Genomic DNA, 576,716 nt, shown 5'->3' with positions numbered 1-576,716 from the left:
GTTATGCCTCGATAAATCCCAGAAGGATTTGAACAGTGAATAAAAAAGTATTTGCAAAGTCCCCTTGGGGGGATGGTGAGAAAGGGGGAAACCTCAACTTCCCCAAATGGAAAATTCTTGATATTCTCACAAGCAGTAGGGACAACCAAAGCAATAGGCTAAGCCCCCAAACTTGGGGTTGGTTCATATGAAACTTAACCCCACAAAGGATAGGCGAAACCTACTTAAAATTAGGCCTAAGAGTTACCCCCAAGAGAACCTCTTTTGTTGCTCAGATGTGGCCTCTCTCTCAGCCAACACCACAAGCAAATTCACTGCCCTCCCTCTGTCTACGTGGGACATGACTCCCAGGGGTGTGGACCTTCCTGGCAACAGGGGGCAGAAATCCTAAAATGAGCTGGGACTAAGTACCAAGGGATTGAGAAAACCTTCTCTATAGAAAGAGGGAAGAGAGAAATGAGACAAAATAAAGTGTCAATGGCTAAGAGATTCCAAACAGAGTCGAAAGGTTATCCTGGAGGTTATTCTTACGCATTAAACAGATATCACCTTGTTACTCAAGATGTAATGGAGAGGCTGAAGGGAACTGCCTGAAAATGGAGAGCTGTGTTCCAGTAGCCATGTTTCTTGAAGATGACTGTATAATGATATGGCTTTCGCAATGTGACTGTGATTGTGAAAACCTTGTGACTGAGGCTGCTTTTATCTACCTTATAGATAGGTGAATAAAACATATGGATTAAAAATAAATAATAGGGGGAACAAATGTTAAAATAAATTTAGTAGATTGAAATGCTAGTGATCAATGAAAGGGAGGGGTAAGGGGTATGGTATGGATGAATTTTTTTGTTTTCTTTTTATTACTCTTCCTGAATTGATGCAAATGTTCTAAGAAGTGATCATGACGATGAATATACAACTATGTGATGAAGAAAAAAGAATGTTCATCTTGTACGTTGATTGGTTTTATTAATAAAAATTTAAAAAAATATTTTGCCACCTTGAAATAAATGATTTTTTATAAGGAAGAATATTCAGAATTAAATGTGCGAGTCTCCTTGAAAATGTAATCTCATCTCAACTTTTAGAGAATGAATAACTTTTCCCTTCTATTGTCTTCCACATAAGAAGGCTCAAAGTCTTTAGATATTTAACATATTTTATTTCCCTAAATTCTGGTAGAGCACCATTAATCTATAAAGTTAATTCTCCCATTAAGTGTTCTTAAGCTGATAATGAGAGACTTCTCATTTTAGCATATCCTTATGGAAATAATCTTTCCCTACTTTTATGAGAAGACATTTCCAAAAGAAGAGTGGAAAATATAATTTTGGAATGGAGAAAGGAAAAATGACAAAATTAAAACAACTCTGGAACATGGTCTGTTTATTTCTTACTACACCGTTATTTATTTATTTTAGTAAATTTACTTGCATACTGTAGATTCCCTAAATTCTGGAATATTTTATATAAATGCATCTTACCAGCTATATCAGGAAATCCCATAATGTGCAATTACAGTTTTAACATCTGAACTCTAATACAGATTTTGCACATCCAGAAACGCTTTGGTTTCCACTAATTCTCAGACTACCTCCCTGGGTTTATTGACAGTTTGAGAGGATAAATTAGTGGTCAGTTTGGCAGAGTCACAGGTCAAAGGAGGGAGTAAAACAAGAAAAATGCTAGATAAACCAGGCAGCTTTTTTAACTCCTCCAGAATAACCTTCACAAAGTGGCATCTTTATTTTGCTGGTGGTTAATTCACCCAAGTATAAATAGGAAAAGACATTCCAGAGCTAATTTTCTTGTTTTTAATATCCGCACTTCTAAAAGTTGTATAATAATAAAAAAAAAATCAATCCTTATTTACTCTGGCATAGTATTAAATCAGTTTACCATTTGAGGTAGACCTCATGCTCAACTTACCTCAAGCTTTTAAGTGTCAGAGAGCCTATATGTGTAAATTTTAATTGTATAAATGGAATCTTTCCTTTTCATCACTTAGGATTCAGAAAAGGCCAACAAAATTTTAGTTAGAAATTACAGATTTATTTTTATATTTTGATAAAAACACAACAGCCAAAAAACAAAACAGACAACATATCCGTAATTGTGATTTTACATATATATAATACACTCACATAAACTAATATTGAAAATCACAAGAAGAAAAGCATAGTGAAATGTTTTGAAACGAAGGTTGGGCTTGAATAGATTTCTGATGAAATACAAGTGAAGGCTTTTCTTAAGTGTCTAGGTAATGTTCAAAATATCATGACCAATCTTCTATATCCCATTTGAAAAATCAACAAAGTAGGTTTCAAAACATGGTTCCTGATTGTTTTACAGAAATTTTAAAAATAATAATATTTCCTTATAGACAACTACTCAACATACTATGTTCTAGGTCTTAAGGACTGCAAGAACACAAGGATCGCTGAACCCCTATGAAACAGAGAATGCAACAGCATAAAAATACTGATGCACATATTTTAAACAGAACCCCAAGTCTGAAAATAAGGCAGGGTAGTTAGAATACTAGTACAAGTGAGTATGTCCTAAGGCAATTGTTAATGTCAGTATACCAAACCCTATTAAACATATAACAGTCTTAGACTATGTAAAATATCTGACCATATGTGCCTTTTTCTTTGCTTTGTTCTACTTTTTTTTTTTTTTTTTTTTTAAATTTTAAAGCTGCAAGCAGACATCCCAGGAATTGCTTAGTATATCTGGGGTCCCCAGGACGATTTCTAGGTTTAATTCATTAGGACTCACAGAACTCAGCATATAGTCATAGTCATATTTTTTATTTATCATAGTGAAAGAATACAAAGCAAAATTAACAAGGGGAAAAGACCCATGGCATAGGCTGGAAGAAATCAAGCACAAGTTTACAAAATTCTCTGCCAGTGGAGTCACACAAGACATGCTTAATTCCCCCCAGCAACTGAATGGTGACAACACATAGGAAATGTCTAAACCAAGGATGTTCATTGGAGACTCAGTGCCCTGGGTTTTATTAGGAGGCTGGTTATGCTGATATCCTCTGCCTATCACATGTCAAAATTCAGATTTCCAGAAGGAAAGCATGTATTCAGCATAAACCACATTGTTTGTACAAACAGCTTAGACACAGTGAGCCACTGTTAGGAGTTAGGGTGAAACCTTCCAGAAATCTAAATTCCCAGATGTCAGTCAAGGGCCAACCTTAAAAGCACGTCTTTAAAAGGTTAGCAGTCAGGCCTGCTATGTTAACTCTTTTCCGCACATTTACTGACAACCCCACAGGAATAATCAATAAAGACAATTTCAGATTCAAGATTCTTACAATTCAGAAACATGCATTTTTTAAAAGACATTTTAATAGAGAATCTGTTGCTTAAGAATGGTTAATGTACCTGCATCAAAAAACTGCCATGCAGATGAGTAAAACATATGGATTAAAAATAAATAAATAATAGGGGGAACAAATGTTAAAATAAATTTAGTAGGTTGAAATGCTAGTGATCAATGAAAGGGAGGGGTAAGGGGTATGGTATGTATAATTTTTTTTTCTGTTTTCTTTTTCTGAATTGATGCAAATGTTCTGAGAAATGATCATGATGATGAATATACAACTAAGTGATAAAAAATGTTCATATTATATGTTGGTTTGTTTTATTAATAAAAATTAAAAAAAAAACCTGTCATATCTATTTTTGATCCTCACTAGTTTTACTGTTAAGTGGAATGAAAATATATGAAAAACAAAGAAAAACTCAGTTTGGTCTTAATGAACCTAGAATCCTGGTGGTTCTCTAAAATAGATTCCTCAGTATTGTTAGCAGCAAAACCTATGACTACCCATGTCACAATCAATTAGAAATGGACTTCATGACAACATATAATTAAGCAAAAATAAACAGCTGATGGTTACTTGCCATTAATAGTTTGGGCATGAACTTTAGAATTAAAAGGTAAAGGAGGCATTGTAATATCATATTTATGAAGATAAATTTTCTTCAGCTAATATTTTGGGAATACAAGAGGAAACTTCCTTTTGTTGTTCTCGCCACTTGAGTATATTCTCTGCCAGTTCTTCTGTCTCCGTCACCAAAATATCCATTTTTGCTAAAGCCTTGCTCTGTGTAACACAGAAAGGGAAAAATATGAGAGAAATTATATACCTGTCATTAATTTATCATTGTATCATAAATGGTTACAATACCAAAAGCGAACATCTGATTGTTTTCTAGTCCCCGAGTGCAAAGGTTCCTTAAAATCCTGTTCTACTTCTTTAGAGTATATACCTTCTCTTTGTGTGTTTCTCTCTCTTTTGTCTTAAGTTAGTCACCTCAATGCAGATGAACCTCACACCTCACATCTATAGTATTAAGCCTGATCTCCTTCCTGACATTCAGTCTTACATTTTCAGTCTGTTGGAGACTGTTGGGATGTACAGCCAATATCCAGATTCAATTTAACCGCAGTTCAACTAACACTGATTGAACATCTACTACATGTGCAAGATGTCAAAAAAACAAACTTATTAAGTTCTTTAACCCATACTTGATCCTACTGACCAAGGCTAGAAACTTTACCTTGCATGTGTCCCTTATCCAAATAGTAGTCATGTTCTAGAAATCTCCAAAATCTCTCTAAAATCTCTAAAATCCTTTGTATTCTTGTGCTTTAAATCTTTTTCCTGAATGACTATAATTATTCTCCCAGTTTCTCTGCCTTTGGTTTCACTGCCTTGTCCTCTAACCCAGAGTTTCTCAAACTTTAATGTGCTCAGGAATCACCTAAGGATATTGTCAAATTGTAGATTCTGATTCTGAAGGTCTAGGGTGAGTGAAGTCTACAACTTTGCAGGTCTAACAAGATCCCAGGTGATACTAATTCTCTGCCCATACTCTGAGTAGCAAGGCCCAGGTCTAATCTATTCAGTATTTTCTTACATTTCTGATCACGGCACTCACCTGTGCCCTTCACTAAAAACAAACATTCAATAGCTCTTCAGTATTCAGACAGCAAAATCTAAACTCCTTAGTCCGGTTTTCAAGACATTTCATAAACTAGCCCTGAGCTAATCTCCCCTCAGAATCTTTAAGCAGTAGCTAAAGTGGAATACCATTCTTCCCCTACACTGCCTGTGCTCTCTGATTTTCAAGTCTTTTACTGGCAACATTGCTTTTTGCCAAACTATTCTTCTTTCTGATGCATAATGCAAATTCCACCGATACTTCAAGATTCAACTCGCAACTAACTCCTCAATAAAACTTTATTGAATCTTCTGACCCTCTATGCAACCCCTTAAACTGAAAGTACCACCTAACTTTTCTTTATAGCTCTCTGCTGTACTTGTAAATAGTCATCTTATAGCTTTCTCACCAAACTGAGAATTCTGAGGGCAGAGATTGGTCTACATGTACTATATGTACTATAACACAATCTAGCACAACCCCTTGCACAAAGAAGACAACCCATATTTATTAAATGTTGGAATAAAAGAATGTAAAAAGACTTCTAAAGAAAAATGGTATAAAAATAAGAAGATGCATTTCAATTTCTAAAAGCAATCAGTTCATAATATTAACTATGAAAAAGTTAAACAAGGGGATCACATAGATGAGATTCCGGCATAAAAGAACTACAGATAAGAATGTGAAGAAACAGGAACATTTATTTACTGCCAATGAGAATGCAGAACAGTGCAGCCACTCTGGAAGGCAGTTTGGCAGTTCCTCAGGAAGCTGAGTATACACTGCCATATGATCCAGAAATCTCATTACTAGGTATATATTCAGAAGAAATGAGAGCAGGAATATGAATAGATATTTGCACACCAATGTTTATAGCAGTATTATTCATGACTGCCTTTAGATGGAAACAGCCCAAGTGTCAATCAAAGATGAGTGGATAAACAAACTGTGGTATATATATATGACGGAGTATTATGCAGCTGAAAGAAGGAATGATGTCCTGATGCATGCAACAACATTGATGGACCCCGAAGACATTATGTTGAGCGAAATAAGCCAGGCACAAAAGGACAGATATTTTGTGGTCTCTCACTAATATGAACTAATTATAATGAAAAATTCTGGGAGTTAAAATCTAGAGTATAGGTTAACAGGAGACAGAAAGTCGGTAGAGAATTGGCAAATGCTTTTATCTTTAAAGAATGTTTAATAAAATTGATTGCAGGTGTTTGGAATGGATAGCACAATACTGTAAATGTAACCTAGCAATTCTGATGTGAGTATAATTGAAAGGGGAAGACTAGGGTCATGTATGTCACTAGAGGAAAGCTAGAGGATAAACATGGGACTATATACCATAGTGAAACCTATAGTGGACGATGATGATTGCTAATTGTACATATATAAAAGTTCTTACATGAACTAGAACAAATTAGCATCACTATTACAAGGTGTTAATAATAGTGTGGTATGTGATAAAAAATACAATTTAATGCAAATTAAGGGCTACAGTTAATGGTAACATTGTAATATTCTTTCAGCAATTGTAACAAAGGTACTACACCAAAGCTAAGTGTCAATACCGAGGTATTAAGAGGTATGGGATTTTTTTTTTTTCCAGAGAAATGATAATGTTCTTATATTGGTTGTGGTGATGAATGCAGAACTATGTGATTATACCAAGAGCCACTGACTGTACATTTTGGATGGATTGTACAGGGTGTGAATAAATCTGAAAAAAAAAAAGCTAAAAATATGATAAAGGCACTACTGAGGCACTTAAATACTATTATTAGTACTCACCATGTTCTTTAGATTTGCATCTAAATGAGGGATATTTCTAATTGCTTCAAGATGGGTTTCTAATTTCTCAATGAAAGTCACTGCCAACTCCAGCAAACATACCATGTATCTGGGAAAGGGAGAAAAAAGTCAATTATTTTCTTTTAGCTTAATTATTTTGTGTTTTTCTTTCCTTTAGTTAGGTCTTGTAGTTTGAAATAAAAGAATTACAATCGACCCAATGACCCAATAACAATCTTTCTGCATTAATAAAGATATTAACAATAAAAATTCCTCTCTTTCATTTTAAACAGGAGCTAACTTATAATACAAATAGAAAAATGAAAATAGACAACACTAATCATATCTGGAATCCAACCTAATATTAGACAAACCTTAAAGCTAATAATTTTCTTAAATATATAAAGGAATCTTGCTAGAATAAACCTCACTGCATTTCATTCCACTAGTTCTCAGTATAAAGTGAAGACAATAAGGATAAACATAATCACAGAAAGTCTATCCATAAAATTTCACATCTTTGCATTTGTAAAATGCTTTAAAATCAATAAATTATTTGACATAATATAATACCTACATTAGTGACAGTATACTGTACTTAGTAGATATTGAATATATCCACAAGACTGGAATTTTATATATCTATTATTTTACAACAAAGCAAAAAATGTAATACTTAAGAAAAGTCACTGATTTACTCAGGGTCAGCTAGTGAGGCATTCGTGGAAAAAGTTAGCGATCCAATCCTCAACTGCCTGCTTCTTTTTTTTTCTTTAACTTTTTTATTGCGTAATATAACATATATACAGAGTAAAAAAAGAAAAAAGCAATAATTTTCAGAGTACTCTTCAACAAGTAGTTACAGGACAGCTCTCAGGGTTTGTTGTAGGCTACCACACCATCCTCTCAGATTTTTCCTTCTAGCTGCTCCAGAATATAGGAGGCTAGAAGGAATACATATTCTTATCATCACAATCGACTTTGCTTCTTTATTAATAATAACTACACTATTAATTTGATACTTGCAATGCTCCTATGAGGAAGAGATCACTAGAAATTATCACCATTCTGTGGCTTGAGAAACTGAGGCAAACATTGAAATCATTTGCCCAAGACTTTGAGGCATATAAACAGGAGAGAAGAGACTAGTATTCCATTTTTCTCATCTTTAGGTGACATTTTTTCATCTGTTGACTTTTCCCCAACTTTATATATAAATATATAGGCAACATTAATTCAACAATAAATATACACCACAGAAAACAGTCAAAACATAATAAAAACAATTTTTATCTACCTTGCTATGTTATAAATCTAATTTCTTTAATTAAAATCATAATTTATAATTCCCAGAACACAATGGACAAAACAAACTCCTTTCTCTTCATCATAGCTATAATTTTCAAAAAGCAAAATGAAGGATTTTCTTTATGGTTTAATGTATCAGCACTAATAATGTTAAAAGATACAATCTCTGCCATATCGTTTAATAACTTATGTTACAAAGGAACTACTAGTCTAAATAAAACCTATCCTCAATGTACATTTTCATTTCTACTATTCACTCTAACCTGTGATAAATGGCTTCAATAGGCAAATTTTCCTGGCATATGGGTTTCATTAGTCTCTGCCTGAGGGCCCTCTTCTCTTTTAGCACTGCTTCCAAATGATTATTCATGCTTTGCAGGGTATGACAATTCTGATCTACACAAAGCAGAAACAGTAATTATAGTTAGCAATAGGACAAGTAAGTTTTAGATCACTAATCATTTATTCTTTGCTTTGATTTGACACTACATGTCAAAAATTAATCTTACCATTTAACTCCTAAGTTCTGTTTGTTATCTTTCATATCACAACCAGTTTCATAGTCAACTATGTTCTCTTACTTTTTCTACTGACAACCAAATCCAGTGCAATATTATTTCTGTTTCTCAACACACTCTCATTCAGTTTTTATAGACAGAGCCATTCTGCTTCACATAAAGACTCTTTTCCCATCCCTACCTCTAATATTCTACATAGCACATTAAAAATAGCATCTAACATGCTATTTCTGAATTATCCCATATTTTCCTCAGAATTCAGTTAATGGCCGCCAATTATACCTCCTAAGTTTTTATTTGAAAAACTTTCAAACTTACAGAAAAGTTTTGAGATGAGTTCTGTGAACTCTCACATCCATTTCACCTAGACTCATCAATTGTTAACATTTGGTTACATTTTCTTTTCTCTACACACCCATACACACATATATGTATTATTTTGCTGATCTATTTAAGAGTAAGTTACAGACATCAAGATCTTTACCCCTAAAACTTCAGCATGTATTTCCCAAGAACAGGAGCATTCTGTTATAAAACTACATTACAATGATCAAATTCAGAAAATTGAACATTGGTACAACACTACCACATAATATACAGCCCTTATTTAAACATCACCAAGCATCCCAATAGAGTCCTTTATAGCAGGTTCTTTTTTTCCTGACCAAGGATTTGAGCCATGATCACTTAGTGCAGTTAGTCGCCTTCAGTCTCTTTTACTCTGGGAAGTTTCTCAGCCTTTCTTTGTCTTTCAAGACAGTGACATTTTTGAAGGGTATAGTCCACTGTTTTGAGAATGTCCCTCACTTTGGGTATTCTATTTGGGTTTTTAGTTTGGATTTTCCACATAAGTTTCAGCTTATACATTTCTATAAGAAATACTGTATAAGTGATCTTGTAGCTTCCTCAGCACATCACATAAGAGGGCACAAGATGTCAGTTTGAACTATTAGTGGTGGTGTAAACTTTCACCTACTTAAAGTAATGCTCACCACATTTCTTTTCTGAAAAGTCACCATTTCCCTTTGCAATTAAGTAATTGCAGGGATAGTATGAGGAGAAACTTTCACCAAATGACATCAGTATCTATTGATGATTCTTGCCATGACAGCTGCAAATGATAATTATTCTAAATGTCATTCCTTTTAAATTCATTAGTGGGCATTCCGTTGTAAGCAAGAGCTTTTTCTTCTCCTATATTTATTTATAATTAATATGGACTCACAAAGTTTTTTAAATAAACTTTTTATTTAGGAAAATTTTATATTTACAAAAAGGTTATAAAGATCATGAAGAGAACGCCCATATATCTTTCACTCATTTTCCCCAAAATTACCATGGTATATTTGTCAAAACTAAGAAACTGACAATTGGTACATTACTATTAATTAAACTCCATTGTTTACTTGGATCATGTTCTTTTTTTTAATTCAGGTTATACTTCATTACAGTGCTTATTTAGTTTACTGCTTAAATCCACATAGGACAGTAGAAGTCCATTCAAGCTAGCTCCTGTGTGCTTTTAACATCATAGCAATCATTTTTTGAGTACTTCCTTATGTTCTAGCACAAGATGTTCCAAGCTCATCTTATACCTCCCCTACCCTTGTCCTCAGCTCAGCCTTTTCTCAAAAAGGCATTTTTCCTTTAGGATGAATAATACTTAGAAACAAGATATGGGCACTAAGTGTGCTAATTACCAATAGGCTATCATTCTTCCAGACCCTTTCAGTGGAGAGACAGAAAAAAAAAACCCAAAAAAACACATATATATTGAAAAATCATGACGTCATACTCATTCCAATCCAACACCACAGAGTTCTTCCTTGCATCCCACTTCCATATTTATATCTCCCTTCTCCAACAGAAAAGGCTTTCAACAACATATTTACTCATTTGTTTAATCTTACAATACATGAAAAAATTGGGTATGAATTGCTGTACCCATCTCACAAAAAACAACAAATCTACCAAGCAGAGTTCAAGATTTTAGGGGAGTTTTTGTTTGTTAGCTTTTTGTCATTAGATTGATAGCATATAGTCAGAGAACTGTGTTCAGAAGTTATTTAGCTGAAAGTCATTCATTGATTGTACCCGCTGGATAGCATGTATGGTAAATAAAATCACTTAAAAAAAAAGTTAGACTACTACCTTTTTCCTTCTATATTGATATTCACTCATTTGAAACAGTAGGGTTTATGCGTTTTAGTCTCTAATCAATTATATGGTTTTCTTCCATCCTTTTGATTAAATTTTATTTTTTGACTATATAACCATTACAAAGGTTCTCAAGTCAAAACTGTACAAAAAGCTATACTCAGAGAAGTATCACTTTCTCTCTCACCCCTTCCAGTGTTCTTGTTCTTACTCGCTTTTTTTTTTTTGCAGAAACAAGCAGATATGTACATCCACATACTAAATACACATTTTTATTTCTCCTTTCTTACAGAAAAGGTAGCACACCTTTTTCTGTACTCTGCTCTTTTCATGAAATATATCCTGGTAATCATTCATCAATTCATAGGGATCTTCCTTCTGTAGAGTATTCCATTGTGTGACTGCACTGAAGTTAATTCAACCAATTTCCTATGCATGAGTATTAAGGTTGTTTCTAATATTTTGCAATTACAAACAATGATAGTCAATAAACCTATGCACATATATTTTCATATTATCAAGGTGTACTTTCAGGGTCAATACTTAGGAGTGGCATTGCTTAGTCAAAGAACAAATATGACTGGCTCTAACATGAACAAAGAAGTCACCCATTATATTCCTCTGTGTCTCAATCAGTTTCAATCTTATCCTCCAAAATCCATTCTATTACAACCATTCCTTGTGTTCTACTGACTTTGAGGTACTCCCAACTTAAGTCACTTTTCATGCTATTTGCACCAATCAAGCCAATAGGACTTCTGCTTGAACACAGAAATAGAAGACTTTGTTAGCTTTAGGGCAATACCTAGAAAAATTATGGTAGATCATTACTTTGTTGCCTGCTGCTCATTTAAGACAATCAATAAAAAAGTTGAAAATTCAATAATTACCCACTTAACCAAACCACTTACCTAAAAAGAAAGGATGAACAACATCTGCTGTATCTTTTTCTAGTTTTAGGAGTTCAAATTCCAAGTTTTTCTACATTAGGAAAAAAAGTAACATTCAGCTCGCTCAAAAAGCAACCTGAAGAAAAGGTCTAAACTCATAAAATGCATGGTCTTTAACCCAGGAATAGCTAAGTCCCCCTTAGCTATGATGATATGATCTATTAACTGTTACTATTACTACTACTACTATTAACTATTACAAATAAATAACCTATTTGTGTGCCAGATTCTGCTCCAAGTACAAGAAAATTGCTGATGTTTGCACCAATTAAAACTATTTTCATGTGCTAGAAGAGGAAAGTAAAAAGCTCAACAGAATTTTTACCTGGTAGATTTCACCTTGCATATTTGTGATCTGATGTAGTCTTGAGAAGTTCACAAAGCAAGAAGCTGATTTCTTAGATATATTTAACATCTCCTATTGAAGAGCAAATGAACAGAGAATATGTCACAAAAAAGTTTCCGTATGCATCAGAATAATATGCCCATGGTTCTAAAATGAGGATATATTATAAACACTGCCCCTGCACATGAAATATAGAGTAAAACAGTAACAATGTATATTTCATGTTTTTAAAACCTTCTCCATAACAAATCATCTGCCCCAAAATTTAAAAAATAGGAAAAACAAATAAGACTTGATGATTTCGTACTATTTCCTAAAATAGTACATTTGTACCATACACAATAAATCTGCACTGATACCTCATCAGAGGATTCTAATGCTAAAGTTGTTGGAGAATTATATCTATCTACCCTTTCGAATGACCCAGACCTCTAACCTGCTTGGGGTAAAAAAACCAACACTTTTTTTCCATGGAAACATTTATCTGATTCATTAAATGACCTCAGCTTCAAGTCACTCACACTGTCTCTGTTTACATTGTCATTCTGTGGCAGAGGAACGCTTATACCCAGACATAATTATTATTCTAAAAACACTACCCCTTCTTTTTTCTTTTTCATCCTTTTATTCTCTGCTATACTGCCCACCCATCCTTTTCTTAAGTTGCAGGTCATCTCAAAATAGGAATATTATCTTTTTCATCCCTAGTCTTCATTCGTAATTTTGTGTATCCTCCTCTTCTTTTCTAGAATGTTAGCAGAATACAGATCTTTCGAGATCATATAAGCGAGGAATTGGCAAACCATAGTCCACAAACCAAATGCAGCCCACTGACTGTTTCTGTATGATCCTTAATCTAAGAATTTTTATATTTTTGACTGTTGAAAAAAAGAAATATAATATTTTGTGATTTATGAAAATTATATGAAATTCAAATTTCAGGGCCCAGAAAAAAAGTTTGACTAGAACACAGCTTCTCTTGTTCATTTATGTATTATGGATTTGTATGGCTTCTTTTTCATTATATTTATAACCATATGGCCCACAAACTCAGATATTTGCTTTCTGGACCTTCATAGCAAGTATGTGGACTCCTGATAATGTATCTTACAAACGTTTATTCAGTTTGGCAATGGAAGATAAAGTTTGAATGAAACAAGTTCCTTGCCCTCAAGAAGATCATAATGCCTGGGATGGAGAGAGTGGAAGGTATTTTAGACAGAACAAAACATTGCAATTTTGTTGTATAAGTATCAGTATCATTCACATATATGTGAGAAGGGGAAGATGAGGCTGGAAATGCAGTTTTGTTTATAATCACAGAAGATCTTGAGTGCTATGCTAAGCAAACAAAATGCAGGAAATGGGAGGAACTAAAGTTTTCTGGTGAAGAAGTAACATGACCATATATAATACATATTTTTTATTTTAGAAAACAAACAATACACTTAGAACCACCAAAAATGGGTATCTTAGTTAGCTTAACCATAGGCATATTTAAATAAAGTATCCATATTATCATTGTAAAGCCTGTGTTTGTGCAGTAAGTTTCATATACCAATTTAAAACTGAGGCAACAAGGAAAAAATCTACATATTCAGATAGCAAAGTTTTTAAATTCTAAGTATATTAAACACTAGATACCATTTGATGAGCTGTCAACACTGTGAATGTTCTCAAAATATAAAGTAGAAAGTTCTTACAAATATCTGCATTGCTATAGTAATGACCTATTTTGTATAGCAATGCAGATATATGTAAGAACTTTCTATAATGCATATTTTAAAAATTAAAATGGAGGTAGTACAGAAAATAAAACGAACGAAGAGCCAGGGGATGGGAGGAGGAGATTATGAGGAATGAGTGTTTAACAGGTATGGGGTTTCCATTTAGGGTGATAAAAGAGATCTAGAACTAGTCAGTGGTGACAGCTATAAAGCACTGTGAATGTACTCAATGCCACTGAATTGTATTTAGCACAATTAAAACAAACAAACCTGGTAACCATCCAATATTAAAAGCAAACAAACAACAATAATAAAACAAACAAAACCTAGTGGAGAAGTGGACTGAGGTTAGATATTTAAATAGGTAGCTGCTACAGTATTCTAGGTAACATGATGAGAATGGGGACTAGGTCAGCAGCAGCTGAAAAGGAAAAGAAGCCCTATCAAGACTGAAGAATGAGACATTTCAGGGCTCTGTCTGTCCACAGAAGCTTTGAACAACCAGCAAGAACTGGCAGAAACAGCTTTCTCAAAGCTCCAGAAAACAGTTAAAGGACTACCGCAAAAGGGTGAGCACCGAATCAACAAAAAGGCTATTAAAAGCAGAAGGCCTATACAGGGGTATGGAAGACATTGCTTGTATTTTAGAACTTAACCTACTCTTTGAGACCAAAGGAAGAAAGTCTTATTATGTCCAGAACCTAAGTTTTCTGTAGCACATAATCTAACTCAACCTGTCTGGATAGATAATTTAAACAATAGAAATACAGGGGGCCCAGAATAAGAATGAGAACCTTTAATCCTGTATAGCTTAATGTAATGCCTGGATGCATCCTAGAGTATATTAAGCAGATAATCAAAAAGTATTGGCAAAGTACCTTGAGGGATGGGAGAAAAATTATGGAACTATTAAACTTTACCACCAGAGACACACTGCACTGTGCCAAATATTAGGAACATCCAAATCAACAGGCCAAGCCCTTGACCTTGAGGCTTGCCCTTGTGAAGCTTATGTATGTAGCGGAGAAGCTTAGCCTACCTATAGGTAAGCCTAAGAGTCACCTCCAAAGGACCTCTTTTGTTGCTCCGATGTAGCATCATTATCTCTAAGCCCAACTCCGCAAATGAAACCATTTATCTCCCCTCTATGTGGGACATGATATCCAGGGATGAAAGTCTCCCTGGCGTAGTGGGAGATGACCACAGAGATGAGCCTGGCTCTGCTACCATGCAATCAACAATGCCATCCTGACCAAAAGGGGGAAAAGAAGTGTAACCAATAAGGAATCAGTGGCTGAGAAAGTTCAAATAGAGTCGAGAGGCTATACTGGAGATCACTCTTATGCAAGCTTCAGTTAGACATTGCACCTATCATAACTTGCCAAACCCCAACCAAAACCATTCCTGACAATCCTAAAGAATACCTAGGGCATTATATACGATTCTACAATGGTTGCTTGCACTAGGTAACTCTCCAAAACCTACAAAGTCCAGATGGGTCCCTGGGCCTGATAAATCCTGAAATGCAGAGGGGCCAGCCCTTTAAGTACATCAACTAGTTCCATCCCCCTATTCCACATTATCAACAGCCCCTTACAATTAAGAAAAAGGTAGAATGGCAATAGCCTAAATACCCCTAAAGAGTGAAGGAAAGATCAAAGGTAACAGTGGAGTTATACAGAGAAGTTCAGGTTTAACAAATGAGTATGAGTGCTGAATCACTATACTGGTATTTCTTTTAGCCTCCAGTACCTTAGAGCATCCAGAAATAAAAACCTAAATTGTGAAACTGTAAGCCATACCAAACTCTGAAATCTGTTCTACAACTAACTGTTGCAATGTACTTTGAAATTTATTGCTTTCATGTATATATGTTATTTAAAGAGAAGGAGGAGTATAACAGAAAAGATAGGATTTAACAAATGAGTATGACTGCTAAATCATTATACTGATATCTCTATTAGTCCAGCGTCTTGGAGCAGCTTGAAGAAAAAACAAAAAATCATGGAACTGGAACCCACACTAAACTTTAAAATCTGTTCTATAACTACTTATTAAAATGTACTTGGAAATTTATTGCTTTTTTGGTAAATGTGTTATATTTCACAATAAAAAAGTTTAAAAAAATGAATTTAGAGACAGAAAAAGAAAAAAAACTGGAAGGCATTGCAAAAACTGTTGTGGACGATGACTGTGGTTAACTATACAAATATGAGCATTCTTACATGAACTAGAAGAAATATATGTCACTATTACAAAGTGTTAATAATATGGCAGTATATGCAAAAAATACAATTAATGCAAACTAAGGACTAAACTATAGTAACATTTTAATATTCTTTGATCAATCACAACAAAAGTACTAAACCAAAGCTAAATGACAATAATAGGGGGTATAAGAGGTAAGGGATTTTTTTTTTCTGAGGGATGAGAAAGCTCTCAAATTGATTACTTGAATCAATTGATTGGGTTATGAATGCATAACTAGGTGATTATACCAAGAGTCACTGAGTGCACACTTTGGATGGATGGTATGGCGTGTGAATAAAACCGTTAAAAAAAAAAAAGGCAGGGCGGGCCACGGTGGTTCAGCAGGTAGGAATGCTTGCCTCCGATACCAGAGGACCCGGGTTCGATTCTCAGTGCCTGCCCATGTTAAAAAATATATAAAAAGGCAGTAAGATATCATGATGCCAGGGCTGGCCCCTCCCCCACCCCGTTGGATATAGAGCCAGCCAGTGCTTGCAATACAGATTCCTGGTCCCAGTTCCAGAGGGAATAAAGTAACTAAACCTCATGAACATAGTGTGAGCATATATATCTGATCCAATCTGTCTGGTGGTGGTATTAGGAGCTTGCAGTCCCAGAACTTGCCCTGAACTGGGAGCTCAGAGAGCTTTTCTACAGAATGCTGTGGATGAACAGTCAAGTCGTGCTGCCTGAGGCAAGGTATTGCTGGCTGTAGAATATACAGTGTCATGCCAAGGACCAGGAAAAAACTGTTTCATACGGAAGAGGACACATTTGTCTCTGTGTAAACAGGGGAATTTCTAAGACCACATGCACATGGACACCCCCAAAAGAAACATGCACAAAAAAGGATCAGGACTGTCCCTACAGTTTTGCCTGGAGTTATTCTCTAAACTCATTGTAAGGATAAGCATTGTAGGAGAGCACTCATATAGGTCAATCTGCAAAGACTGGGAAAGGTGTTTTCATTTTTTCCTTTTCTTTTGCTTTTTGTTAGCACTGGCATTCAAGGAAAGCTCTCTGATAACAATATCTGGATACAAACTTGAGGAAGAGTCTAAATTCTAGTGAGAACATATTAAAATATCAAAATGAAGAGGTTTCAACAAAAGGTTACAAAACATACAAAGGAAGTGATGGCCCAGGCAAAGGAAATTAAAACATTAGAAACCATCAAAGTATTCTCACAAGCAGTGTGGACAACCACAGCTATAGGCTGAGCCCCCAGTCTTGGGTTTTGTTCATATGAAACTTAACCCCCCAAAGGATAGGTCAAGCATACTTAAAATTAGGCCTAAGAGTCACCCCCAAGAGAACCTCTTTTGTTGCTCAGATGCGGCCTCTCTCTCCAGCCAACACAACAAGCAAACTCACTATCCTCCCCCTGTCTACGTGGGACATGACTACCAGGGGTGTGGACTTTCCTGGCAACGTGGGACAGAAATCTTAGAATGAGCTGAGACTCAAAATCAATGGACTGAGAAAAACTCTAGAATGTGCTGAGACCCAGCATTAAAAGACTGAGAAAACCTTCTCGACCAAAAGGGGGAAGAGTGCAATGAGACAAAGCGTCAATGGCTGAGAGACTCCAAACAAAGTCAAGAGATTATCCTGGAGGTTATTCTTACGCATTAAGTAGAAATTACCTTGTTATCAAAGATGTAATGGAGAGGCTGAAGGGAACTGCCTGAAAATGTAGAGCTGAGTTCCAGTAGCCATGTTTCTTGATGATGATTGTATAATAATATAGCTTTCACAATGTGACTGTGTGATTGTGAAAACCTTGTGTCTGATGCTGCTTTTATCTACCTTGTCAACAGACGAGTAGAACATATGGAATAAAAATAAATAATAGGGAACAAATGTTAAAATAAATTTAGTTTGAAATGCTAGTGATCAGTGAAAGGGAGTGGTAAGGGGTATGGTATGTATAATTTTTTTTTCTGTTTTCGTTTTATTTTTCTGTTGTCTTTTTATTTATTTTTCTGAATTGATGCAAATGTTCTAAGAAATGATCATGATGATGAATATGCAACTATGTGATGCTATTGTGAATTACTGATTATATATGTAGAATGCAATGAACATATGTTAAGAATGTTTATGTTTCTTTTAATTTAAATGTTTATGCTTCTTTCTTTTAATTAAAAAATTTAAAAAAAAAATAAGTAAGTGGTGGGCTGGATTCGAACCATGGGCCACAGGGGCCATAGTTTGCCAACCCATTTTAAATTGTGTAGGCTCACCAGCATTTAGCAAAGCATCTTCCTTTCATCTACTTACATTATTCTATGTTAAAAAGGGGAAAGCAATGAATTACCAAAGCAATGATTCTCCAAAATGCTATGCAAAATTTTAGCCCTAGGCAATAAAAACAAGTAAAGGAAAAAGGGGAAATAACATGAGAGCTAGAATACTAGCTTAGATGAGGACACAAGTGAAATGGAGTCCTTAAAATAAAATAGATCAACTGTCACGGCCAAAAGGAGCCTAACAAAACATGACAACTAAAGGTAACTTATTTCAGATGGGATTCTGGAACAGGAAAAGGACATTAAATAAAAACTAGGGAAATCTAAACAAAGGATGGACTTTATCTAATAATAATGGTTTGATATTGGTTTATTAATTGTGACAAATATAACTCATGAATGTAAGCGTTAATAATAGGGGAAAGAGGGTATGGAATGTATGGATGCTATCTTTATATTTTCTTAATGTTTCTGTAAATCTAAAACCACTCCAAAATAAAGAGGCTATTTTCAAATTGTGGAAAAAAAAAAAGAAAGAAACCATCAATGAGGAGGAACAGACCTCAGACATATTAGCAAAAACTTTTTTTTTAAAAAAAGGTCCTAAATATGCAAAAAAGCTAAAGGAAAACATGAACAAAGAACTAAAGGAAATCAGGAAAATGACAGATGAACACAAAGAGAATATTAATGGAGTGAATTTATTAAAAGAACCAAACAGAGCTGAAGACCACAGTAACAGAAAATTAAAATCTCTCTAGATGGATTGAACAGCAGATTAGAGCTGGCAGAAGAAAGAATCAGAGTACTTGAAGATAAGACAATTGAAATCATATAGTCTGAGAAGCAGAAAGAAAAAAGAATGAAGAAAAGTAAAGCCTGAGGAACTTGTTGGACACCCTCAAGCATACCAATATACTCATTGTGAAGTCCTAGAAAGAGAAGGAGAAAGGGGCAAAGAGAATATTCAAAGAAATGATGGCTGAAAACTTCCCAAATTTAATGAAAGAATATACACATCTAGGACATTCAATGAACTCCAAACAGATCCACACTCCAGCATACTATAATCAAACTGTCAAGTGTCAAAGAGTATTGCGAAGGCTGCTAGAGAAAGCAATGTGTCATGTATAAGGGAGACTCAATAAGATAAGTGTCGATTTCCCATCTGAAACCATGAAAGCAAGAAGGCAGTGGGATGGCCTATTTAAAGAGCTGAAAGTAAAACACTGCTAACCAAGAATTCTGTATTTAGTGAAACTGTGTTTCAAAATGGGAGAGACATCGAAATATTTCCAGATAAACAAAATCACTACTAGACTAGTCCTACAGAGATGATAAAGAGAGTTTTGCAGGTTGAAAGAAAGGACAATAGACAACAGATTAAAGTTGCATGAAGAAAGAAAGATCTTTGATGATGTTAATGAAATGGATAAATATAAATGCCATTACTATAGTATTTTTGGTTTATAACTCTACTTTTTACTTCCTACAGGATCTAAAAGGCAAGTGCATAACATATAATGACAAATCCGTGGGTTTGGACTCATAATTATAACCATGTAATTTATGGCAAGAACTACATAAAGATATAAAGGGACAGAGAGGTACATTGTTTGTGTCTAATATTGAAGTTGGTATTAAAGTTAACTAGATAGCTATAGATTTAGGAGGTTAAATTTAAGCCCCACAGTAGCTACATAGAAAGTATCAGAAAATATGCATGCTCATAAAGACAGAAATTAGACTACAGGTTGCTAGGGATGCAGGGAAGAGGGGGTTGGGAGGTTAATGCATAATGAGTATAGAGTTTTTGTTTGGGGATATGAGAATGTCTTAGTAATGGAAGGTGGTGAAGATACTACATTACTGTGAATGTGATTAATCCCTTTGAATGGCATGCTTGGGAATGGCTGAGATGGAAAAATTTATGTTGTATATATGTTCCCACAATTAAAAAGAAAAGGAAAGAGCAACTAAAGAGAAAATGACAATTAAATGCAGTACATGATCCTGGATGGGATCCTAAAGGGAAGAGAAAAGGCTTAAAGGGACATTATTGGGATATATGGAAAAATTGGAATACAGACTGTAAGCTTTATAGCAATGCTAAATTTCTTAAATTTGATTAACTGCACTTAAGGTGGTTAATAGTAAATATCCTTGTTCTTAGAAAATGTACACAACAGTATTAAGCGTTCATGGAGTATGATGCATACAACCTACTCTGGTGTTCAGAAAATGGACTGTGGCAAAATTAGCTGTTTGCCACGGCTAATGTGGCAAAATGTTACACTGGTGGATCTCAATATATTGGGGCAGGTAGGAGTATGCTGGATTCTCTGTACAGAGTTTGCATTATATTTTTAATTGCCCTCTAAGTTTGAAAATATTTCAAAGTAAAAAGTTGGGGGGGAGAGATGGAGAAAAGGAAGGTAGAAATATGAGTCCCTGTGAAGATGGAATTGGCAAGTCCTAGTTGATATGGGGAGTAAGGGATAAAGTTGAGTCAACACTGACTCCAAGGATTCTGCTTTAGGTGATTGGGTGAATAGTTATGTCATTCACTGAGGTAGATAACATGAAATATTTTACTTACTGCTGGCAAAACTGAGGACCAGGGAGGTTAAGTATTAGTACAACTTTGTCACAGCTAACATGTGTCAGGACAGAAATAAGAACATATCTACTTCATTGCTTTTTTATAATATCAGCCTGACTCTTTTGCTTTTCTTTTTGCTCTGTCTTCCATAGAAAGTAAATGACAGCAAAACATCTCCCATCTCACAGTGTAACCCACCCACTCTCTGGTATGTCTTTATGCCTCCATATGTTTACCCTAATCTTACTGGTATATTTGGTAAACTTGTAAACTGTTGGGTTCAACAACAGGGTAATGGAGCTTAGCCAAGAATATGCAAGAGAAACCGGAGGGAAAAGAATGTTCAACAAGCTGAGTCAAAAAGGGAAGAGGACAGAAAGTGCAACCAAAATTAAAATTTTGTAAAATTTTGAAAAAAAAAATAAATAAAGAGCAACTAGTAAATAAAAATTCTATGTATTTGAAGTTTGTGACTAGTCCTACACCTTAAAAAAAAGGTGAAATTAGGGAAAACAGAAAAGATTTTATCTTTGGCTATTGTCATTATCTATTAAATATTTTACATGCCACTGGGGCAACTGCTAATGAAAGGATCCTGAGAAAAAGGATTCTGCTTACTCTGTTGCTATGCACAGTAAGAAGCTGAAATCCAGAACCTTAATGTTTAATATAAAAATTCTGGTAACATTGTGTGTGTGTGTGTGTGCATCTGCATATAAACTTGCAATCTATGAACATCCTTTCTTCATACTGAATTCTAGCTGAGGGACTTTAAAAGGGAGGCAGTTTATCAGAGAAGCTAGCAGCAGAGGCTCTGAAGTTGGGGAGCTGGCACAGAGAATGACAGGACATAGATTGAGAATTTCCTGAGTCTTCCGTAGGTTCAGATATTCATCTTATGAATTACCACTAGCGGGAGGCTTGATCAGAATTCATGATTCACTCAGGCTTGCTGGAAAAATATCTAGGATATTAAGGTCACTAAGGGTCACAAACCAAAGAAAATACCCCATTATTCTCTGGAAAATTAGCCCTACTTTTTTTTTTTCCTCCAATCACTCTCTAATGGATAAGAGATCAAACCAGAACAAAGCCCAGATAAGCTATATTTTCTGTAAAGTTGTATGAAATTCAATCTTAGGCATTACTCTTCTATTTTTTTTTTTGGATGCATGGTCCAGGAATGGAACCCCGGTCTCCCGCATGAAAGGTGAGCATTCTACCACTGAAACATACTCTTCATTTTTAATGCATGTGGGATGATATTCACCAAAGAGATGAACAGTTTATAGGGATCATGTAACAAATCATTTTCAAAGAATAGATGCTAAATTCCTCTAATAAAAAAATAGGTTTTCATATGTAAAGTTTGCATAAAGTAGGATCAACTACAAAATCTGTAAATAGCTTCCTCATTGGGTCTTGCTGTTAAGTAAAATTCCAAGAGGATCATAAGGAGTTAGGAGTGCCAGATTTTACTGTCTAATTAGTGTTGAGAGACACTAGGAATACTGCCTTTCAAAAAGCCAACACCCCAAATAACAGCTCTTCTAAGTATAAACAAATGTATATTTTCCATCATGCTGGTACTGCTAATATCGGCAGATGATTTTAACTTTTCACTTTTCTCAGATTCCACTTTAGTGGAATTCCTCAACTTCCTCTTTATCTAAAAAATTTTCCCCCTTCTTTCACTCATTCTCGGTGCCCTTAATCTCATTTTCCCCATTCCCTTTTGTCACGTCAACCACTTGTATTCCATTATTCCCTCACATCTCCAATTTTTCCCTCTACTGGCTTTTTCCCTTCGGACTGTGAGCATGCTCTTCCTGAACAAATTAAAACTGCCTCTCCTTGGACTAGTCTTTCTCTTCTCCACCTCAAATGTAATCCCTCCTTCCATTCACTTTCCAAGGTCTTTCAAGTCCTTTTCGCCAATACTTTTTTTTTTTTTGTCTTTAAAAGATGTTTCCTTCCTCCGACGCTCTCCTGTGCGCTGTGCCTCCCGCCCCAAACACGCTTCAATACTTTCCACAAAGAGAGTTGTTTGGGAAAGCCTCTTTAAACTATCTACATGTACTTCCCAATCCCGTCGCCCACTGCAATCTAGATGTGGTACAGTGAAAAAAAGGCGGGGAAACAGTTGTCTCTTTTATCTCCCACAAACTGGGCAGGGATAACTGGCCTGCGGTTATTTGAAACACCGGCTCTTCGAAACACCATCTACTCCAGACAGTCGCGTTCGAAAAATCCAGGGCACCACGGTCACAGCAGTTGCCTGGAAGGGGTCCATCCTCAACTATAATACCGCCTCCAGCCTGCATCCCTCACACCCCCTCCGGCAGCCAGCATCACAACTTTCTAGACGTCTTCTATCACCACCGTGGGCAACCCCTTGATAACGTCATCGCTGCCCGCACGCACCTGAGTAACCAGACCCGAAGCTAGGAAACGGCCCAGCAGTAGTCCCGCAGCGTTTGGCGCCGATGCGGGGTCCCAACGGTTCGCGGAAGCCATGGCACCAACGGATTTCTCTTGGTGGCGCCGAGAGCGAGCAACACGCAAGGCGAATGCGCGGCGCCGCCCGATGACATCACAGGGCGTTTTCTCCCGGGCGGAAGCTCGGGGAGCGCATCCCTGGCCAGCGCGGGTACGCGTCTTCTGCCGAGCTGTTTGTGAACTGAAGGGAAGTAAGGAGAGTCCAGGACTCCCTGATCCTCTTAGCCTCCCAGCGGCGCCTGGCCTCGGAAGAGCTGCAAAAACAACAGGGCCTGGTGACCGGGCTGTCTGTCCTTCCTTTCCTTGCCACTTTTGGGCTGGCCCCAAGATCCAGACATCAGCGGGGGTGGCAGCTGGGGTATGAGACCCATCCGGGAGGCCGATGGGGTGGCCGGATGCTGAAGCAGGTGGTGACAGCTGGGCTTCCTTCCCGCAGGGACCTGAGCCGCCGCGGCGCTAGGATGGGAAACAGTGCCCTTCGCGCGCATGTAGAAACCGCGCAGAAAACGGGTGTCTTTCAGCTCAAGGACCGTGGGCTGACCGAGGTGAGACTGGGAGGGATCCGACCAGGGAACTTACAGGGAGAGAGACATTGGGGGCGATGAAGTTAATCGGTTCACATTGGGAACCTTTCTTCAGTTCCCTTCAGAGTTGCAGAAGCTGACGAGCAATCTCAGGACCATCGACTTGTCCAACAACAAGATCGAGAGCCTACCGCCTATGCTGATAGGAAAGTTCACTCTGCTGAAGAGCCTCTCCCTGAACAACAACAAACTGAGTATGGCTTCTGCACCTGGGAAGCTTTTGCTAGTGATCAGCTGTTAAGAAGGGTGGTTTTCTCTTACAAGCTGATTTTGTTGTTGTTATGAAACCGTTCAGAGAGTTCAAGACACAGGAGAATGTGAGAGTCCTTGAAGCTTTCTCCCTCTTGTAATTTCAGACACAGTCTCCTCGGGTGGCATAATGATTGGTTCTGGGTCAAGTTGGATTTGAAAGGCAAGAATTTTCTCTGAGATGTAATGACAACAGAGCCATCTAATTTGGGAGGGGGGTGGAATGGGAAGGGGAGGACCTTCTGAATCCCACAAAATTGCTGTCAAATTGTGCCAACCCCCCCTCCTTTGCACAGGAGCCCATTATATACATAATGCTGTCCTGCATTTTGATGACACGCTCACCTTCTGAAGACCACATTGGTAAAATGCAATACTTATAAATGGCACAACATGTAGGAATTCTGCATATATTTCCAAGAGATGAATCAGGTTACCACAGTCTTTAGAAACTTCATCAAGTTGCTTTTCAGCTGTGTCCAATTCAGGTGTTTTAAAAATTTTCTTTGCCAGCTGCTCTGCCTGATGAGTTATGCAATCTGAAAAAACTAGAGATGCTAAGCCTAAACAACAATCACCTACTGGAGCTGCCATCTACCTTTGGGCAACTCTCTGCCCTGAAGACCCTGAGCCTCTCTGGGAACCAGCTCCGGGCACTACCACCCCAACTTTGTATTCTACGGCACCTGGATGTTGTGGATCTCTCCAAGAACCAGATTCGGAGTATACCTGACATAGTGGGAGACCTGCAGGTCATCGAACTCAACCTCAATCAGAACCAGGTCTAGAGCTTAAGATTTTTATATAAAGCATATGTGTGGGTTTATGGTTTCCTGAATAAGCCCTCATTCCCTAAACTGTAATCATGGAGAGGTAGGTGTCAAAGGCTAGTGAGAGGGGTACTCTATGGGCTAGACTAATGTCAAAGTACAAAGTGCCATGGAGTTAGTTGGGACACTGGGTATGTGTTTTGTAGGTATTTTTTGGAGGGTGGGATAACAAATGAGATGACTGTAACAGTTAAAGCTACTATCTCACAAATCTTGAAGAGTTCTTTAGATCTTCCTCAAATATGCCCCTAGTAATTTAGCAAGGAGTTTATGTCAGGAAGATAAAGAATGGAAAGAGACTTACATTCATAGACATCAGAGGTAATTCAGTTATTTTCTTTGCTCTCTTTATCAAGTGAGTATCCTGCTTTTGTTAAAAATCTTGGTCTAGGAATAAAGTATGAATGATAAAACATGAAGCACAGCGAGACTTAGTGGCCTTTTATTTTTCTAGAGTCTTATTTCTAGATCTGTACAGTCCAATATAGTAGCCACTAGCTACATGTGAGCTATTGAAATTGAATGTAATTAAAATTAAATAAAATAAAAAATTCAGTTCCTTGATTGCACTAGCCATGTATTTCAAGGGCTCTGCCACATGTGGCTAGTGGCTACTGTGTTGTAGAGCACAGATACAGAACATTTGTGTCATTGCAAAAAGTTTTATTGGACAACACTTCTAGATTGTATGAGATGACTGTGAGTGCATTATGGGAAACTTTAGAAAATGGGGATTATAGCTTTTCAGTTTTATGTTCACGTCTACTTTAGATGGAGGCATGTTATAAACTCTAAAGCAGTGTATTAGGCATTTTTGCATGCCCAAACCTTGCCATGTACAGATTTTTCTAAGTAATGTTTCTATAAAATGCATGTACAGATTTTTCTGTAAGTAATGTTAGTTTCCATTAAATGTTAGTCTTTATATGATTCTAGTTTGAGAAAAGGGAAGCATGCCAACTTTCATTCCTGAAAACAAGTAACCTTATATTATGATGAAATTCAGTCTTTGAGGAGATCCACCTTTTTTCTAAATCAAAGTGAACATTATTGTATGTTCTTCAGCTTTTTGCAGGGAAAAATGCCAGTCAGTTAAGGCGTAATTATTGAGCATTTCCACATTTAGCTCTGTTGATGCCTTTAGTCAATAGTTCTGACTTTAGAATAACCAGAAGGACTTGTTAAAACAGATTGCTAGGCCCCCACCTTCATAATTTCTGATTCAGTAGGTATGGTTTAGGATCTGGGAATTTGGCTTTGTAACAATTTCCCAGGTACTGGCATGGGACAACACTTTGAAAACCACTGACCCTAGACTGAGATGATGCTAAATAGTCAATAAAAGAGTGATTTGCAGCATTTAGAGGGCAAAAAAAGGTTAATGAGTCAAAGAAGACTGCTTGATATTGAGCTTGAGAGCCTAAAAGAACGGCTGTGCTGTTGAGAATGGACACATTGATTGTGGTGAGTTATCAAAAAGAAATGTTTTACTGAAAGATGGGAGACAGGAGTGAAATAGAAGTGAGCAGACATGTAGATACAGATTTTGAGATCATAACAGAAGTGACAGCTTTTAAAAAATGAGCTTTTCTTTGAGAAAGCTTGCAAAGATCAGATATGAAGTATGAGGGACTGCTGCTTGAAAAATGCCCATAGGAGCAAGAAAGGAAGCCAAAAAAAAAGCAAACATGAATAATTCGAAAGGTAGGAAAAAAGCCAAGTACTTAGGCACAAGAATAGGAAGTTTCAAGGAAGGGATAGTACAGTCAAATGCAGAATTGGCAGTAAAGTGGCCAGTCAGCGTGTATTTACACATAAATGATTGGCAGTAAATGTGTTAAAATGTTTATGGTAGTTATTTTTAGGTACTGGGATTACAGGTAATTAAAAAAAAACAAACTTGTTTTTATTCTTAGAAAACTTTGTTCCAAAGCTTTGGTGACCTTCAAAAAAGTAGTTTTAGTGGAGGAGTAGTGACAGAAGCCTGATAACCAGAGACTTCTGGAGTGAGTGGGTAGTGAGAAAATGGAGGCGGTAAAAGAAAATGAGAACTAGGACAAATAGTGAGTCAAGTAAGGGTTGTTGTGCTTTTTAAAATTCAGTAAAAAGTAGCCTTTATTGTGTTTATATTTTTTCCTATTCTTTCTTCTTTCAACAGATATCTCAGATCTCAGTGAAGATATCTTGTTGTCCTCGCCTAAAAGTTCTTCGCCTGGAAGAAAACTGTCTTGAGCTCAGTATGCTTCCACGGAGTATCCTCAGTGATTCCCAGATCTGTCTGCTTGCTGTGGAAGGCAATCTTTTTGAGATAAAGAACCTTCGAGAACTGGAAGGCTATGATAAGGTATGTATTAGTGCATGTCAGTATTTCCAATCACTGCCCCAGAGAAAAGAATGGTGAAATAATCCACATGAATGTTCATGGCTAAAGTCAACTGGATTTGTACTTTCCTATTTTGGAAGTTGGTTCTAAGAATCAGCTGAATGTGAGGGTACTGAACAAGATGACTTTTTTCCTTGAGGGCTTATTGTAAAGCATCTTTGTCTTTTTATAGGTTTCCTATAAAAAAAAAGCAAACAAAAACCATATATTTTCAATTTTAAGTTTCTGCAGGAAATAGGAAACCAAGAATAGGATTTTGTAGGAAATGGCTATATCCAATAAAAACCACAATGAAAAAAAAATCATATAACAACTAAGTAACAACTATTTGACTTATTTTTGCCAATGCCAAAATACCATATATATGCGTTCTTCTTTCATGATTTTAGTACATGGAGAGGTTTACAGCCACCAAGAAGAAGTTTGCATGATGTTCTCCAGGAGTATGGGAGCCTTATAAGACACCAACTTGGATCCTCTGTTGGAATGTGGCGATATCAAAGGTTCCTGTCATTGTCAAGGATATTGGAAATAAGGAGGCTATACTCCAGGAGATATTTCACTCAATGATCTTTTTCCTTTTCAGGGCTCACCTCAAATAAGCTAAAAGAAAAGATATAGGAAGAGTCCTCCATTTTGAGCCATGGAGAGAGCACTGGACAATGTTGATCTTTAAAACCATCATTAGTTTGGCTTTAAGAAACCAGTTAGTTGTTCTTTATATTGTGAGGGATTGTTGCCTGTTAAAAATAGTTCCACTACAGCTTTTAATTTGTTTAGTTTCAATGTGTGTACATCCATAAAGTCAACTGCCATTCCACCTCTGTGTTTATACTTCATATTTTTATTTTTATGAAATTCAAACTTTGTGAGAGGCTGCTATGGTTAATCTAAGGATTTATTTTATTCCAGTCCATCAGTTCAATTGGATGTATATGACTGTGTCTTGATTAAAACTGTGCTTTGTGAGAAAAGCACCAAAACAACACTAGGGCTGCAGTAGCAATTATTGCAGGAGCTTACTGGTAGAAGTCTCTGAAGAGTAAAACTGTATATGCAACACTTGTAAGATAAAAGGAATTTTAATAATCAAGATTTTCCTGAAGCTTTGTTACAAATGTCTTATTTCTGGTAACCCTTTTCCCATTTTATATTTATAACGCTACTGATCAGATTATCTACCAAGAAACCATTGCTACAATATTTTAAAACAACTTATGTTTATCAAGCTTTTTCTCTGGCTAAGAGAATATACTAAATAAAGAATTTTTAATGAACTTTTGGCTGGAAAAGAGGTTAATCATTTAAAAGGAAGAAGACAGGAGAACTTTATCCTGTAAGTAGTTCTTTGATCTTTTAAGTTTGAAAATAAACTGATAAGGAAGAAAATTTCATGCTCTTTGATCAAGTTGTATGGTGAAAAGCTTTCATGTGACCGATGATTAACATTCTGCAGTACATGAACCATGCTTATTAAGAGAATTTGAAGGTACAATGATAGATGATTTCAGATCATCAGATCATCACTGACAACCATTTTGAAAGCTATCAGTTTTGTCATTTCCTGAAGTTTTATCCTAGCCATGGAGCCATAATTAACTGTAATTCTCATTTTACAAACCTGGTTGAACCATTAGGTTGAATAAGCACTAGAGCCTTTTATTTAATCTATGTGAGGAGGTCTCTCTAACAATAATGTAGAGTAAAAATATGTTTTTTAATATTTTTATATTTTATATATATAATACATATATATCATAATGTATATAAAAAATATATAGGTTTTTTTTCCTATATATTATTTCTGATTCTCAGACTAGGGAGGTATAAAGCATACTAGTTTATTGGTATCAGTTGAGTAGTTTTGTTTACTATAAACTTTAATGCTTAATTTATTAATCTCATCAGTCCACTGAACAATTAAAATTGCTCTAAATATTTCATCAGTACTTTGCATAATAAACCAGAACTTACACACTTAACACCTTAAATGTCCTCAGACATTTATTCACTGAAATTTTTAAAATCTACCCCGACCCCTATGATAATCAGTGACTATTACCTGTCACAACTTGGACCCAGCCTTATTTCCAGGTATACTTTTTTCACTCAATTGTCTCTCTCCTTTAACTACTTTTACCTTGTTCACTCAGGAATGTTCTCTCTCACTAACATGCTCCTCCTCTGCATCCATGTCCCTATGTCTAAGCCAAATTAATTGCTTCCCCCAACTGTTACTGTAGCAGTTTTCACATTCTTCATCTGTGTTTTGCTAGACAGAGCCCTTAAGGGCAGAAGCTATGTAAAATAATAAGCCTAAAGTTATAATGCACAAATATTTAGACCTAAATATGAGCTAACATCACCATCATCTTCATAATTATCATCATCATTTAGAGACCTAGATTCTACTTTGGCCACAAGCCCTAAGTTTCCTAAATTCTTCAGAGTTTGATTTAGAAGTCAGTTTAGTACACTGAGTAAGATCATGGCTCCTGGGGTCAAAGATCCAGGTTTGTATTCAAAGTTTTATCAACTATAAATTTAATAGCTTTATTAATTTATATTATTTTCTCTCAGCTATAATAGGGGGGATACCTCTTATACCTCTCAGGTATGTTATAAGGATGTGGTGACAAGGTTCATAAAAGCACTAAGCAGAGTGCCTAGCACAGAGCAGGCAGTAAATAAATGGTACCATTTTTTACATCTATGAGACATGAAAGTAAATTTAGCAAGTTGTACAGAAATAAACAGAAGGTTTAGGGTACACACTACATAAAAAAGAATGATAAACAAATGACCAGAAGTAAAGGAACCTGATAATCTCAGAAATACAAATCTAATTAGTAATGTAACTGGGGCAACCTAAAATTTTAGTAAAGAATGACCTAAAGAAAACAATTTAAAGAAACCAATTGCAACTGAAAATAGAATGGCTAGGAAGCAGGAGTTTAAGGGGAGATTCATAATCCACATGTGACATGGAAAGATCTAGAGTTTGAGTATAAAAACAAAGGATAAATTAAAATGTGAAAAAAAATAGGACCAATATAGGAATAAAGATTATTATTATAAGACTGGACCCTGAAAGGGGATCACTGTTAAAAAAAAAAAAAGTACAGTAGGGGAGGGGAATACTGTATAATTTCTTAATCATAGGTTTCTGAGTGGCTCCAAACAACTATGAATGACAGCTTGCAATAACCATTCATTTGTAAACATCTATTAATTAGAGCCAAACCTGGAATGACTGACTTGATTTGTAATTTTTCTATACCATTAAAAAGGATATTAAAATTAGAGGATTAATTGTAAAGCTTATATATAGAGTAAAAAAGCTTAGCCTACCTATAGGTATGCCTAAGAGTCACCTCCGGAGGACCTCTTTTGTTGCTCAGATGTGGCCTCATTCTCTAAGCCCAGCTCTGCAAGTGAAACCACTGCACTCCCCCCATATGTGGGACATGATATCCAGGGATGAAAGTCTCTGGCAGCCTGGGAGATGACTCCCAGGGATGAGCCTGGCCCTGACACCATGGGATCAACAATGCCATCCTGACCAAAAGGGGGAAAAGAAGTGTAACCAATAAGGAATCACTGGCTGAGAGTTCAAATCGAGTTGAGAGGCTACACTGGAGGTCACTCTTACACAAGCTTCAGTTAGATATTGTTACTGTATAACTTGCCAAACACCAACCAAAACCATTCCTGCCAATCCTAAAGAATACCTAGGACATTATATAAGATTCTACAAAGGTTCCATGTAATAGGGTAACTTTCCAGAAACCTACAACCTTCAGATGGGTCCCTAGACCAGATAAGCCATGAAATACAGAGGAGCCAGCTTTTCCAGAATATCAACTAGTTTCATCCCCCTATTCCATATTATTGACAGCCCCTTCCAACAAGAAAAATTTAGAATGGGCAGAGCCCAAATACCCCTAAAGAATGAGAGAAAGATCAAAGGTGATGGTGGATGGTGATGAATACACAACTATATGATGATATTGTAAGCCACTGATTGTACACCATGTATGGAATGTTTGTATGTTAAGAATATATGTGCTTGTACATTGTTGTATCAATAAAAAAATTTTTTTAAAAGGTGATGATAGAATTATACAGAGAGTTGTTCAGGTTTAACAAATGAGTATGAGTGCTAAATCAGTTATTTTATTGATATTTCTTTTAGTCTCCAGAACCTTAGAGCAGCTACAAATAAAAACCTAAAATTTTGGAACTGTAACCCGTACCCAACTCTGAAATCTGTTCTACAATTAATTGTTACAATGTACTTTGAAATTTATTGCTTTTTTGTATATATGTTATTTTTCACACACAAAAAGAATATAGTAGAGAAGATAGGATTTAACAAATGAATGTGACTGCTGAGTTAATATACTGATATTTCTTTTGGTCTCCAGTATCTTGGAGCAGCTAAAAGAAAAAAATGAAAACTTGTGGAACCATAACCCATACCAAACTTTAAAATCTGTTGTATAATTACTTGCTAAAATATACTTGGAAATTCATTGCTTTTTTTGTGTATATGTTATTTTTCACAATACAAAAAAATTAGGAGGATTAAGCTGAATGATTACTTTCTTTAAAGAAAGGAGGTAGGTTATCAGCAAAGATATACAAGGATATCTTTGTATATCTTTTAGTCACATACTCAAGCTGTCTGGATCCACTCCTATATACACCCTAAACAGAACATTTAAACAGCCCTGGAACATGTCTCAGAAAAAGTAATCAACACCAGCAGTGTTCTGGAATGATCCAATGTAAGTTATAACTAGGAGAATAGATTACTAGCTTTTAATTACTATAATTTCTCTGGCCTTTATACTTCTTCATTCACAATTAGATCTTATCCTGCAATTCTGATGATTGTAACACTTGGCAGAAAGGAAGATGTTCTAAATATTAAGCCAAAAAGAATGAATTAGACTTTAAGATACTTTATATCAACTAGCTATTTCAAAATAACAATAACAATAAAAGTTAATATTTCACTTAATGATCATTACTAAGTCCTAAATACCAACTTAAGTGTACTTTGTTATATAATCCAACCACTCTGTTAAGCAGGTATTTCACCCCCACTAGACCCCCCACTGTTGGAGAAACAAAGAAACTAGCTCAGAAAAGTCAGTATTATGCTCAGCTAGTCAATGACTGAACAAAAATCTGAACCCAGATGGTCTGACTCCAGAGCTTGTATTCTTAACTACCTGAGTTACGATCATTTAAAAGTATTGCAAACAAACTTCCAGATAATGTCATAGAAGAAATCAGAAAAAGGTTTTAAATCAACAGCTTCTATTCCTAGGGCACTATTGGCCTAATATACCCACTTTTTATAAGGGCCTTTTTAATATCCTTACCCCTCTTCTTTCCTAGTAGCAGAAACTTTGGAAAAGTTTGTAACTTTGGTATCCATGGCTGGGCTTACATGATTGTCATTTGTGCATGATTCACGTTTGCAGGCCTAATTTCTTTGGGAAGAGAGGCTGTGTTATCTTCCATCAAAATCACAGAGGGAACCTTGAACCAAAAAGTCTTCATTCTATGGAATGATATCTAAATGTTTTGTTTGTTAATTTTTTTTTAATTAATAAAAAAAGTTTAAAAAAAAAAGTCTTCATTCTAGAGAGAACAGTAGCTATCATTCATTAAGCTCTTATGTTTGCCAGGCTGTGTTTTAATTGCTTTAATATGTGTTCCCATATTGAGTCTTTGCAAAATCTCTATGAGGCAGAGATTATTAATCCCTACTTTACAGACAAGAAAGTGGGGCACAGAAATGGGTTTACTATTAACCAGCAAGTGGTAGAGCTGAAGTATATCTAGATGATTGGGTACTTTAAAGCTTCTAACCAATAAATTAATTGTGGGGGCAGAATACTGATATCCTCAGGAATATTTCCTTCAGCCAGGTAAGTATTAAAAAATTTTTTTTTAATGTTTCGGAAAAGGGATTTGGTATAGCATAATTCCCATTGTTATACACCTTCTTACTTTACACATTCACCATCACCTGCCTGACCCCTGAAAGAATCTGAATTTCAGAACCTGACCAAGTCTTTGAATGTGTGCCTACTATTCTAGATAGGATACTCAGAAAATACTTGTAATAGGTTAAGAAAATTAGACACACATAAGCAAAAGAAAAAAATTAAGTTAGCCTTTTAATCCTAAGGACGAAACTACTTGTTCTGGCATGGAGCATTTCTATCACAGAGAACCTCAGTCTCACTTTAAAAAGTACTTTCCTCTTCAGTCTTTGAAAGTTTCCATGTTAACCATTTCTCCTCCAGGAAGAGGGTTATAATTCTCACTTATAAACATGATCCTTTCAGTCTCTAGGGTATTTAAGACCAAGTGAATAAAGGACTACTTATGGTTTTAACAAGCCTCATGAGAAATCAAAAAGAAAATCTGTCAATTTCAATAAAAATTGGAAAGGTGTTAAATGTAGCTCTTTCTACTGGAATGCTTCTTGACTTACAGACTTTTGCTTTATTCAATTTGCCAGGCATTGTTCAAGTTGTTAAACAAGGGCTGATAAAATTGTTGCCCCCAAAATAATAGTCACAGGAATATGTTAATTATTTCAAAGAATAATTTCATTGGTTAATTACAAAATTTAATTGTAAGGATCAAGCAATGGTTATTGGTCAAACCAGTTCACACAAATAGCTATGAAATGTGCAGATGCTGATTTCTAAATTAAGGCGACAAATACTGATCAGATTCCCATAACATAGTTCAGGATCTAAATAAATGTGATTGGGACATAATTCTATATATAAAGCTAAGAGAATGACAGTGCAATCATCAATAATTAAACCAAAGGCATTCTTTTTCAAATCACTTTTAGTTAAACAATAAAGTCTAGCTTTAAAAAAACAAACCTAAAGATATGTAAAGTTTAAAGCAATCTATTTTTCTACCTGAGATAAAATTAAGTTTCTTTTTTCCTATCTAAACATAATTCTTTATTTAGAAACACTGAGGTAAATCTGAATTCACTTGTTAAAATTTGTCAAACTTCTCCAAAAATTTTTAAGACCTACTCAAGAAAGAATCTCTCATGTTACACCTATATATTTACATGTTTTTCTTCAAGACTAATGACAAATTTATGAGGTTGTAGACTTGTAATGGGAACATGATATTACTAATAATGTGAAAATAAAAAGCCATTCATTTATACAAAGTGTTTCTGTATACAATATGAAATGGGATCAAAGAATCTGGGTATATACATTAATCACTAAGAGTTTAGAAATTAAGCTCACTTTAAGAAAACTCATTCTTTTCCTCATTTTGGAGCAGACGTTGCAAAATTGTGATGTACAACAAAAATAATGCATATAAAAGTTCCAAAACCAAACATGAGCCTAAATTGGGAATAACTGCAACTTAAATTAAAAATTAAATGCACTTAAACCTTTCCTGTGACTCTGCAACTTTTGCTTCCAGGTCTGCAGGTTTTTATTGAGGTAACAGCCCCTTAGCTCTGCCTGCCTCTGTCTCCAATGCCCCCCAACCCCCACCAAAAAAACCAACTTCCTTCTTAATGACTGTTTTTGGCAATTCTTCCAAATCCTGAAAGCAAGACAGCCTTCTAAAGTAAATTAGAATGGAAAACAACACTATGGGTATGTATGAAAATCAATCTAAGAAGTTGAACTGAGAAAGAACATACCAGAAGGAAGCAGTACAGTCTACTCAAGAGAAAAAGAGAAACTAAAAAAGTAGGGGGGCTGTTTTGGCCCTTCTTCCACATTATCTCCTGATTATAAGAGTGTGGGACAAAAATCTCAAACTCTAAAAAGGTAGTAACTTTGAAGGAGGAGCTAGAGAAATGAATAAATGATAAAGAAGAACAGCAGTAGCTTTAGCTGTCAATGAGTTTCTTTGCTCTGGCATTGGCAACATCAATACGATCTTTGTTGGTGTCAGCCTGAAAAAAAGGAAAAGACATCAGCATTAATTCACAAGGTTAGTCACTGTGATAAAAGATATATTTTATACCCTTGGAGTAATGACACACTGAGAAAATTCAAAAGTTACATTACAAAACTCATCTTGGGCAAAATGTGGCAATATGAAATTCATTTTGAAAAGCGTTGGTGTACAAATATGAGAAAGGCACAACAGAGGAACTTGACAGTATTTCACCAATCCTAAAACATATTTTTTCATAGTTTAACATCTCCAAAATTGGGATGCTTCTTATTATCTATGGCATTTCAGACCCAATGAAATATAATAATGTTTTTCTCTGCTACAGATCTGGACCTTGTGGAAGTCCTCTAAAACTAAATCATAGAATGTTATCTGGAACTATACAAGATCTAACTTCCCCAGAGATCTTTGGAACAAATGTGGTAACACTTATACCAATATCTGAATTAAAATGATGGGCCGTAAGTAGCCTAGACCCAGGTTACAGCATTGAAAACAGCTTATGAACCACAGTTTGCACAATGAAATTTATTGAAAGTGATTCAACAGAGAACAAAGCTCAAAAACTCACCCCCTCCTTTAAAGTACACTGAGATTTTAATGAAATAGCAATAAAGAATACCTTTCAGAGGTGACATACCCAAATACTAAAAACAATTTCATTTTAAGTCTTTTTTATTACGTGAAATAAAAAAATAAGTATTATACTTTTCCCTTACTCAGGACTCTATTTTGTATGTTGACACCATAAAAACCACTCTGTATAACTGCATAACTGATTTTTACATATTAACTTTCATGAAATGAGGATTCTGAAACCTAATTTTTTTTTTTTTTCCGCATGGGCAGGCACCGGGAATAGAACCCGGGTCTCCAGCATGGCAAGCGAGAACTCTGCCTTGCTGAGCCACTATGGCCTGCCCCTAATTTGGTATTAACAAAATAAAAATCAAAAAGCTAACTTGCTGTGTTCTGGGAAAATAAGAGATAGTGCACTCCCAGGTTAGAGTAGATTCTAAGCTTTATGTGTGAAGGTTTAAGCAAAATTACTTTATTCCACAGTTGTGGTTTTAAAATGAACCAACTGAGCAAGAGATGGAAGGACTTGATTATTGTTTTCAATGTTAGATTTGCCACCTCACCAAACCTTTGAGGACAGTATTTTATCTTTCTATTGTTTCACCCCAAAGTATCTAGCACAGATGCCCATTACTAAAACTCTATATTGGATATCTTATTCCCTTGTGGCAAGGCAATAAGAAGCTTTTACCTTTTCTGTGATCCGATGTATTTGTTGATTTTGAGCCTCAATTTCATTGCCCATATCCAAGGCCATGGTTTTTAGATTTCCCAGGATACTGCCCACCTGAGTCAGGTTCTCCTCCATTTCATCTTCCCTGGCATCATTAGTTACACTATTAAAAAAGATAGTTAATTCAGTACTTTTTGATGAGTTATAAAAGGACTAAATCTGGATTTAGTTTTTACAAAAGTAAGTAACCAGATTTTCAAATGCTCTCAGCACTTTTCAACATCAATTATATTTTATGTTAAGTGTTAAGACCAATGGAATGTAGGTTACTACTGTTGGGAACATTCTATAGTAAAAATGGAAAAATTTACCAAGGAGAACACAATGTCTTAAAGATAGGTAAAAAGGAGGTTAAAAAACCATTTTAGAACAGTGGTTTTAAAAGTGTGGTTCCCAGAATCACCTGGGAACTTGTCAGATATGCTAATTCTCATGCTTTACTCCAGATCTACTGAATCAGTAGCTGGAGGTGGAGTGCAGCAATTTGTGTTTTTTAAAAATAAGCCCTCCAGGTGATTTTGATGCACACTTATATTTGAGAACCTCTATTCTAAAAACAGGGGTTGGAAAACTAAGGCCTGAGGGCCAAATCTGACCTGCTACCATTTTTGTAAATCAAGTTTTATCAGAACACAGCACACTCATCATTTACATTTTATCTATGGCTGCTTTTGCCTTACAAGAGTTGAGTAGTTAGGACAGATTGTATGATCTGCAAAGTCTGAAATATTTCCCACCTGGTCCTTTATAGAAAAAGTGAGCCGATCCCTGCACTAGATGATACATTTTAAAAATATTTTTACTGTTTACCAAGGTAAAACATGCTTACTTTAGTAATTTAGAAAGCACTAATAAATGTATAAAGAAACATTAATCCTATTATCCACGGGTAACAACGATTATCAACATTCTGTCACAAGACAGATTTTAAAACATATTTTTTTAATGAAAGAAATGTTATTTCTACTTAAAGAGTTAAAAGTTCATGTGTGGACCTAGCCTTCTGAGTGAGGCATTTATTTAGAAAAATATATATATCAGGAAAAGCTAGTATACCGTTTAATGTATCCACCCGTGGCTGCTCCTGTGGCTGCTTGCTGAGGTTGGCCATTTGTCACCCGGCCTGGCTGCTTAGATATTACATTGCTAGATGAGTTGTCTCCACTATCGCCCCATGTTGCCTTATAGGCCTTACCCGACTCAAAGTTCTTTGTCCTACATGAGATGAGACAGGAGTGTAAGGAAATAGCGAAAAGGAAGGTATAGTTGTAATTATTAGTGCTTATACCTTGAAGATGACTCTAGTACCCTTAGTAGAAAAACTGCATACAGTTAGATCTAGATTTCTATATTACCCATGGCAATAAGATATAAGAGAAAAATAAATTACATAAACCCACTGAACATTTTTTTTAAAGGCTCAAATACACGTTTTATCAAATCTTCACCAAGCTGTAAAGCAGAAAACCACAATTATTGATTCTCCAGGTTCTTTTAGCCTCTGATACTCTCCAGAAAAGAGGTTAATGGACATTAGACAAAAAATCCTCTAGGAAATGTTTTCTGGAATGCTGTAAGAGGATCCTTGGAGGTAACTCAGTGGTTGATAAGGGAAGGAAGAGAAAGAAGACTGAGTGGGTTAAAGTGTGGGAAACAAAGGATCAACTAAAACTGTGAAATAAGAAAAAAAAAAAAAAAATAGGGGGGCAGTGCAACGGTGGCTCAGTGGCAGAATTTTTGCCTACCATGCCAGAGACCTGGGTTTGATTCTTAGAGCCTGACCATGCAAAAAAAAAAAAAAAAAGGCTCAGATATCGAGGGTAATTACTTCCAAACTGGACAGTTTGGAAACTTCCAGCCAGCTGTAGAAAGAATATTTCAGGCTACTCTGGCAGTAGTTTAACTTAGTATTTCTATAGGCTAAGAACTGTTAATCTGGAGGAAGCAAAGGGAGACACTGAGATTAAAAAAAAAAAAGGACACATGATTGGTATAAAATGACCTGAATCCCAATCCTAGACCTATTCCTCAGTGGTTGCAGAACCTTAAGTAAACATCAAACTCTGAGCATTCTTTTCATTATATGTAAATTAGCATAATAACAATATTTAATATCTCACAGCATAAAACAGTTCTTTCAATAATGAATATAAAACATCATATAAATGTTCTGATTCACTGACTTCAACTTCAAGCTGATCCTTCAGTTAACAGCTCATGCCTTGTTAATGCAGTAATCACCTACTGGCATGTTTACTAGTACGTTTGGCCCATTAACACTCACTAACTTTGAGATCTAGTTGGATACAGTTGTACTATAAGAATATAGCCACATCTAACCTCAGGCTGTTTCAGTCTACAGTGAGAAAGAGATGGTTTTGATCTGAGACAGAACTTTTGTGCATAATAAAATTTACCACCCTTCTGAGAAGAAATCATCCTTCTGATTTTGATGAGATTAAGAACTCCTTATAGAAAGTTGATTTATCTCTTTCATTCTTGAGAAATCTAATAATCTATAACCAAATATTCTTTTTATTGCACTGCCTTCTCTTTTTTCTATAAATGTCTCTCATTCAAAAATAAAATGTGTGAAATAAGAATTTGAAACATACCAGAATCAATTTGTTATGAAGCTGCTATTACAACAGTAGAAAAAAACAAGGACCAAGATATGAACACAAAAACTTTTAACAATTTTTTTCCAATTCTGTTTGTCAAGATTAATAATAATTGAATAAAAACAGTAAGAAGCAAGCCAAGTATCAACTATTATTCTTTCTTCAAAGAGAAAAAATATCAATCAAAACAAATACCAATTGTAATGTGCATACGTATGCATGTGTGTGTTCCTGTGTGGGTGTTCTGGAAGGTCAGTCTATAGGAAAGAAGAAAAAGTGAGGCAGGAAACAGGGTAGAAATCAAAGACAATTTTCTAATATTCAATTATATGCCTCATAATTCTAACCTACACCTCAAAGATTAGCTAGCTCCATGTTAATCTGAAATGAAATTAATGGTAACACATGACATAGGAATTTTGAAACAAATTGTAACATATATAGAGAGGGGAACCCTTATTTAAAAACACAAGATATCAGATAGGGTAATATTTTGAATTATATTCCACCTTGTTGAAATGGGATTTAAGGTGACATGCCAGGCATTTAATTCCTAGATCGGTAGTAGACTAAGTTATATGAATTCAAATCACTAGAAGCAACATTTTAATCGAGGAAATCCTGACTCTGGAGTTGGAATAGAGTAGAGAAACTTAATAGAAGACAGTTTGCTGAAATGAAAGTAAGTCCTGTGAAGAGAGATTCAGTTAGCCAGATTTCCTTTACTTTTGATCAGGACTAGACTACAGCAACACTCTAGGAAGATCAACCTACTAAAAACTTCTTAGGGAACTGAAGGGATGTTTTTATTTTGGAAATCTGAAATGGTATTTAGTAAAAGCTTAGTTACCAGGGCCATTAGACAATGGGTGATATTATATGTTAAGATCCTTTAGTTAAGTTCATTTTTTGGCATATATCAATCATCAAGAACAAATTCACTTTACATTACACACCACAGCACAGTTAAGACAGTCTCCACCATCCACAAAATTCATGCACATGCATAGAAATACCATGTGAAGCATCACCTTTAGATAGCCGCTTAACAGCCCAAACTGCGCCACAAGACTGCATCTTAATGTTCCCCTTTGAGCCCGGCTTCTGATGTTAAATCTTCATTTTTAGTAAGCAGGTTAGAAAGGAAAAGATTAGGTGAGAGAATGAAATGCAGAAAATAGTAAATGCCAGTAAAACAGGAAAGAAGCAGGTTTTAGAGTTTTAAAACATAATACATTTAAATTTTTTCCTGGTTTCACAGAAGCAATCACATTTCTGAGATTCTATATTGAAGGAGAAAAAACAACAAGTTTTCAAATCAGGGCACATTTCATTTTTCCTAAGAATGATAGTGTTATAATACTCTTTCTAAATTAATACGAAGGGAATGTAAATACTAATGGAGAGGTAGTAAAGCTTCTTCATTTCCTAGCCAGTTACTTTTTCTTTGGTAATTAAAGATTTCTCTTAATTACTTCTATTATGCATTTTATCTGCCTTATGATTTTAAAAATATCTGTTTACATGTCTAACTCTCCTACCACCCAACAAGCTTCTAAGCCCCTACTGTGAATCAGATACCATGAAGCAAAAAAGAAAAAAAAAAGCAGTGATAAATACAACAGGGCCAGAGCTATGTCTTATTCATCTTCGTATGCCCTGTAAGTAAGATGGAGCATTCAAATGTTGGCTGAAATATAATTTATATTTATTTCAAACCTTCAGAGCTGAATTTTTATACTTCAGTATCTCATGAGACTGGAATAATAAAAACCCCATAGTAACTGTTTTGAGCTTCTCTAGTGTTTCAGAAATACAAATTTGCCTTCAAACTATGTAGCAGCGTTATATGTTATAAGCATAGTCTGAAGAGAGGCAAGTTAAGTCAGAGGAAAACCTTGTCTAAGAACGGTTAAACTGAAGCTTCAGGCTGTTTACTAATTTTAAGACTTTCCCATTTTAAACCTGTCTCATTTAAAACTCTTATTAATTAAAATTATAGCTTATCAAATTTTACTGTCAAAGATGTAGGATTTTTTGTTAAAGGATATGTTATCTTGCTTTGAGAATTCAAATAGCAGCTAACAAAATGACATTTATTTACAATTTTAAAGTTTAATCTCAGTAGTCTCTTAGTAAATTTCAGTAGTCCTTCAGAAATAAAGTTTCCTTCCATACAGGGTTATGTTAAGTAAAGCTATTTCCATGTCTCATTAAAAAAAAGATCTGCTAACCAGGTTCTTTAATTTTACTGAACAAAAGAAATCTCAAAGAACAAATCTAATCAAAACATTTTCTAAACAGCAATAATATAATAACAAAAGGGTACATTCTCTCCTTGCCAATGTCAGCAATGTAGCATATTAATGAAGTATATTACTAAAAGCAGGGGCTCTGGAGGCAATCTGCCTGTTTTTTAATCTCAGCTTTCTCACTTGCTATGTAGCCTCCCTGTGTCTCGTTTCTCTATATGTAAAATGGTGATAATAAGAGAATATCATATATTAAGGTTATTGTGAGGGCTAAATTTAGAGTGCTTAGATTATAAGAGCTTAAATTATTATACAGGCCAGCAAACCTCATCCAAAAAAAAAAAAAAAACCCTTGGAACAAAACATCAAAAACACTAAAAATACTTCAGTGGAACAACTTAATACTTACACACTAAGTGTGATAAAGATCATAAATAGCTTCAGTTCAAGTCACAATTTGCAGCCTAATGAACTGTGGCAACAAATTATGGAGTAAAAAAATGCAAAACCTTTGGATTTCAGAGATGAGCTTTTTAGATTTCTGAACTGAGTTGAATTGTTGCTATTAGTATTAGCCTTATCAAAGAGAATTGACTCTAGGTCTGCCATTGAGAAACTCATGTTATGGCTATTTATGTGAACAGTCTAACTGAAACACAGATTAGCAGACAATATTAGAAAGATCAACCTACTGGCAGCATTGATAAGAGGAAGAACTGAGGAAAGATGTATTATAGAGACCAAGGTCTGTACAGTATAAAGAAGAGTGAGATGGAGGAAGGCAATTAAAATCAGACAACTTAACCAGGGATATTACTCTACTCTCATCAGAGAATTGTTTTGTTATAGCAGCTTCCCTGATTCTATCTTCCTCCTTGTTCTTCTCCTAGATCTGATTTCAAGGAAATTCATCTACTTTCTCTTTCTCTTCTAAGAAACAGGAACAGAGGAGAAAGGTACAACAAGTTTCCAAAACATAGCTAAAAATTTGAATCAAGTAATCTGTACCATTTGTAACCTCTATAATTAATCTCCTAGAGCCAGACTGACAAGTTATAGTTATTGAAATATGGATTTTCAGATAGTCTACAAACATATTAATAGGTCAACAGGAATCAGGGGACTGCTCTAACAGTCTGTAAATCTTTGTATGCCTTAGTCCAAACCTCATGGTAATATGAACATATATAATATTTTTCAACATCTTCAAGTCTGAGTCACCCATAGAGAAGGAGAGAATTTAAATAGTCACAATGGAGTCACCAACTAGAATAAATTCATTTGTGTCAAGCATAATCTCACACACTATTCACAAATAGTTTGTAGAATATACTACATAATATGCTGTATTTAAAGTAACCCTCTCTACCAATCCAATTATTTTCGCTCTTCAAATCTTCCCTTCCCCTTCCTTTTCAACCCTACTATTTTTGTTACTGGGATACCCTTCATCTTCTAGTATTAGAGAATGCAAAATCTTCAGTATTTGTTGATTCTTCCTTCTTTGTGTCTGATATACAGTCAGTTGATTTTACATGAATTCTCTTTGACTTACTCTTTTTTCTCCACTCTCACTGATAAAATCCTACCTCACAATGTAGATTACAAAAGGTTCTTAATTAGCTCCTGTTGTGCAATTATATACTCCACTCCAATCCATTAACTCCTTAGTTTGGCATTGAAAGTCGTCTATCACCTACCTATATCTTATTTTCCACTTCTCATTCTATATAAATTATGCAGTTCAGTTATATCACACTCCTTCTTAATCTTTGTTTATACTGATCTTCCATAGGAAATGCCCTATGTTCTTCATGTTCTCTCAATCCTTTTAATCATTCAAAGAAGCCCAACTCAAGTTCTAGCTCTTCTTTTAGATATTCTCCAACCCAAGCTTTTGTTAGTTCTGTACCCCCAGGCTTAGTCACTATCAATGATTTAGTACTAGATTACATACGATCTTTTATTCTTTGCTATTCTTTCTCATATATCCAACTACACAGTAAGTCTTTTGAAGACAGAGTCCAATTCTGTTACTCTCTGGTGATCCTGCATATGCATAGTACAGAATATATATTTTGTTAATATTCCTCACTGGAAGGAAAAGACACTAACTCCATTCTGCCTGTCACCCAGATGTATATTTTCCAATCTTTTCATATATTATTATTAGAAAATGAAATTGGGACTTCACCCAAGTATTTGTCAAATTTCAGCCATGGTTTACAGTGGACGTGCCTATTTACACATGAAAAGCTCAGTGTGTCTAAAGGAGAAGTAGCTTAAATCTACTTAACAAAGTTCCTTATTTAGGCCCAGTCACACTTCTGACTTTATTTAAGGGTGGGGGAGAGAGGAGATGCTTTCACTTTAAATTAATTTTAAAAAGGTCTTGATTTGTCACTTACCTATTACATGGGCAGACACAAAGTCCACAGCATTTGTTGAGTTCCGTTAAAGTCTTTTCTGCTTCTCTCATGTCTTTATTTATTTGGTCCATACCTTCTTCAATGCGGTTTAGTTGTTCTACAAATAAGGCGTGGATGTTATATTTGTGTTATATTCATGGTGTCAACCAGAAAATGACATTATTATGGAGCAGCAAAGTTCAACCTAGAATTTACCAATGACCTACTATAGAGAATATATCAGCACCAGAATATATTACATGCTGTCCAACATGAAAACTGTCTTTCATAAACCAACCTGGCCTTTTATTACTGACATATTTGTTCTAAAAAATCTTATATACTGGGGGTGCAAGAGTAGTTCAGTGGTAGAATTCTCATATGCCGTGTGGGAGACCCAGATTGGATTTCCAGCACATGCACTTCCAAAAACCAAACAAGCAAATAAAAGAAAGAAAAAACAAACAAAAATGCAACAAATGGTTCTGCAATAATGGGATACTCACATGGAAAAAGAATGAAATATGAACCCTGCCATAGAGTATATAAGGAAAAAAAAAAAACCTGATATATTAAGAGCACTGAGGGTTTGTTTTAGAGATCAAATTTGAACTAAATTAAGTATACTTTGAATTGACTAGATCCCTAGCATTATCTATCATTTAATAAGCTCAAAATCTGAAGGCTATCAGAGACAAAAAATAAAATAGACCAGACTACTCAAGTCCAGGTCAAATTGGAAGTTTCCAAGCTCACCCGAATCCAGGACTATTTTAAGGCTTAATTTGATTTCCAAAAATGAAGCAAGAATATCATAATGTCATCTCACACCCACCAGAATGGCCATTATCAACAAAACAGAAAATGACAAGTGCTGGAGAGGATGCGGAGAAAGAGGCACACTTATCCACTGTTGGTGGGAATGTCAAAGGGTGCAACCACTGTGGAAGGCAGTTTGGCGGTTCCTCAAAAAGCTGAATATAGAATTGCCATACGACCCAGCAATACCATTGCTGGGAATATACTCAAAGGACTTAAGGGCAAAGACACAAACGGACATTTGCACACCAATGTTTATAGCAGCGTTATTTACAATTGCAAAGAGATGGAAACAGCCGAAATCTCCATCAACAGAAGAGTGGCTAAACAAACTGTGGTATATACATACGATGGAATACTATGCAGCTTTAAGACAGGATAAACTTATGAAGCATGTAATAACATGGATGGACCTAGAGAACATTATGCTGAGTGAGTCTAGCCAAAAACTAAAGGACAAATACTGTATGGTCCCACTGATGTGAACAGACATTCGAGAATAAATTTGGAATATGTCCTTGATAACAGAGTTCAGCAGGAGGTAGAAACAGGGTAAGATAATGGCCAATTGGAGTTGAAGGGATACAGATGGTGTAACAGGACTAGATACAAAAACTCAAAAATGGACAGCACAATAATACCTAATTGTAAAGCAATCATGTTAAAACACTGAATGAAGCTGCATCTGAGCTATAGGTTTTTGTTTTGTTTTGTTTTGATTTTACTATTATTACTTTTATTTTTTTTCTCTATATTAACATTCTATATCTTTTTCGGTTATGTTGCTAGTTCTTCTAAACCAATGCATATGTACTAAGAAATGATGATCATGCATCTATGTGATGATGTTAAGAATTACTGATTGGCGGGCCGCGGTGGCTCAGCGGGCAAGAGTGCTTGCCTGCCGTGCCGGAGGACCCTGGTTCGATTCCCGGCCCCAGCCCATGTAAAAAACAAACAAACAAACAAAATATAATAAAACAAGAAAATGTTTAAAAATGTTTCCCTTTCTTCCTCACTTCCTTCCTTCCATCCTTCCTTCTTTCTCTGTCTTTCCTTCCCTTCCTCCCTCTTTCTTTAAAAAATAAAAAAAAAAAAAAAAAAAAAAAAAGAATTACTGATTGCATATGTAGAATGGTATGATCTCTAAATGTTGGGTTAATTTCTTTTTTTCCGTTAATTAAAAAAAAAAAAAAAGAGAAGGGACAATTGGAGCTGAAGGGATACAGACTGTACAACGGGACTGGATATAAAAACTCAGAAATGGACAGCACAATACTACCCAATTGTAATGCAATTATGTTAAAACACTGAATGAAGCTGCATGTGAGGTACAGGTTTTTTGTTTTTGTTTTTTTTTTTGTTTGTTTGTTTTTTTTCTTTCTATTATTGTTTTAATTCTTATTCTGCTGTCTTTTTATTTCTTTTTCTAAATCGATGCAAATGTACTAAGAAATGATGAATATGCAACTATGTGATGTTATTAAGAATTACTGATTGTACATGTAGATTGGAATGATTTCTAATTGTTTTGTTAATTCTTTTTTTAATTAATAAAAAAAGAAAAAAAAAGATTATTCTGTCAAAAAAAAAAAAAGAATATCATAATGTCTAATTTATATATGCTCAATGCACACAATAAGCCAATGGGTACCCCATGGGCCTCATGACATTATATTTTGGTGTACAATTGGGCACCTGCCCAAATAGGCAATGACAGGATATAATTCAAATCTGAAGAACAGAAATTAAAATACAACTTTTTTCCATATCACTCTTTTATATTAACTATTATATTATTATATTGGCATTCAAGGTCCTCTATCACCTACCTATACCTTATTTTTCCACTTCTCATTCTATACAAATCATGCAGTTCAGTTATATCACACTTCTTCTTAATCTTTGTTTATGCTGATCCTTCCTTAGGAAATTCCCTATGTTCTTCATGCTCTCTCAATCCTTTTAATCATTCAAAGCAGCCCAACTCAAGTTCTAGCTCTTATTTTAGATATTCTCCAACCCAAAGGAAGTCACCCCCAAGGCTAATTTGATAGTGCTTTTTGGCACTGTAAATTGAATGAAGAGTTTTTGCCAATGACTCAACTTACCCCCTTGTTCATCCAGCATAGTGATAGTTTTGATTCCTGCATCCTGAGACTAAATAAAAGAAGGAAAAAAAACAATAGTAAAACAAAACTAAAGACCAAAAACAAAACCTACAGGGACTGACAAATAGCCAGACAGAATCATTTACAGAACCCAATTTCTCAGAAGATTAGAGATACAGATAGAATCAATATTGCTAAACCACATATTTTAACATAACAATTCCCCAAACTCCAGGCAAATTGATCTTCCCTGTTATATTCTAATCCTGTCAAAGGGAAAAACTGAAAAGGCCTATCAGTGCAGAGTTTGACAACAGTAGAGCATATTATTTTTAGAAGGCTCTGCTGATTCTTAACACCAATTTCAGCTAGTGCCATCAAGATCCTTATTACCCAGTTTCTATGCTTAACTTGATGATTAAATATTGTCTTACCTCAATGGCTAAACCCAGAATTCTCCTTGTACTTTCCAGAGACTAGGAAAAAACATAGAATTTTAGCATTCCAATATATGCAGGAGAAAAAAAAAATCTCATTGTCATATTCATGATTCAACTCTATTGTTTTAAAAATGCCAGCCAATCCATTCCTTTAAAACAAAACAAAGAAAATTGATCTCTATAATTTTAGTTATTTTCTTCCTACCTGGTATTCTTTAAGAGAAAATGTGGAGGATGGAATTAAAGAAATTGACAAAAACTTAAGTTAGGTAGAAATTTAGGTACAACTCACAAATAGTAGAAAATTCTGTTAATTAAAAATAAAAGTCCAAAATTCGTCAAAACCAGGGGATTTTTGTCCCAAGAAATTGATGTGATGATTATCTATAAAATCATATTAAATTGTTTTACTTAATTATTTGGTGAGTTGAAAAAACAGGAACTAGCAATGGCACTATGGGGCAAATGTGTTATCTGATAAATAAAGAGACTAGGAAGATGTCAAAATGATCACCTAAGGTCCTCTCATCCCTCCACTGGGAAAACCAAAATGCTTATTCCAAGTAAAACATTTACCTCGTCGGTAACCTGGTGAGCCCTCAGCTGAATTTCTTCTGATGACAGATCATCCATGATGAATTAAAACTCTTGATAGGCAGATAAACCAAAATGTGGATATTCTGTAACAATGAGGATAAACAAAACATGTTTGTTTGAGCTACGAGTGTAGATTTCTGGAATTTGGGATACTTATAGGAAAACAGGATAAAAGAAACTAGTTACAAACAATAGATGAAAAAATTAAGGCTCAGAGAGGATAAATGCATATTTAATTAGTTAACCAGAGATGAAACTGAAACTCAGATTTTAGGACATGTAGTGCAGTGCATTTTTCAAAAGGAAAGTGGTCTTCACTTTTCAGAAGCAAGGCATTATTAGAAGACAAACTTTAAAAGACTACCAAAATGAATTTTTGGTTGTACAATGTTCTTCATACATTTTTTAAATGTGGAAAAGTAATAATGTAACCAAAAAATTAGATTTACGGAATGATTTTGATTACTTAATCATTCATTATATAGATATTCCTTATTGCATTCTGGTATATTAGAGTAGAAGAGGAAAATTCCTGAAATTCCTAAATTGTAATCCAGCTGCCTTGATCTCTGATAATGATGTATAGCATTTATCTTCTGTCCCTGTGATTGTAAAACCTTGTAACTAACTTTCAACAATTCAAGGTCATGGGCCTGAAGAACACAGGAAATATTTTTTTACGTGCCAGTTGTTTAGGCTACTCTTTGGAGAAAATAAAATACTTTCATTATTAACAAGAAAAGAGTAATGTAGGTACACAAAGTGCAGAAAAGAACTAAAGCGTTTATTAACAGTAGATTCTCCTCTTCCAATTACTGTATTTGCTGTTTTTGTGAAGTCCCTAAGAAAATAAACAATTACTCTCTTACATACAGTAACTCAGAAAGAGACCATCTCACACAAACATTCAGGCTAAACCATAAAATATTTAGTAGATGTTGTTCAGTACTATAACTGAAAAATTAGAATTTATGGGATGATTATGGTTGTTGAATCATTATATCGATATTCCTAGTATACTGGAGTAGACAGAGGGAAATACCTGAAATCTCTGAACTGTAATCCAACCATCCAGATCTCTGATAATGATTATATAGCCTTTACCTTGTGCCTTTGTGATTATAAGAGCTTTATTCCCTTTATCCAATCTTTATCTCAAAGTAACTTGTAAGGGCAAAAGGCCTAATGCTAATAGGTCATTCTAACCTGAACTCAGCCTAGTATATACTTACTACTGTAATGGTTATTCTAGCCTAGTCTCACCCTTGTTTATACTTACTATTGTAATGGCTCCTCTAGTCTCAGCCCTGCGTATTACTCACTATACAAAGGTAACAGATCCATCTCCCCTTGTTTGAATTCACAAAAATTTTGAATGCCCTAGACTCCAGTAGACAGATCTTGGGGCCACTAGGCCATCTATTCTCCTGCTTTGTACCTAGCAATAAACACTTTCTCTCTTTGAAACCCAGGTGTTTCAGGAATTGGTCATTTGAGTTACTGGGCAAGGAATTCACCGCCTTTGTCCAATATTAACTGGTGACTCTGGTGGGACTAAACGGTCCTAAGGAACAAGGAGACCATGTACCCAGGTTCTGGGGCCCCAGTAGAACAGTTAAGCATGGAAACTAAGCCTTCTGAGGCTGCTAGACATTCTTTAGTTTAGAAGCTCAACAGCCAGCTTTTTCTCTGTCCTGCTGGCACTCCAAATCCTTTTGATGCCTTAAGAAGTTTCAAAGAAAATGTAGAGCTGTGTTCCAGTAGCCATGTTTCTTGAAGATGATTGTATGATGATACAGCTTTCACGATGTCACTGTGTGAATGTGAAAACCTTGTGTCTGATGCTCCTTTTATCTACCTTATCAACAGATGAGTAGAACGTATGAAATAAAAATAAATAATAGGGGAAACAAATGTTAAAATAAATTTAGATTGAAATGCTAGTGATCAATGAAAGGGAGGGGTAAGGGGTATGGGATGTATGAATTTTTTTTCTGTTTTCTTTTTATTTCTTTTTCTGAATAGATGTAAATGTTCCAAGAAATGATCATGATGATGAATATGCAACTATGTGATGATACTGTGAATTACTGATTATATATGTAGAACGGAATGATCAAAACTTAAGAATGTTTGCATTTGTTTGGTATTTTTAAAAAATTTTTTAATTAATTAAAAAAAAAAGAAGTTTCAAAGAGAGAAACTAACTATTTCTAGTTCCATGTTTGGCATCTGACTGGGTAAGTGGGTTATCAAGGTAAAAGTGAATCAGGAGTCAGTCCGGAGGTCCAACTCCTGTAGACTTAGAGGCTTGAAGGCTGGGTATCACTTCCAGAACAATCCCCCTTGTTCTGACTTCTATACCTTATGTTATCTGGGAACCATTCTGTATAGGGTTTGAGACCTGATTTTTCTCTGTTGAGTATACTCCTAAAATAAGTAATTCAACAATTAATTGGTGTTCAATGAAATTAAGTAGGCTTTTTGAGCTGCTAGCTGATATGTTACCTAGGTATAATAAGTGTTTAATGCTTAATTGTTATTCACTGTGTTAAGCATTTAATGCCTATTTAATTGTTAGTTGGTGTGTTCAGTCTAGTTATTAATTGGTGTGTTACTATTTGGTAAGCGTTAAGTGTCTTTAAATTTGTTAGCTACTGTCTTACTGCATTCATATTAGTGAAGTGTTCCTAATTTGTTACTGATTACAGAAATTTTTTTAAATGGGAACCTTCGGGCTGTATTGAAAAATTGGAAAGATTTTAGTTATGAGCCCATGAGAAAAATGTTTATTTCTGTAACACAATCTGGCCTCAATATGATGTAAAATCAGTGGAGAAATGGCCTGAGAATGGCTCTAAAATTGCTCTGCAAAAGGGCAGAAATGGGATAAGAAAATGGATTTTCAATCCTTTGTTTGTTCCTCTCAAAATTTGTTTTTTTTTTTGTGTATGAGTGTGACTTTTTATTTGTGACTATGTATATTCTTATACCTTCAGATGGCAACAGCAAATTAATAAATTCTTAGAGCTCTATCCAAATTGCTTAAAAACAAACACTTCTATATAAATACATCAATTAGTTCTTCAGAAGTAAAAAAAAGAAAGAAAAGAACGACCCTCAAACTTTAGTTTTGTAATTACTGTAAACCAACCTGGATATTAGAAACTGTTCCTGGAATTTCGCTAAGGCAGCAGAAAGTTGCCAGAGGGCTGCCTCTGGAAAAGGCAAATACCGTTTCTAAGACCTTTTCCAGCTTTACTTGAAATAGATCTAATAATTGTAAATAGTTAAAAGAAGGAGTCGGAACTCTCAAATCCCACCACCCTCATTTAAAACTTTTAATACCAAGTTCAACAAATCAGACCTCATTTTTCCCTAGTCTCACTTATCCCTACCCTAGGGTCTAACCACCTAAAGGCAACTACGAGGGAAGGACTGGGTATAGACAGATGAGGAAGGTGTAGTTCATAATTCTTTCAACGAGTCCTGGAAATCAGAAATGGTAACCATGGGGGAAAAATGCTTCAGGATAGGCCATGTTTGTTAAAATTAAAATAATACTTTTGTAATAGTAACCACAGTAATCAGATCATTATTAGAATATGAATAGCCTTAGAATAGGAATAACTGAGTAAGATTTAATTGCCAAATTTTAGTAAGTAAACCGAAAGTTCCTTAAGAACTATGGAAAAGTTCACCTGGATTTAGGCTTGGGACAAATTTAACAAATTCAGTATATTTTGCAGCACTTGATAGTCAATGTACTTTTAAGGTTGTTTGTAAAGTTAGTATATTATGAAAACAAAAAGATTTTTTAAATCTCCAATACAAGGAACAAAAAAGCAGATATAGCTGCAAAGTTGCACTGGCAAAGTCTAGTCTGCCGAGAAATCTGCACATAGTTTTATCAAATTTCCCTTATATGTGGTAGACTGCTTTTCTCTTTTTGCTTTCAGAATTCTCTTGTCTTTGACATTTGACAATATAATTAGTAAGTGTCTTGGAGTAGGTCTATTTAGATCTATTCTGTTTGGGGTATACTGTACTTCCTGGATCTGTAATTTTATGTCTCTGATAAGCATAGGGAAACATTCAGTGATTATTTCCTCCATTATCCTTTCTGCCCTCTTTCCCTTCTCCTCTCCTTCTGGGACACCCATAACACGCATATTTGAATGCTTCATGTTGTCATTCAATTTCTGATATTCTTACAAGCATTAGAGATTACCAGTTTAATAAGCCAAGCCTGCGATCTTGGGGCTTGCCCTTATGAAAGTTACTCCTGCAAAGGAGAAGCTAAACCTACTGATAATTATGTCTAAGACTCACCCACAGAGACCTCTTCCTGCTCAGATGTGGTCCCTCTCTTTAGGCCAACCCTGCACTAACCTCACTCACTATCCTCCCCACTACATGGGACATGACTCTCAGGGATGACCCTGGACCTGGCACCATGAGATCAACAATGCCTACCTAACCAAAAGGGGGAAAAGAAATTAAACAAAATAAGGTTTCAGTGGCTAAGAGATTTCAAATAGAGTTCAGAGGTCATTCTGGAGGTTATCCTTACACATAATATAGATATTCCTTTTTAGTTTCTAGTGTATTAGACTAGCTACAAGGAAATACCTAAAACTGTTGAACTGCAATCCAGTAGACTTAATTCTTAATGATAAGTGTATAACTATATGGCTTTTAAGGTGTGACCATGTGACTTGAAAGCTTGTGACTGACACTGCATTTATGGGCAGATGAATAAGAAAATAAAGACAAAAAATAATAATAATGATGGGGGAGGGATAAGGGGTATGGTATGTTTTGGGTGTTCTTTTTAATTTTTATTTATTTATTTATTTTTTGAGTAATGAAAATGTTCTAAAATTGACTGTGGTGATGAATGCACAACTGTACGATGACATTGTGAGCCATCGATTATACACTTGGATAATTTTATGGTATGGGAATATATCTCAATGAAATTACATTTTAAAAAGGCTAATCTGATTCCTGTTTTTGTAACTTTTTGAATGGAACACATGCAATTTTATTCTGCTTAAGTATGTTCTCCCTAAATTTATACAAGCAAAATTCCTCTTAGACATTTATATGAGAATATACTGATGCTTCAAATATAGCCTATCTAAGAAATCAGTTAAGTTTAGTAAGAAATAAAAATAAGATTTTTTTTTAAGCTTTTTACTTAGACTTTAAAGAATCTGGCTTTTTAGTTATGCTGCCGTTTGTTACCTCAGCATGTGGAAGAATTTGAATTTGTTGTGACTTTCTTAATGTTAAGCAATATATTTTTGTTAGAAAGTGCTGCCATGAATAAGGAAGATGTAATTCTTAGCTTCACAAAGTTTATATTCTAGTTAGAATATACTTGCACCAGGGCATAGTATAAGACAGCAGTAATAAATGAATAAAATGCTGGAAGAATTTAAAAAGCAGATAAAGAATAACTCAGAAAACTTCATAGAAGAGATGACAATTTTAAGACCTTTAAATAAGAAAGTAGCATTTGAATAAACAGACCTCTGAACTAATTTTTTTTCATTATGAAAAATAACATATATATGTTATTTTCAAAATTTCAAAAATTTCAAAGCATATCACAACAATTAGTTATAGAACAAATTTCAGAGTTTGGTATGGGTTACGGGTCCACAATTTTAGACTTTTCCTTCTAGCTACTCCAAAACACTAGAGACTAAAAGAAATAACAATATAATGATTCAGCAGTCATACTCGTTTGTTAAATCCTATTGTGCCAGTTTGAAAGGATTTATGTACCCCAGAAAAGCCATGTTCTAATCCTAATCCAGTCTTGTGGGAGCAATGTTTCTTTTAGACCATATTCAACACAACACGTTGGGAGCTTGATTAGATTATCTCCAGGGAGATGCAGCTCAATCAATTGTGGGTATTAACTTTTATAAAGGGAGATGTGACTCCACCCATTCTAAAGGTCTTGATTAGTTTACTGGAATCCTGTAAAAGAGGAAACATTATGAAGACAGTCCCTTTTAGAACCAAGCAGACAGAGACCTTTGGAAAATGTCCCCAGGAGAGCTTCATGAAACAAGTAGCCTTGGAGAAAAAGCTAGCAGACATTGCCATGCTCGCCATGTACCTTTCCAGTTGAGAGAAACCCTGAATGTCATCAACTTTTCTTGAATGAAGGTAACATCTTGTTGGTGCCTCAATAAGGACATTTTGTAGACTTGTTTTAATTGGGACATTTTCATGGCCATAGAACTATAAACTTGCAACTTAATAAACTTTCCTTTCTAAAAGCTGTTCCATTTCTGTATATCCACGTTCCAGCAGCTAGCAAACTAGAAAACCTATCTTCTACATATAACCCTACTTCTCTGTGCTGGTTTGAAAGGAAGTCTGGCCCCTAAGAAAAGCCATGTTTTAATATAAATCCCATTTCTTAAAGGTAAAATAATCCCTATTCAATACTGTATATTTGAAACTGTAATGAGATCAGCTGCCTATGCCTGTCTCAAAGATTAAGCCATGCATGTCTAAGTACACATGGCCGGTACAGTGAAACTGTGAATGGCTCATTAAATCAGTTATGGTTCCTTTGGTCGCTCGAGATTTGGAGAGAGCAGAGAATGCTGCAGCACCACGAAGCAGTGAGTCCACCAGCCAGAGACCTTTGGAGATGAAGAAGGAAAACACCTCCTGGGGAGCTTCATGAAACTGGAAGCCAGGAGAGGAAGCTAGCAGATAATGCTGTATTCACCATGTGCCCTTCCAGCTGAGTGAGAAACCCTGACTGTGTTCACCGTGTGCTTCTCCAGATAAGATAGAGACCCTGAGCATCGATGGCCTTCTTGAACCAAGGTATTGCTCCTTGGATGCCTTAGATTGGACAATTCTATAGACTTGTTGTAATTGGGTCATTTTCTCGGCCTTAGAACTGTAAACTAGCAACTCATTAAATTCCCCCCTTTAAAAGCCATTCCAATTCTGGTATATTACATTCTGGCAGCTAGCTAACTAGAACATTCTCCTTTGATCTTTTCTCCCAAACTTTAGGAGAAACTTCTAGATTAAGTTAGAATGGGCATTGCCCAAATACCTCTAAAGATTGTTGATAATATGGAATAGAGGGATGGGATTAATTGATGTCCTGGAGAGGCTGGCCCCTCTTGGTTTCAGGACTTATCTGGCCTAGGAACCCATCTGGAGGTTGTAGGTTTCTGGAAAGTTATCATAGTGCATGAAACCTTGTAGAATTTCAGATAGAGACCTAGTTGTTCTCTAGGGTTGGCAGGAATAGTTTTGGTTGGGAGTTGGCAAACCATGGTAAAAAGTAATATCGAGCTGAAGCTTCCTTAAGAATAGCCTCTAGAAAAGCCTCCTGACTCTACCTGAACTCTCTTAGCCACTGATACTTTATTTTTTCATTTCTTTTTCCCTTTTTGATCAGGAAGGCCTTGTCGATCCCATGGTGCCAGGGCCAGACTCATCCCTGGGAGTCATATCCCACATCGTCAGGAAGACTTTCACCCCTGGAAATCATGTCCCATGTAGGGGGGAAAGGAATGAATTTATTTGCAGAGCTAGGCTTAGAGAGATAAAGGCCACATCTGAGCAACAAAAAAGTAACTCTTAGGCATAACCATAGGTAGGCTTAGTTTCTCTGCTACACAAATAAGTTTCACAAGAGCAAGCCTCAAGATCAAGGTCTTGGTCTACTGACTTGGGAGTTGGGATTTCCCCAGTGGTTAAGTTTAATAGTTCAGTATTTCTTCTCCCATCCCTCAAGGGACTTTGCCAATACTTTTAAATTATCTGCTCAATATACTTCGGGATATATCTAGACAATACATTAGGCTATACCAAATTACAAGTCCTCATTCCCATTCTGGACTCCACTTATTTGGGTTGTTTAAATGATCTATCCAGAGAGGTTGAGTTAGATTATGTGCTACAGAAGTTTTAGGCTGTGGACAAAATAAACCTCTCTTCCTTTGGTCTCATACATGTAGGTGAAGTTCTAAAATACAATGTCCTCCTTACCCCTATATTCTCTTTTACCTTAGTCCTGACCCAATCAGTTTCATTCTTATCTCTTTTTCAATTTCTTTAACAGCTGTTGTATGTAACTCAACTAATTTTTTTTTTTAAACTATAACTTAATTTTGTAAACTAACACATTCCTGGTATTATTTAGGAATACTGTTGAGAAAAATTTGAGTTTTTCCTAGAGATAAATTCTTTAATTATGGAAGAGCTGATTATATTTCAAACTTTGCTCTTCTGACCTTTGTAGGTAGGGCTGGATTAGACTGAAAAATTTTAGATATGTTGTAACCATTTTATGCCATAAGTATAAAGTAAATAGGGTGATGCAATGGTTTGGTGGCAGAATTCCTGCCTGCCATGCCGGAGATCTGGGTTCGATTCCTAGAGCCTGTCCATGCCCCCCCCCGCCTCCAAAAAAAAAGTATAAAGTACATAAATGCCTGGCTGTGTTCCAAACCCAAGTATAAATTTCTCCTTTCTTCCATTATTTTATAAAATCTCTCTCTTCTCCCTTTCATGAATGCTGTTACTAGAAAGTAGCATGTAAGTTCAAAGAGTTTACAAATTTGTTATCAAAGTTATTTTTAACTGTAGCAGCCTGGATAGATAAAAACTATAGGTGAGATGGATAGTATTTCTATATATTCTCTGATTATTATATTCTCTGATTATTCTCTAATTAAAGTAAATTCCATTTGTACAGAAACTGTAAGCACTGAATGGATATGGAAAGTTGTAGAAGGCTTATAAAAGTGAATTCTGTCATCGTCAATGCTAAACAAAAATTTGATACCCCTGTTTATCATATATCAAAAAAAGCATTTGTATAAATCCATGTATTCATGACAAAACTGTTTCATTTTCTCCCTGTAAAAATAATGTAAATTGTTAGTGTGCTCTCAATTAAAAGTTTTAAAAAGTTTTCTTAACCATCCCAATACTCTGTCTAGAAGACAGATTTTATTTCAGAATAATATCCTTGTTAATATTTATGTTGGCCTTACACTTTTATTTAGTAGACAAGTCTCTCCTTTTAAGAAAAACTGCTATACAGAATTTGTTCTTTCACCTTGTAAAAGTGATGTTATAAAAGAGTTTAACATATTACATAAGGGGGGACTGGGAAATATGACAGTGGTTAAAGGGGATTTTCTATCCTTTTGCTAGCTACATTTGCATGCATAAAATGTTATTCATATATTTAGAGATTGTATTAAAATTCCTCAAGACTTGACAATGTTTTACTGCCCATGTTATATCCTAATACTGATCTGCATGATGTTAGACAGCAATATAATGTCATTAGTCATGGTTCTAGTTATTCTTTAAAAAAAGCTACAAATGATAGAAATAGCCAAATCTACTTGTCAGTCACACTGCTTTGCTTTATTACTACTCTAAAAGAACATGTGGTCAGCTATAGGTCAGAATTTCATCTACAACAAGAAGAGACTTTAAAAGAAAGGCAGGACAAATATATAAATTATATCTAATCTGTTAATTAGCATAACTCTGGTTTACTTTTGAAAGTACCTTCATTCAAAAATGCTTATAAGGGCTCCATGCATTAGGATAACTTTCCAGAAACCTACAATCTCCAGATGGGTCCCTGGACAAGATAAATCCTGAAACCTAGAGAGAGCCCAGCCTCTCCAGAACATCAGCTAGTTCCATCTCCCTACCCCATATTATTGACAGCCCCTTCAAACATGAAAAAGTTAGAATAGCCATAGCCCAAATACCCCTAAAGAAGGGGATAGAAAGATCAAAGGTGATGGTGGAGTTATAAAGAGAAGGTTGATTTTAACAAATGAATATGACTGCTGAATCATTAAATTGATATTTCTTTAGTCTCCAGTATCTTAGGGCAGCTAGAAGTAAAAACCTAAAATTGCGGAATTGAAACCCGTATCAAACTCTGAAATCTGTTCTCCAATTAGTTGTTGTGCTGTGCTTTGAAATTTATTGCTTTTTGTGTATATGTTATTTTTCACAGAAAAGAAAAAAAAAGTCTATTGTGATGATAAAAAAAGATTTATTCTTTCTAGTCCCCTATATTTTGGAGCAGCTCGAAAGAAAATTCTGAGGAAGTGGTATGGTAGCCCATGACAAAACTCTGGGATCTGTCCTGTCCTTGCTGAACTATAATTTGAGTGAGACCAAAAGATGTTTGTTTGTTTGTTTGTTTTGGTTCAAAATTTAAATTTTCTGTAACATACTACTTAATTTAATCTGTCTAGTCAGTTTATTTGAATAACCTAATTCAGCTTAATTTGACATAGAACCTAGGCTAAGAAATAAAATCTAATGTTAAACCCTGAAACATTTCAAAGTATTTTGAGCAGGAAATGAAAAAGTATTTGCAAAGCCCCTTGAGGGACTGGAAAAAGGTAAAACTATTAAACTTCTCCACGTGGGGAATTCCTGATATTCTCTTAAGCAATAAGCCTCCCATTTATAAGCCAAGTCCTCAAATTTTAGGACTTGCCCTTTTCAGATACAGTATCCTACAGATACTATCTTACAGACAATTTGGGGTAGCCCAGATCCCTCAAATTGTATAATTTTGTAATTCTGCTCCTGGAGGCTATTTTTACCAATCACAAGTCAATATTTGCTATCTTCCCCAAAACATGCACAATGCCACGTGGGTTCAAAGAGAGGCTTGAATGCAAAATTTACCTTTGTCAAAATTGAAGACTCCAAGACTTTTACATATAGATAAAAGCAGATGTAGCAAGGAAGCAGATGTGAACAATCAGTCCTGACATGGCAATGGAGTCATTCTGAAGGGCACACACTTACTTCCCGACAAAGGTAATGGATTCTTTTGCCCAATGTGCTCAAACAACCAATTCCTGAGACACCAGGGTTTCAGAAAGTTTATTGCTAGGTGCAAAGCAGGAGATCAGATGGCCTATTGGCCTAAATATCTGTCTCCCCAAACTGGAGTAACTCTGATAGTTTTATAGTATCAAAAGACAGGCAGGTTTTAGGATAATGAGCACAATGGCTCTAGATGATGTTATTTTTGAGGATGTGCAGATAGATTACGTAGTTAGTCACAGAACATATGTAAGAAAATGCTGGCTTTAATATGATAATGGGCATGATTTTTAGTATTATAATGAGGTATAGGTGATTTATAGGTTAGAGTCTAAGCTACTGTACGTGTCAGGCAGGTCCATTTTGGTTAGATCCGGTTTAGGGTATCAAGATAACTTTGGACTTGGGATGGGTTAGCTCTGGGCTGACCCAAGGCCCTTCATTAATAAACATTAGGGGCAGTCTTTAGTGATCCTAAGACTTTTAAGTCGAAAATCTGGATAAAATGGGTACAAGTAAGGGTCAGTAACAAGGGCAAAAGGTAAAGACAATATAGTCATTATCAGATATCAAGGCAGCTGCATTACAGTTGAAAGATTTCAGGTAGTTTCCTCTGTTTATCCAAATATACCAGAAAGCAAAACGGAATATCTGTATTATGATTCAGCAACCACAATTATCCCTTAAATCCTAATTTCTCGATTATACCCTTTCAGTAAACTCAAAGCTCTGCCTAGTACCTTTTTCTTCCCTGAACAGATAACCCACAAGACAAGGACCAGACAACTGGAAAGTTTTCCTGTCAGGACTAGCTGCCAAAGATTTCTCCAATCTGGAATCCAAGGTGTTGAGCACATGATTACAGTAAATGGAAATAAGCAAGACAAAGAAGAATTGTATGGGGAAGGACAAAGAGAGAGAAGGAATAATACTTCTCAGACTCACAAGCTTCTGCTAAATTCCTCAGAAGTGTCAAGCAGGGTACCACCTAGAATTAGCTATATCATTGTACTTATATTCTTTATTCTCTCCAGAACGCTTTTCTTAAGGAATCATAAAAGGCTACCTAGACTTGGGATAAAGAGAATTACAGAAAGCTGCTTGACACAACGATTGCATTAAATTTATTTTAATCAGATTTAATCTAATTGATTAATGTATAATTTTAAATCACTATGTACTGTGCCCTTGGGGAAAATACAAGGATCTTTTCGGTGCTTTTACACCCTATTTCCTTCACTTTGGTTTACTCTAACTTACTAGAAGATCCCTTTCTAACTTCTTTTCTATTTTAAAATGGTGGGGATGGATGTTGTATAGATGTTCTCTTTTACTTTCTAGAATATAGGAGTAAACAGAGGGAAATACCTGAAATCCCGAAATTGTGATCCAGATGCCTTGATCTCTGATAATGATTTTAGAGCCTTTATCTTCTGAGCCTGTGATTGTAAAAACCTTGTGACTAAACTTCATTTGTACCCATTTATTCACTTTTTCAACTTTAGAGTATTGTAATCACTAAAGATAGCCCCTAATGTTTATTAACAAAAGTTCTTGGGGGTAGTGAGATGGCAGCTCAGTGGCAGAATTCTCACCTGCCATGCTGGAGACCCTGGTTAGATTCCCGGTGCCTGCCCATGTAGAAAAGAAAAAAAGTTCTTGGGTCAGTCCAGAACAAATCCACCCCAAGTCCAAAGTTATTTTGATAATCTAAACTGGATCTAACCAAAATGGGCCCACCTGATACGCACAGTAGCTTAGACTTGAACCTAAAAGTCACCTATACCTATAATAATACTAAAAATTAAGCACATCATCATATTAAGGCCACCATTTTCTTACATAAGTTCTGTAAGCATGTAATCCATCTGCACATGATCAATAATCAGATCACTCTAATTCCATTAGCTGGGGCCACTATACTCATTATCCTAAAACCTGTCCATCTTTTGATACTATAAAACTATCAGAATTACTACAGTTTGGGGAGACAGATTTTGGGCCAATAGGCCAATGTGATCTCCTACTATGTGCCGAGTAATAAACTTTTTCTCTCTTTGTCTCAGGAATTAGTCATTTGAGTGTATTGGTAGAGGAATCTACCACCCTTGTCCAGTAACATTTTTATATATCATTATCTCTATTACATCAGGGGAATTAGACAGGGAAATTAAAGTTCAGTTTCAGTAACTGATGTGCCCAAGGTGGCTGAGTCAGTAAAAAGAAATCTATTATTCAAGTCTGGAATACTGTGAAACCAAGGTTAGCTTATGGTCTGATGGTCTGGTAAACTGTCTTACTGTTTCCTCTTAACAAATACAAGATCATAGGAGAAATGCTGGAATATCAGAAAACAGGCCTAAGCACCCTACCTGATGGCTCATTTAAAAATTTCAGGTGCCTTAATTTCTTTCACAAGTTCAAATGAAACAATTAAGTTAAGAAAGAAACAGAAAGACCAGTGTAATCATGATTGTCAACTGTTTCCAAGTAATTTAGAACCTGAAAATATCTACATTAATTTAGAAAATGAAAATAAGACTATTGGAAAGAAATACCTGACAGACTAAAGGACTTGGAGCTTAACAGGAGATCCATACAGCTTCATTCATAAAAATGGCAAAGGTATTCAGAAAGGAATGGAAGAAACAAAACAGGACTTTATCTCATCACTAATTTCACAGGTAATTCCACAAAATTTTATATGAGTTTATGAAACAATTCATTTTACACTGGAAAGCAAGAATTTTGCCATTAAAATATCTTACCAAGTTAATTTCCTGCAATATTTCTCTTAAAACAAAATTAATCACAATTGAGTCACTCTGAGAGTTACTCCATGTAGTTCATTACCGTACCTTTAACATAGTTTGATAAAATTTGTGATTCACTTTGGCATTTAAAAAAAATCTTAATTACATTTTTATACTCTCCAGTTTATTTTGAAAATTCTTTTCTGATATACATCTAAAAGAATTTGGAATTACAATCATCTCAAAGTATATAGTAGCCCCATCTATATTCTCTTATAAATGAAACATTGATAAAAGAATATAATATATTTTTTAAGGACTTTAATATAATACACTTCTCTTTTTTCAGCTTTTTTAAACTATTTCTTTCCATCTAAGCCAATATCATATTTGACATTTGGTTTATATGTGTATATGAAAAGATACATTTGTCAAAGTAAGCATAAAATAAAATAGCATACAGTGTCCTTTCTGGATATAACTAAATTTTCAGAAGCAAAGTGGGCCAAATGGGAGCAAAAAGCTGACTTCCTTATGAAATAAAGTAGATAAACAAAAATTAAGAAAATCAAAGGTGCTAAAGATCAATTCCATAAATCATTCTCTTTCCTATCTTTTTAACATACAAGTGGGCACTATGGATATGTGTGAATTAGAATACTTCCAATCAAAACTGTGAACTCCTATGACTAGGAAAATGAAATAGAGATAATCTAAAGTATGTAATTCAATTTACCCTGGGGTAAAAAGATGAGAGGACATTTATCCATCAAGTTACACATGTCAATTTACTAAAGAGGTAGATTATTTAAAAATCTCCTTGGGCTCAGATATTGATTTGAGCCCTAAAGTGATATTTTAATTCATTATTTATTAAGATCATAAAATTAAGCATATTAGAATGCTAACTATCACCTTAAGGTTAAACATTGGAAAGAAATTATTGTGTTTCAAAATGCACAGAAAACATTGTATTTTGTGGTTCTACTATTTTGTATGTGCCACCATTTTTGTAACTGCGGCAAGATAAGAGTTCCAATTTGGTTAAGAATATTTACTGTACCCCATAAACTGTCTGATTTGAGTTCCATTTGTTTTAAGCAAAAAAGCAGTAAATTAAAGGAAAAAAAAAGTTTGGCTTTGGGTGGGCAACTGTGGCTCAGTGGCAGAATTCTCACCTGCCATGCTGGAGACCAGGGTCTGATTCCTAGAGCCTGCCCAAGTCAAAAAAAAAAAAAGTTTGGCTTTGAGCTATGAAACATACTTGAACACATTTATTGATTTAAAAACCTAGAACATCACTGTGAAGATGTTAATCATTGTTGGCATTCAACCATGAATAGATGCAGCTTTTCTGTGACTTCTCCAAAAAATGCTTTGCAGCACCTAACAGACTGCTGATACATAGCCTCAAAATCAGAGTCATTCTCAGACCAGGGATCTTCAATAATAAGTTGTTTTTATGGATCATAGATCCCAAATACTTCAATTTTAGCTTTGTGGCTTTTAATTACTTTTTCTATTCAAATCTCCCAGACTGCTTTCATCTATACATAGTATATATTTAAATGGCAAAGCCTTCTTTGTTAACCTGTCAGGCAATGTGTTTCATAGGAACATAATGCTCTTTGATGCTATTTCACCCTTGATAATCAGAAGGGTTTCATATGTGGATGTTGCAGCACCATCCTTAAATTATCTGAAATATTTTGAACAGTTACAAGTTTTCTGAAAACTGCTTCTGCAATGGATTATGGACAAATGTTAGCCAGACATCCAAACAGCAGTCTTGGGTTTCTGTGCTGCTGCCATCTCACGCACAAAGAGAGGCATATAGTGACTGTTTGGCATATTATGAATCAGACTTTCATGGAAAAACAGTGTATTTACAAGTGAAACCTTCTGTTGACAGCAAGGTAATGTAGTGGGCTAGGGTGGGAGCACCAGAATTCGAATTTCAGCCCCACAATATATTTGTTATATGACCTCAGGCAAGCTACCTAACCTCATTGAACCTCAGTTTCTGCATTTGTGAAATAGAGATATTCTATTTCATAGGTTTTTCTGTGAGGATAAAAAAAAAAAAAAGATAATATATGCAAAGTGCTTACAACAGCCTGACATGTGGCTGGTGTTTAATAAATATTGACCATAATTTTACTATTATTAGTGAAGTAGAAAGAATAGTCAAAACAAAAGTTAAGGAACAATGTTAAATATGACTGACAATCAATGTAAATGAAGTTGAAAATAATAGCTCCTACATAATAACTTCCATCTGTAAGGTTAAAGTTGAGTATTAAAGTTGATGATGCTGTTTCACATCTGAACTATTTTCATACTAGTTATGAGTATACATACACACATCAAGCCAGAGGGTAAAAAGGTTTAATTTAAACCAGGTTTCCTGTTGCTAGGCGCCTATCTAGATAAATATATCTATATAGCTTTGCATGACTAAAAATTCCCCTCAATGGTTCTTTTTTTTTTTCCTGACTAAGGCAGGGCAAATAATAAGGAATAAAATACTACCAACCACAATGGAAAGGGCTAATGAAAACTGGTACATAAAAAGACTTAAGCCAATAAAATAAAATGAACAAAGACTTAAACAAACAAACCAATAATCAAATCTATGCTATAATTACCTAAGGGAAAAAAGATGGTAGAAAAGTCTTTGGGGCAATCATCAAAATACTAACAATGGCGGTGGTAATATAGTAGAATAGTTTGCAATGTAGTTTTATTACTTTTTAATTTTTTTAGTTTTATTAATTTTGAATTTCATACATTTAATTTCATCACAACAGAGGAAGTTGTGACCACCAAGAAAAAACATTCATAAGATTGGAAAGAACAGATAAGGAACACAATCTAGATCTTAATTGATAAGCATAACAGAATTCTCTTTAGAGACCTCTTCCAAATTGGCACATACTCACTGTAAGTTAGTTTGTGGAAACATTTCCATCGATTAACAGATGACGACTCATTCCAAAACAAAGCATAGAAGTACAGAAAAGTTATTTATTCTAAACATTCTGTTAACAGATGTTTAGAGGAAAGGCCTTTGCTAAGGCTTGGATGGGAAACATATCTCAACCTTAGGTAGCAGGAATGAGTTCTAATGGGGTGTGAACAAGTACTTAGTACTTTCATGGCAAAATATTAAAGTGTGGATAAAAAAGGATCCACAGAGAAAGCAGAGAACTTAGTTGGATCAGAGACTTTATAACAGCTCAATCTGGAGTTCAATCTCCTGTCTTCAACCTTACCTCTAGTGCACGCCTCTTTTTCTAACATTCTACTAACAACCAGCATCCTCAGGGATTAAAAAAAAAAATGTATGAAATCAGAAGCCATTTAAATGTCAGCCTGTAGATCTGCTTCAAAATAATTATGGGTGGGCCAATGGGTGGAAGTGTAAAGGAAACCTACCACCTCCAGATGGGTCTCTGAACAAGGACCCAGCCTCTCCAGAACATCAGCTAGTTCCATCATCCTATCCTACATTATCAACAATCCCTTCCAACATGAAAAAGTTAGAATGGCAAGAGTCCAAATACCCCTAAAGAGTGGAAGAAAGATCAAAGGTGATGGTGGAGTTATACCGAGAAGGTAGGGTTTAACAAACAAGTATGATTGCTGAATCATTATATTGATATTTCTTTTAGTCTCCAGTATTGTAGAGTAGCTAGAAGTAAACACCTAAAATTGTGGAACTGTAACCCATACCAAACTCTGAAATCTGTTCTACAGCTAACTGTGCTGTACTGTGAAATTTATTGCTTTTTTGCATATGTGGTATTTTTCATTAAAAAAGTCGATGTTGTGATAAAAGAAATATTTATTTCTTCTAGTCTCCAACGTTCTTAGTCACAGAACACATGGGTAGCTGAGGAAGAGAAAGTTGTCTGCAGAAGTATATGTGATTGTGCGAAGGCAGGCCACTTCAGGGCCCAAACTGCCAGAAGAGAAGGGCTGTCAGAAGAGAAGGTGGTAAAAACTACCATATAGTTACTGATGACCACTCCAAGAGCTGAAAGTTTCCTTACACTGCTGGATGGAAAATTCAGGAATCAGCAGCCACCTAGACTGAAGGCTTGGCAAAAAGTCACTAATCTTAGAATACATTCCTCTTAATTCATTCTACAAACAATTTTCAAGCATCTACTGTCCAGTAAAGGAACATATTTCAATGTCAAGAAAATTATATTCATTAAAGTCATATCATATGTTAATATAAGTATTTTTCTTTTGAAATGCCTATTTTGATTCATTGTGGTTAGGATATGGAAAATAAAGCACTCCTTTCCACTGCCTCCAAACATATATGGCTTTCCTTTTCCCTTTTTTCTAGTTGTTTTATGTATAAATTCTTCTCCCTTCAGAACTAGTCTTTTTGCCTAAGGCTAAAATTATCTGAATTACCGTTAAGACCTACCTGTATTGAATATAATTTCAGTTATTTTTAAATCTCTCACTATTAAGCTTGTTATTTCTAAACAAGGTGAGATAATTGAATACATTGTTTTGAATGAGCATTTGGAGTGGTTAATAACACAGACTCTGAAGTTGGGACGAGTTCATCCTAGTTCTGATTCCCAGACAATTTTTTTTAACCTATTTAGGCTTCTGTTTCCTCATTTGTTTGAATATTTCTACCTCCTAGTTTCTTTATCTGTGGCATCTGAATTCTGGTATCAGAATATCTGAGAAGCCAATCAGAAAGCCTCCAGGTGAACTTGGAGTCAAAGCCAGAATAGTTGGATGAATGATTATGATGAATACTTCTTTCAGGAAGGATGAAGCCTTGCAAATCATGTCCACCCGCCCCCACCTTACCCATGCTAGGCACCTAATAAAGTACAACCATATGCACAATACATCAAAGCAGCTCCTTCTTGAAGACTCGAAAGATGAATAATAGAGAATGGATGGGAAGAAAGTATTACAGAAAACATCGGAATGCATATATGGGCTGTCATTTATTAGGTAAAAGAATTTAATTTCTCTTTAGGAATATATACTTTTTGCTACTAGATTCCATTTCTGAGATGAAATGTTAAAAATCACCACAAACAGACTCAAAACCTATAGGTGAACAGTATTCCAAAATACTCTAAATATTCTAATTTAGGACAGAAAGAACTCATGCTCTCATTAGGAAATTTGATTCTTCCTGAAGGCATTTATTTTAAGATTAGTTTCCCCCTTTCACTTCCTCTCTTATTTCCTTTCTCCCCACTTCTATGAGATCAACTTTCTCATTTCCAGACTTGCAAATTATGCAAATATAATAAGCACACCACTGAATCATATCTTTTAAACATCTTGGTTTCAAACCACACTGAAACACAGGATTCAAGACAGAAATCATAGTACTGAGTTGGAAATTACCACTAAGAACCAGAAACCAAAAAAGAAGACCAAATTTTATACTTCAGGTTTTACAGACATACCTACTGTATCTTAAATTGCTTTATGTCCAATATTTGGTCTTCAAGTGCTGGTTAAACTTGGAACTTGTAAAATTCTACTCTCAATGACATGGTTGTAATTCTTGGGCATCAGATCTAGGGACTGTAATCAAGTATTCTGACCCTCTCTAAAATAAAGTCTGTGGGAACAGAAAGAGGACACTCCATAAGATAAGAGGCTGAAGCCAGAAGTTGCCAATCTATCTGGCACTATCCAGGGAAGAGATGTACCATCTGGAGAACCTAAGTGTGGTATGTGCCAGAGAGACAAGTATGGAGTGAGGATGAGGCTTCGTTCTGCCTGAATGTACTATTCACCCCAACCATCAAGCTATTTTTGGCCTGGTTTCAAGAACCTTTCTGATTTGCTTCTCAAACATTCTGATTCCAGGAATTAGATGCCACAGATAGAAACATAAGCATTCAGGTCCCTGGAAAAGAATATCCCCCACAATAAATTAAAAGAAAAGCACTGTGGTTGGTGCAAAAGGCAATACAGTGTCATAGCTAAGTACCCAATATTTGGAGACACAATGATTTCAAATCCTGGCTAATGCTTACTTAACTTTGCTGTGTTTCAGTTTTCTTATCAAAGAAATGCTAGAATGTAAGGCCTCCTTGGTCAGAAAAGAATATGGGGATGGGGGCGGGGGGGGCAATGTGTGTGTGTCTGTCTGTCAACGGAGTGGGTTTAAAAGGCAGACAGGAGACAGGTTGTGAAGAGCTTTGAATACCATGACAAAAATTTTAGTTTATAAGCATTAAAGGACCATATAAAGGTAATCTCAAATAAAACAGTGTCAAAATAAATTTAAAACAAATTTTAAATCTAGGCTACAAAAAGTTAGATTCCAGAAAAATAAAATTATCAGTGATTTAAGTATTTTAGCAGTATTACAAACCTATATTGAAACCAAAACCAAAATGTCAGTGAATTTTAATGAGTGCAGATGGAGGTTCCCCCACACCCAATATTACAAAAGGAACAAGCACATGGTGTTTCCTGGCTCCAAAATCCACTTCCTCCAATTGTCAAGGCACTAGATCCTCTGTTTCAAGCCTCTATCCACCACAACAAAGAAAAGACCAGTCCCTGATATCTGCGCCACTGTCAACACATAGATGGAGAAACAAAAATATGGTACTGGTATAAAAAGTTCAGCATCCCTGGATACAAGCAACACCACATAACATAAATGGTAACATATACATAGTAAATGTACAAATAGCTAAAAACAGGTTTCCAGAATGTTTGAAACATATTAACCAATGGATGAGGCAGAAGGAAGCCTTAATTCAGAAGAATATAGTGAAAGACAGCTGATTTCACAAAATGTCAAAGAGCAAACATCCTCTTTTTCCTTTTTGCTATTCTAATCTTCTACCATCTGGGGAAACCAGATAAGTTTGCTAGAATTGTGTCACAGAAATAAGTGCCATCACAGGGCTCACAGTCCAATATTCATTTTATTTTAAAAATGAGTAGACAAGGAACAAAGCAGCATAACCCAAAGCAGTATTTTCCAAATAACAGAGCAAGAACATGAGCAATAAAATAAAACATAAAATAAACACAGTTATGTGTTTATTATAATGTGTAGAAGAAAAAAACCATGGAAGACATCAAAAGCATGACTATAGAGTATAATTTTGGAAAAGAGCAATGTTAAAAAAAATCTATTAAAATATGAACTAAAACAACACAACTGGTACTCTAAAATGCAAAAATTATGATGGTGTTATGATTTGTGATAAGTAAAGACCAGACAATCGTCCCATGAGCACAGGGCCTGTTGTGTTTCTTTTGCAACCTTTCTTTGGTTCTAGATTGTGTTCTTAATCATAAGATGTACCTTTAGTTAAGGGAGCTGTTACTGTACCTCAGTTCATTCAGAGTCAAAAAAACAAACATCAACATGCACCCAGAAATTCTACCATTTAAAAGAATGTAATATTGTTAGAAAAATAATGGCACAATAAATCATTCCTGTTTTGGAACTAAGACAACAGCAATTTTCTAGCGTATATCCACATACCACTAGCACCTAAAAAAAAAGAACTATTAGCAAGAATGATAAATATTTAAGCAGTAGGCTGCTATATGATCACTTTAATTACTTTCACTGAAATGTCACAGGAGCATGGTATTGTGAGAAGAGGGGCTTCTCCTAATATTTGCTAATATTTATACAAAGATTTATACAATGTGTTCTTGCCAAAAGACCTAAAGACAAATGATTGACTTTGTCATTAACTTTGCTGGCAGCAAAACTTTAAAAAAAATTCTGCTATGAAACATTAGATTTCAAACTATTTAGCTAATGATGTTTCATGAATTTCAAATGTGGTATTTTCCGGAATTGGCATTTCTATTTGGCCGTGTGTACACTGCTAGTATTTTACTGGAACGTCTGAAAACCAGTCTGAAAGACACTAGGGAAGAAGGATTAATACAAGTATCAATTTTTGAAATATCTGCTACCAAGCTCAGACCATTACATGTGCTATTTTCACAAGACCCGGGGAGCAGTCAGAAGCCGCTAGTATCCATACTGTCCTCTCGCAGGGCCCCCACTCCGCATAAGATGATAAATAGTAAAGGGAAAACAATACTCCCTTCTCATCTCCTTTTCCCAATCTTGATGCCTTTCGGTTTCCTCTCTCCTCAGCTGCCTTTCCTAACTTGCCCAAAACTAAAGGCGAAAACAAGGGCAAGATGACACAGAACTTCAAAAGTCCTTTTTTCACTAATCCTGAATTGTAAAATTCGTCCGTTTACCGATCCTTTTCTTCGTGCGTCCACAGCAAAGCTGCGAAGTAAGGATGGACTTTCCCAGAGAGCATGGCCTCTCCAATGCCGTGAACCCCAAATCCTTCAAACAACTAGGTTCCGAGCTATCCGATCTCTGTGATCACCATACAGTCTATTAATCCCGACCACATGAACATTGTTAAACGGTAGTTTATCACTACCTGGTTTCAAGGACGGGACCAGAGAAAAACCACCCCGTCAGCCGACAGCTCGAACGTCTCCAGGCGCTTAGCGTCCAGGCTCGGGGCGGGTAGAGTCAGGCCAGAGTGCCCCCTTACCCCTTAAGCCCGACCCCACTAATTTTTAAAACATCACGATATATTTTTCTTCCTCGAGACATGATCCCAACGTTCACACCCGTCCGCTCCCTCAACCCCACTTCTGGAGACTCACCAAGCGGAGCCAGCCACTCCTCTCCCGGCCACCACAGATCTGACACCCCCAGCCCAAACGCGTCCTTTTTGCGCATGCGCGCGTCGGGCACAGGCTCTGCGCACTACCCCCACGCAGCTGGCCCAGACACACCCCTCCATCTGAAGCCAATCACCGCGCGAGGGCTTTAAATCTCCCTGCCACGCAGGCGGAGAGCCTGGGAAAATACCCGTTAAGCGGAAGTGGGGCGTGTCCGTGCCAGAGAGGTATCGAGGGTAACTGTGCTAGGCGTTGTGTTGGATGAACGCGGAGGAAGAGAATGCTAAAAGAAAACCTTTCCTGCCTTCTGGGGTCTTTTCATCTGTCTGGACTAAAGGATAAATATGTAAACAAATTGTAGTGGATGGAATACTGTGCGGCGCACAAAGAAAATCCAAGGTGCTGAACAAAGCTTGATGATTCTTAGAGGTATCATCAGGAAAGGTTCCTGGAGAAGTAACTTTTGAGCATTGAAGGATATGTAGGAAGTTTTCCAGCTTGTGGAAACAGCATAGGCCAAGAAGTACATGATGCCTTCTGGAAATCTCTTATAGTTCATCTTGGTTAAGGGATGATAGCTCATCGTATATCCTCGGGTGGAGGGAAAAATAAACTTTAAGAGATAGGCAAATTACAGTTCATGAGAGCAAAAATTAGAAACAAGTAAACACCCAGGAATATGGAGGACCACGTTGTATAATGTTGCAATGAAATATTTTAGGACAGAAAAAAATGAGCTACGGCTACATGCATCAAGAATCTTAGCAACATAATACTAAATAAAAAATCAAGTCCCAGAAGGCTACTTAAACTATGGTACCTTGCATAAAGTTTGAAAAACCCACAAAACTAAACAATATTTTGTTGAACTATAAACTTACACAGTTACGAAAAATTTTTTTAAAAAGGAATATTTTCCAGAATGACTGCACCATTCTATATTCCCATCACAAAAACATTCGAAATCTAGTTTTTCCACATACTCATCAGCACTTGATACTGTCACTATTTTCATGTTAGCTGTTCAAATAAATGGGTCTTAATTTGAAAAAAAAAAGGCAAATTGATTCTTGATAATTGTTTAACTGTATTGCTTTAATGGTGTGACCGTGTGATTGTGAAATTTGTGACTGACACTCCCCTTTATTCAGTATATAGGCAGAAAATAAAGACAAAAAATAAATAATGGGGGGGGTGAAAGGTATGGGCCGCTGTGTTTTCTTCTTTATTTTTATTTTTATTTTTTTTGGAGTAATGAAAATGTTCTAAAATTGATTGTGGTGATGAACGCACAACTATATGATGGTACTGTATGCCATTGATTGTATACTTTGGATGATTATATGGTATGTGAATATAGCAATAAAATTGCATTGAAAAAAAATAGGCAATGGCCAGATCTTGGAGTGACTTGCATTTTTTGACTAGGAAGTCTGCGCTTTATACTATGTCCATGGAGAGCTACTGAAAGGTGGATTTTAAGCTGGGTAGATGATTATTTTAAGCCACTTCCTCCAGGAATCCTTTCAAACACCTTTAAGAATAAGGAACAATCATTGAAATCAAGCAAAGAGTGTTTAAAGAAGAGAGACAAGTCTATCCTTAAGCAATCAAGAAAGATGAAGCCTGAGAAATATCTTTTGAATTTAGTTAAAATAGCAGTAGGTTGGAGAGGGGGATGCTGAAATGAGGGCAGGTTGTAGAATGCTTTTGGAAGGTTTGGCCTTGATGGGGAGGAGAGAGAAGGGATGATAGTTAAAAGATGAGGATCAAAGTGTTTTTGTTTCTATTTTGCATTTTTGTTAGAATTAAGACAGAAGAAACTTGAGCGTAATGGGGAAGATCCAACTGAGAAAAAAAGATTGCTTAAACAAGAAAGAGAAGAGATAGTCAATAATGGTAAAAAACTTGAGCAGATAAGAGAGACAATCTAAAGCAGTGGCAGGAGGAATAGACTTGGAAGACAGATAATACCCCCTCAATTATAACAAGAGGAACTGTGTGGCAGTTTGTAAATTTGTACATTTAATAAACAGAAAGTTGAAGTTTTCATCTGATGACCTCTATTTCCTCTGTGAAGTAGGAGATGAGGTCATCTGCTGAAAGTAAAGGAGATGGTGCTGGCAGTATTAAGGAAATTGAAGAGATTTGAAGTATTTGTTGCAGAAATTGAGAAAGTTGATCAGAGAAAAGTAGTAGGCCTGGTAAGCAGTGAAGGCCTAGTTAAAGCAACTTAAAATGAACTCACCAGTCTGTACTGGGGTGTGGCTTTCTCAAGCAGTCACTACTTCTTAAGGGCAGAGGTGAAGAAAATTGTGTGGTCAAGTTCATTTCAGGTTGTGATGGGCATTTGTATAATGTGATGGTTCTCAACAGGGGACAATTTTGCCAGCAGGAGATATTTGGCAATGCCTGGTGACATTTTTGGTTGTTCTCATGGGGGTGGGGGGTGGGGGGGTGGCATCTAGTGATCAGGAATGCTGCTGAACCACCCATAATAAACAGGATAGGCCCCACAATGATTTATCTGTCCAAAATAACAATAGTGCTAAAGTTGAGAAACCGTGGTAGAATAAACACAGACATGCAAGGGAGCTCAAGTTATTGCCAAAAGATGACAGATCATGGGATTCAAGTCAGAAGTCAGGAAAAGGCTGATGGATTGGGAAATAAAAGTGTGGAATCAATGAATAGGAGTTTTTGATGAGGTCAAAGAAAGTCACAGAGTGTGGTTGGCCAAAGAAACTGCAAGACAGAAGGTGTTTGGACAAAGAAAGTGATAGTTACATTAGGGAATTTAGAGGTAAAGAAATTGCAGGTGATAAGAAGGTCCAGGGTATTGCTATGGATGTGGGTAGCTGAAATAGCATAGAGTAGTAGATTAGGTTGAGTTTAAGGAGTTAAGAGATTTTATTGTTGGATTACATGTCCACACGGAGGTGGAAGTTATCCAGAATGATGGCAAGGTAGAGATAAATGTGTATTCTTTCACTGAAATGAATTAGTGGCAGAAAAAAAAAACAGCCTGAGAATCATCCTTACATAGATTTCTTCTCTCCTTCAAATCTGCCACCCACCCTCACCCCCACCCACTTCCCCGGGGTGGGTGGGGCATGAAAAAGATTTTCAGGCAAAAAATGTTGAATTTTAAAATTAGGAAACTCTGGAGACTTGACTGGTCTACAATTTAATGTTATGCCAGATCTTAAAACTCTTAAGATTTTAGTGAATTTGATTTCCATTTCAGTCATAATCTATACATTATGGTAACCCAAGCAGCAAAAACCTAATCACCTTGAGGTAGGGACGGAACACTAGCTTCCCTTTCTGTAAGGAACATTTTTACTTTTGTCTAGGGAAATGGTTCTCATCTGGAGGTGATTTGCCCCCAGGAAACATGTGGCAACTTCTAGAGACCTATCTGATTGTCATAACTTGGAGAAGTGGGGAGCTGCTACTAGCATCGAGTAGCCAGGGATGCTGCTAAACATCCTAATACACCATACACTCCCTCATGACAAACACTTATCTGGTCAAAAAAATGTCAATAGTGCCAAGGTTGAGAAACCCTGATGTAGGGTTACCTTGGTGCTTACCAATATCTGACCTTAATCTTCTATAGGTTTATCCTTGGACTATAGCCCTGAGATTATTGGGTTAAGCTGTTTTTTCATTGCTTGTCTTTAAAGGAGAGTAGAATGAGCAGCACACCCCAACTTTCAAGTGTTTTAAGGACTTGTGATGTCACAAATACAGAATTGGAAGTTTTCTAAACTTCTAGAAGCAACTTTGCCTTCACATATAGATGAAGGAGGTAGCTGCTTATTTTGATTTGAGGCACTAAAGGTCTTGTTAAAAAGAGATGTTATTTCAATAATGTAAGAGGAGGGACACATTACGCCATCACCAGCCTTAACGTAACTTGGTTTATTTGACTAATATTTATCACTAAAATAGAGTCCTGAGGGAATGGGTAGGGGCTAAGATTTTTAATAAATAAAATTACTTGTTATGAATAATAATATAGTTGTTGGTTTGCTTGATGCATGAATAGATACTTGACCTATGTTACCTCTTTTTTTTTTTTTTGCGCAGGCAAGCACCAGGAATTGAACCCAGGTCTCGGGCATGGCAGGCAAGAACTCTGCCTGCTGAGCCACCTGGTCCTCCCTGTTACCTCTTTTAATCCTAGCAACACCATCAACCTAATTTTAACTCTGAGGGAATGGAGGGTCCAAAGAAACTTGGAATTTGTCCAAAGTTGCAAATTACTATAGCTAGGTTAAGATTTGAGCTGAGGTCTGTCTAAAGTTCTGAGGCAACTTCTGTAACTGAGAAATTGAGATTTAAGAGATGATTTTAATTACTGAATTATAGCTGTATAGATGTTCCCTTTTGCTTTCTGGTGTATTAGAATGGTCAGAGGGAAATACCTGAAATCTTTGAATTGTAATCCAACTGCCTGAATCTCTGATAATGATTATATAGCCTTTCTCTTCTGCACCTGTGATTGTAAAAACCTTGTAACAGGGCGGGCCATGGTGGCACAGCAGGCAGACTTATTGCCTGCCATGCCAGAGACCGGGGTTTGATTCTGGTGCCTGCCCATGCAAAAAGAAAAAAAAAAAAAAAAGAGAGAGAGAGAGAGAAACCTTGTGACTAAACTTCACTTGTACCATTTATCCAGTTTTTCAACTTTAAAGTTTATGATCACTAAAGACAGCCCCTAATATTTATTAATGAAGGGTCCTGGGTCAGCCCAAAACTAGCCCGCCCCAAGTCCAGTTATCTTGATAACCTAAACTGGATCTAACCAAAATGGGCCCACCTGACATGCAGAGTAGCTTAGATTTTAAGCTATAAAGTTCCCCTATACCTCATTATACTAAAAATCATGCACATCATCATAATAAAGCCACCATTTTCTTACATAAATTCTGTGGCTAAGTATGTAATCCGCCTGCACATGCTCAATAATCTGATCACTTCTAATCACATCAGCTGGGACCACTGTGCTCATTATCCTAAAACCTGCCCATCTTTTGCTACAATAAAACTATCAAAATTATTGCAGTTTGGGAAGACAGCTTTTGGAGCCGTAGGCCATCTGATCTGCTGTGTCTAGTTATACACTTTTTCTCTCTTTGAAACCCGGGTGTCTCAGGAATGGGTCATTTGAGCGTGTGGGGCACAAGGATCCATGGCCTGTGTTTGGTAACACTTTCGTTAAGCTTTATTAAATATTACAAGGAATTAGAAAGTTAGCTGAAACAGTTGTCATTGTCAAAAGGGAACCGTGGAGTATTTAAGAAGAGAGTAGGAGCAAGGAGGCCTGAAAATACAACAGAGAGTGAAAAAGGGACCAAGGAGGCTAGTCACAGTCGGATCCAGTGCAGCTCCTGCAAACCCAACCATCTTTGGTCTTCCATTCTTTCAGAATAAACCCTCTACCCCTGTGTGCATTGTTCACTTCTGGGTTCTAATAAAGTTAGATTATTGAGAATGGCGGACGGCAAAGAGAGAGAGAGAAAAAAAAAAGGAGCGCGACGGCTGTGTTGTGCGCCTGCGCGCTGGCGGCGGCGGTGCCCGGGGGGGAGCCGGTCGGGAGTGGGCCGCCGGACCCAAAACAGAAGCTGGGGGTCTGGGGCGTGAGGGAGCTCCCTCCCCGGGGTCTCGGCGGTGCGATGGAGTAAGAGAGGTCGGCCGTGAGTGTGAGTATGAAGGTACCGAACCGCGTTGATGCGAATCAGAGCTCGAGGGTCCTACTGTTCCCCTTAGCAGGGCTGTGGGGTTGCAGGACGCGGCGATGTCTCTGCTGGTGCATGTTGCGGCGCGGGGATAACTAGTCCCATCTCCCAGCACCAGCTCGGATTATAGCTGGCGGTGCTTCTGGTTTAGGGGAACGGATTCTCGTGGGGGCGTTTAGGTTCTGCTCCCAGCCCTAGCTGGAAAGGTGGCTCCAGAGCTTTGACCTTTGGGGAAGGCCGTTGACCTCCTTCGGTTTCCAGTGGGGCAGGGAGCTCATAGACCCTTGTGCTTAAAGGCCTGTGGGTCACAGGCCAGGGACATCTTTCGACCTCTTGTGACTGACAACCTCCTTTTTCCTCCTTTCGTCTTCTCTCCAATGTGTCTTACTATTAGTTACTAATTAAGGGATGCTTACTATGTGTCAGTTTAATATTTCGTATGAATTTCAGTAACATAATTATAGTTAAGGAAATGCTTTTTACCTTCCTCCTCCTTCTACTCACTTTAGTCATTTTTAGAATAAAAATATATCCTGTTGTGGAGTCAGTTTTCCATGGCCCTTATAAATTTGGGACTGCATTACCAGTTAAGGAAAGTTTTTTTTTAAACTTATTACATCATTCACCATGATAATAATAATGATGAATTATTCAAACCACAGATAACTTTGAGCACTTACTAAGAGCCTAGTACTGTTCTAAGCCCCATGGGAAATCTTAAAATTTGTTTTAGACCTTTCACTTTGGTTGTGAATGAAACAGTGGAAGGCAGTATTCAGATTTATTTAACACCTACTCCATATGTGCCAGATACACTCAAGTATGTCGCAAAAAATTAATGAGATCTTGTAATGGAAGGTGGCTTTTTGCAGCACATTTTAGATGAAGTCTCTGAGAGTCTGATAAGTTTCTCAGGCTCACCTACCTAGAGTTAAGTGGTAACTTTCAGGCTGTATGATAACAAAGCTATCATTTTGCTGTTACACAAAGTTAGATACTCTAAGCGGTTCTGCTGAGAAGCAAGCTGCATTACAGTTAAGAGTTAGCTAATGGGATTTAAAAATGATAGGAGGCTTCAGTTAAAGATACTTGCTAGATGTTTTTTTTCCCCATGATTTACCATTTAATAAATATTCAGTTGTAGTAATTTTAGAGAAACTTAATCATGAACAGAAGACAATTTGACTTTTAAATTAGTGCCCTTGACTAAACTACTTTAATAATGCAAATAAATTTGTGGCATTACTTTTACTTTCAATTCTATACTTGCTATGAATTCTTGGATTATTTTAAGACATAATTCACATAAAGTTTTTCCAAAACACTTTTGAATCAATATGCAATTTTGCTAAAATAGTGTGTGTCCTCTTTTATAGTCCTCCAACTAATACCCATTGATTGTTACAATCTAATTTTAGAGAAAATTACATGTAAAATGTAGTTAATATGGAGGGTTTGGAACAAAAGTATAAGGAGAAAACTCAAGGATATGCAATAGGTTTTACCATTATTCCCAGAATTTTATTTATTCTCCCATACTCTGACTCTCTTCCAAATAGACAGATAAATAACAATTTAAAAGAGGAGTAAATTGTAAGCATCCTTTTGTCAGAGTTTTCCTAGATTTGCTAGTTTCATTTTACTGAAATATGAATTTTGGAAAATGTTTTTGGAAACACATGGCCTTGTGTAAAGAACCAAAGATTTTTAACACATTGATTATGTGTGCGTTTTGAAGCATCTCAGGGTTTTTAAAGCAAAGTAGAAACAAACATTCTACATTAGATGAAGTAAGGATGTGTCTAACTGTTTTGATATTTGAATTTGGTAGGGCTAGATGGTTTTTGAAGAGGCCTAGAAAGAGGTAGAGGGTGTGAAGCCTGCCTGAGCAGGCTAGTTCAGAAGTATTAACTTTGATTAAAAGGAAGGTATTTAAAAAGGAAAAATGTGAAATGGTTGTTAATTGCATATCTATGTTAGAGAACTGGTAATCTGAAGGTTACTGTATGAGAAGAGGAGAGTGGTAAATGCTAGCAAGCTTGGAATGGCTTAGTGAGTAATATGCATAGTGTGTGTTTTGTCATATGAGTATTATAGTAGACCCTTTAGGATTAATATGTGTATCCAATGAAAAGAGTAATTAGGCAGACAAGTTACATATAAATACTGCAGTTACACATCTAGTAGGCTAATCTCTGATTTGAAACCGTACAGTCACTTGTTTTCTTTTAAATGAAAAATGGTATCAAGAAGTAAGAGTTCCTAGATGTTTTTATTAGTAGGGGACTGATTAAATAAATTATGCATATTAGAAAGAGTAAGCCATCTCTAGATATGCAAATACCAAGTGGTCTGGTCTCCAAGATATATTAAGTGAAAAAAACAAGGTGCAAAAGAAGGTGTACATTTTGCAAACATTTGTGGTTTTTAGAAAAATATATTATTTGCATATATATGTATTGAGTATCTCTGGAAGAATACATAAACTGGTAACAGTAGCTGGAGGTGGAGTTATTAGGTGGCTAGGAAACAGGATGGGAAAAGAATAAATTTTCCCTGTAAGCTTTTTAATTTTTATTTTTTTACTTTTAATTATTGAAAATTTCAAGCAGAAAAGTTGAGAAAATAGTATGTTGACCTCTATAAATCTATCACGCAGGTTTTAAAATCTGTTTATATATATATATGTAAATTTTTTTATATATACTACTAACTTTTGTCCATAATTTATATTAGGGTTCACTCTTTGTGTTATATCAATCTGTGATTTTTTTAAAAGGTGCTGGTAACTTATAAGTTACCAGAATTGAAATGTTATCCATTTTCAAATATGCAATTCAGTGGTGTTAATTACATTTAAAAAGTTGTACTTCCATTACTACCATCCATTGCCAAACTTACCCATCACACCAAACAGAAACTCCTTATCAATTAAACATTAACTTCCCATTCCTCAGTCTCACCTGGCCCATGGTAACCTGTATTCTAGTTTCTCCCCTTATGAATGTGCATATTCTACTTATTTCATGTAAGCTGGAATTATACAGTATATTTCTTTTTGTTTCTGACTTATTTCCCTCAACGTAATGTCTTCTATAGCTTGCGTCAGAACTCCATTCCTTTATATGGCTGAATAATATTCCAGTATATGGATGTGGTAGTTAGATTCACTTGTCAACTTGGCCAGGTAAAGGCACCTAGTTCTGTTGCTGTGGACATGAGCCAATGGTACGTGAACCTCATCTGTTGCTGATTTATATCTGCGTTCAGCTAGGAGGCTGCCTGCTGCAATGAATGACGTTTAACTTAATTGGCTGGTACTTAAATGAGAGCACAATGTAGCACAGCCCAAGCAGCTTAGCATACCTCATCTCAGCACTGGCAGCTCAGCCCAGGCCTTTGGAGATGCAGAAAGGAATCACCCCAGGGAAAGTTGTTGGAACCCAGAGGCCTGGAAAGGAGGCCAGCAGAGATTACACTGAACCTTCCCACGTAAGAAAGAACCTCAGATGAAAGCTGGCCGCCTTTCCTCTGAAGAACTAACAAAATAAATCCCCTTTTATTAAAAGCCAGTCTGTTTTCTGGTGTGTTGCGTTCCAGCAACTAGCAAACTAGAACAATGGATATACCACATTTTGTTTATCCATCCATCAGTTGATAGACACTTGGGTTGCTTCCACTTTTTGACAATTGTGAATAATGCTACTGTGGACATCAGTGTGCAAATATCTGGTTGAGTCCCAGCTTTCAATTCTTTTGGGTGTATACCTAGAAGCGGGATTGCCAGGTCATGTGGTAATTCTATACTTAATGTTCTGAGGCATTGTCAAACTGTTTTCCACAGTAGCTGCATCATTTTACATTCCCAACAATGAGTGAGTGTTCCTATTTCTCTACATCCTGTCCAACACTTATTTTTCCATTTTGTCTAATACTAGACATTCTGGCATGTGTGAAATTGTCTGGTTCTGGTTTTTGGTTAGTCTTCTTTTCTAATTGTGGTTTTGATTTGCATTTTGCTATTGATGCTGAACAACTTTTCATGTGTTTATTTGACCATTTGTATATCTTCTCCTTTGGAGAAATGTCCATTCAAGTCTTTATCCCATTTTAAATTGGGTTGTTTGTCTTTTTGTTGTTGAGTTATAGGAATTCTTTATATATTCTGGATATTAAATTCTTATCAGATATATGGTTTCCAAATATTTTCTCCCATTCTGTAAGTTGTCTTTTTACTTTTTGATAGGTCCTTTGCATGATTCTTTTTTTTCTTTCTTTTGCATGGGCAGGCACCGGGAATCTAACCCTGGTCTCCAGCATGGCAGGCGAGAACTGTGCCTGCTGAACCATCGTGGCCTGCCCAAAAACTTTTCATTTTGATTAAGCCCTATTTGTCTATTTTTTTTCTATTATTGCTAGTGTTTTTTGTGAAAAATCTAAGAAGCTGTTGCCTAACAACAATGTCCTAAAGATGTTTCGGTATATTTTCTCCTGGGAGTTTTTTATTTTTAGTTCTTATATTTAGGTCATCGGTCCATTTTAAGTTAATTTTTGTAGATGGTGTGAGGTAGGGAGTCCACCTTCTTTCTTTCATACATAGCTTTCCGGTTTCCCTGGCCTCATTTGTTGAAGAGACAAATACTTCCCCACTGAGTGGATTTGGCACCTGGAAGGATCAGTTGACCATAGGTATGAGGGTGTATTTCTGAACACTCAGTTTGATTCCATTGGTCTATATGTCTGTCCTTGTGCCGGTATGAAATCTGTTAATATTTTGCCATATTTGTTTTTTTATGACATTTCATTTCTAAATATTTCAATATGCATCTCTTAAAGAGGGAACATTTCCCCCATGATCCCAATATAATTTTCTCACTTAATAATAATTCTTGTTTCATTTAATACTCAGTACTTGTTAAAACTTCTCCCAAATTGTCCTTTTTTTTTTTTTTTACTATTACTGTCTTTGAATGACTTTCACTCAAAGTCCACACATTGCATTTGATTATGTCTCTTGAAGTCTCTTTTAATCTAGAAGTTAACCTTATCACCACTCTCTCTCTCTTTTTTTTTTATCTTATCATTATTTCGATGGTTTGTTGAGGAGACCCGGTCAGTTATCAAGATTTTTCTGAATTGTTCCTTGTGGTGTCATTTTACTTGTTACTACAAACTGGAAGTTATGACAAAACACTGGACTGGATTCAGAGTAAACACTTTGGGAATGATATAATAAGATGTTATATATTCTAGATTTTCCCTCTCTTATTAATGCTGAGATTGATGAATGGATTTAGATGGTGAGTCTGGGCTCTCTATTGTAAAATTGAATTTCTCTCCTTGAAACCAGCTGTAAGCCCTTTTGTACATTTTAAGTTTTGAAACTAATATTACCTATTCAAAATACAAATAACAGCCTTTAAAAAGACAAAGCTTACTGCAAAAAAATTGCTTTAAAAACAACAGAATCCCTGTTAATTAGGTGGCAGTATTCCCATTTTATAGAGGAGGAGTTTGAGATTTGGAGACATTAAAATTTTTTTTAATTAATTTTTAAATTTTTTTTAAAAATATAACAACAAACAAACGCAAACATTCTTAACTTTTGATCATTCTGTTCTACATACATAATCGGTAATTCGCAATATCATCACATAGTTGCATATTCATCATCATGATCATTTCTTAGAATATTTGCATCAATTCAGAAAAAGAAATAAAAAGACAACAGAAAAAATTCATACATACCATACTCCTTACCCCTCCCTTTCATGGATCAGTAGCTTTTCAATCCAAATTTATTTTAACATTTGTTCTCCCTATTATTTATTTTTATTCCATATGTTTTACTTGTCTGTTGATAAGGTAGATAAAAGGAGCATCAGAAGCAAGATTTTCACAATCACACAGTCACATTGTGAAAGCTATATCATTATATAATCGTCTTCAAGAAACATGGCAACTGGAACACAACTCTACATTTTCAGGTAATTCCCTCCAGCCTCTCCATTACATTTTTAAAAAAATTTTTTTAAATACCGAAAAAAAAGCACCAAATGAATTCAAACATTCCTATTTTCATCATTCCGTTCTACATATATAATTAGTGATTCACAGTATCATCATATAATTGCATATTCATCCTGATGATAATTTCTTGGAATATTTGCATCTAGTCAGAAAAGAAATAAAACAAAAACAGAAAAAAAATTATACATACCATACCCCTTAACCCTCCCTTTCATTGATCACTAGCATTTCAAACTACATTTATTTTAACATTTCTTCCCCCTATTATTTATTTTTATTCCATATGTTCTCTTCTGTTGACAAGGTAGATAAAAGGAGCATCAGCCACAAGGTTTTCACAATCACACAGTCTCATGGTAAAAGCTGTATCATTATACAATCATCTTCAAGAAACATGGCTACTGGAACATGGCTCTACATTTTCAGGCAGCTCCCTCCAGCTTCTCCATTATATCTTGAATAAGAAGGTGATATCTACTTAATGAGTAAGAATAACCTCCAGGATAACCTCTTGACTCTGGAATCTCTCAGCCATTGACACTTTGTCTCATTTCACTCTGCTCTTGGTGGAGAAGGTTTTCTCAGTCCCTTCATGCTGAGTCTCAGCTCATTCTATGTTTTTTCTCAATCCCTTGATGCTGAGTCACAGTTCATTCTAGGATTTCTGTCCCATGTTGCCAGGAAGGTCCACATCCCTGGGAGTCATGTCCCACGTAGACAGGGGGAAGGTGGTGAGTTTGCTTATTGTGTTGCTGGAGAGAGAGGCCACAACTGAGCAACAAAAGAGGTTCCTTTGGGGGTGACTCTTAGGCCTAATTTTAAGCAGCCTGCCTATCCTTTGTGGGGTTAAACTTCATATGAACAAACCCCAAGACTGGGGGCTCAGCCTATAGTTTTAGTTGTCCACACTGCTTGTGGGAATATCAAGAATTCAACTTTGGGAAGTTGAATTTTCCCCTGTTCTCACCATTCCCCCCAAGGGGACTTTGCAAATACTTTTTTATTCACTGATCAAATCACTGTGGGATTTATCGGGGCATCACTCTGGACAAACCAACAAAATCTCATGTCCTACTCAAGATTCCATGTACTTATGGTGTTCAGTTAAGCTGTCTACATAAGTTATGTTAGGAAATGCACTAGTCAAAATATAAATTTTGAACCGAATAAACTTTTTTCTTTAGTCTCACACATTAATTGAAATTATAAAGTATTAATTACAATCTATTTTCAACACCCTGCAGTAATGACATTCCTTTGTTCTTCCTCATGCAAAAACATTTTTTAAATTTGTACATTTAGTCACTATCATTATACACTCTAGGCATTCCGAGATTATACCATCTCAGTCTTTATAGTCTGTCTTTCTTTCTGATTTCATATGTGCCCCAGCCCTTTTCCCTCTATCATTCTCACATTCAGCTTCATTCAGTGTTTTAACATAATTGTATTACAGTTAGGTAGTATTGTGCCATCCATTTTTGAGTTTTTACATTCAGTCCTGTTGTACAATCTTTATCCCTTCAGCTCCAATTACCCAATATCTTACCCTATTTCTAACTCCTGATGGTCTCTGTTACCAACGAAATTCTCCAAGTTTATTCACTAATGTCAGTTCATATCAGAGGCCATACAGTATTTGTCCTTTTGTTTTTGACAAATCTCACTCAGCATAATGTCCTTAAGGTCCATCCATGTTGTTACATGCTTCATAACTTTATTCTGTCATACAGCTGCATAATGTTCCATTGTATGTATATAGCACAATTTGTTTAGCCACTCATCTGTTGATGGACATTGTGCCTGTTTTCATCTCTTCCCAATTGTAAATAATGCTGCTATAAACACTGGTGTGCAAATGTCTGTTTGTGTCCTTGCCCTCACATCCTCTGAGCAGATACCTAGCAGTGGTTTTGCCAGGTCATGTGGCAATTCTATATTTAGCTTTTTGAGGAACCACCAAACTGCCTTCCATAGCAGTTGTACCATTTGTCATTCCCACCAACAGTGGATAAGTATGCCTCTTTCTCCACATCCTCTCCAGCACTTGTCATTTTCTGTTTTATTGATAATGGCCATTCCAGTGGGTGTGAGATGATATCTCATTGTGGTTTTGATTTGCATTTCTCTGATAGCCAGGGAAGTTGAGCATCTCTTCATGTGCTTAATTTGTATTTCCTCTTCTGAGAAGTGTCTGTTCAAATCTTTTTCCCATTTTGTAATTGGGTTGGCTGTCTTTTTTGTTGTTGAGTTGAACAATCTCTTTATAAATTCTGGATACTACACCTTTATCTGATATGTCGTTTCCAAATATTGTCTCCCATTGTGTAGGCTGTCTTTTTACTATCTTGATGAAGTTCTTTTTTGCGCAAAACTGTTTAATTTTGAGGCGTTCTTATTTATTTATTCCTTTCTTCAATGTTCTTGCTTTGGGTGTAAGGTCTAGAAAACCACCTCCAATTATAAGATTTATAATATATTTCCCTACATTTTCTTCTAACAGTTTTATGGTCTTAGATCTAATGTTTAGGTCTTTGATCCATTTTGAGTTAACTTTTGTATAGGGTGTGAGATATGGGTCCTCTTTCATTCTTTTTTTTTTGTTTTTGAGTTTCAGATATCCAACAAATACTTTTTATTGTGATGAAATAGATATTACAGTTTGCCATTTCAACCAGTTTCTTTCATTCTTTTGCATATGGATATCCAGTTCTCTAGGCACCATTTATTGAAGAGACTGTTCTGTCGCAGGTGAGTTGGCTTGATTGCCTTATCAAAAGTCAGTTGTCCATAGATGAGAAGGTCTATATCTGAACACTCTATTATATTCCATTGGTCAGTATATCTATCTTTATGCCAATACCGTGCTGTTTTGATCACTGTAGCTTCATAATACTCCTTAAACACAGGTAGTGTGAGACCTCCGACTTCATTGTTTTACTCAGGATACTTTTAGCTATTCAGGGCACCTTTCCCTCCCAGGTAAATTTGGTTATTGGTTTTTCTGTTTCTGAAAAGTAAGTTGTTGGGATTTTAATTGGTATTGCATTGAATCTGTAAGTCCGTTTAGGTAGAATTGACATCTTAGCTATATTTAGTCTTCCAATCCATGAACACGGTATGCCCTTCCATCTGTTTAGGTCTTCTGTGATTTCTTTTAACAATTTCTTGTAATTTTCTTTGTATAGGTCTTTTGTCTCTTTAGTTAAATTTATTCCAAAATATTTTGTTCTTTGGTTGCAATTGTAAATGGAATTCTTTTTTTAATTTCCCCCTCAGATTGTTCATTACTTGTGTGTAGAAACACTACAGATTTTTGAGTTTTGATCTTCTAACCTGCCACTTTGCAGTACTCATTTATTAGCTCTAGTAATTTTGCTGTGGATTTTTTGGGGTTTTCGACATATAGTATAATATCATCTGCAAACAGTGAGAGTTTTACTTCTTCCTTTCTGATTTTGATGCCTTGTATTTCTTTTTCTTGTCTAATTGCTCTGGCTAGAACTTCCAACACAATGTTGAATAACAGTGGGGATAGTACACATCCTTATCTTGTTCCTGAACTTAGGGGAAAGTTTTCAGTTTTTGCCCATTGAGAATGATGTTAGCTGTGGAATTTTCATATATCCCCTTACCATTTTAAAGATGTTCCCTTCTATTCCTATCCTTTGAAGTGTTTTCAACAGAAAAGGATGTTGAATTTTGTCAGATGCCTTTTCTGCATCAATCAAAATGATCATGTGATTTTTCTGCTTTGATATGTTGATATGGTGTGTTACATTAATTGATTTTCTTATGTTGAACCATCCTTGTATACCTGGGATGAATTCTACTTGGTCATGATGTATAGTTCTTTTAACATGTTGCTGAATTAGATTTGCTAGAATTTTGTTGAGGATTTTTGCATCTATATTCATTAGAGAGATTGGTCTGTAGTTTCTTTTTTTGTAATATCTTTGCCTGGTTTTGGCATGAGGGTGATGTTGGCTTCATAGAATGAATTAGGTAGCTTTCCCTCCGCTTCAGTTTTTTTTGAAGAGTTTGACTAGGGTTGGTACTAATTCTTTCTGGAATGTTTGGTAGAATTCACATGTGAATCCATCTGGTCCTGGACTTTTCTCTTTGGGAAGCTTCTTAATGACTGATTCAGTTTCTTTACTTGTGATTCATTTGTTGAGGTCCTCTATTTCTTCTCAAGTCAAAGTTTGTTCTTTGTGCCTTTCTAGAAAGTTGTCCATTTCAGCTACATTGTCGTGTTTATTAGCATAAAGTTGTTCATAGTATCCTGTCATTACTTCCTTTATTTCTCTGGGGTCGGTGGTTATGTCTCCTCTTCCACTTCTGATCTTATTTATATGCATCCTCTCTCTTCTTCTTTTTGTCAATCTTGCTAAGGGTCCATCAATCTTATTGATTTTCTCATAGAACCAACTTCTGGTCTTATTGATTTTCTCTATTGTTTTCATGTTCTCAATTTCATTTATTTCTTCTCTAATCTTTGTTATTTCTTTCCTTTTGCTTGCTTTGGGGTTAGTTTACTGTTCTTTCTCCATCTCTTCTGAGTGGACAGTTAATTCCCGAATTTTTGCCCTTTCTTCTTTTTTGATATAGGCATTTAGGACAATAAATTTCCCTCTTAGCACTGTCTTTGCTGTGTCCCATAAGTTTTGATATGTTGTGTTTTCATTTTCATTCGCCTCGAGATGTTTACTGATTTCTCTTGTAATTTCTTCCTTGACCCACTCGTTGTTTAAGAGTGTGTTGTTGAGCCTCCACGTATTTGTGAATTTTCTGGCACTCTGCCTATTATTGATTTCCAACTTCATTCCTTTATGATCTGAGAAAGTGTTGTGTATGATTTCAATCTTTTTAAATTTGTGGAGACTTGCTTTGTGACCCAGCATATGGTCTGTCTTTGAGAATGATCCATGAGCACTTGAGAAAAAGGTGTATCCTGCTGTTGTGGGATGTAATGTCCTATAAATGTCTGTTAAGTCTAGCTCATTTATTGTAATATTCAAATTCTGTTTCTTTATTGATCCTCTGTCTAGATGTTCTGTCCCTTGATGAGAGTGGGGAATTGAAGTCTCCAACTATTATGGTAGATGTGTCTATTTCCCTTTTCATTGTTTGCAGTGTTTGCCTCACGTATTTTGGGGCACTCTGGTTCGGTGCATAAATATTTATGATTATGTCTTCTTGTTGAATTGTTCCTTTATTAGCAGATAGTATCCTTCTTTGTCTCTTTTAACTGTTTTACATTTGAAGTCTAATTTTTTGGATATTAGTATAGCTACTCCTGCTCTTTTCTGGTTGCTATTTGCATGAAATATCTTTTCCCAACCTTTCACTTTCAACCTGTTTATCTTTGGGTCTAAGATGTGTTTCCTGTAGACAGCATATACAAGGATCCTGTTTTTTTAATGCATTCTGCTAGTCTATGTCTTTTGATTGGGGAGTTCAGTCCATTAACATTTAGTGTTATTACTGTTTGGGTAGTACTTTCCTCTACCATTTTCCTTTTGTATTTTATATGTCATATCTAATTTTCCTTCTTTCTACACTCTTCTCCACACCTCTCTCTTCTGTCTTTTCGTATCTGTCTCTAGTGCTCCCTTTAGTATTTCTTGCAGAGCTGGTCTCTTGGTCACAAATTCTCTCAGTGACTTTTTGTCTGAAAATGTTTTAATTTCTCCCTCATTTTTGAAGGACAGTTTTGCAAGATATAGAATTCTTGGTTGGCAGTTTTTCTCTTTTAGTAATTTAAATATATCATCCCACTGTCTTCTCGCCTCCATGGTTTCTGCTGAGAAATCTACACACAGTCTTATTGGGTTTCCCTTGTATGTGATGGATTGCTTTTCTCTTGCTGCTTTCAAGATCCTCTCTTTCTCTTTGGCCTCTGACATTCTGACTAGTAAGTGTCTTGGAGAATGTCTATTTGGATCTATTCTCTTTGGGGTGCACTGCACTTCTTGGATCTGTAATTTTAGGTCTTTCATAAGAGTTGGGAAATTTTCAATGGTAATTTCTTCCATTAGTTTTTCTCCTCCTTTTCTCTTCTCTTCTCCTTCCGGGACACCCACAACACGTATATTTGTGTGCTTCATATTATCGTTCAATTCCCTGAGTTCCTGCTCATATTTTTCCATTCTTTTCCCTATAGTTTCTGTTTCTTTTTGGATTTCAGATGTTCCATCCTCCAGTTCACTAATCCTATCCTCTGTCTCTTGAAATCTACCATTGTGGGTTTCCATTGTTTTTTTCATCTCTTCTACTGTATCTTTCATTCCCATACGTTCTGTGATTTGTTTTTTCAGACTTTCCATTTCTTCTTTTTGTTCATTCCTTGCCTGCTTCATGTCCTCCCTCAATTCATTGATTTGGTTTTTGAAGAGGTTTTCCATTTCTGTTCGTATATTCTGAATTAGTTGTTTCAGCTCCTGTATCTCATTTGAACTATTGGTTTGTTCCTTTGATGGGCCATATCTTCAGTTTTCCTGGTGTGATTTGTTATTTTTTCCTGGCATCTGGACATTTAATTACCTTAATTAGTTTATTCTGGAGATTGCTTTAACTTATCTTTCCTAGGGTTTTCTTACTAGATGAGTTTGTTGTCTATCTGTTCTTTGACCTTCTGTTCAGCTTTTTCTGGGCCTCTACCTTAAGTTTTGTTTAACAGAGGGTAATTTTTCAGTTCTTATTTTCTTGTTTCTTGTCCTGCTTGTAAGGTGCCTTTTACCTCCCCACCCTTAGGAGGGTCTACATAGGTATTAAAGACTCCAGCTAGGTTTTCCCGGACTGAACTGGCCTCCTATCAGGGGGAAGGAGTCACCTGCGTCATTTTTCCCTGAGGGTGAGACCCAGCAGGTTGAAAGAGTTTCCTGTGAAGTCTCTGGGCACTGTTTTTCTTATCCTGCCCAGTATGTGGTGCTTGTCTGTCTGCGGGTCCCACCAGCAAAAGATGTTGTGGCTCCTTTAACTTTGGAAGGCTCTCCCTGCTGGGGGCGTGGTGGAGACAGAGGAGAGGTTGTAGGCTGGTTTTTTTTTTTTGTTAATTAAAAAAAATTAACAAAACATTTAGAAATCATTCCATTCTACATGTACAATCAGTAATTCTTAATATCATCACATAGTTGCATATTCATCATTTCTTAGTACATTTGCTTCGATTTAGAAAAAGAAATAAAAAGATAACAGAATAAGAATTAAAACGATAATAGAAAAAAAAACCTATACCTCACATGCAGCTTCATTCAATGTTTTAACATAATTGCATTACAATTAGGTAGTATTGTGCTATCCATTTCTGAGTTTTTATATCCAGTCCTGTTGCACAGTCTGTATCTCTTCAGCTCCAATTACCCCTTCTCTTTTTTCTTTTTAATTAACGGAAAAAATGAAATTAACCCAACATTTAGAAATCATACCATTCTACATATGCAATTAGTAATTCTTAACATCATCACATAGATGCATGATCATTGTTTCTTAGTACATTTGCATCGGTTTAGAAGAACTAGCAACACAACCGAAAAAGATATAGAGTGTTAATATAGAGAAAAAAATAAAAGTAATAATAGTAAAAACAAAACATAACAAAACAAAAACCTATAGCTCAGATGCAGCTTCATTCAGTGTTTTAACATGATTACTTTACAATTGGGTATTATTGTGCTGTCCATTTTTGAGTTTTTGTATCTAGTCCTGTTGCACAGTCTGTATCCCTTCAGCTCCAATTGCCCATTATCTTACCCTGTTTCTACCTCCTGCTGGACTCTGTTACCAATGACATATTCCAAATTTATTCTCGAATGTCCGTTCACATCAGTGGGACCATACAGTATTTGTCCTTTAGTTTTTGGCTAGACTCACTCAGCATAATGTTCTCTAGGTCCATCCATGTTATTACATGCTTCATAAGTTTATCCTGTCTTAAAGCTGCATTATATTCCATCGTATGTATATACCACAGTTTGTTTAGCCACTCTTCTGTGGATGGAGATTTCGGCTGTTTCCATCTCTTTGCAATTGTAAATAACGCTCCTATAAACATTGGTGTGCAAGTGTCCGTTTGTGTCTTTGCCCTTAAGTCCTCTGAGTAGATTCCCAGCAATGGTATTGCTGGGTCGTATGGCAATTCTATATTCAGCTTTTTGAGGAACCGCCAAACTGCCTTCCACAGTGGTTGCACCATTTGACATTCCCACCAACAGTGGATAAGTGTGCCTCTTTCTCCGCATCCTCTCCAGCACTTGTCATTTTCTGTTTTGTTGATAATGGCCATTCTGGTGGGTGTGAGATGATATCTCATTGTGGTTTTGATTTGCATTTCTCTAATGGCCAGGGACATTGAGCATCTCTTCATATGCCTTTTGGCCATTTGTATTTCCTCTTCGGAGAGGTGTCTGTTCAAGTCTTTTTCCCATTTTGTAATTGGGTTGACTGTCTTTTTGTTGTTGAGTTGAACAATCTCTTTATAAATTCTGGATACTACACCTTTATCTGATATGTCATTTCCAAATATTGTCTCCCATTGTGTAGGCTGTCTTTCTACTTTCTTGATGAAGTTCTTTGATGCACAAAAGTGTTTAATTTTGAGGAGCTCCCATTTCTTTCTTTCTTTCTTCAGTGTTCTTGCTTTAGGTTTAAGGTCCATAAAACCGCCTCCAGTTGTAAGATCCATAAGATATCTCCCAACATTTTCCTCTAACTGTTTTATGGTCTTAGACCTAATGTTTAGATCTTTGATCCATTTTGAGTTAACTTTTGTATAGGGTGTGAGACATGGGTCTTCTTTCATTCTTTTGCATATGGATATCCAGTTCTCTAGGCACCATTTATTGAAGAGACTGTTCTGTCCCAGGTGAGTTGGCTTGACTGCCTTATCAAAGATCAAATGTCCATAGATGAGAGGGTCTATATCTGAGCACTCTATTCGATTCCATTGGTCGATATATCTATCTTTATGCCAATACCATGCTGTTTTGACCACTGTGGCTTCATAATATGCCTTAAAGTCAGGCAGCGTGAGACCTCCAGCTTCGTTTTTTTCCTCAAGATGTTTTTATCAATTCGGGGCACCCTGCCCTTCCAGATAAATTTGCTGATTGGTTTTTCTATTTCTGAAAAATAAGTTGTTGGGATTTTGATTGGTATTGCATTGAATCTGTACATCAATTTAGGTAGGATTGACATCTTAACTATATTTAGTCTTCCAATCCATGAACACGGTATGCCCTTCCATGTATTTAGGTCTTCTGTGATTTCTTTTAGCAGTTTTTTGTAGTTTTCTTTATATAGGTTTTTTTGTCTCTTTAGTTAAATTTATTCCTAGGTATTTTATTCTTTTAGTTGCAATTGTAAATGGGATTCGTTTCTTGATTTCCCCCTCAGCTTGTTCATTACTAGTGTATAGAAATGCTACAGATTTTTGAATGTTGATCTTGTAAGCTGCTACTTTGCTGTACTCATTTATTAGCTCTAGTAATTTTGTTGTGGATTTTTCCGGGTTTTCGACGTATAGTATCATATCATCTGCAAACAGTGATAGTTTTACTTCTTCCTTTCCAATTTTGATGCCTTGTATTTCTTTTTCTTGTCTAATTGCTCTGGCTAGAACCTCCAACACAATGTTGAATAATAGTGGTGATAGTGGACATCCTTGTCTTGTTCCTGATCTTAGGGGGAAAGTTTTCAATTTTTCCCCATTGAGGATGATATTAGCTGTGGGTTTTTCATATATTCCCTCTATCATTTTAAGGAAGTTCCCTTGTATTCCTATCTTTTGAAGTGTTTTCAACAGGAAAGGATGTTGAATCTTGTCAAATGCCTTCCCTGCATCAATTGAGATGATCATGTGATTTTTCTGCTTTGATTTGTTGATATGGTGTATTACATTAATTGATTTTCTTATGTTGAACCATCCTTGCATACCTGGGATGAATCCTACTTGGTCATGATGAATAATTCTTTTAATGTGTTGCTGGATACGATTTGCTAGAATTTTATTGAGGATTTTTGCATCTATATTCATTAGAGAGATTGGTCTGTAGTTTTCTTTTTTTGTAATATCTTTTCCTGGTTTTGATATGAGGGTGATGTTGGCTTCATAGAATGAATTAGGTAGTTTTCCCTCCCGTTCGATTTTTTCGAAGAGTTTGAGGAGAGTTGGTAGTAATTCTTTCTGGAATGTTTTGTAGAATTCACATGTGAAGCCATCTGGTCCTGGACTTTTCTTTTAGGAAGCTTTAGAATGACTAATTCAATTTCTTTACTTGTGATTGGTTTGTTGAGGTCATCTATTTCTTCTTGAGTCAAAGTTGGTTGTTCATGTCTTTCCAGGAACCCGTCCATTTCATCTAAATTGTTGTATTTATTAGCGTAAAGTTGTTCATAGTATCCTGTTATTACCTCCTTTATTTCTGTGAGGTCAGTAGTTATGTCTCCTCTTCCATTTCTGATCTTATTTATTTGCATCCTCTCTCTTCTTCTTTTTGTCAATCTTGATAAGGGCCCATCAATCTTATTGATTTTCTCATAGAACCAACTTCTGGTCTTATTGATTTTCTCTATTGTTTTCAATTTCATTTATTTCTGCTCTGGTCTTTGTTATTTCTTTCCTTTTGCTTGCTTTGGGATTAGTTTGCTGTTATTTCTCTAGTTCTTCCAAGTGAGCAGTTAATTCCTGCATTTTTGCCTTTTCTTCTTTTCTGATATAGGCATTTAGAGCAATAAATTTCCCTCTTAGCACTGCCTTTGCTCCGTCCCATAAGTTTTGATATGTTGTGTTTTCATTTTCATTCGCCTCTAGGTATTTACTAATTTCTCTTGCAATTTCTTCCTTGACCCACTCGTTGTTTAAGAGTGTGTTGTTGAGCCTCCACGTATTTGTGAATTGTCTGGCACTCCGCCTATTATTGATTTCCAACTTCATTCCTTTATGATCCGAGAAAGTGTTGTGTATGATTTCAATCTTTTTAAATTTGTTAAGACTTGCTTTGTGACCCAGCATATGGTCTATCTTTGAGAATGATCCATGAGCCCTTGAGAAAAAGGTGTATCCTGCTGTTGTGGGATGTAATGTCCTATAAATGTCTGTTAAGTCTAGTTCATTTATAGTAATATTCTGATTCTCTATTTCTTTTTTGATCCTCTGTCTAGATGTTCTGTCCATTGATGAGAGTGGGGAATTGAAGTCTCCAACTATTATGGTATTTGTGTCTATTTCCCTTTTCAGTTTTTGCAGTATATTCCTCATGTATTTTGGGGCATTCTGGTTCAGTGCGTAAATATTTATGATTGTTATGTCTTCTTGTTTAATTGTTCCTTTTATTAGTATATATTGTCCTTCTTTGTCTCTTTTAACTGTTTTACATTTGAAGTCTAACTTTTTGGATATTAGTATAGCCACTCCTGCTCTTTTCTGGTTGCTATTTGCATGAAATATCTTTTCCCAACCTTTTACTTTCAATCTATGTTTATCTTTGGGTCTAAGATGTGTTTCCTGTAGACAGCATATAGAAGGATCCTGTTTTTTAATCCATTCTGCCAGTCTCTGTCTTTTGATTGGGGAATTCAGTCCATTAACATTTAGTGTTATTACTGTTTGGATAGTATTTTCCTCTAACATTTTGCCTTTTGTATTATATATATCATATCTGACTTTCCTTTTTTCTACACTCTTCTCCATACCTCTCTCTTCTGTCTTTTCGTTTGTGACTCTAGTGCTCCCTTTAGTGTTTCTTGCAGAGCTGGTCTCTTGGTCACAAATTCTCTCAGTGACTTTTTGTCTGAAAATGTTTTAACTTTCCCTCATTTTTGAAGGACAATTTTGCTGGATATAGGAGTCTTGGTTGGCAGTTTTTCTCTTTTAGTAATTTAAATATATCATCCCACTGTCTTCTAGCCTCCATGGTTTCTGTTGAGAAATCTACACATAGTGTTATTGGGTTTCCCTTGTATGTGATAGATTGTTTTTCTCTTGCTGCTTTCAAGATCCTCTCTTTCTCTTTGACCTCTGACATTCTAACTAGTAAGTGTCTTGGAGAACGCCTATTTGGGTCTAATCTCTTTGGGGTGCACTGCACTTCTTGGATCTGTAATTTTAGGTCTTTCTTAAGAGTTGGGAAATTTTCAGTGATAATTTCTTCCATTAGTTTTTCTCCTCCTTTTCCCTTCTCTTCTCCTTCTGGGACACCCACAACACGTGTATTTGTGCACTTCATGTTGTCCTTGAGTTCCCTGATACCCTGTTTAAATTTTTCCATTCTTTTCCCAATAGTTTCTGTTTGTTTTTGGAATTCAGATGTTCCATCCTCCAAATCACTAATTCTATCTTCTGTCTCTTTGAATCTATCATTGTAGGTATCCATTGATTTTTCCATCTTTTCTACTTTATCCTTCACTTCCATAAGTTCTGTGATTTGTTTTTTCAGTTTTTCTATTTCTTCTTTATGTTCAGCCCATGTCTTCTTCATGTCCTCCCTCAATTTATCGATTTCGTTTTTGAAGAGGTTTTCCATTTCTGTTCGTGTATTCTGCATTAGTTGTCTCAGCTCCTGTGTCTCATTTGAACTATTGGTTTGTTCCTTTGCCAGGGCCATATTTTCAATTTTTTGAGCGTGATCCGTTATCTTCTGCTGGCGTCTGCGCATTTAGACAGATTTCCCTCGGTGTTGGATCCAAAAGTTTGGAAGGTTTTTCTTTGAAATCTCTGGGTTCTGTTTTTCTTATCCTGCCCAGTACGTGGCGCTCATGGCACACGTTTGTCTGCGGGTTCCACCAGTAAAAGGTGCTGTGGGTCCTTTAAGTTTGGAAAACTCTCGCCGTCCGGGAGGTTCACTAGCCAAAGTGGCTTGGAAGAGTGCCAGCCGGCCCGGGGTCCAAACGCGGGGAGGGTCGCTGCCTGCCACAGCCCGGGAAAGCGCCCCTCCGAATTTCCTAGTCGGCCCGGGGCACCAAGCGCAGCGGGAGGGCGCCAGCCTCAGCGGCCTGCCTAGGAGTGTGCACCGTTCCCGGGGAGTCACGCTTTTGGGAGGGCCCCCCCCGTCACCATTCTCCGTGGCCTGGGGATTTCCGATCCAATTCTCTCAGTTGTTCCGGGGGGCTGCGCGTGGTGTGGGCGCCAGCCGCCGCAGTTTGAGGGGACCGCCTGTCCAATTCTCCCAGCCTGCCCGGGAAGGCGGGAGCGAGTTACTGTGGCCGCTTACCGCCCCGCCCGGTGAAGCCCGCGCCCCTCGGCGATCTCACTAGAGCGGGTTCTCTCAGCCAGCCAGCCGTTCCAGGATGGGGTACTCTGTCTTTTTTATCTCTGTCGTGGCTTTGGGAGCTGTTCTGTATCGTTTCTACTCCCGTAGTAGCTGTTCTGAAGGAGAGACTAAGATCCGCGCGCCTTACTAAGTCACCATCTTCCTCTTTTACCTGTAGGCTGGTTTTAATGGCTTCAAATTGCCAAGCCCTGGGGTCTGAATTCCTTGAGAGAGGGATTCCACCTAAGTTGGGCTTCACCCCTCCCCTGGGGAAGGCACACGTGGGAGATAACCCTGAAAGCAGTCTGTTTCTGCCTATTCCTGGGGCAGTTGCAGCCAGAGTGGACCCACCACTGAATCCAGAGGCAGCCGAGCCTCCATAGAATCAGCCACAAAAACCTGTTTCATCCCCTTTTCTCTTTTTCAGTTAGCCCAATAAGCGACCTCCGCCTTGACCAGTTTTGCCTGAGCTGGGGGCCTATTTTTAGTAGTCAGAATTTGTTTATTAATGCCACAATTGGTGTTTGGTTGAACTCAGTCCCTGCTACTGTTAGTCTCTTTCCTTTCCCTCCGGGAAGCCGTCTGTGGGGGAGGGGCGCCGGCCGCCGCGGCTTGGGGAACTCACTGTTCTGAAGACTCTCAGCCGGTCCAGCTGGTCCAGACTGGGGTATGCTGTGTGTCCGGTCACTATCGTGGCTCCGGGAGCTTTTCTGTACTGTTTCTGGTTATTTAGCAGTTGTTCTGGAGGACGAACTAAAACGCGCACATTGCTAAGCCGCCATCTTGGCGCCTCTGTATGTTTATTCTTGCATCTAAGATGTGTTTCCTGTAGACAGTATATAGAAGGGTCCTGTTTTTTAATCCATTCTTCCAGTCTGTGCTGATTGGGTAGTTTAATCATTAACAGTTAATGTTATTACTGTATGGGTAGTACTTTCTTCCATCATTTTGCCATTTGTGTTTTATGTCATACCTAATTTTTCTTCTTTTTACGTTTACTGATGGTCATCCTTTCTATACTCTTCTCCACACCTCTCTCTCCTGTCTGTTCATATCAGCTTCTAGTACTCCTTTTAGTATTTCTTGCAGAACTGGTCTCTTGGTCACAAATTCTCTCAGTGATTTTTTGCGTGAAAATGTTTTAATTTCTCCCTCATTTTTGAAGGACAGTTTTGCAGGATATAGAATTCTCAGTTGGCAGTTTTTCTCTTTTAGTATCTTAAATATATCACCTACTGTCTTCTCGCCTCCATGGATTCTGCTGAGAAATCTATGCACAGTCTTGTTGGGCTTGCCTTGTGTGATGGATTGTTTATCTCTTTCTGCCTTCAAGATTCTCTCTCTTTGACCTCTGACATTCTGATTAATTAAGTGACTTGTAGTATGTCTATTTGGATCTTTTCTGGTTGGGTGTGCTGTACTTCTTGGGTGTGTAATTTTACATCTTTCATAACAGTTGGGAAATTTTCAGTGATGATTTGATTTCCTCCATTAGTCTTTCTCCTCCTTTTCCCTTCTCTTATCCTTCTGGTACACCCACAGCATGTATTTCATCCACTTCATGTTGTCATTCAGTTCCCTGAGTCCCTGCTCAAATTTTTCCATTCTTTTCCCTATATTTTGTTCCGCTTATTGAATTTCAGATGTTTCGTCCTCTAGTTCACCAATCCTATCTTCTGCCTGTTGAAATCTAACATTGTAGGTTTCCATTATTTGTTTCATCTCTTCTACTGTGCCTTTCATTCCCGTAAATTCTGTGATTTGTTTTTCCAAACTTTGGATTTCTTCTTTTTATTCCCTTGCCTTCTTTATATCCTCCCTCAATTCATTGATCCAATTTTTGATATGGTTTTCCATGTCTGTTCATATGTTCAGAATTAATTGTTTCAACTCCTGTATCTCATTTGAAGTGTTGGTTTGTTCCTTTGATTGGGCCATATTTTCAGTTTTCCTAGTATGATTTGTTATTTTTTGCTGGTGTCTAGACATGGAATTTCCTTAATTAGTTCATTCTGGAGATTGTTTTCACTTTTTTACCTAGCATTTTCTTGCTGGATGACTTTGATGTCCATCTCTTCTTTGACATTCAATTCAGCTTATTCTAGACTTCTAGCTTAGATTCAGAATCTAGACCAGATCAGAATTTTTCAGGTCTTGTTTTCTTGTTTCTTGCCCTGCCTGTATGGTGCTTTTTTTTTTTTTTTTTTCCCTTAGGAGGGTCTACTTAGGTTATAGACCCTAGTCATATTTTCCCAGAGCAGACTGGTCTGCTGTCAGGAAGAAAGAGTCACCTGCATCAGTTTTCCCTGAAGGTGAGAAACAACGGGTTGTAAGACTCTCTTATGAAGCCTCTAGACTCTATTTTTCCTATTCTGTCCAGTATGTGGTACCTGTCTGCCTGTGGGTTCCACTAGTATTAAATGAAGTGTTACCTTTAACTTCAGCAGACTATTCCCACTGGGGACATGGTTGAGACAGAGGAGAGGTTGTAGTCTGGCTGCAATTGCTTCAGTTTTCGAGACCCTGGGATCTGAATTCCTTGAGGGAGGGATTCCCCCTGAACTGGGTCCCACCCCTCTCCTGGGAAAGGCACTACCTCCATGGAATTACTTCCTTTTGCCTGGCCAACCTCTTTGTTTCTCAGAGAAGCTTAATTCTGCCCTTGTCTGGGATTTTTGGAGCTTGAGGAACCTTGCAGTTGTATCTAAAGAGCAGTCAAGCCCTAGAAACACAGCCACAAAAAAGAAAAAGAAAAATCTGTTTCTGAGCAGGGCCCCTGTTCCTCAGGTTTGTCAATCAAGAACTTAAGTTGGTATATTGCTCTGTGTATCTCCAGATCCTGTGTGCCCCTCCTTCCCTTCATGGCCCAGAGCTTTTTAAGTATTTTGTGCTGTCCGATCAAAAGATTTTTTCTATTTTTTTTTTCTTGTTTGTTTTTTTCTTTATTCATCAGTCCTGCTGCCTCTGTGCTGTGCAAAAAACAGCAAATGCAGCATTTATTGGAGGCTTAGCTGAGCTGGAGGTCTATTTTTAGTAGTCAGAGTTTGTTATTAATTCCACAGTTGGAGCTTGGTTGAGCTCAGCCCCTTGCTGTTCGTAAAGTCTCTTTCCTTTCCCCTTTGGGAACCAGCCTATGGGAGAGGGGCACCCACCTCAGTCACCTGGGAGAATCACGGTTCTGGGTGGGATCACAGCTGGTCCAGCTTGTCCATACTGGTGTACACTGTATGTCTGGTCACTGATGTGGCCCCAGCAGTTGTATTGTACTGTTCTTGGCTATTTACTAGCTGTTCTGGACGATGAACTAAATTCCATACCTTAGTGGGTCCTCCCTACTGTATGTATTTTAAATAGAAGGAATTTAATATGGGGAATTGGTTTTACAGGTGATAGGAGAGCTGAAAGGGCAGACAGGGTCTGCTGGAGTTGTTCAGAAATTAGCAGCCATGTTATTTCCCTAGGGTTACAGGGACAACGGGGAGAGGTGGCGCTACCAGGGGTATAAGGTAGTAGTTAGAATCCTGGCAGAAGCTGCAAGGCTGTAGCCAGTACCACAGAGGGAGGGGTTTTCTGATGAGAACTGGAGCTCCATAAGAGATAGAGCTGCTCCCAGAGTCTCTGCCCAAGGCAATAGATGCTCCCCTCTTCCAACTGCCATCTTCTCTACTCTAGTCTCCTGCAGTGCCTCTAATTGGCTAAGCCTTTTGGTAAGGGAGCCTGGGAAATGTCCTTCCCAGTGATATGGAACAGAAACAAGATGAGTAGGGAATGGGTTTGAAAACAAACGGGCAAATGAAGGGCATAGGGAACCACTTTTCTTCATGGAGTACAGTTTCAATCTACCTGTCAATTAAGGTGCTCCATCCTCAACCAAAAGCTGAGTGGATGCATCAAACCAGGCCCATCAGATACACTCTTCAGAAAAACGAATCTCAAGAAGGGAGCCCCATCAACCCATAGTGAAATGGTTAGAGTTGATTCATTTGGAGGTCAAGATCCTAGCGAGACTGTCCTGTGCTTACTACTTCCAGGTCCGGTCCCTGGTATGGCTTCATCCATGTCCTTCCCAAGGCCCATCTTTTCAGCTTGCTCTTCCATTCTGTGAGCTACTCCACATCCTTCCAGTCATTTTTGTTTTTTTAGTTTAGTTAATCAGTATTGGTTTTGAAAGTTTACATTCAAAGAACCTTCGCTCACCCAGCATCTTCTCCCATGTCATGGTTTCAAGTTATTCTTGTCTATTAATCTATAGATAAACACTCAAGGATTCACATGCAGGTCCAAAGAAGCACACCCAAGGCAGGGTAAGGCAGTGGTTAGGAGTCAGGCTTTCTACTTGGGCAGAGTTAGATCAAAATCTCACATCTGACACTTAAAAACTCTATGTTTTGGGGCAAATGACTTTCCTCTCTAAGTCTCAGTTTCCTCTTCTTTAAAATGGTAACAATCAAACCAACTTCTCAGTTTTGTTAAAAGGATTAAATATAATACATGTAAAATACCTTTTATGTAAGTGCCCATTAGATGGCATCTGCCTTTATTATGTTTTTGTAGACAAATCATATTTTCCCACCTGCGTGCCTCATTCTGATTGTTTCTTGTCTGGTCCTCTTTCTGAGACAAATAAAATCCATCCTTTTTTCACATATTACCTCTTTTAGATATAGCAAGGAGAGGAGTGGCATCTAACATTTAAAAACCTTTTTATGGTGAAATATGCACACATATAGAAAAGTGCACAGAACAGTGATATACAGCCCAATGATTAATCCTAAAGCAAATGCCCATGTCACCACCGCCCAGGACAAGAAATAGGACATTTCCAAAAATCATTTGGAGTGTATTCTCTTGCAGCTCATTCCTATTAACCTTAGCTTTGCAAGATTTATGCATGTATCTATGCCTGTGTGGCTGCAGTTCTTTTGTTTTTTATTGTTGCATGGTATACCACTGTGTGGAGTAGAGCAAAATCTATTTATCCACTCTACTGTGGATGGTTGTTGCTTCCTATGAAATGGAACTTGAAGGATATTAAGGAATGATGAGAAAGAAAGAAAGGCAGACAGAAAGAAAGAAAGACAAAGAAAGACAGACAGAAAGACAGATGGATGGAAGGAGGGAAGGAAGGAAGGAAGGAAGGACGAAAGGGAGGATGGGAGGGAGGGAGGGAGGGAGGGAGGAAGGGAAGGAAGGGAAGGAAGGAAAGGAAGAAAAGGAAGACGGGATCAGGGGGTCTGAAGCTCAGCCATAACAGACAACTTTATTCTTAACTAGTTCCTACTTATATATTGCAGGGTTTACGTGACTAAAAGCATGTGTACGTTTCGAGATAAAACAGAGTGCCGACTTTTCAGTATATTATACTCCCTGCATACAAGAGATAGCTAACAAGACCTTGGGGTTAAAGAAGACACAAACATTCTCTCCCACTCAAACTGTCCTCCAATTAAGCAGGTAACAATCTTCTCAATTTCTTGCTCCCACTGCCACCAGCTGCTCCCAACAAATTCTGCGGGTCTTGTTTTAACCCATGGCTCCTACAGATGGTGATTCCCCCTAGCTTTTGATTATTAGAAATAATATTGTTACAAACACTGTTATGCATACTGCTTGGTACCCCTTACCACATATTTCTGTTGATATATAAAACTAGTCATGGATGGTGGAGACAGAGTGTATGAGTCTCTTCAATTTTAGTAGACAATGCCACACTGTTTTCCAAAGTAATAGTACCAATGTAAATACCTATTGATACTGTATTAGAGTTTCGCTAGTTTCATATCCTTGTCAACTTTTGTCACTCTATGTCTTTAATTTAGTCATACTGATGGGTGTCTCTGATGATATCTTATGGGGATGTAGTGAATTTATTTGCATTTCCCTGATGACTAATGAGGCTGAATTTTTTTTCAAATGTATTGGTCATTTGGATATCGTCTTTTATGAAGTACCTCTTTCGAATTTGGGGGAGGGGGGAGGGAGTTCCTGGAGATGTCTTTTCAATTTTTATGTTTGTAAGGGTACTTTATTCTTTATATAAAATGGATGTAAGCCCCATGTTGATTGTGCAAATTACCAATAACAACTCCTTCTCTGTGTCTTCCTTTTATCATTTTTTTCACTATGTCTTTTGAGAAATAGAAGTTCTTAATTTTAATGTGCTTAGTGCCAAAATGGTTAGTGCTGCTTGTGTTCTGTTTAAGAAGTCTTTCTTTTCTTTTCTTTTTTTTATTAATTAAAAAAAATTACAAGAAACACAAAGATTCCCAACACATACACTCAACAATTCACAATATCATCACATAGTTGCATATTCATCATCATGATCATTTCCCAGAACATTAGCATCAATTCAGAAAAAGAAATAAAAAGACAACAGAAAAATATAATAAACAGGAAAAAAAAAATTTTTACGAGGCCATACCCCTTACTGATCCCTTTCATTATCACTAGCATTTCAAACTAAATCTATTTGTTCCCCCTATTATTTATTTTTATTCCATATGTTCCTCTCATCTGTTGACAAGGTAGATAAAAGGAGCATCAGACACAAGGTTTTCACAATCACACAGTCACATTGTGAAAGTTATATCATTATACAATCATCCTCAAGAAACATGGCTACTGGAACATTTTCAGCCAGTTCCCTCCAGCCTCTCCATTACGTCTTGGATAACAAGGTGATATCTATTTAATGCATAAGAATAACCTCCAGGATAACCTCTCGACTCTGTTTGGAATCTCTCAGCCATTGAAACTTTGTCTCATTTCACTCTTCCCCCCCTTTTGGTCAAGAAGGTTTTCTCAATCCCTTGATGCTGGGTCTCAGCTCATTCTAGAGTTTTCTCAGTCCCTTATGCTGAATCTCAGCTCATTGTGGGATTTCTGTCCCATGCTGCCAGGAAGATCCACACCCCTGGTAGTCATATCCCATATAGACAGGGGGAGGGTGGTGAGTTTGCTTGCTGTGTTGGCTGGAGAGAGAGGCCACATCTGAGCAACAAAAGAGGTTCTCTTGGGGGTGACTCTTGGGCTTAATTAAGTATGCTTGACCTATCCCCTGTGGGGTTAAGTTTCATTGAACACACCCCAAGACTGGGGGGCTCAGCCTATAGCTTTGGTTGTCCGCACTGCTTGTGAGAATATCAAGAATTCAACTTGGGGAAGTTGAGTTTTCCCCCGTTCTCACCATTCCCTGAAGGGGACTTTGCAAATACTTTTCCTCTCACTGATCAGATCACTCTGGGATTCATCAGGACATCACCTAGACAAACCAACAAAATCTCATGTCCTATACGAAGTTCAGTGTACTTAAGGTTTTCAATCAACTATCTACATAAGTTATATTAGGAGATGCACTAGTCAAAGTATAGATTTGTACCAAATAAACATTTTTTGCTTTAGTCTCACACATAAGTTGAAATTTTAAAATATTAAGTACCATCTATTTTCAGCACACTGCAATAATGACATTCTTTTGTTCTTCCTCATGCAAAAACATTTTTTAAATTTGTACATTTAGTCACTATCATTATACACTCTAGGCATTCCTAGATTACACCATCTCAATCTTTATCATCTATCTTTCTTTGTGATTTCATTTATACCCCAGCCCTCCTCCCTGTATCACTCTCATATGCAACTTCATTCAGTGTTTTAACATAATTGTGTTACAGTTAGGTAATATTGTGCTGTCATTTCTGAGTTTTTATATTTAGTCCTGTTGCACAATCTGTATCCCTTCAGCTCCAGTTACCCAATATCTTACCCTATTTCTATCTCCTGATGGTCTCTGTTACCAAGGAAATGTTCCAAATTTATTCACTAACGTCAGTTCATATCAGTGAGAACATACGGTATTTGTCCTTTTGTTTCTGGCTAATCACACTCAGCATAATGTCCTCAAGGCCCATCCATGTTGTTACTTACTTCATAACTTTATTCTGTCTTACAGCTGCATAATATTCCATCTAATGTAAATGTCACAGTTTGTTTAGCCAACTCTCTGTTTATGGACATTTTGGCTGTTTCCATCTCTTGGTAATTGTTAATAATGCTACTATAAATATTGGTGTGTAAATGTCCATTTGTGTCCTTGGCCTTGTGTCTGTTGCTTTCTGTAGAAACAGAGCTCGAAGGATATTAAGGAATGATGAGAAAGAAAGAAAGGAAGAAAGAAAGAAAGAAAGACACAGACCGGCTCAGGGGGTCTGAAGCTTGAGTTTACTTCAGACAGACTTCAGACAACTTTATTTTCAACCAGATCTTAGTTATATACCACAGGATGTCAATAGATATGCAGGCATTTCCTGAGGGAGCAAGATTCTTATCTCACAGTGTTCTTCATACTTAACATAACTGTTTGGGGTAAACATTCTCTTCCTCCCAGACTGCTCTACATAACAATCGCCACAGTCTACCGCTGCCATCCCGAGGCCAGCAGCTTGCAACAAATTCTGTAGGTCTTGCTTTAAACTCTTGGCTTCTACATGTGTCCTTTGAGTAGAGACAGCGTATAGATGGGTCCTGTTTTTTTATCCATTCTGCCAGACTATGTCTTTTGATTGGAGAGTTTAATCCATTAATATTCAGTGTTATTACTGCATGGGTAGTAGTTTCTTCTACTATTTTACCTTCTAGATTTTATATGTCATATCTAATTTTCCTTCTTTTTTTACCTTTACTCATAGTCTTCCTTTCTACACTCTTCTCCATACCTCTCTCTTCTGTCTTCGTATCTGTCTCTAGTATTCCCTTTAGTATTTCTTGCAGAGCTGGTCTCTTGGTCACAAATTCTCTCAGTGATTTTTTTTGTCTGAAAATGTTTTAATTTCTCCCTCATTTTTGAAGGACAATTTTGCTGGATATAGAATTCTTGGTTGGCAGTTTTTCTCTTTTAATAATTTAAATATATTATCCCACTGTCTTTTTGCCTCCATGGTTTCTGCTGAAAGAAGTCTTTCCCTACCTTAAGTAATAAGGATATTTTATTATATTATCTTCTAGAAGCTTTATTGATTTGCTTTTCAAATTAAGATCTACACTCCACTTGGAATAGATTTTTTGTTTGTTGGGAGGACGGTAAGCGGTAAGGGTACATTTTTTTCCAACATAGATATTCAATTTTGTTAAAGCAATAGCCATTTAGTAAAAAGACCACTGTTCTCCACCTCTGTCATAAATCTAATCTCCGTGCATGTGAGGGTCGGTTTCCAAGTTCTCTGTTTTATTCTATATTCTATTTGCCTATCCTTGTGCCAACATTTCACTGTCTTAGTTGCTAGAGTTGAATAACGAGTCTTGATGTATAGCAGAGGCAGTGTTTTCACCTGCTTCTTCTTCAAGACTCAGTCCCATGTTTTTACCTGGCTGGACCCTCATTTCCTTCAGGTCTCTAATCAAGCTTCCTTTCCTCAGAGAGGCAGGCCTTCCTGGACCACACTATAGAAATTGGCCAATCTGTCATCACTCTCTTACTTCCTTTTTTCTTTATTTTTCTTAGAAACGTATCACTTTCTGATATCAAATTATATATTTATTTGAATGTCTTTTGATTTTCTGCCTCATGCACCAGGAGGTAAGTTCTCTGAGGGCAGGAATTTTGCCTGCCTAAGTGTATATAAAAATATAATAAATATATTATAGTTATAGCAATATAAATATAAGTGATTTATATTGATTAATAGTGGTATGATAAATAATGTTTATTATTTAAACATTTGTTGAAGATGTGAATGACTGAAGAACTAGAGGGTTTTAAGCAGGGAGCTCATATTCTAATTTTAGAGTGATCATTCTAGATGGAGAATGGCAAATAGATTGCAGTGGAATAAGATTGAAGGCTGGGATAAGATGGGAGGCTGTTAGGTTGAAGATTGATGGTGGCTTTGAGCATATTGTTGGTGAGGGGTGGTAGAGAGAAGTGGAGAGATTGAGAAGAGGGGTTTAAGAGAGCATAGCTCCAGGACTTCATCACCAGTGGGGATGAGGGTCAGGCAGGAGTCAGAGATGTTTTCCGTGGTTAGACTTGGACACCTGGGTCGTAGGAGTGCCATTTACAGCTTGTAGTAAAAGGTTTTCTTTTTTCTTATAGTGATTATATAGTTATTTAAAATAAAAATAAGTTAGAATAGGATGATGTCATCAACCTGGCAAAATAAGACATCCTCTGGAATAGTCTATTCTCAGAATCAGTCTCCTCTCAAAATCCCACTTGCTTGGGAATGTAGAGGATGATAGAAATTGGAGAAGGACTCCACAAATGCTGAATCGAGGAAAGAGGAAAATAATCTCCAGAATCAGGTAGGAGATTTTCATCCCTAACTTGCTAGTCTGGACCCCTTGCCCTCATTCTATTCCATCGAAACTCAGGCTCCCAGAGGCAGCATAACACGGATTCCTCCTGCTACAGTTGCAGTCTATAGAGCCATTCACAGCATCGAGTTAGAACCCTATCTAGTCACAGGGAGCTAAGTGTGCAGAGACCCAGCGTGGAACACAAGGGAATGAGGAGTGCCACATACAAAAGTACCTCTAGGGAGGAAAACAGAGAGAGATTGTTGCAGAAAGGTTGGCAAGAGGTGTGCACACTCAATCCAGTCTCTATTTGCTAGACCACCTAGCAAGATGGACCTTTCTGGATTGACCTCAACTGGCTACCTGGGGTTGGGATACTGTAATGAGGAAGAAACTGGAGGCAGAAGAACCTCCATTAAAAAAGAAAAAAGAAAAAAAAAGGTGTGGGGAAACTGAACTGCTGAAAGCCAATACAGTTCCCAGAGCTAAAAGTGTAAGAAAAGGGGGTGCTAAGTGAGGGAAAGCATATAAGCAAATCACAGCAACTGGGGAGAAAATTCTGCACAAAAGCAGACTGAATAGATCAAGATTTCCAGAGAAGGAATGAGGAAATGAAGCTTTCTTTTGGATAAAACAGTTGCACAAAAACTATAGTCTTAAAATTGTACCACATATCCCGGGTAAGAATCAGATGAAGAAGAGCTGAGAAAATCTGAAGTTGAACACAGGCTACTAAAAAGGTCCAGAATAAGTTGGACTAAAGTTCAAAGAAGAGCCTTAACAGAAAGTCAACCAATAATAATAATGTTTAAATAATTATAATGTTTAAATAATAATAATAATGTTTAAATAATAACCCTAGATAAGAGGGAGGAACTGACCTTCAGAGTTAAAACATCAAAATAATCAGATACCTAGTCATCAGCAAAAAATTGTAAGCCATACTAAGAAACAGGAAGATATGGCTCAGTCAAGGGAACAAATGAAAACTTCAGAGGAGAGACAGAATTTAAAACAACTAATAAAAGTGTCATGGTCAGGTTCATGTGTCACCTTGGCCAGGTGGTGGTACCTGTTTGTCTAGTTGGGCAAGTGCTGGCCTGTCTTTTGCTATGAGAACATTTCATAGAGTTAAATCATGATCACATCTCTACATCCACAGCTGATTCCATTTGTAATCAGCCAAGGGGAGGGTCTTCTTTAATGAGTGATACTTAATCTAATCACTGGAGCCTTTTAAGGAGGATGCAGAAGAGACAGGTTCTCTTCCTGCTTTGGCCAGCAAGTCTTTCCTATGGAATTTGTCCAGACCCTCCATCGGAATTGTCAGCTTCGCAGCCTGCCCTACACATTATGAACTCTATGTTTCCTCAGTTATGTGAGACACTTTTATAAATTTTATATTTATGAATACTTCCTATTGATTCTGTTTCTCTAGAGAACACTACTAATACAAAAAGAAAATTCACACAAATCTCCTTAATTCAAGGAAATGAAGGAAAATATGGATATAAAATCAAAGGATATTAAGATAATATAAGCATAAAGAATTTGGAAGTTTAAAAAGAAACATAAAATTATGAGGATGAAAGGCATAATAATGAGAGTAAAAATGCACTAGAGGCATACAACAGCAGATTTTAACAGGCAGAAGAAAGACTAAATGAACTAGAAGACAGGACAATTGAAATCATACATTCAGAATAACAGATTAAAAAAGAATAGAAAAAAAATTGAACAGTATCAGTATCTCAGGAATTTGAGTGACAGCATGAAGCTCACAAAAATAAACTTCTCCCAGAAGGAGAAAAGAAGGGAAAAGGGGCAGAAATAATATTTGAGGAAATAATGGCTGAAATTTCCCAACATTTGTGAAAGACATAAATATACATGTTCAAGAAGCACAGTGTACTCCAAACAGGATAATTTCTAATGACTTACCTCTAGGACACATGCTAATCAGAATTTCAAATGCCAGTGATAAAGAGAGAATTTTAAAAGCAGCAAGAGAAAAGTGATTCATTATGTACAAGGAATCCTTAATAAGACTAAATACTGATTTCTCTTCAGAAACCTTGAAGGTAAGAAGGCAGTGGTATGGTGTATTTAAGGTGCTGAAAGAGAAAAACTGCCATCCAAAAATTCTTCATCTGGCAAACTATCTTTCAAAAATGAGGGAGAATTTAAGGTATTCACAGATCTTTCCCTCACCAAAAGACCTGCTGTACCAGAACTGCTAAAGGGAGTTCTGCACATTGAAAGGGAAAGACAGGAGAGTAGAGTGGCTTGGAGTCATGTGAAGAAATGAAGATCTTTAGTAAAGGTAACTAAAAGGGTAAATGCGAAACCCAGTAGTATTGTATCCTCAATACATAACTCTCCTCTTTAATTCCTATATGAATCAGAGTACAACTGAACAAGAAAGGGGCATATTTCCTGATTATGGATATACAGAATATAAAGAGGTAATTTGGAACAAAAACAACATAAAGAGGGAAACTGATGGATTTGGGAGCAGAGAATATAAATGCTATTGAAGCTGAGTTATCTTTTCAAATTAGTAGGTTATGGATGTAGGGAAATCGTAAAGAAAGTATTTTTTAAAAGATATGGAAGCAGGAGAAAGATCATTTCATAAATAGTCAAACTTTATGAGATGTAAATGTCAGTGATAAACATCACAAAAGATAAACTATTCAGGAAAGGAGATTGCAATAAAGGAAAAGAGAGACAAGAAAAAAGATTTGTTATATAAAAACCTAAGGGTAGTTCAGTGGTAGAATTCTCGTCTACCATGTGGGAGACCCGGGTTCAATACCCAGCCCATGCACTTCCCAAACAAACAAACAATAATTCAACAAATGATGCTGCATAAATGGCATATTCACATGGAGAAAGAATGAAATGTGACCCCATCATATAGCACACACTCAAAAAAACCCTAAGGACTAAATAGCTTAAAGATTGGGAAGAATAAAGAACATAGCCTCAGGGACTTGGGGACAATATAAAAAATCAAATATGAGTCATTACGGGGAGAAACAGAGAATGGGGCAGAAAAAAAAATTTTGAACATATAATGACCAAACATTTCCCAAATTCAGTGAAAGGCATAAATTGAAAGATTCAGTAAGCTCAAGAAACCCTAAGAAGAATAAAGACGAAGAAGACTATGCAAACCCCAAGAGTATAAAGGTATGAAGAAAGTCATGGCTGGGTACATCATAGTCAAAATGCTGAGAGCCAAAAGTAAAGAGAAGAATTAGAAAGCAGCCAAAGAACATCAGGGAAATGATTCTTTTTATCATTGCTGCTCATCAGAAAAATGGACGCCTGGAGAGACTGAAAAATCCTTTACATGCTAAAGGAAAAAATCTGTCAACCCAGAATTCCAATCCAAACAGAATATCCTTCAAGAATGAATGCAAAATAAATGTTAGCAGATAAAAGAAAACTAAAATAATTCATTGTTAGCAGGAAGCTCTTCAGGCTGAAGAGATGAAGGGAAACAATATTGTATGAATACTCGAATCTTTCAAAGGAATAGAGACCAGAAATTATAAATATCTGGGTAAATATACCTTTTTTCCTTTTAAGTTCTTAAAAATAAATATGACTGTTTAAAGTGAAAAAGGAAATGGACATCATTTTGGGGGTTTATAACATATTGTAGACGTAAAACATACCATAAAGCGTGGATTGCTTCATGGATTGGGATGTGGGGGTAAATGGGCCTATATGATTGCAAGATTTTGACATTTTGCATAAGTAGTATATTATTAACACTGACATTCTATAAATTGGTAGGATTATATGTATTGTAATTCCTAGAACAACCTCTAGAAAAAAGTACAATAAAGTGTTGCTAAAAATCTAGTAGAAAAATTAAAATGAAGACTAAAAAATATTCATATAATCCAAAAGAAGGCAGAAAAGGAGGTAGAGTGGAATAAAAAATTGAGAGGATTAAAAAAATAGTAAAATGGCTGACAATCCAGCATTATTAATAATTTTATAAAATTTAGTGGAATAAACACTCCCATTAAAAGCTTAAAGACATTCACTAAAGCTAAATACATGGGAAAAGGTACCATGCAAACTGCAAGATTTGGTGTGCCGGTTTGGGGTTGTTATGTACCCCAGAAAAGCCATGTTTTCTTTTCTAGTTCAGTCTTACTGGGGGAGGCCTGTTGTTTAATGTAAAGACTTTGATTGGATTGTTTCCATGGAAATATGACATACTTGGTTGTAGGTGTGACCTTTTTATTGGCTGCAGATGTGACTTTGCCCATTTAGGGTGAATCTTGATTAGCTTACTGGAGTTCTTTAAAAGAGGAAACATTTTGGAGAAAGCACAGAGCTGACAGAGATGCAGACATTTGAAGATGCTTGGAGTGCTGACAGAGAGAGTAGACGTTTGGAGATGCAGAGCCCAGCAGGCATCACCGTGTACCTTCCCATGAGATGCTAAGCTGCCAGAACCCAGAGTTGTGTCTCAGAGGAGTTAAGTGCCCACAGACACTTACAGAGGAAACCACTGGTATTAGGAGCAGGAAGCAACAGAACCAGGAGCAAGGACCAACAGACACCAGCCATGTGCCTTCCCATGTGCAGACATACCTTCCTTGAGTCAAGGTATCTTTTTCTGGATGCCTTAATTTGGACATTTTTATGGTCTTAGAACTGTAAACTTGTAATGTAATAAATTCCCTTTTTAAAAACCATTCCATTTCTGGTATATTGCATTCTGGCAGCATTTAGCAAACTAAAATAGCTGGAGTGACTACATTATTATCAGGTAAAGTAGACTTCAAGACAGAGTATTGCCAGAATTAAATAGGTCATTTCATAATGATAGAAGGATCAATTCATTAGGAAGACAGCATTCATAAATATGTGCATACCTAGTAGCAGAGTTCTAAAATACATCAAACAAAACTGATGCAGTTAAAGGAAGAAAGACAATTCACAATTATAGTTAAAGATTTTAACAGTCTTTTCTCAGCAGTTGATGGACAAACAAAAATCAGTATAGATGATCTTTGTCCAGGATACGTGTTATTTTTTTTTTTCCAAGTATACTTGTAGACCAGATACTTGGCTGTAATCAAGTCTCAATAAATTTGAAAAGTCTGAAATCATAAAGAGTTTGTTCTTTGACCATAATGTAATTAAATTAGAAACCAAGATAGCTATCAAAACCACTGATGTTTGGAAATCCAGTGAAATTTCTATCTATTGGTCAAGGGAAATTACAAAGTATTTTGAACTGAATGAGAATGAAAGTACAACATCAAAATTTGTGCGATAACTGTCACAGCCAAGAGGAGCCTAAAGAGTCCTGACAATTAAATGTATTGTGGTGTCCTTGTTGTGATCTCACAGCAGACAAAGGACACTAGGTTAAAAAGGAGGATGTCTGAAGAAAATATGGACTTAAGTTAATAATAGTGGATCAGTATGGGTTCATTAATTGTTTTAAATGTACTACACTAAAGTAAGAGTTAATTATACAGGAAACTGAGTATGGGATGTATGAGGACTTTGTACTATCTTTGCAACTTTTATGTTAATCTAAAACTTGCTAAAATAAACGTTTATTTAAAATACTAAAAAAAAATTTGTGTAATGCAGCTAAAACAGTGCTTAGGTAGAAGTTTATAGCATTAAACACTTATAATAAGAAAGAAGAAAGGCCTAAAGTCAATGAACTAAATTTCTACCTTAAAGAGCTAGTAAATAAAGAGCAAAATAACCTAACAATAAAAATAATGCAGAAAAAATAAAGAACAAATAAAATAATAAAGATAACAAAAACATCTATGAAATAGAAGAAGACAAACAATAAAATTACAGAGTCAGACCAAAAATATTGATAAATTTATAAAGATAGAAAAAAGCACAATTTACTAATGTAAGAATTCGAGAGTTTTGCCACGCAAAGGAGGACTCCAAGAGACGTTCTCTCATGCAACACGCAAGGGGTTTATTTTCCACACATGTGTGGGGCTCACTGAACACGCAGGAACAGAGAGCCCCGAGACTGAGTTTGCAAAAGCTTTTTAAGGGGTAAGATGAGGGGGGTGGGGGTTGAGCATGGGTCACAGGTCTGTTTTGCAAAAAAGCAGATAATGAACAGTTTTACAGCAAGCATTTCTTAACAGTTTTACAACAAGTAATCTTAACAGTTTTACAACAAGTAATCTTGGCGCCAGGATTGTTTATCTTCAGCCTGATGGGGCCCATAACTCTTTTCTTTTCAACTCACACTAAATGTATAGCAGTGAATATAAGATGACACAAATGTTTTTGCTGGATATTTCTGTTATTCAGAAGCTAAAATATACGTAAATAGCTAAATTAAGCAGGAAAAATAAGCTACTGCTAAGCTTTATAAAATCCTTCTTTACATAAGAAAAGTTAGCTACTGTTAAGCTTTATAAAATCCTTCTTTACATAAGAAAAGTTAGCTACTGTTAAGCTTTATAAAATCCTTCTTTACCTAAGAAAAGTTAGCTACTGTTAAGCTTTATAAAATCCTTCTTTACACTAATATCAGGAGTGAAAGGGATTTTTCGCTACACATCCTATAGGATAATGAAGTAAACAACTTTATGCCAACAGATTTGAAAATTTAAATGGACAGTTTCTTGAAAGTATTAACATAAAAAACTCCCACAAGATAACAGAAAATCAAAATAAGCTTATATTTATTAAATTAGTGGGATTAATTTTGTAAAACCTTTCCACAAAGACAACTCGAAATTCGGAGAAAATTTTAATGAATTTTAAAGAAAGTATAACATAAATCTCCTAAATTTCTAGAAATAGATAAGGAGACAATCTTTCCAAATGCATTTCACAAGACCACTGTAACCCTGTTAAAAATCATGATAAAGAAAAAAAAAGTAAGCATAAAAGATACCTGACAAAGGAGGTGAATTCTCTGCCCAGTGGCTCAAATGACTAATTCCTGAGATATCAGCATTACAGAGATAGAAAAAAAATTTATTGTTAGACACAAAGCAGGAGAGCAGATGGCCTAGCAGCCCAAAAATCTGTCTCCTCCCCAGGGGGTACAAGGTTTTTATGGATTCCAAGAAGGGAAGATGAAGTCATTGCAATTTCAGTTGTAAGCAGAGAGGAAGAGTGACAATTATCATTTCAATAGCAAATGTAAGCAGAAAGTAAGGGAGTTAATAATTTCAATAGCTGGTATTGGATGAAACAATTTACAAATGTAAAGGAGTGAAACTGGGGCTGGAACCAATTAATGGCTGATTCAAGTTCCGTCATTAGCATTAGGGCATTTGTTCTTGTTTAAAAAAATGGACGAAGGCACAAGATAAGGGCTTTTACAATCACTTTCAGGGATTAGGGCAACTGGATCACAGCTAAGAGATTTCAGGAGTTTTATCTCTGTGTACTCTAATATATGAGAAGGAAAAAAATGAATGTTTATGTAATGATTCTGTAATCATAGTACAGAACCCTCCTTGTTACATTACAAACTGCAAAGAAAATTGCAAACAATATCCTTCATGAGCATAGTCAGAAAAATTCTAGATAAAATCCAACAATATATAAAAAGGACAGTATATCATCACTAAGTGGAATAGAAAGGTGTCTGATAACACAAATATAATAAAATTTTAATGCTGGACACTAAATAGTGGGTATAGGAATGTTCACTATATAATTCAGCATTTAAAAAATATATTTTTATTGTAAACAACAAACATATAAACATTCTTGACCTGGTTACTGTCTATGGTATCATCACATTGTTGTGTATTCATCACCAGCTTTCAGCATTTTTGCATGCAGATTTTCCAAATAAAATATTCGGAGAAAAATTGAGGGAATAATTTGGCCAGATTTCCTATTAGATCACTTCTGCTGCTGTGTAAGGAATTAAGGCAGTGCAGGAATTGATGAGTGGAATTGGGGGGGGAGGGGCTAAAGAGACAACTCAAAAGGATATTGTATAGCTATGCCTTTTTAGATTATTGATTTCAAGGGTAAATTTGAGCACTGGAAAATTTCCAAACCATTGGAATGCTGAACTTTTGAACAGTGGCACATTTTGTTAGAGCATATTTTTTGCTACATGCTTACTGAGATGTTTGACTGTATCACTGCCTCCTCTGTAGCAAGGTATTTGTAAATGCTAGACTATTAGCATTTGCAAAGATGTATTGGAAACTTTTGCAAATGCTGAAATGTACAAATACCACTGCCTTAGCCACATATAATCTCCTCCCTAAAATCCAATAAAATATATTGACCTCTTCAGATAATTAATACTTCTTTAAATATAGGGCAAAGGCCTTTAGAAAGCTATTAATGTCAGTTAAACTGCTAAGTAAATGCTTTACTGCATTACACCATTATTATGGTATAGTCTAGCATAAACTTATAAAATTCTTTAAACAAAAGCAATCACAAAGATAATGGTTGCTATAGTCATATATATACAAAATGGATGAAGGTTGTTAAACATGTTATCAGGAAAATGTGTGGAAAACAAAGCTTTTTTTTTTTTTTAACATGGGCAGGCACCAGGAATTGAACCCAGGTCCTCGGGCATGGCAGGCAAACACTCTTACCTGCTGAGCCACCGTGGCCCGCCCGAAAACAAAGCTTTTTGAGAAGGAGATTGAGCTGTCTTCTTGGTTTGCTCATTAGCTTATAGTGATAAAAATTCATGTCATGGGGTAATGCAACGATGGCTCAGTGGCAGAATTCTCACCTGCCATGCCAGAGACCTGGGTTCAATTCCCGATGCTTGCTCATGGGAAAAAAAAATTGTCACAATAGAATTATAATTTGTATGTCATGGACCTTTGGGGTTACTTGGAAATACATACAAATGATGCTGTTAAAAATTGGAATACTGTGAGTCTTTTTAACTATTAAATAAATGCAACAAGGTACCAAGTTACACTTAAAATTTTTTTACTGTCATAACCTATTAGAACATAGTAGCTTTTAAGTGTACAATTCATTGGCATTAGTTGCATTCACAATGTTATGCTTCCATTACCACCATCCATTACCAACGTTTTTCATTCCCCCAAACAGAAACTCTGCCACCATTAAGCAGTAATTTCCCATTCCTCCATCTCCCTAGCCCCAGTAACCTCTAATCTACTTTCTGTCTCTATGAATTGCTTATTCTAGATATTTTGTGTAAGGAAATCATGTAATATTTGTCCTTTTGGGTTGGCTGTGGCTCATTTCACTCAGCGTTATTTCCAGAGTTCATACATGTTGTAGTGTGTATCAGAATTCCTTTTTATAGGTAAATATTATTCCATTGTATGGTTATATCATATTTTGTCTATCCATTCATCTGTTGATGGACCCTGGGGTTGCTTCTGCCTTTTGTCTACTATGGCAGAAGCATAATAATGCTACTATGAACATTGGTGTGTAAATATCTGTTCAAATCCCAGCTTTCAGTTCTTTTAGGTATAGACCTGTGGGATTGCTGGGTCATGATAATTCTGTACTTAATTTTTTGAGGAATCATCAAACTTTTCTACAGTGGTTGCACCATTTTACATTCTCACCAACAATGCATGAGCGGTGCTATTTCTCCTCATCCTCATTTGTTTATTTTCCACTTTTTAAATTGCCATTCTGCTGGGTGTGATGTGAAATCTCATTATGGTTTCAATTTGCATTTCCCTAGTTACTAATGATGTTGAGCATCTTTTCATGTGCTCATTGGCCTTTTGTATACTTAGAAGAAATGTGTATATAAACCTAGTTACACTTTAAAAACAATGTTTGCACAAGCTGTCTTTGGGCTTATGACCTGTTCTATGATGTTAAGTTTTGCTAGTTTTTTAATTATTTTATTAGGGTTGTGTTATATCCCAACTTCTTTTCCTGGTTATTTTTCCCTCTGGGCATGCTTGCCAGGTTCTGGAATTGAGCAAGGAATTGTACCCTGACACTAGTTCTGAGTTAAGGATCAGACTGTCCTGTTCATTTCCTTCTCGGAACAGCTTATTGCCTAGCTGATAAAGAATGGTTTGTACATACTTTTCCTAAGTGTTGTGTTAGGGCAGCAGTATGAAAAGCAGGAATGCTAGTGAGTAAAACGCTTATGAGCTTATGCTCAGTCAATGAATGATATTGAATATAGGAAACCACCAGGTGTTTGTCTTTGGAAACAAGAGCCAGTCAGTTTAGAACTATCACATAGGACAGCTACTCAGAATAAGTCTTTGGTGTTCTGGTACAGGTTGATGTGCCCCAAAATACTTTGGTGTCAGCTCACTAAGACTCCTACTTTTACTAGGAGCCTGGAAACTTTTTGGTGAGGGCCACTCAGCAAAGTGAGGACCCCTCAGAAGTACCAGTTATGTCTTTGTTCTGTAACCTCTGGATAACCTAGGGATAGTGACAAAACCTTGTTTTATAGCTGAACACTATCTCCCTGTTTTCCTGTCTTGTTTACCAGAAATCCATTAGTTTTCTGTCAGGGGCATAGGGCATTTTCCATGTGAGGGCATAAAAAATCACCTGTGGAGGTCAGAAAATGGATTCTAACTCTGAATACCCTTCCCCTCTCCCATCATCCAATAAAGTTCTTTTCTTTAGTATTTTACATATATTGCTGCCATGTATAATCTAAGTTGGCTTTAATTCTGTCAGTTCAAATTTCTCTCTTAGAGGGACCAGACAGATCCACCATCAACAGCTCCTCTGTTCTTAGTTATTTTGGAGATTGTCTTAATCATAGAATGGCATAATGTAACATTGTTTTGTATTGATAAAGTTCTTTTACTCTGAAAGTTGTTTTAGAACCTTGAGTTACATAATAAATATTTGGAGAAAGTTCTTTCTGACATTGATTTTGAGATGGACCACAGTGTTATAAGATAGTGGTTACCTGGAGGCTGTATTGCTGACCAATTTAAGTAACTTGAAAGACTACCTATATATAAGGATGGGGAGAGCATAATGAAGTACAAAATGGGATCTCTGGAAGTTCTGATTCAAAAGCCCCATTGTGAGACCTACACAACTGTATTTCTTTTTAATAATCTATGTGGGTGAATATGATGTACTTCTTGAGTTTAGAACTGGTTCATGTATTTGGGGACTGTAGTCAAGGCAGGAAGCAGTGATGAGTAAACAGTTGAGTGAAGGGAGAAGAATAAATGTAAGGTCACACAGGTTTATCACACTGGGAAATAGAGAACAAACATGAAAAATAGGAACTATCAGGACTTGGTGACTAACATGAGAGTCTAAAAGAAGAATCTGACATGATGTATTTGTGCTTGGAGAGAATGGTGATTGTATTGACAGAATAGTAACTAGGAAGTTGAGGAAAGGGGTATTTATTATAACGTTTTTAGGATATTAGGACTGAAAATTGTTTATATTTTACGTTTTTTCTTGACTTATATAATGTCACTTTTCAAACACCTTGATTGACATTGCAGAATTGGGTGTTTGTAATCTGTGATTTCTAATCCTTGGTAAGCCTTTAGAAAGGGCAGTGGTTCCCATCTGCGGACTGTGGGCTAATTTCAGAAAGCTTAATGAAAATCATGTATTTACCCAGTTTTTGAGGATGTACATGTTAAAGTTCCTTTGTCTTTGTCTGGAATTGTATCAACTTAATATCATTTAAATATTAGGTCTTTCTTATCGATTAGGCACGTTTGCTAGAAGTTATACTTTTAGATTTTTTAAGGTGAGGACAATGAATTTACTTAATGCAGATTAGTGGACAATACCTTTAGAAACATGGATCTTATAAAAGGAAAAAAATAAATAAAAAGAGGGAATCTTTGGTTAAAGGTTGATAGAAAGTATTTTTAATATATTGTTTTATTTCTTTATCCATTTACTAGGGGTTGATGTCTTTGGTTTTGTTAAATAGAAACAGTTTGTATTTTAGTATTTTGTTCTCAACCAAGTAAATATAAAAACCACATAATAAGTGCTATTTCTTGTGCCAGAAAGTCACATTTTTTCACTGACTTCATTGCTTTTAAGTTTTTTTATCCAGTTTTGCTTTGATGGTTAATAATTTAAAGCAGTATTTAAAACATTTTTGGACATATCTTCTTCACCACTGCTTCTCCAGCTCTTTAGAATAATACTTGGTGCTCAGTAAATATTTATTGAATTAAATAGCAAAATATTGCATATAAATAGTAATTAAAGTTCAAGTAAATGTTAAGATATAAGGGAATTAAAAGAATTAAGTATGCTATGATACTTAGAATCAGAGTGATTTATGTTAATTTTGACATTTAGGAGATTATTAGTAATACTTGAAAGCATAAATAATATGGTCTCCATAAGGGTTTATTTGTTTCTTTTGGTAACTAGTTGACATTCAGTTTAAGCAAATGTCCATGTATTTACTGCACAATCTTATTTTGGTGTTTTGAATTTTGTAACTGAATAAAATTATTTCAGACATTCATCAGTGTAAAGAAATTGGTTACAATAGCAAGGGAACTGCTGAAAATCGGGAGAAATGGAGAAGTATATGTTCCTTGTTTGTCCTTTGTCCATGTTGTCTGGAAGCTATAGATTAGCTAGGGTGGCTTATGACCTCATTATGTCATTGCTTTAGAATCCTCTAAGGAACCAATCCCAGGTGAAGAGGGAGATATATTTATTACACCCTAGTGTTATATGTGTAGAGGGAAAAACAATGCTTCTTGAAATGTAGAATTAAATTTTTGTGTAGGGCTCCTCTAGCAGAGACTCTCAGAGAAAAGTGTTAGTGCCAAGAGATTTTGAAATAGAAAACCTATTGGGGTCTTACTCCAAACCCCAATATTTAGCCACCTATCTCACATTTAGTAACACAAGATAGTTCCATTTGGTATAATTCAGCAGATCTTTATGGAGTACCTTCAATATGCCAGACACAATTTTAAGTTCTATAGCTACACTAGTAAGATATAAAAGTCCCTATTCTCATGGAACATACACTTCAGGGGTGTAAGAGAATAACAAATAAATATATATTGTATCAGCTAGGAAAAGATGTTTAAGATCTCTCTTGCTGTATAACAGACTACCCCTAAATTTATTGGCTTACAATAACTTTTTTATTGTTTTTCACTATTCTGTGGGTTGACAAGGGCTCATTTGGATTGTTCTTCTACTGGTCTTGCTTGGAGTTTCTCACTGGCTTCAGGATGGCTCCCTCATATGGCTGTCACTTGGTCCTGATTGTTGTTTGGGTTTCACCTGGACTTCTCTCTGTGATTTGGGCTTCTCACAGCATGGTGGCTGGGTTCCAAGAGAGAGTGTTCCAAATATGCAAAAGCAGAAGCTGCAGATTTTTTGAGACCTAGTTTCAATTTACATAGTGGTTACTTCCATCACATTTTTTTGATCAAAACAGGTCACATTGCAGAAATCCTGGGATGAGTTGGGACCAAGCATCAGGGGATTGAGAAAGCCTTCTCGATCAAAAGGGGGAAGAGAGAAATGAGACAAAATAAAGTTTTAGTGGCTGAGAGATTTCAAATGAAGTTGAGAGGTTATCTTGGAGGTTATTCTTATGCATTATATAGATATCCCTTTTTTAGTGTATGATATATTCCAGTGACTGGAAGGAAATTATCTGAAACTGTTGAGCTGTGTTCCAGTAGCCTTGATTCTTGAAGACGACTGTATAAAAATGTAACTTTTGCAATGTGACTGTATGATTGTGAAAACCTTGTGTCTGATGCTTCTTTTATCCAGGGTATAGACAGGTGAGCAAAAAATATGAATAAAAAAATAAATAGTAGGGAGGATAAAGGGTAAAATAAATTGGCTAGTTGGAAATACTGTGGTCAATAAAAGGGAGGGGTAAGAGATCTGGTATGTATTATTTCTTTTTCTGGAGTGATGCATATGATATTGTGAGCTGTACACCATATATGGAATGTGTGTGTGTGTGAAGATTTGTCAATAAAAATATTTTTTTTTAATGGAAAATAAAATGTCAACAGGGGCAGTTTTCTGTAGCTCTTGACAAGAAAAAAAGTAGGTCACATGGGAGGGGAAACAGACTCCACCTTTTGATGGGCGGTGGAAAGAAAGATCACATTGCAAAAGAGCATACAGGATAAAGGATATTGTTGTATCCTTCTATGGAACCAATCTACCACAATGCTATAAAGAAAACTCAAGCACTGTTAATAGGGACATAGAGAAATTGAAGGTAGAAAGTGAAGTATTATGTAAAAGGTCAGGGAAGGCCTCTCCAGCGAGACTACATTTTAAGATACCTGATGGAAATGAGAGTGCAAGTCATGAGAACCATAAGGGCATCTTAAGGAAGAATATTCAGGCAGAGAGAATAGGAAATGTAGAGTACCTTAGGTAGAAGAACGCCTGGTGTGATGAAGGAATAGTAAGGAAGACTCTGTAGTTGGAATGGAGTGTTAGAGAGAGAAGGGTAGAGCATGAAGTTAGAGAAGTGAAAGGACAGATTATGTGGTCCTTGTCAAAGACTTTGGATTTTCTGACTGAGATGGGAAGCCATTGGAAGATTCTGAGCAGAGGAGTTATATGATCTGACTTAAATTTTAAAAGAATTCTGTTCTTAAAGTCTTTGGCTGTTGTTTTGAGAATAAGCTTTGAGGACAAGAGTGGAAGTAGGAAGTCAAATTAGTCAGCTAATACCGTGTGAGAGATGCTAGGCCTGCTAGGTATTGAGAAGTGGTTGGAGTTAGGATATACTACAAGGCGGGACTGACAGAATTTGCTGATGAGGGTGAGTATAGGGTGAGAAAGAGGGAGCAAGGATGACTCCCAAAGTTTTTGCCCTAGAAACCTGTAAAAATGGAATACCCATTTACCAAGATGGGAAAACTGGGGGAGAAACAAGATGAGAAAACTGGGGAAGAAACAAGATGGAGGTGAGAGAGATGAGATATAAGACTTCTATTTGGGGCTGTGCTAAAATGAATTTCAGAAGACATCTGGGGAAATAAAGGTTACTAAATGTTACTTCCTTATTGCAGGTGTGACGTTCAGTGCTTCCCATCTGGTCACTATGGTACGAGAACGAAAATGCATTTTGTGCCACATTGTGTACGGCTCAAAAAAGGTAATAATGGAAGAAAAAGAATGTGAGGTTTTATGGCTAATAGTATTTTTCATAAACGTCCATACAGGATTTGTAAATAGGTAAAAGCTTTTAACAGCATCTTTTTATGCTTCTTTCCCAAACCGTAGTCTTATCTTACTGGTTTCTTTCTCATTGCTTCATAAAACCAATAGCTATATTGTTAAACCTCTATGCAGAAATTGAAGGTACTCAATTGAAGGATATAGATCCTTCTCTGGAGCAATTTAATTGGCAAGAAGTTACCTTAAAATTCAGGTTGAGGTATACTGCTTTCTGGCTACCTTAAGGATATACATTCCACGAACAGCATTTATTATATGAACTTGCATTTGGTTTATATCTATGATGTGCAAGGTACAGCACAGCAAAAATGATAGTAACAGTGCCTTTGATATCCACAAGGTGAGAGTGTTGCTCAAAGGAAGACAAACCTTTATAAGAAAAGAATTTGCCTGTGCATTATGGAAATTGGCCTCAATTTTCTAGCATTTTGTTTTTTCTTGCCTTTATTCTTTGCTTTCAAAGTCGTGCTGCTAGCTAAATGTTGATTTTTTTCCCCATGCTTCGAAGATGTCTTGATTGTCGTTGGAATTTCAGATAATTGGAAAGATTATTCTGTTTATGTTTAAGATGGTTTAAGAGAAATAAGCGATAAACGTTTTAGGTAGAACAACAACATGAGAACAGTTGCAGGTAGAATAGTTTGACAGTTTTAAGAGTCAGTTGCTAAGAAAGGTAAACTGATGAAAGCAAAGAGTTTCATCTACAGTGAGAATTCTGTCATTTAAGTGAAGACAGTTGGAACAGTGTTGAATGCCCAAGTGATTTGTCTGATCATGATTCATCCGGTAAGCTGGTGTAAATAATTTTTGTTTTCCTATCTAAGATTTTTGTTAATGATAGAAAAATCACTTGATACCCCAATGTGCCCACTGCTTTTTACAAAAGTTAAAGAACATTCTGTTCTTTTGGTTTTAAAAGTTTGAACCAGAGTTGGTACAGATTTTCAATGAATAAAAATTCTTGTTACTTGTAGATAGGAAAGGTGGGAAATGAGGCAAGTGTATGAGTTAAATAGGAGACATGGAGAGGTTTTGTGTCAGACTTTCGTGGAGTAGCATCCCTATCTTGTGATATCTCCTGATTTTGCTATTTTAAGTCATTTTGTAATTTTTTTTTTACTCTGGGTTTAAAATATGTTTTCATGTATTCACACTTTTCTATGGTATATAGTAAAGTAAGGGCTAGGTTATCCATTCCTGCCTTAAGGAAAGCAAGTAGTAGGTTTTTTTTTCAGGGAAGTGACATTTAAAGGTTAAGATTGATATGGTCTAAGAAATCAGCAGATGAATGAGTTAACAGAGATAACTCTGATACCTATTTTTACATAGACTATGAGGGAGTGCTTTCCTCTAGTTTTCCAATACTCTGGATGAGAAAGGGTTCTAGGGTGAATTAGGTAGGAGAAAAAATACATACTACAGCCCTCAGTGTCCTGATGCCCATTTACATTTGAAAAACTAAGAAACCCTGTGGTTAAAAAATATATAATATTTTTTTCCTTTAGTCTCCAGTATCTTAGAGCAGCTACAAATAAAAACCTTAAATTATGGAATTGTAACCCATACCAAACTCTGAAATCTGTTCTACAACCAATTGTTGTGCTGTGCTTTGAAATTTATTGCATTTATATATTTTTTTTCACAAAAAAGAAAAAAAAGGCATTTGTGATGATAAAAAATATATATTTAATGTTTATACTGCTCGTTTTCTAAATTTATTCAACTATGAAATCTGACACACACCCCCACCACCACTTCCACCCAAATGTAATGCTGGTGACTATACGAGAAACTAAATAGAATCCTGGTGTCTGAGAAGGATGCCTATGGGGTTATTATTTAATCCTATGTTTGTGGATCTTTCCCAATTATTTTGAAAGCTTATTGTCTCTCTATTTGCATTTATTCCTTTGAGCAGGGTGGGGAGGATTTCACCAGTAAGTTTAAGAGAATTTGTGAAGTGTTCTAGAAAACAATAAGTCACATTAAAACTAGTTGTGAGTAACATTTTTGTAACTGAAATAGAATATAGAATTAGTTGTGATATCAGAGGTAATAGCCTATTTCAATGAATATTCTTTTTTTCTTTTAACTTATTTTATTGTATAATATAACATGTATACGAAGCAAAGAAAGGGAAAAAGCAATAGTTTTCAGAGCACTCTTCCAACAGTAGTTTCAGGACAGATGCCAGTTTGTCATGGGCTACCATATCATTATCTTGAATATTCTTTTTTGGTAAGGAATTGTGTGGTTGCAGGGAATAGAACCCACTTAAATTTAGCTTTAAAAAGGGGGATTTGGCGTGTGGATACCAAGGAAAAATTGAACAGTAGGAAGCATAGGGACTTTAGCTTTAGATATTGTATATTGTTTATGAGTTTTTTTCATTCTAGTATTCTGTAACTAATGGGACTCAGTTTAAAACTGTTAGTTTTAGTTAGTGGCCAATTGTAGTTTAGGAAGGGTCGCATATACAGCCACCCCCTCCAAATGAATCACTTATGGAGATGGGAAGGAAATGATAGTCATCTTCAGTAAAATTGCCCTTTAATGGAAGTGTTTTGAATTACAAACTTGTTTGTCACACTATAGAAGGAATTTAAAGTAGTAATAGGTTATTATATTCTCTTGATGAATTGTATATAATGAAAAATCTCAGTGTAGTAGATTGTTAGTATGACATGGTGTTTGAAACATTGCTTTGGTGTCAGATCTACTGGGGTTTGAATCCTATTTTTACTACTTGATTATCTATGACTCTGAGAGGGCAAGATTGAATATTTTCATACTTACTCCTTCCATGTCTAGTTCTGTACTTGGCACATTATAAGCACTTGATAAATATTTGGTGAATGAATGAGTTAACTTCTCTGTGTCCTTATAAAGTTAATAATACCTCCCTCAGTGATACTTTTGTGATTCAAACGAGAAAATGTTAAAGGCAATTGACACAAGGCCTGGTAGATAGCATCAATCACTTTTATTACATGTGTTAATAGCCATTCTCTGATTATGGCATGTTGGCTGTATATACTTTGGACTTAAAAAAGGATCGACCTTTGCAGCTTTTTGAGTTTGTGTGTATGTGTATGTGTGTGCAAGTGGCAGCTTTTTCCACAGATTATATTTCCTTCCCATTGGAAGTATGAGGTAGGTAGGAGGAGGCAGGATGCTATTGTATTTCTAAACTTCACTGGAATCAAATAAATCATGGGACTGGGTTGGTGCACAGGGGCAACAGTGAAAATGAAGGAATGAGTGAACTGCTGTGTTGAAAGCATCTTTTTAAACTTCCTGATCTACCATAGAGAGGTTCTTGTTATTTTTGTTATTCCCATCCATCTAGAAATGATGGTTATATCATTCTTTATCCAGCAAATGCTTATGTATGCCAGGCCCTGGGCATACCAACATGGGTGAGAGTTATAACCTACTCTTTTTTTTTTTTTTAAATATTTTTATTGACAAATCTTCACACACTGTACAATCCATATATGGTGTACAATCAGTGGCTCACAATATCATCACATAGCTGTGTATTTATCATGATCATTTTTAGAACATTTGCATCGCTACAGAGAAAGAAATGAAAAGAAAAAACTCATACATCCCATATTCCTTACCCCTCCCTCTCATTGACCACTAGTATTTCAATCTACCCAATTTATTTTATCCTTTATCCCACCCTATTATTTATTTTTTATCCATATTTTTTTCTCATCTGTCCATACCGTAGATAAAAGGAACAGCAAACATAAGGTATAACCTACTCTTGAAAAACTCTCAGTTGTGTGGGGAAAGAAGGTATGGAGAAAAGTAACAAGGTAGTTGAGAAGTTTTGTGATTTCAGAGAATTTTCCCTTTTTTCAAAAAAAATAAGCTTTAGTAAACTTCTTATATAGGATTAGAATTTAACCTGCATATGTTTGTTCTTAGGTCTTTTGCCTCCTAATCATAATATACTTTTTAACCTGTTACAGAAAGCCACTTAAATGTTTCATTCTTAAGAATTCCTTTTCTTTAAAGTAAAATATGTCAAACACACAGTTAGATAATTGTTTAATAAGGAACTGACTTGAATATTTGATTGAGAAGACTAACTGCAAATAATACTTTCGACACAATGAGCTTGAGCCTTGATTGTTGATTGGATAGGAACAGGGGAATTTTTTTCCCAAAGCAATTCCCCTTAGTTTAATCTGTTTTCTTTAATTTTGAAGGAGATGGACGAACACATGCGGAGCATGTTGCATCACAGGGAACTTGAGAACCTGAAGGGCAGGTATGGGAACAGCTGTCTTCCATGAATTTGTGAATGTGGGGGGGTTTGAGAGCTAGTGGTGCCTATCTGTTATTTTACAGTAATCTATTGTAAATGAATGTCTTTTTATGGCATGAAACTATCGTTTAGAATTAACGATAAGTACAGTAGATTTTTGACAATTGAAAATGGTAGACCGTGAGATCTTTGTACATCTCATGTGTAGAATTCACAAAGTTCTAGATAGTCGAATACAATAATGGTGGGTTGGGATGAGCTAGCTGTCTTATTAGTTTTGTTATTTCTTCACATCTCTTGCAGGTAGGACATTTCATATTTTTGCTTTAACAATGTTATAAGTTATTGCATATTGGAAAACTTTATTGATTGATAAAACAACGTACAAGCACATACATTTTTTTATGATAATTCATCACAGACTCCTGCAGAACAACATTTTAAGCACATACATTTAAAAAAATTTTTATTGATACAATAATGTGCAAGCACATACATTCTTAACATACAAACATTCCATACGTGGTGTATAATCAGTGGCTCACAATGTCATCACATAGTTGTATATTCATCACCATTATAATTTTTTAGAACATTTGGATCACTCCAGAAAAAGAAATAAAAAGAAAAAACTCATATATACTGTATCCCTTACCCCTCCCTCTCATTGACCACTAGTATAGAAAATTTTATTTTTGCTGCAATAGTCTGAGAAGTCCAAAATCTGTTAAATCATGCTGCATTTCATTATTGTAAACAAAATCTACATACAAACTTAAGAATATATTTAAGAACACTTATTTTGTGATTTTAAAGTTTGAGATATTTCAGGAAGGAAAATTTAATAAGTAAACACCTTTAAATAGTAAAATAAGGATATTCCATGTCTTTTTTCTATCACAAGTCCTTTTTTTGATCATATTATTGACTTTCGTTACTTTGAAGCTTGGAGGCAGATTGGGACACAGAAACTGGGAAACTGAGGAACATAAATTATATCTTACTACATGAAAAAGAGTTGCAAGTTTTAAAACTATTTGTATTTTAAGTCATACAGTCTCAGATTGTGTTGTCAAATTAAAATGTTATTATTAAATTTTCAGCATCTGTTTAACGTAGTGGAATTTTCTCCTGTCCTCACTCCCTTACTATGTTAGGTCTTAGCAGTGGTATAAAAGAGACTTTGTTTTCACTCTGGCTTAATGTGGAGAGCCTTTATCATAATATCTTGACTATAAATGATCTCTTAACTTTTTAGTGTTGGAAACCTATGAAATAGAGTCAAATCTTGCTTAACTATTGTGAATTATCTCTATTATTTACAAATCCTATCCCAGCAGATTTCCTTCTGGAATTCACCTTATTCTGCCACCCGCCCCACATGTACTGTATTATAAAATGAAGCAGAACAAATGAGATCAGTAAATCTAGTGATTAGGAGAGAAGCTCATTGTATTCCAAGACTAAATACTTCATTCTTTTCAGAGATCATAAATCAGCCATTTAAACTTTATTTAAAAAATTTTTGATTATGTAAGATAAATTAATGTTCATAGTCAATACAGAATTATAAAAAGTAAAAACAAGTAAGTCTTTATACTCGATTAAATCTACTCCCCTCTTAAAGGAGAGTCAACAGTTTGGTACATCCTATCCAGACCTCTTTCTGTGCATTTACACAGATATGTATTTATATATACACATTTGTTATCATCTGTCATTGACATAAGTGAACCACATATCACATATGTATTGTTAAGTATTTCCTTCCTACTGTTCTCCTACCCTCATCCCCCATCAACCTTAACTATGCCTTGGAGATTTCAGCTACCAGTTTCAGTTATTCAGAGGGTAGTAAAATAATCAGGAAGAAAGCATCAAAAGCTGTTGTAAATGTCAGCTTTAGTACCCGAACTCATTTTAGAGGAGAGCACTTTAGTACTTATTTACTCATATTTTATATTGCTAACAAGTTTTATCTGATTTCTTGGCCAATAACAAATTATAAGGGAGAAGGAAAGCAGGTAGCAGGATAAAAAATAATAGACAAAACCATTTTAATAAAACAAAATATAAAAACTCAAAAATCAGGTGGTGCGACGGTGACTCAGTGGCAGAATTTTCACCTGCCAGACACCCAGATTTGATTCCTGGAGCCTGCCCATACGAAAAAAAAAAAGAAATGAAGGCTCAAAAATCATTGATTGACTTGGAGTATTTACTGTAGGAACAGTCATCATCAGTTTGTGCCACAGGACGAAACTATCTTCATTTTATGATTATTTCCTCTGGATTTTGTATTTAGTTATTGGTTTTCTGATACTAAGGTTTTCTGTTTCTCTTTCTGTTTGTATCTATACTTTTTGTTGTGATTTTAAGAACTGTAAAAAGCATACTTTTTAGGTTTCGAATGTAAACTTGAATAAAAATAAGTAACTTGTCCTGTTGGATTTTGTGGACATCTGGAGTATTTCTCTAATGTGTTCATTTAAATGTGTGTCCTGTAAGTAGTTTCTGTGGATAGGTGCTATTAAAAAGGCATAAACCTTTATTATCAGCCAGCTGTATAATTAGAGCAAGCTTAATAAAGAAAAACTTATGGTTAGAATAAGGTTTTGGTTTTCACACGTGAGAGGAAATTGTGTGGTGACAAGATGAAGTAAATTTGGATCTCCTTTAAACTCCCTGAGGAAAATTACTGCCTTTATTACTCAAGAGGCAAGACGAAACTTTTTTCCCACAATTATTTTATATATTTACACAAAGTAGTATTTTAATTGGTAATTGAAAAAGAATTAGAAAATAGCATCATAAAATATTATATAATTTGTTATTAACCTTTTAAGACATATGTTTTCCCAAATACCTCCTGTGGAGTCATGCATGCATGTTGTGTGTGGAACAGAGATAACATGATAACTTCCAGACACATTTGAATTTTCAGGAAATATGGTTGTCCTGCTCATTTCCTTCCCTATATAAATGTGAATTACTTCTTTTCCCTCTTTGAAGTTTCTTGCAAAGCTCATTTCTTTTTTTACTAGATTTCATTAATAAGGAAAATTTTAGGGATTTTGGTTCTTTGGGACATTGTTTTTAAAGTTAATTTTTATGTTAAAATTATTGCCTATACCGTTCTGGGCTGGAAGGGTCTCTGATACGTTTCTTTATAAAATTACTTTGGAATTATTGTTATATTCTTTCTCACAAGAAAAGCAGAATTACAAAAAAAATCTATGTTTAAATATTTACTAAGTTTCCAACATATACGTGTGCTTTGGGGGCTACAGAGTGTGGATTTATGATCATAACGTTTATTTTTAACAAAGTCAAATATTCTCTATATATTCCTATTTTAAAAAGTCAGTATGGCATTCCAGTTATGTCTTTAAAGAAAGAGGAATTTTAATTGTTTGAACACAAGAAAATTTTCTGCGTTATAGAAGTGAGGGTAAAATCAGGAATTTAATTTTAAGTACTGTTTAGGGATTGAATAAAATCCCCAATGGCAAAATGTCCCTGGTATTGCGGTATGCAATTTAACATTTTGTATGTTTTTGGGTAAAGTAGATTAAGACATTTTCCATAGTTTTCGTAGTTTGAAACCACTCTCCATAGTTTAGCCAAAAAGATTTTCTGATCAGAAAGTTCTGTTGATTTGAGTTATTATTATAGCGTAAATTACGTGTTCTAGGTTTGTTATAGTCTTCAGATTCTTCTATGCTGTCTGTTTTGGATATATTTATATTTATATATATTTTTTGCTTCTTTCTGCATTGCTATGAGAAACAAACTTGTCATGTTAGAAGTTAGCATTCACTTTGAATGAGCTGTCATAAATTTAATTCTGGTGACAGAAGAGAATGAAATATCCCTGATAAACTGGAAAAAGTTGAGATTTTCTTTGAATATAAAAATGGATACATATTTCAATATCTGTTTATCTAATGAATATATAAATATTTTAAGTATTTAAGTGTAGTTAAGTACAGTGGAAAACTCTCGTGAAAATAATATTAATGTATTTAAGTTCCTGGGCGATTAGAAGATATTGATACTCAGGGTTGTTAGGTAATGGTATTTTCAGAGAACCTGGTTAGATTTCATTAAAATGATAATATAATTAAAACATGGATTAAAGGCTATATTATATCTAAAACACTTGAGGTTACAAAATCTAGAAAAGGTGAAAACTTACAACTTGCCCCCCTTTTCTCTGAGGTATTCTCTAGGATTCTCACAAAGGGAGAGACAATGTATTTTAACTTCCTGGGCATTGTTTGAGTGTTTGTACTTTATCACCTAGACAACAGTGACCTATACTTAGCATGGTGCCAGCAGTTTAGTAGTTGCTCAGGTGATCTGTAACTGAAGCCATATTCTAGTAAATGAATTATTCAGTCTTGAGTCTCTTGGTTAATTGACATGAATTCTGCCCATGTCTTGTTAAGGGAAAGATGTGGCAGAATGATGTGTGTAGGTGTGTGCCTGCATTTGTCTTGCCAAAGGTGGCATGTTTTTCTGTGTTGATGTTTTGATAGATTGGCATAGGAAGTGCAAAAATATTAGTCATATATATAAACTCAAGACACATGATACAGAGTTAAGCCAATTTGAGTTATTGAATGGATATTGCTGTCCTGTGGCCATGCACATGTTTCTCATAAATGGCTGTTCAGACAGCTGAACCAATCAAGGGATTCCAGAAAACTAAAAAGCAGTTAAATAATTGATCTGCCACAGTCCTGGACATTGATCCAAGGCATTTGGTTCTTAAGCTGCCTGAGTAAAGAGATATAGTATTAAGTCTGTAAAAATAAAGGGGGAAGAGAAGTCTGCCCAGTTTTCTTCATTGACTGAGAACCGGATTTGGCTTCTCTCTGAATTGTGCATTTTCTGAAACTTGAGAAAAACCATTTGCCTTGCACAGCTGTTAACTTCCTACAACTGAAATGCTTTCCATTCCCATTAAAATAAGCCCTTCTGAAGCAGAATGCAGCCCACGTGAGCCACCGAGACCAAAAAAAAGTTTGCTGAGACTACTCCTCTCATTTGCCCTGGGGTCCAGAATCTTCAGATTCCAGGCACAGCTCCAGTTGTTGTAATTTAGTCACTTGGTTGGGATTGGCTATGCGGCTTATTCTTTTCTCCACCCCTTAACTTTCACTGGGAGAAAGCTCTTGAGCTAGAGATAAATGTAAGCACTGTCACCAGGCTTTCTGAGTGCAGCTGGCACTATGGGTGTGCTCTAGAGCAACTTCTGTTTGCTCCGAGCCCCCTGCCCTGCCTCCCCTTTCACCATGTTTCCTCTGGCCAGATTTTAAGTACAGCAATTCAAGAAGATTTCTCCTCCTCAACAATATTATTCTGAAGTGTATTGCCTCTTGATTGCTGGAAAAGAATCTTAACTTTATTTTAAGAAGTAACTTATGAACAAATTTATTAAAAGTGATGAAAAGAGCATTAAAGTTGATTAGCACTAATTTTTCATTGTTCCAAAGTGTGCATTGTCTTTCAGAGGAAACTATTAGAGATCTGGTGAGTGTGCCATGCCAGTGGGGAGAACTGAATGTCCCTCATCTCCCTCTTTTCCTAGGGACAGTAGTCATGAGTGCCGAGTGTGCGGGGTCACGGAAGTGGGCCTTTCTGCATATGCAAAGCACATTTCTGGCCAATTGCACAAAGATAAGGTGGATGCCCAGGAAAGAGAAGATGATGGAAAAGGAGAGGAAGAGGAAGAAGAGTACTTTGACAAGGAACTCATTCAGTTAATAAAGCAAAGGAAAGAACAAAGTCGGTAAGTAATGATTTTGATTTTAAAATAAGGCCCATCTAAAACAACAGAGGAGAGAATACATGCTTTTGCCTATAGCTTTTGAGCTTATCTTAGTTTGAGGTTGCTGTCTCATATACAGAAGAGAATAGAATACTTTCTTGAGCTACTACACTATCTGCTTAAAAACAACAAATTCAGTATTGTCCCTACATAAGCTAGCTATAGCTATATTCCTGAAAATTTACCATATTGGTAATAAACTATGTGTAGAACTGTTTTATTGGTTACTGTCCAAATTTTCTAGCAGAAAGGTAATAAAGTATAAGCTAAATTATGTAGTGATTCTTATTGCTAAAATAGCATCTTATCCTTTAGGGAAAAAAAATTTTGCCTGATGTGAATTAGCATGATGCTTCTGCCAAATTTGATTTATCCCTTTATTAGCATCTTTGAATCCTTAGTGAATACAACAGTTCTTAGCTCTTTAAGTGCTTCCGTAAATATTTACTGAATAAATTTATATTTTAAATTTAATAATGTCAAGATCATTTCAGCAATGTAAGTTTTCCAGCTTGTGATGCATAATTTTATACCTTTATCTATACATTCAGATATTATTTTGGGGTTTTTGTGTTTTTACATTACTGATTTATGGTCTAACGAATTTAGTTGACGAGACAAGGAATTTTCAAATATGAGTGAAGGACAGATAGAACCAGTTATGAAGTGGGGGTAATTTTTCAAGTACTAGGACATGTGGAGAAAAATTTCAAATTCAAAAATGAAATTTTTGATGATTTTTCCTGAAACTGGGTTATACCTTATCTATATCTCCTTTTTAGTTAAAGGTCCAAACATAAAAATGTAGTATTTTTTACTCTCTATACTAAAAGTTTTTAATTTTAACAATTCCTTGAAGGAGGGTTTCTTACATGATTCTTCTATGGTTCAGTTGCTTAGTCCTTCAGATGACATTCCCTCTACTTTTGGTGTAGCTGTAGTTTAACCCTTTCTCCTGTTTTAGGGACTTGTAGATCTAGGAGACTAACTTCTATTTTTGTTCTTGTATGCTATTGTAATTATTAGCTTATCTATAAAAGAGCATTCTTTTATAGACATTCTTATAGTTAATATTCTTTATGTCTTGTGCTGTGCCTCCTTGGTGGCCTACTAATGAAGTCATTTACTTATATCTTCATGAGATTTTAGCTTAGATTATTCTTTGAGTTGTGTATCTAGCTAAATGCTGTTGTTCCCTTGATCTAGCCGCTGCACAATGATTTAGAAATTTTACTTTAGGACTGATTTATTGCCTAAATTCTCCTTACATTTCTGTATTATATTAGTGTAGCCCAGTTAGCAGTCCTCTTGGGTTTCAAAAGTTGCATACTGTTTAGAAGCAGACACAAAAAGCAGTTTGGTTAATTGTGGTACAAAAACCCTACTAGTAAAGACTAGCAGTGGGGTAAAACAGATAGATTAAATTGGGTTTATGCCCTAAACAAAAAATCATACTAATGTATGTAATAATACTTGTCACTTGGGGATTTAGAGTCTCCTGTTTAGAAATGGTTGTAATGCAAATATAAGTAGATTTTTGAACTTTTGGATAAATTAACTTTTAATTTCAACTTGTGAAAAAGGAAGAAATTCATTGTATGTCTAAAACCTTGTAGACATTAGAAGCTTTTAAAAGCTGATTAATATCAGTACTGTTTAAGATTTAAGTCAGATTCAGAAGAAGGAACCCAACAGCAGAAACTATGTTTTGAGATTTTCATTCTATTGAGACCTAATAGTTGAGAATATAGACCCTGAAGTGAGAATCCCAAGATACAAACAGTCTACCCTATCACTTACTGTCTTACTCTAGGCAAGTGACTTAACCTCTCTGATTCTCAGCTTCCTCATCAAAAAAATAGGAATAATAAGAGTACGTGCCTCAGGCTTATGATTAATTAAGTGAGATAATCTCTGTAAAATGCTTAACATTAAATGCCTAAGACTTAGTATGTACTCAGTAAATTCAGTTCTTTTTTTTTTCCAGCATCTACTATATGCTAAGCACTGTGCTAAGCACAGCATAGGCAATTTGAATAGAAAAATGATTTATTCCTATTCTTGTAATGGCTACTGAAATTCATTCGTATTTCTGTGGGCTCCTTGTCTACATGAAGAGTGTAAGCAGCTGTAGCTACTTTATAAAAATCTCTAGCTCATAGAGCTCTTTATAGCACTTATTGTGGGCACTACTTATTTGGTATGTGCTATTTTACTCCTGTTTGTGACCTTACTTGTTTCCTCAGCTAGGTTCTATGCCCTTAAGGAACAGGAACTACACAAAAAAAATTTTCTTTCAGAGCAATATCTTACCATTTAAAACAGGATAAGAAACTGAGTTGTTTCCATAAGAACATACACTGGAGAAATCACAATATTAAGGGCAGCCAAACATTAAAATTGTGTTAACAACAATAATTAACTGTAACTACAAAACATATTGGGGGTGCATGAGTGATTCAAGTGGTAGAATGCTCGCCTTCCATGTGGGAGACCCAGGTTCAATTAAAGGACCATGCACCCCTCCCCCACAAAAAAATATAATTGTTCTTATTTTGAAAAGCTACATAATGCAAAAATAATAATTGTGTAGACAAGGACAGAATCCAAGAACATGCCAACAAAAACAGGAGTGGGAAAGGAGGATAGTATAAATATATCAAATTTTTAATATTCCTGGGATGATAATGGAAGCATGATACTGTGTAATTTCTAGGTTAATAAATTGGGAAATAACAGGTTTGAGTATACCATTTAAAAATATGGAAACAATCTCTTAGAAATGAAAATAGACCCTATTACATGTTCTAAATAATGGAGGAAGATATAGGGGGAATAAAGGAAGCATAAGAATTCCTTTAAATCACTAAAGAAAAAACCTTTTTTTTCTCTCTAGAAAAGATGATGCTTCTAATAGCAGCCAAGAAATAAACCCTGATGACCGGCGACCCCTATGGAGACGAGAAGACCGAATCCCTTACCAAGACAGAGAGAGTTACAGTCAACCAACATGGCACCATCGTGTACCTCCTCAGCGTGACTGGAAATGGGAGAAAGATGGCTTTAATACTAGGAAAAACAGCTTTCCACATTCTTTGAGGAGCAGTGGTGGACCAAGAGGATGTTCCGGATGGCATAAAGGTGTTACAGGAGGCTCTTCAGCTTGGTTTCACAACCATAGTAATTCTGGAGGTGGTTGGCATTCAAATAGTGGAATGGTAGATTGGAATCATAATGGTACAGGAAGGAATTCCAGTTGGCATTCTGAAGGAACAGGTGGCTTTTCCAGCTGGCATATGAATAGCAGTAACGGAAACTGGAAATCCAGTGTACGTAGTGCAAATAGTTGGAATTATAATGGCCCCGGAGACAAAATTCAGCAGGGCCGAAACAGAAATTCAAACTGTCAAATGGAAGACATGACAATGCCATGGAATAAGAAACCTAATAAGTCAAACAAATATAATCAAGAGAGATATAAATGGCAGCGGCAAGAAAATGGCAAAATTGGTACAGTTAGCACCTACAGAGGTCCATCCGATGAAGGATTTGCAAGTGATAAATTTCCCTCAGAAGATTTACTTGACTTCAATTTTGAGCACCTAGAAAGCCAAATCACTAGGCAAGTAGACACCATAGCTTCCAAAATCAGTGGAAAGAATGGCAATGTAGCTAGGGAAAAGCTCTGTCGCTGGACTCCTTACCCTTCCCAGAAGACTCTGGATTCACAAACAGGACTGAAGGAAGTCACTGGTAATAAGTCAGAGATGAAAGATAAGCCTTTTTTTGATTTTTGCCTTATAACTACAGGAGCGCAGAAGGCCCAAATTGATGAAACAAGTAATTCTTCAACATTGAAAACACAAAAAGAAACACATGTGGGATCTTTTCATCACAAAGCCACTTCTGACCACAGTAAGGTAGTAAGAGATTGCCCCATTAATGAAAAACCTGAACAAGAGCATAATTCAAATAAAATGCCATCACTGAAATCCCCACTCCTTCCAATTCCAGGCACTAAATCAATTTCTCAAAATCAAGATTCAAAGAATCCCTTAAAAACAGCCAAACCAAATTCTTTTTCACTTGGAGAACACTCAGATTCCTCGAACAAACCCACTTTGGAAGACAGCCATGGTTCTTACTTATCCAGATTGCGTAGTTCATGCCCTCGAGTTTTAAAAGAGAATAAAAGTACATTTGGCACCCAGAGTGGACCCAGTGAAAATTTAAGTGATACATTACAAAAAGCCAAAGATGTGCTTCAATGTCATGAACAATTTCAAAATCCAGTTCTTAGCACCTCTAAAAGGACCAAGAGCTACACAAAAGCAAGTAGGAATGTAGAAGAGTCTGAAAAAGGATCTTTGAAAATTGAGTTTCAAGTACACACATTAGAAGATGAAAGTGAGGGAGAGATATCTGACACTGAAAAGCATATAACAAAAATTGGAACCTTGGATTCTGTAACTACAGAAATTTTATCTAGCAGCACTCATACTGTTGGTGAAAAAGAAGGTAATGACCAAATCCAGAAAGTATCTAGAAAACTGTCCAGTTCTCCATGTAATTCTGCCACTCACCAGAAAGAATCTGAGTTGCAAATGACATCTGCAGACAGTCCACATCCTGGCTTATTGCTAGACTTGAAAACCTCTCTAGATGACGCACAGGTTGATGACTCTGTTAAATCTCATGTATCTTATGAAACAGAAGGCTTTGAGAATAGTAGCCTGGATGCAGAGCTTCAGAAAAGTGATACAGGTCAGCCCTCAGGCCCTCCCCTGCCTGAGCTAAGTAAACTTGGCTTTCCTGCCTCTCTCCAGAGAGATCTAACCCGACACATTAGTTTGAAGAGCAAAACCGGAGCACACCTTCCTGAGCCAAACCTCAATAGTGCTCGCCGCATTCGCAATATTAGTGGTCATCGAAAGAGCGAGACAGAGAAGGAATCTGGGCTCAAGCCAACCCTGCGACAGATTCTAAATGCATCCCGGAGGAATGTCAACTGGGAACAGGTCATTCAGCAAGTAACCAAGAAAAAGCAAGAACTTGGCAAAGGTTTACCCAGGTGTGTCCCTCTTTTCAGTATGGTTTTTTTTCTTATCTTCAAAACTACCCTTTCACCCTTGTGAAGAGATCTCTATTTGTTACATCTAATTAAATGTTTGTAAAAAATATACATTGTGGAAGTCTGGCTTGAATATCAAAAAAAAAAAAAAAATGACTGCTACTCTGTCAAATAAAGTATTTCCTAACAGGGAATTCAGATTAAAAAGGAAACAGAGCTACTTCTGAAAAACAACATGGGGACAGAACAAAATCGTTGGAACTCTGTCACTTTGGCTATAGGGGCTAGAAAGTAACAGCATAAAAATGTCCATGTATAAATCTGTTTCTGTTTCTAGATCTCAATTTAGGAATGAGTGGTACATTTTCAGTATAACTGTTCTCATTACCTTTTACTTAGAACCTATGGATAGTTACCCTTCTGTATATACTCTGGACATTATAGTTGTGATCACAAAATACTTTCTGAAACACTTTTATAACATTTTGGCACTCCTAATTGAGTACTAGGCATTTCTGAATGGTAAAGTAATGTTCAATGTAGATATGCTATTTGAACATTATAATACTGCTGCTTTATAATTATATAGCCCTCCAGACTTACAGGACATTTCTGTCCATGTCATTTTGCCCCCTTTTCTTTTCCCATACCTTGTGGGTAATATTTGAGATGGTAAGTATTAAGCTCTTAGCTTCATATTTGGCACTTGTGAATGCTCAGTGAGTGTTTTTTGTTTGTTTTCGCTGCTTTTAAAAATTACATACTTGTTGTTAATTTAAAGCTATATTAAATAAAACCCAAGATGGTTTACTCCCTCAAATGCATTCTTATAGCTGTATTCAAATCTCTAACTTAGCACTTGTCACATTACGATACTTACAGTTATTTATTTTATATCTGGATCTCTTGTTAGACTGTGAGCTCCTCAAGGATAGGTACCATTTTATTCATTTTGTAATCTCAGTGCTTAATAGAGCTCATTGCATTAATGGTTACCGTACCATGTTTTGAGTTAGTTTTTTTTTTTTTTCCTTCCTTCCTTTGTTTCTTTATTTCCAAGGTTTGGCATAGAAATGGTGCCTCTGGTTCAGAATGAACAAGAAGTGTTAGATTTGGATGGTGAACCTGATCTGCCCAATCTAGAAGGATTCCAGTGGGAAAGTATCTCCATTTCTTCATCACCTGGGTTGGCAAGGAAGCGAAGCCTTTCAGAGAGCAGTGTGATCATGGACCGCACTCCTTCTGTGTATAACTTCTTCAGTGAGGAAGGTACAGGCAAAGAAAATGAGTCCCAGCAGATTGTTTCACCTACTCACTCCTTGAGGGCTGCACAGAGTCAAGAAGCAATTATGGGTCTTAAACAAGAAATAACACCTCTGGCTGTCTCCTTAAGAACCAGTGAAAGGGGTGAAAATATTGCTAACCGAAGGAGGCATAGTGCGCAATTATCCTCTGACCTTAAAATGCCTTTGATGCATTCAACAAAAGACCTAAGCAGCCAGGAGAGGTCTACACCACCTTCAGAGAATCAAAATGCCCAGGAGAGTAATGGGGAAGGAAACTCATCATCAAATGCATCCTCAGTCCTTGCAGTCTCCAGTTTGGCAGATGCAGCTACTGACAGCAGCTACACCTCTGGTGCTGAACAAAATGATGGCCAAAGTATTAGAAAGAAACGAAGAGCCACTGGAGTGAGTATTATTCCCTGTCTTTTTGTAGAACATCTCCTGTGTTGACTTAGCTGATATAAGGAAGGCTTAACTGTTTAATTTTGGGGGTGGAGGGTGGAGTTTCTTGGGTGGGTTTTTCCCTCACTCTGTTCATGGCTCTTATTCATACTTTCATATTCTTATTCTACTGGGTTCTTTTTTGTTTTGTTTTTTGTGATTAATTCTACTAAGTTAGATGTAATTTGAGATGAATGTACAGTAATAGGAAAACATGAAGTCATCTCTAAAACTAGTGTCTTAAGCCAGTGATTCTTTGTATCACATGACCAAGGAGTAAGCCACATCTTCAGCTGTAACGTTATCTGTTTTCATGAGTATTCTGGATCGCTGCTGAAGAAAGGCATTCTAGTGTTGCATTTGTAGGACAATGTATGATTGTTGGACTCAGGACTGTTAGGCTGAACACTAAGGTGGTTTTAATACTATTAGAATGTATATAAATGAACATAGTCCTAGAAGTATTTTAAGCCTCTGTTATTCTGTTATCTTTTGTCCTTCAGTTACCCAGCCTACTAAGAATTTATTCCTCCACTGACAGTGCTTCTTCTCTTTTGGCGTCTTTGTTGCTAATATTACTTGCCCCTTTTAGGAATCCTTTCTGAAAAGACAGTTGCTTGTGGTGACATAGTCTGGAATCTGGCACTGTAAGAAAATGAGCTGTTTCCTTTCAATACTGAGCAATATAGCAGATAGTTAAAAGCATGTGTTTTAGGCTTGGATTTAAATTCCAACTCTGCCCCTTTGAACAAGGCACTATATTGTGTATATTGTTAGATGATTTGAAATAAACTTTAAACTGAGAAATTGTTTTATGACAAAACTTGTATCTTGGGGCTTATCCCAGAGATTGTTTAGCTTTTTTGTTGTCAAGGTCTTCACTGAAATGTCAAGTAGAATCTATACCAAGATGGAATCAGTATGAGTTACTGGCTTTATCCATCCTTCTATCTATGCTGTACTTCACCAAGATATAATGCTTTGCCTGAGCACGTTTTTTAGCATGGGCTTTACCTGTAGGATGCTAGGAAGGTACTTGACCTTGGATTCTTTTTTTTTTTTTATCAGCTATATTCATTCAACTAATACTTGAGTTTGTACCATATGCATTAGACTCCTACTGTCCTGTTAGAGATGGTAGCAGTAATGGAAGACAGTGTTATGTTTATCTTAGAATTGATTCTTTTTTCTTCTCCTAGGTAATGGCCTTTACATGTATAATATATTCAATTTTCTTTATACCCTCAGGATGGATCTTCTCCTGAACTTCCAAGTCTTGAGAGAAAAAATAAAAGAAGGAAAATTAAAGGAAAAAAAGGTATGATGCAACATATTCTGGCAGAAAGACATTTTTCTTACAGCAATTCAGTCTTTTACACTTTGACACAGAGCATAGTTAGGGTAAAATAGCACTGATAAGTTTGATTTCCTACTTTATCATGTTTCTACTATAGAAGAAATGTATGATGCCACATAGGCCTGTAAGCTAAAGTATATATATCCCTTGGACAAATTGCATGCAGTTCAAAGCCAGAAAATCTAGTTGGCCCTTTTCAGTGAGATGAAGGGAGACAGAATATTTAGTAAAAATTTTATCCCTCTTGGTCATTTATAGCCATTTCTCTCATTTTCCATTTTGAGATGTCTCAGTTGCTATTCTAATGTAAATTAAGGAACAGAGTTATTAGTCTGGCTCCCTCACTGATACACTTCTATGATTCTTGCTTTCCATTGATTCTAACCCAGTCCTGGTATAAGGCCTAGTGCAGAAAGTGATTGGATGAAACCTTGGGTGGTTGGATGTGGTGGATAAGGTAGGAAGGAGTTAAGCATAACACCCGGATTCCTGACTGGGGCAACTGGGTGGTTGATGGTATCGATTATAGAGCTAGGAAGCACAATGAGAGGAGCAGGGCAGAGGGTAGAGGAAGATGACAAGTTTCTTTTGGTTACTTTGAATTAAAGGACGTTTGAGACCTCAAATCAGTAATTGGATATTGTGGGTCTGAAGTTCAGGAGCAAGGTCTTGTCATATTAAATGGGAAGAAGATAGACATTAGTATGATAAATGCATTTAGTAGTACATTTCAAACAAATTAAGTGTACTATTTCTAAGCTATATTTTCTTTAGGAAACCTTCTCTAATAAAGAGATCTATTTTAAGTTAACTAACAGACTAGAAAAATATAGATTGGGAGGAAGGTGCTAACAGTTCAGTTCTGGGACACAATCTCAGCCAGTGCCTTAGGTAAGGGTATATAAAGAAAGAATGGAAAATGAAACCTAGTAGAGTTGATTTGCTTGGGACAGAGATCTCACCTAGTAGGGTAGTGGTGGAAGATGGGGAATGGGTAAGGTAGTACCATGTGGTGGCACAGTTGAACCCATAAGACCTTCATCTTATGAATTCTGACTTTTGATTTCTAGCTCTGACAGCATCAGACTTGACTATATGATTTGTGAGATTTGATGTGTCTCCTGTGACTTACAGGGAGCAAAAATAAATCTTATCTCAAATAACAGGTATGGGCCCATCTCTTGAGGCGCTGTATTGTAAAGGGAAGTCTCCATTATTAACCTGAGTCTTACGGTTTCTTTTGGCAGAACGTTCTCAGGTTGACCAGCTGCTGAATATTTCCTTAAGGGAGGAAGAACTTAGCAAATCATTGCAGTGCATGGATAACAACCTTCTGCAAGCCCGTGCAGCACTTCAGACAGCTTATGTTGAAGTTCAGCGGCTACTTATGCTCAAGCAGCAGGTAACAGCAGATGTAATGTTTAATAGAAAATGATCATCTCTGAAGTTGGATTTCAAAATGCTTAACAAAATACTCTATTTTTAGATAACTATGGAGATGAGTGCACTGAGGACCCATAGAATACAGATTCTACAGGGACTACAAGGTATTCAGAGAAATCTAATGAGTTGGGCTACCGATAGCTTGTTACTTTTTTATTCTCTATAGAAGAGAATGAAAAGGCCATATGATTTCTCTCATGTGTCCTTGGTATCTTTCTTCTCTTAAAAGTTCACAGTACAGCATCCTCAGAATGCTTAGTAGTGGGGACAGTCTGTTATGGAAAAGACTTTTGGGCCAGGAATCCAAAGATCTGGGTGCAAATATGACTCTTTAGTATTGGTACATATGTGCCTTTGGAAAAGTTACTTTAAATCTGAAAAATTGGAATGTTAATTCCTATTCTGTTTATATTACATAACATTCTACTTTGAAGAACTATGAAGGGCTATACTAATACATTTATTAATTTGAAATTTACTTTTACACTTAAAAATACAAATTGGCTCGGAAATGAATAGTTTTTCAGAAAACATTTTTGGTTTTGTGTGTATTTCTTATTCTAGAAACTTATGAACCTTCTGAGCATCCAGACCAGGTTCCCTGTAGTCTTTCACGAGAACAAAGTAACAGTAGATCTCAAACATCTTCTGAGGCCACACTGCTGCCCACTCCCTTTTTACCAGTTTTTCTGGAGCCTCCGTCTTCCCATGTATCTCCATCATCCTCTGGAACTCTTCTCCAAGTAATTACATCTCCTCCTTTCCAAGCCCATGGCGGTGTCCCTGCTCCAGACTCATCTGTTCAAATTAAACAAGAGCCCATGTCTCCTGAACAGGACGAGGATGTGAATGTTGTGCCCCAGGATTCTGCCTGCAATGTGTCCAAGGAAGTACTGCAAACTAATAGTATGTAAGCTTTTTTCTGGTTTATTGGCAACCCTATAGTGGGTCTAGGGCATTATTTTTTTTAAACATGGGCAGGTACCGGGAATCGAACCTGGGTCCTCTGGCATGTCAGGAGAGAATTCTGCCTGCTGAGCCATCATAGTCTGCCCGGGTCTAGGGCATTTTTATGTCAGTCATATAAAACCATTCTTGCCCTTCAAAGTTATTATCATTTTCATTGAAATTCTCTTTATACGAAAGGCACATTTACACGTATTTCAGAGAAATGTAATTTGATCACTAACTTTCATAATTTTCTCCAAACTAGGATAACTAAATTGGCTTCCTTTTAGCATCTAAAAGGTTCCATATTAGGATTGTTGCAGAATTTGTTTTTTGTGATGTAAGTGGGGTCAAAGTTGTTCAGCCAATTTTCTAGATAAGATATATCTTCCAGATTTCTCAGTTTCTAAATATAAGGTCCTTATCACCTCAGATAAGCCAGTACTAATGCAAGTGTGAGAGGCTGGCAACCATGATAGAAGGCAGGGGGCTCTAGGGTTTGGAATCATCTGATAGAAGCTTGGATGGTTTTGAGGAACAGTGAAGGTTTTTCATAAAGTGACAATCACCGTTTGAAAATGACTTCTTAGCTATTTGAATCCTATTAAAAGTTGGCATAATCACAATGGTGTTTTATAAAAAATTAAGTAAAAAAACAAACAAACTGGCATTGTGTGATTTCTTGAGCAGAAATGAAGTCTGAAGAATTGCCCTAAATTTTCTTCCCAGTGCTCTCTTGCATACTAATTGAGATTTTGGTGTTAAATATATATTATCTTTTATATTGAACATTGGGTTCCTTTTATATAGGTGGTATTCAGGATTTTTTAAAAAAATGTAATAATGAAGCATTATAGTGACTTTCTAAGCCAACTTTTCAAAAACAGCTTTTACTAGATTTCTTTTTCTGATTATGAAAGAAATTAATGTTCATTATTAAAAATGTCGATGTTATTTTGTTATATATCCTTTCAGTCTTTCTAAAATGATAAATGTTGGTGTTTACATGTAGACTTTATACAGTGAACATATAGTATATTATATATAACTTGATTTTCTTTTGTTTAATGTCATAAACATTTTCCCATGTCATAAAAATAATTTCTCTAACATCTTAATTTTATTTTACTTGTAGCATAATATTTGAATAGTTGTGTAATAATCTGGGTATAGAAAAATTCATATGATAAATCTCCTTAGACTATTTAGTTTTTATGATTTTTTTAGTCTTGTAGGTAAAATTAAATTCTACGTCTTTGAATACATTTATGTTTATCAATTTAAATTCCTAGAAAATAGATATTCTTAAGTCACTTGACTGTTTAACCACTAGTATGTAGCAAATTAGTTGATATATAGGTAAAATGTCTAGTGTAAACATCTAAAAAAATAAAGGTGAAAGCACTTTAGTCAAGTAGATATTTAAGAGTCTACCAAGAATAAGGTACAATGTTAAATGTGGACATTTAAATCAAGAAAGAAAGAAAAAAGGTTGGTAGGACTAATCCCTTCCCGCAAGGAGCTTTCATAGTGAGTAAAACATGTGTATTATCTGTGAGATTAATGCAAGGCAAAGTGTAGTAAGTGCTATTACAGCACTAGATCTGTAAGTTATGGGAAGCTGAGGGGTGAGATGACAGCTTTAAAAATCATGTTTTGTTAGTGTATCATTGAAACTTCATTATTTGATAAAGATTTAATCAGTGATAAGTAATTTGCAGTTTGTAAATAGCAGGCAAAAAATGATATAATAATTTTTTTCTTCCTAATTCAGGAGAAATCAGTGACAGTTGTCCAGTTTATCCAGTCATCACTGCAACATTGTCCTTAGCAGAGCTCACAGAGGGCTTCCATAAGGCTACTGTGGAGCAAGGATATACCAGAAACAGAGAAAATTCTCCCTCTTCCCAATTAACTGATCTTCCTAGCATAAATAAAGAAGGTGAAAATCCAGCCAAAGGTAACAGTGGGTCTGAAGCTTGTACCAGTTCTTTTCCACAATTGTCCTTTGCTTCAGAAACCCCTTTGGAGAAGGAGGTCCACTCTCCAGCTGACCAGCCTGAGCAGCAGGCAGAATCTACTCTGACATCAGCTGACATGAGGAGCAACAAGAAAAAGAAGAAACTTAGGAAGAAAAAATCTCTACGGGCTACCCATATTCCTGAGAATAGTGACACCGAACAGGATGTATTTACTGCTAAACCTGTAAGGAAAGTAAAAACTGGAAAGTTAACGAAAGGGGGGAAAGTAACAACTTCCACCTGGGAAGATGGCCGAACTGGCCCGGAACAAGAAAGCATCAGAGATGAGCCAGATAGTGACTCGTCTCTGGAAGTCCTAGAAATTCCTAATCCTCAGTTAGAAGTAGTAGCCATTGATTCCTCTGAATCTGGAGAAGAGAAGCCAGACAGCCCATCTAAAAAGGATATCTGGAACTCTACAGAGCAAAACCTGCTAGAAACTTGCCGTTCTGGTTGTGATGAAGTTAGCTCTACCAGTGAGATTGGCACTCGCTATAAGGATGGTATCCCTGTGAGGTAAGGATGTTGTTTTGATCCAATCAGAATGGCTTTCACCAAATTTCTTTTTTTTAATAAAAAAACAGAACTTTCTGTTATGAGTCGGAATTTTAAAAATTTATATGTACATATAAATAGGTATTGTGAATAAGGAGGAATCCAATCTCGGCAGTGGAGGTTTTCTGCTTCCTCTAAGGACTGTTTTATAAATATTCACTCTGCTTTTATTTCCCTTCATGTAGAAATTTCTCATGGAAAAACAGATCTCTTATATTGTACTTTGCTTATTGTTTAGAAAAATCCTGTGAATCAGAAAATTTAATGTTTTTACTATTTGTCCTGTTTACATGCTGAGATTTTTTCTGTTATTTTCTAGTGTGGCAGAAACTCAAACTGTGATATCCTCCATAAAAGGATCAAAGAACTCTTCAGGTATTTGGTTATTTAGTTTTATTTACATTAACTACAGAAAAAAAGTCTTGAATATATTGGAGCCTGGGTTTAAATCTACTTAAATGTATTTACAGAATAGGAAAGGGGTTTTGTCAGCAAAAAGATGGCTTTTACCAACAATTACGGTATCTCTAAGTCCTCATATCCTGGCCTTTCTGTTTGTTACCCACATCTTTCTTATCTGGCTTTCTATCTGTTCAATTAATTAGTATTAAATTTTCTTATTTGCTTTGAGAAGGAACTGCTTAAAGAATAATGCCTCACTCAGAGAATAAAAACTCTGCAGCAGCGGAGACTAGGTGTGGAGAGAGATTTGGTAAAGCATCATTCAAATTCTCGTTATATGAGTATCTTTTTCCAAAGTGAACGGCCTTCCCAGCTGTCTCTTATTATGGAATTTTCATATTAAAAACCATTAATTTAAAAATGTGGTGTTTTGTTAGGGGAAGTAAACTTGAAAGAGATCTTGTGATTTAATCTGGTGGCCACTATATTGTGTAAGGAGTCTGACTTTTGAGTGTCTTTTTAGACTCTAGCCGATATGTCCCTGAAATATTTTCTTGTTTTCTAGAAATATCTTCAGAGCCAGGAGATGATGATGAACCCACAGAAGGAAGCTTTGAGGGTCACCAAGCTGCAGTGAATGCAATTCAAATATTTGGCAATTTATTGTATACTTGTTCAGCAGATAAAACTGTCAGGGTGTATAATCTGGTGGTAAGTTGATGTGGGCCTTAAAGCTGATTTTTTTTTTCCTTTTTAATTGGGAAAAGGTTTTATTGGGTTACAATGTAATGTTTTAATGACTTAAAAATTTACATATTTTATTAGAGAAGTTATAGGTTTATAGAAAAATCATGCAGGAAATACGGAATTCCTATAATATACCCCCTCACACATGCAGATTTCCCTATTTTAACACTTTACATTACTGTGGGTATCTGTTATAATTGAGGAAACATTATTATTTTATATATATATATATACTATTTTTTTAACTTAAAAATTTTTTTTTATTTTTTTAACTTTTTTTAAAACTTTTTAATTGTATAATATATATACAAAGCAAAGAAAGAAAAAAGTAATAATTTTCAGAGCACTCTTCAAAAAATAGTTACAGGACAGATCCCAGAGTTTGTTATGGGCTACCATACCGTTATCTCAGATTTTTCATTCTAGCTGATACAGAATATAGGAGGCTAGAAGGAGTAAATTTTTTTTATCACCACAATCAAAATTTTTTTTCTTTTTTGTGAGAAATAACATATACACCAAAAGCAATAAATTTCAAAGCACAGCATACAATTGTAGAACAGATTTCAGAGTTTGGTATGGGTTACAATTCCACAATTATAAATTTTTACCTCTAGCTGCTCTAAGATACTGGAGAGTAAAAGACATACCAGTTTAATGATTCAGCAGTCATATTAATTTGTTAAATCCTACCTTCTCTGTGTAACTCCACCATCACCTTTGATCTTTCTGTCCCATTCTTTAGGGGTATTTGGGCTATGACCATTCTAACTTTTTCGTGTTGGAAGGGGCTGTCAGTTATATGGGGTAGGGAGATGTAACTAGCTGATGTTCTGGAGAGGCTGGGCCCTCTGAGTTTCAGGATTTTTCTGGTCCAGGGACCCATCTGGAGATTGTAGGTTTCTGGAAACTTACCCTAGTGCACGGAACCTTTGTAAAATCTTAAATATTGCCCTAGATGTAGAGCTGATTTTAAATGTAATTGATTCAGCAGCTCAGCAGTGTCACTGAGGACTTAATTTTTTTCTGTGTCTCTGCTCTGCCTTCTCTGGTATCCCTTCTTTCTAAAACGAATTCCTCTACTGTTCACAAGATAGTTGCCAGGAACCAATGGGGTTTCTTTTTCCTCCCACCACCAAAAATCCTGTTTTGCTACCTGAACCAATCACCTCTGCAAGAGGAGCCTTACCAATAGGTCAGTTTCCATCCTTGGAGTTGGAGATGGGGTCAGTTGCATGGCTGCTACAGAGTAGAGGGGGTTGAAAGGAATATTGGGGAGGTATTGTAGGAGGCATCTTCTATGATAATTGGTTAACTACAGAATCCAAGTTATTATGGAGAGCAACACTTTTCCATTATCCCACAGCTAGTGGAATCTGATACTCATTACCCATTACCCTAAATTTTCATCCGATGAGCTTTTGAGTTTTGAATTTGATATATGTCAAAACTGATTTTGTTTTTCAATAATGATAGTCAAGCAGATTTTATAACATTATGTTGTCTGCACAAACAAAAATGGAAGTATTTAAAATTATGAGGTCAGTAAAATTTAAAAAGTTAGGTGATGAACCAAGAAAATATGTTTGCTACAGATAGGTCTATAGGTTCCTTTAGCCTAATAATGCAAGGGGCAATAGGAATGACTAAAGGAAATAAGAGATGGTACTAGGAAGTATAAGATTTGGGGAAATGGGTCTAACGCTGCATCTCAAGATATACATATATATATTCATTCTAAATAGTTCTCAGAATGTGCACAGAAATAACACTTAAGATGTTCCCTTTTGAAACCTCACCTGGACCACTAGGACCTGTGATAGCAACTGACATTTCTGTGAGCACTGTGGAGCCTTGTCACAAGTTACCGATCAGATATAGATATAACTGAATAATTAGCTACAGTTTAGATTTTCTAGATCCTTAGTCTACATGTTGTACAGCCTTGTCCTGGTCACTAATTAAATTTCAAATCTACCTTATAATGAATTGCTCTAAGCATTTTTGTTGTTGTTATGGCTCTGCTAATTTTTTTTTTTTTATTCTTTCTGCTAATTTTTATAGTTGAAGATACCTCAGTACATGTGACTGTTTGCTAGGCGTTCAGTGAACAAATAAATGTTGAAAACCATTAGTGTGCCAGGCACTCTTCTAGGAGAACTGTATGTTATAGCATCTTTTGATTGAGGAAATGTGTTACTTATTCCTTCTCTATCCTGTAAGTAGTAATGTGATCTGTGCTTGACTGTAGAATCGGAAATGCATAGGTGTCTTTGAGGGCCACACCTCTAAAGTGAACTGCCTCCTGGTTACTCAGACCTCCGGGAAGAACGCTGCACTTTATACTGGTTCCAGTGATCACACCATTCGCTGCTATAATATTAAGGTAGATGGGTCCAGGGGAATCAAATGTGATAAACTGAACTACCTTTGACTGTATTTATTGTGTTGAGTGGAGACACTGAGGCAGATGCTTCATTCTGGCCACTTGACTTTCTGTTCTTTGCTTCTGAACCTAAGTTAGCACACTGGTATAATCTTAGGTGTTCATGAGGCTTAAAGCTAAACCACGTTTTTCTGTTTCTCTCCATACTTTTTTTTTCCTTTCTCATTTACTACTGTTGGTTATTCTTTCCCACAAATATCACTCTCAATTTTTATTTTTTTATCTCATACCAAAATCAGTCCTAGACAGACTACGGTGAAATGTTAAATTTTTTAGACCTGAACACTTAAGTGGACATCTTTGAATTTTCTAAACCCAAACGCATTGAAAGAAATGAGAAAAATTGTTTGCATTAAAAAATTATATTCTTTTCTTAATTTCTTTAAAATACATAATTAAGAAAAATTAATAGCATTATGTCAATTAAGTTTATGACATATCTAGATGAAATATATATAATAACAAGGAGCACAGAAGAGGAGGAGGGAATGGAACTAGGCTGATACAAGGTTCTTTTTTGAAAAATATTTTAAATTATGAAATATAACGTATATATAAAAAAGCAGTAAGTTGCAAGATACACTACAACAATTAGTTATAAAATAGATTTCAGAATTTAATATGGGTTACAGTTCCACAATTTTAAGTTTTTCCTTACTGGAAACTGAAAGAAATATCAATATAATGATTCAGCAGTCATACTCATTTGTTAAATCTTATCTTCTCTATTATAACTCTGCCTTCTCCTTTGACCTTTCTCCCAGTCTTCAGAGGTTTTCATGCTATGTCTATTTTAACTCTTTCATGTTGGGAATGTCAGTAATATGGGATGGGGGGATGAAACTAGTTGATGTTCTGGAGAGGCTGGTTCTTCTGGGTTTCGGGATTGGTCCAAGGTTCTTATATTTTACTAGGACTAGGCCAGTAATAACTTGAAGAAGATTATTTTAACCTAAAGAAGTTGTCCCTAGAACTACAGTGCACAACTTTATCAGGCATCAGATTCACCTGGAGAGCTTGTTAAAAAACATCCTGGCCCCATTCCCAGAGTTTTCTGATGCAGTAGGTTTAGGGTAGGACCCAAGAATTTGCATTTCTAACAACTTTTGTGACACTGATCTGATGATCTTGGGGCCATTTTTCAGAACCATTGCCCTAGAGCAACCATTAAAAATAAAATGCAAAGAAATAAAGCTTAAAAAGTCAGTAAAGAATTAAAATGATATACTAGAAAAGAATGTGTGTAACATAAAACAAGGAGAAACAGAGAAACGAAGAGGAGATAAATAGAATGCTAATAGCAAATTTGAGACTTAAGTCTAACCATATTTAATAAAACAGATTTGGCAAGCAATATAGTCTTAAATAAAAACAGGAAAATAGCTGTAACATAGAATGGGATAGACAGGGTTAATATTGTATGTTGAGTAAATTACACCTTTTAAGAAGTAAAACACAAATTCCTATGCATAAATTGGCAAAAGACAGAAACAAATTCCTTACAAAAAAGGAAATAAGAATTACTATTTGAAAATAATACCATCTTGCTTATTAATGCAAATTAAAAGTGCAATACTATTCTTGTCTCATAAAGTTAGCAAAAAATTTAAAAGATTTTTCAGTATTTTTAAAGATTCTAATATGTTTGGTATAGTGAGATTGTACATTTATGGAAAAATAATTTTTGGCCTGTTTTGAAATTGAGGTATAATTTTATAAAGTACACAAATGTGAAGTGTACAACTTGATGAATTTTTATATAGATACACATTTGGGTTACCACCACCAAGATCAAAATATAGACCATTTCTTGAGACAGCATAAAGTGTCAATGGCTGAGAGATCCCAAACAGAGTCAAAAGGTTATCCTGGAGGTTATTCTTACGCATTAAATAGATATCACCTTGTTAGTCAAGATGTAGTGGAGAGGCTGGAGGAAACTGCCTGAAAATGTAGAGCTGTGTTCCAGTAGCCATGTTTCCTGAAGATGATTGTATAATGATATTGCTTTCACAGTGTGACTGTGATGATTGTATAATGATATTGCTTTCACAGTGTGACTGTGTGATTGTGAAAACCTTGTGTCTGATGCTCCTTTTATCTGTCTTATCAACAGACTAGTAAAACATACAGAATAAAAGTAAATAATAGGGGAACAAATGTTAAAATAAATTTAGTAGATTGAAATGCTAGTAATCAATGAAAGGGAGGGGTAAGAGGTATGGTATGTATGAATTTTTTTCTGTTGTCTTTTTATTTCTTTTTCTAAATTGATGCAAATGTTCTAAGAAATGATCATGATGATGAATATGCAACTATGTGATAACATTGTGAGTTACTGATTATATATAGAATGGAATGATCATATGTTAAGAATGTTTTTGTTTGTTGTATTTTTTTTTAAAAATTAGTAAAAAAAAAAATTTTTAAATAGACCATTTCCATTGTCTGAATGTTCTCTCATATGCCTTTGCAGTCACCAACACCCTCCCCACCGCTGGAGATAACCAGTTTTCTGACTTCTGTCATTGTGTATTATTTTTTCTGCGCTTGAATTTTGTAATGATATGACCATACTGCATGTATTCTTCCATGCCTGACTTTATTTTTTATTTTATTTTATTTTTTTGCATGGGCAGGCACTGAGAATCGAACCTGGGTTTCCAGCACGGCAGGCGAGAAGTCTGCCTGCTGAGCCACTGTGGCCCGCCCTTCCATACCTAACTTTAGCTCACCACTATGTGTGAAATTCTTCTACGTTATTGCATGTACAGATAGTTTGTTCTTTTTTACTGCTGTATAGTATTCAATTTCCCCCATAAATTATAAGAAGATCTCCCATGGGTCACTAGAGGCAATATGAATCTTAACATTTGGGCATATGTACTATCTTTTTCTATATATTTACAATTTCATACACTGCGTTTATGTTTGTACTTTGGGGGGTGGGATGGGATTGATGATTTAAAAGGCTTGGTCTTTTTAGGTATGAAAGAAGTTTGGGAAGAGAGATCAGAGAATTTGACAATCCCACTTACAACCATCTCAATTTAAAAATCTGTTTTCAAACTCTTTTTTTAAAAAGGCACATTTGGACCTTTAGTCTCAGTATCATTTAACCACAAATCTTGAATATTTACTATATAATTGGCCATATTCTACGTGATTAGGTTTGCCTTTACAATCTAGTTCTGAGAATTGATGGAAACGACTTCTTAAAGATCATATCAAACAGTGGTTCTTAATCCTGGTTGTGTGTCAGAATTACTAAGGAAATTTTTTAAAATACAGATTCCAGAGCCTACTGAATTAGAATCTCAAGGTTTGAGGGTGAAGCTTAGGGTTCTATGTTTTTTAAAAGCTTCCTACTTAATTACGGCCCAGCCAATTTGGTGCCAGTTTGAAAGAGGAATTTGGGAGCTTTGAAATACAAAATCAGTTGCAGAAAGCACATATTGAATTACTGGAATTATTAAATGTGCAGATTTGTAAATATAATCTCCATTTGTAGTTTATAAGTCAAATGCAGCTTTATCTTTATCTTTGGCCATTTAATTTGAGAGGCTAATACTTTACTCATACAGCTCTTTGAAGAATTTTTACATTCCAAATAAAAACATGGCTAACATTACTAGAGGTTTATATTTGTTTTCATTGTTACTCACAGTTTGGTGGTCGTTAGCATCATATTTCAGAAGGGAAAAAATGAAAGATAGTTTTTTTTCCCTCATTAGAATCATTTTAAATAGACTTGCTTTCAGAAGGAATTGTTTTCACGTTATGTTTGCCCCTAGCCTCTGCTGATGAGGTTGTCTGTTCTTTCATCAGACCCGAGACTGTGTAGAGCAGTTACAGCTGGAAGACCGGGTTCTCTGCCTCCACAGTAGATGGCGAATCCTCTATGTAGGTCTGGCAAATGGCACTGTGGTCACCTTCAACATAAAGGTTAGTGTTTGTGGCGAGAGAATGTGAATACCCATGCCATTTGAAATAACATGAATGTGTATGGGAGCACGTAGAAGGCAGGCATTTTCCTGTTTTCTTGTGGGAGGAAGCAACAAAATTATCCATTAGTCAAAAACTGTTATCTTCTGATAGGAGTGAGATAAGATCCTCCATTTTGTCTGCTCAGATCCAAACATACCAGGACCAAAATGTAACTCTGCTAAATTAAACCAGGCCTGAAGACTTAGGGCCAAGTAATGAGTCACAGGTTACCACTGTCTGTTTTATTTTAAGAACACCATCATGAAAAATGAGCTTAAACCTTTGAATATGATATTGATGTTTATGGAACTTATTTTGGGTTTCTTGAGGGTGGCCTATTCTGTAAAGTGAACTAAGTCAGAGGTTTTTCTTCTTGTCCATGCAACCTCATTCTTTCCTAATCCAAAGATAAATACATTGGTTGAGCAAACCATTATTGAGCATCTATAAGGTACTAGACCCTTAGGCTAAGGCTTCAGAAATGAGTAGGAACCAATTCTTGGTGGCCCTTACGTGCTTTGTTCAGGTAGTTAGACTTTCTTATAGTCTTTACAGTATGAGAAACATCCAGAATTTGTATTTGAGAAGACATCACTGTGGAATTGATGAGCTTAGAAAAGACTGATATTAGAGATAGGGAGACCACTTAGGAGGCTTTGTGATAACTCAGAAGCTGGCGTGAAATCTTCGACTATGGTTGAAGTAAAATGAGTGGTGAGTGTAATCTAATGGTAGAACTGATAGGTTTGGTTACTAATTAGCTGTAGCACTATACCCCAGTGTCATCTGGTCATCTTGTAGCAGGATGTTAGAATTACCATGTTATTGCCAAATACAGTGTCATTCATGTGTTTAATGAGTAGGTACTAGCCTTCTTCCCCACACTAACTGGAACTATAAAGGATGTAATGAAATATGTCAGGGTTCCTGTCTTTGAGAAGCTTAAAAACCAAGTTAGAAGGATGTAATATATATATAAAATAAAATGTGCTATGTTATTTGGTTCACTTGGTATGAATAAATCAGGAAAGGCTGATTAGTGAAGGTTATTGTAATCCAGAATGTGAAGCACCAAGAACCCAGATTAGATTGGATTAGAGCAATAGAAATGGAGAATAAATTAAACATGTTTTAAAGGATGAAACTTAGTAATTGCCTAATTCTCTTCTCTTTTGTGAGGTTAATCAATATTGTCAGAGGTTAGGCAGAAGTTAAAAACAAGACTTTTGAGGCAAGGTGATGACAAGAAATTCAAATGGAACAGTTCTTTAAATTATTGAAGAACCCTGAAGATGGGCCTAGGGACAGAAATTTGAGAATCTCTGCATAGACTTGAATTTTGAAGCCTTGAGAATAGTTGAGCTCTCCAAGGAAAGTAGTGTAAGTAAAAGCATGTGAAACCTCAGCTTTGGAGGTCTACCCATGATGGGGGTGGGAACTGAGGAAAAGAAGGAATCACAACAAATGGAGGAGCAACAGTTGGAGACTCTGAACTGCTAGAGTAGCATCAGAAACCAAGGGAGGAGACATTATTAGGAGTGTGTAATCAACAGGCTCAAATAAAGTAAGAAATTAAAGAGATTTATAATTTTTTTTAGAATAAGTATATCTCAAATATTGCAAGAACACACAATCTAAAAAATTATCTGAAATACAAATATAACTGGATGTATTTTATCTGGCAGATTTTTCATTTTTACATCTGCTTTCAGCTCTGCATATTCCTTACTTTCTTATCAACCAAAACAATATTTTAAAATATGTTCTAAAGTATTTTATATTTGAAAACAGGTTTAGAATTGATGAAAGGCAGTTGAATTTGACAAGATTACTGACCTTAAAATTACGGAGATGAAAACTAGATAGTTGTAGCTGGCATTAATTTAACACTTACAATATGTCAGTCAATAGTCTAAATGCTATACTTGTAGTAAATTATTTAATCCTAATCAAAAACCTATGAGGGCCCGGGCTGGCCGAGAGTCTCGGAGAGGCAAGCTTCCCAGCCAAGGCGGCTGGCACCACACTTTTGCGGGCGGCTTGAAGTCTCGGCTTCGAGTCCGCGGCTACGAGTCTCGGATCAGAGGGCTATCCAAAGTCTGGGCTGGCTAGTCTGACTGCGAGACTCGGCTGCGGTGAGACCCCCGAGCGGCACGCGATTTCCCGATCAGCGGCAGCTGCGGCGGTCCGAGCTACTCCCTCCCTCCTTCCCGGGCCGGCTGAGAGTCTCGGAGAGGCAAGTTTCCCAAGCCGAGGCGGCTGGCGCCCCTCTTTTGCGGGCGGCTTCGAGTCTCGGCTTCGAGTCCGCGGATATGAGTCTCGGATCTGAGGGCTATCCAAGCCGCGGTGGCTCCCCACCCCCGCGGGAGGCTTCCTGGTCCGGTGGGGAATCCCCCAGGCCCGCTGCGGCCCGCAACCAGCCACAGGGTCCCCTCAAGCCGCGGCAGCTGACGCCCCCACTACGCGCGGCCCCTGAACCAACAGAGAGAATTGGATCCGAAATCCCCAGGCCGCGGATATCGGTGACTGGGGGAGACCCATTCCAAACACTTGAGACAAACGTGTGCCACGTGCGCCACCTACTGGGCAAGATAAGAAAAACAGATCCCAGAGACTTCACAGAAAAATCTTACAACCTTGCTGGGTCCGACACCCAGAGAAATCTGAATAAATGCCCAGACGCCAGCAGCAGAAGATAACTGTCCACGCTCAAAAGATTGAGAATATGGCCCAGTCAAAGGAACAAACCAATAACTCAAATGAGATACAAGAGCTGAGACAACTAATGCTGAATATACGAACAGAAATGGAAAACCTCTTCAAAAATGAAATCGATAAATTGAGGGAGGACATGAAGAGGACATGGGCTGAACATAAAGAAGAAATAGAAAAACTGAAAAAACAAATCGCAGAACTTATGGAAGTGAAGGATAAAGTAGCAAAGATGGAAAAAATAATGGATACCTACAATGATAGATTTAAAGAGACAGAAGATAGAATTAGTGATTTGGAGGATGGAACATCTGAATTCCAAAAAGAAACAGAAACTATCGGGAAAAGAATGGAAAAATTTGAACAGGGTATCAGGGAACTCAAGGACAATATGAAGCGCACAAATATACGTGTTGTGGGTGTCCCAGAAGGAGAAGAGAAGGGAAAAGGAGGAGAAAAACTAATGGAAGAAATTATCACTGAAAATTTCCCAACTCTTATGAAAGACCTAAAATTACAGATCCAAGAAGCGCAGCGCACCCCAAAGAGAATAGACCCAAATAGGCGTTCTCCAAGACACTTACTAGTTAGAATGTCAGAGGTCAAAGAGAAAGAGAGGATCTTGAAAGCAGCAAGAGAAAAACAATCCATTACATACAAGGGAAACCCAATAAGACTATGTGTAGATTTCTCAGCAGAAACCATGGAAGCTAGAAGACAGTGGGATGATATATTTAAAATACTAAAAGAGAAAAACTGCCAGCCAAGACTCCTATATCCAGCAAAATTATCCTTCAAAAATGAGGGAGAAATTAAAACATTCTCAGACAAAAAGTCACTGAGAGAATTTGTGACCAAGAGACCAGCTCTGCAAGAAATACTAAAGGGAGCACTAGAGTCAGATACAAAAAGACAGAAGAGAGAGGTATGGAGAAGAGTGTAGAAAGAAGGAAAATCAGATATGATATATATAATACAAAAGGCAAAATGTTAGAGGAAAATATTATCCAAACAGTAATAACACTAAATGTCAATGGACTGAATTCCCCAATCAAAAGACATAGATTGGCAGAATGGATTAAAAAACAGGATCCTTCTATATGCTGTCTACAGGAAACACATCTTAGACCCAAAGATAAACATAGGTTGAAAGTGAAAGGTTGGGAAAAGATATTTCATGCAAATAACAACCAGAAAATAGCAGGAGTGGCTATACTAATATCCAACAAATTAGACTTCAAATGTAAAACAGTTAAAAGAGACAAAGAGGGACACTATCTACTAATAAAAGGAACAATTAAACAAGAAGACATAACGATCATAAATATTTACGCACCGAACCAGAATGCCCCAAAATACGTGAGGAATACACTGCAAACACTGAAAAGGGAAATAGACTCATATACCATAATAGTTGGAGACTTCAACTCACCACTCTCATCAATGGACAGAACATCTAGACAGAGGATCAACAAAGAAATAGAGAATCTGAATATTACTATAAATGAACTAGACTTAATAGACATTTATAGGACATTACATCCCACAACAGCAGGATACACCTTTTTCTCAAGTGCTCATGGATCATTCTCAAAGATAGACCATATGCTGGGTCACAAAGCAAGTCTTAACAAATTTAAAAAGATTGAAATCATACACAACACTATCTCGGACCATAAAGGAATGAGGTTGGAAATCAATAATAGGCAGAGTGCCAGAAAATTCACAAATACGTGGAGGCTCAACAACACACTCCTAAACAATGAGTGGGTCAAAGAAGAAATTGCTAGAGAAATTAGCAAATACCTCGAGGCGAATGAAAATGAAAACACAACATATCAAAACTTATGGGACGCAGCAAAGGCAGTGCTAAGAGGGAAATTTATTGCTCTAAATGCCTATATCAGAAAAGAAGAAAAGGCAAAAATGCAGGAATTAACTATCCATTTGGAAGAACTGGAGAAAGAACAGCAAGCTAACCCCAAAGCAAGCAAAAGGAAAGAAATAACAAAGATTAGAGCACAAATAAATGAAATTGAAAACAATAGAGAAAATCAATAAGACCAGAAGTTGGTTCTATGAGAAAATCAATAAGATTGATGGGCCCTTAGCAAGATTGACAAAAAGAAGAGAGAGGATGCAAATAAATAAGATCAGAAATGGAAGAGGAGACATAACTACTGACCTCACAGAAATAAAGAAGGTAATAACAGGATACTATGAACAACTTTACGCTAATAAATACAACAATTTAGAGGAAATGGACAGGTTCCTGGAAAGACATGAACAACCAACTTTGACTCAAGAAGACATAGATGACCTCAACAGACCATCACAAGTAAAGAAATTGAATCAGTCATTCAAAAGCTTCCTAAAAAGAAAAGTCCAGGACCAGACGGCTTCACATGTGAATTCTATCAAACATTCCAGAAAGAATTAGTACCAACTCTCCTCAAACTCTTCAAAAAAATCGAAGTGGAGGGAAAACTACCTAATTCATTCTATGAAGCCAACATTACCCTCATACCAAAACCAGGCAAAGATATTACAAGAAAAGAAAACTACAGGCCGATCTCTCTAATGAATATAGATGCAAAAATCCTCAATAAAATTCTAGCAAATCGTATCCAACAACACATTGAAAGAATTATTCATCATGACCAACTAGGATTCATCCCAGGTATGCAAGGGTGGTTCAACATAAGAAAATGAATTAATGTAATACACCATATCAACAAATCAAAGCAGAAAAATCACATGATCATCTCAATTGATGCAGGGAAGGCATTTGACAAGATTCAACATCCTTTCCTGTTGAAAACACTTCAAAGGATAGGAATACAAGGGAACTTCCTTAAAATGATAGAGGGAATATATGAAAAACCCACAGCTAATATCATCCTCAATGGGGAAAAATTGAAAACTTTCCCCCTAAGATCAGGAACAAGACAAGGATGTCCACTATCACCACTATTATTCAACATTGTGTTGGAGGTTCTAGCCAGAGCAATTAGACAAGAAAAAGAAATACAAGGCATCAAAATTGGAAAGGAAGAAGTAAAACTATCACTGTTTGCAGACGATATGATACTATACGTCGAAAACCCGGAAGAATCCACAACAAAACTACTAGAGCTAATAAATGAGTACAGCAAAGTAGCAGGTTACAAGATCAACATTCAAAAATCTGTAGCATTTCTATACACTAGTAATGAACAAGCTGAGGGGGAAATCAAGAAACGAATCCCATTTACAATTGCAACTAAAAGAATAAAATACCTAGGAATAAATTTAACTAAAGAGACAAAAAACCTATATAAAGAAAACTACAAAAAACTGCTAAAAGGAATCACAGAAGACCTAAATCGATGGAAGGGCATACCGTGTTCATGGATTGGAAGACTAAATATAGTTAAGATGTCAATCCTACCTAAATTGATTTACAGATTCAATGCAATACCAATCAAAATCCCAACAACTTATTTTTCAGAAATAGAAAAACCAATAAGCAAATTTATCTGGAAGGGCAGGGTGCCCCGAATTGCTAAAAACATCTTGAGGAAAAAAAACGAAGCTGGAGGTCTTGCACTGCCTGACTTTAAGGCATATTATGAAGTCACAGTGGTCAAAACAGCATGGTATTGGCATAAAGACAGATATATCGACCAATGGAATCGAATAGAGTGCTCAGATATAGACCTTCTCATCTATGGACATTTGATCTTTGATAAGGCCGTCAAGCCAACTCACCTGGGACAGAACAGTCTCTTCAATAAATGGTGCCTAGAGAACTGGATATCCATATGCAAAAGAATTAAAGAAGACCCATATCTCACACCCTACACAAAAGTTAACTCAAAATGAATCAAAGATCTAAACATTAGGTCTAAGACCATAGAACAGTTAGAGGAAAATGTTGGGAGATATCTTATGAATCTTACAATTGGAGGCGGTTTTATGGACCTTACACCTAAAGCAAGAACACTGAAGAAGGAAATAAATAAATGGGAACTCCTCAAAATTAAATACTTTTGTGCATCAAAGAACTTCATCAAGAAAGTAGAAAGACAGCCTACACAATGGGAATCAATATTTGGAAACGACATATCAGATAAAGGTCTAGTATCCAGAATTTATAAAGAGATTGTTCAACTCAACAACAAAAAGACAGCCAACCCAATTACAAAATGGGAAAAAGACTTGAATAGACACCTCTCAGAGGAGGAAATACAAATGGCCAAAAGACACATGAAGAGATGCTCAGTTTCCCTGGCCATTAGAGAAATGCAAATCAAAACCACAATGAGATATCATCTCACACCCACCAGAATGGCCATTATCAACAAAACAGAAAATGACAAGGGCTGGAGAGGATGCGGTGAAAGAGGCACACTTATCCACTGTTGGTGGGAATGTCAAATGGTGCAACCACTGTGGAAGGCAGTTTGGCAGTTCCTCAAAAAGCTGAATATAGAATTGCCATACGACCCAGCAATACCATTGCTGGGAATCTACTCAAAGGAATTAAGGGCAAAAAACTCAAACGGACATTTGCACACCAATGTTTATAGCAGCGTTATTTACAATTGCAAAGAGATGGAAGCAGCCAAAATGTCCATCAACAGACGAGTGGCTAAACAAACTGTGGTATATACATACGATGGAATATTATGCAGCTTTAAGGCAGGATAAACTTATGAAACATGTAATAACATGGATGGACCTAGAGAACATTATGCTGAGTGAGTCTAGCCAAAAACTAAAAGACAAATACTGTATGGTCCCAATGATGTGAATTGACACTCGAGAATAAACTTGGAATATGTCATTGGTAACAGAGTTCAGCAGGATTTAGAAACAGGGTAAGATAATGGTTAATTGGAGCTGAAGGGATACAGACTGTGCAATAGGACTAGATACAAAAACTCAAAAATGGACAGCACAATAATACCTAATTGTAAAGTAATCATGTTAAAATACTGAATGAAGCTGCATCCGAGCTATAGGTTTTTGTTTTGTTTTGTTTTGTTCTTATTATTATTACTTTTATTTTTTTTCTCTATATTAACATTCTATATCTTTTTCGGTTATATTGCTAGTTCTTCTAAACCGATGCAAATGTACTAAGAAACGATGATCATGCATCTATGTGATGATGTTAAGAATTACTGATTGCATATGTAGAATGGTATGATTTCTAAAAAAAAAAATGGTCAGCACAATACTGCCTAATTGTAATGTAATTATGTTGGAACGCTGAATGAAGCTGCATCTGAGCTATAGTTTTTTTTTTGGTTTGTTTGTTTTTTTCTCTTATATATTTTTGTACTTTTTATTTTTATTTTTGTTTTCTCTCTGTGTTATCACTTTATTTCTTTTTCTGTTGTCTTGCTATTTCTTTCTCTAAATCGATGCATATGTACTGAGAAATGATGATCATACACCTATGTGATGATATTAAGAATTACTGATTGCATATGTAGAATGGAATGATTTCTAAATGTTGTGTTAGTTAATTTTTTTTAATTAATAAAAAAATAAAAAATAAACCTATGAGGAAAGTAGTATTATTATTACCCCCTTTACAAACTGAGGTTCAAAACTGAGTTCAGAACCACTGATTTGTTGTTCTAGTTTGCTAGTTGCCGGAATGCAACACACGAGAAACGTTTTGACTTTTAATAAAAGGGGATTTATTTTGTTAGTTCTTTAGAGGAAAGGCAGCTAACTTTCCACTGAGGTTCTTTCTTACGTGGAAGGCACAGGATGGTCTCTGCCTGCCTTCTCTCCAGGCCCCTGTGTTCCAACAACTTTCCCTGGGGTGACTTCTTTCTGCATCTCCAAAGGCCTGGGCTGAGCTGCAAGTGCTGAGATGAGGAATGCCGAGCTGCTTGGCTGTGCTATGTTGCGTTCTCTCATTTAAGCACCAGCCAATTAAGTCAAACGTCACTCATTGCAGCAGACACGCCTCCTAGCTGACTGCAGATGTAATTGGCAACAGATGAGGTTCACGTACCGTTGGCTTATGTCCACAGCAACAAGACTAAGTATGCTCACCTGGCCAAGTTGACAACTGAATCTAACTAACACATTTGTCATTACATTTTATGCATTTCCCCAAGATAAAAAAATAGAGTGTTAGAGCCAAGATTCAAACTTAGGCATTTGATTCCAGAGCCCTAGCTTTTAAGCACACCACTATACTTGCTGGAAGTTATGAAAAGAATACAAAGGCCAGACAAGTGGCTGGTATAGAAGACTCATTTGTAGTGTTTGCCAAAAGTATGGGAGAAATAAATGAGCAATATTGAAGAATAACAAAGCCAAATAATGCTTTTCTTCACAAAAAAAAAATAGGTCTATGTGTGATATGTGAGGAAAGAAAATGTTATAGAAGTATGTCATGGAGAGATTAGAAGAAAAGCTGAGAGACTAAATTTAGACCTGATATGTAGGGCAAGTATAATAAAGTGAAAAAAGAACAAAGGAGGGGCTAAAGCTAGTGCTGTAGGGAATGTCCTAGGAAATGGACAGAAAATTGATGAAAGCATTTCCAGGTAGCAACAAGGGTCCATGTTGGGAACGATCAATAGATGAGAATCAAAAATTGTACTGGAAAGTCTGGGCTGATGATGATAACAACTTTGAACCAGACAAGGAGTCTAGTTTTCTTAGAGAGTGTAGCAGAGGCAGGTGGAAACCAATAGACAAGATGAATTGGGAGGTGTTAAATGGTAGCTTTGATGTGAATGAAGTACCTTTTACTGAAATTCACTATTTTTTCCTTTGTTTTCTTTAGCATATTAGTCATAATTATTTCAAAGTCCCTATTCTGATAACACCAGTATATCTGGATCACCTGTGAATATATTTCTATCATTTACTTTTTCCTCCTAGCTTTTGTTCATTTGATTTGTTTGTTTGCATGCTGGTAATTTTTTTTTTTTTAAATACTTCCAAACTCTAAGGACAGTTAGAAAAATAAAACAGACCCCGTACAGAGAAATCCAACATACCCTTAACTCCCCAGAAACCTAGATCCACCAATTTTAATATTTTGCCACATTTGCCATATCATTCTTTCTTCCATCAATCTATTTATCAATCCATTTCCTGAACACTTGAGTATACGCTGTATGTGTCATGCTCCTTGAACACTTAATACTGCCATGTGCATTTCCTAAGAACAAGAATATTCACTAATGTGACCACCTTAAGTGCAGTTCTCAAGTTTAAGAAATTTAGCATTGCTATAAAGTTTACAGTCTAAATTCCAATTTTTTTTTAATGTCCCTTTGAACCTTTTTTCTTCCTTTACTAGATCCCACCTAGGATCATCACACTTAATTACACTTAATTGTCATTGTCTCCTTAGTTACTCTTTGTTTTTTTAACCATGGGAACATATATGCAACAAACTTTTCCATCTCAACCCTGCCCATGCTTGACATTCATTGGGATTAAGCACATTCATGATATTGTAGTACCCTCAGTACCTCCCATTATGAAAACTTTTCCATCTCCCCAAACAGAAATCTTACACTCATGCATTATTTCCCTATTCTCTCTGCTCCCTACCCCTGACAAACTGTACTCTAATTTCTGTTTCTCTGAGTTTGCATATTCTTCAGTATTTTCTTTAAAGTTAACTTGAGGCTTGAATTTAACTTCCTGAATTTATAATAATCTCGAATACTTTGATGCCAATTTAGCTTCAATAGTATACACAAACTACATTCCCATATCCCTCTGTGCTGCCACCATTATCTAGTTCTTGTCACAGTTTATAGGCTTATACATTATGAGTTCAGAACCACTGATTTGTCATAACATTTTGTTTTTGTTTTTGTTTTCTTGGCATGTGCAGGCTACGGGAATCGAACCTGGGTCTCCCACATTGCAGGCTGAGCTACACTTGCACTGCCCTGTCATTATATCTTATGCATTTGCCTTTTAGATTCTGTGGGAGGTAAAAAGTGGAGTCACAAACCAAAAATAGAATAGTACCAACATTTATATTTACCCATGTCATTACCCCCACTGAAGATACTTATTTTCTTCATGTGCATTTGATCTATTGTCTGTTGTCCTTTCCTTTCAATGTGCCGAACTATCTTTACCATCTCCCATAAGGTTTCAGTTTTTGTTCATCTGGAAATGTCATAGTCTCTGTCTCATTTTTGAAAGATAGTTTTGCCAGATATGGAATTCTTGGTTGGAAAGTTTTTTGCTTTCAAAACTTTAAATATGCCATCCCACTGCCTTCATGCTTCCATGGTTTCTAATGAGAAATTGGCACTTAACCTTATTGTGTCTCCCTTGTATATGACGTGCTGCTTCTCTCTTGCAGCTTCCTGAATTCTCTCTTCATCATCGACACCCAGCAGTTTGATTATAAATGCTGCAGTGTGGTCTATTTGGGTTTATCCCGTTTGGAGTTCATTGAGCATCTTAGATGTGAATATTTATGTTTTTTGTTAAATTGGGGAAGTTTTCAGCCATTATGTCTTTGATTATTCTCTCTGCTCCTCTCTCTTCTCTTTCTGGGACTCCCGCAGTGAGGGTTTTGTGAGTCCACAATGCGTGGGCTTGATGGTGTTGCACAGGTTCTTCAGGCTTTTTGTGTGCTTTTTTTTCATTCTTTTTTCTTTTTGCTCTTTAGACTGTAGGATTTCAATTGTCTTACCTTCAAGTTGTCTGGTTCTCTCTTCTCCCAGCTCCAATCTACTGTTCAACCCATCTAGGGAGTTTTTAATTTTTGTTACTGTGGTCTTCAGCTCTATTTGGTTCCTTTTCATAATTTCCATCTCTCCATTGATATTCTGTTTCATCTTTCATTTTCCAGAGTTCCTTTAATTTTTGTCCATATTTTCCTTTACCTTTTGAGCATATTTAGGGCGATTTGTTTAAATTCTTTGTCGCGTATGTACCAAGTCTGGTCCTCCTCATTGATGGTTTGTAATGCTTTAATTTTTTCCTTTGCCTGGGCCATTGCTTCCTGTTTCTTTGTATGTTTTGTAAACGTTGGCGATACCTGAGCATTTTGGTATTTTACTATGTTATTGGTGTTTAATGCTCTGTGGTATCTGTTCCTTAAGTTTCTATTCAGCTATTGTTATGACAGATTTATGAATGCCAAGAGCTAACAAAAAAAAAGAAAAGGAAGAAAAAACAGAAAACACCTTTCCCAGTCAGATCGCTATATTGTTAGTTTAGAGAATAACTCCAGGTCAAGACCTAAAAGCCTTCCTGATCCTTTCTGTGCACGCATCTTGTCTTTGGCATGTGCACGTGGCCCTAGGAATTCCCCCATGCATGTGGATGCAAACGTCTTCTCTTCTGTAGGAAACAGTTTTCTTATAGTCCTGACATAGCACTGTACATCCTATAGCAGGTAACACTTTGCCTCAGACAGCAGACTTGACTGCTCTCCCCCAGCATTCTGTAGGAGAGTTCGGTAGAAATACATAGGGCAAGTTCTAAGACTATGAGTCCCTCAGGCCACTAACAAACCGATTAGGCCAAACATACGTTCACCCAGTATATATGTGTATTACGTTACTCTCTCTAGAAGCAGGAGCAGGGATCTGCCCTGGAGTATGGTCAGCCCTGTGCCAGGCCCGTGAGGGGTGGGAAGGAGCCTGCCAATCTGGCAGGAAATCCTATCACCTTTAAGTAGCCTTTTCCTTGATTTGGTATTTTCCCTGGTAACTGCATTCCTTTGGCTGTTTTTGCTTGTTCAAAGTTTCTTTGGGGGGAATGGAGCCCTGAAGTATCTTATTCTGGCATCTTGATTGAGGCAGGGTCTGCATGCCAGTAATTTTTTGTTGAATGTTGGGCATTATGTAAGAAAAACTAGAGGCTTAGGTTTGTTAGGGCTGGGCTTTTTCTGGTTTGTCTATACTTTGGAATGTTGTGCTTCTGGCTTTTCAGCAGAAAGCCAGGGCTATTTACCAGAGCCTGTCCACTACTGGGCCCTGAACACCAATCAGTCTCCATCTCCCCAACACCCCAAGATGGCTGAATTGTTGCTTATCTTGCCATATGTACAGCAGCTGCTTTCTGCTTGGTTTCTTGGAGTTTTAGTCCATTCATATACCTAAAATCACTTTTTAGTGGTTTTGGGACGTGGAAGATTTCATGAACAAGACTGACAGGGGAATGAAAGAAGCAATGCTGAAATCTGAGCTAAAGGGATGTTTTGGGATTTAGGATGTGACCATTCACACTTTAAAACTGATAAAAAGACTTCTCTAGTGCTCTAAGTGATGTGGTAAGAGATGGTGGAAATGGTAGAAGCATTAGTCATAAGAACATCAGAATAACCAAAAAAGGTGGAGAATGTGAGACTCTTAATGAAATTACCCAAGAAAGTAATTCCCAATACAGATTTTTGGAAACAGCAAAAGAAATAGATTGCACAGATTTTGGAAGACAAAAAATCAGTGAAACCGTGCTGGCATGGAAAACATACCCGAGGATGGGAAAAAAGGTTGATCCTTCATTATCATTCACTTAAGGGAAGGACGAGAAAGCATAAAAGAGAACCAATTTCTAATTAGGATGAGGATAGTATGGGTTGAAGTAAGAATGTAAGAGTCTGCCCCATTGGAGCAAAGCATGTCATGAGCACAGCAGAAAAAGTTAGACTGGGAATGACAGAAATTGGGAGGCTAAGGATGGAGTGGGCATGAGAGTTTTTAAGTACAGGAATAGAATTGAGAGTTTATATCCAGGCAGCAATTTTTGGTTTGTTTGTTTTGAGGTTTTCCAGCTAAGTGGCTTTTACTTCATATGACCATGGTTTATTTTTCAGAACAACAAACGACTCGAGATCTTTGAATGCCATGGTCCTCGGGCTGTCAGCTGTCTTGCCACAGCTCAGGAGGGTGCCCGAAAGCTGCTGGTTGTGGGATCTTATGACTGTACCATTAGTGTACGTGATGCACGGAACGGACTGCTCCTCAGAACTCTGGAGGGCCATAGCAAAACCATTCTTTGCATGAAGGCAAGTATGATTGTAAGAGTACAGGAATTGTTGAGCAAATGGAAAGGTTTTAAATGACATTTCCCATTTGTTTAGCATGTTATTTAGAACACAGCCATCTTGAAAAGAGCAAGGAAATTGCAATCCCCCTCTTTACACTCGGGTCACTAAGTGATGTGCTATTTTTTAACATATTAATTAATAAACAATAAAACATAAACACATAATAAGACATAAAAACATTTTTATTATAAAATGTCTTCATATTCTGTTGCCTTTCTGGAATACATCATAATCATTTTGATGAGGCAACAAATCAAATAACCCTTGATCAGTTCATCAGAGTGCGTGGTGGCAGGGAGTAAGTTGTCTGAGAATTATACATATTGCAAGCTCATCTCACAATAGGAAGGGAATTAGAATTTGACAATGTTCAATTCAAGTTACAGAGGAAACTGAGAACCATACACTGACTCAGACTTACTAACATTTTTCTTTAAGGTGGTGAATGACCTTGTGTTCAGTGGCTCCAGTGATCAGTCTGTCCATGCCCACAACATTCACGTAAGCTGGGTTGACTCAATGTAATCAAATCTGTGATGGTATTATAGATCGAAGGATTCCTCTGACCTCTTACAATTTAAATTAAGCCTTTTACCCAGTGAAGGGTTTAATAAGAATCCCAATGCATAAATTCTTGGGTATTAATTGAGCACCCTAGAAATTATGACCTCATCAAAAATTCTAATGGGGACACATTTAAAATTTATCTAAAATTTAATTGAATGCCTCACTTAAAACCTGAGGTAAATTGAGCACCTAAGACTCTTGAGAAAGTGGATATGATGTGTAGTTTAAAATAGAACAGATGAAAACAACCAAGAATCTGCTGAGGTCATGGAGGCAGCTGTAGTGGAATAGGAACATGATGTTGGTACCTTGGATAGATAAGTCATTTCTTTGAAACGCAGTTTCTTGATTTGTAAACCTTGGGATAATCCCACCACATTAGACTTGTCCAGATCCAGTGAGATGATAAAAGCGAAAGTACTTCAAAAGCTATAAGATAAATAGAGGTAGTGTTAGTGTACTCCTTTTTCAGTGACACAGGTTCTCTCCATCAGGATACGTTTCATCTATTTTGTTAAGATAACAGATACTTGTGGGAGTACTTCAGGTGTTCAGATTAGTACAGTAACGTATGTGTAAAAGTAGGCCTCAGTTTGCATCTTAGAATTATAGAATCACAAATCTCATATCAGTCAGAAGGAATCTTAAAAGTCAGTCTATGTGTACTTATATCAATGTTAAACTTCTTGAACCTGATGGCTGTACTTGGTTACACATTACATAGTGAGTATCCTTGTTCCCAGAAAACGTGCCAGGCAGTGGAAATGTTAAAAGAGCATAATGCCTACTTTCAGATAGTTAGATAAGTGGGGGCAGGGGGAGGGAGGAAGGGAGGGATAAAGAGAAAGAAAAAAATGTCACAGAATGCTAAAAGTTGCTAAATCTGGGTATCTTGTGAGGGCATATATTGGAGTTTTATGTATTGTATTATTTTTTCAATTCTCCTGTAAGTTTGTAGTTATTTCAAAATAAAGAGTTTCTTTTTAAAAGTCAGGCTGGTGACTTAGGTCTCTTCTGACGCAGACTGGTGAACTTGTGCGAATCTATAAAGGCCACAATCATGCAGTGACTGTGGTGAATATCCTAGGAAAAGTGATGGTGACTGCTTGCCTGGATAAGTTTGTTCGTGTCTATGAATTACAGGTAGACTTTAGATCCATTATTTTTGGTTGAATGATTTGGGGAGTTTATTGGGTTCAGTGTCGGTTTTTGATGCAGTAAGTTGAGGATGGGTCCCAGGAATCTGCATTTGTTATGGATACCTATGAAGCAGCTGGTCCTGAACTATGCTTTCAGAAGTACTGCTCTGAGACATGTGGTCAGGCTCACAAGTGTCAAAGCTTAAGTGGGTTTTAGAGAGAAACTCTAGTTCTCCTTGTATGTGATTCAAGTTTGGGATTTTGACACTATACAGCAATTGTTTTTTTTTGGGTTTTTTGCATGGAATTGAACCCGGGTCTCCAGCATGGCAGGCAAGAACTCTGCCTGCTGAGCCACTGTGGCCCACTCGCAGTTGGTTTTATCATTTGTGATTATCAGTTCCCACATTGAAGAGGGAGACTTATTAGAAGGTCTGTCATTAAATTTAAATCTTTGTGTTAGAATGCTAGTGGTGCTTCAGCTCAGTAGCTCAGTTATAGTTTTAAACATGCCAAAGGCCCTTAGGGACCAGGCTTATTAAACACAAAGTATAAATATAAATAACTTTAATTCTTTTGCTATTTTTTTCCTCTGCCTAAGTCCCATGATCGTTTGCAAGTTTATGGAGGACACAAAGACATGATTATGTGTATGACCATCCATAAAAGTATGGTAAGTATTCTTTGCCATGTCAAATATTTGTCATTGAATGTGTTTTATAAAAATTCAACAAACTGGCAAAAATATTACTATCTGTCACTTCCAAAGGTAGTGACAGGAAGTTAACTCTTTTTGGTAAGCCTCATTTTATTGAATGCTTTCTGTATCTTGACGTAATAATAGTGAGAAGTTACCCAGTAATATTGTAGAACATTCCTTTTCTGTTAATAACTAAATTAATTATAATAAAAAACATACTAGTCACAATTAAATAGAAGGTAGATTTAAGTTGCTTCAGAAAGATTGAGCAATGGTTTTCCTAGAGACATAACGGTCTTGCACAGAACATTGGAATGCAGTCAGGAGATTTGGCAAGTGTGGCAGAGTTAGTAGCAGACCCAAAAGTAGAAGCTAACTCACTTAATTCTGCTACTAAGCCTTGGTTTATTTTATTTTTAAATTATGGGATTGAACCAGATGGATGCTTTTCAAACTCTGAGCTGTAAAACTGCTTGTTCCAATGAAATACAGAAGTCCAATATTTAACACCCATATAGAACCACCAGTTGAAGTGGGTGTTTCTGAGTCCTGCCCACTCCCTGCCCTCAGCCATGGTCCCAAGTCTAGCTCCAAGGAGCACAACTTAAAAGTGCCTAGGCTAGCAGATCTGCAAAATACTTCCCCATTCTAGTGCTATGGGGCTGGTTTGGTTTAGGTTTGTGTTTTCTTATTCTAGCTGCTTCAAGTAGTTGTTGACTCTCATTGAGATGGTGTTTGTACTTTCTTATAAATTGTTTTGGTCTGATGTGATAAACCTCTTTCTTCAGATTTATACTGGCTGTTATGATGGCAGTATTCAGGCTGTGAAACTAAATCTGATGCAGAATTACCGCTGTTGGGTAAGGAGTAAAACATAGCATTTTTATATTTGAGCCTCTCCTTTATGCCTTCCACTGTAGAAAAAAAGTGTAGTTTTTAAAACCACATACACAAAAATGCTTCTATACTTCTTTATTGAAGAGTCCACTTTAAGATTAGGTATGAGGTATATTTAAATGCCATTTCTCAGAAGTTGTCTTCTAAGTGACTTTTTTCACAGTTTTACTGTGAAAATAATCATGCTTTTAAAAATAGCAATACCAAGGTCTGTGAAATTAAAAGTAGAAGTGCTAATTTTTGTGACCTCCCCTATATTACACCCTCTCCTTAAAGATTATTTGTATTAATAATTGAGTGTATATCTTTGCTGGTTTTCAAAGAATAGGAAGATAAAAATTTGTAGTCCTGGAATTCTATACCTCATTTCACTGAGCTAAATTGCATAGTTTTATTTTAGGGTAGGAATGGGGCCTGGTGATTAACTCTCAGAACTCTTACACTATACCTTATAATCCTTCATTTGTTTCATCAGTTCAAATATTCATACTGAACAAAGAAAAGTTTATGGCACTTAATGTTTTTTTCTCCAAACCCTAACCACCTTTTCAGCATTAATGAAATAAACTCGACACTCTCCATTTCAAAATCTGATTTTAGTCTTAGGCTTCTTCACAGTCTAATTACTTTTCAGCTTTTTACATATACACTATCTTTGCTTGTTAGACTTCTCTATGAAGGCAAGCAAAGTCTAGTACAATGGGATCCAGAATATAAAAATAGAAAGTTAACCTATGTAGAGAAATGGGAAAAGTACCTTCTGGTTTTAAAGGTAGAGAGATGGGGTTGTGCTGACAGAAGAAAAACTCAAAGGTTTATTACAAACAAGGCTGTAAGGAAAAAAGGCGGGATAAAGAGTCTTTTTGCTTTCTCACTAACAAGTTAAATTAAATCACATTTAAAAATAAAGTTATATTATTTAAAAAGTAGGTGATTATAAGATTGTGGGTAAAGTCAGCCTTGCATGGCAAACACCATTTTCTACAACAAATATTTCCACAATTATCGTTTTCTTTATTGGACATTTATATTTTCAACTTTACAAGTCAATGATTCTTAAAATTGTCAAAAACAACCCTTTCAGTATTATAGGAAAGTTGTTTGCCTTTTTTAATTATTAAATTAAATAACTTTTTGTTATATTTAAATAAACTAATTAAAGATAAAACAGAATAATTAAAATACTCTTCCACAGTATTTATGGGATACAAGTGAAAGATGTTGATTGTAGGTTTTCTGTATTTTTTTAATTTAGCCCTCTCATTCTTTCTCTCCAGTGGCATGGTTGCTCTCTCATATTTGGTGTTGTAGATCATTTGAAACAACACTTGCTGACTGACCACACTAATCCGAATTTTCAAACTCTGAAATGTCGCTGGAAGAACTGTGATGCTTTTTTTACTGCTAGGAAAGGATCCAAACAGGTATATCTTTGGGATCTAAGGTTAACCTGGGCAGGGTTCAACAAACCTACGGCCTAAGGACCAAAGTAGCCCTTTGTCTATTTTTGTAAATAAAATTTTATTGGAGCAAATCCACATTCATTTGAGCACATCCCCATTGTCCATAGAGTCTTTGGTGCTACAAGCACAAGAGTTGTGTGGTTGCAACAGAGACTGTATGGCCTGCAAGGCCCAAAATATTTTCTGTCTGGCCCTTTCCAGAAAAAAATTTGCCAACTCCTGATTTAGACAATTCCACATAGGGCTGATTCTTGGATACAGCCCAACTAAAGGGAAAGAGCCTCTAATTAATAGACATAGTTCTTTTCTGTTCCCTTTAGCAATTCAGCTATGTAAGAATTTTTTTTTCCTGAATAAATAAGATAAAGTCCAAGAGACTCTCAGATTCTTTTGCCATAGTAGAATGTTCAGAATTGCAATAGATGGGGAGTCCTAGGGACTTTCCTTTTTTTTTTTTTTTATTATTCAGAGATTGGGAGGAAAGTTCAACAAGGTTTTGAATGAGGAATCAAATAGTGTTTAGGTAAAGAACATAAAGAGGATGTTTTTGAATGTTTCATATCCCATCTGAACTTAGGAGTTTATTATAATGCTGTTAAGCTAAGATAAGAACTCATCTTGAAATGCATAGTTTCATGTAAATTAGTAAAGTACTGTGACTCATAACTGCCTTTCTTATATGCATCCTAAATTGAATGTATCATAGGGCTTTCCTTGGCTTTGACCTTCTCTTGCCTTACTACTGACTCTTGTCTCATGGACACTTTTCCCTTTTTCTCTAGGATGCTGCAGGACACATTGAAAGACATGCTGAGGATGACAGCAAAATTGATTCATGAAGCTTTTTGCCTCCCATGTTGGGAAGTCACTTATTGAACTATTTTCCCATTGGCCCCTCACACTGCCATTCTCTTCCCTTCTCCAGGAAAGCAGGGAAGGAAATGGTGGTGACTATGCCAGGCTTACTAATAGCATAAGCCGGGGCAGCTCTATGGGATGATAGGAAACATTTTAAGTTCTTGCTGGAGGTTTGTCAGATTTAAACAGATTTTAAGAAACCATTTTCCTCTGGGGTAGTATGACATGTAACGATATACTTGTATTCTCCAGATGTTATTAAAGCTACAAATCTTAATTGGTTACTAAGTTTGACCCTAATCAGACATATATTTTATTGATTTTCAGTTTGTGATTTTTGGTTTATATTCTTATGATGGTTGCTTTTAAGTACAAGTTTTTTCAAATACTGGATTTTTCAGGATCAGTTTTAATTTCTCCACTTGAAATAATTGGATAGTTAAATCGGAAACAAATAGTTCCTTTTCTTAATAATTAGGTGCAATTTTCTTCAGTATTCTCTTGCTTTGTAGCTAGTCCAAGCTGGTTCTAAATGGTAAAGGGCACATAGTTTTTAGCAACTAGAATAGCTGCTCTGTTGACTAACTTTCAGGTATTCAGATGGCAAATCACATAATGACAAATCCTTGTAGACAACACTTCCTAGTCATCCTTTGTACACAGACCTCTGTCTCGGTGCACAGACTTAATGCCTTGCTTTAAATTTGGCTGTTACCTGGGCTCTCACTGCTGCAGGTAACTGGAGGTGTAGGCTTCATCTCCTTTTCCAATTTCTGACTTTCCAAGTCGGCTGTGGGTTTGAAACCTTTTGGTTTGCACCATTGCCAACCCTTAGACCTCTTCCACTATCTTGGTGGACCTATATTGATGGTAGCCATCAAGTACTTCTTTTCTGGGCTCCCAGGACGCTTTCCACCCATCCACAGCACCTACGATGGGGAAGTTAGGATAAAGCATCTGGATACTGTTTTTAGGGCCTTAAGTAGACTTCTTAGACTTATATCTGGAAACTGTAGAGTCTTTGCCTTTCCCTCCCAGCTTTTTTGGATAAAAGAGTGGAGTACGGTGAAGGTATGTACCTGTCCGCTGAGAGCAGCCAAATTAGCAAAGCCTTAGTGGAACTGCTCTCTTTTTGAATTTTCTTTGGACTCTTATCAGTAAGATACAGAATGTTGCTTTTATTTCTGGATTTTCAAAACTCAGAACACATTCTTCAGAGAGATAGAAGGGAAGAAGTGAGAAGAGCCCATTGCCACATGCCATGCCTCTCATTTTTTAGGATTGTGGAGCATTTGGGTTCATTCCTACCCTGTTAGTGTACATACTTCCACTCACATGTTTTTTCTCAGCTTCCAGGGCAGGGAAGGTAGCTTCACTGGGGTTCATGGATAGGCTTCAAGAGTGTTTGTGAACACTCTTGAACACTCTTGAAACCCCCTGAAATTGTATGCAAAACTAACCATGTGCTCCTTTTCAAGGAAAGACTCTAGTGATTCATACTGGATCCAAAAAAAAATTAAAAACTAATCTAGTAGAGGTAATGAATCTCCCATAAATTATTTACTTTGTTCTTGTGAATGGGAAAAACTCTTTTGTTAACCACACTGTTGAGATTTGCATGATGCTTGAGAGAGAGCAGTAAAGATCTACTTTCTAAACTTTTGCTGTTTCTGGATGAGATTAAGAAGCTTTCCCACCTTCCCACCTTACTTCCTGTGAGGATCTCCAGAGAAGACGATCTGTTCCCTGCACTGGGGAATGGTGATTTCCCAGGAAAATACATTTGGATCTAATGGCAAACCTGACATTTTTTCCTCTGGACTATAGTGTAGCCTTGTTTCTGCATTGGGCAGTGTGCTAAGAGTCCTTGAATGCTCTGTTATATAGATACCCTGTCCTGAATGGACATCCTGTCCATGTCTGAAAAGGTGAGAACGATAGAGCCTTCATACAGCAGGAAAGGAGTATGTGAGGAGTTGAGTAACTGTGGAGGATATTTGAGAGAATTGATAGACTGATAGAATCAACAAGAGCTATGAAGGAGGTTTAACTTTGGGAGAATCGAGTGTAGTGTATTTGCCCCTCTGTGTGCACGTGCAAACGTTCCTTTGTATGTGTGTATACATGTGCGCACCTATATTTGTAATAATATTCCATGTTTCATGAAAATTTATTTTGAAGCAGTAACATCTCTCAAGAACACATGAAATCCTTTTAACACCGGGTAATATATTATCCAAAGTATACTTTTTCAGCCTTCTGGTTTACAAAGGCACAATAAGCATTTTGGCTGCTTATGGTTGTGTATTATTGCTTTTAAGCATCTTAAAAGTTACGATTTTCACAATATCATGATGATTCTAACCCTTTGTTTCCCCTCAAAGAAGCGCTATAGTTCAGGGATTTATGTTGATTCTGGTATTTCGTACCTTAAGAAAGGAAGGAAACAGTTAACTTACGTGACAGAAACCAACTCATTTCTTACAAGTAGTCGAGACCAGTTTTAGAATGTTATTTTTAATCGCTTCTGCCTACTTCTAAAGGCTGGAAGCCAAGAAAACATAGCATATGGTATGCATATGCTACCGTCTTAATGGCAGTTTATTCTGATAGAATACCAGTTACTTTAAGTTTTATACTAAGTTTTGGGCTCAAAAATATATTTTAGCATACTTCTCTATTCCATTATAAAACAGTTAAACACAACGAAAGCAAAAGTCTAATTAAGAGCAAAGAATTATCTCGACCTTCTGCTACTGAAATTTGACAGAAAGTCATTACTAATACACTCCTGCTTTAATGGGGAAGTTGTTTTTTCTCCCTCAGAATGGTTAGCAGTTGAGTGTTCAGCACCTGACTTACCTATAAGTCATGGGCAATATTTTTCCTGTATAAGCGATTGTTTGCCTAACACATTTTGTTTTGTTTTGTTTTCTAGATTATTCATTGGACAATTTTAGTGACTAGGCATGTGGTTGATTTGATGGGAATAGGTGTACACTTAGTGGAATGGTATGGTGTAATGTATGGAAGGGAAGTCATTGGAGGGGGGATTGAAATGTTAGGTGGGATTTGAACAGCACGCACCCTCTGGCTTGCTCAAATAACTGCAATTTAAATACACTTACTTACATATTTTGTTCCCATTACCTAGAGCTCTTAAGAAGGCCATGGCTGACAGAGTTATAAAATAGTGGTTTTGTCTCTGTCCCAAATCATCAGGTGCCACAGGGTTTAAGAAAAGCTGGCCAGTGGATAGGAATAGAGGCTATCATGGTCTATACTGAGTTGCATATGCAAGTGAATGTGAGATCCTCTTGTAAACCAAACTTAGTGCAAATTGCACAGTACCCTTTAACACCACTTCTAACCCCCAAATATGTGACCCTCTTGGGTCACATGGTGACTTTAAAATTCCCTAAAAGAAATTTAGATATGCTTTACATTCAAGGTAGTGGCCCAAGTGTATTGGGGGGAAAGGGGGTCAAGGAGGAAGGGCTGTTAAAGAGAAATATATGCCCTAGAGCTGCTCCAGCACCCTTGGTTTCTGATTTTTAAAAATATATATTAAATATGAATCTAAAGAATACATTGACTGCGAAATGTTTGTAAGCAAATAGCTTAGCCTTCTTACATTTTGGTATAAAGCTGTGAACTTCATAACTTTGTAAAGCAAGATATAAAGCAAATATAAGAGGAAAATAAAGTACTTTTACTAATTGACTGTTAACTTTTGTTACCTTGTCTGTACATTCATAGCCAACCCTTTCTTTTCCATGTTGCTCTAGAGCACCAAGAAGGAAATTGAAAAATGTAGGATGGTTATAGATATGTCACGGAGCATGGTCTGGATAAGTATGGCAAACAGCTATATTCAAGACTTGTCTGAGGTAATTCAAAAGGTCAGTTAGTTAATGCAGAAAATAGTATTAAAAACTACATCTCTGCTCCATGGCCCTCAGGTAAGTATTCCCTCCCCTCCTCCAAAGGTGACATATCTATTCTTGATGTTCTAAGTACTAACAGCTATTCCCCTTCCTCATATATCTTGGAATACACTGAGTGACTCCTCTGCTCAAGAAACTGTAGTAGGCACGATTAAAGTAGGAGTTAGGGTTTTTTGTTATGTTATTTTGGTTTGTGTTTTTCCTTGATCTATTCTGAAATTAGGGCCTTCTGCACTGTGATAGTTGAATGCAAGATTGACAGTCATTCAGCTCTGCTGTGGTTGATAACTAAATGGGAGAAAACAAAACATGATAGAACTAGCCATACACATGCCTTTATTAATTTCCATCGACTTTTTTTTTCAGAATTCAGCCAAACCTCCGAGTTAGATAACCCAAAGTATCCAGTTCTGTTCCACAGTTTACCCCAGAGCAGGTCCTTCTCAAAACAATCAGCCAGAACCTAGAGCTAGTTTGGTTACTGTCTCATGGGTGGGACAGCAGAAAGGTAATAGAGGCCTCCAGCACAAGGAATGCAAACAGCCTAAGGCAAGCTAAGGAGAGGCATCAAAACTCTTGCATTTGCTTTAGAGCTGAGTCAGCCTATATTCAGAGTAAACCTCTCAGCTGGACTACAACTATCTGAGGCAGACAGAAGCACTTTCCTCCATGTGACAAAGTTGTTCTTCCTATCCTCTTCCTTAACTGAAGGGTCGGGCTAGCCCTGAAAGATCAACAGATGCCTTGAGGTTGAGTGGGGAGTGAAGTGGAAGAGGAAAAAGGATGATGGAGCTCCTGGAAGTCTGTTGGGAGTTCAGCTAGAGAGTCGTTTGCGGTATATGACTCGAGTAATACTGCGTGAGGCTGGCCTGGTTCAGGCATACATGGTGAGCTGCAACCACTGAAAAAGCAAGTCCCAAGATCAGAATGAAAGCAAAAAAAGAGAGACCCCATCCCTAGGGATTGTTTGCAGTAAGGGGAGAAAGGAACAGCCCCAGCATGCCAGACAGTGGGAATATTTGCTAAGGAAGCAGTGGTTTTGTGCATCCTCTCCCCAGTCTCTCCTAGGGAAGTATGTTTCCCAGCCTAAAGCATTTTTGGTAATTGAGGACCCTTTGGTGGCTTCCCCCCAGTACATATTCCATGGGAGCCACACTTCCCACTGGGCTTCCCTTCTTGATTTTCCTTTCCTATCCCATCCTTCCCACATCACCATTTGGAAATGAGGCCACGGTGGGTGAAGGCTGTCTCATTGACCTCCATCTTGAATTTTAAGGTGCAAGGGGAATATCCTGCCTCTATTATATAATTCACCTCCAGAACGCTGAGTTTGATGATTCCATCTCCATCCTTGTCAAATGCATGGAAAGCTCCTGTGTGAAAGAATACCCAGGCCAGAGATCAGTTACAGGCTCACTCTGTCTTGACCACTGTAACTTTTCTTTAAAGGATCATTTTAAGCATGAGTGTTTGCCTGAGAGAGTATAACCAGTAACCCTCTCTTTGCCAACTCATTCTGAGCCTATAGGACTTTCGCCTCTGTGCAGCCTGGCTGGAATAGATGGGAAGATTATCAGACTGGGGTTCCTACTGCCACAGCTGTCCCTGTTGGAGAAGGGGCTGAAAATGTACAAGACAGTAGAAGGGCAACTCCCCCACTTACTGAACATGCCCTCCAGTCTGACAAAGCAGCATATGAAGCTGTCGAAGTCAATGTTCATGTGTTTGTCTGCATACCGCATGGTAATGATGTCATAGAGCTGGCTGTTGAGGTGGAATCCTGTGGAGGGGAACATGTAAGAGGATGAAGTAGAGTTGGAGTCCTTGGACCTGCATTTATTTTCCCTACCTTTTGGGTCACTGCCTGCTTTCTCTGGTTAGGGCCCTGGTAGCCTAGTTGCCCCTCTTATTCCTGCTTCCTCCAGCTACAGTTCACATCCTCTCCACCTCCCTTCAACCCCAGCACCTGCATCATTGACTGCATTTCGCATTTCATAGCTGTTGATGGTGCCAGATTGGTCAGTGTCGTAGTGTTTGAAAATTTTCTGGCAATAGAAAATTTGAGGACAGTTGTCACACACTAAACCTCTGAATGAACGCCCTCCTCCTACCCACCCACCCTTCATTCTCTCTTCCCACCTGCCAGGCCTTAATCTTCTTCCAGAGGTGATGGAACTCTTGCAGATTCAGTCTCCCAGAGCCATCTGTCTGGAAGAGGGAGGTCAGGGCTACAAGGCACATAGCAAAATCCCCAAGGGTCAAGGGTAGGGAAGGTGTCCTGGAGACTACAGTGACTGAGGCCTAACAGGAAGGGTCTACCCAGGCTGTCCTACCTGTTGCCCTATCCTGGTATTTAACTCTGGCCTCCATTACTCCACCAAAGTTTGGTGCCTACTCTATAACCCAGGGAGCCTTCATTTGGGCAAGACTCCAGGCCTGAGGTTAAATGCAAGGTCTAGGGGCTTGTTATAACTAAATAATCTTCCCAATTTCCTCTTTCTCCAACAACCCCTTTTGGACCAGTAATTCAAGAAGATCTGACCAGGACGTCCTTAACTTTTTCTTTGGGCATAAACTTGGCCTACTCTGCTTGACTGGCACCCTTCATTGTTGCCCCAGCCCCTGCTGCGCTGGGGGGCTGGGAAGGGGTGGCAGGAAGGATACATCCATGAGAGCAATCATGCTACGGCAGGACTCCAGCGTGAACCCTTGTGTCTTCAGTTCTTTATCTGGGGAACACGAAGAAAAATGAGGAACTAGTTTTAGATAACTGGAACACCCTCTACCCCACTCCACCCCCACATACAGTTTGAGCTCACGTTTGTTCACAACTGTGTTAAGGACATTCTTGAGCTCATCTGCACAGATCTCCATGTCCTGAGGAGGAAGGGAGAAGAAATCCACAGCTCAAGAGTACAGCAGCTGATGGTGCGGAGGCTTTGTAAAACAAATCCCAGCTGTCCATAGTTGTAAAATCCCTCTCAGTGCTGTTCTGTCATGGGGAAGCTGGGGATTTTCTGAGGAAGACGGCATCTGATACTGCATCCTCAGCTGTCCAGGCTACAATGGACAGCTCAAAGCAAAAAAGGACTCTGAGCCATCCAGAGGATTTGTCAGTTCAAAACTCAAGGACGTCACTTAAGGAATTCTGGGCCCAAAGTGATGTCTTCTGAATAAGAATGAAATGAAATGTAACTTGAGCAGTTAGTAAAGGTTAAGTACCTGTGGGAGCCTTGGGGTTGGAGGTACTCACATCACCTGCTATCTGCCTGAAAATGTTCCGGAATTGCTGCTGTTCCTCACTTTCCTGGTCAGTGTTGCTGGGCAGTGGCTGAGGAAGCACAAAGAAATCAGGAAGATGGAAGAATCTGTGAGAAAAGTTCCTTCTGTGCCAAAGGAGCTAAAGTACCTAAAACAGTCCTGCTTGGTGGTAGGAGCTTGGTGTAGGGGCAATGCTTTTCCTTCTTAGGCTAAACTGGTGAACTTGAATAGGCCCCAGTGGCTCCTCCAAATCTCTCCAGGCCCAGACACCCCAACAAAGGAGACAATAGCCATGCAGACATACGGACAGTACCTTTGATCCCTTTGTGTGCCTGCAATGCCACCCCCACTAGAACCTTCTCCACTGTTTTAAGCCTGACCCTCCCAACCAAACAAGCCCAAGTTCAAAGGTGGTCAGACCATTGTGATTCCTCCAGCTACCTCTGTCGTTAAGACCAAGGCCTCAGAGGACTCCTCACTCCATTGCATGGGCACTCCAGGTAGAGGGAATGGCCCTGGACTTGTCTGGGGGCTTTTATCCCTTAGCTTCACCTCCGCTAAGCTTTAAACCATCAGCTCTCCCCACACCAATATAACATCCTCTCCTGAGCTGTGTCTCACCCCCTATCTGGAGTTAGCTTCTTTATTGTTGCTATTCTTTATCCCCTTATACACCCCTACCCCATTGTCATGAGCTTCAGAACACCAAAAAGTAGGGGTTGTTTGGGGTCAGGCTGGTTCTGTCCAGGTCCTGCTTTTCCTGTCTCTCATTGTCCTGGGCTGGATAAGCACCAGTAGGAAGGTTCAACCTGTCGTTCTCCGTCCTAGGGCTGGCTTGATGTGACCGCAGACTCACAAGACATTCTACCAAGCAACATACCAAATTTTAGGGGAACTTGCTGAGAGAAAAAGTCAGTGGGACAAATTCAAACCTCTAGATGTTTAAGAAACATCCCACCCTTGGGACTCCTCTAACCCTCATTCACCACAAGAACATAGGAGGACCCCTACTGCATGCTAGCCACCCCATTCATCCTCATGCTTCAGAAACCTGTGGGAACTTTTCTTGCTTATCAGGGCTTGTTATATCTTTGCTCTCCTCCTGGTCCACACCCAACTCCTTGTTGCTGTTTGCTCTGTCCGAAACGAAGATGATGGGCTGGAGAGAAGAGGAAAGTGGAGAGGGGACAGGAAGGAAGCAAGAATTACAGCCTTGGTGTGGGGGGCAGGTGGTAAGGGTGGGGGGAGGGAGGGAGTACATTGAGGCAACCTCTTTTCTCAGAGCAGCTCTGCCCAGTGGAAGAGGAAAAGATCAGAACCAGAAACCCTTGTTCCACCTTCAGGTTCCACCTCTGTTGCTAACAAACTTTGTGACTTGGGGAAAGATGTTAAGTCTCTGAACCTTAGTTTCAATATCTACTCCATCTTTCCTCATACTACAGTTATCAGTATAAACATGGTAACATATAAAAAGCTAGGTATGCTAAAAAGCAGCTTGATCTAGTGTCGTAGTTTTCAAAGATTTTGTTGAAATATTCTTTTCCAAAACAAAACACTGTCAAACTAAATTTCACCAGAAGCCCAAAGTATATAAAGCCATTAAAAGCAGAGCTTCTCTGATTGATGCAGAGGACAGAGCTTTTTCCCCTCCACATCCCCACACCTCCAAGGTCAAACCAGTTCTCTGCAAAGTACTGTTTGAAAAAAAGACTGATTATTGGAATTGTCCTTGGGGAGAGGGCAACACTAGACTAGAATCCCAGCCCTGCACCTCACACAGAAGTCATAGCCTTTCTGCCCTCGGTGTATTCATATAGCCAAAAAAAGAGAGAAAATCTCCTTTGCCTTCTTCATAGGGCTCTTGTGGGTGGGTGGTGGGGTGGGGTGGTCAAATGAGATACTGGATATAAAATTGTACTGCAAAATCATTTAAGGTGGTACACAAATATGAGGAGTATTTTCAAGACAAACTCATGCAAGTGAAGAAGATGGTAAAAGGGATGGAGAATGGCTGTTATACCATGCAATGCTGGTTAGTGCTATAGACCCTGCAGGCAGAGCCAGAGGCTGTAAAAATTCCCATTTTTACAGCCTCACCTGTAAAAATGGGAATAATAACAGCATCAATCTTGCAGATACTGTTGTAACTGAGAAAAATGTATGTTTCACTCTTAGCACAGTGCTCCACATATGGTAGGTACTTGATGAGTGTCAGCCAGAGTCTGCACCAGCACCAGTACCTGGAGAATCCCTACACTGGATCTTTCCAAGCACTGACCACCATAAATACTGTGCTGGTTTGAAAGGATTTATGTACCCTAGAAAAGCGATTTAATCCTAAGCAGTCTTGTGGGAGCAACCGTTTCTCTTAATCCCTATTCAGCACTATATGGTTGAAACTTTAATTAGATCATCTCCCTGGAGATGTGACTCCATCAAGAATGGTTGTTAAACTGGATTACGTGGAGGCATGTCTCCACTCATTCTAGGTAGGTCTTGATTAGTTTACTGGAATCCTATAAAAGAGGAAACATTTTAAAGAAAGCAAGAGACTCTGAGAGAACAGAATTACATAGCCATGAGAAGCAGAGAGTCCACCAACCAGCGACCTTAGGAAATGAAGACGGAAGACACCTCCCGGGGAGCTTCATGAAACAGGAAGCCAGGAGAGAAAGCTAGCAGATGACACCGTGTTCTCCACGTGCCTTTCTGCTGAGAGAGAAACCCTGACCATATTCACCATGTGCCTTCTCACTTGAGAGAGAAACCCTGAACTTCATCAGCCTTCTTGAACCAAGGTATCTTTCCCTGGATGCCTTAGATTGGACATTTCTATAGACTTGTTTTAATTGGGACATTTTCTTGGTCTTAGAACTGTAAACTAGCAACTTATTAAATTCCCCCTTTTAAAAGCTGCGGTTTGTCCCAACCGCTAAACTATCGGGGACCCTCTACTCCTCAGCTTCTCACTGCTTGCTAGACGACACTGCTGCACGCAGAAAAGGGGCTCGAGCTGGGGGTCTGGGTCCAAGGGGCGCGCGCAGGAAACCTCGCTGCGGGTCTAAAGGACTGGAGGCCGAGTCAATTAAGGCATGAAGCGAGGTAGCTTTATTGTTGGTAGACGCTTATGCCAGGGCCGCCAGAAGCTAAAGACCAGGAGGCTCGGTGAGCCCTGGATTATATACAGTTTGAGGAGAGGAGGAGTTAGGGCGTGGCCTCCAGGGGAAGGTAGCCAATCACACAGGCACCATAGAGATGTTGTTCCTGAGTGTGCTTGTAGCAGTGAATGCTGGGCAGGTGGAGGAATGAGGAGAAGACCAATAGGGTTAAAGAGACAAGGCTGCATCATCACTAGTCGCGGGTGAGGCTTGTAATTCAGGGGTTTAGAAAAAAACGGACGTGCCAAAATGGCGAGGGAGGGAGAGAAAAAGACTAAGCTACCAGGCCAAGAATAAAATTATGCCACAAAAAGCCATTCTGTTTCTGGTATATTGCATTCCGGCAGCTAGCAAACTAGAACAGACACCAAGCCTTGTTTGACGGCCTATGGCTACTGCCCCACTGGTTTGAGGGTGCCCAAGAATCAGTTATTTTGGATGGCACTCTGGGTTGTCAAACCAAAATTCTAAAAGGGATACCCATTATTGTAGCCATGACTTCCCTGGAAACCATGGAGAAGTTATGGAGTAAATGGAGTAAGGATGGGAGCAGGAGGGAGTTTGCGTTGCTAAACAACCATAAACTTGGGTTCCAAAACCAAATAAAGGAAACAGTGAACCTGGTTCAAAACTTTGCTCTGAGGCCTCTGAGATGCCCTTAGCACCCCTGGTCACCTACAGGGATGGTGTCTCAGCAGCACGGGTGTCACTAGGACACCCAGAAGGGATTATTAGAGGGCCTAGTGAATTAGTGGAGGAGAGGAAGTACCCACACCCCACAAGCAGAAGCCCTCCTTTCTTCTCCCTTCAAACAGTCAGGTTGAGAGTGCCTCTGGGTCTGTGAAGGTGAAAGTTTTCTTTTCCCCTTTGCCCTTGAAAGTGGAGCCACCATCTAAACACATGCAGCAAGCAGAGGGCATCAGGCTGCCAACATGCTTACCAGGGCCCATGACTTAGGAAGGGACTTAGTAGCTTGGTTCAGGGTAAGAAGTTGCTGTCCTAAGATGGAATTTGCAACAAGTTTCACCTGGAACAAGGACCCTGGCAGTGACTTGGCCCCCCTGGGCATCCTCCACCACCTCTTCCCAAGAAGGCTGAGAACAAGAAGTGGGAGCAGACAGGGAAAAGAGAGAAAGGAGAAGGAGAACCTGTCCTGTCTACAGAGCCCCCAACCCTAACCCCTGCCATCCCCTTACCCTCCTGCCCTCCCCTGCTCTCTCTCCCATGTGACTATCTCACTGTGTGCTAAGGAATAAAACAAGTTTGTAGTCCCCCCCCCCCCCCCAGAATCAAACCTTATTTAGCCAGACCCCAAAAAAAGAAAGACCCCCCTTTTGGTTTTTGCAAGTGCTCCAGGTCAGCCTCGTTTTCCCTGGTGGGTCATCCTCTCCCTCATGTCAGAGGCATTCAAGAACAGACTGTAGCCATTGCAACTGCCATTTACTGGTTGGGTGGCCTTGGGCAAGTTAGGCAATCTTTCTGTACCGATTTATTCCTCTGAAAATGGGGATAATAATAGTACCAATCTCCAAGGCTTGTGAGGATTAGTTGATCCAGGTAAAACTGAGAATAGTTTCTGGCATATAGCTTTCACTCAGAAAGTATCAGCTGTTATTACACACACAAGAGCTCCAGGAAGGAGGAGGAGAAAGGCAAGTCCAGAGATGCACACAAACACACATTTCATGCTCTCTGCCTACTCACCCTGTTACACCTACCTTGTTCTTTTTTCTTTTCTACACAAGGAAAGGAAACAGATAAATGCAGAATATGTGAAAACCAAGTTCCCGGGAAACCCAGTGCTTTGGGGTTTCCCGGTGGCCTCATCCTCAGCTTGGAGTGAGGTTCCTGGATTCAAAAAGCAGGCTGGAAGGGGAGGGGAGGAACTCTTCTTTCTCCCTGTTCCAGGCCCAGAGAAGGACCAAGGCTACCACTTTGTTTTTGTAGTCCACTCTGCTACTGGACATGACCAATTTAAGGGTTCGTCCACCTAAATTTTTTTTTTTTAATGAAGTTGGTTACTAATATACCAAAAAAGTGGCTCTCCCAAAACCAGTCTGAAAATGAGTTTTGTTTGACTGATACAGTATTTTTAATTTTCCTTAAACAAACATCGAATATAATGAGATTTCATATGGAAATCCAGGTTTGGGGCATCTTTTATAAAATTAAAAGATCTGGCTGGCTACACTCAGCCTGTAATCAATACCCTGCGGCAACGCTCAGCCCTGGCCAAGAGCAGCTGGTCTCTTTGCACCCTCCTGACTGCCACAGAGGCTTGCCCCGGTCAGCCATCCCCTCAGCACTAAAGCTAAGTGTCAGCTGAGAGCTGAAGACAAATGTAGCAATGTGGGGATACCAAAACCCCTATGCCTGTCTGCTCTACTCACGTACATGACATTTCAGCTCCCTTAAGCTTTTCTTTTAAAAAAAAATCTTGCTTTTATTTTTTTCTTCTGAAATAATTTCAAACTTACAGGAAAGTTGCAGAAACAGCTCAGAAACAATACCTAGAACCCCAAGATAATCCCGACCCAGATACTGAGATTTACCAACTATTAGCATTTTGTCTCATTGACATGTCATTCTCTCTTGATCTATCTGATCACCCATCTATCTGTCTCTATCTATCCATCCATCCATCTGTCTATCAATCTATCTGATCTGTTTTCCAAACATTTGAGGGTAAGTCATACACATCATGTTCCTAACACTTCCAGGTCCATTTCCTGAGTATGAGGACCCTCACTCCTATAAGCTTTTTTTTTGTATGCCGTATTCCGGGGGTCACAGTTCACTATTTCCCCGTGTGAGTATCCCATTACTATAGCACCATTTGTTGAATTTTTATTTGTTTATTGGATTTTGTTTGCTTTGCTTGTTTGTTTTTGGTTGAAAATTGAACCCAGGCCTTCTACATGGCAGGTGAGAATTCTACTACTGAACTACCCTTGCACCCCCTCCCATAAGCTCTTGAGTTTGCAATGCCTGATCAATACTCTACACTGATTACCAATGTTCAAAAGATAAAAATAGAGCCAACGTCTGTGATGATTCAGAGGGTGCCCGGAGATCTGGCACCGGCACAGCTCAGGGTCATGCTCATGAGCGCCACTACCCAGAAGATAGCTCAGGGGGGCCTGTGCTGTCCTTCGATTGGCTCAGAGTCACACCCACAGAGCACAAGGGACTGTTTACACACCAGAGCCCAAAGCCCCAAGGTAGTCACAAGACTCAACACAAGGAGACCCACCACACAACAACTCTGCTCCTCTCTTTGATGCATCAGCATGGGGGTGGGGGAAGGCCCTGCATCTGGAGTCCAGGGGTTAGGATGAGTCCCTGCCCTGCTACTTGCTGGTCTGTTTGAACTCGAGCAAGTCAACCCCTATGAGCCTCTGGTTCCTTAGCTCATAGCTAAGGGAAAACCAGGGATAGTTATCATATCTACTTCTATTTGATCCTTGCAAGGGTCAAATAAGATAGACTGTGAAAAGTACCCTGTCAGTTGAAAAGTATGATTAATAGTCACCATTTGGATGTCCTGTACAAAAGCCTGTATCAGAGGGATATTGTAACTTGTCCAGGTCACCCTGCTAGTAGGCTGGGAATCCAGGTTTTGACACTGACTCCAGAGTGAGTGTACCTTCTTTCCTCTGTGTGAGCTTGTGCCTCATAATCCACTGTTAGTTAGCTCCTGTTCTCATTGTCATTTACTCTTCCTGTGGCCTTGTTCCTTCCCTCTAATTCAACTGCTTTCCTCTTCAAGGCTCCTCTTCTGTACTTCCCAGCTGCTGAATATTGCTGTATCCAAAAGGCCTATTACTTCTTGTCATGCCAAACAGAAGCTGCAGTAACATGGAATAATTGCTCTGCACATTCCAGATCCCCCTTACCCTTTGCCAATACCGACTCTCCCTCCCACCACCTGCCTGTCCCCTGCCTGGTTTGGGGGACACTCTCGACCTTCTCACAAGTAAGCATGACACCACTTACCAATGGCCGATCCACGGAGATCGTATTTTCAACAACCCTATGGGGAACACAATCATGGAGAGGTCTATATGTTACCAGGAGCAAGTAGGAAGCACAGAAGATTTGTTCCACACACATGACTTCTAGCTGACCAAGTCATGACTGCCTTATGTGGGCCTGGAGGAGCAGCCAGACCCAGGCACACAGGTTTCTTGCTGCTTTGCCCAGAGTTCTCCGAAGGCATGACCCAGCAACCTGCCTGCAGACTTTTGTGCTTCTTCCAGGGACAGAGGTCAGAGTGGCAGGAATTGCAAGAGGCAGGATGCAGCCTTGCTGGCCTTTCTAGCCCCCCACCTAAAACTTCAATCCCCTCCCCGCAGCAACACTTATGAGCCCCCTTCCCTACTTTTTCTTCTTCATCATTCATGTAAGACACTATTTTTTCCCCCTATAAATTGTCTCTCACTAGAATATTAAGCTCCATAGTAGCATGGCTTTCTTTATTTTTGGTTTACTACTCTATCACCATTGCCTAGAACTGTATTGGAACATAGGAGGTGCTCATAAACACTCATGGAATAAATGAAGGTGATAATGGCCAGTGGCTCAGGAATGGGGTGCAGCCTGGTCAACATATCGTAGGACTCCTGGAAATGTCTCCTAAAGGAGACTAGTCCAGTTGCCTCACATTTCCAACCCTGGAATAGGCCATATGGGCTTTTAGAGACAGGCAGGGAAGCTGGGCTGAGACTCACTCAGAGAGATTCCTCTTTTCAGAGAAGACCCGGAGGATGAATTCTCCCTCCTGGTGGGGCTCATAGGTGGAGGGCACGATGACGTACTCGCTGGGAGGCAGGCGGAAGCGCTGGGACACCTCCCGCATGTTGATGTAGGTTTTGCTTCTGGCCTTGGAGGCATTGTACAGGAAGAAGTCCTTCTGCAGGTGCTGCTTGTTCCCATGCATCTGTGGGAGAGCAGAGCCCATGGGATCTGTGCTCTGCAAGAGGGAAGCCCTGTACTGCTCACAGTCCCCTCTGGGGGTCTCTTCCCAGCTCTCTGGTAATCCATTTCTCAGTCATGACCTACCTCCTTCCAGTTCCCGAAGTCTCGTGTAGCTCAGCATCCCTGGAGCTCCCTACCCTATTTGCTCTTCTTTTTCCATTGTGATTCAGAAGTGAAGATCATTCCTACTATCATTCCCACCCTCAGGGCCACTTACCAGACTGCTTCTCAGCAGCTCCAAATCACCTCCAGGCTGAGGAAGCATCCCAGAGAGGCAGGAAGGGCCTTGGCCAGGTTCTGAGGAGGTGATTCCTCCATCCCAAAGAAGGCAGTCACCCTCAGAATGCGTCTGTGACTGAGTGTGTAACTGTGTGTGTATGAGAATGCGCGTCTCAGGGACGGAGTATGAGTATGAGTGACTATGCATGTGTGAGTATAAGTGTGTATGTGTGACAGGCAGAGTCTTTGGTGGGAAATGAGAATGTTCACATCATGAGGGTAGCAGTCAGGGGGTCATGTGGTATCCCAAGGTACCTCCTCTGGAGTTGAAATGAAGCAGGCAAAGCCCTCTCCTCTCATAGTCCTGCCCATGAACCCCACAGGGATGCTTCCTGACATGCTACAGACAGACACGTGAGCCCCAGGTAAGGCTGCCCCCAGCTGTTGGCCGCCACCACTTCTATACCTCTTTGGGAACCTTGAGGAGAAACAGAAAAAGAAGATGCTCAGATTCTGCAGATTTTAGATCTGAATGGAGATGAAAAGCTTGCAAGAAGGGGATGCCAGCAATTATAGACTCAATGCAAAAATCTATTCCCCCAAGTACCTACCCTCCTCTCCTGCCACCTACTGTCCGGGGTTTTCCCCCACTCACTACATACACCTAAAGAGGTTCTGGCATAAAAGGGCCTCACATCAGGGGTTCTGTGGGTTACTGAGCATCGGGGAAACCAGAGGCCCCCTCTGGCCCCCTTCCTGGGTGAGAAAGCCCCGAAAGCCTCCTCCATAGAAAGGTGTGCGTTTCCTGGGCCAAAGCTGGTGAAGGAACCCACACCTCATAGATGGCGAAGCCGATGGTGAAGAGGTTGGCCCCCAGCTTCCGATCCTTGCGCCGGTTCTTCTGCATCAGGGCCACCAGGAAGCTGCAGACCACCTGGGAATCATCGGGGTCATCGTCCTCCTCCAGGAGCTTCAGACGGTACTGCGGGTTGGTCCAGAAAGTGTCTGTGCCCCCACCCCCCAAAAAAACATGCATTCAGAGCCACCTCCTGGAGAAAGGGCAGGAAGGGAAACGACATGGAGGGAACCTATTTATCTCCATCGCCAGCATCTAGGTTTCCAATAAATATTTATGGGAAGACATGATTCGAGCACTTGTCTAACGATTTAACAAGTAGCCAATACCTTTATATAGATGGAAATGCGCTGAGTGGATGTGTGGCTCCCTGTCTCTCAGCTAGTATGATAGCAACAATAACAATAATGGTGACTTCCGGGTCAAGATGGCAGCTTAACAATGTGAGCATTTTAGTTTGTCCTCCAGAACAACTACTAAATAACCACAAACAGTATAGAACAGCTCCTGGGGCCACATCAGTGACCAGACACACAGCATACCCCAGTCTGGACCAGCTGGACCGGCTATGAGCACCCCCCAGAATCGTGAGTTCCCAAAGCTGCGGTGGCCAGCACCCCTTCCCCACAGGTCGCTTCCCAGAGGGAAAAGGAAAGGACTTTACCAGCAGCAGGGACTGGGCACAATCAAACACCAATTGTGGAACTAATTAACAAATTCTGACTACTAAAAATAGGCCCCCAGCTTAGGTGAACCTGATCAAAGCGGAGATTGCTCATTTTTTCCCCAGTGCCAAGGGGCAGGACTGACAGAAAAAGGGGGGGGAGAAAAAGAAGGAAACAGAGGTTTTTGTGGCTGTGTATCTACAAAGGCTTGACTGCCTCTGGATACAGCAGCAGGACTTTTCAGGCAGCAACTGCCCCAGGCATAGGCAGAATTGAGCTCTACTGGGGGCTTATCTGGAGCTTGTGCCTTCCCCAGGGGAGGGGTGAAGCCCAACTCAGGTGGAATCCCGCCATCAAGGAATTCAGACCCCAGGTTTGGTCATATGAAGCCATTAAAACCAGCCTACATCCTCTCCTCTGTCTGTCATCAGCAGGGAGAGTCTGCCAAAGTTAAAGGTACCGCATCATCTTATGCTGGTGGGACCTGCAGTCAGACAAGCACCACACACAGGGCAGGATAAGAAAAACAGAGTCCAGAGACTTCACAGGAAAGTCTTTCAACCTGCTGGGTCTCACCCTCAGGGAAAACCGACGCAGGTGACTCTTTCCTCCAGATAGGAGGCCAGTTTGGTCTGGGAAAATCTGGCTGGGGTCTATAATATCTAAGTAGATCCTCCTAAGTGTGTGTGTGTGTGGGGGGGGGGGAAGGCACCACACAAGTAGGGCAAGAAAACAAGAACTGAAAAATTCTCCTCTGTTAAACAAAACTTAAGCTAAAGGTCCAGATAAAGCTGAAATGAATGTTAAAGAACAGATAGACAATAAATTCATCCAGCAAGAAAACCCTAGATAAAAGAAGTGAAAGCAATCTCCAGAATAAACTAATTAAGGTAATCAAATGCCTAGACGCCAGCAAAAAATAACAAATCACACTAGGAAAACTGAAGATGTGGCCCAGTCAAAGGAACAAACCAACAATTCAAATGACATACAGGAGCTGAAACAATTAATTCAGAATGTACAAACAGACATGGAAAACCTCATCAAAAACCAAATCATAGGTCATTTCAAAGAGGGTTTGTGGGATTGAAACCAGGAGCTCTTAACGCTATGAACAAACAGTGAACTTCTCCATAGGATGAGATTGTCACTCTAAAGTCTCTTGTTTTTTTCCTAAGGGAGATGCAAGGTGAAGTCATTTCACTGTAAACATAGTCCATGATGATGACGATGTGAATAAGCAAATAAATGGCTCAAAGTTTTAAAAAAAAAGAACACCAAATCAATGAATTGAGGGAGGATATAAAGAAGGCAAGGAAAGAACAAAAAGAAGAAACTGAAAGTGTGAAAAAACAAATCACAGAACTTATGGGAATGAAAGACACAGTAGAAGAGATGAAAAAAACAGTGGAAACCTACAATGGTAGATTTTAAGAGACAGAACATAGGATTTCAAAACTGGAGGACGGAACATCTGAAATCCGACAAGAAACAGAAACTATAGGGGAAAAAATGGAAAAATATGAGCAGGGACTCAGGGAATTGAAAGACAATATGAAGCGCACGAATATATGTGTTGTGGGTGTCCCAGAAGGAGAAGAGAAGGGAAAAAGAGGAGAAAAACTAATGGAGGAAATTAGCACTGAAAATTTCCCAACTCTTATGAAAGACTTAAAATTACAGATCCAAGAAGTGCAGCGTACTCCAAAGAGAATAGATCCAAATAGACATACTCCAAGACATTTAATAATCAGAATGTCAGAGGTCAAAGAGAAAGAGAGGATCTTGAAAGCAGCAAGAGAAAAACAATCCATCACATACAAGGGAAGCCCAATAAGACTATGCTCAGATCTCTCAGCAGAAACCATGGAGGCGAGAAGACAGTGAGATAATATATTTAAATTATTATAAGAGAAAAACTGCCAACCAAGAATTCTATATCCAGCAAAATTGTCCTTCAAAAATGAGGGAGAAATTAAAACATTTTCAGACAAAAAATCACTTAGAGAATTTGTGACCAAGAGACCAGCTCTACAAGAAATACTAAAGGGAGCACTAGAGACAGATACGAAGACAGAAGAGAGAGGTGTGGAGAAGAGTGTAGAAAGGAAGACTATGAGTAAAGGTAAAAAGAAGGAAAATTAGATATGACATATAAAATCCAGAAGGCAAAATAGTAGAAGAAAGTACTACCCATGCAGTAATAACACTGAATGTTAATGGATTAAACTCTCCAATCAAAAGACATAGTCTGGCAGAATGGATTAAAAAACAGGACCCATCTATATGCTATCTCTACTCAAAAGACATGAGGCCAAGGACACAAATGGACATTTGCACACCAATGTTTATAGCAGCATTATTAACAATTACCAAGAGATGGAAACAGCCAAAATGTCCATCAACAGACAGTTGACCAAACAAACTGTGACATTTACATAAGATGGAATATTATGCAGCCATAAGACAGAATAAAGTTATGAAGTATGTAACAACATGAATGGACCTTAAGGGCATTATGCTGAGTTTGATTAGCCAGAAACAAAAGGACAAATACTGTATGGTCTCACTGATATGAACTGACATTAGTGAATAAACTTGGAATATTTCGTTGGTAAGAGAGACCATCAGGAGATAGAAATAGGGTGAGATATTGGGTAATTGGAGCTAAAGGGATACAGATTGTGCAACAGGACTGAATATAAAAACTCAGGAATGGACAGCACAATACTACCTAACTGTAATGTAATCATGTTAAAACACTGAATGAAGCTGCATGTGAGAATGATAGAGGGGGGAGGGCTGGGGACATAAATGAAATCAGAAAGAAAGATAGATGGTAAAGATTGAGATGGTATAATCTAGGAATGCCTAGAGTGTATAATAATAGTGAAATGTACAATGTACAAATTTTAAAAATGTTTTTGCATGAGGAAGAACAAAGGAATGTCATTATTGCAGGGTGCTGAAAATAGATGATAATTAGTACTTTAAAATGTCACCTTATGTGTGAGACTAAAGCAAAAAATGTTTATTTGTTACAAAATTTATATTTTGACTAGAGCATTTCCTAATATAACTCATGTAGATAGTTTGATTGAATGTCATAAGTACTTGGAATCTCAGGTAGGACATGAGATTTTGTTGGTTTATCCAGAGTGATGCCCCGATGAATCCGAGTGATTTGATCAGTGAGTGGAAAAGTATTTGCAAGCCCCCTTTGGGGAATGGTGAGAATGGGGAGAAATTCAACTTCCCCAAGTTGAATTCTTGATATTCTCACAAGCAGTGTGAACAACCAAAACTATAGGCTGAGCCCCCAGTCTTGGGGTTTGTTCATATGAAACTTAACCCCACAAAGGATAGGTCAAGTCTACTTAAAATTTAGGCGTAAGAGTCATCCCCAAGAGAGCCTCTTTTGTTGCTCAGAACGGGCCTCACTCTCTAGCCAACATGACGAGCAGTCTCACCACCCTCCCCCTCTCTGCGTGGGACATGACTCCCAGGGGTGTGGACCTTCCTGGCAACGTAGGACAGAGATCCTGGAATGAGCTGAGACTCAGCATCAAGGGACTGAGAAAAACCCTAGAATGAACTGAGAATTAACATCAAGGAATTGAGAGAACCTTCTCGATCAAAGGGGGAAGAGTGAAATGAGACTAAGTGTCAATGGCTGAGAGATTCCAAACAGAGTTGAGAGGTTATCCTGGAGGTTATTCTTATGCATTAAGTAGATATCACCTTGTTGTTCAAGATGTAGCGGAGAGGCTGGAGAAAATTGCCTGAAAATGTAGAGCTGTGTTCCAGTAGCCATGTTTCTTGATGATGATTGAACAATGATATAGCTTTCACAATGAGACTCTGTGAATGTGAAAACCTTGTGTCTGATGCTCCTGTTAGCTACTATATCAACAGAAGAGTAGAACATATGGAATAAAAATAAATAATAGGGGGAACAAATGTTAAAATAAATTTAGTTTGAAATGCTAGTGGTAAATGAAAGCGAGGGGTAAGGGGTATGGTATGTATAATCTTTTTTTTCCTCTGTTATCATTTTATTTCTTTTTCTGTTGTCTTTCTATTTCTTTTTCAAAATCGATGCAAATGTTCTAAGAAATGATGAATATGCAACTATGTGATGATATTAAGAGTTATTGATTGTATATGTAGAATGGAATGATATCTTAATGTTTTGTTTGTTAATTTTTTTTAATTAATAAAAAAAGTTAAAAAAAAAACAATAATGGCAACCATAACTATCGCCTCTCCTTCCTGGAGAGGGATACATGAGGAGGTGATACCCCATTTGGTTTTTTCCTTAATAACACAGCACATAACCATACGCTGGGCACTGTGCTGGGAACTTTACATGCGCTATCTCATCGAATCATAGAATCCCCATTCCAGCCCTATAAGATCGGTATTATTATCATCTCCCTTTTATAGATAAAGAAACTGAGACACAGAAAGGTGAGGTGGTTTTCTAAGGTTACACAGCTAGTAAGTGAAAAAGCTGGAATTCAAACTAGTTCAAACCTAAGCTGCTAACCCCTGCTTCTCTCCTCTCTCCTGTTCGTCCCTCCCTTCTTTCCTTCCTTCCACAAATATTTATTGAAACCTCCTACCATATAACCAAGTGCCATTCTAATCTGTGTATCTAATTCCGTATTATACATCTCTACTTGGATATTCTCCAGGGCCTCAAAGTTTCCAAGTCCCAAATTGAACTCTTCTCCCTATAACCAACCCTACAACCAACTATATCTAAATTAAACAAATAGATCTTTTTCTGTACATCATATATTGAAATATTGCCACCATCCACTTAGGCTCCCAAGATAAGAAATTTGGAGTCAGTCTTCATTCTCCATTCCCTTCCTTTTCTTTTTTTTTTTTTTTGTAATTGTTTTTTATTAATTAAAAAAAATTTAACAACAAATGAACAAAATCGTTGTTAACATATGATCATTCTGTTCTACATGAATAATCAGTAATTCACAATATCATCACATACCTGCATATTCATCATCATGATCATTTCTTAGAACATTTACATCAATTCAGAAAAAGAAATAAAAAGACAACAGAAAAAGACATAAAACAAAAACAGAAAAAAAATTATACTTACCATATCCCTTATCCCTCCCTTTCATTGATCACTAGCATTTCAAACTAAATTTATTTTAACATCTGTTCCCCCATTATTCATCATTATTCCATATGTTCTACTCGTCTGTTGATAAGGTAGATAAGGAGAGCATCAGACACAAGGTTTTCACAATCACACAGTCACACTGTGAAAGCTATATCATTATACAATCATCTTCAAGAAACATGGCTACTGGAACATAGCTCCACATTTTCAGGCACTTCCCTCCAGCCTCTCCACTACATCTTGGATAACAAAGTGATATCTACTTAATGCGTAAGAATAACCTCCAGGATAACCTCTCAACTCTGTTTGGAATCTCTTAGCCATTGACACTTGATTTTGTCTCATTCCATTCTTCCCCCTTTTGGTCGAGAAGTTTCCCCCAATCCCTTGATGCTGAGTCTCAGCTCATTCTCCCTTCCCCTTCGCTTTCTACATCACCCCCATGTTTCCTCCCTTAAACAGTTCTCACATCTGCCCTCTCCCCTCCGCCTCTGCTGAAGATCATCTCTGGCTTGAACCATTGCAGTAGCTGCTCACAGGGGCCTCCAGGTCCTTCCTCAATCTCACAGAGAACTGTTCTCAGACAGTTTCCTGCTTAAAAGGTGCTACTGGCTCCCTATTGCAAACGCTATTGCACAGCAGCTTCCTTCTTAGTCAAAGGGGAAGAGTTTCATAAGATAATCTATGTCCAGAACTCAGAAGAGACTCGATAAGTTATCATCAGTATTATGCTCCCTAGAGCCTGTTCTGCTTGCACTCTTCCCCACCAGGCGCGTGTCCCACCTGGGAAGTTGCGGCAGCCTCCAGCGGAGCAGCCCCTCACCCAGCGGCCCTCGTTCACGGACACTGTCCAGGTCTGGAGCTTGTCAGACTCCAGGGCGTCGGCAGTGAGGTTGCAGATCTCCAGCTTCGTGAAATGGTAGATGAAATCATCATATGACATCCTGAGAAGTTGGAAGAAGAGAGAGACCCATGTGGAAGCAGATGGGGAGAGGATGAGAAATGTAAGGCTACCAGCCTCACGCAGCACAATAAATAGCTCAGAGAAGTTTGGTCGAAGTCCCAGATAGAATTCAACCCTTTGTTTTTGTTTTTTAACATTTTTTATTGTGAAAAAAACATATATATAAAAAAGCAATACATTTCAAAATATGTTTGAACAAGTAGTCATAAGACAAATTTCAAAGTATGGTATGGGTTAGAGTCCCATAATCCAGGTATTTCCTTGCAGCTGCTCTAATACACTGGAGACTAAAAAGAAATACCAATTTAACGATTCAATACTTATACTCATTTGTTAAATCTATCTTCTCTGTTACAATTCCTCCTTCTCCTTTGATCCTTCTCCCAATCTTTAGGGATATTGGCAGCCCTTTGTTTTATAGACTAAATGCTGTCAAATCCGATGAATTCACCCCAAACTGTCATCTCTTCCAGTAATGACTCCAACTGAGGCATCCTTGAATGGGAAAACATGGCAATTCAATTCTCCAAAAAGCTACTGCACCCCCATGCCAGTGAGCCCAGGCACAGTGGCAGGTACAGAGAAAAGAAGTGAGGATAGGAACAGAAAGACAATTAAGCAAGCAATTTTAAGGGTGAGGAATATCACACCTTAATATTAATTCTGAGGGAATTAATTATTAGTTCTGAGGGAATTTAGGGCCTCCCTTAGAAAGTTCCCTCTAAACAAAGACTTGAAGGCTGAATAGAAATAATCCGAGTGAGGGCGAGAGTGAGAATGGTTTGGGGTAAGCAGGGTCAGTAGAGCTTTCTAGGCCCAGAAAGGCTGGGGAGCAATTCTGTCCGGAGCAAGTGTGTGGTTTCCTCTCAAAACGTCATCTCTGGGCCGCTGGCTGGAGGAGAAGAACAGGGCCCAAATCTGCCATGGGCTGGAGTCTGATGGCCTCAGTCCAGGGACTGAGGTTTGGGACTCCAGCTCCTTGCCCCATGCCTGGCCCTTCTGGGTCCTCCTGGATCCTGGACTCACCAGAATTCTCCGTCCTCGGTGACCTGGTGCTGCAGACGGGCCTTCTCATCTTTGTCCACAAAGCTCCAGTCGTTCCACCTGGGAGAAAATGGATAAATCAGGGAAAGAGGAAGAAGGGAAGGCCTGCTGTAGGTTGGGGCAATGGGTGTCAGAAATACAATGAAGTTGAAGGAGCGTTATTAACTAGAAAGCTGTGGAGTTGTCCCTCTCCAAACTGCAGCCAGTGGGAACCACCAAAATTCATATCTACTCTTTTTTCCTCCATTTAAAATCCAATAATTGCTTCCCACCACCCTCAAGATTAAGAATAAATGGAATCTTCTGTCCTTCTTCACGCTTTAAAGTTAAGAGTTGGCCTCTGGACAGCTAGATACCCCACTAAAGTTGAACTGACAATTCTGTGAAGTACAAAACTCATGCTAATTTTTTAAGATAATTTCGTTTTGTGGTTGGAAATTCAGCGAAATCACATAACTTTCCTGCAGAGAGTGGATTATGTTATATATAGGAATGAATCTGGCTTTAGAATTATTAACCCTCTTGATATCAACATGGGGCTCCTTTCTAAGCACTAGTAGCCAAAAACTGAAAGCTAAATGATAAAAGTTTATTTTTTAGAAATGTTTCAAGTTTGTAAGTGTTTTTAAGTCACACTCATTAAGGAACTCAGTAGAATTTTATTTAATTGGAAAAAATCAATCCATGATGCTTATGCAGTAAATATAAGATAAATACTACCTAAGAAAACTAACCTGTTTGGAAACATGGCTGTGTTACAAGGGAATTTTTATTTTCATTTCTATGGCATATATGTGACAAAGAGGGGAAACATAAATTGCTTAGAGAAGTAAGCAAAGTAAGAAAGTCACCATATTTTGATAGTTGGTATTATTTACATACATGCACAAAATCAGGGCCAACCAATGTTAACACAAAATTTAAGGGCATGGTGAGTAAAGGACAGCATTTCTGAGGCATTTTGAGTAATAGATCAGTTTGTGGTTTTCAACAGCTGATGGGTATTTTCCATGTTTTGAAACTATATGAATTTGGGAAAATGACTTCATTCAAGGTAGAATTATACTTGAGGCCTGTGGTTGTAAGTTGCCAGAAAAAAAGGTGTTTGTGTATGACATATGTTGTATGTTTTGACCTCATGGATAATTATTTTCATTTATAGATGATAATTCTGAATTCTCAACTTTGACAATTGGATTTTTGCTTTTGAAGGGGTCTTACAATGGAACTAGGACTCATTGTTTGGGGTCTTATAACAGGCATTATCTCTATGGATTTGAACAGGTTTAGTCTAGTTAAGCCATAAATGTCAACCTGTATAAGTATTTTGATTAAAGAATTTTTCTATTAAAAAAAAAAAAAGAGGCTCCGGAAATAGATAATCCAGGATTCCAATTTAATAACAGTATGTAATTATATAACCTTGGGCAAGTCACTTAACCTCTCTCAGCTTCTCTTTCCTCAACTACAAAAGGGAAATAATATCACCTCCTCACAGGGCTATGATGAAGATAAATGAGATAATTCATGCAGACCTTTTAGCACACTGCCTGTCATTTTATATGGAAGTGTCTAAGTTAGGAAAGAGACCAAGCATCCTTTCTCTAACCACTTCAGGAAACAGCCTGGCATTGTGTTTCTAAAGGCTTGAATGGGTCATACACATTCTTTTTCCTGAAGAGGGAGGAGGAAGGAAGTAGAATGCATTGGTATTTCAGGCTCACCAATGAGGAGTAAACTAAACAGGGTCAACCCCAGCAGACTGGGGGCTTGAGGAAAGGCTTGGAGTCGGGAGTTCTGGAGGGAACATGGAGAGTCCTGAGCCTAGAAGGAGGACCAGTGTGTGTGTTTTGGGGGTTGGGGGTTTTCTTTGACTGATGAAGGGCTGAGCCCCTGCCATGGAAGCGTCGGTAGGAAGCGGGTTAAGGCAGAACATGGAGCTCAGAGGCTGGAGAACTGAGCGAGGGTTCCTGTGGGTGACTAGCAACTGATGGGGCACTCAGGGCCTTCAGGGAGCAGAGAGCCCGGTCCAGACGCTGCTTCATCCAGGAAGACCTTTACCACTCTTCCCATCCCACCCCAAACTGGGTGAGGGGTCCTACCTGTTTGTTCTTTAAGGTAGCATTTGTTTCACTTAATTGTGTTGGTTTGTCTGTCCTTCCCACTGACCCTCAAGTCCACCAGGCAGGGCTTGTGTCTCTGTGTTCATTTCTAAGTCTCTGGCCAGTACCATAGGGCCTGGCACACGTCAGCAGTGAGGAAGTGAGGGGTTGTTGGGTGGATGGTGAAGGAATGTGGGTGACTATCGGCAGGTGGCAGAGGGGACCCCAGAGCCAATCTCTTATCCCAGTCTATTGAGGAAGGCTGTTTGTTTACAGAATATCCCCTGTATCTAGACCTGCGCCTGCTATTTAGTAGGTGCTCAATAAATACTTGCTGAGTGAATGAATGACTGAAGGAACCAGCAATTACAGGGCATTGGGGTAGAGGTCAGCACAGGGGCTGAAGGGCACACACAGGACACAGGCCACTCTGTCCTATCTGGGTGTGACCTTCTCAGGTACTGAGACCCACCATCCCCCTCTTGGGAATAAAAGAGGAGCTTATGGGGTAGTCTACCATTCACTAAAGGAAATCAGGAACCAGAGACTGGGGTGGGACTGTAAAGTCTTTGTATATTTTCTGGATCTTCATAACAAATTCCTTATGTTTTTTTATTGTTTTATATTTCTCCTATACTATATCCCTCAGGGATAACCAGTAAAATTCTTTAAAAGGACATGTTTGCTCATCTACAGGGACAGCCACAGAGAGGAAAACTTGGCACTGGCCTAATACTCTTCACATGTAATCACATTTACTCCCAACAACAGTACAGGAGGTAAGTATTTCTATTGTTCCCATTTTACAGATAAAGCAACAGAGACTTCAAGAAGGGACGTCATAGTGTTCTCGCCTGCCATGCCAGAGACCCAGTTTCAGTTCCTCATCCTATCCATGTAAAAAAAAAGAAAAATTTGTCTGTTCAAAAAGTATGAAGATCAACTTTCTCATTTGTCCACTATTAAAGTTAATATATCAGAGAGAAAAAAAAAAAAGAAGGGAAGTCATCTGCCCAGTTTGGGCCCCTGTATTCTAAAACTCCCTCTTGTCTGGGCCTAACCCATGCCTTCTAGAATCTTTGCTTTCCAGCCAATGGACATGAGCAAGCTCTCTGGGTCCCTGATTCCCCTGGCTTCACCCTCTGTCCTTCCTTGGAGCCCCTGTTCTCTGCTGATCACTGGTTTTCAGGGTGATTTCAGGCCAAACATTTGGAAGTACTCTCACGGCTCAGTACCCAATCCAGTCTTGCTCTAGGTCCTGTTGTCCCCCACCTGAGAGGTATCCCCACCTACCCATCACTCCAGGAGCCAGTCCACTCCACCTGGCCCCAAGGGTTTCGCAGCCGCACCAGCTTCACTTTCTCATTCTTGAACAGGACCTTGGTTGGACAAAGAGAAAAATCTCTGAAGCTCAGGAACCTCTGGAAAGGGGGTCTTCTGCCTTGCCCCAAGGGCCAGGAAGGGGGTGGGGGAAGACCACGTACAGGAGACTGTCCTCCCTGGTCTTAGTCAAGGAGACTAATCAGAAGCTCTCTATGGAATAGGGGCTTGGACTTAAGGGGTAAGAGCCTTAGCACTCAGTCTGCAGGAGTCATGGAATGGGCCATTACCCCTCCATCCTCTAGGAAGTGATTTTCCCAGGGAAAACCCTGCCATTATGAACTTTGTAGGGAGGGGATAAGAATCCCAGCACATTAGATGTCTTTGTGTGAATCAGAAAAAGCACTCCTGCTCTCAGGAGTTACAGAAAGAAGCTCTTTCTAGATGGACCAATTAGTAAAAGGTACCCCTTCTTCAGTCAGCTGCAATGGGCTGATGCAGCAGATTGCCCCCCTGTGCCCATCCTCTTTTGGGCCACTACCTGCCCAGTGCACAATAGGCCTGACAAGGTTCCCTTTTCCTGCGTGACCCAGTAAAGCACAAAAGTTCCAGAGGAGCAAAACATTGTGACTGAACAGAAAGAGAAGAAAAAGCATGAAAATGACTACGTATCAACAGAGTGACGCTTCTACTAGTTCCTTGTAAACGTTTGGAAAATTGCCACCCTTAGCACCAAAAACAAAGATTAACTGAGCACCATCTTGATGGGCCCTCTCCAATCTCAGGTACTCTATTTGGACCTTCTGTGTATCCCCAGATTGGAGGCAAGCTCTGCCAATAGTAAACAAGCAAAGAAAGTTAAGTCCTGATTTCAGGAGGCACCTGCATTTGGGCCGTGGTCCAAGTGACTCCCCAAGCCCTGCAAAGTCCTGGCCAGACTCACCTCCTCCAGCCCAGTGACCGAGTAGGCGTGACCTTTGACCAGCCCGCAGGCCATTCTTGTCTCATACTGAACGGGAACAATTGTCTGTGGAGCAAAGACCAGTCTGTCAGGGATTGGGAAAAAGTTCTGCTGCCTGGAGATGAAGTTCATATTAAATCATTTTCCAGGTTTTACGAGGAAAAGGACTACTCCATGCCCTGAAGGTGTGTCTAACTGACCACGAGCATCCTCTCAATGGCCCTTTAAGAAAGTCAAGACACAGCCCCTGAGGAATAGTTTTCCTGAAGCTGACCACTCTGAGAAGACTCTGTTCTCACCATCAGAGAGCAACTTGGATGCCTGGATGTGAGTGACAGTGTCCCTGCCCCACCTTCCTGGACCCCTTAGGGAAGAAGGGAGACAGACAGAGGCTGCTCTGGACCTTGGGCTCCTCCTTTCCCTAAACCCGGGTTTACTATTCCTGAAGTACAGGATTTAGCATTACTGGAAGAGATAGAGGGTGAGAAAAGTGATTAGATGAAATATATAGATCTAACCTTTTTTCTTCACATCCTATCACCTCCTCCATATCTACCTGCAACATGATATTCAAGAAAGCAGGCAGCATACCCGGAGAAAGAATTCTGAGGAGGCCAGAGGGGTATTCTGCTCAGATCTGACTACACCTAAGGGTACAGGGGAAGTGCTTCCATTTGCAGAAATTTCCAGGTTGCAACACAGAGGATTCTTAGCAGAGGGTATAGAATCACCAAAGTCCAATAAGCCTAGGCAGGATCTCTGTGACTCTACTTTGCCTAGTAACATAACTGCTTTAAGAGAAACTTTCCCAGAGTTATGCTTGGCTGTGGAATTCCTGGAGCCTCGGGTAAAGGATGTGGGTGGGCTTCTGGCATCTCAGTCCCTCCAGATCTTAGTTCACTGACGACCTAACCATGCAGAATGGAAAGGGTAAGGGAGGGGCCAAGACTCTCACTCAACCTGGTTCCCACGCCTAGGAAGCCACTTGACATGACACTTTTGGCATTGCCTATATAGGCCTAACATGTGGCCTAGAGATTCCACTGCTGAAATATGTCTTATGGAAATGACCATGGATGTACACGAAGATGTATCTAGAAGGATGTTCACTGTAGCATTTCAGAATAATAACCAAACATTGTTTAAAAGAGAAAACCACCTAATTTTCCAATAATAGGGTGTTGGGTGAGTAAATTATGAAAAGTTGGAATATTGTGATACCACTAACAACATTTATAACATAATTCTTATTGACACATTAAGAATATTTAACTAGGGAAGGCAAACTACAATGGGGTGCATTCAGTGTGACAATATTTTTAAAATGAAAATATAAATTGTATGTAGAGAAAAAATCCAGGAAGGACATATACCAAATGTTAAGTGATTATCTTTAGATGGGGAATGTATGGCGTGGTATCTTTCCTCTGAAAGTTCAAGAATATATGGTACTTTATTTTGTTCACTGCTGGAATAGTGTATGGCGCATAGTAGAAGCTCAATAAATATGTGCTGAATGAATAAACGGGTGAATTAAAAGGGGGGAAATATGTTAAAATAAATGAAGTCTCTTTTGTATTTCTGCCTGTTAATTTCTTGTCAGAAAAACTATCTGGACCATAGAGTATGAAGGAATTTTCCAAGCATTGGCTCTCCCACCTTCTTTAGCAACCTTGGGGGAGAGCAACTTATTCCAACCCAGAGTCCTGAAAGGCCCTGGGTTGGTGTCTGTGTATATGACGCTGCCGTGGGGAGGGGTCTGACACTGAGAGGACAGGGACATGCAGGTGGAAGGGATGGCCAGTCCTGAAAATTGGTGGTGTACACACCCGGGTTGGTCTGTCATCTGAGCCTGTGATGATGTCTGAGTCCCTCAGCCGCGAATTATCCATATTCCTCACCATCCGTGCAATCAACTCCCCCATGTTCAGACCAGAAGGAGAGGTCCCATAGGTCATATTCGTCCCATCCTGAGGCCCGAGGGGGAGGTTGGGGACAGTTCAGGAAAGGGAGAACAAGCAAACAAAGGGGGGTGGAAAAGGAAGAAGACAGCAAGGAGGAAGCAGACAGACAACAGAAAAGAGGAGAGATAAATAGAGCATGAATGGAGAAAAGATGGAGAAAAGTGATACAGAAAGAAAATATTCATCCATTTAGTTATGCTACATGATCTTCCCAAGCTTTCCTATCGATTGGGAATGTTGGGAGAGGAAGAAGCAGGAATACAGCATGGGGGGGCCCCTTCTATTTCCATTGCTGATACATTGGAAGGTATGTCTCCTGGAACTCAGACCATGGCCCAGCCATGGTCTGCCATTTCCATACTTCTCTCCTTGGCTCTTTCTCAGTTCACACCAACAAGAAGGGGCTACAGGCTGAGGTTCTCTTAGGATAACAACACAAAGTTCATATCCTTTGGTCCTTATGCACCAAGTAAGGGATACGGTCAAAGTCCCTGCCTGGAGGCTTTCTTAGGGAGATGGAGAGCTCAGGTCCATAGCCATGTATGTGCTGGGCCTGAGAAACATGGAAAGAGAGGCCAGCACAGCATTAGTCTCTGGACCTTCCACCTAAATCCCAGTGCTTGGAATGTACTTGCCCAGTCCTTTTATAGAAAATCCCCATGCACAATTCTACCTTGAGAAATTTCCAATTTTCAAAGTAGAGAGCCAATTCCTGTTTCCTAAAACAAAACATTTCACCCTGTTTCAGAAGAAAGCTCTCTACTGCTGTTTTCATTTGGTAAAGGGCTTCTTGATACTTGATAGCTCCCTGTCCTGCATCCCACACCCCAAACTTACATCAATGGAGCAGCCCATAAGGGAGCCTCTCTCGATGGCTTTCTTCATGATCTTATACATCTCTCTAGGAGAATCCTTGATATCAAAAAATTCTGTCACCCCTCCTGTGAAGTCCTCCATGGCCTCTGTGGTATTCCCACCTTTCAGGGCTTCATAGGAACCGTGAAGCCTTGGAGAGAAGATAAAGACCAATCTGGAATCACAGGCTTCAAGGAAACATGACCCAGGTACTTTTGCTATTAGAACTTTCCTCTTGAGTTCTGTGACATTCTCTCATCCTTTCCTATTCTCAACAATCCTATGAGCTAATGATACTATGATTCCCGTTCTTTGCCATGAAGAAACTGAGCTCAAGAGGTTAAGTGACGCACCCAAGGCCACAGAGAACCAGAAGCACTGGGATCAGAACCCAGGTCTTCCTATTTTTTGATAATTCTATTTCCACTATACCCCTGTGCTAATTTGAAACTATTGTGTAGCCTAGAAAAGCCATGTTCTTTAATTCTGATTCAATATTGTTGGGTGGGATCTTTTTTAGTATGTTGTTTCCATGTAAATGTGACCCACCCATTAAAGGTAGGGTTGCTCACTTGAGTCCTTTAAGAGGGAATCATTTTGGAAGAGGCTTCAGAGCCAATAGAAGTGACAGAGCCCACAGAGCCCACACGAGACCCAGACATTTGGAGATGCAGAAAGAAAAAGTCCCTGGGGAAGCTGTTTGAAACCAGAAGCCAAAGGACCAGCAGATGCCAGTCACGTGCCTTCCTAGCTGACAGAGGTGCCATGACTGTTGGCCTTTCTTGAGTCAAGGTATGGGCCTCTGGATGCCTCAGTTTGGACATTTTTATAGTCTTAGAACTGTAAACTTGTAACTTAATAAATTCCCTTTACAAAAACTGCTTCATTTCTGGTGTATTGCATTCTGGTATATTGCATTAGCAAACCAGAAGCACCCCATACCTCAAGGCAGGGTCACATTAAAGCCATTTGTAGCTAGGGTATATATTCCAAGATGAGAGACAACATGGTTTTGTTAACATACTATAGGCTCATCAGGTTGAATCAAGCAAGATCCTGGGTTCTGAGCGCCAGAGACACCATACTCTGACCTGAGACTTGCAATGCCACCAGGGCTCGCTTTGGAAAATAAAGCTAATACACACAATTTCTACTCTGAAGTGTTTTTAGTTATAGCTGTTTACTGCCTGAACCTGTCCTTCTCTGATTTCGTGTCACAGCTGAACGCATATGCATACACATATGCACATACATAGACAAAAACATCCTGCTGTGAATAAGATCTTGGTTTTGCAGCCACCCTCCTCACCGCTAACCCTTCCTCACATTCCAGCGTGTCACCTTACTTAGCATAGGCCTTCTCCAGCAGAGCACTCCAGAACTCATTGTGGTGGTTGGATTTGGTGAAAACCAGTTGATTGTTGTAAGTCGGAAGACAATCATCAATAACCACGTCCACCCAGTCTCCATAGCGCCAGAACTGCACGGAAGTGTCAAGCACAGAGTCACATCCTCGGTTTACCATTGGCAAGTGTGTCCTACTCTCACATTCCTCAGAGGTCTCTCTGATCCCAAAGCAGTACTGTTTCCTGTTCTGGGTTTGAGGAGTGTGACTCTATCTCTAATAACTGTGAGCTCCTTGAGGGGAAGAAGTGAGTTTCATACCGTGTTGTCTCTTCAACAGGGTCCAGACCAGCCCAGTACTAGGTATGGTCAGGTCTCGGTGAATATCTTAGGACTTGAGATTTTCATTCCCCTGCTTAGTAGGTCTGGGGTGGGGTCTGGATTTCAGTGTATTTTTAGGCACCCCAGATGATTCTAACGTGCAGCAGGAGTCGAGAACTAGTGATCTAAGTGAAGGTGTTGTATCCACATTTATGTATGTCTTGATGACAAATTATAAAGTAGAAATTGCCGCTGGAAAAAAAAAAGGACGGCAATGGAAGAGAAAGTGACCCAGGACATACTCTAGCTGTAGCAGGAATGTTGTCCAGTGATTTCAACTCTGGATGTTCTTTTTTGAACAAATCATTTTTAGCTGAAGAAGGCCAAATGTAGTTTAATCTCCTTTCCAATGGCACTTTCTCCCTTATTGAAAAGAGGGCAAAAATCTCAGTCCGGTCTTTGTATTTACAGGGAGTACCCCACCCTGGCACAACCCTTTAGATATCAGAGGGAAAACAGCATCTCGATGGCACAGGGAAGAAACAAGACTCAGAGCCTGTCTGCCTTGCCCGTGTTCAGAGGGCAGCGGAATGCTGTGTGGGAGTGTCTAATGAGAAGACTTCTTCTGAGGCCTTCCGTCCTGAGTTAGAATATCATCAGCTACATCAACTGATGAATTGGGTCAGTCTTGGGACATTCAGGGGCCTTCAGGGCTGGAGACAGACGGACTCCTCAGAACCCCACTATCTGCAGCATCTCACATGTGGGGTTACTTTGGTTCTGGGCCAGCACAAGGACGTGGCTCCATGGCAGCAGAATTTGGACCCAGAAAATTTCTGGTGGCTGAATTGATTCTGGAATCAAGAGATTCAGTTCGGGGTCAAACCGGAAGCCTGGCCCCCAGTTTAACCAGACTTTTTCTTCCAGGGCCTAGAATTGGTGAGCGGTCTAGCCCTGCCTGAAAGAGAAGGAAGTTACCAGGAGCTGCAGCTCTTGGACTGGGGATTTCTTTACAGCCCTGAGCGCCTGGATTCCCAAGGCTAACACCTTAGGAACACACTTGAAAAGGGCTGCAGGCAATAACGCAGCAGCCAGCCAGCTGGAGAGGCAAAAATAGATCCATGTTCCAACAAAGAAGATGACCTCCTGCATTTCTGGGGCATAGCGGAAGGTTTGCTGGGTGGAGATAAACAACTTCCTTCCTCACAGGCTTGAGGCTTTGCTCGGGGTGGGGGGGCACTGTCCACTGTCGCGGATGGGAGGGTGGGTGGAGCCTTTCCTGGGACAGCTGGTAAGTCAAGGCCAGAGAACAGTCGTGGGTGGACTGCGGCTGGCCCCCTTCACCCCCCTCCCCTCACCTCACCTGAAAATGGAAGATCCCCGCGTAGTTTTCAGTGAAAGTCTGATCATGGGGTATGACTCTGAAAAGCAGCCGCTTGTTCAGAGTCAGGCAGGCAATGGCTGCGAGAAACCAGCAGTCCCCTGCAAGAAAACACAAGCAGAGCTGGGGCCTGCACCTCTGCCAAGGGAAATGACCCAACCCCACCAGCTGTTCTAGTTCCCTCAGGAGCTGAAATTCACTTAGTGCTCACTTTCCTACTTCCAGCTCCGACCTCACAGAGGAGTCAACCCTAGCACAGGAGATTTTAGCAGGAGTTCTTTGACAGGGTGATGAACAGGGTAACTTATTCCCTCACAAGTGGAAAGGTTTCCTAAGGGCTACAGGAAACTCCTCCCTCTGCATTGTAAACTAGTTTCCTTTTTGGACCTCAATGGAGACAGAGCAGTAGGTTATGGTATCAGATCGTTCTACCTAACACCTGTAGGAAATTCTCCCTGCCCCCTACCCCAGCAATGCAAGTCCATGTCCCCTTGCGATCTCAGCAGAGAAGGACGTCATCAGCTGAGCAGATTTGTAATTGCAGGGAAAGCCAGGGGGGCAGATGCCCTGGACCAGCCTACAGGGGGTACTAAGATACTGCTGGCGATGGATGAGACGGAGACATTTTCTCATTCCTCAGACCTCCTTTCTGACAGAATTCAGCATGTTGTTGAGGTAACCCTTTGCTGTGTGTGCGTGTGTGTGAACACCCAAGGGGCACACGCGTGGTACATAGCCAGTCACAGAGCTGCCTCCTAAGGAGATGGGTGCAGTCTAAGCGGAAGGCTTTTGTTTGGCCGCATTACATATGCATCCTTGAGACTGGAAAGGGGAGGCTGCCAGCTGCCACCCTCCCTCTCCCCCTCCTCCCCGCCCCAGCCTCCTCCTCTGAAACAGTGGATTGGCTTGAAGAGCCCAGACTATTGGCTTGTCCAGGGACCCAGCCGGCCGGCCCCCTTCCCTCACATGCAGGAACGCAGAGCATCCTCAGCCGCGCCTTCTGGGACCAAGTGAGTCCAATTCCTTTCATTTGGTTTTGGGTGCCCTTTTGCCTCAAGTTTTAAATGGGTTCTATTGACATTCTCTCTAACTTTACTTCATGGGACTTCCCAGCACTCCACACCCAAAGATAACACTTCCTGAACAAAAGGCTGAGAGAGGGAAGCTGGTGGAGCAGCCAAGCTGACCAATCAAACAGAAAATTGGATGCTCATCCGCCTGGCAAATGCCACCTTTGTTTAAAGACTTCCATAATGTGGGGCTATTCTGGGCCAATTTAATCAAGAGTTTGAGTTACAGATGCTCTTTCCAGTAATGCTGTGTGTGTGCGTGTGTGTGTGTGTGTGTGTGATACCCAAGGTACGCACAGAGCTGCCTTCTAAGGAGGAAGGGTACAGTAAAGCAGAGAAATTTTGTTTTGCTGCGTGGGGAGTAAAATCGTCCTCAAGACTGTAGAGAAGAGGCTTTAGATTGAAGCCTACTTCCTCTGTCACAAGGCAGGGTACTTACGAGAAATGCGGAAGCAACAGAAATTAAATGAAGCAATCACTAACACATAGATAAATGAGCATGAAGTAACTGATATGAAAATCTCCTTCTGAAGCTAAAAAAGCAAAAACAGATGTTGTCCTTTTACTTCCTATAAAGGGCACACACCTTTTAACTATCCTTTAATCATCTGGCTGGATATGACCCCAGGGGACCGTCCTACCTAGATCTCCTTGGCAGATGTCAGTTCTGTTGGCTCCACCAATGATAAATCGGGGATTCTCGCAAATTTCCTGTAAAGCAAAAAGGACATGAATAGGTAATAATGGCAGTAGCTACTATTTATTGAGTTTCATTGTGTAGTACCACACCATGTCTCAGGAGCTATACACACACCACTAATAAAGCCTCCTTATTTTTCAGATGAGGAAACAGAAGCTCAGAAAGGTTAAGTTAGGTGCCCAAGGGCACACAGGTAGGAACTGGTGGAAGCCAGAAGCATGTCTCCATTCACACTGTTCCCCACTGCTCCCCCCACTATCACTCTTCTGAGTAAGGTACAGCTTAAGAATGAGGGCTGTATTGTGCCTGTCACAAAACAGCAACAGAAAGCATGGCTCTTGTGTTTTGTTTTGTTTTTTTTGCCAAGAGAGGAGGTACAGGGGGAAATAAGGACCTATCTCCCCAAAGATTTGGAAACATACATATTTAGAGTCAGCATATGTTCTAGGGTCCACAGGATTTGAGAGTTGGAGAGAACAGAGAACAAACAGAGGCATCCTTGTCGGTTGGGGAGGGCATTTCTTTATTTGAGTCAACCAAATACAGCACCCGCAGCAGCAGTTTTCAAGTCTAGGTACTGGGGAGTATACGCAGCTTCAAAGAGGCCGACAGAGCAGCCCTGGTTTGCCCAACGGAGGGTACTCTGATTTCTGTTTGGATGTGTCTTATGATTTGTTACGTTTTTAAAATTTTTTAATTAAAAAGTAATGACAGATTCTATGGTTTAAAAAAATGTATTGCTGAAAAATATATATAACATAGAATTTGCCATTTTATTCATTCAGTGACATTAATTACATTCACAATGTTGTGCAGCCATCTATTTCCAAAACTTTTTCATCACCCCAAACAGAAATTCTGTACCCGATGGAAAAATAATTTCCCATTCCTCCCTCCTCCCAGCCTCTGGTAACCTCTAATCTGCTTTCTGTCTCTATGAATTTGCCTATTCTAGATTTTCATGTACTGTTAAGTGGAATTATACAGTATTTGTCCTTTGGTGTCTGACTTATTTGGCTTATAATGATTTCAAGGTTCATCTGTTTGTCAGAACTTCATTCTTTTTTGTAGTTTGGCTTTAACACATTCTTCAGAGCTTCAAGAAGCCTTCTATTCCTGTGACACAGCTCTCTCTCTTCTTCCCTTATTCATAGAACCCCCAATAAACCCAAGTGAGCTGAAGCTTCCAACACTTAAGGGTCTCTCCTGCTAGATGGACCACAGCGCATTCCTCTATGCCATCCTGTCTTCTGCACCATCCATCCATCCATCCATCCATCCATCCATCCATCCATCCATCCATCCATCTCTAGCTGCTGCTCTTGTTTCTATGTACTTAGGGATGTGCAATAAGTATTTATTGAATGAATTCATTGACTTGTTAGGGAAAATGTATATCTTTCCCACCTGTGAGGAAAAGCCATTTTGAAAACTTGAAAAAATATGATTGCTCAGGTTTCCCATACTGTATGATTCCGTTTATATAAACAATTAAAGAAAATCAAAAGTACAATGTTTAGAGGTATATCATTAGGTGATAAAACTGTAAAGAAATGCAGACAGCTATCACTATATCATTCATAATGTTCTCCTTAAATTATTTAAAAAATTTATAAACTTCATTAAGAGGTTGAAATTGCTAGGTCAGAAGATAAGTTTTTTTGTTTTGCGTTGTTTCTAAGAATTTTGATTCATTTAGCTAAATTATCCTCCAGAGAGTGTGTACCAATTCACACTGCCACCATCTGGAAATTGAGTGTCTGTTTCCATCTCATCCTCATAAATAGCATCAGAATTAAAGTTTTAAAAATCTTTGCAAATTTAATAAAGAAGAAATGATAATCACTGTTGTTTTAGGTTTAGCCATTTATAAATCGTCTCTTTATGTCTTTGTCCATTTTACTATTTAGGTGTTAGCATTTTCCCTGTAAATTCAACTTTTAGTAGTATTACTTTTTGTGTTTTAAAAAAATCTTAAGAATTTTTTCTTTGTCTTTAAATTTTAATTCAAATTCTTAATGCAATGGAATGATAAGCCAAAAATAATTTTTAAAAAGATTGCCTATATGATGAGGGAGGGGATAAGGTGGAATATAAGTGGGTGTAAAATTTCTGTTTAAAGCATTTTTAAAATTAATGTCATAACTTTTATTTTTATTTTTTATTTTTTTATTTTTTTCACATGCGCAGACACTGGGAAATGAACCCGGGTCTCCAGCATGGCAGGCGCGAACTGTGCCACTGAGCCCCCTTGCCTGCCCTCAAACATTTTTAAGTAGTTTTGACCTAGGAACCATGTAAAGTTTCACATAATGAAAAGCCAAACTAAATAATAAAGAATTTTAAAAAATCAATCTATAAAAATTAAAAATAAACTGAAGCAAGAAACTTAACTGCTTATCAAGTAGGTGGCATAGCTACACACATAAAAGGAATTAACTTAAATGACTTATAATATTTTCGCTGATTATTCCTGTTGGGATATATCCTAAATACAAAAACCAAAATCATGAAGAAATGTGAACCATAAGAATCATGAGGAATATTGTTATTATTTCAAAATTTTTGCATTTATACTACAAGGTAAAGCAAATAAGGACATGTTAATATTTAATTAACATTAATATTTAATTATATAGTCAGTAATAAGGAACCAAAAGCTTTTGTGTAAAACAAAATGTATAAAATTATAAGATCAAATAAGTTCAAGTAACAACCCTGGAAACTTAAAGTTGGATTGGATATATAACTTGAGATTTATTTTTGTCTTCCTAAAAAAGTACATATTTCCTATCTATATGTACTAAAAAAGTACTAGAAGCAATAACAACATAGAGGTAAAGAGAATATCAACATCCAGGTTAATGTGATGCTGTGATATATCCCAGAGTAACTTGACAGGGAATGAAAAAGTATTTGCAAAGTCCCCTTGGAGGACTGGGGAGAAAGGATGAAATTTCTCCCTTCCCCATCTGGGGAATTCCTGATATTCTTGCAAGCAGTGGGCACAATCAGTTCAGTAAGCTGAGCCCTCGATCCTGGGGCTCGCCCCTATGAAACCTATTCCATCAAATGAGAAGCTAAGTTTACTTATAATTATGCCTGAGTCACCCCCAGAGAACCTCTTTTGTTGCTTAGAAGTAGCTTCTCTCTCTAAACCAACTATCATTTCCCACTAAAATAAACCATGGCATTAAAAAATATATATTTTTATGAGAAATCTTCATACATGTACAGTCCATACATGGTATACGATCAAATGGCTCACAATATCACCACATAGTTGTGTATTCATAACCACGATCATTTTTAGAACATTAGCATCACTTCAGAAAAATAAATAAAAAGAAAAAAAAAAAACACGTACATCCCATACCCCTTATCCCTCCCTGTTATTGACCACTAGTATTTCAATCTACCCAATTTTTTTTTACCCTTTATCCCCCCTATTATTTATTTATTTATTTATTTATCCTTATTTTTTGTACTTATCTGTCCATATCCTGGATAAAAGGAGCACCAGACACAAGGTTTTCACAATCACACAGTAGTATTGTAAAAGCTGTATAATTATACAATCGTCTTCAAGAATCATGGCTACTGGAACACAGTTCAGCAGTTTCAGGTACTTCCCTTCAGCCTCTCCAATACACCATAAACTAAAAAGGGGTGTCTATATAATGCATAAGAATAACTCCAGCATAACCAACCTCTCGATTCTATTTGAAACCTCTCAGTCACTTAAACTTTATTTTGTTTAATTTCCTTCTTCCCCTTTTTGGTCAAAAAGGCTTTCGCAATTCCATGATGCCAGGTCCTGGTTTATCCCAGGAGCCCTGCTGCACGTTGCCAGGGAGATTTACACCCCTGGGAGTCAAGTTCCACATAGGGGGGAGGGCAGTGGGTTCACCTGCAGAGTTGGTTTAGAGACAGAAGCTACTTCTAAGCAACAAAAGAGGTTCTCTGGGGGTGACTCAGGCATAATTATAAGTAAACTTAGCTTCTCATTTGATGGAATAGGTTCCATAGGGGCGAGCCCTAGGATCGAGGGCTCAGTTTATTGAACCGATTGTGCCCACTGCTTGCAAGAATATCAGGAATTCCCCAGATGGGGAAGGGAGAAATTTCGTCCTTTCTCCCCAGTCCTCCAAGGGGACTTTGCAAATATTTTTCATTCTCTGTCAAGTTACTCTGGGATATATCACAACATCACATTAACCTGTACAAACCAACAAGATCTCATGCTCTATTCAAGATTCCATGTAATTATGGTATTCAAATAAACTCATCATACAAGTTAAATTAGATAATGCCCTACCCAAAATTATTAATTTTGCACCAAATTAATATGCCTTCCTTGGTCTCACACAGAAGTTGAAGTTTTAAAATATAGACCATCTCATCCTGTATACCCTGTATTCTGATTTACCCTAGTCCTGTACAAATCAGCTTCATTCATGTCTCTAGTTGGAGTGTGATCACTTTTTCAACTTTTTAAACAGTTGCTGTATGGAGTAATGCGACTTTCATAGCTTCAGTGCTCTAACTTAGAGTCTCAGGTGTTACAGACAAACCCGAAGTTTCAGGGAATGACCAGATTATACTCCAATAGCTCAGTATCTCAGAATTTAGAAATAACAGTTACAACTCCTGAATATATGAAACCGCTGTAAGAGCTTACAATCTAGGACCCTTTACAATAGATCCCAACTTGATAACCAATGCCCTTGACTTTTATTCTCCGTGTTTGTACATTATAGTTGGTCCATATGAGTGAGGCATGATAATATTTGTCTTTTTGTTTCTGCCATTTCATTCAACATACAGTCATTAAGGTTCCTTCACCTAGTTGCATGCTTCATATCTACATTCCTTCTGTTCAGTAGTCCATTGTATGTAAACACCACAGTTCACCCTTCCATTCCTCAGTCATATACCCTTAGGCCACCTCCATCCTTTGCGAATCATGAACACTGCCACCATAAACACCAGTGTGCAAACATCCATTCGGATCCCCACTCTCAGTTCCAACAGGTATAAACCTAGCAATGGGATTGCAGGATCCTACGGTAGCCCCACCCCTTGCCTCCTGAGGAACCACCATGCTACCCTCTGGAGGGGCTGCTCCTCTCATTTCCTTACCAACAGTGAATAGGTACATCTCTTTCTCCACATTTTCTCTAGCACATGTTTCTCTCTGTTCATTTTAAAACAGTTTTATTCACAAACCATACAATCCAACCCAAGTAAATAGCCATGCCTTCACCACCATAATCTATACGAAAATATTTCCTTCTCCTTCACAAAGAATCCATAGTCCTGCCCTGTACTCCTCACTTGTTGACATTTAGTTTTGGCATGATGCCTTTGTTACATTCAGTGGAAGCATATTACAATGTTACTGTAGATTATAGATCCTAGCTTTCACTGATTGTATTTTTTCCTGTATACCATCCCATTTTCAGCTCCTTGCAAGGTTGAAATTCATTTGTTCTCCCTCATGCAAAAATGTTTTTATGTGTGTACATTTAATCACCATCACTGTCCATTGTAAGCATTTCTAAATTATACCATCTCCATATTTATCCTTTATCTTTCCTTCTGGTTTCATACATGCCCCCAGCCCTTCTCCCTCTATCATACTCACATTCAGCTTCATTCAGTGTATTTACATTATTGTGCTACCATCAGATAGTATTGTCCTATCCATTTCTGAATTTTTACAATCAGTCTTGTTGCACAATTTGTATTCCTTCAGTACCAAATGCCCAGTCTCTACCCTATTTCTATGTCCTGATAGCCTGTGTTCTGAACTTTAACTCTCAAAGTTTACTCAATAATGTTAGTTCATATTAGTGAGACCATACAGTATTTTGTCCTTCTGTTTCCAGCTAATTTTACTCAGCATAATGTCCTCAAGGTTAATCCACATTGTTACAAGCTTGGTGACTTTATTTTGTCTTACAGCTGCTTAATATTCCATTGGATGTATATACCACAGCTTATTTAGCCACTCGTCCATTGATGGACATTTGGGCTATTTACATCTCTTTGACAATTGTAAATAATTCTGCAATAAACATCAGTGTGCAAATATGCATTTGTGTCCTGGCCTTCAGTTCCTCTGAATATATACCTAGTAATTGGAATGCTGGATCATATGGCAATTCTATACTTAACTTCCTGAAGAACCACCAAACTACCTTCCACAGCGGTTGTACCATTTTACATTCCCACCAACAGTAGATGAGTGTGTCTTTTTCTCCGCATCCTTTCCAGCACTTGCTGTTTTCTGTTTTTTTTTTTTTAATACAATAGCCATTCTAGTGGGTATCAGATGATATCTCATTGTGGTTTTGATTTGCATTTCCCTAATAGCCAGTGAAGTTGCCTTTTAACCACTGTATTTCCTCTTCTGAAAAGTGTTTGTTCATATCCTTTTGGCTCTTTTTAATTGGGCTGTTTGTCTTTTTGTTGCTGAGTTGAAGAATCTTTTATATATTCTGGATACTAAACCCTTATCCGATATGTGGTTTCCAAATATTGTCTCCCATTTTATAGGCTGTCTTTTTACCTTCCTGACAAAGTTCTTTGATGAACAAAAGTGTTTAATTTTGAGGAGATCCCATTTATCTATTTCTTTCTTCGTTGCTCATGTTTTGTATGCAAGGTTTAGGAAACCACCTCCTAGTACAAGATTTACAAGATATTTCCTACATTGTCTTCTAACAGTTTTAAGGCCTTAACTCTAATGGTTAGGTGTTTGATTCATTTGTATAGGATGTGAGATATGGATCCTCTTTCATTCTTTTGCATGTGGATATCCAGTTCAAACCAGAGCTCATTGATAGCATGGACAGTTCAAGGTGTGAGAATAGAAATAAACAAATGAGCCTGGAAAATTTTCTGTCAGAAATAAGGGAAACCACCAAATTATCCTGGGATATATTAAAACCACCCTGTGGTGGTTTGAAGCTGTCTGTATGTACCCCAGAAAACATGTTCTTTACTTTAATCCATTCCTGTGGGTGTGGACCCATTGTAAGTCGGACATTTTGATGAAGCTTCCTCAGTTAGGTGTTATCCACATCGGTCAGAATGGCCTTAATCCTGTTACTGGATCTTTTAAAATTGGAGCGAATTCAGATGTAAAAGAGAAAGCCGCAGGAATAAGAAGCTGAAACAGGACCCAGAAGAGAAGAAAGAGAAGAAAAAGACCAGGAGATGCCACCATATTCTCTCCCATGTGACAGAGGAACCAAGGATCATCATCAGTCAGCCTTAGAATGCCAAGTCTTTTCGGAGAAAGCATTGCATGGATGATACCTTGATTTGGACATTTTCCCAGCCTCAAAACTGTGAGCAAACAAATTCTCATTTTTTAAGCCATACCACATCATGGGATTTACTTGTCCAGTCTAGGAAAATAAAACAGACACCAACACCAAATTGAGGAGTCTTTCCACTGGTCAAGAATGGTACAATATCAGCATAAGGAGTAATATTTTTTTAAGTAAGAGAGTAACATTTTTATAGATAATGAAAGCTTTTCATAAAGACATACCAACAAGGCAGATCAAAACTTTAACCAATTATTTCAAAATTAACTAAACAAAAATTAAGAAAATGTTGTGGTAGTTAGATTCAGGTGTCAACTTGGCCAGGTGAAGGTGCCTAATTCTATTGCTATGGACATGAGCCAATGGCATGTGAACCTCATCTGTTGTTGATTACATCTGCAGTTGGCTAGGAGGCGTGCCTGCTGCAATGAACAATGTTTGATTTAATTGGCTGGTGCTTAAATGAGAGAGCTCAATGTAGCACAGTCCAAGCAACACCGCATACCTCATCTCAGCACTTACAGCTCAGCCCAGGCCTTTGGAGATGCAGAAAAGAATCACCCTGGGGAAAGTTGTTTGAACCCAGAGGCCTGGAAAGAAGGCCAGCAGAAATCACCCTGTGCCTTCCTGTGTAAGAAAGAACCTCAGCTGAAAGTTAGCTGCCTTACCTCTGAAGAACTATACATTTTTAACTAAATAAATCCCCTTTTATTAAAAGCCAATCCATCTCTGGTGTGTTGCATTCTGACAGCTAGCAAACTAGAACAACTGGTATGTCATGAAAAATAAAAATTAGAAAAACAAAGAAATGAGGTGATAGAACTGAAGATGAAAAATTCATTTCAGAAATGAAAAATAAACAAGGGACACAAGAGCAAATGAACACAATAATTCCTGATGAGAAATAGGATGTTTTTAATATAGCAAAATTATGAAAACAAAAAGAAATGACAGAGAAGTAGGATTGAAGAGAAAGTGACAACAGTGAAGATGGATGCAACATGTAGATAAAGATACACCATAGAGAAGAAAAACAAAGAAAGGGAACACAAAAAATATTTTCTGAAATAAATGAACATATCTGATGCAACATATTAAAAGAATAAATTGAACACTTGAGAATATCAACCCAGAATGACCAACACAGAGATATAGAAAATTACTAACTTCAAAGAAATATAAAACAGATTCCTTGGGCGTTAGGGAAAAAAAGCAAGTGCCTTATAAGGAGAAAGTAAGATATCATCAGACTTTTCAGCCACAATGTTTTATTCCAGAAGAAACTGGCATTGTGTATTTAAGATATTCAAGGAAAGAAAATGTGAACCAAGGACCATATACAGCATAAATGTCTTTAAAGTATAAAGGGTGCAGATAAGCTATTTTCATAATATAAGAATTCATGGAATATTGGTTCCATGAGCTCTTCTGAGAAATCTATTAGAGAAAGAGCTTCAGACAACTAGAATGATTAGAGGGACATCAGCATAAGCACTGGTAGCAGTAAAATTTGTAGTAGTACAAGTTCTACTTTTAGCAGTAAAATTATATGATGGTTAAAGGGAGAATGGATAATATGTAATGACTATAAGTTCAGACAACAGACAACTATTTAAAACTATTTTAAATGATAGGAGAATTGAGAGAGCATATGTTAAAATTTTTTAACTGTTTTCAGGATTTTTTTGGTAGTGATATTGCTAATATTATTATTCTGAGCCTATTGTGTACGATTTATTCAAGTGAATAATTATGGATGTTTTAATTCGGTTATCTGTGCTCTTGAGAACCAGGATTCTTGGTGTGGAAGAAAGAAGACAGAAATGTAGTACAGAAGAGTTTACTCAAATATCCTATAGTCCAGAATTTGAACTGGATTGGAAAGGTCAGTATAAATTAGAGATGTTTTATCATTTCCCAGCTCTTTCTACTGAAAAGGCTGAGAAACAATACAACTCTTAGCGCAGGTTGTGCCGATTCCCACTTGAGAAACCAGGGCTTCCCGGAACGATGACCGATTCCAGGTCCAGACAGGAAGTGAACAAAATGACCCGGAAGATCTCGTCATACCAGAGAGAAAGGAGGTTCTCATCTGCTAACGGGGTCCTGGGAAAAGGAACAAGATTCAAGAGGCTGACTGTGGGACAATTTGAGCTTCAAGAATGATAAAAATTAAACGTGTTTATATCTGCATATGTATAATGATATTTTAAAGTAATAATTGGTTACCTTCAAAGGACGTTAAGGAATTAATTAATTATCTTGAAAACTTATAAAAGGAAAGAGTCAAGTATTCATCTGGCCTTCCTTTCTGTTCAACAGCAGCTAATTCAGTAAAAACTTATCTATGCTTTTAGATAAGTACAATACATCTAGAGATTTACATACACTACCAGTTGACTGTTTTTACTGAATTATAATAATAATAAATCATAATAAATAAAAATAAAAATAAATTTTACTGAATAATAATTAAAAATCTATATAATAATAAATAATAATATATAAACAATAAATAATACTATATATAAATAATAATACATAATAAAATAAATTTTACTGAATAATAATAAAAAATCTATTATTATTAATAGATAACATTTATTGAAAGCTTACTTTGTACCCGGCACTATGCTAGCTGATTTTCATATATTATTTCATTTAATATTTACAACAATCCAATGAGGTAATTACAGGCATTATCATTATCCCCATTTTATGTTTAAGAAAACTGAGGCTCAGAGAGACTATCAGCTAGTAGGATAGGATTCTAACTATAAAGTCTGAGCACACAACCACTGCAGTACAGTACATTGTCTCTATTATAACACAGAAATAATAAATAATGAATTAACAATTATTGTTTCAAAGATAATGGAAATCAGACTAAGAATGTAAAACACTCATTATTCCAAGTAAGACTCTTTGCTCTTAAAAAAAACGCCAATTAAGGTATAGTGTACATGTGCTGTTATTACTTCTCTGATGCTTTGCCTCAACAGTATCTTACTTCCCCAGGATACATTTCCTGCATATCTGATCCCCTGGGATTGCATCTCAATTTTCGATTAGAGACCTTGGCAGGGAGATGGGAAGAGTAGTCCATGTAAAATGTATCCAAAGCATTCTTCATAACAAAGGCCTATTTTATAGGGGAAAGGACTTTATAAGAGTCTTATCCAAGTTAGATGAATGGCATTGTTCCAACCTCAGCTCCCTCTAGCCTTCCAGTCTCACTTAAAGAGGGAAAAAGCTATATGAATTGTGACATGTGTGTGAAGGGCATTTAGCCCACAGACACAGGCCCACTAAAGAAGATTTACCATTAGATCATGGAACTCCCTCCTCACACATTATAAGCACAGTCACAAGGCTCCAGTATAAAAGCTGTGTATTACAACTTAAAGACCTGCAAGATGCAAATACTGACGAGGAGTGCTTAGGGAAGCCCAAAGTTGAAAGGGGAGACAGATATAGAGGAATTTGAAGACTGTGGCACCTACAGTGACTACAAACATTAAACACAGCACAACTCCTAGACAGAGTAGCATAAACCTTTATGCTAAAGCTCTGTTTACCTCAATTTCTATTAAAATTTGGCTTTCAAAAAACAAAATTATAAAGCATGCCAAAAGGCAAGAAAAAACAGTCTGAAAAGACAAAGCAAGCATCATAACTAAACACAAATGACACAGATATTGGAATTATCAGACAGGGAATTTAAAATCACTATGATTAATATGTTAAAGACTCTAATGGGGAAAGTAGATAACATGCAAGAGTAGATGGGTAATGAAAGCAGAGAGAAACTTTAAAAAAGAATCGAAATGCTAGAAATAAAAAACAGTTGACAGAAATGAAAGATGTCTTGATAGGCTTATCATTAGACTGGATGTGGCTGAGAAAAGAATCAGTGACCTTGAAGATGAGATAATAGAAACTTCCCAAACTGAAATACGAAGAAAAAAATAATGAAAAAAACACAACAGATCATCCAAGAACTGTGGGATAATTTTAAAATATGCAACATATGCATAATTGGAATACAAGAAGGAGAAGAAAGAAAGGAACAGAAGAAACATTTGAAGTAATAGTGACTGACAATTTCCAAAATTAATATATGAAAGTCAATTGCTTTCCTATTCACAATGAGCAACTGGATTTGAAATTTTAAAAATCCATTTACAAGACTAAAGAATGAAGTACTTAGGCACAAACCAGTATAAATTAATATTTAGCTTAGTATAGACACATATGATTTTATATACTTATAGATATGTGTATGTATATGAGTGAGAACACTAACTGAAGCAATGACACCCCAGTAGCCATGAGCACACCCAGCACCCAGATCCTGGTTTTTAATACTATTCCCCAGTAAGAGGAACCAGGGTTCCTTGGAGAAATGACTGACTCTAGGATTAGGGCAGTAAATATACAAAATGAGCCTGGAGCATTTTGTAGTGCCAGAAAGTAAGAAAGTTTTCAAAGAAAAGAAAAATAACTCACAATGATAGGGGTATGTCAAATGGACACAGGAGACAACTGGTGGAAAAAGCTCCAAAACTGGAACAATTTGAGCGACAAAATAAATGAAGTAGTATTGGATTATAACCCAAAATATAAAATAAATATCCATGAGTCCATATTGATATAAATAAATTGAATCAATCAATAAATAAATGGAGGAGAATAGACAAATCTATGCAGAATAATTCCAAATAACTTATATAGAAACTCTGCCCTTGGAGAAGTGGAGCATAGCTCCCCACTCCTTAAGTGTGGGACTTATGTTTAGGGACCTGCTTCCAAAGAGCATTGTACCAAAAGGGGGAAAATTAACTTCATAGTAGAGAACCTAATGAGCACTACGTCAGTCAGGTAACTAGGGTCAACATCAACAATGTTGATAGCCTGTACTTTTGATCAGTATTCTGTCAATATTGGTTAATTAATAGTAACACATGTACCACACTAACAAAGCTGCTACTAATTGGGGAAATTGGGTGCTGCATATACGGAAACTCTCTGTACTATTTTCACAATTTTTCTATAACTGTTCTAAAATTAAAAGTTTATTTAAAAAGTAGATAAAAATCATTGAAGTATTTTTTCAGGTACTCAAATGGATCAACTTTTGGACCTGCTGTGTTGCCCAAACCCCGCCTTGGAGACCACTGGTTTAGGATGATCTTTGCCTGCTCTAAACACAGTGAAACTTCATGTAGGAAGAAGGGCTGCATCATACAGAGGTCCCGAAGCATTCTGACTAGGTTGGTACAAATGAGGCCCTCAGTTGCCCCATGATGCAGTCTTGGGCAAACTGCCTCATCCTGTCAGGAGTCTGGCTGGTGATCATGGACCTTTGTGTTTAAGTGGCACTGACACTGCATTAATGAGGCAACTTTAGGTGACATGGTAAAAAAGGAAAAACTCCAGCCTCCCCCAGCCTCCCATTACTTTACTGTTCACCATCTTCAATGCAACTGTCCCAGAAACTGTGAGCCTTAGAATTCTTAACCGCTTTACTCTCCCATCCCCAAAATGCCAGTTCTAAAGAAGAGACTCAACATTCAATTATACCTCATTGTGATTTTAAGTCATTGTATTAGCTCTTTTTAAAATACGTATATATATTTACAATTTCACGAATCTATAAAGCATTATAATAATCTCTAGTTCAGGAATAGCAAACAACATCTCCAGTTTCAGGAGCCTGTGGGAAGGTATTTGGGGAGTACATGGGCAAGCAGAGCCTTGGTAAATCACTGGCTCAGTGAGGAAATCCATAGCCTTATACTCTAGACCACTCGACTTCCTCTTCCCTCGGGACTGTCTCCTGAACCCCAGGCCCTCCCATCCCTACCTTTGGCCTTTTCCACGTGATGACCTTCATCTTGGTTTTCTGGCTCAGCTCATGGGGGCCCAGGGCCTGACCACCTGCTGGAAACATTCGGTCTTCAAAGAGACGCTTCTGCGCCAGGCACTGTTGTTTGAGAACCATAAAATCCTGTCCCTCAAACTTGAGGGGCCTTGTGACGGTGCCCTCTCCATTTCTCCTGTCCCTCTCTCGGATCACACGGTCGCAGAAGAATCCCGGTGGCAGGTAGGGCATAGTATCGCTCAGGGAGTAGAGCTGGTCCTTCAATGTGGCCTTTCACCCACTACGCCCTCCATCCAGCCTCATCCTCCTGTGAATGGACCTGAGCCTAAATAGCTCCTCCACCCTCAGCAGCATGATGCAAATGAGCACAGCCCAGAGAAAGGCCGAGGTCAGAGTCAGCAGCTTTGGCTGGAGGCCCCTGTGCCCACAGTCTAGGGGCAACACCATGCAAGTGGGAGAGAGAGTCAGGGAGCCGGGAGAGGGAGCCAGGGACTGGCCCAGGACAGACCATAATGGCCTGTAGTCTTTTAGGGCACCTCCATCAGCCTTGCTGGGATTCTTTCTTTAAAAAGAGAAAGTATAATTTCAGAGAGGCTTACCCTGCCTCAGCAAAAGTCATTCATGCTTTTGACACCAGTGGTCAATGGGATACAGCATGGGTCCTTCTGAACATGCTGTATACACTAATCCTGTACAGCCTGCTAAATGCATAGGAGGAATCTGCTGCACGCCATTGTCTGTGGGTAATGAAGCCTTCATCGTCTGATGTTCCTGCCCCCTAAAGCCGTTGACTGGCCATCTAAGTACTCTTTAATCTGTGGGAGAGATCTAGAGGGTACATAACTCGACCTCGTCCAAGTTAGAGTGGGCCCCAATGATACTAAACAGACATCTATTGTTGCAAATTCAGGTCCTTTGAGACAGATAACATGGTAACTGGAGAAGGAGGGGAATGTGCATCGGAATTATGTTAACAAGAAACCTCAGCTCTTTCAAAGGTTCCCTGTACTTAGATGGGCAACTCTAATGTGAGAGCAGGGGTCAGATAACGGTGGAAGCACAGGTCTAGAAGCCTGCCCACCAGGAGGATGTCCAGTCTTCCTGCTCACTCGCAGTCTCCTGCCAGCCTTCCTCTACTCTGTGCTTCTCAAATGTGGTCTTTAGGCTTCTTGCATTAGAATTCCCTGGGATGCCAGTTTAAAATGCAGATTCCTAGAGCCCACCCCAGAACTGTAGACTCAAAAACTCTTTGTAGGAGTCTAAGACTCTGCATTTTCTAAACAATTTTTATTATAAAATATAACATATATACAAAAAAGTGATAAGTTTCAAAGTACATTTAATAAGTCATTAGAGAACAAATTTCAAAGTATTAGTATGGGTTACAGTTTCACAATTTCAGGCATTTCCTTCTAGCTGCTCTAAGACATTGGAGACTAAAAAGAAATATCAATATAATGATTCAGCAGTCATACTCATTTGTTAAATCCTATCTTCTCTGTTACAACTTCTCCTTCTCCTTTGATCCTTCTCCCAATATTTAGGGATATTTGGGCAGTGACTGCCCTAACTTCATGTTGAAAAGGGGCGTTGACATTATGGGGTAGGGGGATGCAATTGGTTGATGTTCTTAGAGAGATTGGTAACTCTGGGTTTCAGGGTTTATTGGTCTAAAAACCATATGGAGGTTTTAGGTTTCTGAAAAATAAACACAGTGAGTGGAGTCTCAGATAGAACCCTGGGTATTCTTTAGGGTTTATCAGAATATTATTGGTTGGGGCTTGGCATACCATGGCAATTAGCAATATCTAGCTGAAGCTTGTGTAAGAGTAGCCTCCAGAATAGCTTCTTGACTCTATTTGAACTCTCTTAGCCACTGATACCTTATTTTATTATATTTCTTTTCCCCCTTTTGGTCAGGTACACATTGTCAATCCCACAGTGCCAGTGCCAGGCTCTTCCCTGAGAGTCATGTAATGCCAGGGAAACTTATACCCCTGATGTCATGTTCCATGCAGGGGGGAGGGTAATTCTTTTACTTGCAGAGTTGGGCTTAGAGAGAGAGAGGCCACATCAGAGCAACAAAAGAGGTTCTCTGGAAATAACCTTTAGACATAATTATAGGTAGGCTTAGATTCTCTGTTACAGAAATAAATTTCCTAAGAGCAAATCACAAGATCAAGGGCTTGGCCTATAAACTTGAGGTCCCTAATATTTGAAAGAGTATCATGGATTTCCCAGGTGGTAAAGCTTAATATTTCCATATTTTTTTCTCCAGTCCCTTAAGGGACTTTGCCAATACTTTTTAATTATCTGCTCAACATATTCTGGAATGTATCCAGGTATTACACTAAGCTATACAGAGTTGTAAAACCTTGTTCCCAACTCTAGACTCCATCTATTTAGATTATTTAACTGAATTGGCCAGACAGGTTAAGTTAAATTGTGTGCTACAGAAAATTTAGGTTTTCTTTTCCTTTGATCTCATACAGTAGGTGAAGATCTAAAATACAGATAATATCAACCTTTACCTGTATTCTGATATACCTTAGTCCCAACCAGATCATCTTTGTTCTTATCTCTAATTGAAGCCTGATCTCTTTTTCAGTTTCTTTAACAGTTGCTGTACATAGCAATGCTAAACTTTCAGAGCTGCAAAACTCCAACTCTGGGACTTTTTTAGCAGGCACACCAGGAGACTCTTAGGTCCACTAAAGTTTAAAGCAATAACTTTAACATTATAGTATACCATACTAGCTCAAAATAAATTTTGAGCCCTGTTTTAATCAAGAAATAATTTATTTTTATTCTGTTAATACATGAGCATAGTTTTTTAAAAATCAAATGGAACAAAATATCCATAGAAGAATAGTGGTCTCTTGCCCCTCATCTTTCCACCTTCAAATTCCTCTCTTCAGAGGCAGCCACCTTTAATTCTTTTAGCTATGTCTTCTGGTATGTACCTCTGTATTTCTAATTAATATGCTTACATTGTTGCTTTTTAATTTATTTTTGGAAAGTATCAGTTAATTTCCTTTTGGTAAATAAGATTTAGGCCCCTTATACTATGCTTTGCCTACCATCCTCCGAAACATTTATTGGTATTCTCTTTATTATGATTTGGTAAATATTGTTTATTTCTTAGGTAAATGATATGCTGTGATTACATTTCCTTTCTGTATGAATGTTCCTTTTCTCTTATTAATTCATTTATTTTATTTTATTATTTTTTTAATTTTATTTTTTTAAATACCAAAAAACACGAAACAAATGTAACCATTCCTATTTTGAGCATTCCGTTCTACATATATAATCAGTAATTCAGAATATCATCACATAGTTGCATATTCATCATCATGATCATTTCTTGGAACATTTGATCCATTCAGACAAAGAAATAAAATGAAAACAGAAAAAAAAATTATACATACCAAACCCCCTACCCCTCCCTTTCATTGATCACTAGCATTTCAAACTAAATTTATTTTAACATTTGTTCCCCTTATTATTTATTTTTATTCCATTTATTTTAATATATATCTGTTAATGCTCTCCTCCCATCCAATATTCCAGAAGATCCAGCAAAAATGTCTTCTAAATACTTTAACTCATCATATAATCTGGGAGTTCCACTTCTCTCCCACAAGGCTCCCTTACGGACTCTACATGTCTGGAACACAGTTTCTTGGGACTTACTAGGCCCTTCTCCGATGCTAAATTTGTTTTCCTGGGTCTTAAGTATTCTTTGATTTACACTTTAATTTTATTGACACGTATTCCAGCTTTCTGAGAATGTGTGCGTGGGAGGTAAACTGACTCCTTGCTGGTTAAATGTATCTTTTCTATGTTTGCATTTGATTGAGGAATTGGCTGGGTACAGAATTCTAGGTTGAAAAACAGTTTTCCTCAGAATTTTTAAGACGGTGCTCCACTGCTCCTAACATCTGGTATTGTTGAGAAGTGTGATGCAATTTTTTTTTTTTTAACATGGGCAGGCACCGGGAATCGAACCCGGGTCCTCTGGCATGGCAGGCGAGCATTTTTGCCTGCTGAGCCACCGTGGCCTGCCCGTGTGATGCAATTTTTTTTTTAAACATATACTTCCTGTGTTTATTATGGTTTAGGATTTTTTTTTGTACCAAGAATATTCACGACAGGGCTGCCATTACTTCCAACCCAAAGCGTCTGACACATACGTTCCTGTATTCACATCTGTCTCTCTGAGGAGGAAACCTGTACTGTGCCAGGAGCGCATTTGGAGCAGAATCTCATCATTTCAGCAATTTCCCTCTGTGATCCACCACCTCATTCATAGCAGACATTCTGTACTACCTACTTGAGTCTAACTTTACGAAGTTGTGGTTCTTCAGTTCAGACACTGATGGTGTTTTCAGAGTGCCTTACAGGGTTGGTGGAGCCTCTGAGACCAAGAGGAAGAGCTGCATGCTACAGGTGCCTGTGCAAACCTGGCTTCGACTCTTTTTTTTAAAGAAGATTTTGTGGGGCAGACGAAGCTCCTCCAGGAAACAAAACAATGGTCATTTTACCGACGTGTGATGCAATTTTGATTAGCATTCCTCTGAGTGTGACCTATGATTTCCCTCTGGAAGCCTTTAGGGTTTTCTCTTCCTCTCCCTCCCCTCCAAAATCCAAAGAAATCATATATATGTGTCTCTATGTGAGTTTCTTTCCTTTTAAAATGTTTTTGTACTAAGTACTCAGCAACTCCTTTCAGTCTAGAGACTTGTGTCTTCAGTTCTGCGATACTCTCATATTAGTTCTTTGAAATTTTTCTTCCTTTCAATTATTTTATTTTTTTTTGTAGAACTTCTATAAGTTGTGTGTTCAACTTCTAATTTTCTTCTCTTTTCCTATTTTCGTTAGTTCTTCCTTCTAAGAGATTTTCATTGATTTTATATTCTAGCTTTATTATTGAATAGTAAATTTCAGCTATTGTAGTTTTAACATGTTTTGTTATGAATCCAGAGAAGTCAAAGAAAGTACAGTGACCATCCGTGTAGGCCACATCTCGATTCAACAATATTAGCATTTTGCCATAATTGCTTCACCTCCCTCTATATGGATATGTAGGTTTTATTGTTCTGCTGGACTATTTGAAGAAATGTTGCTGTTATTATGACACTTCACACCAAAATCCTTCAGTAGGCATCTCTTTAGGGCAGAACAATTCTCCTACTAACCATAATACTGCTATCACTAAGAAAGTGTATTATTCTCTAATATCAGCCAAAATCTAAAGTCATATGCAGATTTCTTCAGTTGTTCCCCAAATGTCTTTTATAGCTGCCTTTTTTGGCAACTGGAATCCAATTCAGATTGACACACTGAAATTTAATAACCAATAGATGGATAAAGTATTGATAAAGTGAGAATTAATGAACTGGAGGGAAATCAGAAGACTTTACCTAGAATGCTACCCACAGAATCAAAGAGATAGAGAAATTTAAAAAAAGAATCTAAGAGATATGGAGTGAGGAAAGTTCAGTATACATCTAATTGGGGTTCCAGAAGGAAATAATAGAAAGTATGGAGAGCAGCAATTTTCTAAGAGATTTTTCTATTACTGAACAATGACTCCAATCCTCAGATTCTGGAATTCCAGTAAATCCTAAGCAGAAAAGATATAAATTAATATACCTGTAGTCACAATGTAGTGATATTGAAGAATATCACAGTCAAGGAGATGATCTGAAAAATAGTCAGACAGAGAAGGCAGATGGCTTGTTAATGGTCACCAATTAGAATGACTGCTGATTTCTCAGCATCAACAATGAAAAGTCAAGACAGTAATGAGAGTCTACTTAAGATTGATTACCCAAGAAACTTTCAACTGTGAGAGCAAATTTCATACAAATAAAAATTGATCATAATTGCTACAAAATAGAGCCTTACCAGAGAAATTTCTAAACAATGTATATCTGAAAAAGTAGAAGGAAAGGCCTAAGGTGCAAAAAGGAACAGTGAGCACAGAAAGTGGTAAATATGTAGGTAAACCTAAGCAAATATTGGCTTGATTAAAGATTATAATATTTTTTAACTTTTAAGGCTAAAAAAACATTTTTTCCCTAAAATTCTGAAGGACAAAGGCATATTAGTTAGGAGAGGAATTCATGAACTTAAAATGCTTATGGTCCTTGTACTGGTTAAGAGAAAAGTAAAGCTGTTAATTAACTTCAGAATTTGTTAACCTTGTTAGGGCAACCATTGGAAAAAGAGGAATACTCTATAACATTCAAACTGGTAGGAAGAAAAAAAAAAAGAATGAGAGAAAATATTTTTAATCACTTTAAAAGAAGCTGATAGAAAGAAGTAAAAAGGAACATTGAAAAAGCATTACAAACAGAACACAGTTAAGATGATAGAAATAAATCCAAAATATATCAAGGATCATAACTAATATAAATGGACTGCAATTCCCATTTAAAAGAAAACGATTTTCAGATTAGATTAAATACAAAGTGGCAAACAATTTCAAAGAAATACATGCAAGCCATTAGGACACTGAAATGTTGAAAAAAGGAATGGAAAATTATATATTAGGCAAGAACTTGCCCCCAAAGCTTGTGTACCTATAAAAATATTCAACAAAAGTGACTTTAAAGTAAAAACAAAAAAAATTAAGAGATAAAGAGTCTCTATAAATTCCTAGAAAAACAAATATTTCCACTGATTCAAGAAGAAAAACAATTTCTAAATTACCCCATGGCCATTAAAGAAATTGTATCAGTACATTTATCAGTAGATACAAATCTTTCCATAAAGAAAACACTGGGAAAATTCTACCAGATATTTTAAGGAACATTTAGTTTCCATCTTACACAATCTTTTTCACAGGATATAGTATGTAATATTCTCCATTCATTTTATGATGTGAGTATAACCTCGATATAAAAATGGGGCAGTGCATGCAAGAAAGGGAACTAGTAGGTCAATCTCACTAATGAGTAAAGATGAAAAAACCTACATAAAAGATTAGCCTGGGAAAACTAGATATCCACATGGAAAAGTTGGGTTCCTACTTCACCCCATATACAAAAATTAACTCTAAACAGGTTAAAATCCTTAGAAGAAAACATAACAACAAATCTTCATGACCTTGGATTTGACAATGGTTTCTTAAGTTTAACACCAAAAGCAAATGCAACAAAAGAAACAATAGATAAATTTGATTTTGTCAAAATTTAAAAATTTTATGCATCAAGTGACATTATCAAGAAGGTGAGAAGACCATCTACAGAATGGGAAAAACTAGTTGCAAATCATACACCTGATAAGGACTTATTATCCATAATGTATAAAGAGCTCTTACGATTCAGCAACAAAAAGACAAACAACCCAATTAAAAAATAGACAAAGGACTTGAACAGACATTTTTCCAAAGAGGATATACAAATGGCCAATAGCCCATGAAAAGAGACTCAACATCATTATTCATTAGGGGAATGCAAATAAAAATCACAATGAGATACAACTTCACACCCCTGAGGATGGTTAGTTGTTAGAGAGGCAGAAAAATTGAAATCCTTGTGCACTGGTGGTGCATTGTTGGTGGGAATGTAAAATGGTGCAGCAGCTGTGGAAAACAGTTTGGTGGTTCCTCATAAAGTGAAGTATAGAATTACCGTATGACCCAACAATCTCACTTCTAGGTATATACCACAAAGAATTGAAAGCAAGAATTTGAACAGATAGTTGTACACCAAAGTTCATAGCAGCATTATTCACAATAGCTAACAGGTAGAAACAACACAAGTGTCCATCAACAGATGAATGGATAAACAAAATGTGGTACACATACAATGGAATATTTTTCAGCTGTAAGAAGGAATGATGTTCTTATGCAAGCTACAACATGGATGAACTTTGGAAACATTATGCTGAGTGAAATAAGGCACTTAAGAACATTATATGATTTACTTATATGAAATATCTAGAAATAAGAAGTCCATAGAGACAGAAAGTAGACTAGTGGTTACCAGAAGCTGGGGGAAGATTAACAAATCAAAATCCAGTGGTGTCCTGGATATTGTGCCAAACATTAGGGATACCCAAGGCAATAGGCCAAGCCCTAGATCTTGAGGCTTGCTCTTGTGAAGCTTATGTAGGTAGTGAAGAAGCTTAGCTTACCTATAGGTATGCCTAAGAGTTATTTCTATAGGACCTCTTTTGTTGCTTAGATGTGACCTCTCTTTCCCTAAACCCAACTCTGTAAGTGAAACCATTGCCCTTTCCCTTACATGGGACATGACACTCTGGCAGCGTATGAGATGACTCCCAGGGATGTGCCTGGCCCTGGCACCGTGGGAGCAACAATGCCATCCTGACAAAAAGGAGGAAAGGAAGTGTAACTAATAAAGTATCAGTGGCTGAGAGATTTCAAATAGAGTTGACAGGCTACTCTGGAGGTCACTCTTACGCAAGCTTCAGTTAGACATCGCTACTGATCAAAACTTGCCAAACCCCAACCAAGAACATTCCTGCCAATCCTGAAGAATTCCTAGGGCCTTATATGAGATTCTACAAAGGTTCCATGCACTAAGATAACTTTCCAGAAACCTACAACCTCCAGTTAGGTTCCCGGACCAGATAAATCATGAAATGCAAAGGGCCCAGCCTCTCCAGAACATCAGCTAGTTCCATCCTCCTATCCCATATTATCAACAGCCCCTTCCAACATGAAAAAGTTAGAATGGGCATAGCCCAAATACCTCAAAAGAGTGGGATGGAAAGATCAAAGGTGATGGTGGAATTATACAGAGAAGGGAGTGTTAACAAATGAATATGAGTGCTCAATCATTATATTGATATTTCTTTTAGCCTCCAGTACCATACAGCAGCTAGAAATAAAAACCTAAAAGTGTAGAATTGTAACCCATACCAAACTCTGAAATCTGTTCTACAACTAATTGTTGCAATGTACTTAGAAATTTATTGCTTATATGTATCTATGTTATTTAAAGAGGAGGAGGCGTATAACAAAGAAGATAAGATTTAACAAATGAGTATGACTGCTGAATCATTATATTGATATTTTTGTCGATATTCAGAGCAGCTAGAGGAAAAAATGAAAACTTGTGGAACTGCAACCCATACTAAACTTTAAAATCTGTTCTATAACTACTTGTTAAAATGTACTTGGACTGAGAGAATTTGTGACCAAGAGACCAGCTCTTCAAGAAATACTAAAGGGAGCACTAGAGACAGATAAAAAGACAGAAGAGAGAGGTGTGGAGAAGAGTGTAGAAAAGAAGACTATGAGTAAAGGTAAAAAGAAGGAAAATTAGATATGACATATAAAATCCAGAAGGCAAAATAGTAGAAGAAAGTACTACCCATGCAGTAATAACACTGAATGTTAATGGATTAAACTCTCCAATCAAAAGACATAGTCTGGCGGAAGGGATTAAAAAACAGGACCCATCTATATGCTGTCTCTACTCAAAGGACATGAGGGCAAGGACACAAATGGACATTTACACACCAATGTTTAAACCTTGTGTCTTAAATTGTTCCTTTCATCTACCTTGTCAGCAGATGAGTAGAAAGTATGGAATAAAAATAAATAATAGGGGGAACAAATTTTAAAATAAATTTAGTTTGAAAGCAAACTCACCACCCTCCCCCTGTCTACGTGGGACATGACTCCCCAGGGGTGTGGACCTTCCTGGCAACATGGGACAGAAATCCCAGAATAAGCTGAGATCCAGCATCAAGGGATTGAGAAGACCTTCTCGACCAAAAGGGGGAAGAGTGAAATGAGACAAAGTGTCAACGGCTGAGATTCCAAACAGAGTCGAGAGGTTATCCTGGAGGTTATTCTTACGCATTAAGTAGATATCACCTTGTTAACCAAGATGTAATGGAGAGGCTAGAGGGAACTGCCTGAAAATGTAGAGCTGTGTTCCAGTAGCCATGTTTTTTGATGATGATTGTATAATGATATAGCTTTCACAATGTGACTGTGTGATTGTGAAAACCTTGTCTGATGCTCCTTTTATCTACCTTGTCAACAGACGAGTAGAACATATGGAATAAAAATAAATAATAGGGGGAACAAATGTTAAAATAAATTTAGTTTGAAATGCTAGTGATCAATGAAAGGGAGGGGTAAGGGGTATGGTATGTAAATTTTTTTTTCTGTTTGTTTTTCTGTTGTCTTTTTCTTTTTCTGAATTGATGCTAATGTTCTGGGAAATGATCATTCTCATGAATATGCAACTATGTGATGATATTGTGAATTGCTGAGTGTATGTGTTGGGAATGTTTGTGTTTCTTATAATTTTTTTTAATTGATAAAAAATTAAAAAAAAAATTTAGTTTGAAATGCTAGTGATCAGTGAAAGGGAGGGGTAAGGAGTATGGTATGTAAAACTTTTTTTTTTCTGTTTGTTTTATTTTTCTGTTGTCCTTTTATTTCTTTTTCTGAATTGATGCTATTGTTCTGGGAAATGATCAGGATGATGAATATGCAACTATGTGATGATATTGTGAATTGCTGAGTGTATGTGTTGGGAATGTTTGTGTTTCTTGTAATTTTTTTTTATTTAATAAAAAATAAAAAAATTTAAAAAATGTACTTGGAAATTTATTGCTATATGGAAATTTATTGTATATATGTTCTATTTCACAATTAAAAAAAGTTTAAAAAATCCAGTGGTATGTAAAACAGATAATACATACTGTCTAAATTTGGTTTATTCTATGAATACAAGGAGTCAACATTGGAAAATTCTATGAATTAATTTTATAAATTAACAGTTTAAAGGAGAAAAATCATAATTTTCTCAAGAGATGCAGGAAAAGTATTTGATAAAGTTCAACAATACTTCTGTTTTAAGAAACTTTTGGCAAAGCAAGAATAAGAGGGGAATTTTCTTAATGTGGTAAATGGTATATATAAATAAATCTATAGCAAATCCATTCAACAGTGAAACATTAAGAATATTTCCTTTGAGAGTGGGAACAAGGATGCCTGTTACCTCCTTTAGCTAGTGTATACAGTTGTGCATAATGTACTTGGCAACCCTGCCATTTTTTTTTTTTTTTTGGCAAATACTCTATCTATATAGAAATAGAATCTACAGGCAAAGACCTTGGAATCTACAACTTCATTATTAGAATTACTAAAAGTTTAGAAAGTCAAATGTATGTTTTTATCTGAGAAATGGAGAGTACAATTTTAAGAAAGATGCTATTTGCAAAAGTAACAACAACAAAAGATCTGACAAAAGATGTTCAAGACCTTATGTAGAAAATTATGAAACTTGATTGAAACACACCAGGTTTATTTAAGTGGAAAGACATATCTTCTTCATAGATAGGAAGACTCAAAATTATCAATATTAAGATGTGCATTTATTCCATATTGATATAAATCCTGATAGGATTTTGTTGTGAAACTCAAATATCCTGTTTCTAAAATATATACAGAAAGGCAAAGAGCCAGATATAACTAGGACAATATTGAAAGAAGAAAACCAAAGTAGGAGGACTTGTTCTACTGGATGTAAAAACTTATTGGTAATTGCTTCTCAGCCTTTTGGTTAAGATCAAGTGTAATATCTGTTCTTATCAGTTTAATATCGGATATGTCCCCTATCCGAGGACAATATATTAAATGGATTTTTGGAGCTGGGAGATGGAATAAGAGCTTGCTCCGTCCACTGCACACATCTACCTGGTATTGCAGTACTTCCTGGAATGGTGCACCCCCTTGGGGGAATAAGAAATGTATAAAAAATTAGAAAAAAAATCTTATTGGTACAAGGTGTGGTACGGGCACAAGGAGAGACAAAGAAGCCAATGCAACAGAATACAGAGTGCAGAAAACAGACAGATATTTATTTCAAAAGTGGTATTGCGGAAGATGGCGTCTTAGTAAGGTACATGCGTCTTAGTTCCTCCGACTCCAAATCAACTAATAGGTGAACAGAAACAGTACAGAACAGCTCCCGGGGCTACAGCAGGGAATGGACACACAGCGTAACCCAGTCTGGGCTGGTTAGTCTGACTGCGAAACTCGGCTGCGGTGAGTGAGATCCCCGAGCGGCGGGCAATTTTCCGAGCAGCCGCAGCTGCGGCGGTCCGAGCTAATCCCTCCCTCCTTCCCGGGCTGGCTGAGGGACGCGGAGAGACAAAGCTTCCCAGCCAAGGCGGCCGGCGCCACACTTTTGCGGGCGGCTTCGAGTCTCAGCTTCGAGTCCGCGACTACGAGTCTCACATCAGAGGGCTATCCAAAGTCTGGGCTGGCAAGTCTGACTGCGAGACTTGGCTGCGGCGAGACCCCCAAGCAGCCGCAGCTGCGGCGGTCTGAGCTAATCCCTCCCTCCTTCCCGGGCTGGCTGAGAGACTCGGAGAGACAAGCTTCCCAGCCAAGGCAGCCGGCGCCACACTTTTGCGGGCGGCTTCGAGTCTCGGCTTCGAGTCCGCAGCTACGAGTCTCGGATCAGAGGGCTATCCAAAGTCTGGGCTGGCAAGTCTGACTGCGACTCTTGGCTGCGGCGAGACCCCCGAGCAGCGCGTGATTTGCCGAGCAGCCGCAGCTGCGGCGGTCCAAGCTAATCCCTCCCTCCTTCCCGGGCCGGCTGAGAGTATCGGAGAAGCAAGTTTCCCAAGCCGAGGCAGGCGGCGCCCTTCTTCTGCGGGCGGCTTCGAGTCTCGGCTTTGAGTCCGCGGCTACGAATCTCAGATCAGAGGGCTATCCAAAGTCTGGGCTGGATAGACTGACTGCGAGACTCGGCTGCGGTGAGACCCCCGAGTGGCGCGTGATTTCCCGATCAGCGGCAGCTGCGGTGGTCCGAGCTACTCCCTCCCTCCTTTCCGGGCCGGCTGAGAGTATTGGAGAAGCAAGTTTCCCAAGCTGAGGCAGGCAGCACCCCTCTTTTGCGGGCGGCTTCGAGTCTCTGCTTCGAGTCCGCGGATACGAGTCTCGGATAGGAGGGCTATCCAAGCCGTGGTAGCCCCCCCCCACGGGAGGCTTCCTGGTCCGGTGGGGAATCCCCCAGGACCGCTGCGGCCCGCAACCAGCCACAGGGTCCCCTCAAGCCGCGGCAGCTGACGCCCCCACCACGCGCGGCCCCTGAACCAATGGAGAGAATTAGATCCGAAATCCCCAGGCCACGGAGATCGGTGACTGGGGGAGACCCATTCCAAACACTTCAGACAAACGTGTGCCACGTGTGCCACATACTGGGCAAGATAAGAAAAACAGATCCCAGAGATTTCACAGAAAAATATTACAACCTTGCTGGGTCCAACACCAAGAGAAATCTGAATAAATGCCCAGACACCAGCAGCAGAAGATAACTGTCCACGCTCAAAAGATTGAGAATATGGCTCAGTCAAAGGAACAAACCAATAGCTCAAATGAGACACAAGAGCTGAGACAACTAATGCTGAATATACAAACAGAAATGGAAAACCTCTTCAAAAATGAAATCGATAAATTGAGGGAGGACATGAAGAGGACATGGGCTGAACATAAAGAAGAAATAGAAAAACTGAAAAAACAAATCGCAGAACTTATGGAAGTGAAGGATAAAGTAGCAAACATAGAAAAAATAATGGATAGCTACAATGATAGATTTAAAGAGACAGAAGATAGAATTAGTGAATTGGAGGATGGAACATCTGAATTCCAAAAAGAAACAGAAACTATAGGGAAAAGAATGGAAAAATTTGAACAGGGTATCAGGGAACTCAAGGACAATATGAACCGCACAAATATACGTGTTGTGGGTGTCCCAGAAGGAGAAGAGAAGGGAAAAGGAGGAGAAAAACTAATGGAAGAAATTATCACTGAAAATTTCCCAACTCTTATGAAAGACCTAAAATTACAGATCCAAGAAGTGCAGCGCACCCCAAAGAGATTAGTCCCAAATAGGCGTTCTCCAAGACACTTACTAGTTAGAATGTCAGAGGTCAAAGAGAAAGAGAAGATCTTGAAAGCAGCAAGAGAAAAACAATCCATTACATACAAGGGAAACCCAATAAGACTTTGTGTAGATTTCTCAGCAGAAACCATGGAAGCTAAAAGACAGTGGGATGATATATTTAAAATACTAAAAGAGAAAAACTGCCAACCAAGACTCCTATATCCAGCAAAATTATCCTTCAAAAATGAGGGAGAAATTAAAACATTCTCAGACAAAAAGTCACTGAAAGAATTTGTGACCAAGAGACCAGCTCTGCAAGAAATACTAAAGGGAGCACTAGAGTCAGATACAAAAAGACAGAAGAGAGAGATATGGAAAAGAGTGTAGAAAGAAGGAAAATCAGATATGATATATATAATACAAAAGGCAAAATGTTAGAGGAAAATATTATCCAAACAGTAATAACACTAAATGTCAATGGACTGAATTCCCCAATCAAAAGACATAGATTGGCAGAATGGATTAAAAAACAGGATCCTTCTATATGCTGTCTACAGGAAACACATCTTAGACCCAAAGATAAACATAGGTTGAAAGTGAAAGGTTGGGAAAAGATATTTCATGCAAATAACAACCAGAAAAGAGCAGGAGTGGCTATACTAATATCCAACAAATTAGACTTCAAATGTAAAACAGTTAAAAGAGACAAAGAAGGACACTATATATTAATAAAAGGAACAATTAAACAAGAAGACATAACAATCATAAATATTTACGCACCGAATCAGAATGCCCCAAAATACGTGAGGAATATACTGCAAACACTGAAAAGGGAAATAGACTCATATACCATAATAGTTGGAGACTTCAACTCACCACTCTCATCAATGGACAGAACATCTAGACAGAGGATCAACAAAGAAATAGAGAATCTGAATATTACTATAAATGAACTAGACTTAATAGACATTTATAGGACATTACATCCCACAACAGCAGGATACACCTTTTTCTCAAGTGCTCATGGATCATTCTCAAAGATACCATACGCTGGGTCACAAAGCAAGTCTTAACAAATTTAAAAAGATTGAAATCTTACACAACACTTTCTCGGACCATAAAGGAATGATGTTGGAAATCAATAATAGGCAGAGTGCCAGAAAATTCACAAATACGTGGAGGCTCAACAACACACTCCTAAACAACGACTGGGTCAAAGAAGAAATTGCTAGAGAAATTAGCAAATACCTCGAGGCGAATGAAAATGAAAACACAACATATCAAAACTTATGGGACGCAGCAAAGGCAGTGCTAAGAGGGAAATTTATTGCTCTAAATGCCTATATCAGAAAAGAAGAAAAGGCAAAAATTCAGGAATTAACTATCCATTTGGAAGAACTGGAGAAAGAACAGCAAGCTAACCCCAAAGCAAGCAAAAGGAAAGAAATAACAAAGATTAGAGCACAAATAAATGAAATTGAAAACATGAAAACAATAGAGAAAATCAATAAGGCCAGAAGTTGGTTCTATGAGAAAATCAATAAGATTGATGGGCCCTTAGCAAGATTGACAAAAAGAAGAAGAGAGAGGATGCAAATAAATAAGATCAGAAATGGAAGAGGAGACATAACTACTGACCTCACAGAAATAAAGGAGGTAATAACAGAATACTATGAACAACTTTACGCTAATAAATACAACAATTTAGAGGGAATAGACGGGTTCCTGGAAAGACATGAACAACCAACTTTGACTCAAGAAGACATAGATGACCTCAACAAACCAATCACAAGTAAAGAAATTGAATCAGTCATTCAAAAGCTTCCTAAAAAGAAAAGTCCAGGACCAGACGGCTTCACATGTGAATTCTATCAAACATTCCAGAAAGAATTAGTACCAACTCTCCTCAAACTCTTCAAAAAAATCGAAGTGGAGGGAAAACTATCTAATTCATTCTATGACGCCAACATTACCCTCATACCAAAACCAGGCAAAGATATTACAAGAAAAAAAAAACTACAGGCCGATCTCTCTAATGAATATAGATGCAAAAATCCTCAATAAAATTCTAGCAAATCGTATCCAACAACACATTAAAAGAATTATTCATCATGACCAAGTAGGATTCATCCCAGGTATGCAAGGATGGTTCAACATAAGAAAATCAATTAATGTAATACACCATATCAACAAATCAAAGCAGAAAAATCACATGATCATCTCAATGGATGCAGAGAAGGCATTTGACAAGATTCAACATCCTTTCCTGTTGAAAACACTTCAAAGGATAGGAATACAAGGGAACTTCCTTAAAATGATAGAGGGAATATATGAAAAACCCACAGCTAATATCATCCTTAATGGGGAAAAATTGAAAACTTTCCCCCTAAGATCAGGAACAAGACAAGGATGTCCACTATCACCACTATTATTCAACATTGTGTTGGAGGTTCTAGCCAGAGCAATTAGACAAGAAAAAGAAATACAAGGCATCAAAATTGGAAAGGAAGAAGTAAAACTATCACTGTTTGCAGATGATATGATAATATACGTCGAAAACCCGGAAAAATCCACAACAAAACTACTAGAGCTAATAAATGAGTACAGCAAAGTAGCAGGTTACAAGATCAACATTCAAAAATCTGTAGCATTTCTATACACTAGCAATGAACAAGCGGAGGGGGAAATCAAGAAACGAATCCCATTTACAATTGCAACTAAAAGAATAAAATACCTAGGAATAAATTTAACTAAAGAGACAAAAAACCTATATAAAGAAAACTACAAAAAACTGCTAAAAGAAATCACAGAAGACCTAAACAGATGGAAGGGCATACCGTGTTCATGGATTGGAAGACTAAATATAGTTAAGATGTCAATCCTACCTAAATTGATTTACAGATTCAATGCAATACCAATCAAAATCCCAACAACGTATTTTTCAGAAATAGAAAAACCAATAAGCAAATTTATCTGGAAGGGCAATGTGCCCCGAATTGCTAAAAACATCTTGAGGAAAAAAAAACGAAGCTGGAGGTCTTGCACTGCCTGACTTTAAGGCATATTATGAAGCCACAGTGGTCAAAACAGCATGGTATTGGCATAAAGATAGATATATCGACCAATGGAATCGAATAGAGTGCTCAGATATAGACCCTCTCATCTATGGACATTTGATCTTTGATAAGGCAGTCAAGCCAACTCACCTGGGACAGAACAGTCTCTTCAATAAATGGTGCCTAGAGAACTGGATATCCATATGCAAAAGAATGAAAGAAGACCCATATCTCACACCCTACACAAAAGTTAACTCAAAATGGATCAAAGATCTAAACATTAGGTCTAAGACCATAGAACAGTTAGAGGAAAATGTCGGGAGATATCTTATGAATCTTACAATTGGAGGCGGTTTTATGGACCTTACACCTAAAGCAAGAGCACTGAAGAAGGAAATAAATAAATGGGAACTCCTCAAAATTAAACACTTTTGTGCATCAAAGAACTTCATCAAGAAAGTAGAAAGACAGCCTACACAATGGGAATCAATATTTGGAAACGACATATCAGATAAAGGTCTAGTATCCAGAATTTATAATGAGATTGTTCAACTCGACAACAAAAAGATAGCCAACCCAATTACAAAATGGGAAAAAGACTTGAACAGACACCTCTCAGAGGAGGAAATACAAATGGCCAAAAGACACATGAAGAGATGCTCAATGTCCCTGGCCATTAGAGAAATGCAAATCAAAACCACAATGAGATATCATCTCACACCCACCAGAATGGCCATTATCAACAAAACAGAAAATGACAAGTGCTGGAGAGGATGCGGTGAAAGAGGCACACTTATCCACTGTTGGTGGGAATGCCAAATGGTGCAACCACTGTGGAAGGCAGTTTGGCGGTTCCTCAAAAAGCTGAATATAGAATTGCCATACGACCCAGCAATACCATTGCTGGGAATCTACTCAAAGGAATTAAGGGCAAAAACTCAAACAGACATTTGCACACCAATGTTTATAGCGGCATTATTTACAATTGCAAAGAGATGGAAACAGCCAAAATGTCCATCAAAAGACGAGTGGCTAAACAAACTGTGGTATATACATACGATGGAATATTATGCAGCTTTAAGGCAGGATAAACTTATGAAGCATGTAATAACATGGATGGACCTAGAGAACATTATGCTGAGTGAGTCTAGCCAAAAACTAAAAGACAAATACTGTATGGTCCCAATGATGTGAATGGACACTCGAGAATAAACTTGGAATATGTCATTGGTAACAGAGTTCAGCAGGAGTTAGAAACAGGGTAAGATAATGGGTAATTGGAGCTGATGGAATACAGACTGTGCAATAGGATTAGATACAAAAACTCAAAAATGGACAGCACAATAATACCTAATTGTAAAGTAATCATGTTAAAATACTGAACGAAGCTGCATCCGAGCAATAGGTTCTTGTTTTGTTTTGTTTTGTTTGTTTTGTTCTTATTATTATTACTTTTATTTTTTTTTCTCTATATTAACATTCTATACTTTTTTCTGTTATACTGCTAGTTTTTCTAAACCGAGGCAAATGTACTAAGAAACGATGATCATGCATCTATGTGATGATGTTAAGAATTACTGATTGCATATGTAGAATGGTATGATGTCTAAAAAAAAAAAAAAAAAAAAAATGGTCAGCACAATACTGCCTAACTGTAATGTAATTATGTTGGAACGCTGAATGAAGCTGCATCTGATCTATAGTTTTTTTTTTCTTTCTCTTATATATTTTTGTACTTTTTATTTTTATTTGTGTTTTCTCTGTGTTATCACTTTATTTCTTTTTCTGTTGTCGTGCTATTTCTTTCTCTAAATCGATGCATATGTACTGAGAAATGATGACCATACACCTATGTGATGATATTAAGAATTACTGATTGCATATGTAGAACGGATTGATTTCTAAAGTTGTGTTAGTTAATTTTTTTTAATTAATAAAAAAAAAAAAAAAGATGTAATGGAGAGGCTGAAGGGAACTGCCTGAAAATGTAGAGCTGTGTTCCAGTAGCCATGTTTTTTGATGATGATTGTATAATGATATAGCTTTCACAATGTGACTCTGTGATTGTGAAAACCTTGTGTCTGATGCTCCTTTTATCTACCTTGTCAACAGACAAGAAGAACATATGGAATAAAAATAAATAATAGGGGGAACAAATGTTAAAATAAATTTAGTTTGAAATGCTAGTGATAAATGAAGCGAGGGGTAAGGGGTATGGTATGTATAATCTTTTTTTTCTGTTTTCATTTTATTTCTTTCTCAGTTGCCTTTTTATTTCTTTTTCTGAATTGATGCAAATGTTCTAAGAAATGATGAATATGCAAGTATGTGATGATATTGTGAATTACTGATTATATATGTAGAACGGAATGCTCATATGTTAATGTTTTTGTTCGTATGAGGTTAAATTCTTTTTTAATTAATAAATAAATAAATTAAAAAAAAGTGGTATTGCGGAAGAGTGGAGAAAGGATGGTCTTTTAAATAAATTGTACAAGGATCATTTTGAGTATCTATCCATATGAGAGGAAAAAAACAGTTACCCTTACCTTATATCATGCGCAAAAATAATTTCTGATGAACTATAGATCCAAATATGTAGGCAGAAAAATAAAGCTTCTAAATGATAATAAAGAATGACTGTGGGTTAGGAAGAGCTTTCTTAAACAGAACATCAAAAGCACTAACCATAAAGGGGAAAACTAATAATTAAGAATTTTTAAAAAAGAACTTTTAAATTTAAGAGCTTTTAAAGTAAAACAAAACAAAAACAAAGAAAGACACCCTTAAGAGAGTTAAAAGTCAAGTCACTAAGTGCAACACATATAACCAAGAAAAGATAAGTATCCAAAATATATAAAGAATGCCTATAAATCACGTGAAAAAGACTAACAACTCAGGAAAAAAGGCAAAAGATTAACAGGCATTCACAAGAAATGAAATAACAAATGATCAAGAAATATATAAATGCATGGAAAGATGCTCAACCTTATTCATTAAGAAGAACTGCATTTCTTCATGCATTCCTGTTTTAAACATTATAATTCTGTTCACCATAATGTCTGGAATTCTGTTCCCATAAAATCCTTAGAAGAAGCTGCTATTTTGTGGAATATGATGGGAGGCAATCACAAAAGTTATTTAGAAAATTGTCACTTTGACCAAAATCTATGCCCCTTGTGCCCTGCCCCAGTGTGGCATAATCATGATCATTTGTTGTATCGAGAGAGGCTGGTTCTTAGTTGGGTCTCTTTTGGGTACCAATTTGCCTTTCAATTATCTTCATCACTATTTAGTGACTCACTATGCTATGCATGTCATATGTAGTGTCTCATGTAATCCCTGTAACAACTCTCTGAAAGGCAGAATTTCCATTTTCTTTTCACAGATGAGGAAACTGAGACCCAAGAATAGTCAGTAATTGGCCTAAGGTCACACTGTTAAGTGGAGGAAGATTTGAATAAGTTTATCTGACCTCAAATCCTGTTCTTGTCATCACTCTGTTATGCTCCTGCTCTTTGCTGATTTTGACCTCACCTTGAATGCCTTCTAGAGCCGGGATTTATGGATGCTTTCTCAGAACACTATATGATGAAAATGTCATTATTCCCATTATTGAGAAGAGAAAAGAAAACTTAGAAAGTCAAAGTGACTTGCTGGTGGCTGAGCCATTGTTCAAACTTGATTCTGTTTGGTTCTAAATCCAGCTATCTTAACCATTTTCACAATGCCCCAGTTCTTCCTGTTTGTGGTTAGCCTGATGACCCCACTTCTCTCTAAACTGTCTAACTGAAGGTGACTTAAAACAGGGCCCAAGCAGACCTCCTACCAAACCAGATTCATTGGACAGATAAATCATGTCCCTGGGAGAAGCTCCACAGCACCTGGGCCATAGGCCCCTGGGAGCAGAGGGGGTCTTGCACACAGCCCAGGTTTTTCTGTAGCTCAGCTCCTTCCCACTTATCTCTTATACTTGCATGGAATCACTTTTATTTTGTACCGACGTAGGATTTCTTCTTTTCAGAATTGAGTAACATGGGTCAAATGACTTCTGGCTGGAGAGGAACCGTGGTAGAGTGTTAATTATAGAGATGTTGGGACATATGGAGGAGGTTGTAAGGTTAAAAAGTCCTCTGCTGTCACCACAGATTGGCAGAAACTTTCTGTTGTGGGTTGAATTGTGTCCCCCCAAAAAGATATTTTCAATTCCTAATCCCTGGTATGACCACATGTGGAAATAGGATCTTTTGGAGATGTAATTAGTTAAGATGAGGTCATTCTAGTTAGGGTGGGCCCTTGATCCAATATGGCTGCTGCCCTTATAAGAGGAGGGGAATTTGAATACAGAGACACAGACACAGAGGGAAGATAGTCATATGAAGACAGAGACAGAAGTTGGAGTTATGTCGCCACAAGCCAAGGAACCTGAGACCACAGAAGCTGGAGGAAGTAAGAAATGATTCACCTCTAGTCTTCAGAGGGACACGGCCATGCTGACATCTTGATTTTGACCCAGGGAAACTGATTTCAAACTTCTAGTCTTCAGGACCATGAAAGCATTCATTTCTGTTGTTCCAGTTTAAGGAAATTAATTATGGCAGCCTTAGCTAAGGCTTAAGCTAAGACAGCTTCCAGCTTCAAAGGGCTACGGTGATAGCCAAGCACTGGGTCCTAAGAAACTGATGGTTAACTTTCTGTCCTCTACATCTCACTCCCTGTCTTGTCTTTAATTCCATTTCAGACTAAAACGTACCCCAGGGTTCCTTGAAGAAATGATTCATTCCAGGTCTGGGGCAAGAAATGTACCCAATTGATCTGGGACATTTTATTGTGCAAGAAAACAAGAAATCCATTAAAGATTAATGGAATCATGTCAAATGATACAAACAGCTTGTAGGGGGTCTCCTACAAGCCCAAAGATTGTCCCAAGGATGGGAAACTGGAACATCAAAAAGAATGAGGACAGCAATGGACTAAAAAAGATCGCGATGTTTCCAACTCATTACACTCTTAATAAGGTATTGTTTCAAGCAGAAGTATGTAAGGATAGAGAGAACACTGACATCCCCCGGTGGAAAAATTGTACCTAAACAGTAAAGTGAGAGGAGTTTTGTGACTATTTAATCTGAAGCAATTAGACAAAGGATAACACAATTAAAGAATAGGAAGAATTCCTATTTAGAGGAAATCAGCTGACTCTCTTTCACTGTCTCCTGGGTCAGAGACAGAGATAATATGCTATAATTGTGCCTGGAAGAGGTCTGGCTAGAAATAAGGATGAACTTTCAGTTTGTGAAAGTTATGAGCTGTTGGTTATGGAAGGAGATGGTAGCATCCTTTTTCCTTCAAAACCTTAACATCAGGAGAGGAAGCAACCTACTTGGAATGGCTGAAAGAAGTGATTCCCAAAGTTTTCAGTCCTATGAGCTACAAGAAGTAGCAATTAGTATATTACATGCCTGGGGTTCCGAGGTGTACAATAAACTTCTAAAAGTCCTGATGGGGATTACTTGAACTTGAAAGTTGGATGAAAAAGGTTAAGTGAGTGTCAGCTGGTTCATGCTACTTCTCTTATACAGACTGCTTCTCGTGTGTTAGATGGGGGCACCATGACTCTTTGGAAATTGAAGTAAACTGGTTGTGAACCCCACTTCTTAGCCTCTGAGACAGCAGAGCCTGCTCAGTTTCCCACCCCCACCCAGAGTTCAGAGAGTTCCTGGCAGTCTGCTCCTCAGGCTTCTCTCTCTTCACATTCTGTGCTTTCCACAGTGATTTCCCGGTGTGCTGGCTCAGTCCTATCTGTGGAAGTCAAGATAGCAACCTCTGTCTATTCTAAAAAAGTTACTGTCTCGGGAATTTCACAAATTCATCAGTGAAGATATCTTTGAGGGGTCAGGTCATGGGGAGGGACACTGCGGGGGTCTGGGACCTTCTGCCCTTTTGCCTCCTTTACTCAACTTTCATTTCCTTTCTAGCTTTTCTCCCTCATGTGGAAGCCAGCAAATTTATTTTCTTCTTTCCCCTAGAAAACAATCATATCCACCCCCAAAGAGAAATTATTTCTTCTGCAATTACCAGGACTTTTTTAACAGGAGTTCTAATCCTCAAGCTTTTCTCCACTCCATCATAATTTTTCCTTTTGAAGAAATAGAAACAGAAGATCTGCCAGATTAAGGATTCAGAGGGTGAGCACAGTTTTAGTTAAAAGTGTGTAAAGAATCAAAGATAACTCTGCAGTGTTAAATAGGAGCTAACCAAAGGAACTTAACGATCTATACGCAAAGCCTTTTTTTTTTCTGGTATTACAGCTTTGCCGGAGAGGGAGAAGAGAGAAGGGAGAAGATGGTTCTGTCTGGACAGAAAGGAGTTTGGGAAGAGACCAGATCTTAAAGATCAGCATGGGCAGCTGCTGTGGTTGTTTCTATGCTCACGGGCAGTGTGGAAGAAAGAAATGGTATGAGAGGAAGAGTAGGAAGGGGATAGCAAAACTCGGAGCTAAGTCGGAAAGGGGTTGTGTCAGTTTGAAAGGATTATGTATGCTAGAAAAGCCATGTTTTAATTCTGATCCATCTTGTGGAGACAACTGTTTCTCTTAATCCCTATTCGGTACTGTAGGCTGAAAACTTGATCAGATTATCTCCACAGAGATGTGACTCGCCCAATTGTGGGTATTAACCTTTGATTAGAGGGAGATGTGACTTTACCCATTCCAAGTGGGTATTGATTAGTTTACTGGAATCCTTTAAAAGGGGAAACATTTTGGAGAAATCTTCAGAGCCAGGAGAATCGCAAAAGCCCACATAGCCAGAGACATTTGGAGATGAAGAAGGAAAGCACCCCGGAGGGAGCTTCATGAAACAAGAAGCCTGGAGAGAAAGCTGGTAGATGTCGCCATGTTCACCATGTGCCTTTCCAGTTGAGAGAGAAACCCTGAAAATTACCAGCCTTCTTGAACCAATGTATCTTTTTCTGGATGCCTTAGATTGGACATTTCTATAGACTTGGTTTAATTTGGACAATTTCATGACCTTAGAACTGTAAACTTGCAAGTTAATAAATTCCCCCCCTCTTTTTTTGACTTTGCAAATACTTTTTTATTCACTGTTCAAATCACTCTGGGATTTATCGGGCATCACTCTGGACAAACCAACAAAATCTCATGTCCTATTCAAGGTTCCATGTACTTATGGTGTTCAATTAAGCTGTCTACATAAGTTATATTAGGAAATGCACAAGTCAAAACATAAATTTTGTACCAAATAAACATTTTTTGCTTTAGTCTCACACATAAGTTAAAATTTTTAAATATTAATTACCATATATTTTCAGCACCCTGCAGTAATGACATTCCTATGTTCTTCCTCATGCAAAAACATTTTTAAAATTTGTACATTTAGTCACTATCATTATATACTCTAGGTATTCCTAGATTATACCACCTCAGTCTTTATTGTCTATCTTTCTGATTTCATTTGTGCCCCCCAGCCCTCCTCCCTCTTAAATTCCCCTTTTTAGAAGCCATTCTGTTTCTGGTATATCACATTCTAACAGCTAGCAAACTGGAACAGGGGTCTTCTTTGTCTTATTTTTCCATTCTAAGACTTTTTTTTTTCCATTGCCATTTCAGCATCTCTGATATTGTGATCCACCTTATATTAAAAGTTTCCTTCAATTGTAGCCATCCAGGAGGCAGTAGTGACTTTCTATTAAGATCAAGAAAGTATGAGCATCAAAATCTTTTGCTTTTGGTGAAATACAGTTGATGATGAATTACAGCTTGGGAAACTCCCCCCAAACCCTCTCCTTAAAAAGAGTCTAATGCACAACATGGATGAACCTTGAAAATCTTTTGAACCTCTTTTGTTGCTCAGAGGTGGGCTCTCTTTCTAAGCCAAGCTGCAGATGAATTCACTGCCCTCCCCACTATGTGGGACATGACTCCCAGGAGTTTAAATCTCCCTGGCAACATGGGACAGAACTTCCAGGATGAAGCAGGACCCAGCATTATGGGATTGAGACAGCCTTCTTGACCAAAAGGGGGAAGAGAGAAATGAGACAAAATAAAGCGTCAGTAGCTAAGAGATTTCAAATAGAGTTGAGAGGTAATTCAGGAGGTTATTCTTACACAGTATATAGATATCCCTTTTCAGTTTTTGGTGTATTGGATTAGCTAGAGGGAAATCCCTGAAACTGTTGAACTGCAATCCAGCAGCCTTGATTCTTGAAGATGATTGAATAATTAGAGTTTTTAAGGTGTGAACATGTGAGTGTGAAAACCTTGTGACTGACATTCTCTTTATCCAGTGTATGGACAGATGAGTAAGAAAAAAAAAGACAAACAAAACAAAACACAAAACAAAACAATAAGGGATATGGGGATTATGGAATGTTTTGGGTGTTCTTTTTTATTTTTAATTTTATTCTCATTTTTATTGTTTTTTGGAGTAACAAAATGTACAAAAATTGATTGTAATGATGAAGGCACAATTTTATGATGATACTGTGAACCACTGATTGTACACTTCAGATGATTTATCTCGATAAAAAAATTATCGAAGAAAAAAAAGAAAACCTTATGTAAGGGTTTTGCAAATACTATGATTTCACTTATATAAAATATCTCAAATAGACAAATTCATAAAGACAGAAAATAGATTATTGCTTACCAGGGGCTGGGGTGAGGAGAAAATGGGGAATTATTGCTTAACAGGTAGTTTCTGCCTGGGGTGATGGAAGAGTTTTGGTAATGGATGATGGTAATGGTAACAAGTGACTGCATTGTGGCTGCAATTAATTAAGAGCTTTACACTTAACATGGTTAAAATGGCTAATTTTATGTCATATATAAATGTATATATAATTTTTCAAAAGTTAAAATAAAACATGAATCGATGGGCTAAAGATATGAATAAGCATTTTTCTGAAAAGCAAATGCAGATGTCTCAAAAGCACATTAAGTGATGTTCATTTTCATTGGTTTTAAGGGAAATGCAGATCTAGACTACAATGAGATACCACCTTAAACCTATAAGAATGGCTGCTATCAAGCAAATAGGAAACTATAAATGTTGGAGAAGATGTGGAGAAACTGGGACACTTATGCAGTGCTGGTGGGAATGTATAATGGTGCAGCCACTATGGAAGACTGTTTGGTGGTTCCTTAGGAAACTATGACCCAGCAATAGCTATTCACAATTGCCAGAAGATGGAAACAAACCACATGCCCATCAACAGATGAGTGGATTAACAAAATGTGATATATATATAAAGGAATATTATGCAGCAGTAAGACAAAATGATGTCCTGAAGTACATGACAAGATGGATGAGTCTTGAGGGCATAATGCTAAGTGAAATAAGCCATACACAAAAGGATAAATACTGTATGATTCCACTTTTATGACCATGGTAAAGATAAAAGCATAGGCTTAAAATACAGAATATAGGGGACTTAGAGATACAGAAGCTAGAGATGGGGGAACGATTAACTAAGGAGGTTGAACTCAAATGCAAGGGAATAGATAGAAGTGAAGGTGGTTCTCTAGTGTGTCTATAAGTAATATTACCATATTGAAGATGAACAAGATTGAAAAGGGTTGTATAGACCTACTTTTCCCACTGATTAACACTAGAAATATAAATAAGTTCTTGTAAGAACTACCTCAAAGGTATGATCCATGTACAAAGAGTGTTTAAGTCCAGGGTACAGGGGGAAAACTGCTATTGCATGCTATGGGCTATGTTTAAAAGGCAAACCTCAGCACTACTACTAACAGCAGGGGTAAATAATGGGGGAGGGACAAAAGTCAAGAGGAGATTTAGATTTCCTATTTGGTGAGGGTGTGTTTCTTGGTTTTCTTTCTTTTGGGAACAATGAAATTATCTAAAATTGAGAGTGTTGATGGACTATGGACTTTGGGCACTACATATGATCCCTGATGAATGCAGGTGGCTGAAGGATGCACTGACTGAGAAGGAGATTGGTGAACATGGTGTATACTTATGAAAGAAGGTTGTGCTGCTACAAAAAAGGAACGAAGCGAGGGAAGCAATGATATTTTCTGTAGCACATAATCTAACTCAACCTATTTTTATAACTCATTTGAACAATTGAAATACAGGGAACCCAGATTAAGAAAGAGGTATTAATCCTATATAGCCTAATGTAATGCCTGGATACATCCTAGAGTATATTAAGTAGATAATCAAAAAGTATTGGCAAGTCCCTTGAGGGATGGGAGAAAAATGTGGAACTATTCAACTTTACCGTCAGGGAATCTCCTGATACTGTGTCAAACTCTAGGGACACCCATATCAATAGGCCACAGCCTTGATCTTGAGGCTTACTCTTGTGAAGCTTATGTAGGTTGCAGAGAAGCTTAGCCTACCGATAGGCATGCCCAAGAGTTACTTCTGGAGGACCTCTTTTGTTGCTCAGATGTGGCCTCATTCTTTCTACACCCAACTCTGTCAATGAAATCATTGCCCTCCCTCCTACATGGGACATGACATCCAGGGGTGAAAGTCTCCCTGGCAATGTGGGAGATGACTCCCAGGGATGAATCTGGCCCTGGGACCATGGGATCAACAATTCCATCCTGACCAAAGAAGTGTAACTAATAAAGTATCAGTGGTAGAGAGTTCAAATAGAGTCGAGAGGCTACTCTGGAGGTCACTCACACAAGCTTCAGTTAAACATCATAACCTGCCAATCCCCAACCAGGACCATTCCAGCCAATCCTAAAGAACACCTAGGGCAATCTATAAGATTCCATAAGGGTTCCATGCACTAGAGTAACTTTCCAGAAACCTACAACCTCCCTATGGTCCCTGGCCCAGATAAGTCCTGAAATCTGAAGCCTCTCCAGAACATCAGATAGTTCCATTTCCCTACCCCATATTAGTGACAGACCCTTCCAATATGAGAAATTTAGAACTGCCATAGCCCAAACACCCCTAAGGAAAGAGATGGAAAGTTCAAAGGTGATGGTAGAGTCATACTGAGAAGATAGGATTTAACAAATGAATATGAGTGCTGAATCATTAAATTGATATTTCTTTTAGTCTCTACTATCGCAGAGCAGCTAGAAGTAAAAACCTAAAATTGTGGAATTGTAACCCATGGCAAACTCTGAAATCTGTTCTACAACTAATTGTGGTGCTGTGCTTTGAAATGTATTGCTTTTTTGTACATATGTTATTTTTCACAAAAAAGAAAAAAATCAACTGTGGTGATAAAAAAATATATTTAAGCTTTCTAGCCTCCTATATTCTGGAGCAGCTAGAAGAAAAAATCTGAGAGGATAGTATGGTAGCCCATTACAAACTCTGGGATCTGTTCTGTAACTACTTGTTGAAGAGTGCTTTGAAAACTATGCTTTTTTCTTTCTTTGCTTTGTATATATGTTATACTATACAATAAAAAAGTTAAAAAAACAAAACAAAACGAACTATAGACTAAGAAAAAAAAGAGTCAAATTCAAGAGATTTCTGGATATGGGAACTGTAAGGAATTGAGTTACCTGTTTGGAGTATAAGTGGCTGCCTGTCTTAGAGAGAAGTTTCCCCAATTTCCAGGTGTTGGCCAAGGGAAATTGCTGGCCTCAGGAGTGGAGAAAAGCAGGACTAAGAAAGAGTAAGATTAGAACAACAGGGCAAAGAATAGCTGGGTACAGGGCTATAATAATAATAGACAGGAGGGAAGGCAAACACCAGAGAAATATAAATGAAGTTAAGACCCAGCTCTGAATTTGCAAAGTGTGGGGCCTTGAAAAGGTGGAGTTTTGAGGAGTTGAGGGGAAGTAGAAAGTTAGGTAGCTGTGATGGGTAATTGTATGGTTCAAGTTGGCTAGGTTATGGTGTCCATTTGCTTGGTCAAGCCCTAGACTGCTGGTTACCATGAGGCTATTTCAAGATAAGATTTACATCTTTAATCAGTTGATTTCATCTACCATTAACAAAGGGAATTGCCCTAAGCAATGTGGGGATTCTTCTTATTCACGCAAGGAGGTATTAAAAGCCAGAACTGAGGATTTCAGAGATGAGAAGAGGAATTTGGACTCAATGTCAAAACTGGCTCTTGCCAGAATTTCCATCCAACTAGCTTTCCTTGGGAAATTTAAGGATTTTAGTATCACCTTTATCATATATGTCTTATGAGATTTAGACTTGCCAGCTCCTGTCTTCTCCTGCTGGTTCTTTTTCTCTGGAGAACCCTGACAAACACAGCAGTCATGGCTGGAGGGTGAGCCACTGCCAGCAAATTACGAGGCACTGGGTTTGGAGATAAGCAGGAGGGTGGACACTCCCTTACTTCCCAGTAGACAATGGAAAATACAACTGAGCAAAAAGTTGTGGAGGGAAAGTGCAGGGTCTCAACCCCAGGAGTTTGGAAGACAGTGGAAGAAGAAGAAGGGTTTTCCTAGGGACAGAGCTGGAAGCTAAGTTGGAGGTGGCTATATATCAATTATGTAGATTTGACTTCAACTCAGATAAGTGAACTGGAGGCCCAAACAGGAAATAATCTCTCCTGCCCCAGCCGAAAGACACTGATGCCATGTGGATGGAGGAGGCTCTGTTAAGTTTAACTTGAAATGTCGTTTAATTTGCCTCCCAAATAGGATGGACTTTTCCTTCTCCAGGGTCCAGGTTAGTCTCGGGTTGGAATGAGATGGAGTTACAGAAAGGCGACTATCCCTAGGACTAAAGACAAAAGCAGACTTGGGAACATTGTTGTTGCTATTTTCTGCTATTGGAAATCCTTAGTGAGCTGTGATGACTGGTGCAAATAAGCACTGAACATGATCCTCTAGATGGAATCCACACACCTTAACCTAAAAGAGAATGTAAATCAACTTGCCCGTGGAGGGACCCTGGCCTATAAATAGCAGAGGCACCAAGGAAGGAGAGGTTGCCTTCCAAGGGAGGATTCCCTGGTGGGCTCCTGTCACCACGGCGTGATTCAAGGATCTCATGCTATCAAGTGTAAGGAGGCCACCAGATGTTCATTTCGTCACAAGACCTTACAACTGGCCCTCATTTTTCATCTCTTCAAAGGCAAAAGTGTTTGAAGATCCTTAGGCTGCCCTTGATTTTGAGGGTGATTGTAGGAGAGTGTAGAGAAATAGCTGAGAAACTTTTAACCCTGTGGGAGGCAAAGCCAAGAATTTGTATGTATTTATATATACACATTTACATACATTTATACATGTATAGGGCTAGAGACATATATATATATACACATGTGTGTATGTATGTGGAGATGTGTATGTATATATATAAACATGCATAAGAACATGTGTCTTTATCATCATGAGCATCATGATTATAATAAATAACACTTGATTGTTGAAGGATAATTCAATGATTCTATACCTTACACAATATACTCTCTCCCAGAGTCCAGTTTGTTGGTGTACCCAGGCATTATTTACCTTGGTGCACAGCCCCAGATCTCTGAGGTGGAGGGGAAATTTGGCAGGGCTGGCAAAGGGGAAGGCAGCTGTTTCTGAGAAGGAAACCTAGAGGGCCCTTCTAACATAGAAGTTTGCCCTGCTACCCTGAGTGAGGAACAGGTTTCCCTGGGATCAGCTGGTTGAAGAAAACTGGTAGCGGGGCTTGTACCTCTGAAAATAACTTCCCAGCTATTTCCCCTACTTCCAAGCCATTCTTGCCCTTATTTTGCCATTGAGCCACACTCTTGTCTCTGGCTGTCCTGGAAATTTGGTTCTCGGTTCTACTAGAGATGATCAGACCCACACAACCTGGACCATGCAGATAACTAAATTATAAGGCAAGGTATCTTGGAGGTACCACAACATAGTGGACACATCATCACTTTTGACTGAAGGAAAACTGGGTTTAAATTATGACCCCTTTGCTTACTACTTTGGGCCTCAGTTTTCTCTTCCATAAAATGGGGAAGAACATTTCTGCTTTTCAGGGTTGTAGTGGGGACTTACTAAAAGAGAAGAAACCTAGTAAAACATCTGGCTGATAATGGGCATATAGTACATATATACCTTATGATCATTATGGTTAATTTTTTTGATCTCTTAATAAATGCTCTGCACAGTGTGGTAAGCACCTCAAATAGAAGATCAATTGTCACAATAGCCTTCTGAGATAGGTTCTGTTTTCATCTCCATTGGAGGATGAAGAAACTGAGGGTCTAAGAGGTAACGACTTCCCCAAGGTCACACAGCTGACAAGTGGTGGAAATGAGATGTGAACACCAGGAGCCTCTTTTCTGAGCCCAAACTCTTAACCACTATAACTGACTGCTTCCAGGTGACTAAAGCCAATTCTACCAAAACCGACGCCCATGGTGTATTCATTCAGCAGACATGGCAGTATTCAGAGCAGGGAGTCATATTAGAGTTACAGAGGGAATGATTACTGCTCAGGGCATTTTTTTCTCAGTGTGTTGGGACACTGCTCTGTCTTACTCCCCTTTGCTCAGAAGTGAAAATGGTGGTGACTGTTGGGTGGGAGGGACAGGACATGTAGGTTTGAACACTGGTGAATGTGGATGTGTGGTTAGGGGTGTGGGGGTATGGGGGGTTACTGGGCCAAGGTGGCCTGACAGAAAGGAGAGTAAGGAAGGGGTCCTGTCTGTGATTCTGCAGACTGCCACAGCAGCAGTTGGGACTAAACGATGTCTCTGAATACTTGGATTGGTGAAGACTGTACATATAAGTCACTTGCTTTGTCTGGACCTGGGTCACCTCACCTGTAAAGTGAAGGGGCTGGATCACATCTCCAGTGTTCATTCTCAAATTCCATACTCTAATTTATGCTAATGAACCAAGAGACATAATTTCCCTGGGGTGAAATTTTGGCCCATGGGTGATTCAGGATTTTTATGTTGTTGATGGAGGTAGTGGAAAAAACTTGGCACAATCAGGTCTGGTGCTCCTCATTTCATGCAGACCCTGACAGAATAAATTTTGTTACCCAGGACCCATCAACTGTCTAGAGCATACTAGACCTCAAATCATTTTTTGTTTTGTTTTTTTTTGCTTTGTTTTTGCATGGGTAGGCACTGGGAATTGAACACGGGTCTCCGGCATGGCAGGTGAGTATTCTGCCACTGGGCGACTTTAAAAACCTTTTTAAAAATATAATTTGCAAGTCTAGATAATAAAACTCAAAACTTATCAAAAATGTCATTAAGAATGGCATTAGTAAGCAACAGTATTGAAAAATACCCTTTGTTAGGAACTTAGGAGATGACCCCTGAGCAGAATTTTGAAGGAAGAATGAATCAGATAAAAACAGGAAGGACAGATGGCACCATGGATGCCATAGGCAAAGGCCTTGAGGTGTGAGAAAACTTGGAACAATAGAGCAGTCGAATAGTCAACACAGCTGTGTCAGTGTGTGGGGGAAAGAGGGAAAAGATGGGACTGGACAGGTAGGTAAGGGACAGCTGGAGAAGGTCCAGCTAGAGAAGGTCCTATAGATCAGCTAAAGCAGAGTTTGGGCTTACCGCGAAAGACACAGGAGATCAATGAAGACATTTCAGCAGGGCTGTGGCATGACCGAGTACTCTGGCAGCAAGTTAGTGGCTGAGTCAGGGAATGGAGTTCTTTACAGCTTTCTCCCCTAACTGAGGGCTCTTAGGACAGTCATGGGCCTTACCGTATAACTTCAGGAGAGGAAAGAAGCCCCGGGGAACGCACAGGACGAGATGGGGGTTGTTGTGTATATCATCTCAGATTAATGAAAACATGACTTGGAACCTCAGCAGTCAGCTGAGGAACAGCACTGGGCTTCAGCGCCACGACATTTCTTCAGAAAGGGACTAGGCTAGCTCTCTTCGCTGTAGGATCACATAGCTCAGGGAAGTTTTTGCTAATTAGTTATCACTCCTGTTCAATGCCTTTCTTCCTCTCAGGACTCTAGGCTTCCCGAGAGCAGGGATTTTTGTATTTCTTATTCAGTGCTATCTCCCCAATCAACTGTCCAGTCTGGCATGGGGAAATCTCAATAAATACTTCTTGAATTAAGAAGAGTCCCACTGCAGGCATGATCAGAGAAGGCAGCCAGGGGCATATTATTTTCCTTCTGGCAGGTCACTGTAACTGAAACCCAGAGGCTGGAGGAGCTACCTAAAAGAGAAGGAGTTTTAATCCAAACTCTTGCACATACTCACAGGATATACTTCTCTTTGTTGTGCCTTTATTCTTCATTTATGAGGTGAGGTGTTTTAGAATGACATGGCTACTAGCAAATTAAGGAACCACATCATGACTTTAGCCCCCCAAATTCGAAGAATCTTATAAAGATGCAAGAGATTGAAGCAAGGAAGAGTAGAGCTGGACTGTTTGGGGTTTGTTCTGGGAAAGGAATATTTACTTTTATAGGATGAATTAAACCATCGTTCCAATTCCTAATTTAAACAAAGCAAGATTATTCCAGAAAGAAGGGAGAGAGAGAGAGACAGAGTGACAGAGAGACCGAGACAGAGAGAAATGAACAGGGAGAGGGAGAGAAAGAGAATCAGGCCCTGGCTCCCTTCTTCTTAAAGCCGATTTTGCAGTGATCTGATAATATCTAAGACTTCTCCCTCTCCTCCCCCTTCACACTTGAGGACAGAAGCCAGCAGGGTCAAGCCAAGATTCTTCCCCCAGTGCCCATGTCATAGCTGGGCTGCTGGGAGGTGCTGAGTGGGAGGTCTTCTCTGAGGGGAAAAAACCCAACCAGCAACCAATAAGCTACTCACCGGAGGTCTCTTCCAGACGAACTGGATGGGGAACTTCTGGCTATAAAAGAGAGAAGTCTCATCCGGTGGGAACTCAGGATCCAGATAAAGAACCTTCTTTTCTAGACATTTCTTGTGGAGCTGCTCAAAGGTCTTCTCTTTCACTCCGATAATAGGAAAATTACGGCTGATGATGGCTGAATAGATGCCATTTGCATTTCCACCCCCGGCCTCAGTGCTCTTGCCCTGGGCTGGGTAGGGAACCAGCCCTGGAGACCTGGGTTCAGCCCCTGTCTTTGGGGCTACACTCGCACTAATGACAGTCGGCATGGCAGGCAGCTTTGGAAGGAACAGGTTTTTAAAGAAAACAAAATACTGTTACCTCCAAGGAAAGGAAGCAACTATAAAGGGGAAGTTGGAGTGATTCTGTCATCTGAGAGAAAATGTCCAATTCAATTCAAAGTTGAAAACCCATCAGAAGTTCGTCCAATTTATGTCCATCTTAAAATCTATGCCTTGATCCTGAAGCCTTAAGTTCCTCCTGAGGAAGGAGCAATGAAGGATTTCTGAAGCAATGTTGACCTGGGGGGCTCCTACCAGCAGCAAGCATGCCTCAGGGAAAGCAAGAGAGTGAGGGTTGGGTTTCAGTGGCCCAAAGAAGCTTGAGCCAGGAAAACTAAAAATAGACATGAAGAAAGATCATGAGTATGAAAGCAAGAGAAGGGTTTGCATGAGACTAGCCTATGTGGTTGAGAGAAAAGGATCTGGCCAGGGACATTTTTGTATTGCCAATAAATGCTGGTGTTGTAAGGAAATGGGGAAATATCCGAGTAACTAAGTTGAACATCAAAAATTAGCAAAGAACTGCTCATGTGGTATTGAATAGGTGGTTCTACAGACTATCAAATAATTGGCTGCCAAATTAATGGAAAACAATAATTTTGACTAGCAAGGGTGAATGTGAAATAGTAAATTCCAGGGGAACAGTCTAGGTATTTTTGAGAACACGCTTTTACTCTGTAAAGCTCCAGGATATCAGAATATTGCTTAGTATTGGATTTGCTATTTTTTTCTAGAATGTTCTGGTATCAACATTCAGAGGTACTGTTTTGTGGAAAATACCACTTGGTAGAGTCTTAGATTGAGAAAAACCCTTAGTTTCCTTTTGCCCACCTACTTGACCTAGCTACCCCTTGCATCCCTTCACCCCCAAAATAAAGACTGGGACTAAATCCTTCCCAAAAAATGCACCCGGTTATATTTTACATATTGATTACTTAAGCCTGACACTAGGTGTTGAGTCAGAAGCTGGAATTAGATACTGACTTAGATTGGTCATCAAGCCCCAGGTGTCATACTATAAGTTGGTTTCAGGGTTCTTGGAAAAGAGCACCAGGGGAATTGCCTGCCTGGCCTCTATCTTGGCTTCTACACACGCAGCTGTTCTCTGTGCTGTAAGGACATGGCCACATCCCAAGTCTGGCTGAGTGAAGGCTTGTCTCTGATTGCAGCCATGCCTGTTCCCGGGTGACCAGACTCACCAGATCAAGGTTAGAGGCTACAGGAGAAAGTGGGACGTGATAAGTGATAAAGGGAATAATATCAGGCTTATGATCCCTGGGGTGACAGCTTTGAGGGACTCCACATCTGGGGCTTTTAGGAACCATCAGACTAAACTCCTGTCCCTCTAAGGAAATAGCCAAGGACATTTAGTAGTCTTGGAGAGGCAGAACAGAGAGCAGCCTCTGGAGGCTGACTGCTGAGTTTCAAAGTCTGGGTCTGCTGCTTACTGTCTGTGTGTCTGTGTAACATTAGGTGAGCTACTTCTTCCTTTTTTCCTATGTCTTTGTTTTCTCACCTATAAAATGGGCATAAAGATAGTCACTCTATTACTGGATTGGTATAAGGATGAAACAGGCCAACTTTTTTTTTTCAATAAAAAGATAAAATTCTATTTCTACATTGTATTACCCTATCAGCAATGGATAAAAATGCTAATCATCAACAAATACTCCCTGGGCCTTCTAAGAACAGGGTCTCTTGGATTCTATAATTTTAGGTGACATGTCTGTATGATACTTCTTTTTGATCTCATCTCTTTTAGAGCTGTCAAGAAGAAATGAGCTAAACAGTGGAATCTGAGAAAAATAGTTCTTAGCCAGGATTAAACAGGCTAATTTTGTAAAACATTTACAATAGTACCTGGATTGTCTTCACTCAATAAATGTTGTTCTTGCTATGATGAGAGAAGACTTGGATTTAGTATTACCTCGGGATTAGATCGGACTGAATGATACATTCGCTCATTTATGCACATCAGCATGCACTCTATGAGCATCTACCCAGCAATGGATGCACCAGGCCCAGGCTCATACAGTACACGGTGTTTCCTCTAGAAGCCGACATTCTGGCCTGCACTAAACAAACATCTCCAAAGACTGGCTTCCATCCTCAAACTCACCAATAGCATGGACAGCAAAGGTGGGTTTTCCTTCTTCCACCTTCATGAGTTTTGGTCTCCAGCTCAGTGCTCTGTATCACAGCACTGACCTACGTTTTGTTTTTGTATAGTAAACCTCCAGACTAGCCCCCAAGACCTTAAATTCTGTAAAGGTGGAGACTAGGTACTTGTTTTACCCTCAAGGTTAAGTATATAGAAGGCCCTGAATGAATATATGTTGATATCTGTTGAATGAAATTTCCCTAGGTGAGGAGACATTTCGTACACTTTTTAACTGCTTTGCCAATGGAATTTCTTGGTTGATTTGACCCCTAGTGGAGGAATTATCTCTAGGCCACACATTTCTTTTGTTTGCTGTCTAAACCCCAGCTGTTCGGTAACCAAGATGAATGTTTGACATGGGTGAGCCCCTTGTTTTAAGAGGATGGAGATATCAAACTCATAAAGTACAAGATGCTATTCAATTTGGTTTATCAATATTTGTGGATAAAAACCCTTCTCAGATTCGCAGATCCAAGCTCAAGGTTTATTGAGCTTCACAGCTGGGGCAACTCATGCTATTAGTGAGAAATCCAATCTGAGCTCAGGAACAAAGGAAAGATAATGAGCAAATAGACAGCTGCAAATCTCAATTCTCAGAAGCCTCCTCAAAGAAGTGGTTTTAATAACATATTTCAGCCAAGGACACGCAATAGCTGTGGGTGGAATAGTTACCGTTGTACGAATAAGGCCAACAAATAGCACCATATCCTTATCTTTTCCACCAATAAATATTTCTTTGATTCAACACTATTGGGGCAATGTATTTGTTTATAATTGTAACATGTACATGAGTTAGCCACTTCACATAATATTTTAAAACTTTTTATTTAAAAACAAGTTAGACTCACAAAAGCATTGCAAAGATAGTACAGGGTTCCTGTATACCCTTCACGCAGCTTCTCCTAATGTTTATCCCTTATATAACCATGGTATAATCATCAAAACTAAGAAATAACATTGGTACAGTACTGTTAACTATACCACAAAGACTTTATTCTTTTTCTTTGTCCAGTTTTCCCTCTAATGTCCTTCTTCTGTTACAGGATCCAATCCAGGATTTTGCATTGCATTTAATTGTCATGTCTTCTTAGTCTTCTCCAATCTCTGGCAGTTCCACAGTGTTGCCTTATCTCTCATGACCTCGACACTTTTGGAGAGAGCTTGCTGGGTATTTTGTAGGTCTCTTCTCTCAATTCGGGTTTGTCTGCTATTTTCTCATGATTGGACTGAGGTTATGGATTTGGGGGAAGAATATCACAGATCCTCATCAAATCATAAATGGGTGTACATGATAGTGATATGTTTTGTTACAGGTGATGTCAATATTGATCACTTGGTTAAGGTGGTGTTTACTAGGTTTCTCCACTATAAAGTTACTATTTTCTCCTTTCCATACACAAAGAATATTTTTAATCTGTATGACAACCTACAAATTTGACTAATTCCATTTTACAATAGAGGAACTCTGAGATATCTGCTCTACCTTTACAGTTACATCATGGAAAACTCATAGAATTTTAAGAGTCTCTCTCTTATTTGACAAACGAGGAAATCAAGACCCAGACAGGTTAAATGAAATGGCCAAGATCACTGAGCCAGTTCATTCAGACTCAAACTAGACCCGAGATCTGCTGATTTCCAGCGTAGAAATAAATGGATGACCAAGACTCCATTAATGTGAATTATGCGTAAAGATCTCTGAATCCTTGCATATAAAGAGTTAATGCTCTCCTTTCCCTACCTCTGATTGGAGAGGAATCTAACACCACCCACCCTGCTGGAAATAACTGCCAAGATGCAGCTGTCTAATTCTAGTTGGCATTGCTATGGTACTGGCAGCCTTTAGCAAGGCTGATCATAAGACAGGCAGGTCTGATTTCAGGAGCCACTGTCTTCTCTTCCTTATTTCTCCTAGAATGCTAGCTACATGGCTGCCACTTTTTGTGGTTAATATGGTAATCTATTTCTAGTGGACTGCTGATAGCTTTCTACCCCTAGAGAAGTTATTTTAGTCTAGAGTGCTCCTGTGAATTGTGCTTAGAGGCAGAGTGGATCCTTTTTATTGTCATAGGAATTCCATTACCCAGAAAGCTTTTAGGTAGGATGGTTAATTACCAGCTAAACCAGTAAGCTCCAGATCCAGATGTTTGTGTGCTTTGAGTGTGTTTCTGCTGCCTATCATTATAACCAGTTATTGAAAAAGATGTGAAAAGTGAATGGATTCTGCACACAGACCAAATTCAGAATTTTAGTCTTCCCTGTAGCTACAGAGGTCTGACAGCTGGCTTTAACAAACCAAGCTATAAGGCTCTGCAAAACCTCAAGGCAAATTCATGGCAACAGCCCGTTTTCTGCTTTAGGGAGCCTTTGGGGGAAATGGCTCTGGGATTGGCTCTGGTCATTGGATCATGACCTTGGAGTTCATTTAGTTATGGTTCTGAAGTGAGCCACACCCCCAGAACATAATTAGTTCTATAGGTTGAACTTAAGTGAAACAAACCTCCTTGGGCAAGGAATATCTTGCTATCCAGTTATATTGGCACTTAGATCCTGGGATCACTTCCATTAGGAACTGGGAGAATAAGGAAAGTGACAAAACTGGCCTTTTATGTGCATAAGGACTTCCCTTGTCTCTACAGGTTATTTGTCCTAATTAAGTGCTAGTCATAAAAACATAGTTTTTAGTGTTAACACCCTCCTCAGGTCTTCTGCTCAGAAAAAACCTCTGTGGTGAAGCAACACACGGTGGTGCCACAATATGTATGATACATTGGGTTGGGCGCTGATGGCCTAGTGCTCGGAGTATGGTATTTGTGTTCTCTGGGGCAGGGAACTTGAATAGAGAACTTTGCTTGGCCTAGCATTTCTCTGGGGAAAAATAACTAATCTGATGAAGATTCTGAAATGGTCTGCAGCACCAGAAATAGATATATGTTCTTGTACTTGGTTCACTATTAATTTCATTTGTTTAATCCAAATCCTATTTTCCATGCCACAGTTTATAGACATTTACAATAGAAATAAAATATTTTTTAGCTATTAGATAATACAGAGACATAGCCCAGCACGTTTTTCAAAACATTTTTTATTGTAAAATATAACATATATACAAAGCAAAGAAAGAAAAGAGCAACAATTTTCAAAGCATACTTCAACAAGTAGTTTCAGAACAGATCACAGAGTTTGTCATGGAGTACCATTCCATCATCTCAGATATTTCCTTCTAGCTGTTCCAAAACACTGGATGCTAGAAGGCATATTAATATAGTGATTCAGAGTCATATTCATTTGTTAAATCCTATTTTCTCTGTTATACCTTCTCCTTCTCCTTTGACTCTTCTCCCAATCTATAGGAATCTTTGGGTAATGCCCATTTTGCTTTTTTTGTGTTGAAATATCAACACTAAAGATAAGGGAATATAATCAATCGATCATCTGGGAGAGGCTAGTCCTTCTGGGGATTTATCTGACCTAGGAACCCTCCAGAAATTATAGGTTCCAGGAAAGCAAACCTAGGGCATGAAACCTTTACAAAGTCTCAGTTTGAGTACTAGGTATTTTTTTTTTTTAATTTTAATTTTTTTTTAAACATAATAACATACAAACACAAACATTCTTACCATATGGTCATTCCATTCTTGGTATATAAACAATAACTCACAATATCATCACATAGATGTATATGCATCACAACAATGACCTCCCAGAACATTTGCATCAATCCAGAAAAAGAAATAAAAAGAAAAAAGAAAAGAATTCGTTCATACCATAACCCTTAACCCTCTCCCTCACCAATCACCAGCCTTTCAGTCTACTAAATTTGTTTAACACTTGTTCTCCCTATTATTTATTTTTAATCCATATATCTTACTTGTCTGTCAATAAGGTAGATAAAAGGAGCATCAGATACAAGGTTTTCACAATCACACAGTCACATTGTGAAAGCTATATCATTATGCAATCATCTTCAAGAAACATGGCTACTGGAATACAGCTCTACATTTTCAGGAGTTCCCTCCAGCCCCTCCATTACATCTTGACTAACAAGGTGATACCTATTTAATGTGTAAGAATAACCTCTAGGATAACCTCTCGATTCCGTTTGGAATCTCTCGGCCAGACATTTCACTCTTCCCCCTTTTGGTTGAGAAGGTTTTCTCAATCCCTTGATGCTGAGTCTCAGCTCATTCTAGGATTTCTGTCCCACATTGCCAGGAAGGTCCACACCCCTGGGAGTCATGTCCCACATAGAGAGAGGGAGGGCAGTGAGTCTGCTTGTTGTGTTCACTGAGACAGAGAGGCCACATCTGAGCAATGAAAGAGATCCTCTTGGAGATGACCCTTAGGCCTAATTTTAAGTAGGCTTGACCTATCCTTTGTGGGGTTAAGTTTCATATGAACAAACCCCAAGATTGAGGGCTCAGCCTATTGCTTTGGTTGTCCCCACAGCTTGTGAGAATATCATGAATTCTCCACTTGGGGAAGTTGAATTTTCCCCCTTTCTTGCCATTCCCCCAAGGGAACTTCGCAAATATTTTATTCACTGTTCAAATCACTGTGGGATTTATCAGGGCATCACTCTGGACAAACCTACAAAAATCTTATGCCCTACTCAAGCTTCCATGTACTTATGGTGTTCAATTAAGCTGTCCACATAAGTTATATTAGAAAATGCACTGGTCGAAATATAAATTTTGTACCAAATAAGCATTTTTTGCTTTAGTCTCACACATAAAAGTTTTCAAATATGAGTTACCATTCATTTTTAACACCCTGCAGTATTGACATTCCTTTGTTCTTCCTCACGCAAAACATTTTTAAATTTGTACATTTAGTCACTATCATTATACACTCTAGGCATTCCTAGATTATACCATCTCAGTCTTTATCATCTATCTTTCCTTCTGATTTCACTTGTGCCCCCAGGCCTCCTCCCTCTATCATTCTCATATTCAGCTTCATTCAGTGTTCTCACATTATTGTATTGCAGTTAGGTAGTATTGTGCTATCGATTTCTGAATTTTACAGTCCTGTTGCATAATCTGTAACCCTTCAGGGCCAGTTACCCAATATCTACCCTATATCTATCTCCTGATGGTCTCTGTTTCCATCTGAAATTCTCAAAGTTCATTCACTAATGCCAGTTCATATCAGCGAGACCATACAATATTTTTCCTTTTGTTTCTAGCTAATCTCACTCAACATAATATCCGCAAGGTCCATCTATGTTGTTACATACTTCATAACTTTATTCTGTCTTACAGCTGCATAACATTCCATCATATGTACATACCACAGCTTGTTTAGCCACTTGTCTGTTGTTGGACATTAAAAAAAATTAATTTAAAAAATATTACAAGAAACAAACACAAATATTCTTAACATATGCTCATTCCGTTCTACATATACAATCAGCAACTCACAATATCATCACATAGCTGCACATTCATCATCATGATCACTTCTTAGAATATTTGCATCAATTCAGAAAGAGAAATAAAACGAAAACAGAAGAAAAAAAATTATACATGCCATACCCCTTACCCCTCCCTTTCATTGATCACTAGCATTTCAAACTAAATTTATTTTAACATTTGTTCCCCCTATTATTTATTTTTATTCCATATGTTTTACTCGTCTGTTTACTAGGTAGATAAAAGGAGCATCAGACACAAGGTTTTCACAATCACACAGTCACATTGTGAAAGCTGTATCATTATACAATCGTCCTCAAGAAACATGGCTACTGGAACACAGCTCTACATTTTCAGGCAGTTCCCTCCAGCCCCTCCATTATATCTTGGATAACAAGGTTATATCTACTTAATGAGTAAGAATAACCTCCAGGATAACCTCTCGACTCTGGAATCTCTCAGCCATTGACACTTTGTCTCATTTCACTCTTTCTCTTTTTGGTCGAGAAGGTTTTCTTAATCCCTTGATGCTGGATCTCAGCTCATTCTAGAGTTTTTCTCAATCCCTTGATGCTGAGTCTCAGCTCATTCTAGGATTTCTGTCCCACGTTGCCAGGAAGGTCCACACCCCTGGGAGTCATGTTCCATGTAGACAGGGGGAGGGTGGTGAGTTTGCTTGTTGTGTTGGCTAGAGAGAGAGACCACATCTAAGCAACAAAAGAGGTTCTCTTGGGGGTGACTCTTAGGCCTAATTTTAAGTAGGCTTGACCTATCCTTTGGGGGGTTAAGTTTCATATGAACAAACCCCAAGACTGGGGGCTCAGCCTATAGCTTTGGTTGTCCACACTGCTTGTGAGAATATCAAGAATTCAACTTGGGGAAGTTGAATTTCTCCCCGTTCTCACCATTCCTGAAGGGGGCTTTGCAAATACTTTTCCACTCACTGATCGAATCACTCTGGGATTCATCGGGGCATCACTCTGGACAAACCAACAAAATCTCATGTTCTACCTGAGATTCCAAGTACTTATGGTGTTCAATCAAACTATCTACATAAGTTATATTAGGAAATGCACTAGTCAAGATATAAATTTTGTAACAAATAAACATTTTTTGCTTTAGTCTCACACATAAGGTGACATTTAAAAATATTAATTACCATCTACTTCCAGCACCCTGCAATAATGACATTGCTTTGTTTTTCCTCATGCAAAAACATTTTTTAAATTTGTACATTTAGTCACTATTATTATATACTCTAGGCATTCCTAGATTATGCCATCTCAATCTTTAACATCTACCTTTCTTTCTGATTACATTTATCTCCCCAGCCCTCCTCCCTCCATCATTCTCACATTCAGCTTCATTCAGTGTTTTAACATAATTATATTACAGTTAGGTTGTATTGTGCTATTTCTGAGTTTTTATATTCAGTCCTGTTGCACAATCTGTATCCCTTCAGCTCCAGTTACCCAATATGTACCCTATATCTATCTCCTGATGGTCTGTGTTACCAATGAAATATTCCAAATTTACTCACTAATGTCGGTTCATATCAGTGAGACCATACAGTATTTGTCCTTTTGTTTTTGGCTAATCTCACTCAGCATAATGTCCTCAAGGTCCATCCATGTTGTTACATACTTCATAACTTTATTCTGTCTTACAGCTGCACAATATTCCATTGTATGCATATGCCACAGTTTGTTTAGCCACTTGTCTGTTGATGGATATTTTGGCTGTTTCCATCTCCTGGTAATTGTAAATAATGCGGCTATAAACATTGGTGAGCAAATGTCTGTTTGTATCCTTGCCCTCATGTACTTTGAGTAGAGACAGCATATAGAAGGGTTCTGTTTTTTTAATCCATTCTGCCAGTCCATGTCTTTTGATTGGGGAGTTTAATCCATTAACATTTAGTGTTATTACTGCACGGGTAGTACTTTCTTCTACCATTTTGCCTTTTGGATTTTATATGTCATATCTAATTTTCCTTCTTTTTACCTTTACTCATAGTCTTCCTTTCTACACTCTTCTCCACACCTCTCTCTTCTGTCTTTTCGTATCTGTCTCTAGTGCTCCCTTTAGTATTTGTTGCAGAGCTGGTCTCTTGGTCACAAATTCTCTCAGTGATTTTTTGTCTGAAAGTGTTTTAATTTCTCCCTCACTTTTGAAGGACAATTTTGCTGGATATAGAATTCTTGGTTGGCAGTTTTTCTCTTTTAATAATTTAAATATATCATCCCACGGTCTTCTCCCCTCCATGGTTTCTGCTGAGAAATCTATGCATAGTCTTACTGGGCTTCCCCTGTATGTGATGGATTGCTTTTCTCTTGCTGCTTTCAAGATTCTCTCTATCTCTTTCACCTCTGACATTTTGATTAGTAAACGTCTTGGAGTACGTCTATTTGGATCCATTCTTTTTGGGGTATGCTGCATTTCTTGGATCTGTAATTTTAAGTCTTTTATTCATAAGAGTTGGGAAATTTTCAGTGCTAATTTCCTCCATTAGTTTTTCTCCTCCTTTTCCCTTCTCTTCTCCTTCTGGGACACCCACAACACGTATATTTGTATGTTTCATATTGTCCTTCAATTCCCTGAGTCCCTGCTCATATTTTTCCATTTTTTCCCTATATTTCCTTTTCTTGTTGGATTTCAGATGCTCCGTCCTCCAGTTCACTAATCCTATGTTCTGCCTCTCGAAATCTACCATTGTAGGTTTCCATTGTTTTTTTCATCTCTACTACCGTGGTTTTCATTCCCATAAGTTCTGTGATTTGTTTTTTCAGACTTTTGATTTCTTCTTTTTGTTCCTTCCTTGCCTTCTTTATATACTCCCTCAATTCATTGATTTGGTTTTTGATGAGGTTTTCCATGTCTTCATATATTCTGAATTAATTGTTTCAGCTCCTGTATCTCATTTGAATTGTTGGTTTGTTCCTTTGACTGGGCCATATCTTCAATTTTCCTAGTGTGATTTGTTCTTTTTTGTTGGTGTCTAGGCATTTAATTACCTTAATTAATTTATTATGGAGATTGTTTTCCCTTCTTTTACCTAGGGTTTTCTTGCTGGATGAATTTGTTGTCTATTTGTTCTTTGACATTCAGTTCAGCTTTATCTGAACCTCTAGCTTAAGTTTTGTTTAACAGAGGAGAATTTTTCAGTTCTTGTTTTTTTGTTTCTTGCCCTGCTTGTATGGTGCCTTCTCCCCCCACCCTTAGGAGGGTCTGCTTAGGTATTATAGACCCCAGCCGGATTTTTCCAGACCAAACCAGCCTCCTATCAGGAGGAAAGAGTCACCTGCATCGGTTTTCCCTGAGGGTGAGACCCAGCAGGTTGAAAGACTTTTCTGTGAGGTCTCTGGGCTCTGTTTTTCTTATCCTGCCCATATGTGGTGCTTGTCTGCCTGCAGGTCTCACCAGCATAAGATGATGTGGTACCTTTAACTTTGGCAGACTCTCCCTGCTGGAGGCGTGGTGGAGACAGAGGAGAGGTTGTAGGCTGGTTTTAATGGCTTCAAATTACCAAGGCCTGATGTCTGAATTCCTTAAGGGAGGGAATCCACCTGAGTTGGGCTTCACCCCTCCCCTGGGGAAGGCACAGGTTCCAGACAAGCTCTCTGACGAGCTTGTTTCTGCCTATGCCTGGGGCAGTTGCAGGCTGAGGAGCCCTGTTGCTGTATCCAAAGGCAGTCAAGCCTTTGTGGAAACACAGCCACAAAAACCTCTGTTTCCTTTTTTTTTTTCTTCTGTCAGCCCTGCCCCCTTGGCACCAGGACAAAATTGAGCAACCACCGCTTTGACCAGGTTCACCTGAGCTGGGAGCCTGTTTTTAGTAGTCAGAATTTGTTGATTAATTCCACAATTGGCATTTGGTTGGGCTCAGCCCCTGCTGCTGGTAAAGTCTGTTTCTTTTCCCCTCTGGGAAGCAGCCTGTGGGGAGGGGCACTGGCTGCTGCGGTTTGGGGAACTCACGGGGGGGGGGGGGGGGGGGGAGCTCGCATCGGTCCAGCTGGTCCAGACTGGAGTACGCTGTGTGTCTGGTCACTGATGTGGCCCCAGGAGCTGTTCTGTACTGTTTCTGGTTATTTAGTAGTTGTTCTGGAGGATGAACTAAAACATGCACATTGCTAAGCCGCCATTTTGGCCCAGAATTGTGTTGTTTGACATTGTGTGCCCTAGGTATTCTTAAGAGTGAACAGGAGTGATCTTGGTTGGGGTTTAGCAAACCATGACAATTAGCACTATCTAACTGAAGCTTGCATTAAGAGTAGCCTCCAGAATAGGTTCCCATTTGATCTCCCTCAGTCACTGATGTCTTACTTTTTTACAGTTCTTTTCCCCCTTTTAGTCTGGAAATTTTGTCAATCCCATGGTGCCAGGACCAGACTCATTTCTGGGAGTCACACCCATAACATTGTCAGGGAGATTTTCACCCTTGAGTGTCATATTCCAGTTGGGGGGAGGGTAATGATTTTCCCTGCAGAGATGAGCCCAGAGAGAAAGGCCACATCTGAACAATAAGAGATTTCCTGGAAGTAATTTTTAGGCCTTGTTATGAGTAATCTTAGCAACTCCCCATACAAAAAATCAGTTTCATAAGGGCAACCCTCAAAATCCAAGGCCAACCACCACCTAAGGGGATCAGCCAACCCACTGTGCCCAGACCTTGGCAGGGTGACTGCTCCCAGCACCTGGGGTGCAGCTTGCATGGTGGGTGGTCATGCCTGCCTCCAGGCTCCCCACAGATGCTGTTGGCAGCAGAGTTGCTCAGGGAGGTTTCTGCCTGGGGCAGGCTGGAGTGGAGGGATGGTTAGTTCCCTTCCATCTGCATTTCTCCATGTGCCACAGTCTGACCCCAGTGGGGATCATGGTTGATCTGACCCACCCCACTCTCTCCATCTGGATCCCCCCAGCCTCTCTCCTCCAAAAAAGCTCCTGAAGACCCTTTTTGAATTCTCACACCCTTTGGGACTACAGTCCCAATCATGGTCTCCCCATCCCCTATCTTGTCCCATGGAGCAGGAGTGAATTCAAGTCATTCTATGCCACCATCTTCTTCACTCTGTTCTACCACCTTCCTGCTTCCTGTTTTTAAACATTTTGTTTTGAAATTGGTTTCAAACTTTTGGGAAAATTGGAAGTAACAGTTCCTATATACCCTTCACACAGATTTCTTCCACAACTGTAACATTTTACCACATTTTGCCTATTCTCTCTATATATGTATATGCACGCACACTTTTTTCTGAACTGTTTGCGAGGAAGTTGAAGATATGCTGGTCATTAATACTTAATTCTTCAGTGTGTATTTCTTAAAAACAAGGAAACTCTTTTGTATAATCATAGTGCAACATTCAAAGTTAGGGAAAAACATGTAATCAGAAGACCCCATTCAAATTTTTCCAATGTACAGGTCCAGAATCCAACCCAGATCACATATTTGTCATTTCTCTTAAGTCTCCTTCAATCTGGAACAGTTCCCTCAGACCTGTGTATCATGGCCTTTGGTTTTAATGAGTATAGATGTCTCTCAATATGGATTTGCTTTAATTTTCACTTAAATGAAATTTCTCAGTAAACATTTTATCAAAAAATTTTTTTATTTTGATATATATAATTATTTTGAATGTTAAATAATATTCCAGTATAGAAAGCACTATATTTATTTAACTAATCTCCTGTTAAAGGAAATTTAGTTTATTTTCAGTTTTCAACAGTGTAAACCACATTGCAATGGGAAGTTCAGAATATTTACCTGATTTGTCTGGAGTAAAATTTCTGGGTCACTATATGCAAATTAAAATGTTGATACTGCAAGATTGCCATCCTGAAGGAGGATACTTATATATAACTTCATCAATGACGCATCTTTAGAATGCCTCTCTCTTCACACCAACATCATCACTGAACATTTTCATTTTTTAATGTTGGCCAATAAGGCAAAAATAAAAATATATATATTTCTTTGATTATGAATGAGGCTGAGCATCTTTTCATACACTTATTTTGTCTATTTAAATTTCTTCTGTGATTGCCTTTGCCCATTTTTCTGTTAGGTATTTTCTGTTTTTAATCTGATTTTTCAGCTTATGCTTTGGTATCTAAATCTTGAAGGAAGACACACTATGCATTTATTTTAGAGCCTTTTTGAATTTCCTGTTAAAATAATTCTATCTTCTTACATAAAATTCAGTTCCCTGAAAAAACATATCAAGAATTAGCAACAAATAGATAGCTGAACAGCTGCAGAGCACATCAAAACTACACAGTTCTCTTTTACAGACTTAGAAATAGGACGTGGGTAAAGTGTGAGATGCAATAAGAACAGAGAACAATTAAAAACATCCAGACTATATTTCTGTCCACTCAGTGTTCCCAGTCAAATGTTTTAGTTTAGACCTGGATCAAAATAGAATGGTTCCTCACTAACTTGCTCTGCTAGTTCTTGGTTTCCTTTTTCCCTACAGAATTCTTATCCAGAAGAACAGACATATATTATTCTGAAGATAGGTCTTAATCACTCAGCTTTAAATTCTTTTGAAACCATCATTTAGAATACATAATATATTAGGAAAACTTGAAGCTGGGAAATACGAATGCAGCTAAACAAAGAGTGCTTCCTTTCTCCCTAATTGCAAAAGTTAGAGAAATAGGAGCAAATAATCCATATGTATCTATGTAAGCTCATATATTCTGCAAAGCTCAAACTTCAACTGATAAAATGATAATTGTCAATGAGGAGATGTACACTGTTTACTGTGTTTGGAGGGTGGAATCCTAGGTCAGAGAAGCAAATCAGAAGCAAATTCACTCAATTCTTATTTTTTAATAAATTAAATCTATCAGTTAACCAGTCATAGTCAATAATTACTGAAAGCCAAGTATAACCACGCTCTGGCAGAAATAACTGTAATGTGCTTGTAAGAAGCACACAATCTAGTAGGGGAACAAGATAATGATGCTTAATATGTTCAAGGTCCATTCCTGACAAAGCTAAGCAGTAGAGCATATACAATTTGAGCTGGGCCTGTAAGGATGTTAAGATTTGCATAGGTGGAGGGAGGGGAGACATTGTGACCCAGGAAAAGAGAAGGCAAAAAGATGGCAGTTGGCAAGGTGCTAAGGGGAGGAAGCCCATAAGAACATGTGCATATTGGGGAGGGCTGAAAAGATGAGGTGACCCTAACAGGTGTCATTGTGGGCAGCACGGAGTTACTGGGGGCTCTTAAACAGAGAGTATCATAATGAATGTGGAACCCCGTAATATTCTATCCCCATGACAAACCATAATGGAGCCTGAGGCAAAAGAAAAAATCAGTAATACTGATCTTTACTAAAACTTTGATATTTTGTTCATCATAGATTTTTTGCATTAATTTTGATTTTTAAAAGTATTGCATTCACATATTACTGAACGAGTTTTTGGCACCCCTTAAATTTTGTGCCCAAAGCAAGTGCCACATTTATCTCATCCTTGTCTAAGCCCTGTTCTATTTCTGAAGTGTGGTGGTGGGGACCTGGTATTTATTTCATTATTATTATTTATAGCTTACTCATGTTATAAATATTCTTTGGTTAGGAGACAGTTTCTAATAAAAGCAATTAAGACCAAGAAACTAGAACTTTAATAAGATTAATTGGAACTTTTGAACCTGAGAAGCATAAAAGAGAAAAGAATTTGCTCTCCTAAATTAATCTCTAAAAGAGAATACTTTGTTGCTACCAAGTATACAGTGTTAGCTAAAAAGGACTGTTTTGCCCATGTCTGAGTAGATAAAACATAACTTGTGGGGGGAACCAGAGCCTGCAGTTCAGTTGGAGACAGGCCTGCAACAACTCAACTGCTACAGTCAGTTTGCCTCTGCCTCATGGCCTGAGGCAAGATGACAAATGGGTCCCAGGAGGTAGGTTTGGTCTACATCCTACATAAAACAAACCGCTCCAATCCGGCTCAACCAGAGGCCATGCAGCAGGCCATTACTTCACTTACTAGAGGGTCATGCCCAAGAGGCAATGGAAGATTCATGAACTCTCTAAATATCTCAGGACTACGTGTATTCAGGGGAAGAGGTGGTGTTTGACACAAAGAGTGTTACTAGTACTCTGAAAATTTTAAATCTGAAAAATATAAAATCTATAGTTCATTAGCATGCTGTATGGTGAGTAATGAAAGATTACCGTGAACAATCAGAGTGTAGCGCAAATCCCAGAAAAGGCCAGAGAAGGGACAAGCAGGCTGCTTCTTGCACTTCCTGCTTACTGGGGGCACTTCTTTCATTTGATGTGGACCTCCCAATCAGCACCAATGTTTAGCGAGAGCTTCTCCAGGCTCAGGGAGGATGTTCTGGCACAGTATGTAAAAGCCACAGGCTGTTCTTTCCCATCTACATATTAAGACAATAAAAGAGAGAATATTTGATGAATATCTAGGAGGGGAAATTCTTCTCTTTGAATCTGAAATGTTTTCTGACCCTATCATAAAACCGTATACCCCATTTAGGAGAATCCAAATTAATAGATAGCTTTTTTACCCATAGATTTCCAAGATTTTTTTAAAACATGAAACACTTCATTGTTTGCATGCAAGATTAATTGAAAAGAACCTGTAAAGAACGAAGTGATCTGTCTAAGGAATTTGTAAGTAAAAAAAGGATGTAAATCCCATTCTATACCATTTAATAAACTCCATAAATCTGGATATGTTTCCCCAGGGCTTCAGATATCTAAAGTTCAGTAAAAACAATCAGAAATGCTACAATATTATTCAAGCCCCAAACAGTTGCCCTTAGAAAAATATAAACAGCTTATAATAGGCAGCAAGACCAATTCATGAAGAGAAGAGCAGGACTGCCTTGCTCAGGCTGGAGACTAGTATGTTTGACTTCTATGCTTAAACCAAGCATATTACATCGGTTTGGGGACTAATCATCTCTTCACTGGAGATATTATATCATATTTTTATACACACATACACAACAAAACAAACAAAAAGGTATGAATGGCATATTTCCTCACCAGCTGAGTGGGTAGTTATAGAAGATGGCTGCTTCCTAAGGCCTAGGACCAAGATCTGCTCCACCACACATTTGCTGGGATAATGAGCCCTCTCACTGGCACAGCTGGAACAGACATAAATGGTATTAGGAGAAGGAAAGGAATGTGGGTTGGATTTGTCACTAGGTCAACATGTCCAGCCTTGTGAGTTCACCTTCCATCTGTCTCTATGCAGGTATGAACTATACAGGTATCATATTTAGAAATGAAAATGAAGAGATGAAAAAACGTAAGTCTATATGCCAAGGAATAACTAATTAGTGGACAAACCAATCTCCTCTAGCAAGCCATATGGAGAAAACACCAAAGGACAAATGTGATTAGGAACTGCAGTCAAAGTGTAAGAGATTGGATATTTAATGCATTATTGATTGGATGAATGAATGGAATTGATAGGAGCTTAGATTGTGTCCTTTATTTTTTAGAAAGAGTGGAGAAAAAAGGACACAAAGAAGATGGAGATAATAAGGAAACAATATTCAGGTGGAGTGATTGAAAAATGCTCCACAAATGGCTTTCACCATTCCTTTCTTTAAATGGCACCCTAAAACATTGGCTGTGCATTTGAGGATGCCAAAAGGACAGCATAATTTATTTAAGAAAGCACAGAGTTTCTTTAGCTGCTATTACCGGTTCATCAGGACACCTGAACAAAATGAAAACTTCCTGTGTAAGAACTGCTTCTTGTGGAGGTACTGGAATGAATGTCCATCGTCAAGATATAATTCACCCTCTGCAGAACCCTGGAGAGTGAATCACAGGTAGAAAATTGTGCTTATATAATAGCTTTATAGGAAAAGAACAATACAATTAAAAACTGTGAAAAATTATGCCAAACAAAAGTTTAATATTCAAGCTGTACAAAGTAGTCAGTCTAAAATACACTGAAAACCCAATCTCTTCTGGCTAGTAAAATAATATGAATAGGAAGTTCAAAAAGAGGAGTACAGTTAGGCACTGCTGAAAGAAATTTAAACTATAAAGTATGGTCAGTGACATATATCCCTGATATACATTCCTAGAATGTGGTAATAAAAGTTCTGAGAATGCTATAGAAGTTAAAAAAAAAATCAGTATATAATGGATGAAATCAACTATCTTTAGAAGTCCTCCATTTAAAGATAGTGTCTGGTTCCTACTGGAGAACCCTTTTGCATGTCAGAAAATGTCATAGCACTCCAACTCCATGTCCTGGTTTACATTTATTGACAATGCTTGATGTTCTGTATTTGTTCCATTGCCTCTCAGGGTTTAAGGCCCATAGCTGAGCCTGAGAAACATGCCTAGGTGAAACAGATGAAAAAGAAAACTGTAACTTACTTGATTATTTTACAGTATTCAAATAAAGGTAAAAATTTGTTTATGTTTGGGTCTGTACAATCCTGAACTAATCAATGCCAAGCTACGGAGTGCCAAGGGTTACAGCACCCCAGAAGGACATTTTTGTCATTTCAATACCTCATAGTTCCCTTACAAACAATCCCAGAAAGTTGGAGAAGCCGAACAATCATTGAGAAGTGATAAAAAATCTTGATTTCTAGATAAACATCAGATAAACAACATTCTCAGAGTTGGGGTTCACCACTTTTACATAGTTTCACACACTCAAAAGGCTATCAGTGTAAAGAGATACAGAAATAACAAATGAGACGTGCAAAGGTAACAGATTTTCCAAATACCTTAGTACTTAGAGCAACCCGGAGTCCATATGGGGAATCAGTCATCCAGCCAGTGGATTTTCCTAGTGTTGTCTTTACTGGTATCACACTTCCACCTCGTTGAAACACCGGTATCTGTAACACAGCAATACTCTCAGGGAAAGAATACCCCCCAAAAATATTCCGAAGTGGAATTTTAAAATGTTTCATTGAACAAATCCCATAATCTTTACAAGTATAGACTTAATGGCCAAATGTATTTGTGGGCACTGAGATGGTATTTCCAAATATGATAGCCCTGGCATTAAAAGGAATATAGTTCAAACATTTTAAAATGGTCCTTTTAAAAAAATGTTAGGGAAATTTCTCACCCTTCCTTATACCTTTTTTTTTTTTCTATCAAGGGCTGAACTCTATTTGCCTCACTTATTAATGGCCTTTCCTATTTTGTACTTTGTAATTTTCCTATCAATATAGTAAACATATTTTTAAGGTACTGCTAGATAGTGAATTTTCCTATCGAAGTGGGTAGAGACATATGTGTATAAAAGGTAGATGGTTTCGTGGCTTAGAAAGATGACTTTGTGACTATAGTCTACACCCTTCTTATGTCTTGCTTCTCTAGATCTTGACTATCTCGTTTCTGGGGGAAAATTTGTGAAACTGCTTCTGTTTCACAAGGGGGGCAATAATAACATGGCCCATCCCTACAGGTCTTCTAGGATGGAGTCCCCAGAAGGTAAACTCCAGGGGGTCTCCCAGTTTCATACTTTATGAGGAAGCTGTATTAATCTCATTAAGACTTGCACTTTGCTCTAAGTAAGTACAAGCTGGAGAAGAGTACAAGAATATGTATGAAGTTGGGAGTGATGGTAGATTAGTTAAGATGCCCACCCTCTACTTGTCTCACAGTTGGCAGGAAGAAGTAAATCATACCTATTTACCTCCCCAAACCTCATCCCCCACAGCCAATCTCTTTCTTCTAGTTTTCTATTTCTTCCCTAAAGAATGAGACAGTAAGAGTGGAACGGGCTCTGGGTTTGGGAGTCCAGAAGACCTAGGGGCTTGTCTCAATTCTGCCAAAATCTAGCTATGACCCTGGACAAGTAATTTAACTTCTCTGAACCTCCATTCCTTCACCAGCAGGTGTGGGGGATTAGAGTATATGATTGTTAAGGTCTCTGCCAGTTTGAAAGTATTATGTACCCCAGAAAAACCATGTTTTAATCCTGATGTAATCTTGTGGGAGCAACTGTTTCTTTTAATCCTGAGTCAACACTGCAGGTTGAAAACTTCTGACTAGATTATCTCCATGGAGATGTGACACACCCAGTTGTGGGTGTAGCCATTTGAGTCAATGGAGACATGACCCCATCATTTCAGGTGGGTCTTGTTTAGTTTACTGGAATCCTTTAAGAGTAAACATAATAGAGACAGAAACTTCAGAAACAAGAGAAACGACAGAAGCCTCAGAGCTGACAGAAACTTCACAGCACAGGTGACGCAGATGCTAAGTGGTGAACAGAGACATGGATGTTTGGAGCCCAGCAGACATTGCCATGAGATGTTAAGCAAGCAGAATCTGGAGAGAAGCCAAGGGAAGCCAAGAGATGAAAGCCAACCCTAGAGAAGCAAAGAGAGGAACTCCCACAGGAACAGAAGCTGAAAGCAATGGAGCCCAAGAGCTAGGGACTAGTAGGTGCCACCCACGTGCCTTCCAGCTGACAGAGGTGTATGAGACCCATGGGCCTTTCTTGAGTGAAGGTAACCTCTTATGCCTTAATATGGACACCTTCACTTCCTTAGAACTGTCAACTAGTAAATTAAATTATTAATTTCCCCTTTTAAAAAGCCATTCTAGTTCTGGTATATTGCAATCTGGCAACTTGAAAACTAACATAAGATCTTTTCTAGATCTTAAGGTTGATATCTAAAAAAATTTTCTTTATAATAGGTTTCACATTGCTGCTCATGACTTTTTAAAGTAACATTATCTATTTATTCATTTTCACAGTACTTAGAGCCTAAGGTAGCAGTTATGATAAAGATGCGGGAGAAAGCTTTTCTTTAGAAACTCAGAGCCTGGATGGAGCACTTTGATTCTAACATCGTAACTGATAACATTCTCTTGGGCCTAGAGGCCCAGGTGTAGGACATTCTGTATGATGTGTGATGACCATCATGTTTTCTCTGCCATTATTTTTCTCTGATGTACAGATGTAGATGCACGGGGAAGCGTTGTGTTCCCTGATGTTTCATATTGTGAAATAAGAATATATATTATTTTTAACTCTTTTCTCATTTTAACACAAAATTTGCAGTTTTAACCATTTTTAACTGTACAATTCAGTGGCATTAATTATAGTCACAGTGTTGTACAATGAACACTACTACCTATTTCCAAAATTTTTCATCATCCCAAACAGAAACTATCCATATTAAACAATAACTCCCCATTCCCTCCTCCCACAGCCCCTGGTAACCTCTAATCTACTTTCTGGCTCTCTGAATTTGTCTCTTTTAGATATTTTATAAAATTCATCCTTAAGTCAATTGAAATACTTTTCCTTTTATATATGACTTATTTCAATTAGCATAATGTTTTCAAGGATCATTCATGTTGTAGCATGTATTAGAACTTCGTTCCTTTTCATGGCTAAGCAATATTCCATTGCAAATATACATATATATATATATATATATATATATATATATATATCACATTTTGTTTATCCATTCATCTGTTGATGGACACAGGTTATTTCCACCTCTTAGCTATTATGAATAATGCTTCTATGAACACTTGTGTACAGAAATCTGTTTGAATCTCTAATTCCATTTCTTTTGGTTATATACCTAGGACTGGAATTGCTGGGTCATATGGTCTATATTTAATCATTTGAGGAACTGTTTTCCACAACTGCTGCACCAGTTTACATTCCCACCAGAAATGCACATTCAATTTCTCTACATGCTCGCCAACATTTGTTATTTCCTGTATTTTGATAATACCAATCCTAATGTGTGAAGATGCATATTATTGCGGTTTACATTTCATTTCCCTAATGACTATTGATGTTGATATATTTTCATATGTTTATTGTCCATTTGCTTATCTTCTTTAGAGAAATGTCTATTCAAATCCTTTTTTCATTTTTTTAAACTTTTTATTTTGAAATACTTTCAAACTTACAGGACAGTTATAAAAATATTCCAGAGACCCTAACATATTCCTACACCCCCAGATACCCAGATCCATCAATTTTACCATTTTGTCACATTTGCAGTATCATTCTCTATCTATCTATCTATATCTAATCTATCCATATCTAATCTATCCATTTTCTGAATACTTAAGTTATCATGCTCCATGAACACTTAATACTGCCATGTACAAAGTACAGTTGTCAAGTTCAATAAATATAACATTATAAAGCTATAGTCTATATTCCATTTTTTCATATATTCAAATAATGTCCCTTTGAGCCCTTTCTCTTCCTTTGCTAGGTTCCATCCAGGATCATGTATTATGTTTGTCCTTATCTATTCAGTTGTTCTTTTTTTAAATTAAATTGTGGGAACATATATACAACATAAACTTTCCAAGCTCAAACACTCCAAGCATACCATTTAATGGGATTAATCAAACTCATCACTTTCCTTCCATTACTAAAGCTTTCCCATTTTCCCAAACAGAAACCTTATAGTCATTATACATTAACTTCCCATTTGCCTTGCCCCCAACCCCTGGCAACCTGATCTAATTTCTGTATCCATGAGTTTTCATATTGTCTATTATTTTCTTTGCAGTTACCATGCAACTTAAATTTTTTAAAAACATTTTTATTGTGAAAAATATATACAAAAATGATAAATTTCAAAATAATTTTTTTTTCAAAATACATTTTAATACGTAGAGAATAAGTCTCAAAGCACGGCATGGATTATACTTTCATGATTTCAGGTATTTCCTTCTAGCTGCTCTAACATTCAGTAGTCATACTCATTTGTTAAATCCTATTTTCTCTGTTCAAACTCCTTTTTCACATTTGATCCTTCTCCCAGTCTTTAGGGATATTTGGGCAATGACTGCTCTAAATTCTTCATGTTAAAAGGGGTGTCTACCTTATGGGGCAGGGGGGGATGCAATTGGTTGATGTTCTTAGGGAGACTTCCTAACTCTGGGTTTCAGGGCTTATCAGGCCTAGGAACCATCTGGAGGTTTTAGGTTTCTGAAAAATAAGCTCAGTGAGTAGAACTTCCATAGAATCTCAGATAGAACCCTGGGTATTCTTTAGGGTTTATTGGAATACTGTTGTTTGGGGCTTGGCATAACATGGCAATTAGCAATATCCATTTGAAGCTTGCCTAAGAGTAACCTCCAGAATAGCCTTGAAACTCTATCTGAAATCTCTTAGCCACTGATGCCTTATTTTGTTACATTTCTTTCCCTTCTTTTTGTCAGGTAGGCATTGTTGATCTCATGGTGTCAGGGCCCGGCTCAGGCCTGGGGTCATGTTCCATGTGGCCAGGGAGACTTACATCCCTGAACATCATGTCCCATGCAGAGGGGAGAAGGGTAATGATTTTCCTTGCAGAGCTGGACTTAGAGAGAGAGGCTACATCTGAGCAACAAAAGCGGCTATTTGGAAGTAACTCTTGGGCATAATTATAGGTAGGTTTAGCTTCTCTGTTACAGAAATAAGTTTCATAAGAGCAAGCCTCAAGATCAAGGGCTTGGCCTATTAACTTTGGAGTTCCTTGTGTTTGAGAGAGTATCTGGGGTTTCCCAGGAGGGAAAGCTTAATGGTTCCATTTTTTTTCTCCAGTTCCTCAAGGGACTTTGCCAATACTTATTTTATTTTTTTGCATGGGTAGGCACCGGGAATTGCCAATACTTTTTAATTATCTGCGCAACATACTCTGGAATATCCAGATATTACATTAAGCTATACAGAATTGCAAGACCTTGTTCCCAATTCTAGGCTCCACGTGTTTAGGTCGTTTAACTGAACTGGCCAGACAGGTTCACTTAGATAGTGTGGGCTACAGAAAATTTAAGTTTTGGACAAAATAAAACTCTCTTCCTTTAGTATCATATAGTAGGTGAAGTTTTAAAATACAGACAATATCATCTTTTACCGTATATTCTGATTTACCTTAGTCCCAACCAGATCGATGTAGCTTAAATTTTTAATTTTTTTTACTGTATAGTATAACATATATACAAAGCAAAGAAACAAAAAAGCAACAGTTTTCAAAGCACTCTTTAACAAGTGGTTACAGGAGAGATCCCAGAGTTTGTCATGGGCTACCATACGATCCTCTCATATTTTTCCTCCTAGCTACTCCAGAACACAGGAGGCTAGAGAGCTTAAATACTTCATCATCACAATCAACTTTTTTCCTTCTTTTTTTGTGAACAATAACATATATACAAAAAAGCTATAAATTTCAAAGCACAGCACCACAATTAGTTGTAGAACATATTTCAGACTTTGACATGGGTTACAATTTCACAATTTTAGGTTTTTACTTCTAGTTCCTCTAAAATACTGGAGGGTAAAAGAGACATCACCTTAATGATTCAGCATTTGTATTAATTTGTTACGTCCTATCATCTACGTATAATTTCACCATCACCTTTGATCTTCCCATACCTCTCTTTGGGGTTGTTTGGGCTATAGCAATTTAAAATTTTTGATATTGGAAGGGCCTGTCACTATAATGGGGTAGGGAGATGGAAGATGTTCTGGAGAGGCTGGGCTAGGTTTCAGGGCCTATCTGGACCAGGGACCTATCGGGAGGTTGTAGGTTTCTGGAAAGTTACTCTAGTGCATGGAACCCTTGTGGAGTACTATAGATTGACCTAGGTGTTCTTTAGGACTGGTTGGAATGGCCCTGGTTGGGGGTTGGCAGGTTATGATAGGTAGCAAGGTCTACCTGAAGCTTGTGTAAAAGCAACCTCCAGAGTAGCCTCTCAAATGTATTTGAACTCTCTCTGCCACTGATACTTTATTAATTATATTTCTTTCCCCCATTACACTTCTTTTCCCCATTTTGGTCAGGATGGAATTGTGGATCCCATGGTGCCAGGTCTGGATTCATTGCTGGGAGTCATCTCCCACGTCACTAGCAAGACTTTCACCCCTGGATGTCATGTCCCATGTAGGGGGGAGGGCAATGATTTCACTTGCAGAGTTGGGCTCAGAGAGACTGAGGCCACATCTGAGGAACAACAGAGGTCCTCCAGAAGTAACTCTAAGGGCATGTCTATAAGTAGTCTAAGCTTCTCTGCTATCTACGTAAGCTTCACAAGAGTAAACCTCATGATCGAGGGCATGGCCTATTGATTTGGGTACTCCTAAACTTTGACAGAGTATCAGGGGATTCCCTGATGGTAAGGCTGAGTAGTTCCATAGTCCTTCTTCCCTCCCTCAGGGGACCCTGCCAATACTTTCTGATTATCTGCTTATTATACTCTAGGATGTTTCCAGGCATTACAATAATTTATACAGGATTAAAGGACCTCTTTCTTATTCTGTGCTTCCTGTGCTTCAATTGTTTAAACGAGCCATATGATGTAGCTTAAATTTAACCTCCTAAATCTGTAACAATGTCATTTGTTTTAGTATCAACTTACTTTCAACAGTGTATACAAGCTATGTACCTATATCCCTCTGTTCCCCTACCTTTCTGTAGTTCTTGTCACAAATTACATGTTATATACATTAGTCCAAAACCAGATTTATCACTACATTTTTATACACTTCCCCTTTAGAACCTGTAGCAAGTAAAAAGTGGAGTTACAAACCACAAATACAATAGTACTGGCATTTATATTTACCCATGTCATTACCCTCACCTGAGATCTTTATTTCTTTATGTGCATTCAATCTATTGTCTATTGTCCTTTCCTTTCAACTTGTAGTATTCCCTTTACCATCTCTTTCTGTTACTGTGGTCATCAGCTCTGTTTGCTTCCTTTTCATAATTTCTCTTTCTCTGTTGATAATCTTTGTGTTCCTCTATTGTTATTCTCATGTATTTTAGTTCTTAGTCCATGTTTTCCTTTAGTTATTTAAGCACACTTTTTTAAAGTTTTGTCTAGTATGTCCTAGATCTGGTCTTATTCATTAATGTTTCTAAAGCTTTTTTTAATCTCTTTTGCCTACACCATCATTTCCTGTTTCTTTGCAAGTTTTGTAACCTTTGTTGAAACCTAGACATTTTGGGTATTTAGGTTTGTTATCACAGTAATTTAGACTCTGAGGTATTTTTCCCTAAGTCTATATCCAGCTAGCGTTATGACAGAGCTTTCCTTTTTGCCAGAGACCAAACAAGAACAACAACAACAACAAAAAAAAAAAAAAAAAAAGAAAGAAGGAAAAACAGAAAACCCTTTCCCAGTCTTTGCAGGTTGTCCTATGTAAATGCTCTCCTTCAGGATTTATCCATATAATGAGTTCAGAGAATAGATCCAGGTCCAAGTATAGGTGCCTCCCTGACCCTTTTTGCTCAAGCATCTTGTCTTGGGCATGTGTGTGTGCCCTGAGAATCTTCCTATTTACTTGGTACAAATGTCCCTTTTTCCCTAGGAACCAGTTTCTTTAAATAGTACTGGGCATTGTCCTATGTCCAGCAGCTAGCAATATCTTGTCCCAGGCAGCACAACTTTATTACTCTCCCACAGTGTTCTACCTTTTACATGCAGGGCAAGTTCTAGAATAGCAAGTTCCTCAGGCCACCACCAACAGATTGGGCCAGACATTCATATCCCAGTTTGTGGACAAGGATTTCTCTGCTCTCTTTGGAACTAGAATCATGGATCTTTGCTGGGAGTGTGGGCTGGTTCTCCACCAAGCTGGTGAGGGAAGGGGCCAACCAGCGTGTCAGAAGATCTGACTGCTTTTAAGGAGATTTTTTCTTGATTCAGTTCTTGTTCTGTTATATTTTTTAAATTTCTCTTATTAATTTTTAAATTAAAAAAAAAATGACAAGAAACACAAACATTCTTAACATATGACCATTCCGTTCTACATACATAATCAGTAATTCACAATATCATCACATAGTTGCATATTCATCATCCTGATCATTTCTTAGAACATTTGCATCAATTCAGAAAAAGAAATAAAAAGACAACAGAAAAATAAAATGAAAACAGAAAAAAATATTATACATACCATACCCCTTACCCCTCCCTTTCACTGATCACTAGCATTTCAAACTAAATTTATGTTAACATTTGTACCCCCTATTATTTATTTTTATTTCATATATTCTACTCGTCTGTTGACAAGGTAGATAAAAGGAGCATCAGACACAAGGTTTTCACCATCCCATAGTCACATCGTGAAAGCTATATCATTATACAATCATCCTCAAGAAACATGGCTAATGGAATGAACACAGCTCTACATTTTCAGGCAGCTCCCTCCAGCCTCTCCATTACCTCTTGGATAACAAGGTGATATCTACTTAATGCATAAGAATAACCTCCAGGATAACCTCTCGACTGTGTTTGGAAATCTCTCAACCATTGACACTTTGTCTCATTTCATTCTTTCCCCTTTTGCTTGAGAGGGTTTTCTCAATCCATTGATGCTGGGTCTCAGCTTATTCTAGGGTTTTTCTCAATCCCTTGATGCTGAGTCTTAGCGCATTCTAGGATTTCTGTCCCACGTTGCCAGGAAGATCCACACCCCTGGTAGTCATGTCCCACGTAGACAGGGGGAGGGTGGTGAGTTTGCTTGTTGTGTTGGCTGGAGAGAGAGGCCACATCTGAGCAACAAAAGAGGTTCTCTTGGGGGTGACTCTTAGGCTTAATTTTAAGTAGGCTTGACCTATCCCCTGTGGAGTTAAGTTTCATATGAACAAACCCCGAGATTGAGGGCTCAGCCTATAGCTTTGGTTGTCCACACTGCTTGTGGGAATATCAAGAATTCAACTTGGGGAAGTTGAATTTTCCCCCGTTCTCACCATTCCCCAAAGGGGCCTTTGCAAATACTTTTCCACTCACTGATCAAATCACTCTGGGATTCATCAGGGCATCACTCTGGACAAACCAACAAAATCACATGTCCTATCCAAGGTTCCATGTACTTATGTTGTTCAACCAAGCTATCTACATAAGTTATATTAGGAAATGCACTAGTCAAGATACAAATTTTGTACCAAATAAACATTTTTTGCTTTAGTCTCGCATATAAGTTGAAATTTAAAAACATTAATTACCATCTATTTTCAGCCCCCTGCAGTAATGACATTCCTTTGTTCTTCCTCATTCTTGCCCTATTTTTGCAGTCCTTTAATTGTTTTCTGGAGCTTTGAGAGAGATGCTGGTTGTTTAATGTTTTTGTTGGGGGGCAGAGCCCTGAAGCATCCTACTGTACCATCTTGAACAAGCCAGGCCCTTTGTCCATTTAAAAAATGGACAACAACAAAAAAACAATCTTTCGTCTTTTTGTTATTGATTTATTGGAATTCTTAATTTATTCTGGATATTAAACCATTATCAGATATATGTATATGATTTGCACATATTTTCTCCCATTCTGTGGGTTGTCTTTTCAATTTCATATGCGCTTTAATGCACAAAAACTTTTAGCTTTGTGAAATCCAATTTATCTGTTTTTTCTTTTGTTGTCTTATCTAAGAATCCATTGCTAAAATCTAAGGTCATGAAGATTTACCCCTAAGTTTTCTTCTGAGAGTTTTATTTCTTATATTTAGGCCACTGATCCATTAAAAAATATATATTTTTATTGTAAACAACAAACAACATAAAAACATTCTTGACATGGTTACAATCAATGGCTCATAATATCATCACATAGTTGTGTATTCATCACCATGATTACTTTTTAAAATATTTGCATCTCTACAGTAAAAGAAATAAAAAAGAAAAAACTCACACATGCCATACCTCTTACCCTTCCTTCTCATTGACCACTAGTATTTCAATCTACTCAATTTATTTTAACCTTTGTTTCCCCTATTAGTTTATTTCTTACTCATATTTTTTACTCATCTGTTCATACCATAGATAAAAGGAGCATCAGACACAAGGTTTTCACAATCACACAGTCACACTGAGGAAGCTATATCATTATACAGTCATCTTCAAGAAACACAGGTACTGGAACACAGCTCTATAGTTCCAGGTACTTCCCTCTAGCCCTCTAATACACCATAAACTAAAAAGGGCATACCTATATAATGTATAAGAAAAACCTCCAGGATAACCTCCTGACTGTTTGAAATCTGTCCTCGACTGACACTTTATTTTGTCTCATTTGTCTTACCTCTTTCGGTCCAGAAGGTTTTCTTAATCCGTTGATGCTGAGTTTCAGCTCACCCTAGGATTTCTGTACCACATTGCCAGGGAGGTTTACATCCCTGGGAGTCATGTTATATATAGATGGGGGGAGGACAATGAGTTCGCTTGCTGTGTCAGCTGAGAGAGAGGACACATCTGAGCAACTAAAGAGGTTCTCTGGGGGTGACTCTTAGGCCTAATTTTAAGTAGGCTTAGCCTATCCTTTGCAGGGATAAGTTTCATCGGGGCAAACCCTAAGACTGAGGGCTTGGCCTATTGAGCTGGTTGTCCCCCACTGATTCATTTTGAGTTAATTTTTGTATATGGGGTGAGGTAGGAGTCTAATTTCATTCTTTTGCATGTGGAAATCCAGTTGTCTAAGCACCATTTGCTGAAGAGACTATTTTTCCCCATTGAATGGACTTGATACCTTTGTTAAAAATCAACTGGCCATAGATAAAACAGGTTTAATTCTGGACTCTCTATTATATTCCACTGGTGTATATGTCCATCTTTATTCCAGTACCACACTGTTTTGATTACTGTAGTTTTGCAGTAAGTTTGAAATTGGGAAGTGTGAGTTCTTCAAACTTGTGCTTTTTTTTTTAACTTTAAAATTTTTTTCTATTTTTATTGAGATATCTTCACACATCAAATCATCCAAAGTATACAATCAATGATTCCAGTATCACATGGTAGTGTTTATTTCACCATCATCATTTTTTAGAACATTTGCATTACTCCTGGAAAAGAAATTAAAAGGAAAAAGAAAACTTCCATACATTCCATACCCTTTACCCCTCCCTCTTACTGGCCACTAGTATTGCAATCTACCAAATTTTAAGGCTTATCACAGAGGTAGGTTAACTAAGTCAGTGTAGTATTGACAGATAAACTACTGACTGATATATATCAGCGGAATAAAACAAAACATCCAGAAGTAGATCCTTACAAACATGGGCAACTGACTTTTTAAAAAATTTGTGCTTCTTTTTATAGACTGTTTTGGCTATTTGGAGCTCCTTGCAAATTCCAAATGAAAACTGTGATCGGCTTTTCCATTCCTACAAAATTGGAATTTTGTTGATAAGGATTACGTTGAGTCTGTAGATCACATTGGGTAGTACTGACATCTTAATAATATTCTAATCCATGAATATGAATGTTCTTCCATTTATTTAGGTCTTCTTTAATCTTTTTCAGCAGTGTTTTGTCATTTTCAGTGCACAAGTCTTGTGCCTCCTTGGTTAAACTTATTCCTAGTTAGTTTATTCTCTTAGACTCTAATGTAAATGGAATTATTTCCTTAATTTCCTTTTTTGGATTCTTCATTGCTGGTGTATAGAAACATAACTGATTTTGCATGTTGATCTCACACTATGCAGCTCTGCTGAGTTTTTGTGGATTCTTTAGGATTCTATATAAGATAATATCAGTTTGCATTTTTTTCACATTTTTAATAGCTTTATTGATATAACTCATACACCATGAACTCCCACACTTAATGTGTACAATTAAGTGGTTTTTAATTTGAATTTGCTAGGCTGCAGAAACAGATACCATAAAATGGGTTCGCTTTTAGTAATGGGAATTTATTAGTTTACACGCTTACAATTCTGAGGCTGTGAAAATGTCCAAATCAAGGCATCGTCAAGATGATATCTTCTTCCTGAAGACCAGCTGCTGGTGATTCTGGACTCCTGTATCATATAAAATGGCAAATGGCAGCATCTTCTGGTCTCTCCCTTCTCCTCCAGGTTTTGCTGCTTTCACCTTCTTGCTGCTGTGACTCTGTCTGAATTTCATTCTCTTATTAAAAACTCCAGTGAGAGGATTATGACTTATTCTGAATGAAGTGGGTCATATCTTAAGCTAAGATCCTACTCACCATAAGATTGTATTTACAATGGGTCCATACCCACAGGAATGGATTGACTTTAAGAACATATTTTTCTGGGGTACATACAGCTTCAAACAATCACATTAGTATACTCAAGAGAACTAATAACCATCAGCATGATTTATTTCTAAACATTTTCACCACTCCAGAAGGAAACCTGTACCCATCAGCCATCATTCCCACTGCCCCCTCAATCATCCCCATGGCCCAGTCCTAGATAATCACTACTTCCTGACTCCATATGTATGTGTTATAATGTAGCATACTAATGTCCTTGGTTCCTTCTACATAGGTGCAATAAGTAAAATTAATAGTATCAAAATAACTTACAGTGTCCAAAGCTACTGGGATCTTCACAGTGTATGCTCCTTTCCAATAGGCAAATGTCTGAGAGTCATACCAGACCTAAAAAGGAACAGACCCAGTGAAAAAGAGTATGTACACAACTCTGCTCAAAATTTCATTATGTAGTAAAACATTCACTTATCTGTATTTCAAATAACCAGAAAGCTAAAAATAAGCATTGTATACACATAATCATCTTTGGTAGAAGTTAGGAAGAATCTATCCTTTTAAGAAGATTCCCAAGGACTAACCAAATATCTTGAATGATTAATTTGGCAAAAACACCATTGATTTGTCCATCCATCTACTTTTGTATAGAACAACCCTTGTGCTCTAGCACTCTACTAGGTGCTGGGCATACATGAGTGAACAGAAAAAATAGTTTCTCCCTTATGGATCATATAGTCCAGTTGCTTCATGAAATCCTAACACTTTTAACAATAGAAAAGATGATGGAAAAGAGAAAACAAGCATTGCACGCAAATACATTGCAAATATACAGGAGAAAAGGAAAACCTCAGAAAAGGAAACACATCTCCTGGGAGAAAAATAAATGGAAGCTGAGGTGGAAAAAAGAAAGTCAGTCATAGCAAAATTACCTTAGGTTACTACTATAGTATCACTTTTTTTTTCTTACAGAGTACAATTCAGTGATAATGTTCAAACTCTTTATTTGGAATTCCTGTCCAAGGGTTTAGTCATGGAGGGACCAAAAAGTTCCCATAATGCAATCTGATAGCATCAGAAGCAACTGGAAAACAGAAACCTTCTTTTTCTCTCTTCTAACCAGTACAATTTCTTACCGCCACAGAGAATGTTTCATTTTTACCTCCTGGGATTACCACGTACTTTATATAGCAGGGTTGTTGAGTCCGTCACTGTCTTGCTTGTGACTATGATCAGACTAATGCTTGACTATCATTAGCTACAGTGAACTCTTTTTTTTTTTTTTAAAGGAAAGACAGAGAGAAGGAAGGAAGGATAGAAGGAAGGAAGGAAGGAAGAAAGGGAAACATTTTTAAACATTTTCTTGTTTTATTGTATTCTGTTTCTCCGTTTTTGTTACATGGGCTGGGGCCGGGAATCGAACCGAGGTCCTCCGGCATAGCAGGCAAGCACTTTGCCCGCTGAGCCACCGCGGCCCACCCCTAGCTACAGTGAACTCTTAATTCAACAGGATCAACTTTACTTTGCTCATGATGAATTATCTTTGGCTGCATGCAATTTTCTAGTGTTCTGTCAAGGATTTCTGTGCTTATACTTATAAGGGATATTGTCTTAATTTTTTTTCTCTAGTAATGACTTTCTCTGGCTCCATTCTCTCTCTCTTCTTGGCTGATTTCAATAGCTTCAGATAAAGTGCTGGTGGGAGTGGAAGGTAAAAATTTGGTTCAAACAAAGTTTGGGAATTATCTGTCTGCCATTTCCAGAACTTACTAATTAAAATGAGAGGTACAGGATATATTCTCTAGTGTCCTATACAAAGATCTCTGGCCTGAGAAGGTCTGAGATCTGGTACAAAAGATCATGTGATAAAGCCTATGCTCAATCACCAAGCTCCTCTTTCTCTAAGTACTTATAGAGGGCCTACCTATATGTCATGTTCCTATCTGTATACTAGGGATAATAACCAAAAAAATAAGCAAAATATAGTATGATAGGTGTCAAGAAAAGTAAAGGATGGAGGAGGGCTATTCAGCACCAGGGGGGCAGTAGGAATAGTTTGTAATTTAAATAGTCAGAGAAGGCTTCACTGAAGGTATAGCTGAACAAAAACTTGAAGGAGGTGAGAGAAGGAGCCATAGAGAAATGAGGGCAAGAGTGAGAGTGAGGGGCTTCTGATAGCCCCCCTTGCATGGTATGATGTACTAGCTTAGCCAACTGAGGTCAGGGGACAGGTCTGGCAAGAAGTAAATAGCTTGGTTCTTTTATCCAGGCTTTGTGAAAATGTAGCAAGAAAAATAATCACCTAACACTCTGGAAAACAGTGTTGAAGAAATATAATACAAAGCCACAAAAATATGCTTGCAATGTTAATAGGTTATTAGTAAACATCTGTGGCCATGTCAGAAAGGGAGCTGCTTCCTCTTGAAGGGAGCCTACTGTTTTGACACAATCTGTGTTGGAACTGACTTTAAAAATTCAGCAGAAACAAATGCTAGGTAGAACAACTTATTTAGCTGTTGCTCTATTTAACCTTTGTCTCAGGTTTCTACTTGGCAGGGAAACCTGTATAAAGAGCCCACTTTTCAGAACTACAAATTTTTGGAGAAACCAAAATTGATTAAAATTAAAATTCTGGAGAAAAGCTTGGTTACTGTCATAGCAACAATGCCAACGGCAGTGAGTTGAATGGTGGATCCTTCAAAAAGATAAATTCACTTCCTAATCCATGAATGAGTGAATAATACCTTACATGTAACAGGTTTGATTGAGCTAAGGATCTTAACATAAGGAGATTATTCAGGATTATCTGGATGGGTCTAAATGGTGTCGTAATAAGAGAGACAGAAGGGGAGACACAGACACACAGAGTAGAGGCAGATGTGGAGACGGAGGCAGAGAATGGAATGACATGGCTTCAGTCCAAGGAACGTGAAGGACTGCCAGCAGCTGCCAGTAACTAGGAAAGAGACATGGAAAGGATTCTCCCTCAGAGCTTCCAAAACTAATTAACCCTGCTGACAACTTTGGATTTTGAACTGCTAGAACTACAACAAAAGAAATTTTTTGTTGTTTTAAGCCAACTTTATGGTAGTTTGTCACTGCAGCCTACAAAAATTAGTACAATAACCATTCCTGTAAAACAGGATTGATGGAGAACATTGGCACTGGATTGGTTTCATGTGTATGGCCATGCAGTGCCTGATGGTACTGAGCAGGGGGCTTAGCTGGCTCAGCTACCTCACTGCTTGCCTTGGCAGTTCAGGAATATATTGAAACAGTGGTCCGTGTTGTGTCAGCTCAGAATCCTTCACAGATCCTCCCCCTTTCTGCTGAAGCCTGTAGTGAGGCTTCAGGGCTCCGACACTCTCTCTCCAGGGTCTTTCTCCTTCCTGCTCTCCATTCCACATCTTCTTATCTTGGTCTGGCACTTGGCGTTTCTTCTCCTGGCCCCTTTGGATACATTCTTGGTCTGTCTCTCGAGGTTGTTGCTCTTGTTAACCATGGCTCTCTGCCCCGTACCCTATCTGAGTTTAGAGCCCTGGGTTCCAGCAGGTCCAGGGTGATATTTTATACAGGACAATGCTCAATGACAATAACTAACAAAAGGGCAGAGGAAAGCTGGAGGGGTAGAGGAGGAAGTCACTGTTGTTATTTTTTATCTACTTTGGTGAGTGACTGCAGATCATCTTTTGATAGCAACAACTCTCAGGATTCAGACAGCACCAGAACAACAGAATTTGATGCCTCATAGTAGATCCTCCTTGGGGTCATCACCTATTCATACCCTTGTCTTCCATTAAGTTTCTTGACCTGGAAGGACTGTAGTCATGACTATGAGGGATCTTCAGTTGTTACAGTTATTTGTGCTATATTAACAACTGCATGATTAAGAAAACACTTTCCTAAAAGGGGCTAATTCATCAGAATGAAGGGATGAGAGCGAGACACAGAAGCTGTATGGCTGTATTTTACTCTTGCCTCATTGGTTCCTGGTAGAAACACATCAATAATGGTGGCTTTTGGTTGTGTGACTGGATGAACCAATAAAGCACTTCCTAAAAAAATGAAGAAAGAAAGAAACAGAGTTGAATATCATTATAAGAGGGCTGAGAACATCCTGAGAGCTCTTCTGGTTTTAAAGATTTCACTGTGAGCCTCTTGAAGTGTAGAGACTGAGGTGATTGAACCAATAATTCATCAGAGAGAGGCACTGTTAGAAAGAGGAAGGGTGCTCAAAGAGGTGACTGTGTTATCATCTGTTAACTAATCCACTTATGGTATATAAGGAACATAGGGAGGGGCCCTGACATAGTCTACCACAGCCTCATTTTGTGCATAACTGCTAGTGTGCCTGTAGTCTGAAAGCACCACTGCACCTCTCCAAGTGCTTGTTTGCTGTGAGTGACTTTGATGATGGTCAATCAGCCCACAACTGTTACCCAGAAGTATGGTTAGTGTGGATGCTCAGAACTTCTTGCTTGGGCCATTATCTTTGGGAAGACTGCAGTCCCCTCAAAGGCAATCTGTGTTACTAATTTTCTCTTGATATTGGCATCACATGTATATAAAATTCATCCACTTATGAATTCATTCTTTTATTCAGCAAATATTTATTGCATGCCTAACGAATGCCAGGCATTGTGCTAGGCTCTGGGGATATAGCAAATATCAGACATGGATAGGAACCTACGGAGTTTATAGTCAGTAAGGACACATTAATATAATTACAAATTAAATACCAAAAAGGCAAAAGTACAAAATGAGATGAAAATTATAGAAAGGAGATACTGACTTTGACTAGGGTGAGTAGAATTAGGAATAAGGAAGCAAGAAGTGATCGGGGAAGGTTTCCTTAAGGACATGATCATTAAACTGAAACCTAAAGGATGAAGAGACTTAGAGGGCTAGTTTTTTAAAACATTCTGGTTTTTCACTGTTTAGAAATAACATTCACCTTTTGGGCAACTTTTTATTAAGCCTGGCTTCTTCAGCCCTATTCCCAAGATGACAAATTCCCTTGTTCTGGATTTGATGGTTAATTCTTGTTAAAGAAGAGACCAACCAAAGAAAAGTTCTATTATTGTACATGAAGTTAAGTTCTTCTGGGTCTTTACTATTTTTCATCTGATCTATTTTTTTCTATTGCCTATCCCTGCAGAGGTCTTACAGGGCTTAGGAGTGGATGGACCCAGAGGAATAATTCTAAATTTCATCCACAAACAGAATGTATTTATTTGAAGCTAATGAGAACATCATTGTGATGTGCTATACAACAACAAAATAATGCTATGATCCCATTAATGCATACAGGTACTAAACATTTGGGGGAAAAATTTCTTTTTATTTTTTGGCTTTCGTGGGATTAGGGACTTTTTAAAGTGCTTTTATACTATAAAAAAACTAATTACAGTATTATTCATAATTATAATTAATTAAGACATGCTTACCCAGCATGTATTCATCTTCTACATTAAAAGTCTCTAATTCATTAGGGAACTCTACCCACAGAGGTCTGGGGAAAGGAAAAACAAACATTTCTTACTTCAGCATCATTAGATATTTTATTACAATTTAACCACATTTTAGTTTTATAACTATTTAAAGGAAACTGGAAAGAGCCAAGACTATTTTCACATGATTCAAGATTTTGTGAATAATCGCTATGATTAACATATATTTTTCTTATGTGAAAGGGCTATCAAATGTTCAAATGTTCCAGTGAAGGACTGAGAATTCTGGCATCTGTAATTTTTGCTTCTGATTGTTGAGTACTAAATGCTACTCTGAAAAAAAATATATACTACTCTGACAGGCAGAATTAGAGTTTTGTGTGAGTCTAAAGGCCTAAAATCTTTGGTATAAAACAAATGAAATATTTGTAAAATGATATTTTACAATGATGATAATTCTGTGCCAGTTTTTATGCTATCACTACATTAAGTAATACATTAAAGGGCTGATTTTTTTTTTTAAGCTGGAACATTTTTGGAGGGTTAAGAAAGTGCTGTGGCTACTATTTTTATTATTGTTATTCTCACAGCTATATAGGAGGCATTTAGCCTTATTGAAATAAAAAAACCTTCACTGGCAATATATTTGGATATCAACTTAATGGTTATAATCATTTTTTCAATTTCACAAGGTAAATATATTTTTTAGTAAGAGAAACTTATTTTTAGTTTCTAGCCTTTGCAATAATATAATCCTTTCCTACTGAATGGTAATAAAGGAGTGGTCTCTAAACCTGGTTGATTTTTAGAATTATACAGGGAAACTTCTAACACATATAGATACCTGGGATCTTCTCAAGGAGACTCTTATGTTTAGAGGTGGCCTTGAGACTTGTATTTTTAAAAATCATCGCAGGTGATTCTGATCTGAGCCAGGTTTAGGAACCACTTGATTCAGAAGGTTTAGTGAATTATGTGCATTTCTGTGTACATGGTATTCTAACCTAGCAGGTTTTCTTATCATGACTTCAAAATAGAATCAGAATATAATTTACACCAGGAAAATGTTCACCTCAAACTTGGAATGGTTTAGCCTTAAGAGTAAGATCAAGTCCAAGACTGGCAGAGCAAGCTATTCTTTAAGAGAGAATGCTAGTTGAGTAATATACTGAATTAATTCAGTTACAGTCAATTCCTTTTTCTATGAAATATCTCTATTTCTGTTTGCTATCAAATATTAACACTTTAATCACTGAGTAGCAGTGGCCTAGTTTTTATCTTTGTGTTTCCACAGCCAGCACCCTGATCACATTGGTGTTCAATAAATGGACAGAAACTATTTAATTTTTCTCTTGAAATCACTGAGTACTCACTCTGCTCCCCAGACACCCCTCTGTTAAAAGACTAGTTGTTGAGGTTTTTTACCTTATGACGGGTTCAGAAGCCACATGTGCGTGGTAGAAGAGAGTGTACCAATAGGGCAGGAGGGTGTAGCGTGCTCTGATAGCTTCTCGGATGAGCCGTGTATATTTCTCCCCGAAGAGCCAAGGTTCCCGCCGTTTGGTGTTTTTGGTAGCGTGGCCACGGAAGAAGGGCTGGTAGGCTCCAGCCTGATACCAACGTACCAGCAGCTCTGCTTCTGGATTCCCGATGAACCCGCCTACATCAGCTGATTAGGCAAAGAAAGACCAAGTGGGGTTACCAGGCTTCTAACAAATGGTACGCAAGGTAAATTAAGGCCTTTGAAGACTGACAGCAAAAAGGTGCCATATGCATACTCAAAATGACAAGATAGAACTGTGGCCTCAAAGAAAGGAATGCATTCTAAAAAAACTCAGTCTGGCTGAGATATAACAATATGCTCTTTGGATACTGTTCTCTATTGCAAGATCAGCATTCCTCTATGTTACTGAATACAGATAATAAGAAATTGCAATATGTCTGCCAGATTAAATAAGAGTGCGTATGTGTGTGTGTGTACTGATGGTGGACAGATTGGAAAGCAACAACTGAACCAAGATAAAAATTATTGAAAGAACTTAAAAAACAACCTGCTAATCTGAATGAGAGGTTTAGGCAGAATTTCACGATAAGCCCTTGAGCAGAAAACATATTCCTTGTATTGTAATTTGAACCTATGCCATAAAAACATATGTATCAGAAACAGTGATATTCAATTGCTTCTGTTCCTTCAGAAAACAAGGAGTAGCTGAAACTATAGAAATGCTAAGTACCTTCCATATAGAGATCTCTTACCTGAAGGGAATTATTAGGATGGAGGGAAGGCAGCTCATCAGGGAATTTTAACTAAATTTATATTTCCTATGAGCATATCTTTTTTTTTTCTTTAGTTAAAATATGTCACAGAATTTTAAATCTGCTGAATAGATAGGGTTTCAGTTAGGCTTTTGATCTGCTAAATTCTTTGAAGTTCTCTCCATTTTACTTAATTTCAAGTAGAAAAAGCTATGTTTCAGGAAGAAAAATTCAGTTATCTAAGACATCTAAGGAGGAAGTGATAAGAGAATGAGGGAGAAAACACTCTGGGTTCCTTTTTGACAACCCTATTTCATGGCTTAAATTCAGACAAGACTCAAACAGTTCTGAAACATCCCTTTCACTCTTTTCCCTCTAATCCACATTCTTTCACTCTCCTTCATTTTTTTTCTTTTCCCAATCTATCCCTACCCAAAGCAGCTAATGAGAAGGGGTTTGTGAACAGCTTTGACAAATATATTCTGGTTTTTAATTTTCTTTCACTTCAAGCCTTAGGATAGGTCTCATCTCACCTCCACAAAAAGAGATCCCAGTGATGCTGAGAGTGAGTAACATTGGTATAGAAATTCTTAGGTAACTCCAACTGGATCTGTTGTCACCTGTCCACACAGCACCTTTGGTCACCAGCAATTAAAAAAAAACAAACACATATTAGCCCATGCATTCAATTTCTTATTCAGAGATTCCTTAAAGTATATAAATTTGGCAATGGAAATATATTAATTTTCTAACATGAAAAAGTTATTAAAATTCACCATACAATAGCATTTTATGATAATATTCTGAAATTGCACTTATTATTATTATTTTTTAAACAGATAACTGTACAACTTTATTCACAATAGCCAAAAGGTAGAGGCAACCCAAGTGTCCAACAACAGATGATCTGATAAACAAAATATTGTTGATACATGCCATGGATTATTCAACCATAAAAAAGGAATGGAGTTCTGATTCATGTTGCAACATGGATGAATCTTGGAGATGTCATGTTGAGTGAAATAAGCCAGACACAAAAAGATTAATATTGTATGATTGTATGATCTCATTTATATGAAATACACATAATAAGCAAACTTCATAGATAGATTACAGGTTACCAGCGGCCATGGTGGTGGGGAGGGGGTGGTGGGTGTGGCAAAGGGGGAGTTATCATTTAATAGACACAGAGTTTCTGTTTGAGATGTTGAAAAAGTTGAGGTATAGATGCTAGTGATGGTAGCACAATATTGTAAATAGAATTATTGCCATTGAATTGTGCACTTGAAAGTGGTAAAAATGAGAAATTTTGAGTTGTATATTTGGTACTACAACAAACAGTACAAAAAAAAAGATCAAAGTGAAAAAACAGTTCTATCTTCAACTTTCCACCTCACACTAGAGGTAACTAGTAGGAGACGGAGCAGACAGAAATTAGGATTTAACAAATGACTGTGACTACTGCCTTATTATGTAGATATTTCTTTTTAGCGTCTAGTATTTTAGAATTAACCAAAAGGAAATACTTGAAGTTGTTGAACTGTAATCCAGTAACCCTGATCTTTGATAATGATTGTATAACCATATTAAAAAAAAAAACAGTCAGTTGTCTGTGTTTGTATGGATCTACTTCTGGATGTTTTGTTCTGTTAACTAACACTGTCTTAGTTAACTCTACTCTAAGTCTTAAAATCGGGTACGGTGCAGTAATACTGGTGGTCAATAAGAGGGAGGGGTAAAGGGTATGGGATGTTTGGGGTTTTCTTTTTCTTTTTCTTTCTTTTTCTGGAGTAATACTAATGTTCTAAAAATGATTTGGCGATGAATGTACAACCATGTGAACCACTGATTTCATACTTTGGATGCACTGTATGGTGTGTGAATATATCTCAACAAAATTACATTTATAAAAAAAGAGATAACTAATGTTACCAGTATCTTTGGAGGGAAATTGTAGGCATAAACAGGTCTCTGAATTTGTGTCCATTCCCCACATAAATGTTAGCACATTCTGCATATAGAGAATAATTCTTCAGGAGACTTCGTGAGTTAGCATACTATCTCTCCATTTTTATTGCAATTATTCAATTAATTGTCGAAAAGTACAGGTCTGTTACTTTGTAGAATGCCACTTAGTTTTGCTTCTCTGGCTTTTCCTCATGATTAAATACAGCATGCACACTTTTGGCAGTAATACCACAGAAAGGACGTTGTGTCTTTCTTAGACACTTCCTATCAGGAGGCACCTCAGCTCAGTCTGTGTTGTTGATAAAGCAAATTTCGAGCACTTGGTTAAGGTGCAATCAGTCAGGTTTCTCCAATACAAATTTACCAATTTTCCTTTTGTAACTAATAAGGAATCCATGGGTAGATTCTTTGAGACAATACATAGCTTGTTCTTCATAAAACATTCATTTCAAGAGTTTTACATCCACTGATAATTTTTGTCTGAACCAATTATTACTGTGATGATTAAAAATGATATGCATTAGTTTTGTTTTCACTGTCCTCAAACCCTGCTGAACTCTAGATCCAGGCTGGGTGATCAGGTGCTGTGGCGTGCTTCATGCACCTGTCTCTGTCTCCTGAAGTGTTCATTACCATTTCCAGAATGCTTAACTTGCAGTCTCAGAGAGAGTGCATTCCCAGGAACAGTGAGAAAGATTTGGGTCACAATGATGATATCTGAGACACTGATGCCCCCTCATTCTGGCTCCAGAGAAATAAAACAGTTGCTAGTGAGGTTGGTGATATTTGTGTAGCTTCTGTCTCTTTAACTTTCTCTTGTCAAAGATCTTGTGCTTTGTCTTGCATTTGTTCTTGGATCTCATCAGGTTCTCTTTTTCTTTGGTCATAGAATCTAGATCTTTGGTTTTGAAACCAAATTTGGACTCTTGACTCTGAAACCCAAATTTCTTCAGCAAGTCATTCTCTGGAATCAATCCCAGGGTAAGGGTTTTTCTTGAATGCCTTGATGAGAGTGCATAATTGGTAAGATGTATAGATGGTCCGGCACGGTCTGGCTTCTCTAACTTGAATCTCTGCAGGGGGATCTTGCCTGTGGGCTTGGCTTGATTCTAAGGCCTGATCAGGTTCTGTCCTCTGGAATGAGTGTCTAGCTCTTCGATTCTGAAACCAAATTGGAATCCAGACTCTTTGTTGTTAATGTGTAAACCAAGTCTTTGTTTGGTAGCATAACCTGGGTTAGGTTTTTTTTTTAATTTTTTAAAATTAATTTTAAATTAAAAAATATGACAACAAAGAAACACAAACATTCTTAATATATAATCATTCTGTTCTTCATATATATTCAGTAATTCACAATATCATCACATAGTTGCATATTCATCATCATGATCATTTCTTAGAACATTTGCATCAATTCAGAAAAATAAATAAAAGACAACAAAAAAAGAAAAATGAAAACAGAAAAAAAATTACACATACCATACACCTTACCCCTCCCCTTCATTGATCACTAGCATTTCAAACTAAATTTATTTTAACATTTGTTCCCCTTATTATTTAATTTTATTCCATATGTTCTAACCCATCTGTTGACAAGGTAGATACCAGGAGCAACAGACACAAGGTTTTCACAATCACACAGTCACATTGTAAAAGGTATATTATTATACAATCACCATCACAAAACATGGCTACTGGAACACAGCTCTACATTTTCAGGCAGTTCCCTCCAGCCTCTCCACTACATCTTGAACAACAAGGTGATATCTACTTAATGCGTAAGAATAACCTCCAGGATAACCTCTTGACTCTGTTTGGAATCTCTCAGCCATTGACACTTTGTCTCATTTCACTCTTTCCCCTTTTGGTCGAGAAAGTTTTCTCAATCCCTTGATGCTGGGTCTCAGCTTATTCTAGGGTTTTTCTCAATCCCTTGATGCTGAATCTCAGCTTATTCTGGGATTTCTGTCCCATGTTGCCAGGAAGATCCACATCCCTGGGAGTAATGTCCCACGCAGACAGGGGGAGAGTGGTGAGTTTGCTTGCTGTGTTGGCTGGAGAGGCCACATCTGAGCAACAACACAGGTTCTCTTGGGGGTGACTCTTAGGCCTAATTTTAAGTAGGCCTGACCGTCCTTTGTGGGGTTAAGTTTCATATGAACAAACCCCAAGACTGGGGGCTCAGCCGATAGCTTTGGTTGTCCACACTGCTTGTGAGAATATCAAGAATACAACTTGGGAATGAGCTGAGAATTAACATCAAGGGATTGAGAGAACCTTCTCGAGCAAAGGGGGAAGAGTGAAATGAGACTAAGTGCCAATGGCTGAGAGATTCCAAACAGAGTAGAGGTTATCCTGGTGGTTATTCTTATGCATTAAATAGATATCACCTTGTTGTTCAAGATGTAGCGGAGAGGCTGGAGGGAACTGCCTGAAAACGTAGAGCTGTGTTCCAATAGCCATGCTTCTTGATGATGATTGAACAATGATATAGCTTTCACAATGAGACTCTGTGAATGTGAAAACCTTGTGTCTGATGCTCCTTTTAGCTACTATATCAACAGAAGAGTAGAACATATGGAATAAAAATAAACAACAGGGGGAACAAATGTTAAAATAAATTTAGTTTGAAATGCTAGTGGTAAATGAAAGAGAGGGGTAAGGGGTACGGTATGTATAATCTTTTTTTTCTCTGTTATCATTTTATTTCTTTTTCTGTTGTCTTTTTATTTCTTTTTCTAAATTGATGCAAATGTTCAAAGAAATGATGAATATGCAACTATGTGATGATATTAAGAATTACTGATTGTATATGTAGAATGGAATGATACCTTAATGTTTTGCTAATTTTTTTTAATTAATAAAAAAAAGTTTAAAAAAAAAAAAAGAAGTAATGGAGAGGCTGGAGGGAACTGCCTGAAAATGTAGAGCTGTATTCCAGTAGCCATGTTTCTTGATAATGACTGAATAATGATAAAGCTTTCACAGTGTGACTGTGTGATTGTGAAAACCTTGTGTCTGATGCTCCTTTTATCTACCTTGTCAACAGACGAGTAGAACATATGGAATAAAAATAAATAACAGGGGGAAGAAATGTCAAAATACATTTAGATTGAAATGCTAGTGATCAATTAAAGCGAGGGATAAGGGGTATGGTATGTATAATCTTTGTTTTTTTTCTGTTTTCGTTTTATTTCTTTTTCTGTTGTGTTTTTATTTTTTTCTGAATTGATGCAAATGTACTAAGAAATGATGAATACGCAACTATGTGATGATATTGTGAATTACTGATTATATATGTAGAACGGAATGATCATGTGTTAATATTTTAGTTCATTTGTTAACTTTTTTTTAATTAATAAATAAAAAAAAATAGCTAAAAAAAACCAAACCAAAACAATAAGAATTCAACTTGGGGAAGTTGAGTTTTCCCCCATTCTCACCATTCCCCAAAGAGGACTTTGCAAATACTTTTCCACTCACTGATCAAATCACTCTGTGATTCATCAGGGCATCACCTGGCCAAACCAACAAAATCTCATGTCCTATACAAAGTTCCATGTACTTAAGGTGTTCAACAAACTATCTACATAAGTTATATTAGGAGATGCACTAGTCAAAATATAAATTTTGTACCAAATAAACATTTTTTGCTTTAGTCTCACACATAAGTTGAAATTTTAAAATATTAAGTACCATCTATTTTCAGCACACTGCAGTAATGACATTCTTTTGTTCTTCCTCATGCAAAAACATTTTTAAAATTTGTACACAGTCACTATCATTATACACTCTAGGCATTCCTAGATTATACCATCTCAGTCTTTATTTTCTATCTTTCTTTGTGATTTCATTTATGCCCCAGCCCTCCTCCCTCTATCATTCTCATATATAGCTTTATTCAGTGTTTTAGCATAATTGTATTACAGTTAGGTAATATTGTGCTGTCCATTTCTGAGTTTTTATATTCAGTCCTGTTGCACAATCTGTATCTGCTCCAATTACTCAATATCTTACCCTATTTCTATCTCTTGATGGTCTCTGTTACCAATGAAATTCTCCAAGTTTATTCACTAATGTCAGTTCATATCAGTGAAACCATACAGTATTTGTCCTTTTGTTTCTGGCTAATCACACTCAGCATAATGTCCTTAAGGTCCATTCATGTTGTTATATACTTCATAACTTTATTCCATCTTACAACTGCATAATATTCCATCTTCTGTAAATGCCACAGTTTGTTTAGCCAACTGTCTGTTGATGGACATTTTGGCTGCTTCCATCTCTTGGTAATTGCAAATAACGCTGCTATAAACATTGGTGTGTAAATGTCCATTTGTGTCCTTGCCCTCATGTCCTTTGAGTAGAGATAGCATATAGATGGGTCCTGTTTTTTAATCCATTCTGCCAGACTATGTCTTATGATTGGGGAGTTTAATCCATTAACATTCAGTGTTATTACTGCATGGGTAGTACTTTCTTCTACTATTTTGCCTTCTGGATTTTATATGTCATATCTAATTTTCCTTCTTTTTACCTTTACTCATAGTCTTCCTTTCTACACTCTTTCCACACCTCTCTCTTCTGTCTTCGTATCTGTCTCTAGTGCTCCCTTTAGTATTTCTTGCAGAGGTGGTGTCTTGGTCACAAATTCTCTCAGTGATTTTTTTGTTTGAAAATGTTTTAATTTCTCGCTCATTTTTTTTTTATTTTTTTTATTTTTTTATTTTTTTATTAACGGAAAGAAAAAAAAAGAAATTAACACAACATTTAGAAATCATACCATTCTACATATGCACTCAGTAATTCTTAACATCATCACATAGATGCATGATCATTGTTTCTTAGTACATTTGCATCGGTTTAGAGGAACTAGCAACACAACAGAAAAAGATATAAAATGTTAATATAAAGAAAAGAAATAAAAGTAGTAGTAATAGTAAAAAAACAACAACAACAAACCAACCAACAAGCAAACAAAAACAAAAAAAACCCTATAGCTCAGATGCAGCTTCATTCAGTATTTTAACATGATTACTTTACAATTAGGTATTATTGTGCTGTCCATTTTTGAGTTTTTGTATCTAGTCCTGTTGCACAGTCTGTATCCCTTCAGCTTCAATTACCCATTGTCTTACCCTGTTTCTAACTCCTGCTGAACTCTGTTACCAATGACATATTTCAAGTTTATTCTCGAATGTCCGTTCACAACAGTGGGACCATACAGTATTTGTCCTTTAGTTTTTGGCTGGATTCACTCAGCATAATATTCTCTAGGTCCATCCATGTTATTACATGGTTCATAAGTTTATCTTGTCTTAAAGCTGCATAATATTCCATCGTATGTATATACCACAGTTTGTTTAGCCACTCTTCTGTTGATGGAGATTTTGGCTGTTTCCATCTCTTTGCAATTGTAAATAACGCTGCTATAAACATTGGTGTGCAAATGTCCGTTTGTGTCTTTGCCCTTAAGTCCTTTGAGTAGATACCTAGCAATGGTATTGCTGGGTCGTATGGCAATTCTATATTCAGCTTTTTGAGGAACCGCCAAACTGCCTTCCACAGTGGTTGCACCCTTTGACATTCCCACCAACAGTGAATAAGTGTGCCTCTTTCTCCGCATCCTCTCCAGCACTTGTCATTTTCTGTTTTGTTGATAATGGCCATTCTGGTGGGTGTGAGATGATATCTCATTGTGGTTTTGATTTGCATTTCTCTAATGGCCAGGGACATTGAGCATCTCTTCATGTGCCTCTTGGCCATCCGTATTTCTTCTTCTGGTAGGTGTCTGTTTAAGTCTTTTTCCCATTTTGTAATTGGGTTGGCTGTCTTTTTGTTGTTGAGTTGAATAATCTCTTTATAAATTCTGGATACTAGACCTTTATCTGATATGTCATTTCCAAATATTGTCTCCCATTGTGAAGGCTGTCTTTCTACTTTCTTGATGAAGTTCTCTGATGCACAAAAGTGTTTAATTTTGAGGAGCTCCCATTTCTTTATTTCCTTCTTCAGTGTTCTTGCTTTAGGTTTAAGGTCCATAAAACCACCTCCAGTTGTGAGATCCATAAGATATCTCCCAACATTTTCCTCTAACTGTTTTATGGTCTTAGACCTAATGTTTAGATCTTTGATCCATTTTGAGTTAACTTTTGTATAGGGTGTGAGAGATGGGTCTTCTTTCATTCTTTTGCATATGGATATCCAGTTCTCTAGGCACCATTTATTGAAGAGACTGTTCTGTCCCAGGTGAGTTGGCTTGACTGCCTTATCAAAGATCAAATGTCCATAGATGAGAGGGTCTATATCTGAGCACTCTATTCGATTCCATTGGTCGATATATCTATCTTTATGCCAATACCATGCTGTTTTGACCACTGTGGCTTCATAATATGCCTTAAAGTCAGGCAGCGCGAGACCTCCAGCTTCGTTTTTTTTCCTCAAGATGTTTTTAGCAATTCGGGGCACCCTGCCCTTCCAGATAAATTTGCTTATTGGTTTTTCTATTTCTGAAAAATAAGTTGTTGGGATTTTGATTGGTATTGCATTGAATCTGTAAATCAATTTAGGTAGGATTGACATCTTAACTATATTTAGTCTTCCAATCCATGAACACGGTATGCCCTTCCATCTATTTAGGTCTTCTGTGATTTCTTTTAACAGTTTTTTGTAGTTTTCTTTATATAGGATTTTTGTCTCTTTGGTTAAAGTTATTCCTAGGTATTTTATTCTTTTAGTTGCGATTGTAAATGGGATTCGTTTCTTGATTTCTGCCTCAGCTTGTTCATTACTAGTGTATAGAAAAGCTACAGACTTTTGAATGTTGATCTTGTAGCCTGCTACTTTGCTGTACTCATTTATTAGCTCTAGTAATTTTGTTGTGGATTTTTCTGGGTTTTCTACATATAGTATCATATCGTCTGCAAACAGTGATAGTTTTACTTCTTCCTTTCCAATTTTGATGCCTTGTATTTCTTTTTCTTGCCTAATTGCTCTGGCTAGAACTTCCAACACAATGTTGAATAATAGTGGTGATAGTGGACATCCTTGTCTTGTTCCTGATCTTAGGGGGAAAGTTTTCAATTTTTCCCCATTGAGGATGATATTAGCTGTGGGTTTTTCATATATTCCCTCTATCATTTTAAGGAAGTTCCCTTGTATTCCTATCTTTTGAAGTGTTTTCAGCAGGAAAGGATGTTGAATCTTGTCAAATGCCTTCTCTGCATCAATTGAGATGATCATGTGATTTTTCTGCTTTGATTTGTTGATATTCGCTCATTTTTTGAAGGAAAGTTTTGCTCGATATAGAATTCTTGGTTGGCAGTTTTTCTCTTTTAATAATTTAAATATATCATCCCACTGTCTTCTTGCCTCCATGGTTTCTGCTGAGAGATCTGCACATAGTCTTATTGGGCTTCCCTTGTATGTGATGGATTGCTTTTCTCTTGCTGCTTTCAAGATTCTCTCTTTCTTTTTCACCTCTGACATTCTGATTAGTAAATGTCTTGGAGTATGTCTATTTGGATCTATTGTCTTTGGGGTTTGCTGCACTTCTTGGATTTGTAATTTTAAGTCTTTCATAAGAGTTGGGAAATTTTCAGTGCTAATTTCCTCCATTAGTTTTTCTCCTCCTTTTCCCTTCTCTTCTCCTTCTGGGATACCCGCAACACGTATATTCATGCGCTTCATATAGTCTTTCAACTCCCTGAGTCCCTGCTCATATTTTTCCATTTTTTCCCCTATATTTTCTTTTTCTTGCCGGATTTCAGATGTTCCGCCCTCCAGTTCACTAATCCTATGTTCTGTCTCTCGAAATCTACCATTGTAGGTTTACACTGTTTTTTTTCATCTCTTCTGCCATGCCTTTCATGCCTGTAAGTTCTGTGATTTGTTTTTTCACACTTTCAATTTCTTCTTTTTGTTCATTCCTTGCCTTCTTTATATCCTCCTTCAATTCACTGATATGGTTTTCCCTGAGGGTAGGTTGAAAGACTTTCCTGTGAAGTCTCTGGACTCTGTTTTTCTTAACCTGCCCAGTATGTGGTGCTTGTCTGCCTGTGGGTCCCACCAGCATAAGATGATGCGGTACCTTTAACTTCAGTGGACTCTCCCTGCTGGGGGCGTGGTGGAGACAGAGGAGAGGTTGTAGGCTGGTTTTAATGGCTTCAAATTACCAAGCCCTGATGTCTGAATTCCTTGAGGGAGGGATTCCACCTGAGTTGGACTTCACCCCTCCCCTGGGGAAGGCACAGGCTCCGGACAAGCCCCCAAATCTTTTGCACGATTTTAAATTAGTTGTTTGTCATTTTATTAAGTTGTAAAGTTCCTTATATATTCTGGATTCAAGTCCTTTAAAAGATATTTATGTATATTGCAAATATTTTTTCTCAGTCTATGGCTTGCCTTTTCACTTTCTTAACAATGTCTTTGAAAGGGTGGAAATTTTTGGTTTTGAAGTCCAAATTATCATTTTTTTCCCTTTATGGTTCATGCTGTCTGTGATTTATCTAAGAAATCTTTGCCTATTCCAAAGTCACAAAGACTTTTCTATGTTTTCTTCTAGATGGTTGTTTTATTTTTTGCTTTTATAATTTGGGTCTATACTGCATTTTGAGTTAATTTTTGTTTATGGTGTGAGGTAAGGGTCAAGGTTTATTTTTTCCCATTTTGTGGAAAAATTATCCTTTCTGAAATTCATTGGATGGCCTTCACACATATTTTAGAATATTTCTGGATTCTCTATACTGTTCCATTGAAATATATGTCTATTCCTCCCTCCCTCCCCCCAAAAAAACCCTCTAAAATTTGAGAGTAGTGGTACAGTCTACAATGGGGAGACATAATATCAGTTGCAATAACAATAGCTAACATTTACTGAGCCCTTACTGAGCCAGGTTATGCTAAATACTTGTATTATCTCACTTACCATGAAAATGCTATCAAGAAAATACTATTATTGACTCTATTTTTACAGGTGGGGGAACTGAGGAAAACAGTGGATATATATATATATATATAATCTGCCCAGAGTTATTAAGTGCTAGAGCCAGGACTAGAACCCAGTCTGACTCCAAAGCCAGTGATTTTGTTCATCATAGAAGAGTTTGTAAAGATAGATTATAAAAAGGGATCCATATACTAAAAGGGATCCATAATAGGAAATAAATCCTTATTTTACTAAATCTGGAATATTACTGTCTATCTTCTACCAAAATAGCTTTGTTTTAATACTTTTGTTTTACTCTTCTATAGAAATTTTAGGCTGTCCTATGGTCAGCAAAGAAACATATTTTCAAGGCGCTATTCTTTTTAAACAGTACTGTAGTAATTTCTCCTTGAATTCAAATGCAATATATAATATCAACATTATGATTTTGAAATCCACATGATAACATTCTAACCAGGGAAGAGAGCTCATATGAATATGCAGATGTTTTCATGTATCATACAGTTGTTTTGTCAGAAGCTCTCTCTGGTTATTAGCCTCAGTTTAAGTCTTAACAAAATCGAGTTCTCTGGAATAACTTGCTACATGGTGGGACAAAGTTGATAGCTTGACAAAGAGTACTGAAAGCGAGGCAGTGCTCCAACATTTAAGAGATCAAAGATTATCTAGTATTCAGAAGTTCTGTTATCTTAATTGCAAATGTTTCATTAAAAATATTTTATACTTTTTTAACAATTAAAAATGATACTTATAGTGAATTTGGAAAATAGAGAAAAAGAAGATTAAAATCACTCATAATTCCCAAGGCACTATATTTTCTTGTATTTTATCTGTCTAAATATCTACCTACTTATTGATTTAGAATACTACCTAAATTTTTTTAAAATTGAGATAATATATAAATATTAGGCATTCTGTTTTTAAATTCTTTTTCATTTCTTGACACATTTTCTCATGCAATTAAAGCTATCATTTAAAAGCACCTCATGAGTTCCTGGAAGATGGCGGCTTAGTAAGATGCGCGGATCTTAGTTTCTTTTCCAGGACACCTACTAGGGGAGTAGAAACGATACAGAAAGCGCCCAAAGCCACAACAGAGATAAAAAAGACAGCGTACCCCATCCTGGAACGGCTGGCTGGCTGAGAGAAGCAGCTCGGGTGAGATCGCCGAGGCGCGCGGGCCTTACCGGGCGGGGTGGCAAGCGGCCGGAGTTACTCCCTTCCCCCTTCCCGGGCCGGCTGGGAGAATTGGAGAGGTGGTCCCCTGAAACCAAGGCGACTGGCGCCCACAACACGCGCAGCCCCCGGACCAACTGAGAGAATTGGATCGGAAACCCCCAGGCCGCGGAGAACGGTGACCCCGTGACTCCCGGGGAACGTGCACTCTCTCGGGTGGGCCGCTGCCGCTGGCGCCCTCCCGCCACGCTTGTTGCCCAGGGCCGACTAGGAAATTCGGACGGGCTCTTTCCCTGGCTGCGGCGACCAGCAACCCTCCCTGCGTTCGGACACCCTCCCTGCGTTCGGACCCCGGCGGACCCCCAGGACGGCGAGAGTTTTCCAAAGTTTAAGGTCCCACAGCACCTTTTACTGGTGGGACCCGCAGACAAACGTGTGCCACGAGCGCCACCTACTGGGCAGGATAAGAAAAATAGAACCCAGAGATTTCACAGAAAAATATTACAACCTTGCTGGGTCCAACACCAAGAGAAATCTGAATAAATGCCCAGACGCCAGCAGCAGAAGATAACTGTCCACGCTCAAAAGATTGAGAATATGGCTCAGTCAAAGGAACAAACCAATAGCTCAAATGAGACACAAGAGCTGAGACAACTAATGCTGAATATACGAACAGAAATGGAAAACCTCTTCAAAAATGAAATTGATAAATTGAGGGAGGACATGAAGAGGACATGGGCTGAACATAAAGAAGAAATAGAAAAACTGAAAAAACAAATCGCAGAACTTATGGAAGTGAAGGATAAAGTAGCAAACATAGAAAAAATAATGGATAGCTACAATGATAGATTTAAAGAGACAGAAGATAGAATTAGTGATTTGGAGGATGGAACATCTGAATTCCAAAAAGGAACAGAAACTATCGGGAAAAGAATGGAAAAATTTGAACAGGGTATCAGGGAACTCAAGGACAATATGAACCGCACAAATATACGTGTTGTGGGTGTCCCAGAAGGAGAAGAGAAGGGAAAAGGAGGAGAAAAACTAATGGAAGAAATTATCACTGAAAATTTCCCAACTCTTATGAAAGACCTAAAATTACAGATCCAAGAAGTACAGCGCACCCCAAAGAGATAAGACCCAAATAGGCGTTCTCCAAGACACTTACTAGTTAGAATGTCAGAGGTCAAAGAGAAAGAGAAGATCTTGAAAGCAGCAAGAGAAAAACAATCCATTACATACAAGGGAAACCCAATAAGACTTTGTGTAGATTTCTCAGCAGAAACCATGGAAGCTAGAAGACAGTGGGATGATATATTTCAAATACTAAAAGAGAAAAACTGCCAACCAAGACTCCTATATCCAGCAAAATTATCCTTCAAAAATGAGGGAGAAATTAAAACATTCTCAGACAAAAAGTCACTGAAAGAATTTGTGACCAAGAGACCAGCTCTGCAAGAAATACTAAAGGGAGCACTAGAGTCAGATACAAAAAGACAGAGAGAGAGATATGGAAAAGAGTGTAGAAAGAAGGAAAATCAGATATGATATATATAATACAAAAGGCAAAATGTTAGAGGAAAATATTATCCAAACAGTAATAACACTAAATGTCAATGGACTGAATTCCCCAATCAAAAGACATAGATTGGCAGAATGGATTAAAAAACAGGATCCTTCGATATGCTGTCTACAGGAAACACATCTTAGACCCAAAGATAAACATAGGTTGAAAGTGAAAGGTTGGGAAAAGATATTTCATGCAAATAACAACCAGAAAAGAGCAGGAGTGGCTATACTAATATCCAACAAATTAGACTTCAAATGTAAAACAGTTAAAAGAGACAAAGAAGGACACTATATACTAATAAAAGGAACAATTAAACAAGAAGACATAACAATCATAAATATTTACGCACCGAATCAGAATGCCCCAAAATACGTGAGGAATATACTGCAAACACTGAAAAGGGAAATAGACTCATATACCATAATAGTTGGAGACTTCAACTCACCACTCTCATCAAGGGACAGAACATCTAGACAGAGGATCAACAAAGAAATAGAGAATCTGAATATTACTATAAATGAACTAGACTTAATAGACATTTATAGGACATTACATCCCACAACAGCAGGATACACCTTTTTCTCAAGTGCTCATGGATCATTCTCAAAGATAGACCATATGCTGGGTCACAAAGCAAGTCTTAACAAATTTAAAAAGATTGAAATCTTACACAACACTTTCTCGGACCATAAAGGAATGATGTTGGAAATCAATAATAGGCAGAGTGCCAGAAAATTCACAAATACGTGGAGGCTCAACAACACACTCCTAAACAACGACTGGGTCAAAGAAGAAATTGCAAGAGAAATTAGCAAATACCTCGAGGCGAATGAAAATGAAAACACAACATATCAAAACTTATGGGACGCAGCAAAGGCAGTGCTAAAAGGGAAATTTATTGCTCTAAATGCCTATATCAGAAAAGAAGAAAAGGCAAAAATTCAGGAATTAACTATCCATTTGGAAGAACTGGAGAAAGAACAGCAAGCTAACCCCAAAGCAAGCAAAAGGAAAGAAATAACAAAGATTAGAGCACAAATAAATGAAATTGAAAACATGAAAACAATAGAGAAAATCAATAAGGCCAGAAGTTGGTTCTATGAGAAAATCAATAAGATTGATGGGCCCTTAGCAAGATTGACAAAAAGAAGAAGAGAGAGGATGCAAATAAATAAGATCAGAAATGGAAGAGGAGACATAACTACTGACCTCACAGAAATAAAGGAGGTAATAACAGGATACTATGAACAACTTTACGCTAATAAATACAACAATTTAGAGGAAATGGACGGGTTCCTGGAAAGACATGAACAACCAACTTTGACTCAAGAAGACATAGATGACCTCAACAAACCAATCACAAGTAAAGAAATTGAATTAGTCATTCAAAAGCTTCCTAAAAAGAAAAGTCCAGGACCAGATGGCTTCACATGTGAATTCTACCAAACGTTCCAGAAAGAATTAGTACCAATTCTCTTCAAACTCTTCAAAAAAATCGAAGTGGAGGGAAAACTACCTAATTCATTCTATGAAGCCAACATCACCCTCATACCAAAACCAGGCAAAGATATTACAAAAGAAGAAAACTACAGACCAATCTCTCTAATGAATACAGATGCAAAAATCCTCAATAAAATTCTAGCAAATCGTATCCAACAACACATTAAAAGAATTATACATCATGACCAAGTAGGATTCATCCCAGGTATGCAAGGATGGTTCAACATAAGAAAATCAATTAATGTAATACACCATATCAACAACTCAAAGCAGAAAAATCACACGATCATCTCAATTGATGCAGAGAAGGCATTCGACAAGATTCAACATCCTATCCTGTTGAAAACACTTCAAAAGATAGGAATACAAGGGAACTTCCTTAAAATGATAGAGGGAATATATGAAAAACCCACAGCTAATATCATCCTCAATGGGGAAAAATTGAAAACTTTCCCCCTAAGATCAGGAACAAGACAAGGATGTCCACTATCACCACTATTATTCAACATTGTGTTGGAGGTTCTAGCCAGAGCAATTAGACAAGAAAAAGAAATACAAGGCATCAAAATTGGAAAGGAAGAAGTAAAACTATCACTGTTTGCAGACGATATGATACTATACGTCAAAAACCCGGAAAAATCCACAACAAAACTACTAGAGCTAATAAATGAGTACAGCAAAGTAGCAGGTTACAAGATCAACATTCAAAAATCTGTAGCATTTCTATACACTAGTAATGAACAAGCTGAGGGGGGAAATCAAGAAACGAATCCCATTTACAATTGCAACTAAAAGAATAAAATACCTAGGAATAAATTTAACTAAAGAGACAAAAAACCTATATAAAGAAAACTACAAAAAACTGCTAAAAGAAATCACAGAAGACCTAAATAGATGGAAGGGCATACCGTGTTCATGGATTGGAAGACTAAATATAGTTAAGATGTCAATCCTACCTAAATTGATTTACAGATTCAATGCAATACCAATCAAAATCCCAACAACTTATTTTTCAGAAATAGAAAAACCAATAAGCAAATTTATCTGGAAGGGCAGGGTGCCCCGAATTGCTAAAAACATCTTGAGGAAAAAAAACGAAGCTGGAGGTCTCGCACTGCCTGACTTTAAGGCATATTATGAAGTCACAGTGGTCAAAACAGCATGGTATTGGCATAAAGATAGATATATCGACCAATGGAATCGAATAGAGTGCTCAGATATAGACCCTCTCATCTATGGACATTTGATCTTTGATAAGGCAGTCAAGCCAACTCACCTGGGACAGAGCAGTCTCTTCAATAAATGGTGCCTAGAGAACTGGATATCCATATGCAAAAGAATGAAAGAAGACCCATCTCTCACACCCTATACAAAAGTTAACTCAAAATGGATCAAAGATCTAAACATTAGGTCTAAGACCATAAAACAGTTAGAGGAAAATGTTGGGAGATATCTTATGGATCTTACAACTGGAGGCGGTTTTATGGACCTTACACCTAAAGCAAGAGCACTGAAGAAGGAAATAAATAAATGGGAACTCCTCAAAATTAAACACTTTTGTGCATCAAAGAACTTCATCAAGAAAGTAGAAAGACAGCCTTCACAATGGGAGACAATATTTGGAAATGATATATCAGATAAAGGTCTAGTATCCAGAATTTATAAAGAGATTGTTCATCTGAACAACAAAAAGACAGCCAACCCAATTACAAAATGGGAAAAAGACTTGAACAGACACCTCTCAGAAGAGGAAATACGGATGGCCAAGAGGCACATGAAGAGATGCTCAATGTCCCTGGCCATTAGAGAAATGCAAATCAAAACCACAATGAGATATCATCTCACACCCACCAGAATGGCCATTATCAACAAAACAGAAAATGACAAGTGCTGGAGAGGATGCGGAGAAAGAGGCACACTTATCCACTGTTGGTGGGAATGTCAAAGGGTGCAACCACTGTGGAAGGCAGTTTGGCGGTTCCTCAAAAAGCTGAATATAGAATTGCCATACGACCCAGCAATACCATTGCTAGGTATCTACTCAAAGGACTTAAGGGCAAAGACACAAACGGACATTTGCACACCAATGTTTATAGCAGCGTTATTTACAATTGCAAAGAGATGGAAACAGCCAAAATCTCCATCAACAGAAGAGTGGCTAAACAAACTGTGGTATATACATACGATGGAATATTATGCAGCTTTAAGACAAGATAAACTTATGAACCATGTAATAACATGGATGGACCTAGAGAATATTATGCTGAGTGAATCCAGCCAAAAACTAAAGGACAAATACTGTATGGTCCCACTGATGTGAACGGACATTCGAGAATAAACTTGAAATATGTCATTGGTAACAGAGTTCAGCAGGAGTTAGAAACAGGGTAAGACAATGGGTAATTGAAGCTGAAGGGATACAGACTGTGCAACAGGACTAGATACAAAAACTCAAAAATGGACAGCACAATAATACCTAATTGTAAAGTAATCATGTTAAAACACTGAATGAAGCTGCATCTGAGCTATAGGTTTTTGTTTTGTTTTGTTTTGTTTTGTTTTGATTTTACTATTATTACTTTTATTTTTTTCTCTATATTAACATTCTATATCTTTTTCGGTTATGTTGCTAGTTCTTCTAAACCAATGCAAATGTACTAAGAAATGATGATCATGCATCTATGTCATGATGTTAAGAATTAATGATTGCATGTGTAGAATGGTATGATCTCTAAATGTTGGGTTAATTTCTTTTTTCCCGTTAATTAAAAAAAAAAAAAAAAAAAGAGAAGGGATAATTGGAGATGAAGGGATACAGACTGTACAACGGGACTGGATATAAAAACTCAGAAATGGACAGCACAATACTACCCAATTGTAATGCAATTATGTTAAAACACTGAATGAAGCTGCATGTGAGGTATAGGTTTTTTGTTTTTGTTTTTTTTGTTTTTTTTTCTTTCTATTATTGTTTTAATTCTTATTCTGTTGTCTTTTTATTTCTTTTTCTAAATCGATGCAAATGTACTAAGAAATGATGAATATGCAACTATGTGATGTTATTAAGAATTACTGATTGTACATGTAGATTGGAATGATTTCTAATTGTTTTGTTAATTCTTTTTTTAATTAATAAAAAAAAAAAGTACCTCATGATACAGTCTATGGATACACAATACTTTTATAATTATAGTCTTATTGTTAGGTATTTAGATTTTCTCTCTGGCCCCCATTTTTTTGGTTTTAAGAACTAATGCTGAGGAGGTCAGGGGCAAAAAAGATTGAAAGATTCTGTAGAGAGGCATACCAGAGTCCTGAAAAGTCCTAAATAAGGTTTTCAAATTTTTATAAATTTAAAGCAAGCAAAAAAGTTTTTGCCAGTCTTAGAACCAATATTTCTGAACTACAGAAGGTCTTAGCCTGTGTTAAGTTAAAAAAAAGAAGTATATCAAGTTCTGTGCCATTTTCATCAGAGGCATGTATATCTCCTCTGGAAGGAGACTACAAAGCAGGCTTGTTAAGCTTCTTGTTACTTGCTGCTCAAGAAATGTCTTCCCATTCAGAATATGCCTTGCACATGACTCACCTGAGTACCCGGCTATTTAGTGAAGTTGCCAGACCCACTGATTCCAAATCCATGCAAGCAGTGAAACTGTTTAGTGAACACACTTTGAGGAAGGAAACTTATGACTGGTATCCAAATTATAGCACTTATTTTGCACTCATGGGGATACTATGTTGCATTAACTAGGGTTCTCTAGAGAACTAGAATCAGCAGGAAATATTCGTAGATATAAAATTTACAAAAGTGTCTCACATAACCGTGGGAATGTAGAGTCAAAAATCTGTAGGGCAGAACCTCCAACCTTGGGTTTTGTTCATATGAAACTTAATCCCACAAAGAATAGGTTAAACCTACTTAAAATTAGGCCTAAGAGTCACCCCCACGAGAACCTCTTCTGTTGCTCAGATGTGCCTCTCTCTCTTGGCCGACACAGCAAGCAAACTCACTGGCCTCCCCCTCTCTATGTGGGACATGACTCCTAGGGGTGTGGATCTTCCTGGCAATGGGACAGAAATCCTAGAATGAGCTGGAACTCAGCACCAAGGAACTGAGAAAATCTTCTTGACCAAAAGGGGGAAGAGTGAAATGAGACAAAATAAAGTGTCAGTGGCTGAGAGATTCCAAATAGAGTAGAGGTTATCCTGGAGGTTATTCTTACACATTAAGTAGATATCACTTGTTTAGTTAAGGTGTAATGGAGAGGCTGGAGGGAACTGCCTTAAAATGTGGAGCTGTGCTCCAGTGACCATGTTTCTTGAAGATAATTGTATGATGATATGGCTGCTGCACTGTGACTGTGTGGTTGTGAGAGCCTTGTGTCTGATGTTCCTTTTTTCTACCTTATTGATGGACAAGTAAAACATAAGGATTAAAAATAAGTAATAAGGGGAACAAATGTTAAAATAAATTTAGTAGGTTGAAATGCTGGTGATCGGTGAAGGGGAGGGGCAAGGGGTATGGTATGTATGATTTTTTTCTTTTTTTTTTTTATTGCTTTTTCTGAATTAATGCAGATGTTCTAAGAAATGATCATGATGATGAATATACAACTATGTGATGACAGTGTGAATTCTTGATTATATTACAAGAACGGAAAGATTATACGATAAGAATGTTTGTGTTTATATGTGGTTATGTATCATAAATAAACAATAAATTAAAAAAAAATCTGTAGGGCAGGCTGTGAAGCTGATGACTCCGATGAAGGGTCTGGAGGAACTCCACAGTAAAGGTTTGCTGGCCGAAGCAGGAAGAGAGACTGTCTCTTTTGAATCCTCCCAAAAGCCTTCCAGTGATTAGATTAAATGCCACTCATCACAGAAGACACTTCCTTTGGCTGATTACGAATGCAATCAGCTGTGGATACAGCCAATGCGATTATGATTTAATTCTATGAAATGTCCTCATAGGAACAGACAGGCCAGCATTGCCCCAACAGACAAACGGGTACACCACCGGGCCAAGTTGACACATGAACCTGACTATGACATATGTTTTCATGGTCTCTATATAGATGAGCATCAAGATTTTATAGATGAGCAATTGCAACTAAAGAAGCTCTGTGGAAAGGAGAAACCAAGGAAAGAAGGGAAAAGAGCAGCAAACAGGAAATAGTGCTGATGTACCGAAAGAGAAAATTTCTTCAATGACTAAGGGCAGAAAAAAGTTTGTTTAATGTTTTCCCACATATTGTAGGAATGTAATCTTCCTAAATTGAAGGTTATTTGGAGGAACATGATCATCTCCATTTTGAAATCCAATCCAGTTAAATTTTGACTGGTTTCTTGAACACATTCTAATTCTGCAAATTTTTTTTGGCCTTGGTTTTGTAATATGAGATTTACCTAATTTCCTAAAGAAATGATAAATTATTGTTTAATGACTTGTTTGGGACAGAGTTGGGACATGGAGAAGTGGAGGGGAGAATTCATTAAATGACTATCCTGAAGAAAAACAACAACTAATGCTTTGGAACCTCTGTGGACATGAAACTTTGCTTGAGATGACAATACTTTGGCTTCTTCCACGGTACACAGGGGCTGGCATGCAGGGGTGGAGTGGGAGGCCTAATAACGTCCCTGGTACAACAGACGATCGATTCTTCAAACTAGGACCTAAGCTCCCAGCTATTTGTGTAAGACCAAGGTACTTAAAATAGCCTTCCTGCCATGGGGTGGTTAATAGAACTATATCTGCATTAGCTAGGAAACTGGGGATCCAGTTATAGATGACCCTGATCACCAGCAATAGCTAGATCTATTTTAAGCCACATTACTAAGTGTAACAGGTGGCTGAAGGATATACTAGAAATATATTTTCCCTAGTTTTGATAAATCAAAGGCACAGGACCAGAGGTAACCATCAGAGCAATATCCTTTTAAGTCACTCTCCCAATGACTAAGTGGTCAATGCTTCAGTGGTAAATATGTAATGAAACATTATTCAAATTGGTTTACTGTATATGACAAGACAAATACATACTTCAAGGCACATCACTCTCTATGATCTAAGTCCTGCCCAATGCCTTCTGAAAGAGAAGGCATCAACACAGTAGCAAATATATACCACAAATGGTCAAAAAAGACAGGTTACCAACTTGAGTTCTAAAATCTGATAATATGAACTATTCCTTACCATACTTTTGTGATCCAGCAAAGAAAGAACGTGTAAGAACAAAGGGTCTCTCTTTCCCTTTAGATCGCTGTATCAATCCTTCTGCAGTAGCCATTTGCTGTTAACACCAAATTTCAAAAGAGAAATTTTGAGATTGGGGCATTGTACAGACATCCCCAATAAACTATCTAACATGCAAAAAGCAACACAGTAAAGTGGGAATAGGAAATGGAAAATGTTAAAATAAATCCATAAAAAAATTTTATGAAATAAAACTTCTCTAAATTCTCCTATTTTATTACAATAGCAATGAAAATAATAGTAAATAAAAACCTAAGCTAGCATTTATTCGGTGTTTACTAGTGCTAGGCATTTTGTAAGATTTTTCTCAAATAAGCTATACAACAACCTTTGAGACACATGGTTTTCACAGATGAAAATACTGAGATTCAGAGAGGTTAACTGACTAGTCCTCACATACTAAGAAAATTCTCTAAATAAGCAGTTTGTGGTTGTAGCAACAGGCTATTAGAGAAGAAAACAAATACTACGGTAAACCTTGTTGTATCAAGCCAGTACCCCCACCCTCACCCGACCCCCCAGAAAATACCAACTGGTGGGCTGGCCATAAGAATACAATAATATTCTAAAAATATCAAATAAACAGGTATAAATTAGTGTAAGTGAGTGGCAAGTCTTTTTTGGATGTGACTGGCAAATGGCAGACAATTCTCCTTTCTGTTGAGAAGGTTAAATACTTAAAGAAAGCATTTAAAAAGTATATTTATTACAATAAAACAGTTATCCCTAATACAGACTGTGAAGTACAGTTAATAGAATACTTATAATAATATTGCTTCACCCATTATAATAATGAAGGTACCATGTTAATTTAAAGTATTAATAATAGGGAAAACTGTATATGAGTGATGAAGGTATACAGGAACTCTATTTTTGCATCATTCTTCTGTAAATTGACAACTTCTCTAACAACAACAAAAGAATATATTGAAATTGCAGATCTGTATTGTAAAAGAATTGAGAAACATTTGTTTTAATTACCTTTTTTTGTATACTGTATGGTGGGGTCACATTTCATTATTTTTCCATGTGAATATCCCATTTGCAGCACCATTTATTGAATTTTTGTTTGTTTGTGGTATTGCTTGTTGCTTGTTTATTTTTAGGGAAACGCATGGATGGGGAATCAAACCTGAATCTCCTGCATGGCAGGTGAGAATTCTACCACTGAACAACCCTTGCACCCCCTTAACTGCCTTTGTTTTTATTTTGAGGTAGTTTGCAGTGCTACTTACTAATAGTTCCTATCAAGGCTGAAATTTCTGTCTTGTCATTAGTCCCATAATCTTTGAAAATTCATTATGGAGGGAAAAGAAGTAAAAGGAGATACAAAAAGAAAGTCTTGTATTGGCTACAATCTGACAAGGCTCACTGCAGTTATGGAGAAAGATACACAAGGGAAAATGAATAGTACAGTATGGCTATTACAAAACAAATAACTTTTAACCCAAAAAGCAGGGTACACGTGGGTCCAAGTGACTTTTTTTGAACAATAGTTCTTACCTGGTAAAAACCATAGATGTTGTGAAGTTCTCTGTGTTCCCAATTGCCATGATGAATGGCATTCTTCTGCATGGTTTGCTCTGGCCCTCTAAAGACAGAGGGTTCATTCATGTCGTTCCATATGAAGAGGATGTCAGTAGATCCCTAGCAAGTAAATTCTATAATGATACTTTCACAGTGTTGATCTTAACGTGATAGTTTCTTTCATTTCTCTTTCTTACACCTTTTAATTTACTTATTTATTATGTTTATTATCTATCTTCTGTTCTTCTGCTCTGCTGCTAAAATATAAGCTCCACAGGGCAGGGAATTTAATCTACTTTGTTCAGTGATAAATCCCAAACACCCAGAACAATATCTGGCCTGCAGAACGTTCTCAATAAATATTCGTTGATAAATGAAATAATGTTGTATTGAACTGTCTGGGAAATATATACTTCCCAGCCAAGTCTACTCTGAAACCTACCCTTGAAAACCTCAACAGGAAAAGTTGTGTTCTCTACATCATCCATCATCCGCTATAACTTTTAACTAAAAGCAATTATAACTGTACATGGCAAGAATGTACCTTCCCTCTAATATTCTGGAAGATTTCACAGGTAAGATATCTGTTTGTTAGCATCATGATCTATAGTTTGTATTCTATATAGAATTGTTTAGAGTGAGAAAGGACAGTTGAGTCATGTAGTTAAGATAGAGTTGCAACCCGTTTTATAGAATCCCTGGTCTTTCACCATTAACTGAATTGCTACAATGATAAAGCAGCTCATTCCATTATTTTCTGAAAGTCCTGCTCCTTATAACATACCCTCACAGGTCCTAGCTTAACTCTGGGACAACATAGACTGCATTTACTTTCTCACCTAGGCAACAGTCTTTCAAACGCCTACAGTGGCTTACATGTTTGTTTGTTTTGACTCTTAACCTTCAACTATGTCTAAACATGTGCACTTCTATGAACATGGCTATATTCCAAATGTTTAACTACCTTATCTGCCCTTCTTTAGTACTCTCTAAAGCAGGGTTTCACAAACTTTCTCTGTAAAGGGCTATACAGTAAATATTTGTCTTTGCCAGTCATATGGACTCTTTTTACTAATTCCTCAATTATGCCACTGTAGTGAGAAACCAGTCATAGACAACGGACAAATGAAAGGGCACAAATGGATTTGGTCCGAGGGTTGTCTATCCCTGCTCTGAGTTATTGGTATCCTAATACATGATGCTTAGAGATTTAGCAACTTAACTAGGGTTAAGAGCTGGGTTTGGGAGACAAGCACACCTGAATTCAAATCTTAGGTCTAGATGGGAGACCTTGGAAGAGTTTTAAACTTTTCCATACCTCAGTTTTCTCATCAGTGGGTTAGAGAGTTAAATATAGTTCCAACTTCAGAGGATTATTGTGAATGAAAGGGTATAATGCACGTAAAGTGGTTAGCACATGATAAATGCTCAAATACATCACCATCACCAATCATGACTGGTGAGAACAGTTCTCCAGATGTGGCCTCTCCAGTTTGCTCTGTGGTTCTTATAAGATTTTAATAATTATTTATTAAGATACTTAAAGTTTTTCTGACACTTATACTTGGCAAGATATTTTGACATTATGCCAAAACATATTTAAATAATAGCTGTAGAATACTATTTTATATAAAACTTTATGTAATAACTTGAAAATATAATAAATCTCTGTTGTAAGGTACTAGCATATGAGTCTATTATAATAGATGTTAAAATCACAGCTTCTGTGCATTTGGTAAATCACATGACACCTCTTCTAGTACCACCAATCTGTAATATGAATGTATCCTTGTCTTTTCATCTAGGCGTTATTTATCAAGAGCTACTCAACGAAGCAAAGTAGTTCAATTCAATCACTTTTCTCTCCCTTCTTTCATCCTTTCAAGTAACTAGGAAAGAACAAAAGAATAAATACAAACCTGATAAACAGGGAAGTCAAAAAGACCTGAATACCACTCTCTGACCTTGGGGTTGGTGAAATCCAGGTAAGAAGAGAGACCTATAGAGTCAGAATAGACAGCCTGTTAGGAGCTGTGGTCTTGTGGTTACGATGTTATATAAGAAAGAATATCAATGTGAGGGCTGGATAATCAATGCACACCTCACATCAAATGTAAAAGACAGATGATAGAGAAGTATGGTATAAGAAGTGAATGAAGGTGATGTGGGATTCCAGTGATAATCATAGACCTTTCAACAAGGGGAATGCCAATAAACATGTGTCAGTCCCTCACTAATGGCCTAAGATCTCCAAGTAAGGATGGCAAATATCTTGGAGTGAACCTTAAAAAGGAATGGAGAAATGTTTTATAGGTGATGTAATGGGGAAAAGGTATGAATAGTTTCCTTATGTGCATAGATTTATGATAGAGTAGCCAAAAATTAAAATCAAATTATGCTTTATGGCTATTTCTTTTTGTCCTTCGAAGAGTTTCTACTAAGGCTTTAAACTAGTAATTTTAAAAATGAAGAATCTGGAGTTGCCAGAGACAGCTACAGTCACTTTGTAAACTTCATGAAAGGCTGAGAAGTGAAAGCTATGGGCTAAAAAAAAGAGAAATCACAAGGAAGACTACAGGATCCTTTTTTTCTCCTCCTCCCCTTTTCTCACTCCCTTTCTTTTTATCACTATTTGCTTAGAGAAATAGCATGCCACTGAGGTTTGCTTGTTTTATTTTTCATTTGTTTATATTCATCGATTGATAAACATATACAAAACACACTGTAGCAGGAATTATGAAAGATACAAAAGGGAATATAATCTCTTCCTTAAAGCAGTTTAAAATGTAGTTAGAGGATCAGGAGATGTCTATAAGGAATGAGAATAAAAGCCATGTGACTGCCATTAATTGGGAATGAACAAGTAGAAATAATAACGATATAAAGTGGTATCTTACCAGGCCAGCAAACCCCTTCAAAATCTCCCCCTTCATTATTCTTCACAAAGAAACCCTGTTCCTTGGCCTTAGCATACAAGACATAGTTGGGATCAATCTTGATGTGGGGGTCACTGATGACCACCAGCTGTCAAGATATAAAGATTTGAGTATCTTGTCAGTTTCATACGGGCCACGTGTGCATTTACATGTTTTCATTTTAGTTTTGGGGTTCCAATTCTACCCAAAAACAACTACTATGAGTATTGAAAAGATTTCAGACACCATTAAAGCCGTGTAATCTCTCAGGTACTTATACAAACGTAAACTGATACTAAAATCAGGCCAGTGCTCTTTCATAATTATTGCTTTCCAACCAATACATGTTCTTAGATGTCTTTTACTACCCTTCTATTTGTATGTGGTGCTAGGTGCTATACATTAGTGGGCAGGGTCCTTGCCCCTCAGACTTACAAGATAACACTGACAAAAGCAAACGCTAAAGAAACCAAGAGAATAACATGTTAAAAACATACAAACAAAAAAAAAACCAAACTCAAGGCTACAGGCAGGAGGTTTGATAAAAGCTGTAATCCACAGGCCCATGTCGCTAGCATTTCTCCCTGCCATTCTAATAAAAAAACTCTTACTTTGTCTAGGGCCTCAATACCACTTGTTGACTACAACAGCCTTCTAATCATCCTTCCTCATCTCTATTCGAATTTATCCTACATACATTGCTCAAAATGTCTCCACATGCATACAAAGAAACTTTTGATAAGGTCTCATTCTTTTACAACCAGATTCCCCACTACTCACCTGCACATGCTTTGCCTGTCAAAGCAGCCTCTGGGCTTCTTTCCAAACACCCTGGGTGCTCTAACCCCTGGCTGCATTCTTTCCCTGAAACCCCTCCCTCTATCTCCTCTTATCAGAGATTCATTTTCAGGGTTCATTTAAAATGCACTTCTGGCACAAACCCAGCTTCTTTCTCTTGGCCACCTCTCTACCAGATCTTTCTTTGGCTCTAATGTTACTGCCTGGTACTGTGGTTTTTGTACACTTGCCTTTCTCCTACTCACTGTAAGACCCAGAGAAGTTCATTTCTGCAACCCCCTTCAGCACCAGTATAGCACCTTGACATCAGAAGGCCTCAATAAATAATTCCTCAGAAAGATGTAGGCTCTGGAGTTAGGCAGATCAGTGTTCAGATTCTTGCCCTGCCAATTATTTGCTATGTGCTTTTTGTGTAAACTACCAAATCTAAGCCTCAATTTCCTCATCTGAAAAATGGGAATAACAAGACCTACCCTGTAGTTTTGTGATAACTGGATATAATATGTGTTTTATCATACTGACTGGCCCAAGTTCTTGATAAATGGCAGTAGTTTTATATAAAATGGCAGTTTTGTATAACCCCCCACCCCAGTTCTCCTCTTCATTTTCTTCACTCCTTTCCTCTTTTCGTCATTACTGTTACTACCACCCGCATTCTGGAACAGGAAAGTAGATGCATACACTTAATTTTCAGTGTCTTCTCTCCCTTCCCTTGGCTAGATTGATGGGTGGAGTCTACTAGGGAAGGCTACAGGAAAACAGTGGAACAAAGAATCTCATTTCTTTTTTGATGTTTGATTGCTAAATGCTTTCAAACCCCACTATTCTCCAGAAGGGTAACTTCTGCGTACATCTATTTGGGCAAACTGACAAGAAAATCAGATGCTTCTTCTTTTCGTGCTAACAGGAAGTTCAAACCATGCAAGCCCAGCTATGTGCAGGCATCCTCATCCACCAGCCCCTAACCTCTAACCACTATAAAAGTTTTCTCAGAAATTTCAAACATTTTTGGACCAGTTTGGAGCCAGTCCTGATCTCCCCAGAAAGTCTCATTATATGAGTAACAAACCTTCTCCTGCTATCCTGGTGTATGTGTGGTATCTCAACTTCAGAACCACATGGGACCAGGAGCTGGTACTCTTGTCTTGTTACTACAGGGTGGCCTCAACAAATGGGACCAGGATGGGACTGGGAAGGCTCCTCATCCTTATGGGGACATGACAACCAAGAGAAGGAAGGATAGAGTCACCATCTGTTATCATAGTTATAATTCTATTTGAAGGCCCTATCTTCATGGTCATGTTTTATCAGATAGATTTTCTCAATCAATGTGTCAAAGCAAGTTAAAAAATTTTTTAAAATATTTTGTAATTACAAGGTTCAAAAGTGTAAGATTATTTTACCTTACGTTTTTTGCTCTTGAGCAGCTCTTGCATCCTTTTAGGGTTGGGGAATCTTTTCCTGTCCCAGGTGAAATACCTTTTGCCCCTGGTGTGCTCTATATCCAGCCACATGACATCATAAGGAATGTCATGTTCATCAAATCCTGCATCCACTGCTTTTACATCCTGCTCATCTTCATAGTTCCAGCGGCACTGATGGTACCCCAAGGAGAAGAAAGGAGGCATGGCTTGGGTGCCTAAAAATAGAAAATGACAACTGAGCCACCTACCACAATGATCATCAGCAATTCAATAGACGTTCCCAGGCTAAGTATAGGGTACTAAGCACTGAACTTGGTACTTAGAATATCAAGGAGAAGAAGGCAGTCTCTGCTCTTAAGGAAGTGACAATGTGGCTGATGAGGCAGTCATGTAAATAAACCGCTCTGATCTGAGCTATAACTGCTATGTTAAAGGTATCAGCCCAGTGCTACTGGACCACAGAAGAGTTAATCAATTCTGCCAGCAGTGAAATGTGGAGTTTTAGAAGGCTTTACAGAAGAGGTAATATTCGGTTTGAACCTTGAGGAATAAGGAGTATGCCAGATAGTAAAAATGGACACAGCATTCCAGACACAGGGAATAGAAAAGACACAGAAGCAGAGAAGTACATGGCAGACTCAGGGAACAATAAATACTGCAGGGTGGTTACCGTGTGAGAAACCAGTAGATGAGACTAGAGAGGATCCTGGAATTCAGGTTAGGAATTCTGAATCTTTAATGGGAAGCCATCAAAAGTTTGGCAAGATATAACCTTAGGAGATCTATGTTTTATAAAAATTAGCCACGTAGCAGTGTTGAGATTGACTTGAAGGGAAAGAGACTGTAGGCAAAAAGAACTGTTAGGAAAATTATCATCAAAACATATACTGATTAGATGGAGGACTTCAGGTCAACCACTAGGACTTAGCTCCTTCCTTTCCTAAAGTCCCATTAAAATCACAGTAAAGGGTGGGCCACAGTGGCTCAGCAGGCAGAGTTCTCGCCTGCCATGCTGGAGACCCGGGTTTGATTCCTGGTGCCTGCCCATGCCAAAAAAAAAAAGAATCGCACTAACAAAGGACAAAAAAAAAAAAAAAAAAAAAAAAAAAGAATGAATCCACAAGAACAAAGAGAATGGGAGATGGGACTTTAGGGGATGAATAATTTCATCAAAATTTTGTAAGGTCACATATCTATTGAGCAAAGCCAGGGAAGCTCTCAACAGAGTGCCAACAAATGGGATACTAATAAGAGTACTGATATGCCTGTAAGTTTGGGAGGTGGAGGCACCAGGGAGGGGTGAGGCATGGAGGTGAAAATATGAAATCCTTGCCCCACCCCCATCCTGGCTCCCACAACACTAGCTGTGAAGAGAATACTGTTCTTCTACTCCTCCCCTTTCCCCATCTAATACCAGCATGTAAAACTCATCTAGGCACACAAAGCCTTCAGGCAGGGTATTACATTTATATAGGTGTGGATAGTCAAGGATCGCCAGACATTTGAGGAAAAGTCTCCAAAATCAGACAGGAACTCAAAGAAATAAAAGGATGGTTGAGAAAACATCAAAACATTATCATGATTGTATAGTGTGTGAATATATCTCAACAAAATTGCATTTAAAAACATTATGTGTCTGCAAGGAAAAAGCATAGGAGAATATAACACAAGTATAAGATATTACTAATAATGAAAATCAGATGATAAGAAAGAGCTCTTGGAAATTTGAACTATGATAGCAAAAATGGAAGGTTTGGAAGATACAACTGAGAAAATTGCTCAGAAAATAGACAAAAAAGGGGAAAAATTATAAAATCAGTGTACAAGAAAGAGAGCAAGAAATCATCAAAGGAATAATACCTGACTATTTCCCAGAACTGAAGGACACACTTCTCAAGACTGAACAGATCTACATCTAATACCTAGCATAATGATTATAAAAAGACCCACATTAAGACATTTCATTGTAAATTTTCAAAATTTCAGAATGTTGGAAATTTCAGAATATTAGAGTTAAAGAGAAGATATTAAAAGCTTTCAGAGAGCTGACCCTGACCCCTGCCTAAGTCTCTTTCCTGCATCCTGGCCTGAATAGGCTAGCTCAGGAGGCTCGCGAGAGGCATGGAATTGTGTGGCAAGCCCAAACGCAGTCAGAGGTACTCTTCCACCACCCGGGGCTTTCGGAGGTCTTGGTGCCCAAGGAGCTGCTGACAGTGGGGAATGGCAGCAGCGGAGGTATATTGGACAGATTGCTCATCAACTTCAAGTCTAATTTCAAAAAGAATGCCACTCTTCAAACAGTTTGAGAGGAATCCCTTATTGGACCAAGTACAGACTTTTCTTCCACAGATGGCTCAGGCAAATGAAAAGCAGAAAAAGGAAATGGTTATTGCACCACGTGGTCATTTTGATATTGAAAATGTTGATGGGACTCTTGGAAAAGTTATACAAATGATGTGGCCTACTTCTGATGAATCAGTTTGATTCAAGAGAAGACAGCTCAGTGGAGAGTTTACAAGACAGTTCAGAATCTGAGGATAAAGATTACAGCATTCCTTATGAAGTCAACATAGATAACATTAAGCTTTCTAATTCAGAATGTGGAAAAGGCAAGATAGATGTTTTGGATAGTCCTGCAAGAAAAAAAATAGTGGAATAAATGATCTGAAAAGAAGCAGGTGATATATGCTTGCTAATTCTGTGAAAAAGAATGTGATTCACAGTATTTTGCATTTCAGTTCTCTATGATGCTTTTATTTCATATTCGATGTATTTTGTTTCTGAGAGAAACAAAAGCTGGCTTATAAGGAGTTGGGGATCTTCCAGGGATAGACTTATCTTTGATCTCATGCTAAAGAGATTTAGCATTTAGAAAGCTTAACACTGTGCATGGTGATGCACGAACTTGTTGGCATCTTATTGATTTTGTCTTAAATTATCCTCCTGGATGAAACAACATAATTTTTAAAATTTATTTTTTATTTAAGAAAACAAACAATACACTTAGAACCACCAAAAATGGCTATCTTAGTTAGCTTAACCACAGGCATATTTAAATAAGACAGCCATATAATCACTGTAAAGCCTGTGTTTACACTGCAAGTTTCATGAACCATTTCAAAACTAAGGCAACAAGGAAAAAAATCTACAAATTCAGATGGCAAAGTTCTTAAATTCTAAATATTAAACACTAACTTAGCTACCATTTGATCAGCTGTCAAAACTGTAAATGTTCTCAAAATATCAAGTAGAAAGTTCTTACAAATATCTGTATTGCTATAGTAATAACCAATGTTACTATTTTCCTCATTTCAGGAAAATATGAAGATACAAATATTTTTACAATTAACATCTGAAAATCTTAACCACCTAAAATGTATATCTTAGTTAGCTTATCCATAGGCACATTAAAAAAAAAAAATCTAAGTAATCGTCATAAAGCCTGTTTGTAAAATATATTTCATAAACCTATTTAAAATTAAAACAAGGAAGGAAAAAATCTATAGATACAGGTATCAGAGTTTCTTAAATTCTAAATATTAAACCCTATCTTAAATACCAATTGATTAGCTATCAAAATTGTGTGCGTCTGCCCTCCCCTCTCTACATGGGACATGACTAGCAGGGTTTGTAAACCTCCCTGGCAACATGGGACAGAAATCTAGGATGAGATGGGACTCGGCATCAAGGGATTGAGAAAACCTTCTGAATGAAAAGGAGGAAGACAGAAAAGAACCAAAATAAAGTGTCAGTGGCTGAGAGATTTCAAACAGAGTTGAAATGTTATCCTGGAGGTTATTCTTATGCATTATATAGATATCCCCTTTTTAGTTTATGGCATATTAGAGAGGCTAGAGGGAAGTACCTGAAATTGTACAGCTGTGTTCCAGTAGCATGTTTCTTGAAGATGATTGTATAATGATATAGCTTTTGCAATGTGACTGTGTAATTGTGAAAACTTTGTGTCTGATATTCCTTTTATCTATGGTATGAACAAATAAGTAAAAAATATGGATAAGAAATAAAAAATAATAGGGGGAACAAAGGTTAAAATAAATTAAGTAGATTGAAATACTAGTGGTCAATGAGAGGGAGGGGTAAGGGGTATGCCATGTATGAGTTTTTCTTTTTTATTTCTTTTGTCAGAGAGATGCGAACGTTAAAAGAAATGATCATGGTGATGAATATACAACTATATGATGATATTGTGAGCCACTGATTGTAACCATGTTAAGAAAGTTTGTATGTCAAGAATGTTTGTGTTTGTTGTTTACAATATAAATACAAAATAACCTGTGTTCTCAGAATATCAAATAAAAAGAAATTACATTTATCAACTTTGCTATAATAGTGAGCTATGTTACTAAATATTTTCAAATTTTTGATTTTATGAATTTATTTTAATATTACTATAACTGCTTATTGTTTTTTTAACCTTTTGTTGTAAAATATAACAATAATATACAAAGAAAAGAAAGAAAAATGTGAAATTTTCAAAGCACACTTTAACAAGCAGCTATAGAACAGTTCCCAGAGTTTGTCATGGGCTACCAGGACCACCTCAGATTTTTCCTTCCAGCTGCTCAAAACACTGGCAGTTTTATCAGAGTCATAACAAAAGTATTATACAGTATTTGTCCTTTTGTGTCTGACTTATTTCACTCAGCATTATGTCCTCAAAGTTCATATACATTGTCATATATTTTGGGACATCATTTTGTCTAAATGCTGCATAATACTACAATGTATGTATATACCGCAATTTGTTTATCTACTTATCTGCTGATGGGCAGCTGGATTGTTTCCATTTCTTGGCAATTGTGAACAGCATTGCTATGAACATTGACAACCTAATTTTTTTAGGTTATTATAAAGTCAAACGTATTAGTCATCATTAAAGTGGATTCAAGGAGGGAGAAATTTTTTTAAGGAAAAAATATTTGCAAAAAAAATTTACTTGTATTTATCTTCAGGAATATCAACATACACTAAAGAAAAATTCTTTCCAATTTGAGCTGGGGAAAACCAATGCTCTGTAGTTTGTTCATTGCCAGTGAGTGCAACCACTGAATGTATACAGAATTTACTGGTTTGCAGTGTTTTTTTTTTTCTTTTTTCATAAAGCAACATTTTTTTGTCTGAGTTATTAAAACTGTTTCACACAGTTGTCCACAGTTTGAAAACTATCAAATGCAGAAAATAGCAACACAGGAAAAGTAGGAGGTATAGTATAGAGAAAGGCAATGGCTTTTTCCTTTCAAAGATCAAAATGGTCCCAAGTTGAAGTTGCCTTCTGCTTCATTCTTGATGCTATTAAACATGTTTGGCATCTCATCTGCCGTCCTGGTTTTTATGCAGGAAATTGATCTGAGAATTTAAAGGCCTGCCTACGAGCATGCTGAACTCATGCCAACATTGCCTAATGTACTGGGGTTCTTTTTGAAGCCAGTGCTTCATTAGGCATCATTATGATGATCCTCACATTAGCCTAAGGCATACTGTAAAGACCATGAAGATAATTATCAACGTTTTTTTGGCTATTCTCATCGGAAATTAAACTGAATACTATCTACCATCTCTCCTGGGCTGTACTTCACAAAATACACAAAGATGAACAGATTCACAATAAACATTTCTCAGCTGGAAAGGGGATCATACTATGATTTGTAGCACCAAATATAACTGTGGTTAATAATTAGTGTAAATTTTTTTATAACTTTATTGTATAATATAACATATACACAAAACGAAACAAAAAAGCAATAGTTTCAAACTGCTCTTCAACAAGTAATTAGAGGGCAGATCCCAGAGTGTGTCATGGGATACTATACCATCATCTCAGATTTTTCCTTCTAGTTGCTCCAGGATACAGGAGGCCAGAAGGAATAAATATTTATCACCACATTGAATTTTTTTGTGTGTGAAAAACAACAAATATACAAAACTAATAAAATCCACAGCACAGCACAACAACTGGTTGTAGAACAGATTTCAGAATTTGACATGGGTTACAATTCCTCAATTTTAGGTTTTTACTTCTAGCTGTTCCACGATACTGGAAAATAAAAGATATCAATTTAGTGATTCAGCAATCATATTCATTTGTTAAACTGTACCTTCTCTGTATAACTTGACCATCACCTTTGATTTTTCTAACCCATTCTTTAGGGGTATTTCAGCTATGGCCATTCTAACTTTTTAATATTGGAAGGGTCTGTCAATAATATGGGGTAGAGAGATGAAACTAGCTGATTCTCTCCAGAACTAGCTGTTCCGGACAGGCTGTGCCCTCTAGGTTTCAGGACTTAATCTGGTCCAGGGAACCATCTGTAAGCTCTAAATTATCTAGTGCATGGAACCTTTGTAGAATCTTATATATTGCGCTCAGTGTTCTTTAGGATTGGCTGGAATGGTTTTGTTTGGGGTTTGGCAAGTTATGATAGGTAGCAATGTCTAACTGAAGTCTGCATAAGAGTGATCTCCAGAGTAGCCTCTCAACTCTATTTGAACTCTCTCAGCCACAGATACTTTATTAATTACACTTCTTTTACCCGTCTTGGTCAGGAAGGAGTTGTTGACCCCAAGGTGCCAGGGCCGGACTCATCCCTGGGAGTCATCTCTCATGCCGCCAGGGAGATTTTCACCCTTGGATGTCATGTCCCATGTAGTGGGGAGGTCAATGATTTCACCTACAAAGTTGGGCTTAGAGAGACTGAGATCACATTTGAGCAACAAGAGGTCCTCCAGGAGTAACTCTTAGTCATACCCATAGGTAGGCTAAGCTTCTCCACTACCTACATAAGCTTCAAAAGAGCAAACCTCGAGATCAAGGGCTTGATCTACTGATTTGGGTGTCCCTAATGTTAGACACAGGAGCAGGTGATTCCCTGATGGTTAAGTTTAATAGTTCCATATTTTTTCTCCCATTCCTCAAGGGACTTTGCCAATACTTTTTGATTATCTGCTTAATATATGTGTTAGTTAGATTCAGTTGTCAACTTGGCCAGGTGAGCATACCTAGTCTTGTTGCTGAGGACATAAGCCAATGGTGCGTGAACCTCATCTGTTGCCAATTACATCTGCAGTCAGCTAGGAGGCGTGTCTGCTGCAATGAGTGACATCTGACTTAATTGGCTGGTGCTTAAATGGGAGATTGCAACGTAGCACTGCTAAGCAGCTCGGCATTCCTCATCTCAGCACTCGCAGCTCGGCCCAGGCCCTTGGAGATGCAGAAAGAAGTCACCCCGGGGAAAGTTGCTGGAACCCAGGGGCCTGGAGAGAAGACCAGCAGAGACCATCCTGTGCCTTCCACGTAAGAAAGAACCTCAGTGGAAAGTTAGCTGCCTTTCCTCTGAAGAACCAACAAAATAAATCCCCTTTTATTAAAAGCCAATCCGTCTCTGGTGTGTTGCATTCCGGCAGCTAGCAAACTAGAACAATATAATAAGATGTATCCAGGCATTACACTGAGCTATACAGGATTAAATGCTCTCATTCTTATTCTGGGCTCCCTGTGTTTTGATTGTTTAAATGAGCTATCCTGACAGACTGAGTTAGATTATAATGTCTTCTTTACCCCTGTGTTCTGAATTACCTTAATCCTGACCAACCAGCTTTGTTCTTATGTCTAAATAACAAGTTATACATATAAAAAACAGCCTCAAAAAAATAGTAATTACCACTCTGGATTAAATGTGTCTGCTATAAAAGCTTATAATCTAGGCCCCTGTTTTCTTATAAGCATTTTCTAAAGGAGGTCATACAATAATTGTCCTTTTGTTTCTGGCTTATTTTGCCTCACTAAATGTCCCACAGATTCATTCACATTGTTGCATGCCTCACGACCACATTCCTTTTGGTAGCAGTAAATATTCGATCATATGTATACGCCATTGTTCGCCAATCTACTTCTCAGTCAGTGCATCCTTCAGCCACCTGCATCCAATAGGCATCATACTTAATGCCCAAAGTCCACAGTCCATCAACACCCTCCATTTTAGACAATTTCAGTTTCCAGAAGAAAGATAACCAATATTTCCCCCTGATACTGCTCTGATACTGCTGATATTTTCCTGTTAAACATAGCCTAGCATGCAATAGCAGTTTTCCCCCTGGACTTAAACACTCTTTGTACACAAATCATACCCCTGAAGTAGTTCTTGCAAGAACTTATTTATATTTCTAGTGTTAATCAGTGGGATACATAGGTTTACACAACCTCTTTCAGTCCTGTTCACCTTCAATGTAGTAACATTACTTATAGACCCACTAGAGAACTACATTCCTTTTTGTAGCAGTATCTTTCACTTCTATCTATTCCCTTACATTTGATTTCAACCTCATTAGCTCAGCATTCACCCATTTACCTTCCATGAGTCACTAACTTCCCTACATTCTGTCTTTTAAGCCTCTGATTTTACCTGGACCATGGTCACAAAAGTGGAGTCATACAGTATCTATCCTTTTGTGTCTGGCTTAGTTCATTCAGCATTATGTCATCCATCTTGTCATGTGCTTCACGAAATCATTTCCTCTTACCTTTGCGTAATATTCCATTGTATGTATATACCTCACTTTGTTAATACACTCATCTGTTGTTTGGCATTTGTATTGTTTCCATTTTTTTGCGATTGTGAATGATGCTGCTGTGAACATCGGTGTGCAAATGTCTGTGCCACTGCTTTCTGCTCCTCTGGGTATATCCAAGTAGTGCTATTGCTGGGTTTAGGGCAACTCAATATTTAGTTTCCTAAGGAACCACCAAACTCTGTTCCATAGTGGCTGTACCATTATATATTCCTGTCAGCAGTGCGTAACTGTCCAAATTTCTCCACGTCCTCTCCAATATATATAACTTCCGGTTTGTTTAGTAGAAACCGTTCTTACAGGTGTGAGGTGGTATCTCATTGTAGTCTTGATCTGCATTTCCCTTACAGCTAATGAAAATGAGCATCTCTTCATGTGCTTTTGAGTCATCTCTATTTGTTCTTCAGAAAAATGCCTATTCATATCTTAAGCTCATTTATAATTGGGATATTTGTTTCTCTGTTGTTGAGTTGTAGGATTTCCTTATGTATACAGGATATCAAACCTTTGTCTAATGTGTGATTTCCAAGAATCTTCTCCCATTCAAAAGGCTCTACCTTTCTGACAAAGTCTTTTGAGGTATTTGATTTGGAGGAGTTCCCATTTATTGATTTTTCCTTTTGTTGCTTGTGCCTTGGGAGTAAAGTTTAGTAAGCTTCTTCCTATTACTAGGTCTTGAAGATGTTTCCGTATATTTTATTCTAGAAGGTTTATGGTATTAGTTCTTATGTTTAGGCGTTTGATCCACTTTGAGTTAATTTCTGTATAGGGTATAAGGTAAGGGGTCTCTTTCATTCTTTTGGCTAATGATATCCAGTTCTCCCATGCCCATTTATTGAAAAGATTATTTTGCCCCCGTTCAGTGGATTTGTATTTTTTACTTTTTAAAAAAATTTCTTTTAAACATAACAACATACAAACACAAACATTCTTACCATATAATCATTTCATTCTTGGTATATAATCAATAACTCACAATATCATCACATAGTTGTATATCCATCACCATGATCATTTCTTAGAACATTTGCATCAATTCAGAAAAAGAAAAAGAAAAAAGAAAAAAATTCATACATAACATACCCTTACCCCCCTCTCATTAATTGCTAGTATTTCCATCTACCCAATATATTCTACCCAATATATTTTAGCCTTTGTTTCCCCTTTTCTTTTCTATACCCCTTATCACTCCCTTTCATTGATCACTAGAATTTCAATCTCTAGTTCAGTGGATTTGTAAAAAAATCAATTGACCATAGATTTGGTGTTCTGTTTCTATGCTCTTGATTAGATTTCATTGATCAATACTTCTATCTTTGCGCCAGTACCATGCTGTTTTGAACACTATGGCTTTATAAGTTTTCACTTATTTTTTTAAATATTTTTATTGTCAATCCTTAACAAACAGACAAACATTCTTGACATACAAACATTCTATACATGGTGTACAATCATTGACTCAGAATATCATCACATAGTTGTGCATTAATCACAACTGTTTTGTTTTTTTTTTTAACATGGGCAGGCACTGGGAATTGAACCCAGGTTTCCGGGACAGCAGGCAAGAATGCTGCCACTGCGTCACCATCACCCACCCAATCACAATTTTTTTTTTTTTTAATATTTGCATCTCTCCAGCAAAAGAAATAAAGAAGAAGAAAAAAACTCATACATACCATACCCCTTACCCCTCCCTCTCACTGACCACTAGTATTTTAATCTACTCATTTACTGTAACCTTTGTTCCCCATAGTTTATTTTTTATCCATACTTTTTACTCATCTGTCCATACCCTATAGAAAAGGAGCATCAAACACATGATTTTCATAGTCATACAGTCACATCGTAAAAGCTTTTTCATTATACAATCATCTTCAAGAAACACGGCTACTGAAACACAGCTCCACAGTTTCTGGTACTTCCCTCTAGCCACTCCAATACTTCACAAACTAAAGAGAGGATATCAATATAATGTATAAGAATAACCTCCAGGATAACTTCCCTACTCTGAAATCTCTCAGTCACTGACACTTTATTTTGTCTCATTTCTCTCTTCCTTCTTTCGGTTGAGGTTTTCTCAAACCCTTGATGCTGAGTTCCAGCTTATCCCAGGATTTCTGTCCCATGTTGCTAGGGAGGGTTACATCCCTGGGAGTAATGTCCCACACAGAGGGACAGGGCAGTGAGTTTGCTTGCCAGGTTGGCTCAGAGAGAGAGAGGTCACATCTGAGCAACAAAAGAGGTTCTTTGGGAGTGACTCTTTTGCCACCTTTTTTTTTTTTAACCTTTTTATTGTATAACATAACATATACACAAAGCAAAGAAACTAAAAAGCAGTAGTTTTCAAAGCACTTTTCAATGAGTAGTTACAGGATAGATTCCAGAGTGTGTCATGGGCTACCATACCATCATCTCAGATTTTTCCTTCTAGCTGCTCCAGAATATAGGAGGCTAAAAGGTGTAAATATTTCTTTGTCATCACATACATTTTTTTGTGTGTGTGTGTGCAAAATAACATATATACAAAACAGCAATAAATTTCACAGCACGGCACAGCACAATTGGTTACAGAACAGATTTCAGAGTTTGGTATGGGTTACAATTCCTCAATTTTAGGTTTTTACTTCTAGCTGCTTTATGATACTGCAAACTAAAAGAGATACCAATTTAGTGATCCAACAGTTATATTCATTTATTAAACCCTACCTTCTCCATATAACTTGACCATCACCTTTGATCTTTCTATCCTACTTTTTAGGGATATTTGGGTTATGGCCATTCTAACTTTTTCATGTTGGAAGGTGCTGTCAGTAATATAGGTAGGAAGACGGAACTAGCTGATGTTCTGGAGAGGCTGGGCCCTTTAGGTTTCAGGACTTATCTGGTCCAAGGACCCATCTGGAGGTTATAGGTTTCTGGAAAGTTACCCTAGTGCATGGAACCTTTGTAGAGTCTTATATATCACCCTAGGTGTTCTTTAGGATTGGCTGGAATGGTCCTGGTTGGGGTTTGCCAAGTTATGATAGGTAGCAACGTCTAACTGAAGTTTGCATAAAAGTGACCTCCAGAGTAGCCTCTCAACTCTATCTGAACTCTCTCTGTCACTGATACTTTATTAGTTACATTTCTTTTCCCCCTTTTGGTCAGGATGGAATTGTTGCTCTCACGGTACCAGGGCCAGACTCAACCCTGGGAGTCATCTCCCATATCACCAGGGAGACTTTCACCCCTGGATGTCATGTTCCATGTAAGGGGGAAGGCAATGATTTCACTTCAGAGTTGGGCTTAGAGAGACTGAGGCCACATCTGAGTTAAAAAGGCCCCCAGAAGTAACTCTTTAGTATACCTATAGGTAGGCTAAGCTTCTCTGCTACCTACATAAGCTTCACAAGAGTAAGACCCATGATCAAGGGCACGACCTATTGATTTGGGTGTCCCTAAAGTTTGACACAGTATAAGAGGATTCCCTAACGGTAAGGTTCAATAGTTTCATGTTTTTTCTCCCATCCCTCAAGGGACTTTGCCAATACTTTTTGGTTATCTGCTTAATATGCTCTAGGATGTTTCCAGGCTTTACATTAAGCTATACAGGATTAAAGGACCTTTTTCTTATTCTGGGCTCCTTGTGTTTCAATTGTTTTTAAAATGAGTTATCCAGATAGACTGAGTTAGACTACGAGCTATAGAAAATTTCAGTTCCAGACCAAATAAACTTTTCTTCCTTTGGTCTCAAAGAGTATGTGTGGTTCTAAAGTACAGACACTGTCTTCCTTACCCCTGTGTTCTGAATTACTTTAACCCCAACCTGACAGGCTTCATTCTCATCTCTAAATACCAGGTAATATATATGTATATAACATGTGTATATATATATATATATTTCGAGCAGCCACTCGAAATCCAAGACCTTTCTTTAAATGCAATTTTATTGAGATATATTATATGTTCACATATCATATAATCATCCAAACTGTACAGTGGTTCACAGTATCATCATAGCTGTGCACTCACCCCAAGAGATTTTTGAACATTTTCATTACTCCAAAACTAAAAATAAGAATAAATAAAAAAGAACACCCAAAATATCCCATTCCCCTTATCCTCACCCCCCCCCCACCCATTATCTGTTTAATTTTTGGCATTTTCTTACTTATCTGTCCATACACTGGATAAAAATAGCATCAGACACAAGGTTTTCACAATCACACAGTCGCACCTGGCCTGACCATTGCTGCAAAGATATTTTGTGGCTGGTTGATAAACCAGAAGGCTGGTATATTAAATCATCATTTAGTTGATTGCATTTGTGGCTGATTACATCTGTGATTAACTAAGGTGCATCTACCACAATGACATTATCCCATCAGTTGGAGGCTTTTAAGGAAGAAGAGAGACTCTTTCACGGCTTCTTCAGCCAGCGAGCCTCTCCTGTAGAGTTCGTCCAGACCTATCAAAGCTGCCAGTTTCACAGTGTGCTCTGTGGATTCTGGACTCATCAATTCCCATGGTTGCATGAGACACCTTTTCCTATCTCCTGTTGATTCTGTTCCCCTAGAGAACCCTAACTAACATAGTACCTCTGGCAGTGTGAATCACACAAATAACATAAAGCTTTGTTTTTTTTCCAAAGGGATGTGTGAGAACCCAGGAACTTTAATGATTAGATAATTTTGTTTAAAAATAATGTACTCTTAAGAATTCAATGAACTTGCAACAATTGCATGTGTTTGTGTATTTCCTTCTTATATCTTTTAAAGATAAAATGTTTTAGTGTTAAAGCCAGCAGTATATTTTAATAAAGACAAGAACACTGTCACTGACCATCTAAGATAAGGGTAGAGACAGCCCAGGAGCTACAGTTTCAAGAAAGGCAGATAACAAGCATTAAGGATTAGAAAGTGAAGAATTCTAGATACGTGGTAACATTTAACGAAGCTGAATAGGATGAGGGTGAGAGCAGGAAATGCTTGATTCTTAAAAAGCTCTTAAAAATTTGTTCATAAATTCTACATGGTATATAACAAACTTTAAATTATATACATGGGATAAAAGGAAATATAATGGAACTAGAGAATGATACTTCTATATATCCAAGTACCTGTAAGGTACGAATACTGTTTGAAGACATCAGAAGGTGTAGGTCCTGTCAGCAGAAAAACATCAATGATTCCACTTTCTGACATCCAGTGCACATCAGTTTGAGATTTGACCTCTTGTTTAACAACAACTGAATCCATCTGGGTCAGTGAACACTGGGAAAAGAAGGAAATGAGAATCCAAAAAATTTCCCTCTAACCTAGAACACCCATCTATCAGTATTCGCTGCTTACACCACAATGCGTTTGGTAGCAGAGAACCACTACTACAAAGACGAGAGCTGTAACTACAATGCAGTGGTTTTGTTTCCTGGATAAATATGACATGCAGCTAAGACCCACAGCTCACCTCTACTGCAGGTTCTGTGTTGATCTCCACTAGTGTTTCTGAAGCATTAAGCCAGAAAATGCCAATTGTCCTGCCCAGTTTGTGGGCAAGGAGATAAGGCACGGAACCATAAATACCCATTTTGTCATGTATCTTATATCCATAGACATCCAGGTTATAAAGGCGGTAAGCATCCCCATCACTGAAACACACAAAAAAGGACTGTCAACAACTATCTTCACAAATGAACTATTAATGAATAGAATAGCTCCAATCTCCATCAGAAACACTTAGGACCTATACAATTTTCAAGGCTTGACTTTCATCACTTCCATAAAGATTTCCTGACCCAACATGGGTGAACGTGACCTTCCTACTCTGACTCATATGGCATGCCCTCATAAGGACAATTAGTATGCCTGATCACATATTTTAGATATCTTTTCTGAATATTTCTTGTGAAGAGAGGATGGTTTCCTATGAATCCTACAAAACAGTAAGTACACAATAAGCCTCTGCTGACAAATTTTGTGAGTACTTCTGGGAAGCTAAAACAGATGAATAGTGTCCTAACAGGCTTACACAGTGCTGGGTAGGGACGGATGGGGAACTGAGTTGGGGTGAGGGGCATAGAGCTCAGGTTGGTGTGAGAGGAGCAGAGTTTTTGATTCGTCATAACACCTACCTTCATAATGAGAACCTGTACTTGGGAACTTTGATCAGACTGTTTCTCTTTGGTTTCCTGATTAAAGCTCTCTTTCTCTCAGTCTAAGATGGCATCTATTTGTCAATATTATTAGCCTGAGTGAATCAAAGGTGATATGAGATGGCACACTTTTCCATTCTTTGGCTCATTGACCCATTTGCTAAAAGTATTTGTCTAGGTCAGTGATTTTCACACCGCATTCTCGCAGGTTCCACAGGGCCTGAGATGCAGAAGTGGTGGTAGTGAAGATCCCACTCCTACTTCAACCATAGCAGCTCCATATTTTTACATCCTCTATATTTTTAGGTTTAGCATTATAATTTAATTGTCTAATTTTTGCCAAAAAAATTAAAAACCACTGCTCTGAGTAACCACTAAGGAAAGCTCTTAAAGATCAACAAGCAATATCAAGGAGGAAAAAGCCAGACATGTATTAGCATTGGTTCAGACACCTCACATATATTCCCTTCAGACTTTTTTGATCCAGAAACCACAGCCATCTATAAGAATTCTTGATTTTACTTTACCCAGTATTTTTAAGTTGGTGTGATTCTGCATGCTGTGGGATCCCGTAAAGATGCTCAAATCCATGCAAGGAGAAATCCAAGCCAACAGAGGCAGGACCTGTAGGGAAAGCAAACTTGAGTTTTGCATCTCAATAGAATAATCAATTAAAAAGATATTCAGTTAACTGTGAGTGTAAACATACTCACCAAATATTATCTGCTGACTACCTCTAAGATGTTATATTAAGGTATTAAGGGGGATACAAAATGTATAAGCAAAGTTCTGGTCACTTATGTTTCCTGAGCTATACTGCTGAAGCTCTGTGTGTCCTTGTTTATAAATAATCTCTTGCCTAGCTGTACGATATAGTTACAAATTTTTTGATATTTTATTATAATCAAAATTTTCCTAAAATATATAGCATGTTTCTTTGCTTTAGGAAGCAGAGGACACAGCAATTTCAATCTTTGCTAGATTAAAGACTGGGTGTTTTCAGCCTCATCACTTATTCTTTGTGTCTGGTGGTAACTGCTTACGTGGCCTGTAATTTCCAGGGTACCTGAAGGGCCTTTCATAGATACTCAACATACTTCTGCCCTGAAATTGCAGCTATGTAAAATTCCTTTAATCAACAACAAAATCCTTTTTGTTAACAACCATTTTAGAGATAAGGGAAAAATGAAAATAACTCAGGAGATATGACTGACCTAAATTCAATCTTAGGTAAAAGATTTTATGCCATACAGTCCTTATTTGTAGGAATTGGTGGAAAGAGAAGGTAAAGGAAGATTACAATGTTATAGAAAGGAGAGCCCGAGGATACCCCTATTTATAAATTTTGGGCATACTGGTAGCCCTGATCATTATAATATGCTGTAGATATAGATGACTAGAACAGGGATCCTCAAGGAGTTGGGGAGGGTTTGTTATTCTATGGGATAGAGAAGAGGAACGTAAGCCTTCTATCCTACCACCTATCAGTAATCTTTAAGAGAAATGTACTATGTGATTGATGGGGAGGCATGGAATGTTGCAGTTGTAATGCGGAAGCTGTTGGACACTAGAACTTATTTTCTTGCCACCTGACTCTCACGAAAATGGTATATGGGAATATGTAAATGTTTGATCTAGTAGACAGTGCAATCAGTGAGACCATATGCTCCATGAGGCCTATATTTCTCTTATATGCCTCACAGAAGACATATAGTCATTATTTATCGGTTGTGATGCTTTATTGAAAGATAGAGGAACCAAATCTGAGATTTCTGTTCACTTTTTGGAAGTCATTTGCTTAGGTACAAAGTTTAAGGAACTTTTAGATAAAACACATTTAGCCATTTAGGAAATTTCTGTTTAATACTATACCAGTTTCATTCTTACCATTAGCTTTGATATCTACAAATTTTCCGAATTTCTCCTCCCAAAGACCTAGAGCCTCTTGATATTCCTGTTGGCACAAAAAGGGAACAAACTGAGTTTATAACCTACAATAAATGTAGTTTATTTTGATTATCAAAAAAGTAGACTGAGAAAGTGAGTTCATCTGTTAGAATAACAGTTGTGAGGTCAGTCCATTTAATAAATCAAGTCTGTGTTCTAAATAGATTTCAATAATGATTATTATGAACCATAATGGACATGAATATCTTTATATGAACTAAAATAAAGTAAAAAAATTCAGTCCTTACAATAGAATAATTTTTTAAAAATTATTTTCTTGTGGTTTTTTTTGCTTATAAACAGGTGAGGCAAAACGTGGAATCAAGTAACTCAGGTCTGTTTTAGGAAACCTAGGCAAAGATATGTTTTGGCTAAATTGGTCATTTCTACTCCTGCTCCAATTAGCCAAATATTGGTTATACTCTGGTGTTGGTTTGAGTAATTAAGTTAACCGGGATAGCAATGATCATATAGGTCCATAATTTTTTGATCTGGAACCATATACTTTTCCAGCTTTATGAAAGTCTCCTTTACCCTAGTAGAATAAAGACAATCTTTTTGAAAAGTGTGTTGTATGTTTGTGAAATATGTATTTCTTTAAAATGAGTTCTTTGACCATTTCTAGGTTGTTTCTTCATAAGTAAAGTGAGAGTGGATCTTTCTTTTTTCCGTTCTCAAGCACAGCTGAATCCCTAATATAAGGGATATTAAAACTCTCTTATACTTTATGGATTTTTTCCTAGGGAGATAGCTCATAGTTTCCATTGAATCATAGAGGCATCTATGGTTCAAAATCACTACACTACTCTAGCTTATCTTCTTTTGGGGAATGCCAGTGCTCACCCATTTTGCGCAGGTACTTTTGCTACACATTAAACTTTTCTTGGCTGTATACACTGACTACTCCTTGAATCCTTTCCTACAACTAAGTCAAGAACTCTTACAATGTCAGTCTCTGGTTGAAGTTTCAACCTATTGGAGAACTTCCTGAGGCTTTCTCCTGCATCAAGCTTGGCAACCATGAAGGGACTGCGCCCCCTACAGGTAAGAATGTTGCTCTCCATCTTTGTCTTCCTCTCTTCTCCAACCAAGGAATGTAAATCAGCCGGCTTGTTTGACAGTGCCACTGTGAGGGTGGTGAAGGACGTGCTCCTTGCACCATGTAGATTTGAGAGTTAAACGAGTAACAGTTGACTCCGTTATTCGGGGCTTAAATGGAGGAGCCCTCCGAGTAGTGCAGTAGTTCACTAGCCTAAGTGCTATGCCTGAGCCTCTCTTTATTACTTTCGCATTCCATGATTCTCACCCTTACTTTGCCCAAGGATTTGATCTTTATTTCAGGTCAAGTACATGAGAATTCTTCCATTATCTAGTAGGGCTCCACTGTCCCACTCATTACTCTGGGAGGAGCAGGGCTCTGCTGCTTGTGTAGTGATCCCAGGACAGGATGTTTTTAATACAAGCTATGAATGTCACATTTACAAGGCTTCGATGACCCTCTCATAACAGTTGGATGACCCTCTCATAACAGATGGATTCAAAGGTGATGGTGGAGTTATACAGAGACGATAGGATTTGACAAATGAATATGGCTGCTGAATCATTAAATTGATATCTCTTTTAGTCTTCAGAATCATAGAGCAGCCAGAAGTAAAACCCTAAAATTGTAGAACTGTAACCCATGTCAAACTCTGAAATGTGTTTTACAACTAATTGTGGTGCTGTGCTTTGAAATGTATTGCTTTTTTGCATATATGTTATTTTTCACAAAAAAGAAAAAAAAGTCAATTGTGATGATAAAAAATATTTATTCCTTCAGGCCTCCTATATTCTGGAGCAACTAGAAGGAAAAATCTGAGATAATGGTATAGTAGCCATGACACACTCTGGGATCTGTCCTGTGACTACTTACTGAAGAGTATTTTGAAAACTATTGCTTTTTTATTTTCCTTTGCTTTGTATATATATATCATACAATAAAAATGTTAAAAAATAAAGAAATGGGCAAAATGCCCAGGACCCTGTGAAAACTGGGGGAATAGAATTAAACAAGGAAAGCCTATTCAAGTTACTCTTTATCTAGAAAGCATTCTTTTAGAAAAAGGGGAAGAAATGGTCGGAGTGTGTCAAAGAGGATAGGCTTTGTTAATGGCATACAGAAAAATGTGTGAGAACAGAGACCAAGTAATTTCTGAAAAAATTATTGTGAAAAGGAATCTGGCAGAGTTGCAGGGAAATCCGTCTATGCTGCAGTGTCAAAATTCTATTTTGGAAGACCAAGTTCGTAATTATCAATCAGTAGCTAAAAAAGCCTCAGTCTGTGTGGCCCAATATAAAAAGAGATGAGGTAGAATAAACAAAAAGAAAATACATGCTGTGATAGCAACTGCTACTGCTGATGGGGACCCTGATAAGTGGGATGGTGATGCGTAGGATGAGACAGATGATAATGAGAAAGACTGGGATGTTTTTAATGAGAACGCTTATCAGGAAGAAAAGGGTAAATATCCCCCCGAAATAGGAGCTCGCCCAATAAAAAGGCAAAAAGAAGAGAAATAGGGCAATCAGGTTACTTTCAAAACGTCTATAAAAATTTTGTTTCTCAACAAGAAATAACTGACGTTCTTAGCCATTTTACTCAGAAAATTGGTGAGCGATTAATTGCCTGGATGGTCAGAATTGCTGATGCAGGGGCTGGAGGAGTGGTGCTAAACTATGCCAATTGCATGAAATTTGTAGGAATTAGCACTAGTTCCTTCATACAGACTTTTCCGGAATTTAGTCAACAGAGAGAAAAAAGTTTTAACTTCTGGCATTAGCTGTAGAAGGGTGTAATAAACAATACCTTACTTATACTATGTGGCTGCGAAGTGATTGACCCTGGTACACTTTGCGAGATGCTATGCAGAAACAAAGTGGAAGTTATGAAGTCAGCAATCATGTTACAAGAAGCCAACACATACCATCTATTCCCTGTCAATGCGTCACAGAGCAATGTCATTGTTAAGGAATTATATACACTCCCTATATACAAACATTTAACAATGACTTTATTGTTAGGAGAAACAGGCAATCCACTAACAAAGTCTTAGATAAAACGGCTGAGCTAGGAGACATGGGAGAATGGAATACAGGAGAAGGAGAGACCAAAAGGCATGATGGGAGTTGGCTCCCCAATACCAGTAATAGGATTTCCCAGAGGCATGTTTCAAGCTCTGCTCAAAGCTGAGAGAGTACTGACTGTTTGCCAATTAATGGGATGAAGAGAATGTATAAAGAAAAATGAAAACCGAATTATGATCATAAAGTAAATACTGATAATGCCCCTATTCCTGATAAGGCAAAAAAACCTGTCTCCAGCTCCTGCAGTACCTCTATACCCTGATTGAGCTTCTTTCTTTCAGACACAGGGATTAGGCCAAATCCCATTATCTGTGACCCCAAATTTGTGGCTCTCTTTTGGTTTTGTATTTTATATTTTTAAATTGGGGAAGCCATTTAATATTAAGAAGCTCCTTGCTTGCAAGTTTTATCTCCACAGTTTTTCTTTATTTTTAGGTTTAAAAATCTTTTACTTTCCATTGTATAAATTAAATATGGGTGAAAAATAGTCAAAAAATGAAACTTTAAATTTCAATAGCATCTTGTAATTAAATTTGTTTTAGAAAAGAAGTCACAAATAAGGTAAAAAAACTCTGAAAGAGTGAAAAATCTTGTTAAAACTGTAAAATTACTTTTCAAAAATGCATTAACTAAAATGTTTTACATATTTGACATTATTCTCGACAAGTTTGATTTTGATAGTAATTGTATGTGGTGAAATGTTTGCTTAAAGACAGTTTTCAAAATCATTTTAGTAATTTAAATATGAAGGATATAAAAAATGTGTTTTTATTAAAGGTAATTTTGTCCTAAAATAAAATAAAATAAGGATAATGTAGGACAAAGCCTAAATGAATATACTAAGTTGCCAAAGGTTCACAGAAAAGGAAATTATGGTCAAAGTTTAGAAAAATTTAATAGGTCTATCTACAAAGTTTAAAAAAAAAACCAAAATTTTAGTTTCAAATAATATACTTATGCAAGGCTAAAATTTGGTTTTCTCTCTGTTAAAGTGACAAAGTTTTCTTGGACTGTTTATTTTAGTGAAAAGTTATAAAGTTCTTTTTTAAAACAATCAGTGTAAAAAGCAGAGAGTCTGTGTTTTATCAAAATAACTTCCTGTACTTTATGTTGACTTTATCATATTCTTAGCTGTGTAAGAAAAATAAATTATCACACTGTTTAAAAAGGATTTGCTGATTTATAAACAGTCGCCAACAGATTAACTATTTGAATACTGATCTGGAAACAAAATAAATGAGAAGTATAAGGAAGGGAATTATGGGGAAATACATTATGAAAAAAATATGGAAAACTGTTCATGTACTAATGTTATCTGTTTTTCATGTAGATGCCCACTCGACCCTAAATCCATCTGAGCGTTAGTATAATGTTACCACAGATGCGTTGGCTAAAACTTCTGTGAATACCACTGCTGAAGAAGACTCTGCTCTTGCACAATGGGTGAACTGGCAATCCAGGCATTTAGGCATACAAGGTATGTACAGGTGGGTACAAGCCAGAGGGATTGATTTACCTTCTTCTATTTTAAATAAGATTAAAAACCAACGTGGAATTTATAAACAAACAATAGCGAAAATAGTAACAGGGAAATTGGCAAGAGGAACACCCCCTGCTCAAATATAGCAAATTGATTATATTGGACCATTGTCTTATAACACAAGTGTCAATACATATGCACATGTGTAAATACCTACTCTGGAGTGCTTTCTGCCTGTGCCTACCAACGTGCCACCCAAAGAAATAGTTGTAAAATTTTTAAAAATTATTCCTTATAAAAGGAAACTGGGAAAAGCTAAATCATGTTCCTAATGCAACAAATCATGTTGGAAAATTTGGCTCTACTGATATCAAAGTTAGCTCCAAAATCTAGATAAAGAAACACAGTAAAGACTGTTAAGATAATAGCAAAGGGAAATATTAACACAGTAATAATAACCTATGCTAAAAAAGACAATGTAGAAATATTCCCTACTAATATTTATTCCTTTGTGAATAAATGTTACAGTGTTCATCATCTTCAACTGAATTATTGCCAGAAAAATGACTAACAGTTTGACATTGTGGGCTCATACCTATGCCTGAATGCGTAAAGCCTCTCACTACTGAATCTATGCCGAACTCCCGACTAATGCAGCTGAAGGACTTCCATGGCAAATAACACCAACCACTAAACAAAACTGAACTTGGCTAAATCTAACAACTGCTCAAAAAAGGAACTTGTGCTGTTATACATGTAGAAAACTGTATATATATCCCAGATAATCAAGATTCTGTTGAGAATGCTTTACAAAAAACAAATGCGAAAGTAAAAGTCATACACACCCTTTCCCAAGACCCTTTGTAGTCATAATGGGCCTCTTTCACTGATACTTGGTGTTTAATTTTAACAACATTAGCCAGTATAATAACCTCTTTAATTCTACTTTATTGCTTGTTCTTCTGCTGTTATCTTTTTGTTTACTCCAAACTAGTGAAGCAAGTATAAAAATACTGTACTGGCTGGGTAATGTGTTTGTTTTTTGCTCCAAACCAATGTAGTGAGTATTGTAGGGCTAGGTAATACGTTTTTTGTTTGCTCCAGACCAGGGTAGCGAATATAAAAATACTGTATTGGCTAGGTAATGTGTTTGTTTATCACCGTTAATTGCCCAGACTATGTAAATGTTATACTGGCTAGGTGATACTTCTTTTCTTGCCCCAGACTGGGTCGACCTATTACTAATATACACTATTGCTATAGGTGAACCTGTTCCTAATATATAATATTGTTGTAGGTGGACCTGTTACTAATATATACTATTGCTGTACCGGTCAAGTAATATCCAGATGACTGGATATATTGAATGATAGATCTTTATCCTGAATTCCTTTGTCTTTATCTGTTTAAATTTACCCCCAAAATGACCAAAGCCTACATCATGATCAAACTCCAAGGGCCGAATGAAGAGAAAACTAAATTTGTAGAGTCTGTTCTGCTTAACTGATGTTGCCATCGTGTGACCTTGATAATAAATTGTAGAATCTGTTATGCTTAGCTAAGGTGGCCATTACGTAACCTTAGTAATAAACTGTTAAAATGTACACTCTAATTATCTAAGTGTAATACAATAATGTTAGTACAATGAATAAAGCTGAATGTAAGAATGATACAGGGAGGAGGGTGGGGGACACAAATGAAATCAGAAGGAAAGGTAGATGACAAAGACTGAGATGGTATAATCTAGGAATGCCTAGAATACATAATGAGAGTGACTACGCACAAATTTAAAAATGCTTTTGCATGAGGAAGAACAAGGAATGTCATACTGGAGGGTGTTGAAAATAGATGGTAATTCATATTTTAAAACTTTAACTTATTTGTAAGACTAAAGCAAAAAATGTTTATTTGGTTCAAAATTCTTATTTTGACTGACGCATTTCCTAATATAACTTGTGTGGACAGTTTGACTGAACAACATAAGTACATGGAACCTTGGGATGGCATGAGATTTTGTAGGTTTGTCCAGAGTGATGCCCTGATAAATCCCACAGTGATTTGAACAGTAAATAAAAAAGTGTTTGCAAAGTCCCCTGGGGAATGGAGAAAAAGGGGGAAAATTCAACTTCTCCATGTGGAGAATTCCTCGTATTCTCACAAGCAGTGGGGACAACCAGGGCAGTAGGCTGAGCTCTTGGGGTTTGTTCATATGAAATTTATCCCCGCAAAGGACAGGCTGGGCCTACTTAGAATTGGGCCTCAGAGTCACCCCCAGAGAACCTCTTTTGTTGCTCAGATGCGGCCTCTCACTCTCAGCTTGCACAACAGGTTGACTTACTATCCTCCCCCTCTCTATGTGGGACATGAGTCCCAGGGGTGTAAACCTTCCTGGTAACATGGGACAGAAATCCTAGAATGCGCTGGGACTCAGCACCAAGGGACTGAGAAAACCTCTGCCAAAAGGGGGAAGAGAGAAATGAGACAGAGTGGAGTGTCAATGGCTGAGAGATTTCAAGCAGAGTCAAGAAGCTGTCCTGGCTGGAGGTTGTCCTTATGCATTATACAGATATCACCTTTTTAGTTAAGGTATAGTGGAGAGGCCAGAGGGAGGTGCCTGAAGATGTGGAGCTGAGTTCCAGTAGCCATGTTTCTTGAAGATGACTGTATAATGATGTAGCTTTCGCAATGTGACTGTGTGATTGTGGAAGCCTTGTGTCTGATGCTCCTTTTATCTACCTTATGGACAGATGAGTAAAACATATGGATTAAAAATGGATAGATAATAGGGGGAACAAATATTGGAATAAATTTAATAGATTGAAATGCTACTGATTAATGAAGGGGAGGTATGGGTGGTATAGTATGTATGAACTTTTTTTCTTTTCATTTCTTTTTCCAAATTGATGCAAATGTTCTAAGAAATGATCATGATGATGAATATACAACTATGTGATGATACTGTGAGTTATTCATTATATACCAAGAATGGAATGATCATATGGTAAGAATGTTTGTGTTAAATGTTACGCTTAAAAAAAATTTTTTTAAATAAATATATATGTTAAAAAAATGTACATTCTAATTGGGAGGACTGGTTATCCTCCCAGAAGGAGATGTACTTTAAAAAAGTTACCTAGGTCTCAGGAAACTCCTCTTGGTCCCTAGCCATTTCTCAGAGAACTACCTGGGTCCCATCACATAAGCTAATTAGAATCTGGCCACTATTGTGTAAAAGTATCATATAGGGCAGAGTTTTTTGCCTGCCATGCCAGAGACCTGGGTTCAATTCCCTGTGTCTGCCCATGCAAAAGAAAAGAAACAAAACAAAGCAAAACAAAAAAATAATATAAACTGCATGCAAGTAATTAGATGAAAGAATCTCATCAGAGAAATAGAGAGAGAGAATCTCATCTGGGAAGCGAATGCTCTGCTGTGGATTTTTACCAATCAGACCCTGAATGCTGTCTCTGAGATTCCCAATACTCCTCTTCAAGTGTAGGTGCTGTCCCTCCCATCTGCTATAACTATGTCTCATTTCTAACAATTTTTTAATTACTTTCCTAATAAATTCTGTTTTTATATCACTGAAGTCTGTGCTGTCCGTGAAACTGAGGCTATAAATTAAGTAGCCACAAACATCACGTTGCCTTTCATGCAACATCAAGACACAGTCCCTCCATAACCTTCTATACCATCTAGAGAACTACCCAACTACCTTTAAAGACTGTCTTCAGGGATGAGTTCTCCTGCCCATGCTGACAACGTTCCTATTCTATGCTCACCTACTTAGAAGCCCCAGGCAAGGGTAGATCTCTGGCGTGGTCAAATTGACCCAGGATGCTGGGTCTAGAACAGGTCTGCTACTCCTTAATACCTGCTTCCCATTCTGTCCTTCTCTTTTTCTCTCATTCTCATAGGCAGAGATAGAATCAGCAAAGCCCAGGTAATTCTCCTTCTATCCCTACCGACTCTCCCCTTGATGTTTCCTGAAACACTGGGACACTTTTTAGCTAGATGGCCTAAAAGAGGAAGAAGCTAATTTCCTTCTGCCACACAGCTTGGTCCCAATATAAACTGGAGGAGAGAGAAGTTTGGCCAAAGAATGGCACCCTAAGGTTTAACACCATACTGCAACTAGACCTCTTTTGCAGAAAAGAAGAAGTGGACTGAGGCTCCATATGTCCAGCCTTTCCAGCCCTTTATCAATACCCTAGCTTGCAAGAGACCTGTCACCTGTGTTATGCCTATGTTCTAGTTTGCTAGCTGCCAGAATGCAATATACCAGAAACGGAATGGCTTTTAAAAGGGGAATTTAATGAGTTGCTAGATTACAGTTCTAAGTCTGAGAAAATGTCCCAGTTAAAACAAGTCTACAGAAATGTCCAATCTAAGGCATCCAGGGAAAGATACCTTGGTTCAAGAAGGCCGATGAAGTTCAGGGTTTCTCTCTCATATGGAAAGGCACACGGTGAACACGGTCAGGGTTTCTCTCTCATCTGGAAGGGCACATGGCGAATACGGCATCATCTGCTAGCGTCTTCTCCTGGCTTCCTGTTTCGTGAAGCTCCCCGGGAGGCATTTTCCTTCTTCATCTCCAAAGGTTGCTGGCTGGTGGACTCTGCTTCTCATGGCTATGTCATTCTGCTCTCTCTGAATCTCTCATTCTCCAAAATGTTTCCTCTTTTATAGGACTTCAGAAACTAATCAAGACCCACTCAAATGGGTGGAGACAGATCATCCCCTAATCCAGTTTAACAACCATTCTTAACTAAATCACATCAACCAGGGAGATGATCTCATCACAGTTTCAAATATACAGTATTGAATAGAGATTATTCTACCTTTAAGAAATGGGATTTATATTAAAACATGGCTTTTCTTAGGGAGCATACTTCCTTTCAAACCAGCACATTCCACCCTCTGGCCCCTAAAAAAAGACATGTTTTTCCCATATACAAAATACATTAATTTCATAACAATATCAGAAATCTTAAACTTTTCAGTAGCAATACAAATGAAGTACAAAATTAGAGACAGTATAAAATCTCAAGTCAGTTACAGGCATGGTCTGTCCTAAGGCAAAATACTCTCCATTTGCTCTGGAACTTTGAAAACTCATAACAAGTTATTTGCTGCCAACATACAAAGAAGGAATATTCATAGGATACATATACACATTTCCATAGGGAGGAAGGAACACAGGGGTCACCGGACCCATACAGTTTCAAAAACCCGCAGGGCAAAGTCCATTAGATTTCAAAGTCTGAGACTCATTTATCCTCAGGGCTTTAGAAAGTGGCAGTCCCACCCTTTCCAAATGCCTATGCCTGCCTCTCTCTGAATGCAACCTTGAGGGATATTGGGAAGACCACCTTTCTCTTGGCTCCACCCTCTCCAAGCATTGGGGCCGCACCTGGGCTCTCTGCCATCTCCCGGGCACACGCTCAACCCCTCCATGTGGTGGCAGCCAGGCTCTCCCCAAACTCCAAGGAACATGCTTCACCCTCTCCAAGGTCTGAGGCGGCATGACTCTTCCACTGCAATGAGGTGGAAGGCCCATTCTCTGCCTTTGGGACAAACTCACCCTCTCCATGGGCTTGGGTGGGTCCACTCTCCTGGCCCGAGGCTTCTTGACTTCAGACCTCAGCCTCAAGGGTTTTGCCTCTGAAGTTATTTTTCCTCCAATGGGTCCCTTCTCTGAACCCCCCAGTCCAGACTGGCAGCGGCTCTGTTTATACAGGTCCCACAGCACTCTTGTTGGCTTTCTATGCGGTAGCCTTGGATCATGCCCATCAGACATAAGGAGTTTCCACAAATCCTTCCTGGATAACTCCATGTCCGATCCTGACTTTCTCTGAAATGGCTGACTGGTTTCATAATTGGTTAAGACCTCATATGGGGCACTATTCTCTGGGGTCTCCTTTCCTGGAGGCCCAGAATTTTCCAGAACTTCAATCTCTGGTTTCTTTGTATCTAAGAGTTCAGTTCTCAGCTTATCTCTTTCCTGTCGCATTTCACTATAAGCTGCAAGGAGAAACCAGACTGCGCTTTTGATATTTAATTTGGAGATCTCTTCTGCTAAATATCCAAGTTCATGGCTTTTAAAATCTGCCTTCCAGCCAAAGCCACTAGTCAATTTTGCCAGATTATCTGCCATTTTAAAACAAGGATCGCCTTCCTTCCAGTTTGCAATAACACGTGCCTCATTTCTGTGTAAGGCATCATCAGAGGTATCTTTAGAGTCCATATTTCTACCAACAGTCTCTCTAAAGCATTCTAGGCCTTCTCTATCAAGCTTCTCACAACTCTTCCAGAATCTTTTCCATATCCATTTAAAAAGCTGTTCCAACATGTTTGGTATTTGCAAACTGCAGCAGCAGCATTCCACTCTCCGGTATAAAAATCTGTTCTAGTTTGCTAGCTGCCGGAATGCAATATACCAGAAACGGAATGGCTTTTAAAAGGGGAATTTAATGAGTTGCTAGATTACAGTTCTAAGTCTGAGAAAATGTCCCAGTTAAAACAAGTCTACAGAAATGTCCAATCTAAGGCATCCAGGGAAAGATACCTTGGTTCAAGAAGGCCGATGAAGTTCAGGGTTTCTCTCTCATATGGAAAGGCACACGGTGAACACGGTCAGGGTTTCTCTCTCATCTGGAAGGGCACATGGCGAATACGGCATCATCTGCTAGCGTCTTCTCCTGGCTTCCTGTTTCGTGAAGCTCCCCGGGAGGCATTTTCCTTCTTCATCTCCAAAGGTTGCTGGCTGGTGGACTCTGCTTCTCATGGCTATGTCATTCTGCTCTCTCTGAATCTCTCATTCTCCAAAATGTTTCCTCTTTTATAGGACTTCAGAAACTAATCAAGACCCACTCAAATGGGTGGAGACAGATCATCCCCTAATCCAGTTTAACAACCATTCTTAACTAAATCACATCAACCAGGGAGATGATCTCATCACAGTTTCAAATATACAGTATTGAATAGAGATTATTCTACCTTTAAGAAATGGGATTTATATTAAAACATGGCTTTTCTTAGGGAGCATACTTCCTTTCAAACCAGCACAGCCTACGCCTCGGATGATACTCAAGTGAACATTCTAGATGGCCCTCTTGTAAGCTCACCTCCCTCTTACATGGGAACCCCTCCTGCAAACCCTGAGGCTGCCCATCATGGGTCCACAAGACTGCCAAGCACCTTCCCACTGGGGCGGTAGATCATCCCCTATCCCTCATCTTACCAGCCCTCCAACTCTCCCTAAGATGGGGTAAGGTGGTTCTGCCAGAATTACCCACAACGACTTCTTTATCACCCTTCTTTCGACAAATTTCTCCCTCTCCAGGAGGTAGCAAATGGAAAATGTGCCATTTTCTACGAATGACCTGACCAAATGTAAACAAAAATCAGGGCACTTTTTGGAAGACCCAGCCAAATTCACTGAGGAATTTCAGTCTTTCTCTCTCCTTTGACCCTAGCTGGGGAGACATTCACATCTTCTCATCCACCTGCTGCACTCTGGAGGAAAACCTCTCTATATGGGCCTAAGCTCACACAGATATTCTAACGGCAGCCCAGCCAAACAGTATCCAGTAAGAGCTTGAAGAAATATACCAACATAGATCCCAACCTCCAGGAAGGGTACATTTTATTAAGGACACACTTTATCAGCCAATCATACCAGATATTTGGAGGAAACTGGAAAAACTGGCTATGGGACTATGGACTCCCTTTAATTAAATGCTGGACATTGCATTTAGTGTTTTTAATAACAGATACAAAGCTGAAGAACTGGAAAGAGCCCAGAGGTTGTTAGCAACAGGACAAAAGGCAGGGTCACTTGATAGCACTAGTATTATATAGTACCCTGCACCCTCAGGGTCAAGCTAAATGTAGGGAATCAGGACATTGGAGTAGACAATGTCCTGGCCCAGAGGGACTAATTGAGACCTAGCCCTCAGTGCAAAAAAGAGGGTCACTGGAAAAGGGACTGTCCCCAGTTCCGGAGGGAGGAGGGGAAAGATACTGCACTAGTGATGATCCCGAATCAAGACTAAGGAGGCCCGAGGTCCCAGGTGGCTCCCAACTCTCAGCTGGCCATCACTATGGAGGAGACTTGGGTGACCCTCGACGTGGTAGATAAAAATAATAACTTGTTAATTAACACAGGAGCCACCTACATGGTCCTGAGTCATCACTCTGGAGCTTTATCCTCAAAGATTTGCACAGTGGTAGATGGAAACCCAAGAACTCACCCTTAAGTTGTAGTTCAGGGGATGTTCTCAGAAGTCATGATTTCCTAATAGTCCCTGGGTACCCAATCCCTCTACTAGGCAGGCATCTCCTACAAGGCTTAGGCTTTATATACATCCTTTACCTTCCTATTGCTCATATGCAGACTCATTTTTACCTTAGTGTGGTCCAGCATGTAGTTAATCTTTTTAATCTATTCTGTTGCTGGATATGTTTCTCATTCTGGGCAGTCTGAGATGTGGTCTACTGATGCAAAATGCTAGGCCTCTATACACCATCTGAGAGCTCCAGTTACACAGGAGGTGCACCAACATGAAGCTAACAGACCCCTTCCAGGGTTCCTGCACACTCTTGATTACCTCCTTCATCTCCTACAGAAATCTAGCATCACCCTAGCACCTCCTGCCATACCAGGTGAAGTTGTTCTGTCTATAAGTACCCACCTAACACCCTTAGTAAAAACAGTATCCTTTCTTATATTCCAATATATAATAGATTCAAGAAGCTTTAATTCATCATTCTGCAACTACACCTTTTAGTTTACTGAGGACTCCACCCCTGCACTAACAGCACTAGCCACTGTATCATCCATCAGAAAGAAAGCACTAACATAAATGACAAGAGGCACACACTCACTTTCTATAAGTTCCTTGGGAAAATTACACTCCTAGGGAATAACGTCACTCATTCCCGGGGTTGGGAGGCAGTTCCCCAGTTCTGTCAGGATCAGCTGGGGGATAGATGCAACTCTCCGTGTTATCTTCAGACTTTGTGTCCTAGGCTTGCATCAAACTCTATGACCACCTGAAAAGAATGCCAGGAATGGGCTGGGATAAAAACTGGGGCATCATGTTCGATTCTAACATCAATTCACTAGGGCCCGGTCTTTCAGCATACAGTGGAGCATGGATCACCAATGAACAAATCAAATTCTGGCTACATCAACAACCAGAGGCTCATCATCTGGACCAGTAGGCAACCTAACATTCAGTTTCTCTAGACCTCAATTCAGCTAGTCTTCTTCCTTTGTGGGCATAAAACCTTTTTTAGCCTAACCCTGCGATGGTCAGGGATATGACTTTAGTATATGTGGCCCCAGTACTCGAGTTTAAGAGTGGAAATGAATCTTTCCCACTCTGAGCTTCCAAACCTGTCATCTTTTTTCTTTTTTGCCTGGGCATAGGTAGGCTCCAGGAATCAAAGCTGGGTCACTGGCATGGCAGGTGAGAATTCTGCCACTGAGCCATTGCTGCACCATCCCCAACCTGTCATCTTAAACTGGAGTAGAAGAGCAGTCCTGCTTCTAATTCTACTCCTAGCTACAATCAGGATTGGAGGAGCTGTAACTACTGAAGCTGCAGGAATAGTCCATTTAGAGTGACTTCACTATAAGTTCTCCTTCAAACTATCCCTAGCATCGAATGAATGGCTTCCACCTTAGCCCTTCTCCAATCCCAAGTAAATTTATTAGCTGGTATCATCCTCCAAACTGATAAGCCTTAGATGCCCTTAAAGCCAGCCCATGGAAAAACATGAGCATTCCTGGGAAAGGACTGTTGTTTTTATATTAGAGCTTAAAGATAACACAGGAAATTAACTCTCTTACAGACCAGGCCACTCGATTGTCCAGTCAGTCCCCAAGGTCTCCCATTTGATTTGAGTTTCTCCCACCTGGGATAAGTGTCATTCTTTACTCCATCCTTTTCTGTTTAGTGGGGCTAGCCATCTTAGCTCTCCTCTGTTTCATGGCCTTTCACCTCTCTCTTGCTCTCTTAGAATTTTGTGCCTTGACAGTAACAGCATAAGTCATGGTACAGATTGGACTCTCTTGTAAGACATTGACAGAAAAACAAGGGGTTGCACCAGAACAAGAAATATGCAAAAACCCCCATCCCCCAGAGAATAATTATTAGATATGACAGCCAGAGAATTCCATGCCACTATAGCCAGGCACAAAGCCCCCTCTGTCAGCAGGAAGCAGTTACAGAAGACTGACTTCTTCCTTTAAGCAGCTTTTAAAATTAAGGGACAGAATTCTCTGAGAGGGGCTTGAGGCAGTTAGATAAGGAAGGAGGGAGAGGGAATCCTAAGACCCATGTCCTTTTGGCACATGCACACCTAGTCCTCACTCAGGTCAGTGCCTGACCAATGAAAGGTTCATCTCATCAATCAGCCATTAGCATAACCAAAGGGCAGTAAGATAAAGAAGGAAGGAGCTTCTCTTCTCCTTTGGGGAGCACCCACGCTTACCTCTTTTGAGTGTGTTCAGTATTAAACTTTTCTTGGCTGCTAAAAAAAAAATCACTACACTAAGGGCTCTCAATAGCTGTCTCCCAAAAGCTGATCTTACGTACGGTTCACAAACTTTGTAAGGCAGTGTCTTAGTTGCCCTAACATGCTTTACTTGGTAGTAGAAAAACTATTCTCTCATGCTCATCAGTATGGGTCAGTCATCAAGAGGAAAAAGCATCTTTATTGCACTGAAAAAATCCATATATATTTTACCATTTCTGGTGACCATAACTACTGTCAGAGCTCCTATAAAGATACATATGGCTCTGGATGAAAAGAAAACTTTTGGAGTGTCCATTCTCCATAGTGTAGCTAAAATCATCTTTTTTTTTTTTTCCACAGTATATATTTTTATTGACTATGCAGTGAGGAAAGCTCAGGAAACACTGAATTAGGAAGGGCATCTGACTTCACAAACAGAAAATGCAGTAATAATGTAAAAGAATTCTGAAGAGTTCTAGAGCTGGTATGATGGCTTCACAATATAATCAATATCCCAAACTACCTAAAGTTATTTCTTCATTGCCAAATTGCTGTTGTAGCTTAAAGTGTTAACATTTAGTTTCCAAGGTTGAAGAAGAAGGAAGAGAGAACAAAATTGCATCTGCCTTTCATCTTAATCTAGTTCCTTTAAAGAGTTGTCCCAGAAGGTACACTCTAACTATATCTCATTGCCTATCTGCCTTCAAGGAAGGCAGCCCTCAATGTAGCTTTTGAGGTGGACACATTGCTTCTCCACCCAAAATAGAATTAGTACTAAGGAAGAAGCAGTTACCAGACTTGTTTCTCTTCTACTCTGCAGAGCCTTCAAACATTGAAACTATTTTAATAAGTGCTCTCTTATTTACACATGACTTCAATTGTTACCTAATACGAACAATCCCTTAAACTTTATCCCTAGGCTTGATCTTTAAAAAAAAAATTTTTTTTATTTAAGAAAACAAACTTAGACCCACCAAAAATGGATATCTTAGTTAGCTTAACCACAGGCATATTTAAATAATAAAGTATCCATATAATCTAGTAAAACCTGTGTTTGTACAGTGTTTCATAAACCAATTTAAAATTAAGGCAACAAGGAAAAAACTACAGATTCAGCAAAGTTCTTAAATTCTAAATATTAAACACTAAGTTAAATATCATTTGATCAGCTGCAAAACCGTGAATGTTCTCAAAACATCAACTAAAAAGTTCTTAGAAATATGTGCATTGCTATAGTAATGACCTATGTTACTAAATATTTTTCTGATTTCAGGAAAATACGAAGATACAAATATTTTACAATTAACATATGAAAATCTTTACCATCTAAAATGGGTATCTTAGTTAGCTTATCCATAGGCATATAAAATCATCTTTTAAAAACAGAAATCTGACCAAGTCTATTTGCTGTTTAAAAATTTTCCAGTTTTCCTTTGCTCTTAGAATTTAAAGCTCAAAAGAGCCTAATATAACTTAAGAGAATGTAAGCTCCAAGATAAAAGGGGCTTTGATTTGTTTAATGATGTGTTACCAACTCCTTGAACAGTGCATGGCATATGGGAAGTGCTCAAAAAATATTTGCTGAATAAAGAAACAGAAGACTTTCCAACACAATTGGTCCTGCCTCTCTCTCTAGCCTTGTTACATACTGCCCTTCCCTTTGCTTTCCTTTATCCAGCTAAAATAAACAAATGTTTTTTCACTTCTTCAAATGTGATTTTTCCTATCTTAGGGTCTTTGAATATAAAGTTCCCTCTACCTGGAATATTCTTTTCCTACCTTTTATTTTCCCTTAGGAGGGTCTACTTAGGCATTTTAGACCCCAGTCAGATTTTCCCAAACCAAACTAGCCTCCTCTAAGGAGGAAAGAATCACCTGCATCAGTTTTTCCTGAGGGTGGGAAAAGGCAAAAAATAATATGCCTTTATTTTACAAAGGAAAGTTCATAAGACTCCTTATGAAACCTCTGGACTGTGTTTTTCCTATCCTGCCCAGTATGTGCCGCTTGTCTGCCTGTGGGTCTCACCAGCATAAAGTGATGTGGTACCTTTAACTTCTGTAGACTCTCCCTGCTGGGGTGTGTGGCTGAGACAGAGGAGAGGTTGTAGGCTGGCTTTAATTGCTTCAGTTTTCCAGCCCCTGGGGTTTGAATTCCTTCAGGGAGGGAGTCCACCCCTCTCCTGGGGAAGGCCCAGCCTCCAGACAAACTCTCGAACAAGCTTAATTCAGTCCAGGCCTAGAGCAGTTGGAGCCTGAGAAGCCCTGCAGCTATATTCAAAGAGCAGACAAACCATAGAAACACAGCCACCAAAAAGAAAAGAAAAAAAAAATCCTTTTCAGAGCAGGATCCCCATTCCTCAGGTTTGCCAATCAAGAGCCTAAGTTGGTACGTTACTCTCTGTATCTCCAGGTCCTATGTGCCCCCTCCTTTCCTTCAGGACCCAGACCCTTTCAAGTATTTTTGCTGTCCAATCCAAAAAACCTCTGGTTTTTATTTTATTCATTTTCTTTTTCCATCAGCCTTGCCCCCTCTGTACGGGGGCAAAACCCAGCAACCTCTGCTTTTATTTGGGGTTCAGCTGAGCTGGGGGCCTATTTTTAGTAGTCAGAATTTGTTAATTATTTCCACAATTAGAGCTTGGGTTGCTCAGCCCCTGCTGCTAGTAAAGTCTCTTTCCTACCCCCTCTGGGAAGCAGCCTGTGGGGGAGGGGTGCCAACAGCTGCGGGGAGGGGTGCCAACAGCTGCAGGGAGGGGTGCCAACAGCTGAAGCTTGGGGTACTCACAGTTCTGCATGGGCTTGCAGCTGATCCAGCTTGTCTAGACTGGGGTATGCTGTGTGTTCGGTCGCTGCCATGGCCCCAGCAGTTGTTCTGTACTGTTCCTGGCTATTTACTAGCTGCTCTGGAGGATGAACTAAATCCTCCTCACTAAGCTACCATCTTGGCTTCCCCCTGCTTTTCCCACCTTTTTGACTAGCTAATGTCAAAACCTCAAGCTTCAGGTTTCAGCTTTAACATTATTTCCTTTGGGAGGTCTGTTCTGACCCTTAACTTGGTCAGGTTCCTTGTGCTATTTATAGCAGCCTTTTGCAACATTCTTCACACTTTCAATTACTTAGTCAATGACTATTTTCCCCAAAAGAGTCTAAATTCCATCAGGACAGGTTAGGATTTGTTTATTCATTATTGATTCTCTTTTGCTTAGCACAAATGCCCGCACAAAGCAGGCATTCAAGAAATACTTGATTTATGAATGAATAAATACATGCATGAACACCTGAATGAAACAATCAATAAGATAAGGGAAGTGAAAACAAATAGGTGGTCACATTTATATGTATGCCAGAATTTAACAAGTACATAAGAAGGGAGGAAAAGAATATGCCAAGTGATGAAAATGACGGTGAAGAAGACAAAAAAAAAAAAAAAAAAAAAAAAGACAAGTTGCTCATATTGGATTACCTGAGAGGTGTCAATTGGTTCGTCATTCTTGTTTTCTTTGGTAGCTCTGTTTTAAAATAAAGTTTCATTCATGGTGAGTGACATAATTTTGTATAACATTAATGAATTTCATTTCAATTTTTGAGTATACATAAACATATTACTTTGTGAGAAGAAAAGATACTTTTCTTAAAATTTTAAAATTGAATAAGCTGAAACCCAGAAAAATATCACTATGTGGAAATAATGAATGCTGATTGTTTTCTCCAGACACATGATGTGACCACTATTATAAAAATAGAATCACAATCACAGACTGAAATATTTAAAAGCAATATTGATAAAAATGGAAGAATTACCCCCTCATCACCATCTCTCAAATTCATGTATGGCATCCCCACTCTCATACCTTTAAAATCAAGTGGTTGGTCTCTGAAAATTCCTGGACAACTACTCAAGTCTAAGGTAACTCATGCTATTGTAAGAGGGTAAGGTGAAATTTGGAAGATATTTTAGGTCACATCAATATTTTTAAAGTCAGCATAGTACTTTTTGGAGGGATGTGGAGGATAGAGGATGCTATCAGGAAAAAACAAAAAATGTTAAGACTGTCATATCACAGCTCAGAATCCTTGTCATCAAGCCTGAATTCATCTGTACAGGCTAAAAGGTGAAATTTCTCAGAACAATATTCCAGCAATTCAGGTAAACCACATATATGAAATAGTTATTTTTAATTAAAGAAGTTGTAGGTTTATAGAAAAATCATGCAGAAATACAGAGTTCTCATATATTCCCCATTATTAACATTTTGCATTACTGTGGCATCTTGTTAAAACTGTTAGAGTATGACAGTTTTACTATTAACTACAGCCCATAGTTTACATTAATGTTCACAGTGTTGCACAGCCCTATGATCTTTAAAACTTTATTCTAAGAACAAATATACAACCTAAAATCTCTCTTTTTAATCACACAAACACATATAATTGAGTAGTGTTAATTATATTCACAATGTTGTTCTACAATTACCACCAAAGCTTTTCTGTCACCCCAAACAGATATTCTCTACCTATTAAGTACTAACTCCCCATTCTCTACTGTACCCTGGTATATGGTAACCCATATTTCAGTTTCTGACTCTATGAGTGTGCTTATTCTAATTATTTCATATCAGTGAAATCATATACAATATTTGTCCTTTTGTTCTGGCTTATTTCACTCAACATGTTTTTTAAGGTTCATCCATGTTATTGCATGTACCAGAATTTCATTTCCTTTTACATTATATGTAATTCCCTTTGATAGGTGCTTGGGTTGCTTTCATCTTTTGGCAATTGTGATTAATGTTGCTACGTATAAGTCTTTATTTCAATTCTTTTTGGAAGATACCAAGAAGTGGGAATGACGGGACATATTATAATTTTATATTCAACTTTATGAGGGACTGCCAAACTCTTTTCCACAACAGCTGGACCATTCTGCATTCTCATCCACATTGAATGAATGCTCCTATTTTGCCACATCCTCTCCACCACTTTGCATTTTTAATTATTTTAATAGTATCCATTCTTGTGTGCATGAAACAGTATCTCATATAATTTTGATTTGCATTTCCCTAATGGCTAAAGATGTTGAGCCTCTTTTCATGTGTTTTGTCATCTGTATACCTGAAGAAATGTCTATCCAAATTTTTTGCCCTTTTAAGTTGGGTTGTTTGTCTTTTAGTTGCTGAGTTGTAGGATTTCTTTATATATCTGAATATAAACCCTTCTTGGATATGTGGTTTCCAAATATCTTCTTCCATTATATAAGCTGTCTTTTTTACTTTCCTGATAAAGTCCTTTGATGCACAAAAGTTTTTAAGGTTGATGAAGATCATTTGTCTGTCTTTTGTTGCATGTACTTTTGGCGTAAAGGCTAAGAAAGCAATGGCTAACATAAGGTCTTGAGACTGCTTCCCTATGTTTTCTTCTAAGAATTTTATACTTGGGTTATTTTTAGTTTTTTGAATCACATGGGGGTTAATTTTTTAATTATTGTATGAGATAGGAGTCAATCTTTATTATTTTACATATGGATATTCAATTTTTCAAGTACCATTTGTTGAAGAAACTGTTGTCTCCCAGATTCTGTAAACTGGTTTGGGTAGAATTTGACATCTGAACAATATTCAGACTCCCAATCTATGAACACAGAATGTCATTCCATTTATTTATGTCTCTGATTTCTTTTAGTAATGCTTTAAGGTTTTCTGTAAGTATTTTACATTCTTGGATAAATTCATTCCTAGATATTTGATTATTTTAGTTGCTACATAAGTGGAATTTTTTCCTGATTTCCTCTTCAGTTGGTTCATTACTACTATAAAGAAACTGCTGATTTTTGCATACTGATCTTGTACCTTGCCACTGCTGATTTCGTTATCTAGCTCTAGTAGCGCCTTTATAGGTTTTAATTCTATTTATAGGATCATGTCATCGGCAAATAGGGTAAATTTTACTTTTTCCTTTCCAATTTGGTTGCCTTTAATTTCTCTTTTCTTGCCTGTTATGGCTAGAACTTCTAGAACAGGGTTGAATAATAGTTGTGACAGTAGGCATCCTTGTCTTGTTCCTGATTTTAAAGGGAAAGCTTTCATTCACTCACCATTGAGTATGCGATCAGCTGTGGGATTTTCCTATGTGCTCTTTATCATACTTAGAAATTTTCCCTCTATTCCTAGTTTTCTAAGTTTTTTTTTTTCCAAAAGAGATGCTGCCAACCTGCCCCCAAAACAAACAAAAAGAAACAAAAAAGAAGGGATGTTCGAATTTTTTTATTAATTTTAAAATTTTTTGAAAAATGTAACACCAAACAAATGCAAACATTCTTAAGTTTTGATCATCCCATTCTACATATATAATCAGTAATTCACAATATCATCACATAGTTGCATATTCATCATGATCATTTCATAGAACATTTGCATCAATTGAGAAAAAAGAAATAAGACAACCGAATAATATCGTACCCCTTACCCCTCCCTTTCACTGATCACCAGCATTTCAATCTAAATTTATTTTAACATTTGTTCCCCCTATTATTTATTTTTAATCCATATGTTTTACTCATCTGTCCATACCATAGATAAAAGGAGCATCAGACACAAGGTTTTCACAATCACACAGTCACATTGTGAAAGCTATATCTTTATAAAGTCATCTTCAAGAAACATGGCTACTGGAACACAGCTCTACATTTTCAGGCAGTCCTCTCCAGCCTCTCCATTACATCTTGACTAACAAGGTGATATCTATATAATGCGTAAAATTAACCTCCAGGATAACCTCTCGACTCTTTGGAATCTCTCAGTCATTGACACTTTATTTTGTCTCATTTCTCTCTTCCCCCTTTTGGTCAAGAAGGCTTTCTCAATCCCTTAATGCTGAGCCTCAGCTCATTCTAGGGTTTTTCTCAATTCCTTGATGCTGGGTCTCAGCTCATTCTAGTGGTTTTCTCAATCCCTTGATGCTGAGTCTCAGGGATGCTGGAATTTTAAATGTCCTTTCTGCAACAACTGAGAAGACTGTGTTTTGTTGTTGTTTTTTTTCTTTTCTCCTGTAAAAAGAAGATTTTACATTAATTGATTTTCTTATGTTGAACCACCCTTGCATACCGGATCAAAGTATATAATCCTTTTAATGTGGGCTACTAGATTTGGATTCCTAGTATTTTGTTGAGGATTTGTGCATCTATATTCACATGGGATATTACTGATCTGTAATTTTCTTTTCTTGTAGATCTTTGGTTTGAGGGTGATGTTGGCCTCACAGAATGGCTTAAGTAATGTGCTCTCCTGTATTAGTCATGGTTCTCTAGAGAAACAGAACCAACAGGAGATAACAGTAAATATGAGATTTATAAAGTTGTCTCACGCAACCATGGGAATGGAAGAGTCCAAAATCGGTAGGGCAGCATGTGAAGCTGGCAGCTCCAATGAAGGGTCTAGACGAAATCCACTGAGCAGCGGTGAAAAAAGTCTCTCTTCTTACTTAATACCTTCAACTGATTGGATTATCTCATTGTGAGACAGGCCCTTAGTTGACTGTAGATGTAATCAGCCACAGCTGCAATCAACTGACTGCTGATTTAATAAACCAGCCTTCTGGTTTATCAACAAGTCATGAAATATCCTTGCAGCAACAGTCAGGCCAGTGCTTGCCTGATGAGACAACTGGAACATCACCTGGCCAAGGTGACACCAGAACCTAACCATCACATCTCCTCTTCATTTTTTCAGAAGGGTTTTAGCAGGACTGGTATTAATTCTTCTTGAAATGCTTGGTAGAATTCACTGGTGAAGACCTGTCTTCGTTGGGAGGATTTTGATTAGTAATTCATCTCTTTACTTGTTATTGGTCTCCTAAAATCTTCTATTTCTTCTAGAGTCAGTTAAGTAGTTTGTATGTTTCTAGGAATCTGTCCATTTCATCTAGGTTATCTAATTTGTTCGGGTATCCTTGTTCATAATATCCTTATAATCCCTTTTATTTCTGTGGCATCTATAGTGACAGCCCTCCTTTCATTTCTGATTTTAGTTATTTGCATTTTCTCTTTTCCATCCTGTCAGTCTGGCTAAATTACGTTTGTTGATTCTTTCTGGGTTTTTTTTTTTTTTTAAGCTTCTATTTCATTTATCTCCACTCTAATCATAGTTAATTTCTTCCATCTATTCACTTTGGGTTTAGTTTGCTCTTCTTTTTCTAGATCTTACAGTTGTAAGTTAGGTCTCTGATTTGAGGTATTTCTTTTCTTTTTTAATGTAAGCATTTTTTTCTTCCTTTCACTTTCATCCTGTCTGTGTCTTAGAATTTAAGGTGAGTCTCTTGTAAAAAGCATACAATTAGGTCATGCTTTTTTTTTAATCTATAGCCAAACTCTGCCCTTTGACTGAAGACTTTAATCCATTTATACTTAAAATATCTACTGATAATGCAGGACACTCTTCTGCCATTTTGCCTTTGTAGTTTTATACCTTTTTTGTTCTCAATTTTTACATTAATCTACTTTCATATTTATCTGACTTTTTGAATTATACCATTTTGAGTCCCTTCTCATTTTTTCTGCATATATATTTTTCATATGTTCTCTTTGTCGTTGCTATGTGGCTTAAACTTAATATCCGAAATCCATAACAAACATATTTGATTTGCTACCAACTTAACTTTAATAGCAAACATATACATTATTCCCATAACCCCCATTTCCCCACCTTTTTCTTGTACCTGTTAAAAATTATATCTGTTTAAATTATATGTGCAAACCATATATTTATTACTAATTTTTATGCATTTGCATTTCAGAATCTGTTACAAGTAAAAAGTGATGTTACATACCAAAACATACAATAGCACCAGCATTAATAATTACCCATAATGTTACCTTTACTGAAGGACTTTATTTCTTCATGCCACTTTGATCCACTGTCCAGTGTCTATTCATTTCAGTCTGAAGGACTCACTTCATATTGCTTGTAAAGCAGGTCTAGTGGTAATGAACTCCGTCAGTTTTTACCTATCCAAATACCTTCATCTCCCCCTCAAATATATATATATTTTGGTTGTCTGGTCCAGGAATTGAACCTAAATCTCCTGCAGGAAAGGCAAGCATTCTAACACTGAACCACCTGTGCACCCGCCCCTTCATTTTTGAAAGACAGCTTCAGTCTTTCAAAATATAAAATTTTTGGAGAGCAATTGTTCTTTTTTTAGCACTTTAAAATATTTTGCCCCTCTGCCTTCTTGCCTGAATGGTTCCTGATGAGAAATTGGCACTTAATCTTATTGGTACTCCCTTGTACTCAACACACTGCTTTTGTTGTGCAGCTTTCAAACTTCTTGCTTTGCCCTTGACATCTGAGAGTTGACTACTCTATGTCTGAGTATTCTTTTTGGATTATCCTGTTTGGGGTTTGTTGGGATTCTTGAATGTGCATAATAGTCATGGCTTTCATTAAGTTTGGTAAGTTTTCTGCCATTATTTCTTTGAATATTCCTTTTGCCCCAAGCTCTCTTTCTTCTCCTTCTGGGACTCCCATAATGCTTATATTGGTATGCTACAAGTCTTTTTGGCTCTGTTTACCTTTTTTTTGGCAGGTGCAGCTTCTGAGAATTGAACCCAGGTTTTGTTTACTTTAAAAAATTGTTTTCTTCTTTCTGAATCATTTCAATTGTGTTGTATTCAAGTTCACTGATTTTTTTCTTCTATCACCTCCAATCTGCTATTGAAACCTGCTAGGTAATTTTTCATTTCAGTTATTCTGGTCTTCATTCCATTATTCACATTTGCGTCATTTAAAACATTTTTATCTCTTTACTGAGTTTCTCAAACTGTTCATTCACTTTTCCTGATATCCTTTCACTCTTTCTCTGCGTTTTCCTTTATCTCCTTGAGCATATTGAGAATCGTTTCTTAAAAAAGTTTTTGCCCAATATGTTAAAATCTAGTCTACTTCATTGATGTTTTTAGGGTTTTTTTAAATTGGATGGGCACCATTTTCTGTTACTTTGTCTTGTATCTTTAACAGTATACATTTGGTATTTCAAAGTATTAACTCTAGGATTTAGTCCCTGGGATGTCTGTTCCTTAAGTCTGTATCTACCTAGCAACATAAAAGAGATTTCTTTTGAGTGCTAGGAATTAACAAAAACAAACCAATGCATAAAACTCCTTTCAGAGTTTTTGTAAGTTGATTTTTCATGGGCTAATGCTCTCCTTCAGAGGTTAGCCCTTCTATCGAGAAGATCAGTCCAAGGTGAATGTGAAGTGCAAGGTCTTCTCTGTCTTTTTTGAGCCTGGGTCTTGTCCTGGGTTTGTGCTTGATTTGTGGCTTTAGGAATTCCCCTGTTCACAGGAATTTGAATGTCTCCTATACTTCCTATGAAATAGATTATCTTTGCCCTCTTAGGTGCTGTAGTGCATGGCTTAAAGCAAATAATCCTTTGACCCAGGCCACTTAGTCTTAATTGTTTCTTACATTGCTTTAGCTGTCCAAAAGCTGCTTCATTCTTCAAGGTAAGTTCTGGGAGGCATGAACCTAAGAGAAGTTTCCTAGTTCAGACTTCAGGTTGCCACCTGATAGACTGACAATGACATAGATGAACAGAGGAACCCCAGTACGTGCATGAGGGTTACTCTGACTCCCTCTGGAATGAGGCCAGGGACCCAAAATGGGAATGTAGGCCAAGTCCACATTGTGCTGAAGAGAGGTTGGAGGAGGAACCCACAAGTGTGCCTTGAAGTACTCTTACTGTTTTTAAAGCTACGTTTTCTTGATTTGGTGCTCACCCAGTTATTGCAATTCTTTAACTGTTTTTCAGGAGTTTTAAGGAAGATGACTCTGCCAGGTTTTGCTAGCTGTTTAAACATTCTGTGGAGGAAGAGAATCCTGGAATGTCTTATTCTGCCATCTTTGTTGATGCATTCTCCAGACAAACCAATATTTAAAAAAATTTATTAATTAGAAAAAATTTAACAAATGAACTAAAACATCAACATATATAATCAGTAATTGACAATATCTTCACTTAGTTACATATTCATCATTTCTTAGAACATTTGCATCAATTCAGAAAAAGAAATAAAAAGACAACAGAAAAAGAAATAAAATGAAAACAGAAAAAAAAAGATTATACATACCATACCCCTTACCCCTCCCTTTCATTAGCATTTCATACTAAATTTATTTTAACATTTGTTCCCCCTATTATTTATTTTTATTCCATATGTTCTACTCATCTGAGGACAAGGTAGATAAAAGGAGCATCAGACACAAGGTTTTCACAATCACACAGTCACACTGTGAAAGCTATATCATTATTCAATCATCCTCAAGAAACATGGCTACTGGAACAGAGCTCTACATTTTCAGGCAGTTCCCTCTAGCCTCTCCATTACATCTTGAATAACAAGGTGATATCTACTTAATGTGTAAGAATAACCTCCAGGATAACCTCTCGGCTCTGTTTGGAATCTCTCAGCCATTGACACTTTGTCTCATTGCACTCTTTCCCCTTTTGGCTGAGAAGGTTTTCTCAATCCCTTGATGCTGAGTCTCAGCTCATTCTAGGGTTTTCTCAATTCCTTGATGCTGAGTCTCAGCTCATTCTAGGATTTCTGTCCCATGTTGCCAGGAAGGTCCACACCCCTGGGAGTCATGTCCCATGTAGACAGGGGGAGGGTGGTGAGTTTGTTTGTTGTGTTGACTGGAGAGAGAGGCCACATCTGAGCAACAAAAGAGGCTCTCTTGGGGGTGACTCTTAGGCCTAATTTTAAGTAGACTTGACCTATCCTTTGTAGGGTTAAGTTTCATATGAACGAACCCCAAGACTGGAAGCTCAGCCTATAACTTTGGTTGTCCACACCGCTTGTGAGAATATCAAGAACTCAACTTGGGGAAGTTGAATTTCTCCCCGTTTTCACCATTCCCAGAAGGGGACGTTGCAAATACTTTTCCACTCACTGATCGAATCACTCTGGGATTCACTGGGGCATCACTCTGGACAAACCAACAAAATCTCATGTCCTACCTGAGATTCCAAGTACTTAAGGTGTTCAATCAAACTATCTACATAAGTTATATTAGGAAATGCACTAGTCAAAATATAAATTTTATCCCAAATAAACATTTTTTGCTTTAGTCTCACACATAAGGTGAGATTTAAAAATGTTAATTACCATCCATTTTCAGCACCCCTTCAGTAATGACATTCCTTTGTTTTTCCTCATGCAAAAACATTTTTTAAATTTGTACATTTAGTCACTATTATTATACACTCTAGGCATTCCTAGATTGTACCATCTCAATCTTTAACAAAAATCTATCTTTCTTTCTAATTTCATTTATGCCCCCAGCCCTCCTCCCTCTATCATTCTCACATGCAGCTTCATTCAGTGTTTTAACATAATTGTATTATAGTTAGGTAATATTGTGCTGTCCATTACAAACCAATTTTTTATCTAATCAGGCATTTAGATTTATAATCAGGTTTTAAATTCTTTATGCAACAAATAATATGCAAAAATACCTTTCTTTGGGAGGAATCTGTAGGTGCTCAAAGTATAACTGGCCAAGGGAGTTTATGCTCATCACAACCTCTCCCTCAGATACCAAGTCTATCTTGAATGGGTCTGTTGTGATATGAAACTTCAGATCTTCTTTTCCATATGCCAACACCAGGTTGTCTGTATCCTCTGAGCATGAAATCAGTCTAGAAAATTAAGCAGGAGAATAAGAGAAAACTAAATGGTATAGATTTACATGGCTCTATGTGATTCTCAATTTGAAGTAACTAGCAAATCAGTATTCAAGTTACATAGCAGAGTTAAGGCAGTAGACAGCTGACATCAAGAGTATGGGCTTTGGAGTCAGAGAGCCTGGGACTGAACATTGCTCTACCATGCACCAGAATGTAACTTAAGATAAGTTAATTAGCCTTTTTAGGTCTCAGTTTCCTCATCTGTAAAGTGGAAATACTTTTTAGAAAAACAAAACAAATAGTTTGTTGAAAGAATTAAATGAGATCATGCACATAAAACACTTGGCACACTGTCTGGAACAAAATAAACACTCAATAAATGTTAGCTATTATTATCATAGTTATTGCTACCTTGATGTTCAGCATACAAATACTTTGCTGCTTAGAATCTAAACATTTTTCTTTCTCATCTAGTTGTTTACTCAGAAACTGAGGAACACCACAGATTTGATTACTGATCCACTAAGTACACACTGAGATGTGCCAGGTCAAACTTTCATTTATCCATTTATTGTCTGACTTCCATTAATCCTTGTGGATCCAAAATATCTTAATGGTCTACCTGTCAAAGCAGGGCCTAATGGAAAGGTCTAGATATTTCCAAAGTGGTCAATAATTCTTCCTCCTGACTTTGCCTAAAGAGTTATATGTTCCTGTTACATCCTTGAAGAGTCTTTCTCCATGAATTCCTGACCTCCCCATCAAGCAAAAAGCTTGGGATCTGGAAACTAACCCTGTCTGGAGTTGGCTGAGAGGTTGTATCTTATTGCTCACCAAATACAGATAGAGTTCTTTTGGTTATTCCATTAAGTAGGACCTTAGTTCATTTATTTCAGACCAATGGACCCATGATAAATACACTGCCCTTAGGGTTAAACCATTTTGAGTATCATATGGGTGCTGCTGCATATTACAGAACCATGTCTACCTTGCCTCTGGCAATTAAATGCTGCTACCTGGCTCCAGCCACCTGAAGCCTCATCATCTCCACTGAAATCAGGGCTCTTACTTCAACGGCATCATTTCCCACCATTCTCTCCCGCCTATAGAGGACATTCAATACAATGCCTTTAAAAAAAAAAACTTTTTAAAATCGTGTAATATAAAATATATACAAAGTGAAGAAAGAAAAAAGCAGTAATTTTCAAAGCATTCTTCAACAAGTAGTTGAAGAACAGGTACCAGAGTTTGTCTTGGTCTACCAAACAATGCCACTTTAAATTCTGTTTTTTATCACATGGTTGTGTATTCTATACCATGACCATTTTTAGAACATTTGCATTACTCCAGAAAAAGAAATAAAAGAAGCGGCGGGCCGCGGTGGCTCAGCGGGCAAAGTGCTTGCCTGCTATGCCGGAGGACCTCGGTTCGATTCCCGGCCCCAGCCCATGTAACAAAAAAAAAAAACGGAAAAACAAAATACAAGAAAATGTTTAAAGATGTTTCCCTTTCTTCCTTCCTTCCTTTCTTCTATCCTTCCTTCCTTCTCTCTGTCTTTCCTTTAAAAAAAAAAAAAAAAAAAAAAAAAAAAAAAAAAAAAGAAATAAAAGAAGAAAAAACATGAACTTATACATCCCATATTCTTTCCCCATTCCTCTCATTGAACTACAGTATTTCATTCAACTCAGTTTTTATCCTTTTTCTCCCCGTCATTTACCTTTTATCCACATTTTTGTTACTCATCTGTCCTTAGCTATCTATAAAAGAAGCATCAGACACAAGGTTTTCAAAACCACACAGTCATATTGTAAAAGCTATATAGTTATAAAGTCTTCTTCAAGAATCAAGGCTACTGGAACAGTTTTAGGTACTTCCCTCCAGGTACTCCAATTCACCATAAGCTAAAGAAGGATATCTATATAATGCACAAGAATAGTCTCCAGGATAACCTTGACTCTATTCGAAATTTCTCAGCCACTGAGACTTTATTTTGTCTCATTTCTCTGTTCTCTCTTTTGGTCAAGAAGGCTTTCTCATTCTCCTAGGGCTGGGTCCCAGCTCATCCCCGGAAGTCAGGTCCCACTTTGCCGGGGAGATTTACACCCTGGGAGTCATATTCCATGTAGGAGGGAGGCCAAGCTGGTTTTTAGAGAAAGGCCACATCTCAGCAACAAAAGAGGTTCTCTGGGGATGACTTAGGCATAATTATTAGTAGGCTTAGCTTCTCTTTTGCAGGAATAAGCTTCACAGGGGTGAGCCCCAACATCAAGGGCTTAGCCTACTGAATTGGTTGTCCCCACTGTTTGCAAAAATATCAAGAATTCTCCAAATGGGGAAGCTGAATATTTCCTACTTTCTCCCCAGTTCCTCAAGGGGACTTTGCAAATACTTTTTTATTCTCTGACCAAATTACTCTGGGATATATCAGGGCATCATGCTAACCTGTAAAGACCAACAAAATCTCACACCCTATTCAAGATTCCATGTAATTATTTTTATTTATAGACAGATGAGTAAAAAACATGGGTAAGAAATCAACAAGTAATAGGGGATACAAAGGTTAAAATAAATTAAGTAGATTGAAATATTAGTGGTCAATGAGAGGGAGGGGTAAGGGGTATGACATGTATGAGTTTTTTCCTTTTGATTTCTTTTGCTGGAGAGATGCAAGAGTTCAAAAAAATGATCATGGTGATGAATACACAACTATGTGATGACACTGTGAGCACTGATAGTAACCATGTCAAGAATGTTTGTATGCCAAGAACATTTGTATGTTTGTTTGTTGTTTACAATTAAAAGAAATATATATATATATATAAGATTCCATGTAATGATAGTGTTCAACTAAACTGTCCATACCAGTCAGATTAGATAATGGGCTATCCAAATATAACTTTTGCACTAAATAAACATCTCTCCCTTTAGTCCTACACAGAGGTCTGAAAATATGAACTGTATCATCCTTTACTCAGTATGCCGATTTACCTTAGTCATATATCCAGATCAGCTTCGTTCACATTGCTAGATGAAGTCTGATCACTTTTTCAGCTTTTTAAACAGTTGCTGAATGGGGTAATGCTGACTTTCATAGCTTCAGGGCTCTAATTCAGTCTCAGTTGTCACATAAATACCCAAAGTTTCAGGGAATGACCAGGTCACATACAAATAGCTCAGTATCTCAAAATTTAGAAATACCAGTTACAACTCCTGAATATATGTGAGTGCTGTAAGAGCTTACAAATCTAACAAACTTGACAATAGGCACCAACCTGATAACCCATGCTCTTGATTTCAATTCTCTGAGTTTGTATATTATAATTAATCCATGTGAGTGAGGCATGATAATATTTGTCTTTTTGTTTCTGACATTTTATACCACATATTGTCCTTAAGGTTCATTCACTTAGCTGCGTACTTCCCAATTTCATTCCTTCTTGCAGCCACTCGGTAGTTTTTGTATGTAAACACCACAGTTCCACTTCCATTCCTCTTTCTACTCAGAGGTCAGCTTCATCCATTGGGAATGGATGTACATTCACAAGTACAAGTGTCCACTAGTGTCCCCACTCTCAGTTCCTCCAGGTACACCCCACCCCTTGCCTCCTGTGGAACCATCATGCTACCCGCCGGAGGGGCTGCCCCTCTCAGCTTCCCTATCAACAGTGAATACGTACATCTCTTTCTCCACATTTTCTCTAGCACTTAGTTTCTCTGTTCATTTTTAAACAATTTTATTCACATATCATACAAATCAATATAAGTAAAGAGACATGTCTTTGCCACCATAATCTATATATGAAGACATTTCCTGTTCTTCTTCCAGAAAGAATCCACACCCCTCCCCTACATATTCTGCTTGCTGATATTTAGTTTGGCATAATTTCTTTGTTTCATTCAGTGGAAACATATTACAATGCTACTGTTGACTATATACACTAGCTTGGATTGTTGTACCTTTTCCTGTATAGCATTCATTTTCAACCCCTTGCAATGCTGACATTCAATTGTTCTTCCTAAAAACAAAAATGTTTTTATATTATACATTTAACCACCGTCCTTGTGTATTCTAGGCATTCCTAAGATATACCCTCTCAGTCTTTCCTTTGGTTTCGTATGTGCCCCCAGCCCTTCTCTCTTAAACATAACTCACCTTCAGCTTCATTCAGTGATCTTATATAATTGTGCTACCATAAGGTAGTATTATGCTATCCATTTCTGAATTTTTACAATCACTCATGTTTGCAAAATCTGTATTCTTTCAGCAGCAAATGTCCCAATCTTGACCCTCTTTCTATCTCCTGATAACCTGTGTTCTGAACTCTCAAAGTTCACTCATTAATATTAGTTCATATTAGTGAGACCATACAGTTTTGCACCTTTGTTTCTGACTAATTTCACTCAGCATAATGTCCTCAAGGTTCATCCATGTTGTTACATGCTTCACAACTTTACACTTGCATAATATTCCATTGAATGTATATACCATAGCTGGTTTAGTCACTGGTCTGCTGATGGACATTTAGGTTGTTTACATCTCTTGGCAATTATAAACTGCTATAAACATTGGTGTGCAAATGTCCATTTGTGTCCTTGCTTTAGTTTTTCTGGGTCCCTAGTAATGGGATTGCTGGATCATATGGCAATTCTATACTTAGTTTCTTGAGGAACTGCCAAACTGCCTTTCAGAGCAGTTGCATCATTTTACATTCCCACCAACAGTGGATAAATGTGCTTCTTTCTCCACATCTTCTCCAGCACTTGTTGTTTCCTGTTTGTTCATTATTTTTTTATAATGGCCAGTCTACTGGATGTCAGATGATATCTCATTGTGGTTTTTTTTTTTTATTACTTAAAGAAAAAAAAGAAATTAACACAACATTTAGAAATCATTCCATTCTACATATGCAATCAGTAATTCTTAACATCATCACATAGATGCATGATCATCGTTTCTTAGTACATTTGCATCGGTTTAGAAGAACTAGCAACACAACCGAAAAAGATACAGAATGTTAATATAGAGAAAAAAATAAAAGTAATAATGTAAAAAAAAAAACCAAACCAAACCAAAACAAAACAAAAACCTATAGCTCAGATGCAGCTTCATTCAGTGTTTTAACATGATTACTTTACAATTAGGTATTATTGTGCTGTCCATTTTTGAGTTTTTGTATCTAGTACTGTTGCACAGTCTGTATCCCTTCAGCTCCAATTACCCATTATCTTACCCTGTTTCTAACTCCTGCTGGACTCTGTTACCAATGACATATTCCAAGTTTATTCTCGATTGTCGGTTCACATTAGTGGGACCATACAGTATTTGTCCTTAGTTTTTGGCTAGACTCACTCAGCATAATGTTTTCTAGGTCCATCCATGTTATTACATGCTTCGTAAGTTTATTCTGTCTTAAAGCTGCATAATATTCCATCGTATGTATATACCACAGTTTGTTTAGCCACTCGTCTGTTGATAGACATTTTGGCTGTTTCCACCTCTTTGCAATTGTAAATAACGCTGCTATAAACATTGGTGTGCAAATGTCCGTTTGTGTCTTTGCCCTTAAGTCCTTTGAGTAGATACCTAGCAACGGTACTGCTGGGTCATATGGCAATTCTATATTCAGCTTTTTGAGGAACTGCCAAACTGCCTTCCACAGTGGTTGCACCATTTGACATTCCCACCAACAGTGAATAAGTGTGCCTCTTTCTCCGCATCCTCTCCAGCACTTGTCATTTCCTGCTTTGCTGATAATGGCCATTCTGGTGGGTGTGAGATGATATCTCATTGTGGTTTTGATTTGCATTTCTCTAATGGCCAGGGACACTGAGCATCTCTTCATGTGCCTTTTGGCCATTTGTATTTCCTCTTCTGAGAGGTGTCTGTTCAAGTCTTTTTCCCATACTGTAATTGGGTTGGCTGTCTTTTTGTTGTTGAGTTGGACAATCTCTTTATAAATTCTGGATACTAGACCTTTATCTGATATGTCGTTTCCAAATATTGTCTCCCATTGTGTATGTTGTCTTTCTACTTTCTTGATGAAGTTCTTTGATGCACAAAAGTGTTTAATTTTGAGGAGCTCCCATTTATTTATTTCCTTCTTCAGTGCTCTTGCTTTAAGTTTAAGGTCCATAAAATCGCCTCCAATTGTAAGTTTCATAAGATATCTCCCTACATTTTCCTCTAACTGTTTTATGGTCTTAGACCTAATGTTTAGGTCTCTGATCCATTTTGAGTTAACTTTTGTATCGGGTGTGAGATACGGGTCTTCTTTCATTCTTTTGCATATGGATATCCAGTTCTCTAGGCACCATTTATTGAAGAGACTGTTCTGTCCCAGGTGAGTTGGCTTGACTGCCTTATCAAAGATCAAATGTCCATAGATGAGAGGGTCTACATCAGAGCACTCTATTAGATTCCATTGGTCGATATATCTATCTTTATGCCAATACCATGCTGTTTTGACCACTGTGGCTTCATAATATGCCTTAAAGTCAGGCAGCGCGAGACCTCCAGCTTCGTTTTTTTTCCTCAAGATGTTTTTAGCAATTCGGGGCACCCTGCCTTCCAGATAAATTTGCTTATTGGTTTTTCTATTTCTGAAAAATGAGTTGTTGGGATTTTGATTGGTATTGCATTGAATCTGTAGATCAATTTAGGTAAGATTGACATCTTAACTATATTTAGTCTTCCAATCCATGAACACGGTATGCCCTTCCATCTATTTAGGTCTTCTGTGATTTCTTTTAGCAGTTTTTTTGTAGTTTTCTTTGTATAGGTTTTTTGTCTCTTTAGTTATATTTATTCCTAGGTATTTTATTCTTTCAGTTGCAATTGTAAATGGGATTCGTTTCTTGATTTCCCCCTCAGCTTGTTCATTACTAGTGCATAGAAATGCTACAGGTTTTTGCATGTTGATCTTGTAACCTGCTACTTTGCTGTACTCATTTATTAACTCTAGTAGTTTTGTTGTGGATTTTTCCGGGTTTTCGATGTATAGTATCATACCGTCTGCAAACAGTGATAGTTTTACTTCTTCCTTTCCAATTTTGATGCCTTGTATTTCTTTTTCTTGTCTAATTGCTCTGGCTAGAACCTCCAACACGATGTTGAATAATAGTGGTGATAATGGACATCCTTGTCTTATTCCTGATCTTAGGGGGAAAGTTTTCAATTTTTCCCCATTGAGGATGATATTAGCTGTGGGTTTTTCATATATTCCCTCTATTATTTTAAGGAAGTTCCCTTGTATTCCTATCTTTTGAAGTGTTTTCAACAGGAAAGGATGTTGAATCTTGTCAAATGCCTTCTCTGCATCAATTGAGATGATCATGTGATTTTTCTGCTTTGATTTGTTGATATGGTGTATTACATTAATTGATTTTCTTATGTTGAACCATCCTTACATACCTGGGATGAATCCTACTTGGTCATGATGTATAATTCTTTTAATGTGTTGTTGGATACGATTTGCTAGAATTTTATTGAGGATTTTTGTATCTATATTCATTAGAGAGACTGGTCTGTAGTTTTCTTTTTTTGTAATATCTTTGCCTGGTTTTGGTATGAGGGTGATGTTGGCTTCATAGAATGAATTAGGTAGTTTTCCCTCCACTTCGATTTTTTTGAGGAGTTTGAGGAGAGTTGGTACTAATTCTTTTTGGAATGTTTGATAGAATTCACATGTGAAGCCGTCTGGTCCTGGACTTTTCTTTTTAGGAAGCTTTTGAATGACTGATTCAATTTCTTTACTTGTGATTGGTTTGTTGAGGTCATCTATTTCTTCTTGAGTCAAAGTTGGTTGTTCATGTCTTTCCAGGAACCCGTCCATTTCCTCTAAATTTTTGTATTTATTAGCGTAAAGTTGTTCATAGTATCCTGTTATTACCTCCTTTATTTCTGTGAGGTCAGTAGTTATGTCTCCTCTTTCATTTCTGATCTTATTTATTTGCATCCTCTCTCTTCTTCTTTTTGTCAGTTTGCTAAGGGCCCATCAATCTTATTGATTTTCTCATAGAACCAACTTCTGGTCTTACTGATTTTCTCTATTGTTTTCATCTTTTCAATTTCATTTTTTCTGCTCTAATCTTTGTTATTTCTTTCCTTTTGCTTGCTTTCGGGTTAGTTTGCTGTTCTTTCTCCAGTTCTTCCAAGTGGACAGTTAATTCCTGCATTTTTGCCTTTTCTTCTTTTCTGATATAGGCATTTAGGGCAATAAATTTCCCTCTTAGCACTGCCTTTGCTGCGTCCCATAAGTTTTGATATGTTGTGTTTTCATTTTCATTCGCCTAGAGGTATTTGCTAATTTCTCTTGCAATTTCTTCTTTCACCCACCCGTTGTTTAAGAGTGTGTTGTTGAGCCTCCATGTAATTGTGAATTTTCTGGCACTCGGCCTATTATTGATTTCCAACTTCATTCCTTTATGATCCGAGAAAGTGTTGTGTATGATTTCAATCTTTTTAAATTTGTTAAGACTTGCTTTGTGACCCAGCATATGGTCTATCTTTGAGAATGATCCATGAGCACTTGAGAAAAAGGTGTATCCTGCTGTTGTGGGATGTAATGTCCTATAAATGTCTGTTAAGTCTAGCTCATTTAGAGTAATATTCAGATTCTCTATTTCTTTATTGATCCTCTGTCTAGATGTTCTGTCCATTGATGAGAGTGGTGAATTGAAGTCTCCAACTATTATGGTATATGAGTCTATTTCCCTTTTCAGTGTTTGCAGGGTATTCCTCACGTATTTTGGGGCATTCTGGTTCTGTGCGTAAATATTTATGATTGTTATGTCTTCTTGTTTAATTGTTCCTTTTATTAGTAGATAGTGTCCTTCTTTGTCTCTTTTAACTGTTTTACATTTGAAGTCTAATTTGTTGGATATTAGTATAGCCACTCCTGCTCTTTTCTGGTTGTTATTTGCATGAAATATCTTTTCCCAACCTTTCACTTTCAACCTATGTTTATCTTTGGGTCTAAGATGTGTTTCCTGTAGACAGCATATAGAAGGATCCTGTTTTTTAATCCATTCTGCCAGTCTATGTCTTTTGATTGGGGAATTCAGTCCATTAGCATTTAGTGTTATTACTGTTTGGATAATATTTTCCTCTACCATTTTGTCTTTTGTATTATGTACCTCATATCTGATTTTCCTTCTTTCTACACTCTTCTCCATACCTCTCTCTTCTTTTTTTATCTGTCTCTAGTGCTCCCTTTAGTATTTCTTGCAGAGCTGGTCTCTTGGTCACAAATTCTCTCAGTGACTTTTTGTCTGAGAATGTTTTAATTTCTCCCTCATTTTTGAAGGACAATTTTGCTGGATATAGGAGTCTTGGTTGGCAGTTTTTCTCTTTTAGTAATTTAAATATATCATCCCACTGTCTTCTAGCCTCCATGGTTTCTGCTGAGAAATCTACACATAGTTTTATTGGGTTTCCCTTGTATGTGATGGATTGTTTTTCTCTTGCTGCTTTCAAGATCCTCTCTTTCTCTTTGACCTCTGACCTTCTAACTAGTAAGTGTCTTGGAGAACGACTATTTGGGTCTATTCTCTTTGGGGTGTGCTGCACTTCTTGGATCTGTAATTTTAGGTCTTTCATAAGAGTTGGGAAATTTTCAGTGATAATTTCTTCCATTAGTTTTTCTCCTCCTTTTCCCTTCTCTTCTCCTCCTGGGACACCCACAACACGTATGTTTGTGCGCTTCATATTGTCCTTCAGTTCCCTGATCCCTGTTCAAATTTTTCCATTCTTTTCCCTATAGTTTCTGTTTCTTTTTGGAATTCAGATGTTCCATCCTCCAAATCACTAATTCTATCTTCTGTCTCTTTAAATCTATCATTGTAGGTATCCATTGTTTTTTCCATCTTTTCTACTTTGTCCTTCACTTCCATAAGTTCTGTGATTTGTTTTCTCAGTTTTTCTATTTCTTCTTTTTATTCAGCCCATGTCTTCTTCATGTCCTCCCTCAATTTATCGATTTCGTTTTTGAAGAGGTTTTCCATTTCTGTTCGTATATTCAGCATTAGTTGTCTCAGCTCCTGTATCTCATTTGAACTATTGGTTTGTTCCTTTGACTGGGCCATATTTTCAATTTTCTGAGCGTGATCTGTTATCTTCTGCTGGCGTCTGGGCATTTAGTCAGATTTCCCTGGGTGTTGGACCCAACAGGTTGAAAGATTTTTCTGTGAAATCTCTGGGTTGTTTTTCTTATCCTGCCCAGTAGGTGGCACTCGTGGCACTCATTTGTCTGCGGGTCCCACCAGTAAAAGGTGCTGTGGGTCCTTTAACTTTGGAAAACTCTCGCAGTGGGGGAGATTCGCCAGCTGAAGCGGCTTGGAAGAGTGCCAATCCGAATCTCCCAGCTGGCCCGGGGATCCGAACGTGGGGAGGGTCGCCGGCCGCCGCAGCCCAGGAGAGTGCCCGTCCGAATCTCTTAGCCGGCCTGGGGCGCCAAGCGTGGCGGGAGGGCGCCAGCCATCGCGGCCCGGGGGAGTGCACTGCTCCCAGCCGGACCGGGAAGTCACGTGTTTGGAAGGGACCCCGGTCACCGTTCTCCGCGGCATGGGGATCTCCGATCCAATTCTCCCAGCTGGTCTGGGGGGCCGCCAGCCTCCGTGGCTTGAAGGGACCGCCTGTCCAATTCTCCCAGCCGGCCCGGGAAGGAGGGAGGGAGGGACTCCGGCCGTCTGTTGCCCCGGCCTGGGGAAGCCCGCGCCCCTCGGCGATCTCACCGGAGCGGGTTCTTCCAGCCAGTCAGCCGTTCCAGAATGGGGTACGCTGTCTTCTTGTTCTCTGTCGTGGCTCCGGGAGCTGTTCTGTATCGTTTCTACTCCCCTAGTAGCTGTTCTGGAGGAGGAACTAAGACCTGCGCGTCTTACTAAGCCGCCATCTTCTCCGGAAGTCCTCTCTCATTGTGGTTTTGATTTGCATTTCCCTAATAACCAGTGAAGTTGAGTATCTTTTCATGTGCCTCTTAGCATCTGTATTTCTTCTTCTGAGAAGTATCTGTTCAAGTCTTTTGCCCATTTTTAATTTGGGTTGTTTGTCTTCTTGTTGTTGACTTGAAGAATCTCTTCATATATTCTAGATAGTAATTATTATCTGATATGTGGTTTCCAAATATTGTCTCCCATTGCACAAGCTGCCTTTTTATTTTCCTGACAAAGTTCTTTGATGAACAAAAGTGTTTAATTGTGAGGAGATCCCATTTATCTATTTCCTTTTGCAATACTCGTGTTTAGGGTGTAAGATCTAGGAAACCACCTCCTATTACAGGATATATAAGATATTTCCCTACATTTCCTTCTAACAGTTTTGGTCTTTAATGTTTAGGTCTTTGATCCATTTTGAGTTAAATTTCGTATAAGGTGTGAGATATGGATCCTCTCTCATTCTTCTGCATATGGATATCTAGTTCTTCAAACACCATTTATTCAAGAGGTTGCTGTGTCCCAGGTGGGTTGGCATGACTGCCTTATCAAAGATCAGTTGACCATAGATGAGAGGGTCTATTTATGAACTCTCAATTCAATTCCATGGTCAGTATATTTACCTTTACGCCACTACCATGCTGTTTTAGCCACTGTAGATTCATAATATGCTTTAAAGTCAGTTAAAGAGACCTCCCACTTAATTTTCCTTTCTTAAGATATTTTTAGCTATTCAGGGTGCCATGCCCTTCCAAATAAGTTTGGTTATTGATTTTTCTATTTCTTCAAAGTAAGTTGTTGGGATTTTAATTGGTATTTCATTGAATCTATAAATCAATTTTGGTAGAACTGATATCTTAACTATATTTAGTCTTTCAATCCATGAACATGGTATGCTCTTACATTTATTTAAATCTTCCATGACTTTTTTTTTTTTTTTAACAATTTTTCTTTAGTTTTCTGTATACAGGTGTTTTCATTCTTAAATTTATTTCTAAATATTTGATTCTATTAGTTGCTATTGTAAATGGCTTTTTTTCCCAATTTCCTCCTCAGATTATTTACCAGTAGTGAATAGCAACACTACTGATTTTTTTAAGTTCAAACAAATAAAAAATTTTTAACCTTATTATTTTATAATATCACATACATACAAAGCAAAGAAACAAAAAAGCAATAGTTTTCAAAGCACTCTTCAACAAGTATTTACAGGTCAGACCTAGAGTTTGTCATGGACTTCCGTATGATCTCAGATGTTTTTCTTCTGAGGATAGGAGGACTTCGTAGAATAAATTTTTTTTTATCATCAGAATCGACTTTTTTTGTGTGTGTGTGAAAAATAACATATATGCAAAAAAGCAATAAATGTCAAAACACAGCACCACAATTAGTTGTAGAAAAGATTTCAGGATTTGGCATGGGTTATAGTTCCACAGTTTTAGGTTTTTATTTCTAGTTGTGCCACGATATTGGAGATTAAAAGAGATATCAATTTGATGATTCAGCAATCATATTCACTTGTTAAATTCTATCTTCTCTGTATAACTCTACCATCACCTTTGATCTTTTTATCTATCTCTTTAGAGGTATTTTGGCCATTCTTAACTTTTTCATGTTGGAGGGGTCTGTCAATAATAGGGGGCAGGGAGATGGAACTGATGTTCTAGAGAGGCTGAGCCCTCTAGGTTCCAGGACTTATCTGGTCCAGGGACCCATCTAGAGGTTGCAGGTTTCTGGAAAGTTATTCTAGTGTATGGAACTCTTGTAGAATCTTATATATTGCCCTAAATATTCTTTAGGTTTGGCTGGAATGGTCCTGGTTGGAGTTTGGCAAGTTATGATATGCAGAAATGTCTAACTGAAGCTTGCTTAAGAGAACTTCCAGAGTAGCCTTTTGACTCTATCACTACTGATTTCTGCATGTTGATCTTGTACCCTGCCACTTTGCTGTACTCATTTATTAGCTCTAGCAGCTTTGCTGTAGCTTTTTCGGGATTTTTGACATATATATATATATGCAAGCAGTGAGTTTTACTTCTTCCTTTCCAATTTGGATGCTTTTTATTTCTTTTTCTTGTCTAATTGCTCTGGCTAAAAATTCCTGCACAATGCTGAATAACAATAGTGACAGTGGGCATCTTGTCTTGTTCCTGATGTTAGGGGGAAAACTTTCAGTCTTTTCCCATTGAGAATGATGTTATCTGGAGGTTTCTCACATATTCCCTTTATCATGTTGAGGAAGCGCCACTCTATTCCTAGTCTTTGAAGTGTTTGCATGAAGAAAGGATGTTGAATTTTGTCAAATGCTTTTCCGCATCAGTCGAAATGATCACGTGGTTTACACTGTGTATTACATTAATTGATTTTATTATGTTCAACCAGCCTTGCATACCTAGAATAAATCCCACTTGGTCATGGTGTATAATTCTTTTAATGTGCTGTTGGATTCAATTTGCAAGTATTTTTTTTTGAGGATTTTGCTTCTATATTTGTTAAAGAGATTGGTCTATAATTTTCTTTTCTTGTAGTACCTTTGTCTGGCTTTGGTATTAGGGTGATGTTGGCTTCATTGAATGAGTTAGGAAGCTTTCCCTCCCCTTCAAATTTTTTTGAAGAATTTGAGCAGGACTGGTACTCTTTCTTGAATGGCTTGCTAGAATTCACATGTGAAGCCATTTGGTCCTGGACTTTTCTTTTTTTGTGAGCTTCTTGATGAATGATTCAATCCTTTTATTTGTGATTAGTTTGTTGAGGTCATCTGTTTCTTCTTGAGTCAATGCTGATTGTTCATGTCTTTCTAGGAAGTTGTCCATTTAATCTATGTTATCTAGTTTATAAGCATATAGTTGTTCAGTACCCTTTCATTACCTCTTTTACTTCTGCAGAGTTGGTGGTTATGTCCCCTCCTCCATTTCTGATTTTATTTATGTGCATCCTTTCTCTCTCTCTCTTTTTTTTTTTTTTTGTGAGCTGAGCTAAAGGTCTGTGTTAGTTTGTTAAGCTGCCAGAATGTGATATACCAGAAATGGAACAACTTTCAAAAAGGAAAATCAAGTTTATGGTTCTAAGGTGATTAAAACTTCCAAATTAAGGCAAGGCTATAAAAATGTTCAAATTCAGACTATGAACAACTATTTGCAGACAAAGTAGATAACTTAGATGAACTGAAGAAATTCCTAGAAACACACAAACAGGCTATGCTGACTCAGGAAGAAATAGAAGAGCTCAACAAACAAATCACAAGAGACTGAAATCAGTCATCAAAAATCTTCCTACAAAAAAAAGCCCAGCATCACAGGGGAATTTTATCAAACATTCTGAAAAGAACTAATACCAACCCTGCTCAAACGTTTCCAAAAATTGAGGAAAAGGAACACTACCTAAATCATTTTATGACACTAACATTACTTTAATGTAAAACCGGGTACAGATGCTATAAGAAAGGAAAACTACAGGCCAATATTCCTAATGAGTACAGATGAAAAAATTCTTAACAAAATACTAGCAAATTGAATCCAACAACACATTAAAAGAATTATACACCATGACCAAGTGGGATTTATTCTAGGTATGCAAGGCTGGTTCAACATAAGAAAATTAATTTCAGTGATTCTGCACATTAACCAAATGAAAGGGAAAAATCACATGATTATCTCGATTGATCCTGAAAAAGTATTTGACAAAATTCAACATCCTTTTCTGATAAAAAACACTTCAAAAGGAAGGAATCAACGGTAACTTTCTTCATATGATAAAGGGCATAACTGAAAAATCCATAGCCAGTATTGTACCAAAGTGCTTTCATTTCATTTTACTGAAAGAGACTGAAAGCCTTCCTCCTAACATTAGGAATGAGACAAGGATGCCCTCTGTCACCACTAATATTCAACAGTACTAGAAGTTCTAGCTAGAGTGATCACGCGTGAAAAAGAAATAAAAGGTATACAAATTGGAGAGGAAGAAGTAAAACTTTCATTATTTGCAGATGACATGATACTATACTTGGAAAATCTTTAGAATCTACACCAAAGTTATCTGGGTTATTAAACAAATTCAGCAAGGTGGCAAATATAAAATTAATGTGCAAAAATAAGTAATGTTTCTATATACAAGCAATGCTCTAACAGGATTCATTTAAAGAGAATATTTCATTCAAAATAGCAACTAAAAGAATCAAGTATCTAGGAATGAACTTAACTAGGGAGGTAAAGGACTTGTACACAGAAAACTCCTACTTAACACTGCTAAAAGAAATCAAAGATCTAAATAGATGGAAAGACATTCCCTGTTCATGGATAGGAAGGTTAAATATAGTTAAGATATCAATTCTACTCAAACTGATATTCAACTCAGTACCAATCAAAATTCCAACAACCTAATTTGAAGACTTGGAAAAGTAGTTAAGAAATTTATCTGGAAGAAAAAGAGACCCCAAATAGCCAAAAGCATCCTACAAAAGAAGAACAAAGTGGGAGGATTAACACTTCCTGATTTTAAAACTTATTATAAAGCCACAGTGATCAAAACACCATGGTATTGGCACAAAGACAGAAGTACTGACTAACAGAATTGAATCAGGAGCACAGAAATAGACCACCAAATCTATGGTCAACTGATCTTCAACAAGCCCCCCAAATCCACTGAACTGGGACGAAATAGTCTTTTCAATAAAAGCTCATGGGAGAATTGGATATTAATAGCCAAGAGAATGAAAGAGGACCCCTACCTTACCCCTACAAAAAAATTAACTCAAAGTGGATCAAACACCTAAATATAAGAACTAGCACCATAAAGCTTCTAGAAGAAAAGGTAGGGAAACATCTTCAAAACCTAGTAATAGGAGGGAGTGTCCTAAAGTTTATACCCCAAGAACAAACAAGGAAAAAATAGATAAATGGGAACTCCTTAAAATCAAATGCTTCTGCACCTCAAAAGACTGTCAAAAGGTGAAGAGGCAGGCAACTCAATGGAAGAAAATATTTGGAAATCACACATCAGATAAAGGTTTGATATCCTGTATACATAAAGAAATGATCCAATATTGTGCTGCTACAAAAAGGAATGAAATTGTGAGGCATGCAACACTGTGAATGAACCTGTGAGACATCTGGTGCAGCAAAATAAGTCAGAAACAAAAGAGCAATTATTGTATGGTCTCACTTAGAAAATACTTATACGAAAACAGGGGCCCAGATTATAAATTCTGATGGCAGTCACATGTAGCCTGGAGTGATAATTAAGTATTCGAGAGGCTGTTTTATATATGTATAACCTGGTATTTACTGATAAGAATGAAGGCAATCAGGTCAGGATTAAGATAATTCAGAATACAGGGTAAGGATGATACTGTCTATACTTTAGAACCTCATCTAGTCTTTGAGACCAAAGGAAGAAAGGTTTATTTTGTCCAGAACCTAAATTTTCTGTAGCACATAATCTAACTGAACCTGTCTGGATAGATCATTTAAACAATCCAAACACAGGGAGCCCAGAGTAAGAATGAGGGCCTTTAATCCTGCATAGCGTAATGTAATGCCTGGATATATCCCAGAGTATATTAAGCAGATAATCAAAAAGTATTGGCAAAGTCCCTGATGGATGGGAGAAAAAATATGGAACCACTAAACTACCATGGGGGAATCCCTTGATACTGTGTCAAACATCAGGAACACCCAGATCAACAAGCCAAGCCCTCGATCTTGAAACTTGCTCTTGTGAAGCTTATGTATGCAGTAGAAAAGCTTAGCCTACCTACAAGCATGCCTAAAGAGTTACTTTCACTGAACCTCTTTTGTTGCTCAGATGTATCCTCTTTCTCTAAGCCTAACTGCAAGTCAAATCATTGTCCTCCTTGTTCTGTGGGATATGACATCCAGGGGCAAAAGTCTTCCTGGTGGCATGGGAGATGATCCCCAGGAATAAGTGTGGCCCTCACATCGTGGGATCAACAATACCATCCTGACCAAAAGGGAAAAATCATGTGTAACAAATAAGGTATCAGGAGTTGAGAGAATTCAAACAGAGTCTACAGGCTACTCTGCATACACTGTTATGCAAGTTTCAGTGAGACTTTGCTACCTACCATAACTTGCCAGACACAACCAAAACCATTCCAGCCAATCCTAAAGAATACCTAGGGTATTACATAAGGTTTACAAAGGTTAGATGCACTAAGGTAACTTTCCAGAAACTTAGCAACCTCCACATGGGTCCCTGGACCAGAGAAGTCCTGAAATGCAGAGGAGCCAGCCTCTTCAGAACATCAACTAGTTCCATCCCCCTAACCCATATTATCGACAGACCCTTCCCTTTTCTCTTTTTTTGACAACCCCTTCCAAGTGGAAAAAGTTAGAATGGATATGGCCCAAATAGTCCTACAGAGTAGGAGAAAGAACAAAGGTGATGGCAGAGTTATACAGAGAAGGTAGGGTTTAACAAATGAGTATGATTGCTGAATCATTATACTGATATTTTTTTTAGTCTCCAGTATCTTAGAGCAACTAGAAGTAAAAACCTAAAATTGTGGTATTGTAACCCACACCAAACTCTGCAATCTGTTCTAAAACTAATTATTGTGATGCAAGCTGAGTTTTTTTGCATATATGTCATTTTTCACAAAAAGGAAAAAAAAAGTTAGAATGGGCATAACCCAAGTATCCCTAAATATTGAGAAAAGGATCAAAGGAGAAAGTGGAGGTTATAATAGAGAAGTTAGTATTTAACAAATGAGTAGGACTACTGAATCATTTTACTGATACTTCTTTTACTCTCTAGTGTCTGGCAGTAGCTAGAAGAAAAAAACTGAAATTGTGGATGTATAACCTACACGAAATATCGAAATCTGTTCTAACACTATTTGTTAAAACTTTAGTATTAAAATTTAATACTTTTAGTACTTTTAAATTTATTGCTTTTTTGTATATTTGTTACATGTCACAACAAAAATGTCTAAAAACAACCTTCCAAATTCAGGTAGCCAATGAAAGATACTGTGGTTCAAAAATGTCAATGATGTTCAGGATTTCTCTCTCAGATCCTCCTAGTTTTACTCCAGTCTTCTTCAAAGGTTTCCCCTGGGCTCCATCCATTTTCCTTGGCTCTGTTAGTTCTGGTGGCTCTAAAGGTTTTTTTCTAAAATGGTTTCCTCTTAAAGGGCTCCACTAAGCAACCACACCTTGAAAGGGTGGAGACACATCTCCACAGAAACAATAAAAGATATCACCCAGGAACAATGAATGAAGACTAAAGATTTCTTTCCTTTCGTTCGCTTTGGGGTTTGCTTGCTATTCTTTCTCTAATTCTTACTAGTGAACAGTTAATTCCTCAATTTTCGCTCTTTCTTCTTCATTTTTCTTTTATTTTTTTGGTATGGGCAGGCTCCGGAATCGAATCTGAGTTTCTGGCATGGCAGGTGAGAATTCTGCTACTGAGCCGCCATTGCACCGCCCTCTTCTTTTTAAATATAGGTATTAAAGGCAATAAATCTACCTCTCAGCACTGCCTTTGCTGCATCCCATAAATTTTGATATGTTGTGTTTTTATTTTCATTTGCCTCAAGATATTTACTGTTTTATCTTGCATTTTTTTCCTTGACTCACTGATTGTTTAAGGGTGTGATGTTTAGAGTCTATATATTTGGGAATTTTCTGGTCCTCTGCCTGAATCTATTCAATCTATTATGATCTGAGCAAGTGTTTTGTATAATTTCAATCTTTTTAAATTTCTTGAGGCTTGCTTTGTCACCCAGGATATGGTCTATCCTTGAATATGATCCATAAGCACTTGAGAAAAACGTGTGTCCTGCTGTTGTAGGGTGTAATGTTCTGTAAATGTCTGTTAAGTCCAGTTCATTTGTCATATTATTCAAAATCTCTGTTTCCTTATTGGTCCTCTGTCTAGATGCTCAATCTATTGCTGAGAGTAGGGAATTGAAATCTCCAATTATTATGATAAAGGCGTCTATTTCTCCCTTCAGTGTTGTCAGTGTTAGCGTCATGTATTTTGCACCACTCTGGCTTGGTGCATAAATATTTATGATTGTTCTGTCTTTTTGTTGAGTTGTTCTTTTTATCAGTACATAGTGTCTTTCTTTGTCTCTTTTAACTGTTTTGCATTTGAAGTCTAATTTGTCAGATATTAGTATAGCTACCCCTGTTCTTTTCTGGTTGTTGTTTGAATGAAATGTCTTTTCCCAACCTTTCAGTTTCAACCTACTTTTGTCTTTGGGTCTAAACTGAGTATTCTGTAGGTAGCATATAGATGGGTCCTGGTTTTAAATCTATTCTGCCAGTCTGTCTTTTGACTGTGGAGTTTAATGCATTAACATTTAACATTATTACTATAAAGGCAGTACTTTCTTCTACCATTTTGTCTTTTGGACCTTGCATGTTACATTTAATTTTTTCCTTTTTCACCTTTACTAAAAGTCTTCATTTCTACACTCTTCTCAAGGCCTCTCCTACATTTGCCTATCTGCCTATAGTGCTCCCTTTAGTATTTCTTGTAGAGCCGGTCTCTCAGTTACAAATTTTCTCAGTGATTGTCTGAAAATACTTTAATCTCCCCTTCATTTTTGAAGGACAGTTTTGTTGGGTATAGAATTCTTGGTTGGCAGTTTTTCTCTTTTAGAATCTTAAATATATCATATCACTGCCTTTCTGCCTCCATGGTTTCTGCTGAGAAATCTACACATAGTCTTATCGAGTACCCCTTGAATTTGATAGATTGCTTTTCTCTTGCTGCTTTCAAAATTCTGTCTTTTCATGACTCCCTGGGGTGTGGACCTTCCTGGCAATGCGGGACAGAAATTTTAGAATGAGGCGAGACTTAGCACCGAGGGACTGAGAAAACCTTCTCGACCGAAAGGCAGAAGAGAGAAAAGGGACAAAATTAAAGTATCAATGGCCAAGAGATTCCAAACAGAGTTGAGAGGTTATCCTGGAGGTTATTCTTATTCATTAAATAGATATCACTTTTTTAGTTAAGGCATAACAGAGAGGCTGGAGGGAACTGCCTGAAAATGTAAAGCTGTGTTTCGGTAGCCATGTTTCTTAAAGATGACTGTATAATGATATAGCTTCCACAATGTGACTGTGTGATTGTGAAACCCTTGTGTTTGATATTTCTTTTATCTACCTTATGGATAGATGAGTAAAACATATGGATTAAAAAGAAATAAATATTAGGGGGAACAAATGTTAAAATAAATTTAGTAGATTGAAATGCTAATGATCAAGGAAAGGGAGGGGTAAGGGGTATGGTATGTATGAATTTTTTTCTGTTTTCTTTTTATTTCTTTTTCTGAATTGATGCAAATGTTCTAAGAAATGATCATGATGATGAATATACAACTATGTGATAAAAAAAGAATGCTTATATTGTTTGTTGATTGGTTTTATTAATAAAATTAAAAAAACAAAAACAAAAAAAATTCTTTGTCTTTGACATTCAACAATCCGGTTAGTGTGTGCTCGGAATTTGACTATTTGAATCTATTCTGTTTGGGGTACACCGCACTTCTTGGATCTGTAAATTTTACATCTTTCATAAGAGATAAGAAATTTTCAGTGATTATTTCCTCCATTGGTCTTTCTCCTCCTTTTCCCTTCTCTTCTTCTGGGACACCTACAACATGTACATTTGTGGTCTTCATGTTGTCATTCAATTCCCTGAGACCTTGCTCATATTTTTACATTCTTTTACTTTTATTCTCTTTTGTGTTGGATTTCAGATGTCCAATCCTCTAGTTCACTAACTGTTTCTTCTGTCTGTTCAAATCTATTGTTTTAGGTTTCCATCTCTTCCATTGTGCCTTTCATTCCCAGATGTTCTGCGATTTATTTTTTCAAACTTTTGAGTTCTTTATATTTGCCTTAACGTCTTCTTTATATCGTCCCTCAAAAAAATCAAATGTGATTTTTTTATGAGATTCTGAATATCTGTTCGAACATTCGGAATTAGTTGTTTCATCTCCTGTATCTCATTTGAAGTGTTGGTTTGTTCCTTTGACTGGGACATATTTTCGATTTTCCTAGTATGACTTGTTACTTTTTCTTGGCACCAAGACATTTGATTTCCTTAATTACTTTATTTTGGAGGTTGTTTTGCTCTCTTTCACCTAGGGTTTTCTTGCTGAATGGCTTTGTTGTTTATCTGTTCTTTGACATTCAGCTCAATTTATTCTAGACCTCTAGCATAGGTCTGTTTAACTGATAAGAATTTTTCAGGTTTTGTTTTTGTTTCTTGTCCTGCCTATATGGAGCCTTTTTTTTTTTTTTTTTTTTTTGAGGAGGGTCTCTTCAGATATTATAGACCCCAGTCAGATTTTCCCAGACCAGACAGGCCCACATCCTAAGAGGTGCGAGTAGTCAGCATCAGTTTTCCCTAAGGTTAAGACTAGCAGGTTGTCAGACTTTCCTATGAAGCCTCTAGACTCTGCATCTCCTACCCTGTCCAGCATGTGGTGCTTGTCTGCCCATGGCTTCCTACCAGCTTAAGGTGACATGGTGCTTTAATTTCAGTAGACTCCCTCTGCCACGGGTGTGAATGAGACAGAGGTGATGCAGTAGGTGGGTTTTGATTGTTTCTGTTTTGTTCTGGGTTACCATTCTACTATTTCAGATTTTTCCTTCTAGCTGCTCCAAAGCACTGGAGGATAGAAGAAATATATATTTTTTCTTTTTTGGGAAAAATAACACATATACAAAAAAGCAATACATTTCAAAGTAGATACTAACAACTAGTTGTAGAACAGATTTCAGAGTTTAGTATGGGTTACAATTTCACAATTTTAGGTTTTTATTTCTAGCTGCTCTAAGGTACTGGACAGTAAAAGAGATATCAATATAGTCGTTCAACACTCTTACTCATTTGTTAAGCCTGACCCTCTCTGTATAACTCCACCATCACCTTTGATCTTTTTCTCATTATTTAGAGATATTTGGGTATGCCTGTTCTAACTTTTTCATGTTGGAAGTGGCTGTCACTAATATGGGATGGGGGATGGAACTAGTTGATATTTTGGAAAGGCTGGTCCCTCTACATTTCAGGACTTATCTGGTTCAGGGACTTATCTGGAGGTTGTAGGTTTCTAGAAAGTTACCCTTGTGCATAGAACCTTTGTAGAATCTTATACATTGTGCTAGGTATTCTTTAGGATTGGCAGGAATGATTTTGGTTGGGTTTGGCAAGTTAGGGTAGGTAGAAATGTTTAACTGAAGTTTGTGTAACAGTAACCTTCAGAGTAGCCTCTAGAGTCTATTTGAACCCTCTCAGACACAGATATCTTATTTGTTACAATTCTTTTCCCCCTTGACTCACTGACCAAACTGCAAAATGTTGCTTTTTTTTTAAACTGCTCTATATCTAAATTTTTGATATTAGAATGGTTCAATGAACAGATATAAATTTGTGATATTTCTAACATAAAATGAATTAATCGGTTGAACTATGTACTGCAGAAAAAAATATGTTCTTAACCTTAATCCATTCCTGTGGTTGTGAACCCAGCGTAAATAGGACTTTTGAAGATGTTATTTTTAGTTAACATCTCATAAATGGCCCAATTTATGAGATTAAACCTAATCATATTACTGAAGGCTTTATGAAGAAAAGCCACATGGAGGAACAAGTTGGAAGCCAACGGGACTCAGAAGAAAAGGAGAGATATGGCCATATATGCCCTGCTATGTGAAGAAAAACTAAAGACCCAGGGATTTGAAGCAGAACATCTGAGAATGCCACAGTCTTTGGACAGAAAACAATGCCTTGCTAACACTTCTATTTTGGACTTCTCCTAAGGCTAAAATGGTAAGCTAATAAATACCTGTTGTTAAGCCAACTATAATATAGTACTTGTCTTAGCAGTCAGGAAACTAAGAAAACTTATTAGATTTTCATGGAAAAACAATCTATATAAAACCATGGTAATGAAGCAGTGAAAATCAAAGTATCTGGCATAATTTTATATACCCTGAGAAATTATATGAAAAAAATAACATAAATCCAACAGCCAAAATTGGGTTAAAATTTCATTGGAATATGTGTTGAGAACAGATGAAGATTTCATAGGTATTTCAAAAATGCTTTAGCCCCTAAAGTTTTTTTTTCACCTAGACAGTGATTTTTTTTTTAACTTTTGATCAGTCTGTTCTACATATATAATCAGTAATTCACAATATCATCACATAGTTGCATATTCATCATCATGATCATTTCTTGGAACATTTACATCTATTCAGAAAAAGAAATAAAAAGAAAACAGAAAAAAGTTCATACATACCATACCCCTTACCCTTCCCTTTTATTGATCACTAGCTTATTTTAACATTTGTTCCCCCTATTACTTATTTTTATTCCATATGTTTTACTCGTCTGTTGATAACGTAGATAAAAGGAGCATTAGACACAAGGTTTTCACAATCACACAGTCACACTGTGAAAGCTGTATCATTATACAATCATCTTCAAGAAACATGGCTACCAGAACACAGCTCTACATTTTCCCTCCAACCTCTCCATTACATCTTGACTAACAAGGTGATATTTATTTAATGCATAAGAATAACCTCCAGGATAACCTCTTGACTCTGTTTGGAAACTCTCAGCCACTGACACTTTATTTTGTCTCATTTCTCTCTTCCCCCTTTTGGTCGAGAAGGTTTTCTCAATCCCTTGATGCTGAGTCTCAGCTCATTCTAGGATTTCTGTTCCATGTTGCCAGGAAGGTCCACACCCCTGGGAGTCATGTCCCACATAGACAGGGGGAGGGTGGTGAGTTTGCTTGTTGTATTGGCTGAGAGAGAGACCATATCTAAGCAACAAAAGAGGTTCTCATGGGGGTGACTCTTAGGCCTAATTTTAAGTAGGCTTGACCTATCCTTTGTGGGGTTAAGTTTCATATGAACAAACCCCAAGATTGGGGGCTCAGCCTATAGCTTTGGTTGTCCGCACTGCTTGTGAGAATATCAAGAATTCAACTTGGGGAAGTTGAATTTTCCCCCTTTCTCACCATTCCCTGAAGGAGACTTTGCAAATACTTTTTTATTCACTGTTCAAATCACTCTGGGATTTATTGGAGCATCACTCTGGACAAACCAACACAATCTCACTAGACAGTGATTATTAATTTACCTCTGATTCTAAGTAAAACTGTGTCTGATACACCTCTGAGACTACCCTTAATTAAAAGTGAGTTAGTCCAATCATATAAATTACTGTTAACATAGGAGTTTGGCTAATGCATTAGATCTCTGGAGCCCTGCTGCTAGTTTGAGTCCGCAAATTAAATAGCTCTCCTATTTGCTCTCACACTCTGGATGATAAGTAGTAGGACAGAGATCAATAGTTCTGCCTCTCCCCATTAATAAGGACTAACAAGTCACATGTAGAAAAAGTAAAAACAGAAGGGAAACATACAAAATGAATTAACCGATCCCCAAATAACTGAAACTGAAAACGATGGTGGCTTTGAACAAACTAGGAGGCACAGACAAATCCTACTGTTCAAGGAGTAAAAAAAAAATCACATTTGAGGATATATCTAAGGTACCTTATTCCTTCACTTACCTGACAGTGCTTGGCTTGCTTGTCAGGACATCAGGAACTTCATATCTGGGCTTCAGAGGAGTCACTTCATTGATTTTAAGCCTGAAAATGTTTCCCTCAATACCACAAACTTCAGCCAAGAGTGGAATCTGGTTATAAACACACGAGATTGGCTATAAAAGGTTACCCTAATGATGGTCAGTTCTACACAAATTACAATCTTTAGAGAAGTATTTGTTTAAATTATTTAAATTATTATAGTCCAAGCAAAGTGGAGAACAATGGCAATAATAAAGGGAAAAGCTCCCCAATCTATTTATAGATTTACTTGGCTATACTTTTGATAGGGGCAAGAAACACCTTTCATATGTTCTATGGTGAGGGTAAATATACAATCTATTGTCCAAACCAGGATTTTTAGAGAGAAAAGGGGTCTCTAATAATAATTGTACCATATGACAAGGAGAAACAGTAACTGCCCTTAGAAAATTGGGACATGTGGCTACTCCAGCTATGATAAACTGTATATAATTTAAGCACAAGAGTTAGCCAAAAATATCAACTTCCCCAAAAGATTTCACTTTAACTTGAAAATTCACTTTTAATATGATGTTTATTTTGAAATATGAGTATTTGTATTTCAAAATAAACAAAATAAATGTGACTAAACTGATTCCACATTTTGACTGGGGCAGCAGAAGGGTGACTGACTGCACACTTTGATTTTGTCTGGAGTTGGTCCTCTATGAGAGGTAGAGAGCTAGCTGTCTACTGAATGAGCAGAGAGGGAAGTCAGCTTTTGAAAAGATAAACATTTTACAAAGCCATTATTTGGAGACCAGGTAAAACACCGCATGGGAAACTCACTGAACTTGAAATTAGGTTGGGTCCCTTCTACTTATTTGAGAACCAACAGCACCAAAACAATAAAGAATTTTATTTTTATTGCACTGGGATGTCTCTCTGAAGAGCTGCAAATATTGAATTCATACAAAGGTACTGCAACACAATGGGTCTTAAAAGAGAAAGATCAGTAAAACACACACTCGTATACACATACACACATACTTCTAGGTGTTTCTTTATAAGAAATATTTTTAAAATAAAGACTATGTTAGTTTCCCATTTTAAAATTGCTTCACGTTTTGTGATGTCTCTTCTTGTCAAGTTATGAGTTAGATGTACTGAGAAATAAAACACACAAACACACACACATAATTTAGATTTCTAGAAAAACCCAATTTCATTTTGGGGATTCAAAGGTGTATTTTTGTTGGTGGTGTTCCAAACATTGTCTGTAAACAATTAGAGAAAGCTGACTGAATAAAATACAAATTCCTAGAAGAAATAACTAGTTTTAGATTTCTAAATTACAGAGCACAGTCCTTTTTCTCTATCAAGCTCTCTGAAACACGTCATACTCTTCAAAATAATCAATGCAGCCATCTTAATACTAGAGTCAGGGAAAAAAAAAAAAAAGAAAAAGAACAACAGTTTAGGTGTTAAAGCCAGAATAAGGAGATTCCAACTGAGTCAAAGATGAATGGTAACAGGCCACAGGATGAATAGAGTAACATGGTAATAATCATTGGTGTTCTCCAGTGGTAGATGAAATAAAGTCTGCTGCCCTAAAATCAAGGGAATTCCTTTTTATAGGAAATAAGGCCTAGAGAACCAGTCAAGCATTGCTATCTTAAGAGGCTAGGCAATTAACGTAAAGTTCCGCCTACAATGGGAGATGAAGGCAATATAGAACTATTAAGAGAATACAGAATTAAAAAAATAAAACACAAACGAGCGCCACAAAAAACCACAGGAGAACAGAAATGGCTGGATTCAAGTTAAAAAACAAGGCATCGGGCGGGCCACGATGGCTCAACAGGTAGAGTTCTCGCCTGCCATGCCAGAGGACCCAGGTTCGATTCCCGGTGCCTGCCCATGTTAAAAAAAAAAAAAACAAGGCATCATGACAGATTCCAAACAGAGTCTAGAAGTTATCCTGGAGGTTATTCTTAAGTATTATATAGATATCACCTTTTTAGTTAAGGTGTAATGGAGAGGCTGGAGGGAATTGCCTGAGAATGTAGAGCTGTGTTCCAGTAGCCATGTTTCTTGAAGATGATTGATTGTATAATGATAAAGCTTTTGCAATGTGATTGTATGATTGTGAAAACCTTGTGTCTGATGCCCCTTTTATCTACCTCATCAAGAGATGAGTGAAACATATGGATTAAAAATAAATAATAGATAAATAAATAAATAAATAATAGGGGGAACAAAAGTTAAAAATAAATTTAGTTTGAAGTGTTAGTGGTAAATGAAAGCGAGGGGTAAGGGGTATGGCATGTATAATCTTTTTTTTTTCTGTTATCGTTTTATTTCTTTTTCTGTTGTCTTTTTTATTTTTTTCTAAATCGATGCAAATGTTCTAGAAATGATGAATATGCAACTATGTGATGATATTAAGAATTACTGATTGTATATGTAGAATGGAATGATATCTTAAGGTTTTGTTTGTTAATTTTTTTTAATTAATAAAAAAATTTTTTAAAAATGCAATATACTAGAAAAAAATAATAATAATAAATAAATAAATAATAGGGGGTGGGCCACAGTGGCTCAGCAGGCAGAGTTCTTGCCTGCCATGCCAGAGACCCGGGTTCATTTCCCAGTGCCTGCCCACCCAAAAAAATAAAAAATAAAAATAAAAATAATTAAAAATTAATAAGGGGAACAAATGTTAAAATAAATTTAGTAGATTGAAAACGCTATTATTCAATGAAAGGGAGGGGTAAGGGGTATGGTATATATGAATTTTTTTCTGTTTTCTTTTTATTTCTTTTTCTGAATTGATGCAAATGTTCTAAGAAATGATCATGATGATGAACAAACAACTATGTAATCATACTGTAAGAATGAAATGATCATATGGTAAGAATGTTTGTGTTTGTATGTTAGTATGTTTAATAAATATAAGAAAAAAGAAAAATAAGGCATCTAGATGAGAGGAACACAACGACTTTCAAAGAGTGTGTCATGCCATACTGGTCTATTGCAAATCCTTCATAAATGTACTGCCCAATTTTGGCTTAAACTGGGCACATGTTACTGGGTTAAAGGCAGTAACGTTTGTTAAATGAAAGGCTAAGCTGGGCAGGCTATATTTAACAGTACAGAATGGCACAATGTGGTCTAAAAGGTAGGAAATATGGCTAAACATCAAGCCAGCACTAAAAGACACTACTGGAACTTCACCTCTTCAGAATATAGGAAGGCAGTCAGGGCATTTAATTAGTAACATGATACTGTTAAAGAGTGACCAAGTAAATAGTGCTGTGGCTATAGATCCTTTTACTCTAAGACAGGATTATGATAAAATAGTGATCATACTGTATTTACATGTAATCACACTTAATGTTCTTTTGCATATCTGAGTTACTTCAAGTGTACTATCAGAATTTCAGATTTGAAAATGTGCCAAACACAAATGAAGCCAAAATCCTGTTAGATTATGCATTCTCTCTCAAGTTAGACATACATTTCTATTACCTTTCCAAAGTTAATTCAACTAGTGTTTCTTTTAGCGTTTTCATACTGTTATGTACTGTGAAAAGATTACTAAACCCTGTAAGAGAGTACAATTCATAGGTGAAAAAAACAGATACATAGGAAGTAGTTATGATAAATGCTGAGATGACAAGGATAGTTCTGCAGGAAACAAGGAAGAGGAATATTAACGATGAGTATAAGGTGAAGGGAAAGAGACGACTACCAGGAGGAGGGACTCGAGAAGGGCCTAAAGGGCTTAGTAGGCAGGAGTGGGTAGGCAAAATGCAACAAACTGCATCTAGTTTGTGCCCTCAGAGATCTCCCACTTTTAGTAAAACAGCTTTCTCTAAAACAGCTTTTTTTTTTTACTTTTCTTTGTCTGTGTATCCTGGTCTTGAAGTTGCAGCCCAAGAAAGAATCCTAATTATATGAGAGGAGGCAGTAATAATCCTACTTTCACCATAATGAACTAATGCAACCAAATGTACAAAACAAAGTTAAGTCTCTATTTTAACTTTTCAATTTAGCAAAAATTTTTTTCCAATAGGTCACCCTTTTCTAAGCCAATATCTAAATTTATTATCTCTTATTATCACCAACATAGCTTTCATATTTCAGGCACATGACTTCCTTAGTTCATACTATACATTCATTTCTATGATCTGGCTCATGCTGCTTTTTCTTTCAGCTTAAATTTTTTTTTAAAGTGAAAACACCTCTTTCTCCAAGGAAAACAGAAATAAACAAAACCTAAGAAACCCAGTAAGTAAAGCTATTTGGGTTAAAGGCAGTAGAGAGTGGCTCGGAGCCCTATCATTTAAGCCCCTCCTCTTCCTGAACTGAGCCACCTCCATGAAACCCCCCTCCCCCCAACCCCCAACCCTGTGGATGATGGTTTAAAAACCACTTCCTTGGGGCTTCTTAACTGCTGATTATTGCCCAATCTTTTCATCCAAACCTTGTTCTTTCAGTAAGTCTGGGATAAATACTATATTCTTCTATCTAATTCATTTAAGAATTTCTAGCTATTCTTTTTCTTCTTCATTTGGACATTATCAAACTAGGCTACAAAAGGATGTATAGTATAAGAGACTTGGATCAACAATAGAAGACCTATGACTTTGGTGATGCCATGACCTGAAAACACAAGGGAATCAAAGATCCCAAGCAAGGAGACAAATTCCTCCAGGAAAATAAATAGTATAAGAAACTGTAGCACTAGCTTATGGAGAGAGGCTAACCATTCCAACTGTGCAGCTAAGAGGTGAACTCAGTGTACTGCCACCATAACTATGTTCTTAAATTACTAGTGTACTGCCACCATAACTATGTTCTTAAATTACTAGTGTACTGCCACCATAACTATGTTCTTAAATTACTAAAAGTTGGCGACAGGAGCGGTGGATAGTGAACACAGAACTGTTAATATGTTTCCAGACCTATTTTGCATTTGGTCAAGAAACAATGGTTAAGGATTCTACAACTACTAAATGGCTAAAATCTCTAAAATTTCATAAGGAAGGTTGCATTTCAACTTTTGCAATTTTCTCATATGTGGGAATAAAGTTGGGACCCCTTATAAATAAAGGCTTACAAATGTATAGAGAACACTGTACAGGATAGTTTTTCTTCTTCTCTTGATAAGTTTCCTTAGTACAGAGCTATGGTAGTCATAAGATGACTTCTTAAGAGATTTCTTCTTAGTCAGCTTTCCAGAACTGGGATTTGTTAGAGTTAGTGGAGTTACTATCCAAGCTGTTACAGGACCAAGACAGCATGGATTTAATTGTATCTTTCAGTTTCATAAGTCATCACTTTAGCCAGGCTTATCTGAGAGGTCTTAAAAGCCTAGGATGTATTTAGAGGATAGGGGAGAATCTAGATTTAAGGGTCGGATTGAAAACAACAGGTACTTGTGAATAGTCACATTTCCTGGCCCTGTTCATAGCATTTCCTCTATGACTGGCCTTTCTGCATAGCACAGATGAGAAAAAGTACTGAAGACATGCAGTTCTAATCCTTTCAATATGATACTATGGTGACCTGCAGGTCAAACAGCTAAGCAGATGGAACATTTGTGACTTAAGTTTTCAAGTACGTAGTCCTTTGCTTACCCCCTGCTCCCCTGGTCCTCCCACATTTTGAGGTCTGGACATTAACTGAATTATGTACCTTGCTTGGGGTACATGCTGCACTGTACATTGTGTAAAAATGCTAGAAAGAGCGCAGGTGTTTGACAGCATCTAATAGATACAGGAGACAATTCTGGTTATTAGCTATGTAACTTTCAACAAGTGACTTTCTAGACTTCATTTTCCTTATGAAAATTGGGGACAGTACAGAATACTTCTTCGGGTATCATAAAGACTAATTAAAAGGAAATAACATTTACAAAACATCTAGGAAAGCATATAATATGCAGGCAATCTATATGTTGATATTCATTTTATCAAATAGTGCAGATGAAAAAAATGATATTCTTTCTCTGAGTTATTTTTCAAGTATATATAGTTTCAGTTAATCTTCGTGGAAATTTACTTCATTCAACCCAAATAACATAGAAACAAATAATCCTCTATAGAGAACATTTCTCTCTCACCTTTGTTGCTTCATTGGTGATTTGGAACCTGGTGCTGTCTTTGCCTGTTGTGACTGATTCTAGTAATACCCGATAGGTAGACTTCTTAGAGAGAAGCTGTTTCTGACGCCTACAGATATGAAGTACACAGATGCTTGAGAATTATTTGTGACTTTAAATCACAATAGATTGTATTATCATGTAAGAGCAACGTTAAATTCACTATTATATCTGGTGAACTGGACACATTATAATAATAATTTTATTATTACAGTGCTAATAAAATCAGTACCAGTAAGATTATTAATGAAATTGTTCAATGTAACACTGCTAAAGGATGACACTGAGTCTCCTTTATTGGGAAGTTGGGGCAATTTTTATAGATATTTATGAGTTGCTAATTTCCCTGCCTCTGCCTATGAGACAATATATTCTAGTGGAAGCTCAATATAACCTAGTGGTTTAGCAAGGTGATAAGGCATTCACTAAGGAATTCCAAGGTAACCATTCAAAATTAAAATATGATTTTCTTCCTATAGAGCAGAGAGTGAATAAATCAGAAATTTATTAACATATAAAACATTTTTTGATGATTTCAGTATCACATATATACGTATATATTTTATATAATGATTTTAAAGAAATCTTTATTATGGTGATGGGAATACAAAATGGTACAACCCCTACGGAGGGAAATCTGGTAACATTTAACAAAATTTCAAATGCATTTACTCTTTGACCCAGTAATCTCACTCCTGGAAACCTATCCTATCCCATATTTGTAGGAAATGAGATGTGTATAGCTCTTCAGTGTAGAGTGCTATTATAGCAAAAGATGAAGGAAAACTCTAGGGTTTTTGGGGACAGACTGAATAAATTCTAGTACATTTACCCACTAGAATACTACGCAGTTGTAAAAAGAGAGAAGGACAATCTCCATGTACACATTTGCAGGTTAAGTATGAAATAGAAAAAATGACGGACTCAACAGTATACTGAAAGTTACTTGGGGTAAGAAAGGAGGGTATATAAGAATGTAAGTATTGACAAAAAGAAAGACTGTTAAGGATAAATAAGAAATTAATATATCTGATTACTTCCAGGAACAAGATGGGAAGTGGCATAGAAGGGGACAGGAATGGGAGTAGCATTTTTCAGTGCATATCTTTTTATATAATTTGAATTTAGAACCTGGTTAGGGTATTACCTAATCAATGACATGTAATTTAAATATAAATTTACATACGTTTTGGCTTTTAAAATAAAATATGTTAAAAATAAATAAAAAATAAAATTGAAATATTCAAACAATACCTAAGTATATAAAATTAAAGTTCCCTTTCTGACAAACTCCTTAATCGTTAAATTTCCCAACCGTCCCTTGCCTTAGAAAGCATACCAGTTCTCAAAAACTTAATAAGTATCAACTTTGAAATATTTTCAGAAATGACTTGTTCTAGGCAATATATTTTCTTTCCTTACTTGTAGAAAGCAATCTTGCTGCAGTCTTTGAAAACGTTTTTATCCACAGCTTCATCTTCAACACTAAACAAAAAGACATTTGAAGAAAATTACTGTACACAGGATTTGTGAAACAAATTTGCATACCTTCTTTCACTATATTGTAAACATGGAGAGTAAACCTTTGAAGTCTATTCTGCAATGCAAAATTGTGTTGTGGCTATAACATAGCATTATAGCATTTGTGCTGCACGGTAAATCACTCAAGGTAAACGACAAAATGCCAAGTTCTAGGATTGCTCTGAAAGCAATGGAAAAAGAGCATTGCTGTATCATGTGAATATGGTTAAAAAAATTACAACTTGAAGAAGAGCTCTTTTAAAAATTCAAAATGACTAAAGGCTATGGCCACAACAGGAAAATCTGAAGTAGCAAAACCAAATAAAAAATCCAAATACTTCTTCAACAAAAATTTTCTGAGAATATTCTTATTGGAGGCTGGGCTCTGAGGAAGATATGAAGAGTTGGGTCAAGCTTTGTGCATGAGATAGCCTGACCAACAATCACAATGCTATATTAAAGTTATGTTCAAGGTGCTAGAATAAGAATAGGAATAGATGTAAAGGAAATTCTTTTGCCTTTTCAGATAATGTTGGCAATCTAGACATCATTATTTTATTTTATTTTTTTAACTTTTTTTTACTGTATAGTATAACATATATATAAAGTGAAGACATAAAAAAGCAATAGTTTTCAAAGCACTCTTCAACAAGTAGTTACAGGACAGATCCCAGAGTTTGCCATGGGTTACTATACGATCCTCTCATAATTTTCCTTCTAGCTGCTCCAGAGTATAGGATGTTAGAGGGCTTAAATATTTTTTTGTCATCACAATTGACAAAATTGTCAATTCTTTTTCCTTCTTTTTTGTGAAAAATAACATGTATACAAAAAAGCTATAAATTTCAAAGCACCACACCACAATTAGTTGTAGAACATATTTCAGACTTTGACATGGGTTACAGTTTCACAATTTTAGGTTTTTACTTCTAGCTGCTCTAAAACACTGGAGGCTAAAAGAGCTATCAATTTAATGATTGAGCATTCATATTCATTTGTTAAATCCTACTTTCTCTGTATAATTCCACCATTACCTTTGATCTTTCCATCTCTCTCTTTAGGGGTGTTTAGGCTATGGCAATTCTAAATTTCTCATATTGGAAAGGTCTGTCACTAATATGGGGTAGGGAGATGGAACTATCTGATGTTCTGGAGAGCCTGGGCTAGGTTTCAGGACTTATCTGGATCAGGGAGCCACATGGAAGTTGTAGGTTTCTGGAAGGTTACTTTAGTGCACGGAACCCTTCTAGAATCTTACTTATTGCCTTAGGTGTTCTTTAGGATTGACTGGAATGGTCCCAGTTGGGGGTTGACAGGTTTACGATAGGCAGCAATGTCTACCTGAAGCTTGCATAAGAGCAACCTTTAGAGGAGCCTCTCGACTCTATTTGAACTTTCTCTGCCACTGATCCTTTATTAACTACACTTCATTTCCCCCTTTTGGTCAGGATGGAATTGTTGATCCCACAATGCCAGGTCTGGATTCATCCCTGGGAATCATCTCTCATGTTGCCAGGGAGACTCACTTCTGGATGTCATGTCCCACATGGGGGGGAGAGCAACGATTTTACTTGCAGAGTTTGGCTTAGAGAGACTGAGGCCACATGTGAGCAACAAAAGAGGTCCTCCAGAAGTAACTCTTAGGCATGTCTATAGATAGTCTGAGCTTCTCTGTGACCTACATAAGCTTCACAAGACTAAGCCTCGTGATTGAGGGCATGGCCTGTTGATTTGAGTGTCCCTAAAGTTTGACACAGTATCAGGGGATTCCCTGATGGTAAGGTTTAATGTCCCCATATTTTTCTCCTGCTCCTCAGGGGACTTTGCCAATACTTTTGTTTTGTTTTGTTTGCATGCGCAGGCACCAGGAATTGAAACCCCGTCTCTGGTATGGCAGGCAAGAACTCTGCCTGCTGAGCCACCATGGCACATCCTGCCAATACTTTTTGATTATCTGCTCAATATACTCTAGGATGTATCCTGGCATTACAATAATCTATACAGGATTAAAGGACCTCTTTCTTATTCTGTGCTCCTTATGTTTCAATTGTTTAAATGAGCTACACAGATAGGTTGAATTAGATTATGCACTACAGGAAATTTCAGTTCCAGACCAAATAAACCTTTCTTCTGTTGGCCTCAAAGAGTATGTGTGGTTCTAAAATACAGACTCTGTCTTCATTACCCTTATTTTCTGAATTACTTTAACCTCAACTTGTTCAGCTTCATTTCTATCTCTAAATATCAGGCTATATATACAAAACAGTTAGAGGTCAATATTTTTTAAAACATGAACAAGATATCTGTACATTCCTACTTGAGTTTATGTATGCAAATTAGCCTCCATCTGATTTAGATAATTATACAGTACTAAAGGAAAAAAACCCACTGTCATGTGGAAGTGTGAATGAATATAATTGGAGTAGCATGTCCTTAATTATGTCAGAGACTATGACTGAACACAAATTTCAAATATTATGAAAACAAGCTATAACAGATACACTCGGCCACTCAAAAAACTGTTTATCATGAAAGTAATCACTACTTCATCAGACTCAGACTTTGTCATTGTTCATTATTGGTGGAGCTCCCAGATTTGAAGAATGAGCTCTAGAATGACACAGGAAGAGATGGGTACTGCTGAACTCAGACAGCTTACAATTCATGTGTTAAGGGAGTTCTGACCACAGCTCTTCCATCAGTATATTATTTGAGCATCCTGAAAGTATTTTATGAGGGGTCAGTTATAATCACCTAATTCCCTGGGGAACTGAGAAAAAACAATAAACATTAAGTGCATAAATAATAAACACGCAAGAAAGTGCAAACAACCAATATCAATTAAACCCTCAAAGCCAGTACTTTCTGGTACTACTCCCAGCCTCCCTGGGCCCTGAAGCCAGTGGCTGCAGGAGCACTGGGCCTTTACCTGACTTCCTCTTCCACCGCTGATTCCATCGCTTCCAGTCGTTGAGGCCAACTCCCTGCTCTCAGGCCAAGGACAACTGTCCGATTTTCTAAATTACAACTAGCATTTCAAGTACTGGGAAATGCAGTCCCCTCCAGGTTCTTAATTAGAGAAGAATATTAACGCTTGCTCCTGGGATTTCAGGGCCCCAGTTAGCATTTCTATACTTTTTCTGCCTGATAGGCAACGTGCTCCTCCACTGTCTTTGCAGAAGCGGCGGTTACGCAATGAGCCCTTAATCAAGAGATTAAGAAGCAAGTGCCTGGGAAAGAACCGAGAAGGCCTTCCTGATTGGGGGCGAGGCTTCCGCATTTCAGTGGTGGTTATGCCACAGATGGAGGAAACAGACTCATTCCCAACCCGTTGTTAGTTTTGCGTGGGGGAATACAGGCCGGCTCTTTGCTGGAGGCTGCGGTTTCCGACCAAATCCTCCCATAGCATCATACTTTTCTGGACCAGAAGGGGGCCTAGGAATCGCTTCTACCCGCCCCGCCTCCTATTCCAGTCTTTACTTAAATACCCCCGAAAAGGAAGAACTCTATCAGATTTACCGTTTTCCCAGTCTTTTGGTCTGGCCTTTGACTTTGACTTAGGTGGAGGGGCTGGGGCCAGGGGTAAGACAGACCCAACCACAGCACGGAATGCCTGCCTGGTCCCTAAACCCTTTAACAGCTGGGTGAGAGGAGAATGGGGAGATTTTGGAGCTCATCTTAACGGTCCAAGGTGACAAGGCACCGCACAACGACGCCTGCGCAACAGAATCAAACCCTCAAAAGCGGCGAGGACTACGGCCCAAGAGTAGGCGATAGAGTCGCAAAACAAGTCCCGCGAGCTTTCGAGGACCCGGATGATCCCGCCCACAAAGCAAAGCCGGAAGAGGGCGGGACAAACCGGAAGAAAGGGAAATGCTTTCGGTAGACACGCCATGGTTGTGAAGATGGCGGTGGCTGCGTGGCTTCAGGTGCTACCTGTCATTTTTCTTCTTCTTGGGGCTCAGCCGTCACCATTGTCGCTTTTCGGTGCAGGACCGGGGACCGTCTCTGCTGCTGACCGATCCAAGTGGCACATTCCAATACCGTCGGTGAGCGTTGACTTCAGTAGCGTTTGGGTCCGGAGGAGCAAGAGGTGGGGCTACGGTGGCCCAAGGGGTACAGGAAGGTTCCGCTAAAGTCCGCTCGGCAAAGGATTGGGAATTGCCAGGAACGCTTGTGTTGCTGCTCTGCAGGGACTTACCTCCCTGAGGCAGAAAGCCTTGAGCTTCTATGAGTAGAAAAGCTGGAATGTCAGGGCCATTTCATAAGCGGTAAGGAGTTTTTCAGCCGTTTCTTATCAGGAAAGTAAAAGAACTAAGTACCTGACTTGGGATGTGTAAACTTGGCGTTGTATGGAAGTGGAAAAAGATTTCTCTTTTAAGCCAAAGTTTCTCAGAATCCGGCGACCCGGGTTGAATGAGAGGGATATCTGAACAGCGATATTTCTGTTTCGGTTTTTTTCTTCTGCATTTTTCTGTTTCTTGGTAATTATTTTAACGAAGTACCTTGATTTCGTTTGGACTCTAAAATGGTTATTCCTAGTTTTACTGTATAACTAGAAAACCTAGGCATTTTTTACACATATGTTAACATGAGCATGTCTAAAATGGAAGAAATGACATTCTAAAATTAAATGTGGTAAAGCTAGTCTTTCTTTTGGACAGTTTACTAGATAAGTCGATCCTTTCAGCTCCCTCCCTCTTTTTTTTTTTAAACCTCACTTGAATAAGAGGTATAGTTCTATGAGTAGACAAGAACCAGATGCAGGCAGGAAATGCTGAAAAGCTTTAGACCTATTAAAACCACGTTGGCCTTTTTATTTCATTTTGTTTGTTGAAACAAAGCAACTGCTTTGAAACATCTGGTTACTGGTTGTATTGCCCACATCTTATTTGGTGAGCTTTATACTTTTTGTTCATTTGGTGAAGATCAACAGGTTCTCAATTTTAGGTTTTTGCCCGTTGTTACTAAAATGGTTAATAGTTAGTTGCTTTAGATTTAAAAATAAAACCGGCCTCTACTCATAGACTAATTCATTAAAAAGAAAAAAAAAAGATTGGTTATTCTAGGCAGTGACTAGTGAGTAAAGGGAATGGACTGATTAAGGAACACCTTCCATGATGATTTAAGTTAGGATTTCTTGCAGCGTCCCTTCAAGAGACCTTGCCTCATGGCCTGTGAAAGCCATCAAGTCCGTGCACCAACCAGCAGAATCCTGCAGATTGGATATAGTCGAATTGTGCTAAAAGGAGGAGCACTGATATCTTCTAGTTAAGAAATCTGAGTTCAACATTTTTTAAATTTAGGTTTTCATACCAGCTATGATTCTAATATGCCTTGGGAATTAAAGTGGTTCAGTGCTAATTATCTTTCTCTGCTTTATCTTTTGCAGGGGAAAAATTATTTTAGTTTTGGAAAGATCCTGTTTAAAAATACCACTATCTTCCTGAAATGTGAGTTTTTAAAAATTTCGTGAGGTTTTTATTAGAGTTTTTGAGTGATCTTTAAACTTTCAAATTGCTTATGTTCTACCTCTGGTCTGCTTTCAACATATTTTTTAAGTTCTGGAATGTAGTAGTCCAGCATGATCTTGCTATGCTAAGATAACTAAGGCCCTTTCACTGAATTGTCTTCAGAATGCTTATTTATAAAGTTCTTCTATTGTTTACTGGTGCTTACATTATATAGTTGAGTTAGACAATCACATCTCAGTTGAATTAACAGTTAAACATGTTGATTGATCACTTGCATGGTGTTTTAAGCTATTCTGAGTCATAAGGATACAACTTTTACTTTTGTGTACTTGTTAAATGTTTACTGAACACATGACCTAGGTTTGTCAGGTCCTTGACTTTGAATATATTCAGTAAATCTTTTATTTACCAATGGAGTATTTTATCATGTGGGACTTTGAAAGAGTCTCAAAGATATCAGGAAATAGGGATTATATGGAATAAAACCAGTCCATTCAGTGGAAAAACCACTGCATCTGAATAAAGTATCCCATTGTATATTAAAAGAGAAGTCCTGAAACTGGTTTTATCATAAAGAATGAATGATCATGAGCATCCCTATTTAGAAATCAAGGATGCTTTCTATGCATATCTGGCTTCGTTTGAAAGTGCAGATTTTAAGTCATAGTTGGACAATTTTATTCTTTTTATCATTTAGTAAGTAAATACCTACTTTGTGTTAGGCGCCCAGGAAAGTGATAGAATACGTCCCTCCCATCATTGAGCTGTCTGTCTAGTGTGAGTGAAGGACACAGTTAGACTTCTTTAAAGAATATACGAAGTCCATGACTAAGTCTAATGCCTAAATCTACTCTGGACACACTGACCTTTCTTGTGAGATTGATTTACTAGATATAAGTAGCTTTTAGGGATAGCAAGAGGTTGTCATTTATAATAGCCTGTCAAGTAGGTGACCCTGTTTTCTGTTCTTTTTATTATGTACAGTTTTTTCTTAACTGTATTTTGAGCTAATGGTGTTTCTTCAAGTTGTACAAGCTGTGAATTTTGAAGTGTTTTTGGAGGATTTGAATCTTCTTGATATGTACGTTATCATTCTCTTTGTTATTTCTTTGCTTTCTCATATTTACTAATTGTCTCTGATTTTATACTTTTGTGGCTATAGTATATATCTTTTGATTGAATAGGCAAACCATTTTTATTGTTTCTTAAAGTCTTCTGTTTAAAGGTCTAAATGTCTTAGCATAAATAGTATTTTTGCAGCCAGATTTCTTTGCAGATTTCCTGTTTAGGGGATGTTTTCTTACTGGTTTTTAGTAAATTTATTTGAGCTCTAGTTATTTTTCTGAATACTTCATAGCAAGATTGTAATCTCCTTTTCAACATTTTCATAAATTCTATTGAACATGTCATATTTTACATATTCTAAAAGAGCCCTCTAAAAATGTACTGGCCATTTAAAAATTAGTTGGAGAAACCAATTTAAAACAAAATTAGGAAGAAACTTATAATTAGATTTCTTTTGTTAAGATACAAAAGTAGTTTCCTATATGCAATCTTGTTCATCTTTGTTACATTTGCATAAAGTAGATAGTGTATTTTGCCTTCCATACAGCTTACCATTTGATACAGCTAATCAGTCATATAGCCAGAATTATGCTGTATCTTCAGACTAATTCCTTGATCCATTAGAGTAGTGCGTTCCAAACTATAATTAAATGACGCTTCTGGAATTTCATGAGGTTCTTTGATGAGCCTCTTAAGGTGGGCTTTGAAAAAATCTAATACTCTTTACTGTTATTTTGTTAATCCTAACTTCCACAAGCAGGCTTGCTTTCCGCTCAGTATTCTTCCTATCCAATCTTGTTATCTTTCAAGGGCCAAGCCATTAATGTCTTTGTCAGTGGAACTATTATTGATGTCACCATTTGACAGTCAGATGCATATTTCCTTGTGACAACCCTAATGTTGTTATTCCTTGCTTTTCTAGCTAGAATTTTGCCCTTTTAAGGATCTTTAATAATTTATTTTCTCTCATTCTTCTCTTTGGCTTCATACGGTGTCATGTAGCTTAGTTCACTTAAGCATTCTGCTCAGTAAATATTTAAATGATAGTAGATGTGTTTTAACTTTATCACTTCCAGGTTTTTCCCAGTACAGAACCAGAAATTGGATTTTAAGGCATAAAAATAGATCCACAGTTTCAAAAGCTGAAAAACACTTAGCTGATGTATTTCTTTGTATGAACAATGATATTTTAACTGAGCAACGTTCAGTTCTTTTGAAGTATATTACTCTATTACTTTGTGTTTGGAGGAGGGATAGTCTTTAAGTGTCTCAGTTTAGGGCAGGAAATAAATAGGATGTGTGGGAAATGCTTTGTTTGGGAGTTAACGTTTTATTCACAAATACGTATTTTTTTAATAGTTGATGGAGACCCTTGTGATCTGTCTTTGAATGTAACCTGGTATCTGAAAAGTGCTGACTGTTACAATGAAATCTTCAACTTCAAGGTAAGGATCATATAATAACAGACTTCTCTTGGATCTTAGAGATCATCTGATCCCAACCTCCTAATTTTATAGAGGAAAGTGTGTCATGTAGTGATGGAGGAACAGAGGTGCAGTTCTCAAGCTGTTTGATCTTAGAATCCTGTTATGTTCTTAAAAATTATTGAGGACTCCAAATATCTTTTGACTGTGTGGGTTATTTTATTAGAAATTAAAAATACCGAAGTATTTATTAATTTATTTTAAAGCAGTAATAAATTTATTACATGTTAACATATTTTTTTATTAAAATAAATATTTTTCAAAAAAACAGAAGAGTGACATGGTTTTGTATTTTTGCAAAACTCTTCAGTGTCTGGCTTAATATAAGAAAGCTGGATTCTTACATCTTACATCATTCAAGCTCTTTTGATGCTTTATTTTCACTGAAGTATATACAGAAAATCTGGTCTCACATAGATGCATAGTTGGAAAAGGGAATGGTATTTTAATAGCCTTTTCAGATAATTATGGATATTCTCTTTTTTAATTATTTATTTTTTATTGATATATATTATATATTCACATACCATCTAATCATCCAAAGCGTACAATCAGTGGTTCACAAATGGATAGTTTTCTTTGATTCTACACCAAAGCTCAGTAGGTAGAGTTTCTTTAAGGTTTGTAGCAGTGTGGAATCTGAAACCACATCACTGAACTCTTTTGTGCTCTGTTATATTAAAATCCATTGGTGTAGCTTGCTTTTTTTTTTTTTTTTTACATGGGCAGGCACCAGGAATCAAACCCGGGTGTCCAGTATGGCAGGTAAAAACCCTGCCTGCTGAACCACCATGGCCTGCCCAGTATCTTGCATTTTGAATGGATCTTTTACCCATGCCTCATTTTGTAACACCATTTATTGGTCATATGGGAAATATTGGTTGACTGAGTCATATAAATCTTTGAAATGTTAACTGATCTCATTTTATAATATAAGAAAAAATTGCATCTCTTAAACCATTATCCCTAGGCTTATTAGAAACTTCTTAAGTATTGGGAAATTTTTAGCTTGCAGTGACAGATACAAGTTTCCCAAAATTTCAGTGTTTGCTTGTAAACTCAAAGTTTACCACTGACAAGGAATGCTATCGTTTTTTTTTCTTTGAAGTGACATCCTCCATTTGCTGGTTTTCAAGAAAATGCTACCAGTTAATCAAGTCTGAATAACCATAATTTATCAGTCATTCTTTTAAGTAACTGTGATATTCCATGAAAAAAAAGTAACTAGTTTAGCTTGCAAGTTAAACATTGTGTAAATACTTTTTCTCAAGGACATCATCCTTTTTTGGTATTTTGTGTACTTCCCATTTTGCTACCTAGAATATTTTAAAAGACATGTACTTAAGAATCCAGATTAAATAACATAACAACTTTTACTACTTCATCGAGGATATTCTTTGGTGAAGCTGGCATTTTTTTTAACTGCCAGTTTGTGACTATGAAGAGTATAGCACCTAGTGCAGTTTGGTGTCACTGACTTGGTTCCTGCAAAGGGGCAGCAATTTTACTTACCATTGTTTTTACTGTTAGGGAGAAGCAGATAATATCCTATTATTATGAAAATAGTTTTGACCTCTCAGATCCTGGAAATAGCCTTGTGGATCCTCAGGGATCCATGTACCACACTTTGAGAATTGCTGTACTCTACTCAGCGTTGAAAATAAATGGCTCTAAGTTGGATTTTTTCAGGCTTTTCCCATTCTGTATCCATCTCACTCTTTACATTTTTGTTTTTTAATTTCCCCACTATTCTTAAGATTTCTTCCCAAAGATAATTTAACTGGTCTTTAAAAAATGCTCACTGTCTAGCCATCTCAGTTTTTCAAAGCCTAAGCATTTTGAATCTTTGCCTAGTATTAGCATTTTACATTGTCTTTTGCAGTATTGGTGATTGTTTTTTTGCCTTTGTTATATAACATTGGTTAGGATTGCTTGATGGGAGGGTGGAAAGAACTGAAGAATTTAGAGAAATGATGACATCTTCAGTATATGGGTGAAGTATTAAAAGTTTTCTCTTAATGATTGCTAATTGAATTTACAGTAAAAGTTTCATGCATTCGAAACTTGTGATAATCTTTCAAGAGATTTGCAAATCCTGTCCTCCTAGGTAATGCAAGTTAAGAATTTGAAAATTGCTTCAGATTGCCATAGGACAGAAGTATGGGAACAATGAGCAGATAACTGGAGACATGAGAATGGAACTTAGAAAAAGAGGGCAAGATTAGATGTGGTAGAAAAAATCACAGAACTAATAGGTGAAGCTATTGAAATGAGTGGGTTTTTTGAGAGTATCAATAGTGACTACAATGGCTACAATAATTTTTTGCTCTGTCTTAGCTTATGAATATAAATATATATTTTTATTGATAGTTAATTAGGTCAAATAAATCTTATAAATATATTTTAACATGGCAAAACCCTCTGGATTTTGACAGTTTCTAGTCTTCCCAAATTGTTAGAGGAACTTTACTTTTGAACCAAGGCCCAGAAGTTTGTACTTTAGAGTCTAATAATTTTAGATTCTTGGAGACTAATATATAAAGTCTTTATCTGATATTTTTAATTTTCAAAATAGCAAACTCAAAATTATATTTGTATTAAAGGTGCTTTGCTATATTCTAAATGTCTTGTTTTTGAAACCTAAGTTATTTATTTTTCCAGCCCGAGGAAGTGGAGACATATTTGGAAAACCTTAAGGAAAAAAGAGGCTTGTCTGGGAAATATCAAACATCATCAAAATTGTTCCAGAATTGCAGTGAACTCTTTAAAACACAGGTAGTGTTTGGAAGTTGTTGGAGGGAAATAGAAGGGATAAATAATATGATGTCTGTAGTTATGGCTATATCCACTTACCACCCCTCAAATGCTGATTATGGCAGAAGTTGGAAGCATGTCTGATATATTTACATATCAGCCATTTGCATGTTTATCTCATAGAAGAGAGGATGTGGTTTTCTTTGTATGTAAAAAGAAAACCCAGATTTAATTCTTTTTTAAAAAAATATAGTTATTATTTTATTGCAGAAGTTATAGGTTTACAAAAAAATGTTGCAGAAAATACAGAGTTCACACACACACACCCCTTTATTAACGTCTTGCATTAGTGTGGTACCATTGTTAAAATTGATGAAAGAATATTATAATTGTGCTATTAACTATCATCTGTAGTTTCTAGTAGAGTTCACTGTTTGTGTTGTTCAGTTCTATGCTGTTTTTAAAAATAATTTTACTATTAGTAACTCATACACAACATAAAATTTTTCCTTTACCCACATTCACATATATAACTCAGTGCTGTTAATTACATGCACGTTGTTGTGCTACCATTACCACTATCTATTCCTGAAATTTTCCGTTGTTCCAAGTAGAAAGTCTGTACCAATTAAGCATTCACTCCCCAATTTCTACACCACCCTGGCCCCTAGTAACCTGTATTCAGTAACCTGTATTCTATTCTCTAACTCTATGAATTTGCTTATTCTAATTATTTCATATCAGTGATATCAAACAATATTTGTCCTTTTGTGTCTGGCTTATTTCACTCAACATGTCTTTAAGGTTTATCCATGTTGTCACATGTATCAGAACTTTTCTTTTTTACAGCTGAATTATATTCCATTGTATTTATGTAGCATTTTTTTTATCCATTCATGTGTTGATGGACAGTGGGGTTGCTTCTGTCTTTTGGCAATTATGAACAATGCTGCTATAACCATCAGAGTGCAAGTACCTGTTTGAGTACCTCCTTTCAGTTCTTTTGAGTATTTATCTAAAAGTGGAACTGCCAGGTCAGTTGGTAATTCTATACTTAGATTTCTTAGAAACTGCAAGCCTGCCTTTCTATAGTAACTGCACTGTTTTCACATTCCCTCTCTATCCTCTCATACACTTGTTATTCTCCAATTTTTAGCCTTTCTTGTGGGTGTGAAATGCTATCTTATTGTGGTTTTAATGTGTATTTTTGTTTGCTTTTTGTCCATTTGTGTATTGTCTTTGGAGAAATGTTTATGCATGTCTTTTGCCCATTTTAAAAATTGGGTTGTCTCTCTTTTTATTGTTGAGTTGTAGGACTTCTTTATATATTCTGGATATTAAACCCTTATCGTGTATGTGGTTTCTATTTCCTTAGAAAAGGGATTTAACACCAATTTTTGAGAAGAAAATATTATTTTATACATGTTAAAAATATTTATTGTGACTAGCCCTTTTTCCTCACTGCATTTAAAATTTGTCAAGGAATATATTGCAAATTGCTTTAAAGAGGCAAGGAAGTCATGGGAAGCTAGATTTTCTATCTAGTTACTGGAGTTCAAGTTTACTGATAAGGTTTTAATTTAATAATTCGTAATTGAAAAGTGGGTGAAATAATTGCTAATTTAGTTCTAGGGATTGAGTACTTGACATAGCTGAGGTTTATGGGTTTGTATGGAAAAGAAAAATAGCTTTAAAATGTTGGAGGAATGGTAGAAAAGGAAAGCTAGGAAGGATGTAATGTTGAGTAGTTTCTATGTTTTCTCTTGATTCTCTAAATTTATCCTCCAGGTTAGGAGGATTGGTTGGTCCTTTTAAAAATTTGATTATGAATTCTAAGAAATGATCATGATGATGAATATGCAACTATGTGATGATATTGTGAATTACTGATTATATATGTAGAACGGAATGATCATAAGTTAAGAATATTTGTGTTTGTTATATATTTTTTTAATTTAAAAATTAATTAAAAAATTTGATTATGGAAATTCGTAGAATACCTCATTTTATTGTACTTTGCCTTATTGTGCTTTGCAGGTATTGCGTACTTTAAAAATTGAATGTTTGTGGTAACCCAGAGACAATAAATCTATTGGCACCCTTTTTTCAATAGCATGTGCTCACTTTATATCTCTGTGTCACATTTGTTTTTTGCATGGGCAGGCACTGGGAATCGAACCCGGGTCTTTGGCATGGCAGGCGAAAACTCTGCCTGCAGAACCACTGTGGCCTGCCCTTAAACACAGTGTTTTTACACATTGTTTTAGTTTCTAAAAGCTGTTGGAATGCAATATACCAGAAATGGAATGGCTTTTGAAAAGGAGGGATTTATTAAGTTACAAGTTTACAGGTCTAAGGCCTTGAAAATGTCCAAACTAAGGCACCCAGAAGAAGATATCTTGATTCAAGAAAGACTGATGGGTCCAGAAAACCTCTGTCAGCTGGAAAAGCACATGGCGATATCTGCAGGCTTTCTCTTCTGATTTTATAATGCTTCCCCAGGGGCATTTTCCTTCTTCATCTCCAAAGGTCTCTGGCTGTGTGGGTTCTTTTGGCTGTCAAGCTTGTTCCAAAATGGATCCCTCTTAAAGGACTCTGGTAAGCAACTCCCCTTGAATGAGTGGAGATGCAGCTCCATGGAAACCGTCTAGTCAAAAGTTACCACCCACAATTCTGTGGGTTACAGCTCCATGGAAATATTAAAAAAGATCCCACCTAGCAATACTGAATGAGGATTAAAGAGCATGACTTTTCTGGGGTACGCGACAGTTTCAATCTAGCACACACATTTAATAGACTATGATACAGTGTAAGCTTAACTTTTATATGCACTGGGAAACCAAAAATTTTGTGTGACTCACTTTATTGTAATAATCACTTAATTATGGTGGTCTGGAACTGAACCCACAGTACCTCTGAAGTGTGCTTGTAATTGTTACATCCCGTTGCCCAAGGTTTACTCCTTTTATATATGCTATAATCTTCCAGTGTCTTGGCATGTACCCCTTGTTCCAGTTTGCTAACTGCTGGAATGTGATATACCAGAAATGGGGCGGTCTTTAAAAAGAATTTATTAAGTTGCAAGTTTACAGTTCTAAGGCCGTGAAAATGTTCTATTAAGGCAAGTCTATGAAAATGTCCAAATTAAGGCACCAACAAGAGGTTACCTTCATTTGAGAAAGGCTGTTGAAGTTCAGGGTTTCTCTCTCAACTGGAAAGACGCATGGTGAACATGACTAGCTTTCTTTCTAAACTTCTTGTTTCATGAAGCTGCCCCTGGAGTGTTTTCTTTCTTTATCTTTAAAGATCTCTGGGTGCTGTGAGTTTTCATGGCTCTCCAAAATGTTTCCTCTTTTAAAGGATTCCAGTAAACTAATCAAGATCCACTTGAAATGGGTAGAGTCACTACTCCTTGGATGCCATCTAATCAAAAGCTGCCACCCACAATCGGATGGGTCGTATCTCCATGGGAACAATCAAAAAGCTCCCAGCCAGCAATATTGAATGAGGATTAAAGGACATGGCTTTTCTAGGGCATATAATCGTTTCAAGCCAACACACCCGTTTAGTACGATTTCCTTTCCTCCGGTCTGATGTAACAGAGTTGAATTACATGCTCTGATTAGTAAGGAGAATGCTTATCTGGTGATAACTGGTAGGAAAGGTAATTAGTATAGTTTTTTTTTTTTATAGGCAGGGAGTGTGATGTGGTGGAAGTATCAATGAACCTAAAGAGTCAGGAAACTTGGATTCAAATCCTATTTCTGCTTTTAAAGTTACCAGCTTTAAGCCTCATTTTTCTCATCGGTAAAATGAGAGGGAAGTGTCTTGAGATCTATCAGAAATGTGTATCTTATAGCTAAGTTCTTGTTTGTTCTAAATGTCTATAATTCTTGTAAAAAATTACCTGGCCAATTGCATTTGATATTTTTTAGTTCCCAGCAGGGTTTTATTTACTTGTTTGTGGTTAATTACAAATGCTATTATGTATGTCATATTAATATATTTACTGTTATAGTATTATATTTTGCTTTAAGCATTTCAGTTTTTTTAATTAATTATTTTTAAAAATTTATTTATTAATAAAAAATAAAACAACATACATAATCAGTAATTCACAATATCATCACTTAGTTGCATATTCATCATTTCTTAGAACATTTGCATTAATTCAGAAAGAGAAATAAAAAGACAATAGAAAAAGAAATAAAACAAACACAGGAAAGGAAAAAGAAAAAAAGATTATACCTACCATACCCCTTATCCCTCACTTTCATTGATCACTAGCATTTCAAACTAAATTTATTTTAGCATTTGTTTCCCCTATTATTTATTTTTATTCCATATGTTCTACTCCTTTGTTGACAAGGTAGATAAAAGGAGCATCAGACACAAGGTTTTCACAATCACGCAGTCACATTGTGACAGCTGTATCATGATTCAATCATCCTCAAGAAACATGGCTACTGGAACACAGCTCTACATTTTCAGGCAGTTCTCTCCAGCCTCTCCATTACATCTTGAATAACAAGATCATTTCAGTGTGTTTTGACCTATATTTTTTTTGTTAGTATAAAATTTTTCACTAATTTCTGTTTTGTATTTGTTTTATAGAGCTTTTCTGGCGATTTTGTGCATCGACTCCCTCTTTTAGGGGAAAAACAGGAGGTAATGCTTTCTTTTTCTTGTTACGAATTTTTGAACATAAAATAAACATTCTTAATTAATTTTCTTTCTTTTAATGTTTTAAAGGCTAAGGAGAATGGAACAAATCTTACCATTATTGGAGACAAAACTGTAAGTGTATTTGGGAATGTGGGGCAATGAACAGTTATTTCAGTTTTCTTTTGTTTGTGTATTTTTGAATTTGTCTCTCAATATGCTGACATTTGAAACGTAACTTAGAAAATAGTAGTTATACACCAAAATGCTAATGACTGCTGTTATGGGTGGTTTTAGTTTTCTTTTTTTTGTTTTTCTGTATTTCCCATATTTTCTACAGTAAACGTGTATTGCTTTTTTGGTTATCTTACCCCCCAACTCAATACATGCTGTTTGTAAATAGGAAGAGACTTATTAAAAGAACCTCCAACTCTACCTAAAAATATTTTATGATTAAATACAATGGGGAGAAAGTTTGAAAAATTGAAATAAAGTTGAAGGCTGTGCTTTAAATATTCATAAATACACATTATATGCATGTTTATTTCACTTCCTAATTCATAATAATGAATTCCTCAAAACTTTGTCAGTTGGAAATATAAAGAAAGTAAGGTAAGGTGGATGATAATTTTATTTGATGAATTAGCCATGTCGGGTCGTGCTTTTTAGAAAATTGATTGAAGTTTTTATATGGTCTCACAGCTTTATTAAGATAAAATGCACATACCATAAATTTTACCCCTTTGAAGTGTGCCGTTCAGTGGTTTTTAGTATGTTCAGAGAGTTGTGCAACTACCAATTCCAGAACATTTTCATCTGTACCCCTTAGATGTCACTCCCAGTTCCTCCCTTACCCCAGCCACTGACAACTACTAATCTAGTTTGTATCTCTATGAATTTGCCTGTTCTGGGCATTTCATATAATGTGAGGTTCACTGTGTGGCCTTTTGTGTTTGACTTAATTTGCTTAGTGTAATGTTTTCCAAGTTCATCCATGTTGTAGCATGCATTAATACTTCATTCCTTTTTATGGCTGAATAATATTTTTGTTTCTCCTTTTTTGGGTATTAGGAAAATGCTTCTATGGACATTCTTATACAAGTTATGTGTAGATTTGTTCTCACTTTTCTTAGGTATATACCTAGGTGGGGAATTACTGGATTATAGGTACCTCTGTGTTTAACTTTTTGAGGAACCTGCCAGACTGTTTTCTCCAGCAGCTGCACTAATGTTTTTGTTCCCACCAGCAAAGTTTGAATGTTTCAATTTCTCTACATCCTTATCAACATGTATTTTCTATTTTTTTAATGGTAGCCATCTTAGTGGGAATGAAGTGATATGTCATTGTGGGCTTTGATTTGCATTTTCCTAATGACTGATGATGTTGGGCATCTTCCTAATGACTGATGATGTTGGGCATCTTCTCATGAGCTTGTTGGCCATTTGTGTATCATCTTTGAAGAAATATCTGTTCAAATCTTTTGCCCATTTTAAATCAGTTTGCTTGTCTTTTTGTTGTTGAGTTGTAAAACCTTTTTATATGTTCTGGATACTGAATCCTTATCAGATACTTGATTTATAAATATTTTCTCCCATTATGTGAGATTTCTTTTTACTTTATACTCTCCTTTGAATAAAGCAGTTTTTAATTTTGATGAAATAAATTTATCTAATTTTTTTTTTTTTTTGCTTGTGTTTCTTTTCTAAAAAAAACATTGCTTAATGCAGGGTTCTGAAGATACTTACCCCTGGGTTTTCTTTTAAAAGTGTTAATTGTTTTATTTCTTAGATTTAAAGGTCAATTGGTTGTTTTGAATTGGTATATGGTGTGAAGTATGAGTCCAACTTTATCTTTTGTGTATGAATACCCGGTTTCCCCAGCGTCATTTGTTCAAATGTATTCTTTTCCTATTGAAGGGACTTGGTACATTGTTGAAAACCAGTTGACTAAGAATGTGAAGGTTTCTTGATTCTCAATTCTATATTTCCTCATTCTTAGTTCTAGTCCATTGATCTATATGTCTATATTCATAAGAGAAATTTATATGTAATTTCCTTTTCTTGTGGTATCTTTGTCTTTGGTATTAGGATAATATAGGCATTATAGACTAAGTTAGGTAGTTTTTACTCCTCTTCAAATTTTTCAAATGTGTTTGAGCAGGTATTAATTCTTGTAGTCATTGGTAGAATTCACCAGTGAAGCCATGTGGCCCTGGACTTTTCTTTCTTGCTGGAAGGTTTTTGGTTAGTGGTTCAATCTCTTTACTTGTAATTGGGTCTATTGAAATCTTCTGTTTGTACTAGAGTCAGTGAAGATTGGATGTTTCTAGCAATTTGTCCATTTTATCTGGGTTGTCTAATTTGTTGATATATAGTTGTTCAGAATACCCTCTTATTATCTTTGTTATTTCTGTGGGGTCAGTAGTAATGTCTCACCTCTCATTTGTCATTTATGTGCATCTTCTTCCTTTTTTTACATTGTCTAGATAACTGTCAATTTTATTGATCTTTTCAAAGAATCTACTTTTGGTTTTGTTAATGCTCTCTATTGGGTTTTTTATTCTCTGTTTCATGTATCTCTGCTCTAATCTTTGTAATTTATTTCTTTCTGCTTGCTTTGGGTTTCATTTCCTGTTCTTTTTATAGGTCCTTCAGGTGTGCAGTTAGGTCTTTGATTTTTGGTCCTTCTTTTTTTAATATAAGCATTTTGAACTATAAATTTTCCTCTGAGCACTGCCTTTACTGTATCTAATATGTTCTGTTATGTTCTGATTTCATCTTCATTCATCTCAAGAATTTACTGATTTTCCTTGTGATTTCTTCTCTGACCTATTGATTGTTTCACAGTGTGTTATTTACCTTTCATATATTCGTGGATTTTCCAGTTTTCTGCCTGGTAATGATTTCCAGCTTCATTCCATTATGACCAGAGAAGTCTCTAACCACTATTCTAGAGGTGTCTAAATCTCCCTCCAGTTTTGCCAGTGTTTGTCTCATGTATTTTAGGGCACTGTGTTTTAGGTGCGTAAAATTTATGACGGTTATTTCTCCTTGGTAGATTGTCCCTTTTATTAGCATGTTGTGTCTTTCTTTTTCTCTTATAACAGCTTTTGGTTTAAAGTATATTTCTTCTGATATTAGTATACCTACCCCAGCTCTCTTTTGGTTACTGTTTGCATAAGTTATCTTTCTGTCTTTTCAGTTTCAACCTATTTGAATCTCTTGTAAACAACATGTAATTGAATCCTTCTTTTTTTAATCCATTCTACCCATCTTTGTCATTTGATAAGGGAGTTTAATCCATTAATACTCAATATTTTATTCTAAAAGCAGGCCTTATTGACTTTAGCCATTTTGTTCTGTGTTTTTTATGTCTTGTATCTCTATTGTCGCTTTTCCTTAATTGCAGCCTCCTTTGTGTGTAATTGGTCTTTTGTGGTATAATTGATTAATCTTTTTCTCATTTTCTTTTCTATGTACTTTTTAATTTTTTTTATTGTGTAATACAGCATATATACAAAGCAAAGAGAGAAGAAAGCAAGTTTTCAAAGCACTCTTTAACAAATAGTTATAGGACATATCCCAGAGTTTGTCATGGGCTACCGTATAATCCTCTCAGATTTTTCCTTCTATTTTTTTTACAGTCGACTTTTATTTCTTTTTTGTGAAAAATAACATATATACAAAAAAGCAATAAATTTCACAGCACAACAGTTAGTTGTAGAACAGATTTCAGAGTTTGGTATGGGTTACAACTCCACAATTTTAGGTTTTTCATCTAGCTGATCTAAGATACTGGAGACTGAAAGAAATATCAGTTTAATGATTCAGCAGTCATATTCATTTGTTAAATCCTACCGTCTCTGTATAACTTCACCATCTCCTTTGATCTTTCTATCCCATTCTTTAGAGGTATTTGGGCTATGGCCATTCTAACCTTTTCGTGTCAATAAAATGGAGTAGGGAGATGGAATTACCTGATGTTCTGGAGAGGCTGAACCCTCTAGGTTTCAGGACTTATCTGTACTAGGTACCCATCTGGAGGTTGTAGATTTCTGAAAAGTTACCCTAGTGCATGGAACTTTGGAGAATCTTATATATTGCCCTAGATGTTCTGTAGGATTGTTTGGAGTTTGACAAGTTATGATAGGTAGCAATGTCTAACTGATGCTTATGTAAGACTGACTTCCAGAGTTGCCTCTCAACTCTCTTTGAATTCATCCAGCTACTGATACTATATTAGTTACACTTTTTTTTGCCCCTTTTGGTCAGGATGGAATTGTCGATCCCACGGAGCCAGGGCCAGATTCATCCTTGGGAGTCATCTTCCATGCCGTCAGGAAGACTTTCACCCCTGAATGTCATGTCCCACATAATGGGGAGGGCAGTGATTTCACTTACAGAGTTTGGCATAGAGAGAGTGAGGCCACATCTGAGCAACAAAAGAGGTCCTCCAGAAGTAATTCTTAGACATGCCTATAGGTAGGCTAAGTTTCTCCACTACTTACATAAGTAAGTAACTCCAGAAGTAACTCTTACATGCCTATAGATAGGCTAAACTTCTCCACTAGTTACATAAGCTTCACAAGAATAAGCTTTCAAGATTAAGGGCTTGGTTTATTGATTGGTTGTCCCTAATGTTTGACAAAGTATCTGGGGTTTCCCTGGTGGTAAAGTTGAATAGTTCCATATTTTTTCTCCCATCCCTCAAGGGGTTTTGCCAATACTTTTTGATTATCTGCTTAATATATTCTAGGGTGTATTCAGGTATTATATTAAGCTATACAGGATTAAAGGCCCTCATTTGTATCCTGGGTTCCCTATGTTTCAATTGTTCAATGAGCTATCCAGACAGGTTGAGTTAGAGTATGTGCTTTAGAGAATTTAAGTTCTGGACAAAATAAACATTTCTTCCTTTGGTCTCAAAAGAGCAGGTGTGGTTCTAAAATATAGATAATACCTTCCTCACCCCTGAGTTCTGAATTACCTCAATCCTGACTTGATTGGCTTCATTCTTATCTCCACATACCAGTTTATAGATATATGAAATAGCTTCTCAAAATCCAGACATAGGGCGAGCCACGGTGGCTCAGCAGGCAAGAATGCTTGCCTGCCATGCCAGAGGACCTGGGTTCGATTCCCTTGTGCCTGCCCATGTTAAAAAAAAAAAATCCAGACATAATAATTACCACTCCAGATGAAATGAGTTTGCTATAAGAGCTTACAATCTACATTACAAAATGTTTTCTTATAAGCATTTTCTAAAGAAGACCATACAATAATTGTTCTTTGGTTTCTGGCTTATTTTGCTTCAGCAAATGTCCCACAGATTCATTTGCATCATCATATGCCTCACGACGTTGTTCGTTTTGTAGCAGCACAACCTTCATTCATAAGTATACACCATTGTTCGCTGATCTACTTCTCTGTCGATGCATCTTTCAGCCACCTGAATTTGTCGGGCATCATGTATAGGGCCCAAAGTCCACCGTCCATCAACATTCTCAATTTTAGATAATTTCATTGTTCCCAAGAGAAAGAAAACCAATAAACACACGATCGCCAAATAGGAAATGTAAACCTCCTCTTAACTCTTGTCCCTTCCCCCCCCCACTGCCCATTATTTACCTCTGCTGTTGCTGTGGTAAATTTATTTATTTATTTTTTAAATAAATTAAATTTTATTTAATTTATTTTTAAATACATTAAATAAAAAAATAAATTTATTTATTTATTTTTTCCTTTCTATGCTGTGTGGTGAGGGTCACATATCATTCCCTTTCCATGTGAGTATCCCTATTGCAGCAACATTTGTTGAATTTTTTTGTTGTTTGGTTGGTTTTTTGTTTGTTTGTTTGTTTTGGAAAAGTCCATGGGCTGGGAATCAAACCCAGGTTTCCCACATGGCAGGCAGGAATTCTACCACTGAACTACCCTTGCACCCCATCCCCCATTATTTTATTCATTTATTTATTGCCTTTATTTTTTTCCTCATCTGTCCATATGCTGGATAAAAAGGAAATGTCAGTCACAAGATTTTCACAATCACATGGTTACACTTAAAAGGTACATTGTTGGGCGGGCCGCGGTGGCTCAGCGGGCAAAGTGCTTGCCTGCTATGCCGGAGGACCTCGGTTCGATTCCCGGCCCCAGCCCATGTAACAAAAACGGAAAAACAAAATACAATAAAGCAAGAAAATGTTTGGAGATGTTTCCCTTTCTTCCTTCTATCCTTCCTTCCTTCTCTCTGTCTTTCCTTTAAAAAAAAAAAAAAAAAAAAAAAAAAAAAAAAAAAAAAAAGGTACATTGTTATACACAATCATCTTCAAGAATCAAGGCTATTGGATTGCAGTTCAACAGTATCAATATTTCTCTCTAGCTACTCTAATACATCAAAAACTAAAAATAGATGTCTGTATACTGCATAAAAATAACCTCTAGAATGACCTCACGACCCTATTTGAAATATCTCAGCCACTTAAACTTTATTTTGTTCATTTCTGTTCCCCTTTTTTCTCAAGAAGCTTTTCTCAATCGCACAATGGCAGGGCCAGGCTCATGGAGATGTACATTCTTGGGAGTCATGTCCTATGTAATGTGGGGAGGGCAGTGAGTTTACCTACTTTGTTGGCTTAGAAAGAGAGGCCACGTCTGAGCAACAAAAGAAGTTCTCTGGGGCTGACTCTTAGGCATAATCATGGGCTTACTTTCTCCTTTGCAGTAATAAGTTTCGTAAGGTCAAGTCTCAAGATTGAGGACCTGGCCCATCAACTAGGCAGTCCCCCATGCTTACAAGAATGACAGGTCTTTCTCAAGTTGTCATGTTTAATATTTCCTTAGCAATATGATGGACATCTTCCTCATTAAGATGTATTGCTTCATTATTTAAATTTCTGCAAAGTAGTTTTTCTGCAAGTACATTGTAATTGGTTAACATACTGTATTTGCATGTTTCCTTGTCTTGCACTTTTGAGCGATGCTGCAGTGAATATTCTTGTAATGTTTGTTTTTAAGTCTTTATTTTTTTATTTCAAAAGAACTCCATGCTTGTTCTAATTTTCAGTTCTATAACTTAAAAGTAAAAATTCTTTACTATTTTATTTTCTAACAGTGTGGTACAGAGCATATACATTTTAACCAAAATGGAATCATAATATATAGTGCTGTTGTATAATTTTTTCCTTTTATTTAACAAAATGGTTTTTTGGCCAAATTGGTACATAGAACATTACCTCACTTTTTCCTGGTTGCATAGTATTCCATTTCATCATGGCTTTTATAATAAAAATGTCATTTGATAAACATTTTAGTTCCCACATTTTAACTATTATACATAATGTCATGCTACATCTTAAAAGTCTTTCACATTATTCTGCAGAAGATGCTGTTGTTTAAAGCAGATTTTATTATACAATTTCTTAGGTGAAATGACAATATGTTCTTATAAACTGTATTAAAAAAGTCATTGTTGAAGTTGAATATTCATTTATATCCATTTTATCTGTTTGTATTTGCTTTACTTTCTTCTAGTCTGTTTTAGTTTGTTAATGGTGCTGGAAATGCAATATACCAGAAATGGGTTGGCTTTTATAAAGAAAGTTTATTAAGTTACAAGTTTATTGTTGTAAGGCCATAAAAAGATCTAAACTAAGGCATCCAGAGAAAGATGTCAACCCTCAAGAAAGGCTGATGTCTTTCACATGGGAAGTCATGTGACTGGCATCTGCTGGTCCTTGTTCCTGGTTCCGTTGCTTTCAGCTTCTGATGGCCGGTGGTTTCCTCTTTAAGCATCTATGGACATTTACTCAGCTTCTCCAGGACACAGCTCTGTGTTCTGGCTTGCTTAGCATCTCATGGGAAGGCACATGGTGACATCTCCTGGGCTCTCCTTCTGCAAATGCCCTCGTCTAACTGTCTTCTTTTTTTAATGGCACTCCAAGCATCTCCAAATATCTGCATCTCTTGTGGGATCTGAAGCAATTATGTCTTCTCTAGTATGTCTCCCTTTTAAAGGACTCCAGTAAACTAATCATGACCTATCATGAATGGGTAGAGTCACAGCTCCATCTAATCAAAAGATCACACCCACAATTGAGCACGTCACATCTCCATGGAAGTAATGAATCAGAAGGTTGTGCACAAAATTGTATGGGTCAGTCTCCATGGAAACAATCTAATTAAAGATTTCCACCATACAGTATTGAATGAGGATTAAAGGACATGGCTTTTCTGAAGTACACAACACTTTGAAACTAGAACCTGGGTGTAACATACTTTTAAGTTTTACTCAGAGCTTGACTCCTGTTCCTAGTGCTCAGAGCTACTGAAAGATGAACCTGTTGAATATCACAGCTAATTAGAAATGTTTAGTTAGATTATAGTCAAAAGAAGTCAAAGAATTATCTGTCCCTTGGTCTTTCTTTCTGAATATTTGAAGAATAGTTTATAATCCTATTTAAATGATACTCAGAGGTTCATTTCCCTGACCCCATTCTTTTTTTAAACTTTTTTATTGTATGATATAACATATATACAAAACAAAGGAACAAAAAATAGTTTTCAAAGCACTCTTCAAGCAGTGGTTACAGGACAGATCCCAGAGTTTGTCAAGGGTTAGTTTATGATCCTCTCAGAATATAGATAGGAAGCTAGAAGGCTTAAATATTTTTTTAGCACCACAGTTGACGTTTTTTTCTGAAAAATAACTTTTAAACAAAAAAGCAGTAAGTTTCAAAGCACAGCACCACAGTTAGTTGTAGAACATATTTCAGGGTTTGAATGGGTTACTGTTCTACAATTGTAGGTTTTTATTTCTAGCTACTTCAAGATACTGGAGACTAAAAGAGATAGCAGTTTAATGATTCTGCAGTTATATCCGTTTGTTAAATCCTACCTTCTCTGTATAACTCCACCGTCACCACTGATCTTTCTTTCCCTCTCTTTAAGGGTATTTGGGCTATGGCCATTCTTACTTTTCCGTGTTTGGATGGGTCTGCCACTAATATGGGATAGGGAGATGAAGCTAGCTGATGTTCTCGAGAGGCTGGGCCCTCTAGGTTTCAGGACTTATGTAATCCGGAGATCCTCAGGGATCCATCTGGAGGTTTTAAGTTTCTGGAAACTTACTCTAGTGCATGGCAGGTTATGATAGGTAGCAATGTCTGACAGAAGCTTGCAAAGAGTTACCTCCAGAGTAGCCTCTCAACTTTATTTGAACTCTCTGTGCCACTGATACTTTATTAGTTACAGTTCTTTCCCCTCTGTTGGTCAGGATGGAATTGTTGATCCCATGGTGCCAGGGCCAGATTCATCCTTGGGAGTCATCTCCCACGTTGCCAGGGAGACTTTCATCCCTGGATGCCTAACCCTATTTTTTAAAGCTCTGATAAAATATTTAAATTGTGGAGGATTCTGGGAGTGCAAGGGTAGTTCAGTTGTAGGAATTTTGCCTGCCATGTGGAAGACTTGGGTTCAATTCCCAGCCCATGTACTTCCCAAACAAATAAACAAGGAAACAAACAAACAAAAAAACAATTAAACAAAAATTCAACAAATGGTGCTGCAGCAACAGAATACTCACATGAAAAATAATGAAATGGGACCCCGTCATACAGCATACAAAAAATATATATACATGAGACAAACAAACAAAAATGTATATATATATACATGAGAAGGAAAGTTCTTCTCACTGTCTCTTTCCTGAGGAAAAATTGATAGAAGAGAAAGCTTTTGTTCATTCATTTAACTGTTTTCTCATTTAATTTAAGCTGTATTGTGATGTTTTTATCATTGTAATTTTGACACAGGAGTGCTTAAACCAAAATACAAGCTAAACATATTGGAAACAAAACCGTTTTTGTGGTGTATCCTTCTAAGAGCATTGATAACTGGATTACCTATGAAACTTTAATGTTTTCACCATGTTAAATGCCTGATGGAGTTAGGGAAAGTTATGTTGAAGGGGAATTACAACTTTTGTATCAATATCATGGAGACGGGATGTAAACATAGTTTTGCTAAGTGTGGCATCGATAATTAATGTCATGATAAATATACCTTGTATACTATCTTTTTCACCATGATTTTTGCAATAAAATCCTAAATGATATACGTTTAAATTGATTGTACATTTTAAATATCAATGCCAGGATAAATAATACCAAATGTGGTAATTAAAAGCAGGAGCTCTGAAGTCAGGTACCCCAGAATCAAAATGTAACTTCACAACTTCCTCTTTCTCTTGGGAAACTTACTTATTTTCTTATGCATGAGATTCTTACATTGTAAAACAGAATGCAGAGTCAACCAAATATAGCCTGTTAATAGGAAAAAATAGATACTGTTCCCAAGGAAGCCCAGGCATTGGTTTTATTAGATTTAAAAATCATTCTTCTGAAATATGCCCAGTGAGTTAAAGGATGCCATGACCAAAGAGTAAATGAGATCACAGCTCTCTTTGTCTCACTACATAAAGATAGAAATTACCAGAAGAAGCCAAGCAAATTCTGGAGCTAAGAAGTAGAATAATTGAAGTGAAAAATTAACCAAAGGGGTTCAGCAACAGATTTGACCAGGCAAATAAAGAATAAGAGTTTGAGGTAAGTCAGATTTGTCCGGTTTGAAGAGCAGAAAGAGGAAAGAATGAAGAAGAATGAACTGAGCTTAAGAAACCTGTGAGGCACCCGTCAAGCATACCAACAGATGCATAATGGGAGTCCCAAATGGAGAGGCGGGAAAGTGTCAGAAAGAATGTTTGAGGACATAATGGCCAAAAAACTTCCAAATTTGATGTAAAACATTAATGTACACATCCTAGAAGCTCAAAAAACTCTAAATAGGATAGTCTCAAAAGGTGTGTGCCTGGACACATCATAGTGAAAATACCAAATTCCAAAGAGAGGGAATCTTGAAAGCAGCAAGAAAACTTTCACTGATGATATAAGACATCCTTAATAAGATTAACCACTGATTTCTCAAGAGAATCTATGGAGGTCAGAAAGGACTTGTATGACATTTTTTGAAGTGCTGAAAGAAAAACTGTAAAAACTTCTTTATTCAGGAAAATTGTCCTTCAGAAATGAAGGAGAAATTAAGACCTTCCAGTAAACAAAAGCTGAGGGAGGGCGGGCCTCAATGGCTCAGTCGCAGAGTTCTTGCCTGCCATGTTCCGGAGACCCAGGTTCAATCCCCGGTGCCTGCCCATGTGAAAAAAGAAAAAAAAAGCTGAGGGAGTCCACTGTCAATAGACTTGGCTTACTAGAAATGCTAAAGGGAGTCATTCAGGCTGGAATGAATTTTCATTAGAGAATAACTCAAAGTCTCATGAAGAACAACAGTAAGGCAACTCCATAAGTATAAAGCCTATATTTTTGCATTGTTGTGTGTAACTTTTTTCTCTTTGATTTAAAAGAAATGCATAAAGCAGTATTATAAATATGTTTATGCAAACATATTAAAAAGGTGTAATTTGGGACAATAACAGCAGAAAGTGGGGAGAAGACCTGTAAAACATCGGAGTTTTTTTTATACCATTGAAACTATGTTGGTATTGATCCATATTTGATTTTTATAAAGTGAAGAAGTTAATTGCAATCCCAAGAGTACCCTCTTAAAAAAAAACTTGAAGATAACGTACAGATAAGGAAGTAACAGGGTAACAGAACAATTCACTAGAAAAAAATCAATTAATTAAAAAATCAGTGAATTTAGGGCAGTAGTGAAGATAGTGAAGAACCAAAATGATGCGACTTAGAGAACACCAGTAGTAAAATGTAATTAGCTTAAATCTAAATGGGACAAAGCTGCTATATGAAAGGCAAAGATTGGCAGAATGGGTTAAAAGCATTGATCCATCTATATGCTATCTATAAGAGACACTTTAGATCAAAGTCGCTAGTGCATTGGAAGTGAAAGGATTGTGTGCTGCTTTGAAAGGATTACATCCTCTAGAAGTCATGTTTTAATCCTGATCCAGTCTTGTGGGAGCAACTGTTTGTTTTAATCCCTATTCTGTACTTTAGGTTGGAAGCTTGATTTAATTATCTCTAAGAGATGTGACTCATCCAGTTGTGGGTATTAATTAGAGGGAGATGTAACTCCACCCATTCCAGGTGTGTCTTGATTAGTTTATCGAGATCCTTTAAAAGAGGAAGCATTTTGGGAAAGGCCTGAGATTCTAAGAGAGCAGAGCCATGACAGAGCGATGAGAACTGTGAGAGCCCATGCAGCCAGAAACCTTTGGAGATGAAAAAGGAAAACGTCCCCAGGGGAGCTTCATGAAACAAGCCTGGAGAGAAAGCTACCAGACATCTCCGTGTTCACATTGTGCCCTCCCAGCTAAGAGAGAGGGAGGGCACATCGGCCTTTCTTCAGTGAAGGTAACCTCTTTTTGGTGTCTTAATTGGACATTTTTATAGACTTGCTTTAATTGGGACATTTTCATGGCCTTAAAACTGTAAGCTAGCACCTGGGTTCGATTCCTGGTGTCTGTCCATGTAAAATAAATAAATAAATAAATAAATAAATAAATAAATAAATAAGAACTGTTCTGTTTCTGGTATATCACATTCCAGCACTTAACAAACTAGGACAGATGAAAAAGGTATTCCATGGAAATGGTAACTGAAAAAGAGAAGGTATGGCTATACTAATATTAAAAGTGACTTTAAGTAAAAAATTGTTACAAGAGACAGGACGACGAAAGGGTCAGTATGTAAAGAAGATATGATCATAAACATATACACATCTGAAAATAGAGCCTCAAAACATAGGAAGCAAGATCAATAGAATTGAAGGAAGAAATAGTTCTATAACTACTTGGAGACTTTAATACTCTGCTTTCAGTAATGAGTAGAACAACTAGGCAGATTAAAAAAAGAGAGAGAGAGATGCTGTGCCAGTTTGAATATGTGGTGGACCTCAGAAAAGCCATGTCCTTTAATCCTCATTCAACATTTCTGGGTGGAAGCATTTAGATTGTTTCCATGGAAATGTGACCCACCCAATTGTGGATGGTAACTTCTGATTAGATAATTTCCATGGAGGTGTGTCTCCACCCATTGAAGGTAGAGTTGCTTACTGGAATCCTTGAAAAGAGGAAACATTCTGGAGAGAGTCCCTCTTGGTAGAGCTACGAGAAAGCCAGCAGATGCTGCCATGTTTGCCACATGTTCTTCCAACTGAGAGAGAAATGTTGAACATCATTGTCCTTTTTGAACCAATTTATCTTTCCCTGGATGCCTTAGATTGGACATTTCTATAGACTTGCTTTAATTGGGACATTTTCTTGACCTTAGAACTGTAAATTAGCAACTTATTAAATCCCCTTTTTAAAAGCCATTCTGTTTCTGGTATATTGCATTCTGGCAGCTAGCAAACTAGAACAGATGCCCTGAACAACACCAGCTAGACATCACAGACATACATAAAATATTCCACCCCAAAATGACAGACTATATATTCCACTTAAGTGTGCAAGGAGCAGTCTCCATGATAGACTGTGTGTTAAACCACAGAACCAGTCTCAGTGCATTTAAAAAGATTGAAATTATGCAAACTACATAATTTGCATCTCTGACTACAGTGTGGTGAAAGTAAATGACAGAAAGAGAACTAGAAAATTCTGAAATATGTGGACATTTGCAAAGCATTTTTAAACAACCAATAGGCCAAAGATGTTAGAAGTGATACTTGAAAATTCTTTTGAGATGATGGGAAAGGAAAACAACATAAAACTTAAAGGATTCAAAGAAAGCAGTGCTCAGAGGGAAATTTAAAAAAGAAGAAATACTCTAAACCCAAACCTAACTTTATATCTTAAGGAAGTGGACAAAGAAAAGCAGGCTATGCCCGAAGCTAGCAGAAGGAAAGAAATAATAAATCTTAGAGAAGAGACGAATGAGAAAGTAAATAGAAAATCAATAGGGAATCATTGCAACCAAAAATTGGTTCTACCAACAGATCAACAAAATGGGTAAGCCTTTAGAATGACCAGGAACAAAAGAGAGGAGACACAGATAACTAAATTCAGAAATGAAAGTGTGGACATTACTACAGATCTTACAGAAAATGAAAGAATTATAAGAATATTATGAATGATTGTGCATCAACAAATTAGGTAATAATCTAGATGAAATGGAGAAATTTCTGGAAAAATGCACATTACCCAAAACTTACTCAAGAAGTAATAGAAAATCTCATCAGTCCTACAACTAAAGAATGTAAATCAGAAAAGTCCCAGCAGAGAAAAGCCAGGACCAGATGTCTTCAGTTGTAAATTCTTCCAAACATTTAATAGAATTAACAATTTAGAGCCAGGCATCTGAAGGCAGATAAAGAAAAAAAAGATAAAATAAAAATATTCAGAAGAATATTACAAATCAAATCAGGCATTATATTAAGAGAATTATGCATCATAACCAACAGATTTATCCCAGGGATGCAAGGGGTGGTTCAGCATATGAAAATAAATCAATGTAATATACCTCATTAATAGAATGAAACATAAAGACCATACAATCCTCTCAGTAGATGTAGAAAAACATTTGACAAAATTGAACAACACCGTTTGATGATAAAAAGCAACTAGCAGACTAGGACTATAAGGGAACTTCTTCAACCTGATAAAGAGCATGTTATTTACATTCTTTTGTTATTAAAGTAAACTAATAAATGTATAGCTGAAGTATTGTTTAGTCTCTTTTGACACTTCGGATTTGTATCATGGGAATACAATTTTTGAATAGTTCTTTAGTCTTTTCTTGGGCTGTGGAACCATTTGACAGTTGAGTAAAGAAATAGCTTTCCAGGAAAATGCATAAATGTGTGAGATTTGGTATCTGCTTTGAGGGGTTTCATGGGTGAATGTGGTAGTTTTACTTTCTAGCCTGCTTAAAGCAGATGCCATGAAATGGTTTGGCTTGAACAAAGGGAATTTATTAGCTTATGGTTTTGAGGCTGAGGAAAACGTTGAAATTAAGGCTTTATCAAGGTGATGCTCTTGTCCCAAAGACAATGCTCAGCACCTCTGCACATGGCCGGCTACATGGTGGTGTCTGCTTGTCTCCATACTTTTCCAAGTTTCATTGATTTTACCTTCTTACTTCCAGGGCTTGTTTTTTATTTTTCTGAATTTCATTCCACTTATAAAGGACTTCAGTAATAGGAATAAGATCCGTCCTGAATGAGGTGGGTCACACTGTAATTGAAGTAGCATCCTCAAAAGGTCCTACTGACAATGAGTTTACACCCATAGGAATGGATTAGATTTAAGAACATGTTTTTTGGGGAGATGCATGCAAACTTCAGATCACCACAATAGCTTGTCCAGAAATCTCTGGGTAATTTCCTTTTAAGAACAGAAGATAAATTGCAAATTTTAAGTCAGTACCACCTCTGAGACATTAGGAAAAAGAAACCAGTCATTTTCTGGGTCCCTCTTCTTTCTCTTTGTACCTTAGTCTTATGGTTGTGAACATCTGTAGTTCATCCCTAGCATGTATGGCAACAAGTTCTTTGATGGGGTTTTGCTAGAGCTATGCGTAAACTTACTGATGTTGAAGGATCAAATTCTTCCAGATTAACAAGTTCTATAAACATGGAGGGTGTTGACTTGACTTCTTAAACTTCTAGGGGCAGTGATTCTTGCTCTACACATATACTTACCCAGGATTAAGTTTTTTTTTTCCTGTGCTGCCTTCTTTTTTTTAAGCATTTTTATTGATAAAACAACATACAAACACGAACATTCTTAACATATGAACGTTCCATACTTGGTGTATAATTAGTGGCTTACAGTATCATCACATAGTTGTATATAGTCACCATGGTCATTTCTTAGACCTTTTGCATCACTCCAGAAAAAGAAATAAAAAGAAAAAACTCATACATACCATACCCCTTACCCCTCCCTCTCGTTAACCACTAGTATTTCCACCTACCCAGTATATTTTAACCTTTATTCCCCCTATTTTTTTCCTATACCCCTTACCACTCCTTTTCATTGATTACTAGTATTTCAGTCTACTCAATTTATTGTAACATTTGTCCCCCCTATTATTTATTTATTTTTAATCCATATGTTTTACTCATCTGTCCATACCATAGATAAAAGGAGCATCAGACACAAGGTTTTCACAATCACACAATCACATTGCAAAAGCTATATCATTATACAATCATCTTCAAGAAACATGGCTACTGGAACACAGCTCTACAATTTTAGGCACTTCCCTCTAGCCTGTCTAATACACCTTAAACTAAAAGGGGGATATCTATAAAATGAATTAGAATAACCTTCATGATAACCTCTTGACTGTTTGAAATCTCTCAGCCACTGACACTTTATTTTGCCTCGTTTCTCTTTTCCCCCTTTCAGCCAAGAAGGTTTTCTCAATCCCTTGACGCTGCTGAGTCCCAGCTCATTCTAGGATTTCTGTCCCACGTTGCCAGGGAGAGTTATACCTTTGGAAGTCATGTCCCACACATATGGGGGGAAGAGTAGTGAGTTTGCTTGCCGTGTTGGCTGAACGAGATAGGCCACATATGAGCAAGAAAAGAGCTTCTCTGGGGGTGACTCGTAGGCCTCATTTTAAGTAGGTTTAGCTATCCTTTGAGGGGAAAAGTTTCCTATGAACAAACCCCAAGATTGAGGGCTCATCCTATTGATTTTTTTTGGGGGGTGCATGGTCTGGGAACCGAACCCGGGTCTCCCTCATGGAAGGCGGGCATTCTAACCACTAAACTACCCGTGCACCCTCATCCTATTGATTTTGTTGTCCCCACTGCTTGTGAGAATGTCAGGAATTCTCCAAATGAGGAAGTTGAAATTTCCCCCTTGCTCCCCATTTCCGTAATGGAACTTTGCAAATACTTCTTTATTCACTGTTCAAACCCCAGTATTAAATTTTGGATGTACATGTGGGACTATGTCAGCAGAAATTCTGTTAGTTATAGGGAGGGCATTTAGCAATGGGAATTAGATTCAGAAATTGGTGTTTATAATTCATCTTTACTAATGTCATTATGGATTTTCTTTTAAAGTGATTTAATTGCTCTCCTTAGTTTGTAAGGACATCTGTGTAAAAGATAACCTAATATCCTGGGTGGTTTAGCTAAACACAGATTCAGTTTAAAGGATTTAGTTGGGGTTTCGCAGATAATAGAAATAGTAAAATGCATGGTTTTGTGTTTAACAAGATGTGAGATATCTTGGCCTTCAGTAATTTATTATCTGACCTACCTTATTGTATACCTGAGATATCTGTTTTGTTGTGTGTACTGTTTTAATGGATAAAAGTGAAGGAATCTGCCATAGCTCAGAAAATTTCTAGAGCAAAATTTTCTTATTATTATTGGCCTGTGTTTTAAATTATTAAGTCTTGACAGTTTGATCTCTTTTTCCCCTCTAGACAATGCATGAACCGTTGAAAACTTGGCAAGATGCACCATATATTTTTATCGTACATATTGGTATTTCAGCTTCAAAGGAATCATCAAAGGAAAGTGCACTAAGTAGTCTTTTTACTAGTAAGTTCAGTTCATTTCTTTTTAACTTTTGTGTTGTTAAAATCTAGTTGTTTCATGAGTAGTTGTTTCATGGACAGTGTAAAATTACTTTTAGAGAGGGTATAATTTATTATGAATATTTGTTGTGAAGTGGCAGAATTAAGGGAGAGGAATTAACATTTTTTTCTGTGTCCTGTATGTACCAGGCACAGTCTAAAGCATTTTACATAGGCTTTATACACTAGATTTCATTTGCTTTCAAGGGTGTTTTTTTCTTTTTTTTTTTTTTTTAAATTAGTATCATCTGCCCAGTACTATGAACTACACTTAGCAACACCTGGTCAATTGTGCTTGCTTTCTTATATATTAAAATTGGAATGATACATAGAAGATTAGCCATTTCCTTCCCTCCCATGGTTTCCCACATATAGTATTGGCAGAAACAATGGTGGCATCCCTTATTATCTTTTTTTTGACTTTACTGGCTATATTGGTACATTTCACCATTAAGTATGACATTTGCTTAGTTATTTTTTCAAAATACTCTTTATTTGGTTAAGGTTGTTCCTTTCTATTTCTACTTTACTATGAGTAATTGACTTTTTATTATTAAGAATGTGTGCAATTTTATCAAATGTTTCAATTTTATCAGTTAAAATGATCATATAGATTCTTTCGTTTAATCTGTAACTTCAGTGCCTTGTATTAAGTTGTTTTGTTATGCTACCTATCCTTGAGTTTTTAAAATACCACTACTTGACTTTAATCCATAAATACACATCTTCACTCACACTCATATACATACACATTCATGGCTTCTGTTTTTCTAGTAATTTATAGTCTGTGTTCAGATGTGTTTGGCCTGTAATTTTCTTTTCTCATACTGGCTTCCATTGGTTTTGGCATCCAGGTTTTGCTACTCTTATTCAATGAAATAAGGAGTGTGCTGTCTTTTTTTTTTTTAATTCTTTGGAACAGTTTATGTGAAATAGGAAAACTATCCATTCCTTGAATGTTTAGTAGAACTATTTGGGAGTAATAGTAATACTATTTGGGAGAAATGTTTTGTTTTGTTTTGTTTAGAGTTAATTTTTTTTGGCATGGACAGGCTCCAGGGATTGAACCCAGGTCTCCGACACTGTTTATAGGTAAATTTTAAACAATTGACTTAGAATTTTGAAATAATTGATTTATTTCCATTAGTAATAATAAGAGTACTTAGGTTTTCCAGGTTTCTTTGAATCAAAAAATGTTTTGTTTTATTTTTAGAGAAATTTAAATGAGATTTAAAATTTATTAACGTTTTAAAATTTTCTTTGCTTTTTAAAAAATCTGTATCTGTACCCTTTTTCATTCTTAAATATTGATTTTGTATCTTCTTTAATTTACTAAAGCTCTTGAGAATTTTTTTAACATAACATTGTTGAGATATAAGTTTTTGCTATGAACATTGCATACAAGTTTTTATGATGATGTATGTTTTCGTTTTTCTTGGGTAATAAAAGTGGAATTATCTGGTCATATGGTGACTTTATGTTAAACATTTTGAAGAACTCCCAAATTGTTTTCCAAAGCAACTGCACCATGGTACATTCTCAGCCATGTAGAAGAGTTCCAATTTCCAGTTCCAACTACAGAAAGTTGCATTCTGGGGCGAATATCCTTTTTTTTTTTTTTCATGATTGAAAACAGGTTTTGTATCATCTCCCTTACCTTACCTCCAGTGTTTGTTGTCTCTGATGGCTGCACGATCTGCATGGGGATGAGAAGCACAATATATGGGTTCTTTGGGTTACAAGAGAGTCCAGTAAAATCTCCTAGTGTGGAATATGGTTTTGCTGAATTATAAATAGGCTGGACATTTGGCTTTTATTTTAATGATCTCAATTTTTAATTATTTAAAAAGCATGTTCATAGCCTACTCTAAGAATGCTACACTCCAACGGCTTGCTACTGTCAGAGTATGTTAGAAAATGAAACAAAGCAAAATTTTAAATAGTTAAAGGTTTAAAAATTAGATAGTTCTCTGAAATTTATGTAAAGCCAGTAAGCATCAATCATCTAATCTTTGTTTCAGAGTAGTGAACTTTTCAGAAATGTAATGAATAGCTACACTTCTCTGAAATGAAGTTAAAAGTTTATAACAGAAGTAGAAATAATTTTTTTTCTGTAAAGAACATATTAGGCATTTAAAAAATTATGTTAGAGGAGAAGCTTTCAAATTTAGTGATGTTTAGGTTTTTACTTTGCGTTATCATACAGAAAGTTTTGGTTTTAATGTTTCCAATCTGATTTCAGTAATAAGAAGGGTCATAACACTGTTGATAAGTGAGCTTTAGTCCTAAGAAAGCTATTGGGAAAAGTGCAATACTTGCTTTTTTTTCTTAGAAGTAGAGTCCAGCCAGTACTAACATTATTAAAAATAAGATCAGATAGTTCAAATTAGCTGGCTAATTTGATGCCCAAGTTGCTTTATGTAGACTTTGCCTCGTTTGCTTACTTAAATATTTTTTATTAGCTTGCCACATTTCTCTCAAAAATCAATAAGTATATAGTCTGACTGAAAAGTGGACTGAACTTTTTTGATTTCATTAAGATTTATCAAACATGGTTAAGTCTTAAATTCTGTCCTTCCAGAAGCATTGTTTTCATTATAAATTTGGAGAACTACATCATGAATTACATCTTAACCATTTTACATGAACGTAGAAAAGCTGAAAGTTAAATAAAAAAAAAAAAATTGGATAGTTAAGAAGTTCTTAATTCTTTATCTCTTTCAGAAGCCCATGATGCCTTTCCTTTGATTTTAGTATGGAAAAAAAGCAGAATTCAGTTCATTTTCATAATGTTCCAATACAGCATTGCTTAGTTCTATTTCTGTTAGTCATTCTGAAATCACATTTCCATTTGTAATACTCAACTACAAGAGAAGAAATTTTTGTCTAGAAAAAGATCTGAGAAGGGCTGACTTTAGGCCAACAAAATATTTGAGGAAAGATGCATCACAGAACGGGGAGGTGAAAAAAGCAAATAATTTATAATGAAAATCCGCTCTCCCAAACACCTATTCCTTCCACATTTGGAAATGTTACCTAAGTTTAAAGAATTCTCATCAAAACATTTTATACCATAAATCATGTAAAATCAGGTTTGAGGGTGGGCCACGGTGGCTCAGGAGGCCGAGTTCTCGCCTGCCATGCCAGAGACCTGGGTTTGATTCCAGGTGCCTGCCCATGCAAATAAAAAAAAGAGAGAGAGAGAAAAAAATCAGGTCTGTTTTAGCTAGATAACCTTTAGTTCTCAAAGAATTATATTATTTTGTTCATAAAATGAGAGGTAGTAACATTCTGTTCTCTTGGTACCAAGCTAAAACTTCCAGACATCTGGCACATGGGTTTCAAGGAAAAAACAAACAAAACACAGAAGCACCATTGTGCAGTCCTCATGTTTCCTTTGCTATTGGCAAAACTGACAATCTCCATTGTGTTAACATTCAAAGGCAACGGTGTTACTCCTCATACAGTACTGGTGGGCCCCCATCATCTTTTAAAAATGAAGCAGCCTCTCTTCCATTTTTCTGGACATGATCTTCATTCATTTTCTCCCAAGCTGTTTCAGCTAAGAAATTATCTGTTCATTATCTGTTGAGATGTTTAAGCCTGAAACAGCATTGAAGAGTTCTCTTTCACCAAGGGCTTCCTTTACTCCTGTTTTCTGGAAAAACTGTGAGAGACATTCCTAGTCTCAGAATAAGAACTCCAGGTTGTGGGGATGGGCTGGTTCCACAGACTGACTGACATCAATCAGCCAGACTTGAAAAGTTTGATAGTAGGCTTCTTTGATCACTACTGAGTTTTACTTCTTTTAATTTAGGGGATGAAGTTGATTACGGCCAATAAAAAATATAACTAAAATGTGTTTCTTGAGCTTTAGGATTGTTGGGCAAGGAATTCCAGCTCTCTACATTCTTGTGAGAGTGTGCATTTCTTTTTCTGCCCACATGAGGGTAATCTTTTATGGATTTAATTTGCTGAAATGATCTTTAAACCTAAAGTCATCTTTAATATACTTGTTTTGATTCTTAAACTCATTAAGAGTTGTTTTAAATACTTTGATGGCACATTCTGTAGGTATGACTTTACTATCTTCCTTTGCATTCTCCATGCTTCCTCCATACCAATGAAAGACAACAAATTCCTTTCCTGTACTAATACAGCCAATGATTGTCTCCAGCATTCCAGAGTTGATCATTTTATACATAAGTAAGTGGGTCTTAGAATCAACTTTTTTTTTTGCAGTAGGGTGCTCCTTTTTCTCATGGAGGTGGGTACTTCAGTGTTCTTCTGAATAGGCATGTTGTTTTAAAGCATTGATGACATGGTTTGATACTTTTAAATCCATTCCAGTTGCATATCCTATCTGAAACCCAGGTACAAAATTTTCCATTCTGCTGTGTCCTTTGTCCACACACTACTTTATCATTTTTGGTGGTTATGTCTTTTCCTTCTCCAATAAAACCCTTTTTTGGAATAGGAACCAGTTTTGCTGGTATGTAGGGATCATCATGATCTCTGCCAGTCAACCTCATCTTCAGAAGTATCACTATCTTCATAAGAATGCACTTTTCAATAATTTTCAAAGAAAATGGAAACTTTGCTATCTCCGTTGAATTTTTTTTCTTCATGGCTAAGCTGTGCATCATATTCTCTGGCAAATTCCACCTCTAGTATCTGAACTAACATTAGGTTGCTGGAGGTATCAATGTTTTCTCCAGTAATGAATGGCCTTTCAGTAACAACAACTTCAAGAAGAGTTGCAACTTCTTCTAATTGCAATTTGTTAGCCAACTGTTTACTCATTACATCAGCCAAGGAGCAATATTTTATTTTGAGGGGTAGCCCATGGACACTTGCTGGGTCCCCAGGCTGCTGCAGGCCAGGGCTCAGGGGATGCCTCTCCAACCAGATCCATGGGGGGAAAAAGCCAGTGACAAGAACAGGGCACAGAGGTGGCAGGACCGGGAAGTGGAGTTCACCAAGGAGGAGATGGGTAGCAGGACATGGGCAACGGACTGCTGATGTCAGAGCTGAGGTGACAGATGGTGGTGGTCACTGCCACGTCCAGAACTAGACCACTTCTCTTCTGCCTCCACCAGTGTGACACTTGCTTCTCCATTTGGCTTCTTGTTTGAACCTGGTTGGGGATAATCTTTTTTGTTTTATTTACGTGCGATTCTCTTGAGATTTATTTATATACCATTCAAGCCATTTGAAGTATACAATGACTGGCTCACCGTAGCATCAAATAGTTGTGTATTTTGAAATATTTTCAGTACCCCAGAAAAGAAATAAAAATAAGAAAGAAAACCCAGATCCTCCCATACCCATTATCCCTGTCCCCATTATTTTTTTGCTTTTGTTTTGTTTTGTTTTTAACTTCTTTTTAATTGTGTAATATATATACAAAATGAAGAAAGAAAAAGGCAAAAATTTTCAAAGCTCTCTTCAACAAGTAGTTACAGAACAGATCCCAGAGTTTGTCATGGGCTGTTTTTTCCTTCTTGCTGCTCCATAACACTTGAGGCTACAAGGGATATATATATGTTTTTTTATCATCACAGCTGACTTTTTCTCTTTTTTTTGTGGAAAATAACATGTAAACAAAAGCAACAAATTTCAAAGCACACTACAACAATTAGTTGAAGAGCAAATTTCAGAGTTTGGTATGGGTCGCAATTCCACAACCCTAGCTTTTTTTTTTTTTTTAATTTTTATTGTGAAATGAAACATATATAAAAAAGCAATAAATGTCCAAGTACACTTTGACAAGTAGTTATAGAACAGATTTTTAAGTTTGGTGTGAGTTGCATGCAGTTCCACAATTTTTTGCTATTTCTTCTAACTGCTCTAAGACACTGGAGACCAACAGAAATATCAATATAATGATTCGGCAGTCATACTCATTTGTTAAATCCTATTTTTTTTGTTAGATGCCGCCTTCTCTTTAGATAATATATATACGCATAAAAGCAGTAAATTTCGAGTACATCACAACAGTTAGGTGTAGAGCAGATTTCAGAGTTTGGTATGGGTTGCAATTCCACAATTTTAGGTTTTTATTTCTAGCTACTCTAAGGTACTGGAGACTAAAAGAAATATCAGTGTACTGATTCAACTTTGGTATGGGTTGCAATTCCATAATTTTAGGTTTTTATTTCTAGCTACTCTAAGGTACTGGAGACTAAAAGAAATATCAGTGTACTGATTCAGCATTCACACTCGTTTGTTAAACCCTATCATCTTTGTATAACTGCACCATTCCCATTTTTCTCTCTTTAGGGGTATCTGGTCTATGCCCATTCTAACTTTTTCGTATTGGAAGGGGCTATATCAACAATATAGGTCAGGAGGATGGAATGAGTTGATGTTCTGGAAGGGCTGGCCTCTCTGCATTTCAGGACCTATCTGGTCCAGGGACCAATCTGGAGGTTGTAGGTTTTCAGGAGTTTTTCTAGTACATGGAATCTTTGTAGAATCTTATGTAATGCCCTAGGTATGCTTTAGAATTCCTTGCCCCCATTATTGACCCATAGTATTGCTGTAGTACATTTCTACTGTTGATGAAAGAGTATTTAAGTATTACTGTTAACTATAGTCAGTAGTTTGCAAGAGGTTCATCATTTCCCACGTACCCCTCTATTGCTAGCTGCTTGTATTAGTGTTATACGTTTGTATTAGTTAATAAAAGAACTTTTTCTTTTTTAAACATTTTTAAATTGTAAAATATATATACAAAGCAAAGAAAGAAAAAAGCAATAATTTTCGAAACACACTTCAACAAGTAGTTACAGAACAAATTGCAGAGTTTGTCATGGACTACCATTCCACTATCTTAGATTTTTTTCTTCTAGGCACTCCAAAACACTGGAAGCTAGAAGATACATTAATATAGTGATTCAGCAGCCATACTCGTTTGTTAAATTTTCTCTTTTATGCCTCTTCTTTCTCCTTTACTCATTCTCCCAATCTATCGGGATCTTTAGGCAATGCCTGTTCTGACTTTTTCATGTTGAGAATTGGTGTCCATACTAAAGGATAGGGGGATGAAATTAATTGAAATTCTTGGAGAGGCTGGTCCCTCTCAGTTTTAGGATTTATCTGATTTAGAAACCCTCCCAGAATTATATGTTCCAGGAAGGCAATCCTAGTGCATGGAACTTTTATGAAGTCTCAGTTAAGAGCACTAGGTTTTCTTAAGTCAACAGGAGTGATGTTGATCGGGGTTTAGCAAACCATGGCAATTAATACCATCTAACTGAGGCTTACATAAGAGTAGCCTCTGGAATAGCCTCTTGACTGTATTCGGTATCTCTTAGCTACTGATCACGTACTTTATTACATAACTTTTCCCCCTTTTGGTCCAGAAGGTGTTGTCAGTTCATTGTGCCAGGGCCAGACTCATCCTGGGGAGTCACACCGCATGTTGTCAGGGAGACTTTCACCCCTTTGGCCCCATATAGGGGTAGGGTTATGATTTTCCTTGAAGAGTTGTACATATAGAGAGAGATGCTACATCTGAGCAACAAAGTGGTTTCCTGGAAGCACCACTTAGGCCTTTTTACAGATGATCTTAGCCTCTCCACTACGAAGTTTCATAAGGTCAAGCCTCAAAATCAAGGACCTGGCCTATTTTCATGGAAGTCCCCACTGGTTGAGAGGGTACCTGGGGTTTCCCAGATGGGAAAGTTTAATAGTTCCATCTCTCTCTCTCTCTCTCTGTATATATATTCTCCCATCCTCCTTGCTTTGGACCCTCAAGAAACTCTACCAATATATATTTTTTTGAGATAGCACCCATCCACACTTTTTTTTAAAACTTTGTTTTATTGTGAAATATGAAAAGCAATAAATTTCCAAGTGCATTTTAACAAGCAATTACAGAACAGAGTTTAAAGTTTGGTATGGGTTACAGGTCTGCAATTTTAGGTTTTTTCTTCTAGCTGCTTCAAGACACTGTAAATCAACAGAAATATCAGCATAATGATTCAGCAGTCTTACTCATCTGTTAAATCCTGTCTTCTCTGTAATACTTCTCTCTTTTTTTTTTTTGAAAAATAACATATATGCAGAAAAGGAATAAACTTCAAAGCAAACCTCAACGATTAGTTACAGAACAGGTGGCAGAGTTTGATATGGGTTACAATTCCACAATTTTAGGTTTTTACTTCTAGCTACTCTAAGGTACTGGAGACTAAAAGAAATATCAGAATAATGATAGCAATCATACTCATTTGTTAAACCCTACCTTCTTTGTATAACTCCACCATCACCTTTGATCTTTCTTCCACTCTTTAGGGATATTTGGGCTATGTCCATTCTAACTTTTTCATGTTGAAAGGGTCTATCAATAAAATAGGATAGGAGGATGGAACTAGTTAATGTTCTCCAGAGGCTGGGCCCTCTGCTTTTCAGGACTTTTCTGGTACAGGGACCCATCTGTAGGTTGTAGGTTTCTGGAAAGTTACCCTAAGGCATGGAAGTTTTGTAGAATTTTACACAATGCCCTAGGTGTCCTTTAAGATTGGTTTAGGATTGTTCTTTAGCATTAGCAAGCTGTGACAGGTAGCAATGTCTAACTGAAGCGTGCATAAGAGAGACCTCCATAGCAGCCTCTTGCTCCATTTGAACTCTCTCAGCCCATAACCTTATGTGTTACACTTCTTTTCCCCCTTTCCTTCAGGATGGCATTGTTAATCCCCTGGGACCAGGGCCAGGCTTATCTCTGGGAGTCATCTCTCATGCCTCCAGGGAGACATTCACCCCTGGATGTCATGTCCCATGTAGGGGAGAGGGAAATGGATTCACTTGCAGAGTCAGACTTAGAGAGAGAGAGAGAGAGGCCACATCTCAGCAACAAAGGATATCCTCCAGAAGTAACTTTTAGGTATCCTATAGGTAGGCTAAGCTTCTTCACTACATACTTAAGCTTCACAAGAGTAAGCCTCGAGATCAAGGGCTTGGCCTATTGATTTGTGTGTCCCTAATGTTTGACACAGTACTAGAGGTTTCTCTGGTGATAAAGTTTAATAGTTCCATATTTTTTCTTCAGTCCCTCAAAGGACTTTGCCAGTACTTTTTGATTACCTGCTTAATATACTCTGGAATGTATCCAGGCATTATAGTAAGCTATAGAGGGTTAAAGCCCCTCATTTGTTTCTTGGCTCACTGTGTTTGGATTATTTTAATGATCTATCCAGACAGGTTGATTTAGATTATGTGCTACAGAAAATTTAGGTTCTGAACAAAATGAACCTTTCTTCCTTTGGCCTCAAAGAGTATTTGAAGTTCTAAAATACAGTGTTTTCCTTATTCCTGTATTCTGAATTATCTTAATCCTGACCTGATTGACTTCATTCTTATATCTAAATACCAAGTTATAAATATATAAAACAGCCTCTCAAAATCCAGAAATAACAATTTCCTCTCCGGGCTAAGTGTGATTGCTGTAAGAACTTAGAATCTAGGTGGCTATTTTCTCATAAATATTTTCTACATGAGACCATACAATATTTGTTCTTTTATTTCTGGCTAATTTTGCCTCACCAGATGTTCCACAGTTTCATTTACAATGTTTTGTGCCTCCCAACTTTATTCCTTTTTGTAGCAGTACAGTATTGGTCATATGTACATACCATCATTCGCCATCTACTTTCCTTTCAGTGCATCCTTCAGCTACCTCCATTTGTTGGGCATCATATATGATGTCCAAAGTCAACAGTCCATCAACACTCTCAATTTTAATAATTTCATTGTTCCCAAGAGAAAGATAACCAAGAAACACATCCTCACCGAATAGAAAATCTAAATCTTCCCTTAACTCTTGTCCCTCGCCCCCATTATTTACCCCTGGTGTTGCTGTGGTACTGTTGATGTTTTCCTGTTAAACATAGCCTATGACATGCAATAGCAGCTTTCCTCCTATAATCCAAACTTATACAGTCTTTGTGCCAGATTCATACCTTTTGCAGTAGTTCATGGAAAAGCTTATTTATATTTGTAGTGCTAATTGGTAGGGTACATGGGTTCATACTACCCCTTTGAATCATGTTCACCTTCAGTTTGGTAATATTACTTACAGAGCCACTAGTGAACCACCTTCACTTCTGTCTATTCCCTCACATTTAAGGTCAACCTCATTAGCGAAGCTTTCACCCATCTCTAGCTTCTTTGTTATCATTAAGTACCCCAAATTCTGTATTATAAGCCTCTGATTTTACCTTTACCGTGATCATAAAAGTGGAGTCATATAGTATCTATCTTTTTGTTTCTGCCTTATTTCACTCAACATTATGTCTTCAAAGTTCATCCATTTTGTCGTGTGCTTTAGGATATCATTTCATCTTACTGCTGCATAATATTCCATCATATGTATATACCACATTTTCTTAATCTGCTCGTCTGTTGTTTGGTGCTTGGATTGTTTCCATCTTTTGGTTATTGTGAATAATGCTGCTGTGAACATCGGTGTGCAGATGTCTGTGTCACTGCTGTCAGCTCTTCTGGGTAAAAACTGAGTAGTGGTATTGCAAAATCATAGGCAACTCAATGTTTAGTTTTCTGAGTGACTGTGCCATAGCAGCTAAATCATACATCCTCGTCAACAGTGCATAGGTGTCCCAGTTTCTCCACATCCTTTCTAACATTTGTAATTTCCTGTTTTTTAATAGCAGCCATTCTTGTGTAATAGGTGTGAGGTGGTATGCCATTGCAGTCTTGATCAGCATTTCCTTTATAGTTAATGAAAATGAGCATCTCTTCTTGTGTTTTGTATTTGCTTTTCAGAAAATTGCCTATTCGTATCTTTAGCCCATTTTATTATTGAGTTGTTTGTCCCTTTGTTATTGGATTCTTTGATTTCTTTATGTATACAGATTATCAAACCTTTATCTGATGTGCAATTTCCAAATATTTTCTCCCGTTGAGTTGGCTGCCTTTTCACCTTTTTGACAATGTTTTTTGAAGTTCAAAAGCATTTGATTTTGAGGAGTTCCCATTTATCTATTTTTCCTTTTGTTACTTGTGCCTTGGGTGTAAAGTTTAGGAAGCTACTTCCTATTACTAAGTTTTGAAGATGTTTCCCTACATTTTCTTCTAGGAGCTTTATGGTACTGGTTCTTCTATTTAGGTGTTTGATCCAGTTTTAGTTAATTGTTGTATGGGGTGTAAGTGTCCTCTTTCATTCTTTTGACTATTGATATCCAGTTCTCCCATGCCCATTTACTGAAAAACCTACCTTGTTCCAGTTCAGTGGATTTGGAGGCCTTGTTGAGGATCAGCTGACCATCTGTTGGTGGTCTATTACTGCACTATTTCTGCACTCTCAGTTTGATTCCAATTGGTCATACTTCTGTCTGTGTGCCAGTACCATGGTGTTTTGACCACAGTGGCTTTATAATGAGTTTTAAAATCAGGAACTGTTAATCCTCCCATTTTGTTCTTCTCTTCTAGGATGCTTTTAGCTATTCAGGGTGTCTTTTCCTTCTAGATGAATTTGGTAACTAGCTTTTCCAAGTCTTCAGAGTAGGTTGTTGGAATTTTGATTGGTACTGCCTTGAATGTGTAGATCAATTTGAGTAGAACTGACATCTTAAGTAATTTAACCTTCCTATCCATGAGCAGGGAATATCTTTCTCTGTATTTAGATCGTTTTTTATTTCTTTTAGCAATTTTAGGTAGTTTTCTATGTACAAATCCTATGTTAAAAACAAAATCCTAGTTAAACAAATCCTAGTTAAGTTTATTCCTAGATACTTGATTCTTGTAGTTGCTCTTTTGAATGGAATATTTTCCCTAAGTGACTCCTCATTTAGGTCATTACTTATGTGTAGAAACATTACTGTTTTTAGCACATCAATTTTATATCCTACCACCTTACTGAATTTGTATATTAGTACAAGTAACTTTTTTGTAGATTTCTCAGGATTTTCTAAGCATAGTATCATGTCATCTGCAAATAATGAAAAATTTACATCTTCCTTTCTAATTTGGATGCCTTTTATTTCTTTTCCTTTCCTGATTGCTCTAGGTAGAACTTCTAGAACTGTGTTGAATAATGATGACAGAGGGCATTCTTGTCGCGTTTCTGATGTTAGGGGGAAAGCTTTCAGTCTCTCACCATTAAGTAAAATGGTGGCTGTGGGTTTTTCATATATGCCCTTTATCATATTATTTTTTTATTATTAATTTTTAAATTAAAAAAAACGCAAACATTCTTAACTTTTGATCATTCCGTTCTACATATATATTCAGTAATTCACAGCATCACATAATTGCATATTCATCATCATGATCATTTCTTAGAACCTTTGCATCAATTCAGAAAAAGAAATAAAAAGACAACAAAAAAATTCATTGTCATATTATCTTTGATACCTACCTTTTGAAGTGTTTTATCAGAAAAGGATGTTGAATTTTGTCAAATGCTTTTCAGCATCAATTGATATAGTCATGTGGGTTTTTTCTTTTCCATCACAGAAGATGGAAAAGAAAATTGAATTGATTTTCTTGCATTGAATCATCCTTGCATTCCAGGTACAAGCCGCAGTTGGTCATGGTGTATAATTCTTTTAATGTGTTGTTGGATTTTATTTGCTGGTATTTTTTTGAAAATTTTTGCTTCTGTGTTTGTTAGGGAGATTGGCCTGTAGTTTTCCTTTTTTATAGCATCTTTACCCAGTTTTGGTATTAAAGTGATGCTAGCTTCATAAAGTGAGTTGGGTAGTATCCCTTTTTCCTCAGTTTTTTGGAGGAATTTGAGGATTGGTATTAGTTATTTTTGGAATATTTGATAAAATTCCCCCGTGAAGCCATCTGGCCCTGGGCTTTTCTTTGTAGGAAGATTTTTGGTGACCGATTGAATCTCTTTACTTGTCATTGGTTTGTTGAGATCTTCTCTTTCTTCTGCAAGTGTATCTTTTTCGTGTGTTTCCAGGAATTCATACATTTCATCTAAGTTGTCTAGTTTGTTTGAGTATAGATGTTCATATTGTCCTTTTAGGATTTTTTTTTTTTTATATTTCTTCAGGGTCTGTGCTAATGACCCCCCTCTCATTTTTATTTTGTTTATTTGCATCCTCTCTCTTTTCTTTGTTAGCCTTGCTAGTGGTCCATCAGTTTTATTGATTTTCTCAGAACTAACTTATGGTTTTATTGAATTTTTTCTGTTGTTCTTTTGTTCTCCTATTCATTTAACTCCAATTTAGTCTTGGTTATTTCTCTTCTATTTACTTTGGGGATTAGTTTGCTGTTCCTTCTCAAGTTACTCCAGGAGAGCAGTTTTTAAGTCTTCAATTTTTGCTCTTTCTTCTTTTTCAATATAGATATTTAGGGCAATAAATTTCTCTTTCAGCACAGCCTTTGCCACATGCCATAGGTTCTCATATGTTGTACTCTCATTTTCATTTCTCCTCAGATATCTACCAGTTTCTTTAGCAATTTCTTCTTTGATCCACTGATTTGTTTAAGACTGTTATTTAATCTCCATACATTTGTGGTGTTCTCATTCTTGGTGGTTATTAATATCCAGCTTCATTCCATTGTGATCAGAGAAAGCGTTGTGAATAAGTTCAGTGTTTTTAAATTTGTGACCCTGCATATAATCTATCTTGGAGAATGTTCCATGTGCGCTGGAGTGTCCTATTGGGATGTAATGATATATATGTTTGTTAGGGCTAATTCATTTATCAAATTAAGTTCACTATTTCCTTGTTGATCCTCTGTCTGGTTGTTCTGTCTATAGAGGTGAGTGGTGTATTGAAGTCTCCTATTATTGTTGAAATGTCTGTCACTCCTTTCAGTTTTGCCAGTATTTGTCTCATGTACTTTCGAGCTTGTTGATTGGCAGCATAAAGATTTATTATTGTTATTTCTTCTTGGTGAATTGTCCTTTTATTAATATATAGTGTCCTTCTTTAAATAATGTCTATTTTGCTTGATATTGGTATAGCTATTCCAGCTTTCTTTTGGTTACAGCTCTCGTGGAACATCTTTTCCATCCTTTCACTTACAATCTATTTGTATAGCTAGTTCCATTAGTATAGATAATAGATTATACAATCTATTTGTATAGCTACCCCTATTAGTATAGCTAATAGATATACTAATATACTAGTCCATTAGTGTAGCTACTCCTGCTTTCTTTGGTTACAGCTTTCATGAAACATCTTTCAACCTATGTTTATCCTTAGGTCTAAGATGTGTTCCCTGTAGACAGCATATAGATGGGTCTTGTTTTTTAATCCATCCTGCCAGTCTTTGTCTTTTGATTGGGGAGTTTAATCCATTAACATTTAGTGTTATTACAGTAAGGTAGTACTTTCTTCTACCATTTTGCCTTTTGGATTTTATATGTCATATCTGATTTTTCCTCATTTTACCTTTACCGATAGTCTTTATTTCTACACTCTTCATATCTCTCTCTCCTATCTTTTCCTATCTGTCTCCAGTGCTCCCTTTAGTATTTCTTGCAGAGCCGGTCTCTTGGTCATAAATTCTCTGTGATTTTTTTTTGTCTGAAAATGTTTTAATCCCTCCCTCATTTTTGAAGGACAGTTTTGCTGGATATAGAATTCTTGGTTGGCAGTTTTTCTCTTTTAGTAATTTAAATATATCATCCCACTGTCTTCTCACCTCCATGGTTTCTGCTGAGGAATTTATGCATAGTCTTATTGGGCTTCCCTTGTATGTGATGGATTGCTTTTCTCTTGCTGCTTTCAAGATTCTCTCTTTCTTTTTGACATCTTTCATTCTGATTAGTAAGCGTCTTGGAGTATGTCTGTTTGGATCTATTCTGTTTTAAGTCTTTCATAAGAGTTGGGAAATTTTCAGTGATAATTTCCTCCTTTAGTTTTTCTCCTCCTTTTCTCTTCTCTTCTCTTCTCCTTCTGGGACACCCACAACACATATGTTTGTGTGCTTCATGTTGCCATTCAGTTCCCTGAGTCCCTGCTCATATTTTTCCATTCTTTTCCCTATATTTTCTTTTGCTTGTTGGATTTCAGATGTTCTGTCCTCCAGTTCACTAATCCTATCTTCTGCCTCAAAATCTGACATTGTAGGTTTCCATTGTTTTTTCATCTCTTCTGCTGTGCCTTTCATTCCCATAAGTTCTGATTTGTTTTTTCAGACTTTCGATTTCTTCTTTTTGTTCATTCCTTGCCTTCTTTATATCCTCCCTCAGTTCACTGATTTGATTTTTGATGAGGTTTTTCATGTCTGTTCAAACATTCTGAATTAATTGTTTCAACTCCTGTATCTCATTTGAATTGTTGGTTTGTTCCTTTAACTCGGCTGTATCTTCAATTTTCTTAGTGTGATTCATTATTTTTTGCTGTTGTCTAGGCATTTAATTACCTTAATTAGTTTATTCTGGAGATTGTTTTCACTTCTTTTACCTAGGAATTTTTTGCTGGGTGACTTTGTTGTCTGTCTGTCCTTTGACTTTCAGTTCAGCTTATTCTGGACCACTAGCTTAGGTTTTGTTTAACAGAGGAGAATTTTTCAGTTCTTGTTTCTTGCCCTGCCTGTATGGTGCCTCCCCCTCCCCCTCACCCCCTTAGGAGGGTCTACTTAGGTATTATGTACCCCAACCATATTTTCCCAGACCAAACTGGCCTCCTCTCAGGAGGAAAGAGTCACCTTCGTCAGTTTTCCCTGAGGGTGAGACCCAGCAGGTTGAAAGACTTTCCTATGAAGTCTCTGGGCTCTGGTTCTTCTATCCTGCCCAGTATGTGACACTTTTCTGCCTGGCGGTCTTACCAGCATAAGGAGATGCAGTACCTTTAACTTCAGCAGACTCTCCCTGCTGGGGGCGTGGTGGAGACAGAGGAGAGGTTGTAGACTGGCTTTAATTGCTTCAATTTTTCAGACCCTGGGGTCTGAATTCCTTGAGGGAAGGAATCCACCTGAGCTGGGCCCCACTCCTCTCCTGGGGAAGGCACAGGCTCCAGATAGGCTCTCAAACAAACTTGTTTCTGCCTATGCCTGGGGTAGCTGGAGCTTGAGAAGTCCTGCTGCTGTATCCAAAGGCAGTTAAGCTGTAGAAACACAGCCACAAAAAAGAAAGAGAAAAATCCTCCCTATGCCTGGGGCAGCTGGAGCTTGAGAAGTCCTGCTGCTGTATCCAAAGGCAGTTAAGCTGTAGAAACACAGCCACAAAAAAGAAAGAGAAAAATCCTAAGAGCAGGACCCCCATTCCTTGGGTTTGCCAATCAAGAGCATAAGCTGGTATGTTGTTTTGTGTACTTTCAGATTCTATGTGTCCCCTCCTTTCCTTCAGGGCCTAGACCCTTTCAAGTTATTATGTGCTATCCTATCCAAAAACCTCTGTTTCTTTTTTTCTTTTTCCATCAGCCCTGCCACCTCAACACTGGGGCAAAAATCAGCAACCTCTGCTTCTACTCAAGGTTCAGCTGAGCTGGGGGCCTATTTTGAGTAGTCAGTCTGAATTAATTCAACAATTGGAGTTAGTTGCACTCAGCCCCTGCTGCTAGTAAAGTCCCTTTCCTCTCCCCTCTGCGAAGCAGCCTGTGGGGGAGGGGTGCCGGCTGCCACAGCTTGGGGAACTCATGGTTCTGGGTGGGCTTGCAGCCGGTCCAGCTGGTCCAGACTGGTGTACTCTGTGTGTCTGGTCACTGATGTGGCCCCAGCCACAGTTGTGTACTGTTCCTGGCTATATAGTAGCTGGTCTGGAGGACGAACTAAATCCCACACCTTGCTAAGCTGCCATCTTGGCACTCTCTCCTTTAATGGAACATCTTTTTCCATCCTTTTACTTTCAATCTATTTGTATCCTTGTGTCTAAGATGAGTCTCTTGTAAGCAGCATATAGCTGGATTGTATTTCTTAGTCCATTCTGCAGATCTGTATCTTTTAATTGTTAAATTTACTCCATTAACATTCAAAGTTATTACTGTAAAGTCATTTATTGAATCCACCATCTTATCCTTTGGATTTTAATTCTCGGGTCTGTATATTCTTTTCTGTCTTTCTCTTTTTATCTTTGAAGTTACCTTTACTGATATATTTCAGTTCTTTGCCCTCTTACAGACCTCCCTCTCCTGTCTTTATTTTTCAGCCAGTAGCACTCACTTTAGTATTTCCTGTTGACAAATTGTTTCAGGATTTGTTTGTCTGTGAAAATTTTAATATGCCCCTCAGTTTTGAAGGACAGTTTGGCTATGTACAGAATTCTTGGCTGGAAGTCTATCTCTTTCAGGATCTTAAATGTATCATACTGCTGCCTTCTCGTCTCCAAAGTGCCAGTTGAGTAGTCGGGACTCAGTCTTACGTGGTTTCCCTTGTATATAGTTGATTGTTTTTCTCTTGCCTTGTTCAGGATTTTTTACTTCTCTTCGATGTTTGACAGACTGATTAGTATGTGACTTGAAATTGGCCTATTTGGATTTATTCTATTTGGAATTTGTTGAGCTTCTTTTTCTTGCATGTTTGTCTTTTATAAGGGTTGGGAGGTTTTCCCCCTTTATATCCTCAAGTGATCTTCCTAACCCTTTACTCTTATGGGACATTGATGATTCTTATATTTGTATGCTTTGTTTTGTCCTTCATTTCCCTGTAATCCAATTCAGATTTTTCTGTCTTTTTTGCAATTTGCTGTTTTGAGTTTTCGAAAACTTGAGGACGGTTGTCCCATCCTCTAGTTTGCTTATTCTTTCTTCTGCCTCTTCAAATCTGCTGTTGTGTGTCTCCAGCGTATTTTTTATTTGGTCTACAAGATCTTCTGTCATATCTGCTCTTTTTCTGTTTATTCTTTCAGTCTTCATTATGCTCTTTTAGTGTCTTGATCTCCTTTATGTCATTAGCCTATCCATTGATTTTATTTAGTAGAGGTATAAGAACTTCTTTGATAGCTTGTTCCAAAGTCTGTGCCTTCTCTGGTGTTTTAAATTGGTCATTAGGCTAGGCTGTATCTGTCTTCGTCTTCATATGTTTTGTGATCTTCTGTTGCCTTCAAGGCGTATAAGTATTTTGATAGCATTACTTTGTTTTGTTTTATTTTATAGTTTTTTATTAATTAAAAAAAGAATTAACAAAACAATTAGAAATCATTCCATTCTACATGTACAATCAGTAATTCTTAATAACATCACATAGTTGCATATTCATCATTTCTTAGTACATTTGCATCGATTTAGAAAAAGAAATAAAAAGACAACAGAATAAGAATTAAAACATTAATAGAAACAAAAAAAAAAACCCTATACCTCACATGCAGCTTCATTCAGTGTTTTAACATAATTGCATTACAATTGGGTAGTATTGTGCTGTTCATTTCTGAGTTTTTATATCCAGTCCCGTTGTACAGTCTGTATCCCTTCAGCTCCAATTACCCCTTCTCTCTCTCTTTTTTTTTTTTAATTAACGGAAAAAAAGAAATTAACCCAACATTTAGAAATCATACCATTCTACATATGCAATCAGTAATTCTTAACATTATCACATAGATGCATGATCATCAATTCTTAGTACATTTGCATCGCTTTAGAAGAACTAGCAACATAACCGAAAAAGATATAGAATGTTAATATAGCGACAAAAATAAAAGTAATAATAGTAAAGTCAAAACAAAACAAAACAAAAACCAATAGCTCAGATGCAGCTTCATTCAGTGTTTTAACAAGATTACTTTACAATTAGGTATTATTGTGCTGTCCATTTTTGAGTTTTTGTATCTAGTCCTGTTGCACAGTCTGTATCCCTTCAACTCCAATTGCCCATTATCTTACCCTGTTTCTACCTCCTGCTGGACTCTGTTACCAATGACATATTCCAAATTTATCTCGAATGTCTGTTCACATCAGTGGGACCATACAGTATTTGTCCTTTAGTTTTTGGCTAGACTCACTCAGCATAATGTTCTCTAGGTCCATCCATGTTATTACATGCCTCATAAGTTTATCCTGTCTTAAAGCTGCATAGTATTCCATCGTATGTATATACCACAGTTTGTTTAGCCACTCTTCTGTTGATGGAGATTTCGGCTGTTTCCATCTCTTTGCAATTGTAAATAACGCTGCTATAAACATTGGTGTGCAGATGTCCGTTTGTGTCTTTGCCCTTAAGTCCTTTGAGTAGATACCTAGCAATGGTATTGCTGGGTCATATGGCAATTCTATATTCAGCTTTTTGAGGAACCGCCAAACTGCCTTCCACAGTGGTTGCACCTTTTGACATTCCCACCAACAGTGGATAAGTGTGCCTCTTTCTCCGCATCCTCTCCAGCACTTGTCATTTTCTGTTTTGTTGATAATGGCCATTCTGGTGGGTGTGAGATGATATCTCATTGTGGTTTTGATTTGCATTTCTCTAATGGCCAGGGACATTGAGCATCTCTTCATGTGCCTTTTGGCCATTTGTATTTCCTCTTCTGATAGGTGTCTGTTCAAGTCTTTTTCCCATTTTGTAATTGGGTTGGCTGTCTTTTTGTTGTTGAGATGAACAATCTCTTTATAAATTCTGGATACTAGACCTTTATCTGATATATCATTTCCAAATATTGTCTCCCATTGTGTAGGCTGTCTTTCTACTTTCTTGATGAAGTTCTTTGATGCACAAAAGTGTTTAATTTTGAGGAGCTCCCATTTATTAATTTCCTTCTTCAGTGTTCTTGCTTTAGGTTTAAGGTCCATAAAACCACCTCCAGTTGTAAGATCCATAAGATATCTCCCAACATTTTCCTCTAACTGTTTTATGGTCTTAGACCTAATGTTTAGATCTTTGATCCATTTTGAGTTAACTTTTGTATAGGGTGTGAGAGATGGGTCTTCTTTCATTCTTTTGCATATGGATATCCAGTTCTCTAGGCACCATTTATTGAAGAGACTGTTCTGTCCCAGGTGAGTTGGCTTGACTGCCTTATCAAAGATCAAATGTCCATAGATGAGACGGTCTATATCTGAGCACTCTATTCAATTCCATTGGTCGATATATCTATCTTTATGCCAATACCATGCTGTTTTGACCACTGTGGCTTCATAATAAGCCTTAAAGTCCGGCATCGCTAGACCTCCAGCTTCGTTTTTTTTCCTCAAGATGTTTTTAGCAATTCGGGGCACCCTGCCCTTCCAGATAAATTTGCTTATTGGTTTTTCTATTTCTGAAAAATAAGTTGTTGGGATTTTGATTGGTATTGCATTGAATCTGTAAATCAATTTAGGTAGGATTGACATCTTAACTATATTTAGTCTTCCAATCCATGAACACGGTATGCCCTTCCATCTATTTAGGTCTTCTGTGATTTCTTTTAACAGTTTTTTGTAGTTTTCTTTATATAGGTTTTTTTGTCTCTTTAGTTAAATTTATTCCTAGGTATTTCATTCTTTTAGTTGCAATTGTAAATGGGATTCGTTTCTTGATTTCCCCCTCAGCTTGTTCATTACTAGTGTATAGAAATGCTACAGATTTTTGAATGTTGATCTTGTAACCTGCTACTTTGCTGTACTCCTTTATTAGCTCTAGTAGTTTCGTTGTGGATTTTTCCGGGTTTTCGACATATAGTATCATATCGTCTGCAAACAGTGATAGTTTTACTTCTTCCTTTCCAATTTTGATGCCTTGTATTTCTTTTTCTTGTCTAATTGCTCTGGCTAGAACCTCCAACACAATGTTGAATAATAGTGGTGATAGTGGACATCCTTGTCTTGTTCCTGATCTTAGGGGGAAAGTTTTCAATTTTTCCCCATTGAAGATGATATTAGCTGTGGGTTTTTCATATATTCCCTCTATCATTTTAAGGAAGTTCCCTTGTATTCCTGTCTTTTGAAGTGTTTTCAACAGGAAAGGATGTTGAATCTTGTCAAATGCCTTCTCTGCATCAATTGAGATGATCATGTGATTTTTCTGCTTTGATTTGTTGATATGGTGTATTACATTAATTGATTTTCTTATGTTGAACCATCCTTGCATACCTGGGATGAATCCTACTTGGTCATGATGTATAATTCTTTTAATGTGTTGTTGGATACGATTTGCTAGAATTTTATTGAGGATTTTTGCATCTATATTCATTAGAGAGATTGGTCTGTAGTTTTCTTTTTTTGTAATATCTTTGCCTGGTTTTGGTATGAGGGTGATGTTGGCTTCATAGAATGAATTAGGTAGTTTTCCCTCCACTTCGATTTTTTTGAAGAGTTTGAGGAGAATTGGTACTAATTCTTTCTGGAACGTTTGGTAGAATTCACATGTGAAGCCATCTGGTCCTGGACTTTTCTTTTTAGGAAGCTTTTGAATGACTAATTCAATTTCTTTACTTGTGATTGGTTTGTTGAGGTCATCTATGTCTTCTTGAGTCAAAGTTGGTTGTTCATGTCTTTCCAGGAACCCGTCCATTTCATCTAAATTGTTGTATTTATTAGCGTAAAGTTGTTCATAGTATCCTGTTATTACCTCCTTTATTTCTGTGAGGTCAGTAGTTATGTCTCCTCTTCCATTTCTGATCTTATTTATTTGCATCCTCTCTCTTCTTCTTTTTGTCAATCTTGCTAAGGGCCCATCAATCTTATTGATTTTCTCATAGAACCAACTTCTGGTCTTATTGATTTTCTCTATTGTTTTCATGTTTTCAATTTCATTTATTTCTGCTCTGATCTTTGTTATTTCTTTCCTTTTGCTTGCTTTGGGATTAATTTGCTGTTCTTTCTCCAGTTCTTCCAAGTGAACAGTTAATTCCTGCATTTTTGCCTTTTCTTCTTTTCTGATATAGGCATTTAGGGCAATAAATTTCCCTCTTAGCACTGCCTTTGCTGCATCGCATAAGTTTTGATATGTTGTGTTTTCATTTTCATTTGCCTCGAGGTATTTACTAATTCCTTTGCAATTTCTTCTTTCACCCACCCGTTGTTTAAGAGTGTGTTGTCGAGCCTCCACGTATTTGTGAATTTTCTGGCATTCCGCCTATTATTGATTTCCAACTTCATTCCTTTATGATCTGAGATAGTGTTGTGTATGATTTCAATCTTTTTAAATTTGTTAAGACTTGCTTTGTGACCCAGCATATGGTCTATCTTTGAGAATGATCCATGAGCACTTGAGAAAAAGGTGTATCCTGCTGTTGTGGGATTTAATGTCCTATAAATGTCTGTTAAGTCTAGCTCCTTTATAGTAATATTCAGATTCTCTATTTCTTTATTGATCCTCTGTCTAGATGTTCTGTCCATTGATGAGAGTGGGGAATTGAAGTCTCCAACTATTATGGTATTTGTGTCTATTTCCCTTTTCAGTGTTTGCAGTGTATTCCTCACGTATTTTGGGGCATTCTGGTTCGGTGCGTAAATATTTATGATTGTTATGTCTTCTTGTTTAATTGTTCCTTTTATTAGTATATAGTGTCCTTCTTTGTCTCTTTTAACTGTTTTACATTTGAAGTTTAACTTGTTGGATATTAGTATAGCCACTCCTGCTATTTTCTGGTTGTTATTTGCATGAAATATCTTTTCCCAACCTTTCACTTTCAACCTATGTTTATCTTTGGGTCTAAGATGTGTTTCCTGTAGACAGCATATAGAAGGATCCTGTTTTTTAATCCATTCTGCCATTCTATGTCTTTTGATTGGGGAATTCAGTCCATTAACATTTAGTGTTATTATTGTTTGGATAATATTTTCCTCTACCATTTTGCCTTTTGTATTATATATATCATATCTGACTTTCCTTCTTTCTACACTCTTCTCCATACCTCTCTCTTCTGTCTTTTCGGTTCTGACTCTAGTGCTCCCTTTAGTATTTCTTGCAGAGCTGGTCTCTTCGTCACAAATTCTCTCAGTGACTTTTTGTCTGAGAATGTTTTAATTTCTCCCTCGTTTTTGAAGGAGAATTTTGCTGGATATAGGAGTCTTGGTTGGCAGTTTTTCTCTTTTAGTAATTTAAATATATCATCCCACTGTCTTCTAGCCTCCATGGTTTCTGCTGAGAAATCTACACATAGTCTTATTGGGTTTCCCTTGTATGTGATGGATTGTTTTTCTCTTGCTGCTTTCAAGATCCTCTCTTTCTCTTTGACCTCTGACATTCTAACTAGTAAGTGTCTTGGAGAACGCCTATTTGGGTCTAATCTCTTTGGGGTGCGCTGCACTTCTTGGATCTGTAATTTTAGGTCTTTCATAAGAGTTGGGAAATTTTCAGTGAAAATTTCTTCCATTAGTTTTTCTCCTCCTTTTCCCTTCTCTTCTCCTTCTGGGACACCCACAACACGTATATTTGTGCAGTTCATATTGTCCTTGAGTTCCCTGATACCCTGTTCAAATTTTTCCATTCTTTTCCCGATAGTTTCTGTTCCTTTTTGGAATTCAGATGTTCCATCCTCCAAATCACTAATTCTATCTTCTGTCTCTTTGAATCTATCATTTAGGTATCCATTGTTTTTTCTATCTTTTCTACTTTGTCCTTCACTTTCATAAGTTCTGTGATTTGTTTTTTCAGTTTTTCTATTTCTTCTTTATGTTCAGCCCATGTCTTCTTCATGTCCTCCCTCAATTTATCGATTTCGTTTTTGAAGAGGTTTTCCATTTCTGTTCGCATATTCAGCATTAGTTGTCTCAGCTCCTGTATCTCATTTGAACTATTGGTTTGTTCCTTTGACTGGGCCATATTTTCAATTATTTGAGCGTGATCCGTTATCTTCTGTTGGCGTCTGCGCATTTAGACAGATTTCCCTGGGTATTGGATCCAAAAGTTAGGAAGATTTTTCTGTGAAATCTCTGGGTTCTGTTTTTCTTATCCTGCCCAGTAGGTGGCGCTCGTGGCTCACGTTTGTCTGCGGGTCCCACCAGTAAAAGGTGCTGTGGGACCTTTAACTTTGGAAAACTCTCGCTGTCCGGGAGGTTCGCTAGCCGAAGCGGCTTGGAAGAGTTCTAGCCGGCCCGGGGACCGAACGCAGGGAGGGTTGCTGGCCGCCGCAGCCCAGGAAAGCACCCGTCCAAATTTCCTAGTCGGCCCGGGCGACAAGCGTGGCGGGAGGGCGCCAGCGGCAGCGGCCCGCCCGGGAGAGTGCACGTTCCCGGGGAGTACGGGTTTGGAAGGGGCCTCCCCCGCCCGTCACCGTTCTCCCCGTCCTGGGGATTTCTGATCCAATTCTCTCAGTTGGTCCGGGGCGCCGCGCGTGGTGTGGCCACCAGCCGCCGCGGTTTCAGGGGACTGCCTCTCCAATTCTCCCAGCCGGCCCGGGAAGGGGGAAGGGAGTTACTCCGGCCCGGGAAGTGGGAAGGGAGCGCCACCTGCGCGCCTCGGCGATCTCACCCAAGTGGCTCCTCTCAGCCAGCCAGCTGTTCCAGGATGGGGTACGCTGTCTTTTTTATCTCTGTTGTGGCTTTGGGCGCTGTTCTGTATCGTTTCTACTCCCCTAGTAGCTGTCCTGGAGAAGAAACTAAGATCCGCGCGTCTTACTAAGCCGCCATCTTCTCCGGAAGTCTGATAGCATTACTTTGGAAGTTGATTTCCTTCAGTAGTCCAAAGCTTTGTGTTTGCAGGACAGATGTGGAGCTGGATACTGGGTGTGGGGCGGGGCATAACAGTGTAGCAACATGTTGAGGCATGGGTCAGGGATCCCACATTGGTGCCTGTGAGTGTGGGGTGCAGTGTGCAGTGTTGTGTAGTTACTCCGTGAGCAGGGTGCAGCTCAGGGAGGCCTTGGAGTGCAAGAGCAAGTTGCAGCATGTGGGACACAAGTAGGACGGGGCAGTAGGCGGATGGAAAGGGGCTGTGCGGATGCACATGGCCTGGTGCACAGGTAGGAAGGATATGAGTGGGAGCATAGAGTGTCAGGGTCATGGATATCAGGGTTTGGGGTATGGAACACAGAGGTCCTGGCACAGAATGCATAGTACATGTGTGTTCTTATGCAGAGAGAGGGTACCAGGTGGGCTGGGACATGATGTGCGATTGTACATGTGTGAGGCACAGTTCGCAGGGCTTATGGGACATGTGTTGGATAGGTGATAACAGGTAGATGGGGCCCTGGTCAGGTGTGAAGGTGTGGGGGAGTGGGGCAGGACTGAACGCATGTGCAGTGTGGGAGCTGTATGGCAAAGATGTGCATGTGAGCACCTGCCGATGTGAAGTGTGTGCACGTGTATGGGGTAAGGGTGGTGGGGTGCAGGGGTCAAGAAGTCCGTGCACGGACACTTGGGTGCCTAGTAGGGAGGATGTGGTTGTGTGTGCCTGTGGGTCTGTGGTGTGGACCTTGCTGTGCACATGTGCAAATCAGCGGGGTGGGATTGTGCCTTTGTGAGCTGGGGCCGGGTGAGGCCCAGATGCTCATGTCAGCTCTAGCAAAGAGCTGGGGCGACTTGACACAGGTGCACACTTACACGGTTCTGGGGAGCCAGATGCTATGTACACATGCACGGAGGTAGGGTAGGGTTGTGTGACTGTATGGGCTGGGGACAAGTGTGACCTGGATGAACAGGTGACTGCCTGCAGGAGGCAGGGACTGGGAGTTGTGGAAGACAGTTTGGCACTTCCTCTGAGACCTGAGTATGGAACTACCATATGACCTGGCAGTCCCATTGCTAGTTATATGCCCAAGATAATTGAGAGAAGGGGTTCAAACAGACATTTGCTTAGTGATGTTCGTAGTGGCATTATTAACAATTGCCAAGAAATAGGAGCAACCCAAGTGTCCATCACAAAATGTGGTATGTACATATAGTAGAATATTATTCAATTATAGTACAGAATGAAGTCCTTACACGTGCAACAATGTGGATGAACATGAAAGACATCATTATTGAGTGAAATAACACTGAGACAAAAGGACAAATTGCGTATGATCTCACTGATTTGAAATAGTTAGAATAAGCAACTGATAGAGTCAGAATCCAGAATTTAGGTTAACGGGAGATAGGGTAAGGATAGGGAATGGAAAGTTAAGGTTTAAAATATACAGACTTCCTATTTGAAATGATAGAATAGTCTAGTGATGGATGGTGGTGATGGTAGCACAACATTGTGAACCTCGTTAAAAGCACTGAAATAGAGTTCTGAATGTGATTAAGAGAGGAAATGTTACATTGTTTATATGATAATTGAATTAAAAAATCCATGGGCTACACTGCAAGAACAGTGAACCCTAAGTTAAGCCATGAACAGTATAACTCTGAAAATGTGCTGTCATCAGTTTTAACAAATGTTCCACACCAGTGTACGTTGTGAATAATAGGGTGATATATGGATTTTATGCAACCCACAACTTACGTAATAAAGAATTTTTAAAATACAGAAAAATGAAAACAGATGGAGAGCTGGCTTTGGCCCATGTGGAATATTTTACTGATCCCTTGTATAGAGTAAGCAGAGAGTTTAAGATAAGTGTTATTTGCCCTTTTATTGAATTAAGAATGTACACGGTTTAATAAACAGTTCTGCTGCGAAATTTTTATGTTTGCTATTATGGGATGCTCTTTTTGTTCAGAAAATTGTTAGATCTGATTGGTTTTAATAATGGTCTGTCCTTTTTGCTTAATAAAGGCTGGTGGAGGGCGGTGCAGGGATAGTTCAATGGTAGAATTCTCGCCTGATATGCCGGAGACCTGGATTCAATTTCCAGAATGCACATGCCAAAAAAAAAGAAAGAAAGTTGGTGGGAAATTTTTTTTTTAATGTGCAGTTATTAGTCTGTCTCTGGAGATCATTAATTATCAGATAACAGATTTTTATTTATTAATCATACCTAGAGTTTAACCAAATAATTTTATCCGTTATAGACAATCTTAAAACAGTCATAGGTTGCTTCATTAAAGCAAATCTAACGTTCAGATTCATGTTATTATCATTTGTTTTGCTTTACTAAATACTTTGTTATTATTAACAGAATATTTTAAAAATGTTAACCAGCAGGTTTTAGGAAAGGCCAATTCTGTGTTTTTTGAATGGTGCTTTGCTTCATTCTGATATTTTGAGTTTATTTTCACTTTGGAGTGGTGACCGAGGATACCTGATTTGGAAACTGGATAGTTTTCCATATTATTTTATCTGGGAAAGTACATTATGAGTTAATAGAAATTCCTATGTGCCTTTTCTTGTAATACCTCAGTTTGAAAAGGGTCTAAGGTGGCTTTCAAAGATCATTAATGTGGCAAAGTCATGTAAAAGTTGGAGTAGGTTAAAAATAAAAAAAAGAAGCAATAGTAAAATACATAGGTAAGAAGGGATAGACAACAAAGGGAGAGGTAGGATGAAGGAATGAAGTCCTGTAACTTTCAAAGTATATTGGTGATAGAAGAAAAAATACATATAAAATGTTTGTAATTTAGAGGAGGTGGAAATTGTTAATTATTTTCACAATGCTGTGCTAACATCACCACTGTCCATTACCAAAATGTTTCCATCATTCCAAATAGAAACTCTGTACAGGCATACCCTGAAGATATTGTAGGTTACATTGTAGACCACTGCAGTAAAGCATGCATCAGCAATAAAGTGAGTCACACAAACTTTTTTTGTTTCCCAGTGCATATAAAAGTTACCTTTACACTATGGTCTGTTAAGTGTGTAATTGCATTATGTCTAAAGAAATGTCATACCTTAATTTAAAAATACTTTATTGCTAGAAAATGCAGGGTTAAGCTTTTAGTTAGTCATCATAATCTTTTTGCTGGTACACGTTCTTGCTTCAGCATTGATGGCTGCTGTCTAATCAGGGCAGTGGTTGCGGAAGCTTGGGGTGGCTCTGGTAATTTCTTTATTAAAATTGAGAAGAATAAAGTTTGTCACATTGATCGATGCTTCCTTTCATGAAAGATTTCTCTGCAGAATGTGATGTTGTTTGATAGCATTTTACCCATTGTAGAACTACTTTCAGAATTGGAGGCAGTCCTCTCTGACATTGCTGCTGCTTTATCAACTAAGTTTATGGAATATTCGAAATTTTTTGTGGTCGTTTCAACAGTGTTTACAGCATCTTCACCATGAGTAGATTCCATCTCAAGAAACTATTTTCTTTGTTCATCCATAAGAACGAACTCTTCATCCCTTCAAGTTTTATTATAAGGTCGCAGCAATTCAGTCACATCTTCAGGCTCCGCTGCTAATTCTAGCTCTCTTGCTGTTTCCACCACATCTGCAGCTACTTCCTCTGCTGAAGTCTGGAACCCTTCAAAGTCATCCATGCAGGTCGGAATCACTTCTTCCAAATTCCTGTTCATATTGGCATTTTGACTTCCCATGAATCAAGAATGTTTTTAATGGCTTCTGTGTTGGTGAATGCTTTCCAGAAGGTTTTCAGTTGACTTTGCCAAGATCCATCAGAGGAATCACTACTGTAACAGCTCTAATCTTATGAAATGTATTTCTTAAATAATAAAACTTGAAAGTTGAAAGACTCCTTGATCCACAGGCTGCAGAATGGATATTGTGTTGGCAGGCATGAAAACAACGATCATCTTATACCTCTCCATCAGAGTTCTTGGGTGAACAGGTGCGTTGCCAATGAGCAATAATATTTTCAAAGGAATCTTTTTTCTTGAGCAATAGGTCTCAATAGAGGGCATGAAATATTCAGTAAATCATGTTGCAAACAGATGTACTGTCATCTAGATTTTGTTGTTCCAGTTATATGGAGCAGCAGAGTAAATTTAGCATCATTCTTAAGGGGGCTAGGATTTTCAGAATGTAAGTGAGCCTTTCCTTTGAAGCTTTGTAGCCAGGCATTGACTTCTCCCTCTCACTACGGTAGTAGTAGATAGCATCCTCTTCCAGTAGAAGGCTGTTTTGTGTATATTGAAAATCCGTTGTTTATTTTAGCCACCTTCATGAATTATCTTACCTAGATCTTCTGGATAACTTGCTGCAGCTTCAATATTAGTACTTGCTGCTTCATTTTGTATTTTTATGTTATGAAGACAGCTTCTTTCCTTAAATCTCATGATCCAACCTCTGCCAGCTTCATACCTTTCTTGTACAGCTTCCTTACCTCTCTCAGCCTTCATAGAATTGAAGAGAGCTAGGCCCTTGCTCTGAATTAGGCTTTGGTTTAAGGGAATGTTGTGGCTGGTTTGATCTTCTATACAGACCATTCAGATTGTCTCCATTTCAGCAACAATGTTTTCTTAACAATTCTTATGTTTGCTGGAGTGGCACTTTTAATTTTCTTCAAAAACTTTTCCTTTGCATTCACAACTTGGCTAACTGCTTGGCGCAAAAGGCCTAGTTTTCAGCATATCTCACCTTTCGACTTCCTTAATAAGCTTAATCTTTTTTTTTTTTATTTCAAATGAGAGATGTTTGACGCTTCCTTTCACTTGAACACTTAGGTGCCATTCTAGGGTTATAAACTTGTCTAATTACAATATTTTTGTGTCTCAGGAAATAAGGAGACCCTAAGAGAGGGAGAGACATAAAGGGACAGCCAGTTGATGGAGCACTCAGAACACACACAACGTTTATCTGTTATGTTTGCTTTCTTATATGGGCAGGGTTTATGGCACTCCTGAACAATTACAATAGTAACATCAAAAATCACTGATCACATATCACTGTAATAGATATAATAATAATGAAAAAGTTTTAAATACTATGAGAATTACCAAAATATGACACAGATACACAGAGCTGTGAGAACATGCTATTAGTAAAAGGGTACTGGTACATTTATTCAGTACAGGGTTGCCATAAACCTTCAATTTGTAAAGAAAAAATACAAAACACAGTATCCATGAAGTCCAATAAAATTAAATGCAAGAAAATGAGGTATGCCTGTACTTTCTAAACCAGAGCTCTCTATTTTTTCCCCCATCCCATCTCCTAGAAATCTATCTCCTAGGAATCTCCTAGGAATCTATTATGCATTTGTTTATTCTAATTACTTCATATCAGTGACATCATACAATATTTGTCCTTTTATGTGTGGCTTATTTTACAGAACACGATGTCTTCACATTTCATCCATGCTGACACGTATATCAGAGCATTATTCCTTTTTACAGTTGAATAATGTTCCATTATATGGATATTGTTTTATTTGTGTTGCTTCCATCTTTTAGTAGCTGTGAATAATGCCATTAAGAACAACGGTGTGCAAGGCCAGGATTTAAGAGGTTTAAAGTAAATGAGCCAATACAGTTTTCATTAGTTTCACTAAATAAATATAAGACAATATTTTGTTTACTTTCTGCATTCTTTAAATTAATTCTGAGGATTTTGTTTTGGCAGTGACTGTTGAAGTCAAGGGTCCCTATGAATACCTCACACTTGAAGATTATCCATTGATGATTGTAAGTGAATTTTTATTCTTTAATCTCAAGATTAAATGAATTTAGCTTAAAAGATTGTTCAGTTTTTTAAATTATTTTTTTATTTTTTTGTTTTTGAGATTGTTCAGTTTTGTAGCAATATATTTTTTTAAATAATTGTTTCTAAGAAGTTCAGAAAATAAATGTTGCTTCTATTTCTGGACTTCCTTATTAGAATGTGGCCTAGGGAGGATGAGTAAACCTCTGGACCTCATCTTCTCATCTAAAATAAAGGTGTTGTATGGTATTTTAGAGTTGGAAAGTACCTCAAAGATTGTCTCATATTCTCCATAGGATCCAGAGCAGGGCACTTCTAACTACGACCCTAAAGTTTCTCATACCACTTAAAATTAAATATTGACCTTTCCTCATTTTCATTGTGGGGGTGGTGGTGTATCTGTGTTCTGTTTATTATCTATTTGTGTGTTGATCTGTGTTCTGATTTCTTTTGTTTATGATTGTTTTGTTTTCTTCCTCTTTTCCCTTTTATAGTTTTCCCATTTTGTTGTGTGCCCTGCCGCACCTGTTTTCCTGCACAGTGTTGTCTTCATTTATGCAGCTTTAGATTGAAAGTCGAAAAAGCTCCTTTAATAAAGGAGAATAGTCACTGTAGAGAATAATTCCTTATAAGGTCTCCCTTTGCTCAAGAGGATTTGAATTCCAAAGAAATAAAATTATTTTTTAATGTTTATTTTTTGTGGTTTGCTAAGACTATACAGTGATAATAAATCTAGATACATGGCTCTTGGCCCTAATTCTCCTTTTTATCTTTTACCCACTTGAATGACAGTTTTTCATGGTGATGTGTATAGTATATGTCCTGTTTGGTGTTTTGTGGTTGGCCTGGTCTGCCTGCTACTGGAGAGATCTCCTGAGAATTCAGTTTTGGATTGGTGCTGTTATCTTCTTGGGAATGCTTGAGAAAGCTGTATTCTATGCAGAATTTCAGAACATCAGATACAAAGGAGAATCTGGTATGTAACTGAAAAAGATTTGCCAAAATGACCGGTGAGACAAGTGAAAAGTTTCCTAAGTAAATAGATTCTGGCTTTAAAATTAGTTATTAGAATAACTTCAGCATAATCATCATGATTGCGACTTTTGCTTTTAATCTTATAACTTATGTTTTCAGTGATGTAGGTGTCATTTTAATGAAATATATTCTTAAAATTGATTCTAAACAGCACTGTTAATTTTGGGAAAGATTATTACCGTCATGAAATCATAGTCATTATTCGTTAGTAAGGTGCCATTATTTTGCACATCTAAGAAAGAAACACTACGATGCCATTAATTGTAAGACACACCCTGATTTCAAAGATGTTAAAATGTGGAGGAAAATGCATGTATGGATTGATAAAGCACAGTGATTTTGGGAAAATAGGATGATGCTTATGGTTTACTAAGATAAACTGGTAATGACAAATTATTTTGTTAAATTTCTTGTGATCTTCAGTTCTCTCCCACCAGACTGTTTTATTAATAATAGTCATTGCTTCAGTATATGCTAATTAGAATTTTTCCTGGTCTTTGAAAGGAATTGAAAGTAGTATATACGAAAATTGAATTGAAAAAACTGTGTGTTATATCTGTTTTTTGCTTTTCTATGTATAGCTATATTTCAGACTTTTTTAAAAATGGGGAAATACATTTCTCCAGGTGCTATAACCAGTCCCTATAGAGTAAGGTATTCTGTAAGCATTTTAATGTGGAGTCAGGGTGTGGGGGCTCTACTGAATTGAGCACACCAGGTTGCTATACAAATGAGCAAGACTACAAATTGTATCAGTTTGTGTACTTATAAAAATTGCAGATGTTTTGTTTTGTTTTTTTAAATTAGGACTGAAAGCAGTGCTAATTCTTAAGAATGTTAGGAAACTACATTCTGGCACTAGAATCATGCCTTTTGCCAAATCTCAATTATAGTGCCCCTTCTTCTTTTCTTTTTTTCTGATAGTTCAAGGTGCCCTGATCCTTGCAGAGCTGCTTTCAGCAGTAAAACGCTCATTGGCTCGAACTCTAGTCATCATAGTCAGTCTGGGCTATGGCATAGTCAAGTAAGTATTAATTCCTATGTGGAAGAATAAATTGAAGTGCTGATTAAATTGAAATAGTGTGGTAGGCTCCCAGTGTGGTAGTTCTGAAGGACTTGCTATAAGAAATACTTTTGAAATCGGGTGTCTGAAAAATCATAAGTTTGCAAACATTGGAAAAAATATTAGTGTTTAATTTCACTCATTAGAACTCAAAGAACATCTGCAGGAAAATCTGCAATGCAGGGAATGACATTGAACCTCTAAACTATTAGTGATTTTACTCTTTCAAAATATTCTTATATATCAAATTGTTTATGGGTTTCCGAAACACTCTGAAAATATTTTTGTTCAAATGCTATATACTAGGCATTGTTTCAGGCCCTGGGGAATACAGCAAGTAAACAAAAGACTTGGAAATTGTATTTGTAGAGGGAGGGTCACAGGCAAAAAAGAAATGAAATATCTAATATGTTAGTGATATGTGCCATAGAGTGAATAAAGCAAGAAAAGGAAATGGTGACTGCTAGGCAGGAGATAGAGCTAGTAATTTTAAATAAATGATCAGAGAAGTGCATTTAAATAAAGACCTGAAGGAGGCGCAGCAGCTATATTTACACTAGGGAAAGAGGTGTTGAGATTTGATAGATTTTCAGATTTTGTATAGATTTTGAAGGTAAAGCCAGTGGAATTTGCTGATAAATCAGATGTGTAATGTGAAAAAGAAGCAGAGTCATGGATGATGCTGTTTTGGTCTTTGTAGGAAGAAGGATGGAATTGACATTTACCAAATTCAGGAAGACCTTAGGTGGGATAAGTTTAGACCAGGAGCATGATTAGGATTTCAGATAGACATCCAAGTAGATATGAGAGAAATGAGGGGGAAAGGTTAGGTGGAGATGTTAAATTTTGCAGGCATCAGCTTATAGAATTTATTTAAAGCCATTAGACTGAATATGATCACCAAGGAAGTGAGTGTAGATAGAGAAGTCATCCATGGACTGAGCCCTTCAACATTTTCTGTTATTTAGCAATAAGTGAGATAAAGTTGAATTAGAGCAAAGGTGATTCAGGAGTGATTAATGAGGTGGGAGGAAAATCTGAATTAAATATTTCAAGGAGGGGATATTTAATTGTGTTAAATGCCTCCAGGATAGGTCAAATAAGATGAGAATTGAGACTTGACTGTTGGATTTAACTGCTTGGAGGATATTAGTGAACTTTAACAAGAATGGTTTCAGGACAAAAACCTGATTAGGGTTGGTTCATGAGAATGAGCAGTAGGAAACAGCCAGGTACAGAGCGTTGTTAGTTCAAGGAGTTTTGCTTGAAATGGAATTGAGAAATAGCTTTTAGTTTTTAAAATGTATTTATTCATTTAACAAATATTTGAGTACCTCTAATATACCAGGAAGTAATTCTAGGTATCTGGTATACACCAGTGGGGGTGGGGGAGGGGTGCGGGAAATAGAATCTCCTCCCCTTTGGAACTTATCTAGTGATTTTAAAAATATATAAGAATAAATATGGCTAAGGCTTAGGTAGACATGATCTAGGGCAGTGCATCTCAAACTATAATGCACTAGTGAATCACAAGGGGATCTAATTAAAATGTAGATTCTGGGCAGGTGATGGTGGCACAGTGGCAGAGTTCTTGCCAGCCATGCTGGAGACCCGGATTCGATTTCCGGTGCCTGCCCATGTAAAAAAAAAAAAAAAAATGTAGATTCTGACTCAGAAGGATTTTCTTTTTCCCTTTTTTTTTTTTTGGCACTGGAAATCTAACTTGGGTCTCCGCAGGTGAGAACTCTGCCTGCTGAGCCACTGTGGCCCATGCTCAGAAGAATTTTGAATACCAAAGATCTAAGGCCTTTCCTCTTTCAAAAGAAGTTGCTCAGAAGACTTTTCATGTTATTTTTGGGTTTTGAGCTTGCAGGTATACTATCTACTTAATAAAATGCAGTGGAACAATTTGATAGTATTAAAGACAATACATTTTTTAGACTTGATAATGGTATTATGGTAGATTTTTTAGAAATTCATATATTTTTAAATTATACACTGAACATATACAAATAAAAAGATTAGGTGGTTTGGGATTTGCTTCAGGGTAGTGTGAGAGAATGGAAAGTGGATGCGCTATGCAAAGGGCAGGATTGGCTATGGCTGTGTTTCAAAATTCTCCATAATAAAAAGTTTTTTAAAAAATGCAGTAATCGGGCAGTGCAATGGTGGCTCAGTGATAGAATTCTTGCTTGCCATGCTGTAGATCTAGGTTCAATTCCCGGGCCTGCCCAGGCCCAAGAAAAAAAAGTAGTAATCAAGGTCCACATATAAAGCATTCACTGTCTTGTTTTAAGACCATAGTTCTTACAAATTTTTTCTTACAGGTGAATTACGTGAGTGTTATTTAGCTGTATAAATCATTGGTGTGTATAAATTAACATGAGTTCTTGTTTCTTAGCTTGTCTTGGGATTTCTCATATTTACACTCAGCTATCTCTTTCCTTACTCTTTAGGCCTCGCCTTGGAGTCACTCTTCACAAAGTTGTGGTAGCAGGAGCCCTCTATCTTTTGTTTTCTGGAATGGAAGGGGTCCTCAGAGTTACTGGGGTCAGTACACCTAATCTGAATTTTTGTGGTTAGTTTAGATATATTATTTTCAGTTTGATAAAATAGATTGGAAATATTGGTGGGCTTTGATGTTTCTGGTAAGTCAACTGTGGGCTCTGATTTTCAAAATGTACCTTTAATTCATTTTTCCTGTTTAATCCATCTATTAGAGTTTTGTAAATTTAATGACTGGGAATGAATGCTTTTCCATCTGTCCCCAAGTTAATTATTTATTTAATTCCTCCTTCCAGATGGCCTGTTCTCCTTCTTGTAGTGACAAACTTTGGAAACATGCGCTTACTGGTTAACTTAATTTTTGTGTTAATGGAACATTTCAGAGCCTTTCTAAAATGCAGCTGATTAAGTTTTATACCATTCTTGAGAATTATGTAATTATTCTCTTCATCAGGGAAGAACCAAACACTGAGATACAAGTAATATGGAAATATGCGTTAGAGCTAGATTAATGTGAAGACCTTTTGGGCCATTCCAAATTTTTCTATTTGTTTATTTTAAAAAGTCATATTCTATACTAGCCTGTTAAATTCAAGGTAGTAAGTGTTATTAACTTGGCCTTTGCCCTCAAGAAAATTGGACTCAATAAGGTTTGCAATAAATTGCCCCCTAAGTAAAGCATCTTAGTGCTTTACTTTTCATTTTCTTCAAATCACTGTGTCCTTTGTATGAAAATTTCTTAGTCTTTTAGCAGCTTTAACGCTCTGTCAATTTAATTTTCTTACTTCTCCTGCTGTAGTATTTTTCTTATACCTTGGCTCTGATAGTAAACCTGATCCTCTCAGCAATTGATGCCTGTATTATTTTATGGATATCCTTTTAATAAAGCCCTTGTTAATTGGGTAATTAGGTTTATATACAATAGCATCTTCTGAATACACTTGGGAAAAAAAGAGGCATAGTTTTGGGGACAGATAATTTTCTTAACTGTTTTTTGGGGGGGGAGCTAAGCCTTTGTAAAATTCCCTTGTTTTTTTCATTCTGGAAATCAGTAACTCAGTATATTAATATATGATATGTATATATTTTTTAATGTGGTAAAGGTTGTTTGAGACTTGTTTACAAAATTACAATGAATGGAAAGTATTGGTAGATGGGGCTTCTAATACACTAACTTTTTTGCAGTGTTCACTTTTTAACATGATCTTAGTATGCCTTATAGTGGTTTCCTCTTATTAGTTAGCAGCATGTTTCATTGTTTTTAGGTCATAGTTGATTTATGAAATGCTTATAACTGTATATCCTAAGTGATCGTTTGTTAGAAGGGAAGAATGATGTAGGTGCCTTTTATTTTATTTTTTTAGTTCAAATGCTAACCATTCCAGATGATTATATAAATGCAGAATCATGTGCTGGTTTCTTTTCTGTGCCTCTCTAGACATCTCTTTTTTCACCACCTCTTTTTCTTTGTCTGCAGGCCCAGACTGATCTTGCTTCCTTGGCCTTTATCCCCTTGGCTTTCCTAGACACTGCCCTGTGCTGGTGGATATCCTTCTCATTGGCTTGTTTGATGGTGGTCTGTTTTCTTCCCTTGGAAATGGGTTTGCATTAATCAATCTGCAAAGAGTTTTTACCCAGTTTTGTTGATTACTCCTTAGTCTGGTAAATAGGGTTTTTTAATTCTGACAATCTGTGGGTTCAGGTAAGCATTTTTGTTGTTGTTTTTAAAAGTTACATTAGAAGTTAGTGACTGGGGACTAAGCATAAGATAATGTGCTTTTCTGTCTTTTCTTTTTTAAATGAGCGTTTCACTTTGATTTTTGACTTCTTTGTGCGCCCCGCTTAGAATCTCTGGGTACTCTGGTTTTGCTCTTTATTTCAGCCTCTAGCTTTGAAAATTATGAAAAGATTTTGATTGTTAAAATATGGTTTCAGTAACTGCATGAGTTGTTTGACTCTTATAAATCTATATATATGTATATATAGATTTAGAAGGCAAATGTTTTAACCCTTACAGGGTGAGCTGACTTGGGATTATCTGAAGACTTTCATCCTTCAGAATAAAGGTTGATTTATTTGCTTGCAGGCAGTTAAATAAATTTCTATTTGAATAGTCCTTTTTCCTGCTTTTTAAAAGTAAAAATTTGTTTATTAGGGACTTGGCCTGTTTGGTGAAGGATTTAAATTTTTCGACTTCTTATTTTTGAGGGTTATTTTGGCTTTTGTGTATTTGTTTGGTCATATGTGCAATTTTACAGTCTTATTGTCTTGATACACTGTGACTATTGCAGAAATCTGAATATGAATAAAATTGTGTAATAGTCAGAATTTGAGTTGACTGCCAAGATGTTCAAAGTTGAAGTACTCTGGGTTCAGATGGCCTAAAGTTTTGTAGCTCAGTATCTGCACCTGTGCATTATGAGCTACTATGCTTATTTGGAGGAGTGGAGAGAGGTAGATGGGACTGACCTATTCAGTAAGTTAACTCATTGACTAGGTTGCTGCCAAGGCTCTGTCAAAGAGCAGAGCAAGCTCCAATTCCCTTATTTTCATACCAGCTCCTCATTCTGAAATTTGAACACAAGAGCAGAGATATTTTTTAGTTGTCAGCAGTTTTTCCTTTTCTCTTTTTCTTATAACTTCTATTTAGCAGTCATTGCTTTTGGAGCCTAATTGCCTAGGATTCTCAGACAGTGTAGGGTTCTCTTAATTCAGGGTAGCACAGGCAGCTGATAACAGATTCCTTACGATGGCATGAGGGGACTGAGTGTAGTACTGTGAAGTAGGCAAAAGTGTAATTATGGCCTTAGACTTGATTGGTTGGGACAGTTGAGAACAGAGTCACCCACATTTGAGGAGGAGAGATATGGTGTTTAACTTTTTGTCCCTTGCCTGTTACTCTTCATTTCATTTCCCATTCATCTATATCTTTTTTTTTCATCTTTTTTGTTGTTTCTTTAGAAAGCTTCTTGTTTTTATTTTTCTCTCAATTTTTTTCCTCTTGTTTTTTGCATCCTCATTTTCTTCTGGTTCTGTCTTCTCTTCAGTGTCTCATTGAAATTGATGACTTTTCATATTAATCTTGGCAAGGCTTGAAGGTGTTTGTGAGATTAAGCTGTAAGGTCTCTAGGATCCATAGCTCTATTAGTATTACCCTAGATCCTCAAAGAACTTGAGGATTAATTTACTAGTTTATTGTTTTTTTCTGAATGTTGATTTCCTTGACCTGCAAACACATATTTATTAGCTTGACTCAAACAATGAAGCTATTAAAACTTCGGAGGAACATTGTGAAACTCTCTTTGTACCGACATTTCACCAACACGCTTATTTTGGCAGTGGCAGGTAAGTCAGAAACTTTTTCTTCCTTTTTAAATGAGATCTTTCTAGAACAGAGATTCTTAACCTGCAAGGCCATGGGTGGGCTCTCTGAAATTACGTATACAGTTTACACATTTCACTTGGGGAAAGGTCTTTAGCTTTTGTCAAATTTTCAAAGAAGTCTATGGTTCAAAAAAGATTTAAGAACCTTTTTTTTTTTTCAAGTATCATAGCTGAATATCAGCTTTGTAATTTCAACTCTTTCTATTTCCTCTTCTGTCTCAGTTCTGTCTCCGTTCTTTGGGGCATTCTTTTTCTTGGGGCGAGTTAGCTTGAGTGTCAAATAGCATTTGTTTTTTGTTTTTTTAAAAAGCAAATAAGCACTTGCTTATTTGGTTTTATTGAATAGATACAGAATTTAAGATTGGGGTACATTGCTTTTATATATATCACTAAGGGTACATAAAAATAGCCATTAAGTAGACCATAGCTAAAAATAGGCTCATTTGTATGCCTTTTGGCCTTTGTCCCAGGAATAATGAAGTCTGGCCTGTGATTGGAACCAGTTTTTTTGTTTGTGTGGCAGTCATTTTATCAACCTGCTTATCCTGTTTTTCATCTGATTAGCCAGAGAGAAATTATTGTTACTATACTAAGGATAAAGGAAAGAAAAGAATAAGCAATAATATTAATGAAGGGTGGTTAACAGGAGGCCCTTAGCTTTTCAAGTATATTTTTTCTACCTTATTTCTTGATTACTATTGTATATTATTGATAATATTAGAAAAATCTAAATTGCCAATAACTTGTTTTCTAATACTTAGTAGGGTTACTGAAGCAGCTAGACAGTAAACAATACTATTCTTTAAACACAGAGAGGGTAGACAAAACAAGGTGGAGTTTTATTAAAATAGCATTCTTTTTTCTCCATTACTAACATTTCAGTATGTAACATGGGCCTTGCTTATGTAGGCATTCAGTAAATTTGTAAATTAGAGAAAATATATTTTAAATTAATAAATTCAGTACATTTGTATTGAATAAATTTGTTCAGGTAAGTAATAGAAATTACTTTTTGATGTATTGGGGGCTATGGGAGTGTGGAATTCCATTTAACTGGAATCAGAGAATATAATTTGGGATGAAAACAAACATTCATACTGTAACCAGGTTTTTCATTTCCTGTCAGCATCTATTGTGTTTATCATCTGGACGACCATGAAATTCAGGATAGTGACTTGTCAGTCGGTGAGTCATAAGCACATGCATTTATGAATCCTGTACTGTCTTACACACAGAAGATGTGAGTTGATAATAATAGTAAGATTCTTGTAAGGTATGCACCTTATACAAAATTAGTGCTGAGTCTCCACTCTGAGGGTTCGATATCCCTCCTAGGTTATCTTAAGTATCCTGTACTCTCATGGTGCTTGGTATTATAGGGTTTACAATTTTTTTATTTGACTACATAGCCTAGTACAGAGAAAGAATTCTGTATGATAACCATAATCTGTCATGATCCACTTTCACCTTAACTAAAAATTCTCAAATAGGAAATCCAGAGTACTTAATGTTAATTAGAAACCATATCCTTAAGATCTGAGCACAAAGACTATGACCAATCAGGTAAAGAGGCACCTAGGGCTCTACTTTGGTAGATACACACACACACACACACACACACACACACACACACACACACACACACATCTACACACACACACACACACACACACACACACACACACACACACACACATCTACATACCTACCTGAAAATGAAGCAAAAAAATAACCTAATGTTACTTTTTCTTACCCTGTGTAAAAATCCTTCCCTAAAGATTCTCAGCTTTAATGAAGCTTTGATAAGTGCTTAGTTCAGTTGGGGCCTTTTCTTTAATACAGTAAGTGCTGCAAGGGAAAAAAAACTATGTTTATTCACTCTGCATCCCCTAGCACTTAGCACAGTGCCTAGCACATAGCAGACTCTTGGTAAATATAAGTTGAAGAATGTATAAGAGATTCTTGTTTTCTGACAAGGCTCTGTGGACAGAGTGCTAACATAATGTATATAAATGAACTTTTCCCCTTTTATTAGGACTGGAGAGAGTTGTGGGTGGATGATGCCATCTGGCGGTTGCTGTTCTCCATGATCCTTTTTGTCATCATGATTCTATGGCGACCATCTGCAAATAACCAGAGGTTCTTAGACTCTTCTTTATTGACCGTTGGACAGCTGTGACATCAATTGAGTGTGGTACATTGGGGGACAGTGTCATTTAGTGGAAGGAACACTGGGTCTGAATTCAGAAGAAATCGGTTCTTATTTCAGCTCTGTTATCAACCTGCTCTGTGATTTTTGGCATGCTGCTTCTTTTTACTTCTCTGGGCCATAGTTTCCTTTTCATATAATGAAGGGGAATTGAACTAATTATATGAGATTTCTTTCGGCTGTGACATCTTCTGATGATACAAGTATTCATATGGGTAAATAACGAAGGTAGGTAGATTGTGACACTTGTGATGAATGTCTCTCCTGCCTATTACCTAGAAGAAAAGAACAGTTTCTAAAGTCAGCAGCCCAGCTCATTTGTAATAGTAGAGAAGATTAAATGAAAACTTATGTTACTGACTTTGGAATTAAAAATCCACATGTGAATTTACGTTGTCCAGTGTTGACAAAACTCAGTTATTTAGGAACTGATATCTTTGTTTTGTGAATATCCATTCCTTTGTTTCCCTTCTTTTTCTTCTTTTGCATTTAGACAGTTAAGTGTTGTTATAAAGCAACCCACCACCAAAGAAGGAAAAGGGTGAAATGGTATAATTAAACAACTAATTTTATATACAGACATACCAGTAAAACATTTGGAAAGAAAATAGGTGAGATCCTTCTCCTTACCCATGAAACTAGCTTTATTGACTTTTCAGACTATAATACGAATTTGTTTAAAAATAATTAAACAGTAGGGAAAAGTGTGAAAGAAAAGAAAGACCCGAAATCACACTGTTCAGAATGAATCTTGACATTCTGATTGCTGCTGTATCAGTATTCACTGTACCGTCTATATGAATTTTTTCCCTTTCTTCAGTCTTTTTTCTTTATCTCCATCTTTCTTCTCCCTCTTTTGTTTTAAAACATTACTCCCTTTCCCAGTAACTCCAGTGTCAACAGCCTAATGGGGTAAATCCTTCAATATTTAATAAATAAATATGAAAATAAATATTTAATAAATAAATATTCAATAAAATATGAACATTTTATTCCCTGTTCATATGTTATATAAATAAATGGGTTTGTTTTGTCATTTAACAAAACTAGAATTTTATTTACTCACCTAACAGTATGTTGTAGAAATTCCATCTAAGATAACCAGTTTAAATTGAAGTCTCTATTTTCACTGATGGCATATTACATAGTACAGATGTAATATGATTAATTTGTTTATTCCCCTGTTGATGTCCATTTGGCCTATTTCCAGTTTGGGGTATTTTGGAGTTACCATGATGACCACCCATATGTCCAGTGATTCACTAGAAGGATTCAGCATATAATTGCTTTACGGATAAGGATTCTTACAGCAGAATGATAGGAAGGGAAAAAGATACATATGGAATCTGGAGAAATCAATGTTTTCTTTCCTTATGCTCTTTCCTTCCTGGGAAGGGAGCACAACAAGCATGCTGCTTTCCCCAGCAACAGAAAAAAATGCAGTAGAACTATTCTTGACACATGGTGGATGTTCAGTAAATATCAATTTAATGATGAGGTTTGTGATTATTGGGTTTAAAGTGTATGTGTATTTGTAATTTTAAAAGTATTACTGTATTGCATTTCAAAAAACTGAAACAAACTGGATATCTACAAATAGTAAAATAGAAGCTCTCTTCTCCCTTCCCCTACACCTCCCATTTTATTTAATTTTTGTGGCTCTGGTGGATGAGAATTATTGTTTAATATTTGATTTGCATTTAAGGCCAAGTTACTTGCTTATAGGCCCTTAGATTTTTCCTACTGTGGATCAACTTTTTATATCTTTGGCTTAATTTTTATTGGCTTATTGATCATTTTCTTAATATAGGAATAGCTAATATATTTTGGAGACTAACATTTTGCAGATATTTTCTCCTGGCTTGTTGATCTTTTTTTTTTTCTTATGGTCTTTTGGTCATAAGGAAACTTATAAATGTGGATTCAAATTTTCATTCTTTTCAAAAAACTTCATGGTTTGTACATTTTATGTCTTGTTTAAAAAATCCTTTTCTGACCTGAAGTCATAAAGTTAATTCTCTTTAATAGTTTCTTTGAATACTGTGTTAATATTCTCTAGCACACTGGTTCTCTAGAGAAACGGAACCAACAGGAGAGATCTGTAAATATGAGATTTATAAATGTGTCTCATGCAACCGTGGGAATGGAACAGCCCAAAATCCACAGGGCAGGCTATGAAGCTGGTGCCTCCTGTGAAGTGTCTGGATGCACTCCCTAAGAGAGGCTCCCTGGCTGAAGAAGCAGTGAAAGAGTCTCTCTTCTTCCTTAATAACCTTCAGCTGATTGAATTATCTCATTGAAGCACACTTTAGTTAATCACAGATGTTATCAGCCATAGATACAATCAACTGACTGATGATTTAATATGCCAGCCTTCCAGTTTATCAGCCAGCCATGAAATATCCTCGCAGCAACAGTCAGGCCAGTGGTTGCCTGACCAGACAACTGGGCATAATCATTTGGCCAAGTTGACGCAAGAACCTAACCATTACAAATAAGTTTTACATTTATTTTTCTTAAGTGAGACTTGAATCCATGAAGAATTGTTTAATTCTAAGTTTTCCATTCTCTTCTAATTCATCAATAGCATTAGTCTAGCTTCTGATATATGGAGGCGCCTATTATTGTCTTTTTTAAAACCAGCCTTTGTCGTTAGATCTTTGGTCTTTAATAATGAATTTTAGATAGTTTGTTTAATTCTAGGAAAACCTTTTGGGATGTTGATGGGAATTTAATTGAATTAATGAATTGATTAGGGACATTTATATTTTTGATAGTTTCATCTTTGAATATGATATCTCTCCATTTTTTTTGAATGCATCAATTATGTTTTGTAATTTTCTATTTAAATATTTTATTTTGTAGCTCTTTTGAATGTAGTCTTTAAAAATATTATGTATGACTGAATGAAACTGAATATGAGTATGATAGAAAGAGGAGAGTTGGGGGCACATATGAAACCAGAAGGAAAGATATACAAGAAAGACTGAGATGTTATAATGTAGGAGTGCCTGGAGTGTACAATGATAATGACTAAATGTACAAATTAAAAAATGTTTTTATGTGAGGAAGAACAAAGGAATGTCATACTGCAGGGTGTTGAAAATAGATGGTAATTGATATTTTGGAACTTCAACTTCGGTGTGAGACTAGAGCAAAAAATGCTTATTCGGTGTAACATTTATATTTTGACTAGTGCATTTCCTAATTTAGCTTGTATAGACGGTTTAATTGAACACCATAAGTGCATGGAATCTTGACTAGGTCATGAGATTTTTGTAGGTTTGTCCAGTGTGATGCCCCTATAAATCCCAGAGTGATTTGAACAGTGAATAAAGAAGTATTTGCAGAGTCTCCTTGGGGGAATGGCAAGATAGGGGGAGAATTCAGCCTTCCCATTTGGAGAATTCCTGATGTTCTTGCAAGCTGTGGGACAACCAAATCAGTAATCCAAACTCTCAGTCTTGGGATTTGTTCACATGAAACTTATCCCAGCAAAGAATAGGCTAAGGCTACTTAAAATTAGGTCTAAGAATCACCCCCAGAGAACCTCTTTTGTTGCTATCTCTCTCTCAAGCAAATTCACTGCATTCTCCCTCTCTACATGGGACATGACCCAGGGGTGTAAACCTCCCTGGCAGTGTGGGACAGAAATCCTAGAATGAGCTGGGGCTCAGCATCAAGAGATTGAGAAAACCACCTTTTCCAAAATGGGGAAGAGAGAAATAAGACAAAGTAGTGTCAGAAGCTGAGAGATTTCAGAGTCGAGAGGTTATCCTAAAGGTTATTCTTATACACTATATAGATATCCCCTTTTTAGTTTAAGGTGTATTAGAGTGGCTAGAGGGAAGTGCCTGTAACTGTGGAGTTGTGTTCCAGTAGTCATGTTTCTTAAAAATGATTGTATAATGATATAGCTTTTGCAGTGTGACTGTGTGATTGTGAAAACCTTGTGTCTGATGCTCCTTTTATCTATGGTATGGACAGATGAGTAAAAAATATGGATAAAAAGTAAATAATAGGGGGAACAAAGGTTAAAATATATTGGGTAGATGGAAATACTAGTGGTCAATGAGAGGGTGGGGTAAGGGGTTTGGTATGTATGAGGTTTTCTTTTCCTTTTTATTTTTTTTTTCTGGAGTGATACAAGTGTTCTAAGAAATGATCATGGCGATGAATATACAACTATGTGATAATATTGTGAGCCATTGATTGTACACTAGGTATGGAATATTCATATGTTAAGAATGTGCATGTTTGTATGTTGTTTTGTTTTGTCAAAAATATTTAAAAATATATTATGTATGACTTTTCTAAATAATAAGAATGCTTCTGGTTTTTTTGTATATTTGTCTTACTACCATCTACCATCCTAAATTATCTTAACTCTAACCATCTACCATCCTAAATTATCTTAACTCTAATGGTTTCTATCTTTTCTCAATAAACAGTCTTTTTGTTTTACTTAATGACTGTTGTTCCTTCCTTGTCAAATAATCTTCCTTCCTCATTTCTGTTTCTTGTATTATTGCATGGGCAAGGCCCTCCAGTATAATACTGAATAGAAGCAATGAGAGTGCACCTCCTCAAGCTTATCTTGAAAGGGAGATTTTCAAAACAAGGTAGATTGAAAATAGTTGGCAGCAATAAAATAAAAGTAGAGTAAGGTCAAAACTAAAGCATTCTAGAGGAATTATCTTTCTGGCAGCCACTTTGCTGACTCTCTTGGAAGTTGGCAAGGAAAGGCATTAGGTGTACAAGATTAGACCTTCATCATCATCTCAGCTTTCTACTTGGAAACGGATTTTAAAGTACCTGGGACCCACATGATCAGGCCTCCATCTTCCTAAATCTCAATTTGAAGGCTAAGATTTTAAATTACATGGGAATTTTCTTACTTCTGTATGATAGATATTCTTATATATGCACATTTATCAAATGCTTTCCATGTGTCAGGTATTGTTCTAAGCACTTTATTTACAACTTATTTAATTTTCACAAAACAGCCCTATGAATAATGCTCTATTATTATCCCCATTTACAGATGAGGAAACTAGGGCACAGAGAAATTAACTTGTCTAAGGTAATGCCTGACTGAGCCTAGACTCTAAACATAATGCTTCTCCCTTGCTAATATAAGCAGTTGACAGCTTTCTGAAAGGGAAGAATTATTTCATTATTTGTTAAATAATTGAATGACTGCAATTGCAGTTTCAGTAATCAGTCCTGTAAAATCCAAATAATAGAGGAGTTGATAGTTTTCTAAATTTTTTTCCCTTCTATTCTGTCTTTGTTCTGCCAGGTTTGCCTTTTCACCATTATCTGAGGAAGAGGAAGAGGATGAACAAAAGGAACCTATGCTGAAAGAAAGCTTTGGTAGTGATGAAATTCACCTTTTATTTTTGCTTTAAATATTCTTTTCTGGTTTTTAAAAATAGAGCAAAGTTAAGTATGACATTTGTATATCAAAATCGAGATATACAAATCTCTATTGTCTATTATTTTACAACAATAGCATTCCTCTTTTAGGTATTTGATGAAGTTAGGGTATAGAGAAAATAAGGGTATGAAGCATAAGAGGAAGCCAGGGTAAATTCAGTAAATAAATACACATTAAAAGTAGAGTTTACTTGCTGGAGATAAGCTAAAAATTTAGCTTTGAACTTCACAGTATAAATGTAAAGATAAAGAAACATTTATCATTTAATCAGTCAATAAGCCTAAAAATAAAGTTCTAAATTCGTTTTTGCTAGTCTGTTAACATAATTTTAACCTGTCTACTTTTTTTCTTCCACAGAAGGAATGAAAATGAGAAGTACCAAACAAGAACCAAATGGAAACAGTAAAATGAACAAAGCAGTAACTATGACTTATATTCCTCCTTTGTCTTTGCTCTGTCCCCCAGCCTTTAGTGAAGCTCATTAGTTCTGTTGCATGGGCCTTAAGGATTTTTGTATACATTTATGATTATGCTTGTTTAGAAATATTTTTGATAGATGTTCCCTTAACATTTTTTAGAACAGGCACAAGTGATTCTGAGGCCTAGTTGTCTTTAATTAGATGGTTTGTTGCTATATATTGAAAAAATACCAGACCAATCTGATGGTTCTTTTTTGTCAGTCTTCATTAATGAAGTCATAGTTTCATTAACAAGGCCCAAGGATTTTTTTCAGTCAGCATTTGTTTTAGAACTATGCATCCACTCTACAGTAAGGGCTTTCAAATTTATCTCGGTTTTAAAGAACAAAGCCTGCCTGAAGCAAACTCCCAGGGTTAGGCCATTGAGAAAAGAACATTTAATTATGCAGAGCATCATTTTATATTTCTATTATATGGTTTTTAAAATTAAATTATTTGACTTTTCTGTTAGCAGTCCCAGTTGTTACGTGAATGTACTACACAGAATAGCAAAAGATTAAATTTAAAAATGTTAAGATCTCTTTAAATCCTTACTTGAGAGTTATTATTTAGTGCAGTTTACTAACAACTGGTACCTGTATGTTCCCAGCAGGAAGATGATTTGAAGTGGGTAGAAGAGAATGTTCCTTCTTCTGTGACAGATGTGTAAGTTTTTGAATCATTACCACAAGAATCTTGTTTTATAGTTAGTACTCGTTTTATTGTTATACATACATTGGCTGAGAAACATAGGAATGAGAATGCTTATAATTAAAAGAAATAAATAATTAAAAGATTAGTAATGATATATAGACCAAAGTATATGGAATTATTTGTTCAGAGGATAATTCTTCTTAGAAAGATTTAGCTATTGAGATCAGTGGGAATACAATTTTTGAATTCCTTCCCAGGACTATAATTTTCATGAAATATTGGCCCTATTAGAATGTAGGATATATATGTGGGGTTTTTTGTTTGTTTGTTTTCTTATATTTGTGTTATTTTTATTTCTCTCCTGAAGGGGCCATTAATAAGATATAAATCTTAGGTAATTACAAAAAAGTATCACGTGGCATTCATTATTCTGCTGTCCTTTATGAACCATTTATGACTCTATTTTACATTGTCCAGTTTGGTGTTTTTTCTCTCTGCAGAGCACTTCCAGCCCTTCTGGATTCAGATGAGGTTAGTAATTAAATTATGTCACTGTTCTCTTCAGGTTTTTAGAATTATAGTTGATACCACTGATGTTGTTAACTTTTAATATACCTCCACACGATTCATCTAGACAGCTTCAAATGAAGTCTTATGTAGAATTGTAGTCTGGGTTCATGGGAACTTGTTCTAGACAGAATCTGAATACTAGCTCATTTCAAAACCTTTTGATTTTAGAAAGCCAGTTGGAAGCATCTTGCCTGATTCATACTCAAGGTGTTAGGACTGGTTGCTGTTAAAATGGTTTGTGCATTTCCTACTGACCTGTTATGTGATGCAGAAAACAGTGTCACATTCCTTCACTGTTGTATGTATTGAAATAATTTTAAACCCTGTCATTCAGATTTAAACCTACCAATATAACATCTTGCTTTCTGTGGTGTGTAGTTCTCAGAGCATCTTGCATGTTATATCTGTAGTATTTCCTTTTGGGGCTTTCCTCTGCTAATCGTTTATTTTCAGTGCTTCCTTATGGCTTTAGCTCTATATTTTACCCAGAGAGGTCTGACTTCGTGAAACCAAATTATGCCATTCCTGGGAATACAGGTTTACTATAGTACTTTCAGAGGTGACTTTACGCATCTCTTCATATTTTCCTGTGTGAACAAGCTATGCAAGACTTTGCACGAATACCCAATAAATAGGAAGGTCTTTCTTTTTTAAAACTGAAAAAGAATTTAAATAAATTACAAGAGAATCAAGTTACATGAAAGAGTGAAAACATCATTACGTTCTTCAAAAATCACTTTGGAAATCAGAAAATAATAGAACAATGTCTTTGAATTCTGAGGAAAATTATTTTCAACCTAGTAACTATTTTACCATGAGGGTAAAATAAAGATGCTTTCAGATGGGAAAAAAATTAAAAAATGATATCTTACATGTGCTTTCTGAAGAAAATGGTGGAAAACGTTCTCTATAAAACTGAGGAAATCAACTAAGCAAGAAGGCTTGAAATCTAGGAAATAAAGGATCCAACATAAAACAGAGGCAGGGATAATTTTCATGGTGGTGATATAAGAAAGTTCAAGGGTGACAGTTGTGCAACAGTTTTTAAGACTGACCAGTCTAGAATAGAGCAGAAGAGAGTTTCAGAAAGGGTATTTTTAAGAAAAAAGTGAACAGGATACTTTATATGATACTTGATATGATTGATCATATTAAAAAGGGATTTACATTTCATCTGGATTTTGGGATAAATTTGTGATAAGTACTTAGTTCAAGGGAAAATGAAAAATATATATAAAAAAATAGGACAGGAAAGGAAATAGTAGTACATATAATTTTTGTTAATGGAAATGAGATACTGTAAATACTATTTTATAATCAAATTTAATTTCAATGAGTATATAATATTTCATTGTACAGATATACCATAATGTGTTTATACAGTCCTATATTTTTGGACGTTTAGTTCTTATATTTTTTTCTATATTGCTGACTGTTGTAGTGGACATACTTGTGGCTAAAGTTTAAATTCTTCAGTCAGAAGAGGTACAGTTTTATAAAAGCTCAATCTTAAATAAATATATGTCACATTATCCTGGTCTGACAGTTCCTTTTCATTTGTGGCTTGACGTCCAGAGGCCCAAAGATTTTGATTCAGTTGATCTTGTGTATGGTTTGGTCATTTGTTGTTTCAAAATCTTCAAGTATGGTTAGGAACCTTTGTAATGAATATTTAAGTAACATAAATAAGTATTTGTGGGAAATGTGTGTGTCATGGTATGTATAGAAGATACTTGAAATGTAAACAGCTGTTAATTAATATACTTAGAATTAACCTTTTTTTTTTTTTTCCTAGGAACGAATGATTACACACTTTGAAAGGTCCAAAATGGAGTAAAGACTGGGGGTATTTGCAGTTGAAGATGGCTCATTATTAGGGAAGAGATCAGCTTCTGTGTCAGGTTTCTACCACTGTTCCATGGAGTTAAAGGAGGCAATGACATCCTGATCTGTTCCTTGATCGTTTTGCATTAGAACTGGCAAGAGATGTCAGAACAAGGAGAACATCTTGTTGAAAAGAAGTTCATAGGATGAGAAAAACCTACAAGTTTCTTATTTACAATGTTGATGCCCCTTTCCCTCCCACACACTGAACGTGGATGTTTATGCAAATTTATGTGTATTGTTCCTGAATCTTCTATAATGTTTCAGTTGTTTAATCTGTCAAACTAAAAATTTAACATCTTCTAAAGGACGATGACATCAAAACCATAATGCAGTCTTCAGGAGCAATTGCCAGTGATTTTTATTTATTTAGGGACTTTAGTAGGTGATGGGGGAAATTGATAATTGCCTTTTCAGTTTCCTGTAGAGTCAGGGTTTACAACTGGCAGCGGTGGTTTTAAGAATAAAGGGCCCTTCTGAGTTAAAGAGCCCTGTTTCTATCAATGATTAAAAGAAAAAAGAGGGAGAGAGAAACTGTTACAGTGTGATTCAGATTGTCTAAACAACAAAATCAAGTGCAATTTTGTTTACAAATGGTGTATATTGAAGATTTTTCTATTTCAGATGTAATTTAGAGAGAAATATTAGCTTAACTCTTTTGACATCTGCTATTGTGACACATCCCATTGCTGGCAATGTGGTGCAGGTACACACTCCAGGACTTTTAACTACTGTTTTGTAAGCCTCCAGGGTGGCACTCTGGCGGCACAGGCAATGCCATTCATTGTAGGTCCAGAGAGGTGCTCCCATCTAAGTGCTTGTGAGTGAACACCCTGCTAGAGGGACTGTATTGCTTTACAAGTGGGAACTAACTACAAAGGTAACAGGTCCTTCTGGCTTCATTTAAGCAATTATCCCTGCATGAGGAGGCCCTGGACTGCTGCTCATTCTTTAGGATTGATAGTCCTTATATCTGGTGTTGGTTTCGAAACTGTTTATAAGAGGCATCACAAGGTGATGGGATTCATTTGAAACATTATATTTCTGTTTTAATGGTTTTATCCAGTTTTGCCTTCCCAAGATTTTTGTTCTACATAAAAAGTTCATGCCACTTTTTAATATAAAGAATTTTAACAAAATGAATATATTTTTCTCATTTTTTTCACAGTATTCTCTGAAGATCCTTCTTTCTCCCAGTTTCCTTCTTGAGGAAATTTTCCTTCCGTGACTTTTATTCTAGGTAGTCCTAATTTCAATAGAATCCAATGACCAACCACATTAACTAATGCCCTAACACATACTATAGTGAAAGTGTTAATATTTATGTAGTATTTCTCTATAACTCTCTACTAAAGTGATTTAAAAAAAAATCACCTAGGTTATACCTTTAAGGAACAGACAGTCTGAAGAGCTGATTATATTTTCATGCTAACTTATTAGAAAAAGGCTGGTGTTACTGTCATGTATTCTTCTGCTCTTGCAGATTCAAACTTAGCAGGTGAATAATAGTTATAATGCAGCTGAGAGTTGGTTCAAATATTTTTTGAGGCTGGTAGATGTTTACTTGAGGCAAAAATCTATTCTGTCAAATAGGATTGAACAGTACAAATTCTATAGCTTTTTCTCAGGGCTTACTATGTTACTGGGATTGGATATGGCATATCACTTCTTAGGACAGGTTCAAAAGAATTTACAGTCCCCCAATGACCTGTTACCTTTGAGGTTATATTGTTTACATAGGTCTTGGCCTTTGGGCCTGGAACTAAAAGGTGTTAGGCTTTCTTCCAGCATCGTAGCTAGTAATTCTAAATTTTCAAGAAGGCAGTTACCTATGATGAAAATCAGCCATAACATAAGATTTGTTTAGCATTCTCTACATTTCTCACAACTTGAAAATATTTTGATTCTCACAAACAGCATTTGGTAATGATGGGATAGGTATTCCTTATGTACAGATGAAAAACTGACATTGTATACAAATAAAGTGCACCAGTACCAGTTTTCTGACTTTATATCATAGACTACAACCTTTTTTTCTTTTACATTTTTGCTTCAAACCAAAATGCTTAATTTTGTAATGTACCTGATCTTTTCTTCAGGGGAAATTGCCAGTTACAGATTATTCTTGCAGCTCAAACTTAGTTTTTTTTTGGTGGGGTACATGGTCTAGTAATTGAACCCGGGTGTCCCGCATGGAAGGCAAGTTCAAACTTAGTTTTATTGTTGTTCTTGTACTTAAGTCTCCAGAGGGAATACCTCATACTGCACAGGACCAATAGGAGGAAAGAGCTATGTCTCTTACCTCCCTAAAAGGAATATCAAGATGTAAAACAAAGCTTGAGAGAGTCAAATTGGTGAGAATGAGAAGAGCAATTTTAAAAGCCATTTATTTTGCTGACTCCGAAGGGTTACTGAATCAATTCTTGTTACTCAAAATGTGGTCCAAAGACCTATAGCATCAAAAACACTTGGGAGCTTGTAAGAAATTACCAGTGAGGGCTTACCCTGGGCTTACTGAATCAGAATCTACATTTTAACAAGATCTCCAGGCCTATGCACATTAAGAAGTATTGGCTTAAAACAGTGGCTCTCAGCTGGAGTGATTCCGCCCCCCCCCCCCCTCCCGGAATATCTGACAGTGTCTGAAAATGTTTTATTGTAACTGGGGCGAGGATGTTGTTGGCATCTAGTAGGTAAAGGCTGAAGTTGCTGCTAATGGTCCTACAATGCATAGAACAGTCCCTCACAACCTAATTATGCCTTAAATGTCACTTGTGCTGCATTTGAGAAACCCTGGCCTAGAACAGTAGTTCCCAAGATTGAGAGGGTGTGCACTTACCTTAGGGGTTTATTAAAACACGGATTGCTGGATTCCCAAAGATTATGTTATAATAGGGCTAGAATGAGTCCTGAGACTGAATTTCTGGCAAGTTTCCAGGTGATGCTGGTCCAGAGACCGCACTTTGAGAACCACTGGCTTAGGACAACGTTCAAAATACAGTGGTAAGGTAAATTATTTGGGAATGGTTAATACACCATTTATTGAATGCTTAGAGTCTCAAGAGTTGCCAAGCGCTTACAACAAATCGAAGGTGCGTAACATTACCTTCATTTTGCAGATAAGGAAAAAAGACTTGAGAGATCAATTTCCTAAAAGACATCTAATTTCCGAAATGGCACATCTCCATCCCAGGGGTGGCTGACGCCAAAGCCCAAGCTACAATGCCTAAGACAGTTACGACATTAAGATTACTGTCCCTTCTTGTTAAGCCTATGGCTAATAAGACCTACGAGGAAAAAGCTCTGAGCTAGCAGGAAAAAGAAACCCGGCCCGGGCACTTTTTTGAGGGTAGATTGGAGCCAGGGCGGAAGAGGAGGGATTTCAAGGCGGAAAGGGCGGGCTTAATCCAGCAGGAAGTCCGGAGTTGATGCTGGCTCTGTTGCTGAAGGGCCTTTAGTTGGGGTACCTGGCCGGATTCTGGTCTAAGCTCTCCGGGCGAGGTGCCCGCCCCTGGCCTGGCCCGACCCCCTCGGGGTGAGGCGGCTGCGGCGCCGACTCTCCCGTCGCCATGCATGACGCCTTCGAGCCAGTTCCTATCCTAGAAAAGCTGCCTCTGCAGATCGACTGTCTGGCTGCCTGGGGTGAGCCGAAGGGCCGCGGCGCAGAGTGGGGTCACGCGGGAGTGGCCCTTACCTTCCGTGTCGCTGGGGAAGTGGTCAGGCGTCTGGCCCTGTGGGCTCCGCTCGGACGCTCTCCAAGGGGGGCCCGGGATGAGGAAGGGCGGAGATGTGATAGCCCTGTGGGCTGTAGACAGCGAGGGCGGTGGGACCGCTTGGGAGATCCCCAGGGACTCAGACATTTTAGAGAAGTTCCACCTGCCCTTTCAGAGTGGAGGTTGAGCTTTCCCTGTAAATGGTGCTCAGTTTTGGCCCAGTTCGATTTCCAAGAAGTTTTCAGTTTGGAGGAATAATGCGGTGGGAAGTTCTCAGCCTGTCAAGGGCCTGAACTTATCCATTTATTTCTAGGTGAAAGACGACACTTTTTGTTGTTTTGGTCACCATTCAAATTCCTATATCATATACTTCCACCGCCTCCCTCCCTTAATGATAGGTCATCGTTCACTTCACATTCCTTTGGATAACTAACATTGTTATTGTTGAAGTCTTACTCTAAGCAAGTATTGTTTGCTTTATATCCAGAATGCCCAAGTTCCCTAACTCTGTAGGTAGAACATCATTTTGTACTGCCATGAGACCCTGCCAATAAAAACTTGCATAATTTTTTTTGGATTAGCCGTGCAGAAAGCAGAATCAGGTATCTCTTGTGTGCTTGATTCTTAATTATGAACACTGTGCTCTTACTGTGTTCTTATTTATGAATGGTTGTGTCTGTTAACACCCATCAGAGACCAAGCAGAAATCATTTTAATCTTTCTTGTCAGTGTCCAAAATCCTAGAAGTGAAGGACCTTAAATGGGAAACTCAGAATCCTTCATGGGATTTTATACTGAGTTAGGAACCCACAATAGTCCTGGTGGAATCTAGATGGTGACTGGCATCCCTCAGCATCATCTCTTGACAGTGCCACCTAGTCATTTCTTGCAGAGCTCTTGATTCTCTTCAGTAAGCTTTTCCCCCCACAAATCTTCATGTTAATATTGCCTCTCCCATCTTTAGCAGCCTTGGGCCTCTTTAAAATCAGGTCTTTACAGTAAGCTGTCCTAGTCTTTTGGATTAAGAAGAGAATCCTGCTTTCTCCAGGCATTTCAAGAAAACCTCTGTTTCATGTCATTAAATGTTCTCAGTAAAAAATAGAAATAGAGAAGAAAAAGAGAAATAAAATAAAATGAAAAACCTGGCATTGCAGAAAGGGATTTAGTCTTCCATTCCCTCATCATATATGTATTTGGTGCCTGTGTGAGCCCATTTCTGCTAGGACAGCAATACAAGGATGAATAGGAAACAATAACTGTGCTCCTGGAATAAACAGTGGGGGGCACAGACACATGAACAGATTATAATAGATGATAGACAATACTAGAGATATGTGTAGCCTGTTATGGTAGCATGGAGGAGGGGCACCCAACTCAGTTTAGGACATATGCTTCTGAAAAGGAATGGTAGAGTTACTTAGTACATTTGACTTGACTTATCAAAATCCTGATGTGTATATAGGAAATTCTCTCCTAAAATTGCTGCTCTACTCAGTACCTTCACACTGATATTCTATGGGACCATCATTGCAGATATCTCATAGCCTCCCTTATCAACTCTACTACATCACAGTAAAGATTTCAGGAACACAGTTTTGAAATGGCCTGTAGCTTTTGTCCTTCAATGATCTCCCAAGAAACAGGAGAAATGCCCTTTGCCTCCTAGGGTGCTATGGTAGGTGTTGGGCTACAAAAGGCCATTTACTGTCTCCTACCTCTGAACTGCTTTATTTTTAGACTTTAGCAGTAATAAACATTGCTATTTCTAATCATCACCCCTGTTACCTATTCTGTGCCCTTAGATGAAAAGTTCATCCAGGAACCAGAATATGGAGGGCCAGACAATATTTGAGCTCAAAGACTTCTTAGAGATGCATAAGCCATCTCCTGGGAAATGGAAATAAGGACACTGAATCCAGACTTGTTTATAACCACCTGCCTTTTCAGCATCTTCATTTGGATGTCTAATAACATGTCTAAAATGAAATTCTTTACTCTTCTTCCCCCAAACCTGCTTCTTCTCCAGTATTCCACATTTCAGCAAATGGCATTTCTGTTTACCTAATTGGCTCAGACCAAAAAAACCACACTTCCTTCCATATCCACTATTACTGTTCTTGACAAAAGCACCATCATCTCTTCCTTGAGTTACTGATCTCCTGTGTTGAGTAGTCTTCCAACTGATCACCCTGTATTTACCTTTGGGCTATTTTCAGTTTTTTATCCACCCAGGGATAGAGTCATCCTTTGAACCTTACATCTGATCACATCTTTCCTCTGCTCGAAACGGTCAAGGGACTTCATACTACAACTAGAATACATTCCTAAGTCCTTATTACAGCTGACAACGCCTGGCATGATCTGGCCTCCCTGAATTTACTCTTACTCCTTGTTCCTAGTTCAAGACACACAGTTTTCCTTGCTGTTTCATGAATACACAAAGTACAGAGCTACCTCAGAGCCTTTGCACTTGCTCTTTCCTCTGCCTGGCACTCTCTTCCTCTTGTGGTTCATCCCTCACTTCATGCAGGTGTCTGCTGAAATGTTACCTAAATCAGTGGGACCTTCCCTAACTGTCCTATATAAAAGAGAATGACACATCTGCCAATGCTCAATTCCCTTCCTCGGCCTTTTCCTCTTATTCATGGATCACCACCTAATTTTATTTCATATATTTAATTATTATCTCCCTCACTCCACGTGTTCTAGTTTGCTAGCTGCCAGAATACAACACACCAGAGATGGATTGGCTTTTAATAAAAGGGGATTTATTTTGTTAATTCTTCAGAGGAAAGGCAGCTAACTTTCATCTGAGGTTCTTTCTTACGTGGGACGGCTCGGGGTAATCTCTGCTGGCCTTCTCTCCAGGCCCCTGGGTTCCAACAACTTTCTACAGGGTGATTCCTTTCTGCATCTCCAAAGGCCTGGGCTGAGCTGCAAGTGCTGAGATGAGGTATGCTGAGCTGCTTGGGCTGTGCTACCTTGCGCTCTCTCATTTAAGCACCAGCCAATTAAATCAAACGTCATTCATTGCAGCAGGCACGCCTCCTAGCTGACTGCAGATGTAATTAGCAACAAATGAGGTTCACGAACCATTGACTCATGTCTGCAGCAACAGAACTAGGTGCCTTCACCTGGCCAAGTTGACAACTGAATCTAACTGCCACTTCACGTTAGAATAAATTTCCTTAAAAGCAGGAACTTTGTTTTATACATTATTGTATCCTCAGGGCCTGGAACAGTTCCTCACTCATAATGAATAGTCATTAAATATTTGTTTAATTAATGAATGAAAATGATATTAGTATTAATAGCTTCCATTTATTGAGTACTGATCTGTATTGTTAGCTCTTTTTCTAAGGGCATTTATGTAATAAAAGTAACTCCATTTTACAGAGGAAAAGCCTGAGGCTTAGAGAATTTAATTTTTCCAAGATCACATAGCCAGTAAATCATGTCTTAGTTCTAGAGTTTGTTTCCCAATTCTTTATGTACATCAGAGCCTGTAAAAAACGCAGGGTTTTTTTTTTTTCTGCGTGTCTGTATATATGCATATTGTGTGCATGTGATATTAATACTTAAGTTTTCAAAAGAAACAGTGGAGGGATGAGCCAAATAGATAAACCAATGGAAGAATAAACCAAAAATTACTAAAAGGCTACCTGTAGCAGAAAAGCGGGAACAGGGTGGAATGGACAAGGATAGAACCTAGATTTCTCATAGTTTTAGTTTTAGAACTACATAAATGTTTCATATAACTGAAAAACATAAAAATTAAGCTTAAAAATGCCGATTTCAGGGTACCACTCTGGAGTCATGGAATCACAATCTCTGGGAACAGTGCACAGGAACATGCAGTTTTTTTAAGCTTTTTTTTATTGTATAATATAACAGAGTATATACAAAGCAAAAAAACAGTAGTTTTCAAAGCACTCTTCAACAAGTAGTTACAGGATAGATCCTAGAGTTTTTCATGGGCTATCATACCATCATCTCAGATTTTTCCTTCTAACTGCTCCAGAACATTGGAGGAAAGAAGGAATAAATACTTTTTTTAATCATCACCATAGACTTTTTTTTCTTTTTTGTGAAAAATAATGTATATACAAAAAAGCAATAAATTTCCAAGCACATCGCAACAATTAGTCATGGAACAGATTTCTGAGTTTGGTATGGGCTATAATTCCACAATTTTAAGTTTTTACTTCTAGCTGCTCTGAGATACTGGAGACTAAAAGACATACCAGTGTAATGATACAACAGTCATACTTGTTTGTTAAACCCTACCTTCTCTATATAACTCTACCATCACCTTTGATCTTTCTCCAGCTCTTTAGGGGTATTTGGGCTATGCCCATTCTAAGTTTTTCATGTTGGAAGGGGCTGATAATATTATGGGGTCGGGAGATAGAACTAGTTTATGTTCAGAAGAGACTGGCCTCTGTAGGTTTCAGGATTTTTCTTGTCCAGGGACCCATCTGGAGGTTTTAGGTTTCTGGAAAGTTACCCTAATGCATGGAGCCTTTGTAGAATCTTATATAATCCCCTAAGTGAGGAACATGCATTTTTCACAAGACCCAGTAATTCTGATGCAGCTGATAATGGGCTCATGCTTTGACAATCACTGTTTTTTTTGCCATATGACCAAAGAAGAGAGGGCCTTATTCATCTCTGCATTCCCTGCAGTGGCTAATGTTGAGCCAGGAATGGAATTATTACACGAGGTTCAACCATGTTGCATTGTTAGTTGAAGCTTCAATAGGTTAATTATGAATAGGAAGGTCCAGCCTTACTTCCCAGGAGGGATCAAATCCAACCTTCTGTTCCAGATTAGGCTGCCAGGAATTTTCTAGGCCTGACCCTGTGTGTGTTACACATTTGTGTGGATTGTTCCACAGTCTCATATGTAGTATTGGCTCTAAGAAGGCACTATTTATCCCATGCTGTGTCCACTCTACAGGCTTGTTCTTCGCTATTGTGCACACACAGCTGCATTATATGATGACATGTCTTAGTGGAGGACTAAAAGGGCTCAGGTCCTCAGGCCTGAGCTCCCACTGATGTCCATAAACCCAATCAAACCTATTCGAGTTTCTGTGCCATTAGTATATCTGAATGTCACACTACTTTTCCTTACAATGTTGCAGGTCAGGAATGTGTGTGCTTGTGGTGCTTATGCTTTTCAAAAGAAAACTGTTACAAATACTCCGTATATGTGATAAATACCTTTTTTCTTAACACCACCAAACCAGAGTTTGAGAAGGATAAAAAAAAAAAATGTTCAAGTTTAACATGTAGTTTTAAATTTTCAATGAATCTGATTCCCTTTTATAGCTACTACAGTAGACATTTGCTAATAATACAGCTGTTGACAAACATGTCCATAAAAATGGAAAATAGGTTCTTGAATGTCATGGTTAGGAGCATGAGTGCATATTTTCAGTAGTGCAGCCTCAAGAGTCTATCTTTAAGTCTGAATTGTTACAGCATCGGAGCTGTCTGCTAAGATCACTGGCAGCCAAAGTGAAAAAATGCATATAAAAGAACCAGGGGGAAGGCTGTGACGGGGATCTATGGAGAGACTAAGGGAGAGCAGGTAAAATTGATAGATATTGGTAGACATGGAAAGAAGTTGAGGCTATTAAAAAAAGAGAGAGAAAAACAGAAACTAGCAGTGGTTTGGACAGGGTGCAAAGGGAAGGATAGGGAAGATGGCGAGTTTTATGTTGGCTTTTTGTTTTATTGTAGATTTTTATGTATTGCTATAGGTGAAAATTTTTAAATATCCACCTTATTTTGTTTATATATGAAATGTAATTGGGAGTCCTAAAAATCGACTTTAATATTGCCAATTGCTTGAGATAATGATATCAGTACAGCTGTAAATATATCATTTAAAGAGAAAACATTGTGAACTGAACTTTTCATGTTCTTCTCAAATGTAAATCTTTAGCAGTCCATTAAAGCTAGTGTTATTTCTGACTTTTACTTATGTCATTAAGAACATACAGTGTCTTATCGCCTTTAAAAACAAAATAAAACACTGCCTTTTTCTGGGAGACTAAGCACATCAACCTGGAGACATTCCTAATGAAGATCCTGATCCATTTTTGTGTGTGTATATGTATTTAAGTTTTTAAATTTATAATATAACATATATACAAAGCACAGAGGGCGGTGTAGGGCTCAGTGGCAGAATTCTTGCCTGCCAAGCCAGAGACTCGGTTCGATTCCCGGAGCCAGCCCATGCCAAAAAAAAAAAAGCTGTATGGTTTTACAAAGCCAAGAAAGTGAAAAGCAATAGTTTTCAAAGCACTGTTCAACAAGTAGTTACAGGACAGATCCCAGAGTTTTTCATGGGCTACCATATCATCATCTCAGATTTTTCCTTTTAGCTGCTCCAGAACATTGGAGGTTAGAAGGAATATATATGTATTTTTTTTATCATCACTTTTTTTTTCTTTTTTGTGAAAAATAATATATATACAAAAAAGCAGTAAATTTCAGAGCACAGCACAACAATTAGTTGTGGAACAGATTTCGGAGTTTGGTATGGGTTACAATTCTACAATTTTAGGTTTTTACTCGTAGCTGCTCTAAGATACTGGAGACTAAAGGAAATATCAGTATAATAATTCAGCAGTCATACTCGTTCTTTTAGTTTAGTTTAGTTTAGTTTTCCTGACCTGTTTTTATAAATAATACTACTGCTTTCAGGCAACTCTGGCCAAGACCCACTCTTTGACATGGATTGCATCACATGCTTCACAACATGGGGTTAAGGCTCAGACAGGGTATTAATCTAGATACTTATTTATATCCTGGGTCTCAATTTCCTCATTTATAAAATGGGAATTAACAAAAGGGAACTACCTTAAAGGATAGTGGTGAGGATAAATAAAATAACATATATGTTTAGCACTTCCTGGACACAATGCATGCTTAGTAAAGGTCATCTATTTGTACCACTATCCAATGTCTTATTTTACAGAAAATTGGGAGAGTTTATGAAAAGAATGAGTAACCTTTATGTTTCATCATCAAAAGTTGAGCAAATATCTGTACATGCTTAACTTCCCTTAATGATTTAATACTGATATGTAGGGGCAATTATTTAAATTCTCTCTGAACATCTTTATCTTTAGCCTAGACCAGTGCTTCCCAAAATGTAGTACCTAAACCAGCAGCATTAGTATAATTTGGGAACTTGTTGGAAATGCAAATTCTTGAGGAATACCTCCTGACCTACTGAATCAGAAACTATGGGTGGGGGCCAGAATCTGTGTTTTAACAAACCCTTGTACAATTCTAGTACACACCAAAGTTTAAGAACCACTGGCCTAGACTATCGTATTTTTTTGTAAGAGTTTTCTTGCGATATGATTCACACACCATACAATTCATCAAAAGTATACTCTTCAAGTGGTTTTCACTTTATCCACAGAGTTGTGCAAGTACCACCGCAATCAATATTACAACATTTTCATTACCCCAAAAAGAAATCCTGACTGTATTTATTAGCATTCATTCTTTGTTTTCTCCTGAACTTCCCAACCCTAGTCTTTCTGTCTCTATGAATTTGCTAATTCTGGACATTCATATGGCTAAATAATACTGCATTGTATGGCTATACCACATTGTATTTATCCATTCATCAGATGATGGACATTTGAGTTGTTTTTACTTTTTGACTACTATGAATAATAGCTAACATTCATGTACAAGTTTTTTGTGGACAAATGTTTTCATTTTTCTTGAATATGTACATCAGAATGGAATTGTTTGGTCATATTGTGACTGTGCTTAACCTTTTGAGGAAGTGCCACACTATTTTCCAAACTGGCTGCACCATTTTTCATTCCCACCCAGAAATGTGTGACGGTTCCAACTTCTCTAAATCTTCCTCAACCTCTGTCATTATCTGGTAGACCATCTTTTGAGATAATGAATTCTGTAAGCTTAATATCCTAAAACATTTCTTAATTTTCCCTAAAGTTAAATTGTTAAACCTTCAAGAGATGTCCCTTAGTTATTTCCAAGATTTGGTACTAATTTCATATTTATACTGTCTGTTTATTCATTTTTATGATTTCATAAGCTTCCAACAAATTAATTTTATCTGCTTCCTTAGGAGAACTATACATATATATATATGCATTCACGCACCCACACACATATATCCTTCCTAATAAAGAAGCCCTTATGTCTTTTTGGTCAGTTTAATGAAGTCAGGGGCCATTTTTAATCCTCAAAAATGTCTAGCCTCATGATTGTTCAGTATTGGTGGATTCACAACCATTTCTTTACATTCTTTGCTTTGTAAAACACATGCCATCAAAAGCAACTTAATTCTCTGATTCTGATTCCTGATTATAAGCCTGAGCTAAAGAAATAAGGTTTATTAAGGCTGATTTGCCTTTTTCACAGCTGTTTTTTTTTCCAGAGGAATGGCTTCTTGTTGGAACCAAACAAGGACATCTTCTTCTCTATAGGATTCGGAAAGACGTTGGTAAGTAGCAGACTTTCCAGAACCGAGAAAAAGGTAGCTTATAGCTCATGTGAAAAAAAAAAATTAATAGTCAGCTAGTATACAACTGTGAAATGAGTGATATCTGAACCATTAAAAGAGTGATTAGGGTAGGTGAAATTGGGAGATGGTAAGAAATACATTGAGAATATCCGGGGTTTTTTGTTTTTATTTTTTTCTCTTGAAATTTTATTCCCTGTCCCCATCTGGGAGTTGGGGCTGCATTTTGCTCCCCTCATGACTTCTTGGAGACTCAATGCCGGTAAAAAAATATTGTTGATGGATATACAGTTCCTGCATAAATGGTGTAGCAGTAGAAGAAAAAATTAAGAACCATTGGTTTAAAAGTTCTTGTTACCTTGTGAAGCATAGACTGGGAGTGAGGAGCCCTGGGTCTGAGTTGCAGCCTTGCTTTTCCTTGTCCAGTTTCCTTTTCTATAAACTTTCTTCTTGCCTACCTCACAAAGTTGTTGGGGTCAGATGCACTATCATGCTTGAAAGATCTTTGAAAACAAAAGCTCTAATCAAATGTGACGTTGTCAGTCTGTTTAAGAATATCCTCTGTATGGGGAAAAGATACCTCATTCTCTTTTCCTAGTTTTCTGCCTGTGCACTTCTATGAGAAATGGATATTATGCCATAGCGCCCCAGACTCTGTGACAATTTGTTAATGTCAGAGTGGGTTAATAGTAGGTTGAAGCATATGAAATTGCCATTATTTGATGAGTAGACTACGAAAACAGTGATTTCATAGCTTCCAACCTAATGTATAACTTTCCTTAATAAATAGCTTAAGATAAGAGTGGAGGTAGAGCCCTTTCTTTGGGACCTGGAGCAAGGGTAACGTTGGGAAAAAAGAAAAATCCTACTGGTATGATAGGAAAAGAGGAAGGCACCCTAGTAACACTCTAGCAGTTAAGTAGAAAGAGAAACCCGAGAACAAAACAGAAGTTTTCTTTCATTTCTAAGTTTTTGACTTTCCTTTAAATCAAGAGTCAGCAAACTTATGCTAAAAAGGGCCAAACAGTGAATATTTTTTAACTTAACTTTAAGTATTTAATTTAACGTTAAATATTTTAGTCTTGTAGATCATAAGGTCTGTCTAAACCACTTAATTCTGCTGTCGTAGCATGAAAGCAGCCATAGAAAGGGTGTAAATGAATGGGTATGGCTGTTTTTCAATAAAGCTTTATATACAAAAACACATGTAAGGCTAGATTTGCCCATGGGCAGTAGTTTGCTAATCCCTGCTTTAAATTTTTAGTTCTCAAAACCAGATTATTTGTATTCTATGACAGATTATTTGTATTCTATGACATCTGCCCAGTGCATAATTTCAAAGTTAACCTTGCCTTGAATTTTATTCAGCATTCAATAACTGTTTGTTTGTTTTACTGTATTGTGGGCTCAGATACAGTACTGGGCTGGGAGATAAGAAATCGTAATAATTTTCACCCCATTCTTTACCCCAATAGTTGAGAATCAGTTATTTGTGCCATCAAATACTGAACACTACCAGTGAAGTGACTTACTATATCATTTTTATGTAAATGATAATGAATTGAAAACTGTGCTCTACTTTCAACACAGTATAGATTCAAACTGGTGATCTCGGTGTTAAGCTGCCTTAGAACGCTGGTGCTGACTGTGTAATTCACCTGTGTTCAATTCACCATGTGACTTTGACGTGTCAGTCTTTCTGGACCTTGATTTCCTCATAGGTAAACTTGAATACCTGTACTAACCCACCAGGAATTCAAACTCTGATTTGAACCTTCACTTCAACAAACTTCACTTCTTCCTATATGCTTAGAGAACAGTTCAGTTCTTGCTCACCCTTGACCTGGTATGGGCCAGAAAAAGATCTAATTCAGTTTTAAAATTTTAGATATTCAAACCTAGATAGGGTTGCAACTAGATTTTGTTTCTGAGGAAAGAGAGGGGTTAGTAAGGTGTCATGGAAAGACTGGAATTTAGGAGATCTGAGTTCTGATCTGATCTGAGCCATCTCCCTTGATCTCAAAAAACATTTCTAGACTTCCGGAGAAGATGGCAGCTTAGTAAGACGCGCGGGTCTTAGTTCCTCCTCCAGAAAAGCTACTAGGGAAGTAGAAACGATACAGAACAGCTCCCGGAGCCACGACAGAGACCAAGAAGACAGCGTACCCCATTCTGGAACGGCTGACTGGCTGGGAGAACCCGCTCTGGTGAGATCGCCGAGGGGCGTGGGCTTCCCCGGGCCGGGGCGGCAGGCAGCCGGAGTCCCTCCCTCCCTCCTTCCCGGGCCAGCTGGGAGAATTGGACAGGCGGTCCCCTCAAGCCACGGCGGCTGGCGGCCCCCCCCACGCGCGGCCCCCCGGACCAGCTGAGAGAATTGGATTGGAGATCCCCAAGCCGTGGAGAACAGCAACCGGGGTCCCTTCCAAACACGTGGCTTCCCGGTCCGGCTGGGAGCGGTGGATAGGCACTCCCCCAAGCCGCGGCGGCTGGCGCCCCCCCGCCACACTTAGCGCCCCGGGCCAGCTGGGAAATTTGGACAGGCACTCCCCCAAGCCGCAGAGGCCGGCGCCCCCACACCACACTTGGTGCCCTGGGCCGGCTGGGAAATTTGGACAGGCACTCCCCCAAGCCGCGGAGGCCGGCGACCCTCCCCGCGCACGGATCCCCAGGCCAGCTGGGAGATTCGGATTGGCACTCCCCCAAGCCGCTTTGGCTGGCGACCCCTCCCTACAACGAGAGTTTTCCAAAGTTAAAGGAGCCACAGCATCTTTTACTGGTGGGACCCGCAGACAGATGAGCGCCATGAGCGCCACCTACTGGTCAGGATAAGAAAAACAGAGCCCAGAGATTTCACAGAAAAATCTTTCAACCTGCTGGGTCTCACACCCAGGGAAATCTGATTAAATGCCCAGACGCCAGCAGAAGATAACAGATCACACTCAGAAAATTGAAAATATGGCCCAGTCAAAGGAATAAACCAATAGTTCAAATGAGATACAGGAGCTGAGACAACTAATGCTGAATATACGAACAGAAATGGAAAACCTCTTCAAAAACCAAATCGATAAATTGAGTGAGGACATGAAGAAGACATGGGCTGAACAAAAAGAAGAAATAGAAAAACTGAAAAAACAAATCACAGAACTTATGGGAGTGAAGGACAAAGTAGAAAAGCTGGAAAAAACAATGGATACCTACAATGGTAGATTTAAAGAGACAGAAGCTAGAATTAGTGAATTGGAGGGTGGAACATCTGAATTCCAAAAAGAAACAGAAACTATAGGGAAAAGAATGGAAAAATTTGAACAGGGGATCAGGAAACTGAAGGACAATATGAAGCGCACAAATATACGTGTTGTGGGTGTCCCAGAAGGAGAAGAGAAGGGAAAAGGAGGAGAAAAACTAATGGAAGAAATTATCACTGAAAATTTCCCAACTCTTATGAAAGACCTAAAATTATAGATCCAAGAAGTGCAGCGCACCCCAAAGAGAATAGACGCAAATAGGCGTTCTCCAAGACACTTACTAGTTAGAATGTCAGAGGTCAAAGAGAAAGAGAGGATCTTGAAAGCAGCAAGAGAAAAACAATCCATCATATACAAGGGAAACCCAATAAGACTATGTGTAGATTTCTCAGCAGAAACCATGGAAGCTAGAAGACAGTGGGATGATATATTTAAATTACTAAAAGAGAAAAACTGCCAACCAAGACTCCTATATCCAGCAAAATTGTCCTTCAAAAATGAGGGAGAAATTAAAACATTCTCAGACAAAAAGTCACTGAGAGAATTTGTGACCAAGAGACCAGCTCTGCAAAAAATACTAAAGGGAGCACTAGAGTCAGATACGAAAAGACAGAAGAGAGAGGTATGGAGAAGAGTGTAGAAAGAAGGAAAATCAGATATGATATATATAATACAAAAGGCAAAATGGTAGAGGAAAATATTATCCAAACAGTAATAACACTAAATGTTAATGGACTGAATTCCCCAATCAAAAGACATAGACTGGCAGAATGGATTAAAAAACAGGATCCTTCTATATGCTGTCTACAGGAAACACATCTTAGACCCAAAGATAAACATAGGTTGAAAGTGAAAGGTTGGGAAAAGATATTTCATGCAAATAACAACCAGAAAAGAGCAGGAGTGGCTATACTAATATCCAACAAGTTAAACTTCAAATGTAAAACAGTTAAAAGAGACAAAGAAGGACACTATATACTAATAAAAGGAACAATTAAACAGAAGATATAACAATTATAAATATTTATGCACCGAACCAGAATGCCCCAAAATATGTGAGGAATACACTGCAAACACTGAAAAGGGAAATAGACACATATACCATAATAGTTGGAGACTTCAATTCACCACTCTCATTAATAGACACAACACCTAGACAGAGGATCAGTAAAGGAATAGAGAATCTGAATATTACTATAAATGAGCTAGACTTAACAGACATTTATAGGACATTACATCCCACAACAGCAGGATACACCTTTTTCTCAAGTGCTAATGGATCATTCTCAAAGATAGACCATATGCTGGGTCACAAAGCAAGTCTTAACAAATTTAAAAAGATTGAAATCATACACAACACTTTCTCGGATCATAAAGGAATGAAGTTAGAAATCAATAATAGACAGAGTGCCAGAAAATTCACAAATACGTGGACGCTCAACAACACACTCTTAAACAACGAGTGGGTCAAAGAAGAAATTGCAAGAGAAATTAGCAAATACCTCGAGGCGAATGAAAACGAAAACACAACATATCAAAACCTATGGGACGCAGCAAAGGCAGTGCTAAGAGGGAAATTTATTGCCCTAAATGCCTATATCAGAAAAGAAGAAAAGGCAAAAATGCAGGAATTAACTGTCCACTTGGAAGAACTGGAGAAAGAACAGCAAACTCATCCCAAAGCAAGCAAAAGGAAAGAAATAACAAAGATTAGAGCAGAAATAAATGAAATTGAAAACATGAAAACAATAGAGAAAATCACTAAGACCAGAAGTTGGTTCTATGAGAAAATCAATAAGATTGATGGGCCCTTAGCAAGACTGACAAAAAGAAGAAGAGAGAGGAACCAAATAAATAAGATCAGAAATGGAAGAGGAGACATAACCACTGACCTCACAGAAATAAAGGAGGTAATAACAGGATACTATGAACAACTTTACGCTAATAAATACAACAACTTAGATGAAATGGACGGGTTCCTGGAAAGACGTGAACAACCAACTTTGACTCAAGAAGAAATAGATGACCTCAACAAACCAATCACAAGTAAAGAAATTGAATCAGTCATTCAAAAGCTTCCTAAAAAGAAAAGTCCAGGACCAGATGGCTTCACATGTGAATTCTATCAAACATTCCAGAAAGAATTAGTACCAACTCTCCTCAAACTCTTCAAAATAATCGAAGTGGAGGGAAAGCAATTAGACAAGAAAAAGAAATACAAGGCATCAAAATTGGAAAGGAAGAAGTAAAACTATCACTGTTTGCAGACGATATGATACTATATGTCAAAAACCCGGAAGAATCCACAATAAAACTACTAGAGCTAATAAATGAGTACAGCAAAGTAGCAGCTTACAAGATCAACATTCAAAAATCTGTAGCATTTCTATACACTAGTAATGAACAAGCTGAGGGGGAAATCAAGAAACGAATCCCATTTACAATTGCAACTGAAAGAATAAAATACCTAGGAATAAATTTAACTAAAGAGACAAAAAACCTATACAAGGAAAACTACAAAAAACTGTTAAAAGAAATCACAGAAGACCTAAATAGATGGAAGGGCATACCGTGTTCATGGATTGGAAGACTAAATATAGTGAAGATGTCAGTCCTACCTAGATTGATTTACAGATTCAATGCAATACCAATCAAAATCCCAACAACTTATTTTTCGGAAATAGAAAAACCAATAAGCAAATTTATCTGGAAGGACAGGGTGCCCTGAATTGCTAATAGTATCTTGAGGAAAAAAAACGAAGCTGGAGGTCTCACGCTGCCGGACTTTAAGGCGTATTATGAAGCCACAGTGGTCAAAACAGCATGGTATTGGCATAAAGATAGATATATCGACCAATGGAATCGAATAGAGTGCTCAGATATAGACCCTCTCATCTATGGACATTTGATCTTTGATAAGGCGGTCAAGCCAACTCACCTGGGACAGAACAGTCTCTTCAATAAATGGTGCCTAGGAACTGGATATCCATATGCAAAAGAATGAAAGAGGACCCATATCTCACACCCTATACAAAAGTTAACTCAAAATGGATCAAAGATCTAAACATTAGGTTTAAGACCATAAAACAGTTAGAGGAAAATGTAGGGAGATATCTTATGAAACTTACAATTGAAGGCGGTTTTATGGACCTTAAACCTAAAGCAAGAGCACTGAAGAAAGAAATAAATAAATGGGAGCTCCTCAAAATTAAACACTTTTGTGCATCAAAGAACTTCATCAACAAAGTAGAAAGACAGCCTACACAATGGGAGACAATATTTGGAAACGACATATCAGATAAAGGTCTAGTATCCAGAATTTATAAAGAGATTGTCCAACTCAACAACAAAAAGACAGCCAACCCAATTACAGAATGGGAAAAAGACTTGAACAGACACCTCTCAGAAGAGGAAATACAAATGGCCAAAAGGCACATGAAGAGATGCTCAATGTCCCTGGCCATTAGAGAAATGCAAATCAAAACCACAATGAGATATCATCTCACACCCACCAGAATGGCCATTATCAACAAAACAGAAAATGACAAGTGCTGGAGAGGATGCGGAGAAAGAGGCACACTTATCCACTGTTGGTGGGAATGTCAAATGGTACAACCACTGTGGAAGGCAGTTTGGCGGTTCCTCAAAAAACTGAATATAGAATTGCCATATGACCCAGCAATACCAGTGCTAGATATCTACTCAAAGGACTTAAGGGCAAAGACACAAACGGACATTTGCACACCAATGTTTATAGCAGCATTATTTACAATTGCAAAGAGATGGAAACAGCCAAAATGTCCATCAACAGATGAGTGGCTAAAAAAACTGTGGTATATACATACGATGGAATATTATGGAGCTTTAAGACAGAATAAACTTATGAAGCATGTAATAACATGGATGGACCTAGAGAACATTATTCTGAGTGAGTCTAGCCAAAAACTAAAGGACAAATACTGTATGGTCCCACTGATGTGAACCGACAATCGAGAATAAACTTGGAATATGTCATTGGTAACAGAGACCATCAGGAGTTAGAAACAGGGTAAGATAATGGGTAATTGGAGCTGAAGGGATACAGACTGTGCAACAGGAGTAGATACAAAAACTCAAAAATGGACAGCACAATAATACCTAATTGTAAAGTAATCATGTTAAAACACTGAATGAAGCTGCATCTGAGCTATAGGTTTTTCTTTTGTTTGTCTGTTTGTTTGTTTGTGTCTTTTTTTTTTCTTTTTCCTTTTCTTTTTTTTTACTATTATAATTTTTTTTATTTTTTTCTCTATATTAACATTCTATATCTTTTTCTGTTGTTTTGCTAGTTCTTTTCCTAAATCGATGCAAATGTACTAAGAAATGATGATCATGCATCTATGTGATGGTGTTAAGAATTACTGATTGCATAAGTAGAATGGAATGATTTCTAAATGTTGTGTTAATTTCTTTTTTTTATTTAATTAATAATAAAAAAAAAAGCATTTCTAGATCTCATTCCAGTCACATCTTAAAGTAGTTAGATTGTGTGACGTCTAAAGCCTTAACAAATTTCAGTGGTATAGTCCCCTTAGAGAAGTTATTCTCAAAGTGTGTTCTAGGACCACTGTGGGTCCCCAAGATCCTTCAAGAGTATACACAAAGTCAAAACTAAATTTTGTTTTTCACAGACATTTGCACTGATGATATAAAAGTAATGGTGGTTAAAACTGCTGCCCCCGTCACATAAATCACGGCAGTGATTCCAAATTGTACTAATAGTTGTGTTATTTTCTGCTATATATTCATCGTGTGATTTTTTTTTTAAGACAGTGTTATTTAAGAATGTTCTTAGTGATACAACAAAAAGTAATTTTATTAAACTTTAGATACTTGAGAAGGCATTTTTAATAATCTCGGTGATATGATGTGAAGCACATATAAAGCACTTCTATGCAGCAAGGTATAAAGTACAATGTGTTGTCTGGGGGAAATCACTTGTTTGTTTGAGTTACAGGCTGAACTAGCCACCTTTTTTCATGGAACACCATTTTTACTTGGAAGAAGACAAACAGACGAACTCTAGTTTTTGAGACTTGGGTATCTTTGGCAAGCAATTTCTCAAAAATGAATAAAGGGAGCCTGCCATTTCAGAAGAAAAAACTGGCAGTATTTGTTGCTAACGATAAAGTTAGAGCTTTCAGAAGAAAATTAGAATTGCAGAAAACTTCTATCCGTCCCCATGAGCTTGACAGCTTTTCAATACTTAAAGATTTTTTTGATGGGTTTGGGGAAGATAGTAATGAAGTTATTTCTTTTTATATCCTAGAATGAAATGTACTAATATTCGAAAATCTGTATAATTCAGAGAACCATATTTTCCAGATGACCAGTACATGATGTTTCTAAATCAGGCATTAGTAAAAGAGCCACCCAAAGTACAAGATAGACTGTTGGGTTTAATGTAGCAGAATCTGAAAAGTTTGTGGATAGGTTTCAGATTCCACATTGCAAGAAACTCTACTTGTCAGGTTTGGGTATGGTATTAAAAAAGAAGATCCACAATTATCTGAAAAAGCTATTAAACTACTACTCCCTTTTCCAGCTATACATATCTGTGTGAGGCCTGATTTTTGTCATGTGCTTCAATTAAAATTAAGTATCAAAATAAATTAAATGCAGATGTCTTATGCTGCCTTTTATTAAGCAAGCTATAGGAGAGTCATAAAAATGTAAAACAGTGCCATTTTTCTCACTAATATTTTTTTGAAAAATAATTATTTTTCATTAGAATGTTACTTATACTACTATATAATAGTTTTATTACTGATATTTTAAAATGACTTCATAAATACATATTTTTAAAACCTCTCATTTTTAATTTCTAATATGATAAATATTGGTAGATATAACCGACATAGAAGTTACTTGGATCCTCAATTTTCAAGATTATAAAGGCATCCAAAACTAAGGAAGAAGTTGAGAATTCCTGTCCTAGATAATTCTGCTTTTAATTGAATGGTAGAAGTGATAAGTAAAACCCTTTGGAAATAGAGAGCTCTTTATCAAGCAGGAAGTGGCTGAATGATTTTTTTTCTTGTTGTGAAAAATAACAGTAGACTATCAGGGCATGTTTCTGAATCTCCCCTTCAACGAGATCTGTTTCTCACTGACTGCTCAGTAACTGCGTGACACATTGTTTCCCTCAAATACAAGATTAGAATAGTAATACCTTCTTCTTAGGGTAGTCATGAGAGTCACAGAAAATATATGCATACATACATTTTTAAACTCAGAACCTATATCTAGTTATCACTTAGTTGAATGATAGTTGCTGCTATTATTATAATTACTCTCTTTTTGACTCTTTGGTAATGATACAAAATATTTTTGTTATTCCTAGCGAGGCTGGATTATAATTAGGTTTCCATATATTTTATAGTATATAACTTTTTTCCCCTTTTTCGCAACAGTGCCAGCAGATGTAGCATCACCTGAAAGTGGCAGTAAGTGTAGATGCATTAAATTGCTTTAGCTCTGGGGCTGGTGTTGAGTGTTTGCTCTTTCCTATGATGCAGTAATAGGGTAGTTGATGTGATTTAGTTGATCTAGATCTAAGGACGCTTTGGGCTGGGTTTCATTGCTTGGGCTTTTATATTTGACTATTACTTTTTATACTCTTCCCTGTAAGACACCTTGCCAAGGTACTATTTTTAGGATAAGATCTTCGGACTCACAAGTACCTTGCAGCTTCAGTAAACTTTTGTGGTGTGATCCTTTTTGCTGATGTCAAGTGAAGGTGCATGAGACCCTCTGTTCTAATATTAGAGTTGAAAACAATTTTCTATGCTCAGTAAGCTATCAATTTCTGACTTCTAGTCATTTAGGAATTTTTTCACATTCTTGTAGGAAAGCAATATGAGGCAGCATTTTTTGTTGTAGTTGATTTTATATGTGTCCCTGTGTTTTGAATTGTGAGTGTTTATTTCTTTTCCATAGGTTGCAACAGGTTTGAAGTGACACTAGAGAAATCCAATAAGAATTTCTCCAAAAAAATTCAGCAGGTATGCAGTGATGATAGTCACTATAAGAATATTTGGCTGTTTAGATCCTATCAAAACTAGAACTTTGGTAATGTTATTTATTAGCACTTTGAATCCTCTGCTCTCTATACTTCCATTTATGGTCATGTATCTCTCTCCATACATTATGTGCTTGATCACAAATAGAGCTATGATTGCATGTAAAAGTAAGTCAGATTCTTGTAATTGGTATAGGCTCTTCAGTCCCCTTACAATACTGTAGTTAAATGAACTTTGGCTAAACCTTGTTAGAAATGTCTAACTGAGTCTAATGATTTGCTGTTTTCCAGATCCATGTGGTTTCCCAGTTTAAGATTCTGGTCAGTTTGTTAGGTAAGAAAATATCGTATATCAAAGATAAAAGCTATGACCTAATTAACCCTTTCATCATTTATTTGGTAGTAGTTACTTAAGAAAGAACTGACATGTTCCATAGCAGGATACACAGGTAGTAAAGGCAATAACATGCCTCAGAACTTGGACTCTGCTCTCCACGGAGTGTCGGTTCATTCATTCATTCATTCATTCATTACTCTAGCAAATAATTATTGAGCCTTACTCTGTGCAAAACCTGATCTAGGTATTGGGAATACCAGCTGAATGAGACATGGTTTCTATCTCTGAAGTTTACATTCAGTTTATGAAAACCAAAATGAAAAAAAAAATAGAGTGTAATGTGATTACAATAGAGATTTAATACCTTTTAAGATATTGAGGGATCTTAGTAATCAGAGGGACTCTAATGCTGAGTGGAGGATTAGAATTGCGGCAGAAGAGATAGGCAGAGCATTCTAGGCAGAAGGCATAGCTTGAGCAAAGGCCCTGAGATGTGGCATTGCATGGCATGTAGCCCACTGGGGCCAGATTTAGAATATGGTGGAGAAAAAACATGAGATGAGGCATGAGAGACTCTTAAGGTCTGTTTAAAAGTTGTGGTTTTTACTTTTTCCTGTAAGGCAACCAGTAAGTCCTTTCCTTGACAAACAGAAAACCAGGAACTTGCTTCAGCCTCTGTAACATTCAGTCCAGGGCTCCAACAGTAGAATCATTCTAAATTTCATCATCGTGACAAAAACTAGATAACAGGCCCAAGTGAAATTATTATTTTGTTTTGCTAGAAAAGAAATCCTTGCCATGTGTTTATACAGGGGCGTTCCTTTTTCTTTTTGGAGCCTTCTAATGTAAGTAGCTTTGAAAGCCATTCATTGCTTGTGCAAATGTTGAATCACACATTCTCCATACTTGCGAAAGATAGGGTATGGAAGTGAGAGAAGAGCTCTTTAACTCAAGGCAGCCCAAATTTTTAATGAGCACAGTGTTGAAGCTCAGAAGATTGAGTGACCTTTTAAATGCTTTGTACTGGTAACAGACCAAAATGAGTCATTACTGTTAGTAAAACTGATGGTACATCTTCAACAGATATTTGCTGTTTGGTTCTTCTCTGTTATACACATTTTGGCCTTGAAAGTGGCTCTGCTAGAGAATTGTTATAATGTGTAGTGACATTTTACTTTCCTCCAAACAGAAAATAACATTTATGTCCATGACTTACTGACATTTCAACAAATCACCACAGTTTCAAAGGCAAAGGGAGCGTCACTGTTCACATGCGATCTCCAGGTAAGTGTGGATTTGGCTTTTACTTTCATAAATACAGTTTTGTCTACGTCATTCATACCATTAAATGGGAATAGTGGCATTTATAACCCAAACCCAGCAGAGACTTCAAACAGACTATTTGAAGAGAAATTTCCCTTTCAGTGTGTGGTCTGAAATTGAAATGTTTGCCTTCTCTTTGTTTGTTCTGACTACCAGCCTTACCTAGAGTGCCAGACATCTGTATGGCAGGAGGCAGCTAACTAAGGGTGAAACCAATAGTGAGAAACCAAGAGTGTAATAGTATTATGAAAATAGTTATTGGACATTAAGTCAACTCTTAGTTAAAACATGTGACTGATATTTGTCTTTAGGGAGTTTTCATTATTCAGAAAAGACATCTCTCCTCATTTCTGCCAATTCGTCATTCTTGCATTCTCCCGAATCTGCCTCAACTCTACTCAACTCTGATCATTTTTTAGCATTTATCGTCTACTTTGACACTACATTGTTTTATACTTACGCATCTTCTTTTCCACTGTTCCTTTAAGGAGTTGAGAGTGGGCCTGCTGTCACTGACATATGCTGATCCCTGACCCAGCATATCTAGACAGCCATGAGTGAAAATCAGTCACAAAAAAAAGGAGGAAGCAGTTTATATGTGAGAACTTGCCCCTCTGTATTATGAATGTCTACAGAATTTGTTGGTTCTGGGGTCTGTGGCTGGCAACCCTTAGGGAGAGTGTTGTTCTTCTGCTCAGCTTTCCCTATATTGTAACTTCATATTACAGAGGATTTTTAGACTAGTAGCTATTTAAAAGCAAAAAAATTCTAATTTAGCTGTGATTTGTTTGTGGAGGCATTGTATGCCCATCCTCATTTGTTCTGGGTGTCTCTTCCCAGCACACAGAGACTGGTGAGGAGGTGTTACGAATGTGTGTGGCTGTGAAAAAGAAGCTGCAGCTCTATTTTTGGAAGGACAGGGAATTTCATGAATTGCAGGTAAAAGGCCCGTATTAACCTGGTTCATGGGTTGGGGTGGGAGTGACAGCTGTAGTTAGCCCACAGGCTTGGAAGACTTCTTGTTCACTTCTAGTCCAATTCAGGATCCCAATCTTATAGTTCTCCCCAGATGAATATTCCAGTGTGAAATACATGAGCACTTGTTCATGCCCTCTAAGTCTTGTGGTCTCTGGAGGCAGAGGAATAAAATTCTATAATTTCCATTCAGATTGGTTTATTTCAAAGTGGGCTTACACTTTTTCCAAATGTACCTTGTCCAATTTATGGGTGATGTATCTTTGTTATGGATGGTTTCCTAGCCTTGTGCCTGGACTGTTATGTTCCTTATAAACCAAAGGTAATTTTGCAAAATGAGGTAGAATAACAGAAAAGTCATGATTTTTTTTTTCTTTTAACAACTTTCCAATTGAACTCTTGCTCTCTTTTATCAGGGGGACTTGAGTGTGCCAGACGTGCCAAAGTCCATGGCCTGGTGTGAAAATTCTATCTGCGTAGGTTTCAAAAGAGACTACTACCTAATAAGGGTAAGGCCTTATTATGTTGCATAAATTATCAGTTTACCTGGGGGAAGATGATGATGAGCTTACTATGGGGAGATTATTATATGTTTCTGAACTTAGGTCAATAGACTGCCTTAAATAGAGCTTTTGGCATTATAAGGTCTCGGTTTATGTGTGTTTACTTTCATACTTTCAGGGCTCTCAATTTTTTTCAGAAATAAGATGTCTGACTTAGCCAGCCAGGCAGAATCAACTCTCGTTTCCCTAGATAATAGATTATACATTATGTGTCTAATTATTGAGACAGATTTAACTCTGGGCTTCTTACCTCTGTCCAGCAGCATTGCCATGTTCTGCTGTCTAGAAGTTTCAATGCTCAGGAATTATAAACTAATTTTAGTGTTAACTTAAGTATTTTTAGGTCTTCAAGTTTCTGTGCCCCAGGTCTTTAGTATATTTGTTTAAAAAAATAACTTACTGTTTTTATAGTTTAATTTCAAAAGCCACTTGTTACTATAGAAAATAAGAAAATATAGATAAGGAAAATAAAGGAAGTACAAATCATCTATCGTCACCCTCACTCAGGGATAATCACTGATAAGGTTTTGATATATGAGCTTCCACCTTATTTACAAAAATATCAAGTTATTCACATTGTTTTATAACCTATTATTCTCTTAACATAGATGGTAAATACCTTTCTATAACATTGTTAATTTCTCCAATATGCAGACCATATAGAAACGGTTGATATGTTCCATTCATTTCATAGGCTTATTTAAATCTCTCAGCTCCTCACTCGTCTCATAATCCAGACTTGGTGATTCTAGGGCTCTTTCATCCCACCTCCCCACCTACTGTGATAACTCTTCTTTGTTCATCTAAGTAATATTTTTATTCCATATTTATATTGCTAGAATATCCTAGTTCTATCAGCATCAGAGTTACCAGCTCCTCAGGAATCACTGCTGTTCAACTGACTGAATAGCTTCTAGGCATATAGATGCTAGCAGAAGTCTGCAGGAGGTGGTAGAGGACTGAAGCCAAGAGTTGGAGTTGGAGGACTCTCATTCTTCTGACTACCTTGGGTGCTATCATCCCCTTCGTGGGGATGGAATCTTCTGAAAGTCGGAAATCTTGCATTAGAAACGTATTCCTTATATTAAGCAGTTCTGAGACAGAATAAAGTCATGAAGGATGTAACAGTGTGGCTGAACCTTGAGGACATTGTGCTGAGTGAAATGATCCAGAAACAAAAGAACAAATACTCTGTGGTCTCATTAGTATGACCTAACATTAATGAGTGAGTTTTGAGAATTAAAGTTAAGAATATGGGTTTTCAGGAAATAGAAATAAAGTAGAGATTGGGTATTTGGTGCTGAAGAAATATAGATTGTTCAGCAGGACTGATTGCAAAAATTCAGAAATGGATAGCACAATAATATAAGTACACTGAATGAAGCTGAATGTGAGTATGGTTGAAGGAGAAGGACTGGGAGCATGTATGAAACCAGAAGGAAAGATAAAAGATGAAGACATAGTATAACTTAGGAATGCCTAGAGTGGAAAAATGGTGGTGATAAAATGTTCAAATATAAAATTGTTTTTGCCTGAGGGAGAAAAAATGAATGTTAACATTGCCGGGTGTTGAAAATGGAAGGTAATACAGGAAAAACTACAGTCTATGCAAGCTAGGGTCTGTAGTCAACAATAACATTGCAGTATGCTTCCAGTGAATGTAACAAAGACATTATGCTAAAACTAAATGTCAGTTGTGGGGAATATGGGAAAGCGGTATGGATTCTTTGCAGAAGAAAAAAATGTCTTCATATAGGTTATGGTGAAAAAGGCACGTCTGTTTACTTAGTTAAATTGTATGATGTGCAAGCAAAACTTTAAAAATGAACAGAGGGAAACAAGTGCTAGAGAAAATGTGGAGAAAGAGATGTACCTATCCACTGTTGGTAGGGAAGCTGAGAGGTGCAGCCCTTCTAGAGGGCAGTGTGGTGGTTCCACGGGAAGCTAGCAGTGGGGTTGCCATATGCTCCTGCAAACCCGTTGCTAGGTAAAAACCTGGAGGAACTGAGAGTGGGGACACAAATGGACATTTGCACACTGGTGTTTATGGCGACAGTGTTCACGATTTGCAATGGATGGAGGTGAACTAAGGGTACAGCGATTAAGGGAAGGAAGGGGGAACTGTGGTGTATACATACAACAGACTACTGAGTAGCTGCAGGAGAGAATGAAGTTGTGAGGCATGCAACTAGGGGAATGAACTTTAAGGACAGTTGTTGAATGAAATAGCAGAAACAAAAAGACAAATATTATCATGCTTCACTTATGTAGATTAACAATAATGTACAAACTCAGAGAATTGAAGTTGAACGCATGGATTATCAGGTTGAAGCCTATGTATAAAGCGTTTTCCTTCTTCATCTCCAAAGGTCTCTGGCTGCATATGCTCTTAAGTTTTTTCCAAAATGGTTCTCTTTTAAAGGGCTCCAGTAAGCAACCCCTCCTTAAATGGGTAGAGACATATCTCCATGAAAACCATGTAATCAAAAGTTACCACCTACAATTGGGTGGGTCTCATCTCCATGGATGATCAAAAAGCTCCCACCCAGGGAATGCAAGTACAGTTCAGTGATAGAATTCTCGCCTGCCATGTGGGAGACCTGGGTTCGATTTCTGGCCCATGCACTTCCCTCCCCCCCAAAAAAAGTTCAACAAATGGTGCTGTAATAATGGGATAGTCACATGGGAAAAGAATGAAATGTGACCCCACCATATAGCATTCAAAAAAGAAAAAAGCTTCCACCCAGGAATATTTTTTTTAATTTATTTATTAATTTAAAAAAATTAAGAGCAAACAAAAACATTAACATATAATTCCGTCCTACATATATATATTCAGTAATTCTCAATATCATCACATAGTTGCATATTCATCATTTCTTAGAACATTTGCATCAATTCAGAAAAAGAAATAAAAAGACAATAGAAAAAGAAATAAAACAGTAACAGAAAAAAAAGATTATACATACCATACCCCTTACCCCTCACTTTCATTTATCACTAGCATTTCAAACTAAATTTATTTTAACATTTGTTCCCCATTCCTTATTTTTTTTGTTTTTGTTTTTGTTTTAATTTATTTATTAATTTAAAAAATTAACAAACCGAATACATCAACATATATAATCAGTAATTCACAATATCATCACTTAGTTGCATATTCATCATTTCTTAGAACATTTGCATTAATTCAGAAAAAGAAATAAAAAGACAATAGAAAAAAAAATAAACACAGGAAAGAAAAAAAAAAGATTATACCTACCATACCCCTTACCCTTCACTTTCCTTGATCACTAGCATTTCAAACTAAATTTATTTTAGCATTTGTTCCCCCTATTTATTTTTATTCCATATGTTCTACTGTTCTGTTGATAAGGTAGATAAAAGGAGTATCAGACACAAGGTTTTCACAATCACACAGTCACATCATGACAGCTGTATCATTATTCAATCATCCTCAAGAAACATGGCTACTGGAACACAGCACTACATTTTCAGGCAGTTTCCTCCAGCCTCTCCATTACATCTTGAATAACAAGATATCTACTTAATGCATAAGAATAACCTCCAGGACAACCTCTCGACTCTGTTTGGAATCTCTCGGCCATTGACACTTTGTCTCATTTCACTCTTCCCCCTTTTGGTTGAGAAGGTTTTCTCAATCCCTTGATGCTAAGTCTCAGCTCATTCTAGGGTTTTTCTCAGTCTCTTGATGCTGAGTCTCAGCTCATTCTAGGATTTCTCTCCCACATTGCCAGGAAGATCCACACCCCTGGGAGTCATGTCCCACGTAGACAGGGGGAGGGTGGTGAGATTGCTTGTTGTATTGGCTGGAGAGAGGGGCCACATCTGAGCAACAGAAGAGGCTCTCTTGGGCCTCCCAGCAATATTGAATGAGGATTAAAGGACATGAATTTTCTGGGGTACTCAATGGATTCAAAGTGACACATCCACCCTTTAGACCCCCAAAAGACATGTTCTTTCCGAATGCAAGATACATTCATTCCAGCACAATATCAGAAAGCCTTAAACCATTTCATTAACAATATAAATACAACACAAAGTCAGAAACAATACAGAACCTCTTCAAAGTTAGTTATAGGCATAGTCTGTCCAAAGGCAAAATTGTTCTCTGGCTCTGGAGTAAAATTCAGAACAAGTTCTTTGCTGCTGACCTGCAAAGGAGGGACAGTCATAGGATAAGTATACCCATTTCCATAGGGAGAAATTGGAAGGAACACAGGGGTCACCAGACCCAAGCAGTTTTGAAACCCTGCAGGGCAAACACCATTAGATTTCAAAGTCTAAGAATCATTTATCTTTGGGGCTTTGGAAAGCGGTAGTCCCACTCTTTCCAAGGGCCTTGCCAGCATCCCGCTCTCTTCTAATGCAACCTTGAGGGACATTGGGGAGACCACCTTTTTCTTGGCTCCACCCTCTTCAAGCATCTGGCCACACCTGTGTTCTTTGCCCTCTCTAGGGCACAGGCTCACCCCCTCCATGTGGTGGCAGCCAGCTCTCCCCAGTCCCCAAGGAATGTGTTCCACTCCCTCCAGGGCCTTAGGCGGTGCAGCTCTTCCACTGCAAGAAGATAGAAGGCCTACTCTCTGCCTTTGGGGCACACTTACCTTCTCCAAGTACTTGGGTGGTCTGAGTCTTTTAGTCCAGACTGGCAGCAGTTCCATTTATACAGATCCCACAACACTGTTGTTGGCTTTCTATGTCATAGGCAAGGACCATGCCCATCAAATAGAAGGAGTTTCCACAAATCCGTCGTGGGTAAATCCATCTTGTCCTGGCTTTTCTGAAATGGCTGACTGGCTCCATGTTTGGTTAAGCCCTCATGTGGGGCACTATTCTTGGGGTCTCCCCTTCTGGAGGCCCAGAATTTTCTAGATAATCAATTTCTAGTTTCTTTGTACCCAAGAATTCAATTCTCAACTTATCTCTTTCCTCTTGCATTTTGCTATAAGCTGCAAGGAGAAACCAGGCTGCACTTTCCACATTTAATTTAGAAATCTCTCCTGCTAAATATCCAGTTTCATGGCTTTTTAAATCTACTTTCCACTGGAAGAACTCTTTTGTTGCACAGATGTGGCCTCACTCTCTCTAAACACAACTCAGTGAGTGAAATCACTGCCCTTCCCCCTATGTGGGACATGACATCCAGGGGTGAGAGTCTCCCTAGTGGCATGGGAGATGACTTCCAGGTATGAATCTGGCCCTGGCACCATGGGATTAAGACTTCCATCCTGACCAAAAGGTCACAAAGAAGTGTAACTAATAAAGTGTAAGTGGCTGGGAGAGCTCAAATAGAGTCGAGAAGCTCCTCTGGAGGTCATTCTTATGCAAACTTTGGTTAGACTTTGCTACCTATCATAACTTGCCAAACCCCAACCAGAACCATTCCAGCCAATCCTAAAGAGCATCTAAGGCAATATATAAGATTCTACAAAGGTTCAATGCACTAGAGTAACTTTCCAGAAACCTACAACCTCCAAATAGGTGCCTGGACCAGAAAAGTCTTGAAGCCTAAAGAGCCCAGCCTCTCCAGAACATCAGCTTCCATTTTTCTACCCCATATTATTGACAGTCCCTTTCAACATGAAAAAGTTAGAATGGCCACAGCCCAAATACCTAAATAGAGGGATAGAAAGATCAAAGATGATGATGGAGTTATACAGAGGAGGTAGGATTTAACAAATGAATACGATTCCTGAATCATTAAATTGATATTACTTTTAGTCTCAAGTCTCTTAGTGCAGCTAGAAGTAAAAACCTAAAATTATGGAATTGTAACCCATACAATACTCTGAAATCTCTTCTACAACTAATTGTTGTGTGTGCTTTGCAATTTACTGCTTTTTTGCATATGTTATTTCTCACACACACAAAAAAAGAAACGTCTATTGTGATGATAAAAAATATATGTATGTATTCCCTCTAACCTCCTATATGCTGGAGCAGCTAGAAGGAAAAAATCTGAGAGAATGGTATCATAGCCCAAGACAAACTCTGGGATCTGTCTGTCCTGTAACTACTTGTTAAGGAGTGCTTTGAAAACTATTCTTTGCTTTGTATATATGTTACATTATACAATTTAAAAATTTTTAAAAAAACTGCCTTCCAGCCAAAGCCACTAGTCAATTTTGCCAGACTATCTGCCATTTTAAAATAATATCACCTTCCTTCCAGTTTGCAGTAACACACACCTCATTTCTATCTAGAACCTCATCAGAGGTATCTTTAGAGTCCACATTTCTACCAACAGTCTCTTCAAAACAATCTAGTCCTCCTCTATCAAGATCCTCACAACTCTTCCAGAATCTCCCCCTTATCCATTTAAAAAGCCATTCCAACATGTTTGGTATTTGCAAACCATAGCAGCACCCCACTTCTGTGGTACCAAAATCTGTTCTAGTTCGCAAGCTGATGGAATGTGATAAACTAGAAATGGAACAGCTTTTAAAAAGGAAAATTCGTTAAGTTGCAAGGCTATAGGAATGTCCAATCTAAGGCATCCAGAGAAAGATACCTTGGTTCAAGAAGGCCTATGACGTTCAGGGTTTCTCTCCCAACTGGAAAGGCACATGGCGAACATAGCAACATCTGCTGTCTTTCTCTCCAGGCTTCGTTTCATGAAGCATCCCTGGGAGTATTTTCCTTCTTTATCTCCAAAGGTTTCTGGCTGTGTGGGCTCTAAAGCTTTTTCCAAAATGGTTCCCTTATAGAGGGCTCCAATAAGCAAACCCCACCTGAATGGATAGAGACACATTTCCATAGAAACCATCTAATCAAAAATTACCACCCACAATTGGGTGGGTTATATCTCCATTGATAATAAAAAAATTTTCACCTTGCGATATTGAATGAGGATTAAAGGACATGGCTTTTCTGGGGAATATAACAGATTCAGACCAGCATACTGCGTGATTATGAAAACCTTGTGTCTGATGCTCTTTTTTTCCAGGGTATGGACAGATAAGTAAAAAAAAATAAGGATAAAAAATAGATAATGGAGGGGGGAAGGGGTAAAAAATAAGGAAAATTGATATACTAATGGTCCATGAGAGGGAGGGGTAAGGGGTAGGGGAGGTAATGATTTTTTTCTTTTTATATCTTTTTATGGAGTGATGCAAATGTTCTAAAAATGATCATGGTGATGAATACAGAACTATGTGATGATCTTGTGAGCCATTGATTGTATACCATGTATAGATTGTATGTGTGTGAAGATTTCTCAATAAAAATACTAAAAAAAAAGACAAACAGATTCCTTTAAGAATTTTTTAAATTTACACACAGTAAAATTCATTCTTTTTAGTGTACAGTTTTAAGTGGTATACCTACCACTACAATCAAGATTCAGAACAGTTTCATCACCCTCAGAAATTCCCTCATGATGCCCCTTTGGAGTCAATCCCTTCTCTTGCTCCCAACTTCTGGTAACCACTGATCTGTCCTTCATCTCTTGTAGTTTTAGCTTTTTCCAGAATGTCTTAAAAATGAAATAATACAGTATGTAGTTATTTGAGACTGGCTCTTTTCACTTAGTATAATTCACTTGAAATTCATCCATGTTGTTGTGTGGGCCAAAAGTTTATTCCTTTTAATGGCTGAGTAGTATTCCATGGTATGGATATTCCAGAGTTTATCCATTGGGTTCACTGAAGGACATTTGGACTGTTTCCAGTTTTTAGGAATTATGAATAAGGGTGCTGTAAACATGTTTTTATTTCTTTTGGGCAAATGCCTAGAAATGGGATTGCTGTATCATATATTTAACCATAAGAAACCAACAGACAAAATAGCTATAGCGTTTTGTATTCCCACCAGCAGCGTATGAGAGTTCTAGTTGCTCTGCATCCTCACCAACACTTGGCATTGTCAGTTGCCAGGCTAGATGCTTTTCTTTGTGTTAGGAAAAAGAACTGGTTCTGCATCTTGGTGATAAATTTCATCACAGCAAACTTTATAATATTTTCTTATGCTGAGCAAGAAATATTGTTGGCTTCTCTATATTTTGTCTGGATTTTTTCCAGGCTCTGGGCAGGGAGTGCTGGCTAACTCATTTTGTGTCTTCTTGTAGGTGGATGGAAAAGGATCTATCAAAGAGCTCTTTCCAACGGGAAAACAGCTGGAGCCCTTAGTTGCACCTCTAGCTGATGGTAAAGTGGCCGTGGGTCAGGATGATCTCACTGTGGTGCTCAATGAAGAGGGCACCTGCACCCAGAAATGTGCCCTGAACTGGACAGATATACCTGTTGCCATGGGTGAGGACCAACAGTAATTGCCTGCTTTGAGCTGGGGTTGTGTGGCAGCCCAGACGGGGTCCCCTTCATTGGCTTTACAAGACTATGGGTTGTGTTGTGTCATTCACTCAGAGTGCATCTTCTTATAAGTACCCAGCTACTTTTGGATCATTATAAACTGGATATTCTGCTTTAGTAGGAAGTCTTGCTTCAGAGAGAAAAAAACATAAAATAGAAATGTACATTTTAGGAAGTGATTACTAATATTTTTATTTCTTAGTTTTCCTCTTCCCCTATTTTCTCTTTTAATGTTTTATTTTCTCTTGGGCCAAATAGACCACATTTGGAAATTAGTGGAAATTCCTTATTTGTTCCTAAAATACACACAGCTCAATAATGAAGGGTTTTTGTTGTGGTAGTTAATGCTGTATTGTTTTTATAGCTTTGAGTTGCAAAGTACATTTATGTGTTCCTACTCATAAATGAGTTCCTACTCATAAACTCATGCTTAGGCTCCCAGAGGTCTGTGCTGATACTGTCTGGAAGCATATCACCATCTTTGTAGTCTTTCATTTTCAGCCATAAAATTGAGCCTTATTAAAATAGCTACTGCTGAGGATTAGGGAATACAGATATGCTTTCTGTTTTTAAGGACTCTAGCTGAGGAGAAAGGATTATTTTTGGCTAAAGAGAAGAATTAAGGCATTGCCAAAGCAGGTGTTAAATTGCATGAATTGAGGTTCAGTAGTTCACAAAAAGGGAAATTCACTGTTTCAGTGAGAAGTTTCATTATGGATGAGATTGGACTAGACCAAGCAGGGAGTTTGGGATCTGGCTTAAAGAAAAATGCCCTCTGGTTCTAGGCAGAAAAAGCAGCTTGAGTGACGAGTTAAAGTGTAGAAGATGGGCTGATTCGCGAGAGGACATTAAGGGGACAGACATGGCTAAAACAGATGGTCTGAATTGTGGAGGAATTAGATAGGACAGTTGTTAGAAGTCCTTGAAAAAGTCTGAGAGGCTGGTAGATTCCTAAATGTCTTGATAAAGCATCATGTTCTAAGTGGTTTTTCTGGTGGTGGCCAGAGATTAATAGACCAGAAGGAAGATAAATCAGAAAGACAGTGTTTTGTAAGGTCCCAAAATATGTAGAGTATCAGTTTTGAGGAGCTGATCATTTCATAAGTGCTTCATGATATTCTAGTGGACTTTGTTTTCTTTTCAGAAAAGGAACTTGGTAGATAAGATGAAGAGCCATGTTATATTCTTAAAGTATGTTTCTGATTCCCCAGTGTAAGAGTTCCTGTTTAAAACCTTTGCCCAGGTGCCTTCAGCAGTGTTTCTGTGCTTTAACTTACTGAGAGGACATAGTAGGTAGAATGGGGAGTTTCAGCATCTGATAGGAAGAGGACTTAACTTCTTAGAATGATGTACATTTGCAACTTCATTTACTTTTCTGCAGCCATCCCTTTTTCTTAGCCCAGGCTTTAGTCAGGTTGAGCTCCCCTAAATCTGCCATTGTGTGTGCTGTTGCCCTTTTTTTTCCCGCTCTCTTACAACAACGTCCTACTCATAGGATAAAGCCCTGATTAGTGGCACTTCCTCTATGAAGTCTTCTCTGACCCTCAGGAAGAATTAGTCACTTCCCCCAATGGTGCTTCCATAGGCCTTTTAGGAATCTCTTCAAGGCACCCCTGCTGTCACGCTGAACTGTAGTAAGTTGTCTGTCTCCTCTACTTGCGGAGCTCCTTAAGATCTGGACTCACATCCTTACTACATAAAACATTGTCCGAAACATCATAGCCTTGTAGTAAATACCTGCTGAGTAAGGAAATTAGTAACATCAGCAGCCATTTATTCTATACTTGTTGCATATCAGCCACTTTTCTAAGTTCTGAGGATGTAAAAAATTCGAGACCATCTCTGTGATCTAGATCTGAACATATGAGAAGATGTGAAAAACAGAGTATTATAGATTACACTTTTTTTTTAATTAAATGAGAACTTTTAAATGGGCCAGGCTAAAAAGGAGAGAAATTTTACATATTTATACAAGTTAACACTAAAGAAATTTGTACTAACTTTTCAAAATGAGGAAGGAGGGAAGGAAAGAGAGAGAAAGAGAAAAGAAAAGAATATTTTTGGTAGATGAGAAACAGCATAATAATGATAATAACATTCAAATTGGTAGAAATACTATTTTTAAACCTCTGTTTCATCATTTCTCAGTTCCCTCCTAGCTTTGAAATTTTATTGTACTATTTATTTACAGTATAAATTGCAAGTATAATATAAGATGTTTTATCTGTTAATAAATTATTAAGATAAAATTCATAGCAAATTAACTTTACTAAGAAACTATTTTTATGAACATATTCTTTGAAATTAAATTTCTGTATGACAGTTATGCTATTTTGTGGTTCATTTTTACTGGTTCTTAATATAATGTGACATATAGTCATAGAAAATATTTGTTATTTTTAAGTTTGTGAAATTATATTTAATGTAGTATATAAACAGTATCTTTTTTTCAAAGTTCATTGTAAAATAGATCCTTTTTCAGTCTTATTCTGAGTTGTTTTTTTTTAAGGACTTATTTTGTGTTGCTTATTTTTTTAATTCCATCCATCCGTCTAGGTTAAATCTCCTTCACCATGCATTCTCTCAGACAAAAGATTTTCCTTGCAGGGATTTTATACTTCTGTCAGCTCTGCTTTTCACATACTGACTTTTTTGAATTCTTAAAGAATTTTTCTGCTTCAGCTAGCATTCTGAGCTTTAGATTGTCATATATAACTGTCAAAAATTACAGTGAGAAAGAGTGGATGTGGTGGATGTTTTTTTTCTAAAGTTAGAAGAAAAAAGAATGGGGAAAAGTGTTATGACCCCAAAATTTAAACTGGATCTTTCCCAATAAGGGTAAATTTTGGGTCATGGATAGTTAAGTCAAAGTGTTTTTTTCAGATGTTTAGAATAGAGGAAAACAATTATAAGACTCACAGTAATTATCAAATAGGAAATGACTACATTGAAAATTCCAGCCAGCCACCTTCTTCGTGAACAGTTAAGCATCAATTAACTTTTTTATTTTTATTTTATTTTTTTTTTCAATTAGATTTTTGTATCTTTTCCTTATGAAAATCTCAACCAGAATAACCTTGACTAGAGATGTGAATTCTTTATCTTAGGGATAAAGGAAGTTGCTTTTCTCTTGCCCTTTCCAAGAGAATACAAGCAGAGGTTCAGTAACCTCGTTCTCCTGCTGTTGGTTGTCAGAAGTAGCTGCCATTGGCTTTTTCTGGCCTAGCTTTGTTATGGATGAAAAAGGAACAAGTAAAAGACGCTCAGCAAAACACAATACATCCTTTTTGGGCAAGAGACTTCTCTTGCAGAGCAGTATTTTTTTCTTTCTGTATCACTATGAAGGATTTTGTTTTGTTGCTTGACAAGTAGACTTTTGGGGATCCCATTTAAATGCAACTTAAAATTAAACACTCCATGAATTCAAAGCCATAGACCAGAACTGCATCACAACATGTTCTCTCTTGCACAGAGCATCAGCCTCCCTACATCATTGCAGTGTTGCCTCGATATGTAGAGATCCGAACATTTGAGCCGAGGCTTCTAGTCCAGAGCATTGAATTGCAGAGGCCCCGTTTCATTACCTCAGGAGGGTAAGGAACTTCCTTTTTTACTGTGATTGTCATATTATTCTGAAGACTGTGTTCCTTTGCTAATATTCTTACTTCCACCTCTAGCTCAAACATTATCTATGTGGCCAGCAATCATTTTGTTTGGAGACTCATTCCTGTCCCCATGGCAACCCAAATCCAACAGCTTCTCCAGGACAAGCAGTTTGAATTGGCTCTACAGCTGGCAGTAAGTCTTGTTCTTGAGGTTTGGCTGTGTGTCTGCCTTTCTCAGTGTTCTCGAAAGTAGGTAATTTTGGTTTAGATGATCATATTTAGTTTGGATTAGTATAATCAGCATAGAGATGAAAATCAAAGTGATTGAATTCAGGGCCTAGTTTTCCCACAAAATATCTATGTTAACTCTTAAGTGATTTCACTTTTTCAGTTAACTTTTCTGTCAAATGTAGAATGAATGCATATTATAATATCAGTACTTCATATAATTAATGGGAGAAAAGTCTTGAAAAATTAAAGGCAATATAAACATTAAAGTATAGTAACAATCTTAAATGTAAGAATACAGCCTAGTTAAATGCAATATCTAGGGGGCCTCTCAAATTCTTTTTTAGTAGTATTTTGGATAAATAAGACTTCTGTGGATAGGTTGAAATCTCCTCAAGCTGTCACATTCAATAAGACTACAATCTTATATTTATTATTGTTACTTTCCTTTAATGTTTGCATGGGATATTGTTCACAGCAGAGTAGTGACTATTCTTTTGTTCCTGTGATGCCTCCGTTGTCAAAAACTTGGGAGATTGTCTTCAGAGTCTGTGTCTCATTCTCTCAGACATCCTCAGTGATGATTATTGTCTTCCACTGAGGGTAGATTTGATTTTAGGAAATAACCAAAAGTCCATTGTGAGCCTAACCTGGTCATTAAACTCAACAGTGCTAATTTAGGTATAAACGAAATTGTTTTTTATGAAGATAGTAGTATTAAAACTTAATTTCCAGGATGAATTGTAAGTTGTTTCTGAAAGGAAAGTGATGATGCTTTTTGAAATGAATATGTTTCTAGTCACCTGTGGTGGTTACTTTTGAAGAGCAGTGTTTATTTTGAATGTGTAAGTTCTGAATTGAAAACAAAAATCTAGTCTTAAGAGTTAAACATGTTTGACTTCCTGGAAGATGGCGGCTTAGTAAGACGCGCGGATCTTAGTTTCTTCTCCAGGACACCTACTAGGGGAGTAGAAACGATACAGAAAGCGCCCAAAGCCACAACAGAGATAAAAAAAGACAGCGTACCCCATCCTGGAACGGCTGGCTGGCTGAGAGAAGCAGCTCGGGTGAGATCGCCGAGGCGCGCGGGCCTTACCGGGCGGGGTGGCAAGCGGCCGGAGTTACTCCCTTCCCCCTTCCCGGGCCGGCTGGGAGAATTGGAGAGGTGGTCCCCTGAAACCAAGGCGACTGGCGCCCACACCACGCGCAGCCCCCGGACCAACTGAGAGAATTGGATCGGAAACCCCCAGGCCGCAGAGAACGGTGACCCCGTGACTCCCGGGAAACGTGCACTCTCTCAGGCGGGCCGCTGCCGCTGGCGCCCTCCCGCCACGCTTGTTGCCCAGGGCCGACTAGGAAATTCGGACGGGCTCTTTCCCTGGCTGCGGCGACCAGCAACCCTCCCTGCGTTCGGACACCCTCCCTGCGTTCGGACCCCGGGCCGGCTCAAGCCGCTTCGGCTAGCGAACCCCCAGGACGGCGAGAGTTTTCCAAAGTTAAAGGTCCCACAGCACCTTTTACTGGTGGGACCCGCAGACAAACGTGTGCCACGAGCGCCACCTACTGGGCAGGATAAGAAAAACAGAACCCAGAGATTTCACAGAAAAATATTACAACCTTGCTGGGTCCAACACCAAGAGAAATCTGAATAAATGCCCAGACGCCAGCAGCAGAAGATAACTGTCCACGCTCAAAAGATTGAGAATATGGCTCAGTCAAAGGAACAAACCAATAGCTCAAATGAGACACAAGAGCTGAGACAACTAATGCTGAATATACGAACAGAAATGGAAAACCTCTTCAAAAATGAAATCGATAAATTGAGGGAGGACATGAAGAGGACATGGGCTGAACATAAAGAAGAAATAGAAAAACTGAAAAAACAAATCGCAGAACTTATGGAAGTGAAGGATAAAGTAGCAAACATAGAAAAAATAATGGATAGCTACAATGATAGATTTAAAGAGACAGAAGATAGAATTAGTGATTTGGAGGATGGAACATCTGAATTCCAAAAAGAAACAGAAACTATAGGGAAAAAAATGGAAAAATTTGAACAGGGTATCAGGGAACTCAAGGACAATATGAAGCGCACAAATATACGTGTTGTGGGTGTCCCAGAAGGAGAAGAGAAGGGAAAAGGAGGAGAAAAACTAATGGAAGAAATTATCACTGAAAATTTCCCAACTCTTATGAAAGACCTAAAATTACAGATCCAAGAAGTGCAGCGCACCCCAAAGAGATTAGACCCAAATAGGCGTTCTCCAAGACACTTACTAGTTAGAATGTCAGAGGTCAAAGAGAAAGAGAAGATCTTGAAAGCAGCAAGAGAAAAACAATCCATTACATACAAGGGAAACTCAATAAGACTTTGTGTAGATTTCTCAGCAGAAACCATGGAAGCTAGAAGACAGTGGGATGATATATTTAAAATACTAAAAGAGAAAAACTGCCAACCAAGACTCCTATATCCAGCAAAATTATCCTTCAAAAATGAGGGAGAAATTAAAACATTCTCAGACAAAAAGTCACTGAAAGAATTTGTGACCAAGAGACCAGCTCTGCAAGAAATATTAAAGGGGGCACTAGAGTCAGATACAAAAAGACAGAAGAGAGAGATATGGAAAAGAGTGTAGAAAGAAGGAAAATCAGATATGATATATATAATACAAAAGGCAAAATGTTGGAGGAAAATATTATCCAAACAGTAATAACACTAAATGTCAATGGACTGAATTCCCCAATCAAAAGACATAGATTGGCAGAATGGATTAAAAAACAGGATCCTTCGATATGCTGTCTACAGGAAACACATCTTAGACCCAAAGATAAACATAGGTTGAAAGTGAAAGGTTGGGAAAAGATATTTCATGCAAATAACAACCAGAAAAGAGCAGGAGTGGCTATACTAATATCCAACAAATTAGACTTCAAATGTAAAACAGTTAAAAGAGACAAAGAAGGACACTATATACTAATAAAAGGAACAATTAAACAAGAAGACATAACAATCATAAATATTTACGCACCAAATCAGAATGCCCCAAAATACGTGAGGAATATACTGCAAACACTGAAAAGGGAAATAGACTCATATACCATAATAGTTGGAGACTTCAACTCACCACTCTCATCAAGGGACAGAACATCTAGACAGAGGATCAACAAAGAAATAGAGAATCTGAATATTACTATAAATGAACTAGACTTAATAGACATTTATAGGACATTACATCCCACAACAGCAGGATACACCTTTTTCTCAAGTGCTCATGGATCATTCTCAAAGATAGACCATATGCTGGGTCACAAAGCAAGTCTTAACAAATTTAAAAAGATTGAAATCTTACACAACATTTTCTCGGACCATAAAGGAATGATGTTGGAAATCAATAATAGGCAGAGTGCCAGAAAATTCACAAATACGTGGAGGCTCAACAACACACTCCTAAACAACGACTGGGTCAAAGAAGAAATTGCAAGAGAAATTAGCAAATACCTCGAGGCGAATGAAAATGAAAACACAACATATCAAAACTTATGGGACGCAGCAAAGGCAGTGCTAAGAGGGAAATTTATTGCTCTAAATGCCTATATCAGAAAAGAAGAAAAGGCAAAAATTCAGGAATTAACTATCCATTTGGAAGAACTGGAGAAAGAACAGCAAGCTAACCCCAAAGCAAGCAAAAGGAAAGAAATAACAAAGATTAGAGCACAAATAAATGAAATTGAAAACATGAAAACAATAGAAAAAATCAATAAGGCCAGAAGTTGGTTCTATGAGAAAATCAATAAGATTGATGGGCCCTTAGCAAGATTGACAAAAAGAAGAAGAGAGAGGATGCAAATAAATAAGATCAGAAATGGAAGAGGAGACATAACTACTGACCTCACAGAAATAAAGGAGGTAATAACAGGATACTATGAACAACTTTACGCTAATAAATACAACAATTTAGAGGAAATGGACGGGTTCCTGGAAAGACATGAACAACCAACTTTGACTCAAGAAGACATAGATGACCTCAACAAACCAATCACAAGTAAAGAAATTGAATTAGTCATTCAAAAGCTTCCTAAAAAGAAAAGTCCAGGACCAGATGGCTTCACATGTGAATTCTACCAAACGTTCCAGAAAGAATTAGTACCAATTCTCTTCAAACTCTTCAAAAAAATCGAAGTGGAGGGAAAACTACCTAATTCATTCTATGAAGCCAACATCACCCTCATACCAAAACCAGGCAAAGATATTACAAAAAAAGAAAACTACAGACCAATCTCTCTAATGAATACAGATGCAAAAATCCTCAATAAAATTCTAGCAAATCGTATCCAACAACACATTAAAAGAATTATACATCATGACCAAGTAGGATTCATCCCAGGTATGCAAGGATGGTTCAACATAAGAAAATCAATTAATGTAATACACCATATCAACAAATCAAAGCAGAAAAATCACATGATCATCTCAATTGATGCAGAGAAGGCATTCGACAAGATTCAACATCCTTTCCTGTTGAAAACACTTCAAAAGATAGGAATACAAGGGAACTTCCTTAAAATGATAGAGGGAATATATGAAAAACCCACAGCTAATATCATCCTCAATGGGGAAAAATTGAAAACTTTCCCCCTAAGATCAGGAACAAGACAAGGTTGTCCACTATCACCACTATTATTCAACATTGTGTTGGAGGTTCTAGCCAGAGCAATTAGACAAGAAAAAGATATACAAGGCATCAAAATTGGAAAGGAAGAAGTAAAACTATCACTGTTTGCAGACGATATGATACTATACGTCGAAAACCCGGAAAAATCCACAACAAAACTACTAGAGCTAATAAATGAGTACAGCAAAGTAGCAGGTTACAAGATCAACATTCAAAAATCTGTAGCATTTCTATACACTAGTAATGAACAAGCTGAGGGGGAAATCAAGAAACGAATCCCATTTACAATTGCAACTAAAAGAATAAAATACCTAGGAATAAATTTAACTAAAGAGACAAAAAACCTATATAAAGAAAACTACAAAAAACTGTTAAAAGAAATCACAGAAGACCTAAATAGATGGAAGGGCATACCGTGTTCAAGGATTGGAAGACTAAATATAGTTAAGATGTCAATCCTACCTAAATTGATTTACAGATTCAATGCAATACCAATCAAAATCCCAACAACTTATTTTTCAGAAATAGAAAAACCAGTAAGCAAATTTATCTGGAAGGGCAGGGTGCCCCGAATTGCTAAAAACATCTTGAGGAAAAAAAACGAAGCTGGAGGTCTCGCGCTGCCTGACTTTAAGGCATATTATGAAGCCACAGTGGTCAAAACAGCATGGTATTGGCATAAAGATAGATATATCGACCAATGGAATCGAATAGAGTGCTCAGATATAGACCCTCTCATCTATGGACATTTGATCTTTGATAAGGCAGTCAAGCCAACTCACCTGGGACAGAGCAGTCTCTTCAATAAATGGTGCCTAGAGAACTGGATATCCATATGCAAAAGAATGAAAGAAGACCCATCTCTCACACCCTATACAAAAGTTAACTCAAAATGGATCAAAGATCTAAACATTAGGTCTAAGACCATAAAACAGTTAGAGGAAAATGTTGGGAGCTATCTTATGGATCTTACAACTGGAGGCGGTTTTATGGACCTTAAACCTAAAGCAAGAGCACTGAAGAAGGAAATAAATAAATGGGAACTCCTCAAAATTAAACACTTTTGTGCATCAAAGAACTTCATCAAGAAAGTAGAAAGACAGCCTTCACAATGGGAGACAATATTTGGAAATGATATATCAGATAAAGGTCTAGTATCCAGAATTTATAAAGAGATTGTTCATCTCAACAACAAAAAGACAGCCAACCCAATTACAAAATGGGAAAAAGACTTGAACAGACACCTCTCAGAAGAGGAAATACGGATGGCCAAGAGGCACATGAAGAGATGCTCAATGTCCCTGGCCATTAGAGAAATGCAAATCAAAACCACAATGAGATATCATCTCACACCCACCAGAATGGCCATTATCAACAAAACAGAAAATGACAAGTGCTGGAGAGGATGCGGAGAAAGAGGCACACTTATCCACTGTTGGTGGGAATGTCAAAGGGTGCAACCACTGTGGAAGGCAGTTTGGCGGTTCCTCAAAAAGCTGAATATAGAATTGCCGTACGACCCAGCAATACCATTGCTAGGTATCTACTCAAAGGACTTAAGGGCAAAGACACAAACGGACATTTGCACACCAATGTTTATAGCAGCATTATTTACAATTGCAAAGAGATGGAAACAGCCAAAATCTCCATCAACAGAAGAGTGGCTAAACAAACTGTGGTATATACATACGATGGAATATTATGCAGCTTTAAGACAAGATAAACTTATGAACCATGTAATAACATGGATGGACCTAGAGAATATTATGCTGAGTGAATCCAGCCAAAAACTAAAGGACAAATACTGTATGGTCCCACTGATGTGAACGGACATTCGAGAATAAACTTGAAATATGTCATTGGTAACAGAGTTCAGCAGGAGTTAGAAACAGGGTAAGACAATGGGTAATTGAAGCTGAAGGGATACAGACTGTGCAACAGGACTAGATACAAAAACTCAAAAATGGACAGCACAATAATACCTAATTGTAAAGTAATCATGTTAAAACACTGAATGAAGCTGCATCTGAGCTATAGGTTTTTGTTTTGTTTTGTTTTGTTTTGTTTTGATTTTACTATTATTACTTTTATTTTTTTCTCTATATTAACATTCTATATCTTTTTCGGTTATGTTGCTAGTTCTTCTAAACCAATGCAAATGTACTAAGAAATGATGATCATGCATCTATGTGATGATGTTAAGAATTAATGATTGCATGTGTAGAATGGTATGATCTCTAAATGTTGGGTTAATTTCTTTTTTTCCGTTAATTAAAAAAAAAAAAAAGAGAGATGGGATAATTGGAGATGAAGGGATACAGACTGTACAACGGGACTGGATATAAAAACTCAGAAATGGACAGCACAATACTACCCAATTGTAATGCAATTATGTTAAAACACTGAATGAAGCTGCATGTGAGGTATAGGTTTTTTGTTTTTGTTTTTTTTGTTTTTTTTCTTTCTATTATTGTTTTAATTCTTATTCTGTTGTCTTTTTATTTCTTTTTCTAAATCGATGCAAATGTACTAAGAAATGATGAATATGCAACTATGTGATGTTATTAAGAATTACTGATTGTACATGTAGATTGGAATGGTTTCTAATTGTTTTGTTAATTCTTTTTTTAATTAATAAAAAAAAAAATCTAAAAAAAAAAAAAAAAAAAAAAGAGTTAAACATGTTTAATATCCCATAAGTATTATTTATTTTTTAGGTCATTTAATTTCAGCATCTTAGAATTTTTTATCCCTCACAATTTATTTCATTGTATTATTTTCCTTTTCACTTTTTGAATGAAACCCACAAACTTACTATTCTACCCAACAACAATGATTTATTCTAGGAGCTATGAGATGTGCTCCTCCTCATCTCATCCCTCTGCCTCCCTTCCAGACATAAATATTATCCTGAATTTTGTGTTTATCATTCCCTTAAAATGTTTGATCTTTCACATATATATATATATATGTTTAAATATATTGCTTTGAACTTTATACAAAGGGTATCATGTAGTAGGTAGCTTTTTTGGTATCTGTTTTTCTTCACAGGAAGGTCTTGAGGTCTTATCACTGATATTTTTGAGCAGGAAGGAAGACATCTGTCTATTTACTCTTCTGTAGAGAAGATGGTAGTGGGTTGCCATTTTTCCTTCTCTTTTCTAGGCTTGTAATTGCTCTGTGCCCTGCCTTTCTTAAGAGAAGATTGGCATCATCTTAGCCCTCAAGGAACCTATCTTTTATTTGAATAGATAAAATAACATACTGAAACTTCCAGAGGGCAGTTTCACACTAAACTCTGGTATTGACAAAACATGGAGCAAAATGTTAGAGAAAGGGACAGTTTACTGTCCCTTTGTTGAAATAGGCATCCTGAGGTTGGACATACTGAGTAAACCCTATCCTAATCTTACCTTAAAAGCATAGGTAAGATTAGGGCTGGGAGCAGAAAATAGGGAGAGTTTTTGGGCCTAGTTAAAGAGCATGAGAAAGTTAAAGAAGTAAAAACAAGTGTGGCGAATTTCAGGACATTTGGAGTCCACCTTCACTGGAGCTGAAGGTGTGGCCGTGAGGGTCTTGTGATGAGGAGGCTGGCATCAGCTTATGAAGCCTTTAAAGAACCAAGGAAAAAACCTGAGACCACATGCAGCCACATGCTGATGATGGCCAGATACAGCCATGTGTTGATGTGACAGTAGAAAAGGAAGCAAGGGAAACATTAAGAGACATTTTGAAAAAATAAATTAATTTTGGTAAAGATTGGTTAAAGGGGATATAAGGGAGCAAAAGATTGTAAGGAAGAAACAGATAATCACTGCTATCATTTTTTTTAAATGCTTTTTACTGTGAACCAGGCCTTTTCCAAACTGGGCCAGTTTTGCTAATGTCTTCATTCCTTGGGCATGCCATGATCTCTGTCATGTTAAGTCCTTGCACAACTCCTGTCTTACTTGTCTAGTATACACTGTCCTTTTTCCCTTCCCATCCATTACTTGCCTAGCTTCACCTGGCTAATTCTGGCTCATCCTTTATGTCTCCCCTGACCCATCACTCAGATTGGATAGGGTATCCCTCCCACGTGCATCTTGCTATGTTCTATTTTGTTGTTTTTAAACAGAACTCCAGATTTAAGATTTCATCAGGTTTTTTCCATTAATGTCCTTTTTCTATCTTATGATCAAACCCGTAAAGTATCATACTGCATTTAGTTGTCCTGTCTCCTTAGGGTCCTCCAATCTATGGTCTGTGATAGTTTCTTAGTCTGTCTTTGTTTTTCACAACCTTGGCAATTTTGAGGAGTTCTGCCAGGTATTTTAATTGTATAGTAACTTGTCAGTCTTACAATTAGATTGAGAACCCTGTGAAGGCAAATACTGTGTGACTGTCTTGTCCGCTTTGGCATTTATAGCTCTTAAGATATTGTCTGTCATCTAGTAGGAACTGAATAAATATGCGTTGAGTGAATGAGCCCTTACCTATTCTACTCTTTCACTAGGAAATGAAAGATGATTCAGACAGTGAAAAGCAGCAACAGATCCATCATATCAAGAACTTGTATGCCTTCAACCTCTTCTGCCAGAAGCGTTTTGATGAGTCCATGCAGGTCTTTGCTAAGCTTGGCACAGGTAACAAGTGGGTGTGGCCTTGGCATAAAAAACTGATGGAGGGAGAGGAAACTGGAAAGGACAGAGAGAAACGATTCCAAACTTCAAAAAAAGGGAGAAGTTTACTCTCATCAAAGCTGATCCTCATGCCTCAGAAGATCCTGTTGGTGACTTCAGTAGTTACATATTTATAGCCTTTATGAATCTTATAAATCAATTCAACAAATGTTTCATGATCATCTAGTAATTATTGGATGCTGTTCTAGACAGATGTCCCTGACCTTAGCACAGTTGGATTAAACTGTAGGCCATTTTTGAGAGCCAATATAGAGCATTGCTGTGAAATCCCTCCTTTAGTCAGTGTCCTAAAAACTCTCTAGGCATTAGAGCCTCGCAATAAGGAGCAGTGTACTGGAGTTAGACTGCCTCATTTCAGACAAAGTTGCTCAACCTCTCTGTGCTTCAGTTTTCTTCTCTGTAAAATACAAAAGTAGTAATATCTACCTCCTGGTGTCTGCTGTGAAGGTTATGCAAAGTGCTTAGAACAGTGGTATGGCACTTGATAAGTGCTATATAAGTGTTTACTATAATTCTTATTAAATTTTTCATTTAATCCACTTTTATTAAATCAATTTATATATACTCAGTTGGATGCTATATCATATTATTTATCTCCTCTTTTCTTTGTCTTCTTTCCACCTTCCGTCAACCTTGGCCAATAATGAACTGTTATAACTTCCTATATCAGTTTAGGTTCTTGGTTATAAGCATTGAGACCAATTCAGGATAATTTAAGCAGAAGGGTTTTATTGGACTATTATGGGGATGACAGATAGAGGGGCTCACAAAATTGATTGGGAGACCAGGCTCAGGAATGGCTAGGAACCAAGGAAGCTCTGGAGGATCTCCAAGCAGAGAGCAGGAAGCTGAACGGTAATCACTTTATAGCCAGGACAAGCTAGATGGTCCTCCACCAACACAGCCATTTCCTTAACTGTTGCCACCTCCCCTGATGTTGCATCCTCAATGAAAATTACCTCCTACCAGCTTGTATTAGCTATCTAATACTAGGTAACAAATCACCCCCAAAATTTAGTGACTTAAAATAAAAATAATCTATTATCTCTTTGTATCTGTTGAGTAGAAACTTAGGAAGGGCTCGGTCTGGCAGTTCTTGCTTAGCATCTCTCATGTAGTTGAAGTTGTAAGTCAACTGGACATACTGTCACCTTGAAGTCTTGCTTGGGATAGAGGATCCGCTTCCAAGGTGGCTCACTCTCATGACAATTGGTGTTGCCTGTGGTCTAAGAACCTCAGTTCTTGTCCAGATGGGCCTCTACACAGGGCTGCTTGACTGTCCTCATGCATAGCAGCTAGCTTTTCCAAGATTGAGCCATCCAATCTTAAGTGGAAGACTTTGTGCCTTTTTTGACTCATTTCTGTGGTGTTATTGAGGCATTTAAAAAGATCCTCCCTGGTTCAAGGTAAGGGAACACAGACCGCACCTCTTAATGGAAGAGTATCATGTAACATAAGAGGAGCATGTAAGATGGGTGGGCCCATTTTTTTAAACTATAGTCTCATATAAGTATGATACAGCTTATAGTATCATATAAGTATGAAACAGCTTGTCATACTTGCATTACTTTTTTCAAGATCAGAGGGCTCTCATTAACCTGGATTAAATCATGGTCCCACTTCCAGACTATACCAGGGGTGGGGGAAGAGGTTCTGACTCCCCTCTGCTTCTCAAGGCAAAGGTAGTTGCTTAGAGCTAGCCTCTCACCAAGACTATATATACATAGTTTGAAAGAAGGAGCTCGCTGAAAGGAAATAGGTTGCTGCTAAGTATGGGGATGAATATGGGACAGATTCAAATCATCAGATTGATAAATATCTACCGTCCTTCCTCTGAATGAACTGAATTGGGTCATGGTTTTCAGCGTACCACTGGGTTTTTGGGGAGACATTGAATAGTGAGATAGAATTTCCATAGTAACTTCATCCTTTTTCCATGTGCCAACAGTACTTAACCCTAGTCCTAAGACTTTAAAGTCTTTTGTAGCTACTACCTTTTTTTTTTTTAGTTCTTGTGTGAATTCCAATTAAAGAGACATTACATTCAGAATTATTACATTCATAGTGACAGTTTTTAGAGGACTCTGAAAGCTTTTTTGCCACTTAATCAGTACAGAGAATGCAGCTCTTTACCTGAATGTATTCTTTTTGTTTTATTTTTAATTTTTTTATTAATTTTTAAATTTTTAAAAAATATGACAACACACAAATGTTCTTATCATATGATCATTCCATTTTACATATATAATCAGTAATTCACAATATCGTCACATAGTTGCATATTCATCATCATGATCATTTCTTAAAACATTTGCATCAATTCAGAAAAAGAAATAAAAAGACAACAGAAAAAAATTCATAATACCATACCCCTTACCCCTCCCTTTTATTGATCACTAGCGTTTTAATCTGAGTTTATTTTAACATTTGTTCCCCTATTATTTATTTTTATTCCATATGTTTTACTTGTCTGTTGATAAGGTAGATAAGAGGAGCATCAGACATAAGGTTTTCACAATTACGCAGTCACATTGTGAAAGCTGTATCATTAGACAATCATCTTCAAGAAATATGGCTACTGGAACACAGCTCTACATTTTCAGGCAGTTCCCTCCAGCCTCTCCATCACATCTTGACTAACAAGGTGATATCTATTTAATGCGTAAGAATAACCTCCAGGATAACATCTAGACTCTGTTTGGAATCTCTCAGCCATTGACACTTTGTCTCATTTCACTCTTCCCTCTTTTGGTTGAGAAGGTTTTCTCAATCCCTCGATGCTGAGTCTCAGCTCATTCTAGGGGTTTTCTCAATCCCTTGATGCTGAATCTCAGCGCATTCTAGGATTTCTGTCCCACGTTGCCAGGAAGATCCACACCCCTGGGAGTCATGACCAACGTAGAGTGTGAGAATATCAAGAATTCAGTTACAGTCATGGTCTGTCCTAAGGCAATATTCTCCTCTGGCTCTGGACCTGTAAAACTCAGAACAGGTTATCTGCTGCCAATATAAAAAGGCCCATTTCTGTAGGGAGATTGGAAGGACACAGAGGTCAAAGGTCCCAAAGAGTGCTGATATCTTTCAGGAAAAATGCCATTAGATTTCAAAGTCTGAGAGTCATTTATCTTCAGGGCTTTAGAAAGTGGCAGTCCTTCCCTTTCCAAGGGCCTGTGCAGTAGTCCTGCTTTCTCCAAACACTGTTGTGTTAATTGCAGCCTGTGGAACATTGGGAAGACCACCTTCTTCTTGGTTCTACCCTGTCCAAACATTGGGGCAGCACCCAGGCTCTCTGCCATCTCTGGGGCACGTGCTCAGCTCCCTCAGAACAATGAGGCAGCAGCAAGATTCTCATAAATCCCAAAGGTATGTGCTCCACCCTCTCCTAGGTCTAAGTCCTGCCCTCTGTCTTTGGGGCAAACTCGCCCTTTCCAAGTGCATAGGTGGGTCCACTGTCTTGACCCACGGTTTCTTGTCTTCAGACCTTAGCTTCCTTGATTCTGCCTTTGCAGTAATTTTTCCTTCAATTTGTCCCTTTTAGTGCATACTGGCAGTGGCTCCATTTATACAGATCCCACAACACTCTTGTTGGTTTTCAATATAGTATGCAGGGATCATAACCATCAGACAATAGGACTTTCTGGATGAATCCATATTCCTGGATAAATCCATCTCCAATCCTGGCTTTTTCTGAAATGGCTGACTGGTTCCATGTTTGGTTAAATCCTCATGTGGGGCACTATTCTCTGGGGTCTCCCTTTCTGGAAGCCCAGAATTTTCCAGACCATCAATTTCTGGTTCCTTTGTACCCAAGAATTCAGTTCTTAGCTTATCCCTTTCCTGTCACATTTCACTTGTAAACTACAAGAAGAAGCCAGGCTACGTCTTCCAGTTTTAGTTTGTGAATCTCTTCTGCTAAGTACAGTGGTTCATCACTTTTAAATTCTAACTTCCATGCAAAATTGGGACACAATTTGGCTAAATTCTCTGCTACTTTAAAACAAGAATCGCCTTCCTTCCAGTTTTCAACAACACATTATCATTTCTTTCTAAGGCCTTTTCAGAAGTATCCTTAAAGACCACATTTCTACAGTCTGCCTCTTCAAAGCATTCCAGGCCTTCTCTATCAAGCTCCTCACAGTTCTTCCAGCATCTTCCCCTTATCCATTTAAAAAGCCATTCCAACATGTTTGGTATTTGCAAATTGCAACAGCACCCCACTTCTGGTACCAAAATCTGTTTTGGTTTGCCAGAGCTGCTAGAATACAGTATACCAGAAATGGAATGGCTTTTAAAAAAGGAAATGTATTAAGTTGCAAGTTTACAGTTCTAAGGCCATAAGAATGTCCTAACTAAGGCATCCAGAAAAAGATACCTTTGCTCAAGAAAGGCTGGTGGGTACAGAACACCTCTGTCAGGCACACAGTGATGTTTGCTTGCTTTCTCTCCTGGCCTCTCATTTCAAAAGGCTTCTCCAGAGGCGTTTTGTTTCATTGTCTCCAAAAGTCTGAAAGTTTTTCCAAAATAGTTCCCTCTTAAAAGACTCTACTAAGCAGCTCCACTCTGAATGGGTGGAGACACATCTCCATGGAAACAACTTAATCAAAAGATCCCACCCAGCTATATTGAATGAGAATTAAAGAGCATGGCTTTTCTGGGGTGCACAACAGTTTTAAATCATCACATATGTATTCACCAGAGTTCTCCTTCCATTCATCAGTCATTGTACCCTTACACCAACTCCATCCATTGCAAATCACAAACACTGCTGCCGTAAAGAGTGTGGACTTTGTTATAAAACAAACAGAAATTTTAACATGGTACATTTGCACTTTTGGCTTCTCCAGATGGCTTAATTTAGTAGCAAATGTAGTGGTTCTTGAAGCTGCTCAATAGCCATTCCTGCACTAAAGAAGGACACTTCTATAAGAATTTTAGCTCCTTTCTTTAGGCTTTCCTGTGTAGCTAAGGCCTTTTCTTTAATTGTGAGAAAGCTTCCCCTGAATATTTCAAAATATTAATAATCTGGGGAAAATTGCACAGAAACCAGCACAGTTTTTGCTAATATTGACATCATCCACCCATTTATCAACTGCATGTGACCTAATTCACATTAAAGAAACTCGTGTTATAGTAGAACAGAGTGTACCTAGGAAGACATGTCAGAAAACTGCTTAGGTAGCACAGAATTGGCGCAAAAGGAAGTTGTGTGCAGGTGTTTCATCTGAGCCAGAGGGAAGCCCCACTGCAGAGAACAGTCTCAAATGGCTGAAACACTCATGTTCACCAGACCTAGTGCTCCTCTTCCCCCATAGCGCAGGGTGTGGGCTGGGCCCAGGTTTGCTTGTTTGACCATTCTTTTTGTGTTCCAAAGATAGACCCTCATAGGAGTGTCACTGCTACAGTTTTATTTCTACCCCTTGAGAGTCAGAAATAAGCGCTGTCTTCTCCCATCATATGTTCATTTCATTAAATGAACATGGGGTACATGAGACCTATGAGTGAGTTTTAGCAAGTCTGTGAACCCCCAAGACTTAAATGTAAAATTTTGTTATGTGGGCATTTTTCTGGAGAGAATCAATATCTTTCATCAAATTCTCTAAGGTGTCTAAGATCCTAAAAATGTTTAAGAACCACTGTTTTAGGCTTATTTCAGTATGGCAACCTACAGTTTGAACATAAATAGTTCTATTGCAAGGTAGAAAGGTAAGTGCTATAGGACTCTGCAAGTCACATCAAGAAGGGCTTGATGTGAAAACTCAGATTGCAGTGAGCCCTTGGAATTTGGGAGGTTTTGGTGATTGAGTATGGCTGGTGTGGAATGGCAAGAATATGAGGAGACATTTATATTTCTTGCATTCCATATTTAGATCTGAAATTCAGCCTTGGGCTGTTGAATTGGTTCAAATACTAAATTTGTTGTTTGTTCATTTATTCTTTCACCCAGTAAATGTTTATCAGGCTACTGCTATGTGCTGAAGCTAGTCTAGGTTCCAAAGAATAGAATAAAAAAGACAACTCCTGCCCTTACAGTCTATATAGTCTGATGGGGAGGGAGCAGACAACAAAATAAATAAATAAAATTATAATATGTCAGGAAAAGATAAGTGCTAAGAAAAACAGGGGAAAGGGGATAAGGCATACCAAAGGTAGGGGTTAGGATAGGATTGAATTAGAATGGCTAGAGAAGGCCTATCTGAGAAGGGGACATTTCCGTTATGACCTGAAGAAGGTGATTTAATGAACATTGTAGACATCTGGGGAAAGAACATTCCAGGCAGAGGGAGCAGCTAGTACAAATGCCATGGGGTTGAAATAATGCCTGGTATGTTCAAGAAACAGCCAGATTAGCCTGCCTTAGCAGAGTCTCTTTGTATCCTTTGTCCTACATAAGGGATATAATTTCATTTTTTAATTACATGTGTACATTGTTCTTGAATATGATGTAATTCAAGGTAAGTCAAACAAGAATCAACAATACCAGTGTGTCTTTGGTCCTGGCCTTTATGAATGACTAAGATATGTGATGTGTCCACCCACATGACATGTAAACCCACTAGGATATATGTGAAAAAGTTTTCCAGGAGCATAGAGAAGTAAGTGAGTAGGTCTGCCTAAGAGAAAGGGAGAAAGGAGATGAACTAGGCTCTGAAGGGTGAAAAGGAAAAGTGGAATATACAGCAGAGCTTGGAGGCAGAAGGATATATGTCATGTCTGAGGACTCATGAGAAGATACCAGTGTGATGTTTAGTAGTGAGGGGATACATCATGCTGGAAAGATTCGTTGGGGCCAGATTTCTAAGGATCTTGTATACCACAAAGGAGTTTGAACTTGGATGGCCTCAGGTGACATCACGGCTTTTTAGGTAGACGGATGTGATTACATCCATATTTGTAGACCAAACATGAAGGAGGACCACCAGGCTCACTTCTGTCAGACTATGCTTCTGTGCGGTTCCTGTGTAGAACTGCTAATGGTTCTGTTGAGTTGCCCCTCCTCATGAGTATCTTTTTCAGGTTATCCTGATTCTCTGATCTTGAGGAACAGGGCCTTCCTGGATAGGCAGAATATTGTAGCCAAACACAGGTAACTTGAAGATGATGTAGGGAGGTTCAAGGCAAGGCTGTGTAGCGTTTGTCTTCTGGTCAGCTTGTCTAGAAATCACATGTTTACAGAGGGACATGACCTTCCTTTGGCCCTCTCCAGAATTTTTTTCATGAAAATAAGTAATCCTAGTACAAAAAGGTTAAAAAAGTATGAGGAAAAAAACTTCACCTAGATCCAACCCTAACTCTTATTTTGTCTCTTCCTCATCCAGACTTTCCTACATGGATTTATTTTAACATAATCTTAATGGTGAATTTTTATTACCTAAAGCTGTTATGGCATTTTCCATGTTGCTGTGTGTCCTTTATAATTATGATTTATAAGGTACATAATGCTCTTATCAGTTGAATGAATCATACTTTATTACTACGAACAATGCTTTTTTTTAAACTTTTTTTATTAATAAAAAAATTAACAAACAAAACATTTAGTTATCATTCCATTCTACATATACAATCAGTAATTCTTAATATCATCACATAGTTGCATATTCATCATTTCTTAGTACATTTGCATCGATTTAGAAAAAGAAATAAGACAACAGAAAAAGAAATAAAATGATAATGGAGAAAAAAAAAACTATACATACCATACCCGTTACCCCTCGCTTTCATTTACCACTATTTCAAACTGAATTTATTTTAACATTTGTTCCCCCTATTATTTATTTTTATTCCATACGTTCTACTCTTCTGTTGATATAGTAGCTAAAGGGAGCATCAGACATAAGGTTTTCACATTCACAGAGTCTCATTGTGAAAGCTATATCACTGTTCAATCATCATCAAGAAACATGGCTACTGGAACACAGCACTACATTTTCAGGCAATTCCCTCCAGCCTCTCCACTACATCTTGAACAACAAGGTGATATCTACTTAATGCGTACGAATAACCTCCAGGATAACCTCTCGACTCTGTTTGGAATCTCTCAGCCATTGACACTTTGTCTCATTTTACTCTTCCCCCTTTTGGTGGAGAAGTTTCTCTCAATCCCTTGATGTTAATTCTCAGTTCATTCTAGGGTTTTTCTCAATTCCTTGATGCTGAGTCTCAGCTCATTCCAGGATCTCTGTCCCACGTTGCCAGGAAGGTCCACACCCCTGGGAGTCATGTCCCACGCAGAGAGGGGGAGTGTGGTGAGACTGCTCGTCGTGTTGGCTGGAGAGAGGGGCCACATCTGAGCAACAGAAGAGGCTCTCTTGGGGGTGACTCTTAGGCCTAAATTTCAAGTAGACTTGACCTATCCTTTGTGGGGTTAAGTTTCATGTGAACAAACCCCAAGACTGGGGGCTCAGCCTATAGCTTTGGTTGTCCACACTGCTTGTGAGAATATCAAGAATTCAACTTGGGGAAGTTGAATTTCTCCCCACTCTCACCATTCCCCGAAGGGGGCTTGCAAATACTTTTCCAGTCACTCCGAACAATGCTTTATAGACTTCCTCAATTATGATTTTTTTCTTCATGTTGTTTTTTCCATTTTATGGATTATTTTCCTAGAAGTGGGATAAGTGGGTTCCAGTGCTTTTCTCATTTTGAGGTAGCAGTATTTATTGCTTTAACAGTGTAAGAGTGATTCAGTTTCACAATATTGTATGCACCAAGTAGTTCATATAAAAATAACTTTTTCACTAATTAAGAGAATATGAAAATGTCACCTCTGCATTTTAATGTGTACCACGTTGATTCTTAATATAGTGAACATTTTCTCACTTTTTCAAAGTCTTTTGTCAGTTATTCACATCTTTTTCACATTTATCAAATGGCATCTTATGTTTTATTACCGATTTGTGTAACTTGTTTTATATATAATCAACATATTAGCCTCTTGCCATATATGTTGCAAATATATTCCCTGTTGTCTATTTTTATTTTTGTAATATTCCTTTTTTAATATATAATCTTTAAATTATAACTTAAGTCTTGGTCTTTTCTGCTTCAATGTCTTACCAATTTTTCCTTGGAAATTTTTCTCCTCTACCTTCAGAAAGTTGGTAAATATTTCATTCTAGTTCCATTTATGTGTACGTGTCTGTATCTTGGAATTAGAACCATGCCATTTTTTTTAACAGTTTAGTGAAGTATATGTACAAAAAAGAGTTGAAATCATAAGTGCAAGAGAAAGCTCATTGAGCTTTCATAAACTATGAGTCATTCCTTTTAAAAAGCCAGTCTAGGACTTATTGTGCTATAGTAATAGCCTTGTTTTAATTTATTTTTTCCTTAAATCGCTGGGCTCCCTTCCAGAGGAATCATGTTTGCCTTCCATGTAGATCCCACCCATGTGATGGGCCTGTACCCCGACCTGCTGCCCACAGACTACAGGAAGCAGTTACAGTACCCTAATCCGTTGCCGGTGCTCTCTGGGGCTGAACTGGAGAAGGCTCATCTAGCTCTGATTGACTACCTGACACAGGTAGGTATGATGCAGAGCAGAGTTGTAAAGAAGAGTTAACCTGGGAGTTCCAATACCTGTTTCTCTAAGGCAGGGAATTGAGGGCCTCTAAAATGCCACAGGCATTCCATAAATTAATGCTACAGAAGTCCAGGGTGGGACAGTCTCTTTCTTTTCCTTCTTCCAACCAAACAGCACTGCTTAGATGGTGTTTACCCAATCCTAATACCAGGAAATACACCTGATTGATTCCTAGTGACTTCACACTATTCTGTTATGGAATCTAAAAAGGGTAAATTTTAGTTGAAGAACAAGATTGTTAAAAAAAAATTTTTGTAAAAATTCATAATTTTTTTAAAAATGCCTATACAGAAAACTTAAAAAAAAAAAAAAAGACAAGACAAAAGTACAAATCAAGTATGACTCTTCCACCCAGAGATAAATAACTAGCATTTTAGTGTTATTCTTTTAGACTTTTTTATGTATCTGAGTTAGTTTTTATTTTATTACTGGTTTATTTATTGCAACTATAAACTATATGTATTGTATTATAGCTTACTTTTTATTTAGTTATATATTGTGAAAGTCCTTCCCTGTCAATAGTCTTACACAGCATTTTTTAGGTGTATTTAGATATAAATTGTTTTCAATTTACTGTTATGGACTGATCAGAGAAATTTTAGTCACCTAAATTTAACATCTGCACCCAAGCCTCTTGGCCTGTAATCTCTGTTATGGAAGGCAATTCTTTATTTCCTATGGGCCAGATTTGGAGTCAGAGAACTTAATATTCTTCCCCTTAAGTGTTTTGCAGAACTTCATAAGGGGTGTTCTGGGTAGGCACTAAGCATTGCTGAGAAAATTGTAATGCTGGCTTCCTGCCACCTGCTTTTGGGTCAACATGTATCCATCATGTCTGTCAAGCATGTGTAGCCTTGGTACTTCCTTGACCTTGAGCTCCAGGGGTACCTGGCAGCAGCTGGCAGCCTGCAAGGAGCACACAAATTCACCTCGGCCTGTGCACTACATGGCCCATCATGCCAAGTGAAAAGGGTTCCTGGGACAGACCGTTTCCCATACCTGTGGATTCTAGAAGGTCAGCGTGGTCACTTTGGGAATCCAGGCACACATTCTTCCCTGGCCTTCCCCAAGTGATGTTTGGAATGTGTGAGGTTAACTGAGTCTGGAATTAGGACAGAGAGAAAATAAAAATATAAGACCATGGGCTTTGCTAGATACAAAAGAGTACAGACTGGATGGTACCATTTATATAAAGTTCTAGAATAGGCAAAAACTAATATATAGTAATAGAAGTCAGATCAGTGGAATGGGTGGTAGGTAGGATAGTTTTGGAAGGCGCATGAAAGGACTTTCTGGGATGATATAAATAGTCTAGTCCTTGATTAGCATGGTGATTACATACATGTATACATCTGGAAAACACAGCTAACAGTGCATTTAAAAAGGAGTATACTTTATGTTATGAAACTTGGACCTTGATAAAGTTGATTTAAAAAATAAAACAACATGGGTAGAGGATTGCAGGAAGATGATGGACTAGGAAACTCCAGGACTAGGTTGTTACAGCCCACCCTGGCACCAGCAAGCTGCATCAGGAGCCCAGACTACAGCCCCCACTGCTGCCTGCCATGTGGCGGCGGAGGTGTGGGGGATGGTAGTCACGGCTCCGAGGATGAAATTCACCAGTTTTTACTGAAATTTACTGGCCTGAACCTCCATCTCTTCCTTGGATGCTGCACTGTTCCACTAGACCCAGGAGTTTCAAAATAATTGATTCATACAGTTCCTGCCAGTTTGATAGTTACTTTAGTGAAGGGACTGATTGCTGAGTCATCTATTTTGATTCCTCAAAAAAATTGTATGTTAATGTGAGATCAAAGTGAACAGGCATGAGGTGATATGGATGTATTTGGAGCTACCCAGCAGCCCAGTAGATAAAGGAAATTCATTCCTGACCTTGATGCTCCCCTTCCCACACCACCCCCTGTTTTTTGTCTTCACAGAAACGAAGTCAACTGGTAAAGAAGTTGAATGACTCTGATCACCAGTCTAGCACTTCCCCACTCATGGAAGGCACCCCCACCATCAAATCCAAGAAGAAGCTGTTACAAATCATTGACACCACCCTGCTCAAGTGCTACCTTCATGTGAGTTTCCTGAACATTCAGAGGTTCCTAGGACCTCTATCCCCTAGAACTCTGGAAAAACAAGAGGGGACATTACAGTTTAGGATACCTGCCACTAGAAAAAGTGAAATCTTTGTTGAAGGGCACTGGTTAGTCTGCCTAATGCCTGTGAGTTACTTGGAATTAAGAGGATAAGGTAAGATATTGATCCAGAATCTCACAGTGGTAGATTGGGTTTAGTGCAACAAGGTGAACAAAGACAGTATTTCCCTGAAGAAACGACCTCCCCCTCCCCGCCCAAATTAAAACACAACATGAGAAAGACCATAACTGTGCTATAAAAGCCACTGTTTCTGAAGTCCCAAAAAAGGGACTTTTTCTCTTACTTTTGTTATATTCTTGGCCCTGCAGCCAAGAGGAGGCCTGGGCTGGGTTAGGGCAGAGTATCCCAAGAAGCAGTTTCCACTGAATTCCTGCTTCCTGTACAGACAAATGTGGCCCTTGTGGCCCCCTTGCTGCGTCTGGAGAACAATCACTGCCACATTGAAGAGAGTGAGCATGTGCTGAAGAAGGCTCACAAGTACAGTGAACTGATAATCTTGTATGAGAAGAAGGGGCTCCATGAGAAAGGTAACTAAAAGAGAGGGGGTTTCTTTGATTTAGGAAGCTGTCTTGTTCATTGGCAGGGAGCACCTACGAGTGTGATTTATTTCCCCTGTGTGGATGCACCTTCTAAAGAGGCTCATGACTTTGTTCTTGGGCCTCATGGCCAGCTCTCCAGGTGCTGGTGGACCAGTCCAAGAAAGCAAACTCCCCTCTGAAAGGCCATGAGAGGACAGTGCAGTATCTGCAACATCTGGGTACGTTCAGCTTTTGAAACAGGAATGGGAAAGGGATTCGTGTTTAAATGGTCTGAATCTCCCTCCATTTCTGACACTGGTCAATCCTCTCCCTTCCTGTACTCACCTAACTTTGTTCCTTTAATTTGGATGACCATGACAGGCCCTTGGTGTGTAGCCAGCCTGTTAGAGCCAAGCAGCCTGAATGGCTTGGCTGGTGCTTTGACAGAGCAATTTTCTCTGGAACATAAACTCTGGGTGACCTACCTGCCTGCCTGCTTGCTTTCTCTGTCCTATGGGAGGGTGGACTTCAACTGCTGACAAGTCTCACTTTTCTCTCTAGGCACAGAAAACCTGCATTTGATTTTTTCCTATTCAGTGTGGGTACTAAGAGACTTCCCAGAAGATGGCCTGAAGGTAGGTCATGGTTGGCCCTCTGATATGTCTTGGCACGTGCGTTGCTTGTCCTGACTCTACTTGCGGTGGCTGTGGGTGAAGGGGGAGGATAGATTTGTGCAATTTCTCTGGTGATTAAAAAAGCAGAATGGTAGTGCTACAGTGTGGTAGAGTTGAAAGAGCCCTGCACAAGTATCAGGAGACCTGGAATCTGGTCTGTCACACATAACAAAATTAAGGACCTGTGAGCAGGTGCTTTCTTATGCACACTTCCTCCTCCAAAAGTCTGTTTGATTCCTGCATTTGTATGTGGTATGTGTTTGGTGGTAGGATGGCAGTTGGATGGTTCTGCTTCTACAACTATGGTTTCTTCCAACAGATATTTACTGAAGATCTCCCAGAGGTGGAGTCATTGCCACGAGATCGTGTGCTCAGCTTTTTAACAGAGAATTTTAAGGGTCTGGCTATCCCTTATCTGGTAAGATATTTTTTTTGGTCTGAACTAAGAAGTTTCAAATCCAAAATTCTGGATTATACTACATGGTTCATTCATCAGGTAGTTCAGATTTTGTGTCATTTGGGGATTGGTAAAAATATAAGAAAGAAAGTTATTTCAACTTCCTTTGAAGAAGGAAATCCCAGTAGATCAAGCTGGGAATGTTACTTTTGATGATATCTTTTAAATATAGGTAAAGTATGGAGACGAGAATGATGTTGGAAAAAAAATGTCAGAGCTACATTTGTACAGCCAAATTCAGCAGTCATCCCAAGACAAACAGGTTTTAAGTACCAGAATGCAAATATTTAACCCTAATTACATGGATTGATGTAAGAATTTGGAGGGTTATGGGTTAAAAATAACTAAGGAGTTTAGACCAAAAATCAAGAAAATAATTCCTGACATTTCTGATTGCGTTGTGCAATTTCCCTTAGTTTTAGAGAGCTACCCCCTGGTAATCTTTGTAGTTTAATGAGGGGATAATCTTGAGGAGACCTGTTAGGACATTGAAAAATATGAGAGAGACTAGATAACTGAACCAGGTCACGGGGTAGAGGGTACCGAGCAGACCCCTGTCTCGCCTCAGGAACATGTCATCCACGTCTGGGAGGAGACAGGCTCTCGGTTCCACAACTGCCTGATCCAGCTGTACTGTGAGAAGGTGCAAGGTCTGATGAAGGAGTATCTCCTCTCCTTCCCTGCAGGTACCAGTTCTCATGGAAAGACGGTCTTAAAGACGAGCGTACTAAGGGTGCAGTGTGTGTTGTAGGGAAGTCAACTTTTCCCTTCTCTGTGGGCCCAGGGGGGTGGGAATTTCCTTAGAGGAGGCAGAGGAGCTAAGTGACCCAGCTCCAAACATCAGGTTCAGGAGCTCTCGTCTGGATCTGGCCATCTCTGAGCATCTCTAGGTGTCATCCCTGGGGGAGGTGGGAACAGATTTGTCTGGAGGATGACAGCTGTGCTGGTAAGAAGCAGGTTTGCTACCAAAGTGTTTTTTGTTTCAGCTGGGTTATTTCTATTTTTATTTATTTATTTTGACCTCAAGCTGATGTCTCAGAGTCTTACAGAGCACATAAACTAAGAAAAGTCCAACCGGAACTCCCTATGGAGGCCCTTCCTGATCATCGTATTGACACTATTGAAACCCATTCCATTTGGGGTTTTTAAATTTTTATTTTTTATTGCTGCCTGACAGCATTCTTTCATGTTGAGCTTGGTTTTCCTTAAAGGCAAAACTCCAGTCCCTGCCGGAGAGGAAGAGGGTGAGCTGGGAGAGTACCGGCAGAAGCTCCTCATGTTCTTGGAGATTTCCAGTTACTATGATCCAGGCCGACTCATCTGTGATTTTCCTTTCGATGGTGAGGTTTTAGTCTGCTAATGCTGCCAGAATGCAGTATATCAGAAATGGGTTGTCTTTTGTAAAGGGGATTTATTAAGTTACAAGTTTATAGTTCTAAGGCCATAAAAATATTCAAACTAAGGCAGCCGTAAAAAGATACCCTGACTCTGAAAAATGGCTGAATGGCATCAGGGATTCTGTCAGTTTGGAAGGCACATGGTGACATCTACTGACCCTTTGCTCCCAGGTTTCATTGCTTTCAGCTCCTAGTTCCAGTGGCCAGACAGATTCTGTCTGTCTCTAAGCATCTCCAAACATCTACGTCTATTTCTCTCTTGGCTCTTCTAAGGATTCCAATAAACTAATCAAGATCCACCTCTAATGGGCAGAGCCACATCTCCATATAATCAAAAGGTCATGGCCACAACTGGGTGTGCCACCTCTCCATGGAAACAACCTAATCAAGAGGTCTTAACTTACAATATTGGATCAGGATTAAAGAACAGGGCTGTCTCCACAGGATTGGATTAGGATTAAAAGAACATGGGTTTTCTGGGGTACATAACCATTTCAAACCATCACAGTGAGTGTCTGGCTTCTGTCTAGGAGCCAGTTCAACTGAAAGTAATGCAAAACTGCTCTTTCCCCTTTTACCAGTTCCCCAACCCTCAAAAAAGTTGGCCCTGAGAAATACATATGCTTTCAGGCCAGTGCTCCTGTTTTGTCCACTCTGAAGACTCCCTTTTGTACCGTGACTGAGACACGTCTCTTTTTTGGATGTGAACCACATGCTACTTGATAGCCAGGTTGAAACCTGCTTATTGCTTTAATACATGTACTTGGCCAAATTCATTGTTCACCAGTTTTTGTAATTTGACATAGTTTGTCTGAAAAAGTGATGTATAATCTCCATGAGAGCAGAGACCAAGTGCTTGCTTACCTTACCTGAAGTGCCTAGTGCATTGTAGATGCCATTATGTTTTCACCGAGTTTATAAGTGATCACAAAAAAGATGGGATAAAATCCCTCCTAACTTCTTCCCCTTTTTAAGTTAAGTAATTTTCTCCTTGGAGAAAATCTCAAGTAATAAAAATAATACTTTCTCCCATTTTTTATATTGCTTCTTATATCCATTGCTCTAATAGCTTAGTCCCTGACCTTGTTCTGACATAATGGTGGTGACGGTTACTTATATTCCTCTCCCTTACAGGCCTCTTAGAAGAACGAGCTCTGCTCTTGGGGCGCATGGGCAAACATGAACAAGCCCTCTTCATCTATGTCCACATCTTGAAGGATACAAGGATGGCTGAAGAGTAAGTCGACTCTGCTATCCCTCCTCCCAAGGTGTCTAAAAGCAGGCCCCACAGAGAATGAGAGGTGTGAGAGACTGAGATAGCCATCTCCCCAGCACTCTGCAGCAGGAGTGAGACGCCTCCTGGCCTGGCCCCCGACTATGGACCGGCTGTGGTTAGTCTTATAGACAGCACTGATGACCTCTCCTCTGCGGCTGCCCCACTCTGGTCTTGTCCCATGACTTTCTCCCTTGCAGGTACTGCCACAAGCATTATGACCAAAGCAAGGATGGCAACAAAGATGTAAGTAGTAGCCCTGGCCCCAGGGAGCAGTTGTGCATTTGGCTACCCACCCCTCCAAGTGTACATAACCCCATTCACTTTGGCCAGCTGACCTGGCCCACAATGCAGGACGTGGTTTTTCTAAGCTGACCGATTTACATTTGTGTTCTAAGTGGGAGTCCAGGTGGCAGAGCTGCTAGGGATAGTTCTGGTTTACACATCTTGCCTCTTTATTAGCATCCCTGCCCCTTTACTCTCAAAAGAGTCCTGATTTGTATCACAAATTTTGTGGTCACCCTAGTGAGAAGGAGCATCTGTTGGTTCTTGTAAGGTGCATTTATGTGCTATATTTAGAATGCACATGAACTTGTCAGTGCCTGGAGACATTTTTGATTGTCATGACGAAAGAAAGTGTTACTGGCATGTAATGGTTAGAGGGTAGGGAAGCTGCTAAGCAATGTACAGGACAACCCCCAACTCCAAAGGATTACCTAGCCCCAAATATCAGTAGTGCCTAGGTGAAGAACCCTGTGGCACTTTACCAGTAGGAAGTACATCCTCTCATCCTAGGTAAATCCTCACTTGCCAAAATGGAAGTGGGCTCAGCTTTCAAAGCCCAAAGAAAATGAGGAATCTTTTTGAGTCATTTTGAGGTGTTTGCATTTTGTAAACTGCAAAATGTTAGACAAATACAAAGCATTATTTTTTTCTCAAAGAAAAAACAATCCTTAACTTTTAACATCTTCAGTTGACTATTTGACTTCACAAAAATATTTTAAAAATAAAAAGTGATGACTTTTAAATATTTTATGATAGCTGTTACTGTAAATTAACACTTATCATTAGGCATGGTCATTGCTGGGTTTTCTGGGAAGGGAGCCAGTATGGCTATCAGGACCCTGACGTGCAGGGCTCGTATCTTTGTGAGACAGGTGTATCTGTCCCTGCTCCGGATGTACCTGTCACCCCCCAGCATTCACTGCCTGGGACCGATCAAGCTGGAGCTGCTGGAGCCACAGGCCAACCTCCAGGCTGCTCTGCAAGTCCTCGAGTTGCACCACAGCAAACTGGACACCACCAAGGTCAGGAGTTTGCAGGAAGATGAAGGGTTACACAGGAAGCATTGAAGGAGAAGGGATGGGAAAAGAGACTGGGATCCAAGAGCTCTGTGGCTTGGGTATTTCTTCAGTTTGACTCCTGTTCTACTTTACCTTGTTCCCATCTGTGTCCTACTCCTAGGCCATCAACCTTCTGCCAGCAAACACTCAGATTAATGATATACGCATCTTCCTGGAAAAGGTCTTGGAAGAAAATGCACAAAAGAAACGATTCAATCAAGTGCTCAAGAACCTTCTTCATGCAGAGTTCCTGAGGGTATGGGCCTTCCCTACTCTAGGGTGGGCTTTGGTTTTTCAGTTATCACATATTCCATTCAGACAGAATGCAGAGCTTTGTGTTCTTTTACACCATAGCTCAAGTTGGTCCAGCAATCAACTTGACATGTCACTGTGTTTCAGTTAGTGGTATCAGTGCCAGCCTCTGTCTTCTGTTTCTACAGGATGAACATGGAACTTCTCCCCCAGTCTCTCTGTTCTTTCCAGGTCCAGGAAGAACGGATTTTACACCAGCAAGTGAAGTGCATTATTACAGAAGAGAAGGTGTGCATGGTGTGTAAAAAGAAGATTGGGAATAGGTGAGCCTCCTCCCCTGCCTCTGTGTGGGCATCTGAACTGGCGCAGCCTCATCCTACCTCAGTTAGCTGGAGACTTAGCAAGGCAAAGTCAGGTTCCCTGTGGAGTAGTTATTACTCAGGATGGGTTTCTGTCCACTTACCAAAGAGGTAAGGCTGCTGGCTCTCTTGGCTGCTTTTAGTTCTTGGGTCTTCAGAGAGCTGTCCATATTATCTTTTGGAAGTAGGCTTTGAGAACTCACAGACCTGAAATGAATGACACGGGGCCATTGACTTGTTGCCCAGAAAGTTCTTTCCATCTGGTTGCTAGAAATTATGATGTAGCCAGTATGTATGAGAGAGTAGAATGCGGGCAGAAAGCCCTTATCTTTTAAGGATGAGCCTCTGAAAGAAGAAAAAGATCTTTCAGTCTGCCACCTCATGATTAGAGTACAATCATGAGCCAGCATCAAACAGTTTTAGGACATAATCTCCTTCAAAGGAGAGCAGTTTTTCTTATATGACTGGGAGAATCCTTTTCTTTAGAAAGACCTAACTCTGACTTTAGTCGGAATTAATCTGGACCTCATTCTCCTGAGCATTGTCACTCTCAGAGAGCCAGTGCTGAGCCAGGGGCCACTGCAGTGCCCCCTCAGCTGGGTGTTTTTTTTTTTTTTTTACTCCAGCATGGCAGGTGAGAAGTCTGCCACTGAGCCACTGTCACCCGTCCTCAGCTGGGTATTTTGCATTGATTACTTAATAAGAAATACTCCCATGCATACACGCTGTGTGAAACTCATCCTCTGTTCACTTATTTAACAGAGATGTGGCTACCTAAATCCAGAGACCTTAAGGGCAGACTGTTCTTTGTAGTTAGGGTGGGCTGTATCTGCAATGGCTCCAGGACAAGATGCCATTTCCAGGTGCAGGAGGTGGAGGTCCTCACTCCTGAGCCATTTTCTTTGCCTGCAGTGCATTTGCAAGATACCCTAATGGTGTGGTCGTGCATTACTTCTGTTCCAAAGAAGTCAACCCAGCTGATACCTGAGCCCAGCATGCCAAGGACTCAGCAGATGGACAGCTTGGCTATCCCAGAGAGATGAAGGAGCATCTGGCCTTAGGAATCGGAGGCTGTCCCTGCACGGTGTCTCCTTAGTTGGACACCTCTGGATGCCTTGCACTTTGGGACCTCCCTGAATTAGTCAGACTCATGGTCTGGCATTGCCAGCTTTTTAATAGTAAAAGGGACTAGTTATACATTATATCATTATGTTGCGGGGCAACTCCAGATAATTCATTACCTGCTTGGACAGGGAGGAAGAGATGGGGGAAGTGCACTGTCTTGTCTTTGCATAGCAGTCACCTGAACAAGGAAACCTGTCTCTAGAGTTTGTACCCACAGGGTTGTTTACTAAGGGTTTTTCTATTAAGTGCACGTCTTCCCCAGGACCCCTCAGCATGACTGACTGGAGAGTACTGTGAGAAGAGAACAGAACAAGATTTACACTAACTATCTAGACAAAACGGCTAATTTTCTTGTAATGACAGTTATTTCTCCACTGTAGCTGTACCTTGTCCCTTAAGTAATCCCCCCTTCATCCCTTCATTTTTAAGTGTCCTTTTCTATCTCAATATTTATTTTCTTCCTATATCTCTACCCTTACTGCCCCACCCAGGCTTTCTCTCCCACTTTCCTGACACCAGGAATAGCTAATACTTAAAAAGGTAAAAATGAGAAACAAGAGAAGTCTCAGATTCTAAGAATACATTGATATTTCATTGTCAGGTATGTTATAAATGGCTCTTCTTTGAACATCTACCCAGTGCCTAGAAGCTTAAGAAAGCAGCATTCTCTGCCTGGGAAAAGACCTCCTCCCCTCCCCTCTCAGGCAGGTGTGGCCATAGCTCCTGTGACTGGGCCAGTACTGAACTGGGCAGATGGCCTTGTAGAGGCTCCTGCTCCTAGTTCTCACCAGCAGCTCAGGTCACAGCAGCGTAATCTTTGTGAGCAGAGTTCTTTGGGCTTTGGGTATCTTTCTCTTTTTCTGTCTCCTTACTTACAGCTTGGCCTGGCCATTGTTCTGCAGCTTTGTTTGGAAGGGGTTGGAGGATTGTGCAGGGATATGTAGATAGGTGGGTCTCTGCTACACAGAAGGAACAATCATAGTTGGAACTTACAATGACGTGCTTGCTAATGTACTTGGATGTGTTCAGGGACGGCGGATGCTAGCAGCACGTGGGTTTACAAGATAACTCTCAGCCCTGGGTGCAGGATACACTGGAGGCTGAGGACAACAGGGAAGAGTGGTACTGCCTCCTCCCTCCCAGGAATTTTTCAGACTTACAGTCTTGCTGCCCCAGTATCTTTAATGGTAGTGAGAGTGGGCCTCTCCTTGACATACCGTGATCTTTTCTAAGCCAGCTTAGGGTTGTTTTTTGCCCTGTGTTGGAGGCAGACTTGCTAGGGATGCTGGCGGTAGACTAGACTGTACTTGGATACCCTCTCTAAAGGGTCTGAGGAGATAGAATGAACACTCTCATCACCATTCAGAGATGGGGACGGTGCTGAAGTTTGTAAGACCGAGCAGCACATCACGAGAGCCTTGCAGAGCTGTACATGGAGACAGAGCAGCCCCAGTCCCAAGTAACCATGTCCATCTACCCAAGCAGTGTTGCCCTGAGGCCCTGTTTGCACCAGCTTGGACTGCACTTCCCTGGGAATCAGGAATAAAATCATCGAGTCTGCTGTCAGCTTTGCAGCAGAAACTTGCTCTACGATGTGACCCCTGCCTTCCTGGCCTGCTGGGTTTGTAGCTTCCATTCTCTCTAATTGTGTAGCAGATCTGAAGCAATAGAATAAAGAATGTGTGTTTTCTTCCTTTCTGGTATACATAAGTGACTCAGTGTTCCCTAATGCCATTCTTGGTTCCCTAGACTCCCTTTTTCCTCCATGCAGGTATGGGAAGGCTGCAGATGAGGGCTCTGTAATGAGGACTGATGAAGATCTCTTAACTGTTCCTCATAATAAAAATAATAATAAAGTAAGAAACCAAGCCTCTTTGGATCTCTTTCACTCTTTCATAAAGTTTGATGAAAATAACAATAAAATGATAATTTTTTTAGCTAAGAATTGAGAATAAGAAACCAATTAGTTATTAAGACAAAAAATTAATATAACACTTCTTTATGCATCACATATTATGTCTAGATCTGTGTCCAATACAGTAGCCATTAACCACATGTAGCTATTAGTATTTTAATCAAAATTAAATAAAACTTAAAATTCAGTTCCTTAAATGCACTAGCCACATTTCAAGTGTTCAAAGGCTACATGTGGCTAATGGTTACTGTATTGGCAGCACAAATATAGAATATTCCCTTTATCACAGAAAGTTCTGGACAGTGCTAGACAATCCAAATAGTTTTCCCAGAGTAGGGCCTCATGCCCTTTCTTGCAGCGCATAATGACCAGAAGGCCACGTTGGGTATGGAGTTGGTGGGATTGAAAGACCCAGGGATATTTGAGAACTGGTGAAGTGTTGGTCCACTTTGGTCAGCTCCAAAAAAGCAATTTGGTTCTTCTATATTGTCCCCATCTTGACCCTTCCATGATCATCCTGAATTTTCTCAGGAATAAAAAAAAAAAGTGGAATTAAGAGCCACAGTTTTATTTTTGAGGCATGAGGCAAATGACTTTCAGAAGGAAGTGTGGTGTAGTAAAAAACAAATAAATGAAAGTCCTCAAATCAGTCAGGAGCCTTGTACCCTAGGCCTGGCTCTGCCTCTCACTCGCTCTGTACCCCTCCCTCTCTGGGCCTCAGGCTCCTCTAATGTGAATCCGTGGATCCTCTCGAGTTATTTATACACATCCCCAAGGGGATTAGACTCTAATTTCTGAGACCCCACCCCAGGGCTTGGCTTCGTTTTCTCAAGTTATCAGAAATAGGCCCTCCCCTTGGGGCTGGGCCATCAGCAATCACATCCCTTTTGTTTCAGGAGTTTCTGGTCTGAACTTGCCCTCTGGGCTCACTGGAGTTGAATCACTTCCTTTTTGGATGTTCTTTCAGTCTCAGGACAGTAGAGATGACTTTCCCTCAACTGAGGGAAAGAAATGTATCTCCCAGCAGTTCACTGCCCCAGAGACCCTTTTTTCTGAAGACAGTGCCTGTCGTGGCCACAAAAAGGGGACGTTGCATGTCAACTGTAGCCTGAGGTTCACCAGGGTCAAAGAGGAAATCTCTAAACTTTTTTTCTAGTAGCTTGAGGTCAGGCAGACCTGATTTTTCCCTACCCTTTTCAGTACTACCTGACCGTTCTCCTCTACTGCTGCACCTGGCCCACACAGGTGTTTCCACTGATCCAGGAACAGGACCCAGCAGAAGCCCAGGGAGTCATGAGCCTGTCAGTTTCTTTAGGGTCTGGAACCTTCCACATCCACGTGTTCTAGGGTCTAGCACAGATCTGGCATGTAGCAGCCTCTCACTCCCCATGTGACTGAGTGGGGAATGAAATGAGGGAGTGTGTGAGAGATTAGAAACAGCTTGGAATCCAGATAAAACTCTGAACCAGAGATTTCCATGCTCCTGCGTAACAGCCATGAAGGTTAAACTTATGGCTTTAGACATTTTTGACAGCTGTCAGAGGCTAGTTCCCTGATCCAGCACTTCACAGCTGCTATTAAATGGGCCGTGTAAACATCATCTAAAATACTTCTTGGAAATAGAAATACCTGGGTTCAACCCAAACATACTAAATCAGACCATTTGGGGCAAGGCTGAGATAAATACTTTTTTTAAAAACAGCCCAAGTGAAAACCAGGCAGCTGGGTTTGGGGACCAGAATGCTAATTCTCATCCTTTTGGAGAGGGACTGAACTGCCTCCTGCTGAGTATATTAGGCTCCAATCACTTCAGACCCCACCTCCAGCTCCAGAGGGCCACCCAGCCCTGAATCCACAGCAACCCAGCTCCACCCACCCCACCCCACCCTGGTGCTACCTGTCAGACTTTGAGCTGTGGTGAGTGCAGCCAGAGAGCAGGGTGGCTCTGGGAAGCAGGCAGAGCTCCCTGCCAGGAACTGGAATGCCCAGCCATGCTCCGGGTGCTCTGGCCAGGGTGGCTGGTGGGCAAGGGACTGCCCCTCCTGGGTGCAGTGCTGCTGCGGAAGAGAGAGAAGAGGGGACCTCAGTGGAGACACTGGCGGGTAAAGTACCTGATATTTACCTGGGGAATGTGGACTGGAGAAGTCTTGGGAGACGCAATCCCCATGAGGACTGCGATCAGTCTCGGGACTGGATTTTAATCTGAGGTAGGACCTATCTGTTTGAGATAATGTTGCAGAGCTTAATTTAGAGACATTGGTTAAGTCTTCAGCTCTTGAAAATAATCCTCCCAGTTAAGAAATGGAGGATGAGGTCATGTGACATTTTTAGGCTGTTGGTTAGTCTTGCCAAGTATGCCCTAGCCTGGCTGTAGATTCCACTGGGAGAAGAAGGTAGGCACTCACTGGGACTTTGTGAGAATAGCTTCACTCTCAGGAAGTTGCAATCTCATGTTATCTCTCCAGAATCCAAGCTGTAGTCATTTTAGTGGCTTGTCAGACTGGTATGAACTGGGTGACTTGGCTTCCCTCCAAGGGCCCACAGCCTCCTGGGAGGTCTTCCAGCCTTGGTCAGGGAACTAGCAGGCCGGGCAGATCACAGATTTCTTTTTCCACAGTTAACCTCTTTAAACACACGACTCCAACTCTCACTTTTACTCTCCTGCTACAGGGAGAAGGGAAGCATTGTTTGCCTAAGGGTTGATGCAAGTTTGAGTTGGATAATAATAATTAGTAGTGATGGCTACATGTATTGCACACTTACGCCAGGCACTTCGTATAAATTTTCTTTAAAAACTCACCATAATCCTATGAGGTTGCCATTATAACCCCAATTTTCTAGATGGAAAACGGAAGCGCAGAGAAATTAACTTGGCCGTTCAGTTAGTCAATGGTAGATTCTAGATCTGAACCCCAGCCTGACTGATTCCAAGGTCCACACTCATCATCAATATGCTGAACTCCCAAAGCCTGGATCCTGCCTAGGGGCCCAGGTCCCCCACACAGCTACCTCAGTGCCCTTGGGCCAGGCTGCTCCCCTAGGCACCAGGGGAAACCTGAACTGGGAGCCACTGCAGGGAGTTTGGCCCCACCCCCAGCTTCCTGGAACTGAGTCCCCGGAGTTCTATTTCAGCGGGAAACTCACCCATACTATGACCTCCAGGTGAAGGTGCTGAGGGCCAGAAACATCCGGGGCACAGACCTGTGTGAGTCCCCCCTTTCACCACACTATTCTCCCATTTTCCCTAGGGTTGGCCTGATGCTGTGTGTGTGTCTGTGTGTGTGTGTGTGTGTAGTAGGGTGGAGGGGCTGGGGCTGGCTGTCGAGGGAGGCACCTGGTGAGGGAGGGCAGGTGGGCGGGGCTGGGGTGGAGAGCCTTGAGGGCCCAGGACTCCTGTGAGTGTGAGAAGTGGAACGACCTGAACCTGGATGAGCGTGCCAGGCCTCGCTCATGCCTCAACACCTGCTCTCCGGGAGTGATTTTACTGCCTGAATCAGAAAGTTCCTGGGATTACTCAGTGGTCTGTGCTGCCACATGTTTTTTGCAACTGACCACTGCAGGATTTCTGCTTTATTCTTTGCAACTGGCCACTGAAGGATCTTCCTCCATCTCGCCACCACAAGGACAGCGTCCTCTCCCCCTCCTCTGCTCCTTCCCTTCCCACCCCAGTCTCCTCGGGAAACCTTTTCAACAATAAAAGCTTGAGGCTGAGGACCCCTCTCCTGGGCCTACCTGCAGTGTCCAAAGCTGACTGCTATGTGCAACTGTGGCTGCCCACCGCATCCTCCAGCCCCACCCAGACAAGTACAGTGGCCAACTGCAGTGACCCCGAGTGGAATGAAATCTTTCATTACCAGATCCATGGTGCTGTGAAGGTGAGGGCCAGCAAGAGGCAGGGGCTGTGGAGGGAGAGGGTCTCCTCCAGGCTGCCTCCTGCCCTGTGTTGGGCTCCCACCTCCCGCCTGCCCTGTTTCCAGAATGTCCTGGAGATCACCCTCTATGACAAGGATGTCCTGGGCAGCAACCAGCTCTCCCGGCTCCTGTTTGACCTAAGGACCCTCCAGCCTGGTCAACCCCACAGGCACACCTTCCTGCTTGACCGCCAGGTGAGCTGCCCCACTTTACGTCAATGATGAACCAAGCCTAAGGAGGGGAGGCTCAGAGTAGGGACACCATTCAGCAGGCTCCTGGACAGCCCAGGCCACACCTCCAAGACAGACCCTCCTCTGTCCTACATGCAGCATTGAGCTTCCAAGGGTTTCCCACAAATGCATCTTCCCTGCATGACTGAATGTGAGTTCCAGGGAGGCAGAGCTTTTAGTCTATCTCAGTCCCTGCTGAATCCTCAGTGGCTAGAAGAGCCTCTGATGCATATTTTTGAATAAATGAATATGTGAAGCTCCAGGTAGAGATGGCATTGTCCATGGTGTATGCAGGAGAAGCTACAGTTAGATTCCTCTTCAGTGCCTGAAGCCAAGCAAGGCCCCGGGCAGGGACACCAATGTGGGGGGAAGGGATGGTCCCTGAGACTTTCGGGACCCTTTGAAAACTGCTCCCTCTGTGTAGGAGTCACAAGAACTACAAGTGGAATTTGTTCTGGAGAAGAGGTGAGTCCAGGACAGCCTGTGCCCTCCTGTGGCCTGAGACTTACTGAGATGTAAGTCGTGGCATCTCCTAACTGCCAGTCACCATGTCCTGCGCTGCCCATGCAGGCCTGACCCAAGAGATGACAGCCTGGTATGAAGCCCATCTGAGTGTTGGGGACAGGCTCACCCCCACCCCCAAACCCTACCATGGCCCCAGACTCTTTAGTAACATTTTGTAGTAACAGCCATTAGGAGATGGCTAGGGAGGGCGTTGGATGCTCCATGAGCCCCTCATCCTTTGCAGCCAGGTGCCTGCCTCTGAAGTCTTCACCAATGGGGTCCTGGTGGTGAGTAGGGAAGGGGAACTTGGACTACTCAGGGGCTGGGGTGGGGGTCCCATCATGCCCACTTGCCTCCTGAGCAGGGAGATATGCTAGAGGGCCACCCACAGGGATGAAGGGCAAGAAGCTTTCTCATGCCTAGGTGGGTGTTCCAGAACCAGCCTTCTACCTTGTAGTGATATACATTACAATTTTAGTAGCTGGTACTACTAAAGCACATTATTTACTAGGGATACTGGCTGCTGAGATTGCCCAAGAATTCACCATAATGGCCCTCGCCTATCCCCCATTCCCATCATGAGCCACTTCCTCTGAATTCTGGGTAGAGGGCTGGGTGTGACTTTGAGGCCTGCTACAGAAGACCCTGTGAGGGGCAGGCTCTAGGAAGGTTGTTACCTCTCTTCATCCTGGTTTGGGCCGCATGGATGGTCCCTGTGGGCTGTCTGCCTCCCATGGGCCTCTACTTTCCTCAGGTTCAGCCTTGTCTGAGAATCCAGGGCACTCTCGGGGGAGATGAGACAGCCCAACACCGAGAGTACGGTAAGTCTGGTCAGTAGCCTTGGGTCTTGCCCTCTGTCCTTGGGGTTGGTGGGTGCTGATTTCAGGGAAGTGGGTCTAGGGCAGGAATTTCTTGAATCTTCCCTACTGCTCAAAGCTGACCAACAATGGAATGGATTGCCCTTGCAAGTAGTGAATTTCCTGTCCCTGAAAGTGTTCAAGCATAGGGGTTACATCAATCAAACTGTTTTTCTAAAGTAACCAACTACAAAATTTCAGTGACATATGAGGATAAGCATTTATCTGTCACGCCTGGCGGTTTAGCTGAGGGTTGGCTGATCGAGGCTGAGCTTGGCTGGGGTGAGCTGGCTCTGCATTGTGTGTCTCTCATCCGCCACCTGCCCCCAGCAGACTAGCCTGGGCATGTTCTTAAGGCATGGGAGAGGTACAAGAGAGCAAGCTCAATTGAGCAAGGGCTTTTCAAGTCACACTACAACCACTAGCCTGCATTTCATTGGCCAGAATGAGTTACATAGCTGAACCCAAAGTTGCAGGGCTGGGAATGTGCTTGGCTTCCTTGGAGGGAGGAGCTGAGAAGCCACATGGCAAAGAGCCAGAATACAGGGAGAAGTGAAAGGTTGGGGCCATGAAAACAGTCCATTACAGAGGGCAACCACTTAGAAAAAGACTGCGTGACTTCTAAGGTCCTTTCTAGTGCAGAGTCTGAGCCTCTGGGATGAGCCCTGTCTGGGTTGCTTGGAGCACCTTCTGTGAGTCAGGCACCGTGCTAAGCATTTTGCATTTATCTTTCAGTCCTCATAACAACTCCATAAGATAGGTTCATTTATTATCTCCTTTTAATTCATGGGACCGAGGTGCCAAGAAGTAACTGACCTGAACTCCCAGAGTCAATAAACGGTACAGCCAGGACCAAACCCAAGTCTGTGACACTCCAGGACCCATTCTCTTAAACACGATATCAATTCTCAGTCCATAAACCTTAGTGTGAAAGAAATATCTCTTTCTTTATTTTACATAATTCCCTCCCATCCCAGGGTTATGTCAAGTCTCAAGGTCTCAGTGCCAAGGGCTACATAAGGAGAAGGATCCCATCTGGACCTTTGATCCTAACATGTCTCCATCCCTGACCCTTTGGGTCTCTGTTGCCCCCATGTCATGCTTGGGGTCTGGAAATCTTTTGTGAGACTGTCTGTAGTCCCCTCTCTTCTACCTGATGTCACACACAGCCATTTTCTTCTGGAGTCTACCCTTCTTCCTCAGAAAATTGGTAGGAAGCAGGACAGCCACTCTGCTGCTCCGTGTTGCATAGGCCCCTCTCTTGGCCTCCCCCTGGTCTGGGGCTCATCTCCTAGCCTGGGCTGGCTCTCCTCTCCTTCTCTAAGACAAGCATTCTCTCTGTACCCATGAATCCCTTTCTTCCTTTTACCTCCTCTGCAAACACTCTAAGTTCTCCAGAGGTCTTATGCTTTTGGAAACAAAGGCCAGAAATAATTAATAATTAAATTAATTATATATCCTGTAATAATTAACTATTTTTATATACAATTGTATATTTATATCTCCATACATATTATATAATTACATATATAATTAACATAATCATCAGCTTCATAAACTATGGAGCAGGGGCCCTCTCCCTCCCTACTCCAGTGTGTGGTCTACCCTCTCTGCCTTTCCCCCTTTCCTAGGCATATATGTGTTTCCACCCTCTCCCAAGTTTTCAGTCCTAATTAGAACAGGTTATAGACCCTAAGAGTTCACCCTGATGCCTTTACTCTGGCCACAATGCCAGGAAGTGAGCAGAGTGATGAGTTAACATTTCTAGGGAAAGAGAAGAAAGGGGAGTGTTGCTACCATCATGAGCCTCACATCACTCTCACCCCTTACCTGGGCACTCACTTGGCCTTCTGGTCTCAGGTCACAGGGAGATCCAGTTGGCAGTGCCTGGGGCCTATGAAAAGCCACAGCTCTTGCCCGTGCAGCATCCAGTAGAGCAGGGCCTCCCATCCGCCTTTACCTTCCATGTGAATCCAGTACTCGGCTCCAGACTGGATGTGGAGCTCTGGGAGAAGCTCACAGTCCTGCAGGTGAGTCAACCCATAGCCCCAGCTAAGGCTGGCATCATCAGTCACATCCCATGTGAAAGAGTTGAATGAGAGAATTAGTACACCTAGAGAAACATTCTGGAATGACCCTGGAGACACCTTTTCCTCCACTCTGGGGAGCTACTTGGGTGTTTTCTTGTCTGCAGAGCAGCCTGGGTGCTGAGCTGGAGACCCAGACCAGCAAGCTGGGTGAAGGGAGCATCCCACTCTCCTCTCTGTCCTTAGGCCGTGAGGAGCAATGCCGTGTGGTCCTGGGAGAGGTAAGGCTCTTCCTAGGAATGGAGAGACACCAGATGGCTCTGTGACCACCAAAAGAGACCTGGGAGAAGGGCTGAGATGGGTAGATCATGTGAGTCTGGAGCTCAGCCATGGTGTCTACATCTGGGCCAGAGTTAACAGAGCACCAGGGACTGGCAGGTGGGAGAACAATTTCCCTGGGAGAGAGGTGCTCAGGGATGGGGCTGTTGTCTCTTTCAGGGACAGGAGGTGGCTCTGAGTGTGAAGGCAGAAATGAGGTGAGATGGGACTTCAGGAAGAAGGCCTCTTGAAGTTAGGAAAATAGCCCCCATGTGTTCTGTTCTGTCCACTCAGCTTAGGTCCTAGGGATCATCTCTTTCCCTTCCCAATTTGGTTCTGGTGGGAATTACCTTGGGATCTTTTTAGAGGGTTCCACAGAGTATGGTGTGCACCTTTGAAAAATGGGCTTGGCCTGAAGATCCTCTCTACAGAACAGTTACCCAGTCCTCCCCTCCCGCCCATACCCCTGCCCTCCCTATCTGAGGCAGCTCTGAAGACCTTGACCTGCGCCTTGGCTTTGACCTCTGTGACGGGGAGCAGGAATTTCTGGTCAAGAGAAAACAGGTCGTGTCCAAAGCCCTGCAGAAGGTGCTGGGGTTGAGTGAGGCTCCGGACAGTGGCCAGGTATGGAATGGAATAGCCAGACCCCAGGGTCACTGCAACCAAATCCAGCCTCTTCCCTCAGCTAAGAGGTGACCAAAAGCCTGGAAGGGGTGTGGGGAGTAGAGGAGGAAGAGGGCGGGGCTGTTAACCTGGGCCAAAGTGCACAGTGAGGAGAGTCAGGACCTTGTATGTAACTGAGGGCTGAACAGCTCTGGGCAAGGGTGGACAAAGGGATTTGGAGGTAGAGAGGGTCATGGGAACCTCTGAGCAAGGAATCAATCAATCTGTGACTGGGAAGCCAGAGGAAAGGAAGCGCTGAGAGATAGACCTTAGATTAAGGCAGGAACACAATGGTGGCTTCCTCCTGGCTGGTCAGTGGGTGGAACCTGTGCCCAGGGTTAACAAGGTGAGCAAGCCCAGATGGTTCATTCAGTAAATATGAGTGTCCTGCCCTGTGCCAAATAGCCCCTCTGTAGACAAAGGGTAAGGAGAGCACAGACATATTTTTCTTTAATTTTCTGCTTATTCAACCACAGAATTTTATGCTATAATGTCATTTGAATTTTGTTAAATTATATTGCACTATTATGTGGTAACTTTAAAACTATCTTTCAAAGAACTATGTGTGTATGATGGTTGCTGCCATAAAGCTTGTGTTTTCTGAATTATCTGGATCCAGCATTCATTTAAAATAAATTATATGAAGTTTAAAAAAAGAAAGAAAGAAATTTAAAAAAAAAGAGAGAGCACAGACCCGGCCCAGCTCTTAGAAGGAATAATGCCCTCTGCAATGAGTGGTCAGGGAGTCTTTTTTCAAGACAGAAGACAAAAAGAGTCCAGGAAAAGGAAATTAAATGAGCTAAACCTTCATGGAGAAGCTGAGAAGCTGAAAAGCTTCTCCTCTGACCCCACCATGCACCTCTAATCCTGAAAGGGACTTCTACATCTGGGCTTCTCACATGTCTTGGGTGGGGGGTGGGGGGGTGTCCTGGATGCCTGGGGGTCTTTGTCACTTTAGCCCAGTGGTTCTCAATGAAGGGTGATTTTGCCCCCCATCCCCTGAGACATTTTTGATGGTCATGGGTGGGGGGTGAGGGTGGGAGGTGCTACTGGCGACTAGTAGGTAGAGGTCAAGGATGCTGCTAACCATCCTACAATGCACAGGACAGCCCCTCACAACAAAGAATTACCTGGCTCAAAATATCACTGGCACCAAGGTTGAGAAACCCTGCTTTAGCTGATTTGGATGAATCATCTCAGACATGTACCCTTCCTAGTATAATGATTAAGATACATCTCTGGAGCCAGACCATGTGGTTTGGATCCTGGCTCAGCACTTTCCAGCTGTATGATCTTGAATACATTATCTAAACTTCCTTTACTTCAGTTTCCTCATCTGTAAAATGTGGCCTTCATTGTGTTGCTCTGAGGGTTACATGAGATAATCCATATAAGGCTCTTTGAACAGTGTCTGACACAAATAAATGTCAGTAGCAGTTGTTACGTTGTCATTATTATATCTGTGCCCCAGGTGCCTGTGGTGGCTGTGCTGGGTTCCGGGGGTGGAACTCGAGCCATGTCTTCCCTGTATGGCAGCCTGGCAGGGCTACAGGAGCTCAGCCTGCTGGACACTGTGACCTATCTGAGTGGGGTCTCTGGATCCACCTGGTAAGTGATTTGGGACTGGGTGCAGAGTAAAGGAAAGCCCTGGAGGGTAGGAGTGACCCTGAGGAGGGGGCTGAGATTTGCATCCAAAGGAATTAGGAGGAACTGAGTCCAAGGGCCCCACTGAATGGGTAATGCAGGGCAGTGGGTGGAAATAAGGGAAGAGGTGGCCTCATTCAGACTTCCAAAGTCCTGGTGGCCTGAATTATTCACCTCCTCTTGCTGTGCGCTCTGCCCCTGACTCACAGGCACTCCCTTCATCCACAGGTGCATCTCCACACTCTACAAGGATCCAACCTGGTCCCAAATGGCCTTGCAGGGCCCCATTGAGCATGCCCAGGCCCGGGTCTGCAGCAGCAAGATGGGGGCATTGTCCAAAGAGCAGCTACAATACTATACCCAGGAACTGGGGAGCCGGGAAAGCAGTGGCCACAGTGTTTCTCTCATTGACCTGTGGGGTCTTCTCATCGAGTACTTCCTGTACCAGGAGGTAAGAGAAGAGACTGTAAACATGACTTCTCTGTCCCTGTTCTCCTAAGCCTTAGCCCCAGCAGCTAAGATCTGAGATATGCAAAACTAGCCACGAGGCCTGACCTCCCCTGGGATTCAGTGGGGAAGATGGTGATACCAATTAAAAACAGTGGCTTCTCTGCCCGATGCACTCAAATGACCAATTTCTGAGACACGGGAGTTTCAAAGAGAGAAAAAGGCTATTGCTAGGTATGACGCAGGAGGTCACATGGCCTATCAACCTAAAAATCTGTCTCCCTGAGTAGAAGGAGCTCAAGGATTTTATGCATTCAAACAAGGGGTGATGGAGTTGTTACCATTACAATAACAAGTATAAGCAGAAACAAGAGGACATGGAGTTGTCACCATTACAGTAGCTGCATAAGTAGCTGCAATTTGCAAATTTGTGAAGTAGTGGAGCTATGCTAGAATGAAGCCAACCATTAAAAGAACAAGTCAATGATTAGTTCTGCACTGACTCAATTTCCTTCATTAACATTAGGGGGTTGTCTTTGTAATTATAAGACCCTAAAGTTGAAAAACTGGATAAAGGGGGTACAAGTGATGGTCAGTCACAAGGTTTTTATAAGTACAGGGTCACAAGGTAAAGGCTATATAGTTATACAATCATTATTACAGTTCAGCAATTTCAGATGTTTCCTTCTGGCTATTCTAACATACTAGAAAATAAAAAGAAACATCTATATAATGACTCAGTAGTCATAATCATTTGTTAAATCCTGACTTCTCACTTACAACTCCTTCCTCTCATTTGATCATTCTCTCAATCTTGAGGAATAACTGGGCAATGACTACTCTAACTTCTTCATGGTGAAAAGGGGTATCAATATTATAGGGTAGAGAAATGAAACAGGTTGCTGCTCTTGGAGAGACCAATACCTCTGGGTTTTAGGGCTTATCTGGCATAGGAAAAATCCAGAGTCTTTAAGTCTCTGAAAAATAAACTTAAATTTTTTAAGAGTCTTATATAGAGCCCAGGGTATTCTTTAGGGTTTTCAGGAACACTGTTGGTTGGGGCTTGGCATTCCATGGTACTTTGTAGTATCTGGCTGAAACTTGCATAAGAGTAACCTCCAGAGCAACAACTCGACTCTATTTGAAATCTCTTAGCCACTGAAACTTAATTTTGTTGTATGTCTTTTCTCCCTTATGGTCGGTCAATCCCGCAATGCCAGGACTCGTCCCTGGGAGTCATGTCCCACATTGCCAGGAGACTTACACCCTGGAAGTCATGTTCCATGTAGGAGTGGAAGGTAGTAAGTTTATTTGCAGAGTTTGACTTAGAGAGCTGCTACATCTGAGCAACAAAAGAGGCTCTGTGGGGGTGACTCTTAGCCCTCAATTATAAGTAGGCTTAGCTTTGCAATTACAGAAATACATTTCCTAAGGGCAAGGCTCAGGATAGAGGGCTTGGCTATTTTAAGTGGGATCTCTTATTAGCAGGAATTCCCAAAGTATAAAAGTTTAATAGTTCCACTTTTTTTTTTCTCCAGTCCCTCAAGGGATTTTGCAAATATTTTTTCATTTTCTGCCTAAAGTACTCTGAAATGCATCAGGGTATACTGCATTAACCTGTACAGAATATCAAAGTCTTATTCCCTATTCTAGGTTCATGTCAAATAAAATCGAATTAGGTTTTTTAAATGAACTGACCAGACAGATTAAAATTAGGTTGCTCCAGAAAATTTAAATTTGGGACAAAATAAACATCTCTGCTTTGATCTCACATAGAAGTTATAGTTTTAAGATACAGACCAATATCATCCTTTATCCTGTATTCTGATTTATCTTAGTCCTAACCAGATCAGCTTCAATGAGAAAAATTGCAAGGCAAGGCCTTGAGCCCGGTACAGACAATCACACTTAGGGCCTCGAACACTATACAGACTAGTACCTGGGAAAGCAGAAAGTTGTAGAGGTCAGACCATGGGGGATCATTCTGGAAGGGGACCCAGGGCCAGAAACCCTGGTCCAGGGGACTTAAACCACTGCATTAGCTTCCTGATCCACTTTTATTTTAATGACCCACTCACCCAGTCAGATGTCTGGACTTGGGACTGAAAACAGTTTCTCTCTTTGGAGCTTTTTAAGTTGCCAAGGGTCCGGAGTGCCAGCAGAACAGAGAAAAATAAGGGTATATATACTTATTTATCTTTAAGCAATTCAAATAGAGTTCTTTAAGATTTTTTTGTTAAAATAATTTGTGAATTCTTTACCATCTGGGGATATAGTAATATACCCTGAAAATACATTGAACAAACAGATAGACATAAATAGAAAGTCACACACACACAAAAACAGGAACACAGAAATATACTTTTGGGAGGGACAAATAAAGGATTGAATATACATCATCTCATCCCGTTTCTGCAAAGAATAACTCTAATGGCAATACAGTGTCCTTTTTTATAGAACCATTCTTATGCCATTTCTTTCCTGATTCTAAATCATACCGAGGCTAGACTGTGTTACAGAAATAAACTATTTGGGGTTGTTTTTTTCATAGGCTTGTAACTAAAATCTTTCCAAGTTTTCAAAATACAGCTCAAAGGTCTATATTCCGGAATGCCATCAAAATTAGAATTTCCCATTTTAAAGAATTTCTGTAATCCGTAACCAATTAGGAACACCTGAGTAATAGACATGCAGCAACACTCCAATTAACAAATTTAAATAGACATTTAACACTTACTTTATATGTAAGTAATATACCAATTAATAATTAGACCGAACATATCAATTAACAATTAAACAGGCATTAAATAGTTACTATACCTAAGTAACACACCAATTAGCCATTAATCAGGCATGTTTAATTTCATTAAATAACAAATAATTGTTGGGTTACTTATTTTCCAGGAATATACTCAACACACAATCACAGGGCAGGGTCTTGAGCTTGGTACAGACAGATGCAGGTCAGGGCCTCAAACCCTGTACACAATGGTACCCAGAAAACAGAAAGTTGTAGAGGTCAGAGCAAGGGGGATCATTCTGGAAGTGGGACCCAGGGCCTCAAGCCCAGGTTCAGGGGACTTAAACCACTGCATTAACTTCCAGATCCACTTTTACCTTGGTGACCCACTCACCCAGTCAGATGTCTGGACTTGGAACTGCAAAAGATTTCTCTCTTTGGAGCTTTTTAAGGTGCCAAGGGTCTGGAGTACTGGCAGAACAGAGAAAAACCCAGTTAGTGGCCACAATAGTTTAATTACATCATTTATCTGCCCTGCTGGAGCTCCAGAACTTTGGGCAGTCAGATTCCTTGCTTCTTAGGACCCTTTGTCCCATCTGGGTTGCCAAATTGATACTGATCAAAAGCAGTTGGTTCCCTGCTTGATGAGATCAAATAACCAATTCCTGAAACCCTGGGGTTTCAAAAAGAGAAAGTGTTTATTGCTAGGCACCAAGCAGGAGATCAGACAGCCTATCGGCCTATAATTCTGTCCCCTTCCCGAGTCTAAGGAGTTCAAGGTTTTTATGCTTTCAAACAAGGGGAGATGGTATTCTTACCATTACAATAACAAGCATAAGCAGCTGTGATTTCAAATGTAAAGGGATGGAGCTATGCTGGAAGGAAGCCAACCATGACAAAAACAAGTTAATTGTTAGTTCTGAACTGACTCAAGTTCCTTCATTAACATTAGGGGGTTACCTTTGGGATTATGATTCTAAAGTTGAAAAACTGATAAAGGGGGAAAAGCGAGGGTCAGCCACAAGGTTTTTACAATCACAAGATACAGGCTATATAGTTATACAATCATTATTACAGTTCAGCAACTTCAGGTATTTCCTTCTGGCTATTCTAATATACTATAAAGTAAAAAGAAATATCTATATAATGATTCACTAGTCATAATCATTTGTTAAATACTAACTTCTCAATTACAATGGTGGAGGGTGATGTGTGAAATCCCAGGTAGGCTGATGTCACTTATCTTTCCTGGGTGCAACTGCTTTTCACTCCTGGGGAGGGAAAGTCTGGCCTGCAATTCTCAACTTTGTCTGCATATTAGAATCCCTTGCACAGCTTTCCAAAAACATGCATACCTGAGCCCTATCCCAGAGGTATTGATTTTGATTGGTTTGGGGTAGAACCTAGAAAAGATATACTTTTGAAAGTATCCAAAGTGATTCCCCATGCCTCTGAGGCAGACCACGCCACTGATTGGCCAGGACTGCTGTGACTCTCGCCACCTGGTGTCTGCTTCTAGAATTGCAGGCCAGGCTTCTGCTGGGAAATGAGGATTCAGACCCCAGGTTGTTTCTCAGCCTTAGGGACCCAACCCTTTGGTGTGTGGCTATCAGTTGCGGATGTATCATTTATCATTTCTAAGTAGAGAACCCATGTTTTTTAGTGATTTACTTTTTAAATAAATTAGACTACAATTTCAATTATTCATTTAAAAATGTCATTGACTCCCTTGCATTCTGATATGCCTTCGTGAATTGGGAGAGAATGGGGCCGTGGGGGGGAGATGTTCCACGGGCCCTGGAACTGCACAAAACCCACAGTGGCCTGCCTTACCTCCACTGCAGCCTGCAGCTTGCCCTTAGAAACCTGTCTCTGGAAACTTGGCCTCAGCAACTCAAAGACTCTCTTGTGGGCATGCCACACCCAGGGTCTCAGACCATGGGGGATGGAGAAGGGAACTCCCAAAAGCCAAGCTTTGCTTCTCTTCTTTCCTTCCCAGGAGAACCCTGCCAAACTGTCTGACCAGCAGGAGGCCATCAGCCAGGGTCAGAACCCTTATCCCATCTATGCCAGCGTCAATGTCCGCACCAACATCAGTGGGAAAGACTTTGCAGGTGCCTGGGTTGTGGAGACTCGGGAAGCAGGGAAGGTGTAAGAGTCCAGGGCTAGCAGAGTGCTTATGGGCAGTGGCCAAAAAATGGGGAGCTAGGAGCATGATGTGGTTTCTGCCTCCTGCTCTTAGCAAGGCAAAGATTCCTGTTCATGTACAAGGGCTAGGGGGACTCTTTGGGTCCTGGTAGGAGGTCCTTGGTGACTTTCTCCTCACTCTGGGCCCCCCAGAGTGGTGTGAGTTCACCCCCTATGAGGTTGGTTTCCCCAAGTATGGAGCTTATGTTCCCACCGAGCTCTTCAGCTCAGAGTTCTTCATGGGGCGACTGCTGAAGCTCCAGCCCGAGCCCCGGATCTGCTACCTACAGGGTAAGTTTGTCTGGAGGGTTGGGGAGGACAGGGTGCCTAACTGGCCAAACCCTGATATGGGGTGGAGGGAGAAGCTGGGAGTTGCTGTCCTGGGGTCCTGCCTGTCTCCTTAGGTGTGTGGGGCAGTGCCTTCGCAGCCAGCCTGGATGAAATCTTCCTGAAGACTGTGGGCTCAGGCCTGAGCTTCCTGGATTCACACAGAGGCAGTGTAGACATCACGGGTAAGGGTAGAGGCCCTGGCTCCTGCCCATACCACTTTCCAAAATGGGGTCCTGGCAGAGATGTGAAGAAGAGGGAGCGGTGGGCTTAGTTGTCCCATTGCATTTGGAGAAGTCTTGAAGGAATGGCTTCTATCTTAGGGTACCTAGATGCCCAGAGGTCTATGAAGGCAGTAAGTGAGAGGCAGGGGTTGGGGAGGCTGAGTATCAGAAAATTCAGTGGAAGTTGTGAGTGCTCCATGATAGGGCCACACTTAGTGGTCCTCTGCTTTGGGCTCAAATTCTGTCAACTCAGCCCAGGACCATTGGGTATTTGTTTGATACGCCACCATTGAAAGACAAATCAGAGTTGACTTTGCAGCATTTTATCTGGGACACCAAAAGTTTTTACTGCAGCAAGGATCACTTGAAAAAAAATGGAAGGCAGTTTCGAGCTTCCGGGGATGGCAAGTCATGTGGATAGACTTACAAAGGAAGTAGTTAGCTTGACTCCCGCTAATTGGACAGGGGTTTGCCTGACTTATGGGGGTGGATTTAGGGCAGGTGGGCTTTATTTTTTTATTGAGTCAAATATAATGAACTAGGGGCTTGATTGGCTATCTGGGTCAGCTGCCTTGGTGGGGATTTCAAATTTCAAAAGCTAGAGGGAAATTGAAGAGAAATTTGGGCACAGGTTTTTGTTGGTGATGATTTTGCTCTGAGGAGGTCTCAGGGCTTTCTCCATATAATCTTACTGCCATCCATACCCTTTCAGTGGCTCCCCCTTCGGCCTGCTCCCTAACTGGCCTCAGAGTTCCCACCTTCAAGGAAACTCTTGCTCAGCTTTTAAGATTCAGCTCAACGTCATTTTATTAGGAGATCTCTGTTCCGCCCCATCCCTCAACATTGACTGAGGATGCTGCCACAGTGGCCCCGTACACCTCCCATCATTGTCCTTACCTCGGGCATTGTTAGGATGAGTATCTCTTATGTGACTCCTTCAAGTAGGCCCTGAGCTCTGGAGGACCAGGGCCATGCCTAATTTACCTTTGCATCTCTAGTGTCTAGCACAGTGCTTGGCACAGAGTAAGTGACTAATGGATGAAATTCTGATTATATGTATGTGCAACTTTAATTTTTCAAAAAGGTGGGAGATAAATTATTTAATAAATCCAGCGTCATCGGCAACTTTCAAAACATAGCGCACTTGGAAGAAAAAGTTACTCAAAAAGGGGCTCTTGTGTTACATAGGTGAAGCAGTGGTCAGAGGCCTGGGAGGCTGGCTGGGGGAGAAGGGAGGGAGCTGGACAAAGGAGGATTCCATTTCCTGCTATATTTGACTGGTCCCTACTCCCACACTCCCACCCAGATGACTGCCAGAAGCTGCAAAGGCATGACCCCTCCCGGCTACGAACAAGGCTCTTCACGCCCCAGGGGCCCTTCTCCCAAGCAATCCTGGACATATGTACCTCCCGCTTCACTTCCGCGGAGACCTTTAACTTCACCCGGGGCCTCTGCCTGCACAAGGACTACGTGGCTGGCAGAGAATTTGTGGCCTGGAAAGGTGGGCACCGCTCTGGGTGGAAGGCAGATGGGGTGTTAAAAGAAAAATGACCCATTCGATTTAAGATCTCACACCTTTATTGAGTGATTCATGAACTGGGCAGCATCCCATTTAGAAAATAGAAGGGAGCTCCACTGAGTGAGTGGAAAAGGGAAGCTTATATGGGAACATGGAAGCCAGCGAGGAAATGGCTGATGTTAAGTTTCTGCTTGAGATGGTGGGGATCTTACAGAGTGGGGAGCAGATGTACATTGATTGGCATTGGCATGTCCAATCTGATAAACTCTCTCTCCTGGACCAAAACTGATTTATCACCAGGTATTGCCTATCTACAGCTCTGTAGGGTGGGTTCCATTTTCCTGGAAAGCCCCTGTCAATGTTTCGGTGTTCTGGGAAACCCTGTTCTGGAAAAGGGGGTCCCTCCCAGCAGTGCCCAATGCCAACAACCATTTTATTTTACATAATAGGGGTCCCTTCCTGCCTGTGCCTCAGGCTCACTGGGGGCCAGTGAGTGCTGCCTTTTGACGAAGGTGGGGTCTCATGCTGCCTCGGTACCCATGATAGGGGAGGACTCTGATGACTGTGCTGAAAGGCAAGGCCAAAGGGCTGGGGTGAAAGACCCCACAGCTGTCATGAGAGAGACAAAAAAGGGAGGTGGGGGAATCAGTCTACACAGAGGGCTTTCAGAATGGAAGAGAAGCAGCTTGTCGTCAGACGGTAGGCATTCGTCTACCTTGCAGAAACACACCCGGACGCCTTGCCCAATGAGCTCACTCCCATGAGGGACTGCCTGTACCTGGTGGATGGAGGGTTTGCCATCAACTCTCCATTCCCTCTGGTTCTGCTGCCTCAGAGGGCTGTGGACCTCATTCTGTCCTTTGACTACTCCATGGAAGCACCTTTCGAGGTAAAGGGGGATGGACCTGCTCTTCCCTCTTTGGCCTTTTCTTCCTCCTCCTCCTGAGTCAAGTGAGAACCTGGGATTGGCTCATCAATAAGGCTTTTTCCAATGCTTACATTCTGTAATCATTTAGTCTCAACCTTGTGAAATTGAAACCAGCTCCCAAAATGGGAGGGAAGGAGGGTCAGAGAAGGAAAAGCAGGGGGTGGTATCAGGAGGTTGATGGGGAGAATCATGGTGATATAGGTACTTCCCAGTGATTATTGTTGATCACCACAACCCAGCTGGGTAGTTATTCCCATATTTATTTTACAAATGAGGAAATGGGCTCAGAAAAGGTCACATCACTGCCTGAAGTCACTCTGCTAGTGAGAGGCAGAGCTGGCACTGAAGCCCAGGTCTGGGTGAGTCCAGTGCTCTTTCCTCCCCTGACCCCATCCTGCCATGTTCCTGTGGGAGGTGTGGAGGGCAGGCAGGGTCAGAGCTTGCCTCCCTGCCCAGGTCCTACAGACAACAGAGAAGTACTGCCGGGACCGAGGAATTCCCTTCCCCAAGATTGAGGTGCGCCCTGAGGACATGGAGGAACCCCATGAGTGCTATTTGTTTGCCGAGGCTGAGGATCCCCACTCACCCATCGTGCTGCACTTTCCCCTCGTCAACCACACCTTCCGCACACACCTGGCCCCAGGTAAAGTGGAACCCTGGCCCTGGGTCTGGCCCACTGAGCCTTGGAGTTGTGATAGGGTGCCATTCACAGAGTGGAACCCCTGGGCAATGTCCCCCGGCATGCCTCCTGGAATGCCTGAGTGGGCCACTGCTTTCCCTGCTTCCTGAACCACAGTGTTCACATTGGGGCCCCATCCCCACTGCTGGGTGTGAGAGCTAAGTTGGGTTCCCCAGGGCCCATCCTGAACCAGCTGAATGTCCTGGGGTGGGCAGCTGCTGAGCTGTCAGATCCCAGTCAGCGCCATCGAGTGCCCCAGACTGGCCTCTCCTTCATGTCCCCACCCCCCAGGTGTGGAGCGGCAAACAGCTGAGGAGAAGGCCTTTGGGGACTTTGTCATCAACGGGCCTGACACCCCCTATGGCATGATGAACTTCACCTATAAGCCCCAGGATTTTGATCGGCTGGTGGCCCTGAGTCGATACAATGTCCTGAACAACGTGGAGACCCTGAGGGGTGCCCTCCAGCTGGCTCTGGACCGGCGGCAGCAGGCTGGAGAGAGGGCTGGGAGCTGACCCACCTGGGCTCTGAGGACAGTGACTGAGACGAGAGGCACAGGGCTCTAAGCCAGGGCCTGGAGGAAGTGAAGTGATGGACTCTGCGGTATCTTCTGCTCAGTGATGGACTCTGCAGTATCTTCTGCTTCCCATCTCCCCAGAACCCACCTCGTGGTCCCCCAGGCTCCAGAAAACTCTTGCAGAATTGCAGCTTGGACTTCAGGCAGGCCCTCATCATATGTGTTTCCAGGAGAAGAGGGAAAATGGGGAAGGATGGCAGGACGCCTCTCCAAGGACTGCTTGGGAATGCAAGGCAAGAAGCAAGCGGCACACATTTTACACTGGGGTGTGAGGAGAGAATCAGAGTGGACCATCTGGCTATAGGGCCCACCCCAAACACAAGGAGACCTCAGAGGGTCCAAGTCTTCAGGCCCCTACCAAAATGGGAGTTGTGAGAACTCAGGTACAGGCTACCCTCCTTAAATTGAGGCCAAAAGCAAAGATGCACCCATCCACATTTCCTGCAAAGTGACCCAAACTCCACTTGCTGAGCACCCGGGTGCAGTGCTTTGGAGAGTAAAGAGAGGCCATGTGGACTGCCAGACTGGGTCGCTGACTTTATCATCTGGCCTACTAACTCCACTTGGTCTCCTGTTTTTCTCCGGCCCTCCTCACAGCTCACCACCCTCTTGCTCAGCCTCCTGAAGGCTGCAGGGTGATGGCCAGTCCTGCCAGGCCCCAGCTGGTGGCTGGGCACAGTGTCTCCCTGGTGATTGATCTCTTTAAACCTGGGCCCCATTCCTCGCTCATGTGTATGGCTGCCACACTGAGCAAATATAGAAGCTAAATAGGTATGTCTAGGGGGAGCATCTGTTTATCAGGGGGCGGGGTAAATGTGCACCACGTACGAGGGGGAGGGGCAAGTTCATAGTGAGAGCCGGGGGCAGCTGCACACCTGTCTGTTGGCAGGGGATGAGCAGTGGTAGATGGAACTCTGGCCTGCAGCCTAGAGGGTTCCTGCCTCTTTCACAGAAGTATCTGATGATCTGGGCAAGTCTGTTTTTCTCTGTTCTGTTTCTCATTATCCCTGACCCACTTGGAACCTCTGAATATCTACAACCTCTCCAGTGCAGCAGATTTTAGGTTGGTGAAGAGGAGATCCAGTCTGACCAGGTTGAGTTGGGGGGTACTTATGAGCGGGATCTGGTCCACCTGGCTACCTGCCTCAGCAGCCTCAGCCTCTTTACCCCTTTCCTGTCACCACCCACTACCCCCTCCCAAAGCACTGAGCTGCCAGTGGCCCTTCAGCAGTCTGGGCCGCTGTGCTTGCTTGCAGTCCTTGTTCCTCCTGCTCCCTCAGCCAGGAGTGCCCTCACTGGCTGCACAGCCCTCCCCTTCTCTCTCATGTAATACATACACACTCGGAAAAAAAAAAAAAGTGCCACAATTCCTCTTTCAAGCAGGGACACTTCTGCTGGGAACCCTCACCCGTCCTGGTTCTGGCTCTCAACTGGGAGGAGGGAGGCCAGAGCCCAGCCTGTGCCCCCAGTCTGGCCTTGGACTTCACTTGCCAGCTGGACACAGCAGTGAGGGCTGGGTGAGCCATTCCTCCAGAGAGCTGGTGCTTTGGGCTGCCTTGGGATAGGGAGTAGTCTGGTTCTCCTGTCATACTTCGCAGTGAGAGATTTGCTTTGAAGCAACTTCAGGCTGGTTCCTGAGCTCCTCCTTTACTCAGGATCTCCAGTCTTTAATACCTCCTGCCTCAAGCTCTTTCTGGCCCCTGGCAAGTAAGCCCCAAGAGGGCAAGGAGTTTGTTTTGTTCACTACTCCATCACCATCAGCAGTGATGGCAGTAGCTTGTACATAGTAGGTGTTCAGTAAATATTTTCAAGTAAATGAATAGGAGCCTACATTCTAAAGAGATGGATTGTTACCACCCACCATGAAAAGGTATGCAACATTCTACTCCAATTTTTTTTTTTTTTGTATGCTGTATGGTAGGGGTCACATTTCATTATTTTTCCATGTGGTGGTCCCATTATTGCAGCACCATTTGTCGTTTTTGGGGGGGAAGCGCATGGACCAGGAATCAAACCCAGGTCTCCCATACTCCAGCATTTTTTAAACCCTTTGGGGTCATGGACCATTTGAAAAGCTATGGATACTCTTCCATGAAAAACACATAAAGCAAGTTCTCTGTTTCAACTATATGATTACCACCCTGGGGCGTGGGGGCCAGTGTCTGCCCTCTGGAACCAGCAAGGCTTGTAAAGGAAGCAGGCATGTGCACTTGTGCAGCACTGGTGGGGGCCTTCGCACATACAGAAGTTATTGGAAAAACCACTTTGGGGCAGATTATGTTGGATTTATGTTCAATTATCTAGCCACAAAACTGGTCAGCAGGTGCAGAGGTAATCTAGTTTTAGTTTGCTAATGCTACCAGAATGCAGTATACCAGAAATGGGTTGGCTTTTATAAAGGGGATTTATTAAGTTACAAGTTTACAGTTCTAAGGCCATAAAAATGCTCAAATCAAGGCATCCAGAGAAAGATACCTTGACTCAAGAAAGGCCAATTTTGTCTGAAACACCTCTGTCGGCTGGGAAGCACATGGCTGGTATCTGCTGGTCCTTTGGTTTCTGGTTTAAAACAGCTTCCCCAGGGGTATTTCTTTCTACATCTCCAAATAACTCTATCTGTGTCAGCTCTGAACATTTTCCATATTGTATGAGTCTGTAAGTTGCCAGAATGCGATATGCCAGAACTGGAATGGCTTTTAAAAAGGGAAATTTAATAAGTTGCAAGGAAGTGAAAGTGTCCAAATTAAGGCACCAACAAGAGGTTACCTAAATTCAAGGAAGGCCCATGGATAAGGAACACCTGTGTCATCTGGGAAGGCACGCTGGTCCCTTGCTCCAGGGCTCCATTGCTTTCAGTCTCTGTCCATGTGGAGTTTCCTCACTTTGCTTCTCCAGTGCTGGTTTTCATCTCTTGGCTTCCCTTGGCTCTCTCCAGGTTCCGGCTTGTTTAACATCTCATGGTGATGTCTGCTGGGCTCCAAGCATCTCCAAACATCTGTGTCTCTGTTCTCCATGTGTCTTCTATGTCAGCTCTGCTATGAAGTTTCTGTTAGCTCTGAGGCTTCTGTCATTTCTGTCTTTTCTGACTCACTCTCCAAAAATATTTCCTCTTTTAAAGGATTCCAGTAAGCTAATCAAGACCCACCTAGAATGGGTGGAGTCACGTCTCTATCTAATCAAAGTTAATAACCACAATTGGGTATGCACACATCTCCCTGGAGAAAATCCAACCAAAATATTCCAACCTATAGTATTGAATCAGGATTAAAAGAAATGGCTGCTCCTATAAGATTGGATCAGGATTAAAACATGGCTTTTCTGAGGAACATAATAGATTCAAACCAACAGACAAATGGTTCCCTCTTAAAGGACTCCAATCAGCAGATTAAGACCTACCTTGAATGGGTGCAGACATATCTCCATGGAAGCCACCTAATCAAAAGATCCCATCCACAACTGGGTGGGTCACATCTCCATAGAAATAACTTAATCAAAAAGATCCCATCCAAACAGCAAATTTGTCCCCACAAAATTGGACTAGGAAAAGGAACATGGCTTTTTATGGGGTACACAACAGACTCAAACCAACAAATTTCAGCCTCTGGATGCAAAAAAAAACAAAACATGTATTCTTTCTGTATACAAAATACATTCGTTCTATCTCAATATCACAAAAGCCTTAAACCATTTCAGCAACAATACAAATGCAATCAAAGTCAAAACCAGTACAAAATCTCATCAAGTCAGTTATAGGCATGTTCTGTCCTAAGGCAAAAATTCTCCTCTGGCTGTTGACTCGTGAAACTCAGAATGAGTTATCTGCTGCCAATATATAAAGAAGTGACAGTCATAGGATAAATATTCTGATCTCCACAGGGAGAAATTGGAAGGAACACAGGAGTTACTGCACCCAAAAAGTTTTGGAAAACTGTAGGACAAACTCCATTAGATTTCAAAGTCTCAAAGTCATTTATCATCCTCAGGGCTTGAGAAAGCAGTAGTTCCACCCTTTCTAAGGGCTTATGCAGGGGTCTTGTTCTTCCCAAATGCTGGGATGGGGGTTTAAACCTTGAGGGACTTTGAGGAGACCACTTTTTTCTTGGCTCCACCCTCTCCAAGCATCAGGGCAGTAACCAGGCTCTATGCCATCTCTGGAGTACACACTGACCCCCTCAGAACAATGGGGTGGCTACAAGGCTCTCCCTAATCACCAAGGAATTTGCTCCACTCTCTCCAAGACCTAAGGCAGCAATACTTTTCTGGAAGCTCTCTGCCTCCAAGTAAACTCACCCTTTCCACATGTATGGGTGGGTCTGCTCTCCTGACCCGAGATTTCTTAGCTTCAGACCTTAGCTTCCATAGTTCTGCTTTTGAAGTAACTTATTTCAATTTGTCCCTTTCTGTGCCTTTTAGTCCAGACTGACAGTGGTTCTGCCTATAAAGGTCTCCCAAGAAACTTGTCAGTTTTCCATGCAGTATACATGGATCACACCCAACAGATAATAGGACTGTCCATAAATCCTTTCTGGATAACTCCATTTCCAATCCTGTTTTGTTTTTGTTTTTTTTTCTGAAATGGCTGACTGGTTCCATATTTGGTTAAATTGTGGCACTATTCTCTGGGGTCTCACTTTCTGGAAGCACAGAATTTTCCAGACCATCAATTTCTGGTTTCTTTGTACCCAAGAGTTCAGTTCTTAGCTTATCTCTTTCCTGATATATTTTACTATAAATCACAAGTACATGCTAGGCTGCATTTTCCACTTTAATTTGGAAATATCTTCTGCTAAATATCCAAGCTCATCACTCTCAAATTCTGCCTTCTATCCAATATCAGAACTCAATTTTGCCAAAATTGTCTGCCACTTTAAAACAAGGTGCACCTTCCTTCCAGTTTGCTATGATACATTCATTATTTCTAAGTCCTCATCAGAAGTATCTTTAGTGTACATATTTCTACCAACAGTCTCTTCAAAGCATTCTAGGCCTTTCTTATGAAAATCCTCACAATTCTTATAGAGTCTTCCCTTTATCCATTTAAAAAGCCAGTTCAACATGTTTGGTATTTGCAAACTACAGCACCCCACTTTTCTGGTACAAAAATCTGTTTTAGTTTGCTAATGCTGCCAGAATGCAACATACCAGAAATGGTTGGCTTTATAAAGGAGATTTATTAAGTTACAAGTTCTAAGGCCATAAAATGTCCAAACTAAGGCATCCAAAGAAAGGCACCTTGACTCAAGAAAGGCCTATGGTGTCTGGAACACCTCTATCAGCTGAGAAGGCATGTGGCTGGCATCTGCTGGTCCTTTGGCTTCTGGTTTCAAAGGGCTTCCCCAAGGGTGTTTTCTTTCAGCATCTCCAAATGCCTCTGTCTGTGTTGGCTCTGAGCTTTTTCCAAAATGGTTCCCTCTTAAAGGACTCCAGTAAATGGATTAAGACACATCTTTAATGGCAGAGACACATCTCCATAGAAATCACCCAATTAAAAGATCCCACCCACAATTGGATGGGTCTCATCTCCATGGAAACAACTTAATCAGAAAGACCCCTTCTCCCCAAACAATGTCTACACCCACAAGATTGGACTAAGAAAAAGAACATGGCTTTTCTGGGGTACACAACAGCCTCAAACCAACACAGATAACCTCAGCCAGGAGATGAGGAAATGTCACAGATAACCTCAGCCAGGAGATGAGGAAATGTCACCAGGATTGAATCTGGGAGTCAAGCAAGTTTGCAGTGGGGAGGTGAAGAAGAAATCAAAGATGACTTGACCAGTTTGTCTCTTGATCTGTGTCTAGACCCATCTTATCTCCATTTCCAACTCTGCCTAAGATGGCTAGAAATAAGAGTCAAGGCTCTGAAGGTGAATGGGTTGGAGGTATTTGGGGTTTGACCCTCAGGGTGGGTCAAAACACAGAAGCAAGGGGCATCATTCCTCAACTTGTCAGATCCCCTCATTAGGCAAGGGAAGTAAAAGGCTGGTCACCAAGGCTGCTGTATATGCCTGCACAGGCTGCACAATGCCAGGAGGTGCCATTCATATGAATTAATGATGTGAATTTCCTCCAAAACTGGAGTTTTGCTACATTGCAGCCATTGGACCACAGTCTCAGCTCAGAGATTGTGAAGACAGAGGCTGGTTCAAATATTAGGCTCTCTTGCTTCCTTAGACCTATTTCTTGGCATTCACTATGGTCTCCTGCTCCCTGTAGAGAAAAAAAAGAAAGGGTCCTCCCATGCCTTGAAAGGTACAGCACTAGAAGAGAGCCTTGGGCATTGGCAAGCAGCTGGCTGCCCCACCTCCTTTCAAACCTAGCCTACTGCCTCCCATTCTCCAAACTGATGGTGTTAATTTGATGAGGGTTTAAAAGCTCCTTCATTTCAGAATGAACTGTTCTTGGAGAGGAGGAGAGGTTTACCCACTACCTTGCATTCATTTTCCCCCAATATACCTCACCTATGAAAATCCACAAGGACAGAGAACAAACAGGGTGGGGTCTAGGATTATTGCCCATACAAGATAGAGACCTGTATTGGGGCCATGCTGCCTGTCAGTGAGGCAGGTTATCACTGGAGTTCGGGGGCGGAGGTGGAGTTTTCTGTTAGGACAAATGACACACAAGAAATATAAAGCAATTCAGTGCCCACACATGTTTGTTTGTTTGTTTGTTTTTTAAAAAACACATTAGTTAGATCTAGTTTTTGGTTTTGAAAAAATATACACTAGAAGACCATTTACTATTTTAAAAAGTCAAATTGCCAATCCTGGGTAGAGAGCTTTGGAAAAGTCAGTGGTAAAAAGAAGGAGATGTTGAGGGGAAAGAGTCAGAAAAAGATAAAGGGAAGAAAAGATGAGTAGGGCAGAGGAGAAGGGAAAGGGAGCTATCCAGAAAGGGGCAATCCTTCTGGGAGAGAGTGTGAAGGCTGTAAAGGGGGGAAGGTCAACTGCTCTTACGGTAGACTCCCCCTGATTAGCTTGTGCCTGGTTGTTTACAAGTCTCGGGGTTCTTTATCCTTTGATTTTCACACTGGCTGTACACCTGGGAGCTCTAAAAAAGACTGATGTCTGGGCTAGTTCCATTGCAGGGCATATTCCTTGTCCTCATCACACCCACTCAGTCCCTCTTTACTTGGCCGTAGGGTGGTACTGCCCACCGTGAGGTCGAGGTATCATTTTACCTCAGTCTCATCTGGTTCAGGTCGGCACTACCTAAGCCTCCTCCAGCTTTTCCTGTCTCTCTCTGGCCTCTGCCTTCCTTGCCCTCCCGCTCCCTAAACACTGCTGATATTTTCTGATAATATTTCTGAGTCTCCGAAATAGCATAGACCTCTAAAACCTATAGACCTCTAAGGGCCCATAGGATTTCAGTTTCACCTTAAGTACCAGAGCACAGCTTCCCTTTACTCCTTCCTTTCACTTTCTGCTCACCGCCTCTCCATTTATTTTTACCATTATTTGGTTTCAAACAAACAATCCTCTTGAGGGGTTTGAAAGTAAGTTCTGTCTCTTGTGTCACAATTTATGGGAAATTTTTATCTGGGAGAAGACTTAAATATTTCTTTTTGTTCATGCATACCCAGTGGTTTAACAATATCATAAGGCAACTACCCAACGCCACTTCCTTTTTCTCAGACTGTGCTTTTGAAGTATGTCTTAGCTACATTCTAGGTGCAGCTTCTCCTTGTGGAATATCAGTTGCTAGTATACAGAGTCATATACATCCTTATTTATAGCCAGCAGGGGAGAAAAAAAACTTCTCTTGGCTCTCCTCTAATGAGAGAAGAAAAAACTTTAAATTAGATCGAACCATATGAATTGCCAATAGTTGGCGGTCTTTTATTTACAGGCTGGTAATTTCATATGATTCAACTAATCAAAGCATCTAACTTCCTTCTCATCATGTCCTACTCATTCAAATTGGGCCACAGGCTTATTCTTGAACCAATCACTGGAAAGGGAGATAGAATCACTATAGGCCAATCAGGCACATTTCTGGAAATGAGTGCTTAGGAAAGAAAAAGGGTAAATGGATGCTGGATAAGTAAACAACAGTATTCTCTTCAACATCGTATGATAATACTACATTTTACTTAGCCATTTTCATATTGTGGGACATTTAGGTTGCTTCTCATTTTTTATATGATAAATGTTGCTGCAATGGGGATTCTTACATATGCCTTCTTGGCATATTCTGAGAAGATAAATGTCTGAGTCAAAAGATTTGTATGATTTAAATTTTAATAGTACTCCCAATCTGCTCTCCAAAGCTTCTGAATGTATTTAAACTTTAATAGTCATTTTATCCAAGTGGGGTAAACCCAAAGATATATCACAGTCAAACATCTGAAAGCAAAAGACAAAGAAAAAATCTTGAAAGCAAGGAAAGAGAAAAAAATGCATTACCAATTTGAGTGGCAGTAGATTTCTCATCAGAAACAATGAAGGCCAAAATGATGCGGCACAGCATTTCTCTAGTGCTGAAAAAAGAACATTCTAGAACTGCAAAATATAATATCTGAAATCAAAAATTCATTTGATGGGTTTAAAAGCGATTAGATAAAACAGTAGAAGGTAACCAAATTGAAACACAGGGAGAAAAAGAAAGGGGATAAAGCTGAGCATAAGAAACATGTAGGATATAAATTAAATTTCTAATATATGTATAGTTGGTATCTTGGAGTGAAAGGAGAGTGC

General features: G+C 38.0%; 9 protein-coding genes, 2 non-coding genes and 2 pseudogenes across 43 annotated transcripts; 8 read left to right on the top strand and 5 right to left on the bottom strand.

Moving 5' to 3' along the window:
* Positions 1–3,972: 3,972 nt before the first annotated feature.
* On the bottom strand, positions 3,973–23,471 carry HAUS2 (HAUS augmin like complex subunit 2). The gene is made up of 6 exons (XM_077127582.1): positions 23,308–23,471; positions 12,032–12,124; positions 11,668–11,737; positions 8,345–8,477; positions 6,774–6,882; positions 3,973–4,129 (listed from the first exon to the last, which is right to left on the bottom strand). Exons 1-6 carry the CDS (start codon positions 23,398–23,400, stop codon positions 3,989–3,991), a joined length of 639 nt encoding a protein of 212 aa, XP_076983697.1. The 5' UTR covers positions 23,401–23,471; the 3' UTR covers positions 3,973–3,988.
* Positions 23,428–29,141, top strand: LRRC57 (leucine rich repeat containing 57). Of its 6 annotated transcripts, XR_013162358.1 has the most exons (7): positions 23,549–23,657; positions 23,819–23,927; positions 24,022–24,160; positions 24,729–24,997; positions 27,204–27,389; positions 27,818–27,931; positions 28,015–29,136. XR_013162358.1 is itself a non-coding variant. In XM_077127579.1 (6 exons), the coding sequence occupies exons 2-6, from the start codon at positions 23,844–23,846 to the stop codon at positions 27,857–27,859; spliced, it is 720 nt and encodes a 239-aa protein (XP_076983694.1). In that variant the 5' UTR covers positions 23,428–23,533; positions 23,819–23,843; the 3' UTR covers positions 27,860–29,132. The 6 variants fall into 6 exon arrangements, 5 of the variants coding, with proteins under 5 accessions (XP_076983694.1, XP_076983693.1, XP_076983695.1 ...); XM_077127579.1 differs by lacking the exon at positions 23,549–23,657 and adding an exon at positions 23,428–23,533 and having other exon boundaries at positions 27,818–29,132; XM_077127578.1 differs by having other exon boundaries at positions 23,464–23,573; positions 27,818–29,132.
* A 78-nt stretch (positions 29,142–29,219) lies between these two features.
* Positions 29,220–73,997, bottom strand: SNAP23 (synaptosome associated protein 23). Of its 5 annotated transcripts, XM_077127584.1 has the most exons (9): positions 70,285–70,333; positions 60,215–60,285; positions 47,951–48,054; positions 47,369–47,410; positions 46,935–46,983; positions 44,005–44,122; positions 37,780–37,938; positions 36,682–36,826; positions 29,220–35,406 (listed from the first exon to the last, which is right to left on the bottom strand). In XM_077127584.1, exons 3-9 carry the CDS (start codon positions 48,005–48,007, stop codon positions 35,341–35,343), a joined length of 636 nt encoding a protein of 211 aa, XP_076983699.1. In that variant the 5' UTR covers positions 48,008–48,054; positions 60,215–60,285; positions 70,285–70,333; the 3' UTR covers positions 29,220–35,340. The 5 variants fall into 5 exon arrangements, with proteins under 5 accessions (XP_076983699.1, XP_076983700.1, XP_076983702.1 ...); XM_077127585.1 differs by lacking the exons at positions 60,215–60,285; positions 70,285–70,333 and adding an exon at positions 73,899–73,997; XM_077127587.1 differs by lacking the exons at positions 60,215–60,285; positions 70,285–70,333 and adding an exon at positions 73,910–73,933.
* A 1,873-nt stretch (positions 73,998–75,870) lies between these two features.
* On the top strand, positions 75,871–174,740 carry ZNF106 (zinc finger protein 106). 4 transcript variants are annotated; one of them, XM_077127570.1, is made up of 23 exons: positions 75,871–76,013; positions 100,624–100,783; positions 120,634–120,719; positions 125,026–125,087; positions 130,681–130,881; positions 133,817–135,991; positions 137,052–137,682; positions 138,967–139,036; positions 140,323–140,477; positions 140,562–140,622; positions 141,083–141,424; positions 143,241–144,003; positions 144,362–144,417; positions 145,010–145,155; positions 147,443–147,577; positions 151,466–151,582; positions 165,153–165,344; positions 165,825–165,887; positions 166,977–167,096; positions 167,694–167,765; positions 168,581–168,652; positions 169,967–170,113; positions 170,935–174,740. In XM_077127570.1, the coding sequence occupies exons 3-23, from the start codon at positions 120,666–120,668 to the stop codon at positions 170,989–170,991; spliced, it is 5,691 nt and encodes a 1,896-aa protein (XP_076983685.1). In that variant the 5' UTR covers positions 75,871–76,013; positions 100,624–100,783; positions 120,634–120,665; the 3' UTR covers positions 170,992–174,740. The 4 variants fall into 4 exon arrangements, with proteins under 4 accessions (XP_076983685.1, XP_076983684.1, XP_076983686.1 ...); XM_077127569.1 differs by lacking the exon at positions 100,624–100,783; XM_077127571.1 differs by lacking the exon at positions 100,624–100,783 and having other exon boundaries at positions 75,871–76,025.
* A 532-nt stretch (positions 174,741–175,272) lies between these two features.
* Positions 175,273–254,814, bottom strand: CAPN3 (calpain 3). 3 transcript variants are annotated; one of them, XM_077127573.1, is made up of 24 exons: positions 254,175–254,814; positions 207,216–207,285; positions 205,487–205,605; positions 203,805–203,938; positions 202,441–202,609; positions 201,469–201,609; positions 199,622–199,705; positions 198,652–198,737; positions 195,239–195,316; positions 194,032–194,192; positions 187,408–187,577; positions 187,039–187,050; positions 186,107–186,315; positions 185,373–185,409; positions 183,095–183,112; positions 179,270–179,377; positions 178,211–178,288; positions 177,777–177,834; positions 177,622–177,686; positions 177,097–177,165; positions 176,924–177,002; positions 176,621–176,737; positions 176,272–176,330; positions 175,273–175,858 (listed from the first exon to the last, which is right to left on the bottom strand). In XM_077127573.1, the coding sequence occupies exons 1-24, from the start codon at positions 254,481–254,483 to the stop codon at positions 175,832–175,834; spliced, it is 2,457 nt and encodes an 818-aa protein (XP_076983688.1). In that variant the 5' UTR covers positions 254,484–254,814; the 3' UTR covers positions 175,273–175,831. The 3 variants fall into 3 exon arrangements, with proteins under 3 accessions (XP_076983688.1, XP_076983689.1, XP_076983691.1); XM_077127574.1 differs by lacking the exon at positions 183,095–183,112; XM_077127576.1 differs by lacking the exons at positions 179,270–179,377; positions 183,095–183,112; positions 201,469–201,609 and having other exon boundaries at positions 254,175–254,813.
* On the top strand, positions 189,153–189,283 carry LOC143656654 (small nucleolar RNA SNORA25). The gene has a single exon (XR_013162561.1). It is a non-coding gene; the product is annotated as a small nucleolar RNA SNORA25 (small nucleolar RNA).
* LOC143656680 (U2 spliceosomal RNA) lies at positions 232,043–232,233 on the top strand. The gene has a single exon (XR_013162584.1). It is a non-coding gene; the product is annotated as a U2 spliceosomal RNA (small nuclear RNA).
* Positions 254,815–268,883: 14,069 nt separating the features above from the next.
* GANC (glucosidase alpha, neutral C) lies at positions 268,884–401,278 on the bottom strand. 8 transcript variants are annotated; one of them, XM_077127557.1, is made up of 25 exons: positions 400,984–401,278; positions 400,394–400,666; positions 397,366–397,428; positions 395,905–396,013; positions 389,778–389,905; positions 365,112–365,294; positions 356,065–356,110; positions 337,412–337,478; positions 336,052–336,148; positions 334,840–335,020; positions 334,493–334,646; positions 320,788–321,023; positions 318,569–318,695; positions 317,591–317,670; positions 315,648–315,791; positions 314,085–314,181; positions 293,258–293,359; positions 291,894–292,137; positions 290,466–290,530; positions 288,997–289,073; positions 285,337–285,411; positions 272,807–272,920; positions 271,758–271,870; positions 271,089–271,192; positions 268,884–270,457 (listed from the first exon to the last, which is right to left on the bottom strand). In XM_077127557.1, the coding sequence occupies exons 2-25, from the start codon at positions 400,420–400,422 to the stop codon at positions 270,348–270,350; spliced, it is 2,745 nt and encodes a 914-aa protein (XP_076983672.1). In that variant the 5' UTR covers positions 400,423–400,666; positions 400,984–401,278; the 3' UTR covers positions 268,884–270,347. The 8 variants fall into 8 exon arrangements, 4 of the variants coding, with proteins under 4 accessions (XP_076983672.1, XP_076983673.1, XP_076983674.1 ...); XR_013162352.1 differs by lacking the exons at positions 268,884–270,457; positions 271,089–271,192; positions 271,758–271,870 and having other exon boundaries at positions 272,895–272,920; positions 285,337–285,417; positions 288,927–289,073; XM_077127558.1 differs by lacking the exons at positions 268,884–270,457; positions 271,089–271,192; positions 271,758–271,870; positions 272,807–272,920 and adding an exon at positions 282,681–284,806.
* LOC143655126 (NOP protein chaperone 1 pseudogene) lies at positions 322,930–323,467 on the top strand (annotated as a pseudogene).
* A 16-nt stretch (positions 401,279–401,294) lies between the features above and the next one.
* Positions 401,295–481,936, top strand: TMEM87A (transmembrane protein 87A). Of its 6 annotated transcripts, none has more exons than XM_077127565.1 (20): positions 401,299–401,513; positions 402,857–402,917; positions 405,363–405,448; positions 408,149–408,262; positions 412,856–412,909; positions 412,994–413,038; positions 430,315–430,432; positions 460,630–460,691; positions 461,500–461,683; positions 462,667–462,766; positions 465,262–465,355; positions 466,110–466,185; positions 468,551–468,655; positions 469,821–469,879; positions 470,730–470,833; positions 476,206–476,279; positions 476,701–476,762; positions 477,412–477,467; positions 477,956–477,986; positions 479,821–481,936. In XM_077127565.1, exons 1-20 carry the CDS (start codon positions 401,358–401,360, stop codon positions 479,860–479,862), a joined length of 1,683 nt encoding a protein of 560 aa, XP_076983680.1. In that variant the 5' UTR covers positions 401,299–401,357; the 3' UTR covers positions 479,863–481,936. The 6 variants fall into 6 exon arrangements, 4 of the variants coding, with proteins under 4 accessions (XP_076983683.1, XP_076983682.1, XP_076983680.1 ...); XM_077127566.1 differs by lacking the exon at positions 466,110–466,185 and adding an exon at positions 466,788–466,860 and having other exon boundaries at positions 401,300–401,513; XM_077127567.1 differs by lacking the exons at positions 476,701–476,762; positions 477,412–477,467; positions 477,956–477,986; positions 479,821–481,936 and having other exon boundaries at positions 401,296–401,513; positions 470,730–470,888; positions 476,206–476,264.
* On the bottom strand, positions 433,920–435,382 carry LOC143655974 (serine/threonine-protein kinase RIO3 pseudogene; annotated as a pseudogene).
* A 1,352-nt stretch (positions 481,937–483,288) lies between the features above and the next one.
* Positions 483,289–548,281, top strand: VPS39 (VPS39 subunit of HOPS complex). 5 transcript variants are annotated; one of them, XM_077127552.1, is made up of 26 exons: positions 483,289–483,551; positions 492,066–492,131; positions 501,847–501,879; positions 502,373–502,437; positions 502,746–502,788; positions 503,981–504,075; positions 504,955–505,053; positions 505,506–505,598; positions 513,742–513,925; positions 517,455–517,575; positions 517,660–517,780; positions 526,984–527,113; positions 536,548–536,690; positions 538,694–538,837; positions 539,305–539,446; positions 539,590–539,676; positions 539,999–540,072; positions 540,431–540,529; positions 541,137–541,254; positions 541,780–541,908; positions 543,100–543,202; positions 543,439–543,484; positions 544,396–544,545; positions 544,703–544,837; positions 545,065–545,156; positions 548,089–548,281. In XM_077127552.1, the coding sequence occupies exons 1-26, from the start codon at positions 483,479–483,481 to the stop codon at positions 548,264–548,266; spliced, it is 2,763 nt and encodes a 920-aa protein (XP_076983667.1). In that variant the 5' UTR covers positions 483,289–483,478; the 3' UTR covers positions 548,267–548,281. The 5 variants fall into 5 exon arrangements, with proteins under 5 accessions (XP_076983667.1, XP_076983670.1, XP_076983669.1 ...); XM_077127555.1 differs by having other exon boundaries at positions 547,803–548,182; XM_077127554.1 differs by having other exon boundaries at positions 546,105–548,182.
* Positions 548,282–550,114: 1,833 nt separating this feature from the next.
* On the top strand, positions 550,115–568,860 carry PLA2G4F (phospholipase A2 group IVF). Of its 3 annotated transcripts, XM_077127561.1 has the most exons (20): positions 550,116–550,334; positions 551,365–551,437; positions 551,971–552,107; positions 552,210–552,338; positions 552,799–552,839; positions 553,123–553,165; positions 553,633–553,699; positions 555,596–555,765; positions 555,930–556,043; positions 556,261–556,298; positions 556,569–556,704; positions 558,215–558,351; positions 558,616–558,838; positions 563,574–563,688; positions 563,915–564,052; positions 564,166–564,273; positions 565,619–565,813; positions 566,554–566,720; positions 567,216–567,402; positions 567,730–568,860. In XM_077127561.1, the coding sequence occupies exons 1-20, from the start codon at positions 550,224–550,226 to the stop codon at positions 567,951–567,953; spliced, it is 2,553 nt and encodes an 850-aa protein (XP_076983676.1). In that variant the 5' UTR covers positions 550,116–550,223; the 3' UTR covers positions 567,954–568,860. The 3 variants fall into 3 exon arrangements, with proteins under 3 accessions (XP_076983677.1, XP_076983676.1, XP_076983679.1); XM_077127562.1 differs by lacking the exon at positions 551,365–551,437 and having other exon boundaries at positions 550,115–550,334; XM_077127564.1 differs by lacking the exons at positions 556,261–556,298; positions 556,569–556,704.
* The last annotated feature ends 7,856 nt before the right edge of the window (positions 568,861–576,716 follow it).

The sequence above is a fragment of the Tamandua tetradactyla genome, chromosome 14 (assembly GCF_023851605.1).
Source record: "Tamandua tetradactyla isolate mTamTet1 chromosome 14, mTamTet1.pri, whole genome shotgun sequence".
Taxonomy (NCBI): Eukaryota; Metazoa; Chordata; class Mammalia; order Pilosa; family Myrmecophagidae; genus Tamandua; species Tamandua tetradactyla.
The sequence above is the reverse complement of the archived record's forward strand: the minus strand, read 5'-3'. Positions and strand labels throughout refer to the sequence as shown.

Excerpts from the sequence above, each read along its gene's own strand:
- GANC (XM_077127557.1), bottom strand. The coding sequence starts at position 400,422 with ATGGAATCAGCGGTGGAAGAGGAAGTCAG. Across the intron at positions 365,295-389,777 it reads AGCAAGCCAAGCACTGTCAG|ACTGATTTCATGCTCAGAGG; the intron begins GTAAGTGAAGGA and ends TTAATTTTCTAG. Across the intron at positions 292,138-293,257 it reads TGGGATCTCTTTTTGTGGAG|CTGATGTAGGCGGGTTCATC; the intron begins GTGAGATGAGAC and ends TTGCCTAATCAG.
- VPS39 (XM_077127552.1), top strand. The coding sequence starts at position 483,479 with ATGCATGACGCCTTCGAGCCAGTTCCTATCCTAGAAAAGCTGCCTCTG. Across the intron at positions 502,789-503,980 it reads GATTCTGGTCAGTTTGTTAG|AAAATAACATTTATGTCCAT; the intron begins GTAAGAAAATAT and ends TCCTCCAAACAG. Across the intron at positions 527,114-536,547 it reads CTTTGCTAAGCTTGGCACAG|ATCCCACCCATGTGATGGGC; the intron begins GTAACAAGTGGG and ends CCTTCCATGTAG.
- LRRC57 (XM_077127579.1), top strand. The coding sequence starts at position 23,844 with ATGGGAAACAGTGCCCTTCGCGCGCATGTAGAAACCGCGCAGAAAACG. Across the intron at positions 24,161-24,728 it reads CCTGAACAACAACAAACTGA|CTGCTCTGCCTGATGAGTTA; the intron begins GTATGGCTTCTG and ends TTTCTTTGCCAG. Across the intron at positions 27,390-27,817 it reads AACTGGAAGGCTATGATAAG|TACATGGAGAGGTTTACAGC; the intron begins GTATGTATTAGT and ends TCATGATTTTAG.
- SNAP23 (XM_077127585.1), bottom strand. The coding sequence starts at position 48,007 with ATGGATGATCTGTCATCAGAAGAAATTCAGCTGAGGGCTCACCAGGTT. Across the intron at positions 46,984-47,368 it reads TTCTGGGTTTAGCCATTGAG|TCTCAGGATGCAGGAATCAA; the intron begins GTAAGACAATAT and ends TCTTTTATTTAG. Across the intron at positions 36,827-37,779 it reads ACGGGTGGATACATTAAACG|TGTAACTAATGATGCCAGGG; the intron begins GTATACTAGCTT and ends CTTTTTTAATAG.
- PLA2G4F (XM_077127561.1), top strand. The coding sequence starts at position 550,224 with ATGCTCCGGGTGCTCTGGCCAGGGTGGCTGGTGGGCAAGGGACTGCCC. Across the intron at positions 552,840-553,122 it reads GAATTTGTTCTGGAGAAGAG|CCAGGTGCCTGCCTCTGAAG; the intron begins GTGAGTCCAGGA and ends CATCCTTTGCAG. Across the intron at positions 566,721-567,215 it reads CCATGGAAGCACCTTTCGAG|GTCCTACAGACAACAGAGAA; the intron begins GTAAAGGGGGAT and ends CTCCCTGCCCAG.
- ZNF106 (XM_077127569.1), top strand. The coding sequence starts at position 120,666 with ATGGTACGAGAACGAAAATGCATTTTGTGCCACATTGTGTACGGCTCA. Across the intron at positions 140,478-140,561 it reads TACTTATGCTCAAGCAGCAG|ATAACTATGGAGATGAGTGC; the intron begins GTAACAGCAGAT and ends CTCTATTTTTAG. Across the intron at positions 145,156-147,442 it reads TCAGGGTGTATAATCTGGTG|AATCGGAAATGCATAGGTGT; the intron begins GTAAGTTGATGT and ends GCTTGACTGTAG.
- HAUS2 (XM_077127582.1), bottom strand. The coding sequence starts at position 23,400 with ATGGCTTCCGCGAACCGTTGGGACCCCGCATCGGCGCCAAACGCTGCG. Across the intron at positions 11,738-12,031 it reads TGCAAGGTGAAATCTACCAG|AAAAACTTGGAATTTGAACT; the intron begins GTAAAAATTCTG and ends TTCCTAATGTAG. Across the intron at positions 6,883-8,344 it reads ATTGAAGCCATTTATCACAG|ATACATGGTATGTTTGCTGG; the intron begins GTTAGAGTGAAT and ends TCCCTTTCCCAG.
- TMEM87A (XM_077127565.1), top strand. The coding sequence starts at position 401,358 with ATGGTTGTGAAGATGGCGGTGGCTGCGTGGCTTCAGGTGCTACCTGTC. Across the intron at positions 401,514-402,856 it reads GGCACATTCCAATACCGTCG|GGGAAAAATTATTTTAGTTT; the intron begins GTGAGCGTTGAC and ends TATCTTTTGCAG. Across the intron at positions 402,918-405,362 it reads TACCACTATCTTCCTGAAAT|TTGATGGAGACCCTTGTGAT; the intron begins GTGAGTTTTTAA and ends TTTTTTTAATAG.
- CAPN3 (XM_077127573.1), bottom strand. The coding sequence starts at position 254,483 with ATGCCGACTGTCATTAGTGCGAGTGTAGCCCCAAAGACAGGGGCTGAA. Across the intron at positions 199,706-201,468 it reads CAGATGACAGACCAACCCGG|ACAATTGTTCCCGTTCAGTA; the intron begins GTGTGTACACCA and ends TTTGCTCCACAG. Across the intron at positions 185,410-186,106 it reads GAAAAGAGGAATCTCTCTGA|GGTTGTTGAAAATACGATCT; the intron begins GTGAGTCTCAGC and ends TGTTCCCCATAG.